This window comes from Idiotropiscis lumnitzeri, chromosome 7, assembly GCF_059441095.1.
Source record: "Idiotropiscis lumnitzeri isolate Australia: NSW breed Sydney's pygmy pipehorse chromosome 7, RoL_Ilum_1.0, whole genome shotgun sequence".
NCBI lineage: Eukaryota > Metazoa > Chordata > Actinopteri > Syngnathiformes > Syngnathidae > Idiotropiscis > Idiotropiscis lumnitzeri.
The window spans coordinates 21,057,032-21,550,833 of NC_142397.1; the positions used below are offsets into that span (position 1 = coordinate 21,057,032).

Here is a 493,802-nt window from a genome sequence, read left to right on the forward strand (position 1 = left end):
CGTCGCTGCCAGGACCTTCCCTGTGGGCTCCGGTTCCCTCCTCCGGGCGGGCACAGACGACTCTTCTTGGTGACTGTGTCCTTGGCTTGCCGCAGGCAGCTCAGAGTAGCCGCTGCCATTCGGAGCACAGCCACGGGGGTGGTCTGTCTGTGCCTCCTTACCAGCAAGTTTCTGGAGGTCCAAATGGCATCTTTGATGGCGGCAAGGGTGAGCCACTGCTTTGCAAAATGTTCTCTTGTGTTCGTCATTGGGCCCACCCCATAGAGCACGAATTGTGCATTGAGGACCTCCCTTGCTGGCAAGTCCGAGAATTGCAGGTGGCCGGCTGTCGCCCACAGGTCCGTGGCAGCACTGCACTCCCAGAGGAGGTGCCTCACCGACTCTTGGGCGCCACAACCAGGTCGGGGGCAGTTTGAGTGCGCTGCCATACCTCGGGAGTGCATAACGTACCTGACTGGGAGGATTTCGTGCGCCGCCATCCATGACAGGTCCCGAAGTTTGTTTGGGAGGGCGGGATGGTTTACATTGCGCCAAACAGTTGTGGGCTCGCCGAATGCAAGCCCGCGCACTGGACATACCGTTTCCCGCTCCTGCACAACAGAGATGAGAGATCTGTGGTTTTTTAAAACATGGCATTCTTGATTTTCTAGTTTAAAATTCCTTAAAAAAACTTTTATAAAAGAATAGGCAGGCGGCAGGATAAAAGACACAGGCAGTCTTTGATCGCTAGGGATGAGTCTTAATTTCCGGAGGTAAGATCCCATCCAGAATCTTAACATTGCTCGAGCTTTTTGAGCGCTTGAGGGCTCTAGTGCAGTTTGGAAGTGCAGGGCCACATATCTGCTTCCCAAGAAGAGCTGGAGGTCCGGCACTCCTTTTCCCCCTTTTTCTCTGCTCATCTTCATTGTTGCTCTCTTCAGTCTCTCCCACTTGGATCCCCAGATGAAGTAAAAGATAGCCCGGTCCAAACCTAAAAGGATACTTCTTGTTGGGATAAAAACAGAACTGATTAATAAAAGCAATGGTAGAATAACTGCTTTTATGATTAAAACTTTTCCCTCTATGGTCAGTTCCCTCATTCTCCAAAAAACAAGTCTTTTCCTCACTTTCCCTACCACGTCGCCCCAACTTGCTTCTCCTCCCCCTTCCCTGCCAAATCTGATCCCGAGTATTTTCTGGTCAGTTTTTGTCAATGTCAGGGGTAAACCTGTCTTTTCTGTCAATGTCCACGGTCCATAAAACTGTGCTTGTGTCTTGGCTCTATTAAGTTTTGACCCAGAGGCCCTCCCATACCAATCAGTCAAGTCCAAAGCCCTTGTCACCGATAAAAGGTCTGAGCACAGGATATTAAAATCGTCCATATATAAAATACATTTTGTCGTGAGTCCCCCGCCACCTGGAATGTTAACCCCCTTGATCATTTTATCCTTTCTCAACATCTGTGCCAGCGGTTCTATGCATAGGACATAGAGGAGTGCAGATAAAGGACAACCCTGACGGACACCGCAGTTAATTTGGACTGCTTTTGTCAGGTCCCCATTAACCACAAATCTACTGCTAATATCCCGGTACAGCAATCCCACCCACGCTATATACCTTTCGGGAAAACCCCATTTTTGCAGTACTCTAAAGAGGTACCGGTGCGAGATTCGGTCAAACGCTTTCTCAAAATCTAAATTTAGGACTACTAGCCGCATATTTCTGTCTCTCGCATAACAGATGGTGTCACGGATCAGCATGAGGCTGTCCGTGATCTTCCTCCCCACGATGGCACAGGTTTGATCCGGGTTGATCAATTCGCCCATAAAAACAGACATGCGTGTAGCTAAAAGTTTACTAAAAAGTTTGCAATCAACATTTAAAAGCGTGATAGGTCGCCAGTTGTCCAGGTCCGCCTTGTCTCCCTTCTTGTGCAGTAGTGTCACTATCCCTACTCTAAAACTGTCTGGTAGTCGGCTTGTTTTGTCAAATTCATTAAAAACAGTGATTAAATCCGGTGCTATAATGTCCCAAAAGGTCAAATAAAATTCCAGGCAGAGTCCGTCCTCACCCGGAGCTTTTGCTTTCTTAAATTGTTTTATGCATTTGTTTAATTCCTCTTGAGTAAAATCTCGCGTTAAAAGCACTTTATCAGTCACTGTTTTCTCAATAAAATTCAATACTTCCGACGTTGTCTCAGGTTGAATCTCTTTCCTGTCATACAGTTTCTGGTAGTAGCTTTCCACTGTCTCTTTTATTTCACTGCTTATTTCTGTTATAGCACCATTTACTTTTCGCAACTTAAAAATACCCCCACTCTTGTTCATAATTCTTTTAAAAAAGTACCTTGTACATTTTTCTCCTTCCTCTATCTCCTTTTCTTTACTCCTTAGTATTACACCTTTACTTTTGATGTCTGCTAAAAGCCTCAATTTATTTTTAATCTGTTTAATTTCCTCATTAAAATTGATACCCTTTTGTGAGAGGTTAAAATACCTTTGTAGTCTTTTTTGTAGTCCTAACATATGTTTCATTTCCTTCTTTTTCTTCTCTCTTCCTGCTTCTCTAAAAAAGGTCTGGGTTCTTAACTTTATCATTTCCCACCATTGTGCTCGTGATTCAAACAGGTCTTGGAGCGTTTGCCAATTTTTGTACTGCTCCCTGTATTTGTTCACCAGGACTTCGTCTTCAAGAAGGGAACAGTTGAGCCTCCAGAGGCCTCTGCCAACTGTCAAACCAGATGGGATTGACAGGTTGCAAGAAAGTGAGAGGTGGTCTGAGAAGAAGACAGGGGTTAATCTCGCATCAGTTGGTGTCCAACCCCGTGTAAATAAATAGTCAATGCGAGAGGCTTTGCTGCTATCTCCGCTAAACCATGTAAAACCCTCCTCTCTTGGATGTATGGTTTTAAAACAATCATCTAATTTAAAAACCCGGCACATGTCCTTCAGTAAAACAGATGTTTTATCAACTTTAAAATCCTCCCCAGCTCCTTTTTTATCATTTCTGCTTAAAACACAGTTAAAATCTCCTCCCATAATAAAGGGTGCACGACCTAGCATGTGACACTGCAAGTTCTCTAAAAGTTCATACCTGTCGTGTTTTTCATTTGGACCGTATATATTTAAAAGGTTAAAACCCTTTCCCATGAAGGTTAGGTGTGCTAAAAGTGCTCGTCCATCTATTAAAACCGTGCTACCTTTAATTGCAATTCGAGTGTTGTTTATTAAAATGGCCACTCCATCGTTGCGGTTTTCGTTCGACCCACTCCATAAAGATGGGTGTGGCCACATTTCCTCCCACTGCTTATCATTTTTTAAAAAGGGAATACCACATTCTTGCATTAAAAACACATCAGACTTAAGAGTTTTTAAAAAGGACAATACGCTCTGAGCACGAGTCTTTGATTTCACACTTCTAACGTTTATAGTCGAGAAGGTGAGAGTTAAAGATATGATTTAAAATGGAGGCCTACAAAACAGGGTATCAAAAGGAGGAAGCTCTTTAAAACTAATCAATTAGGTAATTTCTTGAGACCGGAGTTCTTCCTTCACCTGAGCAATAGGTGTAGGATTCGGGAGTCTTGGTGATGGTCTTTCTCGCAATCTTAAATTCATTGTGTTATGGTTTTTGGGCGTTGATTGTAGTACTATGTTCAAAAAAGACAGCTCGTTTGGTGAGTTGCAAGGAAAAACCCTGTGCTCTTCCACGTCGCTCTCTGAGCTCCCGGGCCTTCCCCTCTTCTCTAAGGTCAATGGAGACTCAGAAGACCGCTCAGATGCTAGTCGTTTAATTTTTTGTGTACAAGGAATTTCGCTGCGTTCACTACTAGTCTGGTCTTCCATGTTGGTTTTGGTCGATTCGGTTGTGGGCATTTGTGGCAACATGCTACTTTCTTCTGAACTCCCCATTGGTGTAGTCAACATATGCCCCTGCCCTTCCACCTCCTCACCTGTTCCCTCTCCACCAATGACAGGTTTTGGAGGGAGATTTGAATTTTCCGGTGTGTCTTTTGGTTGTTTGTCCATTTCAATTTCATTTAGCAGTACCATTTCTTTCCCAGCCTTCAATTTGTTGGCAAATGATTTTGGACAATTTCTGTAGAGGTGGTTTGATTCCCCACAGAGATTGCACTTTCTGCCATTGGTGCATTCTTCAAAAGTATGCCCAATTACTCTGCATTTTCCACAAATTATCTGCTGACATGCTTCTGCCAGGTGTCCATGCTCACCACACTTGCGGCAGAGCTTGGGTTGACCCTGGTAGTGTATGTAGCCTCGGTTTTCACCCAAAACTATCATTGATGGGAGATGTTTCAGGCCCTGGAAGCCCTGGGGGTCCTGCCATTGTTGAATGGGTACCCGCCAGGCACAGTTCCAGATGCCATCCTCATCTCTCACTTTCATAGCCTGGCCTTTCACCGTGCAATATCTACCCAGCCAAAAACAAATGTCATCTGCATTCACTGTCTCATTAAACATTCTGACAATAACTGTTTTAGCAGCATTATCAGTCAGTTTTTCCACATTGAACACAGAAAACTGGGCTTTTACCTCTTCATAACGAAGCCAAAATTCGCGAAGATTTTGAGCAGAGCTGAAACTAACATCAAAACCTTTGCTAAAAGGCAACGTTATGATACAGTTCAGGTCATTAGCATTAAATTCCAAGGTCTGTTGGATAAGTTTCCTGGAAAAATCCAGTCTGGACATTACCAGGAACTCTCCATTAACTTCCTTGAAAGTAAAACGTACACTGTGGTGCCTCCGCATGCCGGCATGGGTGGCCGACATAGCCGGAGAACCACAGGACGTAGATAATAAATAATAACAAATACTAGTTTACATTTACTTACCTTAGTCGGATAACTGAAAATACAAAGGTTATTATCAACAATAAGCAACAGCTGATATATCCCCCAATGAATAAGTCCTATACCACAGCAGGTATAGAACCAACACGCCCAAAGGAGGTGATCGCAGTCTTAGCCAAAAGGCCGAGAAGCGATATCAGCAAACTGACACAGGGGGCGACTTGATTCTCGACATTCCGAGCAACAGTGACGGTGACCAATGTAAAATGATCACAACAAACCATTTACATGCCAAACATCAAACTCACACATTTTTAGCTGAAAACGAGACCAACTGTGTTGCTTGCCAGCCTGCGAACGAAACAAAAGCTGAGCAATTGCTGGGTACTGTAGTCCATGTGACCCAAAGTGGACCAATTGGAAACAGCAATAGAAGTATTCCATTCACTGGCATCGCAATGCTCTTAAATGGTTAAATAGTCCGACGTGCGAATTTCAAGAATCTAATAAAACGTATTGCGGATCGTAAGAGGACAATTGTGTTGCTTTTCCTCCTCTAAGTGAAAAGAAAGTTAGGAAATCGCTCGCCTGTCACGTGATCCATATCGGACCAATATGAATTCTGCGCTAACTTCATGCCGTGTAACCATGTAAAACAGTCCTAAACAGACTAAAAAACCGAGATCTTTTCATTTACACGCACTTCCTGCTTCCCAATTGACATTGTCACTTGCTAGCGCCACCACTTGTGTGGAGGTGAATGACAGTAATTTGTCAACTGCGAAAGAAGCTAACTATTTATCGCATGTTGACAAATAAGCATGATACCGTGCTCACTAAGTGACATGAATGATTTTATGTCATTGTCATTACCATCAGAAATCAGGGGAGAGCGCGAACGCAGTCCCCCACTGTCAGAAATTGTGCAGTCGAGATTCCCACATTTGGGGAATTCGCAGGGGTCAGTACAGCCGGAGTGCAATGGCTGAGCCTCACCCTGGGTGAACCACCTTCGTGATCATGGTATCTCCCCTGCCAGGTAAGTATGAGATGTACACATTGCCAGGCCAAAAGGTTAAGCACCCACACCATCTTCAGTCACGGGCCCGATTGCAACGCACGTGTGATCGCATGCACACACATACACGCTGGATGATGCATGACACGTACATTAATTTAAGTAGTCTCTTTTAGACTTGCATTAAGTAAATATTTGTGAATGAGGTCAAAAGAATCAGCAAAAACATTCCCATCACGCCTTGCTTAAATTCTAACAAGAATTCAAAGCGAGAATTGAATTGACCCTGCCCCACGCCTTTCTAGCACTCATTTCCTGTTTCTTTGTGTGGTCAGGAACATGTAGCGGTGTAACAATTCAAACTCCTTTACAAAACTTTACTTATTTACGTTTTTGATTAGCCAAGCGCCAATATTATAACTTTATAGGAAATTTATATGATCTATATTTGAAACCATTATTTATATGACCACCCACCGCATGTTCCCTCAATAACGGAGCAAGACGACGCTTTCTTCAATGAAAGAATGTCCTTTAAGCCGCAGCATGACATGGTATTCGGTGAAAGTCTCAAAAACAAGAGACAGCCTTTGAGAAACACGACAGCTGCTTAAAGGGTTTCTTCGTTTTCCCACAGAACTACATAGAATGGAAACATCCAGCAACAAATTCATTGTGACCAGCAGAGGTGGGTGCACCGCTCCTGGCGGTACTGCAATACCAGGTCGATGCGTGGAATGGACGGAGCAAGCCCCTATTCAATCTCCCAGTTCCAAAAATCAATTTAATATATGGTCCCCAAATAGGGAACGTATCAGATATTAAACTGATAAGAACAGATTTTTTTTCTTTTGCAAAATTTTTATTGTTACTGTAGACATTGATGTTCACATCTCTCCAACATGGAGCACAATCTTAGTTCTGTGGTAACGTGTTAAAAAAGCAGCATGTTTGACATAGAGGTGTAAGGTAAAATGTATCTAAAATACATCTAGACAATATTTTTTAAAAAGCAATTGTTAAAAAAAGCACTTCAATCTCTGTTGTGCAGGAGCGTAGTATCGCCTTACTAAGTGGGACTTCATCCCACCCTCTCAAACAGAATCCAGACAGATAAGACCTGCCAGGATGCTTCAAGGAGTTCCTCAGAGGTGTTGCATCTCTCCACTCTCTCCCGAGGAGCCAGGCCGTCGCTGCCAGGACCTTCCCTGTGGGCTCCGGTTCCCTCCTCCGGGCGGGCACAGACGACTCTTCTTGGTGACTGTGTCCTTGGCTTGCCGCAGGCAGCTCAGAGTAGCCGCTGCCATTCGGAGCACAGCCACGGGGGTGGTCTGTCTGTGCCTCCTTACCAGCAAGTTTCTGGAGGTCCAAATGGCATCTTTGATGGCGGCAAGGGTGAGCCACTGCTTTGCAAAATGTTCTCTTGTGTTCGTCATTGGGCCCACCCCATAGAGCACGAATTGTGCATTGAGGACCTCCCTTGCTGGCAAGTCCGAGAATTGCAGGTGGCCGGCTGTCGCCCACAGGTCCGTGGCAGCACTGCACTCCCAGAGGAGGTGCCTCACCGACTCTTGGGCGCCACAACCAGGTCGGGGGCAGTTTGAGTGCGCTGCCATACCTCGGGAGTGCATAACGTACCTGACTGGGAGGATTTCGTGCGCCGCCATCCATGACAGGTCCCGAAGTTTGTTTGGGAGGGCGGGATGGTTTACATTGCGCCAAACAGTTGTGGGCTCGCCGAATGCAAGCCCGCGCACTGGACATACCGTTTCCCGCTCCTGCACAACAGAGATGAGAGATCTGTGGTTTTTTAAAACATGGCATTCTTGATTTTCTAGTTTAAAATTCCTTAAAAAAACTTTTATAAAAGAATAGGCAGGCGGCAGGATAAAAGACACAGGCAGTCTTTGATCGCTAGGGATGAGTCTTAATTTCCGGAGGTAAGATCCCATCCAGAATCTTAACATTGCTCGAGCTTTTTGAGCGCTTGAGGGCTCTAGTGCAGTTTGGAAGTGCAGGGCCACATATCTGCTTCCCAAGAAGAGCTGGAGGTCCGGCACTCCTTTTCCCCCTTTTTCTCTGCTCATCTTCATTGTTGCTCTCTTCAGTCTCTCCCACTTGGATCCCCAGATGAAGTAAAAGATAGCCCGGTCCAAACCTAAAAGGATACTTCTTGTTGGGATAAAAACAGAACTGATTAATAAAAGCAATGGTAGAATAACTGCTTTTATGATTAAAACTTTTCCCTCTATGGTCAGTTCCCTCATTCTCCAAAAAACAAGTCTTTTCCTCACTTTCCCTACCACGTCGCCCCAACTTGCTTCTCCTCCCCCTTCCCTGCCAAATCTGATCCCGAGTATTTTCTGGTCAGTTTTTGTCAATGTCAGGGGTAAACCTGTCTTTTCTGTCAATGTCCACGGTCCATAAAACTGTGCTTGTGTCTTGGCTCTATTAAGTTTTGACCCAGAGGCCCTCCCATACCAATCAGTCAAGTCCAAAGCCCTTGTCACCGATAAAAGGTCTGAGCACAGGATATTAAAATCGTCCATATATAAAATACATTTTGTCGTGAGTCCCCCGCCACCTGGAATGTTAACCCCCTTGATCATTTTATCCTTTCTCAACATCTGTGCCAGCGGTTCTATGCATAGGACATAGAGGAGTGCAGATAAAGGACAACCCTGACGGACACCGCAGTTAATTTGGACTGCTTTTGTCAGGTCCCCATTAACCACAAATCTACTGCTAATATCCCGGTACAGCAATCCCACCCACGCTATATACCTTTCGGGAAAACCCCATTTTTGCAGTACTCTAAAGAGGTACCGGTGCGAGATTCGGTCAAACGCTTTCTCAAAATCTAAATTTAGGACTACTAGCCGCATATTTCTGTCTCTCGCATAACAGATGGTGTCACGGATCAGCATGAGGCTGTCCGTGATCTTCCTCCCCACGATGGCACAGGTTTGATCCGGGTTGATCAATTCGCCCATAAAAACAGACATGCGTGTAGCTAAAAGTTTACTAAAAAGTTTGCAATCAACATTTAAAAGCGTGATAGGTCGCCAGTTGTCCAGGTCCGCCTTGTCTCCCTTCTTGTGCAGTAGTGTCACTATCCCTACTCTAAAACTGTCTGGTAGTCGGCTTGTTTTGTCAAATTCATTAAAAACAGTGATTAAATCCGGTGCTATAATGTCCCAAAAGGTCAAATAAAATTCCAGGCAGAGTCCGTCCTCACCCGGAGCTTTTGCTTTCTTAAATTGTTTTATGCATTTGTTTAATTCCTCTTGAGTAAAATCTCGCGTTAAAAGCACTTTATCAGTCACTGTTTTCTCAATAAAATTCAATACTTCCGACGTTGTCTCAGGTTGAATCTCTTTCCTGTCATACAGTTTCTGGTAGTAGCTTTCCACTGTCTCTTTTATTTCACTGCTTATTTCTGTTATAGCACCATTTACTTTTCGCAACTTAAAAATACCCCCACTCTTGTTCATAATTCTTTTAAAAAAGTACCTTGTACATTTTTCTCCTTCCTCTATCTCCTTTTCTTTACTCCTTAGTATTACACCTTTACTTTTGATGTCTGCTAAAAGCCTCAATTTATTTTTAATCTGTTTAATTTCCTCATTAAAATTGATACCCTTTTGTGAGAGGTTAAAATACCTTTGTAGTCTTTTTTGTAGTCCTAACATATGTTTCATTTCCTTCTTTTTCTTCTCTCTTCCTGCTTCTCTAAAAAAGGTCTGGGTTCTTAACTTTATCATTTCCCACCATTGTGCTCGTGATTCAAACAGGTCTTGGAGCGTTTGCCAATTTTTGTACTGCTCCCTGTATTTGTTCACCAGGACTTCGTCTTCAAGAAGGGAACAGTTGAGCCTCCAGAGGCCTCTGCCAACTGTCAAACCAGATGGGATTGACAGGTTGCAAGAAAGTGAGAGGTGGTCTGAGAAGAAGACAGGGGTTAATCTCGCATCAGTTGGTGTCCAACCCCGTGTAAATAAATAGTCAATGCGAGAGGCTTTGCTGCTATCTCCGCTAAACCATGTAAAACCCTCCTCTCTTGGATGTATGGTTTTAAAACAATCATCTAATTTAAAAACCCGGCACATGTCCTTCAGTAAAACAGATGTTTTATCAACTTTAAAATCCTCCCCAGCTCCTTTTTTATCATTTCTGCTTAAAACACAGTTAAAATCTCCTCCCATAATAAAGGGTGCACGACCTAGCATGTGACACTGCAAGTTCTCTAAAAGTTCATACCTGTCGTGTTTTTCATTTGGACCGTATATATTTAAAAGGTTAAAACCCTTTCCCATGAAGGTTAGGTGTGCTAAAAGTGCTCGTCCATCTATTAAAACCGTGCTACCTTTAATTGCAATTCGAGTGTTGTTTATTAAAATGGCCACTCCATCGTTGCGGTTTTCGTTCGACCCACTCCATAAAGATGGGTGTGGCCACATTTCCTCCCACTGCTTATCATTTTTTAAAAAGGGAATACCACATTCTTGCATTAAAAACACATCAGACTTAAGAGTTTTTAAAAAGGACAATACGCTCTGAGCACGAGTCTTTGATTTCACACTTCTAACGTTTATAGTCGAGAAGGTGAGAGTTAAAGATATGATTTAAAATGGAGGCCTACAAAACAGGGTATCAAAAGGAGGAAGCTCTTTAAAACTAATCAATTAGGTAATTTCTTGAGACCGGAGTTCTTCCTTCACCTGAGCAATAGGTGTAGGATTCGGGAGTCTTGGTGATGGTCTTTCTCGCAATCTTAAATTCATTGTGTTATGGTTTTTGGGCGTTGATTGTAGTACTATGTTCAAAAAAGACAGCTCGTTTGGTGAGTTGCAAGGAAAAACCCTGTGCTCTTCCACGTCGCTCTCTGAGCTCCCGGGCCTTCCCCTCTTCTCTAAGGTCAATGGAGACTCAGAAGACCGCTCAGATGCTAGTCGTTTAATTTTTTGTGTACAAGGAATTTCGCTGCGTTCACTACTAGTCTGGTCTTCCATGTTGGTTTTGGTCGATTCGGTTGTGGGCATTTGTGGCAACATGCTACTTTCTTCTGAACTCCCCATTGGTGTAGTCAACATATGCCCCTGCCCTTCCACCTCCTCACCTGTTCCCTCTCCACCAATGACAGGTTTTGGAGGGAGATTTGAATTTTCCGGTGTGTCTTTTGGTTGTTTGTCCATTTCAATTTCATTTAGCAGTACCATTTCTTTCCCAGCCTTCAATTTGTTGGCAAATGATTTTGGACAATTTCTGTAGAGGTGGTTTGATTCCCCACAGAGATTGCACTTTCTGCCATTGGTGCATTCTTCAAAAGTATGCCCAATTACTCTGCATTTTCCACAAATTATCTGCTGACATGCTTCTGCCAGGTGTCCATGCTCACCACACTTGCGGCAGAGCTTGGGTTGACCCTGGTAGTGTATGTAGCCTCGGTTTTCACCCAAAACTATCATTGATGGGAGATGTTTCAGGCCCTGGAAGCCCTGGGGGTCCTGCCATTGTTGAATGGGTACCCGCCAGGCACAGTTCCAGATGCCATCCTCATCTCTCACTTTCATAGCCTGGCCTTTCACCGTGCAATATCTACCCAGCCAAAAACAAATGTCATCTGCATTCACTGTCTCATTAAACATTCTGACAATAACTGTTTTAGCAGCATTATCAGTCAGTTTTTCCACATTGAACGCAGAAAACTGGGCTTTTACCTCTTCATAACGAAGCCAAAATTCGCGAAGATTTTGAGCAGAGCTGAAACTAACATCAAAACCTTTGCTAAAAGGCAACGTTATGATACAGTTCAGGTCATTAGCATTAAATTCCAAGGTCTGTTGGATAAGTTTCCTGGAAAAATCCAGTCTGGACATTACCAGGAACTCTCCATTAACTTCCTTGAAAGTAAAACGTACACTGTGGTGCCTCCGCATGCCGGCATGGGTGGCCGACATAGCCGGAGAACCACAGGACGTAGATAATAAATAATAACAAATACTAGTTTACATTTACTTACCTTAGTCGGATAACTGAAAATACAAAGGTTATTATCAACAATAAGCAACAGCTGATATATCCCCCAATGAATAAGTCCTATACCACAGCAGGTATAGAACCAACACGCCCAAAGGAGGTGATCGCAGTCTTAGCCAAAAGGCCGAGAAGCGATATCAGCAAACTGACACAGGGGGCGACTTGATTCTCGACATTCCGAGCAACAGTGACGGTGACCAATGTAAAATGATCACAACAAACCATTTACATGCCAAACATCAAACTCACACATTTTTAGCTGAAAACGAGACCAACTGTGTTGCTTGCCAGCCTGCGAACGAAACAAAAGCTGAGCAATTGCTGGGTACTGTAGTCCATGTGACCCAAAGTGGACCAATTGGAAACAGCAATAGAAGTATTCCATTCACTGGCATCGCAATGCTCTTAAATGGTTAAATAGTCCGACGTGCGAATTTCAAGAATCTAATAAAACGTATTGCGGATCGTAAGAGGACAATTGTGTTGCTTTTCCTCCTCTAAGTGAAAAGAAAGTTAGGAAATCGCTCGCCTGTCACGTGATCCATATCGGACCAATATGAATTCTGCGCTAACTTCATGCCGTGTAACCATGTAAAACAGTCCTAAACAGACTAAAAAACCGAGATCTTTTCGTTTACACGCACTTCCTGCTTCCCAATTGACATTGTCACTTGCTAGCGCCACCACTTGTGTGGAGGTGAATGACAGTAATTTGTCAACTGCGAAAGAAGCTAACTATTTATCGCATGTTGACAAATAAGCATGATACCGTGCTCACTAAGTGACATGAATGATTTTATGTCATTGTCATTACCATCAGAAATCAGGGGAGAGCGCGAACGCAGTCCCCCACTGTCAGAAATTGTGCAGTCGAGATTCCCACATTTGGGGAATTCGCAGGGGTCAGTACAGCCGGAGTGCAATGGCTGAGCCTCACCCTGGGTGAACCACCTTCGTGATCATGGTATCTCCCCTGCCAGGTAAGTATGAGATGTACACATTGCCAGGCCAAAAGGTTAAGCACCCACACCATCTTCAGTCACGGGCCCGATTGCAACGCACGTGTGATCGCATGCACACACATACACGCTGGATGATGCATGACACGTACATTAATTTAAGTAGTCTCTTTTAGACTTGCATTAAGTAAATATTTGTGAATGAGGTCAAAAGAATCAGCAAAAACATTCCCATCACGCCTTGCTTAAATTCTAACAAGAATTCAAAGCGAGAATTGAATTGACCCTGCCCCACGCCTTTCTAGCACTCATTTCCTGTTTCTTTGTGTGGTCAGGAACATGTAGCGGTGTAACAATTCAAACTCCTTTACAAAACTTTACTTATTTACGTTTTTGATTAGCCAAGCGCCAATATTATAACTTTATAGGAAATTTATATGATCTATATTTGAAACCATTATTTATATGACCACCCACCGCATGTTCCCTCAATAACGGAGCAAGACGACGCTTTCTTCAATGAAAGAATGTCCTTTAAGCCGCAGCATGACATGGTATTCGGTGAAAGTCTCAAAAACAAGAGACAGCCTTTGAGAAACACGACAGCTGCTTAAAGGGTTTCTTCGTTTTCCCACAGAACTACATAGAATGGAAACATCCAGCAACAAATTCATTGTGACCAGCAGAGGTGGGTGCACCGCTCCTGGCGGTACTGCAATACCAGGTCGATGCGTGGAATGGACGGAGCAAGCCCCTATTCCATCTCCCAGTTCCAAAAATCAATTTAATATATGGTCCCCAAATAGGGAACGTATCAGATATTAAACTGATAAGAACAGATTTTTTTTCTTTTGCAAAATTTTTATTGTTACTGTAGACATTGATGTTCACATCTCTCCAACATGGAGCACAATCTTAGTTCTGTGGTAACGTGTTAAAAAAGCAGCATGTTTGACATAGAGGTGTAAGGTAAAATGTATCTAAAATACATCTAGACAATATTTTTTAAAAAGCAATTGTTAAAAAAAGCACTTCAATCTCTGTTGTGCAGGAGCGTAGTATCGCCTTACTAAGTGGGACTTCATCCCACCCTCTCAAACAGAATCCAGACAGATAAGACCTGCCAGGATGCTTCAAGGAGTTCCTCAGAGGTGTTGCATCTCTCCACTCTCTCCCGAGGAGCCAGGCCGTCGCTGCCAGGACCTTCCCTGTGGGCTCCGGTTCCCTCCTCCGGGCGGGCACAGACGACTCTTCTTGGTGACTGTGTCCTTGGCTTGCCGCAGGCAGCTCAGAGTAGCCGCTGCCATTCGGAGCACAGCCACGGGGGTGGTCTGTCTGTGCCTCCTTACCAGCAAGTTTCTGGAGGTCCAAATGGCATCTTTGATGGCGGCAAGGGTGAGCCACTGCTTTGCAAAATGTTCTCTTGTGTTCGTCATTGGGCCCACCCCATAGAGCACGAATTGTGCATTGAGGACCTCCCTTGCTGGCAAGTCCGAGAATTGCAGGTGGCCGGCTGTCGCCCACAGGTCCGTGGCAGCACTGCACTCCCAGAGGAGGTGCCTCACCGACTCTTGGGCGCCACAACCAGGTCGGGGGCAGTTTGAGTGCGCTGCCATACCTCGGGAGTGCATAACGTACCTGACTGGGAGGATTTCGTGCGCCGCCATCCATGACAGGTCCCGAAGTTTGTTTGGGAGGGCGGGATGGTTTACATTGCGCCAAACAGTTGTGGGCTCGCCGAATGCAAGCCCGCGCACTGGACATACCGTTTCCCGCTCCTGCACAACAGAGATGAGAGATCTGTGGTTTTTTAAAACATGGCATTCTTGATTTTCTAGTTTAAAATTCCTTAAAAAAACTTTTATAAAAGAATAGGCAGGCGGCAGGATAAAAGACACAGGCAGTCTTTGATCGCTAGGGATGAGTCTTAATTTCCGGAGGTAAGATCCCATCCAGAATCTTAACATTGCTCGAGCTTTTTGAGCGCTTGAGGGCTCTAGTGCAGTTTGGAAGTGCAGGGCCACATATCTGCTTCCCAAGAAGAGCTGGAGGTCCGGCACTCCTTTTCCCCCTTTTTCTCTGCTCATCTTCATTGTTGCTCTCTTCAGTCTCTCCCACTTGGATCCCCAGATGAAGTAAAAGATAGCCCGGTCCAAACCTAAAAGGATACTTCTTGTTGGGATAAAAACAGAACTGATTAATAAAAGCAATGGTAGAATAACTGCTTTTATGATTAAAACTTTTCCCTCTATGGTCAGTTCCCTCATTCTCCAAAAAACAAGTCTTTTCCTCACTTTCCCTACCACGTCGCCCCAACTTGCTTCTCCTCCCCCTTCCCTGCCAAATCTGATCCCGAGTATTTTCTGGTCAGTTTTTGTCAATGTCAGGGGTAAACCTGTCTTTTCTGTCAATGTCCACGGTCCATAAAACTGTGCTTGTGTCTTGGCTCTATTAAGTTTTGACCCAGAGGCCCTCCCATACCAATCAGTCAAGTCCAAAGCCCTTGTCACCGATAAAAGGTCTGAGCACAGGATATTAAAATCGTCCATATATAAAATACATTTTGTCGTGAGTCCCCCGCCACCTGGAATGTTAACCCCCTTGATCATTTTATCCTTTCTCAACATCTGTGCCAGCGGTTCTATGCATAGGACATAGAGGAGTGCAGATAAAGGACAACCCTGACGGACACCGCAGTTAATTTGGACTGCTTTTGTCAGGTCCCCATTAACCACAAATCTACTGCTAATATCCCGGTACAGCAATCCCACCCACGCTATATACCTTTCGGGAAAACCCCATTTTTGCAGTACTCTAAAGAGGTACCGGTGCGAGATTCGGTCAAACGCTTTCTCAAAATCTAAATTTAGGACTACTAGCCGCATATTTCTGTCTCTCGCATAACAGATGGTGTCACGGATCAGCATGAGGCTGTCCGTGATCTTCCTCCCCACGATGGCACAGGTTTGATCCGGGTTGATCAATTCGCCCATAAAAACAGACATGCGTGTAGCTAAAAGTTTACTAAAAAGTTTGCAATCAACATTTAAAAGCGTGATAGGTCGCCAGTTGTCCAGGTCCGCCTTGTCTCCCTTCTTGTGCAGTAGTGTCACTATCCCTACTCTAAAACTGTCTGGTAGTCGGCTTGTTTTGTCAAATTCATTAAAAACAGTGATTAAATCCGGTGCTATAATGTCCCAAAAGGTCAAATAAAATTCCAGGCAGAGTCCGTCCTCACCCGGAGCTTTTGCTTTCTTAAATTGTTTTATGCATTTGTTTAATTCCTCTTGAGTAAAATCTCGCGTTAAAAGCACTTTATCAGTCACTGTTTTCTCAATAAAATTCAATACTTCCGACGTTGTCTCAGGTTGAATCTCTTTCCTGTCATACAGTTTCTGGTAGTAGCTTTCCACTGTCTCTTTTATTTCACTGCTTATTTCTGTTATAGCACCATTTACTTTTCGCAACTTAAAAATACCCCCACTCTTGTTCATAATTCTTTTAAAAAAGTACCTTGTACATTTTTCTCCTTCCTCTATCTCCTTTTCTTTACTCCTTAGTATTACACCTTTACTTTTGATGTCTGCTAAAAGCCTCAATTTATTTTTAATCTGTTTAATTTCCTCATTAAAATTGATACCCTTTTGTGAGAGGTTAAAATACCTTTGTAGTCTTTTTTGTCTTTTTTGTAGTCCTAACATATGTTTCATTTCCTTCTTTTTCTTCTCTCTTCCTGCTTCTCTAAAAAAGGTCTGGGTTCTTAACTTTATCATTTCCCACCATGTGCTCGTGATTCAAACAGGTCTTGGAGCGTTTGCCAATTTTTGTACTGCTCCCTGTATTTGTTCACCAGGACTTCGTCTTCAAGAAGGGAACAGTTGAGCCTCCAGAGGCCTCTGCCAACTGTCAAACCAGATGGGATTGACAGGTTGCAAGAAAGTGAGAGGTGGTCTGAGAAGAAGACAGGGGTTAATCTCGCATCAGTTGGTGTCCAACCCCGTGTAAATAAATAGTCAATGCGAGAGGCTTTGCTGCTATCTCCGCTAAACCATGTAAAACCCTCCTCTCTTGGATGTATGGTTTTAAAACAATCATCTAATTTAAAAACCCGGCACATGTCCTTCAGTAAAACAGATGTTTTATCAACTTTAAAATCCTCCCCAGCTCCTTTTTTATCATTTCTGCTTAAAACACAGTTAAAATCTCCTCCCATAATAAAGGGTGCACGACCTAGCATGTGACACTGCAAGTTCTCTAAAAGTTCATACCTGTCGTGTTTTTCATTTGGACCGTATATATTTAAAAGGTTAAAACCCTTTCCCATGAAGGTTAGGTGTGCTAAAAGTGCTCGTCCATCTATTAAAACCGTGCTACCTTTAATTGCAATTCGAGTGTTGTTTATTAAAATGGCCACTCCATCGTTGCGGTTTTCGTTCGACCCACTCCATAAAGATGGGTGTGGCCACATTTCCTCCCACTGCTTATCATTTTTTAAAAAGGGAATACCACATTCTTGCATTAAAAACACATCAGACTTAAGAGTTTTTAAAAAGGACAATACGCTCTGAGCACGAGTCTTTGATTTCACACTTCTAACGTTTATAGTCGAGAAGGTGAGAGTTAAAGATATGATTTAAAATGGAGGCCTACAAAACAGGGTATCAAAAGGAGGAAGCTCTTTAAAACTAATCAATTAGGTAATTTCTTGAGACCGGAGTTCTTCCTTCACCTGAGCAATAGGTGTAGGATTCGGGAGTCTTGGTGATGGTCTTTCTCGCAATCTTAAATTCATTGTGTTATGGTTTTTGGGCGTTGATTGTAGTACTATGTTCAAAAAAGACAGCTCGTTTGGTGAGTTGCAAGGAAAAACCCTGTGCTCTTCCACGTCGCTCTCTGAGCTCCCGGGCCTTCCCCTCTTCTCTAAGGTCAATGGAGACTCAGAAGACCGCTCAGATGCTAGTCGTTTAATTTTTTGTGTACAAGGAATTTCGCTGCGTTCACTACTAGTCTGGTCTTCCATGTTGGTTTTGGTCGATTCGGTTGTGGGCATTTGTGGCAACATGCTACTTTCTTCTGAACTCCCCATTGGTGTAGTCAACATATGCCCCTGCCCTTCCACCTCCTCACCTGTTCCCTCTCCACCAATGACAGGTTTTGGAGGGAGATTTGAATTTTCCGGTGTGTCTTTTGGTTGTTTGTCCATTTCAATTTCATTTAGCAGTACCATTTCTTTCCCAGCCTTCAATTTGTTGGCAAATGATTTTGGACAATTTCTGTAGAGGTGGTTTGATTCCCCACAGAGATTGCACTTTCTGCCATTGGTGCATTCTTCAAAAGTATGCCCAATTACTCTGCATTTTCCACAAATTATCTGCTGACATGCTTCTGCCAGGTGTCCATGCTCACCACACTTGCGGCAGAGCTTGGGTTGACCCTGGTAGTGTATGTAGCCTCGGTTTTCACCCAAAACTATCATTGATGGGAGATGTTTCAGGCCCTGGAAGCCCTGGGGGTCCTGCCATTGTTGAATGGGTACCCGCCAGGCACAGTTCCAGATGCCATCCTCATCTCTCACTTTCATAGCCTGGCCTTTCACCGTGCAATATCTACCCAGCCAAAAACAAATGTCATCTGCATTCACTGTCTCATTAAACATTCTGACAATAACTGTTTTAGCAGCATTATCAGTCAGTTTTTCCACATTGAACGCAGAAAACTGGGCTTTTACCTCTTCATAACGAAGCCAAAATTCGCGAAGATTTTGAGCAGAGCTGAAACTAACATCAAAACCTTTGCTAAAAGGCAACGTTATGATACAGTTCAGGTCATTAGCATTAAATTCCAAGGTCTGTTGGATAAGTTTCCTGGAAAAATCCAGTCTGGACATTACCAGGAACTCTCCATTAACTTCCTTGAAAGTAAAACGTACACTGTGGTGCCTCCGCATGCCGGCATGGGTGGCCGACATAGCCGGAGAACCACAGGACGTAGATAATAAATAATAACAAATACTAGTTTACATTTACTTACCTTAGTCGGATAACTGAAAATACAAAGGTTATTATCAACAATAAGCAACAGCTGATATATCCCCCAATGAATAAGTCCTATACCACAGCAGGTATAGAACCAACACGCCCAAAGGAGGTGATCGCAGTCTTAGCCAAAAGGCCGAGAAGCGATATCAGCAAACTGACACAGGGGGCGACTTGATTCTCGACATTCCGAGCAACAGTGACGGTGACCAATGTAAAATGATCACAACAAACCATTTACATGCCAAACATCAAACTCACACATTTTTAGCTGAAAACGAGACCAACTGTGTTGCTTGCCAGCCTGCGAACGAAACAAAAGCTGAGCAATTGCTGGGTACTGTAGTCCATGTGACCCAAAGTGGACCAATTGGAAACAGCAATAGAAGTATTCCATTCACTGGCATCGCAATGCTCTTAAATGGTTAAATAGTCCGACGTGCGAATTTCAAGAATCTAATAAAACGTATTGCGGATCGTAAGAGGACAATTGTGTTGCTTTTCCTCCTCTAAGTGAAAAGAAAGTTAGGAAATCGCTCGCCTGTCACGTGATCCATATCGGACCAATATGAATTCTGCGCTAACTTCATGCCGTGTAACCATGTAAAACAGTCCTAAACAGACTAAAAAACCGAGATCTTTTCGTTTACACGCACTTCCTGCTTCCCAATTGACATTGTCACTTGCTAGCGCCACCACTTGTGTGGAGGTGAATGACAGTAATTTGTCAACTGCGAAAGAAGCTAACTATTTATCGCATGTTGACAAATAAGCATGATACCGTGCTCACTAAGTGACATGAATGATTTTATTTCATTGTCATTACCATCAGAAATCAGGGGAGAGCGCGAACGCAGTCCCCCACTGTCAGAAATTGTGCAGTCGAGATTCCCACATTTGGGGAATTCGCAGGGGTCAGTACAGCCGGAGTGCAATGGCTGAGCCTCACCCTGGGTGAACCACCTTCGTGATCATGGTATCTCCCCTGCCAGGTAAGTATGAGATGTACACATTGCCAGGCCAAAAGGTTAAGCACCCACACCATCTTCAGTCACGGGCCCGATTGCAACGCACGTGTGATCGCATGCACACACATACACGCTGGATGATGCATGACACATACATTAATTTAAGTAGTCTCTTTTAGACTTGCATGAAGTAAATATTTGTGAATGAGGTCAAAAGAATCAGCAAAAACATTCCCATCACGCCTTGCTTAAATTCTAACAAGAATTCAAAGCGAGAATTGAATTGACCCTGCCCCACGCCTTTCTAGCACTCATTTCCTGTTTCTTTGTGTGGTCAGGAACATGTAGCGGTGTAACAATTCAAACTCCTTTACAAAACTTTACTTATTTACGTTTTTGATTAGCCAAGCGCCAATATTATAACTTTATAGGAAATTTATATGATCTATATTTGAAACCATTATTTATATGACCACCCACCGCATGTTCCCTCAATAACGGAGCAAGACGACGCTTTCTTCAATGAAAGAATGTCCTTTAAGCCGCAGCATGACATGGTATTCGGTGAAAGTCTCAAAAACAAGAGACAGCCTTTGAGAAACACGACAGCTGCTTAAAGGGTTTCTTCGTTTTCCCACAGAACTACATAGAATGGAAACATCCAGCAACAAATTCATTGTGACCAGCAGAGGTGGGTGCACCGCTCCTGGCGGTACTGCAATACCAGGTCGATGCGTGGAATGGACGGAGCAAGCCCCTATTCCATCTCCCAGTTCCAAAAATCAATTTAATATATGGTCCCCAAATAGGGAACGTATCAGATATTAAACTGATAAGAACAGATTTTTTTTCTTTTGCAAAATTTTTATTGTTACTGTAGACATTGATGTTCACATCTCTCCAACATGGAGCACAATCTTAGTTCTGTGGTAACGTGTTAAAAAAGCAGCATGTTTGACATAGAGGTGTAAGGTAAAATGTATCTAAAATACATCTAGACAATATTTTTTAAAAAGCAATTGTTAAAAAAAGCACTTCAATCTCTGTTGTGCAGGAGCGTAGTATCGCCTTACTAAGTGGGACTTCATCCCACCCTCTCAAACAGAATCCAGACAGATAAGACCTGCCAGGATGCTTCAAGGAGTTCCTCAGAGGTGTTGCATCTCTCCACTCTCTCCAGAGGAGCCAGGCCGTCGCTGCCAGGACCTTCCCTGTGGGCTCCGGTTCCCTCCTCCGGGCGGGCACAGACGACTCTTCTTGGTGACTGTGTCCTTGGCTTGCCGCAGGCAGCTCAGAGTAGCCGCTGCCATTCGGAGCACAGCCACGGGGGTGGTCTGTCTGTGCCTCCTTACCAGCAAGTTTCTGGAGGTCCAAATGGCATCTTTGATGGCGGCAAGGGTGAGCCACTGCTTTGCAAAATGTTCTCTTGTGTTCGTCATTGGGCCCACCCCATAGAGCACGAATTGTGCATTGAGGACCTCCCTTGCTGGCAAGTCCGAGAATTGCAGGTGGCCGGCTGTCGCCCACAGGTCCGTGGCAGCACTGCACTCCCAGAGGAGGTGCCTCACCGACTCTTGGGCGCCACAACCAGGTCGGGGGCAGTTTGAGTGCGCTGCCATACCTCGGGAGTGCATAACGTACCTGACTGGGAGGATTTCGTGCGCCGCCATCCATGACAGGTCCCGAAGTTTGTTTGGGAGGGCGGGATGGTTTACATTGCGCCAAACAGTTGTGGGCTCGCCGAATGCAAGCCCGCGCACTGGACATACCGTTTCCCGCTCCTGCACAACAGAGATGAGAGATCTGTGGTTTTTTAAAACATGGCATTCTTGATTTTCTAGTTTAAAATTCCTTAAAAAAACTTTTATAAAAGAATAGGCAGGCGGCAGGATAAAAGACACAGGCAGTCTTTGATCGCTAGGGATGAGTCTTAATTTCCGGAGGTAAGATCCCATCCAGAATCTTAACATTGCTCGAGCTTTTTGAGCGCTTGAGGGCTCTAGTGCAGTTTGGAAGTGCAGGGCCACATATCTGCTTCCCAAGAAGAGCTGGAGGTCCGGCACTCCTTTTCCCCCTTTTTCTCTGCTCATCTTCATTGTTGCTCTCTTCAGTCTCTCCCACTTGGATCCCCAGATGAAGTAAAAGATAGCCCGGTCCAAACCTAAAAGGATACTTCTTGTTGGGATAAAAACAGAACTGATTAATAAAAGCAATGGTAGAATAACTGCTTTTATGATTAAAACTTTTCCCTCTATGGTCAGTTCCCTCATTCTCCAAAAAACAAGTCTTTTCCTCACTTTCCCTACCACGTCGCCCCAACTTGCTTCTCCTCCCCCTTCCCTGCCAAATCTGATCCCGAGTATTTTCTGGTCAGTTTTTGTCAATGTCAGGGGTAAACCTGTCTTTTCTGTCAATGTCCACGGTCCATAAAACTGTGCTTGTGTCTTGGCTCTATTAAGTTTTGACCCAGAGGCCCTCCCATACCAATCAGTCAAGTCCAAAGCCCTTGTCACCGATAAAAGGTCTGAGCACAGGATATTAAAATCGTCCATATATAAAATACATTTTGTCGTGAGTCCCCCGCCACCTGGAATGTTAACCCCCTTGATCATTTTATCCTTTCTCAACATCTGTGCCAGCGGTTCTATGCATAGGACATAGAGGAGTGCAGATAAAGGACAACCCTGACGGACACCGCAGTTAATTTGGACTGCTTTTGTCAGGTCCCCATTAACCACAAATCTACTGCTAATATCCCGGTACAGCAATCCCACCCACGCTATATACCTTTCGGGAAAACCCCATTTTTGCAGTACTCTAAAGAGGTACCGGTGCGAGATTCGGTCAAACGCTTTCTCAAAATCTAAATTTAGGACTACTAGCCGCATATTTCTGTCTCTCGCATAACAGATGGTGTCACGGATCAGCATGAGGCTGTCCGTGATCTTCCTCCCCACGATGGCACAGGTTTGATCCGGGTTGATCAATTCGCCCATAAAAACAGACATGCGTGTAGCTAAAAGTTTACTAAAAAGTTTGCAATCAACATTTAAAAGCGTGATAGGTCGCCAGTTGTCCAGGTCCGCCTTGTCTCCCTTCTTGTGCAGTAGTGTCACTATCCCTACTCTAAAACTGTCTGGTAGTCGGCTTGTTTTGTCAAATTCATTAAAAACAGTGATTAAATCCGGTGCTATAATGTCCCAAAAGGTCAAATAAAATTCCAGGCAGAGTCCGTCCTCACCCGGAGCTTTTGCTTTCTTAAATTGTTTTATGCATTTGTTTAATTCCTCTTGAGTAAAATCTCGCGTTAAAAGCACTTTATCAGTCACTGTTTTCTCAATAAAATTCAATACTTCCGACGTTGTCTCAGGTTGAATCTCTTTCCTGTCATACAGTTTCTGGTAGTAGCTTTCCACTGTCTCTTTTATTTCACTGCTTATTTCTGTTATAGCACCATTTACTTTTCGCAACTTAAAAATACCCCCACTCTTGTTCATAATTCTTTTAAAAAAGTACCTTGTACATTTTTCTCCTTCCTCTATCTCCTTTTCTTTACTCCTTAGTATTACACCTTTACTTTTGATGTCTGCTAAAAGCCTCAATTTATTTTTAATCTGTTTAATTTCCTCATTAAAATTGATACCCTTTTGTGAGAGGTTAAAATACCTTTGTAGTCTTTTTTGTAGTCCTAACATATGTTTCATTTCCTTCTTTTTCTTCTCTCTTCCTGCTTCTCTAAAAAAGGTCTGGGTTCTTAACTTTATCATTTCCCACCATTGTGCTCGTGATTCAAACAGGTCTTGGAGCGTTTGCCAATTTTTGTACTGCTCCCTGTATTTGTTCACCAGGACTTCGTCTTCAAGAAGGGAACAGTTGAGCCTCCAGAGGCCTCTGCCAACTGTCAAACCAGATGGGATTGACAGGTTGCAAGAAAGTGAGAGGTGGTCTGAGAAGAAGACAGGGGTTAATCTCGCATCAGTTGGTGTCCAACCCCGTGTAAATAAATAGTCAATGCGAGAGGCTTTGCTGCTATCTCCGCTAAACCATGTAAAACCCTCCTCTCTTGGATGTATGGTTTTAAAACAATCATCTAATTTAAAAACCCGGCACATGTCCTTCAGTAAAACAGATGTTTTATCAACTTTAAAATCCTCCCCAGCTCCTTTTTTATCATTTCTGCTTAAAACACAGTTAAAATCTCCTCCCATAATAAAGGGTGCACGACCTAGCATGTGACACTGCAAGTTCTCTAAAAGTTCATACCTGTCGTGTTTTTCATTTGGACCGTATATATTTAAAAGGTTAAAACCCTTTCCCATGAAGGTTAGGTGTGCTAAAAGTGCTCGTCCATCTATTAAAACCGTGCTACCTTTAATTGCAATTCGAGTGTTGTTTATTAAAATGGCCACTCCATCGTTGCGGTTTTCGTTCGACCCACTCCATAAAGATGGGTGTGGCCACATTTCCTCCCACTGCTTATCATTTTTTAAAAAGGGAATACCACATTCTTGCATTAAAAACACATCAGACTTAAGAGTTTTTAAAAAGGACAATACGCTCTGAGCACGAGTCTTTGATTTCACACTTCTAACGTTTATAGTCGAGAAGGTGAGAGTTAAAGATATGATTTAAAATGGAGGCCTACAAAACAGGGTATCAAAAGGAGGAAGCTCTTTAAAACTAATCAATTAGGTAATTTCTTGAGACCGGAGTTCTTCCTTCACCTGAGCAATAGGTGTAGGATTCGGGAGTCTTGGTGATGGTCTTTCTCGCAATCTTAAATTCATTGTGTTATGGTTTTTGGGCGTTGATTGTAGTACTATGTTCAAAAAAGACAGCTCGTTTGGTGAGTTGCAAGGAAAAACCCTGTGCTCTTCCACGTCGCTCTCTGAGCTCCCGGGCCTTCCCCTCTTCTCTAAGGTCAATGGAGACTCAGAAGACCGCTCAGATGCTAGTCGTTTAATTTTTTGTGTACAAGGAATTTCGCTGCGTTCACTACTAGTCTGGTCTTCCATGTTGGTTTTGGTCGATTCGGTTGTGGGCATTTGTGGCAACATGCTACTTTCTTCTGAACTCCCCATTGGTGTAGTCAACATATGCCCCTGCCCTTCCACCTCCTCACCTGTTCCCTCTCCACCAATGACAGGTTTTGGAGGGAGATTTGAATTTTCCGGTGTGTCTTTTGGTTGTTTGTCCATTTCAATTTCATTTAGCAGTACCATTTCTTTCCCAGCCTTCAATTTGTTGGCAAATGATTTTGGACAATTTCTGTAGAGGTGGTTTGATTCCCCACAGAGATTGCACTTTCTGCCATTGGTGCATTCTTCAAAAGTATGCCCAATTACTCTGCATTTTCCACAAATTATCTGCTGACATGCTTCTGCCAGGTGTCCATGCTCACCACACTTGCGGCAGAGCTTGGGTTGACCCTGGTAGTGTATGTAGCCTCGGTTTTCACCCAAAACTATCATTGATGGGAGATGTTTCAGGCCCTGGAAGCCCTGGGGGTCCTGCCATTGTTGAATGGGTACCCGCCAGGCACAGTTCCAGATGCCATCCTCATCTCTCACTTTCATAGCCTGGCCTTTCACCGCGCAATATCTACCCAGCCAAAAACAAATGTCATCTGCATTCACTGTCTCATTAAACATTCTGACAATAACTGTTTTAGCAGCATTATCAGTCAGTTTTTCCACATTGAACGCAGAAAACTGGGCTTTTACCTCTTCATAACGAAGCCAAAATTCGCGAAGATTTTGAGCAGAGCTGAAACTAACATCAAAACCTTTGCTAAAAGGCAACGTTATGATACAGTTCAGGTCATTAGCATTAAATTCCAAGGTCTGTTGGATAAGTTTCCTGGAAAAATCCAGTCTGGACATTACCAGGAACTCTCCATTAACTTCCTTGAAAGTAAAACGTACACTGTGGTGCCTCCGCATGCCGGCATGGGTGGCCGACATAGCCGGAGAACCACAGGACGTAGATAATAAATAATAACAAATACTAGTTTACATTTACTTACCTTAGTCGGATAACTGAAAATACAAAGGTTATTATCAACAATAAGCAACAGCTGATATATCCCCCAATGAATAAGTCCTATACCACAGCAGGTATAGAACCAACACGCCCAAAGGAGGTGATCGCAGTCTTAGCCAAAAGGCCGAGAAGCGATATCAGCAAACTGACACAGGGGGCGACTTGATTCTCGACATTCCGAGCAACAGTGACGGTGACCAATGTAAAATGATCACAACAAACCATTTACATGCCAAACATCAAACTCACACATTTTTAGCTGAAAACGAGACCAACTGTGTTGCTTGCCAGCCTGCGAACGAAACAAAAGCTGAGCAATTGCTGGGTACTGTAGTCCATGTGACCCAAAGTGGACCAATTGGAAACAGCAATAGAAGTATTCCATTCACTGGCATCGCAATGCTCTTAAATGGTTAAATAGTCCGACGTGCGAATTTCAAGAATCTAATAAAACGTATTGCGGATCGTAAGAGGACAATTGTGTTGCTTTTCCTCCTCTAAGTGAAAAGAAAGTTAGGAAATCGCTCGCCTGTCACGTGATCCATATCGGACCAATATGAATTCTGCGCTAACTTCATGCCGTGTAACCATGTAAAACAGTCCTAAACAGACTAAAAAACCGAGATCTTTTCGTTTACACGCACTTCCTGCTTCCCAATTGACATTGTCACTTGCTAGCGCCACCACTTGTGTGGAGGTGAATGACAGTAATTTGTCAACTGCGAAAGAAGCTAACTATTTATCGCATGTTGACAAATAAGCATGATACCGTGCTCACTAAGTGACATGAATGATTTTATGTCATTGTCATTACCATCAGAAATCAGGGGAGAGCGCGAACGCAGTCCCCCACTGTCAGAAATTGTGCAGTCGAGATTCCCACATTTGGGGAATTCGCAGGGGTCAGTACAGCCGGAGTGCAATGGCTGAGCCTCACCCTGGGTGAACCACCTTCGTGATCATGGTATCTCCCCTGCCAGGTAAGTATGAGATGTACACATTGCCAGGCCAAAAGGTTAAGCACCCACACCATCTTCAGTCACGGGCCCGATTGCAACGCACGTGTGATCGCATGCACACACATACACGCTGGATGATGCATGACACGTACATTAATTTAAGTAGTCTCTTTTAGACTTGCATTAAGTAAATATTTGTGAATGAGGTCAAAAGAATCAGCAAAAACATTCCCATCACGCCTTGCTTAAATTCTAACAAGAATTCAAAGCGAGAATTGAATTGACCCTGCCCCACGCCTTTCTAGCACTCATTTCCTGTTTCTTTGTGTGGTCAGGAACATGTAGCGGTGTAACAATTCAAACTCCTTTACAAAACTTTACTTATTTACGTTTTTGATTAGCCAAGCGCCAATATTATAACTTTATAGGAAATTTATATGATCTATATTTGAAACCATTATTTATATGACCACCCACCGCATGTTCCCTCAATAACGGAGCAAGACGACGCTTTCTTCAATGAAAGAATGTCCTTTAAGCCGCAGCATGACATGGTATTCGGTGAAAGTCTCAAAAACAAGAGACAGCCTTTGAGAAACACGACAGCTGCTTAAAGGGTTTCTTCGTTTTCCCACAGAACTACATAGAATGGAAACATCCAGCAACAAATTCATTGTGACCAGCAGAGGTGGGTGCACCGCTCCTGGCGGTACTGCAATACCAGGTCGATGCGTGGAATGGACGGAGCAAGCCCCTATTCCATCTCCCAGTTCCAAAAATCAATTTAATATATGGTCCCCAAATAGGGAACGTATCAGATATTAAACTGATAAGAACAGATTTTTTTTCTTTTGCAAAATTTTTATTGTTACTGTAGACATTGATGTTCACATCTCTCCAACATGGAGCACAATCTTAGTTCTGTGGTAACGTGTTAAAAAAGCAGCATGTTTGACATAGAGGTGTAAGGTAAAATGTATCTAAAATACATCTAGACAATATTTTTTAAAAAGCAATTGTTAAAAAAAGCACTTCAATCTCTGTTGTGCAGGAGCGTAGTATCGCCTTACTAAGTGGGACTTCATCCCACCCTCTCAAACAGAATCCAGACAGATAAGACCTGCCAGGATGCTTCAAGGAGTTCCTCAGAGGTGTTGCATCTCTCCACTCTCTCCCGAGGAGCCAGGCCGTCGCTGCCAGGACCTTCCCTGTGGGCTCCGGTTCCCTCCTCCGGGCGGGCACAGACGACTCTTCTTGGTGACTGTGTCCTTGGCTTGCCGCAGGCAGCTCAGAGTAGCCGCTGCCATTCGGAGCACAGCCACGGGGGTGGTCTGTCTGTGCCTCCTTACCAGCAAGTTTCTGGAGGTCCAAATGGCATCTTTGATGGCGGCAAGGGTGAGCCACTGCTTTGCAAAATGTTCTCTTGTGTTCGTCATTGGGCCCACCCCATAGAGCACGAATTGTGCATTGAGGACCTCCCTTGCTGGCAAGTCCGAGAATTGCAGGTGGCCGGCTGTCGCCCACAGGTCCGTGGCAGCACTGCACTCCCAGAGGAGGTGCCTCACCGACTCTTGGGCGCCACAACCAGGTCGGGGGCAGTTTGAGTGCGCTGCCATACCTCGGGAGTGCATAACGTACCTGACTGGGAGGATTTCGTGCGCCGCCATCCATGACAGGTCCCGAAGTTTGTTTGGGAGGGCGGGATGGTTTACATTGCGCCAAACAGTTGTGGGCTCGCCGAATGCAAGCCCGCGCACTGGACATACCGTTTCCCGCTCCTGCACAACAGAGATGAGAGATCTGTGGTTTTTTAAAACATGGCATTCTTGATTTTCTAGTTTAAAATTCCTTAAAAAAACTTTTATAAAAGAATAGGCAGGCGGCAGGATAAAAGACACAGGCAGTCTTTGATCGCTAGGGATGAGTCTTAATTTCCGGAGGTAAGATCCCATCCAGAATCTTAACATTGCTCGAGCTTTTTGAGCGCTTGAGGGCTCTAGTGCAGTTTGGAAGTGCAGGGCCACATATCTGCTTCCCAAGAAGAGCTGGAGGTCCGGCACTCCTTTTCCCCCTTTTTCTCTGCTCATCTTCATTGTTGCTCTCTTCAGTCTCTCCCACTTGGATCCCCAGATGAAGTAAAAGATAGCCCGGTCCAAACCTAAAAGGATACTTCTTGTTGGGATAAAAACAGAACTGATTAATAAAAGCAATGGTAGAATAACTGCTTTTATGATTAAAACTTTTCCCTCTATGGTCAGTTCCCTCATTCTCCAAAAAACAAGTCTTTTCCTCACTTTCCCTACCACGTCGCCCCAACTTGCTTCTCCTCCCCCTTCCCTGCCAAATCTGATCCCGAGTATTTTCTGGTCAGTTTTTGTCAATGTCAGGGGTAAACCTGTCTTTTCTGTCAATGTCCACGGTCCATAAAACTGTGCTTGTGTCTTGGCTCTATTAAGTTTTGACCCAGAGGCCCTCCCATACCAATCAGTCAAGTCCAAAGCCCTTGTCACCGATAAAAGGTCTGAGCACAGGATATTAAAATCGTCCATATATAAAATACATTTTGTCGTGAGTCCCCCGCCACCTGGAATGTTAACCCCCTTGATCATTTTATCCTTTCTCAACATCTGTGCCAGCGGTTCTATGCATAGGACATAGAGGAGTGCAGATAAAGGACAACCCTGACGGACACCGCAGTTAATTTGGACTGCTTTTGTCAGGTCCCCATTAACCACAAATCTACTGCTAATATCCCGGTACAGCAATCCCACCCACGCTATATACCTTTCGGGAAAACCCCATTTTTGCAGTACTCTAAAGAGGTACCGGTGCGAGATTCGGTCAAACGCTTTCTCAAAATCTAAATTTAGGACTACTAGCCGCATATTTCTGTCTCTCGCATAACAGATGGTGTCACGGATCAGCATGAGGCTGTCCGTGATCTTCCTCCCCACGATGGCACAGGTTTGATCCGGGTTGATCAATTCGCCCATAAAAACAGACATGCGTGTAGCTAAAAGTTTACTAAAAAGTTTGCAATCAACATTTAAAAGCGTGATAGGTCGCCAGTTGTCCAGGTCCGCCTTGTCTCCCTTCTTGTGCAGTAGTGTCACTATCCCTACTCTAAAACTGTCTGGTAGTCGGCTTGTTTTGTCAAATTCATTAAAAACAGTGATTAAATCCGGTGCTATAATGTCCCAAAAGGTCAAATAAAATTCCAGGCAGAGTCCGTCCTCACCCGGAGCTTTTGCTTTCTTAAATTGTTTTATGCATTTGTTTAATTCCTCTTGAGTAAAATCTCGCGTTAAAAGCACTTTATCAGTCACTGTTTTCTCAATAAAATTCAATACTTCCGACGTTGTCTCAGGTTGAATCTCTTTCCTGTCATACAGTTTCTGGTAGTAGCTTTCCACTGTCTCTTTTATTTCACTGCTTATTTCTGTTATAGCACCATTTACTTTTCGCAACTTAAAAATACCCCCACTCTTGTTCATAATTCTTTTAAAAAAGTACCTTGTACATTTTTCTCCTTCCTCTATCTCCTTTTCTTTACTCCTTAGTATTACACCTTTACTTTTGATGTCTGCTAAAAGCCTCAATTTATTTTTAATCTGTTTAATTTCCTCATTAAAATTGATACCCTTTTGTGAGAGGTTAAAATACCTTTGTAGTCTTTTTTGTAGTCCTAACATATGTTTCATTTCCTTCTTTTTCTTCTCTCTTCCTGCTTCTCTAAAAAAGGTCTGGGTTCTTAACTTTATCATTTCCCACCATTGTGCTCGTGATTCAAACAGGTCTTGGAGCGTTTGCCAATTTTTGTACTGCTCCCTGTATTTGTTCACCAGGACTTCGTCTTCAAGAAGGGAACAGTTGAGCCTCCAGAGGCCTCTGCCAACTGTCAAACCAGATGGGATTGACAGGTTGCAAGAAAGTGAGAGGTGGTCTGAGAAGAAGACAGGGGTTAATCTCGCATCAGTTGGTGTCCAACCCCGTGTAAATAAATAGTCAATGCGAGAGGCTTTGCTGCTATCTCCGCTAAACCATGTAAAACCCTCCTCTCTTGGATGTATGGTTTTAAAACAATCATCTAATTTAAAAACCCGGCACATGTCCTTCAGTAAAACAGATGTTTTATCAACTTTAAAATCCTCCCCAGCTCCTTTTTTATCATTTCTGCTTAAAACACAGTTAAAATCTCCTCCCATAATAAAGGGTGCACGACCTAGCATGTGACACTGCAAGTTCTCTAAAAGTTCATACCTGTCGTGTTTTTCATTTGGACCGTATATATTTAAAAGGTTAAAACCCTTTCCCATGAAGGTTAGGTGTGCTAAAAGTGCTCGTCCATCTATTAAAACCGTGCTACCTTTAATTGCAATTCGAGTGTTGTTTATTAAAATGGCCACTCCATCGTTGCGGTTTTCGTTCGACCCACTCCATAAAGATGGGTGTGGCCACATTTCCTCCCACTGCTTATCATTTTTTAAAAAGGGAATACCACATTCTTGCATTAAAAACACATCAGACTTAAGAGTTTTTAAAAAGGACAATACGCTCTGAGCACGAGTCTTTGATTTCACACTTCTAACGTTTATAGTCGAGAAGGTGAGAGTTAAAGATATGATTTAAAATGGAGGCCTACAAAACAGGGTATCAAAAGGAGGAAGCTCTTTAAAACTAATCAATTAGGTAATTTCTTGAGACCGGAGTTCTTCCTTCACCTGAGCAATAGGTGTAGGATTCGGGAGTCTTGGTGATGGTCTTTCTCGCAATCTTAAATTCATTGTGTTATGGTTTTTGGGCGTTGATTGTAGTACTATGTTCAAAAAAGACAGCTCGTTTGGTGAGTTGCAAGGAAAAACCCTGTGCTCTTCCACGTCGCTCTCTGAGCTCCCGGGCCTTCCCCTCTTCTCTAAGGTCAATGGAGACTCAGAAGACCGCTCAGATGCTAGTCGTTTAATTTTTTGTGTACAAGGAATTTCGCTGCGTTCACTACTAGTCTGGTCTTCCATGTTGGTTTTGGTCGATTCGGTTGTGGGCATTTGTGGCAACATGCTACTTTCTTCTGAACTCCCCATTGGTGTAGTCAACATATGCCCCTGCCCTTCCACCTCCTCACCTGTTCCCTCTCCACCAATGACAGGTTTTGGAGGGAGATTTGAATTTTCCGGTGTGTCTTTTGGTTGTTTGTCCATTTCAATTTCATTTAGCAGTACCATTTCTTTCCCAGCCTTCAATTTGTTGGCAAATGATTTTGGACAATTTCTGTAGAGGTGGTTTGATTCCCCACAGAGATTGCACTTTCTGCCATTGGTGCATTCTTCAAAAGTATGCCCAATTACTCTGCATTTTCCACAAATTATCTGCTGACATGCTTCTGCCAGGTGTCCATGCTCACCACACTTGCGGCAGAGCTTGGGTTGACCCTGGTAGTGTATGTAGCCTCGGTTTTCACCCAAAACTATCATTGATGGGAGATGTTTCAGGCCCTGGAAGCCCTGGGGGTCCTGCCATTGTTGAATGGGTACCCGCCAGGCACAGTTCCAGATGCCATCCTCATCTCTCACTTTCATAGCCTGGCCTTTCACCGTGCAATATCTACCCAGCCAAAAACAAATGTCATCTGCATTCACTGTCTCATTAAACATTCTGACAATAACTGTTTTAGCAGCATTATCAGTCAGTTTTTCCACATTGAACACAGAAAACTGGGCTTTTACCTCTTCATAACGAAGCCAAAATTCGCGAAGATTTTGAGCAGAGCTGAAACTAACATCAAAACCTTTGCTAAAAGGCAACGTTATGATACAGTTCAGGTCATTAGCATTAAATTCCAAGGTCTGTTGGATAAGTTTCCTGGAAAAATCCAGTCTGGACATTACCAGGAACTCTCCATTAACTTCCTTGAAAGTAAAACGTACACTGTGGTGCCTCCGCATGCCGGCATGGGTGGCCGACATAGCCGGAGAACCACAGGACGTAGATAATAAATAATAACAAATACTAGTTTACATTTACTTACCTTAGTCGGATAACTGAAAATACAAAGGTTATTATCAACAATAAGCAACAGCTGATATATCCCCCAATGAATAAGTCCTATACCACAGCAGGTATAGAACCAACACGCCCAAAGGAGGTGATCGCAGTCTTAGCCAAAAGGCCGAGAAGCGATATCAGCAAACTGACACAGGGGGCGACTTGATTCTCGACATTCCGAGCAACAGTGACGGTGACCAATGTAAAATGATCACAACAAACCATTTACATGCCAAACATCAAACTCACACATTTTTAGCTGAAAACGAGACCAACTGTGTTGCTTGCCAGCCTGCGAACGAAACAAAAGCTGAGCAATTGCTGGGTACTGTAGTCCATGTGACCCAAAGTGGACCAATTGGAAACAGCAATAGAAGTATTCCATTCACTGGCATCGCAATGCTCTTAAATGGTTAAATAGTCCGACGTGCGAATTTCAAGAATCTAATAAAACGTATTGCGGATCGTAAGAGGACAATTGTGTTGCTTTTCCTCCTCTAAGTGAAAAGAAAGTTAGGAAATCGCTCGCCTGTCACGTGATCCATATCGGACCAATATGAATTCTGCGCTAACTTCATGCCGTGTAACCATGTAAAACAGTCCTAAACAGACTAAAAAACCGAGATCTTTTCATTTACACGCACTTCCTGCTTCCCAATTGACATTGTCACTTGCTAGCGCCACCACTTGTGTGGAGGTGAATGACAGTAATTTGTCAACTGCGAAAGAAGCTAACTATTTATCGCATGTTGACAAATAAGCATGATACCGTGCTCACTAAGTGACATGAATGATTTTATGTCATTGTCATTACCATCAGAAATCAGGGGAGAGCGCGAACGCAGTCCCCCACTGTCAGAAATTGTGCAGTCGAGATTCCCACATTTGGGGAATTCGCAGGGGTCAGTACAGCCGGAGTGCAATGGCTGAGCCTCACCCTGGGTGAACCACCTTCGTGATCATGGTATCTCCCCTGCCAGGTAAGTATGAGATGTACACATTGCCAGGCCAAAAGGTTAAGCACCCACACCATCTTCAGTCACGGGCCCGATTGCAACGCACGTGTGATCGCATGCACACACATACACGCTGGATGATGCATGACACGTACATTAATTTAAGTAGTCTCTTTTAGACTTGCATTAAGTAAATATTTGTGAATGAGGTCAAAAGAATCAGCAAAAACATTCCCATCACGCCTTGCTTAAATTCTAACAAGAATTCAAAGCGAGAATTGAATTGACCCTGCCCCACGCCTTTCTAGCACTCATTTCCTGTTTCTTTGTGTGGTCAGGAACATGTAGCGGTGTAACAATTCAAACTCCTTTACAAAACTTTACTTATTTACGTTTTTGATTAGCCAAGCGCCAATATTATAACTTTATAGGAAATTTATATGATCTATATTTGAAACCATTATTTATATGACCACCCACCGCATGTTCCCTCAATAACGGAGCAAGACGACGCTTTCTTCAATGAAAGAATGTCCTTTAAGCCGCAGCATGACATGGTATTCGGTGAAAGTCTCAAAAACAAGAGACAGCCTTTGAGAAACACGACAGCTGCTTAAAGGGTTTCTTCGTTTTCCCACAGAACTACATAGAATGGAAACATCCAGCAACAAATTCATTGTGACCAGCAGAGGTGGGTGCACCGCTCCTGGCGGTACTGCAATACCAGGTCGATGCGTGGAATGGACGGAGCAAGCCCCTATTCAATCTCCCAGTTCCAAAAATCAATTTAATATATGGTCCCCAAATAGGGAACGTATCAGATATTAAACTGATAAGAACAGATTTTTTTTCTTTTGCAAAATTTTTATTGTTACTGTAGACATTGATGTTCACATCTCTCCAACATGGAGCACAATCTTAGTTCTGTGGTAACGTGTTAAAAAAGCAGCATGTTTGACATAGAGGTGTAAGGTAAAATGTATCTAAAATACATCTAGACAATATTTTTTAAAAAGCAATTGTTAAAAAAAGCACTTCAATCTCTGTTGTGCAGGAGCGTAGTATCGCCTTACTAAGTGGGACTTCATCCCACCCTCTCAAACAGAATCCAGACAGATAAGACCTGCCAGGATGCTTCAAGGAGTTCCTCAGAGGTGTTGCATCTCTCCACTCTCTCCCGAGGAGCCAGGCCGTCGCTGCCAGGACCTTCCCTGTGGGCTCCGGTTCCCTCCTCCGGGCGGGCACAGACGACTCTTCTTGGTGACTGTGTCCTTGGCTTGCCGCAGGCAGCTCAGAGTAGCCGCTGCCATTCGGAGCACAGCCACGGGGGTGGTCTGTCTGTGCCTCCTTACCAGCAAGTTTCTGGAGGTCCAAATGGCATCTTTGATGGCGGCAAGGGTGAGCCACTGCTTTGCAAAATGTTCTCTTGTGTTCGTCATTGGGCCCACCCCATAGAGCACGAATTGTGCATTGAGGACCTCCCTTGCTGGCAAGTCCGAGAATTGCAGGTGGCCGGCTGTCGCCCACAGGTCCGTGGCAGCACTGCACTCCCAGAGGAGGTGCCTCACCGACTCTTGGGCGCCACAACCAGGTCGGGGGCAGTTTGAGTGCGCTGCCATACCTCGGGAGTGCATAACGTACCTGACTGGGAGGATTTCGTGCGCCGCCATCCATGACAGGTCCCGAAGTTTGTTTGGGAGGGCGGGATGGTTTACATTGCGCCAAACAGTTGTGGGCTCGCCGAATGCAAGCCCGCGCACTGGACATACCGTTTCCCGCTCCTGCACAACAGAGATGAGAGATCTGTGGTTTTTTAAAACATGGCATTCTTGATTTTCTAGTTTAAAATTCCTTAAAAAAACTTTTATAAAAGAATAGGCAGGCGGCAGGATAAAAGACACAGGCAGTCTTTGATCGCTAGGGATGAGTCTTAATTTCCGGAGGTAAGATCCCATCCAGAATCTTAACATTGCTCGAGCTTTTTGAGCGCTTGAGGGCTCTAGTGCAGTTTGGAAGTGCAGGGCCACATATCTGCTTCCCAAGAAGAGCTGGAGGTCCGGCACTCCTTTTCCCCCTTTTTCTCTGCTCATCTTCATTGTTGCTCTCTTCAGTCTCTCCCACTTGGATCCCCAGATGAAGTAAAAGATAGCCCGGTCCAAACCTAAAAGGATACTTCTTGTTGGGATAAAAACAGAACTGATTAATAAAAGCAATGGTAGAATAACTGCTTTTATGATTAAAACTTTTCCCTCTATGGTCAGTTCCCTCATTCTCCAAAAAACAAGTCTTTTCCTCACTTTCCCTACCACGTCGCCCCAACTTGCTTCTCCTCCCCCTTCCCTGCCAAATCTGATCCCGAGTATTTTCTGGTCAGTTTTTGTCAATGTCAGGGGTAAACCTGTCTTTTCTGTCAATGTCCACGGTCCATAAAACTGTGCTTGTGTCTTGGCTCTATTAAGTTTTGACCCAGAGGCCCTCCCATACCAATCAGTCAAGTCCAAAGCCCTTGTCACCGATAAAAGGTCTGAGCACAGGATATTAAAATCGTCCATATATAAAATACATTTTGTCGTGAGTCCCCCGCCACCTGGAATGTTAACCCCCTTGATCATTTTATCCTTTCTCAACATCTGTGCCAGCGGTTCTATGCATAGGACATAGAGGAGTGCAGATAAAGGACAACCCTGACGGACACCGCAGTTAATTTGGACTGCTTTTGTCAGGTCCCCATTAACCACAAATCTACTGCTAATATCCCGGTACAGCAATCCCACCCACGCTATATACCTTTCGGGAAAACCCCATTTTTGCAGTACTCTAAAGAGGTACCGGTGCGAGATTCGGTCAAACGCTTTCTCAAAATCTAAATTTAGGACTACTAGCCGCATATTTCTGTCTCTCGCATAACAGATGGTGTCACGGATCAGCATGAGGCTGTCCGTGATCTTCCTCCCCACGATGGCACAGGTTTGATCCGGGTTGATCAATTCGCCCATAAAAACAGACATGCGTGTAGCTAAAAGTTTACTAAAAAGTTTGCAATCAACATTTAAAAGCGTGATAGGTCGCCAGTTGTCCAGGTCCGCCTTGTCTCCCTTCTTGTGCAGTAGTGTCACTATCCCTACTCTAAAACTGTCTGGTAGTCGGCTTGTTTTGTCAAATTCATTAAAAACAGTGATTAAATCCGGTGCTATAATGTCCCAAAAGGTCAAATAAAATTCCAGGCAGAGTCCGTCCTCACCCGGAGCTTTTGCTTTCTTAAATTGTTTTATGCATTTGTTTAATTCCTCTTGAGTAAAATCTCGCGTTAAAAGCACTTTATCAGTCACTGTTTTCTCAATAAAATTCAATACTTCCGACGTTGTCTCAGGTTGAATCTCTTTCCTGTCATACAGTTTCTGGTAGTAGCTTTCCACTGTCTCTTTTATTTCACTGCTTATTTCTGTTATAGCACCATTTACTTTTCGCAACTTAAAAATACCCCCACTCTTGTTCATAATTCTTTTAAAAAAGTACCTTGTACATTTTTCTCCTTCCTCTATCTCCTTTTCTTTACTCCTTAGTATTACACCTTTACTTTTGATGTCTGCTAAAAGCCTCAATTTATTTTTAATCTGTTTAATTTCCTCATTAAAATTGATACCCTTTTGTGAGAGGTTAAAATACCTTTGTAGTCTTTTTTGTAGTCCTAACATATGTTTCATTTCCTTCTTTTTCTTCTCTCTTCCTGCTTCTCTAAAAAAGGTCTGGGTTCTTAACTTTATCATTTCCCACCATTGTGCTCGTGATTCAAACAGGTCTTGGAGCGTTTGCCAATTTTTGTACTGCTCCCTGTATTTGTTCACCAGGACTTCGTCTTCAAGAAGGGAACAGTTGAGCCTCCAGAGGCCTCTGCCAACTGTCAAACCAGATGGGATTGACAGGTTGCAAGAAAGTGAGAGGTGGTCTGAGAAGAAGACAGGGGTTAATCTCGCATCAGTTGGTGTCCAACCCCGTGTAAATAAATAGTCAATGCGAGAGGCTTTGCTGCTATCTCCGCTAAACCATGTAAAACCCTCCTCTCTTGGATGTATGGTTTTAAAACAATCATCTAATTTAAAAACCCGGCACATGTCCTTCAGTAAAACAGATGTTTTATCAACTTTAAAATCCTCCCCAGCTCCTTTTTTATCATTTCTGCTTAAAACACAGTTAAAATCTCCTCCCATAATAAAGGGTGCACGACCTAGCATGTGACACTGCAAGTTCTCTAAAAGTTCATACCTGTCGTGTTTTTCATTTGGACCGTATATATTTAAAAGGTTAAAACCCTTTCCCATGAAGGTTAGGTGTGCTAAAAGTGCTCGTCCATCTATTAAAACCGTGCTACCTTTAATTGCAATTCGAGTGTTGTTTATTAAAATGGCCACTCCATCGTTGCGGTTTTCGTTCGACCCACTCCATAAAGATGGGTGTGGCCACATTTCCTCCCACTGCTTATCATTTTTTAAAAAGGGAATACCACATTCTTGCATTAAAAACACATCAGACTTAAGAGTTTTTAAAAAGGACAATACGCTCTGAGCACGAGTCTTTGATTTCACACTTCTAACGTTTATAGTCGAGAAGGTGAGAGTTAAAGATATGATTTAAAATGGAGGCCTACAAAACAGGGTATCAAAAGGAGGAAGCTCTTTAAAACTAATCAATTAGGTAATTTCTTGAGACCGGAGTTCTTCCTTCACCTGAGCAATAGGTGTAGGATTCGGGAGTCTTGGTGATGGTCTTTCTCGCAATCTTAAATTCATTGTGTTATGGTTTTTGGGCGTTGATTGTAGTACTATGTTCAAAAAAGACAGCTCGTTTGGTGAGTTGCAAGGAAAAACCCTGTGCTCTTCCACGTCGCTCTCTGAGCTCCCGGGCCTTCCCCTCTTCTCTAAGGTCAATGGAGACTCAGAAGACCGCTCAGATGCTAGTCGTTTAATTTTTTGTGTACAAGGAATTTCGCTGCGTTCACTACTAGTCTGGTCTTCCATGTTGGTTTTGGTCGATTCGGTTGTGGGCATTTGTGGCAACATGCTACTTTCTTCTGAACTCCCCATTGGTGTAGTCAACATATGCCCCTGCCCTTCCACCTCCTCACCTGTTCCCTCTCCACCAATGACAGGTTTTGGAGGGAGATTTGAATTTTCCGGTGTGTCTTTTGGTTGTTTGTCCATTTCAATTTCATTTAGCAGTACCATTTCTTTCCCAGCCTTCAATTTGTTGGCAAATGATTTTGGACAATTTCTGTAGAGGTGGTTTGATTCCCCACAGAGATTGCACTTTCTGCCATTGGTGCATTCTTCAAAAGTATGCCCAATTACTCTGCATTTTCCACAAATTATCTGCTGACATGCTTCTGCCAGGTGTCCATGCTCACCACACTTGCGGCAGAGCTTGGGTTGACCCTGGTAGTGTATGTAGCCTCGGTTTTCACCCAAAACTATCATTGATGGGAGATGTTTCAGGCCCTGGAAGCCCTGGGGGTCCTGCCATTGTTGAATGGGTACCCGCCAGGCACAGTTCCAGATGCCATCCTCATCTCTCACTTTCATAGCCTGGCCTTTCACCGTGCAATATCTACCCAGCCAAAAACAAATGTCATCTGCATTCACTGTCTCATTAAACATTCTGACAATAACTGTTTTAGCAGCATTATCAGTCAGTTTTTCCACATTGAACGCAGAAAACTGGGCTTTTACCTCTTCATAACGAAGCCAAAATTCGCGAAGATTTTGAGCAGAGCTGAAACTAACATCAAAACCTTTGCTAAAAGGCAACGTTATGATACAGTTCAGGTCATTAGCATTAAATTCCAAGGTCTGTTGGATAAGTTTCCTGGAAAAATCCAGTCTGGACATTACCAGGAACTCTCCATTAACTTCCTTGAAAGTAAAACGTACACTGTGGTGCCTCCGCATGCCGGCATGGGTGGCCGACATAGCCGGAGAACCACAGGACGTAGATAATAAATAATAACAAATACTAGTTTACATTTACTTACCTTAGTCGGATAACTGAAAATACAAAGGTTATTATCAACAATAAGCAACAGCTGATATATCCCCCAATGAATAAGTCCTATACCACAGCAGGTATAGAACCAACACGCCCAAAGGAGGTGATCGCAGTCTTAGCCAAAAGGCCGAGAAGCGATATCAGCAAACTGACACAGGGGGCGACTTGATTCTCGACATTCCGAGCAACAGTGACGGTGACCAATGTAAAATGATCACAACAAACCATTTACATGCCAAACATCAAACTCACACATTTTTAGCTGAAAACGAGACCAACTGTGTTGCTTGCCAGCCTGCGAACGAAACAAAAGCTGAGCAATTGCTGGGTACTGTAGTCCATGTGACCCAAAGTGGACCAATTGGAAACAGCAATAGAAGTATTCCATTCACTGGCATCGCAATGCTCTTAAATGGTTAAATAGTCCGACGTGCGAATTTCAAGAATCTAATAAAACGTATTGCGGATCGTAAGAGGACAATTGTGTTGCTTTTCCTCCTCTAAGTGAAAAGAAAGTTAGGAAATCGCTCGCCTGTCACGTGATCCATATCGGACCAATATGAATTCTGCGCTAACTTCATGCCGTGTAACCATGTAAAACAGTCCTAAACAGACTAAAAAACCGAGATCTTTTCGTTTACACGCACTTCCTGCTTCCCAATTGACATTGTCACTTGCTAGCGCCACCACTTGTGTGGAGGTGAATGACAGTAATTTGTCAACTGCGAAAGAAGCTAACTATTTATCGCATGTTGACAAATAAGCATGATACCGTGCTCACTAAGTGACATGAATGATTTTATGTCATTGTCATTACCATCAGAAATCAGGGGAGAGCGCGAACGCAGTCCCCCACTGTCAGAAATTGTGCAGTCGAGATTCCCACATTTGGGGAATTCGCAGGGGTCAGTACAGCCGGAGTGCAATGGCTGAGCCTCACCCTGGGTGAACCACCTTCGTGATCATGGTATCTCCCCTGCCAGGTAAGTATGAGATGTACACATTGCCAGGCCAAAAGGTTAAGCACCCACACCATCTTCAGTCACGGGCCCGATTGCAACGCACGTGTGATCGCATGCACACACATACACGCTGGATGATGCATGACACGTACATTAATTTAAGTAGTCTCTTTTAGACTTGCATTAAGTAAATATTTGTGAATGAGGTCAAAAGAATCAGCAAAAACATTCCCATCACGCCTTGCTTAAATTCTAACAAGAATTCAAAGCGAGAATTGAATTGACCCTGCCCCACGCCTTTCTAGCACTCATTTCCTGTTTCTTTGTGTGGTCAGGAACATGTAGCGGTGTAACAATTCAAACTCCTTTACAAAACTTTACTTATTTACGTTTTTGATTAGCCAAGCGCCAATATTATAACTTTATAGGAAATTTATATGATCTATATTTGAAACCATTATTTATATGACCACCCACCGCATGTTCCCTCAATAACGGAGCAAGACGACGCTTTCTTCAATGAAAGAATGTCCTTTAAGCCGCAGCATGACATGGTATTCGGTGAAAGTCTCAAAAACAAGAGACAGCCTTTGAGAAACACGACAGCTGCTTAAAGGGTTTCTTCGTTTTCCCACAGAACTACATAGAATGGAAACATCCAGCAACAAATTCATTGTGACCAGCAGAGGTGGGTGCACCGCTCCTGGCGGTACTGCAATACCAGGTCGATGCGTGGAATGGACGGAGCAAGCCCCTATTCCATCTCCCAGTTCCAAAAATCAATTTAATATATGGTCCCCAAATAGGGAACGTATCAGATATTAAACTGATAAGAACAGATTTTTTTTCTTTTGCAAAATTTTTATTGTTACTGTAGACATTGATGTTCACATCTCTCCAACATGGAGCACAATCTTAGTTCTGTGGTAACGTGTTAAAAAAGCAGCATGTTTGACATAGAGGTGTAAGGTAAAATGTATCTAAAATACATCTAGACAATATTTTTTAAAAAGCAATTGTTAAAAAAAGCACTTCAATCTCTGTTGTGCAGGAGCGTAGTATCGCCTTACTAAGTGGGACTTCATCCCACCCTCTCAAACAGAATCCAGACAGATAAGACCTGCCAGGATGCTTCAAGGAGTTCCTCAGAGGTGTTGCATCTCTCCACTCTCTCCCGAGGAGCCAGGCCGTCGCTGCCAGGACCTTCCCTGTGGGCTCCGGTTCCCTCCTCCGGGCGGGCACAGACGACTCTTCTTGGTGACTGTGTCCTTGGCTTGCCGCAGGCAGCTCAGAGTAGCCGCTGCCATTCGGAGCACAGCCACGGGGGTGGTCTGTCTGTGCCTCCTTACCAGCAAGTTTCTGGAGGTCCAAATGGCATCTTTGATGGCGGCAAGGGTGAGCCACTGCTTTGCAAAATGTTCTCTTGTGTTCGTCATTGGGCCCACCCCATAGAGCACGAATTGTGCATTGAGGACCTCCCTTGCTGGCAAGTCCGAGAATTGCAGGTGGCCGGCTGTCGCCCACAGGTCCGTGGCAGCACTGCACTCCCAGAGGAGGTGCCTCACCGACTCTTGGGCGCCACAACCAGGTCGGGGGCAGTTTGAGTGCGCTGCCATACCTCGGGAGTGCATAACGTACCTGACTGGGAGGATTTCGTGCGCCGCCATCCATGACAGGTCCCGAAGTTTGTTTGGGAGGGCGGGATGGTTTACATTGCGCCAAACAGTTGTGGGCTCGCCGAATGCAAGCCCGCGCACTGGACATACCGTTTCCCGCTCCTGCACAACAGAGATGAGAGATCTGTGGTTTTTTAAAACATGGCATTCTTGATTTTCTAGTTTAAAATTCCTTAAAAAAACTTTTATAAAAGAATAGGCAGGCGGCAGGATAAAAGACACAGGCAGTCTTTGATCGCTAGGGATGAGTCTTAATTTCCGGAGGTAAGATCCCATCCAGAATCTTAACATTGCTCGAGCTTTTTGAGCGCTTGAGGGCTCTAGTGCAGTTTGGAAGTGCAGGGCCACATATCTGCTTCCCAAGAAGAGCTGGAGGTCCGGCACTCCTTTTCCCCCTTTTTCTCTGCTCATCTTCATTGTTGCTCTCTTCAGTCTCTCCCACTTGGATCCCCAGATGAAGTAAAAGATAGCCCGGTCCAAACCTAAAAGGATACTTCTTGTTGGGATAAAAACAGAACTGATTAATAAAAGCAATGGTAGAATAACTGCTTTTATGATTAAAACTTTTCCCTCTATGGTCAGTTCCCTCATTCTCCAAAAAACAAGTCTTTTCCTCACTTTCCCTACCACGTCGCCCCAACTTGCTTCTCCTCCCCCTTCCCTGCCAAATCTGATCCCGAGTATTTTCTGGTCAGTTTTTGTCAATGTCAGGGGTAAACCTGTCTTTTCTGTCAATGTCCACGGTCCATAAAACTGTGCTTGTGTCTTGGCTCTATTAAGTTTTGACCCAGAGGCCCTCCCATACCAATCAGTCAAGTCCAAAGCCCTTGTCACCGATAAAAGGTCTGAGCACAGGATATTAAAATCGTCCATATATAAAATACATTTTGTCGTGAGTCCCCCGCCACCTGGAATGTTAACCCCCTTGATCATTTTATCCTTTCTCAACATCTGTGCCAGCGGTTCTATGCATAGGACATAGAGGAGTGCAGATAAAGGACAACCCTGACGGACACCGCAGTTAATTTGGACTGCTTTTGTCAGGTCCCCATTAACCACAAATCTACTGCTAATATCCCGGTACAGCAATCCCACCCACGCTATATACCTTTCGGGAAAACCCCATTTTTGCAGTACTCTAAAGAGGTACCGGTGCGAGATTCGGTCAAACGCTTTCTCAAAATCTAAATTTAGGACTACTAGCCGCATATTTCTGTCTCTCGCATAACAGATGGTGTCACGGATCAGCATGAGGCTGTCCGTGATCTTCCTCCCCACGATGGCACAGGTTTGATCCGGGTTGATCAATTCGCCCATAAAAACAGACATGCGTGTAGCTAAAAGTTTACTAAAAAGTTTGCAATCAACATTTAAAAGCGTGATAGGTCGCCAGTTGTCCAGGTCCGCCTTGTCTCCCTTCTTGTGCAGTAGTGTCACTATCCCTACTCTAAAACTGTCTGGTAGTCGGCTTGTTTTGTCAAATTCATTAAAAACAGTGATTAAATCCGGTGCTATAATGTCCCAAAAGGTCAAATAAAATTCCAGGCAGAGTCCGTCCTCACCCGGAGCTTTTGCTTTCTTAAATTGTTTTATGCATTTGTTTAATTCCTCTTGAGTAAAATCTCGCGTTAAAAGCACTTTATCAGTCACTGTTTTCTCAATAAAATTCAATACTTCCGACGTTGTCTCAGGTTGAATCTCTTTCCTGTCATACAGTTTCTGGTAGTAGCTTTCCACTGTCTCTTTTATTTCACTGCTTATTTCTGTTATAGCACCATTTACTTTTCGCAACTTAAAAATACCCCCACTCTTGTTCATAATTCTTTTAAAAAAGTACCTTGTACATTTTTCTCCTTCCTCTATCTCCTTTTCTTTACTCCTTAGTATTACACCTTTACTTTTGATGTCTGCTAAAAGCCTCAATTTATTTTTAATCTGTTTAATTTCCTCATTAAAATTGATACCCTTTTGTGAGAGGTTAAAATACCTTTGTAGTCTTTTTTGTCTTTTTTGTAGTCCTAACATATGTTTCATTTCCTTCTTTTTCTTCTCTCTTCCTGCTTCTCTAAAAAAGGTCTGGGTTCTTAACTTTATCATTTCCCACCATGTGCTCGTGATTCAAACAGGTCTTGGAGCGTTTGCCAATTTTTGTACTGCTCCCTGTATTTGTTCACCAGGACTTCGTCTTCAAGAAGGGAACAGTTGAGCCTCCAGAGGCCTCTGCCAACTGTCAAACCAGATGGGATTGACAGGTTGCAAGAAAGTGAGAGGTGGTCTGAGAAGAAGACAGGGGTTAATCTCGCATCAGTTGGTGTCCAACCCCGTGTAAATAAATAGTCAATGCGAGAGGCTTTGCTGCTATCTCCGCTAAACCATGTAAAACCCTCCTCTCTTGGATGTATGGTTTTAAAACAATCATCTAATTTAAAAACCCGGCACATGTCCTTCAGTAAAACAGATGTTTTATCAACTTTAAAATCCTCCCCAGCTCCTTTTTTATCATTTCTGCTTAAAACACAGTTAAAATCTCCTCCCATAATAAAGGGTGCACGACCTAGCATGTGACACTGCAAGTTCTCTAAAAGTTCATACCTGTCGTGTTTTTCATTTGGACCGTATATATTTAAAAGGTTAAAACCCTTTCCCATGAAGGTTAGGTGTGCTAAAAGTGCTCGTCCATCTATTAAAACCGTGCTACCTTTAATTGCAATTCGAGTGTTGTTTATTAAAATGGCCACTCCATCGTTGCGGTTTTCGTTCGACCCACTCCATAAAGATGGGTGTGGCCACATTTCCTCCCACTGCTTATCATTTTTTAAAAAGGGAATACCACATTCTTGCATTAAAAACACATCAGACTTAAGAGTTTTTAAAAAGGACAATACGCTCTGAGCACGAGTCTTTGATTTCACACTTCTAACGTTTATAGTCGAGAAGGTGAGAGTTAAAGATATGATTTAAAATGGAGGCCTACAAAACAGGGTATCAAAAGGAGGAAGCTCTTTAAAACTAATCAATTAGGTAATTTCTTGAGACCGGAGTTCTTCCTTCACCTGAGCAATAGGTGTAGGATTCGGGAGTCTTGGTGATGGTCTTTCTCGCAATCTTAAATTCATTGTGTTATGGTTTTTGGGCGTTGATTGTAGTACTATGTTCAAAAAAGACAGCTCGTTTGGTGAGTTGCAAGGAAAAACCCTGTGCTCTTCCACGTCGCTCTCTGAGCTCCCGGGCCTTCCCCTCTTCTCTAAGGTCAATGGAGACTCAGAAGACCGCTCAGATGCTAGTCGTTTAATTTTTTGTGTACAAGGAATTTCGCTGCGTTCACTACTAGTCTGGTCTTCCATGTTGGTTTTGGTCGATTCGGTTGTGGGCATTTGTGGCAACATGCTACTTTCTTCTGAACTCCCCATTGGTGTAGTCAACATATGCCCCTGCCCTTCCACCTCCTCACCTGTTCCCTCTCCACCAATGACAGGTTTTGGAGGGAGATTTGAATTTTCCGGTGTGTCTTTTGGTTGTTTGTCCATTTCAATTTCATTTAGCAGTACCATTTCTTTCCCAGCCTTCAATTTGTTGGCAAATGATTTTGGACAATTTCTGTAGAGGTGGTTTGATTCCCCACAGAGATTGCACTTTCTGCCATTGGTGCATTCTTCAAAAGTATGCCCAATTACTCTGCATTTTCCACAAATTATCTGCTGACATGCTTCTGCCAGGTGTCCATGCTCACCACACTTGCGGCAGAGCTTGGGTTGACCCTGGTAGTGTATGTAGCCTCGGTTTTCACCCAAAACTATCATTGATGGGAGATGTTTCAGGCCCTGGAAGCCCTGGGGGTCCTGCCATTGTTGAATGGGTACCCGCCAGGCACAGTTCCAGATGCCATCCTCATCTCTCACTTTCATAGCCTGGCCTTTCACCGCGCAATATCTACCCAGCCAAAAACAAATGTCATCTGCATTCACTGTCTCATTAAACATTCTGACAATAACTGTTTTAGCAGCATTATCAGTCAGTTTTTCCACATTGAACGCAGAAAACTGGGCTTTTACCTCTTCATAACGAAGCCAAAATTCGCGAAGATTTTGAGCAGAGCTGAAACTAACATCAAAACCTTTGCTAAAAGGCAACGTTATGATACAGTTCAGGTCATTAGCATTAAATTCCAAGGTCTGTTGGATAAGTTTCCTGGAAAAATCCAGTCTGGACATTACCAGGACCTCTCCATTAACTTCCTTGAAAGTAAAACGTACACTGTGGTGCCTCCGCATGCCGGCATGGGTGGCCGACATAGCCGGAGAACCACAGGACGTAGATAATAAATAATAACAAATACTAGTTTATATTTACTTACCTTAGTCGGATAACTGAAAATACAAAGGTTATTATCAACAATAAGCAACAGCTGATATATCCCCCAATGAATAAGTCCTATACCACAGCAGGTATAGAACCAACACGCCCAAAGGAGGTGATCGCAGTCTTAGCCAAAAGGCCGAGAAGCGATATCAGCAAACTGACACAGGGGGCGACTTGATTCTCGACATTCCGAGCAACAGTGACGGTGACCAATGTAAAATGATCACAACAAACCATTTACATGCCAAACATCAAACTCACACATTTTTAGCTGAAAACGAGACCAACTGTGTTGCTTGCCAGCCTGCGAACGAAACAAAAGCTGAGCAATTGCTGGGTACTGTAGTCCATGTGACCCAAAGTGGACCAATTGGAAACAGCAATAGAAGTATTCCATTCACTGGCATCGCAATGCTCTTAAATGGTTAAATAGTCCGACGTGCGAATTTCAAGAATCTAATAAAACGTATTGCGGATCGTAAGAGGACAATTGTGTTGCTTTTCCTCCTCTAAGTGAAAAGAAAGTTAGGAAATCGCTCGCCTGTCACGTGATCCATATCGGACCAATATGAATTCTGCGCTAACTTCATGCCGTGTAACCATGTAAAACAGTCCTAAACAGACTAAAAAACCGAGATCTTTTCGTTTACACGCACTTCCTGCTTCCCAATTGACATTGTCACTTGCTAGCGCCACCACTTGTGTGGAGGTGAATGACAGTAATTTGTCAACTGCGAAAGAAGCTAACTATTTATCGCATGTTGACAAATAAGCATGATACCGTGCTCACTAAGTGACATGAATGATTTTATTTCATTGTCATTACCATCAGAAATCAGGGGAGAGCGCGAACGCAGTCCCCCACTGTCAGAAATTGTGCAGTCGAGATTCCCACATTTGGGGAATTCGCAGGGGTCAGTACAGCCGGAGTGCAATGGCTGAGCCTCACCCTGGGTGAACCACCTTCGTGATCATGGTATCTCCCCTGCCAGGTAAGTATGAGATGTACACATTGCCAGGCCAAAAGGTTAAGCACCCACACCATCTTCAGTCACGGGCCCGATTGCAACGCACGTGTGATCGCATGCACACACATACACGCTGGATGATGCATGACACGTACATTAATTTAAGTAGTCTCTTTTAGACTTGCATGAAGTAAATATTTGTGAATGAGGTCAAAAGAATCAGCAAAAACATTCCCATCACGCCTTGCTTAAATTCTAACAAGAATTCAAAGCGAGAATTGAATTGACCCTGCCCCACGCCTTTCTAGCACTCATTTCCTGTTTCTTTGTGTGGTCAGGAACATGTAGCGGTGTAACAATTCAAACTCCTTTACAAAACTTTACTTATTTACGTTTTTGATTAGCCAAGCGCCAATATTATAACTTTATAGGAAATTTATATGATCTATATTTGAAACCATTATTTATATGACCACCCACCGCATGTTCCCTCAATAACGGAGCAAGACGACGCTTTCTTCAATGAAAGAATGTCCTTTAAGCCGCAGCATGACATGGTATTCGGTGAAAGTCTCAAAAACAAGAGACAGCCTTTGAGAAACACGACAGCTGCTTAAAGGGTTTCTTCGTTTTCCCACAGAACTACATAGAATGGAAACATCCAGCAACAAATTCATTGTGACCAGCAGAGGTGGGTGCACCGCTCCTGGCGGTACTGCAATACCAGGTCGATGCGTGGAATGGACGGAGCAAGCCCCTATTCAATCTCCCAGTTCCAAAAATCAATTTAATATATGGTCCCCAAATAGGGAACGTATCAGATATTAAACTGATAAGAACAGATTTTTTTTCTTTTGCAAAATTTTTATTGTTACTGTAGACATTGATGTTCACATCTCTCCAACATGGAGCACAATCTTAGTTCTGTGGTAACGTGTTAAAAAAGCAGCATGTTTGACATAGAGGTGTAAGGTAAAATGTATCTAAAATACATCTAGACAATATTTTTTAAAAAGCAATTGTTAAAAAAAGCACTTCAATCTCTGTTGTGCAGGAGCGTAGTATCGCCTTACTAAGTGGGACTTCATCCCACCCTCTCAAACAGAATCCAGACAGATAAGACCTGCCAGGATGCTTCAAGGAGTTCCTCAGAGGTGTTGCATCTCTCCACTCTCTCCCGAGGAGCCAGGCCGTCGCTGCCAGGACCTTCCCTGTGGGCTCCGGTTCCCTCCTCCGGGCGGGCACAGACGACTCTTCTTGGTGACTGTGTCCTTGGCTTGCCGCAGGCAGCTCAGAGTAGCCGCTGCCATTCGGAGCACAGCCACGGGGGTGGTCTGTCTGTGCCTCCTTACCAGCAAGTTTCTGGAGGTCCAAATGGCATCTTTGATGGCGGCAAGGGTGAGCCACTGCTTTGCAAAATGTTCTCTTGTGTTCGTCATTGGGCCCACCCCATAGAGCACGAATTGTGCATTGAGGACCTCCCTTGCTGGCAAGTCCGAGAATTGCAGGTGGCCGGCTGTCGCCCACAGGTCCGTGGCAGCACTGCACTCCCAGAGGAGGTGCCTCACCGACTCTTGGGCGCCACAACCAGGTCGGGGGCAGTTTGAGTGCGCTGCCATACCTCGGGAGTGCATAACGTACCTGACTGGGAGGATTTCGTGCGCCGCCATCCATGACAGGTCCCGAAGTTTGTTTGGGAGGGCGGGATGGTTTACATTGCGCCAAACAGTTGTGGGCTCGCCGAATGCAAGCCCGCGCACTGGACATACCGTTTCCCGCTCCTGCACAACAGAGATGAGAGATCTGTGGTTTTTTAAAACATGGCATTCTTGATTTTCTAGTTTAAAATTCCTTAAAAAAACTTTTATAAAAGAATAGGCAGGCGGCAGGATAAAAGACACAGGCAGTCTTTGATCGCTAGGGATGAGTCTTAATTTCCGGAGGTAAGATCCCATCCAGAATCTTAACATTGCTCGAGCTTTTTGAGCGCTTGAGGGCTCTAGTGCAGTTTGGAAGTGCAGGGCCACATATCTGCTTCCCAAGAAGAGCTGGAGGTCCGGCACTCCTTTTCCCCCTTTTTCTCTGCTCATCTTCATTGTTGCTCTCTTCAGTCTCTCCCACTTGGATCCCCAGATGAAGTAAAAGATAGCCCGGTCCAAACCTAAAAGGATACTTCTTGTTGGGATAAAAACAGAACTGATTAATAAAAGCAATGGTAGAATAACTGCTTTTATGATTAAAACTTTTCCCTCTATGGTCAGTTCCCTCATTCTCCAAAAAACAAGTCTTTTCCTCACTTTCCCTACCACGTCGCCCCAACTTGCTTCTCCTCCCCCTTCCCTGCCAAATCTGATCCCGAGTATTTTCTGGTCAGTTTTTGTCAATGTCAGGGGTAAACCTGTCTTTTCTGTCAATGTCCACGGTCCATAAAACTGTGCTTGTGTCTTGGCTCTATTAAGTTTTGACCCAGAGGCCCTCCCATACCAATCAGTCAAGTCCAAAGCCCTTGTCACCGATAAAAGGTCTGAGCACAGGATATTAAAATCGTCCATATATAAAATACATTTTGTCGTGAGTCCCCCGCCACCTGGAATGTTAACCCCCTTGATCATTTTATCCTTTCTCAACATCTGTGCCAGCGGTTCTATGCATAGGACATAGAGGAGTGCAGATAAAGGACAACCCTGACGGACACCGCAGTTAATTTGGACTGCTTTTGTCAGGTCCCCATTAACCACAAATCTACTGCTAATATCCCGGTACAGCAATCCCACCCACGCTATATACCTTTCGGGAAAACCCCATTTTTGCAGTACTCTAAAGAGGTACCGGTGCGAGATTCGGTCAAACGCTTTCTCAAAATCTAAATTTAGGACTACTAGCCGCATATTTCTGTCTCTCGCATAACAGATGGTGTCACGGATCAGCATGAGGCTGTCCGTGATCTTCCTCCCCACGATGGCACAGGTTTGATCCGGGTTGATCAATTCGCCCATAAAAACAGACATGCGTGTAGCTAAAAGTTTACTAAAAAGTTTGCAATCAACATTTAAAAGCGTGATAGGTCGCCAGTTGTCCAGGTCCGCCTTGTCTCCCTTCTTGTGCAGTAGTGTCACTATCCCTACTCTAAAACTCTGGTAGTCGGCTTGTTTTGTCAAATTCATTAAAAACAGTGATTAAATCCGGTGCTATAATGTCCCAAAAGGTCAAATAAAATTCCAGGCAGAGTCCGTCCTCACCCGGAGCTTTTGCTTTCTTAAATTGTTTTATGCATTTGTTTAATTCCTCTTGAGTAAAATCTCGCGTTAAAAGCACTTTATCAGTCACTGTTTTCTCAATAAAATTCAATACTTCCGACGTTGTCTCAGGTTGAATCTCTTTCCTGTCATACAGTTTCTGGTAGTAGCTTTCCACTGTCTCTTTTATTTCACTGCTTATTTCTGTTATAGCACCATTTACTTTTCGCAACTTAAAAATACCCCCACTCTTGTTCATAATTCTTTTAAAAAAGTACCTTGTACATTTTTCTCCTTCCTCTATCTCCTTTTCTTTACTCCTTAGTATTACACCTTTACTTTTGATGTCTGCTAAAAGCCTCAATTTATTTTTAATCTGTTTAATTTCCTCATTAAAATTGATACCCTTTTGTGAGAGGTTAAAATACCTTTGTAGTCTTTTTTGTAGTCCTAACATATGTTTCATTTCCTTCTTTTTCTTCTCTCTTCCTGCTTCTCTAAAAAAGGTCTGGGTTCTTAACTTTATCATTTGAGCAATTGCTGGGTACTGTAGTCCATGTGACCCAAAGTGGACCAATTGGAAACAGCAATAGAAGTATTCCATTCACTGGCATCGCAATGCTCTTAAATGGTTAAATAGTCCGACGTGCGAATTTCAAGAATCTAATAAAACGTATTGCGGATCGTAAGAGGACAATTGTGTTGCTTTTCCTCCTCTAAGTGAAAAGAAAGTTAGGAAATCGCTCGCCTGTCACGTGATCCATATCGGACCAATATGAATTCTGCGCTAACTTCATGCCGTGTAACCATGTAAAACAGTCCTAAACAGACTAAAAAACCGAGATCTTTTCGTTTACACGCACTTCCTGCTTCCCAATTGACATTGTCACTTGCTAGCGCCACCACTTGTGTGGAGGTGAATGACAGTAATTTGTCAACTGCGAAAGAAGCTAACTATTTATCGCATGTTGACAAATAAGCATGATACCGTGCTCACTAAGTGACATGAATGATTTTATGTCATTGTCATTACCATCAGAAATCAGGGGAGAGCGCGAACGCAGTCCCCCACTGTCAGAAATTGTGCAGTCGAGATTCCCACATTTGGGGAATTCGCAGGGGTCAGTACAGCCGGAGTGCAATGGCTGAGCCTCACCCTGGGTGAACCACCTTCGTGATCATGGTATCTCCCCTGCCAGGTAAGTATGAGATGTACACATTGCCAGGCCAAAAGGTTAAGCACCCACACCATCTTCAGTCACGGGCCCGATTGCAACGCACGTGTGATCGCATTCACACACATACACGCTGGATGATGCATGACACGTACATTAATTTAAGTAGTCTCTTTTAGACTTGCATTAAGTAAATATTTGTGAATGAGGTAAAAAGAATCAGCAAAAACATTCCCATCACGCCTTGCTTAAATTCTAACAAGAATTCAAAGCGAGAATTGAATTGACCCTGCCCCACGCCTTTCTAGCACTCATTTCCTGTTTCTTTGTGTGGTCAGGAACATGTAGCGGTGTAACAATTCAAACTCCTTTACAAAACTTTACTTATTTACGTTTTTGATTAGCCAAGCGCCAATATTATAACTTTATAGGAAATTTATATGATCTATATTTGAAACCATTATTTATATGACCACCCACCGCATGTTCCCTCAATAACGGAGCAAGACGACGCTTTCTTCAATGAAAGAATGTCCTTTAAGCCGCAGCATGACATGGTATTCGGTGAAAGTCTCAAAAACAAGAGACAGCCTTTGAGAAACACGACAGCTGCTTAAAGGGTTTCTTCGTTTTCCCACAGAACTACATAGAATGGAAACATCCAGCAACAAATTCATTGTGACCAGCAGAGGTGGGTGCACCGCTCCTGGCGGTACTGCAATACCAGGTCGATGCGTGGAATGGACGGAGCAAGCCCCTATTCCATCTCCCAGTTCCAAAAATCAATTTAATATATGGTCCCCAAATAGGGAACGTATCAGATATTAAACTGATAAGAACAGATACTACACTTGATCTTAGCCAAAAGGCCGAGAAGCGATATCAGCAAACTGACACAGGGGGCGACTTGATTCTCGACATTCCGAGCAACAGTGACGGTGACCAATGTAAAATGATCACAACAAACCATTTACATGCCAAACATCAAACTCACACATTTTTAGCTGAAAACGAGACCAACTGTGTTGCTTGCCAGCCTGCGAACGAAACAAAAGCTGAGCAATTGCTGGGTACTGTAGTCCATGTGACCCAAAGTGGACCAATTGGAAACAGCAATAGAAGTATTCCATTTACTGGCATCGCAATGCTCTTAAATGGTTAAATAGTCCGACGTGCGAATTTCAAGAATCTAATAAAACGTATTGCGGATCGTAAGAGGACAATTGTGTTGCTTTTCCTCCTCTAAGTGAAAAGAAAGTTAGGAAATCGCTCGCCTGTCACGTGATCCATATCGGACCAATATGAATTCTGTGCTAACTTCATGCCGTGTAACCATGTAAAACAGTCCTAAACAGACTAAAAAACCGAGATCTTTTCGTTTACACGCACTTCCTGCTTCCCAATTGACATTGTCACTTGCTAGCGCCACCACTTGTGTGGAGGTGAATGACAGTAATTTGTCAACTGCGAAAGAAGCTAACTATTTATCGCATGTTGACAAATAAGCATGATACCGTGCTCACTAAGTGACATGAATGATTTTATTTCATTGTCATAACCATCAGAAATCAGGGGAGAGCGCGAACGCAGTCCCCCACTGTCAGAAATTGTGCAGTCGAGATTCCCACATTTGGGGAATTCGCAGGGGTCAGTACAGCCGGAGTGCAATGGCTGAGCCTCACCCTGGCTGAACCACCTTCGTGATCATGGTATCTCGCCTGCCAGGTAAGTATGAGATGTACACATTGCCAGGCCAAAAGGTGAAGCACCCACACCATCTTCAGTCACGGGCCCGATTGCAACGCACGTGTGATCGCATGCACACACATACACGCTGGATGATGCATGACACGTACATGAATTTAAGTAGTCTCTTTTAGACTTGCATTAAGTAAATATTTGTGAATGAGGTCAAAAGAATCAGCAAAAACATTCCCATCACGCCTTGCTTAAATTCTAACAAGAATTCAAAGCGAGAATTGAATTGACCCTGCCCCACGCCTTTCTAGCACTCATTTCCTGTTTCTTTGTGTGGTCAGGAACATGTAGCGGTGTAACAATTCAAACTCCTTTACAAAACTTTACTTATTTACGTTTTTGATTAGCCAAGCGCCAATATTATAACTTTATAGGAAATTTATATGATCTATATTTGAAACCATTATTTATATGACCACCCACCGCATGTTCCCTCAATAACGGAGCAAGACGACGCTTTCTTCAATGAAAGAATGTCCTTTAAGCCGCAGCATGACATGGTATTCGGTGAAAGTCTCAAAAACAAGAGACAGCCTTTGAGAAACACGACAGCTGCTTAAAGGGTTTCTTTGTTTTCCCACAGAACTACATAGAATGGAAACATCCAGCAACAAATTCATTGTGACCAGCAGAGGTGGGTGCACCGCTCCTGGCGGTACTGCAATACCAGGTCGATGCGTGGAATGGACGGAGCAAGCCCCTATTCCATCTCCAAGTTCCAAAAATCAATTTAATATATGGTCCCCAAATAGGGAACGTATCAGATATTAAACTGATAAGAACAGATTTTTTTTCTTTTGCAAAATTTTTATTGTTACTGTAGACATTGATGTTCACATCTCTCCAACATGGAGCACAACCTTAGTTCTGTGGTAACGTGTTAAAAAAGCAGCATGTTTGACATAGAGGTGTAAGGTAAAATGTATCTAAAATACATCTAGACAATATTTTTTAAAAAGCAATTGTTAAAAAAAGCACTTCAACCTCTGTTGTGCAGGAGCGTAGTATCGCCTTACGAAGTGGGACTTCATCCCACCCTCTCAAACAGAGTCCAGACAGATAAAACCTGCCAGGATGCTTCAAGGAGTTCCTCAGAGGTGTTGCATCTCTCCACTCTCTCCCGAGGAGCCAGGCCGTCGCTGCCAGGACCTTCCCTGTGGGCTCCGGTTCCCTCCTCCGGGCGGGCACAGACGACTCTTCTTGGTGACTGTGTCCTTGGCTTGCCGCAGGCAGCTCAGAGTAGCCGCTGCCATTCGGAGCACAGCCACGGGGGTGGTCTGTCTGTGCCTCCTTACCAGCAAGTTTCTGGAGGTCCAAATGGCGTCTTTGATGGCGGCAAGGGTGAGCCACTGCTTTGCAAAATTTTCTCTTGTGTTCGTCATTGGGCCCACCCCATAGAGCACGAATTGTGCATTGAGGACCTCCCTTGCTGGCAAGTCCGGGAATTGCAGGTGGCCGGCTGTCGCCCACAGGTCCGTGGCAGCACTGCACTCCCAGAGGAGGTGCCTCACCGACTCTTGGGCGCCACAACCAGGTCGGGGGCAGTTTGAGTGCGCTGCCATACCTCGGGAGTGCATAACGTACCTGACTGGGAGGATTTCGTGCGCCGCCATCCATGACAGGTCCCGAAGTTTGTTTGGGAGGGCGGGATGGTTTACATTGCGCCAAACAGTTGTGGGCTCGCCGAATGCAAGCCCGCGCACTGGACATACCGTTTCCCGCTCCTGCACAACAGAGATGAGAGATCTGTGGTTTTTTAAAACATGGCATTCTTGATTTTCTAGTTTAAAATTCCTTAAAAAAACTTTTATAAAAGAATAGGCAGGCGGCAGGATAAAAGACACAGGCAGTCTTTGATCGCTAGGGATGAGTCTTAATTTCCGGAGGTAAGATCCCATCCAGAATCTTAACATTGCTCGAGCTTTTTGAGCGCTTGAGGGCTCTAGTGCAGTTTGGAAGTGCAGGGCCACATATCTGCTTCCCAAGAAGAGCTGGAGGTCCGGCACTCCTTTTCCCCCTTTTTCTCTGCTCATCTTCATTGTTGCTCTCTTCAGTCTCTCCCACTTGGATCCCCAGATGAAGTAAAAGATAGCCCGGTCCAAACCTAAAAGGATACTTCTTGTTGGGATAAAAACAGAACTGATTAATAAAAGCAATGGTAGAATAACTGCTTTTATGATTAAAACTTTTCCCTCTATGGTCAGTTCCCTCATTCTCCAAAAAACAAGTCTTTTCCTCACTTTCCCTACCACGTCGCCCCAACTTGCTTCTCCTCCCCCTTCCCTGCCAAATCTGATCCCGAGTATTTTCTGGTCAGTTTTTGTCAATGTCAGGGGTAAACCTGTCTTTTCTGTCAATGTCCACGGTCCATAAAACTGTGCTTGTGTCTTGGCTCTATTAAGTTTTGACCCAGAGGCCCTCCCATACCAATCAGTCAAGTCCAAAGCCCTTGTCACCGATAAAAGGTCTGAGCACAGGATATTAAAATCGTCCATATATAAAATACATTTTGTCGTGAGTCCCCCGCCACCTGGAATGTTAACCCCCTTGATCATTTTATCCTTTCTCAACATCTGTGCCAGCGGTTCTATGCATAGGACATAGAGGAGTGCAGATAAAGGACAACCCTGACGGACACCGCAGTTAATTTGGACTGCTTTTGTCAGGTCCCCATTAACCACAAATCTACTGCTAATATCCCGGTACAGCAATCCCACCCACGCTATATACCTTTCGGGAAAACCCCATTTTTGCAGTACTCTAAAGAGGTACCGGTGCGAGATTCGGTCAAACGCTTTCTCAAAATCTAAATTTAGGACTACTAGCCGCATATTTCTGTCTCTCGCATAACAGATGGTGTCACGGATCAGCATGAGGCTGTCCGTGATCTTCCTCCCCACGATGGCACAGGTTTGATCCGGGTTGATCAATTCGCCCATAAAAACAGACATGCGTGTAGCTAAAAGTTTACTAAAAAGTTTGCAATCAACATTTAAAAGCGTGATAGGTCGCCAGTTGTCCAGGTCCGCCTTGTCTCCCTTCTTGTGCAGTAGTGTCACTATCCCTACTCTAAAACTCTGGTAGTCGGCTTGTTTTGTCAAATTCATTAAAAACAGTGATTAAATCCGGTGCTATAATGTCCCAAAAGGTCAAATAAAATTCCAGGCAGAGTCCGTCCTCACCCGGAGCTTTTGCTTTCTTAAATTGTTTTATGCATTTGTTTAATTCCTCTTGAGTAAAATCTCGCGTTAAAAGCACTTTATCAGTCACTGTTTTCTCAATAAAATTCAATACTTCCGACGTTGTCTCAGGTTGAATCTCTTTCCTGTCATACAGTTTCTGGTAGTAGCTTTCCACTGTCTCTTTTATTTCACTGCTTATTTCTGTTATAGCACCATTTACTTTTCGCAACTTAAAAATACCCCCACTCTTGTTCATAATTCTTTTAAAAAAGTACCTTGTACATTTTTCTCCTTCCTCTATCTCCTTTTCTTTACTCCTTAGTATTACACCTTTACTTTTGATGTCTGCTAAAAGCCTCAATTTATTTTTAATCTGTTTAATTTCCTCATTAAAATTGATACCCTTTTGTGAGAGGTTAAAATACCTTTGTAGTCTTTTTTGTAGTCCTAACATATGTTTCATTTCCTTCTTTTTCTTCTCTCTTCCTGCTTCTCTAAAAAAGGTCTGGGTTCTTAACTTTATCATTTCCCACCATTGTGCTCGTGATTCAAACAGGTCTTGGAGCGTTTGCCAATTTTTGTACTGCTCCCTGTATTTGTTCACCAGGACTTCGTCTTCAAGAAGGGAACAGTTGAGCCTCCAGAGGCCTCTGCCAACTGTCAAACCAGATGGGATTGACAGGTTGCAAGAAAGTGAGAGGTGGTCTGAGAAGAAGACAGGGGTTAATCTCGCATCAGTTGGTGTCCAACCCCGTGTAAATAAATAGTCAATGCGAGAGGCTTTGCTGCTATCTCCGCTAAACCATGTAAAACCCTCCTCTCTTGGATGTATGGTTTTAAAACAATCATCTAATTTAAAAACCCGGCACATGTCCTTCAGTAAAACAGATGTTTTATCAACTTTAAAATCCTCCCCAGCTCCTTTTTTATCATTTCTGCTTAAAACACAGTTAAAATCTCCTCCCATAATAAAGGGTGCACGACCTAGCATGTGACACTGCAAGTTCTCTAAAAGTTCATACCTGTCGTGTTTTTCATTTGGACCGTATATATTTAAAAGGTTAAAACCCTTTCCCATGAAGGTTAGGTGTGCTAAAAGTGCTCGTCCATCTATTAAAACCGTGCTACCTTTAATTGCAATTCGAGTGTTGTTTATTAAAATGGCCACTCCATCGTTGCGGTTTTCGTTCGACCCACTCCATAAAGATGGGTGTGGCCACATTTCCTCCCACTGCTTATCATTTTTTAAAAAGGGAATACCACATTCTTGCATTAAAAACACATCAGACTTAAGAGTTTTTAAAAAGGACAATACGCTCTGAGCACGAGTCTTTGATTTCACACTTCTAACGTTTATAGTCGAGAAGGTGAGAGTTAAAGATATGATTTAAAATGGAGGCCTACAAAACAGGGTATCAAAAGGAGGAAGCTCTTTAAAACTAATCAATTAGGTAATTTCTTGAGACCGGAGTTCTTCCTTCACCTGAGCAATAGGTGTAGGATTCGGGAGTCTTGGTGATGGTCTTTCTCGCAATCTTAAATTCATTGTGTTATGGTTTTTGGGCGTTGATTGTAGTACTATGTTCAAAAAAGACAGCTCGTTTGGTGAGTTGCAAGGAAAAACCCTGTGCTCTTCCACGTCGCTCTCTGAGCTCCCGGGCCTTCCCCTCTTCTCTAAGGTCAATGGAGACTCAGAAGACCGCTCAGATGCTAGTCGTTTAATTTTTTGTGTACAAGGAATTTCGCTGCGTTCACTACTAGTCTGGTCTTCCATGTTGGTTTTGGTCGATTCGGTTGTGGGCATTTGTGGCAACATGCTACTTTCTTCTGAACTCCCCATTGGTGTAGTCAACATATGCCCCTGCCCTTCCACCTCCTCACCTGTTCCCTCTCCACCAATGACAGGTTTTGGAGGGAGATTTGAATTTTCCGGTGTGTCTTTTGGTTGTTTGTCCATTTCAATTTCATTTAGCAGTACCATTTCTTTCCCAGCCTTCAATTTGTTGGCAAATGATTTTGGACAATTTCTGTAGAGGTGGTTTGATTCCCCACAGAGATTGCACTTTCTGCCATTGGTGCATTCTTCAAAAGTATGCCCAATTACTCTGCATTTTCCACAAATTATCTGCTGACATGCTTCTGCCAGGTGTCCATGCTCACCACACTTGCGGCAGAGCTTGGGTTGACCCTGGTAGTGTATGTAGCCTCGGTTTTCACCCAAAACTATCATTGATGGGAGATGTTTCAGGCCCTGGAAGCCCTGGGGGTCCTGCCATTGTTGAATGGGTACCCGCCAGGCACAGTTCCAGATGCCATCCTCATCTCTCACTTTCATAGCCTGGCCTTTCACCGCGCAATATCTACCCAGCCAAAAACAAATGTCATCTGCATTCACTGTCTCATTAAACATTCTGACAATAACTGTTTTAGCAGCATTATCAGTCAGTTTTTCCACATTGAACGCAGAAAACTGGGCTTTTACCTCTTCATAACGAAGCCAAAATTCGCGAAGATTTTGAGCAGAGCTGAAACTAACATCAAAACCTTTGCTAAAAGGCAACGTTATGATACAGTTCAGGTCATTAGCATTAAATTCCAAGGTCTGTTGGATAAGTTTCCTGGAAAAATCCAGTCTGGACATTACCAGGACCTCTCCATTAACTTCCTTGAAAGTAAAACGTACACTGTGGTGCCTCCGCATGCCGGCATGGGTGGCCGACATAGCCGGAGAACCACAGGACGTAGATAATAAATAATAACAAATACTAGTTTATATTTACTTACCTTAGTCGGATAACTGAAAATACAAAGGTTATTATCAACAATAAGCAACAGCTGATATATCCCCCAATGAATAAGTCCTATACCACAGCAGGTATAGAACCAACACGCCCAAAGGAGGTGATCGCAGTCTTAGCCAAAAGGCCGAGAAGCGATATCAGCAAACTGACACAGGGGGCGACTTGATTCTCGACATTCCGAGCAACAGTGACGGTGACCAATGTAAAATGATCACAACAAACCATTTACATGCCAAACATCAAACTCACACATTTTTAGCTGAAAACGAGACCAACTGTGTTGCTTGCCAGCCTGCGAACGAAACAAAAGCTGAGCAATTGCTGGGTACTGTAGTCCATGTGACCCAAAGTGGACCAATTGGAAACAGCAATAGAAGTATTCCATTCACTGGCATCGCAATGCTCTTAAATGGTTAAATAGTCCGACGTGCGAATTTCAAGAATCTAATAAAACGTATTGCGGATCGTAAGAGGACAATTGTGTTGCTTTTCCTCCTCTAAGTGAAAAGAAAGTTAGGAAATCGCTCGCCTGTCACGTGATCCATATCGGACCAATATGAATTCTGCGCTAACTTCATGCCGTGTAACCATGTAAAACAGTCCTAAACAGACTAAAAAACCGAGATCTTTTCGTTTACACGCACTTCCTGCTTCCCAATTGACATTGTCACTTGCTAGCGCCACCACTTGTGTGGAGGTGAATGACAGTAATTTGTCAACTGCGAAAGAAGCTAACTATTTATCGCATGTTGACAAATAAGCATGATACCGTGCTCACTAAGTGACATGAATGATTTTATGTCATTGTCATTACCATCAGAAATCAGGGGAGAGCGCGAACGCAGTCCCCCACTGTCAGAAATTGTGCAGTCGAGATTCCCACATTTGGGGAATTCGCAGGGGTCAGTACAGCCGGAGTGCAATGGCTGAGCCTCACCCTGGGTGAACCACCTTCGTGATCATGGTATCTCCCCTGCCAGGTAAGTATGAGATGTACACATTGCCAGGCCAAAAGGTTAAGCACCCACACCATCTTCAGTCACGGGCCCGATTGCAACGCACGTGTGATCGCATTCACACACATACACGCTGGATGATGCATGACACGTACATTAATTTAAGTAGTCTCTTTTAGACTTGCATTAAGTAAATATTTGTGAATGAGGTAAAAAGAATCAGCAAAAACATTCCCATCACGCCTTGCTTAAATTCTAACAAGAATTCAAAGCGAGAATTGAATTGACCCTGCCCCACGCCTTTCTAGCACTCATTTCCTGTTTCTTTGTGTGGTCAGGAACATGTAGCGGTGTAACAATTCAAACTCCTTTACAAAACTTTACTTATTTACGTTTTTGATTAGCCAAGCGCCAATATTATAACTTTATAGGAAATTTATATGATCTATATTTGAAACCATTATTTATATGACCACCCACCGCATGTTCCCTCAATAACGGAGCAAGACGACGCTTTCTTCAATGAAAGAATGTCCTTTAAGCCGCAGCATGACATGGTATTCGGTGAAAGTCTCAAAAACAAGAGACAGCCTTTGAGAAACACGACAGCTGCTTAAAGGGTTTCTTCGTTTTCCCACAGAACTACATAGAATGGAAACATCCAGCAACAAATTCATTGTGACCAGCAGAGGTGGGTGCACCGCTCCTGGCGGTACTGCAATACCAGGTCGATGCGTGGAATGGACGGAGCAAGCCCCTATTCCATCTCCCAGTTCCAAAAATCAATTTAATATATGGTCCCCAAATAGGGAACGTATCAGATATTAAACTGATAAGAACAGATACTACACTTGATCTTAGCCAAAAGGCCGAGAAGCGATATCAGCAAACTGACACAGGGGGCGACTTGATTCTCGACATTCCGAGCAACAGTGACGGTGACCAATGTAAAATGATCACAACAAACCATTTACATGCCAAACATCAAACTCACACATTTTTAGCTGAAAACGAGACCAACTGTGTTGCTTGCCAGCCTGCGAACGAAACAAAAGCTGAGCAATTGCTGGGTACTGTAGTCCATGTGACCCAAAGTGGACCAATTGGAAACAGCAATAGAAGTATTCCATTTACTGGCATCGCAATGCTCTTAAATGGTTAAATAGTCCGACGTGCGAATTTCAAGAATCTAATAAAACGTATTGCGGATCGTAAGAGGACAATTGTGTTGCTTTTCCTCCTCTAAGTGAAAAGAAAGTTAGGAAATCGCTCGCCTGTCACGTGATCCATATCGGACCAATATGAATTCTGTGCTAACTTCATGCCGTGTAACCATGTAAAACAGTCCTAAACAGACTAAAAAACCGAGATCTTTTCGTTTACACGCACTTCCTGCTTCCCAATTGACATTGTCACTTGCTAGCGCCACCACTTGTGTGGAGGTGAATGACAGTAATTTGTCAACTGCGAAAGAAGCTAACTATTTATCGCATGTTGACAAATAAGCATGATACCGTGCTCACTAAGTGACATGAATGATTTTATTTCATTGTCATAACCATCAGAAATCAGGGGAGAGCGCGAACGCAGTCCCCCACTGTCAGAAATTGTGCAGTCGAGATTCCCACATTTGGGGAATTCGCAGGGGTCAGTACAGCCGGAGTGCAATGGCTGAGCCTCACCCTGGCTGAACCACCTTCGTGATCATGGTATCTCGCCTGCCAGGTAAGTATGAGATGTACACATTGCCAGGCCAAAAGGTGAAGCACCCACACCATCTTCAGTCACGGGCCCGATTGCAACGCACGTGTGATCGCATGCACACACATACACGCTGGATGATGCATGACACGTACATGAATTTAAGTAGTCTCTTTTAGACTTGCATTAAGTAAATATTTGTGAATGAGGTCAAAAGAATCAGCAAAAACATTCCCATCACGCCTTGCTTAAATTCTAACAAGAATTCAAAGCGAGAATTGAATTGACCCTGCCCCACGCCTTTCTAGCACTCATTTCCTGTTTCTTTGTGTGGTCAGGAACATGTAGCGGTGTAACAATTCAAACTCCTTTACAAAACTTTACTTATTTACGTTTTTGATTAGCCAAGCGCCAATATTATAACTTTATAGGAAATTTATATGATCTATATTTGAAACCATTATTTATATGACCACCCACCGCATGTTCCCTCAATAACGGAGCAAGACGACGCTTTCTTCAATGAAAGAATGTCCTTTAAGCCGCAGCATGACATGGTATTCGGTGAAAGTCTCAAAAACAAGAGACAGCCTTTGAGAAACACGACAGCTGCTTAAAGGGTTTCTTTGTTTTCCCACAGAACTACATAGAATGGAAACATCCAGCAACAAATTCATTGTGACCAGCAGAGGTGGGTGCACCGCTCCTGGCGGTACTGCAATACCAGGTCGATGCGTGGAATGGACGGAGCAAGCCCCTATTCCATCTCCAAGTTCCAAAAATCAATTTAATATATGGTCCCCAAATAGGGAACGTATCAGATATTAAACTGATAAGAACAGATTTTTTTCTTTCTTTTGCAAAATTTTTATTGTTACTGTAGACATTGATGTTCACATCTCTCCAACATGGAGCACAACCTTAGTTCTGTGGTAACGTGTTAAAAAAGCAGCATGTTTGACATAGAGGTGTAAGGTAAAATGTATCTAAAATACATCTAGACAATATTTTTTAAAAAGCAATTGTTAAAAAAAGCACTTCAACCTCTGTTGTGCAGGAGCGTAGTATCGCCTTACGAAGTGGGACTTCATCCCACCCTCTCAAACAGAGTCCAGACAGATAAAACCTGCCAGGATGCTTCAAGGAGTTCCTCAGAGGTGTTGCATCTCTCCACTCTCTCCCGAGGAGCCAGGCCGTCGCTGCCAGGACCTTCCCTGTGGGCTCCGGTTCCCTCCTCCGGGCGGGCACAGACGACTCTTCTTGGTGACTGTGTCCTTGGCTTGCCGCAGGCAGCTCAGAGTAGCCGCTGCCATTCGGAGCACAGCCACAGGGGTGGTCTGTCTGTGCCTCCTTACCAGCAAGTTTCTGGAGGTCCAAATGGCGTCTTTGATGGCGGCAAGGGTGAGCCACTGCTTTGCAAAATTTTCTCTTGTGTTCGTCATTGGGCCCACCCCATAGAGCACGAATTGTGCATTGAGGACCTCCCTTGCTGGCAAGTCCGGGAATTGCAGGTGGCCGGCTGTCGCCCACAGGTCCGTGGCAGCACTGCACTCCCAGAGGAGGTGCCTCACCGACTCTTGGGCGCCACAACCAGGTCGGGGGCAGTTTGAGTGCGCTGCCATACCTCGGGAGTGCATAACGTACCTGACTGGGAGGATTTCGTGCGCCGCCATCCATGACAGGTCCCGAAGTTTGTTTGGGAGGGCGGGATGGTTTACATTGCGCCAAACAGTTGTGGGCTCGCCGAATGCAAGCCCGCGCACTGGACATACTGTTTCCCGCTCCTGCACAACAGAGATGAGAGATCTGTGGTTTTTTAAAACATGGCATTCTTGATTTTCTAGTTTAAAATTCCTTAAAAAAACTTTTATAAAAGAATAGGCAGGCGGCAGGATAAAAGACACAGGCAGTCTTTGATCGCTAGGGATGAGTCTTAATTTCCGGAGGTAAGATCCCATCCAGAATCTTGACATTGCTCGAGCTTTTTGAGCGCTTGAGGGCTCTAGTGCAGTTTGGAAGTGCAGGGCCACATATCTGCTTCCCAAGAAGAGCTGGAGGTCCGGCACTCCTTTTCCCCCTTTTTCTCTGCTCATCTTCATTGTTGCTCTCTTCAGTCTCTCCCACTTGGATCCCCAGATGAAGTAAAAGATAGCCCGGTCCAAACCTAAAAGGATACTTCTTGTTGGGATAAAAACAGAACTGATTAATAAAAGCAATGGTAGAATAACTGCTTTTATGATTAAAACTTTTCCCTCTATGGTCAGTTCCCTCATTCTCCAAAAAACAAGTCTTTTCCTCACTTTCCCTACCACGTCGCCCCAACTTGCTTCTCCTCCCCCTTCCCTGCCAAATCTGATCCCGAGTATTTTCTGGTCAGTTTTTGTCAATGTCAGGGGTAAAACTGTCTTTTCTGTCAATGTCCACGGTCCATAAAACTGTGCTTGTGTTTTGGCTCTATTAAGTTTTGACCCAGAGGCCCTCCCATACCAATCAGTCAAGTCCAAAGCCCTTGTCACCGGTAAAAGGTCTGAGCACAGGATATTAAAATCGTCCATATATAAAATACATTTTGTCGTGAGTCCCCCGCCACCTGGAATGTTAACCCCCTTGATCATTTTATCCTTTCTCAACATCTGTGCCAGCGGTTCTATGCATAGGACATAGAGGAGTGCAGATAAAGGACAACCCTGACGGACACCGCAGTTAATTTGGACTGCTTTTGTCAGGTCCCCATTAACCACAAATCTACTGCTAATATCCCGGTACAGCAATCCCACCCACGCTATATACCTTTTGGGAAAACCCCATTTTTGCAGTACTCTAAAGAGGTACCGGTGCGAGATTCGGTCAAACGCTTTCTCAAAATCTAAATTTAGGACTACTAGCCGCATATTTCTGTCTCTCGCATAACAGATGGTGTCACGGATCAGCATGAGGCTGTCCGTGATCTTCCTCCCCGCGATGGCACAGGTTTGATCCGGGTTGATCAATTCGCCCATAAAAACAGACATGCGTGTAGCTAAAAGTTTACTAAAAAGTTTGCAATCAACATTTAAAAGCGTGATAGGTCGCCAGTTGTCCAGGTCCGCCTTGTCTCCCTTCTTGTGCAGTAGTGTCACTATCCCTACTCTAAAACTGTCTGGTAGTCGGCTTGTTTTGTCAAATTCATTAAAAACAGTGATTAAATCCGGTGCTATAATGTCCCAAAAGGTCAAATAAAATTCCAGGCAGAGTCCGTCCTCACCCGGAGCTTTTGCTTTCTTAAATTGTTTTATGCATTTGTTTAATTCCTCTTGAGTAAAATCTCGCGTTAAAAGCACTTTATCAGTCACTGTTTTCTCAATAAAATTCAATACTTCCGACGTTGTCTCAGGTTGAATCTCTTTCCTGTCATACAGTTTCTGGTAGTAGCTTTCCACTGTCTCTTTTATTTCACTGCTTATTTCTGTTATAGCACCATTTACTTTTCGCAACTTAAAAATACCCCCACTCTTGTTCATAATTCTTTTAAAAAAGTACCTTGTACATTTTTCTCCTTCCTCTATCTCCTTTTCTTTACTCCTTAGTATTACACCTTTACTTTTGATGTCTGCTAAAAGCCTCAATTTATTTTTAATCTGTTTAATTTCCTCATTAAAATTGATACCCTTTTGTGAGAGGTTAAAATACCTTTGTAGTCGTTTTTGTAGTCCGAACATATGTTTCATTTCCTTCTTTTTCTTCTCTCTTCCTGCTTCTCTAAAAAAGGTCTGGGTTCTTAACTTTATCATTTCCCACCATTGTGCTCGTGATTCAAACAGGTCTTGGAGTGTTTGCCAATTTTTGTACTGCTCCCTGTATTTGTTCACCAGAACTTCATTTTCAAGAAGGGAACAGTTGAGCCTCCAGAGGCCTCTTCCGACTGTCAAACCAGATGGGATTGACAGGTTGCAAGAGAGTGAAAGGTGGTCCGAGAAGAATACAGGGGTTAATCTCGCATCAGTTGGTGTCCAACCCCGTGTAAATAAATAGTCAATGCGAGAGGCTTTGCTGCTATCTCCGCTAAACCATGTAAAACCCTCCTCTCTTGGATGTATGGTTTTAAAACAATCATCTAATTTAAAAACCCGGCACATGTCCTTCAGTAAAACAGATGTTTTATCAACTTTAAAATCCTCTCCAGCTCCTTTTTTATCATTTCTGCTTAAAACACAGTTAAAATCTCCTCCCATAATAAAGGGTGCACGACCTAGCATGTGACACTGCAAGTTCTCTAAAAGTTCATACCTGTCGTGTTTTTCATTTGGACCGTAAATATTTAAAAGGTTAAAACCCTTTCCCATGAAGGTTAGGTGTGCTAAAAGTGCTCGTCCATCTGTTAAAACCGTGCTACCTTTAATTGCAATTCGTGTGTTGTTTATTAAAATGGCCACTCCATCGTTGCGGTTTTCGTTCGACCCACTCCATAAAGATGGGTGTGGCCACATTTCCTCCCACTGCTTATAATTTTTTAAAAAGGGAATACCACATTCTTGCATTAAAAACACATCAGACTTAAGAGTTTTTAAAAAGGACAATACGCTCTGAGCACGAGTCTTTGATTTCACACTTCTAACGTTTATAGTCGAGAAGGTGAGAGTTAAGGATATGATTTAAAATGGAGGCCTACAAAACAGGATATCAAAAGGAGGAAGCTCTTTAAAACTAATCAATTAGGTAATTTCTTGAGACCGGAGTTCTTCCTTCACCTGAGCAATAGGTGTAGGATTCGGGAGTCTTGGTGATGGTCTTTCTCGCAATCTTAAATTCATTGTGTTATGGTTTTTGGGCGTTGATTGTAGTACTATGTTCAAAAAAGACAGCTCGTTTGGTGAGTTGCAAGGAAAAACCCTGTGCTCTTCCACGTCGCTCTCTGAGCTCCCGGGCTTTCCCCTCTTCTCTAAGGTCAATGGAGACTCAGAAGACCGCTCAGATGCTAGTCGTTTAATTTTTTGTGTACGAGGAATTTCGCTGCGTTCACTACTAGTCTGGTCTTCCATGTTGGTTTTGCTCGATTCGGTTGTGGGCATTTGTGACAACATGCTACTTTCTTCTGAACTCCGCATCGGTGAAGTCAAGATATGCCCCTCCCCTTCCACCTCCTCACCTGTTCCCTCTCCACCAATGACAGGTTTTGGAGGGAGATTTGAATTTTCCGGTGTGTCTTTTGGTTGTTTGTCCATTTCAATTTCATTTAGCAGTACCATTTCTTTTCCAGCCTTCAATTTGTTGGCAAATGATTTCGGACAATTTCTGTAGAGGTGGTTTGATTCCCCACAGAGATTGCACTTTCTGCCATTGGTGCATTCTTCAAAAGTATGCCCAATTACTCTGCATTTTCCACAAATTATCTGCTGACATGCTTCTGCCAGGTGTCCATGCTCACCACACTTGCGGCAGAGCTTGGGTTGACCCTGGTAGTGTATGTAGCCTCGGTTTTCACCCAAGACTATCATTGATGGGAGATGTTTCAGGCCCTGGAAGCCCTGGGGGTCCTGCCATTGTTGAATGGGTACCCGCCAGGCACAGTTCCAGATGCCATCCTCATCTCTCACTTTCATAGCCTGGCCTTTCACCGTGCAATATCTACCCAGCCAAAAACAAATGTCATCTGCATTCACTGTCTCATTAAACATTCTGACAATAACTGTTTTAGCAGCATTATCAGTCAGTTTTTCCACATTGAACGCAGAAAACTGGGCTTTTACCTCTTCATAACGAAGCCAAAATTCGCGAAGATTTAGAGCAGAGCTGAAACTAACATCAAAACCTTTGCTAAAAGGCAACGTTATGATACAGTTCAGGTCATTTGCATTAAATTCCAAGGTCTGTTGGATAAGTTTCCTGGAAAAATCCAGTCTGGACATTACCAGGACCTCTCCATTAACTTCCTTGAAAGTAAAACGTACACTGTGGTGCCTCCGCATGCCGGCATGGGTGGCCGACATAGCCGGAGGACCACAGGACGTAGATAATAAATAATAACAAATACTAGTTTATATTTACTTACCTTAGTCGGATAACTGAAAATACAAAGGTTATTATCAACAATAAGCAACAGCTGATATATCCCCCAATGAATAAGTCCTATACCACAGCAGGTATAGAACCAACACACCCAAAGGAGGTGATCGCAGTCTTAGCCAAAAGGCCGAGAAGCGATATCAGCAAACTGACACAGGGGGCGACTTGATTCTCGACATTCCGAGCAACAGTGACGGTGACCAATGTAAAATGATCACAACAAACCATTTACATGCCAAACATCAAACTCACACATTTTTAGCTGAAAACGAGACCAACTGTGTTGCTTGCCAGCCTGCGAACGAAACAAAAGCTGAGCAATTGCTGGGTACTGTAGTCCATGTGACCCAAAGTGGACCAATTGGAAACAGCAATAGAAGTATTCCATTTACTGGCATCGCAATGCTCTTAAATGGTTAAATAGTCCGACGTGCGAATTTCAAGAATCTAATAAAACGTATTGCGGATCGTAAGAGGACAATTGTGTTGCTTTTCCTCCTCTAAGTGAAAAGAAAGTTAGGAAATCGCTCGCCTGTCACGTGATCCATATCGGACCAATATGAATTCTGCGCGAACTTCATGCCGTGTAACCATGTAAAACAGTCCTAAACAGACTAAAAAACCGAGATCTTTTCGTTTACACGCACTTCCTGCTTCCCAATTGACATTGTCACTTGCTAGCGCCACCACTTGTGTGGAGGTGAATGACAGTAATTTGTCAACTGCGAAAGAAGCTAACTATTTATCGCATGTTGACAAATAAGTATGATACCGTGCTCACTAAGTGACATGAATGATTTTATTTCATTGTCATAACCATCAGAAATCAGGGGAGAGCGCGAACGCAGTCCCCCACTGTCAGAAATTGTGCAGTCGAGATTCCCACATTTGGGGAATTCGCAGGGGTCAGTACAGCCGGAGTGCAATGGCTGAGCCTCACCCTGGGTGAACCACCTTCGTGATCATGGTATCTCCCCTGCCAGGTAAGTATGAGATGTACACATTGCCAGGCCAAAAGGTTAAGCACCCACACCATCTTCAGTCACGGGCCCGATTGCAACGCACGTGTGATCGCATGCACACACATACACGCTGGATGATGCATGACACATACATTAATTTAAGTAGTCTCTTTTAGACTTGCATGAAGTAAATATTTGTGAATGAGGTCAAAAGAATCAGCAAAAACATTCCCATCACGCCTTGCTTAAATTCTAACAAGAATTCAAAGCGAGAATTGAATTGACCCTGCCCCACGCCTTTCTAGCACTCATTTCCTGTTTCTTTGTGTGGTCAGGAACATGTAGCGGTGTAACAATTCAAACTCCTTTACAAAACTTTACTTATTTACGTTTTTGATTAGCCAAGCGCCAATATTATAACTTTATAGGAAATTTATATGATCTATATTTGAAACCATTATTTATATGACCACCCACCGCATGTTCCCTCAATAACGGAGCAAGACGACGCTTTCTTCAATGAAAGAATGTCCTTTAAGCCGCAGCATGACATGGTATTCGGTGAAAGTCTCAAAAACAAGAGACAGCCTTTGAGAAACACGACAGCTGCTTAAAGGGTTTCTTCGTTTTCCCACAGAACTACATAGAATGGAAACATCCAGCAACAAATTCATTGTGACCAGCAGAGGTGGGTGCACCGCTCCTGGCGGTACTGCAATACCAGGTCGATGCGTGGAATGGACGGAGCAAGCCCCTATTCCATCTCCCAGTTCCAAAAATCAATTTAATATATGGTCCCCAAATAGGGAACGTATCAGATATTAAACTGATAAGAACAGATTTTTTTTCTTTTGCAAAATTTTTATTGTTACTGTAGACATTGATGTTCACATCTCTCCAACATGGAGCACAATCTTAGTTCTGTGGTAACGTGTTAAAAAAGCAGCATGTTTGACATAGAGGTGTAAGGTAAAATGTATCTAAAATACATCTAGACAATATTTTTTAAAAAGCAATTGTTAAAAAAAGCACTTCAATCTCTGTTGTGCAGGAGCGTAGTATCGCCTTACTAAGTGGGACTTCATCCCACCCTCTCAAACAGAATCCAGACAGATAAGACCTGCCAGGATGCTTCAAGGAGTTCCTCAGAGGTGTTGCATCTCTCCACTCTCTCCCGAGGAGCCAGGCCGTCGCTGCCAGGACCTTCCCTGTGGGCTCCGGTTCCCTCCTCCGGGCGGGCACAGACGACTCTTCTTGGTGACTGTGTCCTTGGCTTGCCGCAGGCAGCTCAGAGTAGCCGCTGCCATTCGGAGCACAGCCACGGGGGTGGTCTGTCTGTGCCTCCTTACCAGCAAGTTTCTGGAGGTCCAAATGGCATCTTTGATGGCGGCAAGGGTGAGCCACTGCTTTGCAAAATGTTCTCTTGTGTTCGTCATTGGGCCCACCCCATAGAGCACGAATTGTGCATTGAGGACCTCCCTTGCTGGCAAGTCCGGGAATTGCAGGTGGCCGGCTGTCGCCCACAGGTCCGTGGCAGCACTGCACTCCCAGAGGAGGTGCCTCACCGACTCTTGGGCGCCACAACCAGGTCGGGGGCAGTTTGAGTGCGCTGCCATACCTCGGGAGTGCATAACGTACCTGACTGGGAGGATTTCGTGCGCCGCCATCCATGACAGGTCCCGAAGTTTGTTTGGGAGGGCGGGATGGTTTACATTGCGCCAAACAGTTGTGGGCTCGCCGAATGCAAGCCCGCGCACTGGACATACCGTTTCCCGCTCCTGCACAACAGAGATGAGAGATCTGTGGTTTTTTAAAACATGGCATTCTTGATTTTCTAGTTTAAAATTCCTTAAAAAAACTTTTATAAAAGAATAGGCAGGCGGCAGGATAAAAGACACAGGCAGTCTTTGATCGCTAGGGATGAGTCTTAATTTCCGGAGGTAAGATCCCATCCAGAATCTTAACATTGCTCGAGCTTTTTGAGCGCTTGAGGGCTCTAGTGCAGTTTGGAAGTGCAGGGCCACATATCTGCTTCCCAAGAAGAGCTGGAGGTCCGGCACTCCTTTTCCCCCTTTTTCTCTGCTCATCTTCATTGTTGCTCTCTTCAGTCTCTCCCACTTGGATCCCCAGATGAAGTAAAAGATAGCCCGGTCCAAACCTAAAAGGATACTTCTTGTTGGGATAAAAACAGAACTGATTAATAAAAGCAATGGTAGAATAACTGCTTTTATGATTAAAACTTTTCCCTCTATGGTCAGTTCCCTCATTCTCCAAAAAACAAGTCTTTTCCTCACTTTCCCTACCACGTCGCCCCAACTTGCTTCTCCTCCCCCTTCCCTGCCAAATCTGATCCCGAGTATTTTCTGGTCAGTTTTTGTCAATGTCAGGGGTAAACCTGTCTTTTCTGTCAATGTCCACGGTCCATAAAACTGTGCTTGTGTCTTGGCTCTATTAAGTTTTGACCCAGAGGCCCTCCCATACCAATCAGTCAAGTCCAAAGCCCTTGTCACCGATAAAAGGTCTGAGCACAGGATATTAAAATCGTCCATATATAAAATACATTTTGTCGTGAGTCCCCCGCCACCTGGAATGTTAACCCCCTTGATCATTTTATCCTTTCTCAACATCTGTGCCAGCGGTTCTATGCATAGGACATAGAGGAGTGCAGATAAAGGACAACCCTGACGGACACCGCAGTTAATTTGGACTGCTTTTGTCAGGTCCCCATTAACCACAAATCTACTGCTAATATCCCGGTACAGCAATCCCACCCACGCTATATACCTTTCGGGAAAACCCCATTTTTGCAGTACTCTAAAGAGGTACCGGTGCGAGATTCGGTCAAACGCTTTCTCAAAATCTAAATTTAGGACTACTAGCCGCATATTTCTGTCTCTCGCATAACAGATGGTGTCACGGATCAGCATGAGGCTGTCCGTGATCTTCCTCCCCACGATGGCACAGGTTTGATCCGGGTTGATCAATTCGCCCATAAAAACAGACATGCGTGTAGCTAAAAGTTTACTAAAAAGTTTGCAATCAACATTTAAAAGCGTGATAGGTCGCCAGTTGTCCAGGTCCGCCTTGTCTCCCTTCTTGTGCAGTAGTGTCACTATCCCTACTCTAAAACTGTCTGGTAGTCGGCTTGTTTTGTCAAATTCATTAAAAACAGTGATTAAATCCGGTGCTATAATGTCCCAAAAGGTCAAATAAAATTCCAGGCAGAGTCCGTCCTCACCCGGAGCTTTTGCTTTCTTAAATTGTTTTATGCATTTGTTTAATTCCTCTTGAGTAAAATCTCGCGTTAAAAGCACTTTATCAGTCACTGTTTTCTCAATAAAATTCAATACTTCCGACGTTGTCTCAGGTTGAATCTCTTTCCTGTCATACAGTTTCTGGTAGTAGCTTTCCACTGTCTCTTTTATTTCACTGCTTATTTCTGTTATAGCACCATTTACTTTTCGCAACTTAAAAATACCCCCACTCTTGTTCATAATTCTTTTAAAAAAGTACCTTGTACATTTTTCTCCTTCCTCTATCTCCTTTTCTTTACTCCTTAGTATTACACCTTTACTTTTGATGTCTGCTAAAAGCCTCAATTTATTTTTAATCTGTTTAATTTCCTCATTAAAATTGATACCCTTTTGTGAGAGGTTAAAATACCTTTGTAGTCTTTTTTGTAGTCCTAACATATGTTTCATTTCCTTCTTTTTCTTCTCTCTTCCTGCTTCTCTAAAAAAGGTCTGGGTTCTTAACTTTATCATTTCCCACCATTGTGCTCGTGATTCAAACAGGTCTTGGAGCGTTTGCCAATTTTTGTACTGCTCCCTGTATTTGTTCACCAGGACTTCGTCTTCAAGAAGGGAACAGTTGAGCCTCCAGAGGCCTCTGCCAACTGTCAAACCAGATGGGATTGACAGGTTGCAAGAAAGTGAGAGGTGGTCTGAGAAGAAGACAGGGGTTAATCTCGCATCAGTTGGTGTCCAACCCCGTGTAAATAAATAGTCAATGCGAGAGGCTTTGCTGCTATCTCCGCTAAACCATGTAAAACCCTCCTCTCTTGGATGTATGGTTTTAAAACAATCATCTAATTTAAAAACCCGGCACATGTCCTTCAGTAAAACAGATGTTTTATCAACTTTAAAATCCTCCCCAGCTCCTTTTTTATCATTTCTGCTTAAAACACAGTTAAAATCTCCTCCCATAATAAAGGGTGCACGACCTAGCATGTGACACTGCAAGTTCTCTAAAAGTTCATACCTGTCGTGTTTTTCATTTGGACCGTATATATTTAAAAGGTTAAAACCCTTTCCCATGAAGGTTAGGTGTGCTAAAAGTGCTCGTCCATCTATTAAAACCGTGCTACCTTTAATTGCAATTCGAGTGTTGTTTATTAAAATGGCCACTCCATCGTTGCGGTTTTCGTTCGACCCACTCCATAAAGATGGGTGTGGCCACATTTCCTCCCACTGCTTATCATTTTTTAAAAAGGGAATACCACATTCTTGCATTAAAAACACATCAGACTTAAGAGTTTTTAAAAAGGACAATACGCTCTGAGCACGAGTCTTTGATTTCACACTTCTAACGTTTATAGTCGAGAAGGTGAGAGTTAAAGATATGATTTAAAATGGAGGCCTACAAAACAGGGTATCAAAAGGAGGAAGCTCTTTAAAACTAATCAATTAGGTAATTTCTTGAGACCGGAGTTCTTCCTTCACCTGAGCAATAGGTGTAGGATTCGGGAGTCTTGGTGATGGTCTTTCTCGCAATCTTAAATTCATTGTGTTATGGTTTTTGGGCGTTGATTGTAGTACTATGTTCAAAAAAGACAGCTCGTTTGGTGAGTTGCAAGGAAAAACCCTGTGCTCTTCCACGTCGCTCTCTGAGCTCCCGGGCCTTCCCCTCTTCTCTAAGGTCAATGGAGACTCAGAAGACCGCTCAGATGCTAGTCGTTTAATTTTTTGTGTACAAGGAATTTCGCTGCGTTCACTACTAGTCTGGTCTTCCATGTTGGTTTTGGTCGATTCGGTTGTGGGCATTTGTGGCAACATGCTACTTTCTTCTGAACTCCCCATTGGTGTAGTCAACATATGCCCCTGCCCTTCCACCTCCTCACCTGTTCCCTCTCCACCAATGACAGGTTTTGGAGGGAGATTTGAATTTTCCGGTGTGTCTTTTGGTTGTTTGTCCATTTCAATTTCATTTAGCAGTACCATTTCTTTCCCAGCCTTCAATTTGTTGGCAAATGATTTTGGACAATTTCTGTAGAGGTGGTTTGATTCCCCACAGAGATTGCACTTTCTGCCATTGGTGCATTCTTCAAAAGTATGCCCAATTACTCTGCATTTTCCACAAATTATCTGCTGACATGCTTCTGCCAGGTGTCCATGCTCACCACACTTGCGGCAGAGCTTGGGTTGACCCTGGTAGTGTATGTAGCCTCGGTTTTCACCCAAAACTATCATTGATGGGAGATGTTTCAGGCCCTGGAAGCCCTGGGGGTCCTGCCATTGTTGAATGGGTACCCGCCAGGCACAGTTCCAGATGCCATCCTCATCTCTCACTTTCATAGCCTGGCCTTTCACCGTGCAATATCTACCCAGCCAAAAACAAATGTCATCTGCATTCACTGTCTCATTAAACATTCTGACAATAACTGTTTTAGCAGCATTATCAGTCAGTTTTTCCACATTGAACGCAGAAAACTGGGCTTTTACCTCTTCATAACGAAGCCAAAATTCGCGAAGATTTTGAGCAGAGCTGAAACTAACATCAAAACCTTTGCTAAAAGGCAACGTTATGATACAGTTCAGGTCATTAGCATTAAATTCCAAGGTCTGTTGGATAAGTTTCCTGGAAAAATCCAGTCTGGACATTACCAGGAACTCTCCATTAACTTCCTTGAAAGTAAAACGTACACTGTGGTGCCTCCGCATGCCGGCATGGGTGGCCGACATAGCCGGAGAACCACAGGACGTAGATAATAAATAATAACAAATACTAGTTTACATTTACTTACCTTAGTCGGATAACTGAAAATACAAAGGTTATTATCAACAATAAGCAACAGCTGATATATCCCCCAATGAATAAGTCCTATACCACAGCAGGTATAGAACCAACACGCCCAAAGGAGGTGATCGCAGTCTTAGCCAAAAGGCAGAGAAGCGATATCAGCAAACTGACACAGGGGGCGACTTGATTCTCGACATTCCGAGCAACAGTGACGGTGACCAATGTAAAATGATCACAACAAACCATTTACATGCCAAACATCAAACTCACACATTTTTAGCTGAAAACGAGACCAACTGTGTTGCTTGCCAGCCTGCGAACGAAACAAAAGCTGAGCAATTGCTGGGTACTGTAGTCCATGTGACCCAAAGTGGACCAATTGGAAACAGCAATAGAAGTATTCCATTCACTGGCATCGCAATGCTCTTAAATGGTTAAATAGTCCGACGTGCGAATTTCAAGAATCTAATAAAACGTATTGCGGATCGTAAGAGGACAATTGTGTTGCTTTTCCTCCTCTAAGTGAAAAGAAAGTTAGGAAATCGCTCGCCTGTCACGTGATCCATATCGGACCAATATGAATTCTGCGCTAACTTCATGCCGTGTAACCATGTAAAACAGTCCTAAACAGACTAAAAAACCGAGATCTTTTCGTTTACACGCACTTCCTGCTTCCCAATTGACATTGTCACTTGCTAGCGCCACCACTTGTGTGGAGGTGAATGACAGTAATTTGTCAACTGCGAAAGAAGCTAACTATTTATCGCATGTTGACAAATAAGCATGATACCGTGCTCACTAAGTGACATGAATGATTTTATTTCATTGTCATTACCATCAGAAATGAGGGGAGAGCGCGAACGCAGTCCCCCACTGTCAGAAATTGTGCAGTCGAGATTCCCACATTTGGGGAATTCGCAGGGGTCAGTACAGCCGGAGTGCAATGGCTGAGCCTCACCCTGGGTGAACCACCTTCGTGATCATGGTATCTCCCCTGCCAGGTAAGTATGAGATGTACACATTGCCAGGCCAAAAGGTTAAGCACCCACACCATCTTCAGTCACGGGCCCGATTGCAACGCACGTGTGATCGCATGCACACACATACACGCTGGATGATGCATGACACATACATTAATTTAAGTAGTCTCTTTTAGACTTGCATGAAGTAAATATTTGTGAATGAGGTCAAAAGAATCAGCAAAAACATTCCCATCACGCCTTGCTTAAATTCTAACAAGAATTCAAAGCGAGAATTGAATTGACCCTGCCCCACGCCTTTCTAGCACTCATTTCCTGTTTCTTTGTGTGGTCAGGAACATGTAGCGGTGTAACAATTCAAACTCCTTTACAAAACTTTACTTATTTACGTTTTTGATTAGCCAAGCGCCAATATTATAACTTTATAGGAAATTTATATGATCTATATTTGAAACCATTATTTATATGACCACCCACCGCATGTTCCCTCAATAACGGAGCAAGACGACGCTTTCTTCAATGAAAGAATGTCCTTTAAGCCGCAGCATGACATGGTATTCGGTGAAAGTCTCAAAAACAAGAGACAGCCTTTGAGAAACACGACAGCTGCTTAAAGGGTTTCTTCGTTTTCCCACAGAACTACATAGAATGGAAACATCCAGCAACAAATTCATTGTGACCAGCAGAGGTGGGTGCACCGCTCCTGGCGGTACTGCAATACCAGGTCGATGCGTGGAATGGACGGAGCAAGCCCCTATTCCATCTCCCAGTTCCAAAAATCAATTTAATATATGGTCCCCAAATAGGGAACGTATCAGATATTAAACTGATAAGAACAGATTTTTTTTCTTTTGCAAAATTTTTATTGTTACTGTAGACATTGATGTTCACATCTCTCCAACATGGAGCACAATCTTAGTTCTGTGGTAACGTGTTAAAAAAGCAGCATGTTTGACATAGAGGTGTAAGGTAAAATGTATCTAAAATACATCTAGACAATATTTTTTAAAAAGCAATTGTTAAAAAAAGCACTTCAATCTCTGTTGTGCAGGAGCGTAGTATCGCCTTACTAAGTGGGACTTCATCCCACCCTCTCAAACAGAATCCAGACAGATAAGACCTGCCAGGATGCTTCAAGGAGTTCCTCAGAGGTGTTGCATCTCTCCACTCTCTCCCGAGGAGCCAGGCCGTCGCTGCCAGGACCTTCCCTGTGGGCTCCGGTTCCCTCCTCCGGGCGGGCACAGACGACTCTTCTTGGTGACTGTGTCCTTGGCTTGCCGCAGGCAGCTCAGAGTAGCCGCTGCCATTCGGAGCACAGCCACGGGGGTGGTCTGTCTGTGCCTCCTTACCAGCAAGTTTCTGGAGGTCCAAATGGCATCTTTGATGGCGGCAAGGGTGAGCCACTGCTTTGCAAAATGTTCTCTTGTGTTCGTCATTGGGCCCACCCCATAGAGCACGAATTGTGCATTGAGGACCTCCCTTGCTGGCAAGTCCGGGAATTGCAGGTGGCCGGCTGTCGCCCACAGGTCCGTGGCAGCACTGCACTCCCAGAGGAGGTGCCTCACCGACTCTTGGGCGCCACAACCAGGTCGGGGGCAGTTTGAGTGCGCTGCCATACCTCGGGAGTGCATAACGTACCTGACTGGGAGGATTTCGTGCGCCGCCATCCATGACAGGTCCCGAAGTTTGTTTGGGAGGGCGGGATGGTTTACATTGCGCCAAACAGTTGTGGGCTCGCCGAATGCAAGCCCGCGCACTGGACATACCGTTTCCCGCTCCTGCACAACAGAGATGAGAGATCTGTGGTTTTTTAAAACATGGCATTCTTGATTTTCTAGTTTAAAATTCCTTAAAAAAACTTTTATAAAAGAATAGGCAGGCGGCAGGATAAAAGACACAGGCAGTCTTTGATCGCTAGGGATGAGTCTTAATTTCCGGAGGTAAGATCCCATCCAGAATCTTAACATTGCTCGAGCTTTTTGAGCGCTTGAGGGCTCTAGTGCAGTTTGGAAGTGCAGGGCCACATATCTGCTTCCCAAGAAGAGCTGGAGGTCCGGCACTCCTTTTCCCCCTTTTTCTCTGCTCATCTTCATTGTTGCTCTCTTCAGTCTCTCCCACTTGGATCCCCAGATGAAGTAAAAGATAGCCCGGTCCAAACCTAAAAGGATACTTCTTGTTGGGATAAAAACAGAACTGATTAATAAAAGCAATGGTAGAATAACTGCTTTTATGATTAAAACTTTTCCCTCTATGGTCAGTTCCCTCATTCTCCAAAAAACAAGTCTTTTCCTCACTTTCCCTACCACGTCGCCCCAACTTGCTTCTCCTCCCCCTTCCCTGCCAAATCTGATCCCGAGTATTTTCTGGTCAGTTTTTGTCAATGTCAGGGGTAAACCTGTCTTTTCTGTCAATGTCCACGGTCCATAAAACTGTGCTTGTGTCTTGGCTCTATTAAGTTTTGACCCAGAGGCCCTCCCATACCAATCAGTCAAGTCCAAAGCCCTTGTCACCGATAAAAGGTCTGAGCACAGGATATTAAAATCGTCCATATATAAAATACATTTTGTCGTGAGTCCCCCGCCACCTGGAATGTTAACCCCCTTGATCATTTTATCCTTTCTCAACATCTGTGCCAGCGGTTCTATGCATAGGACATAGAGGAGTGCAGATAAAGGACAACCCTGACGGACACCGCAGTTAATTTGGACTGCTTTTGTCAGGTCCCCATTAACCACAAATCTACTGCTAATATCCCGGTACAGCAATCCCACCCACGCTATATACCTTTCGGGAAAACCCCATTTTTGCAGTACTCTAAAGAGGTACCGGTGCGAGATTCGGTCAAACGCTTTCTCAAAATCTAAATTTAGGACTACTAGCCGCATATTTCTGTCTCTCGCATAACAGATGGTGTCACGGATCAGCATGAGGCTGTCCGTGATCTTCCTCCCCACGATGGCACAGGTTTGATCCGGGTTGATCAATTCGCCCATAAAAACAGACATGCGTGTAGCTAAAAGTTTACTAAAAAGTTTGCAATCAACATTTAAAAGCGTGATAGGTCGCCAGTTGTCCAGGTCCGCCTTGTCTCCCTTCTTGTGCAGTAGTGTCACTATCCCTACTCTAAAACTGTCTGGTAGTCGGCTTGTTTTGTCAAATTCATTAAAAACAGTGATTAAATCCGGTGCTATAATGTCCCAAAAGGTCAAATAAAATTCCAGGCAGAGTCCGTCCTCACCCGGAGCTTTTGCTTTCTTAAATTGTTTTATGCATTTGTTTAATTCCTCTTGAGTAAAATCTCGCGTTAAAAGCACTTTATCAGTCACTGTTTTCTCAATAAAATTCAATACTTCCGACGTTGTCTCAGGTTGAATCTCTTTCCTGTCATACAGTTTCTGGTAGTAGCTTTCCACTGTCTCTTTTATTTCACTGCTTATTTCTGTTATAGCACCATTTACTTTTCGCAACTTAAAAATACCCCCACTCTTGTTCATAATTCTTTTAAAAAAGTACCTTGTACATTTTTCTCCTTCCTCTATCTCCTTTTCTTTACTCCTTAGTATTACACCTTTACTTTTGATGTCTGCTAAAAGCCTCAATTTATTTTTAATCTGTTTAATTTCCTCATTAAAATTGATACCCTTTTGTGAGAGGTTAAAATACCTTTGTAGTCTTTTTTGTAGTCCTAACATATGTTTCATTTCCTTCTTTTTCTTCTCTCTTCCTGCTTCTCTAAAAAAGGTCTGGGTTCTTAACTTTATCATTTCCCACCATTGTGCTCGTGATTCAAACAGGTCTTGGAGCGTTTGCCAATTTTTGTACTGCTCCCTGTATTTGTTCACCAGGACTTCGTCTTCAAGAAGGGAACAGTTGAGCCTCCAGAGGCCTCTGCCAACTGTCAAACCAGATGGGATTGACAGGTTGCAAGAAAGTGAGAGGTGGTCTGAGAAGAAGACAGGGGTTAATCTCGCATCAGTTGGTGTCCAACCCCGTGTAAATAAATAGTCAATGCGAGAGGCTTTGCTGCTATCTCCGCTAAACCATGTAAAACCCTCCTCTCTTGGATGTATGGTTTTAAAACAATCATCTAATTTAAAAACCCGGCACATGTCCTTCAGTAAAACAGATGTTTTATCAACTTTAAAATCCTCCCCAGCTCCTTTTTTATCATTTCTGCTTAAAACACAGTTAAAATCTCCTCCCATAATAAAGGGTGCACGACCTAGCATGTGACACTGCAAGTTCTCTAAAAGTTCATACCTGTCGTGTTTTTCATTTGGACCGTATATATTTAAAAGGTTAAAACCCTTTCCCATGAAGGTTAGGTGTGCTAAAAGTGCTCGTCCATCTATTAAAACCGTGCTACCTTTAATTGCAATTCGAGTGTTGTTTATTAAAATGGCCACTCCATCGTTGCGGTTTTCGTTCGACCCACTCCATAAAGATGGGTGTGGCCACATTTCCTCCCACTGCTTATCATTTTTTAAAAAGGGAATACCACATTCTTGCATTAAAAACACATCAGACTTAAGAGTTTTTAAAAAGGACAATACGCTCTGAGCACGAGTCTTTGATTTCACACTTCTAACGTTTATAGTCGAGAAGGTGAGAGTTAAAGATATGATTTAAAATGGAGGCCTACAAAACAGGGTATCAAAAGGAGGAAGCTCTTTAAAACTAATCAATTAGGTAATTTCTTGAGACCGGAGTTCTTCCTTCACCTGAGCAATAGGTGTAGGATTCGGGAGTCTTGGTGATGGTCTTTCTCGCAATCTTAAATTCATTGTGTTATGGTTTTTGGGCGTTGATTGTAGTACTATGTTCAAAAAAGACAGCTCGTTTGGTGAGTTGCAAGGAAAAACCCTGTGCTCTTCCACGTCGCTCTCTGAGCTCCCGGGCCTTCCCCTCTTCTCTAAGGTCAATGGAGACTCAGAAGACCGCTCAGATGCTAGTCGTTTAATTTTTTGTGTACAAGGAATTTCGCTGCGTTCACTACTAGTCTGGTCTTCCATGTTGGTTTTGGTCGATTCGGTTGTGGGCATTTGTGGCAACATGCTACTTTCTTCTGAACTCCCCATTGGTGTAGTCAACATATGCCCCTGCCCTTCCACCTCCTCACCTGTTCCCTCTCCACCAATGACAGGTTTTGGAGGGAGATTTGAATTTTCCGGTGTGTCTTTTGGTTGTTTGTCCATTTCAATTTCATTTAGCAGTACCATTTCTTTCCCAGCCTTCAATTTGTTGGCAAATGATTTTGGACAATTTCTGTAGAGGTGGTTTGATTCCCCACAGAGATTGCACTTTCTGCCATTGGTGCATTCTTCAAAAGTATGCCCAATTACTCTGCATTTTCCACAAATTATCTGCTGACATGCTTCTGCCAGGTGTCCATGCTCACCACACTTGCGGCAGAGCTTGGGTTGACCCTGGTAGTGTATGTAGCCTCGGTTTTCACCCAAAACTATCATTGATGGGAGATGTTTCAGGCCCTGGAAGCCCTGGGGGTCCTGCCATTGTTGAATGGGTACCCGCCAGGCACAGTTCCAGATGCCATCCTCATCTCTCACTTTCATAGCCTGGCCTTTCACCGTGCAATATCTACCCAGCCAAAAACAAATGTCATCTGCATTCACTGTCTCATTAAACATTCTGACAATAACTGTTTTAGCAGCATTATCAGTCAGTTTTTCCACATTGAACGCAGAAAACTGGGCTTTTACCTCTTCATAACGAAGCCAAAATTCGCGAAGATTTTGAGCAGAGCTGAAACTAACATCAAAACCTTTGCTAAAAGGCAACGTTATGATACAGTTCAGGTCATTAGCATTAAATTCCAAGGTCTGTTGGATAAGTTTCCTGGAAAAATCCAGTCTGGACATTACCAGGAACTCTCCATTAACTTCCTTGAAAGTAAAACGTACACTGTGGTGCCTCCGCATGCCGGCATGGGTGGCCGACATAGCCGGAGAACCACAGGACGTAGATAATAAATAATAACAAATACTAGTTTACATTTACTTACCTTAGTCGGATAACTGAAAATACAAAGGTTATTATCAACAATAAGCAACAGCTGATATATCCCCCAATGAATAAGTCCTATACCACAGCAGGTATAGAACCAACACGCCCAAAGGAGGTGATCGCAGTCTTAGCCAAAAGGCCGAGAAGCGATATCAGCAAACTGACACAGGGGGCGACTTGATTCTCGACATTCCGAGCAACAGTGACGGTGACCAATGTAAAATGATCACAACAAACCATTTACATGCCAAACATCAAACTCACACATTTTTAGCTGAAAACGAGACCAACTGTGTTGCTTGCCAGCCTGCGAACGAAACAAAAGCTGAGCAATTGCTGGGTACTGTAGTCCATGTGACCCAAAGTGGACCAATTGGAAACAGCAATAGAAGTATTCCATTCACTGGCATCGCAATGCTCTTAAATGGTTAAATAGTCCGACGTGCGAATTTCAAGAATCTAATAAAACGTATTGCGGATCGTAAGAGGACAATTGTGTTGCTTTTCCTCCTCTAAGTGAAAAGAAAGTTAGGAAATCGCTCGCCTGTCACGTGATCCATATCGGACCAATATGAATTCTGCGCTAACTTCATGCCGTGTAACCATGTAAAACAGTCCTAAACAGACTAAAAAACCGAGATCTTTTCGTTTACACGCACTTCCTGCTTCCCAATTGACATTGTCACTTGCTAGCGCCACCACTTGTGTGGAGGTGAATGACAGTAATTTGTCAACTGCGAAAGAAGCTAACTATTTATCGCATGTTGACAAATAAGCATGATACCGTGCTCACTAAGTGACATGAATGATTTTATTTCATTGTCATTACCATCAGAAATCAGGGGAGAGCGCGAACGCAGTCCCCCACTGTCAGAAATTGTGCAGTCGAGATTCCCACATTTGGGGAATTCGCAGGGGTCAGTACAGCCGGAGTGCAATGGCTGAGCCTCACCCTGGGTGAACCACCTTCGTGATCATGGTATCTCCCCTGCCAGGTAAGTATGAGATGTACACATTGCCAGGCCAAAAGGTTAAGCACCCACACCATCTTCAGTCACGGGCCCGATTGCAACGCACGTGTGATCGCATGCACACACATACACGCTGGATGATGCATGACACGTACATTAATTTAAGTAGTCTCTTTTAGACTTGCATTAAGTAAATATTTGTGAATGAGGTCAAAAGAATCAGCAAAAACATTCCCATCACGCCTTGCTTAAATTCTAACAAGAATTCAAAGCGAGAATTGAATTGACCCTGCCCCACGCCTTTCTAGCACTCATTTCCTGTTTCTTTGTGTGGTCAGGAACATGTAGCGGTGTAACAATTCAAACTCCTTTACAAAACTTTACTTATTTACGTTTTTGATTAGCCAAGCGCCAATATTATAACTTTATAGGAAATTTATATGATCTATATTTGAAACCATTATTTATATGACCACCCACCGCATGTTCCCTCAATAACGGAGCAAGACGACGCTTTCTTCAATGAAAGAATGTCCTTTAAGCCGCAGCATGACATGGTATTCGGTGAAAGTCTCAAAAACAAGAGACAGCCTTTGAGAAACACGACAGCTGCTTAAAGGGTTTCTTCGTTTTCCCACAGAACTACATAGAATGGAAACATCCAGCAACAAATTCATTGTGACCAGCAGAGGTGGGTGCACCGCTCCTGGCGGTACTGCAATACCAGGTCGATGCGTGGAATGGACGGAGCAAGCCCCTATTCCATCTCCCAGTTCCAAAAATCAATTTAATATATGGTCCCCAAATAGGGAACGTATCAGATATTAAACTGATAAGAACAGATTTTTTCTTTTGCAAAATTTTTATTGTTACTGTAGACATTGATGTTCACATCTCTCCAACATGGAGCACAACCTTAGTTCTGTGGTAACGTGTTAAAAAAGCAGCATGTTTGACATAGAGGTGTAAGGTAAAATGTATCTAAAATACATCTAGACAATATTTTTTAAAAAGCAATTGTTAAAAAAAGCACTTCAACCTCTGTTGTGCAGGAGCGTAGTATCGCCTTACGAAGTGGGACTTCATCCCACCCTCTCAAACAGAGTCCAGACAGATAAAACCTGCCAGGATGCTTCAAGGAGTTCCTCAGAGGTGTTGCATCTCTCCACTCTCTCCCGAGGAGCCAGGCCGTCGCTGCCAGGACCTTCCCTGTGGGCTCCGGTTCCCTCCTCCGGGCGGGCACAGACGACTCTTCTTGGTGACTGTGTCCTTGGCTTGCCGCAGGCAGCTCAGAGTAGCCGCTGCCATTCGGAGCACAGCCACAGGGGTGGTCTGTCTGTGCCTCCTTACCAGCAAGTTTCTGGAGGTCCAAATGGCGTCTTTGATGGCGGCAAGGGTGAGCCACTGCTTTGCAAAATGTTCTCTTGTGTTCGTCATTGGGCCCACCCCATAGAGCACGAATTGTGCATTGAGGACCTCCCTTGCTGGCAAGTCCGGGAATTGCAGGTGGCCGGCTGTCGCCCACAGGTCCGTGGCAGCACTGCACTCCCAGAGGAGGTGCCTCACCGACTCTTGGGCGCCACAACCAGGTCGGGGGCAGTTTGAGTGCGCTGCCATACCTCGGGAGTGCATAACGTACCTGACTGGGAGGATTTCGTGCGCCGCCATCCATGACATGTCCCGAAGTTTGTTTGGGAGGGCGGGATGGTTTACATTGCGCCAAACAGTTGTGGGCTCGCCGAATGCAAGCCCGCGCACTGGACATACCGTTTCCCGCTCCTGCACAACAGAGATGAGAGATCTGTGGTTTTTTAAAACATGGCATTCTTGATTTTCTAGTTTAAAATTCCTTAAAAAAACTTTTATAAAAGAATAGGCAAGCGGCAGGATAAAAGACACAGGCAGTCTTTGATCGCTAGGGATGAGTCTTAATTTCCGGAGGTAAGATCCCATTCAGAATCTTGACATTGCTCGAGCTTTTTGAGCGCTTGAGGCCTCTAGTGCAGTTTGGAAGTGCAGGGCCACATATCTGCTTCCCAAGAAGAGCTGGAGGTCCGGCACTCCTTTTCCCCCTTTTTCTCTGCTCATCTTCATTGTTGCTCTCTTCAGTCTCTCCCACTTGGATCCCCAGATGAAGTAAAAGATAGCCCGGTCCAAACCTAAAAGGATACTTCTTGTTGGGATAAAAACAGAGCTGATTAATAAAAGCAATGGTAGAATAACTGCTTTTATGATTAAAACTTTTCCCTCTATGGTCAGTTCCCTCATTCTCCAAAAAACAAGTCTTTTCCTCACTTTCCCTACCACGTCGCCCCAACTTGCTTCTCCTCCCCCTTCCCTGCCAAATCTGATCCCGAGTATTTTCTGGTCAGTTTTTGTCAATGTCAGGGGTAAACCTGTCTTTTCTGTCAATGTCCACGGTCCATAAAACTGTGCTTGTGTCTTGGCTCTATTAAGTTTTGACCCAGAGGCCCTCCCATACCAATCAGTCAAGTCCAAAGCCCTTGTCACAGATAAAAGGTCTGAGCACAGGATATTAAAATCGTCCATATATAAAATACATTTTGTCGTAAGTCCCCCGCCACCTGGAATGTTAACCCCCTTGATCATTTTATCCTTTCTCAACATCTGTGCCAGCGGTTCTATGCATAGGACATAGAGGAGTGCAGATAAAGGACAACCCTGACGGACACCGCAGTTAATTTGGACTGCTTTTGTCAGGTCCCCATTAACCACAAATCTACTGCTAATATCCCGGTACAGCAATCCCACCCACGCTATATACCTTTCGGGAAAACCCCATTTTTGCAGTACTCTAAAGAGGTACCGGTGCGAGATTCGGTCAAACGCTTTCTCAAAATCTAAATTTAGGACTACTAGCCGCATATTTCTGTCTCTCGCATAACAGATGGTGTCACGGATCAGCATGAGGCTGTCCGTGATCTTCCTCCCCGCGATGGCACAGGTTTGATCCGGGTTGATCAATTCGCCCATAAAAACAGACATGCGTGTAGCTAAAAGTTTACTAAAAAGTTTGCAATCAACATTTAAAAGCGTGATAGGTCGCCAGTTGTCCAGGTCCGCCTTGTCTCCCTTCTTGTGCAGTAGTGTCACTATCCCTACTCTAAAACTGTCTGGTAGTCGGCTTGTTTTGTCAAATTCATTAAAAACAGTGATTAAATCCGGTGCTATAATGTCCCAAAAAGTCAAATAAAATTCCAGGCAGAGTCCGTCCTCACCCGGAGCTTTTGCTTTCTTAAATTGTTTTATGCATTTGTTTAATTCCTCTTGAGTAAAATCTCGCGTTAAAAGCACTTTATCAGTCACTGTTTTCTCAATAAAATTCAATACTTCCGACGTTGTCTCAGGTTGAATCTCTTTCCTGTCATACAGTTTCTGGTAGTAGCTTTCCACTGTCTCTTTTATTTCACTGCTTATTTCTGTTATAGCACCATTTACTTTTCGCAACTTAAAAATACCCCCACTCTTGTTCATAATTCTTTTAAAAAAGTACCTTGTACATTTTTCTCCTTCCTCTATCTCCTTTTCTTTACTCCTTAGTATTACACCTTTACTTTTGATGTCTGCTAAAAGCCTCAATTTATTTTTAATCTGTTTAATTTCCTCATTAAAATTGATACCCTTTTGTGAGAGGTTAAAATACCTTTGTAGTCTTTTTTGTAGTCCTAACATATGTTTCATTTCCTTCTTTTTCTTCTCTCTTCCTGCTTCTCTAAAAAAGGTCTGGGTTCTTAACTTTATCATTTCCCACCATTGTGCTCGTGATTCAAACAGGTCTTGGAGCGTTTTCCAATTTTTGTACTGCTCCCTGTATTTGTTCACCAGGACTTCGTCTTCAAGAAGGGAACAGTTGAGCCTCCAGAGGCCTCTGCCGACTGTCAAACCAGATGGGATTGACAGGTTGCAAGAAAGTGAGAGGTGGTCTGAGAAGAAGACAGGGGTTAATCTCGCATCAGTTGGTGGCCAACCCCGTGTAAATAAATAGTCAATGCGAGAGGCTTTGCTGCTATCTCCGCTAAACCATGTAAAACCCTCCTCTCTTGGATGTATGGTTTTAAAACAATCATCTAATTTAAAAACCCGGCACATGTCCTTCAGTAAAACAGATGTTTTATCAACTTTAAAATCCTCCCCAGCTCCTTTTTTATCATTTCTGCTTAAAACACAGTTAAAATCTCCTCCCATAATAAAGGGTGCACGACCTAGCATGTGACACTGCAAGTTCTCTAAAAGTTCATACCTGTCGTGTTTTTCATTTGGACCGTAAATATTTAAAAGGTTAAAACCCTTTCCCATGAAGGTTAGGTGTGCTAAAAGTGCTCGTCCATCTATTAAAACCGTGCTACCTTTAATTGCAATTCGAGTGTTGTTTATTAAAATGGCCACTCCATCGTTGCGGTTTTCGTTCGACCCACTCCATAAAGATGGGTGTGGCCACATTTCCTCCCACTGCTTATAATTTTTTAAAAAGGGAATACCACATTCTTGCATTAAAAACACATCAGACTTAAGAGTTTTTAAAAAGGACAATACGCTCTGAGCACGAGTCTTTGATTTCACACTTCTAACGTTTATAGTCGAGAAGGTGAGAGTTAAGGATATGATTAAAAATGGAGGCCTACAAAACAGGGTATCAAAAGGAGGAAGCTCTTTAAAACTAATCAATTAGGTAATTTCTTGAGACCGGAGTTCTTCCTTCACCTGAGCAATAGGTGTAGGATTCGGGAGTCTTGGTGATGGTCTTTCTCGCAATCTTAAATTCATTGTGTTATGGTTTTTGGGCGTTGATTGTAGTACTATGTTCAAAAAAGACAGCTCGTTTGGTGAGTTGCAAGGAAAAACCCTGTGCTCTTCCACGTCGCTCTCTGAGCTCCCGGGCTTTCCCCTCTTCTCTAAGGTCAATGGAGACTCAGAAGACCGCTCAGATGCTAGTCGTTTAATTTTTTGTGTACAAGGAATTTCGCTGCGTTCACTACTAGTCTGGTCTTCCATGTTGGTTTTGCTCGATTCGGTTGTGGGCATTTGTGGCAACATGCAACTTTCTTCTGAACTCCCCATTGGTGTAGTCAACATATGCCCCTCCCCTTCCACCTCCTCACCTGTTCCCTCTCCACCAATGACAGGTTTTGGAGGGAGATTTGAATTTTCCGGTGTGTCTTTTGGTTGTTTGTCCATTTCAATTTCATTTAGCAGTACCATTTCTTTCCCAGCCTTCAATTTGTTGGCAAATGATTTCGGACAATTTCTGTAGAGGTGGTTTGATTCCCCACAGAGATTGCACTTTCTGCCATTGGTGCATTCTTCAAAAGTATGCCCAATTACTCTGCATTTTCCACAAATTATCTGCTGACATGCTTCTGCCAGGTGTCCATGCTCACCACACTTGCGGCAGAGCTTGGGTTGACCCTGGTAGTGTATGTAGCCTCGGTTTTCACCCAGGACTATCATTGATGGGAGATGTTTCAGGCCCTGGAAGCCCTGGGGGTCCTGCCATTGTTGAATGGGTACCCGCCAGGCACAGTTCCAGATGCCATCCTCATCTCTCACTTTCATAGCCTGGCCTTTCACCGTGCAATATCTACCCAGCCAAAAACAAATGTCATCTGCATTCACTGTCTCATTAAACATTCTGACAATAACTGTTTTAGCAGCATTATCAGTCAGTTTTTCCACATTGAACGCAGAAAACTGGGCTTTTACCTCTTCATAACGAAGCCAAAATTCGCGAAGATTTAGAGCAGAGCTGAAACTAACATCAAAACCTTTGCTAAAAGGCAACGTTATGATACAGTTCAGGTCATTAGCATTAAATTCCAAGGTCTGTTGGATAAGTTTCCTGGAAAAATCCAGTCTGGACATTACCAGGACCTCTCCATTAACTTCCTTGAAAGTAAAACGTACACTGTGGTGCCTCCGCATGCCGGCATGGGTGGCCGACATAGCCGGAGAACCACAGGACGTAGATAATAAATAATAACAAATACTAGTTTATATTTACTTACCTTAGTCGGATAACTGAAAATACAAAGGTTATTATCAACAATAAGCAACAGCTGATATATCCCCCAATGAATAAGTCCTATACCACAGCAGGTATAGAACCAACACACCCAAAGGAGGTGATCGCAGTCTTAGCCAAAAGGCCGAGAAGCGATATCAGCAAACTGACACAGGGGGCGACTTGATTCTCGACATTCCGAGCAACAGTGACGGTGACCAATGTAAAATGATCACAACAAACCATTTACATGCCAAACATCAAACTCACACATTTTTAGCTGAAAACGAGACCAACTGTGTTGCTTGCCAGCCTGCGAACGAAACAAAAGCTGAGCAATTGCTGGGTACTGTGGTCCATGTGACCCAAAGTGGACCAATTGGAAACAGCAATAGAAGTATTCCATTTACTGGCATCGCAATGCTCTTAAATGGTTAAATAGTCCGACGTGCGAATTTCAAGAATCTAATAAAACGTATTGCGGATCGTAAGAGGACAATTGTGTTGCTTTTCCTCCTCTAAGTGAAAAGAAAGTTAGGAAATCGCTCGCCTGTCACGTGATCCATATCGGACCAATATGAATTCTGCGCTAACTTCATGCCGTGTAACCATGTAAAACAGTCCTAAACAGACTAAAAAACCGAGATCTTTTCGTTTACACGCACTTCCTGCTTCCCAATTGACATTGTCACTTGCTAGCGCCACCACTTGTGTGGAGGTGAATGACAGTAATTTGTCAACTGCGAAAGAAGCTAACTATTTATCGCATGTTGACAAATAAGCATGATACCGTGCTCACTAAGTGACATGAATGATTTTATTTCATTGTCATTACCATCAGAAATGAGGGGAGAGCGCGAACGCAGTCCCCCACTGTCAGAAATTGTGCAGTCGAGATTCCCACATTTGGGGAATTCGCAGGGGTCAGTACAGCCGGAGTGCAATGGCTGAGCCTCACCCTGGGTGAACCACCTTCGTGATCATGGTATCTCCCCTGCCAGGTAAGTATGAGATGTACACATTGCCAGGCCAAAAGGTTAAGCACCCACACCATCTTCAGTCACGGGCCCGATTGCAACGCACGTGTGATCGCATGCACACACATACACGCTGGATGATGCATGACACGTACATTAATTTAAGTAGTCTCTTTTAGACTTGCATGAAGTAAATATTTGTGAATGAGGTCAAAAGAATCAGCAAAAACATTCCCATCACGCCTTGCTTAAATTCTAACAAGAATTCAAAGCGAGAATTGAATTGACCCTGCCCCACGCCTTTCTAGCACTCATTTCCTGTTTCTTTGTGTGGTCAGGAACATGTAGCGGTGTAACAATTCAAACTCCTTTACAAAACTTTACTTATTTACGTTTTTGATTAGCCAAGCGCCAATATTATAACTTTATAGGAAATTTATATGATCTATATTTGAAACCATTATTTATATGACCACCCACCGCATGTTCCCTCAATAACGGAGCAAGACGACGCTTTCTTCAATGAAAGAATGTCCTTTAAGCCGCAGCATGACATGGTATTCGGTGAAAGTCTCAAAAACAAGAGACAGCCTTTGAGAAACACGACAGCTGCTTAAAGGGTTTCTTCGTTTTCCCACAGAACTACATAGAATGGAAACATCCAGCAACAAATTCATTGTGACCAGCAGAGGTGGGTGCACCGCTCCTGGCGGTACTGCAATACCAGGTCGATGCGTGGAATGGACGGAGCAAGCCCCTATTCCATCTCCCAGTTCCAAAAATCAATTTAATATATGGTCCCCAAATAGGGAACGTATCAGATATTAAACTGATAAGAACAGATTTTTTTTCTTTTGCAAAATTTTTATTGTTACTGTAGACATTGATGTTCACATCTCTCCAACATGGAGCACAATCTTAGTTCTGTGGTAACGTGTTAAAAAAGCAGCATGTTTGACATAGAGGTGTAAGGTAAAATGTATCTAAAATACATCTAGACAATATTTTTTAAAAAGCAATTGTTAAAAAAAGCACTTCAATCTCTGTTGTGCAGGAGCGTAGTATCGCCTTACTAAGTGGGACTTCATCCCACCCTCTCAAACAGAATCCAGACAGATAAGACCTGCCAGGATGCTTCAAGGAGTTCCTCAGAGGTGTTGCATCTCTCCACTCTCTCCCGAGGAGCCAGGCCGTCGCTGCCAGGACCTTCCCTGTGGGCTCCGGTTCCCTCCTCCGGGCGGGCACAGACGACTCTTCTTGGTGACTGTGTCCTTGGCTTGCCGCAGGCAGCTCAGAGTAGCCGCTGACATTCGGAGCACAGCCACGGGGGTGGTCTGTCTGTGCCTCCTTACCAGCAAGTTTCTGGAGGTCCAAATGGCATCTTTGATGGCGGCAAGGGTGAGCCACTGCTTTGCAAAATGTTCTCTTGTGTTCGTCATTGGGCCCACCCCATAGAGCACGAATTGTGCATTGAGGACCTCCCTTGCTGGCAAGTCCGGGAATTGCAGGTGGCCGGCTGTCGCCCACAGGTCCGTGGCAGCACTGCACTCCCAGAGGAGGTGCCTCACCGACTCTTGGGCGCCACAACCAGGTCGGGGGCAGTTTGAGTGCGCTGCCATACCTCGGGAGTGCATAACGTACCTGACTGGGAGGATTTCGTGCGCCGCCATCCATGACAGGTCCCGAAGTTTGTTTGGGAGGGCGGGATGGTTTACATTGCGCCAAACAGTTGTGGGCTCGCCGAATGCAAGCCCGCGCACTGGACATACCGTTTCCCGCTCCTGCACAACAGAGATGAGAGATCTGTGGTTTTTTAAAACATGGCATTCTTGATTTTCTAGTTTAAAATTCCTTAAAAAAACTTTTATAAAAGAATAGGCAGGCGGCAGGATAAAAGACACAGGCAGTCTTTGATCGCTAGGGATGAGTCTTAATTTCCGGAGGTAAGATCCCATCCAGAATCTTAACATTGCTCGAGCTTTTTGAGCGCTTGAGGGCTCTAGTGCAGTTTGGAAGTGCAGGGCCACATATCTGCTTCCCAAGAAGAGCTGGAGGTCCGGCACTCCTTTTCCCCCTTTTTCTCTGCTCATCTTCATTGTTGCTCTCTTCAGTCTCTCCCACTTGGATCCCCAGATGAAGTAAAAGATAGCCCGGTCCAAACCTAAAAGGATACTTCTTGTTGGGATAAAAACAGAACTGATTAATAAAAGCAATGGTAGAATAACTGCTTTTATGATTAAAACTTTTCCCTCTATGGTCAGTTCCCTCATTCTCCAAAAAACAAGTCTTTTCCTCACTTTCCCTACCACGTCGCCCCAACTTGCTTCTCCTCCCCCTTCCCTGCCAAATCTGATCCCGAGTATTTTCTGGTCAGTTTTTGTCAATGTCAGGGGTAAACCTGTCTTTTCTGTCAATGTCCACGGTCCATAAAACTGTGCTTGTGTCTTGGCTCTATTAAGTTTTGACCCAGAGGCCCTCCCATACCAATCAGTCAAGTCCAAAGCCCTTGTCACCGATAAAAGGTCTGAGCACAGGATATTAAAATCGTCCATATATAAAATACATTTTGTCGTGAGTCCCCCGCCACCTGGAATGTTAACCCCCTTGATCATTTTATCCTTTCTCAACATCTGTGCCAGCGGTTCTATGCATAGGACATAGAGGAGTGCAGATAAAGGACAACCCTGACGGACACCGCAGTTAATTTGGACTGCTTTTGTCAGGTCCCCATTAACCACAAATCTACTGCTAATATCCCGGTACAGCAATCCCACCCACGCTATATACCTTTCGGGAAAACCCCATTTTTGCAGTACTCTAAAGAGGTACCGGTGCGAGATTCGGTCAAACGCTTTCTCAAAATCTAAATTTAGGACTACTAGCCGCATATTTCTGTCTCTCGCATAACAGATGGTGTCACGGATCAGCATGAGGCTGTCCGTGATCTTCCTCCCCACGATGGCACAGGTTTGATCCGGGTTGATCAATTCGCCCATAAAAACAGACATGCGTGTAGCTAAAAGTTTACTAAAAAGTTTGCAATCAACATTTAAAAGCGTGATAGGTCGCCAGTTGTCCAGGTCCGCCTTGTCTCCCTTCTTGTGCAGTAGTGTCACTATCCCTACTCTAAAACTGTCTGGTAGTCGGCTTGTTTTGTCAAATTCATTAAAAACAGTGATTAAATCCGGTGCTATAATGTCCCAAAAGGTCAAATAAAATTCCAGGCAGAGTCCGTCCTCACCCGGAGCTTTTGCTTTCTTAAATTGTTTTATGCATTTGTTTAATTCCTCTTGAGTAAAATCTCGCGTTAAAAGCACTTTATCAGTCACTGTTTTCTCAATAAAATTCAATACTTCCGACGTTGTCTCAGGTTGAATCTCTTTCCTGTCATACAGTTTCTGGTAGTAGCTTTCCACTGTCTCTTTTATTTCACTGCTTATTTCTCTTATAGCACCATTTACTTTTCGCAACTTAAAAATACCCCCACTCTTGTTCATAATTCTTTTAAAAAAGTACCTTGTACATTTTTCTCCTTCCTCTATCTCCTTTTCTTTACTCCTTAGTATTACACCTTTACTTTTGATGTCTGCTAAAAGCCTCAATTTATTTTTAATCTGTTTAATTTCCTCATTAAAATTGATACCCTTTTGTGAGAGGTTAAAATACCTTTGTAGTCTTTTTTGTAGTCCTAACATATGTTTCATTTCCTTCTTTTTCTTCTCTCTTCCTGCTTCTCTAAAAAAGGTCTGGGTTCTTAACTTTATCATTTCCCACCATTGTGCTCGTGATTCAAACAGGTCTTGGAGCGTTTGCCAATTTTTGTACTGCTCCCTGTATTTGTTCACCAGGACTTCGTCTTCAAGAAGGGAACAGTTGAGCCTCCAGAGGCCTCTGCCAACTGTCAAACCAGATGGGATTGACAGGTTGCAAGAAAGTGAGAGGTGGTCTGAGAAGAAGACAGGGGTTAATCTCGCATCAGTTGGTGTCCAACCCCGTGTAAATAAATAGTCAATGCGAGAGGCTTTGCTGCTATCTCCGCTAAACCATGTAAAACCCTCCTCTCTTGGATGTATGGTTTTAAAACAATCATCTAATTTAAAAACCCGGCACATGTCCTTCAGTAAAACAGATGTTTTATCAACTTTAAAATCCTCCCCAGCTCCTTTTTTATCATTTCTGCTTAAAACACAGTTAAAATCTCCTCCCATAATAAAGGGTGCACGACCTAGCATGTGACACTGCAAGTTCTCTAAAAGTTCATACCTGTCGTGTTTTTCATTTGGACCGTATATATTTAAAAGGTTAAAACCCTTTCCCATGAAGGTTAGGTGTGCTAAAAGTGCTCGTCCATCTATTAAAACCGTGCTACCTTTAATTGCAATTCGAGTGTTGTTTATTAAAATGGCCACTCCATCGTTGCGGTTTTCGTTCGACCCACTCCATAAAGATGGGTGTGGCCACATTTCCTCCCACTGCTTATCATTTTTTAAAAAGGGAATACCACATTCTTGCATTAAAAACACATCAGACTTAAGAGTTTTTAAAAAGGACAATACGCTCTGAGCACGAGTCTTTGATTTCACACTTCTAACGTTTATAGTCGAGAAGGTGAGAGTTAAAGATATGATTTAAAATGGAGGCCTACAAAACAGGGTATCAAAAGGAGGAAGCTCTTTAAAACTAATCAATTAGGTAATTTCTTGAGACCGGAGTTCTTCCTTCACCTGAGCAATAGGTGTAGGATTCGGGAGTCTTGGTGATGGTCTTTCTCGCAATCTTAAATTCATTGTGTTATGGTTTTTGGGCGTTGATTGTAGTACTATGTTCAAAAAAGACAGCTCGTTTGGTGAGTTGCAAGGAAAAACCCTGTGCTCTTCCACGTCGCTCTCTGAGCTCCCGGGCCTTCCCCTCTTCTCTAAGGTCAATGGAGACTCAGAAGACCGCTCAGATGCTAGTCGTTTAATTTTTTGTGTACAAGGAATTTCGCTGCGTTCACTACTAGTCTGGTCTTCCATGTTGGTTTTGGTCGATTCGGTTGTGGGCATTTGTGGCAACATGCTACTTTCTTCTGAACTCCCCATTGGTGTAGTCAACATATGCCCCTGCCCTTCCACCTCCTCACCTGTTCCCTCTCCACCAATGACAGGTTTTGGAGGGAGATTTGAATTTTCCGGTGTGTCTTTTGGTTGTTTGTCCATTTCAATTTCATTTAGCAGTACCATTTCTTTCCCAGCCTTCAATTTGTTGGCAAATGATTTTGGACAATTTCTGTAGAGGTGGTTTGATTCCCCACAGAGATTGCACTTTCTGCCATTGGTGCATTCTTCAAAAGTATGCCCAATTACTCTGCATTTTCCACAAATTATCTGCTGACATGCTTCTGCCAGGTGTCCATGCTCACCACACTTGCGGCAGAGCTTGGGTTGACCCTGGTAGTGTATGTAGCCTCGGTTTTCACCCAAAACTATCATTGATGGGAGATGTTTCAGGCCCTGGAAGCCCTGGGGGTCCTGCCATTGTTGAATGGGTACCCGCCAGGCACAGTTCCAGATGCCATCCTCATCTCTCACTTTCATAGCCTGGCCTTTCACCGTGCAATATCTACCCAGCCAAAAACAAATGTCATCTGCATTCACTGTCTCATTAAACATTCTGACAATAACTGTTTTAGCAGCATTATCAGTCAGTTTTTCCACATTGAACGCAGAAAACTGGGCTTTTACCTCTTCATAACGAAGCCAAAATTCACGAAGATTTTGAGCAGAGCTGAAACTAACATCAAAACCTTTGCTAAAAGGCAACGTTATGATACAGTTCAGGTCATTAGCATTAAATTCCAAGGTCTGTTGGATAAGTTTCCTGGAAAAATCCAGTCTGGACATTACCAGGAACTCTCCATTAACTCCCTTGAAAGTAAAACGTACACTGTGGTGCCTCCGCATGCCGGCATGGGTGGCCGACATAGCCGGAGAACCACAGGACGTAGATAATAAATAATAACAAATACTAGTTTACATTTACTTACCTTAGTCGGATAACTGAAAATACAAAGGTTATTATCAACAATAAGCAACAGCTGATATATCCCCCAATGAATAAGTCCTATACCACAGCAGGTATAGAACCAACACGCCCAAAGGAGGTGATCGCAGTCTTAGCCAACAGGCCGAGAAGCGATATCAGCAAACTGACACAGGGGGCGACTTGATTCTCGACATTCCGAGCAACAGTGACGGTGACCAATGTAAAATGATCACAACAAACCATTTACATGCCAAACATCAAACTCACACATTTTTAGCTGAAAACGAGACCAACTGTGTTGCTTGCCAGCCTGCGAACGAAACAAAAGCTGAGCAATTGCTGGGTACTGTAGTCCATGTGACCCAAAGTGGACCAATTGGAAACAGCAATAGAAGTATTCCATTCACTGGCATCGCAATGCTCTTAAATGGTTAAATAGTCCGACGTGCGAATTTCAAGAATCTAATAAAACGTATTGCGGATCGTAAGAGGACAATTGTGTTGCTTTTCCTCCTCTAAGTGAAAAGAAAGTTAGGAAATCGCTCGCCTGTCACGTGATCCATATCGGACCAATATGAATTCTGCGCTAACTTCATGCCGTGTAACCATGTAAAACAGTCCTAAACAGACTAAAAAACCGAGATCTTTTCGTTTACACGCACTTCCTGCTTCCCAATTGACATTGTCACTTGCTAGCGCCACCACTTGTATGGAGGTGAATGACAGTAATTTGTCAACTGCGAAAGAAGCTAACTATTTATCGCATGTTGACAAATAAGCATGATACCGTGCTCACTAAGTGACATGAATGATTTTATTTCATTGTCATAACCATCAGAAATCAGGGGAGAGCGCGAACGCAGTCCCCCACTGTCAGAAATTGTGCAGTCGAGATTCCCACATTTGGGGAATTCGCAGGGGTCAGTACAGCCGGAGTGCAATGGCTGAGCCTCACCCTGGCTGAACCACCTTCGTGATCATGGTATCTCGCCTGCCAGGTAAGTATGAGATGTACACATTGCCAGGCCAAAAGGTGAAGCACCCACACCATCTTCAGTCACGGGCCCGATTGCAACGCACGTGTGATCGCATGCACACACATACACGCTGGATGATGCATGACACGTACATTAATTTAAGTAGTCTCTTTTAGACTTGCATTAAGTAAATATTTGTGAATGAGGTCAAAAGAATCAGCAAAAACATTCCCATCACGCCTTGCTTAAATTCTAACAAGAATTCAAAGCGAGAATTGAATTGACCCGGCCCCACGCCTTTCTAGCACTCATTTCCTGTTTCTTTGTGTGGTCAGGAACATGTAGCGGTGTAACAATTCAAACTCCTTTACAAAACTTTACTTATTTACGTTTTTGATTAGCCAAGCGCCAATATTATAACTTTATAGGAAATTTATATGATCTATATTTGAAACCATTATTTATATGACCACCCACCGCATGTTCCCTCAATAACGGAGCAAGACGACGCTTTCTTCAATGAAAGAATGTCCTTTAAGCCGCAGCATGACATGGTATTCGGTGAAAGTCTCAAAAACAAGAGACAGCCTTTGAGAAACACGACAGCTGCTTAAAGGGTTTCTTCGTTTTCCCACAGAACTACATAGAATGGAAACATCCAGCAACAAATTCATTGTGACCAGCAGAGGTGGGTGCACCGCTCCTGGCGGTACTGCAATACCAGGTCGATGCGTGGAATGGACGGAGCAAGCCCCTATTCCATCTCCTAGTTCCAAAAATCAATTTAATATATGGTCCCCAAATAGGGAACGTATCAGATATTAAACTGATAAGAACAGATACTACACTTGATCTTAGCCAAAAGGCCGAGAAGCGATATCAGCAAACTGACACAGGGGGCGACTTGATTCTCGACATTCCGAGCAACAGTGACGGTGACCAATGTAAAATGATCACAACAAACCATTTACATGCCAAACATCAAACTCACACATTTTTAGCTGAAAACGAGACCAACTGTGTTGCTTGCCAGCCTGCGAACGAAACAAAAGCTGAGCAATTGCTGGGTACTGTAGTCCATGTGACCCAAAGTGGACCAATTGGAAACAGCAATAGAAGTATTCCATTTACTGGCATCGCAATGCTCTTAAATGGTTAAATAGTCCGACGTGCGAATTTCAAGAATCTAATAAAACGTATTGCGGATCGTAAGAGGACAATTGTGTTGCTTTTCCTCCTCTAAGTGAAAAGAAAGTTAGGAAATCGCTCGCCTGTCACGTGATCCATATCGGACCAATATGAATTCTGCGCTAACTTCATGCCGTGTAACCATGTAAAACAGTCCTAAACAGACTAAAAAACCGAGATCTTTTCGTTTACACGCACTTCCTGCTTCCCAATTGACATTGTCACTTGCTAGCGCCACCACTTGTGTGGAGGTGAATGACAGTAATTTGTCAACTGCGAAAGAAGCTAACTATTTATCGCATGTTGACAAATAAGCATGATACCGTGCTCACTAAGAGACATGAATGATTTTATTTCATTGTCATAACCATCAGAAATCAGGGGAGAGCGCGAACGCAGTCCCCCACTGTCAGAAATTGTGCAGTCGAGATTCCCACATTTGGGGAATTCGCAGGGGTCAGTACAGCCGGAGTGCAATGGCTGAGCCTCACCCTGGCTGAACCACCTTCGTGATCATGGTATCTCGCCTGCCAGGTAAGTATGAGATGTACACATTGCCAGGCCAAAAGGTGAAGCACCCACACCATCTTCAGTCACGGGCCCGATTGCAACGCACGTGTGATCGCATGCACACACATACACGCTGGATGATGCATGACACATACATTAATTTAAGTAGTCTCTTTTAGACTTGCATGAAGTAAATATTTGTGAATGAGGTCAAAAGAATCAGCAAAAACATTCCCATCACGCCTTGCTTAAATTCTAACAAGAATTCAAAGCGAGAATTGAATTGACCCTGCCCCACGCCTTTCTAGCACTCATTTCCTGTTTCTTTGTGTGGTCAGGAACATGTAGCGGTGTAACAATTCAAACTCCTTTACAAAACTTTACTTATTTACGTTTTTGATTAGCCAAGCGCCAATATTATAACTTTATAGGAAATTTATATGATCTATATTTGAAACCATTATTTATATGACCACCCACCGCATGTTCCCTCAATAACGGAGCAAGACGACGCTTTCTTCAATGAAAGAATGTCCTTTAAGCCGCAGCATGACATGGTATTCGGTGAAAGTCTCAAAAACAAGAGACAGCCTTTGAGAAACACGACAGCTGCTTAAAGGGTTTCTTCGTTTTCCCACAGAACTACATAGAATGGAAACATCCAGCAACAAATTCATTGTGACCAGCAGAGGTGGGTGCACCGCTCCTGGCGGTACTGCAATACCAGGTCGATGCGTGGAATGGACGGAGCAAGCCCCTATTCCATCTCCCAGTTCCAAAAATCAATTTAATATATGGTCCCCAAATAGGGAACGTATCAGATATTAAACTGATAAGAACAGATTTTTTTTCTTTTGCAAAATTTTTATTGTTACTGTAGACATTGATGTTCACATCTCTCCAACATGGAGCACAATCTTAGTTCTGTGGTAACGTGTTAAAAAAGCAGCATGTTTGACATAGAGGTGTAAGGTAAAATGTATCTAAAATACATCTAGACAATATTTTTTAAAAAGCAATTGTTAAAAAAAGCACTTCAATCTCTGTTGTGCAGGAGCGTAGTATCGCCTTACTAAGTGGGACTTCATCCCACCCTCTCAAACAGAATCCAGACAGATAAGACCTGCCAGGATGCTTCAAGGAGTTCCTCAGAGGTGTTGCATCTCTCCACTCTCTCCCGAGGAGCCAGGCCGTCGCTGCCAGGACCTTCCCTGTGGGCTCCGGTTCCCTCCTCCGGGCGGGCACAGACGACTCTTCTTGGTGACTGTGTCCTTGGCTTGCCGCAGGCAGCTCAGAGTAGCCGCTGACATTCGGAGCACAGCCACGGGGGTGGTCTGTCTGTGCCTCCTTACCAGCAAGTTTCTGGAGGTCCAAATGGCATCTTTGATGGCGGCAAGGGTGAGCCACTGCTTTGCAAAATGTTCTCTTGTGTTCGTCATTGGGCCCACCCCATAGAGCACGAATTGTGCATTGAGGACCTCCCTTGCTGGCAAGTCCGGGAATTGCAGGTGGCCGGCTGTCGCCCACAGGTCCGTGGCAGCACTGCACTCCCAGAGGAGGTGCCTCACCGACTCTTGGGCGCCACAACCAGGTCGGGGGCAGTTTGAGTGCGCTGCCATACCTCGGGAGTGCATAACGTACCTGACTGGGAGGATTTCGTGCGCCGCCATCCATGACAGGTCCCGAAGTTTGTTTGGGAGGGCGGGATGGTTTACATTGCGCCAAACAGTTGTGGGCTCGCCGAATGCAAGCCCGCGCACTGGACATACCGTTTCCCGCTCCTGCACAACAGAGATGAGAGATCTGTGGTTTTTTAAAACATGGCATTCTTGATTTTCTAGTTTAAAATTCCTTAAAAAAACTTTTATAAAAGAATAGGCAGGCGGCAGGATAAAAGACACAGGCAGTCTTTGATCGCTAGGGATGAGTCTTAATTTCCGGAGGTAAGATCCCATCCAGAATCTTAACATTGCTCGAGCTTTTTGAGCGCTTGAGGGCTCTAGTGCAGTTTGGAAGTGCAGGGCCACATATCTGCTTCCCAAGAAGAGCTGGAGGTCCGGCACTCCTTTTCCCCCTTTTTCTCTGCTCATCTTCATTGTTGCTCTCTTCAGTCTCTCCCACTTGGATCCCCAGATGAAGTAAAAGATAGCCCGGTCCAAACCTAAAAGGATACTTCTTGTTGGGATAAAAACAGAACTGATTAATAAAAGCAATGGTAGAATAACTGCTTTTATGATTAAAACTTTTCCCTCTATGGTCAGTTCCCTCATTCTCCAAAAAACAAGTCTTTTCCTCACTTTCCCTACCACGTCGCCCCAACTTGCTTCTCCTCCCCCTTCCCTGCCAAATCTGATCCCGAGTATTTTCTGGTCAGTTTTTGTCAATGTCAGGGGTAAACCTGTCTTTTCTGTCAATGTCCACGGTCCATAAAACTGTGCTTGTGTCTTGGCTCTATTAAGTTTTGACCCAGAGGCCCTCCCATACCAATCAGTCAAGTCCAAAGCCCTTGTCACCGATAAAAGGTCTGAGCACAGGATATTAAAATCGTCCATATATAAAATACATTTTGTCGTGAGTCCCCCGCCACCTGGAATGTTAACCCCCTTGATCATTTTATCCTTTCTCAACATCTGTGCCAGCGGTTCTATGCATAGGACATAGAGGAGTGCAGATAAAGGACAACCCTGACGGACACCGCAGTTAATTTGGACTGCTTTTGTCAGGTCCCCATTAACCACAAATCTACTGCTAATATCCCGGTACAGCAATCCCACCCACGCTATATACCTTTCGGGAAAACCCCATTTTTGCAGTACTCTAAAGAGGTACCGGTGCGAGATTCGGTCAAACGCTTTCTCAAAATCTAAATTTAGGACTACTAGCCGCATATTTCTGTCTCTCGCATAACAGATGGTGTCACGGATCAGCATGAGGCTGTCCGTGATCTTCCTCCCCACGATGGCACAGGTTTGATCCGGGTTGATCAATTCGCCCATAAAAACAGACATGCGTGTAGCTAAAAGTTTACTAAAAAGTTTGCAATCAACATTTAAAAGCGTGATAGGTCGCCAGTTGTCCAGGTCCGCCTTGTCTCCCTTCTTGTGCAGTAGTGTCACTATCCCTACTCTAAAACTGTCTGGTAGTCGGCTTGTTTTGTCAAATTCATTAAAAACAGTGATTAAATCCGGTGCTATAATGTCCCAAAAGGTCAAATAAAATTCCAGGCAGAGTCCGTCCTCACCCGGAGCTTTTGCTTTCTTAAATTGTTTTATGCATTTGTTTAATTCCTCTTGAGTAAAATCTCGCGTTAAAAGCACTTTATCAGTCACTGTTTTCTCAATAAAATTCAATACTTCCGACGTTGTCTCAGGTTGAATCTCTTTCCTGTCATACAGTTTCTGGTAGTAGCTTTCCACTGTCTCTTTTATTTCACTGCTTATTTCTCTTATAGCACCATTTACTTTTCGCAACTTAAAAATACCCCCACTCTTGTTCATAATTCTTTTAAAAAAGTACCTTGTACATTTTTCTCCTTCCTCTATCTCCTTTTCTTTACTCCTTAGTATTACACCTTTACTTTTGATGTCTGCTAAAAGCCTCAATTTATTTTTAATCTGTTTAATTTCCTCATTAAAATTGATACCCTTTTGTGAGAGGTTAAAATACCTTTGTAGTCTTTTTTGTAGTCCTAACATATGTTTCATTTCCTTCTTTTTCTTCTCTCTTCCTGCTTCTCTAAAAAAGGTCTGGGTTCTTAACTTTATCATTTCCCACCATTGTGCTCGTGATTCAAACAGGTCTTGGAGCGTTTGCCAATTTTTGTACTGCTCCCTGTATTTGTTCACCAGGACTTCGTCTTCAAGAAGGGAACAGTTGAGCCTCCAGAGGCCTCTGCCAACTGTCAAACCAGATGGGATTGACAGGTTGCAAGAAAGTGAGAGGTGGTCTGAGAAGAAGACAGGGGTTAATCTCGCATCAGTTGGTGTCCAACCCCGTGTAAATAAATAGTCAATGCGAGAGGCTTTGCTGCTATCTCCGCTAAACCATGTAAAACCCTCCTCTCTTGGATGTATGGTTTTAAAACAATCATCTAATTTAAAAACCCGGCACATGTCCTTCAGTAAAACAGATGTTTTATCAACTTTAAAATCCTCCCCAGCTCCTTTTTTATCATTTCTGCTTAAAACACAGTTAAAATCTCCTCCCATAATAAAGGGTGCACGACCTAGCATGTGACACTGCAAGTTCTCTAAAAGTTCATACCTGTCGTGTTTTTCATTTGGACCGTATATATTTAAAAGGTTAAAACCCTTTCCCATGAAGGTTAGGTGTGCTAAAAGTGCTCGTCCATCTATTAAAACCGTGCTACCTTTAATTGCAATTCGAGTGTTGTTTATTAAAATGGCCACTCCATCGTTGCGGTTTTCGTTCGACCCACTCCATAAAGATGGGTGTGGCCACATTTCCTCCCACTGCTTATCATTTTTTAAAAAGGGAATACCACATTCTTGCATTAAAAACACATCAGACTTAAGAGTTTTTAAAAAGGACAATACGCTCTGAGCACGAGTCTTTGATTTCACACTTCTAACGTTTATAGTCGAGAAGGTGAGAGTTAAAGATATGATTTAAAATGGAGGCCTACAAAACAGGGTATCAAAAGGAGGAAGCTCTTTAAAACTAATCAATTAGGTAATTTCTTGAGACCGGAGTTCTTCCTTCACCTGAGCAATAGGTGTAGGATTCGGGAGTCTTGGTGATGGTCTTTCTCGCAATCTTAAATTCATTGTGTTATGGTTTTTGGGCGTTGATTGTAGTACTATGTTCAAAAAAGACAGCTCGTTTGGTGAGTTGCAAGGAAAAACCCTGTGCTCTTCCACGTCGCTCTCTGAGCTCCCGGGCCTTCCCCTCTTCTCTAAGGTCAATGGAGACTCAGAAGACCGCTCAGATGCTAGTCGTTTAATTTTTTGTGTACAAGGAATTTCGCTGCGTTCACTACTAGTCTGGTCTTCCATGTTGGTTTTGGTCGATTCGGTTGTGGGCATTTGTGGCAACATGCTACTTTCTTCTGAACTCCCCATTGGTGTAGTCAACATATGCCCCTGCCCTTCCACCTCCTCACCTGTTCCCTCTCCACCAATGACAGGTTTTGGAGGGAGATTTGAATTTTCCGGTGTGTCTTTTGGTTGTTTGTCCATTTCAATTTCATTTAGCAGTACCATTTCTTTCCCAGCCTTCAATTTGTTGGCAAATGATTTTGGACAATTTCTGTAGAGGTGGTTTGATTCCCCACAGAGATTGCACTTTCTGCCATTGGTGCATTCTTCAAAAGTATGCCCAATTACTCTGCATTTTCCACAAATTATCTGCTGACATGCTTCTGCCAGGTGTCCATGCTCACCACACTTGCGGCAGAGCTTGGGTTGACCCTGGTAGTGTATGTAGCCTCGGTTTTCACCCAAAACTATCATTGATGGGAGATGTTTCAGGCCCTGGAAGCCCTGGGGGTCCTGCCATTGTTGAATGGGTACCCGCCAGGCACAGTTCCAGATGCCATCCTCATCTCTCACTTTCATAGCCTGGCCTTTCACCGTGCAATATCTACCCAGCCAAAAACAAATGTCATCTGCATTCACTGTCTCATTAAACATTCTGACAATAACTGTTTTAGCAGCATTATCAGTCAGTTTTTCCACATTGAACGCAGAAAACTGGGCTTTTACCTCTTCATAACGAAGCCAAAATTCACGAAGATTTTGAGCAGAGCTGAAACTAACATCAAAACCTTTGCTAAAAGGCAACGTTATGATACAGTTCAGGTCATTAGCATTAAATTCCAAGGTCTGTTGGATAAGTTTCCTGGAAAAATCCAGTCTGGACATTACCAGGAACTCTCCATTAACTTCCTTGAAAGTAAAACGTACACTGTGGTGCCTCCGCATGCCGGCATGGGTGGCCGACATAGCCGGAGAACCACAGGACGTAGATAATAAATAATAACAAATACTAGTTTACATTTACTTACCTTAGTCGGATAACTGAAAATACAAAGGTTATTATCAACAATAAGCAACAGCTGATATATCCCCCAATGAATAAGTCCTATACCACAGCAGGTATAGAACCAACACGCCCAAAGGAGGTGATCGCAGTCTTAGCCAACAGGCCGAGAAGCGATATCAGCAAACTGACACAGGGGGCGACTTGATTCTCGACATTCCGAGCAACAGTGACGGTGACCAATGTAAAATGATCACAACAAACCATTTACATGCCAAACATCAAACTCACACATTTTTAGCTGAAAACGAGACCAACTGTGTTGCTTGCCAGCCTGCGAACGAAACAAAAGCTGAGCAATTGCTGGGTACTGTAGTCCATGTGACCCAAAGTGGACCAATTGGAAACAGCAATAGAAGTATTCCATTCACTGGCATCGCAATGCTCTTAAATGGTTAAATAGTCCGACGTGCGAATTTCAAGAATCTAATAAAACGTATTGCGGATCGTAAGAGGACAATTGTGTTGCTTTTCCTCCTCTAAGTGAAAAGAAAGTTAGGAAATCGCTCGCCTGTCACGTGATCCATATCGGACCAATATGAATTCTGCGCTAACTTCATGCCGTGTAACCATGTAAAACAGTCCTAAACAGACTAAAAAACCGAGATCTTTTCGTTTACACGCACTTCCTGCTTCCCAATTGACATTGTCACTTGCTAGCGCCACCACTTGTATGGAGGTGAATGACAGTAATTTGTCAACTGCGAAAGAAGCTAACTATTTATCGCATGTTGACAAATAAGCATGATACCGTGCTCACTAAGTGACATGAATGATTTTATTTCATTGTCATAACCATCAGAAATCAGGGGAGAGCGCGAACGCAGTCCCCCACTGTCAGAAATTGTGCAGTCGAGATTCCCACATTTGGGGAATTCGCAGGGGTCAGTACAGCCGGAGTGCAATGGCTGAGCCTCACCCTGGCTGAACCACCTTCGTGATCATGGTATCTCGCCTGCCAGGTAAGTATGAGATGTACACATTGCCAGGCCAAAAGGTGAAGCACCCACACCATCTTCAGTCACGGGCCCGATTGCAACGCACGTGTGATCGCATGCACACACATACACGCTGGATGATGCATGACACGTACATTAATTTAAGTAGTCTCTTTTAGACTTGCATTAAGTAAATATTTGTGAATGAGGTCAAAAGAATCAGCAAAAACATTCCCATCACGCCTTGCTTAAATTCTAACAAGAATTCAAAGCGAGAATTGAATTGACCCGGCCCCACGCCTTTCTAGCACTCATTTCCTGTTTCTTTGTGTGGTCAGGAACATGTAGCGGTGTAACAATTCAAACTCCTTTACAAAACTTTACTTATTTACGTTTTTGATTAGCCAAGCGCCAATATTATAACTTTATAGGAAATTTATATGATCTATATTTGAAACCATTATTTATATGACCACCCACCGCATGTTCCCTCAATAACGGAGCAAGACGACGCTTTCTTCAATGAAAGAATGTCCTTTAAGCCGCAGCATGACATGGTATTCGGTGAAAGTCTCAAAAACAAGAGACAGCCTTTGAGAAACACGACAGCTGCTTAAAGGGTTTCTTCGTTTTCCCACAGAACTACATAGAATGGAAACATCCAGCAACAAATTCATTGTGACCAGCAGAGGTGGGTGCACCGCTCCTGGCGGTACTGCAATACCAGGTCGATGCGTGGAATGGACGGAGCAAGCCCCTATTCCATCTCCTAGTTCCAAAAATCAATTTAATATATGGTCCCCAAATAGGGAACGTATCAGATATTAAACTGATAAGAACAGATACTACACTTGATCTTAGCCAAAAGGCCGAGAAGCGATATCAGCAAACTGACACAGGGGGCGACTTGATTCTCGACATTCCGAGCAACAGTGACGGTGACCAATGTAAAATGATCACAACAAACCATTTACATGCCAAACATCAAACTCACACATTTTTAGCTGAAAACGAGACCAACTGTGTTGCTTGCCAGCCTGCGAACGAAACAAAAGCTGAGCAATTGCTGGGTACTGTAGTCCATGTGACCCAAAGTGGACCAATTGGAAACAGCAATAGAAGTATTCCATTTACTGGCATCGCAATGCTCTTAAATGGTTAAATAGTCCGACGTGCGAATTTCAAGAATCTAATAAAACGTATTGCGGATCGTAAGAGGACAATTGTGTTGCTTTTCCTCCTCTAAGTGAAAAGAAAGTTAGGAAATCGCTCGCCTGTCACGTGATCCATATCGGACCAATATGAATTCTGCGCTAACTTCATGCCGTGTAACCATGTAAAACAGTCCTAAACAGACTAAAAAACCGAGATCTTTTCGTTTACACGCACTTCCTGCTTCCCAATTGACATTGTCACTTGCTAGCGCCACCACTTGTGTGGAGGTGAATGACAGTAATTTGTCAACTGCGAAAGAAGCTAACTATTTATCGCATGTTGACAAATAAGCATGATACCGTGCTCACTAAGAGACATGAATGATTTTATTTCATTGTCATAACCATCAGAAATCAGGGGAGAGCGCGAACGCAGTCCCCCACTGTCAGAAATTGTGCAGTCGAGATTCCCACATTTGGGGAATTCGCAGGGGTCAGTACAGCCGGAGTGCAATGGCTGAGCCTCACCCTGGCTGAACCACCTTCGTGATCATGGTATCTCGCCTGCCAGGTAAGTATGAGATGTACACATTGCCAGGCCAAAAGGTGAAGCACCCACACCATCTTCAGTCACGGGCCCGATTGCAACGCACGTGTGATCGCATGCACACACATACACGCTGGATGATGCATGACACGTACATTAATTTAAGTAGTCTCTTTTAGACTTGCATTAAGTAAATATTTGTGAATGAGGTCAAAAGAATCAGCAAAAACATTCCCATCACGCCTTGCTTAAATTCTAACAAGAATTCAAAGCGAGAATTGAATTGACCCGGCCCCACGCCTTTCTAGCACTCATTTCCTGTTTCTTTGTGTGGTCAGGAACATGTAGCGGTGTAACAATTCAAACTCCTTTACAAAACTTTACTTATTTACGTTTTTGATTAGCCAAGCGCCAATATTATAACTTTATAGGAAATTTATATGATCTATATTTGAAACCATTATTTATATGACCACCCACCGCATGTTCCCTCAATAACGGAGCAAGACGACGCTTTCTTCAATGAAAGAATGTCCTTTAAGCCGCAGCATGACATGGTATTCGGTGAAAGTCTCAAAAACAAGAGACAGCCTTTGAGAAACACGACAGCTGCTTAAAGGGTTTCTTCGTTTTCCCACAGAACTACATAGAATGGAAACATCCAGCAACAAATTCATTGTGACCAGCAGAGGTGGGTGCACCGCTCCTGGCGGTACTGCAATACCAGGTCGATGCGTGGAATGGACGGAGCAAGCCCCTATTCCATCTCCCAGTTCCAAAAATCAATTTAATATATGGTCCCCAAATAGGGAACGTATCAGATATTAAACTGATAAGAACAGATTTTTTTTTTTCTTTTGCAAAATTTTTATTGTTACTGTAGACATTGATGTTCACATCTCTCCAACATGGAGCACAACCTTAGTTCTGTGGTAACGTGTTAAAAAAGCAGCATGTTTGACATAGAGGTGTAAGGTAAAATGTATCTAAAATACATCTAGACAATATTTTTTAAAAAGCAATTGTTAAAAAAAAGCACTTCAACCTCTGTTGTGCAGGAGCGTAGTATCGCCTTACGAAGTGGGACTTCATCCCACCCTCTCAAACAGAGTCCAGACAGATAAAACCTGCCAGGATGCTTCAAGGAGTTCCTCAGAGGTGTTGCATCTCTCCACTCTCTCCCGAGGAGCCAGGCCGTCGCTGCCAGGACCTTCCCTGTGGGCTCCGGTTCCCTCCTCCAGGCGGGCACAGACGACTCTTCTTGGTGACTGTGTCCTTGGCTTGCCGCAGGCAGCTCAGAGTAGCCGCTGCCATTCGGAGCACAGCCACAGGGGTGGTCTGTCTGTGCCTCCTTACCAGCAAGTTTCTGGAGGTCCAAATGGCGTCTTTGATGGCGGCAAGGGTGAGCCACTGCTTTGCAAAATGTTCTCTTGTGTTCGTCATTGGGCCCACCCCATAGAGCACGAATTGTGCATTGAGGACCTCCCTTGCTGGCAAGTCCGGGAATTGCAGGTGGCCGGCTGTCGCCCACAGGTCCGTGGCAGCACTGCACTCCCAGAGGAGGTGCCTCACCGACTCTTGGGCGCCACAACCAGGTCGGGGGCAGTTTGAGTGCGCTGCCATACCTCGGGAGTGCATAACGTACCTGACTGGGAGGATTTCGTGCGCCGCCATCCATGACAGGTCCCGAAGTTTGTTTGGGAGGGCGGGATGGTTTACATTGCGCCAAACAGTTGTGGGCTCGCCGAATACAAGCCCGCGCACTGGACATACCGTTTCCCGCTCCTGCACAACAGAGATGAGAGATCTGTGGTTTTTTAAAACATGGCATTCTTGATTTTCTAGTTTAAAATTCCTTAAAAAAACTTTTATAAAAGAATAGGCAGGCGGCAGGATAAAAGACACAGGCAGTCTTTGATCGCTAGGGATGAGTCTTAATTTCCGGAGGTAAGATCCCATCCAGAATCTTGACATTGCTCGAGCTTTTTGAGCGCTTGAGGCCTCTAGTGCAGTTTGGAAGTGCAGGGCCACATATCTGCTTCCCAAGAAGAGCTGGAGGTCCGGCACTCCTTTTCCCCCTTTTTCTCTGCTCATCTTCATTGTTGCTCTCTTCAGTCTCTCCCACTTGGATCCCCAGATGAAATAAAAGATAGCCCGGTCCAAACCTAAAAGGATACTTCTTGTTGGGATAAAAACAGAACTGATTAATAAAAGCAATGGTAGAATAACTGCTTTTATGATTAAAACTTTTCCCTCTATGGTCAGTTCCCTCATTCTCCAAAAAACAAGTCTTTTCCTCACTTTCCCTACCACGTCGCCCCAACTTGCTTCTCCTCCCCCTTCCCTGCCAAATCTGATCCCGAGTATTTTCTGGTCAGTTTTTGTCAATGTCAGGGGTAAACCTGTCTTTTCTGTCAATGTCCACGGTCCATAAAACTGTGCTTGTGTCTTGGCTCTATTAAGTTTTGACCCAGAGGCCCTCCCATACCAATCAGTCAAGTCCAAAGCCCTTGTCACAGATAAAAGGTCTGAGCACAGGATATTAAAATCGTCCATATATAAAATACATTTTGTCGTAAGTCCCCCGCCACCTGGAATGTTAACCCCCTTGATCATTTTATCCTTTCTCAACATCTGTGCCAGCGGTTCTATGCATAGGACATAGAGGAGTGCAGATAAAGGACAACCCTGACGGACACCGCAGTTAATTTGGACTGCTTTTGTCAGGTCCCCATTAACCACAAATCTACTGCTAATATCCCGGTACAGCAATCCCACCCACGCTATATACCTTTCGGGAAAACCCCATTTTTGCAGTACTCTAAAGAGGTACCGGTGCGAGATTCGGTCAAACGCTTTCTCAAAATCTAAATTTAGGACTACTAGCCGCATATTTCTGTCTCTCGCATAACAGATGGTGTCACGGATCAGCATGAGGCTGTCCGTGATCTTCCTCCCCGCGATGGCACAGGTTTGATCCGGGTTGATCAATTCGCCCATAAAAACAGACATGCGTGTAGCTAAAAGTTTACTAAAAAGTTTGCAATCAACATTTAAAAGCGTGATAGGTCGCCAGTTGTCCAGGTCCGCCTTGTCTCCCTTCTTGTGCAGTAGTGTCACTATCCCTACTCTAAAACTGTCTGGTAGTCGGCTTGTTTTGTCAAATTCATTAAAAACAGTGATTAAATCCGGTGCTATAATGTCCCAAAAAGTCAAATAAAATTCCAGGCAGAGTCCGTCCTCACCCGGAGCTTTTGCTTTCTTTAATTGTTTTATGCATTTGTTTAATTCCTCTTGAGTAAAATCTCGCGTTAAAAGCACTTTATCAGTCACTGTTTTCTCAATAAAATTCAATACTTCCGACGTTGTCTCAGGTTGAATCTCTTTCCTGTCATACAGTTTCTGGTAGTAGCTTTCCACTGTCTCTTTTATTTCACTGCTTATTTCTGTTATAGCACCATTTACTTTTCGCAACTTAAAAATACCCCCACTCTTGTTCATAATTCTTTTAAAAAAGTACCTTGTACATTTTTCTCCTTCCTCTATCTTCTTTTCTTTACTCCTTAGTATTACACCTTTACTTTTGATGTCTGCTAAAAGCCTCAATTTATTTTTAATCTGTTTAATTTCCTCATTAAAATTGATACCCTTTTGTGAGAGGTTAAAATACCTTTGTAGTCTTTTTTGTAGTCCTAACATATGTTTCATTTCCTTCTTTTTCTTCTCTCTTCCTGCTTCTCTAAAAAAGGTCTGGGTTCTTAACTTTATCATTTCCCACCATTGTGCTCGTGATTCAAACAGGTCTTGGAGCGTTTGCCAATTTTTGTACTGCTCCCTGTATTTGTTCACCAGGACTTCGTCTTCAAGAAGGGAACAGTTGAGCCTCCAGAGGCCTCTGCCGACTGTCAAACCAGATGGGATTGACAGGTTGCAAGAAAGTGAGAGGTGGTCTGAGAAGAAGACAGGGGTTAATCTCGCATCAGTTGGTGGCCAACCCCGTGTAAATAAATAGTCAATGCGAGAGGCTTTGCTGCTATCTCCGCTAAACCATGTAAAACCCTCCTCTCTTGGATGTATGGTTTTAAAACAATCATCTAATTTAAAAACCCGGCACATGTCCTTCAGTAAAACAGATGTTTTATCAACTTTAAAATCCTCCCCAGCTCCTTTTTTATCATTTCTGCTTAAAACACAGTTAAAATCTCCTCCCATAATAAAGGGTGCACGACCTAGCATGTGACACTGCAAGTTCTCTAAAAGTTCATACCTGTCGTGTTTTTCATTTGGACCGTAAATATTTAAAAGGTTAAAACCCTTTCCCATGAAGGTTAGGTGTGCTAAAAGTGCTCGTCCATCTATTAAAACCGTGCTACCTTTAATTGCAATTCGAGTGTTGTTTATTAAAATGGCCACTCCATCGTTGCGGTTTTCGTTCGACCCACTCCATAAAGATGGGTGTGGCCACATTTCCTCCCACTGCTTATAATTTTTTAAAAAGGGAATACCACATTCTTGCATTAAAAACACATCAGACTTAAGAGTTTTTAAAAAGGACAATACGCTCTGAGCACGAGTCTTTGATTTCACACTTCTAACGTTTATAGTCGAGAAGGTGAGAGTTAAAGATATGATTTAAAATGGAGGACTACAAAACAGGGTATCAAAAGGAGGAAGCTCTTTAAAACTAATCAATTAGGTAATTTCTTGAGACCGGAGTTCTTCCTTCACCTGAGCAATAGGTGTAGGATTCGGGAGTCTTGGTGATGGTCTTTCTCGCAATCTTAAATTCATTGTGTTATGGTTTTTGGGCGTTGATTGTAGTACTATGTTCAAAAAAGACAGCTCGTTTGGTGAGTTGCAAGGAAAAACCCTGTGCTCTTCCACGTCGCTCTCTGAGCTCCCGGGCTTTCCCCTCTTCTCTAAGGTCAATGGAGACTCAGAAGACCGCTCAGATGCTAGTCGTTTAATTTTTTGTGTACAAGGAATTTCGCTGCGTTCACTACTAGTCTGGTCTTCCATGTTGGTTTTGCTCGATTCGGTTGTGGGCATTTGTGGCAACATGCAACTTTCTTCTGAACTCCCCATTGGTGTAGTCAACATATGCCCCTCCCCTTCCACCTCCTCACCTGTTCCCTCTCCACCAATGACAGGTTTTGGAGGGAGATTTGAATTTTCCGGTGTGTCTTTTGGTTGTTTGTCCATTTCAATTTCATTTAGCAGTACCATTTCTTTCCCAGCCTTCAATTTGTTGGCAAATGATTTCGGACAATTTCTGTAGAGGTGGTTTGATTCCCCACAGAGATTGCACTTTCTGCCATTGGTGCATTCTTCAAAAGTATGCCCAATTACTCTGCATTTTCCACAAATTATCTGCTGACATGCTTCTGCCAGGTGTCCATGCTCACCACACTTGCGGCAGAGCTTGGGTTGACCCTGGTAGTGTATGTAGCCCCGGTTTTCACCCAGGACTATCATTGATGGGAGATGTTTCAGGCCCTGGAAGCCCTGGGGGTCCTGCCATTGTTGAATGGGTACCCGCCAGGCACAGTTCCAGATGCCATCCTCATCTCTCACTTTCATAGCCTGGCCTTTCACCGTGCAATATCTACCCAGCCAAAAACAAATGTCATCTGCATTCACTGTCTCATTAAACATTCTGACAATAACTGTTTTAGCAGCATTATCAGTCAGTTTTTCCACATTGAACGCAGAAAACTGGGCTTTTACCTCTTCATAACGAAGCCAAAATTCGCGAAGATTTAGAGCAGAGCTGAAACTAACATCAAAACCTTTGCTAAAAGGCAACGTTATGATACAGTTCAGGTCATTAGCATTAAATTCCAAGGTCTGTTGGATAAGTTTCCTGGAAAAATCCAGTCTGGACATTACCAGGACCTCTCCATTAACTTCCTTGAAAGTAAAACGTACACTGTGGTGCCTCCGCATGCCGGCATGGGTGGCCGACATAGCCGGAGAACCACAGGACGTAGATAATAAATAATAACAAATACTAGTTTATATTTACTTACCTTAGTCGGATAACTGAAAATACAAAGGTTATTATCAACAATAAGCAACAGCTGATATATCCCCCAATGAATAAGTCCTATACCACAGCAGGTATAGAACCAACACGCCCAAAGGAGGTGATCACAGTCTTAGCCAAAAGGCCGAGAAGCGATATCAGCAAACTGACACAGGGGGCGACTTGATTCTCGACATTCCGAGCAACAGTGACGGTGACCAATGTAAAATGATCACAACAAACCATTTACATGCCAAACATCAAACTCACACATTTTTAGCTGAAAACGAGACCAACTGTGTTGCTTGCCAGCCTGCGAACGAAACAAAAGCTGAGCAATTGCTGGGTACTGTAGTCCATGTGACCCAAAGTGGACCAATTGGAAACAGCAATAGAAGTATTCCATTTACTGGCATCGCAATGCTCTTAAATGGTTAAATAGTCCGACGTGCGAATTTCAAGAATCTAATAAAACGTATTGCGGATCGTAAGAGGACAATTGTGTTGCTTTTCCTCCTCTAAGTGAAAAGAAAGTTAGGAAATCGCTCGCCTGTCACGTGATCCATATCGGACCAATATGAATTCTGCGCTAACTTCATGCCGTGTAACCATGTAAAACAGTCCTAAACAGACTAAAAAACCGAGATCTTTTCGTTTACACGCACTTCCTGCTTCCCAATTGACATTGTCACTTGCTAGCGCCACCACTTGTGTGGAGGTGAATGACAGTAATTTGTCAACTGCGAAAGAAGCTAACTATTTATCGCATGTTGACAAATAAGCATGATACCGTGCTCACTAAGTGACATGAATGATTTTATTTCATTGTCATAACCATCAGAAATCAGGGGAGAGCGCGAACGCAGTCCCCCACTGTCAGAAATTGTGCAGTCGAGATTCCCACATTTGGGGAATTCGCAGGGGTCAGTACAGCCGGAGTGCAATGGCTGAGCCTCACCCTGGCTGAACCACCTTCGTGATCATGGTATCTCGCCTGCCAGGTAAGTATGAGATGTACACATTGCCAGGCCAAAAGGTGAAGCACCCACACCATCTTCAGTCACGGGCCCGATTGCAACGCACGTGTGATCGCATGCACACACATACACGCTGGATGATGCATGACACGTACATTAATTTAAGTAGTCTCTTTTAGACTTGCATTAAGTAAATATTTGTGAATGAGGTCAAAAGAATCAGCAAAAACATTCCCATCACGCCTTGCTTAAATTCTAACAAGAATTCAAAGCGAGAATTGAATTGACCCGGCCCCACGCCTTTCTAGCACTCATTTCCTGTTTCTTTGTGTGGTCAGGAACATGTAGCGGTGTAACAATTCAAACTCCTTTACAAAACTTTACTTATTTACGTTTTTGATTAGCCAAGCGCCAATATTATAACTTTATAGGAAATTTATATGATCTATATTTGAAACCATTATTTATATGACCACCCACCGCATGTTCCCTCAATAACGGAGCAAGACGACGCTTTCTTCAATGAAAGAATGTCCTTTAAGCCGCAGCATGACATGGTATTCGGTGAAAGTCTCAAAAACAAGAGACAGCCTTTGAGAAACACGACAGCTGCTTAAAGGGTTTCTTCGTTTTCCCACAGAACTACATAGAATGGAAACATCCAGCAACAAATTCATTGTGACCAGCAGAGGTGGGTGCACCGCTCCTGGCGGTACTGCAATACCAGGTCGATGCGTGGAATGGACGGAGCAAGCCCCTATTCCATCTCCCAGTTCCAAAAATCAATTTAATATATGGTCCCCAAATAGGGAACGTATCAGATATTAAACTGATAAGAACAGATACTACACTTGATCTTAGCCAAAAGGCCGAGAAGCGATATCAGCAAACTGACACAGGGGGCGACTTGATTCTCGACATTCCGAGCAACAGTGACGGTGACCAATGTAAAATGATCACAACAAACCATTTACATGCCAAACATCAAACTCACACATTTTTAGCTGAAAACGAGACCAACTGTGTTGCTTGCCAGCCTGCGAACGAAACAAAAGCTGAGCAATTGCTGGGTACTGTAGTCCATGTGACCCAAAGTGGACCAATTGGAAACAGCAATAGAAGTATTCCATTTACTGGCATCGCAATGCTCTTAAATGGTTAAATAGTCCGACGTGCGAATTTCAAGAATCTAATAAAACGTATTGCGGATTGTAAGAGGACAATTGTGTTGCTTTTCCTCCTCTAAGTGAAAAGAAAGTTAGGAAATCGCTCGCCTGTCACGTGATCCATATCGGACCAATATGAATTCTGCGCTAACTTCATGCCGTGTAACCATGTAAAACAGTCCTAAACAGACTAAAAAACCGAGATCTTTTCGTTTACACGCACTTCCTGCTTCCCAATTGACATTGTCACTTGCTAGCGCCACCACTTGTGTGGAGGTGAATGACAGTAATTTGTCAACTGCGAAAGAAGCTAACTATTTATCGCATGTTGACAAATAAGCATGATACCGTGCTACTAAGAGACATGAATGATTTTATTTCATTGTCATAACCATCAGAAATCAGGGGAGAGCGCGAACGCAGTCCCCCACTGTCAGAAATTGTGCAGTCGAGATTCCCACATTTGGGGAATTCGCAGGGGTCAGTACAGCCGGAGTGCAATGGCTGAGCCTCACCCTGGCTGAACCACCTTCGTGATCATGGTATCTCGCCTGCCAGGTAAGTATGAGATGTACACATTGCCAGGCCAAAAGGTGAAGCACCCACACCATCTTCAGTCACGGGCCCGATTGCAACGCACGTGTGATCGCATGCACACACATACACGCTGGATGATGCATGACACGTACATTAATTTAAGTAGTCTCTTTTAGACTTGCATTAAGTAAATATTTGTGAATGAGGTCAAAAGAATCAGCAAAAACATTCCCATCACGCCTTGCTTAAATTCTAACAAGAATTCAAAGCGAGAATTGAATTGACCCGGCCCCACGCCTTTCTAGCACTCATTTCCTGTTTCTTTGTGTGGTCAGGAACATGTAGCGGTGTAACAATTCAAACTCCTTTACAAAACTTTACTTATTTACGTTTTTGATTAGCCAAGCGCCAATATTATAACTTTATAGGAAATTTATATGATCTATATTTGAAACCATTATTTATATGACCACCCACCGCATGTTCCCTCAATAACGGAGCAAGACGACGCTTTCTTCAATGAAAGAATGTCCTTTAAGCCGCAGCATGACATGGTATTCGGTGAAAGTCTCAAAAACAAGAGACAGCCTTTGAGAAACACGACAGCTGCTTAAAGGGTTTCTTCGTTTTCCCACAGAACTACATAGAATGGAAACATCCAGCAACAAATTCATTGTGACCAGCAGAGGTGGGTGCACCGCTCCTGGCGGTACTGCAATACCAGGTCGATGCGTGGAATGGACGGAGCAAGCCCCTATTCCATCTCCCAGTTCCAAAAATCAATTTAATATATGGTCCCCAAATAGGGAACGTATCAGATATTAAACTGATAAGAACAGATTTTTTTTTCTTTTGCAAAATTTTTATTGTTACTGTAGACATTGATGTTCACATCTCTCCAACATGGAGCACAATCTTAGTTCTGTGGTAACGTGTTAAAAAAGCAGCATGTTTGACATAGAGGTGTAAGGTAAAATGTATCTAAAATACATCTAGACAATATATATATATATTTTTTTTAAAAGCAATTGTTAAAAAAAAGCACTTCAACCTCTGTTGTGCAGGAGCGTAGTATCGCCTTACTAAGTGGGACTTCATCCCACCCTCTCAAACAGAGTCCAGACAGATAAAACCTGCCAGGATGCTTCAAGGAGTTCCTCAGAGGTGTTGCATCTCTCCACTCTCTCCCGAGGAGCCAGGCCGTCGCTGCCAGGACCTTCCCTGTGGGCTCCGGTTCCCTCCTCCGGGCGGGCACAGACGACTCTTCTTGGTGACTGTGTCCTTGGCTTGCCGCAGGCAGCTCAGAGTAGCCGCTGCCATTCGGAGCACAGCCACGGGGGGGGTCTGTCTGTGCCTCCTTACCAGCAGGTTTCTGGAGGTCCAAATGGCGTCTTTGATGGCGGCAAGGGTGAGCCACTGCTTTGCAAAATGTTCTCTTGTGTTCGTCATTGGGCCCACCCCATAGAGCACGAATTGTGCATTGAGGACCTCCCTTGCTGGCAAGTCCGGGAATTGCAGGTGGCCGGCTGTCGCCCACAGGTCCGTGGCAGCACTGCACTCCCAGAGGAGGTGCCTCACCGACTCTTGGGCGCCACAACCAGGTCGGGGGCAGTTTGAGTGCGCTGCCATACCTCGGGAGTGCATAACGTACCTGACTGGGAGGATTTCGTGCGCCGCCATCCATGACAGGTCCCGAAGTTTGTTTGGGAGGGCGGGATGGTTTACATTGCGCCAAACAGTTGTGGGCTCGCCGAATGCAAGCCCGCGCACTGGACATACCGTTTCCCGCTCCTGCACAACAGAGATGAGAGATCTGTGGTTTTTTAAAACATGGCATTCTTGATTTTCTAGTTTAAAATTCCTTAAAAAAACTTTTATAAAAGAATAGGCAGGCGGCAGGATAAAAGACACAGGCAGTCTTTGATCGCTAGGGATGAGTCTTAATTTCCGGAGGTAAGATCCCATCCAGAATCTTAACATTGCTCGAGCTTTTTGAGCGCTTGAGGGCTCTAGTGCAGTTTGGAAGTGCAGGGCCACATATCTGCTTCCCAAGAAGAGCTGGAGGTCCGGCACTCCTTTTCCCCCTTTTTCTCTGCTCATCTTCATTGTTGCTCTCTTCAGTCTCTCCCACTTGGATCCCCAGATGAAGTAAAAGATAGCCCGGTCCAAACCTAAAAGGATACTTCTTGTTGGGATAAAAACAGAACTGATTAATAAAAGCAATGGTAGAATAACTGCTTTTATGATTAAAACTTTTCCCTCTATGGTCAGTTCCCTCATTCTCCAAAAAACAAGTCTTTTCCTCACTTTCCCTACCACGTCGCCCCAACTTGCTTCTCCTCCCCCTTCCCTGCCAAATCTGATCCCGAGTATTTTCTGGTCAGTTTTTGTCAATGTCAGGGGTAAACCTGTCTTTTCTGTCAATGTCCACGGTCCATAAAACTGTGCTTGTGTTTTGGCTCTATTAAGTTTTGACCCAGAGGCCCTCCCATACCAATCAGTCAAGTCCAAAGCCCTTGTCACCGATAAAAGGTCTGAGCACAGGATATTAAAATCGTCCATATATAAAATACATTTTGTCGTGAGTCCCCCGCCACCTGGAATGTTAACCCCCTTGATCATTTTATCCTTTCTCAACATCTGTGCCAGCGGTTCTATGCATAGGACATAGAGGAGTGCAGATAAAGGACAACCCTGACGGACACCGCAGTTAATTTGGACTGCTTTTGTCAGGTCCCCATTAACCACAAATCTACTGCTAATATCCCGGTACAGCAATCCCACCCACGCTATATACCTTTCGGGAAAACCCCATTTTTGCAGTACTTTAAAGAGGTACCGGTGCGAGATTCGGTCAAACGCTTTCTCAAAATCTAAATTTAGGACAACTAGCCGCATATTTCTGTCTCTCGCATAACAGATGGTGTCACGGATCAGCATGAGGCTGTCCGTGATCTTCCTCCCCGCGATGGCACAGGTTTGATCCGGGTTGATCAATTCGCCCATAAAAACAGACATGCGTGTAGCTAAAAGTTTACTAAAAAGTTTGCAATCAACATTTAAAAGCGTGATAGGTCGCCAGTTGTCCAGGTCCGCCTTGTCTCCCTTCTTGTGCAGTAGTGTCACTATCCCTACTCTAAAACTGTCTGGTAGTCGGCTTGTTTTGTCAAATTCATTAAAAACAGTGATTAAATCCGGTGCTATAATGTCCCAAAAAGTCAAATAAAATTCCAGGCAGAGTCCGTCCTCACCCGGAGCTTTTGCTTTCTTAAATTGTTTTATGCATTTGTTTAATTCCTCTTGAGTAAAATCTCGCGTTAAAAGCACTTTATCAGTCACTGTTTTCTCAATAAAATTCAATACTTCCGACGTTGTCTCAGGTTGATAAGAACAGATACTACACTTGATCTTAGCCAAAAGGCCGAGAAGCGATATCAGCAAACTGACACAGGGGGCGACTTGATTCTCGACATTCCGAGCAACAGTGACGGTGACCAATGTAAAATGATCACAACAAACCATTTACATGCCAAACATCAAACTCACACATTTTTAGCTGAAAACGAGACCAACTGTGTTGCTTGCCAGCCTGCGAACGAAACAAAAGCTGAGCAATTGCTGGGTACTGTAGTCCATGTGACCCAAAGTGGACCAATTGGAAACAGCAATAGAAGTATTCCATTCACTGGCATCGCAATGCTCTTAAATGGTTAAATAGTCCGACGTGCGAATTTCAAGAATCTAATAAAACGTATTGCGGATCGTAAGAGGACAATTGTGTTGCTTTTCCTCCTCTAAGTGAAAAGAAAGTTAGGAAATCGCTCGCCTGTCACGTGATCCATATCGGACCAATATGAATTCTGCGCTAACTTCATGCCGTGTAACCATGTAAAACAGTCCTAAACAGACTAAAAAACCGAGATCTTTTCGTTTACACGCACTTCCTGCTTCCCAATTGACATTGTCACTTGCTAGCGCCACCACTTGTGTGGAGGTGAATGACAGTAATTTGTCAACTGCGAAAGAAGCTAACTATTTATCGCATGTTGACAAATAAGCATGATACCGTGCTCACTAAGTGACATGAATGATTTTATTTCATTGTCATAACCATCAGAAATCAGGGGAGAGCGCGAACGCAGTCCCCCACTGTCAGAAATTGTGCAGTCGAGATTCCCACATTTGGGGAATTCGCAGGGGTCAGTACAGCCGGAGTGCAATGGCTGAGCCTCACCCTGGCTGAACCACCTTCGTGATCATGGTATCTCGCCTGCCAGGTAAGTATGAGATGTACACATTGCCAGGCCAAAAGGTGAAGCACCCACACCATCTTCAGTCACGGGCCCGATTGCAACGCACGTGTGATCGCATGCACACACATACACGCTGGATGATGCATGACACGTACATTAATTTAAGTAGTCTCTTTTAGACTTGCATTAAGTAAATATTTGTGAATGAGGTCAAAAGAATCAGCAAAAACATTCCCATCACGCCTTGCTTAAATTCTAACAAGAATTCAAAGCGAGAATTGAATTGACCCGGCCCCACGCCTTTCTAGCACTCATTTCCTGTTTCTTTGTGTGGTCAGGAACATGTAGCGGTGTAACAATTCAAACTCCTTTACAAAACTTTACTTATTTACGTTTTTGATTAGCCAAGCGCCAATATTATAACTTTATAGGAAATTTATATGATCTATATTTGAAACCATTATTTATATGACCACCCACCGCATGTTCCCTCAATAACGGAGCAAGACGACGCTTTCTTCAATGAAAGAATGTCCTTTAAGCCGCAGCATGACATGGTATTCGGTGAAAGTCTCAAAAACAAGAGACAGCCTTTGAGAAACACGACAGCTGCTTAAAGGGTTTCTTCGTTTTCCCACAGAACTACATAGAATGGAAACATCCAGCAACAAATTCATTGTGACCAGCAGAGGTGGGTGCACCGCTCCTGGCGGTACTGCAATACCAGGTCGATGCGTGGAATGGACGGAGCAAGCCCCTATTCCATCTCCCAGTTCCAAAAATCAATTTAATATATGGTCCCCAAATAGGGAACGTATCAGATATTAAACTGATAAGAACAGATACTACACTTGATCTTAGCCAAAAGGCCGAGAAGCGATATCAGCAAACTGACACAGGGGGCGACTTGATTCTCGACATTCCGAGCAACAGTGACGGTGACCAATGTAAAATGATCACAACAAACCATTTACATGCCAAACATCAAACTCACACATTTTTAGCTGAAAACGAGACCAACTGTGTTGCTTGCCAGCCTGCGAACGAAACAAAAGCTGAGCAATTGCTGGGTACTGTAGTCCATGTGACCCAAAGTGGACCAATTGGAAACAGCAATAGAAGTATTCCATTCACTGGCATCGCAATGCTCTTAAATGGTTAAATAGTCCGACGTGCGAATTTCAAGAATCTAATAAAACGTATTGCGGATCGTAAGAGGACAATTGTGTTGCTTTTCCTCCTCTAAGTGAAAAGAAAGTTAGGAAATCGCTCGCCTGTCACGTGATCCATATCGGACCAATATGAATTCTGCGCTAACTTCATGCCGTGTAACCATGTAAAACAGTCCTAAACAGACTAAAAAACCGAGATCTTTTCGTTTACACGCACTTCCTGCTTCCCAATTGACATTGTCACTTGCTAGCGCCACCACTTGTGTGGAGGTGAATGACAGTAATTTGTCAACTGCGAAAGAAGCTAACTATTTATCGCATGTTGACAAATAAGCATGATACCGTGCTCACTAAGTGACATGAATGATTTTATTTCATTGTCATTACCATCAGAAATCAGGGGAGAGCGCGAACGCAGTCCCCCACTGTCAGAAATTGTGCAGTCGAGATTCCCACATTTGGGGAATTCGCAGGGGTCAGTACAGCCGGAGTGCAATGGCTGAGCCTCACCCTGGGTGAACCACCTTCGTGATCATGGTATCTCCCCTGCCAGGTAAGTATGAGATGTACACATTGCCAGGCCAAAAGGTTAAGCACCCACACCTTCTTCAGTCACGGGCCCGATTGCAACGCACGTGTGATCGCATGCACACACATACACGCTGGATGATGCATGACACGTACATTAATTTAAGTAGTCTCTTTTAGACTTGCATTAAGTAAATATTTGTGAATGAGGTCAAAAGAATCAGCAAAAACATTCCCATGACACGTACATTAATTTAAGTAGTCTCTTTTAGACTTGCATTAAGTAAATATTTGTGAATGAGGTCAAAAGAATCAGCAAAAACATTCCCATCACGCCTTGCTTAAATTCTAACAAGAATTCAAAGCGAGAATTGAATTGACCCTGCCCCACGCCTTTCTAGCACTCATTTCCTGTTTCTTTGTGTGGTCAGGAACATGTAGCGGTGTAACAATTCAAACTCCTTTACAAAACTTTACTTATTTACGTTTTTGATTAGCCAAGCGCCAATATTATAACTTTATAGGAAATTTATATGATCTATATTTGAAACCATTATTTATATGACCACCCACCGCATGTTCCCTCAATAACGGAGCAAGACGACGCTTTCTTCAATGAAAGAATGTCCTTTAAGCCGCAGCATGACATGGTATTCGGTGAAAGTCTCAAAAACAAGAGACAGCCTTTGAGAAACACGACAGCTGCTTAAAGGGTTTCTTCGTTTTCCCACAGAACTACATAGAATGGAAACATCCAGCAACAAATTCATTGTGACCAGCAGAGGTGGGTGCACCACTCCTGGCGGTACTGCAATACCAGGTCGATGCGTGGAATGGACGGAGCAAGCCCCTATTCCATCTCCTAGTTCCAAAAATCAATTTAATATATGGTCCCCAAATAGGGAACGTATCAGATATTAAACTGATAAGAACAGATACTACACTTGATCTTAGCCAAAAGGCCGAGAAGCGATATCAGCAAACTGACACAGGGGGCGACTTGATTCTCGACATTCCGAGCAACAGTGACGGTGACCAATGTAAAATGATCACAACAAACCATTTACATGCCAAACATCAAACTCACACATTTTTAGCTGAAAACGAGACCAACTGTGTTGCTTGCCAGCCTGCGAACGAAACAAAAGCTGAGCAATTGCTGGGTACTGTAGTCCATGTGACCCAAAGTGGACCAATTGGAAACAGCAATAGAAGTATTCCATTTACTGGCATCGCAATGCTCTTAAATGGTTAAATAGTCCGACGTGCGAATTTCAAGAATCTAATAAAACGTATTGCGGATCGTAAGAGGACAATTGTGTTGCTTTTCCTCCTCTAAGTGAAAAGAAAGTTAGGAAATCGCTCGCCTGTCACGTGATCCATATCGGACCAATATGAATTCTGCGCTAACTTCATGCCGTGTAACCATGTAAAACAGTCCTAAACAGACTAAAAAACCGAGATCTTTTCGTTTACACGCACTTCCTGCTTCCCAATTGACATTGTCACTTGCTAGCGCCACCACTTGTGTGGAGGTGAATGACAGTAATTTGTCAACTGCGAAAGAAGCTAACTATTTATCGCATGTTGACAAATAAGCATGATACCGTGCTCACTAAGAGACATGAATGATTTTATTTCATTGTCATAACCATCAGAAATCAGGGGAGAGCGCGAACGCAGTCCCCCACTGTCAGAAATTGTGCAGTCGAGATTCCCACATTTGGGGAATTCGCAGGGGTCAGTACAGCCGGAGTGCAATGGCTGAGCCTCACCCTGGCTGAACCACCTTCGTGATCATGGTATCTCGCCTGCCAGGTAAGTATGAGATGTACACATTGCCAGGCCAAAAGGTGAAGCACCCACACCATCTTCAGTCACGGGCCCGATTGCAACGCACGTGTGATCGCATGCACACACATACACGCTGGATGATGCATGACACGTACATTAATTTAAGTAGTCTCTTTTAGACTTGCATTAAGTAAATATTTGTGAATGAGGTCAAAAGAATCAGCAAAAACATTCCCATCACGCCTTGCTTAAATTCTAACAAGAATTCAAAGCGAGAATTGAATTGACCCGGCCCCACGCCTTTCTAGCACTCATTTCCTGTTTCTTTGTGTGGTCAGGAACATGTAGCGGTGTAACAATTCAAACTCCTTTACAAAACTTTACTTATTTACGTTTTTGATTAGCCAAGCGCCAATATTATAACTTTATAGGAAATTTATATGATCTATATTTGAAACCATTATTTATATGACCACCCACCGCATGTTCCCTCAATAACGGAGCAAGACGACGCTTTCTTCAATGAAAGAATGTCCTTTAAGCCGCAGCATGACATGGTATTCGGTGAAAGTCTCAAAAACAAGAGACAGCCTTTGAGAAACACGACAGCTGCTTAAAGGGTTTCTTCGTTTTCCCACAGAACTACATAGAAGGGAAACATCCAGCAACAAATTCATTGTGACCAGCAGAGGTGGGTGCACCGCTCCTGGCGGTACTGCAATACCAGATCGATGCGTGGAATGGACGGAGCAAGCCCCTATTCCATCTCCCAGTTCCAAAAATCAATTTAATATATGGTCCCCAAATAGGGAACGTATCAGATATTAAACTGATAAGAACAGATACTACACTTGATCTTAGCCAAAAGGCCGAGAAGCGATATCAGCAAACTGACACAGGGGGCGACTTGATTCTCGACATTCCGAGCAACAGTGACGGTGACCAATGTAAAATGATCACAACAAACCATTTACATGCCAAACATCAAACTCACACATTTTTAGCTGAAAACGAGACCAACTGTGTTGCTTGCCAGCCTGCGAACGAAACAAAAGCTGAGCAATTGCTGGGTACTGTAGTCCATGTGACCCAAAGTGGACCAATTGGAAACAGCAATAGAAGTATTCCATTCACTGGCATCGCAATGCTCTTAAATGGTTAAATAGTCCGACGTGCGAATTTCAAGAATCTAATAAAACGTATTGCGGATCGTAAGAGGACAATTGTGTTGCTTTTCCTCCTCTAAGTGAAAAGAAAGTTAGGAAATCGCTCGCCTGTCACGTGATCCATATCGGACCAATATGAATTCTGCGCTAACTTCATGCCGTGTAACCATGTAAAACAGTCCTAAACAGACTAAAAAACCGAGATCTTTTCGTTTACACGCTCTTCCTGCTTCCCAATTGACATTGTCACTTGCTAGCGCCACCACTTGTGTGGAGGTGAATGACAGTAATTTGTCAACTGCGAAAGAAGCTAACTATTTATCGCATGTTGACAAATAAGCATGATACCGTGCTCACTAAGTGCCATGAATGATTTTATTTCATTGTCATAACCATCAGAAATCAGGGGAGAGCGCGAACGCAGTCCCCCACTGTCAGAAATTGTGCAGTCGAGATTCCCACATTTGGGGAATTCGCAGGGGTCAGTACAGCCGAAGTGCAATGGCTGAGCCTCACCCTGGGTGAACCACCTTCGTGATCATGGTATCTCCCCTGCCAGGTAAGTATGAGATGTACACATTGCCAGGCCAAAAGGTTAAGCACCCACACCATCTTCAGTCACGGGCCCGATTGCAACGCACGTGTGATCGCATGCACACACATACACGCTGGATGATGCATGACACGTACATTAATTTAAGTAGTCTCTTTTAGACTTGCATTAAGTAAATATTTGTGAATGAGGTCAAAAGAATCAGCAAAAACATTCCCATCACGCCTTGCTTAAATTCTAACAAGAATACAAAGCGAGAATTGAATTGACTCGGCCCCACGCCTTTCTAGCACTCATTTCCTGTTTCTTTGTGTGGTCAGGAACATGTAGCGGTGTAACAATTCAAACTCCTTTACAAAACTTTACTTATTTACGTTTTTGATTAGCCAAGCGCCAATATTATAACTTTATAGGAAATTTATATGATCTATATTTGAAACCATTATTTATATGACCACCCACCGCATGTTCCCTCAATAACGGAGCAAGACGACGCTTTCTTCAATGAAAGAATGTCCTTTAAGCCGCAGCATGACATGGTATTCGGTGAAAGTCTCAAAAACAAGAGACAGCCTTTGAGAAACACGACAGCTGCTTAAAGGGTTTCTTCGTTTTCCCACAGAACTACATAGAATGGAAACATCCAGCAACAAATTCATTGTGACCAGCAGAGGTGGGTGCACCGCTCCTGGCGGTACTGCAATACCAGGTCGATGCGTGGAATGGACGGAGCAAGCCCCTATTCCATCTCCCAGTTCCAAAAATCAATTTAATATATGGTCCCCAAATAGGGAACGTATCAGATATTAAACTGATAAGAACAGATACTACACTTGATCTTAGCCAAAAGGCCGAGAAGCGATATCAGCAAACTGACACAGGGGGCGACTTGATTCTCGACATTCCGAGCAACAGTGACGGTGACCAATGTAAAATGATCACAACAAACCATTTACATGCCAAACATCAAACTCACACATTTTTAGCTGAAAACGAGACCAACTGTGTTGCTTGCCAGCCTGCGAACGAAACAAAAGCTGAGCAATTGCTGGGTACTGTGGTCCATGTGACCCAAAGTGGACCAATTGGAAACAGCAATAGAAGTATTCCATTTACTGGCATCGCAATGCTCTTAAATGGTTAAATAGTCCGACGTGCGAATTTCAAGAATCTAATAAAACGTATTGCGGATCGTAAGAGGACAATTGTGTTGCTTTTCCTCCTCTAAGTGAAAAGAAAGTTAGGAAATCGCTCGCCTGTCACGTGATCCATATCGGACCAATATGAATTCTGCGCTAACTTCATGCCGTGTAACCATGTAAAACAGTCCTAAACAGACTAAAAAACCGAGATCTTTTCGTTTACACGCACTTCCTGCTTCCCAATTGACATTGTCACTTGCTAGCGCCACCACTTGTGTGGAGGTGAATGACAGTAATTTGTCAACTGCGAAAGAAGCTAACTATTTATCGCATGTTGACAAATAAGCATGATACCGTGCTCACTAAGTGACATGAATGATTTTATGTCATTGTCATTACCATCAGAAATCAGGGGAGAGCGCGAACGCAGTCCCCCACTGTCAGAAATTGTGCAGTCGAGATTCCCACATTTGGGGAATTCGCAGGGGTCAGTACAGCCGGAGTGCAATGGCTGAGTCTCACCCTGGGTGAACCACCTTCGTGATCATGGTATCTCCCCTGCCAGGTAAGTATGAGATGTACACATTGCCAGGCCAAAAGGTTAAGCACCCACACCATCTTCAGTCACGGGCCCGATTGCAACGCACGTGTGATCGCATGCACACACATACACGCTGGATGATGCATGACACGTACATTAATTTAAGTAGTCTCTTTTAGACTTGCATTAAGTAAATATTTGTGAATGAGGTCAAAAGAATCAGCAAAAACATTCCCATCACGCCTTGCTTAAATTCTAACAAGAATTCAAAGCGAGAATTGAATTGACCCTGCCCCACGCCTTTCTAGCACTCATTTCCTGTTTCTTTGTGTGGTCAGGAACATGTAGCGGTGTAACAATTCAAACTCCTTTACAAAACTTTACTTATTTACGTTTTTGATTAGCCAAGCGCCAATATTATAACTTTATAGGAAATTTATATGATCTATATTTGAAACCATTATTTATATGACCACCCACCGCATGTTCCCTCAATAACGGAGCAAGACGACGCTTTCTTCAATGAAAGAATGTCCTTTAAGCCGCAGCATGACATGGTATTCGGTGAAAGTCTCAAAAACAAGAGACAGCCTTTGAGAAACACGACAGCTGCTTAAAGGGTTTCTTCGTTTTCCCACAGAACTACATAGAATGTAAACATCCAGCAACAAATTCATTGTGACCAGCAGAGGTGGGTGCACCGCTCCTGGCGGTACTGCAATACCAGGTCAATGCGTGGAATGGACGGAGCAAGCCCCTATTCCATCTCCCAGTTCCAAAAATCAATTTAATATATGGTCCCCAAATAGGGAACGTATCAGATATTAAACTGATAAGAACAGATACTACACTTGATCTTAGCCAAAAGGCCGAGAAGCGATATCAGCAAACTGACACAGGGGGCGACTTGATTCTCGACATTCCGAGCAACAGTGACGGTGACCAATGTAAAATGATCACAACAAACCATTTACATGCCAAACATCAAACTCACACATTTTTAGCTGAAAACGAGACCAACTGTGTTGCTTGCCAGCCTGCGAACGAAACAAAAGCTGAGCAATTGCTGGGTACTGTAGTCCATGTGACCCAAAGTGGACCAATTGGAAACAGCAATAGAAGTATTCCATTTACTGGCATCGCAATGCTCTTAAATGGTTAAATAGTCCGACGTGCGAATTTCAAGAATCTAATAAAACGTATTGCGGATCGTAAGAGGACAATTGTGTTGCTTTTCCTCCTCTAAGTGAAAAGAAAGTTAGGAAATCGCTCGCCTGTCACGTGATCCATATCGGACCAATATGAATTCTGCGCTAACTTCATGCCGTGTAACCATGTAAAACAGTCCTAAACAGACTAAAAAACCGAGATCTTTTCGTTTACACGCACTTCCTGCTTCCCAATTGACATTGTCACTTGATAGCGCCACCACTTGTGTGGAGGTGAATGACAGTAATTTGTCAACTGCGAAAGAAGCTAACTATTTATCGCATGTTGACAAATAAGCATGATACCGTGCTCACTAAGTGACATGAATGATTTTATTTCATTGTCATAACCATCAGAAATCAGGGGAGAGCGCGAACGCAGTCCCCCACTGTCAGAAATTGTGCAGTCGAGATTCCCACATTTGGGGAATTCGCAGGGGTCAGTACAGCCGAAGTGCAATGGCTGAGCCTCATCCTGGGTGAACCACCTTCGTGATCATGGTATCTCCCCTGCCAGGTAAGTATGAGATGTACACATTGCCAGGCCAAAAGGTTAAGCACCCACACCATCTTCAGTCACGGGCCCGATTGCAACGCACGTGTGATCGCATGCACACACATACACGCTGGATGATGCATGACACATACATTAATTTAAGTAGTCTCTTTTAGACTTGCATGAAGTAAATATTTGTGAATGAGGTCAAAAGAATCAGCAAAAACATTCCCATCACGCCTTGCTTAAATTCTAACAAGAATTCAAAGCGAGAATTGAATTGACCCGGCCCCACGCCTTTCTAGCACTCATTTCCTGTTTCTTTGTGTGGTCAGGAACATGTAGCGGTGTAACAATTCAAACTCCTTTACAAAACTTTACTTATTTACGTTTTTGATTAGCCAAGCGCCAATATTATAACTTTATAGGAAATTTATATGATCTATATTTGAAACCATTATTTATATGACCACCCACCGCATGTTCCCTCAATAACGGAGCAAGACGACGCTTTCTTCAATGAAAGAATGTCCTTTAAGCCGCAGCATGACATGGTATTCGGTGAAAGTCTCAAAAACGAGAGACAGCCTTTGAGAAACACGACAGCTGCTTAAAGGGTTTCTTCGTTTTCCCACAGAACTACATAGAATGGAAACATCCAGCAACAAATTCATTGTGACCAGCAGAGGTGGGTGCACCGCTCCTGGCGGTACTGCAATACCAGGTCGATGCGTGGAATGGACGGAGCAAGCCCCTATTCCATCTCCCAGTTCCAAAAATCAATTTAATATATGGTCCCCAAATAGGGAACGTATCAGATATTAAACTGATAAGAACAGATACTACACTTGATCTTAGCCAAAAGGCCGAGAAGCGATATCAGCAAACTGACACAGGGGGCGACTTGATTCTCGACATTCCGAGCAACAGTGACGGTGACCAATGTAAAATGATCACAACAAACCATTTACATGCCAAACATCAAACTCACACATTTTTAGCTGAAAACGAGACCAACTGTGTTGCTTGCCAGCCTGCGAACGAAACAAAAGCTGAGCAATTGCTGGGTACTGTAGTCCATGTGACCCAAAGTGGACCAATTGGAAACAGCAATAGAAGTATTCCATTTACTGGCATCGCAATGCTCTTAAATGGTTAAATAGTCCGACGTGCGAATTTCAAGAATCTAATAAAACGTATTGCGGATCGTAAGAGGACAATTGTGTTGCTTTTCCTCCTCTAAGTGAAAAGAAAGTTAGGAAATCGCTCGCCTGTCACGTGATCCATATCGGACCAATATGAATTCTGCGCTAACTTCATGCCGTGTAACCATGTAAAACAGTCCTAAACAGACTAAAAAACCGAGATCTTTTCGTTTACACGCACTTCCTGCTTCCCAATTGACATTGTCACTTGCTAGCGCCACCACTTGTGTGGAGGTGAATGACAGTAATTTGTCAACTGCGAAAGAAGCTATTTATCGCATGTTGACAAATAAGCATGATACCGTGCTCACTAAGTGACATGAATGATTTTATTTCATTGTCATAACCATCAGAAATCAGGGGAGAGCGCGAACGCAGTCCCCCACTGTCAGAAATTGTGCAGTCGAGATTCCCACATTTGGGGAATTCGCAGGGGTCAGTACAGCCGGAGTGCAATGGCTGAGCCTCACCCTGGGTGAACCACCTTCGTGATCATGGTATCTCCCCTGCCAGGTAAGTATGAGATGTACACATTGCCAGGCCAAAAGGTTAAGCACCCACACCATCTTCAGTCACGGGCCCGATTGCAACGCACGTGTGATCGCATGCACACACATACACGCTGGATGATGCATGACACGTACATTAATTTAAGTAGTCTCTTTTAGACTTGCATTAAGTAAATATTTGTGAATGAGGTCAAAAGAGTCAGCAAAAACATTCCCATCACGCCTTGCTTAAATTCTAACAAGAATTCAAAGCGAGAATTGAATTGACCCTGCCCCACGCCTTTCTAGCACTCATTTCCTGTTTCTTTGTGTGGTCAGGAACATGTAGCGGTGTAACAATTCAAACTCCTTTACAAAACTTTACTTATTTACGTTTTTGATTAGCCAAGCGCCAATATTATAACTTTATAGGAAATTTATATTATCTATATTTGAAACCATTATTTATATGACCACCCACCGCATGTTCCCTCAATAACGGAGCAAGACAACGCTTTCTTCAATGAAAGAATGTCCTTTAAGCCGCAGCATGACATGGTATTCGGTGAAAGTCTCAAAAACAAGAGACAGCCTTTGAAACACGACAGCTGCTTAAAGGGTTTCTTTGTTTTCCCACAGAACTACATAGAATGGAAACATCCAGCAACAAATTCATTGTGACCAGCAGAGGTGGGTGCACCGCTCCTGGCGGTACTGCAATACCAGGTCGATGCGTGGAATGGACGGAGCAAGCCCCTATTCCATCTCCCAGTTCCAAAAATCAATTTAATATATGGTCCCCAAATAGGGAACGTATCAGATATTAAACTGATAAGAACAGATACTACACTTGATCTTAGCCAAAAGGCCGAGAAGCGATATCAGCAAACTGACACAGGGGGCGACTTGATTCTCGACATTCCGAGCAACAGTGACGGTGACCAATGTAAAATGATCACAACAAACCATTTACATGCCAAACATCAAACTCACACATTTTTAGCTGAAAACGAGACCAACTGTGTTGCTTGCCAGCCTGCGAACGAAACAAAAGCTGAGCAATTGCTGGGTACTGTAGTCCATGTGACCCAAAGTGGACCAATTGGAAACAGCAATAGAAGTATTCCATTTACTGGCATCGCAATGCTCTTAAATGGTTAAATAGTCCGACGTGCGAATTTCAAGAATCTAATAAAACGTATTGCGGATCGTAAGAGGACAATTGTGTTGCTTTTCCTCCTCTAAGTGAAAAGAAAGTTAGGAAATCGCTCGCCTGTCACGTGATCCATATCGGACCAATATGAATTCTGCGCTAACTTCATGCCGTGTAACCATGTAAAACAGTCCTAAACAGACTAAAAAACCGAGATCTTTTCGTTTACACGCACTTCCTGCTTCCCAATTGACATTGTCACTTGCTAGCGCCACCACTTGTGTGGAGGTGAATGACAGTAATTTGTCAACTGCGAAAGAAGCTAACTATTTATCGCATGTTGACAAATAAGCATGATACCGTGCTCACTAAGTGACATGAATGATTTTATTTCATTGTCATAACCATCAGAAATCAGGGGAGAGCGCGAACGCAGTCCCCCACTGTCAGAAATTGTGCAGTCGAGATTCCCACATTTGGGGAATTCGCAGGGGTCAGTACAGCCGGAGTGCAATGGCTGAGCCTCACCCTGGGTGAACCACCTTCGTGATCATGGTATCTCCCCTGCCAGGTAAGTATGAGATGTACACATTGCCAGGCCAAAAGGTTAAGCACCCACACCATCTTCAGTCACGGGCCCGATTGCAACGCACGTGTGATCGCATGCACACACATACACGCTGGATGATGCATGACACGTACATTAATTTAAGTAGTCTCTTTTAGACTTGCATTAAGTAAATATTTGTGAATGAGGTCAAAAGAGTCAGCAAAAACATTCCCATCACGCCTTGCTTAAATTCTAACAAGAATTCAAAGCGAGAATTGAATTGACCCTGCCCCACGCCTTTCTAGCACTCATTTCCTGTTTCTTTGTGTGGTCAGGAACATGTAGCGGTGTAACAATTCAAACTCCTTTACAAAACTTTACTTATTTACGTTTTTGATTAGCCAAGCGCCAATATTATAACTTTATAGGAAATTTATATGATCTATATTTGAAACCATTATTTATATGACCACCCACCGCATGTTCCCTCAATAACGGAGCAAGACGACGCTTTCTTCAATGAAAGAATGTCCTTTAAGCCGCAGCATGACATGGTATTCGGTGAAAGTCTCAAAAACAAGAGACAGCCTTTGAGAAACACGACAGCTGCTTAAAGAGTTTCTTCGTTTTCCCACAGAACTACATAGAATGGAAACATCCAGCAACAAATTCATTGTGACCAGCAGAGGTGGGTGCACCGCTCCTGGCGGTACTGCAATACCAGGTCGATGCGTGGAATGGACGGAGCAAGCCCCTATTCCATCTCCCAGTTCCAAAAATCAATTTAATATATGGTCCCCAAATAGGGAACGTATCAGATATTAAACTGATAAGAACAGATACTACACTTGATCTTAGCCAAAAGGCCGAGAAGCGATATCAGCAAACTGACACAGGGGGCGACTTGATTCTCGACATTCCGAGCAACAGTGACGGTGACCAATGTAAAATGATCACAACAAACCATTTACATGCCAAACATCAAACTCACACATTTTTAGCTGAAAACGAGACCAACTGTGTTGCTTGCCAGCCTGCGAACGAAACAAAAGCTGAGCAATTGCTGGGTACTGTAGTCCATGTGACCCAAAGTGGACCAATTGGAAACAGCAATAGAAGTATTCCATTTACTGGCATCGCAATGCTCTTAAATGGTTAAATAGTCCGACGTGCGAATTTCAAGAATCTAATAAAACGTATTGCGGATCGTAAGAGGACAATTGTGTTGCTTTTCCTCCTCTAAGTGAAAAGAAAGTTAGGAAATCGCTCGCCTGTCACGTGATCCATATCGGACCAATATGAATTCTGCGCTAACTTCATGCCGTGTAACCATGTAAAACAGTCCTAAACAGACTAAAAAACCGAGATCTTTTCGTTTACACGCACTTCCTGCTTCCCAATTGACATTGTCACTTGATAGCGCCACCACTTGTGTGGAGGTGAATGACAGTAATTTGTCAACTGCGAAAGAAGCTAACTATTTATCGCATGTTGACAAATAAGCATGATACCGTGCTCACTAAGTGACATGAATGATTTTATTTCATTGTCATAACCATCAGAAATCAGGGGAGAGCGCGAACGCAGTCCCCCACTGTCAGAAATTGTGCAGTCGAGATTCCCACATTTGGGGAATTCGCAGGGGTCAGTACAGCCGAAGTGCAATGGCTGAGCCTCATCCTGGGTGAACCACCTTCGTGATCATGGTATCTCCCCTGCCAGGTAAGTATGAGATGTACACATTGCCAGGCCAAAAGGTTAAGCACCCACACCATCTTCAGTCACGGGCCCGATTGCAACGCACGTGTGATCGCATGCACACACATACACGCTGGATGATGCATGACACATACATTAATTTAAGTAGTCTCTTTTAGACTTGCATGAAGTAAATATTTGTGAATGAGGTCAAAAGAATCAGCAAAAACATTCCCATCACGCCTTGCTTAAATTCTAACAAGAATTCAAAGCGAGAATTGAATTGACCCGGCCCCACGCCTTTCTAGCACTCATTTCCTGTTTCTTTGTGTGGTCAGGAACATGTAGCGGTGTAACAATTCAAACTCCTTTACAAAACTTTACTTATTTACGTTTTTGATTAGCCAAGCGCCAATATTATAACTTTATAGGAAATTTATATGATCTATATTTGAAACCATTATTTATATGACCACCCACCGCATGTTCCCTCAATAACGGAGCAAGACGACGCTTTCTTCAATGAAAGAATGTCCTTTAAGCCGCAGCATGACATGGTATTCGGTGAAAGTCTCAAAAACGAGAGACAGCCTTTGAGAAACACGACAGCTGCTTAAAGGGTTTCTTCGTTTTCCCACAGAACTACATAGAATGGAAACATCCAGCAACAAATTCATTGTGACCAGCAGAGGTGGGTGCACCGCTCCTGGCGGTACTGCAATACCAGGTCGATGCGTGGAATGGACGGAGCAAGCCCCTATTCCATCTCCCAGTTCCAAAAATCAATTTAATATATGGTCCCCAAATAGGGAACGTATCAGATATTAAACTGATAAGAACAGATACTACACTTGATCTTAGCCAAAAGGCCGAGAAGCGATATCAGCAAACTGACACAGGGGGCGACTTGATTCTCGACATTCCGAGCAACAGTGACGGTGACCAATGTAAAATGATCACAACAAACCATTTACATGCCAAACATCAAACTCACACATTTTTAGCTGAAAACGAGACCAACTGTGTTGCTTGCCAGCCTGCGAACGAAACAAAAGCTGAGCAATTGCTGGGTACTGTAGTCCATGTGACCCAAAGTGGACCAATTGGAAACAGCAATAGAAGTATTCCATTTACTGGCATCGCAATGCTCTTAAATGGTTAAATAGTCCGACGTGCGAATTTCAAGAATCTAATAAAACGTATTGCGGATCGTAAGAGGACAATTGTGTTGCTTTTCCTCCTCTAAGTGAAAAGAAAGTTAGGAAATCGCTCGCCTGTCACGTGATCCATATCGGACCAATATGAATTCTGCGCTAACTTCATGCCGTGTAACCATGTAAAACAGTCCTAAACAGACTAAAAAACCGAGATCTTTTCGTTTACACGCACTTCCTGCTTCCCAATTGACATTGTCACTTGCTAGCGCCACCACTTGTGTGGAGGTGAATGACAGTAATTTGTCAACTGCGAAAGAAGCTATTTATCGCATGTTGACAAATAAGCATGATACCGTGCTCACTAAGTGACATGAATGATTTTATTTCATTGTCATAACCATCAGAAATCAGGGGAGAGCGCGAACGCAGTCCCCCACTGTCAGAAATTGTGCAGTCGAGATTCCCACATTTGGGGAATTCGCAGGGGTCAGTACAGCCGGAGTGCAATGGCTGAGCCTCACCCTGGGTGAACCACCTTCGTGATCATGGTATCTCCCCTGCCAGGTAAGTATGAGATGTACACATTGCCAGGCCAAAAGGTTAAGCACCCACACCATCTTCAGTCACGGGCCCGATTGCAACGCACGTGTGATCGCATGCACACACATACACGCTGGATGATGCATGACACGTACATTAATTTAAGTAGTCTCTTTTAGACTTGCATTAAGTAAATATTTGTGAATGAGGTCAAAAGAGTCAGCAAAAACATTCCCATCACGCCTTGCTTAAATTCTAACAAGAATTCAAAGCGAGAATTGAATTGACCCTGCCCCACGCCTTTCTAGCACTCATTTCCTGTTTCTTTGTGTGGTCAGGAACATGTAGCGGTGTAACAATTCAAACTCCTTTACAAAACTTTACTTATTTACGTTTTTGATTAGCCAAGCGCCAATATTATAACTTTATAGGAAATTTATATTATCTATATTTGAAACCATTATTTATATGACCACCCACCGCATGTTCCCTCAATAACGGAGCAAGACAACGCTTTCTTCAATGAAAGAATGTCCTTTAAGCCGCAGCATGACATGGTATTCGGTGAAAGTCTCAAAAACAAGAGACAGCCTTTGAAACACGACAGCTGCTTAAAGGGTTTCTTTGTTTTCCCACAGAACTACATAGAATGGAAACATCCAGCAACAAATTCATTGTGACCAGCAGAGGTGGGTGCACCGCTCCTGGCGGTACTGCAATACCAGGTCGATGCGTGGAATGGACGGAGCAAGCCCCTATTCCATCTCCCAGTTCCAAAAATCAATTTAATATATGGTCCCCAAATAGGGAACGTATCAGATATTAAACTGATAAGAACAGATACTACACTTGATCTTAGCCAAAAGGCCGAGAAGCGATATCAGCAAACTGACACAGGGGGCGACTTGATTCTCGACATTCCGAGCAACAGTGACGGTGACCAATGTAAAATGATCACAACAAACCATTTACATGCCAAACATCAAACTCACACATTTTTAGCTGAAAACGAGACCAACTGTGTTGCTTGCCAGCCTGCGAACGAAACAAAAGCTGAGCAATTGCTGGGTACTGTAGTCCATGTGACCCAAAGTGGACCAATTGGAAACAGCAATAGAAGTATTCCATTTACTGGCATCGCAATGCTCTTAAATGGTTAAATAGTCCGACGTGCGAATTTCAAGAATCTAATAAAACGTATTGCGGATCGTAAGAGGACAATTGTGTTGCTTTTCCTCCTCTAAGTGAAAAGAAAGTTAGGAAATCGCTCGCCTGTCACGTGATCCATATCGGACCAATATGAATTCTGCGCTAACTTCATGCCGTGTAACCATGTAAAACAGTCCTAAACAGACTAAAAAACCGAGATCTTTTCGTTTACACGCACTTCCTGCTTCCCAATTGACATTGTCACTTGCTAGCGCCACCACTTGTGTGGAGGTGAATGACAGTAATTTGTCAACTGCGAAAGAAGCTAACTATTTATCGCATGTTGACAAATAAGCATGATACCGTGCTCACTAAGTGACATGAATGATTTTATTTCATTGTCATAACCATCAGAAATCAGGGGAGAGCGCGAACGCAGTCCCCCACTGTCAGAAATTGTGCAGTCGAGATTCCCACATTTGGGGAATTCGCAGGGGTCAGTACAGCCGGAGTGCAATGGCTGAGCCTCACCCTGGGTGAACCACCTTCGTGATCATGGTATCTCCCCTGCCAGGTAAGTATGAGATGTACACATTGCCAGGCCAAAAGGTTAAGCACCCACACCATCTTCAGTCACGGGCCCGATTGCAACGCACGTGTGATCGCATGCACACACATACACGCTGGATGATGCATGACACGTACATTAATTTAAGTAGTCTCTTTTAGACTTGCATTAAGTAAATATTTGTGAATGAGGTCAAAAGAGTCAGCAAAAACATTCCCATCACGCCTTGCTTAAATTCTAACAAGAATTCAAAGCGAGAATTGAATTGACCCTGCCCCACGCCTTTCTAGCACTCATTTCCTGTTTCTTTGTGTGGTCAGGAACATGTAGCGGTGTAACAATTCAAACTCCTTTACAAAACTTTACTTATTTACGTTTTTGATTAGCCAAGCGCCAATATTATAACTTTATAGGAAATTTATATGATCTATATTTGAAACCATTATTTATATGACCACCCACCGCATGTTCCCTCAATAACGGAGCAAGACGACGCTTTCTTCAATGAAAGAATGTCCTTTAAGCCGCAGCATGACATGGTATTCGGTGAAAGTCTCAAAAACAAGAGACAGCCTTTGAGAAACACGACAGCTGCTTAAAGAGTTTCTTCGTTTTCCCACAGAACTACATAGAATGGAAACATCCAGCAACAAATTCATTGTGACCAGCAGAGGTGGGTGCACCGCTCCTGGCGGTACTGCAATACCAGGTCGATGCGTGGAATGGACGGAGCAAGCCCCTATTCCATCTCCCAGTTCCAAAAATCAATTTAATATATGGTCCCCAAATAGGGAACGTATCAGATATTAAACTGATAAGAACAGATACTACACTTGATCTTAGCCAAAAGGCCGAGAAGCGATATCAGCAAACTGACACAGGGGGCGACTTGATTCTCGACATTCCGAGCAACAGTGACGGTGACCAATGTAAAATGATCACAACAAACCATTTACATGCCAAACATCAAACTCACACATTTTTAGCTGAAAACGAGACCAACTGTGTTGCTTGCCAGCCTGCGAACGAAACAAAAGCTGAGCAATTGCTGGGTACTGTAGTCCATGTGACCCAAAGTGGACCAATTGGAAACAGCAATAGAAGTATTCCATTTACTGGCATCGCAATGCTCTTAAATGGTTAAATAGTCCGACGTGCGAATTTCAAGAATCTAATAAAACGTATTGCGGATCGTAAGAGGACAATTGTGTTGCTTTTCCTCCTCTAAGTGAAAAGAAAGTTAGGAAATCGCTCGCCTGTCACGTGATCCATATCGGACCAATATGAATTCTGCGCTAACTTCATGCCGTGTAACCATGTAAAACAGTCCTAAACAGACTAAAAAACCGAGATCTTTTCGTTTACACGCACTTCCTGCTTCCCAATTGACATTGTCACTTGCTAGCGCCACCACTTGTGTGGAGGTGAATGACAGTAATTTGTCAACTGCGAAAGAAGCTAACTATTTATCGCATGTTGACAAATAAGCATAATACCGTGCTCACTAAGTGACATGAATGATTTTATTTCATTGTCATAACCATCAGAAATCAGGGGAGAGCGCGAACGCAGTCCCCCACTGTCAGAAATTGTGCAGTCGAGATTCCCACATTTGGGGAATTCGCAGGGGTCAGTACAGCCGGAGTGCAATGGCTGAGCCTCACCCTGGGTGAACCACCTTCGTGATCATGGTATCTCCCCTGCCAGGTAAGTATGAGATGTACACATTGCCAGGCCAAAAGGTTAAGCACCCACACCATCTTCAGTCACGGGCCCGATTGCAACGCACGTGTGATCGCATGCACACACATACACGCTGGATGATGCATGACACGTACATTAATTTAAGTAGTCTCTTTTAGACTTGCATTAAGTAAATATTTGTGAATGAGGTCAAAAGAGTCAGCAAAAACATTCCCATCACGCCTTGCTTAAATTCTAACAAGAATTCAAAGCGAGAATTGAATTGACCCTGCCCCACGCCTTTCTAGCACTCATTTCCTGTTTCTTTGTGTGGTCAGGAACATGTAGCGGTGTAACAATTCAAACTCCTTTACAAAACTTTACTTATTTACGTTTTTGATTAGCCAAGCGCCAATATTATAACTTTATAGGAAATTTATATGATCTATATTTGAAACCATTATTTATATGACCACCCACCGCATGTTCCCTCAATAACGGAGCAAGACGACGCTTTCTTCAATGAAAGAATGTCCTTTAAGCCGCAGCATGACATGGTATTCGGTGAAAGTCTCAAAAACAAGAGACAGCCTTTGAGAAACACGACAGCTGCTTAAAGAGTTTCTTCGTTTTCCCACAGAACTACATAGAATGGAAACATCCAGCAACAAATTCATTGTGACCAGCAGAGGTGGGTGCACCGCTCCTGGCGGTACTGCAATACCAGGTCGATGCGTGGAATGGACGGAGCAAGCCCCTATTCCATCTCCCAGTTCCAAAAATCAATTTAATATATGGTCCCCAAATAGGGAACGTATCAGATATTAAACTGATAAGAACAGATACTACACTTGATCTTAGCCAAAAGGCCGAGAAGCGATATCAGCAAACTGACACAGGGGGCGACTTGATTCTCGACATTCCGAGCAACAGTGACGGTGACCAATGTAAAATGATCACAACAAACCATTTACATGCCAAACATCAAACTCACACATTTTTAGCTGAAAACGAGACCAACTGTGTTGCTTGCCAGCCTGCGAACGAAACAAAAGCTGAGCAATTGCTGGGTACTGTAGTCCATGTGACCCAAAGTGGACCAATTGGAAACAGCAATAGAAGTATTCCATTTACTGGCATCGCAATGCTCTTAAATGGTTAAATAGTCCGACGTGCGAATTTCAAGAATCTAATAAAACGTATTGCGGATCGTAAGAGGACAATTGTGTTGCTTTTCCTCCTCTAAGTGAAAAGAAAGTTAGGAAATCGCTCGCCTGTCACGTGATCCATATCGGACCAATATGAATTCTGCGCTAACTTCATGCCGTGTAACCATGTAAAACAGTCCTAAACAGACTAAAAAACCGAGATCTTTTCGTTTACACGCACTTCCTGCTTCCCAATTGACATTGTCACTTGCTAGCGCCACCACTTGTGTGGAGGTGAATGACAGTAATTTGTCAACTGCGAAAGAAGCTAACTATTTATCGCATGTTGACAAATAAGCATGATACCGTGCTCACTAAGTGACATGAATGATTTTATTTCATTGTCATAACCATCAGAAATCAGGGGAGAGCGCGAACGCAGTCCCCCACTGTCAGAAATTGTGCAGTCGAGATTCCCACATTTGGGGAATTCGCAGGGGTCAGTACAGCCGAAGTGCAATGGCTGAGCCTCACCCTGGGTGAACCACCTTCGTGATCATGGTATCTCCCTTGCCAGGTAAGTATGAGATGTACACATTGCCAGGCCAAAAGGTTAAGCACCCACACCATCTTCAGTCACGGGCCCGATTGCAACGCACGTGTGATCGCATGCACACACATACACGCTGGATGATGCATGACACGTACATTAATTTAAGTAGTCTCTTTTAGACTTGCATTAAGTAAATATTTGTGAATGAGGTCAAAAGAATCAGCAAAAACATTCCCATCACGCCTTGCTTAAATTCTAACAAGAATTCAAAGCGAGAATTGAATTGACCCTGCCCCACGCCTTTCTAGCACTCATTTCCTGTTTCTTTGTGTGGTCAGGAACATGTAGCGGTGTAACAATTCAAACTCCTTTACAAAACTTTACTTATTTACGTTTTTGATTAGCCAAGCGCCAATATTATAACTTTATAGGAAATTTATATTATCTATATTTGAAACCATTATTTATATGACCACCCACCGCATGTTCCCTCAATAACGGAGCAAGACGACGCTTTCTTCAATGAAAGAATGTCCTTTAAGCCGCAGCATGACATGGTATTCGGTGAAAGTCTCAAAAACAAGAGACAGCCTTTGAGAAACACGACAGCTGCTTAAAGGGTTTCTTCGTTTTCCCACAGAACTACATAGAATGGAAACATCCAGCAACAAATTCATTGTGACCAGCAGAGGTGGGTGCACCGCTCCTGGCGGTACTGCAATACCAGGTCGATGCGTGGAATGGACGGAGCAAGCCCCTATTCCATCTCCCAGTTCCAAAAATCAATTTAATATATGGTCCCCAAATAGGGAACGTATCAGATATTAAACTGATAAGAACAGATACTACACTTGATCTTAGCCAAAAGGCCGAGAAGCGATATCAGCAAACTGACACAGGGGGCGACTTGATTCTCGACATTCCGAGCAACAGTGACGGTGACCAATGTAAAATGATCACAACAAACCATTTACATGCCAAACATCAAACTCACACATTTTTAGCTGAAAACGAGACCAACTGTGTTGCTTGCCAGCCTGCGAACGAAACAAAAGCTGAGCAATTGCTGGGTACTGTAGTCCATGTGACCCAAAGTGGACCAATTGGAAACAGCAATAGAAGTATTCCATTTACTGGCATCGCAATGCTCTTAAATGGTTAAATAGTCCGACGTGCGAATTTCAAGAATCTAATAAAACGTATTGCGGATCGTAAGAGGACAATTGTGTTGCTTTTCCTCCTCGAAGTGAAAAGAAAGTTAGGAAATCGCTCGCCTGTCACGTGATCCATATCGGACCAATATGAATTCTGCGCTAACTTCATGCCGTGTAACCATGTAAAACAGTCCTAAACAGACTAAAAAACCGAGATCTTTTCGTTTACACGCACTTCCTGCTTCCCAATTGACATTGTCACTTGCTAGCGCCACCACTTGTGTGGAGGTGAATGACAGTAATTTGTCAACTGCGAAAGAAGCTAACTATTTATCGCATGTTGACAAATAAGCATGATACCGTGCTCACTAAGTGACATGAATGATTTTATTTCATTGTCATAACCATCAGAAATCAGGGGAGAGCGCGAACGCAGTCCCCCACTGTCAGAAATTGTGCAGTCGAGATTCCCACATTTGGGGAATTCGCAGGGGTCAGTACAGCCGGAGTGCAATGGCTGAGCCTCACCCTGGGTGAACCACCTTCGTGATCATGGTATCTCCCCTGCCAGGTAAGTATGAGATGTACACATTGCCAGGCCAAAAGGTTAAGCACCCACACCATCTTCAGTCACGGGCCCGATTGCAACGCACGTGTGATCGCATGCACACACATACACGCTGGATGATGCATGACACGTACATTAATTTAAGTAGTCTCTTTTAGACTTGCATTAAGTAAATATTTGTGAATGAGGTCAAAAGAGTCAGCAAAAACATTCCCATCACGCCTTGCTTAAATTCTAACAAGAATTCAAAGCGAGAATTGAATTGACCCTGCCCCACGCCTTTCTAGCACTCATTTCCTGTTTCTTTGTGTGGTCAGGAACATGTAGCGGTGTAACAATTCAAACTCCTTTACAAAACTTTACTTATTTACGTTTTTGATTAGCCAAGCGCCAATATTATAACTTTATAGGAAATTTATATGATCTATATTTGAAACCATTATTTATATGACCACCCACCGCATGTTCCCTCAATAACGGAGCAAGACGACGCTTTCTTCAATGAAAGAATGTCCTTTAAGCCGCAGCATGACATGGTATACGGTGAAAGTCTCAAAAACAAGAGACAGCCTTTGAGAAACACGACAGCTGCTTAAAGGGTTTCTTCGTTTTCCCACGGAACTACATAGAATGGAAACATCCAGCAACAAATTCATTGTGACCAGCAGAGGTGGGTGCACCGCTCCTGGCGGTACTGCAATACCAGGTCAATGCGTGGAATGGACGGAGCAAGCCCCTATTCCATCTCCCAGTTCCAAAAATCAATTTAATATATGGTCCCCAAATAGGGAACGTATCAGATATTAAACTGATAAGAACAGATACTACACTTGATCTTAGCCAAAAGGCCGAGAAGCGATATCAGCAAACTGACACAGGGGGCGACTTGATTCTCGACATTCCGAGCAACAGTGACGGTGACCAATGTAAAATGATCACAACAAACCATTTACATGCCAAACATCAAACTCACACATTTTTAGCTGAAAACGAGACCAACTGTGTTGCTTGCCAGCCTGCGAACGAAACAAAAGCTGAGCAATTGCTGGGTACTGTAGTCCATGTGACCCAAAGTGGACCAATTGGAAACAGCAATAGAAGTATTCCATTTACTGGCATCGCAATGCTCTTAAATGGTTAAATAGTCCGACGTGCGAATTTCAAGAATCTAATAAAACGTATTGCGGATCGTAAGAGGACAATTGTGTTGCTTTTCCTCCTCGAAGTGAAAAGAAAGTTAGGAAATCGCTCGCCTGTCACGTGATCCATATCGGACCAATATGAATTCTGCGCTAACTTCATGCCGTGTAACCATGTAAAACAGTCCTAAACAGACTAAAAAACCGAGATCTTTTCGTTTACACGCACTTCCTGCTTCCCAATTGACATTGTCACTTGCTAGCGCCACCACTTGTGTGGAGGTGAATGACAGTAATTTGTCAACTGCGAAAGAAGCTAACTATTTATCGCATGTTGACAAATAAGCATGATACCGTGCTCACTAAGTGACATGAATGATTTTATTTCATTGTCATAACCATCAGAAATCAGGGGAGAGCGCGAACGCAGTCCCCCACTGTCAGAAATTGTGCAGTCGAGATTCCCACATTTGGGGAATTCGCAGGGGTCAGTACAGCCGGAGTGCAATGGCTGAGCCTCACCCTGGGTGAACCACCTTCGTGATCATGGTATCTCCCCTGCCAGGTAAGTATGAGATGTACACATTGCCAGGCCAAAAGGTTAAGCACCCACACCATCTTCAGTCACGGGCCCGATTGCAACGCACGTGTGATCGCATGCACACACATACACGCTGGATGATGCATGACACGTACATTAATTTAAGTAGTCTCTTTTAGACTTGCATTAAGTAAATATTTGTGAATGAGGTCAAAAGAATCAGCAAAAACATTCCCATCACGCCTTGCTTAAATTCTAACAAGAATTCAAAGCGAGAATTGAATTGACCCTGCCCCACGCCTTTCTAGCACTCATTTCCTGTTTCTTTGTGTGGTCAGGAACATGTAGCGGTGTAACAATTCAAACTCCTTTACAAAACTTTACTTATTTACGTTTTTGATTAGCCAAGCGCCAATATTATAACTTTATAGGAAATTTATATTATCTATATTTGAAACCATTATTTATATGACCACCCACCGCATGTTCCCTCAATAACGGAGCAAGACGACGCTTTCTTCAATGAAAAAATGTCCTTTAAGCCGCAGCATGACATGGTATTCGGTGAAAGTCTCAAAAACAAGAGACAGCCTTTGAGAAACACGACAGCTGCTTAAAGGGTTTCTTCGTTTTCCCACAGAACTACATAGAATGGAAACATCCAGCAACAAATTCATTGTGACCAGCAGAGGTGGGTGCACCGCTCCTGGCGGTACTGCAATACCAGGTCGATGCGTGGAATGGACGGAGCAAGCCCCTATTCCATCTCCCAGTTCCAAAAATCAATTTAATATATGGTCCCCAAATAGGGAACGTATCAGATATTAAACTGATAAGAACAGATACTACACTTGATCTTAGCCAAAAGGCCGAGAAGCGATATCAGCAAACTGACACAGGGGGCGACTTGATTCTCGACATTCCGAGCAACAGTGACGGTGACCAATGTAAAATGATCACAACAAACCATTTACATGCCAAACATCAAACTCACACATTTTTAGCTGAAAACGAGACCAACTGTGTTGCTTGCCAGCCTGCGAACGAAACAAAAGCTGAGCAATTGCTGGGTACTGTAGTCCATGTGACCCAAAGTGGACCAATTGGAAACAGCAATAGAAGTATTCCATTTACTGGCATCGCAATGCTCTTAAATGGTTAAATAGTCCGACGTGCGAATTTCAAGAATCTAATAAAACGTATTGCGGATCGTAAGAGGACAATTGTGTTGCTTTTCCTCCTCTAAGTGAAAAGAAAGTTAGGAAATCGCTCGCCTGTCACGTGATCCATATCGGACCAATATGAATTCTGCGCTAACTTCATGCCGTGTAACCATGTAAAACAGTCCTAAACAGACTAAAAAACCGAGATCTTTTCGTTTACACGCACTTCCTGCTTCCCAATTGACATTGTCACTTGCTAGCGCCACCACTTGTGTGGAGGTGAATGACAGTAATTTGTCAACTGCGAAAGAAGCTAACTATTTATCGCATGTTGACAAATAAGCATGATACCGTGCTCACTAAGTGACATGAATGATTTTATTTCATTGTCATAACCATCAGAAATCAGGGGAGAGCGCGAACGCAGTCCCCCACTGTCAGAAATTTTGCAGTCGAGATTCCCACATTTGGGGAATTCGCAGGGGTCAGTACAGCCGAAGTGCAATGGCTGAGCCTCACCCTGGGTGAACCACCTTCGTGATCATGGTATCTCCCCTGCCAGGTAAGTATGAGATGTACACATTGCCAGGCCAAAAGGTTAAGCACCCACACCATCTTCAGTCACGGGCCCGATTGCAACGCACGTGTGATCGCATGCACACACATACACGCTGGATGATGCATGACACGTACATTAATTTAAGTAGTCTCTTTTAGACTTGCATTAAGTAAATATTTGTGAATGAGGTCAAAAGAATCAGCAAAAACATTCCCATCACGCCTTGCTTAAATTCTAACAAGAATTCAAAGCGAGAATTGAATTGACCCTGCCCCACGCCTTTCTAGCACTCATTTCCTGTTTCTTTGTGTGGTCAGGAACATGTAGCGGTGTAACAATTCAAACTCCTTTACAAAACTTTACTTATTTACGTTTTTGATTAGCCAAGCGCCAATATTATAACTTTATAGGAAATTTATATGATCTATATTTGAAACCATTATTTATATGACCACCCATCGCATGTTCCCTCAATAACGGAGCAAGACGACGCTTTCTTCAATGAAAGAATGTCCTTTAAGCCGCAGCATGACATGGTATTCGGTGAAAGTCTCAAAAACAAGAGACAGCCTTTGAGAAACACGACAGCTGCTTAAAGGGTTTCTTCGTTTTCCCACAGAACTACATAGAATGGAAACATCCAGCAACAAATTCATTGTGACCAGCAGAGGTGGGTGCACCGCTCCTGGCGGTACTGCCATACCAGGTCGATGCGTGGAATGGACGGAGCAAGCCCCTATTCCATCTCCCAGTTCCAAAAATCAATTTAATATATGGTGCCCAAATAGGGAACGTATCAGATATTAAACTGATAAGAACAGATACTACACTTGATCTTAGCCAAAAGGCCGAGAAGCGATATCAGCAAACTGACACAGGGGGCGACTTGATTCTCGACATTCCGAGCAACAGTGACGGTGACCAATGTAAAATGATCACAACAAACCATTTACATGCCAAACATCAAACTCACACATTTTTAGCTGAAAACGAGACCAACTGTGTTGCTTGCCAGCCTGCGAACGAAACAAAAGCTGAGCAATTGCTGGGTACTGTAGTCCATGTGACCCAAAGTGGACCAATTGGAAACAGCAATAGAAGTATTCCATTTACTGGCATCGCAATGCTCTTAAATGGTTAAATAGTCCGACGTGCGAATTTCAAGAATCTAATAAAACGTATTGCGGATCGTAAGAGGACAATTGTGTTGCTTTTCCTCCTCTAAGTGAAAAGAAAGTTAGGAAATCGCTCGCCTGTCACGTGATCCATATCGGACCAATATGAATTCTGCGCTAACTTCATGCCGTGTAACCATGTAAAACAGTCCTAAACAGACTAAAAAACCGAGATCTTTTCGTTTACACGCACTTCCTGCTTCCCAATTGACATTGTCACTTGCTAGCGCCACCACTTGTGTGGAGGTGAATGACAGTAATTTGTCAACTGCGAAAGAAGCTAACTATTTATCGCATGTTGACAAATAAGCATGATACCGTGCTCACTAAGTGACATGAATGATTTTATTTCATTGTCATAACCATCAGAAATCAGGGGAGAGCGCGAACGCAGTCCCCCACTGTCAGAAATTGTGCAGTCGAGATTCCCACATTTGGGGAATTCGCAGGGGTCAGTACAGCCGAAGTGCAATGGCTGAGCCTCACCCTGGGTGAACCACCTTCGTGATCATGGTATCTCCCCTGCCAGGTAAGTATGAGATGTACACATTGCCAGGCCAAAAGGTTAAGCACCCACACCATCTTCAGTCACGGGCCCGATTGCAACGCACGTGTGATCGCATGCACACACATACACGCTGGATGATGCATGACACGTACATTAATTTAAGTAGTCTCTTTTAGACTTGCATTAAGTAAATATTTGTGAATGAGGTCAAAAGAATCAGCAAAAACATTCCCATCACGCCTTGCTTAAATTCTAACAAGAATTCAAAGCGAGAATTGAATTGACCCTGCCCCACGCCTTTCTAGCACTCATTTCCTGTTTCTTTGTGTGGTCAGGAACATGTAGCGGTGTAACAATTCAAACTCCTTTACAAAACTTTACTTATTTACGTTTTTGATTAGCCAAGCGCCAATATTATAACTTTATAGGAAATTTATATGATCTATATTTGAAACCATTATTTATATGACCACCCACCGCATGTTCCCTCAATAACGGAGCAAGACGACGCTTTCTTCAATGAAAGAATGTCCTTTAAGTCGCAGCATGACATGGTATTCGGTGAAAGTCTCTAAAACAAGAGACAGCCTTTGAGAAACACGACAGCTGCTTAAAGGGTTTCTTCGTTTTCCCACAGAACTACATAGAATGGAAACATCCAGCAAGAAATTCATTGTGACCAGCAGAGGTGGGTGCACCGCTCCTGGCGGTACTGCAATACCAGGTCGATGCGTGGAATGGACGGAGCAAGCCCCTATTCCATCTCCCAGTTCCAAAAATCAATTTAATATATGGTCCCCAAATAGGGAACGTATCAGATATTAAACTGATAAGAACAGATACTACACTTGATCTTAGCCAAAAGGCCGAGAAGCGATATCAGCAAACTGACACAGGGGGCGACTTGATTCTCGACATTCCGAGCAACAGTGACGGTGACCAATGTAAAATGATCACAACAAACCATTTACATGCCAAACATCAAACTCACACATTTTTAGCTGAAAACGAGACCAACTGTGTTGCTTGCCAGCCTGCGAACGAAACAAAAGCTTAGCAATTGCTGGGTACTGTAGTCCATGTGACCCAAAGTGGACCAATTGGAAACAGCAATAGAAGTATTCCATTCACTGGCATCGCAATGCTATTAAATGGTTAAATAGTCCGACGTGCGAATTTCAAGAATCTAATAAAACGTATTGCGGATCGTAAGAGGACAATTGTGTTGCTTTTCCTCCTCTAAGTGAAAAGAAAGTTAGGAAATCGCTCGCCTGTCACGTGATCCATATCGGACCAATATGAATTCTGCGCTAACTTCATGCCGTATAACCATGTAAAACAGTCCTAAACAGACTAAAAATCCGAGATCTTTTCGTTTACACGCACTTCCTGCTTCCCAATTGACATTGTCACTTGCTAGCGCCACCACTTGTGTGGAGGTGAATGACAGTAATTTGTCAACTGCGAAAGAAGCTAACTATTTATCGCATGTTGACAAATAAGCATGATACCGTGCTCACTAAGTGACATGAATGATTATATTTCATTGTCATTACCATCAGAAATCAGGGGAGAGCGCGAACGCAGTCCCCCACTGTCAGAAATTGTGCAGTCGAGATTCCCACATTTGGGGAATTCGCAGGGGTCAGTACAGCCGGAGTGCAATGGCTGAGCCTCACCCTGGGTGAACCACCTTCGTGATCATGGTATCTCCCCTGCCAGGTAAGTATGAGATGTACACATTGCCAGGCCAAAAGGTTAAGCACCCACACCATCTTCAGTCACGGGCCCGATTGCAACGCACGTGTGATCGCATGCACACACATACACGCTGGATGATGCATGACACGTACATTAATTTAAGTAGTCTCTTTTAGACTTGCATTAAGTAAATATTTGTGAATGAGGTCAAAAGAATCAGCAAAAACATTCCCATCACGCCTTGCTTAAATTCTAACAAGAATTCAAAGCGAGAATTGAATTGACCCTGCCCCACGCCTTTCTAGCACTCATTTCCTGTTTCTTTGTGTGGTCAGGAACATGTAGCGGTGTAACAATTCAAACTCCTTTACAAAACTTTACTTATTTACGTTTTTGATTAGCCAAGCGCCAATATTATAACTTTATAGGAAATTTATATGATCTATATTTGAAACCATTATTTATATGACCACCCACCGCATGTTCCCTCAATAACGGAGCAAGACGACGCTTTCTTCAATGAAAGAATGTCCTTTAAGCCGCAGCATGACATGGTATTTGGTGAAAGTCTCAAAAACAAGAGACAGCCTTTGAGAAACACGACAGCTGCTTAAAGGGTTTCTTCGTTCTCCCACAGAACTACATAGAATGGAAACATCCAGCAACAAATTAATTGTGACCAGCAGAGGTGGGTGCACCGCTCCTGGCGGTACTGCAATACCAGGTCGATGCGTGGAATGGACGGAGAAAGCCCCTATTCCATCTCCCAGTTCCAAAAATCAATTTAATATATGGTCCCCAAATAGGGAACGTATCAGATATTAAACTGATAAGAACAGATACTACACTTGATCTTAGCCAAAAGGCCGAGAAGCGATATCAGCAAACTGACACAGGGGGCGACTTGATTCTCGACATTCCGAGCAACAGTGACGGTGACCAATGTAAAATGATCACAACAAACCATTTACATGCCAAACATCAAACTCACACATTTTTAGCTGAAAACGAGACCAACTGTGTTGCTTGCCAGCCTGCGAACGAAACAAAAGCTTAGCAATTGCTGGGTACTGTAGTCCATGTGACCCAAAGTGGACCAATTGGAAACAGCAATAGAAGTATTCCATTCACTGGCATCGCAATGCTCTTAAATGGTTAAATAGTCCGACGTGCGAATTTCAAGAATCTAATAAAACGTATTGCGGATCGTAAGAGGACAATTGTGTTGCTTTTCCTCCTCTAAGTGAAAAGAAAGTTAGGAAATCGCTCGCCTGTCACGTGATCCATATCGGACCAATATGAATTCTGCGCTAACTTCATGCCGTGTAACCATGTAAAACAGTCCTAAACAGACTAAAAAACCGAGATCTTTTCGTTTACACGCACTTCCTGCTTCCCAATTGACATTGTCACTTGCTAGCGCCACCACTTGTGTGGAGGTGAATGACAGTAATTTGTCAACTGCGAAAGAAGCTAACTATTTATCGCATGTTGACAAATAAGCATGATACCGTGCTCCCTAAGTGACATGAATGATTTTATTTCATTGTCATTACCATCAGAAATCAGGGGAGAGCGCGAACGCAGTCCCCCACTGTCAGAAATTGTGCAGTCGAGATTCCCACATTTGGGGAATTCGCAGGGGTCAGTACAGCCGGAGTGCAATGGCTGAGCCTCACCCTGGGTGAACCACCTTCGTGATCATGGTATCTCCCCTGCCAGGTAAGTATGAGATGTACACATTGCCAGGCCAAAAGGTTAAGCACCCACACCATCTTCAGTCACGGGCCCGATTGCAAGGCACGTGTGATCGCATGCACACACATACACGCTGGATGATGCATGACACGTACATTAATTTAAGTAGTCGCTTTTAGACTTGCATTAAGTAAATATTTGTGAATGAGGTCAAATGAATCAGCAAAAACATTCCCATCACGCCTTGCTTAAATTCTAACAAGAATTCAAAGCGAGAATTGAATTGACCCTGCCCCACGCCTTTCTTGCACTCATTTCCTGTTTCTTTGTGTGGTCAGGAACATGTAGCGGTGTAACAATTCAAACTCCTTTACAAAACTTTACTTATTTACGTTTTTGATTAGCCAAGCGCCAATATTATAACTTTATAGGAAATTTATATGATCTATATTTGAAACCATTATTTATATGACCACCCACCGCATGTTCCCTCAATAACGGAGCAAGACGACGCTTTCTTCAATGAAAGAATGTCCTTTAAGTCGCAGCATGACATGGTATTCGGTGAAAGTCTCTAAAACAAGAGACAGCCTTTGAGAAACACGACAGCTGCTTAAAGGGTTTCTTCGTTTTCCCACAGAACTACATAGAATGGAAACATCCAGCAAGAAATTCATTGTGACCAGCAGAGGTGGGTGCACCGCTCCTGGCGGTACTGCAATACCAGGTCGATGCGTGGAATGGACGGAGCAAGCCCCTATTCCATCTCCCAGTTCCAAAAATCAATTTAATATATGGTCCCCAAATAGGGAACGTATCAGATATTAAACTGATAAGAACAGATACTACACTTGATCTTAGCCAAAAGGCCGAGAAGCGATATCAGCAAACTGACACAGGGGGCGACTTGATTCTCGACATTCCGAGCAACAGTGACGGTGACCAATGTAAAATGATCACAACAAACCATTTACATGCCAAACATCAAACTCACACATTTTTAGCTGAAAACGAGACCAACTGTGTTGCTTGCCAGCCTGCGAACGAAACAAAAGCTTAGCAATTGCTGGGTACTGTAGTCCATGTGACCCAAAGTGGACCAATTGGAAACAGCAATAGAAGTATTCCATTCACTGGCATCGCAATGCTCTTAAATGGTTAAATAGTCCGACGTGCGAATTTCAAGAATCTAATAAAACGTATTGCGGATCGTAAGAGGACAATTGTGTTGCTTTTCCTCCTCTAAGTGAAAAGAAAGTTAGGAAATCGCTCGCCTGTCACGTGATCCATATCGGACCAATATGAATTCTGCGCTAACTTCATGCCGTGTAACCATGTAAAACAGTCCTAAACAGACTAAAAAACCGAGATCTTTTCGTTTACACGCACTTCCTGCTTCCCAATTGACATTGTCACTTGCTAGCGCCACCACTTGTGTGGAGGTGAATGACAGTAATTTGTCAACTGCGAAAGAAGCTAACTATTTATCGCATGTTGACAAATAAGCATGATACCGTGCTCCCTAAGTGACATGAATGATTTTATTTCATTGTCATTACCATCAGAAATCAGGGGAGAGCGCGAACGCAGTCCCCCACTGTCAGAAATTGTGCAGTCGAGATTCCCACATTTGGGGAATTCGCAGGGGTCAGTACAGCCGGAGTGCAATGGCTGAGCCTCACCCTGGGTGAACCACCTTCGTGATCATGGTATCTCCCCTGCCAGGTAAGTATGAGATGTACACATTGCCAGGCCAAAAGGTTAAGCACCCACACCATCTTCAGTCACGGGCCCGATTGCAACGCACGTGTGATCGCATGCACACACATACACGCTGGATGATGCATGACACGTACATTAATTTAAGTAGTCTCTTTTAGACTTGCATTAAGTAAATATTTGTGAATGAGGTCAAAAGAATCAGCAAAAACATTCCCATCACGCCTTGGTTAAATTCTAACAAGAATTCAAAGCGAGAATTGAATTGACCCTGCCCCACGCCTTTCTAGCACTCATTTCCTGTTTCTTTGTGTGGTCAGGAACATGTAGCGGTGTAACAATTCAAACTCCTTTACAAAACTTTACTTATTTACGTTTTTGATTAGCCAAGCGCCAATATTATAACTTTATAGGAAATTTATATGATCTATATTTGAAACCATTATTTATATGACCACCCACCGCATGTTCCCTCAATAACAGAGCAAGACGACGCTTTCTTCAATGAAAGAATGTCCTTTAAGCCGCAGCATGACATGGTATTCGGTGTAAGTCTCAAAAACAAGAGACAGCCTTTGAGAAACACGCCAGCTGCTTAAAGGGTTTCTTCGTTCTCCCACAGAACTACATAGAATGGAAACATCCAGCAACAAATTCATTGTGACCAGCAGAGGTGGGTGCACCGCTCCTGGCGGTACTGCAATACCAGGTCGATGCGTGGAATGGACGGAGCAAGCCCCTATTCCATCTCCCAGTTCCAAAAATCAATTTAATATATGGTCCCCAAATAGGGAACGTATCAGATATTAAACTGATAAGAACAGATACTACACTTGATCTTAGCCAAAAGGCCGAGAAGCGATATCAGCAAACTGACACAGGGGGCGACTTGATTCTCGACATTCCGAGCAACAGTGACGGTGACCAATGTAAAATGATCACAACAAACCATTTACATGCCAAACATCAAACTCACACATTTTTAGCTGAAAACGAGACCAACTGTGTTGCTTGCCAGCCTGCGAACGAAACAAAAGCTTAGCAATTGCTGGGTACTGTAGTCCATGTGACCCAAAGTGGACCAATTGGAAACAGCAATAGAAGTATTCCATTCACTGGCATCGCAATGCTCTTAAATGGTTAAATAGTCCGACGTGCGAATTTCAAGAATCTAATAAAACGTATTGCGGATCGTAAGAGGACAATTGTGTTGCTTTTCCTCCTCTAAGTGAAAAGAAAGTTAGGAAATCGCTCGCCTGTCACGTGATCCATATCGGACCAATATGAATTCTGCGCTAACTTCATGCCGTGTAACCATGTAAAACAGTCCTAAACAGACTAAAAAACCGAGATCTTTTCGTTTACACGCACTTCCTGCTTCCCAATTGACATTGTCACTTGCTAGCGCCACCACTTGTGTGGAGGTGAATGACAGTAATTTGTCAACTGCGAAAGAAGCTAACTATTTATCGCATGTTGACAAATAAGCATGATACCGTGCTCACTAAGTGACATGAATGATTTTATGTCATTGTCATTACCATCAGAAATCAGGGGAGAGCGCGAACGCAGTCCCCCACTGTCAGAAATTGTGCAGTCGAGATTCCCACATTTGGGGAATTCGCAGGGGTCAGTACAGCCGGAGTGCAATGGCTGAGCCTCACCCTGGGTGAACCACCTTCGTGATCATGGTATCTCCCCTGCCAGGTAAGTATGAGATGTACACATTGCCAGGCCAAAAGGTTAAGCACCCACACCATCTTCAGTCACGGGCCCGATTGCAACGCACGTGTGATCGCATGCACACACATACACGCTGGATGATGCATGACACGTACATTAATTTAAGTAGTCTCTTTTAGACTTGCATTAAGTAAATATTTGTGAATGAGGTCAAAAGAATCAGCAAAAACATTCCCATCACGCCTTGCTTAAATTCTAACAAGAATTCAAAGCGAGAATTGAATTGACCCTGCCCCACGCCTTTCTAGCACTCATTTCCTGTTTCTTTGTGTGGTCAGGAACATGTAGCGGTGTAACAATTCAAACTCCTTTACAAAACTTTACTTATTTACGTTTTTGATTAGCCAAGCGCCAATATTATAACTTTATAGGAAATTTATATGATCTATATTTGAAACCATTATTTATATGACCACCCACCGCATGTTCCCTCAATAACGGAGCAAGACGACGCTTTCTTCAATGAAAGAATGTCCTTTAAGCCGCAGCATGACATGGTATTCGGTGAAAGTCTCTAAAACAAGAGACAGCCTTTGAGAAACACGACAGCTGCTTAAAGGGTTTCTTCGTTTTCCCACAGAACTACATAGAATGGAAACATCCAGCAACAAATTCATTGTGACCAGCAGAGGTGGGTGCACCGCTCCTGGCGGTACTGCAATACCAGGTCGATGCGTGGAATGGACGGAGCAAGCCCCTATTCCATCTCCCAGTTCCAAAAATCAATTTAATATATGGTCCCCAAATAGGGAACGTATCAGATATTAAACTGATAAGAACAGATTTTTTTCTTTTTTTCTTTTGCAAAATTTTTATTGTTACTGTAGACATTGATGTTCACATCTCTCCAACATGGAGCACAACCTTAGTTCTGTGGTAACGTGTTAAAAAAGCAGCATGTTTGACATAGAGGTGTAAGGTAAAATGTATCTAAAATACATCTAGACAATATTTTTTAAAAAGCAATTGTTAAAAAAAGCACTTCAACCTCTGTTGTGCAGGAGCGTAGTATCGCCTTACGAAGTGGGACTTCATCCCACCCTCTCAAACAGAGTCCAGACAGATAAAACCTGCCAGGATGCTTCAAGGAGTTCCTCAGAGGTGTTGCATCTCTCCACTCTGTCCCGAGGAGCCAGGCCGTCGCTGCCAGGACCTTCCCTGTGGGCTCCGGTTCCCTCCTCCGGGCGGGCACAGACGACTCTTCTTGGTGACTGTGTCCTTGGCTTGCCGCAGGCAGCTCAGAGTAGCCGCTGCCATTCGGAGCACAGCCACAGGGGTGGTCTGTCTGTGCCTCCTTACCAGCAAGTTTCTGGAGGTCCAAATGGCGTCTTTGATGGCGGCAAGGGTGAGCCACTGCTTTGCAAAATGTTCTCTTGTGTTCGTCATTGGGCCCACCCCATAGAGCACGAATTGTGCATTGAGGACCTCCCTTGCTGGCAAGTCCGGGAATTGCAGGTGGCCGGCTGTCGCCCACAGGTCCGTGGCAGCACTGCACTCCCAGAGGAGGTGCCTCACCGACTCTTGGGCGCCACAACCAGGTCGGGGGCAGTTTGAGTGCGCTGCCATACCTCGGGAGTGCATAACGTACCTGACTGGGAGGATTTCGTGCGCCGCCATCCATGACAGGTCCCGAAGTTTGTTTGGGAGGGCGGGATGGTTTACATTGCGCCAAACAGTTGTGGGCTCGCCGAATGCAAGCCCGCGCACTGGACATACCGTTTCCCGCTCCTGCACAACAGAGATGAGAGATCTGTGGTTTTTTAAAACATGGCATTCTTGATTTTCTAGTTTAAAATTCCTTAAAAAAACTTTTATAAAAGAATAGGCAGGCGGCAGGATAAAAGACACAGGCAGTCTTTGATCGCTAGGGATGAGTCTTAATTTCCGGAGGTAAGATCCCATCCAGAATCTTGACATTGCTCGAGCTTTTTGAGCGCTTGAGGCCTCTAGTGCAGTTTGGAAGTGCAGGGCCACATATCTGCTTCCCAAGAAGAGCTGGAGGTCCGGCACTCCTTTTCCCCCTTTTTCTCTGCTCATCTTCATTGTTGCTCTCTTCAGTCTCTCCCACTTGGATCCCCAGATGAAGTAAAAGATAGCCCGGTCCAAACCTAAAAGGATACTTCTTGTTGGGATAAAAACAGAACTGATTAATAAAAGCAATGGTAGAATAACTGCTTTTATGATTAAAACTTTTCCCTCTATGGTCAGTTCCCTCATTCTCCAAAAAACAAGTCTTTTCCTCACTTTCCCTACCACGTCGCCCCAACTTGCTTCTCCTCCCCCTTCCCTGCCAAATCTGATCCCGAGTATTTTCTGGTCAGTTTTTGTCAATGTCAGGGGTAAACCTGTCTTTTCTGTCAATGTCCACGGTCCATAAAACTGTGCTTGTGTCTTGGCTCTATTAAGTTTTGACCCAGAGGCCCTCCCATACCAATCAGTCAAGTCCAAAGCCCTTGTCACAGATAAAAGGTCTGAGCACAGGATATTAAAATCGTCCATATATAAAATACATTTTGTCGTAAGTCCCCCGCCACCTGGAATGTTAACCCCCTTGATCATTTTATCCTTTCTCAACATCTGTGCCAGCGGTTCTATGCATAGGACATAGAGGAGTGCAGATAAAGGACAACCCTGACGGACACCGCAGTTAATTTGGACTGCTTTTGTCAGGTCCCCATTAACCACAAATCTACTGCTAATATCCCGGTACAGCAATCCCACCCACGCTATATACCTTTCGGGAAAACCCCATTTTTGCAGTACTCTAAAGAGGTACCGGTGCGAGATTCGGTCAAACGCTTTCTCAAAATCTAAATTTAGGACTACTAGCCGCATATTTCTGTCTCTCGCATAACAGATGGTGTCACGGATCAGCATGAGGCTGTCCGTGATCTTCCTCCCCGCGATGGCACAGGTTTGATCCGGGTTGATCAATTCGCCCATAAAAACAGACATGCGTGTAGCTAAAAGTTTACTAAAAAGTTTGCAATCAACATTTAAAAGCGTGATAGGTCGCCAGTTGTCCAGGTCCGCCTTGTCTCCCTTCTTGTGATGTAGTGTCACTATCCCTACTCTAAAACTGTCTGGTAGTCGGCTTGTTTTGTCAAATTCATTAAAAACAGTGATTAAATCCGGTGCTATAATGTCCCAAAAAGTCAAATAAAATTCCAGGCAGAGTCCGTCCTCACCCGGAGCTTTTGCTTTCTTAAATTGTTTTATGCATTTGTTTAATTCCTCTTGAGTAAAATCGCGCGTTAAAAGCACTTTATCAGTCACTGTTTTCTCAATAAAATTCAATACTTCCGACGTTGTCTCAGGTTGAATCTCTTTCCTGTCATACAGTTTCTGGTAGTAGCTTTCCACTGTCTCTTTTATTTCACTGCTTATTTCTGTTATAGCACCATTTACTTTTCGCAACTTAAAAATACCCCCACTCTTGTTCATAATTCTTTTAAAAAAGTACCTTGTACATTTTTCTCCTTCCTCTATCTCCTTTTCTTTACTCCTTAGTATTACACCTTTACTTTTGATGTCTGCTAAAAGCCTCAATTTATTTTTAATCTGTTTAATTTCCTCATTAAAATTGATACCCTTTTGTGAGAGGTTAAAATACCTTTGTAGTCTTTTTTGTAGTCCTAACATATGTTTCATTTCCTTCTTTTTCTTCTCTCTTCCTGCTTCTCTAAAAAAGGTCTGGGTTCTTAACTTTATCATTTCCCACCATTGTGCTCGTGATTCAAACAGGTCTTGGAGCGTTTGCCAATTTTTGTACTGCTCCCTGTATTTGTTCACCAGGACTTCGTCTTCAAGAAGGGAACAGTTGAGCCTCCAGAGGCCTCTGCCGACTGTCAAACCAGATGGGATTGACAGGTTGCAAGAAAGTGAGAGGTGGTCTGAGAAGAAGACAGGGGTTAATCTCGCATCAGTTGGTGGCCAACCCCGTGTAAATAAATAGTCAATGCGAGAGGCTTTGCTGCTATCTCCGCTAAACCATGTAAAACCCTCCTCTCTTGGATGTATGGTTTTAAAACAATCATCTAATTTAAAAACCCGGCACATGTCCTTCAGTAAAACAGATGTTTTATCAACTTTAAAATCCTCCCCAGCTCCTCTTTTATCATTTCTGCTTAAAACACAGTTAAAATCTCCTCCCATAATAAAGGGTGCACGACCGAGCATGTGACACTGCAAGTTCTCTAAAAGTTCATACCTGTCGTGTTTTTCATTTGGACCGTAAATATTTAAAAGGTTAAAACCCTTTCCCATGAAGGTTAGGTGTGCTAAAAGTGCTCGTCCATCTATTAAAACCGTGCTACCTTTAATTGCAATTCGAGTGTTGTTTATTAAAATGGCCACTCCATCGTTGCGGTTTTCGTTCGACCCACTCCATAAAGATGGGTGTGGCCACATTTCCTCCCACTGCTTATAATTTTTTAAAAAGGGAATACCACATTCTTGCATTAAAAACACATCAGACTTAAGAGTTTTTAAGAAGGACAATACGCTCTGAGCACGAGTCTTTGATTTCACACTTCTAACGTTTATAGTCGAGAAGGTGAGAGTTAAAGATATGATTTAAAATGGAGGACTACAAAACAGGGTATCAAAAGGAGGAAGCTCTTTAAAACTAATCAATTAGGTAATTTCTTGAGACCGGAGTTCTTCCTTCACCTGAGCAATAGGTGTAGGATTCGGGAGTCTTGGTGATGGTCTTTCTCGCAATCTTAAATTCATTGTGTTATGGTTTTTGGGCGTTGATTGTAGTACTATGTTCAAAAAAGACAGCTCGTTTGGTGAGTTGCAAGGAAAAACCCTGTGCTCTTCCACGTCGCTCTCTGAGCTCCCGGGCTTTCCCCTCTTCTCTAAGGTCAATGGAGACTCAGAAGACCGCTCAGATGCTAGTCGTTTAATTTTTTGTGTACAAGGAATTTCGCTGAGTTCACTACTAGTCTGGTCTTCCATGTTGGTTTTGCTCGATTCGGTTGTGGGCATTTGTGGCAACATGCAACTTTCTTCTGAACTCCCCATTGGTGTAGTCAACATATGCCCCTCCCCTTCCACCTCCTCACCTGTTCCCTCTCCACCAATGACAGGTTTTGGAGGGAGATTTGAATTTTCCGGTGTGTCTTTTGGTTGTTTGTCCATTTCAATTTCATTTAGCAGTACCATTTCTTTCCCAGCCTTCAATTTGTTGGCAAATGATTTCGGACAATTTCTGTAGAGGTGGTTTGATTCCCCACAGAGATTGCACTTTCTGCCATTGGTGCATTCTTCAAAAGTATGCCCAATTACTCTGCATTTTCCACAAATTATCTGCTGACATGCTTCTGCCAGGTGTCCATGCTCACCACACTTGCGGCAGAGCTTGGGTTGACCCTGGTAGTGTATGTAGCCCCGGTTTTCACCCAGGACTATCATTGATGGGAGATGTTTCAGGCCCTGGAAGCCCTGGGGGTCCTGCCATTGTTGAATGGGTACCCGCCAGGCACAGTTCCAGATGCCATCCTCAACTCTCACTTTCATAGCCTGGCCTTTCACCGTGCAATATCTACCCAGCCAAAAACAAATGTCATCTGCATTCACTGTCTCATTAAACATTCTGACAATAACTGTTTTAGCAGCATTATCAGTCAGTTTTTCCACATTGAACGCAGAAAACTGGGCTTTTACCTCTTCATAACGAAGCCAAAATTCGCGATGATTTAGAGCAGAGCTGAAACTAACATCAAAACCTTTGCTAAAAGGCAACGTTATGATACAGTTCAGGTCATTAGCATTAAATTCCAAGGTCTGTTGGATAAGTTTCCTGGAAAAGTCCAGTCTGGACATTACCAGGACCTCTCCATTAACTTCCTTGAAAGTAAAACGTACACTGTGGTGCCTCCGCATGCCGGCATGGGTGGCCGACATAGCCGGAGAACCACAGGACGTAGATAATAAATAATAACAAATACTAGTTTATATTTACTTACCTTAGTCGGATAACTGAAAATACAAAGGTTATTATCAACAATAAGCAACAGCTGATATATCCCCCAATGAATAAGTCCTATACCACAGCAGGTATAGAACCAACACGCCCAAAGGAGGTGATCGCAGTCTTAGCCAAAAGGCCGAGAAGCGATTCCGAGCAACAGTGACGGTGACCAATGTAAAATGATCACAACAAACCATTTACATGCCAAACATCAAACTCACACATTTTTAGCTGAAAACGAGACCAACTGTGTTGCTTGCCAGCCTGCGAACGAAACAAAAGCTTAGCAATTGCTGGGTACTGTAGTCCATGTGACCCAAAGTGGACCAATTGGAAACAGCAATAGAAGTATTCCATTCACTGGCATCGCAATGCTCTTAAATGGTTAAATAGTCCGACGTGCGAATTTCAAGAATCTAATAAAACGTATTGCGGATCGTAAGAGGACAATTGTGTTGCTTTTCCTCCTCTAAGTGAAAAGAAAGTTAGGAAATCGCTCGCCTGTCACGTGATCCATATCGGACCAATATGAATTCTGCGCTAACTTCATGCCGTGTAACCATGTAAAACAGTCCTAAACAGACTAAAAAACCGAGATCTTTTCGTTTACACGCACTTCCTGCTTCCCAATTGACATTGTCACTTGCTAGCGCCACCACTTGTGTGGAGGTGAATGACAGTAATTTGTCAACTGCGAAAGAAGCTAACTATTTATCGCATGTTGACAAATAAGCATGATACCGTGCTCACTAAGTGACATGAATGATTTTATGTCATTGTCATTACCATCAGAAATCAGGGGAGAGCGCGAACGCAGTCCCCCACTGTCAGAAATTGTGCAGTCGAGATTCCCACATTTGGGGAATTCGCAGGGGTCAGTACAGCCGGAGTGCAATGGCTGAGCCTCACCCTGGGTGAACCACCTTCGTTATCATGGTATCTCCCCTGCCAGGTAAGTATGAGATGTACACATTGCCAGGCCAAAAGGTTAAGCACCCACACCATCTTCAGTCACGGGCCCGATTGCAACGCACGTGTGATCGCATGCACACACATACACGCTGGATGATGCATGACACGTACATTAATTTAAGTAGTCTCTTTTAGACTTGCATTAAGTAAATATTTGTGAATGAGGTCAAAAGAATCAGCAAAAACATTCCCATCACGCCTTGCTTAAATTCTAACAAGAATTCAAAGCGAGAATTGAATTGACCCTGCCCCACGCCTTTCTAGCACTCATTTCCTGTTTCTTTGTGTGGTCAGGAACATGTAGCGGTGTAACAATTCAAACTCCTTTACAAAACTTTACTTATTTACGTTTTTGATTAGCCAAGCGCCAATATTATAACTTTATAGGAAATTTATATGATCTATATTTGAAACCATTATTTATATGACCACCCACCGCATGTTCCCTCAATAACGGAGCAAGACGACGCTTTCTTCAATGAAAGAATGTCCTTTAAGCCGCAGCATGACATGGTATTCGGTGAAAGTCTCAAAAACAAGAGACAGCCTTTGAGAAACACGACAGCTGCTTAAAGGGTTTCTTCGTTCTCCCACAGAACTACATAGAATGGAAACATCCAGCAACAAATTCATTGTGACCAGCAGAGGTGGGTGCACCGCTCCTGGCGGTACTGCAATACCAGGTCGATGCGTGGAATGGATGGAGCAAGCCCCTATTCCATCTCCCAGTTCCAAAAATCAATTTAATATATGGTCCCCAAATAGGGAACGTATCAGATATTAAACTGATAAGAACAGATACTACACTTGATCTTAGCCAAAAGGCCGAGAAGCGATATCAGCAAACTGACACAGGGGGCGACTTGATTCTCGACATTCCGAGCAACAGTGACGGTGACCAATGTAAAATGATCACAACAAACCATTTACATGCCAAACATCAAACTCACACATTTTTAGCTGAAAACGAGACCAACTGTGTTGCTTGCCAGCCTGCGAACGAAACAAAAGCTTAGCAATTGCTGGGTACTGTAGTCCATGTGACCCAAAGTGGACCAATTGGAAACAGCAATAGAAGTATTCCATTCACTGGCATCGCAATGCTCTTAAATGGTTAAATAGTCCGACGTGCGAATTTCAAGAATCTAATAAAACGTATTGCGGATCGTAAGAGGACAATTGTGTTGCTTTTCCTCCTCTAAGTGAAAAGAAAGTTAGGAAATCGCTCGCCTGTCACGTGATCCATATCGGACCAATATGAATTCTGCGCTAACTTCATGCCGTGTAACCATGTAAAACAGTCCTAAACAGACTAAAAAACCGAGATCTTTTCGTTTACACGCACTTCCTGCTTCCCAATTGACATTGTCACTTGCTAGCGCCACCACTTGTGTGGAGGTGAATGACAGTAATTTGTCAACTGCGAAAGAAGCTAACTATTTATCGCATGTTGACAAATAAGCATGATACCGTGCTCCCTAAGTGACATGAATGATTTTATTTCATTGTCATTACCATGAGAAATCAGGGGAGAGCGCGAACGCAGTCCCCCACTGTCAGAAATTGTGCAGTCGAGATTCCCACATTTGGGGAATTCGCAGGGGTCAGTACAGCCGGAGTGCAATGGCTGAGCCTCACCCTGGGTGAACCACCTTCGTGATCATGGTATCTCCCCTGCCAGGTAAGTATGAGATGTACACATTGCCAGGCCAAAAGGTTAAGCACCCACACCATCTTCAGTCACGGGCCCGATTGCAACGCACGTGTGATCGCATGCACACACATACACGCTGGATGATGCATGACACGTACATTAATTTAAGTAGTCGCTTTTAGACTTGCATTAAGTAAATATTTGTGAATGAGGTCAAAAGAATCAGCAAAAACATTCCCATCACGCCTTGCTTAAATTCTAACAAGAATTCAAAGCGAGAATTGAATTGACCCTGCCCCACGCCTTTCGAGCACTCATTTCCTGTTTCTTTGTGTGGTCAGGAACATGTAGCGGTGTAACAATTCAAACTCCTTTACAAAACTTTACTTATTTACGTTTTTGATTAGCCAAGCGCCAATATTATAACTTTATAGGAAATTTATATGATCTATATTTGAAACCATTATTTATATGACCACCCACCGCATGTTCCCTCAATAACGGAGCAAGACGACGCTTTCTTCAATGAAAGAATGTCCTTTAAGCCGCAGCATGACATGGTATTCGGTGAAAGTCTCTAAAACAAGAGACAGCCTTTGAGAAACACGACAGCTGTTTAAAGGGTTTCTTCGTTTTCCCACAGAACTACATAGAATGGAAACATCCAGCAAGAAATTCATTGTGACCAGCAGAGGTGGGTGCACCGCTCCTGGCGGTACTGCAATACCAGGTCAATGCGTGGAATGGACGGAGCAAGCCCCTATTGCATCTCCCAGTTCCAAAAATCAATTTAATATATGGTCCCCAAATAGGGAACGTATCAGATATTAAACTGATAAGAACAGATACTACACTTGATCTTAGCCAAAAGGCCGAGAAGCGATATCAGCAAACTGACACAGGGGGCGACTTGATTCTCGACATTCCGAGCAACAGTGACGGTGACCAATGTAAAATGATCACAACAAACCATTTACATGCCAAACATCAAACTCACACATTTTTAGCTGAAAACGAGACCAACTGTGTTGCTTGCCAGCCTGCGAACGAAACAAAAGCTGAGCAATTGCTGGGTACTGTAGTCCATGTGACCCAAAGTGGACCAATTGGAAACAGCAATAGAAGTATTCCATTTACTGGCATCGCAATGCTCTTAAATGGTTAAATAGTCCGACGTGCGAATTTCAAGAATCTAATAAAACGTATTGCGGATCGTAAGAGGACAATTGTGTTGCTTTTCCTCCTCTAAGTGAAAAGAAAGTTAGGAAATCGCTCGCCTGTCACGTGATCCATATCGGACCAATATGAATTCTGCGCTAACTTCATGCCGTGTAACCATGTAAAACAGTCCTAAACAGACTAAAAAACAGAGATCTTTTCGTTTACACGCACTTCCTGCTTCCCAATTGACATTGTCACTTGCTAGCGCCACCACTTGTGTGGAGGTGAATGACAGTAATTTGTCAACTGCGAAAGAAGCTAACTATTTATCGCATGTTGACAAATCAGCATGATACCGTGCTCACTAAGTGACATGAATGATTTTATTTCATTGTCATTACCATCAGAAATCAGGGGAGAGCGCGAACGCAGTCCCCCACTGTCAGAAATTGTGCAGTCGAGATTCCCACATTTGGCGAATTCGCAGGGGTCAGTACAGCCGAAGTGCAATGGCTGAGCCTCACCCTGGGTGAACCACCTTCGTGATCATGGTATCTCCCCTGCCAGGTAAGTATGAGATGTACACATTGCCAGGCCAAAAGGTTAAGCACCCACACCATCTTCAGTCACGGGCCCGATTGCAACGCACGTGTGATCGCATGCACACACATACACGCTGGATGATGCATGACACGTACATTAATTTAAGTAGTCGCTTTTAGACTTGCATTAAGTAAATATTTGTGAATGAGGTCAAAAGAATCAGCAAAAACATTCCCATCACGCCTTGCTTAAATTCTAACAAGAATTCAAAGCGAGAATTGAATTGACCCTGCCCCACGCCTTTCGAGCACTCATTTCCTGTTTCTTTGTGTGGTCAGGAACATGTAGCGGTGTAACAATTCAAACTCCTTTACAAAACTTTACTTATTTACGTTTTTGATTAGCCAAGCGCCAATATTATAACTTTATAGGAAATTTATATGATCTATATTTGAAACCATTATTTATATGACCACCCACCGCATGTTCCCTCAATAACGGAGCAAGACGACGCTTTCTTCAATGAAAGAATGTCCTTTAAGCCGCAGTATGACATGGTATTCGGTGAAAGTCTCTAAAACAAGAGACAGCCTTTGAGAAACACGACAGCTGTTTAAAGGGTTTCTTCGTTTTCCCACAGAACTACATAGAATGGAAACATCCAGCAAGAAATTCATTGTGACCAGCAGAGGTGGGTGCACCGCTCCTGGCGGTACTGCAATACCAGGTCAATGCGTGGAATGGACGGAGCAAGCCCCTATTGCATCTCCCAGTTCCAAAAATCAATTTAATATATGGTCCCCAAATAGGGAACGTATCAGATATTAAACTGATAAGAACAGATACTACACTTGATCTTAGCCAAAAGGCCGAGAAGCGATATCAGCAAACTGACACAGGGGGCGACTTGATTCTCGACATTCCGAGCAACAGTGACGGTGACCAATGTAAAATGATCACAACAAACCATTTACATGCCAAACATCAAACTCACACATTTTTAGCTGAAAACGAGACCAACTGTGTTGCTTGCCAGCCTGCGAACGAAACAAAAGCTGAGCAATTGCTGGGTACTGTAGTCCATGTGACCCAAAGTGGACCAATTGGAAACAGCAATAGAAGTATTCCATTTACTGGCATCGCAATGCTCTTAAAGGGTTAAATAGTCCGACGTGCGAATTTCAAGAATCTAATAAAACGTATTGCGGATCGTAAGAGGACAATTGTGTTGCTTTTCCTCCTCTAAGTGAAAAGAAAGTTAGGAAATCGCTCGCCTGTCACGTGATCCATATCGGACCAATATGAATTCTGCGCTAACTTCATGCCGTGTAACCATGTAAAACAGTCCTAAACAGACTAAAAAACCGAGATCTTTTCGTTTACACGCACTTCCTGCTTCCCAATTGACATTGTCACTTGCTAGCGCCACCACTTGTGTGGAGGTGAATGACAGTAATTTGTCAACTGCGAAAGAAGCTAACTATTTATCGCATGTTGACAAATCAGCATGATACCGTGCTCACTAAGTGACATGAATGATTTTATTTCATTGTCATTACCATCAGAAATCAGGGGAGAGCGCGAACGCAGTCCCCCACTGTCAGAAATTGTGCAGTCGAGATTCCCACATTTGGGGAATTCGCAGGGGTCAGTACAGCCGGAGTGCAATGGCTGAGCCTCACCCTGGGTGAACCACCTTCGTGATCATGGTATCTCCCCTGCCAGGTAAGTATGAGATGTACACATTGCCAGGCCAAAAGGTTAAGCACCCACACCATCTTCAGTCACGGGCCCGATTGCAACGCACGTGTGATCGCATGCGCACACATACACGCTGGATGATGCATGACACGTACATTAATTTAAGTAGTCTCTTTTAGACTTGCATTAAGTAAATATTTGTGAATGAGGTCAAAAGAATCAGCAAAAACATTCCCATCACGCCTTGCTTAAATTCTAACAAGAATTCAAAGCGAGAATTGAATTGACCCTGCCCCACGCCTTTCTAGCACTCATTTCCTGTTTCTTTGTGTGGTCAGGAACATGTAGCGGTGTAACAATTCAAACTCCTTTACAAAACTTTACTTATTTACGTTTTTGATTAGCCAAGCGCCAATATTATAACTTTATAGGAAATTTATATGATCTATATTTGAAACCATTATTTATATGACCACCCACCGCATGTTCCCTCAATAACGGAGCAAGACGACGCTTTCTTCAATGAAAGAATGTCCTTTAAGCCGCAGCATGACATGGTATTCGGTGAAAGTCTCAAAAACAAGAGACAGCCTTTGAGAAACACGACAGCTGCTTAAAGGGTTTCTTCGTTCTCCCACAGAACTACATAGAATGGAAACATCCAGCAACAAATTCATTGTGACCAGCAGAGGTGGGTGCACCGCTCCTGGCGGTACTGCAATACCAGGTCGATGCGTGGAATGGACGGAGCAAGCCCCTATTCCATCTCCCAGTTCCAAAAATCAATTTAATATATGGTCCCCAAATAGGGAACGTATCAGATATTAAACTGATAAGAACAGATTTTTTTCTTTTGCAAAATTTTTATTGTTACTGTAGACATTGATGTTCACATCTCTCCAACATGGAGCACAACCTTAGTTCTGTGGTAACGTGTTAAAAAAGCAGCATGTTTGACATAGAGGTGTAAGGTAAAATGTTTTTAAAATACATCTAGACAATATTTTTTAAAAAGCAATTGTTAAAAAAAGCACTTCAACCTCTGTTGTGCAGGAGCGTAGTATCGCCTTACGAAGTGGGACTTCATCCCACCCTCTCAAACAGAGTCCAGACAGATAAAACCTGCCAGGATGCTTCAAGGAGTTCCTCAGAGGTGTTGCATCTCTCCACTCTCTCCCGAGGAGCCAGGCCGTCGCTGCCAGGACCTTCCCTGTGGGCTCCGGTTCCCTCCTCCGGGCGGGCACAGACGACTCTTCTTGGTGACTGTGTCCTTGGCTTGCCGCAGGCAGCTCAGAGTAGCCGCTGCCATTCGGAGCACAGCCACAGGGGTGGTCTGTCTGTGCCTCCTTACCAGCAAGTTTCTGGAGGTCCAAATGGCGTCTTTGATGGCGGCAAGGGTGAGCCACTGCTTTGCAAAATGTTCTCTTGTGTTCGTCATTGGGCCCACCCCATAGAGCACGAATTGTGCATTGAGGACCTCCCTTGCTGGCAAGTCCGGGAATTGCAGGTGGCCGGCTGTCGCCCACAGGTCCGTGGCAGCACTGCACTCCCAGAGGAGGTGCCTCACCGACTCTTGGGCGCCACAACCAGGTCGGGGGCAGTTTGAGTGCGCTGCCATGCCTCGGGAGTGCATAACGTACCTGACTGGGAGGATTTCGTGCGCCGCCATCCATGACAGGTCCCGAAGTTTGTTTGGGAGGGCGGGATGGTTTACATTGCGCCAAACAGTTGTGGGCTCGCCGAATGCAAGCCCGCGCACTGGACATACCGTTTCCCGCTCCTGCACAACAGAGATGAGAGATCTGTGGTTTTTTAAAACATGGCATTCTTGATTTTCTAGTTTAAAATTCCTTAAAAAAACTTTTATAAAAGAATAGGCAGGCGGCAGGATAAAAGACACAGGCAGTCTTTGATCGCTAGGGATGAGTCTTAATTTCCGGAGGTAAGATCCCATCCAGAATCTTGACATTGCTCGAGCTTTTTGAGCGCTTGAGGCCTCTAGTGCAGTTTGGAAGTGCAGGGCCACATATCTGCTTCCCAAGAAGAGCTGGAGGTCCGGCACTCCTTTTCCCCCTTTTTCTCTGCTCATCTTCATTGTTGCTCTCTTCAGTCTCTCCCACTTGGATCCCCAGATGAAGTAAAAGATAGCCCGGTCCAAACCTAAAAGGATACTTCTTGTTGGGATAAAAACAGAACTGATTAATAAAAGCAATGGTAGAATAACTGCTTTTATGATTAAAACTTTTCCCTCTATGGTCAGTTCCCTCATTCTCCAAAAAACAAGTCTTTTCCTCACTTTCCCTACCACGTCGCCCCAACTTGCTTCTGCTCCCCCTTCCCTGCCAAATCTGATCCCGAGTATTTTCTGGTCAGTTTTTGTCAATGTCAGGGGTAAACCTGTCTTTTCTGTCAATGTCCACGGTCCATAAAACTGTGCTTGTGTCTTGGCTCTATTAAGTTTTGACCCAGAGGCCCTCCCATACCAATCAGTCAAGTCCAAAGCCCTTGTCACAGATAAAAGGTCTGAGCACAGGATATTAAAATCGTCCATATATAAAATAAATTTTGTCGTAAGTCCCCCGCCACCTGGAATGTTAACCCCCTTGATCATTTTATCCTTTCTCAACATCTGTGCCAGCGGTTCTATGCACAGGACATAGAGGAGTGCAGATAAAGGACAACCCTGACGGACACCGCAGTTAATTTGGACTGCTTTTGTCAGGTCCCCATTAACCACAAATCTACTGCTAATATCCCGGTACAGCAATCCCACCCACGCTATATACCTTTCGGGAAAACCCCATTTTTGCAGTACTCTAAAGAGGTACCGGTGCGAGATTCGGTCAAACGCTTTCTCAAAATCTAAATTTAGGACTACTAGCCGCATATTTCTGTCTCTCGCATAACAGATGGTGTCACGGATCAGCATGAGGCTGTCCGTGATCTTCCTCCCCGCGATGGCACAGGTTTGATCCGGGTTGATCAATTCGCCCATAAAAACAGACATGCGTGTAGCTAAAAGTTTACTAAAAAGTTTGCAATCAACATTTAAAAGCGTGATAGGTCGCCAGTTGTCCAGGTCCGCCTTGTCTCCCTTCTTGTGCAGTAGTGTCACTATCCCTACTCTAAAACTGTCTGGTAGTCGGCTTGTTTTGTCAAATTCATTAAAAACAGTGATTAAATCCGGTGCTATAATGTCCCAAAAAGTCAAATAAAATTCCAGGCAGAGTCCGTCCTCACCCGGAGCTTTTGCTTTCTTAAATTGTTTTATGCATTTGTTTAATTCCTCTTGAGTAAAATCTCGCGTTAAAAGCACTTTATCAGTCACTGTTTTCTCAATAAAATTCAATACTTCCGACGTTGTCTCAGGTTGAATCTCTTTCCTGTCATACAGTTTCTGGTAGTAGCTTTCCACTGTCTCTTTTATTTCACTGCTTATTTCTGTTATAGCACCATTTACTTTTCGCAACTTAAAAATACCCCCACTCTTGTTCATAATTCTTTTAAAAAAGTACCTTGTACATTTTTCTCCTTCCTCTATCTCCTTTTCTTTACTCCTTAGTATTACACCTTTACTTTTGATGTCTGCTAAAAGCCTCAATTTATTTTTAATCTGTTTAATTTCCTCATTAAAATTGATACCCTTTTGTGAGAGGTTAAAATACCTTTGTAGTCTTTTTTGTAGTCCTAACATATGTTTCATTTCCTTCTTTTTCTTCTCTCTTCCTGCTTCTCTAAAAAAGGTCTTGGTTCTTAACTTTATCATTTCCCACCATTGTGCTCGTGATTCAAACAGGTCTTGGAGCGTTTGCCAATTTTTGTACTGCTCCCTGTATTTGTTCACCAGGACTTCGTCTTCAAGAAGGGAACAGTTGAGCCTCCAGAGGCCTCTGCCGACTGTCAAACCAGATGGGATTGACAGGTTGCAAGAAAGTGAGAGGTGGTCTGAGAAGAAGACAGGGGTTAATCTCGCATCAGTTGGTGGCCAACCCCGTGTAAATAAATAGTCAATGCGAGAGGCTTTGCTGCTATCTCCGCTAAACCATGTAAAACCCTCCTCTCTTGGATGTATGGTTTTAAAACAATCATCTAATTTAAAAACCCGGCACATGTCCTTCAGTAAAACAGATGTTTTATCAACTTTAAAATCCTCCCCAGCTCCTTTTTTATCATTTCTGCTTAAAACACAGTTAAAATCTCCTCCCATAATAAAGGGTGCACGACCTAGCATGTGACACTGCAAGTTCTCTAAAAGTTCATACCTGTCGTGTTTTTCATTTGGACCGTAAATATTTAAAAGGTTAAAACCCTTTCCCATGAAGGTTAGGTGTGCTAAAAGTGCTCGTCCATCTATTAAAACCGTGCTACCTTTAATTGCAATTCGAGTGTTGTTTATTAAAATGGCCACTCCATCGTTGCGGTTTTCGTTCGACCCACTCCATAAAGATGGGTGTGGCCACATTTCCTCCCACTGCTTATAATTTTTTAAAAAGGGAATACCACATTCTTGCATTAAAAACACATCAGACTTAAGAGTTTTTAAAAAGGACAATACGCTCTGAGCACGAGTCTTTGATTTCACACTTCTAACGTTTATAGTCGAGAAGGTGAGAGTTAAAGATATGATTAAAAATGGAGGCCTACAAAACAGGGTATCAAAAGGAGGAAGCTCTTTAAAACTAATCAATTAGGTAATTTCTTGAGACCGGAGTTCTTCCTTCACCTGAGCAATAGGTGTAGGATTCGGGAGTCTTGGTGATGGTCTTTCTCGCAATCTTAAATTCATTGTGTTATGGTTTTTAGGCGTTGATTGTAGTACTATGTTCAAAAAAGACAGCTCGTTTGGTGAGTTGCAAGGAAAAACCCTGTGCTCTTCCACGTCGCTCTCTGAGCTCCCGGGCTTTCCCCTCTTCTCTAAGGTCAATGGAGACTCAGAAGACCGCTCAGATGCTAGTCGTTTAATTTTTTGTGTACAAGGAATTTCGCTGCGTTCACTACTAGTCTGGTCTTCCATGTTGGTTTTGCTCGATTCGGTTGTGGGCATTTGTGGCAACATGCAACTTTCTTCTGAACTCCCCATTGGTGTAGTCAACATATGCCCCTCCCCTTCCACCTCCTCACCTGTTCCCTCTCCACCAATGACAGGTTTTGGAGGGAGATTTGAATTTTCCGGTGTGTCTTTTGGTTGTTTGTCCATTTCAATTTCATTTAGCAGTACCATTTCTTTCCCAGCCTTCAATTTGTTGGCAAATGATTTCGGACAATTTCTGTAGAGGTGGTTTGATTCCCCACAGAGATTGCACTTTCTGCCATTGGTGCATTCTTCAAAAGTATGCCCAATTACTCTGCATTTTCCACAAATTATCTGCTGACATGCTTCTGCCAGGTGTCCATGCTCACCACACTTGCGGCAGAGCTTGGGTTGACCCTGGTAGTGTATGTAGCCCCGGTTTTCACCCAGGACTATCATTGATGGGAGATGTTTCAGGCCCTGGAAGCCCTGGGGGTCCTGCCATTGTTGAATGGGTACCCGCCAGGCACAGTTCCAGATGCCATCCTCATCTCTCACTTTCATAGCCTGGCCTTTCACCGTGCAATATCTACCCAGCCAAAAACAAATGTCATCTGCATTCACTGTCTCATTAAACATTCTGACAATAACTGTTTTAGCAGCATTATCAGTCAGTTTTTCCACATTGAACGCAGAAAACTGGGCTTTTACCTCTTCATAACGAAGCCAAAATTCGCGAAGATTTAGAGCAGAGCTGAAACTAACATCAAAACCTTTGCTAAAAGGCAACGTTATGATACAGTTCAGGTCATTAGCATTAAATTCCAAGGTCTGTTGGATAAGTTTCCTGGAAAAATCCAGTCTGGACATTACCAGGACCTCTCCATTAACTTCCTTGAAAGTAAAACGTACACTGTGGTGCCTCCGCATGCCGGCATGGGTGGCCGACATAGCCGGAGAACCACAGGACGTAGACAATAAATAATAACAAATACTAGTTTATATTTACTTACCTTAGTCGGATAACTGAAAATACAAAGGTTATTATCAACAATAAGCAACAGCTGATATATCCCCCAATGAATAAGTCCTATACCACAGCAGGTATAGAACCAACACACCCAAAGGAGGTGATCGCAGTCTTAGCCAAAAGATAAGAACAGATACTACACTTGATCTTAGCCAAAAGGCCGAGAAGCGATATCAGCAAACTGACACAGGGGGCGACTTGATTCTCGACATTCCGAGCAACAGTGACGGTGACCAATGTAAAATGATCACAACAAACCATTTACATGCCAAACATCAAACTCACACATTTTTAGCTGAAAACGAGACCAACTGTGTTGCTTGCCAGCCTGCGAACGAAACAAAAGCTGAGCAATTGCTGGGTACTGTAGTCCATGTGACCCAAAGTGGACCAATTGGAAACAGCAATAGAAGTATTCCATTTACTGGCATCGCAATGCTCTTAAATGGTTAAATAGTCCGACGTGCGAATTTCAAGAATCTAATAAAACGTATTGCGGATCGTAAGAGGACAATTGTGTTGCTTTTCCTCCTCTAAGTGAAAAGAAAGTTAGGAAATCGCTCGCCTGTCACGTGATCCATATCGGACCAATATGAATTCTGCGCTAACTTTATGCCGTGTAACCATGTAAAACAGTCCTAAACAGACTAAAAAACCGAGATCTTTTCGTTTACACGCACTTCCTGCTTCCCAATTGACATTGTCACTTGCTAGCGCCACCACTTGTGTGGAGGTGAATGACAGTAATTTGTCAACTGCGAAAGAAGCTAACTATTTATCGCATGTTGACAAATAAGCATGATACCGTGCTCACTAAGTGACATGAATGATTTTATTTCATTGTCATTACCATCAGAAATCAGGGGAGAGCGCGAACGCAGTCCCCCACTGTCAGAAATTGTGCAGTCGAGATTCCCACATTTGGGGAATTCGCAGGGGTCAGTACAGCCGGAGTGCAATGGCTGAGCCTCACCCTGGGTGAACCACCTTCGTGATCATGGTATCTCCCCTGCCAGGTAAGTATGAGATGTACACATTGCCAGGCCAAAAGGTTAAGCACCCACACCATCTTCAGTCACGGGCCCGATTGCAACGCACGTGTGATCGCATGCACACACATACACGCTGGATGATGCATGACACGTACATTAATTTAAGTAGTCTCTTTTAGACTTGCATTAAGTAAATATTTGTGAATGAGGTCAAAAGAATCAGCAAAAACATTCCCATCACGCCTTGCTTAAATTCTAACAAGAATTCAAAGCGAGAATTGAATTGACCCTGCCCCACGCCTTTCTAGCACTCATTTCCTGTTTCTTTGTGTGGTCAGGAACATGTAGCGGTGTAACAATTCAAACTCCTTTACAAAACTTTACTTATTTACGTTTTTGATTAGCCAAGCGCCAATATTATAACTTTATAGGAAATTTATATGATCTATATTTGAAACCATTATTTATATGACCACCCACCGCATGTTCCCTCAATAACGGAGCAAGACGACGCTTTCTTCAATGAAAGAATGTCCTTTAAGCCGCAGCATGACATGGTATTCGGTGAAAGTCTCAAAAACAAGAGACAGCCTTTGAGAAACACGACAGCTGCTTAAAGGGTTTCTTCGTTCTCCCACAGAACTAGATAGAATGGAAACATCCAGCAACAAATTCATTGTGACCAGCAGAGGTGGGTGCACCGCTCCTGGCGGTACTGCAATACCAGGTCAATGCGTGGAATGGACGGAGCAAGCCCCTATTCCATCTCCCAGTTCCAAAAATCAATTTAATATATGGTCCCCAAATAGGGAACGTATCAGATATTAAACTGATAAGAACAGATACTACACTTGATCTTAGCCAAAAGGCCGAGAAGCGATATCAGCAAACTGACACAGGGGGCGACTTGATTCTCGACATTCCGAGCAACAGTGACGGTGACAAATGTAAAATGATCACAACAAACCATTTACATGCCAAACATCAAACTCACACATTTTTAGCTGAAAACGAGACCAACTGTGTTGCTTGCCAGCCTGCGAACGAAACAAAAGCTTAGCAATTGCTGGGTACTGTAGTCCATGTGACCCAAAGTGGACCAATTGGAAACAGCAATAGAAGTATTCCATTCACTGGCATCGCAATGCTCTTAAATGGTTAAATAGTCCGACGTGCGAATTTCAAGAATCTAATAAAACGTATTGCGGATCGTAAGAGGACAATTGTGTTGCTTTTCCTCCTCTAAGTGAAAAGAAAGTTAGGAAATCGCTCGCCTGTCACGTGATCCATATCGGACCAATATGAATTCTGCGCTAACTTCATGCCGTGTAACCATGTAAAACAGTCCTAAACAGACTAAAAAACCGAGATCTTTTCGTTTACACGCACTTCCTGCTTCCCAATTGACATTGTCACTTGCTAGCGCCACCACTTGTGTGGAGGTGAATGACAGTAATTTGTCAACTGCGAAAGAAGCTAACTATTTATCGCATGTTGACAAATAAGCATGATACCGTGCTCACTAAGTGTCATGAATGATTTTATTTCATTGTCATTACCATCAGAAATCAGGGGAGAGCGCGAACGCAGTCCCCCACTGTCAGAAATTGTGCAGTCGAGATTCCCACATTTGGGGAATTCGCAGGGGTCAGTACAGCCGGAGTGCAATGGCTGAGCCTCACCCTGGGTGAACCACCTTCGTGATCATGGTATCTCCCCTGCCAGGTAAGTATGAGATGTACACATTGCCAGGCCAAAAGGTTAAGCACCCACACCATCTTCAGTCACGGGCCCGATTGCAACGCACGTGTGATCGCATGCACACACATACACGCTGGATGATGCATGACACGTACATTAATTTAAGTAGTCGCTTTTAGACTTGCATTAAGTAAATATTTGTGAATGAGGTCAAAAGAATCAGCTAAATCATTCCCATCACGCCTTGCTTAAATTCTAACAAGAATTCAAAGCGAGAATTGAATTGACCCTGCCCCACGCCTTTCTAGCACTCATTTCCTGTTTCTTTGTGTGGTCAGGAACATGTAGCGGTGTAACAATTCAAACTCCTTTACAAAACTTTACTTATTTACGTTTTTGATTAGCCAAGCGCCAATATTATAACTTTATAGGAAATTTATATGATCTATATTTGAAACCATTATTTATATGACCACCCACCGCATGTTCCCTCAATAACGGAGCAAGACGACGCTTTCTTCAATGAAAGAATGTCCTTTAAGCCGCAGCATGACATGGTATTCGGTGAAAGTCTCTAAAACAAGAGACAGCCTTTGAGAAACACGACAGCTGCTTAAAGGGTTTCTTCGTTCTCCCACAGAACTACATAGAATGGAAACATCCAGCAACAAATTCATTGTGACCAGCAGAGGTGGGTGCACCGCTCCTGGCGGTACTGCAATACCAGGTCGATGCGTGGAATGGACGGAGCAAGCCCCTATTCCATCTCCCAGTTCCAAAAATCAATTTAATATATGGTCCCCAAATAGGGAACGTATCAGATATTAAACTGATAAGAACAGATACTACACTTGATCTTAGCCAAAAGGCCGAGAAGCGATATCAGCAAGCTGACACAGGGGGCGACTTGATTCTCGACATTCCGAGCAACAGTGACGGTGACCAATGTAAAATGATCACAACAAACCATTTACATGCCAAACATCAAACTCACACATTTTTAGCAGAAAACGAGACCAACTGTGTTGCTTGCCAGCCTGCGAACGAAACAAAAGCTTAGCAATTGCTGGGTACTGTAGTCCATGTGACCCAAAGTGGACCAATTGGAAACAGCAATAGAAGTATTCCATTTACTGGCATCGCAATGCTCTTAAATGGTTAAATAGTCCGACGTGCGAATTTCAAGAATCTAATAAAACGTATTGCGGATCGTAAGAGGACAATTGTGTTGCTTTTCCTCCTCTAAGTGAAAAGAAAGTTAGGAAATCGCTCGCCTGTCACGTGATCCATATCGGACCAATATGAATTCTGCGCTAACTTCATGCCGTGTAACCATGTAAAACAGTCCTAAACAGACTAAAAAACCGAGATCTTTTCGTTTACACGCACTTCCTGCTTCCCAATTGACATTGTCACTTGCTAGCGCCACCACTTGTGTGGAGGTGAATGACAGTAATTTGTCAACTGCGAAAGAAGCTAACTATTTATCGCATGTTGACAAATAAGCATGATACCGTGCTCACTAAGTGACATGAATGATTTTATTTCATTGTCATTACCATCAGAAATCAGGGGAGAGCGCGAACGCAGTCCCCCACTGTCAGAAATTGTGCAGTCGAGATTCCCACATTTGGGGAATTCGCAGGGGTCAGTACAGCCGGAGTGCAATGGCTGAGCCTCACCCTGGGTGAACCACCTTCGTGATCATGGTATCTCCCCTGCCAGGTAAGTATGAGATGTACACATTGCCAGGCCAAAAGGTTAAGCACCCACACCATCTTCAGTCACGGGCCCGATTGCAACGCACGTGTGATCGCATGCACACACATACACGCTGGATGATGCATGACACGTACATTAATTTAAGTAGTCTCTTTTAGACCTGCATTAAGTAAATATTTGTGAATGAGGTCAAAAGAATCAGCAAAAACATTCCCATCACGCCTTGCTTAAATTCTAACAAGAATTCAAAGCGAGAATTGAATTGACCCTGCCCCACGCCTTTCTAGCACTCATTTCCTGTTTCTTTGTGTGGTCAGGAACATGTAGCGTTGTAACAATTCAAACTCCTTTACAAAACTTTACTTATTTACGTTTTTGATTAGCCAAGCGCCAATATTATAACTTTATAGGAAATTTATATGATCTATATTTGAAACCATTATTTATATGACCACCCACCGCATGTTCCCTCAATAACGGAGCAAGACGACGCTTTCTTCAATGAAAGAATGTCCTTTAAGCCGCAGCATGACATGGTATTCGGTGAAAGTCTCAAAAACAAGAGACAGCCTTTGAGAAACACGACAGCTGCTTAAAGGGTTTCTTCGTTCTCCCACAGAACTACATAGAATGGAAACATCCAGCAACAAATTCATTGTGACCAGCAGAGGTGGGTGCACCGCTCCTGGCGGTACTGCAATACCAGGTCGATGCGTGGAATGGACGGAGCAAGCCCCTATTCCATCTCCCAGTTCCAAAAATCAATTTAATATATGGTCCCCAAATAGGGAACGTATCAGATATTAAACTGATAAGAACAGATACTACACTTGATCTTAGCCAAAAGGCCGAGAAGCGATATCAGCAAACTGACACAGGGGGCGACTTGATTCTCGACATTCCGAGCAACAGTGACGGTGACCAATGTAAAATGATCACAACAAACCATTTACATGCCAAACATCAAACTCATACATTTTTAGCTGAAAACGAGACCAACTGTGTTGCTTGCCAGCCTGCGAACGAAACAAAAGCTTAGCAATTGCTGGGTACTGTAGTCCATGTGACCCAAAGTGGACCAATTGGAAACAGCAATAGAAGTATTCCATTCACTGGCATCGCAATGCTCTTAAATGGTTAAATAGTCCGACGTGCGAATTTCAAGAATCTAATAAAACGTATTGCGGATCGTAAGAGGACAATTGTGTTGCTTTTCCTCCTCTAAGTGAAAAGAAAGTTAGGAAATCGCTCGCCTGTCACGTGATCCATATCGGACCAATATGAATTCTGCGCTAACTTCATGCCGTGTAACCATGTAAAACAGTCCTAAACAGACTAAAAAACCGAGATCTTTTCGTTTACACGCACTTCCTGCTTCCCAATTGACATTGTCACTTGCTAGCGCCACCACTTGTGTGGAGGTGGATGACAGTAATTTGTCAACTGCGAAAGAAGCTAACTATTTATCGCATGTTGACAAATAAGCATGATACCGTGCTCACTAAGTGACATGAATGATTTTATTTCATTGTCATTACCATCAGAAATCAGGGGAGAGCGCGAACGCAGTCCCCCACTGTCAGAAATTGTGCAGTCGAGATTCCCACATTTGGGGAATTCGCAGGGGTCAGTACAGCCGGAGTGCAATGGCTGAGCCTCACCCTGGGTGAACCACCTTCGTGATCATGGTATCTCCCCTGCCAGGTAAGTATGAGATGTACACATTGCCAGGCCAAAAGGTTAAGCACCCACACCATCTTCAGTCACGGGCCCGATTGCAACGCACGTGTGATCGCATGCACACACATACACGCTGGATGATGCATGACACGTACATTAATTTAAGTAGTCGCTTTTAGACTTGCATTAAGTAAATATTTGTGAATGAGGTCAAAAGAATCAGCTAAAACATTCCCATCACGCCTTGCTTAAATTCTAACAAGAATTCAAAGCGAGAATTGAATTGACCCTGCCCCACGCCTTTCTAGCACTCATTTCCTGTTTCTTTGTGTGGTCAGGAACATGTAGCGGTGTAACAATTCAAACTCCTTTACAAAACTTTACTTATTTACGTTTTTGATTAGCCAAGCGCCAATATTATAACTTTATAGGAAATTTATATGATCTATATTTGAAACCATTATTTATATGAACACCCACCGCATGTTCCCTCAATAACGGAGCAAGACGACGCTTTCTTCAATGAAAGAATGTCCTTTAAGCCGCAGCATGACATGGTATTCGGTGAAAGTCTCTAAAACAAGAGACAGCCTTTGAGAAACACGACAGCTGCTTAAAGGGTTTCTTCGTTTTCCCACAGAACTACATAGAATGGAAACATCCAGCAAGAAATTCATTGTGACCAGCAGAGGTGGGTGCACCGCTCCTGGCGGTACTGCAATACCAGGTCAATGCGTGGAATGGACGGAGCAAGCCCCTATTCCATCTCCCAGTTCCAAAAATCAATTTAATATATGGTCCCCAAATAGGGAACGTATCAGATATTAAACTGATAAGAACAGATACTACACTTGATCTTAGCCAAAAGGCCGAGAAGCGATATCAGCAAACTGACACAGGGGGCGACTTGATTCTCGACATTCCGAGCAACAGTGACGGTGACCAATGTAAAATGATCACAACAAACCATTTACATGCCAAACATCAAACTCACACATTTTTAGCTGAAAACGAGACCAACTGTGTTGCTTGCCAGCCTGCGAACGAAACAAAAGCTGAGCAATTGCTGGGTACTGTAGTCCATGTGACCCAAAGTGGACCAATTGGAAACAGCAATAGAAGTATTCCATTTACTGGCATCGCAATGCTCTGAAATGGTTAAATAGTCCGACGTGCGAATTTCAAGAATCTAATAAAACGTATTGCGGATCGTAAGAGGAGAATTGTGTTGCTTTTCCTCCTCTAAGTGAAAAGAAAGTTAGGAAATCGCTCGCCTGTCATGTGATCCATATCGGACCAATATGAATTCTGCGCTAACTTCATGCCGTGTAACCATGTAAAACAGTCCTAAACAGACTAAAAAACCGAGATCTTTTCGTTTACACGCACTTCCTGCTTCCCAATTGACATTGTCACTTGCTAGCGCCACCACTTGTGTGGAGGTGAATGACAGTAATTTGTCAACTGCGAAAGAAGCTAACTATTTATCGCATGTTGACAAATAAGCATGATACCGTGCTCACTAAGTGACATGAATGATTTTATGTCATTGTCATTACCATCAGAAATCAGGGGAGAGCGCGAACGCAGTCCCCCACTGTCAGAAATTGTGCAGTCGAGATTCCCACATTTGGGGAATTCGCAGGGGTCAGTACAGCCGGAGTGCAATGGCTGAGCCTCACCCTGGGTGAACCACCTTCGTGATCATGGTATCTCCCCTGCCAGGTAAGTATGAGATGTACACATTGCCAGGCCAAAAGGTTAAGCACCCACACCATCTTCAGTCACGGGCCCGATTGCAACGCACGTGTGATCGCATGCACACACATACACGCTGGATGATGCATGACACGTACATTAATTTAAGTAGTCTCTTTTAGACTTGCATTAAGTAAATATTTGTGAATGAGGTCAAAAGAATCAGCAAAAACATTCCCATCACGCCTTGCTTAAATTCTAACAAGAATTCAAAGCGAGAATTGAATTGACCCTGCCCCACGCCTTTCGAGCACTCATTTCCTGTTTCTTTGTGTGGTCAGGAACATGTAGCGGTGTAACAATTCAAACTCCTTTACAAAACTTTACTTATTTACGTTTTTGATTAGCCAAGCGCCAATATTATAACTTTATAGGAAATTTATATGATCTATATTTGAAACCATTATTTATATGACCACCCACCGCATGTTCCCTCAATAACGGAGCAAGACGACGCTTTCTTCAATGAAAGAATGTCCTTTAAGCCGCAGCATGACATGGTATTCGGTGAAAGTCTCTAAAACAAGAGACAGCCTTTGAGAAACACGACAGCTGCTTAAAGGGTTTCTTCGTTTTCCCACAGAACTACATAGAATGGAAACATCCAGCAAGAAATTCATTGTGACCAGCAGAGGTGGGTGCACCGCTCCTGGCGGTACTGCAATACCAGGTCGATGCGTGGAATGGACGGAGCAAGCCCCTATTCCATCTCCCAGTTCCAAAAATCAATTTAATATATGGTCCCCAAAATAGGGAACGTATCATATATTAAACTGATAAGAACAGATTTTTTCTTTTGCAAAATTTTTATTGTTACTGTAGACATTGATGTTCACATCTCTCCAACATGGAGCACAATCTTAGTTCTGTGGTAACGTGTTAAAAAAGCAGCATGTTTGACATAGAGGTGTAAGGTAAAATGTATCTAAAATACATCTAGACAATATTTTTTAAAAAGCAATTGTTAAAAAAAAGCACTTCAACCTCTGTTGTGCAGGAGCGTAGTATCGCCTTACTAAGTGGGACTTCATCCCACCCTCTCAAACAGAGTCCAGACAGATAAAACCTGCCAGGATGCTTCAAGGAGTTCCTCAGAGGTGTTGCATCTCTCCACTCTCTCCCGAGGAGCCAGGCCGTCGCTGCCAGGACCTTCCCTGTGGGCTCCGGTTCCCTCCTCCGGGCGGGCACAGACGACTCTTCTTGGTGACTGTGTCCTTGGCTTGCCGCAGGCAGCTCAGAGTAGCCGCTGCCATTCGGAGCACAGCCACGGGGGGGGTCTGTCTGTGCCTCCTTACCAGCAAGTTTCTGGAGGTCCAAATGGCGTCTTTGATGGCGGCAAGGGTGAGCCACTGCTTTGCAAAATGTTCTCCTGTGTTCGTCATTGGGCCCACCCCATAGAGCACGAATTGTGCATTGAGGACCTCCCTTGCTGGCAAGTCCGGGAATTGCAGGTGGCCGGCTGTCGCCCACAGGTCCGTGGCAGCACTGCACTCCCAGAGGAGGTGCCTCACCGACTCTTGGGCGCCACAACCAGGTCGGGGGCAGTTTGAGTGCGCTGCCATACCTCGGGAGTGCATAACGTACCTGACTGGGAGGATTTCGTGCGCCGCCATCCATGACAGGTCCCGAAGTTTGTTTGGGAGGGCGGGATGGTTTACATTGCGCCAAACAGTTGTGGGCTCGCCGAATGCAAGCCCGCGCACTGGACATACCGTTTCCCGCTCCTGCACAACAGAGATGAGAGATCTGTGGTTTTTTAAAACATGGCATTCTTGATTTTCTAGTTTAAAATTCCTTAAAAAAACTTTTATAAAAGAATAGGCAGGCGGCAGGATAAAAGACACAGGCAGTCTTTGATCGCTAGGGATGAGTCTTAATTTCCGGAGGTAAGATCCCATCCAGAATCTTGACATTGCTCGAGCTTTTTGAGCGCTTGAGGCCTCTAGTGCAGTTTGGAAGTGCAGGGCCACATATCTGCTTCCCAAGAAGAGCTGGAGGTCCGGCACTCCTTTTCCCCCTTTTTCTCTGCTCATCTTCATTGTTGCTCTCTTCAGTCTCTCCCACTTGGATCCCCAGATGAAGTAAAAGATAGCCCGGTCCAAACCTAAAAGGATACTTCTTGTTGGGATAAAAACAGAACTGATTAATAAAAGCAATGGTAGAATAACTGCTTTTATGATTAAAACTTTTCCCTCTATGGTCAGTTCCCTCATTCTCCAAAAAACAAGTCTTTTCCTCACTTTCCCTACCACGTCGCCCCAACTTGCTTCTCCTCCCCCTTCCCTGCCAAATCTGATCCCGAGTATTTTCTGGTCAGTTTTTGTCAATGTCAGGGGTAAACCTGTCTTTTCTGTCAATGTCCACGGTCCATAAAACTGTGCTTGTGTTTTGGCTCTATTAAGTTTTGACCCAGAGGCCCTCCCATACCAATCAGTCAAGTCCAAAGCCCTTGTCACCGATAAAAGGTCTGAGCACAGGATATTAAAATCGTCCATATATAAAATACATTTTGTCGTGAGTCCCCCGCCACCTGGAATGTTAACCCCCTTGATCATTTTATCCTTTCTCAACATCTGTGCCAGCGGTTCTATGCATAGGACATAGAGGAGTGCAGATAAAGGACAACCCTGACGGACACCGCAGTTAATTTGGACTGCTTTTGTCAGGTCCCCATTAACCACAAATCTACTGCTAATATCCCGGTACAGCAATCCCACCCACGCTATATACCTTTCGGGAAAACCCCATTTTTGCAGTACTCTAAAGAGGTACCGGTGCGAGATTCGGTCAAACGCTTTCTCAAAATCTAAATTTAGGACTACTAGCCGCATATTTCTGTCTCTCGCATAACAGATGGTGTCACGGATCAGCATGAGGCTGTCCGTGATCTTCCTCCCCGCGATGGCACAGGTTTGATCCGGGTTGATCAATTCGCCCATAAAAACAGACATGCGTGTAGCTAAAAGTTTACTAAAAAGTTTGCAATCAACATTTAAAAGCGTGATAGGTCGCCAGTTGTCCAGGTCCGCCTTGTCTCCCTTCTTGTGCAGTAGTGTCACTATCCCTACTCTAAAACTGTCTGGTAGTCGGCTTGTTTTGTCAAATTCATTAAAAACAGTGATTAAATCCGGTGCTATAATGTCCCAAAAGGTCAAATAAAATTCCAGGCAGAGTCCGTCCTCACCCGGAGCTTTTGCTTTCTTAAATTGTTTTATGCATTTGTTTAATTCCTCTTGAGTAAAATCTCGCGTTAAAAGCACTTTATCAGTCACTGTTTTCTCAATAAAATTCAATACTTCCGACGTTGTCTCAGGTTGAATCTCTTTCCTGTCATACAGTTTCTGGTAGTAGCTTTCCACTGTCTCTTTTATTTCACTGCTTATTTCTGTTATAGCACCATTTACTTTTCGCAACTTAAAAATACCCCCACTCTTGTTCATAATTCTTTTAAAAAAGTACCTTGTACATTTTTCTCCTTCCTCTATCTCCTTTTCTTTACTCCTTAGTATTACACCTTTACTTTTGATGTCTGCTAAAAGCCTCAATTTATTTTTAATCTGTTTAATCTCCTCATTAAAATTGATACCCTTTTGTGAGAGGTTAAAATACCTTTGTAGTCTTTTTTGTAGTCCGAACATATGTTTAATTTCCTTCTTTTTCTTCTCTCTTCCTGCTTCTCTAAAAAAGGTCTGGGTTCTTAACTTTATCATTTCCCACCATTGTGCTCGTGATTCAAACAGGTCTTGGAGTGTTTGCCAATTTTTGTACTGCTCCCTGTATTTGTTCACCAGAACTTCATTTTCAAGAAGGGAACAGTTGAGCCTCCAGAGGCCTCTTCCGACTGTCAAACCAGATGGGATTGACAGGTTGCAAGAGAGTGAAAGGTGGTCCGAGAAGAATACAGGGGTTAATCTCGCATCAGTTGGTGTCCAACCCCGTGTAAATAAATAGTCAATGCGAGAGGCTTTGCTGCTATCTCCGCTAAACCATGTAAAACCCTCCTCTCTTGGATGTATGGTTTTAAAACAATCATCTAATTTAAAAACCCGGCACATGTCCTTCAGTAAAACAGATGTTTTATCAACTTTAAAATCCTCTCCAGCTCCTTTTTTATCATTTCTGCTTAAAACACAGTTAAAATCTCCTCCCATAATAAAGGGTGCACGACCTAGCATGTGACACTGCAAGTTCTCTAAAAGTTCATACCTGTCGTGTTTTTCATTTGGACCGTAAATATTTAAAAGGTTAAAACCCTTTCCCATGAAGGTTAGGTGTGCTAAAAGTGCTCGTCCATCTGTTAAAACCGTGCTACCTTTAATTGCAATTTGAGTGTTGTTTATTAAAATGGCCACTCCATCGTTGCGGTTTTCGTTCGACCCACTCCATAAGGATGGGTGTGGCCACATTTCCTCCCACTGCTTATAATTTTTTAAAAAGGGAATACCACATTCTTGCATTAAAAACACATCAGACTTAAGAGTTTTTAAAAAGGACAATACGCTCTGAGCACGAGTCTTTGATTTCACACTTCTAACGTTTATAGTCGAGAAGGTGAGAGTTAAAGATATGATTTAAAATGGAGGACTACAAAACAGGGTATCAAAAGGAGGAAGCTCTTTAAAACTAATCAATTAGGTAATTTCTTGAGACCGGAGTTCTTCCTTCACCTGAGCAATAGGTGTAGGATTCGGGAGTCTTGGTGATGGTCTTTCTCGCAATCTTAAATTCATTGTGTTATGGTTTTTGGGCGTTGATTGTAGTACTATGTTCAAAAAAGACAGCTCGTTTGGTGAGTTGCAAGGAAAAACCCTGTGCTCTTCCACGTCGCTCTCTGAGCTCCCGGGCTTTCCCCTCTTCTCTAAGGTCAATGGAGACTCAGAAGACCGCTCAGATGCTAGTCGTTTAATTTTTTGTGTACAAGGAATTTCGCTGCGTTCACAACTAGTCTGGTCTTCCATGTTGGTTTTGCTCGATTCGGTTGTGGGCATTTGTGACAACATGCTACTTTCTTCTGAACTCCCCATTGGTGTAGTCAAGATATGCCCCTCCCCTTCCACCTCCTCACCTGTTCCCTCTCCACCAATGACAGGTTTTGGAGGGAGATTTGAATTTTCCGGTGTGTCTTTTGGTTGTTTGTCCATTTCAATTTCATTTAGCAGTACCATTTCTTTTCCAGCCTTCAATTTGTTGGCAAATGATTTCGGACAATTTCTGTAGAGGTGGTTTGATTCCCCACAGAGATTGCACTTTCTGCCATTGGTGCATTCTTCAAAAGTATGCCCAATTACTCTGCATTTTCCACAAATTATCTGCTGACATGCTTCTGCCAGGTGTCCATGCTCACCACACTTGCGGCAGAGCTTGGGTTGACCCTGGTAGTGTATGTAGCCTCGGTTTTCACCCAAGACTATCATTGATGGGAGATGTTTCAGGCCCTGGAAGCCCTGGGGGTCCTGCCATTGTTGAATGGGTACCCGCCAGGCACAGTTCCAGATAAGAACAGATACTACACTTGATCTTAGCCAAAAGGCCGAGAAGCGATATCAGCAAACTGACACAGGGGGCGACTTGATTCTCGACATTCCGAGCAACAGTGACGGTGACCAATGTAAAATGATCACAACAAACCATTTACATGCCAAACATCAAACTCACACATTTTTAGCTGAAAACGAGACCAACTGTGTTGCTTGCCAGCCTGCGAACGAAACAAAAGCTGAGCAATTGCTGGGTACTGTAGTCCATGTGACCCAAAGTGGACCAATTGGAAACAGCAATAGAAGTATTCCATTTACTGGCATCGCAATGCTCTTAAATGGTTAAATAGTCCGACGTGCGAATTTCAAGAATCTAATAAAACGTATTGCGGATCGTTAGAGGACAATTGTGTTGCTTTTCCTCCTCTAAGTGAAAAGAAAGTTAGGAAATCGCTCGCCTGTCACGTGATCCATATCGGACCAATATGAATTCTGCGCTAACTTCATGCCGTGTAACCATGTAAAACAGTCCTAAACAGACTAAAAAACCGAGATCTTTTCGTTTACACGCACTTCCTGCTTCCCAATTGACATTGTCACTTGCTAGCGCCACCACTTGTGTGGAGGTGAATGACAGTAATTTGTCAACTGCGAAAGAAGCTAACTATTTATCGCATGTTGACAAATAAGCATGATTCCGTGCTCACTAAGTGACATGAATGATTTTATTTCATTGTCATTACCATCAGAAATCAGGGGAGAGCGCGAACGCAGTCCCCCACTGTCAGAAATTGTGCAGTCGAGATTCCCACATTTGGGGAATTCGCAGGGGTCAGTACAGCCGGAGTGCAATGGCTGAGCCTCACCCTGGGTGAACCACCTTCGTGATCATGGTATCTCCCCTGCCAGGTAAGTATGAGATGTACACATTGCCAGGCCAAAAGGTTAAGCACCCACACCATCTTCAGTCACGGGCCCGATTGCAACGCACGTGTGATCGCATGCACACACATACAAGCTGGATGATGCATGACACGTACATTAATTTAAGTAGTCTCTTTTAGACTTGCATTAAGTAAATATTTGTGAATGAGGTCAAAAGAATCAGCAAAAACATTCCCATCACGCCTTGCTTAAATTCTAACAAGAATTCAAAGCGAGAATTGAATTGACCCTGCCCCACGCCTTTCTAGCACTCATTTCCTGTTTCTTTGTGTGGTCAGGAACATGTAGCGGTGTAACAATTCAAACTCCTTTACAAAACTTTACTTATTTACGTTTTTGATTAGCCAAGCGCCAATATTATAACTTTATAGGGAATTTATATGATCTATATTTGAAACCATTATTTATATGACCACCCACCGCATGTTCCCTCAATAACGGAGCAAGACGACGCTTTCTTCAATGAAAGAATGTCCTTTAAACCGCAGCATGACATGGTATTCGGTGAAAGTCTCAAAAACAAGAGACAGCCTTTGAGAAACACGACAGTTGCTTAAAGGGTTTCTTCGTTTTCCCACAGAACTACATAGAATGGAAACATCCAGCAACAAATTCATTGTGACCAGCAGAGGTGGGTGCACCGCTCCTGGCGGTACTGCAATACCAGGTCGATGCGTGGAATGGACGGAGCAAGCCCCTATTCCATCTCCCAGGTCCAAAAATCAATTTAATATATGGTCCCCAAATAGGGAACGTATCAGATATTAAACTGATAAGAACAGATACTACACTTGATCTTAGCCAAAAGGCCGAGAAGCGATATCAGCAAACTGACACAGGGGGCGACTTGATTCTCGACATTCCGAGCAACAGTGACGGTGACCAATGTAAAATGATCACAACAAACCATTTACATGCCAAACATCAAACTCACACATTTTTAGCTGAAAACGAGACCAACTGTGTTGCTTGCCAGCCTGCGAACGAAACAAAAGCTGAGCAATTGCTGGGTACTGTAGTCCATGTGACCCAAAGTGGACCAATTGGAAACAGCAATAGAAGTATTCCATTTACTGGCATCGCAATGCTCTTAAATGGTTAAATAGTCCGACGTGCGAATTTCAAGAATCTAATAAAACGTATTGCGGATCGTAAGAGGACAATTGTGTTGCTTTTCCTCCTCTAAGTGAAAAGAAAGTTAGGAAATCGCTCGCCTGTCACGTGATCCATATCGGACCAATATGAATTCTGCGCTAACTTCATGCCGTGTAACCATGTAAAACAGTCCTAAACAGACTAAAAAACCGAGATCTTTTCGTTTACACGCACTTCCTGCTTCCCAATTGACATTGTCACTTGCTAGCGCCACCACTTGTGTGGAGGTGAATGACAGTAATTTGTCAACTGCGAAAGAAGCTAACTATTTATCGCATGTTGACAAATAAGCATGATACCGTGCTCACTAAGTGACATGAATGATTTTATTTCATTGTCATTACCATCAGAAATCAGGGGAGAGCGCGAACGCAGTCCCCCACTGTCAGAAATTGTGCAGTCGAGATTCCCACATTTGGGGAATTCGCAGGGGTCAGTACAGCCGGAGTGCAATGGCTGAGCCTCACCCTGGGTGAACCACCTTCGTGATCATGGTATCTCCCCTGCCAGGTAAGTATGAGATGTACACATTGCCAGGCCAAAAGGTTAAGCACCCACACCATCTTCAGTCACGGGCCCGATTGCAACGCACGTGTGATCGCATGCACACACATACACGCTGGATGATGCATGACACGTACATTAATTTAAGTAGTCTCTTTTAGACTTGCATTAAGTAAATATTTGTGAATGAGGTCAAAAGAATCAGCAAAAACATTCCCATCACGCCTTGCTTAAATTCTAACAAGAATTAAAAGCGAGAATTGAATTGACCCTGCCCCACGCCTTTCTAGCACTCATTTCCTGTTTCTTTGTGTGGTCAGGAACATGTAGCGGTGTAACAATTCAAACTCCTTTACAAAACTTTACTTATTTACGTTTTTGATTAGCCAAGCGCCAATATTATAACTTTATAGGAAATTTATATGATCTATATTTGAAACCATTATTTATATGACCACCCACCGCATGTTCCCTCAATAACGGAGCAAGACGACGCTTTCTTCAATGAAAGAATGTCCTTTAAGCCGCAGCATGACATGGTATTCGGTGAAAGTCTCAAAAACAAGAGAGAGCCTTTGAGAAACACGGCAGCTGCTTAAAGGGTTTCTTCGTTTTCCCACAGAACTACATAGAATGGAAACATCCAGCAACAAATTCATTGTGACCAGCAGAGGTGGGTGCACCGCTCCTGGCGGTACAGCAATACCAGGTCGATGCGTGGAATGGACGGAGCAAGCCCCTATTCCATCTCCCAGTTCCAAAAATCAATTTAATATATGGTCCCCAAATAGGGAACGTATCAGATATTAAACTGATAAGAACAGATACTACACTTGATCTTAGCCAAAAGGCCGAGAAGCGATATCAGCAAACTGACACAGGGGGCGACTTGATTCTCGACATTCCAAGCAACAGTGACGGTGACCAATGTAAAATGATCACAACAAACCATTTACATGCCAAACATCAAACTCACACATTTTTAGCTGAAAACGAGACCAACTGTGTTGCTTGCCAGCCTGCGAACGAAACAAAAGCTGAGCAATTGCTGGGTACTGTAGTCCATGTGACCCAAAGTGGACCAATTGGAAACAGCAATAGAAGTATTCCATTTACTGGCATCGCAATGCTCTTAAATGGTTAAATAGTCCGACGTGCGAATTTCAAGAATCTAATAAAACGTATTGCGGATCGTAAGAGGACAATTGTGTTGCTTTTCCTCCTCTAAGTGAAAAGAAAGTTAGGAAATCGCTCGCCTGTCACGTGATCCATATCGGACCAATATGAATTCTGCGCTAACTTCATGCCGTGTAACCATGTAAAACAGTCCTAAACAGACTAAAAAACCGAGATCTTTTCGTTTACACGCACTTCCTGCTTCCCAATTGACATTGTCACTTGCTAGCGCCACCACTTGTGTGGAGGTGAATGACAGTAATTTGTCAACTGCGAAAGAAGCTAACTATTTATCGCATGTTGACAAATAAGCATGATACCGTGCTCACTAAGTGACATGAATGATTTTATTTCATTGTCATAACCATCAGAAATCAGGGGAGAGCGCGAACGCAGTCCCCCACTGTCAGAAATTGTGCAGTCGAGATTCCCACTTTTGGGGAATTCGCAGGGGTCAGTACAGCCGGAGTGCAATGGCTGAGCCTCACCCTGGGTGAACCACCTTCGTGATCATGGTATCTCCCCTGCCAGGTAAGTATGAGATGTACACATTGCCAGGCCAAAAGGTTAAGCACCCACACCATCTTCAGTCACGGGCCCGATTGCAACGCACGTGTGATCGCATGCACACACATACACGCTGGATGATGCATGACACGTACATTAATTTAAGTAGTCTCTTTTAGACTTGCATTAAGTAAATATTTGTGAATGAGGTCAAAAGAATCAGCAAAAACATTCCCATCACGCCTTGCTTAAATTCTAACAAGAATTAAAAGCGAGAATTGAATTGACCCTGCCCCACGCCTTTCTAGCACTCATTTCCTGTTTCTTTGTGTGGTCAGGAACATGTAGCGGTGTAACAATTCAAACTCCTTTACAAAACTTTACTTATTTACGTTTTTGATTAGCCAAGCGCCAATATTATAACTTTATAGGAAATTTATATGATCTATATTTGAAACCATTATTTATATGACCACCCACCGCATGTTCCCTCAATAACGGAGCAAGACGACGCTTTCTTCAATGAAAGAATGTCCTTTAAGCCGCAGCATGACATGGTATTCGGTGAAAGTCTCAAAAACAAGAGACAGCCTTTGAGAAACACGACAGCTGCTTAAAGGGTTTCTTCGTTTTCCCACAGAACTACATAGAACGGAAACATCCAGCAACAAATTCATTGTGACCAGCAGAGGTGGGTGCACCGCTCCTGGCGGTACTGCAATACCAGGTCGATGCGTGGAATGGACGGAGCAAGCCCCTATTCCATCTCCCAGTTCCAAAAATCAATTTAATATATGGTCCCCAAATAGGGAACGTATCAGATATTAAACTGATAAGAACAGATACTACACTTGATCTTAGCCAAAAGGCCGAGAAGCGATATCAGCAAACTGACACAGGGGGCGACTTGATTCTCGACATTCCGAGCAACAGTGACGGTGACCAATGTAAAATGATCACAACAAACCATTTACATGCCAAACATCAAACTCACACATTTTTAGCTGAAAACGAGACCAACTGTGTTGCTTGCCAGCCTGCGAACGAAACAAAAGCTGAGCAATTGCTGGGTACTGTAGTCCATGTGACCCAAAGTGGACCAATTGGAAACAGCAATAGAAGTATTCCATTTACTGGCATCGCAATGCTCTTAAATGGTTAAATAGTCCGACGTGCGAATTTCAAGAATCTAATAAAACGTATTGCGGATCGTTAGAGGACAATTGTGTTGCTTTTCCTCCTCTAAGTGAAAAGAAAGTTAGGAAATCGCTCGCCTGTCACGTGATCCATATCGGACCAATATGAATTCTGCGCTAACTTCATGCCGTGTAACCATGTAAAACAGTCCTAAACAGACTAAAAAACCGAGATCTTTTCGTTTACACGCACTTCCTGCTTCCCAATTGACATTGTCACTTGCTAGCGCCACCACTTGTGTGGAGGTGAATGACAGTAATTTGTCAACTGCGAAAGAAGCTAACTATTTATCGCATGTTGACAAATAAGCATGATACCGTGCTCACTAAGTGACATGAATGATTTTATTTCATTGTCATTACCATCAGAAATCAGGGGAGAGCGCGAACGCAGTCCCCCACTGTCAGAAATTGTGCAGTCGAGATTCCCACATTTGGGGAATTCGCAGGGGTCAGTACAGCCGGAGTGCAATGGCTGAGCCTCACCCTGGGTGAACCACCTTCGTGATCATGGTATCTCCCCTGCCAGGTAAGTATGAGATGTACACATTGCCAGGCCAAAAGGTTAAGCACCCACACCATCTTCAGTCACGGGCCCGATTGCAACGCACGTGTGATCGCATGCACACACATACAAGCTGGATGATGCATGACACGTACATTAATTTAAGTAGTCTCTTTTAGACTTGCATTAAGTAAATATTTGTGAATGAGGTCAAAAGAGTCAGCAAAAACATTCCCATCACGCCTTGCTTAAATTCTAACAAGAATTCAAAGCGAGAATTGAATTGACCCTGCCCCACGCCTTTCTAGCACTCATTTCCTGTTTCTTTGTGTGGTCAGGAACATGTAGCGGTGTAACAATTCAAACTCCTTTACAAAACTTTACTTATTTACGTTTTTGATTAGCCAAGCGCCAATATTATAACTTTATAGGAAATTTATATGATCTATATTTGAAACCATTATTTATATGACCACCCACCGCATGTTCCCTCAATAACGGAGCAAGACGACGCTTTCTTCAATGAAAGAATGTCCTTTAAGCCGCAGCATGACATGGTATTCGGTGAAAGTCTCAAAAACAAGAGACAGCCTTTGAGAAACACGACAGCTGCTTAAAGAGTTTCTTCGTTTTCCCACAGAACTACATAGAATGGAAACATCCAGCAACAAATTCATTGTGACCAGCAGAGGTGGGTGCACCGCTCCTGGCGGTACTGCAATACCAGGTCGATGCGTGGAATGGACGGAGCAAGCCCCTATTCCATCTCCCAGTTCCAAAAATCAATTTAATATATGGTCCCCAAATAGGGAACGTATCAGATATTAAACTGATAAGAACAGATACTACACTTGATCTTAGCCAAAAGGCCGAGAAGCGATATCAGCAAACTGACACAGGGGGCGACTTGATTCTCGACATTCCGAGCAACAGTGACGGTGACCAATGTAAAATGATCACAACAAACCATTTACATGCCAAACATCAAACTCACACATTTTTAGCTGAAAACGAGACCAACTGTGTTGCTTGCCAGCCTGCGAACGAAACAAAAGCTGAGCAATTGCTGGGTACTGTAGTCCATGTGACCCAAAGTGGACCAATTGGAAACAGCAATAGAAGTATTCCATTTACTGGCATCGCAATGCTCTTAAATGGTTAAATAGTCCGACGTGCGAATTTCAAGAATCTAATAAAACGTATTGCGGATCGTAAGAGGACAATTGTGTTGCTTTTCCTCCTCTAAGTGAAAAGAAAGTTAGGAAATCGCTCGCCTGTCACGTGATCCATATCGGACCAATATGAATTCTGCGCTAACTTCATGCCGTGTAACCATGTAAAACAGTCCTAAACAGACTAAAAAACCGAGATCTTTTCGTTTACACGCACTTCCTGCTTCCCAATTGACATTGTCACTTGCTAGCGCCACCACTTGTGTGGAGGTGAATGACAGTAATTTGTCAACTGCGAAAGAAGCTAACTATTTATCGCATGTTGACAAATAAGCATGATACCGTGCTCACTAAGTGACATGAATGATTTTATTTCATTGTCATTACCATCAGAAATCAGGGGAGAGCGCGAACGCAGTCCCCCACTGTCAGAAATTGTGCAGTCGAGATTCCCACATTTGGGGAATTCGCAGGGGTCAGTACAGCCGGAGTGCAATGGCTGAGCCTCACCCTGGGTGAACCACCTTCGTGATCATGGTATCTCCCCTGCCAGGTAAGTATGAGATGTACACATTGCCAGGCCAAAAGGTTAAGCACCCACACCATCTTCAGTCACGGGCCCGATTGCAACGCACGTGTGATCGCATGCACACACATACACGCTGGATGATGCATGACACGTACATTAATTTAAGTAGTCTCTTTTAGACTTGCATTAAGTAAATATTTGTGAATGAGGTCAAAAGAATCAGCAAAAACATTCCCATCACGCCTTGCTTAAATTCTAACAAGAATTAAAAGCGAGAATTGAATTGACCCTGCCCCACGCCTTTCTAGCACTCATTTCCTGTTTCTTTGTGTGGTCAGGAACATGTAGCGGTGTAACAATTCAAACTCCTTTACAAAACTTTACTTATTTACGTTTTTGATTAGCCAAGCGCCAATATTATAACTTTATAGGAAATTTATATGATCTATATTTGAAACCATTATTTATATGACCACCCACCGCATGTTCCCTCAATAACGGAGCAAGACGACGCTTTCTTCAATGAAAGAATGTCCTTTAAGCCGCAGCATGACATGGTATTCGGTGAAAGTCTCAAAAACAAGAGACAGCCTTTGAGAAACACGACAGCTGCTTAAAGGGTTTCTTCGTTTTCCCACAGAACTACATAGAATGGAAACATCCAGCAACAAATTCATTGTGACCAGCAGAGGTGGGTGCACCGCTCCTGGCGGTACAGCAATACCAGGTCGATGCGTGGAATGGACGGAGCAAGCCCCTATTCCATCTCCCAGTTCCAAAAATCAATTTAATATATGGTCCCCAAATAGGGAACGTATCAGATATTAAACTGATAAGAACAGATACTACACTTGATCTTAGCCAAAAGGCCGAGAAGCGATATCAGCAAACTGACACAGGGGGCGACTTGATTCTCGACATTCCAAGCAACAGTGACGGTGACCAATGTAAAATGATCACAACAAACCATTTACATGCCAAACATCAAACTCACACATTTTTAGCTGAAAACGAGACCAACTGTGTTGCTTGCCAGCCTGCGAACGAAACAAAAGCTGAGCAATTGCTGGGTACTGTAGTCCATGTGACCCAAAGTGGACCAATTGGAAACAGCAATAGAAGTATTCCATTTACTGGCATCGCAATGCTCTTAAATGGTTAAATAGTCCGACGTGCGAATTTCAAGAATCTAATAAAACGTATTGCGGATCGTAAGAGGACAATTGTGTTGCTTTTCCTCCTCTAAGTGAAAAGAAAGTTAGGAAATCGCTCGCCTGTCACGTGATCCATATCGGACCAATATGAATTCTGCGCTAACTTCATGCCGTGTAACCATGTAAAACAGTCCTAAACAGACTAAAAAACCGAGATCTTTTCGTTTACACGCACTTCCTGCTTCCCAATTGACATTGTCACTTGCTAGCGCCACCACTTGTGTGGAGGTGAATGACAGTAATTTGTCAACTGCGAAAGAAGCTAACTATTTATCGCATGTTGACAAATAAGCATGATACCGTGCTCACTAAGTGACATGAATGATTTTATTTCATTGTCATAACCATCAGAAATCAGGGGAGAGCGCGAACGCAGTCCCCCACTGTCAGAAATTGTGCAGTCGAGATTCCCACTTTTGGGGAATTCGCAGGGGTCAGTACAGCCGGAGTGCAATGGCTGAGCCTCACCCTGGGTGAACCACCTTCGTGATCATGGTATCTCCCCTGCCAGGTAAGTATGAGATGTACACATTGCCAGGCCAAAAGGTTAAGCACCCACACCATCTTCAGTCACGGGCCCGATTGCAACGCACGTGTGATCGCATGCACACACATACACGCTGGATGATGCATGACACGTACATTAATTTAAGTAGTCTCTTTTAGACTTGCATTAAGTAAATATTTGTGAATGAGGTCAAAAGAATCAGCAAAAACATTCCCATCACGCCTTGCTTAAATTCTAACAAGAATTCAAAGCGAGAATTGAATTGACCCTGCCCCACGCCTTTCTAGCACTCATTTCCTGTTTCTTTGTGTGGTCAGGAACATGTAGCGGTGTAACAATTCAAACTCCTTTACAAAACTTTACTTATTTACGTTTTTGATTAGCCAAGCGCCAATATTATAACTTTATAGGAAATTTATATGATCTATATTTGAAACCATTATTTATATGACCACCCACCGCATGTTCCCTCAATAACGGAGCAAGACGACGCTTTCTTCAATGAAAGAATGTCCTTTAAGCCGCAGCATGACATGGTATTCGGTGAAAGTCTCAAAAACAAGAGACAGCCTTTGAGAAACACGACAGCTGCTTAAAGGGTTTCTTCGTTTTCCCACAGAACTACATAGAATGGAAACATCCAGCAACAAATTCATTGTGACCAGCAGAGGTGGGTGCACCGCTCCTGGCGGTACTGCAATACCAGGTCGATGCGTGGAATGGACGGAGCAAGCCCCTATTCCATCTCCCAGTTCCAAAAATCAATTTAATATATGGTCCCCAAATAGGGAACGTATCAGATATTAAACTGATAAGAACAGATTTTTTTCTTTTGCAAAATTTTTATTGTTACTGTAGACATTGATGTTCACATCTCTCCAACATGGAGCACAACCTTAGTTCTGTGGCAACGTGTCAAAAAAGCAGCATGTTTGACATAGAGGTGCAAGGCAAAATGTCTTCAAAATACATCTAGACAATATTTTTTAAAAAGCAATTGTTAAAAAAAGCACTTCAACCTCTGTTGTGCAGGAGCGTAGTATCGCCTTACGAAGTGGGACTTCATCCCACCCTCTCAAACAGAGTCCAGACAGATAAAACCTGCCAGGATGCTTCAAGGAGTTCCTCAGAGGTGTTGCATCTCTCCACTCTCTCCCGAGGAGCCAGGCCGTCGCTGCCAGGACCTTCCCTGTGGGCTCCGGTTCCCTCCTCCGGGCGGGCACAGACGACTCTTCTTGGTGACTGTGTCCTTGGCTTGCCGCAGGCAGCTCAGAGTAGCCGCTGCCATTCGGAGCACAGCCACAGGGGTGGTCTGTCTGTGCCTCCTTACCAGCAAGTTTCTGGAGGTCCAAATGGCGTCTTTGATGGCGGCAAGGGTGAGCCACTGCTTTGCAAAATGTTCTCTTGTGTTCGTCATTGGGCCCACCCCATAGAGCACGAATTGTGCATTGAGGACCTCCCTTGCTGGCAAGTCCGGGAATTGCAGGTGGCCGGCTGTCGCCCACAGGTCCGTGGCAGCACTGCACTCCCAGAGGAGGTGCCTCACCGACTCTTGGGCGCCACAACCAGGTCGGGGGCAGTTTGAGTGCGCTGCCATACCTCGGGAGTGCATAACGTACCTGACTGGGAGGATTTCGTGCGCCGCCATCCATGACAGGTCCCGAAGTTTGTTTGGGAGGGCGGGATGGTTTACATTGCGCCAAACAGTTGTGGGCTCGCCGAATGCAAGCCCGCGCACTGGACATACCGTTTCCCGCTCCTGCACAACAGAGATGAGAGATCTGTGGTTTTTTAAAACATGGCATTCTTGATTTTCTAGTTTAAAATTCCTTAAAAAAACTTTTATAAAAGAATAGGCAGGCGGCAGGATAAAAGACACAGGCAGTCTTTGATCGCTAGGGATGAGTCTTAATTTCCGGAGGTAAGATCCCATCCAGAATCTTGACATTGCTCGAGCTTTTTGAGCGCTTGAGGCCTCTAGTGCAGTTTGGAAGTGCAGGGCCACATATCTGCTTCCCAAGAAGAGCTGGAGGTCCGGCACTCCTTTTCCCCCTTTTTCTCTGCTCATCTTCATTGTTGCTCTCTTCAGTCTCTCCCACTTGGATCCCCAGATGAAGTAAAAGATAGCCCGGTCCAAACCTAAAAGGATACTTCTTGTTGGGATAAAAACAGAACTGATTAATAAAAGCAATGGTAGAATAACTGCTTTTATGATTAAAACTTTTCCCTCTATGGTCAGTTCCCTCATTCTCCAAAAAACAAGTCTTTTCCTCACTTTCCCTACCACGTCGCCCCAACTTGCTTCTCCTCCCCCTTCCCTGCCAAATCTGATCCCGAGTATTTTCTGGTCAGTTTTTGTCAATGTCAGGGGTAAACCTGTCTTTTCTGTCAATGTCCACGGTCCATAAAACTGTGCTTGTGTCTTGGCTCTATTAAGTTTTGACCCAGAGGCCCTCCCATACCAATCAGTCAAGTCCAAAGCCCTTGTCACAGATAAAAGGTCTGAGCACAGGATATTAAAATCGTCCATATATAAAATACATTTTGTCGTAAGTCCCCCGCCACCTGGAATGTTAACCCCCTTGATCATTTTATCCTTTCTCAACATCTGTGCCAGCGGTTCTATGCATAGGACATAGAGGAGTGCAGATAAAGGACAACCCTGACGGACACCGCAGTTAATTTGGACTGCTTTTGTCAGGTCCCCATTAACCACAAATCTACTGCTAATATCCCGGTACAGCAATCCCACCCACGCTATATACCTTTCGGGAAAACCCCATTTTTGCAGTACTCTAAAGAGGTACCGGTGCGAGATTCGGTCAAACGCTTTCTCAAAATCTAAATTTAGGACTACTAGCCGCATATTTCTGTCTCTCGCATAACAGATGGTGTCACGGATCAGCATGAGGCTGTCCGTGATCTTCCTCCCCGCGATGGCACAGGTTTGATCCGGGTTGATCAATTCGCCCATAAAAACAGACATGCGTGTAGCTAAAAGTTTACTAAAAAGTTTGCAATCAACATTTAAAAGCGTGATAGGTCGCCAGTTGTCCAGGTCCGCCTTGTCTCCCTTCTTGTGCAGTAGTGTCACTATCCCTACTCTAAAACTGTCTGGTAGTCGGCTTGTTTTGTCAAATTCATTAAAAACAGTGATTAAATCCGGTGCTATAATGTCCCAAAAAGTCAAATAAAATTCCAGGCAGAGTCCGTCCTCACCCGGAGCTTTTGCTTTCTTAAATTGTTTTATGCATTTGTTTAATTCCTCTTGAGTAAAATCTCGCGTTAAAAGCACTTTATCAGTCACTGTTTTCTCAATAAAATTCAATACTTCCGACGTTGTCTCAGGTTGAATCTCTTTCCTGTCATACAGTTTCTGGTAGTAGCTTTCCACTGTCTCTTTTATTTCACTGCTTATTTCTGTTATAGCACCATTTACTTTTCGCAACTTAAAAATACCCCCACTCTTGTTCATAATTCTTTTAAAAAAGTACCTTGTACATTTTTCTCCTTCCTCTATCTCCTTTTCTTTACTCCTTAGTATTACACCTTTACTTTTGATGTCTGCTAAAAGCCTCAATTTATTTTTAATCTGTTTAATTTCCTCATTAAAATTGATACCCTTTTGTGAGAGGTTAAAATACCTTTGTAGTCTTTTTTGTAGTCCTAACATATGTTTCATTTCCTTCTTTTTCTTCTCTCTTCCTGCTTCTCTAAAAAAGGTCTGGGTTCTTAACTTTATCATTTCCCACCATTGTGCTCGTGATTCAAACAGGTCTTGGAGCGTTTGCCAATTTTTGTACTGCTCCCTGTATTTGTTCACCAGGACTTCGTCTTCAAGAAGGGAACAGTTGAGCCTCCAGAGGCCTCTGCCGACTGTCAAACCAGATGGGATTGACAGGTTGCAAGAAAGTGAGAGGTGGTCTGAGAAGAAGACAGGGGTTAATCTCGCATCAGTTGGTGGCCAACCCCGTGTAAATAAATAGTCAATGCGAGAGGCTTTGCTGCTATCTCCGCTAAACCATGTAAAACCCTCCTCTCTTGGATGTATGGTTTTAAAACAATCATCTAATTTAAAAACCCGGCACATGTCCTTCAGTAAAACAGATGTTTTATCAACTTTAAAATCCTCCCCAGCTCCTTTTTTATCATTTCTGCTTAAAACACAGTTAAAATCTCCTCCCATAATAAAGGGTGCACGACCTAGCATGTGACACTGCAAGTTCTCTAAAAGTTCATACCTGTCGTGTTTTTCATTTGGACCGTAAATATTTAAAAGGTTAAAACCCTTTCCCATGAAGGTTAGGTGTGCTAAAAGTGCTCGTCCATCTATTAAAACCGTGCTACCTTTAATTGCAATTCGAGTGTTGTTTATTAAAATGGCCACTCCATCGTTGCGGTTTTCGTTCGACCCACTCCATAAAGATGGGTGTGGCCACATTTCCTCCCACTGCTTATAATTTTTTAAAAAGGGAATACCACATTCTTGCATTAAAAACACATCAGACTTAAGAGTTTTTAAAAAGGACAATACGCTCTGAGCACGAGTCTTTGATTTCACACTTCTAACGTTTATAGTCGAGAAGGTGAGAGTTAAAGATATGATTAAAAATGGAGGCCTACAAAACAGGGTATCAAAAGGAGGAAGCTCTTTAAAACTAATCAATTAGGTAATTTCTTGAGACCGGAGTTCTTCCTTCACCTGAGCAATAGGTGTAGGATTCGGGAGTCTTGGTGATGGTCTTTCTCGCAATCTTAAATTCATTGTGTTATGGTTTTTAGGCGTTGATTGTAGTACTATGTTCAAAAAAGACAGCTCGTTTGGTGAGTTGCAAGGAAAAACCCTGTGCTCTTCCACGTCGCTCTCTGAGCTCCCGGGCTTTCCCCTCTTCTCTAAGGTCAATGGAGACTCAGAAGACCGCTCAGATGCTAGTCGTTTAATTTTTTGTGTACAAGGAATTTCGCTGCGTTCACTACTAGTCTGGTCTTCCATGTTGGTTTTGCTCGATTCGGTTGTGGGCATTTGTGGCAACATGCAACTTTCTTCTGAACTCCCCATTGGTGTAGTCAACATATGCCCCTCCCCTTCCACCTCCTCACCTGTTCCCTCTCCACCAATGACAGGTTTTGGAGGGAGATTTGAATTTTCCGGTGTGTCTTTTGGTTGTTTGTCCATTTCAATTTCATTTAGCAGTACCATTTCTTTCCCAGCCTTCAATTTGTTGGCAAATGATTTCGGACAATTTCTGTAGAGGTGGTTTGATTCCCCACAGAGATTGCACTTTCTGCCATTGGTGCATTCTTCAAAAGTATGCCCAATTACTCTGCATTTTCCACAAATTATCTGCTGACATGCTTCTGCCAGGTGTCCATGCTCACCACACTTGCGGCAGAGCTTGGGTTGACCCTGGTAGTGTATGTAGCCCCGGTTTTCACCCAGGACTATCATTGATGGGAGATGTTTCAGGCCCTGGAAGCCCTGGGGGTCCTGCCATTGTTGAATGGGTACCCGCCAGGCACAGTTCCAGATGCCATCCTCATCTCTCACTTTCATAGCCTGGCCTTTCACCGTGCAATATCTACCCAGCCAAAAACAAATGTCATCTGCATTCACTGTCTCATTAAACATTCTGACAATAACTGTTTTAGCAGCATTATCAGTCAGTTTTTCCACATTGAACGCAGAAAACTGGGCTTTTACCTCTTCATAACGAAGCCAAAATTCGCGAAGATTTAGAGCAGAGCTGAAACTAACATCAAAACCTTTGCTAAAAGGCAACGTTATGATACAGTTCAGGTCATTAGCATTAAATTCCAAGGTCTGTTGGATAAGTTTCCTGGAAAAATCCAGTCTGGACATTACCAGGACCTCTCCATTAACTTCCTTGAAAGTAAAACGTACACTGTGGTGCCTCCGCATGCCGGCATGGGTGGCCGACATAGCCGGAGAACCACAGGACGTAGATAATAAATAATAACAAATACTAGTTTATATTTACTTACCTTAGTCGGATAACTGAAAATACAAAGGTTATTATCAACAATAAGCAACAGCTGATATATCCCCCAATGAATAAGTCCTATACCACAGCAGGTATAGAACCAACACGCCCAAAGGAGGTGATCGCAGTCTTAGCCAAAAGGCCGAGAAGCGATATCAGCAAACTGACACAGGGGGCGACTTGATTCTCGACATTCCAAGCAACAGTGACGGTGACCAATGTAAAATGATCACAACAAACCATTTACATGCCAAACATCAAACTCACACATTTTTAGCTGAAAACGAGACCAACTGTGTTGCTTGCCAGCCTGCGAACGAAACAAAAGCTGAGCAATTGCTGGGTACTGTAGTCCATGTGACCCAAAGTGGACCAATTGGAAACAGCAATAGAAGTATTCCATTTACTGGCATCGCAATGCTCTTAAATGGTTAAATAGTCCGACGTGCGAATTTCAAGAATCTAATAAAACGTATTGCGGATCGTAAGAGGACAATTGTGTTGCTTTTCCTCCTCTAAGTGAAAAGAAAGTTAGGAAATCGCTCGCCTGTCACGTGATCCATATCGGACCAATATGAATTCTGCGCTAACTTCATGCCGTGTAACCATGTAAAACAGTCCTAAACAGACTAAAAAACCGAGATCTTTTCGTCTACACGCACTTCCTGCTTCCCAATTGACATTGTCACTTGCTAGCGCCACCACTTGTGTGGAGGTGAATGACAGTAATTTGTCAACTGCGAAAGAAGCTAACTATTTATCGCATGTTGACAAATAAGCATGATACCGTGCTCACTAAGTGACATGAATGATTTTATTTCATTGTCATTACCATCAGAAATCAGGGGAGAGCGCGAACGCAGTCCCCCACTGTCAGAAATTGTGCAGTCGAGATTCCCACATTTGGGGAATTCGCAGGGGTCAGTACAGCCGGAGTGCAATGGCTGAGCCTCACCCTGGGTGAACCACCTTCGTGATCATGGTATCTCCCCTGCCAGGTAAGTATGAGATGTACACATTGCCAGGCCAAAAGGTTAAGCACCCACACCATCTTCAGTCACGGGCCCGATTGCAACGCACGTGTGATCGCATGCACACACATACACGCTGGATGATGCATGACACGTACATTAATTTAAGTAGTCTCTTTTAGACTTGCATTAAGTAAATATTTGTGAATGAGGTCAAAAGAATCAGCAAAAACATTCCCATCACGCCTTGCTTAAATTCTAACAAGAATTAAAAGCGAGAATTGAATTGACCCTGCCCCACGCCTTTCTAGCACTCATTTCCTGTTTCTTTGTGTGGTCAGGAACATGTAGCGGTGTAACAATTCAAACTCCTTTACAAAACTTTACTTATTTACGTTTTTGATTAGCCAAGCGCCAATATAATAACTTTATAGGAAATTTATATGATCTATATTTGAAACCATTATTTATATGACCACCCACCGCATGTTCCCTCAATAACGGAGCAAGACGACGCTTTCTTCAATGAAAGAATGTCCTTTAAGCCGCAGCATGACATGGTATTCGGTGAAAGTCTCAAAAACAAGAGACAGCCTTTGAGAAACACGACAGCTGCTTAAAGGGTTTCTTCGTTTTCCCACAGAACTACATAGAATGGAAACATCCAGCAACAAATTCATTGTGACCAGCAGAGGTGGGTGCACCGCTCCTGGCGGTACAGCAATACCAGGTCGATGCGTGGAATGGACGGAGCAAGCCCCTATTCCATCTCCCAGTTCCAAAAATCAATTTAATATATGGTCCCCAAATAGGGAACGTATCAGATATTAAACTGATAAGAACAGATACTACACTTGATCTTAGCCAAAAGGCCGAGAAGCGATATCAGCAAACTGACACAGGGGGCGACTTGATTCTCGACATTCCAAGCAACAGTGACGGTGACCAATGTAAAATGATCACAACAAACCATTTACATGCCAAACATCAAACTCACACATTTTTAGCTGAAAACGAGACCAACTGTGTTGCTTGCCAGCCTGCGAACGAAACAAAAGCTGAGCAATTGCTGGGTACTGTAGTCCATGTGACCCAAAGTGGACCAATTGGAAACAGCAATAGAAGTATTCCATTTACTGGCATCGCAATGCTCTTAAATGGTTAAATAGTCCGACGTGCGAATTTCAAGAATCTAATAAAACGTATTGCGGATCGTAAGAGGACAATTGTGTTGCTTTTCCTCCTCTAAGTGAAAAGAAAGTTAGGAAATCGCTCGCCTGTCACGTGATCCATATCGGACCAATATGAATTCTGCGCTAACTTCATGCCGTGTAACCATGTAAAACAGTCCTAAACAGACTAAAAAACCGAGATCTTTTCGTTTACACGCACTTCCTGCTTCCCAATTGACATTGTCACTTGCTAGCGCCACCACTTGTGTGGAGGTGAATGACAGTAATTTGTCAACTGCGAAAGAAGCTAACTATTTATCGCATGTTGACAAATAAGCATGATACCGTGCTCACTAAGTGACATGAATGATTTTATTTCATTGTCATTACCATCAGAAATCAGGGGAGAGCGCGAACGCAGTCCCCCACTGTCAGAAATTGTGCAGTCAAGATTCCCACATTTGGGGAATTCGCAGGGGTCAGTACAGCCGGAGTGCAATGGCTGAGCCTCACCCTGGGTGAACCACCTTCGTGATCATGGTATCTCCCCTGCCAGGTAAGTATGAGATGTACACATTGCCAGGCCAAAAGGTTAAGCACCCACACCATCTTCAGTCACGGGCCCGATTGCAACGCACGTGTGATCGCATGCACACACATACAAGCTGGATGATGCATGACACGTACATTAATTTAAGTAGTCTCTTTTAGACTTGCATTAAGTAAATATTTGTGAATGAGGTCAAAAGAATCAGCAAAAACATTCCCATCACGCCTTGCTTAAATTCTAACAAGAATTCAAAGCGAGAATTGAATTGACCCTGCCCCACGCCTTTCTAGCACTCATTTCCTGTTTCTTTGTGTGGTCAGGAACATGTAGCGGTGTAACAATTCAAACTCCTTTACAAAACTTTACTTATTTACGTTTTTGATTAGCCAAGCGCCAATATTATAACTTTATAGGGAATTTATATGATCTATATTTGAAACCATTATTTATATGACCACCCACCGCATGTTCCCTCAATAACGGAGCAAGACGACGCTTTCTTCAATGAAAGAATGTCCTTTAAACCGCAGCATGACATGGTATTCGGTGAAAGTCTCAAAAACAAGAGACAGCCTTTGAGAAACACGACAGCTGCTTAAAGGGTTTCTTCGTTTTCCCACAGAACTACATAGAATGGAAACATCCAGCAACAAATTCATTGTGACCAGCAGAGGTGGGTGCACCGCTCCTGGCGGTACTGCAATACCAGGTCGATGCGTGGAATGGACGGAGCAAGCCCCTATTCCATCTCCCAGGTCCAAAAATCAATTTAATATATGGTCCCCAAATAGGGAACGTATCAGATATTAAACTGATAAGAACAGATACTACACTTGATCTTAGCCAAAAGGCCGAGAAGCGATATCAGCAAACTGACACAGGGGGCGACTTGATTCTCGACATTCCGAGCAACAGTGACGGTGACCAATGTAAAATGATCACAACAAACCATTTACATGCCAAACATCAAACTCACACATTTTTAGCTGAAAACGAGACCAACTGTGTTGCTTGCCAGCCTGCGAACGAAACAAAAGCTGAGCAATTGCTGGGTACTGTAGTCCATGTGACCCAAAGTGGACCAATTGGAAACAGCAATAGAAGTATTCCATTTACTGGCATCGCAATGCTCTTAAATGGTTAAATAGTCCGACGTGCGAATTTCAAGAATCTAATAAAACGTATTGCGGATCGTAAGAGGACAATTGTGTTGCTTTTCCTCCTCTAAGTGAAAAGAAAGTTAGGAAATCGCTCGCCTGTCACGTGATCCATATCGGACCAATATGAATTCTGCGCTAACTTCATGCCGTGTAACCATGTAAAACAGTCCTAAACAGACTAAAAAACCGAGATCTTTTCGTTTACACGCACTTCCTGCTTCCCAATTGACATTGTCACTTGCTAGCGCCACCACTTGCGTGGAGGTGAATGACAGTAATTTGTCAACTGCGAAAGAAGCTAACTATTTATCGCATGTTGACAAATAAGCATGATACCGTGCTCACTAAGTGACATGAATGATTTTATTTCATTGTCATTACCATCAGAAATCAGGGGAGAGCGCGAACGCAGTCCCCCACTGTCAGAAATTGTGCAGTCGAGATTCCCACATTTGGGGAATTCGCAGGGGTCAGTACAGCCGGAGTGCAATGGCTGAGCCTCACCCTGGGTGAACCACCTTCGTGATCATGGTATCTCCCCTGCCAGGTAAGTATGAGATGTACACATTGCCAGGCCAAAAGGTTAAGCACCCACACCATCTTCAGTCACGGGCCCGATTGCAACGCACGTGTGATCGCATGCACACACATACACGCTGGATGATGCATGACACGTACATTAATTTAAGTAGTCTCTTTTAGACTTGCATTAAGTAAATATTTGTGAATGAGGTCAAAAGAATCAGCAAAAACATTCCCATCACGCCTTGCTTAAATTCTAACAAGAATTAAAAGCGAGAATTGAATTGACCCTGCCCCACGCCTTTCTAGCACTCATTTCCTGTTTCTTTGTGTGGTCAGGAACATGTAGCGGTGTAACAATTCAAACTCCTTTACAAAACTTTACTTATTTACGTTTTTGATTAGCCAAGCGCCAATATTATAACTTTATAGGAAATTTATATGATCTATATTTGAAACCATTATTTATATGACCACCCACCGCATGTTCCCTCAATAACGGAGCAAGACGACGCTTTCTTCAATGAAAGAATGTCCTTTAAGCCGCAGCATGACATGGTATTCGGTGAAAGTCTCAAAAACAAGAGACAGCCTTTGAGAAACACGACAGCTGCTTAAAGGGTTTCTTCGTTTTCCCACAGAACTACATAGAATGGAAACATCCAGCAACAAATTCATTGTGACCAGCAGAGGTGGGTGCACCGCTCCTGGCGGTACAGCAATACCAGGTCGATGCGTGGAATGGACGGAGCAAGCCCCTATTCCATCTCCCAGTTCCAAAAATCAATTTAATATATGGTCCCCAAATAGGGAACGTATCAGATATTAAACTGATAAGAACAGATACTACACTTGATCTTAGCCAAAAGGCCGAGAAGCGATATCAGCAAACTGACACAGGGGGCGACTTGATTCTCGACATTCCAAGCAACAGTGACGGTGACCAATGTAAAATGATCACAACAAACCATTTACATGCCAAACATCAAACTCACACATTTTTAGCTGAAAACGAGACCAACTGTGTTGCTTGCCAGCCTGCGAACGAAACAAAAGCTGAGCAATTGCTGGGTACTGTAGTCCATGTGACCCAAAGTGGACCAATTGGAAACAGCAATAGAAGTATTCCATTTACTGGCATCGCAATGCTCTTAAATGGTTAAATAGTCCGACGTGCGAATTTCAAGAATCTAATAAAACGTATTGCGGATCGTAAGAGGACAATTGTGTTGCTTTTCCTCCTCTAAGTGAAAAGAAAGTTAGGAAATCGCTCGCCTGTCACGTGATCCATATCGGACCAATATGAATTCTGCGCTAACTTCATGCCGTGTAACCATGTAAAACAGTCCTAAACAGACTAAAAAACCGAGATCTTTTCGTTTACACGCACTTCCTGCTTCCCAATTGACATTGTCACTTGCTAGCGCCACCACTTGTGTGGAGGTGAATGACAGTAATTTGTCAACTGCGAAAGAAGCTAACTATTTATCGCATGTTGACAAATAAGCATGATACCGTGCTCACTAAGTGACATGAATGATTTTATTTCATTGTCATTACCATCAGAAATCAGGGGAGAGCGCGAACGCAGTCCCCCACTGTCAGAAATTGTGCAGTCGAGATTCCCACATTTGGGGAATTCGCAGGGGTCAGTACAGCCGGAGTGCAATGGCTGAGCCTCACCCTGGGTGAACCACCTTCGTGATCATGGTATCTCCCCTGCCAGGTAAGTATGAGATGTACACATTGCCAGGCCAAAAGGTTAAGCACCCACACCATCTTCAGTCACGGGCCCGATTGCAACGCACGTGTGATCGCATGCACACACATACACGCTGGATGATGCATGACACGTACATTAATTTAAGTAGTCTCTTTTAGACTTGCATTAAGTAAATATTTGTGAATGAGGTCAAAAGAATCAGCAAAAACATTCCCATCACGCCTTGCTTAAATTCTAACAAGAATTCAAAGCGAGAATTGAATTGACCCTGCCCCACGCCTTTCTAGCACTCATTTCCTGTTTCTTTGTGTGGTCAGGAACATGTAGCGGTGTAACAATTCAAACTCCTTTACAAAACTTTACTTATTTACGTTTTTGATTAGCCAAGCGCCAATATTATAACTTTATAGGAAATTTATATGATCTATATTTGAAACCATTATTTATATGACCACCCACCGCATGTTCCCTCAATAACGGAGCAAGACGACGCTTTCTTCAATGAAAGAATGTCCTTTAAGCCGCAGCATGACATGGTATTCGGTGAAAGTCTCAAAAACAAGAGACAGCCTTTGAGAAACACGACAGCTGCTTAAAGGGTTTCTTCGTTTTCCCACAGAACTACATAGAATGGAAACATCCAGCAACAAATTCATTGTGACCAGCAGAGGTGGGTGCACCGCTCCTGGCGGTACTGCAATACCAGGTCGATGCGTGGAATGGACGGAGCAAGCCCCTACTCCATCTCCCAGTTCCAAAAATCAATTTAATATATGGTCCCCAAATAGGGAACGTATCAGATATTAAACTGATAAGAACAGATACTACACTTGATCTTAGCCAAAAGGCCGAGAAGCGATATCAGCAAACTGACACAGGGGGCGACTTGATTCTCGACATTCCAAGCAACAGTGACGGTGACCAATGTAAAATGATCACAACAAACCATTTACATGCCAAACATCAAACTCACACATTTTTAGCTGAAAACGAGACCAACTGTGTTGCTTGCCAGCCTGCGAACGAAACAAAAGCTGAGCAATTGCTGGGTACTGTAGTCCATGTGACCCAAAGTGGACCAATTGGAAACAGCAATAGAAGTATTCCATTTACTGGCATCGCAATGCTCTTAAATGGTTAAATAGTCCGACGTGCGAATTTCAAGAATCTAATAAAACGTATTGCGGATCGTAAGAGGACAATTGTGTTGCTTTTCCTCCTCTAAGTGAAAAGAAAGTTAGGAAATCGCTCGCCTGTCACGTGATCCATATCGGACCAATATGAATTCTGCGCTAACTTCATGCCGTGTAACCATGTAAAACAGTCCTAAACAGACTAAAAAACCGAGATCTTTTCGTTTACACGCACTTCCTGCTTCCCAATTGACATTGTCACTTGCTAGCGCCACCACTTGTGTGGAGGTGAATGACAGTAATTTGTCAACTGAGAAAGAAGCTAACTATTTATCGCATGTTGACAAATAAGCATGATACCGTGCTCACTAAGTGACATGAATGATTTTATTTCATTGTCATTACCATCAGAAATCTGGGGAGAGCGCGAACGCAGTCCCCCACTGTCAGAAATTGTGCAGTCGAGATTCCCACATTTGGGGAATTCGCAGGGGTCAGTACAGCCGGAGTGCAATGGCTGAGCCTCACCCTGGGTGAACCACCTTCGTGATCATGGTATCTCCCCTGCCAGGTAAGTATGAGATGTACACATTGCCAGGCCAAAAGGTTAAGCACCCACACCATCTTCAGTCACGGGCCCGATTGCAACGCACGTGTGATCGCATGCACACACATACACGCTGGATGATGCATGACACGTACATTAATTTAAGTAGTCTCTTTTAGACTTGCATTAAGTAAATATTTGTGAATGAGGTCAAAAGAATCAGCAAAAACATTCCCATCACGCCTTGCTTAAATTCTAACAAGAATTCAAAGCGAGAATTGAATTGACCCGGCCCCACGCCTTTCTAGCACTCATTTCCTGTTTCTTTGTGTGGTCAGGAACATGTAGCGGTGTAACAATTCAAACTCCTTTACAAAACTTTACTTATTTACGTTTTTGATTAGCCAAGCACCAATATTATAACTTTATAGGAAATTTATATTACCTATATTTGAAACCATTATTTATATGACCACCCACCGCATGTTCCCTCAATAACGGAGCAAGACGACGCTTTCTTCAATGAAAGAATGTCCTTTAAACCGCAGCATGACATGGTATTCGGGGAAAGTCTCAAAAACAAGAGACAGCCTTTGAGAAACACGACAGCTGCTTAAAGGGTTTCTTCGTTTTCCCACAGAACTACATAGAATGGAAACATCCAGCAACAAATTCATTGTGACCAGCAGAGGTGGGTGCACCGCTCCTGGCGGTACTGCAATACCAGGTCGATGCGTGGAATGGACGGAGCAAGCCCCTATTCCATCTCCCAGTTCCAAAAATCAATTTAATATATGGTCCCCAAATAGGGAACGTATCAGATATTAAACTGATAAGAACAGATTTTTTCTTTTGTTTTTTTTTTTTTTGCAAAATTTTTATTGTTACTATAGACATTGATGTTCACATCTCTCCAACATGGAGCACAACCTTAGTTCTGTGGTAACGTGTTAAAAAAGCAGCATGTTTGACATAGAGGTGTAAGGTAAAATGTATCTAAAATACATCTAGACAATATTTTTTTAAAAAGCAATTGTTAAAAAAAGCACTTCAACCTCTGTTGTGCAGGAGCGTAGTATCGCCTTACGAAGTGGGACTTCATCCCACCCTCTCAAACAGAGTCCAGACAGATAAAACCTGCCAGGATGCTTCAAGGAGTTCCTCAGAGGTGTTGCATCTCTCCACTCTCTCCCGAGGAGCCAGGCCGTCGCTGCCAGGACCTTCCCTGTGGGCTCCGGTTCCCTCCTCCGGGCGGGCACAGACGACTCTTCTTGGTGACTGTGTCCTTGGCTTGCCGCAGGCAGCTCAGAGTAGCCGCTGCCATTCGGAGCACAGCCACAGGGGTGGTCTGTCTGTGCCTCCTTACCAGCAAGTTTCTGGAGGTCCAAATGGCGTCTTTGATGGCGGCAAGGGTGAGCCACTGCTTTGCAAAATGTTCTCTTGTGTTCGTCATTGGGCCCACCCCATAGAGCACGAATTGTGCATTGAGGACCTCCCTTGCTGGCAAGTCCGGGAATTGCAGGTGGCCGGCTGTCGCCCACAGGTCCGTGGCAGCACTGCACTCCCAGAGGAGGTGCCTCACCGACTCTTGGGCGCCACAACCAGGTCGGGGGCAGTTTGAGTGCGCTGCCATACCTCGGGAGTGCATAACGTACCTGACTGGGAGGATTTCGTGCGCCGCCATCCATGACAGGATCCCGAAGTTTGTTTGGGAGGGCGGGATGGTTTACATTGCGCCAAACAGTTGTGGGCTCGCCGAATGCAAGCCCGCGCACTGGACATACCGTTTCCCGCTCCTGCACAACAGAGATGAGAGATCTGTGGTTTTTTAAAACATGGCATTCTTGATTTTCTAGTTTAAAATTCCTTAAAAAAACTTTTATAAAAGAATAGGCAGGCGGCAGGATAAAAGACACAGGCAGTCTTTGATCGCTAGGGATGAGTCTTAATTTCCGGAGGTAAGATCCCATCCAGAATCTTGACATTGCTCGAGCTTTTTGAGCGCTTGAGGCCTCTAGTGCAGTTTGGAAGTGCAGGGCCACATATCTGCTTCCCAAGAAGAGCTGGAGGTCCGGCACTCCTTTTCCCCCTTTTTCTCTGCTCATCTTCATTGTTGCTCTCTTCAGTCTCTCCCACTTGGATCCCCAGATGAAGTAAAAGATAGCCCGGTCCAAACCTAAAAGGATACTTCTTGTTGGGATAAAAACAGAACTGATTAATAAAAGCAATGGTAGAATAACTGCTTTTATGATTAAAACTTTTCCCTCTATGGTCAGTTCCCTCATTCTCCAAAAAACAAGTCTTTTCCTCACTTTCCCTACCACGTCGCCCCAACTTGCTTCTCCTCCCCCTTCCCTGCCAAATCTGATCCCGAGTATTTTCTGGTCAGTTTTTGTCAATGTCAGGGGTAAACCTGTCTTTTCTGTCAATGTCCACGGTCCATAAAACTGTGCTTGTGTCTTGGCTCTATTAAGTTTTGACCCAGAGGCCCTCCCATACCAATCAGTCAAGTCCAAAGCCCTTGTCACAGATAAAAGGTCTGAGCACAGGATATTAAAATCGTCCATATATAAAATACATTTTGTCGTAAGTCCCCCGCCACCTGGAATGTTAACCCCCTTGATCATTTTATCCTTTCTCAACATCTGTGCCAGCGGTTCTATGCATAGGACATAGAGGAGTGCAGATAAAGGACAACCCTGACGGACACCGCAGTTAATTTGGACTGCTTTTGTCAGGTCCCCATTAACCACAAATCTACTGCTAATATCCCGGTACAACAATCCCACCCACGCTATATACCTTTCGGGAAAACCCCATTTTTGCAGTACTCTAAAGAGGTGCGAGATTCGGTCAAACGCTTTCTCAAAATCTAAATTTAGGACTACTAGCCGCATATTTCTGTCTCTCGCATAACAGATGGTGTCACGGATCAGCATGAGGCTGTCCGTGATCTTCCTCCCCACGATGGCACAGGTTTGATCCGGGTTGATCAATTCGCCCATAAAAACAGACATGCGTGTAGCTAAAAGTTTACTAAAAAGTTTGCAATCAACATTTAAAAGCGTGATAGGTCGCCAGTTGTCCAGGTCCGCCTTGTCTCCCTTCTTGTGCAGTAGTGTCACTATCCCTACTCTAAAACTGTCTGGTAGTCGGCTTGTTTTGTCAAATTCATTAAAAACAGTGATTAAATCCGGTGCTATAATGTCCCAAAAAGTCAAATAAAATTCCAGGCAGAGTCCGTCCTCACCCGGAGCTTTTGCTTTCTTAAATTGTTTTATGCATTTGTTTAATTCCTCTTGAGTAAAATCTCGCGTTAAAAGCACTTTATCAGTCACTGTTTTCTCAATAAAATTCAATACTTCCGACGTTGTCTCAGGTTGAATCTCTTTCCTGTCATACAGTTTCTGGTAGTAGCTTTCCACTGTCTCTTTTATTTCACTGCTTATTTCTGTTATAGCACCATTTACTTTTCGCAACTTAAAAATACCCCCACTCTTGTTCATAATTCTTTTAAAAAAGTACCTTGTACATTTTTCTCCTTCCTCTATCTCCTTTTCTTTACTCCTTAGTATTACACCTTTACTTTTGATGTCTGCTAAAAGCCTCAATTTATTTTTAATCTGTTTAATTTCCTCATTAAAATTGATACCCTTTTGTGAGAGGTTAAAATACCTTTGTAGTCTTTTTTGTAGTCCTAACATATGTTTCATTTCCTTCTTTTTCTTCTCTCTTCCTGCTTCTCTAAAAAAGGTCTGGGTTCTTAACTTTATCATTTCCCACCATTGTGCTCGTGATTCAAACAGGTCTTGGAGCGTTTGCCAATTTTTGTACTGCTCCCTGTATTTGTTCACCAGGACTTCGTCTTCAAGAAGGGAACAGTTGAGCCTCCAGAGGCCTCTGCCGACTGTCAAACCAGATGGGATTGACAGGTTGCAAGAAAGTGAGAGGTGGTCTGAGAAGAAGACAGGGGTTAATCTCGCATCAGTTGGTGGCCAACCCCGTGTAAATAAATAGTCAATGCGAGAGGCTTTGCTGCTATCTCCGCTAAACCATGTAAAACCCTCCTCTCTTGGATGTATGGTTTTAAAACAATCATCTAATTTAAAAACCCGGCACATGTCCTTCAGTAAAACAGATGTTTTATCAACTTTAAAATCCTCCCCAGCTCCTTTTTTATCATTTCTGCTTAAAACACAGTTAAAATCTCCTCCCATAATAAAGGGTGCACGACCTAGCATGTGACACTGCAAGTTCTCTAAAAGTTCATACCTGTCGTGTTTTTCATTTGGACCGTAAATATTTAAAAGGTTAAAACCCTTTCCCATGAAGGTTAGGTGTGCTAAAAGTGCTCGTCCATCTATTAAAACCGTGCTACCTTTAATTGCAATTCGAGTGTTGTTTATTAAAATGGCCACTCCATCGTTGCGGTTTTCGTTCGACCCACTCCATAAAGATGGGTGTGGCCACATTTCCTCCCACTGCTTATAATTTTTTAAAAAGGGAATACCACATTCTTGCATTAAAAACACATCAGACTTAAGAGTTTTTAAGAAGGACAATACGCTCTGAGCACGAGTCTTTGATTTCACACTTCTAACGTTTATAGTCGAGAAGGTGAGAGTTAAAGATATGATTTAAAATGGAGGACTACAAAACAGGGTATCAAAAGGAGGAAGCTCTTTAAAACTAATCAATTAGGTAATTTCTTGAGACCGGAGTTCTTCCTTCACCTGAGCAATAGGTGTAGGATTCGGGAGTCTTGGTGATGGTCTTTCTCGCAATCTTAAATTCATTGTGTTATGGTTTTTGGGCGTTGATTGTAGTACTATGTTCAAAAAAGACAGCTCGTTTGGTGAGTTGCAAGGAAAAACCCTGTGCTCTTCCACGTCGCTCTCTGAGCTCCCGGGCTTTCCCCTCTTCTCTAAGGTCAATGGAGACTCAGAAGACCGCTCAGATGCTAGTCGTTTAATTTTTTGTGTACAAGGAATTTCGCTGCGTTCACTACTAGTCTGGTCTTCCATGTTGGTTTTGCTCGATTCGGTTGTGGGCATTTGTGGCAACATGCAACTTTCTTCTGAACTCCCCATTGGTGTAGTCAACATATGCCCCTCCCCTTCCACCTCCTCACCTGTTCCCTCTCCACCAATGACAGGTTTTGGAGGGAGATTTGAATTTTCCGGTGTGTCTTTTGGTTGTTTGTCCATTTCAATTTCATTTAGCAGTACCATTTCTTTCCCAGCCTTCAATTTGTTGGCAAATGATTTCGGACAATTTCTGTAGAGGTGGTTTGATTCCCCACAGAGATTGCACTTTCTGCCATTGGTGCATTCTTCAAAAGTATGCCCAATTACTCTGCATTTTCCACAAATTATCTGCTGACATGCTTCTGCCAGGTGTCCATGCTCACCACACTTGCGGCAGAGCTTGGGTTGACCCTGGTAGTGTATGTAGCCCCGGTTTTCACCCAGGACTATCATTGATGGGAGATGTTTCAGGCCCTGGAAGCCCTGGGGGTCCTGCCATTGTTGAATGGGTACCCGCCAGGCACAGTTCCAGATGCCATCCTCATCTCTCACTTTCATAGCCTGGCCTTTCACCGTGCAATATCTACCCAGCCAAAAACAAATGTCATCTGCATTCACTGTCTCATTAAACATTCTGACAATAACTGTTTTAGCAGCATTATCAGTCAGTTTTTCCACATTGAACGCAGAAAACTGGGCTTTTACCTCTTCATAACGAAGCCAAAATTCGCGAAGATTTAGAGCAGAGCTGAAACTAACATCAAAACCTTTGCTAAAAGGCAACGTTATGATACAGTTCAGGTCATTAGCATTAAATTCCAAGGTCTGTTGGATAAGTTTCCTGGAAAAATCCAGTCTGGACATTACCAGGACCTCTCCATTAACTTCCTTGAAAGTAAAACGTACACTGTGGTGCCTCCGCATGCCGGCATGGGTGGCCGACATAGCCGGAGAACCACAGGACGTAGATAATAAATAATAACAAATACTAGTTTATATTTACTTACCTTAGTCGGATAACTGAAAATACAAAGGTTATTATCAACAATAAGCAACAGCTGATATATCCCCCAATGAATAAGTCCTATACCACAGCAGGTATAGAACCAACACGCCCAAAGGAGGTGATCGCAGTCTTAGCCAAAAGGCGATAAGAACAGATACTACACTTGATCTTAGCAAAAAGGCCGAGAAGCGATATCAGCAAACTGACACAGGGGGCGACTTGATTCTCGACATTCCGAGCAACAGTGACGGTGACCAATGTAAAATGATCACAACAAACCATTTACATGCCAAACATCAAACTCACACATTTTTAGCTGAAAACGAGACCAACTGTGTTGCTTGCCAGCCTGTGAACGAAACAAAAGCTGAGCAATTGCTGGGTACTGTAGTCCATGTGACCCAAAGTGGACCAATTGGAAACAGCAATAGAAGTATTCCATTTACTGGCATCGCAATGCTCTTAAATGGTTAAATAGTCCGACGTGCGAATTTCAAGAATCTAATAAAACGTATTGCGGATCGTAAGAGGACAATTGTGTTGCTTTTCCTCCTCTAAGTGAAAAGAAAGTTAGGAAATCGCTCGCCTGTCACGTGATCCATATCGGACCAATATGAATTCTGCGCTAACTTCATGCCGTGTAACCATGTAAAACAGTCCTAAACAGACTAAAAAACCGAGATCTTTTCGTTTACACGCACTTCCTGCTTCCCAATTGACATTGTCACTTGCTAGCGCCACCACTTGTGTGGAGGTGAATGACAGTAATTTGTCAACTGCGAAAGAAGCTAACTATTTATCGCATGTTGACAAATAAGCATGATACCGTGCTCACTAAGTGACATGAATGATTTTATTTCATTGTCATTACCATCAGAAATCAGGGGAGAGCGCGAACGCAGTCCCCCACTGTCAGAAATTGTGCAGTCGAGATTCCCACATTTGGGGAATTCGCAGGGGTCAGTACAGCCGGAGTGCAATGGCTGAGCCTCACCCTGGGTGAACCACCTTCGTGATCATGGTATCTCCCCTGCCAGGTAAGTATGAGATGTACACATTGCCAGGCCAAAAGGTTAAGCACCCACACCATCTTCAGTCACGGGCCCGATTGCAACGCACGTGTGATCGCATGCACACACATACACGCTGGATGATGCATGACACGTACATTAATTTAAGTAGTCTCTTTTAGACTTGCATTAAGTAAATATTTGTGAATGAGGTCAAAAGAATCAGCAAAAACATTCCCATCACGCCTTGCTTAAATTCTAACAAGAATTCAAAGCGAGAATTGAATTGACCCGGCCCCACGCCTTTCTAGCACTCATTTCCTGTTTCTTTGTGTGGTCAGGAACATGTAGCGGTGTAACAATTCAAACTCCTTTACAAAACTTTACTTATTTACGTTTTTGATTAGCCAAGCGCCAATATTATAACTTTATAGGAAATTTATATGATCTATATTTGAAACCATTATTTATATGACCACCCACCGCATGTTCCCTCAATAACGGAGCAAGACGACGCTTTCTTCAATGAAAGAATGTCCTTTAAGCCGCAGCATGACATGGTATTCGGTGAAAGTCTCAAAAACAAGAGACAGCCTTTGAGAAACACGACAGCTGCTTAAAGGGTTTCTTCGTTTTCCCACAGAACTACATAGAATGGAAACATCCAGCAACAAATTCATTGTGACCAGCAGAGGTGGGTGCACCGCTCCTGGCGGTACTGCAATACCAGGTCGATGCGTGGAATGGACGGAGCAAGCCCCTATTCCATCTCCCAGTTCCAAAAACCAATTTAATATATGGTCCCCAAATAGGGAACGTATCAGATATTAAACTGATAAGAACAGATACTACACTTGATCTTAGCCAAAAGGCCGAGAAGCGATATCAGCAAACTGACACAGGGGGCGACTTGATTCTCGACATTCCGAGCAACAGTGACGGTGACCAATGTAAAATGATCACAACAAACCATTTACATGCCAAACATCAAACTCACACATTTTTAGCTGAAAACGAGACCAACTGTGTTGCTTGCCAGCCTGCGAACGAAACAAAAGCTGAGCAATTGCTGGGTACTGTAGTCCATGTGACCCAAAGTGGACCAATTGGAAACAGCAATAGAAGTATTCCATTTACTGGCATCGCAATGCTCTTAAATGGTTAAATAGTCCGACGTGCGAATTTCAAGAATCTAATAAAACGTATTGCGGATCGTAAGAGGACAATTGTGTTGCTTTTCCTCCTCTAAGTGAAAAGAAAGTTAGGAAATCGCTCGCCTGTCACGTGATCCATATCGGACCAATATGAATTCTGCGCTAACTTCATGCCGTGTAACCATGTAAAACAGTCCTAAACAGACTAAAAAACCGAGATCTTTTCGTTTACACGCACTTCCTGCTTCCCAATTGACATTGTCACTTGCTAGCGCCACCACTTGTGTGGAGGTGAATGACAGTAATTTGTCAACTGCGAAAGAAGCTAACTATTTATCGCATGTTGACAAATAAGCATGATACCGTGCTCACTAAGTGACATGAATGATTTTATTTCATTGTCATAACCATCAGAAATCAGGGGAGAGCGCGAACGCAGTCCCCCACTGTCAGAAATTGTGCAGTCGAGATTCCCACATTTGGGGAATTCGCAGGGGTCAGTACAGCCGGAGTGCAATGGCTGAGCCTCACCCTGGGTGAACCACCTTCGTGATCATGGTATCTCCCCTGCCAGGTAAGTATGAGATGTACACATTGCCAGGCCAAAAGGTTAAGCACCCACACCATCTTCAGTCACGGGCCCGATTGCAACGCACGTGTGATCGCATGCACACACATACACGCTGGATGATGCATGACACGTACATTAATTTAAGTAGTCTCTTTTAGACTTGCATTAAGTAAATATTTGTGAATGAGGTCAAAAGAATCAGCAAAAACATTCCCATCACGCCTTGCTTAAATTCTAACAAGAATTCAAAGCGAGAATTGAATTGACCCGGCCCCACGCCTTTCTAGCACTCATTTCCTGTTTCTTTGTGTGGTCAGGAACATGTAGCGGTGTAACAATTCAAACTCCTTTACAAAACTTTACTTATTTACGTTTTTGATTAGCCAAGCGCCAATATTATAACTTTATAGGAAATTTATATGATCTATATTTGAAACCATTATTTATATGACCACCCACCGCATGTTCCCTCAATAACGGAGCAAGACGACGCTTTCTTCAATGAAAGAATGTCCTTTAAGCCGCAGCATGACATGGTATTCGGTGAAAGTCTCAAAAACAAGAGACAGCCTTTGAGAAACACGACAGCTGCTTAAAGGGTTTCTTCGTTTTCCCACAGAACTACATAGAATGGAAACATCCAGCAACAAATTCATTGTGACCAGCAGAGGTGGGTGCACCGCTCCTGGCGGTACTGCAATACCAGGTTGATGCGTGGAATGGACGGAGCAAGCCCCTATTCCATCACCCAGTTCCAAAAATCAATTTAATATATGGTCCCCAAATAGGGAACGTATCAGATATTAAACTGATAAGAACAGATACTACACTTGATCTTAGCCAAAAGGCCGAGAAGCGATATCAGCAAACTGACACAGGGGGCGACTTGATTCTCGACATTCCGAGCAACAGTGACGGTGACCAATGTAAAATGATCACAACAAACCATTTACATGCCAAACATCAAACTCACACATTTTTAGCTGAAAACGAGACCAACTTTGTTGCTTGCCAGCCTGCGAACGAAACAAAAGCTGAGCAATTGCTGGGTACTGTAGTCCATGTGACCCAAAGTGGACCAATTGGAAACAGCAATAGAAGTATTCCATTTACTGGCATCGCAATGCTCTTAAATGGTTAAATAGTCCGACGTGCGAATTTCAAGAATCTAATAAAACGTATTGCGGATCGTAAGAGGACAATTGTGTTGCTTTTCCTCCTCTAAGTGAAAAGAAAGTTAGGAAATCGCTCGCCTGTCACGTGATCCATATCGGACCAATATGAATTCTGCGCTAACTTCATGCCGTGTAACCATGTAAAACAGTCCTAAACAGACTAAAAAACCGAGATCTTTTCGTTTACACGCACTTCCTGCTTCCCAATTGACATTGTCACTTGCTAGCGCCACCACTTGTGTGGAGGTGAATGACAGTAATTTGTCAACTGCGAAAGAAGCTAACTATTTATCGCATGTTGACAAATAAGCATGATACCGTGCTCACTAAGTGACATGAATGATTTTATTTCATTGTCATTACCATCAGAAATCAGGGGAGAGCGCGAACGCAGTCCCCCACTGTCAGAAATTGTGCAGTCGAGATTCCCACATTTGGGGAATTCGCAGGGGTCAGTACAGCCGGAGTGCAATGGCTGAGCCTCACCCTGGGTGAACCACCTTCGTGATCATGGTATCTCCCCTGCCAGGTAAGTATGAGATGTACACATTGCCAGGCCAAAAGGTTAAGCACCCACACCATCTTCAGTCACGGGCCCGATTGCAACGCACGTGTGATCGCATGCACACACATACACGCTGGATGATGCATGACACGTACATTAATTTAAGTAGTCTCTTTTAGACTTGCATGAAGTAAATATTTGTGAATGAGGTCAAAAGAATCAGCAAAAACATTCCCATCACGCCTTGCTTAAATTCTAACAAGAATTCAAAGCGAGAATTGAATTGACCCTGCCCCACGCCTTTCTAGCACTCATTTCCTGTTTCTTTGTGTGGTCAGGAACATGTAGCGGTGTAACAATTCAAACTCCTTTACAAAACTTTACTTATTTACGTTTTTGATTAGCCAAGCGCCAATATTATAACTTTATAGGAAATTTATATGATCTATATTTGAAACCATTATTTATATGACCACCCACCGCATGTTCCCTCAATAACGGAGCAAGACGACGCTTTCTTCAATGAAAGAATGTCCTTTAAGCCGCAGCATGACATGGTATTCGGTGAAAGTCTCAAAAACAAGAGACAGCCTTTGAGAAACACGACAGCTGCTTAAAGGGTTTCTTCGTTTTCCCACAGAACTACATAGAATGGAAACATCCAGCAACAAATTCATTGTGACCAGCAGAGGTGGGTGCACCGCTCCTGGCGGTACTGCAATACCAGGTTGATGCGTGGAATGGACGGAGCAAGCCCCTATTCCATCACCCAGTTCCAAAAATCAATTTAATATATGGTGCCCAAATAGGGAACGTATCAGATATTAAACTGATAAGAACAGATACTACACTTGATCTTAGCCAAAAGGCCGAGAAGCGATATCAGCAAACTGACACAGGGGGCGACTTGATTCTCGACATTCCGAGCAACAGTGACGGTGACCAATGTAAAATGATCACAACAAACCATTTACATGCCAAACATCAAACTCACACATTTTTAGCTGAAAACGAGACCAACTGTGTTGCTTGCCAGCCTGCGAACGAAACAAAAGCTGAGCAATTGCTGGGTACTGTAGTCCATGTGACCCAAAGTGGACCAATTGGAAACAGCAATAGAAGTATTCCATTTACTGGCATCGCAATGCTCTTAAATGGTTAAATAGTCCGACGTGCGAATTTCAAGAATCTAATAAAACGTATTGCGGATCGTAAGAGGACAATTGTGTTGCTTTTCCTCCTCTAAGTGAAAAGAAAGTTAGGAAATCGCTCGCCTGTCACGTGATCCATATCGGACCAATATGAATTCTGCGCTAACTTCATGCCGTGTAACCATGTAAAACAGTCCTAAACAGACTAAAAAACCGAGATCTTTTCGTTTACACGCACTTCCTGCTTCCCAATTGACATTGTCACTTGCTAGCGCCACCACTTGTGTGGAGGTGAATGACAGTAATTTGTCAACTGCGAAAGAAGCTAACTATTTATCGCATGTTGACAAATAAGCATGATACCGTGCTCACTAAGTGACATGAATGATTTTATTTCATTGTCATTACCATCAGAAATCAGGGGAGAGCGCGAACGCAGTCCCCCACTGTCAGAAATTGTGCAGTCGAGATTCCCACATTTGGGGAATTCGCAGGGGTCAGTGCAGCCGGAGTGCAATGGCTGAGCCTCACCCTGGGTGAACCACCTTCGTGATCATGGTATCTCCCCTGCCAGGTAAGTATGAGATGTACACATTGCCAGGCCAAAAGGTTAAGCACCCACACCATCTTCAGTCACGGGCCCGATTGCAACGCACGTGTGATCGCATGCACACACATACACGCTGGATGATGCATGACACGTACATTAATTTAAGTAGTCTCTTTTAGACTTGCATTAAGTAAATATTTGTGAATGAGGTCAAAAGAATCAGCAAAAACATTCCCATCACGCCTTGCTTAAATTCTAACAAGAATTCAAAGCGAGAATTGAATTGACCCGGCCCCACGCCTTTCTAGCACTCATTTCCTGTTTCTTTGTGTGGTCAGGAACATGTAGCGGTGTAACAATTCAAACTCCTTTACAAAACTTTACTTATTTACGTTTTTGATTAGCCAAGCGCCAATATTATAACTTTATAGGAAATTTATATGATCTATATTTGAAACCATTATTTATATGACCACCCACCGCATGTTCCCTCAATAACGGAGCAAGACGACGCTTTCTTCAATGAAAGAATGTCCTTTAAGCCGCAGCATGACATGGTATTCGGTGAAAGTCTCAAAAACAAGAGACAGCCTTTGAGAAACACGACAGCTGCTTAAAGGGTTTCTTCGTTTTCCCACAGAACTACATAGAATGGAAACATCCAGCAACAAATTCATTGTGACCAGCAGAGGTGGGTGCACCGCTCCTGGCGGTACTGCCATACCAGGTCGATGCGTGGAATGGACGGAGCAAGCCCCTATTCCATCTCCCAGTTCCAAAAATCAATTTAATATATGGTCCCCAAATAGGGAACGTATCAGATATTAAACTGATAAGAACAGATACTACACTTGATCTTAGCCAAAAGGCCGAGAAGCGATATCAGCAAACTGACACAGGGGGCGACTTGATTCTCGACATTCCGAGCAACAGTGACGGTGACCAATGTAAAATGATCACAACAAACCATTTACATGCCAAACATCAAACTCACACATTTTTAGCTGAAAACGAGACCAACTGTGTTGCTTGCCAGCCTGCGAACGAAACAAAAGCTGAGCAATTGCTGGGTACTGTAGTCCATGTGACCCAAAGTGGACCAATTGGAAACAGCAATAGAAGTATTCCATTTACTGGCATCGCAATGCTCTTAAATGGTTAAATAGTCCGACGTGCGAATTTCAAGAATCTAATAAAACGTATTGCGGATCGTAAGAGGACAATTGTGTTGCTTTTCCTCCTCTAAGTGAAAAGAAAGTTAGGAAATCGCTCGCCTGTCACGTGATCCATATCGGACCAATATGAATTCTGCGCTAACTTCATGCCGTGTAACCATGTAAAACAGTCCTAAACAGACTAAAAAACCGAGATCTTTTCGTTTACACGCACTTCCTGCTTCCCAATTGACATTGTCACTTGCTAGCGCCACCACTTGTGTGGAGGTGAATGACAGTAATTTGTCAACTGCGAAAGAAGCTAACTATTTATCGCATGTTGACAAATAAGCATGATACCGTGCTCACTAAGTGACATGAATGATTTTATTTCATTGTCATTACCATCAGAAATCAGGGGAGAGCGCGAACGCAGTCCCCCACTGTCAGAAATTGTGCAGTCGAGATTCCCACATTTGGGGAATTCGCAGGGGTCAGTACAGCCGGAGTGCAATGGCTGAGCCTCACCCTGGGTGAACCACCTTCGTGATCATGGTATCTCCCCTGCCAGGTAAGTATGAGATGTACACATTGCCAGGCCAAAAGGTTAAGCACCCACACCATCTTCAGTCACGGGCCCGATTGCAACGCACGTGTGATCGCATGCACACACATACACGCTGGATGATGCATGACACGTACATTAATTTAAGTAGTCTCTTTTAGACTTGCATTAAGTAAATATTTGTGAATGAGGTCAAAAGAATCAGCAAAAACATTCCCATCACGCCTTGCTTAAATTCTAACAAGAATTCAAAGCGAGAATTGAATTGACCCGGCCCCACGCCTTTCTAGCACTCATTTCCTGTTTCTTTGTGTGGTCAGGAACATGTAGCGGTGTAACAATTCAAACTCCTTTACAAAACTTTACTTATTTACGTTTTTGATTAGCCAAGCGCCAATATTATAACTTTATAGGAAATTTATATGATCTATATTTGAAACCATTATTTATATGACCACCCACCGCATGTTCCCTCAATAACGGAGCAAGACGACGCTTTCTTCAATGAAAGAATGTCCTTTAAGCCGCAGCATGACATGGTATTCGGTGAAAGTCTCAAAAACAAGAGACAGCCTTTGAGAAACACGACAGCTGCTTAAAGGGTTTCTTCGTTTTCCCACAGAACTACATAGAATGGAAACATCCAGCAACAAATTCATTGTGACCAGCAGAGGTGGGTGCACCGCTCCTGGCGGTACTGCAATACCAGGTCGATGCGTGGAATGGACGGAGCAAGCCCCTATTCCATCTCCCAGTTCCAAAAATCAATTTAATATATGGTCCCCAAATAGGGAACGTATCAGATATTAAACTGATAAGAACAGATTTTTTCTTTTGTTTTTTTTTTTTTTGCAAAATTTTTATTGTTACTGTAGACATTGATGTTCACATCTCTCCAACATGGAGCACAACCTTAGTTCTGTGGTAACGTGTTAAAAAAGCAGCATGTTTGACATAGAGGTGTAAGGTAAAATGTATCTAAAATACATCTAGACAATATTTTTTTAAAAAGCAATTGTTAAAAAAAGCACTTCAACCTCTGTTGTGCAGGAGCGTAGTATCGCCTTACGAAGTGGGACTTCATCCCACCCTCTCAAACAGAGTCCAGACAGATAAAACCTGCCAGGATGCTTCAAGGAGTTCCTCAGAGGTGTTGCATCTCTCCACTCTCTCCCGAGGAGCCAGGCCGTCGCTGCCAGGACCTTCCCTGTGGGCTCCGGTTCCCTCCTCCGGGCGGGCACAGACGACTCTTCTTGGTGACTGTGTCCTTGGCTTGCCGCAGGCAGCTCAGAGTAGCCGCTGCCATTCGGAGCACAGCCACAGGGGTGGTCTGTCTGTGCCTCCTTACCAGCAAGTTTCTGGAGGTCCAAATGGCGTCTTTGATGGCGGCAAGGGTGAGCCACTGCTTTGCAAAATGTTCTCTTGTGTTCGTCATTGGGCCCACCCCATAGAGCACGAATTGTGCATTGAGGACCTCCCTTGCTGGCAAGTCCGGGAATTGCAGGTGGCCGGCTGTCGCCCACAGGTCCGTGGCAGCACTGCACTCCCAGAGGAGGTGCCTCACCGACTCTTGGGCGCCACAACCAGGTCGGGGGCAGTTTGAGTGCGCTGCCATACCTCGGGAGTGCATAACGTACCTGACTGGGAGGATTTCGTGCGCCGCCATCCATGACAGGTCCCGAAGTTTGTTTGGGAGGGCGGGATGGTTTACATTGCGCCAAACAGTTGTGGGCTCGCCGAATGCAAGCCCGCGCACTGGACATACCGTTTCCCGCTCCTGCACAACAGAGATGAGAGATCTGTGGTTTTTTAAAACATGGCATTCTTGATTTTCTAGTTTAAAATTCCTTAAAAAAACTTTTATAAAAGAATAGGCAGGCGGCAGGATAAAAGACACAGGCAGTCTTTGATCGCTAGGGATGAGTCTTAATTTCCGGAGGTAAGATCCCATCCAGAATCTTGACATTGCTCGAGCTTTTTGAGCGCTTGAGGCCTCTAGTGCAGTTTGGAAGTGCAGGGCCACATATCTGCTTCCCAAGAAGAGCTGGAGGTCCGGCACTCCTTTTCCCCCTTTTTCTCTGCTCATCTTCATTGTTGCTCTCTTCAGTCTCTCCCACTTGGATCCCCAGATGAAGTAAAAGATAGCCCGGTCCAAACCTAAAAGGATACTTCTTGTTGGGATAAAAACAGAACTGATTAATAAAAGCAATGGTAGAATAACTGCTTTTATGATTAAAACTTTTCCCTCTATGGTCAGTTCCCTCATTCTCCAAAAAACAAGTCTTTTCCTCACTTTCCCTACCACGTCGCCCCAACTTGCTTCTCCTCCCCCTTCCCTGCCAAATCTGATCCCGAGTATTTTCTGGTCAGTTTTTGTCAATGTCAGGGGTAAACCTGTCTTTTCTGTCAATGTCCACGGTCCATAAAACTGTGCTTGTGTCTTGGCTCTATTAAGTTTTGACCCAGAGGCCCTCCCATACCAATCAGTCAAGTCCAAAGCCCTTGTCACAGATAAAAGGTCTGAGCACAGGATATTAAAATCGTCCATATATAAAATACATTTTGTCGTAAGTCCCCCGCCACCTGGAATGTTAACCCCCTTGATCATTTTATCCTTTCTCAACATCTGTGCCAGCGGTTCTATGCATAGGACATAGAGGAGTGCAGATAAAGGACAACCCTGACGGACACCGCAGTTAATTTGGACTGCTTTTGTCAGGTCCCCATTAACCACAAATCTACTGCTAATATCCCGGTACAACAATCCCACCCACGCTATATACCTTTCGGGAAAACCCCATTTTTGCAGTACTCTAAAGAGGTACCGGTGCGAGATTCGGTCAAACGCTTTCTCAAAATCTAAATTTAGGACTACTAGCCGCATATTTCTGTCTCTCGCATAACAGATGGTGTCACGGATCAGCATGAGGCTGTCCGTGATCTTCCTCCCCGCGATGGCACAGGTTTGATCCGGGTTGATCAATTCGCCCATAAAAACAGACATGCGTGTAGCTAAAAGTTTACTAAAAAGTTTGCAATCAACATTTAAAAGCGTGATAGGTCGCCAGTTGTCCAGGTCCGCCTTGTCTCCCTTCTTGTGCAGTAGTGTCACTATCCCTACTCTAAAACTGTCTGGTAGTCGGCTTGTTTTGTCAAATTCATTAAAAACAGTGATTAAATCCGGTGCTATAATGTCCCAAAAAGTCAAATAAAATTCCAGGCAGAGTCCGTCCTCACCCGGAGCTTTTGCTTTCTTAAATTGTTTTATGCATTTGTTTAATTCCTCTTGAGTAAAATCTCGCGTTAAAAGCACTTTATCAGTCACTGTTTTCTCAATAAAATTCAATACTTCCGACGTTGTCTCAGGTTGAATCTCTTTCCTGTCATACAGTTTCTGGTAGTAGCTTTCCACTGTCTCTTTTATTTCACTGCTTATTTCTGTTATAGCACCATTTACTTTTCGCAACTTAAAAATACCCCCACTCTTGTTCATAATTCTTTTAAAAAAGTACCTTGTACATTTTTCTCCTTCCTCTATCTCCTTTTCTTTACTCCTTAGTATTACACCTTTACTTTTGATGTCTGCTAAAAGCCTCAATTTATTTTTAATCTGTTTAATTTCCTCATTAAAATTGATACCCTTTTGTGAGAGGTTAAAATACCTTTGTAGTCTTTTTTGTAGTCCTAACATATGTTTCATTTCCTTCTTTTTCTTCTCTCTTCCTGCTTCTCTAAAAAAGGTCTGGGTTCTTAACTTTATCATTTCCCACCATTGTGCTCGTGATTCAAACAGGTCTTGGAGCGTTTGCCAATTTTTGTACTGCTCCCTGTATTTGTTCACCAGGACTTCGTCTTCAAGAAGGGAACAGTTGAGCCTCCAGAGGCCTCTGCCGACTGTCAAACCAGATGGGATTGACAGGTTGCAAGAAAGTGAGAGGTGGTCTGAGAAGAAGACAGGGGTTAATCTCGCATCAGTTGGTGGCCAACCCCGTGTAAATAAATAGTCAATGCGAGAGGCTTTGCTGCTATCTCCGCTAAACCATGTAAAACCCTCCTCTCTTGGATGTATGGTTTTAAAACAATCATCTAATTTAAAAACCCGGCACATGTCCTTCAGTAAAACAGATGTTTTATCAACTTTAAAATCCTCCCCAGCTCCTTTTTTATCATTTCTGCTTAAAACACAGTTAAAATCTCCTCCCATAATAAAGGGTGCACGACCTAGCATGTGACACTGCAAGTTCTCTAAAAGTTCATACCTGTCGTGTTTTTCATTTGGACCGTAAATATTTAAAAGGTTAAAACCCTTTCCCATGAAGGTTAGGTGTGCTAAAAGTGCTCGTCCATCTATTAAAACCGTGCTACCTTTAATTGCAATTCGAGTGTTGTTTATTAAAATGGCCACTCCATCGTTGCGGTTTTCGTTCGACCCACTCCATAAAGATGGGTGTGGCCACATTTCCTCCCACTGCTTATAATTTTTTAAAAAGGGAATACCACATTCTTGCATTAAAAACACATCAGACTTAAGAGTTTTTAAGAAGGACAATACGCTCTGAGCACGAGTCTTTGATTTCACACTTCTAACGTTTATAGTCGAGAAGGTGAGAGTTAAAGATATGATTTAAAATGGAGGACTACAAAACAGGGTATCAAAAGGAGGAAGCTCTTTAAAACTAATCAATTAGGTAATTTCTTGAGACCGGAGTTCTTCCTTCACCTGAGCAATAGGTGTAGGATTCGGGAGTCTTGGTGATGGTCTTTCTCGCAATCTTAAATTCATTGTGTTATGGTTTTTGGGCGTTGATTGTAGTACTATGTTCAAAAAAGACAGCTCGTTTGGTGAGTTGCAAGGAAAAACCCTGTGCTCTTCCACGTCGCTCTCTGAGCTCCCGGGCTTTCCCCTCTTCTCTAAGGTCAATGGAGACTCAGAAGACCGCTCAGATGCTAGTCGTTTAATTTTTTGTGTACAAGGAATTTCGCTGCGTTCACTACTAGTCTGGTCTTCCATGTTGGTTTTGCTCGATTCGGTTGTGGGCATTTGTGGCAACATGCAACTTTCTTCTGAACTCCCCATTGGTGTAGTCAACATATGCCCCTCCCCTTCCACCTCCTCACCTGTTCCCTCTCCACCAATGACAGGTTTTGGAGGGAGATTTGAATTTTCCGGTGTGTCTTTTGGTTGTTTGTCCATTTCAATTTCATTTAGCAGTACCATTTCTTTCCCAGCCTTCAATTTGTTGGCAAATGATTTCGGACAATTTCTGTAGAGGTGGTTTGATTCCCCACAGAGATTGCACTTTCTGCCATTGGTGCATTCTTCAAAAGTATGCCCAATTACTCTGCATTTTCCACAAATTATCTGCTGACATGCTTCTGCCAGGTGTCCATGCTCACCACACTTGCGGCAGAGCTTGGGTTGACCCTGGTAGTGTATGTAGCCCCGGTTTTCACCCAGGACTATCATTGATGGGAGATGTTTCAGGCCCTGGAAGCCCTGGGGGTCCTGCCATTGTTGAATGGGTACCCGCCAGGCACAGTTCCAGATGCCATCCTCATCTCTCACTTTCATAGCCTGGCCTTTCACCGTGCAATATCTACCCAGCCAAAAACAAATGTCATCTGCATTCACTGTCTCATTAAACATTCTGACAATAACTGTTTTAGCAGCATTATCAGTCAGTTTTTCCACATTGAACGCAGAAAACTGGGCTTTTACCTCTTCATAACGAAGCCAAAATTCGCGAAGATTTAGAGCAGAGCTGAAACTAACATCAAAACCTTTGCTAAAAGGCAACGTTATGATACAGTTCAGGTCATTAGCATTAAATTCCAAGGTCTGTTGGATAAGTTTCCTGGAAAAATCCAGTCTGGACATTACCAGGACCTCTCCATTAACTTCCTTGAAAGTAAAACGTACACTGTGGTGCCTCCGCATGCCGGCATGGGTGGCCGACATAGCCGGAGAACCACAGGACGTAGATAATAAATAATAACAAATACTAGTTTATATTTACTTACCTTAGTCGGATAACTGAAAATACAAAGGTTATTATCAACAATAAGCAACAGCTGATATATCCCCCAATGAATAAGTCCTATACCACAGCAGGTATAGAACCAACACGCCCAAAGGAGGTGATCGCAGTCTTAGCCAGAAGGCGATAAGAACAGATACTACACTTGATCTTAGCCAAAAGGCCGAGAAGCGATATCAGCAAACTGACACAGGGGGCGACTTGATTCTCGACATTCCGAGCAACAGTGACGGTGACCAATGTAAAATGATCACAACAAACCATTTACATGCCAAACATCAAACTCACACATTTTTAGCTGAAAACGAGACCAACTGTGTTGCTTGCCAGCCTGTGAACGAAACAAAAGCTGAGCAATTGCTGGGTACTGTAGTCCATGTGACCCAAAGTGGACCAATTGGAAACAGCAATAGAAGTATTCCATTTACTGGCATCGCAATGCTCTTAAATGGTTAAATAGTCCGACGTGCGAATTTCAAGAATCTAATAAAACGTATTGCGGATCGTAAGAGGACAATTGTGTTGCTTTTCCTCCTCTAAGTGAAAAGAAAGTTAGGAAATCGCTCGCCTGTCACGTGATCCATATCGGACCAATATGAATTCTGCGCTAACTTCATGCCGTGTAACCATGTAAAACAGTCCTAAACAGACTAAAAAACCGAGATCTTTTCGTTTACACGCACTTCCTGCTTCCCAATTGACATTGTCACTTGCTAGCGCCACCACTTGTGTGGAGGTGAATGACAGTAATTTGTCAACTGCGAAAGAAGCTAACTATTTATCGCATGTTGACAAATAAGCATGATACCGTGCTCACTAAGTGACATGAATGATTTTATTTCATTGTCATTACCATCAGAAATCAGGGGAGAGCGCGAACGCAGTCCCCCACTGTCAGAAATTGTGCAGTCGAGATTCCCACATTTGGGGAATTCGCAGGGGTCAGTACAGCCGGAGTGCAATGGCTGAGCCTCACCCTGGGTGAACCACCTTCGTGATCATGGTATCTCCCCTGCCAGGTAAGTATGAGATGTACACATTGCCAGGCCAAAAGGTTAAGCACCCACACCATCTTCAGTCACGGGCCCGATTGCAACGCACGTGTGATCGCATGCACACACATACACGCTGGATGATGCATGACACGTACATTAATTTAAGTAGTCTCTTTTAGACTTGCATTAAGTAAATATTTGTGAATGAGGTCAAAAGAATCAGCAAAAACATTCCCATCACGCCTTGCTTAAATTCTAACAAGAATTCAAAGCGAGAATTGAATTGACCCGGCCCCACGCCTTTCTAGCACTCATTTCCTGTTTCTTTGTGTGGTCAGGAACATGTAGCGGTGTAACAATTCAAACTCCTTTACAAAACTTTACTTATTTACGTTTTTGATTAGCCAAGCGCCAATATTATAACTTTATAGGAAATTTATATGATCTATATTTGAAACCATTATTTATATGACCACCCACCGCATGTTCCCTCAATAACGGAGCAAGACGACGCTTTCTTCAATGAAAGAATGTCCTTTAAGCCGCAGCATGACATGGTATTCGGTGAAAGTCTCAAAAACAAGAGACAGCCTTTGAGAAACACGACAGCTGCTTAAAGGGTTTCTTCGTTTTCCCACAGAACTACATAGAATGGAAACATCCAGCAACAAATTCATTGTGACCAGCAGAGGTGGGTGCACCGCTCCTGGCGGTACTGCAATACCAGGTCGATGCGTGGAATGGACGGAGCAAGCCCCTATTCCATCTCCCAGTTCCAAAAATCAATTTAATATATGGTCCCCAAATAGGGAACGTATCAGATATTAAACTGATAAGAACAGATTTTTTCTTTTGTTTTTTTTTTTTTTGCAAAATTTTTATTGTTACTGTAGACATTGATGTTCACATCTCTCCAACATGGAGCACAACCTTAGTTCTGTGGTAACGTGTTAAAAAAGCAGCATGTTTGACATAGAGGTGTAAGGTAAAATGTATCTAAAATACATCTAGACAATATTTTTTTAAAAAGCAATTGTTAAAAAAAGCACTTCAACCTCTGTTGTGCAGGAGCGTAGTATCGCCTTACGAAGTGGGACTTCATCCCACCCTCTCAAACAGAGTCCAGACAGATAAAACCTGCCAGGATGCTTCAAGGAGTTCCTCAGAGGTGTTGCATCTCTCCACTCTCTCCCGAGGAGCCAGGCCGTCGCTGCCAGGACCTTCCCTGTGGGCTCCGGTTCCCTCCTCCGGGCGGGCACAGACGACTCTTCTTGGTGACTGTGTCCTTGGCTTGCCGCAGGCAGCTCAGAGTAGCCGCTGCCATTCGGAGCACAGCCACAGGGGTGGTCTGTCTGTGCCTCCTTACCAGCAAGTTTCTGGAGGTCCAAATGGCGTCTTTGATGGCGGCAAGGGTGAGCCACTGCTTTGCAAAATGTTCTCTTGTGTTCGTCATTGGGCCCACCCCATAGAGCACGAATTGTGCATTGAGGACCTCCCTTGCTGGCAAGTCCGGGAATTGCAGGTGGCCGGCTGTCGCCCACAGGTCCGTGGCAGCACTGCACTCCCAGAGGAGGTGCCTCACCGACTCTTGGGCGCCACAACCAGGTCGGGGGCAGTTTGAGTGCGCTGCCATACCTCGGGAGTGCATAACGTACCTGACTGGGAGGATTTCGTGCGCCGCCATCCATGACAGGTCCCGAAGTTTGTTTGGGAGGGCGGGATGGTTTACATTGCGCCAAACAGTTGTGGGCTCGCCGAATGCAAGCCCGCGCACTGGACATACCGTTTCCCGCTCCTGCACAACAGAGATGAGAGATCTGTGGTTTTTTAAAACATGGCATTCTTGATTTTCTAGTTTAAAATTCCTTAAAAAAACTTTTATAAAAGAATAGGCAGGCGGCAGGATAAAAGACACAGGCAGTCTTTGATCGCTAGGGATGAGTCTTAATTTCCGGAGGTAAGATCCCATCCAGAATCTTGACATTGCTCGAGCTTTTTGAGCGCTTGAGGCCTCTAGTGCAGTTTGGAAGTGCAGGGCCACATATCTGCTTCCCAAGAAGAGCTGGAGGTCCGGCACTCCTTTTCCCCCTTTTTCTCTGCTCATCTTCATTGTTGCTCTCTTCAGTCTCTCCCACTTGGATCCCCAGATGAAGTAAAAGATAGCCCGGTCCAAACCTAAAAGGATACTTCTTGTTGGGATAAAAACAGAACTGATTAATAAAAGCAATGGTAGAATAACTGCTTTTATGATTAAAACTTTTCCCTCTATGGTCAGTTCCCTCATTCTCCAAAAAACAAGTCTTTTCCTCACTTTCCCTACCACGTCGCCCCAACTTGCTTCTCCTCCCCCTTCCCTGCCAAATCTGATCCCGAGTATTTTCTGGTCAGTTTTTGTCAATGTCAGGGGTAAACCTGTCTTTTCTGTCAATGTCCACGGTCCATAAAACTGTGCTTGTGTCTTGGCTCTATTAAGTTTTGACCCAGAGGCCCTCCCATACCAATCAGTCAAGTCCAAAGCCCTTGTCACAGATAAAAGGTCTGAGCACAGGATATTAAAATCGTCCATATATAAAATACATTTTGTCGTAAGTCCCCCGCCACCTGGAATGTTAACCCCCTTGATCATTTTATCCTTTCTCAACATCTGTGCCAGCGGTTCTATGCATAGGACATAGAGGAGTGCAGATAAAGGACAACCCTGACGGACACCGCAGTTAATTTGGACTGCTTTTGTCAGGTCCCCATTAACCACAAATCTACTGCTAATATCCCGGTACAACAATCCCACCCACGCTATATACCTTTCGGGAAAACCCCATTTTTGCAGTACTCTAAAGAGGTACCGGTGCGAGATTCGGTCAAACGCTTTCTCAAAATCTAAATTTAGGACTACTAGCCGCATATTTCTGTCTCTCGCATAACAGATGGTGTCACGGATCAGCATGAGGCTGTCCGTGATCTTCCTCCCCGCGATGGCACAGGTTTGATCCGGGTTGATCAATTCGCCCATAAAAACAGACATGCGTGTAGCTAAAAGTTTACTAAAAAGTTTGCAATCAACATTTAAAAGCGTGATAGGTCGCCAGTTGTCCAGGTCCGCCTTGTCTCCCTTCTTGTGCAGTAGTGTCACTATCCCTACTCTAAAACTGTCTGGTAGTCGGCTTGTTTTGTCAAATTCATTAAAAACAGTGATTAAATCCGGTGCTATAATGTCCCAAAAAGTCAAATAAAATTCCAGGCAGAGTCCGTCCTCACCCGGAGCTTTTGCTTTCTTAAATTGTTTTATGCATTTGTTTAATTCCTCTTGAGTAAAATCTCGCGTTAAAAGCACTTTATCAGTCACTGTTTTCTCAATAAAATTCAATACTTCCGACGTTGTCTCAGGTTGAATCTCTTTCCTGTCATACAGTTTCTGGTAGTAGCTTTCCACTGTCTCTTTTATTTCACTGCTTATTTCTGTTATAGCACCATTTACTTTTCGCAACTTAAAAATACCCCCACTCTTGTTCATAATTCTTTTAAAAAAGTACCTTGTACATTTTTCTCCTTCCTCTATCTCCTTTTCTTTACTCCTTAGTATTACACCTTTACTTTTGATGTCTGCTAAAAGCCTCAATTTATTTTTAATCTGTTTAATTTCCTCATTAAAATTGATACCCTTTTGTGAGAGGTTAAAATACCTTTGTAGTCTTTTTTGTAGTCCTAACATATGTTTCATTTCCTTCTTTTTCTTCTCTCTTCCTGCTTCTCTAAAAAAGGTCTGGGTTCTTAACTTTATCATTTCCCACCATTGTGCTCGTGATTCAAACAGGTCTTGGAGCGTTTGCCAATTTTTGTACTGCTCCCTGTATTTGTTCACCAGGACTTCGTCTTCAAGAAGGGAACAGTTGAGCCTCCAGAGGCCTCTGCCGACTGTCAAACCAGATGGGATTGACAGGTTGCAAGAAAGTGAGAGGTGGTCTGAGAAGAAGACAGGGGTTAATCTCGCATCAGTTGGTGGCCAACCCCGTGTAAATAAATAGTCAATGCGAGAGGCTTTGCTGCTATCTCCGCTAAACCATGTAAAACCCTCCTCTCTTGGATGTATGGTTTTAAAACAATCATCTAATTTAAAAACCCGGCACATGTCCTTCAGTAAAACAGATGTTTTATCAACTTTAAAATCCTCCCCAGCTCCTTTTTTATCATTTCTGCTTAAAACACAGTTAAAATCTCCTCCCATAATAAAGGGTGCACGACCTAGCATGTGACACTGCAAGTTCTCTAAAAGTTCATACCTGTCGTGTTTTTCATTTGGACCGTAAATATTTAAAAGGTTAAAACCCTTTCCCATGAAGGTTAGGTGTGCTAAAAGTGCTCGTCCATCTATTAAAACCGTGCTACCTTTAATTGCAATTCGAGTGTTGTTTATTAAAATGGCCACTCCATCGTTGCGGTTTTCGTTCGACCCACTCCATAAAGATGGGTGTGGCCACATTTCCTCCCACTGCTTATAATTTTTTAAAAAGGGAATACCACATTCTTGCATTAAAAACACATCAGACTTAAGAGTTTTTAAGAAGGACAATACGCTCTGAGCACGAGTCTTTGATTTCACACTTCTAACGTTTATAGTCGAGAAGGTGAGAGTTAAAGATATGATTTAAAATGGAGGACTACAAAACAGGGTATCAAAAGGAGGAAGCTCTTTAAAACTAATCAATTAGGTAATTTCTTGAGACCGGAGTTCTTCCTTCACCTGAGCAATAGGTGTAGGATTCGGGAGTCTTGGTGATGGTCTTTCTCGCAATCTTAAATTCATTGTGTTATGGTTTTTGGGCGTTGATTGTAGTACTATGTTCAAAAAAGACAGCTCGTTTGGTGAGTTGCAAGGAAAAACCCTGTGCTCTTCCACGTCGCTCTCTGAGCTCCCGGGCTTTCCCCTCTTCTCTAAGGTCAATGGAGACTCAGAAGACCGCTCAGATGCTAGTCGTTTAATTTTTTGTGTACAAGGAATTTCGCTGCGTTCACTACTAGTCTGGTCTTCCATGTTGGTTTTGCTCGATTCGGTTGTGGGCATTTGTGGCAACATGCAACTTTCTTCTGAACTCCCCATTGGTGTAGTCAACATATGCCCCTCCCCTTCCACCTCCTCACCTGTTCCCTCTCCACCAATGACAGGTTTTGGAGGGAGATTTGAATTTTCCGGTGTGTCTTTTGGTTGTTTGTCCATTTCAATTTCATTTAGCAGTACCATTTCTTTCCCAGCCTTCAATTTGTTGGCAAATGATTTCGGACAATTTCTGTAGAGGTGGTTTGATTCCCCACAGAGATTGCACTTTCTGCCATTGGTGCATTCTTCAAAAGTATGCCCAATTACTCTGCATTTTCCACAAATTATCTGCTGACATGCTTCTGCCAGGTGTCCATGCTCACCACACTTGCGGCAGAGCTTGGGTTGACCCTGGTAGTGTATGTAGCCCCGGTTTTCACCCAGGACTATCATTGATGGGAGATGTTTCAGGCCCTGGAAGCCCTGGGGGTCCTGCCATTGTTGAATGGGTACCCGCCAGGCACAGTTCCAGATGCCATCCTCATCTCTCACTTTCATAGCCTGGCCTTTCACCGTGCAATATCTACCCAGCCAAAAACAAATGTCATCTGCATTCACTGTCTCATTAAACATTCTGACAATAACTGTTTTAGCAGCATTATCAGTCAGTTTTTCCACATTGAACGCAGAAAACTGGGCTTTTACCTCTTCATAACGAAGCCAAAATTCGCGAAGATTTAGAGCAGAGCTAAAACTAACATCAAAACCTTTGCTAAAAGGCAACGTTATGATACAGTTCAGGTCATTAGCATTAAATTCCAAGGTCTGTTGGATAAGTTTCCTGGAAAAATCCAGTCTGGACATTACCAGGACCTCTCCATTAACTTCCTTGAAAGTAAAACGTACACTGTGGTGCCTCCGCATGCCGGCATGGGTGGCCGACATAGCCGGAGAACCACAGGACGTAGATAATAAATAATAACAAATACTAGTTTATATTTACTTACCTTAGTCGGATAACTGAAAATACAAAGGTTATTATCAACAATAAGCAACAGCTGATATATCCCCCAATGAATAAGTCCTATACCACAGCAGGTATAGAACCAACACGCCCAAAGGAGGTGATCGCAGTCTTAGCCAAAAGGCGATAAGAACAGATACTACACTTGATCTTAGCCAAAAGGCCGAGAAGCGATATCAGCAAACTGACACAGGGGGCGACTTGATTCTCGACATTCCGAGCAACAGTGACGGTGACCAATGTAAAATGATCACAACAAACCATTTACATGCCAAACATCAAACTCACACATTTTTAGCTGAAAACGAGACCAACTGTGTTGCTTGCCAGCCTGTGAACGAAACAAAAGCTGAGCAATTGCTGGGTACTGTAGTCCATGTGACCCAAAGTGGACCAATTGGAAACAGCAATAGAAGTATTCCATTTACTGGCATCGCAATGCTCTTAAATGGTTAAATAGTCCGACGTGCGAATTTCAAGAATCTAATAAAACGTATTGCGGATCGTAAGAGGACAATTGTGTTGCTTTTCCTCCTCTAAGTGAAAAGAAAGTTAGGAAATCGCTCGCCTGTCACGTGATCCATATCGGACCAATATGAATTCTGCGCTAACTTCATGCCGTGTAACCATGTAAAACAGTCCTAAACAGACTAAAAAACCGAGATCTTTTCGTTTACACGCACTTCCTGCTTCCCAATTGACATTGTCACTTGCTAGCGCCACCACTTGTGTGGAGGTGAATGACAGTAATTTGTCAACTGCGAAAGAAGCTAACTATTTATCGCATGTTGACAAATAAGCATGATACCGTGCTCACTAAGTGACATGAACGATTTTATTTCATTGTCATTACCATCAGAAATCAGGGGAGAGCGCGAACGCAGTCCCCCACTGTCAGAAATTGTGCAGTCGAGATTCCCACATTTGGGGAATTCGCAGGGGTCAGTGCAGCCGGAGTGCAATGGCTGAGCCTCACCCTGGGTGAACCACCTTCGTGATCATGGTATCTCCCCTGCCAGGTAAGTATGAGATGTACACATTGCCAGGCCAAAAGGTTAAGCACCCACACCATCTTCAGTCACGGGCCCGATTGCAACGCACGTGTGATCGCATGCACACACATACACGCTGGATGATGCATGACACGTACATTAATTTAAGTAGTCTCTTTTAGACTTGCATTAAGTAAATATTTGTGAATGAGGTCAAAAGAATCAGCAAAAACATTCCCATCACGCCTTGCTTAAATTCTAACAAGAATTCAAAGCGAGAATTGAATTGACCCGGCCCCACGCCTTTCTAGCACTCATTTCCTGTTTCTTTGTGTGGTCAGGAACATGTAGCGGTGTAACAATTCAAACTCCTTTACAAAACTTTACTTATTTACGTTTTTGATTAGCCAAGCGCCAATATTATAACTTTATAGGAAATTTATATGATCTATATTTGAAACCATTATTTATATGACCACCCACCGCATGTTCCCTCAATAACGGAGCAAGACGACGCTTTCTTCAATGAAAGAATGTCCTTTAAGCCGCAGCATGACATGGTATTCGGTGAAAGTCTCAAAAACAAGAGACAGCCTTTGAGAAACACGACAGCTGCTTAAAGGGTTTCTTCGTTTTCCCACAGAACTACATAGAATGGAAACATCCAGCAACAAATTCATTGTGACCAGCAGAGGTGGGTGCACCGCTCCTGGCGGTACTGCAATACCAGGTCGATGCGTGGAATGGACGGAGCAAGCCCCTATTCCATCTCCCAGTTCCAAAAATCAATTTAATATATGGTCCCCAAATAGGGAACGTATCAGATATTAAACTGATAAGAACAGATACTACACTTGATCTTAGCCAAAAGGCCGAGAAGCGATATCAGCAAACTGACACAGGGGGCGACTTGATTCTCGACATTCCGAGCAACAGTGACGGTGACCAATGTAAAATGATCACAACAAACCATTTACATGCCAAACATCAAACTCACACATTTTTAGCTGAAAACGAGACCAACTGTGTTGCTTGCCAGCCTGCGAACGAAACAAAAGCTGAGCAATTGCTGGGTACTGTAGTCCATGTGACCCAAAGTGGACCAATTGGAAACAGCAATAGAAGTATTCCATTTACTGGCATCGCAATGCTCTTAAATGGTTAAATAGTCCGACGTGCGAATTTCAAGAATCTAATAAAACGTATTGCGGATCGTAAGAGGACAATTGTGTTGCTTTTCCTCCTCTAAGTGAAAAGAAAGTTAGGAAATCGCTCGCCTGTCACGTGATCCATATCGGACCAATATGAATTCTGCGCTAACTTCATGCCGTGTAACCATGTAAAACAGTCCTAAACAGACTAAAAAACCGAGATCTTTTCGTTTACACGCACTTCCTGCTTCCCAATTGACATTGTCACTTGCTAGCGCCACCACTTGTGTGGAGGTGAATGACAGTAATTTGTCAACTGCGAAAGAAGCTAACTATTTATCGCATGTTGACAAATAAGCATGATACCGTGCTCACTAAGTGACATGAATGATTTTATTTCATTGTCATAACCATCAGAAATCAGGGGAGAGCGCGAACGCAGTCCCCCACTGTCAGAAATTGTGCAGTCGAGATTCCCACATTTGGGGAATTCGCAGGGGTCAGTACAGCCGGAGTGCAATGGCTGAGCCTCACCCTGGGTGAACCACCTTCGTGATCATGGTATCTCCCCTGCCAGGTAAGTATGAGATGTACACATTGCCAGGCCAAAAGGTTAAGCACCCACACCATCTTCAGTCACGGGCCCGATTGCAACGCACGTGTGATCGCATGCACACACATACACGCTGGATGATGCATGACACGTACATTAATTTAAGTAGTCTCTTTTAGACTTGCATTAAGTAAATATTTGTGAATGAGGTCAAAAGAATCAGCAAAAACATTCCCATCACGCCTTGCTTAAATTCTAACAAGAATTCAAAGCGAGAATTGAATTGACCCGGCCCCACGCCTTTCTAGCACTCATTTCCTGTTTCTTTGTGTGGTCAGGAACATGTAGCGGTGTAACAATTCAAACTCCTTTACAAAACTTTACTTATTTACGTTTTTGATTAGCCAAGCGCCAATATTATAACTTTATAGGAAATTTATATGATCTATATTTGAAACCATTATTTATATGACCACCCACCGCATGTTCCCTCAATAACGGAGCAAGACGACGCTTTCTTCAATGAAAGAATGTCCTTTAAACCGCAGCATGACATGGTATTCGGTGAAAGTCTCAAAAACAAGAGACAGCCTTTGAGAAACACGACAGCTGCTTAAAGGGTTTCTTCGTTCTCCCACAGAACTACATAGAATGGAAACATCCAGCAACAAATTCATTGTGACCAGCAGAGGTGGGTGCACCGCTCCTGGCGGTACTGCAATACCAGGTCGATGCGTGGAATGGACGGAGCAAGCCCCTATTCCATCTCCCAGTTCCAAAAATCAATTTAATATATGGTCCCCAAATAGGGAACGTATCAGATATTAAACTGATAAGAACAGATACTACACTTGATCTTAGCCAAAAGGCCGAGAAGCGATATCAGCAAACTGACACAGGGGGCGACTTGATTCTCGACATTCCGAGCAACAGTGACGGTGACCAATGTAAAATGATCACAACAAACCATTTACATGCCAAACATCAAACTCACACATTTTTAGCTGAAAACGAGACCAACTGTGTTGCTTGCCAGCCTGCGAACGAAACAAAAGCTGAGCAATTGCTGGGTACTGTAGTCCATGTGACCCAAAGTGGACCAATTGGAAACAGCAATAGAAGTATTCCATTTACTGGCATCGCAATGCTCTTAAATGGTTAAATAGTCCGACGTGCGAATTTCAAGAATCTAATAAAACGTATTGCGGATCGTAAGAGGACAATTGTGTTGCTTTTCCTCCTCTAAGTGAAAAGAAAGTTAGGAAATCGCTCGCCTGTCACGTGATCCATATCGGACCAATATGAATTCTGCGCTAACTTCATGCCGTGTAACCATGTAAAACAGTCCTAAACAGACTAAAAAACCGAGATCTTTTCGTTTACACGCACTTCCTGCTTCCCAATTGACATTGTCACTTGCTAGCGCCACCACTTGTGTGGAGGTGAATGACAGTAATTTGTCAACTGCGAAAGAAGCTAACTATTTATCGCATGTTGACAAATAAGCATGATACCGTGCTCACTAAGTGACATGAATGATTTTATTTCATTGTCATTACCATCAGAAATCAGGGGAGAGCGCGAACGCAGTCCCCCACTGTCAGAAATTGTGCAGTCGAGATTCCCACATTTGGGGAATTCGCAGGGGTCAGTACAGCCGGAGTGCAATGGCTGAGCCTCACCCTGGGTGAACCACCTTCGTGATCATGGTATCTCCCCTGCCAGGTAAGTATGAGATGTACACATTGCCAGGCCAAAAGGTTAAGCACCCACACCATCTTCAGTCACGGGCCCGATTGCAACGCACGTGTGATCGCATGCACACACATACACGCTGGATGATGCATGACACGTACATTAATTTAAGTAGTCTCTTTTAGACTTGCATTAAGTAAATATTTGTGAATGAGGTCAAAAGAATCAGCAAAAACATTCCCATCACGCCTTGCTTAAATTCTAACAAGAATTCAAAGCGAGAATTGAATTGACCCGGCCCCACGCCTTTCTAGCACTCATTTCCTGTTTCTTTGTGTGGTCAGGAACATGTAGCGGTGTAACAATTCAAACTCCTTTACAAAACTTTACTTATTTACGTTTTTGATTAGCCAAGCGCCAATATTATAACTTTATAGGAAATTTATATGATCTATATTTGAAACCATTATTTATATGACCACCCACCGCATGTTCCCTCAATAACGGAGCAAGACGACGCTTTCTTCAATGAAAGAATGTCCTTTAAGCCGCAGCATGACATGGTATTCGGTGAAAGTCTCAAAAACAAGAGACAGCCTTTGAGAAACACGACAGCTGCTTAAAGGGTTTCTTCGTTTTCCCACAGAACTACATAGAATGGAAACATCCAGCAACAAATTCATTGTGACCAGCAGAGGTGGGTGCACCGCTCCTGGCGGTACTGCAATACCAGGTCGATGCGTGGAATGGACGGAGCAAGCCCCTATTCCATCTCCCAGTTCCAAAAATCAATTTAATATATGGTCCCCAAATAGGGAACGTATCAGATATTAAACTGATAAGAACAGATACTACACTTGATCTTAGCCAAAAGGCCGAGAAGCGATATCAGCAAACTGACACAGGGGGCGACTTGATTCTCGACATTCCGAGCAACAGTGACGGTGACCAATGTAAAATGATCACAACAAACCATTTACATGCCAAACATCAAACTCACACATTTTTAGCTGAAAACGAGACCAACTGTGTTGCTTGCCAGCCTGCGAACGAAACAAAAGCTGAGCAATTGCTGGGTACTGTAGTCCATGTGACCCAAAGTGGACCAATTGGAAACAGCAATAGAAGTATTCCATTTACTGGCATCGCAATGCTCTTAAATGGTTAAATAGTCCGACGTGCGAATTTCAAGAATCTAATAAAACGTATTGCGGATCGTAAGAGGACAATTGTGTTGCTTTTCCTCCTCTAAGTGAAAAGAAAGTTAGGAAATCGCTCGCCTGTCACGTGATCCATATCGGACCAATATGAATTCTGCGCTAACTTCATGCCGTGTAACCATGTAAAACAGTCCTAAACAGACTAAAAAACCGAGATCTTTTCGTTTACACGCACTTCCTGCTTCCCAATTGACATTGTCACTTGCTAGCGCCACCACTTGTGTGGAGGTGAATGACAGTAATTTGTCAACTGCGAAAGAAGCTAACTATTTATCGCATGTTGACAAATAAGCATGATACCGTGCTCACTAAGTGACATGAATGATTTTATTTCATTGTCATAACCATCAGAAATCAGGGGAGAGCGCGAACGCAGTCCCCCACTGTCAGAAATTGTGCAGTCGAGATTCCCACATTTGGGGAATTCGCAGGGGTCAGTACAGCCGGAGTGCAATGGCTGAGCCTCACCCTGGGTGAACCACCTTCGTGATCATGGTATCTCCCCTGCCAGGTAAGTATGAGATGTACACATTGCCAGGCCAAAAGGTTAAGCACCCACACCATCTTCAGTCACGGGCCCGATTGCAACGCACGTGTGATCGCATGCACACACATACACGCTGGATGATGCATGACACGTACATTAATTTAAGTAGTCTCTTTTAGACTTGCATTAAGTAAATATTTGTGAATGAGGTCAAAAGAATCAGCAAAAACATTCCCATCACGCCTTGCTTAAATTCTAACAAGAATTCAAAGCGAGAATTGAATTGACCCGGCCCCACGCCTTTCTAGCACTCATTTCCTGTTTCTTTGTGTGGTCAGGAACATGTAGCGGTGTAACAATTCAAACTCCTTTACAAAACTTTACTTATTTACGTTTTTGATTAGCCAAGCGCCAATATTATAACTTTATAGGAAATTTATATGATCTATATTTGAAACCATTATTTATATGACCACCCACCGCATGTTCCCTCAATAACGGAGCAAGACGACGCTTTCTTCAATGAAAGAATGTCCTTTAAACCGCAGCATGACATGGTATTCGGTGAAAGTCTCAAAAACAAGAGACAGCCTTTGAGAAACACGACAGCTGCTTAAAGGGTTTCTTCGTTCTCCCACAGAACTACATAGAATGGAAACATCCAGCAACAAATTCATTGTGACCAGCAGAGGTGGGTGCACCGCTCCTGGCGGTACTGCAATACCAGGTCGATGCGTGGAATGGACGGAGCAAGCCCCTATTCCATCTCCCAGTTCCAAAAATCAATTTAATATATGGTCCCCAAATAGGGAACGTATCAGATATTAAACTGATAAGAACAGATACTACACTTGATCTTAGCCAAAAGGCCGAGAAGCGATATCAGCAAACTGACACAGGGGGCGACTTGATTCTCGACATTCCGAGCAACAGTGACGGTGACCAATGTAAAATGATCACAACAAACCATTTACATGCCAAACATCAAACTCACACATTTTTAGCTGAAAACGAGACCAACTGTGTTGCTTGCCAGCCTGCGAACGAAACAAAAGCTGAGCAATTGCTGGGTACTGTAGTCCATGTGACCCAAAGTGGACCAATTGGAAACAGCAATAGAAGTATTCCATTTACTGGCATCGCAATGCTCTTAAATGGTTAAATAGTCCGACGTGCGAATTTCAAGAATCTAATAAAACGTATTGCGGATCGTAAGAGGACAATTGTGTTGCTTTTCCTCCTCTAAGTGAAAAGAAAGTTAGGAAATCGCTCGCCTGTCACGTGATCCATATCGGACCAATATGAATTCTGCGCTAACTTCATGCCGTGTAACCATGTAAAACAGTCCTAAACAGACTAAAAAACCGAGATCTTTTCGTTTACACGCACTTCCTGCTTCCCAATTGACATTGTCACTTGCTAGCGCCACCACTTGTGTGGAGGTGAATGACAGTAATTTGTCAACTGCGAAAGAAGCTAACTATTTATCGCATGTTGACAAATAAGCATGATACCGTGCTCACTAAGTGACATGAATGATTTTATTTCATTGTCATTACCATCAGAAATCAGGGGAGAGCGCGAACGCAGTCCCCCACTGTCAGAAATTGTGCAGTCGAGATTCCCACATTTGGGGAATTCGCAGGGGTCAGTACAGCCGGAGTGCAATGGCTGAGCCTCACCCTGGGTGAACCACCTTCGTGATCATGGTATCTCCCCTGCCAGGTAAGTATGAGATGTACACATTGCCAGGCCAAAAGGTTAAGCACCCACACCATCTTCAGTCACGGGCCCGATTGCAACGCACGTGTGATCGCATGCACACACATACACGCTGGATGATGCATGACACGTACATTAATTTAAGTAGTCTCTTTTAGACTTGCATTAAGTAAATATTTGTGAATGAGGTCAAAAGAATCAGCAAAAACATTCCCATCACGCCTTGCTTAAATTCTAACAAGAATTAAAAGCGAGAATTGAATTGACCCTGCCCCACGCCTTTCTAGCACTCATTTCCTGTTTCTTTGTGTGGTCAGGAACATGTAGCGGTGTAACAATTCAAACTCCTTTACAAAACTTTACTTATTTACGTTTTTGATTAGCCAAGCGCCAATATTATAACTTTATAGGAAATTTATATGATCTATATTTGAAACCATTATTTATATGACCACCCACCGCATGTTCCCTCAATAACGGAGCAAGACGACGCTTTCTTCAATGAAAGAATGTCCTTTAAGCCGCAGCATGACATGGTATTCGGTGAAAGTCTCAAAAACAAGAGACAGCCTTTGAGAAACACGACAGCTGCTTAAAGGGTTTCTTCGTTTTCCCACAGAACTACATAGAATGGAAACATCCAGCAACAAATTCATTGTGACCAGCAGAGGTGGGTGCACCGCTCCTGGCGGTACAGCAATACCAGGTCGATGCGTGGAATGGACGGAGCAAGCCCCTATTCCATCTCCCAGTTCCAAAAATCAATTTAATATATGGTCCCCAAATAGGGAACGTATCAGATATTAAACTGATAAGAACAGATACTACACTTGATCTTAGCCAAAAGGCCGAGAAGCGATATCAGCAAACTGACACAGGGGGCGACTTGATTCTCGACATTCCGAGCAACAGTGACGGTGACCAATGTAAAATGATCACAACAAACCATTTACATGCCAAACATCAAACTCACACATTTTTAGCTGAAAACGAGACCAACTGTGTTGCTTGCCAGCCTGCGAACGAAACAAAAGCTGAGCAATTGCTGGGTACTGTAGTCCATGTGACCCAAAGTGGACCAATTGGAAACAGCAATAGAAGTATTCCATTTACTGGCATCGCAATGCTCTTAAATGGTTAAATAGTCCGACGTGCGAATTTCAAGAATCTAATAAAACGTATTGCGGATCGTAAGAGGACAATTGTGTTGCTTTTCCTCCTCTAAGTGAAAAGAAAGTTAGGAAATCGCTCGCCTGTCACGTGATCCATATCGGACCAATATGAATTCTGCGCTAACTTCATGCCGTGTAACCATGTAAAACAGTCCTAAACAGACTAAAAAAACCGAGATCTTTTCGTTTACACGCACTTCCTGCTTCCCAATTGACATTGTCACTTGCTAGCGCCACCACTTGTGTGGAGGTGAATGACAGTAATTTGTCAACTGCGAAAGAAGCTAACTATTTATCGCATGTTGACAAATAAGCATGATACCGTGCTCACTAAGTGACATGAATGATTTTATTTCATTGTCATTAACATCAGAAATCAGGGGAGAGCGCGAACGCAGTCCCCCACTGTCAGAAATTGTGCAGTCGAGATTCCCACATTTGGGGAATTCGCAGGGGTCAGTACAGCCGGAGTGCAATGGCTGAGCCTCACCCTGGGTGAACCACCTTCGTGATCATGGTATCTCCCCTGCCAGGTAAGTATGAGATGTACACATTGCCAGGCCAAAAGGTTAAGCACCCACACCATCTTCAGTCACGGGCCCGATTGCAACGCACGTGTGATCGCATGCACACACATACACGCTGGATGATGCATGACACGTACATTAATTTAAGTAGTCTCTTTTAGACTTGCATTAAGTAAATATTTGTGAATGAGGTCAAAAGAATCAGCAAAAACATTCCCATCACGCCTTGCTTAAATTCTAACAAGAATTCAAAGCGAGAATTGAATTGACCCTGCCCCACGCCTTTCTAGCACTCATTTCCTGTTTCTTTGTGTGGTCAGGAACATGTAGCGGTGTAACAATTCAAACTCCTTTACAAAACTTTACTTATTTACGTTTTTGATTAGCCAAGCGCCAATATTATAACTTTATAGGAAATTTATATGATCTATATTTGAAACCATTATTTATATGACCACCCACCGCATGTTCCCTCAATAACGGAGCAAGACGACGCTTTCTTCAATGAAAGAATGTCCTTTAAGCCGCAGCATGACATGGTATTCGGTGAAAGTCTCAAAAACAAGAGACAGCCTTTGAGAAACACGACAGCTGCTTAAAGGGTTTCTTCGTTTTCCCACAGAACTACATAGAATGGAAACATCCAGCAACAAATTCATTGTGACCAGCAGAGGTGGGTGCACCGCTCCTGGCGGTACTGCAATACCAGGTCGATGCGAGGAATGGACGGAGCAAGCCCCTATTCCATCTCCCAGTTCCAAAAATCAATTTAATATATGGTCCCCAAATAGGGAACGTATCAGATATTAAACTGATAAGAACAGATACTACACTTGATCTTAGCCAAAAAGCCGAGAAGCGATATCAGCAAACTGACACAGGGGGCGACTTGATTCTCGACATTCCGAGCAACAGTGACGGTGACCAATGTAAAATGATCACAACAAACCATTTACATGCCAAACATCAAACTCACACATTTTTAGCTGAAAACGAGACCAACTGTGTTGCTTGCCAGCCTGCGAACGAAACAAAAGCTGAGCAATTGCTGGGTACTGTAGTCCATGTGACCCAAAGTGGACCAATTGGAAACAGCAATAGAAGTATTCCATTTACTGGCATCGCAATGCTCTTAAATGGTTAAATAGTCCGACGTGCGAATTTCAAGAATCTAATAAAACGTATTGCGGATCGTAAGAGGACAATTGTGTTGCTTTTCCTCCTCTAAGTGAAAAGAAAGTTAGGAAATCGCTCGCCTGTCACGTGATCCATATCGGACCAATATGAATTCTGCGCTAACTTCATGCCGTGTAACCTTCCGGTTCCGGCGCCGCGCGAGTGGCTGCCTGTTTACAGCAGCGTGGCTCACTATTGAGCCTTTTCGTGTGTTTTTTCCCTTTACCCTTTTTTATTTTATTTTTACCTCACCTCAGCAATGGACATCCAACTTGCGGTGGTTTTACTACTGTTGGGGGCTGTTTTTTGCGCGATCGTGTCCGGAGACGAAACTCGGAGCTACGGATCGATCGTGTACACAAGAGATCAGCTGTTAGCACTCCGTGCTAACCCCGCGTGGGCTCCCGGAGCGAGACCCGATATTCCCCGCGAGCTGAGGAGGAAGAGACGGGGATGTCGTGCGGGGGCTAAACGCCAGGCAAGGAGGAGACGATATCACCCCGTCCTCCCGTCCGTTATTATGGGGAATGTTCGATCCCTCTCCAACAAAATGGACGAGCTAACAGCGCTAACCCGGCACGAGAGGATTGTCCGGGAGGCTAGTTTGCTGGTGTTCACGGAGTCGTGGCTAACAGAGCTAACGCCGGACGCCGTCGTGGAATTGGACGGCTTCCAAATACTACGCGCGGACAGGACACTGGAGAGCGGTAAGAGAAAAGGGGGAGGGCTGGCTGTGTTTGTTAATGATAGATGGTGTAACCCTGGGCATATAACTGTTAAGGATCAACTTTGCAGTCGGGACATTGAGATGATAGCTGTTAGCATGCGTCCGGTCTATTTACCGCGAGAGTTCAGTCATGTGATCGCGGTAGCGGCGTACGTGCCTCCCTCTGCTAACGGTGAGACAGCCTGTGATGTACTGAATGCAGCTGTGAGCAGGCTACAAACACAGCACCCAAATGCCTTGTTCCTTATCTCTGGTGACTTCAATCATGCTTCTCCTTCCTCCTCTCTGCCTTCATTCACACAATATGTAACATGCCAAACCAGAGACAATAAAATATTGGACCTCTTCTATGCCAACACCAAGGAGGCGTACACGTCACTGCCCCTCCCCCCGCTGGGCAAAGCTGACCACAACTTGGTTGCTCTCCTGCCTGTGTACAAACCTCTCGTCTGCAGGCAGCCAGCTGTGACACGCACAGTTCAGCGATGGTCCGGAGAAGCCGAGGAGGCCTTGAAGGACTGTTTCAACACAACTGTGTGGGAGGTATTCAGCGAAGCTCACGGTGAGGACATTAATGGTCTAACAGACACAGTTACAGACTATATTAACTTCTGCATGGAGAACACCATTCCCACCAGGACTGTAAGATGTTTCTCCAACAACAAACCCTGGATCACACCGGACATTAAAGCTTTCCTGAAGGAGAAAAAGAGGGCTTTTGTTTCAGGCGACAAGGACGAGCTGAAGAGAGTGCAGCGTCAGCTGAGAAGGAGGATCCGAGAGGGGAAAAAGTCCTACAGGATGCGGATGGAAGAACAACTGCAGCGGAACAATGCCAGGGATGTCTGGAGGGGCCTGAAGACCATCTCAGGCCACGGACAAGCAGGTAAGACCCGGAAGGGGGGGGGGCTTCAGTGGGCAAATGAGTTGAACCTATTTTTGAATAGGTTTGATCAAATGTCTGACCCCGCTCAGGCTTCCCTGATGCAGCCCCCACCCACCCCTCCTGCCACTGCGAACAAGACCCTCTCTCCCCCTCTCTCGCCCCTCTCTCTCTCCACAGGCTCCAGTTCCCAGCCTCATCAGACAACCACCACTTCCTCCTGCTCAGCCTTGTTCCTCACAACATCTCAGGTGAAGAACCAGCTGAGGAAGATGAAGGCGAGGAAGGCGGCAGGCCCAGATGGGATCAGCTCCCAGCTCCTCAAATCCTGCGCAGACCAGCTGTGTGGAATCGTCCAGCACATGTTCAACCTGAGCTTGAAGCTGGGCAGAGTCCCCCAGCTGTGGAAAACATCCTGCCTGGTTCCGGTTCCAAAGACACCCCATCCGAAGGAGCTCAACAACTTCAGACCACTGGCGCTGACGTCTCATCTGATGAAGACCCTGGAGAGACTGGTCCTCGTCCATCTGCGCCCCCTGGTCAGCTCCTCAATGGACCCACTCCAGTTTGCATACCAGCCTGGCATCAGTGTGGATGATGCCATCATCTACCTGCTCCACACTTCACTCTTCCACCTGGAGAAGGCGGGGGGCACGGTGAGGATCATGTTCTTTGATTTCTCAAGTGCTTTCAACACCATCCAGCCCGCCTTATTGGGAGACAAGCTGGAGCAGGCGGGAGTGGCCCACCACCTCATCACATGGATTCACAACTACCTCACAAACCGGCCACAGTACGTGAGAACACAGGACTGTGTGTCTGACGTGCTCCTCTGCAGCACGGGAGCGCCGCAGGGAACTGTGCTGGCTCCCTTCCTGTTCACCCTCTACACCTCGGACTACAAATACAATTCCACAACCTGTCACCTGCAGAAGTTCTCTGATGACTCTGCGATTGTCGGCCTCATCACTGACGATGACGATCGGGAGTACAGAGGGGTTACGCAGGGGTTCGTGGACTGGTGTCAGCAGAACCGCCTCCAAATCAACGCTGGGAAATCCAAAGAGCTGGTGGTGGATTTCCGCAAGCGTCGGCACTCTCCACCTGCACCAGTGAATATCCAGGGAACAGACGTTGAGAGGGTCTCAACTTACAAGTACCTGGGTGTTCATCTGAACAATAAACTGGACTGGAGCGACAACACAGACGCTCTCTATATGAAGGGTCAGAGCAGACTCTTCCTACTCAGGCGGCTGAGGTCCTTTGGCGTTCGGGGAACACTCCTCAGGAACTTCTATGACTCGGTGGTTTCATCAGTCATCTTCTATGGAGTGGTCTCCTGGGCAGGAGGCATCTCGGGCCGAGACAAAAAGAGACTGGACAAACTGGTGAGGAGGGCCAGCTCTGTCCTGGGCTGCTCCCTGGACTCTGTGGACTCAGTGGGGGGCAGAAGGATGACGGCAAAACTGTCATCAATGCTGGACAAACCAGCCCACCCATTCAATGACACTCTGAGAACACTTTACAGCTCCTTCAGTGACAGACTTTTACACCCTCGCTGTACCAAAGAGAGATTTCGCCGCTCCTTCCTGCCAACTGCTGTCAGACTTTTTAACAAGAACATTGGGTCAGGCCTACAAACGGGAGGGCATTAGTGCAATTGTGCAGTCCTAGGATGCAATATTAACTACTACTGTACTTTCAGCCAAGGGTGTACTTAAATATTGACCAATGATGTATTTTGTTTACCATTACAGTATTCTTATTACAATACTTCTAGCACTGTAGTATTTCTACCACTGCAGGATGTTCACTATTACAGTACTTTTATCATTGCAGTACTTTCATCATTGCAGTATTTTTCTATCGTTGCAGTACTTTTACTATTACAGTACTTTTACCATTGCAGTATTTTCTATCATGCAGTACTTTTCTATCATTTCAGTACTCTTACCATTACAGTACTTTTATCATTGCAATATTTTTATGATTGCAGTATTTTCAATCATTCAGTAGTTTTTATCATTACAGCGTTTCCCCCTCCGTATAATGGACAAACATTAGGAGTGTTTCCTTACACTTAGATACGTTTATACTGTGTATATTTGCATGCTTTTTCTGAATGTCTGCTGCTAATGTTATACATTAACGGCTACATTACGCCGCCGACTCTGTGTGATCTATATCTTTGCTGCTGTAACACCTCAAATTTCCCCATTGTGGGACTAATAAAGGACATCTTATCTTATCTTATCTTATCTTATGTAAAACAGTCCTAAACAGACTAAAAAACCGAGATCTTTTCGTTTACACGCACTTCCTGCTTCCCAATTGACATTGTCATTTGCTAGCGCCACCACTTGTGTGGAGGTGAATGACAGTAATTTGTCAACTGCGAAAGAAGCTAACTATTTATCGCATGTTGACAAATAAGCATGATACCGTGCTCACTAAGTGACATGAATGATTTTATTTCATTGTCATAACCATCAGAAATCAGGGGAGAGCGCGAACGCAGTCCCCCACTGTCAGAAATTGTGCAGTCGAGATTCCCACATTTGGGGAATTCGCAGGGGTCAGTACAGCCGGAGTGCAATGGCTGAGCCTCACCCTGGCTGAACCACCTTCGTGATCATGGTATCTCGCCTGCCAGGTAAGTATGAGATGTACACATTGCCAGGCCAAAAGGTGAAGCACCCACACCATCTTCAGTCACGGGCCCGATTGCAACGCACGTGTGATCGCATGCACACACATACACGCTGGATGATGCATGACACGTACATTAATTTAAGTAGTCTCTTTTAGACTTGCATTAAGTAAATATTTGTGAATGAGGTCAAAAGAATCAGCAAAAACATTCCCATCACGCCTTGCTTAAATTCTAACAAGAATTCAAAGCGAGAATTGAATTGACCCGGCCCCACGCCTTTCTAGCACTCATTTCCTGTTTCTTTGTGTGGTCAGGAACATGTAGCGGTGTCACAATTCAAACTCCTTTACAAAACTTTACTTATTTACGTTTTTGATTAGCCAAGCGCCAATATTATAACTTTATAGGAAATTTATATGATCTATATTTGAAACCATTATTTATATGACCACCCACCGCATGTTCCCTCAATAACGGAGCAAGACGACGCTTTCTTCAATGAAAGAATGTCCTTTAAGCCGCAGCATGACATGGTATTCGGTGAAAGTCTCAAAAACAAGAGACAGCCTTTGAGAAACACGACAGCTGCTTAAAGGGTTTCTTCGTTTTCCCACAGAACTACATAGAATGGAAACATCCAGCAACAAATTCATTGTGACCAGCAGAGGTGGGTGCACCGCTCCTGGCGGTACTGCAATACCAGGTCGATGCGTGGAATGGACGGAGCAAGCCCCTATTCCATCTCCCAGTTCCAAAAATCAATTTAATATATGGTCCCCAAATAGGGAACGTATCAGATATTAAACTGATAAGAACAGATACTACACTTGATCTTAGCCAAAAGGCCGAGAAGCGATATCAGCAAACTGACACAGGGGGCGACTTGATTCTCGACATTCCGAGCAACAGTGACGGTGACCAATGTAAAATGATCACAACAAACCATTTACATGCCAAACATCAAACTCACACATTTTTAGCTGAAAACGAGACCAACTGTGTTGCTTGCCAGCCTGCGAACGAAACAAAAGCTGAGCAATTGCTGGGTACTGTAGTCCATGTGACCCAAAGTGGACCAATTGGAAACAGCAATAGAAGTATTCCATTTACTGGCATCGCAATGCTCTTAAATGGTTAAATAGTCCGACGTGCGAATTTCAAGAATCTAATAAAACGTATTGCGGATCGTAAGAGGACAATTGTGTTGCTTTTCCTCCTCTAAGTGAAAAGAAAGTTAGGAAATCGCTCGCCTGTCACGTGATCCATATCGGACCAATATGAATTCTGCGCTAACTTCATGCCGTGTAACCATGTAAAACAGTCCTAAACAGACTAAAAAACCGAGATCTTTTCGTTTACACGCACTTCCTGCTTCCCAATTGACATTGTCACTTGCTAGCGCCACCACTTGTGTGGAGGTGAATGACAGTAATTTGTCAACTGCGAAAGAAGCTAACTATTTATCGCATGTTGACAAATAAGCATGATACCGTGCTCACTAAGTGACATGAATGATTTTATTTCATTGTCATTACCATCAGAAATCAGGGGAGAGCGCGAACGCAGTCCCCCACTGTCAGAAATTGTGCAGTCGAGATTCCCACATTTGGGGAATTCGCAGGGGTCAGTACAGCCGGAGTGCAATGGCTGAGCCTCACCCTGGGTGAACCACCTTCGTGATCATGGTATCTCCCCTGCCAGGTAAGTATGAGATGTACACATTGCCAGGCCAAAAGGTTAAGCACCCACACCATCTTCAGTCACGGGCCCGATTGCAACGCACGTGTGATCGCATGCACACACATACACGCTGGATGATGCATGACACGTACATTAATTTAAGTAGTCTCTTTTAGACTTGCATTAAGTAAATATTTGTGAATGAGGTCAAAAGAATCAGCAAAAACATTCCCATCACGCCTTGCTTAAATTCTAACAAGAATTAAAAGCGAGAATTGAATTGACCCTGCCCCACGCCTTTCTAGCACTCATTTCCTGTTTCTTTGTGTGGTCAGGAACATGTAGCGGTGTAACAATTCAAACTCCTTTACAAAACTTTACTTATTTACGTTTTTGATTAGCCAAGCGCCAATATTATAACTTTATAGGAAATTTATATGATCTATATTTGAAACCATTATTTATATGACCACCCACCGCATGTTCCCTCAATAACGGAGCAAGACGACGCTTTCTTCAATGAAAGAATGTCCTTTAAGCCGCAGCATGACATGGTATTCGGTGAAAGTCTCAAAAACAAGAGACAGCCTTTGAGAAACACGACAGCTGCTTAAAGGGTTTCTTCGTTTTCCCACAGAACTACATAGAATGGAAACATCCAGCAACAAATTCATTGTGACCAGCAGAGGTGGGTGCACCGCTCCTGGCGGTACAGCAATACCAGGTCGATGCGTGGAATGGACGGAGCAAGCCCCTATTCCATCTCCCAGTTCCAAAAATCAATTTAATATATGGTCCCCAAATAGGGAACGTATCAGATATTAAACTGATAAGAACAGATACTACACTTGATCTTAGCCAAAAGGCCGAGAAGCGATATCAGCAAACTGACACAGGGGGCGACTTGATTCTCGACATTCCGAGCAACAGTGACGGTGACCAATGTAAAATGATCACAACAAACCATTTACATGCCAAACATCAAACTCACACATTTTTAGCTGAAAACGAGACCAACTGTGTTGCTTGCCAGCCTGCAAACGAAACAAAAGCTGAGCAATTGCTGGGTACTGTAGTCCATGTGACCCAAAGTGGACCAATTGGAAACAGCAATAGAAGTATTCCATTTACTGGCATCGCAATGCTCTTAAATGGTTAAATAGTCCGACGTGCGAATTTCAAGAATCTAATAAAACGTATTGCGGATCGTAAGAGGACAATTGTGTTGCTTTTCCTCCTCTAAGTGAAAAGAAAGTTAGGAAATCGCTCGCCTGTCACGTGATCCATATCGGACCAATATGAATTCTGCGCTAACTTCATGCCGTGTAACCATGTAAAACAGTCCTAAACAGACTAAAAAAACCGAGATCTTTTCGTTTACACGCACTTCCTGCTTCCCAATTGACATTGTCACTTGCTAGCGCCACCACTTGTGTGGAGGTGAATGACAGTAATTTGTCAACTGCGAAAGAAGCTAACTATTTATCGCATGTTGACAAATAAGCATGATACCGTGCTCACTAAGTGACATGAATGATTTTATTTCATTGTCATTAACATCAGAAATCAGGGGAGAGCGCGAACGCAGTCCCCCACTGTCAGAAATTGTGCAGTCGAGATTCCCACATTTGGGGAATTCGCAGGGGTCAGTACAGCCGGAGTGCAATGGCTGAGCCTCACCCTGGGTGAACCACCTTCGTGATCATGGTATCTCCCCTGCCAGGTAAGTATGAGATGTACACATTGCCAGGCCAAAAGGTTAAGCACCCACACCATCTTCAGTCACGGGCCCGATTGCAACGCACGTGTGATCGCATGCACACACATACACGCTGGATGATGCATGACACGTACATTAATTTAAGTAGTCTCTTTTAGACTTGCATTAAGTAAATATTTGTGAATGAGGTCAAAAGAATCAGCAAAAACATTCCCATCACGCCTTGCTTAAATTCTAACAAGAATTCAAAGCGAGAATTGAATTGACCCTGCCCCACGCCTTTCTAGCACTCATTTCCTGTTTCTTTGTGTGGTCAGGAACATGTAGCGGTGTAACAATTCAAACTCCTTTACAAAACTTTACTTATTTACGTTTTTGATTAGCCAAGCGCCAATATTATAACTTTATAGGAAATTTATATGATCTATATTTGAAACCATTATTTATATGACCACCCACCGCATGTTCCCTCAATAACGGAGCAAGACGACGCTTTCTTCAATGAAAGAATGTCCTTTAAGCCGCAGCATGACATGGTATTCGGTGAAAGTCTCAAAAACAAGAGACAGCCTTTGAGAAACACGACAGCTGCTTAAAGGGTTTCTTCGTTTTCCCACAGAACTACATAGAATGGAAACATCCAGCAACAAATTCATTGTGACCAGCAGAGGTGGGTGCACCGCTCCTGGCGGTACTGCAATACCAGGTCGATGCGAGGAATGGACGGAGCAAGCCCCTATTCCATCTCCCAGTTCCAAAAATCAATTTAATATATGGTCCCCAAATAGGGAACGTATCAGATATTAAACTGATAAGAACAGATACTACACTTGATCTTAGCCAAAAGTCCGAGAAGCGATATCAGCAAACTGACACAGGGGGCGACTTGATTCTCGACATTCCGAGCAACAGTGACGGTGACCAATGTAAAATGATCACAACAAACCATTTACATGCCAAACATCAAACTCACACATTTTTAGCTGAAAACGAGACCAACTGTGTTGCTTGCCAGCCTGCGAACGAAACAAAAGCTGAGCAATTGCTGGGTACTGTAGTCCATGTGACCCAAAGTGGACCAATTGGAAACAGCAATAGAAGTATTCCATTTACTGGCATCGCAATGCTCTTAAATGGTTAAATAGTCCGACGTGCGAATTTCAAGAATCTAATAAAACGTATTGCGGATCGTAAGAGGACAATTGTGTTGCTTTTCCTCCTCTAAGTGAAAAGAAAGTTAGGAAATCGCTCGCCTGTCACGTGATCCATATCGGACCAATATGAATTCTGCGCTAACTTCATGCCGTGTAACCTTCCGGTTCCGGCGCCGCGCGAGTGGCTGCCTGTTTACAGCAGCGTGGCTCACTATTGAGCCTTTTCGTGTGTTTTTTCCCTTTACCCTTTTTTATTTTATTTTTACCTCACCTCAGCAATGGACATCCAACTTGCGGTGGTTTTACTACTGTTGGGGGCTGTTTTTTGCGCGATCGTGTCCGGAGACGAAACTCGGAGCTACGGATCGATCGTGTACACAAGAGATCAGCTGTTAGCACTCCGTGCTAACCCCGCGTGGGCTCCCGGAGCGAGACCCGATATTCCCCGCGAGCTGAGGAGGAAGAGACGGGGATGTCGTGCGGGGGCTAAACGCCAGGCAAGGAGGAGACGATATCACCCCGTCCTCCCGTCCGTTATTATGGGGAATGTTCGATCCCTCTCCAACAAAATGGACGAGCTAACAGCGCTAACCCGGCACGAGAGGATTGTCCGGGAGGCTAGTTTGCTGGTGTTCACGGAGTCGTGGCTAACAGAGCTAACGCCGGACGCCGTCGTGGAATTGGACGGCTTCCAAATACTACGCGCGGACAGGACACTGGAGAGCGGTAAGAGAAAAGGGGGAGGGCTGGCTGTGTTTGTTAATGATAGATGGTGTAACCCTGGGCATATAACTGTTAAGGATCAACTTTGCAGTCGGGACATTGAGATGATAGCTGTTAGCATGCGTCCGGTCTATTTACCGCGAGAGTTCAGTCATGTGATCGCGGTAGCGGCGTACGTGCCTCCCTCTGCTAACGGTGAGACAGCCTGTGATGTACTGAATGCAGCTGTGAGCAGGCTACAAACACAGCACCCAAATGCCTTGTTCCTTATCTCTGGTGACTTCAATCATGCTTCTCCTTCCTCCTCTCTGCCTTCATTCACACAATATGTAACATGCCAAACCAGAGACAATAAAATATTGGACCTCTTCTATGCCAACACCAAGGAGGCGTACACGTCACTGCCCCTCCCCCCGCTGGGCAAAGCTGACCACAACTTGGTTGCTCTCCTGCCTGTGTACAAACCTCTCGTCTGCAGGCAGCCAGCTGTGACACGCACAGTTCAGCGATGGTCCGGAGAAGCCGAGGAGGCCTTGAAGGACTGTTTCAACACAACTGTGTGGGAGGTATTCAGCGAAGCTCACGGTGAGGACATTAATGGTCTAACAGACACAGTTACAGACTATATTAACTTCTGCATGGAGAACACCATTCCCACCAGGACTGTAAGATGTTTCTCCAACAACAAACCCTGGATCACACCGGACATTAAAGCTTTCCTGAAGGAGAAAAAGAGGGCTTTTGTTTCAGGCGACAAGGACGAGCTGAAGAGAGTGCAGCGTCAGCTGAGAAGGAGGATCCGAGAGGGGAAAAAGTCCTACAGGATGCGGATGGAAGAACAACTGCAGCGGAACAATGCCAGGGATGTCTGGAGGGGCCTGAAGACCATCTCAGGCCACGGACAAGCAGGTAAGACCCGGAAGGGGGGGGGGCTTCAGTGGGCAAATGAGTTGAACCTATTTTTGAATAGGTTTGATCAAATGTCTGACCCCGCTCAGGCTTCCCTGATGCAGCCCCCACCCACCCCTCCTGCCACTGCGAACAAGACCCTCTCTCCCCCTCTCTCGCCCCTCTCTCTCTCCACAGGCTCCAGTTCCCAGCCTCATCAGACAACCACCACTTCCTCCTGCTCAGCCTTGTTCCTCACAACATCTCAGGTGAAGAACCAGCTGAGGAAGATGAAGGCGAGGAAGGCGGCAGGCCCAGATGGGATCAGCTCCCAGCTCCTCAAATCCTGCGCAGACCAGCTGTGTGGAATCGTCCAGCACATGTTCAACCTGAGCTTGAAGCTGGGCAGAGTCCCCCAGCTGTGGAAAACATCCTGCCTGGTTCCGGTTCCAAAGACACCCCATCCGAAGGAGCTCAACAACTTCAGACCACTGGCGCTGACGTCTCATCTGATGAAGACCCTGGAGAGACTGGTCCTCGTCCATCTGCGCCCCCTGGTCAGCTCCTCAATGGACCCACTCCAGTTTGCATACCAGCCTGGCATCAGTGTGGATGATGCCATCATCTACCTGCTCCACACTTCACTCTTCCACCTGGAGAAGGCGGGGGGCACGGTGAGGATCATGTTCTTTGATTTCTCAAGTGCTTTCAACACCATCCAGCCCGCCTTATTGGGAGACAAGCTGGAGCAGGCGGGAGTGGCCCACCACCTCATCACATGGATTCACAACTACCTCACAAACCGGCCACAGTACGTGAGAACACAGGACTGTGTGTCTGACGTGCTCCTCTGCAGCACGGGAGCGCCGCAGGGAACTGTGCTGGCTCCCTTCCTGTTCACCCTCTACACCTCGGACTACAAATACAATTCCACAACCTGTCACCTGCAGAAGTTCTCTGATGACTCTGCGATTGTCGGCCTCATCACTGACGATGACGATCGGGAGTACAGAGGGGTTACGCAGGGGTTCGTGGACTGGTGTCAGCAGAACCGCCTCCAAATCAACGCTGGGAAATCCAAAGAGCTGGTGGTGGATTTCCGCAAGCGTCGGCACTCTCCACCTGCACCAGTGAATATCCAGGGAACAGACGTTGAGAGGGTCTCAACTTACAAGTACCTGGGTGTTCATCTGAACAATAAACTGGACTGGAGCGACAACACAGACGCTCTCTATATGAAGGGTCAGAGCAGACTCTTCCTACTCAGGCGGCTGAGGTCCTTTGGCGTTCGGGGAACACTCCTCAGGAACTTCTATGACTCGGTGGTTTCATCAGTCATCTTCTATGGAGTGGTCTCCTGGGCAGGAGGCATCTCGGGCCGAGACAAAAAGAGACTGGACAAACTGGTGAGGAGGGCCAGCTCTGTCCTGGGCTGCTCCCTGGACTCTGTGGACTCAGTGGGGGGCAGAAGGATGACGGCAAAACTGTCATCAATGCTGGACAAACCAGCCCACCCATTCAATGACACTCTGAGAACACTTTACAGCTCCTTCAGTGACAGACTTTTACACCCTCGCTGTACCAAAGAGAGATTTCGCCGCTCCTTCCTGCCAACTGCTGTCAGACTTTTTAACAAGAACATTGGGTCAGGCCTACAAACGGGAGGGCATTAGTGCAATTGTGCAGTCCTAGGATGCAATATTAACTACTACTGTACTTTCAGCCAAGGGTGTACTTAAATATTGACCAATGATGTATTTTGTTTACCATTACAGTATTCTTATTACAATACTTCTAGCACTGTAGTATTTCTACCACTGCAGGATGTTCACTATTACAGTACTTTTATCATTGCAGTACTTTCATCATTGCAGTATTTTTCTATCGTTGCAGTACTTTTACTATTACAGTACTTTTACCATTGCAGTATTTTCTATCATGCAGTACTTTTCTATCATTTCAGTACTCTTACCATTACAGTACTTTTATCATTGCAATATTTTTATGATTGCAGTATTTTCAATCATTCAGTAGTTTTTATCATTACAGCGTTTCCCCCTCCGTATAATGGACAAACATTAGGAGTGTTTCCTTACACTTAGATACGTTTATACTGTGTATATTTGCATGCTTTTTCTGAATGTCTGCTGCTAATGTTATACATTAACGGCTACATTACGCCGCCGACTCTGTGTGATCTATATCTTTGCTGCTGTAACACCTCAAATTTCCCCATTGTGGGACTAATAAAGGACATCTTATCTTATCTTATCTTATCTTATGTAAAACAGTCCTAAACAGACTAAAAAACCGAGATCTTTTCGTTTACACGCACTTCCTGCTTCCCAATTGACATTGTCACTTGCTAGCGCCACCACTTGTGTGGAGGTGAATGACAGTAATTTGTCAACTGCGAAAGAAGCTAACTATTTATCGCATGTTGACAAATAAGCATGATACCGTGCTCACTAAGTGACATGAATGATTTTATTTCATTGTCATAACCATCAGAAATCAGGGGAGAGCGCGAACGCAGTCCCCCACTGTCAGAAATTGTGCAGTCGAGATTCCCACATTTGGGGAATTCGCAGGGGTCAGTACAGCCGGAGTGCAATGGCTGAGCCTCACCCTGGGTGAACCACCTTCGTGATCATGGTATCTCCCCTGCCAGGTAAGTATGAGATGTACACATTGCCAGGCCAAAAGGTTAAGCACCCACACCATCTTCAGTCACGGGCCCGATTGCAACGCACGTGTGATCGCATGCACACACATACACGCTGGATGATGCATGACACGTACATTAATTTAAGTAGTCTCTTTTAGACTTGCATTAAGTAAATATTTGTGAATGAGGTCAAAAGAATCAGCAAAAACATTCCCATCACGCCTTGCTTAAATTCTAACAAGAATTCAAAGCGAGAATTGAATTGACCCGGCCCCACGCCTTTCTAGCACTCATTTCCTGTTTCTTTGTGTGGTCAGGAACATGTAGCGGTGTAACAATTCAAACTCCTTTACAAAACTTTACTTATTTACGTTTTTGATTAGCCAAGCGCCAATATTATAACTTTATAGGAAATTTATATGATCTATATTTGAAACCATTATTTATATGACCACCCACCGCATGTTCCCTCAATAACGGAGCAAGACGACGCTTTCTTCAATGAAAGAATGTCCTTTAAGCCGCAGCATGACATGGTATTCGGTGAAAGTCTCAAAAACAAGAGACAGCCTTTGAGAAACACGACAGCTGCTTAAAGGGTTTCTTCGTTTTCCCACAGAACTACATAGAATGGAAACATCCAGCAACAAATTCATTGTGACCAGCAGAGGTGGGTGCACCGCTCCTGGCGGTACTGCAATACCAGGTCGATGCGTGGAATGGACGGAGCAAGCCCCTATTCCATCTCCCAGTTCCAAAAATCAATTTAATATATGGTCCCCAAATAGGGAACGTATCAGATATTAAACTGATAAGAACAGATACTACACTTGATCTTAGCCAAAAGGCCGAGAAGCGATATCAGCAAACTGACACAGGGGGCGACTTGATTCTCGACATTCCGAGCAACAGTGACGGTGACCAATGTAAAATGATCACAACAAACCATTTACATGCCAAACATCAAACTCACACATTTTTAGCTGAAAACGAGACCAACTGTGTTGCTTGCCAGCCTGCGAACGAAACAAAAGCTGAGCAATTGCTGGGTACTGTAGTCCATGTGACCCAAAGTGGACCAATTGGAAACAGCAATAGAAGTATTCCATTTACTGGCATCGCAATGCTCTTAAATGGTTAAATAGTCCGACGTGCGAATTTCAAGAATCTAATAAAACGTATTGCGGATCGTAAGAGGACAATTGTGTTGCTTTTCCTCCTCTAAGTGAAAAGAAAGTTAGGAAATCGCTCGCCTGTCACGTGATCCATATCGGACCAATATGAATTCTGCGCTAACTTCATGCCGTGTAACCATGTAAAACAGTCCTAAACAGACTAAAAAACCGAGATCTTTTCGTTTACACGCACTTCCTGCTTCCCAATTGACATTGTCACTTGCTAGCGCCACCACTTGTGTGGAGGTGAATGACAGTAATTTGTCAACTGCGAAAGAAGCTAACTATTTATCGCATGTTGACAAATAAGCATGATACCGTGCTCACTAAGTGACATGAATGATTTTATTTCATTGTCATTACCATCAGAAATCAGGGGAGAGCGCGAACGCAGTCCCCCACTGTCAGAAATTGTGCAGTCGAGATTCCCACATTTGGGGAATTCGCAGGGGTCAGTACAGCCGGAGTGCAATGGCTGAGCCTCACCCTGGGTGAACCACCTTCGTGATCATGGTATCTCCCCTGCCAGGTAAGTATGAGATGTACACATTGCCAGGCCAAAAGGTTAAGCACCCACACCATCTTCAGTCACGGGCCCGATTGCAACGCACGTGTGATCGCATGCACACACATACACGCTGGATGATGCATGACACGTACATTAATTTAAGTAGTCTCTTTTAGACTTGCATTAAGTAAATATTTGTGAATGAGGTCAAAAGAATCAGCAAAAACATTCCCATCACGCCTTGCTTAAATTCTAACAAGAATTAAAAGCGAGAATTGAATTGACCCTGCCCCACGCCTTTCTAGCACTCATTTCCTGTTTCTTTGTGTGGTCAGGAACATGTAGCGGTGTAACAATTCAAACTCCTTTACAAAACTTTACTTATTTACGTTTTTGATTAGCCAAGCGCCAATATTATAACTTTATAGGAAATTTATATGATCTATATTTGAAACCATTATTTATATGACCACCCACCGCATGTTCCCTCAATAACGGAGCAAGACGACGCTTTCTTCAATGAAAGAATGTCCTTTAAGCCGCAGCATGACATGGTATTCGGTGAAAGTCTCAAAAACAAGAGACAGCCTTTGAGAAACACGACAGCTGCTTAAAGGGTTTCTTCGTTTTCCCACAGAACTACATAGAATGGAAACATCCAGCAACAAATTCATTGTGACCAGCAGAGGTGGGTGCACCGCTCCTGGCGGTACTGCAATACCAGGTCGATGCGTGGAATGGACGGAGCAAGCCCCTATTCCATCTCCAAGTTCCAAAAATCAATTTAATATATGGTCCCCAAATAGGGAACGTATCAGATATTAAACTGATAAGAACAGATACTACACTTGATCTTAGCCAAAAGGCAGAGAAGCGATATCAGCAAACTGACACAGGGGGCGACTTGATTCTCGACATTCCGAGCAACAGTGACGGTGACCAATGTAAAATGATCACAACAAACCATTTACATGCTTAACATCAAACTCACACATTTTTAGCTGAAAACGAGACCAACTGTGTTGCTTGCCAGACTGCGAACGAAACAAAAGCTGAGCAATTGCTGGGTACTGTAGTCCATGTGACCCAAAGTGGACCAATTGGAAACAGCAATAGAAGTATTCCATTTACTGGCATCGCAATGCTCTTAAATGGTTAAATAGTCCGACGTGCGAATTTCAAGAATCTAATAAAACGTATTGCGGATCGTAAGAGGACAATTGTGTTGCTTTTCCTCCTCTAAGTGAAAAGAAAGTTAGGAAATCGCTCGCCTGTCACGTGATCCATATCGGACCAATATGAATTCTGCGCTAACTTCATGCCGTGTAACCTTCCGGTTCCGGCGCCGCGCGAGTGGCTGCCTGTTTACAGCAGCGTGGCTCACTATTGAGCCTTTTCGTGTGTTTTTTCCCTTTACCCTTTTTTATTTTATTTTTACCTCACCTCAGCAATGGACATCCAACTTGCGGTGGTTTTACTACTGTTGGGGGCTGTTTTTTGCGCGATCGTGTCCGGAGACGAAACTCGGAGCTACGGATCGATCGTGTACACAAGAGATCAGCTGTTAGCACTCCGTGCTAACCCCGCGTGGGCTCCCGGAGCGAGACCCGATATTCCCCGCGAGCTGAGGAGGAAGAGACGGGGATGTCGTGCGGGGGCTAAACGCCAGGCAAGGAGGAGACGATATCACCCCGTCCTCCCGTCCGTTATTATGGGGAATGTTCGATCCCTCTCCAACAAAATGGACGAGCTAACAGCGCTAACCCGGCACGAGAGGATTGTCCGGGAGGCTAGTTTGCTGGTGTTCACGGAGTCGTGGCTAACAGAGCTAACGCCGGACGCCGTCGTGGAATTGGACGGCTTCCAAATACTACGCGCGGACAGGACACTGGAGAGCGGTAAGAGAAAAGGGGGAGGGCTGGCTGTGTTTGTTAATGATAGATGGTGTAACCCTGGGCATATAACTGTTAAGGATCAACTTTGCAGTCGGGACATTGAGATGATAGCTGTTAGCATGCGTCCGGTCTATTTACCGCGAGAGTTCAGTCATGTGATCGCGGTAGCGGCGTACGTGCCTCCCTCTGCTAACGGTGAGACAGCCTGTGATGTACTGAATGCAGCTGTGAGCAGGCTACAAACACAGCACCCAAATGCCTTGTTCCTTATCTCTGGTGACTTCAATCATGCTTCTCCTTCCTCCTCTCTGCCTTCATTCACACAATATGTAACATGCCAAACCAGAGACAATAAAATATTGGACCTCTTCTATGCCAACACCAAGGAGGCGTACACGTCACTGCCCCTCCCCCCGCTGGGCAAAGCTGACCACAACTTGGTTGCTCTCCTGCCTGTGTACAAACCTCTCGTCTGCAGGCAGCCAGCTGTGACACGCACAGTTCAGCGATGGTCCGGAGAAGCCGAGGAGGCCTTGAAGGACTGTTTCAACACAACTGTGTGGGAGGTATTCAGCGAAGCTCACGGTGAGGACATTAATGGTCTAACAGACACAGTTACAGACTATATTAACTTCTGCATGGAGAACACCATTCCCACCAGGACTGTAAGATGTTTCTCCAACAACAAACCCTGGATCACACCGGACATTAAAGCTTTCCTGAAGGAGAAAAAGAGGGCTTTTGTTTCAGGCGACAAGGACGAGCTGAAGAGAGTGCAGCGTCAGCTGAGAAGGAGGATCCGAGAGGGGAAAAAGTCCTACAGGATGCGGATGGAAGAACAACTGCAGCGGAACAATGCCAGGGATGTCTGGAGGGGCCTGAAGACCATCTCAGGCCACGGACAAGCAGGTAAGACCCGGAAGGGGGGGGGGCTTCAGTGGGCAAATGAGTTGAACCTATTTTTGAATAGGTTTGATCAAATGTCTGACCCCGCTCAGGCTTCCCTGATGCAGCCCCCACCCACCCCTCCTGCCACTGCGAACAAGACCCTCTCTCCCCCTCTCTCGCCCCTCTCTCTCTCCACAGGCTCCAGTTCCCAGCCTCATCAGACAACCACCACTTCCTCCTGCTCAGCCTTGTTCCTCACAACATCTCAGGTGAAGAACCAGCTGAGGAAGATGAAGGCGAGGAAGGCGGCAGGCCCAGATGGGATCAGCTCCCAGCTCCTCAAATCCTGCGCAGACCAGCTGTGTGGAATCGTCCAGCACATGTTCAACCTGAGCTTGAAGCTGGGCAGAGTCCCCCAGCTGTGGAAAACATCCTGCCTGGTTCCGGTTCCAAAGACACCCCATCCGAAGGAGCTCAACAACTTCAGACCACTGGCGCTGACGTCTCATCTGATGAAGACCCTGGAGAGACTGGTCCTCGTCCATCTGCGCCCCCTGGTCAGCTCCTCAATGGACCCACTCCAGTTTGCATACCAGCCTGGCATCAGTGTGGATGATGCCATCATCTACCTGCTCCACACTTCACTCTTCCACCTGGAGAAGGCGGGGGGCACGGTGAGGATCATGTTCTTTGATTTCTCAAGTGCTTTCAACACCATCCAGCCCGCCTTATTGGGAGACAAGCTGGAGCAGGCGGGAGTGGCCCACCACCTCATCACATGGATTCACAACTACCTCACAAACCGGCCACAGTACGTGAGAACACAGGACTGTGTGTCTGACGTGCTCCTCTGCAGCACGGGAGCGCCGCAGGGAACTGTGCTGGCTCCCTTCCTGTTCACCCTCTACACCTCGGACTACAAATACAATTCCACAACCTGTCACCTGCAGAAGTTCTCTGATGACTCTGCGATTGTCGGCCTCATCACTGACGATGACGATCGGGAGTACAGAGGGGTTACGCAGGGGTTCGTGGACTGGTGTCAGCAGAACCGCCTCCAAATCAACGCTGGGAAATCCAAAGAGCTGGTGGTGGATTTCCGCAAGCGTCGGCACTCTCCACCTGCACCAGTGAATATCCAGGGAACAGACGTTGAGAGGGTCTCAACTTACAAGTACCTGGGTGTTCATCTGAACAATAAACTGGACTGGAGCGACAACACAGACGCTCTCTATATGAAGGGTCAGAGCAGACTCTTCCTACTCAGGCGGCTGAGGTCCTTTGGCGTTCGGGGAACACTCCTCAGGAACTTCTATGACTCGGTGGTTTCATCAGTCATCTTCTATGGAGTGGTCTCCTGGGCAGGAGGCATCTCGGGCCGAGACAAAAAGAGACTGGACAAACTGGTGAGGAGGGCCAGCTCTGTCCTGGGCTGCTCCCTGGACTCTGTGGACTCAGTGGGGGGCAGAAGGATGACGGCAAAACTGTCATCAATGCTGGACAAACCAGCCCACCCATTCAATGACACTCTGAGAACACTTTACAGCTCCTTCAGTGACAGACTTTTACACCCTCGCTGTACCAAAGAGAGATTTCGCCGCTCCTTCCTGCCAACTGCTGTCAGACTTTTTAACAAGAACATTGGGTCAGGCCTACAAACGGGAGGGCATTAGTGCAATTGTGCAGTCCTAGGATGCAATATTAACTACTACTGTACTTTCAGCCAAGGGTGTACTTAAATATTGACCAATGATGTATTTTGTTTACCATTACAGTATTCTTATTACAATACTTCTAGCACTGTAGTATTTCTACCACTGCAGGATGTTCACTATTACAGTACTTTTATCATTGCAGTACTTTCATCATTGCAGTATTTTTCTATCGTTGCAGTACTTTTACTATTACAGTACTTTTACCATTGCAGTATTTTCTATCATGCAGTACTTTTCTATCATTTCAGTACTCTTACCATTACAGTACTTTTATCATTGCAATATTTTTATGATTGCAGTATTTTCAATCATTCAGTAGTTTTTATCATTACAGCGTTTCCCCCTCCGTATAATGGACAAACATTAGGAGTGTTTCCTTACACTTAGATACGTTTATACTGTGTATATTTGCATGCTTTTTCTGAATGTCTGCTGCTAATGTTATACATTAACGGCTACATTACGCCGCCGACTCTGTGTGATCTATATCTTTGCTGCTGTAACACCTCAAATTTCCCCATTGTGGGACTAATAAAGGACATCTTATCTTATCTTATCTTATCTTATGTAAAACAGTCCTAAACAGACTAAAAAACCGAGATCTTTTCGTTTACACGCACTTCCTGCTTCCCAATTGACATTGTCACTTGCTAGCGCCACCACTTGTGTGGAGGTGAATGACAGTAATTTGTCAACTGCGAAAGAAGCTAACTATTTATCGCATGTTGACAAATAAGCATGATACCGTGCTCACTAAGTGACATGAATGATTTTATTTCATTGTCATAACCATCAGAAATCAGGGGAGAGCGCGAACGCAGTCCCCCACTGTCAGAAATTGTGCAGTCGAGATTCCCACATTTGGGGAATTCGCAGGGGTCAGTACAGCCGGAGTGCAATGGCTGAGCCTCACCCTGGGTGAACCACCTTCGTGATCATGGTATCTCCCCTGCCAGGTAAGTATGAGATGTACACATTGCCAGGCCAAAAGGTTAAGCACCCACACCATCTTCAGTCACGGGCCCGATTGCAACGCACGTGTGATCGCATGCACACACATACACGCTGGATGATGCATGACACGTACATTAATTTAAGTAGTCTCTTTTAGACTTGCATTAAGTAAATATTTGTGAATGAGGTCAAAAGAATCAGCAAAAACATTCCCATCACGCCTTGCTTAAATTCTAACAAGAATTCAAAGCGAGAATTGAATTGACCCGGCCCCACGCCTTTCTAGCACTCATTTCCTGTTTCTTTGTGTGGTCAGGAACATGTAGCGGTGTCACAATTCAAACTCCTTTACAAAACTTTACTTATTTACGTTTTTGATTAGCCAAGCGCCAATATTATAACTTTATAGGAAATTTATATGATCTATATTTGAAACCATTATTTATATGACCACCCACCGCATGTTCCCTCAATAACGGAGCAAGACGACGCTTTCTTCAATGAAAGAATGTCCTTTAAGCCGCAGCATGACATGGTATTCGGTGAAAGTCTCAAAAACAAGAGACAGCCTTTGAGAAACACGACAGCTGCTTAAAGGGTTTCTTCGTTTTCCCACAGAACTACATAGAATGGAAACATCCAGCAACAAATTCATTGTGACCAGCAGAGGTGGGTGCACCGCTCCTGGCGGTACTGCAATACCAGGTCGATGCGTGGAATGGACGGAGCAAGCCCCTATTCCATCTCCAAGTTCCAAAAATCAATTTAATATATGGTCCCCAAATAGGGAACGTATCAGATATTAAACTGATAAGAACAGATACTACACTTGATCTTAGCCAAAAGGCAGAGAAGCGATATCAGCAAACTGACACAGGGGGCGACTTGATTCTCGACATTCCGAGCAACAGTGACGGTGACCAATGTAAAATGATCACAACAAACCATTTACATGCTTAACATCAAACTCACACATTTTTAGCTGAAAACGAGACCAACTGTGTTGCTTGCCAGACTGCGAACGAAACAAAAGCTGAGCAATTGCTGGGTACTGTAGTCCATGTGACCCAAAGTGGACCAATTGGAAACAGCAATAGAAGTATTCCATTTACTGGCATCGCAATGCTCTTAAATGGTTAAATAGTCCGACGTGCGAATTTCAAGAATCTAATAAAACGTATTGCGGATCGTAAGAGGACAATTGTGTTGCTTTTCCTCCTCTAAGTGAAAAGAAAGTTAGGAAATCGCTCGCCTGTCACGTGATCCATATCGGACCAATATGAATTCTGCGCTAACTTCATGCCGTGTAACCTTCCGGTTCCGGCGCCGCGCGAGTGGCTGCCTGTTTACAGCAGCGTGGCTCACTATTGAGCCTTTTCGTGTGTTTTTTCCCTTTACCCTTTTTTATTTTATTTTTACCTCACCTCAGCAATGGACATCCAACTTGCGGTGGTTTTACTACTGTTGGGGGCTGTTTTTTGCGCGATCGTGTCCGGAGACGAAACTCGGAGCTACGGATCGATCGTGTACACAAGAGATCAGCTGTTAGCACTCCGTGCTAACCCCGCGTGGGCTCCCGGAGCGAGACCCGATATTCCCCGCGAGCTGAGGAGGAAGAGACGGGGATGTCGTGCGGGGGCTAAACGCCAGGCAAGGAGGAGACGATATCACCCCGTCCTCCCGTCCGTTATTATGGGGAATGTTCGATCCCTCTCCAACAAAATGGACGAGCTAACAGCGCTAACCCGGCACGAGAGGATTGTCCGGGAGGCTAGTTTGCTGGTGTTCACGGAGTCGTGGCTAACAGAGCTAACGCCGGACGCCGTCGTGGAATTGGACGGCTTCCAAATACTACGCGCGGACAGGACACTGGAGAGCGGTAAGAGAAAAGGGGGAGGGCTGGCTGTGTTTGTTAATGATAGATGGTGTAACCCTGGGCATATAACTGTTAAGGATCAACTTTGCAGTCGGGACATTGAGATGATAGCTGTTAGCATGCGTCCGGTCTATTTACCGCGAGAGTTCAGTCATGTGATCGCGGTAGCGGCGTACGTGCCTCCCTCTGCTAACGGTGAGACAGCCTGTGATGTACTGAATGCAGCTGTGAGCAGGCTACAAACACAGCACCCAAATGCCTTGTTCCTTATCTCTGGTGACTTCAATCATGCTTCTCCTTCCTCCTCTCTGCCTTCATTCACACAATATGTAACATGCCAAACCAGAGACAATAAAATATTGGACCTCTTCTATGCCAACACCAAGGAGGCGTACACGTCACTGCCCCTCCCCCCGCTGGGCAAAGCTGACCACAACTTGGTTGCTCTCCTGCCTGTGTACAAACCTCTCGTCTGCAGGCAGCCAGCTGTGACACGCACAGTTCAGCGATGGTCCGGAGAAGCCGAGGAGGCCTTGAAGGACTGTTTCAACACAACTGTGTGGGAGGTATTCAGCGAAGCTCACGGTGAGGACATTAATGGTCTAACAGACACAGTTACAGACTATATTAACTTCTGCATGGAGAACACCATTCCCACCAGGACTGTAAGATGTTTCTCCAACAACAAACCCTGGATCACACCGGACATTAAAGCTCTCCTGAAGGAGAAAAAGAGGGCTTTTGTTTCAGGCGACAAGGACGAGCTGAAGAGAGTGCAGCGTCAGCTGAGAAGGAGGATCCGAGAGGGGAAAAAGTCCTACAGGATGCGGATGGAAGAACAACTGCAGCGGAACAATGCCAGGGATGTCTGGAGGGGCCTGAAGACCATCTCAGGCCACGGACAAGCAGGTAAGACCCGGAAGGGGGGGGGCTTCAGTGGGCAAATGAGTTGAACCTATTTTTGAATAGGTTTGATCAAATGTCTGACCCCGCTCAGGCTTCCCTGATGCAGCCCCCACCCACCCCTCCTGCCACTGCGAACAAGACCCTCTCTCCCCCTCTCTCGCCCCTCTCTCTCTCCACAGGCTCCAGTTCCCAGCCTCATCAGACAACCACCACTTCCTCCTGCTCAGCCTTGTTCCTCACAACATCTCAGGTGAAGAACCAGCTGAGGAAGATGAAGGCGAGGAAGGCGGCAGGCCCAGATGGGATCAGCTCCCAGCTCCTCAAATCCTGCGCAGACCAGCTGTGTGGAATCGTCCAGCACATGTTCAACCTGAGCTTGAAGCTGGGCAGAGTCCCCCAGCTGTGGAAAACATCCTGCCTGGTTCCGGTTCCAAAGACACCCCATCCGAAGGAGCTCAACAACTTCAGACCACTGGCGCTGACGTCTCATCTGATGAAGACCCTGGAGAGACTGGTCCTCGTCCATCTGCGCCCCCTGGTCAGCTCCTCAATGGACCCACTCCAGTTTGCATACCAGCCTGGCATCAGTGTGGATGATGCCATCATCTACCTGCTCCACACTTCACTCTTCCACCTGGAGAAGGCGGGGGGCACGGTGAGGATCATGTTCTTTGATTTCTCAAGTGCTTTCAACACCATCCAGCCCGCCTTATTGGGAGACAAGCTGGAGCAGGCGGGAGTGGCCCACCACCTCATCACATGGATTCACAACTACCTCACAAACCGGCCACAGTACGTGAGAACACAGGACTGTGTGTCTGACGTGCTCCTCTGCAGCACGGGAGCGCCGCAGGGAACTGTGCTGGCTCCCTTCCTGTTCACACTCTACACCTCGGACTACAAATACAATTCCACAACCTGTCACCTGCAGAAGTTCTCTGATGACTCTGCGATTGTCGGCCTCATCACTGACGATGACGATCGGGAGTACAGAGGGGTTACGCAGGGGTTCGTGGACTGGTGTCAGCAGAACCGCCTCCAAATCAACGCTGGGAAATCCAAAGAGCTGGTGGTGGATTTCCGCAAGCGTCGGCACTCTCCACCTGCACCAGTGAATATCCAGGGAACAGACGTTGAGAGGGTCTCAACTTACAAGTACCTGGGTGTTCATCTGAACAATAAACTGGACTGGAGCGACAACACAGACGCTCTCTATATGAAGGGTCAGAGCAGACTCTTCCTACTCAGGCGGCTGAGGTCCTTTGGCGTTCGGGGAACACTCCTCAGGAACTTCTATGACTCGGTGGTTTCATCAGTCATCTTCTATGGAGTGGTCTCCTGGGCAGGAGGCATCTCGGGCCGAGACAAAAAGAGACTGGACAAACTGGTGAGGAGGGCCAGCTCTGTCCTGGGCTGCTCCCTGGACTCTGTGGACTCAGTGGGGGGCAGAAGGATGACGGCAAAACTGTCATCAATGCTGGACAAACCAGCCCACCCATTCAATGACACTCTGAGAACACTTTACAGCTCCTTCAGTGACAGACTTTTACACCCTCGCTGTACCAAAGAGAGATTTCGCCGCTCCTTCCTGCCAACTGCTGTCAGACTTTTTAACAAGAACATTGGGTCAGGCCTACAAACGGGAGGGCATTAGTGCAATTGTGCAGTCCTAGGATGCAATATTAACTACTACTGTACTTTCAGCCAAGGGTGTACTTAAATATTGACCAATGATGTATTTTGTTTACCATTACAGTATTCTTATTACAATACTTCTAGCACTGTAGTATTTCTACCACTGCAGGATGTTCACTATTACAGTACTTTTATCATTGCAGTACTTTCATCATTGCAGTATTTTTCTATCGTTGCAGTACTTTTACTATTACAGTACTTTTACCATTGCAGTATTTTCTATCATGCAGTACTTTTCTATCATTTCAGTACTCTTACCATTACAGTACTTTTATCATTGCAATATTTTTATGATTGCAGTATTTTCAATCATTCAGTAGTTTTTATCATTACAGCGTTTCCCCCTCCGTATAATGGACAAACATTAGGAGTGTTTCCTTACACTTAGATACGTTTATACTGTGTATATTTGCATGCTTTTTCTGAATGTCTGCTGCTAATGTTATACATTAACGGCGACATTACGCCGCCGACTCTGTGTGATCTATATCTTTGCTGCTGTAACACCTCAAATTTCCCCATTGTGGGACTAATAAAGGACATCTTATCTTATCTTATCTTATGTAAAACAGTCCTAGTAATTTGTCAACTGCGAAAGAAGCTAACTATTTATCGCATGTTGACAAATAAGCATGATACCGTGCTCACTAAGTGACATGAATGATTTTATTTCATTGTCATTACCATCAGAAATCAGGGGAGAGCGCGAACGCAGTCCCCCACTGTCAGAAATTGTGCAGTCGAGATTCCCACATTTGGGGAATTCGCAGGGGTCAGTACAGCCGGAATGCAATGGCTGAGCCTCACCCTGGGTGAACCACCTTCGTGATCATGGTATCTCCCCTGCCAGGTAAGTATGAGATGTACACATTGCCAGGCCAAAAGGTTAAGCACCCACACCATCTTCAGTCACGGGCCCGATTGCAACGCACGTGTGCTCGCATGCACACACATACACGCTGGATGATGCATGACACGTACATTAATTTAAGTAGTCTCTTTTAGACTTGCATTAAGTAAATATTTGTGAATGAGGTCAAAATAATCAGCAAAAACATTCCCATCACGCCTTGCTTAAATTCTAACAAGAATTCAAAGCGAGAATTGAATTGACCCTGCCCCACGCCTTTCTAGCACTCATTTCCTGTTTCTTTGTGTGGTCAGGAACATGTAGCGGTGTAACAATTCAAACTCCTTTACAAAACTTTACTTATTTACGTTTTTGATTAGCCAAGCGCCAATATTATAACTTTATAGGAAATTTATATGATCTATATTTGAAACCATTATTTATATGACCACCCACCGCATGTTCCCTCAATAACGGAGCAAGACGACGCTTTCTTCAATGAAAGAATGTCCTTTAAGCCGCAGCATGACATGGTATTCGGTGAAAGTCTCAAAAACAAGAGACAGCCTTTGAGAAACACGACAGCTGCTTAAAGGGTTTCTTCGTTCTCCCACAGAACCACATAGAATGGAAACATCCAGCAACAAATTCATTGTGACCAGCAGAGGTGGGTGCACCGCTCCTGGCGGTACTGCAATACCAGGTCGATGCGTGGAATGGACGGAGCAAGCCCCTATTCCATCTCCCAGTTCCAAAAATCAATTTAATATATGGTCCCCAAATAGGGAAAGTATCAGATATTAAACTGATAAGAACAGATACTACACTTGATCTTAGCCAAAAGGCCGGAAAGCGATATCAGCAAACTGACACAGGGGGCGACTTGATTCTCGACATTCCGAGCAACAGTGACGGTGACCAATGTAAAATGATCACAACAAACCATTTACATGCCAAACATCAAACTCACACATTTTTAGCTGAAAACGAGACCAACTGTGTTGCTTGCCAGCCTGCGAACGAAACAAAAGCTGAGCAATTGCTGGGTACTGTAGTCCATGTGACCCAAAGTGGACCAATTGGAAACAGCAATAGAAGTATTCCATTTACTGGCATCGCAATGCTCTTAAATGGTTAAATAGTCCGACGTGCGAATTTCAAGAATCTAATAAAACGTATTGCGGATCGTAAGAGGACAATTGTGTTGCTTTTCCTCCTCTAAGTGAAAAGAAAGTTAGGAAATCGCTCGCCTGTCACGTGATCCATATCGGACCAATATGAATTCTGCGCTAACTTCATGCCGTGTAACCATGTAAAACAGTCCTAAACAGACTAAAAAAACCGAGATCTTTTCGTTTACACGCACTTCCTGCTTCCCAATTGACATTGTCACTTGCTAGCGCCACCACTTGTGTGGAGGTGAATGACAGTAATTTGTCAACTGCGAAAGAAGCTAACTATTTATCGCATGTTGACAAATAAGCATGATACCGTGCTCACTAAGTGACATGAATGATTTTATTTCATTGTCATTAACATCAGAAATCAGGGGAGAGCGCGAACGCAGTCCCCCACTGTCAGAAATTGTGCAGTCGAGATTCCCACATTTGGGGAATTCGCAGGGGTCAGTACAGCCGGAGTGCAATGGCTGAGCCTCACCCTGGGTGAACCACCTTCGTGATCATGGTATCTCCCCTGCCAGGTAAGTATGAGATGTACACATTGCCAGGCCAAAAGGTTAAGCACCCACACCATCTTCAGTCACGGGCCCGATTGCAACGCACGTGTGATCGCATGCACACACATACACGCTGGATGATGCATGACACGTACATTAATTTAAGTAGTCTCTTTTAGACTTGCATTAAGTAAATATTTGTGAATGAGGTCAAAAGAATCAGCAAAAACATTCCCATCACGCCTTGCTTAAATTCTAACAAGAATTCAAAGCGAGAATTGAATTGACCCTGCCCCACGCCTTTCTAGCACTCATTTCCTGTTTCTTTGTGTGGTCAGGAACATGTAGCGGTGTAACAATTCAAACTCCTTTACAAAACTTTACTTATTTACGTTTTTGATTAGCCAAGCGCCAATATTATAACTTTATAGGAAATTTATATGATCTATATTTGAAACCATTATTTATATGACCACCCACCGCATGTTCCCTCAATAACGGAGCAAGACGACGCTTTCTTCAATGAAAGAATGTCCTTTAAGCCGCAGCATGACATGGTATTCGGTGAAAGTCTCAAAAACAAGAGACAGCCTTTGAGAAACACGACAGCTGCTTAAAGGGTTTCTTCGTTTTCCCACAGAACTACATACAATGGAAACATCCAGCAACAAATTCATTGTGACCAGCAGAGGTGGGTGCACCGCTCCTGGCGGTACTGCAATACCAGGTCGATGCGAGGAATGGACGGAGCAAGCCCCTATTCCATCTCCCAGTTCCAAAAATCAATTTAATATATGGTCCCCAAATAGGGAACGTATCAGATATTAAACTGATAAGAACAGATACTACACTTGATCTTAGCCAAAAGGCCGAGAAGCGATATCAGCAAACTGACACAGGGGGCGACTTGATTCTCGACATTCCGAGCAACAGTGACGGTGACCAATGTAAAATGATCACAACAAACCATTTACATGCCAAACATCAAACTCACACATTTTTAGCTGAAAACGAGACCAACTGTGTTGCTTGCCAGCCTGCGAACGAAACAAAAGCTGAGCAATTGCTGGGTACTGTAGTCCATGTGACCCAAAGTGGACCAATTGGAAACAGCAATAGAAGTATTCCATTTACTGGCATCGCAATGCTCTTAAATGGTTAAATAGTCCGACGTGCGAATTTCAAGAATCTAATAAAACGTATTGCGGATCGTAAGAGGACAATTGTGTTGCTTTTCCTCCTCTAAGTGAAAAGAAAGTTAGGAAATCGCTCGCCTGTCACGTGATCCATATCGGACCAATATGAATTCTGCGCTAACTTCATGCCGTGTAACCTTCCGGTTCCGGCGCCGCGCGAGTGGCTGCCTGTTTACAGCAGCGTGGCTCACTATTGAGCCTTTTCGTGTGTTTTTTCCCTTTACCCTTTTTTATTTTATTTTTACCTCACCTCAGCAATGGACATCCAACTTGCGGTGGTTTTACTACTGTTGGGGGCTGTTTTTTGCGCGATCGTGTCCGGAGACGAAACTCGGAGCTACGGATCGATCGTGTACACAAGAGATCAGCTGTTAGCACTCCGTGCTAACCCCGCGTGGGCTCCCGGAGCGAGACCCGATATTCCCCGCGAGCTGAGGAGGAAGAGACGGGGATGTCGTGCGGGGGCTAAACGCCAGGCAAGGAGGAGACGATATCACCCCGTCCTCCCGTCCGTTATTATGGGGAATGTTCGATCCCTCTCCAACAAAATGGACGAGCTAACAGCGCTAACCCGGCACGAGAGGATTGTCCGGGAGGCTAGTTTGCTGGTGTTCACGGAGTCGTGGCTAACAGAGCTAACGCCGGACGCCGTCGTGGAATTGGACGGCTTCCAAATACTACGCGCGGACAGGACACTGGAGAGCGGTAAGAGAAAAGGGGGAGGGCTGGCTGTGTTTGTTAATGATAGATGGTGTAACCCTGGGCATATAACTGTTAAGGATCAACTTTGCAGTCGGGACATTGAGATGATAGCTGTTAGCATGCGTCCGGTCTATTTACCGCGAGAGTTCAGTCATGTGATCGCGGTAGCGGCGTACGTGCCTCCCTCTGCTAACGGTGAGACAGCCTGTGATGTACTGAATGCAGCTGTGAGCAGGCTACAAACACAGCACCCAAATGCCTTGTTCCTTATCTCTGGTGACTTCAATCATGCTTCTCCTTCCTCCTCTCTGCCTTCATTCACACAATATGTAACATGCCAAACCAGAGACAATAAAATATTGGACCTCTTCTATGCCAACACCAAGGAGGCGTACACGTCACTGCCCCTCCCCCCGCTGGGCAAAGCTGACCACAACTTGGTTGCTCTCCTGCCTGTGTACAAACCTCTCGTCTGCAGGCAGCCAGCTGTGACACGCACAGTTCAGCGATGGTCCGGAGAAGCCGAGGAGGCCTTGAAGGACTGTTTCAACACAACTGTGTGGGAGGTATTCAGCGAAGCTCACGGTGAGGACATTAATGGTCTAACAGACACAGTTACAGACTATATTAACTTCTGCATGGAGAACACCATTCCCACCAGGACTGTAAGATGTTTCTCCAACAACAAACCCTGGATCACACCGGACATTAAAGCTTTCCTGAAGGAGAAAAAGAGGGCTTTTGTTTCAGGCGACAAGGACGAGCTGAAGAGAGTGCAGCGTCAGCTGAGAAGGAGGATCCGAGAGGGGAAAAAGTCCTACAGGATGCGGATGGAAGAACAACTGCAGCGGAACAATGCCAGGGATGTCTGGAGGGGCCTGAAGACCATCTCAGGCCACGGACAAGCAGGTAAGACCCGGAAGGGGGGGGGGCTTCAGTGGGCAAATGAGTTGAACCTATTTTTGAATAGGTTTGATCAAATGTCTGACCCCGCTCAGGCTTCCCTGATGCACCCCCCACCCACCCCTCCTGCCACTGCGAACAAGACCCTCTCTCCCCCTCTCTCGCCCCTCTCTCTCTCCACAGGCTCCAGTTCCCAGCCTCATCAGACAACCACCACTTCCTCCTGCTCAGCCTTGTTCCTCACAACATCTCAGGTGAAGAACCAGCTGAGGAAGATGAAGGCGAGGAAGGCGGCAGGCCCAGATGGGATCAGCTCCCAGCTCCTCAAATCCTGCGCAGACCAGCTGTGTGGAATCGTCCAGCACATGTTCAACCTGAGCTTGAAGCTGGGCAGAGTCCCCCAGCTGTGGAAAACATCCTGCCTGGTTCCGGTTCCAAAGACACCCCATCCGAAGGAGCTCAACAACTTCAGACCACTGGCGCTGACGTCTCATCTGATGAAGACCCTGGAGAGACTGGTCCTCGTCCATCTGCGCCCCCTGGTCAGCTCCTCAATGGACCCACTCCAGTTTGCATACCAGCCTGGCATCAGTGTGGATGATGCCATCATCTACCTGCTCCACACTTCACTCTTCCACCTGGAGAAGGCGGGGGGCACGGTGAGGATCATGTTCTTTGATTTCTCAAGTGCTTTCAACACCATCCAGCCCGCCTTATTGGGAGACAAGCTGGAGCAGGCGGGAGTGGCCCACCACCTCATCACATGGATTCACAACTACCTCACAAACCGGCCACAGTACGTGAGAACACAGGACTGTGTGTCTGACGTGCTCCTCTGCAGCACGGGAGCGCCGCAGGGAACTGTGCTGGCTCCCTTCCTGTTCACCCTCTACACCTCGGACTACAAATACAATTCCACAACCTGTCACCTGCAGAAGTTCTCTGATGACTCTGCGATTGTCGGCCTCATCACTGACGATGACGATCGGGAGTACAGAGGGGTTACGCAGGGGTTCGTGGACTGGTGTCAGCAGAACCGCCTCCAAATCAACGCTGGGAAATCCAAAGAGCTGGTGGTGGATTTCCGCAAGCGTCGGCACTCTCCACCTGCACCAGTGAATATCCAGGGAACAGACGTTGAGAGGGTCTCAACTTACAAGTACCTGGGTGTTCATCTGAACAATAAACTGGACTGGAGCGACAACACAGACGCTCTCTATATGAAGGGTCAGAGCAGACTCTTCCTACTCAGGCGGCTGAGGTCCTTTGGCGTTCGGGGAACACTCCTCAGGAACTTCTATGACTCGGTGGTTTCATCAGTCATCTTCTATGGAGTGGTCTCCTGGGCAGGAGGCATCTCGGGCCGAGACAAAAAGAGACTGGACAAACTGGTGAGGAGGGCCAGCTCTGTCCTGGGCTGCTCCCTGGACTCTGTGGACTCAGTGGGGGGCAGAAGGATGACGGCAAAACTGTCATCAATGCTGGACAAACCAGCCCACCCATTCAATGACACTCTGAGAACACTTTACAGCTCCTTCAGTGACAGACTTTTACACCCTCGCTGTACCAAAGAGAGATTTCGCCGCTCCTTCCTGCCAACTGCTGTCAGACTTTTTAACAAGAACATTGGGTCAGGCCTACAAACGGGAGGGCATTAGTGCAATTGTGCAGTCCTAGGATGCAATATTAACTACTACTGTACTTTCAGCCAAGGGTGTACTTAAATATTGACCAATGATGTATTTTGTTTACCATTACAGTATTCTTATTACAATACTTCTAGCACTGTAGTATTTCTACCACTGCAGGATGTTCACTATTACAGTACTTTTATCATTGCAGTACTTTCATCATTGCAGTATTTTTCTATCGTTGCAGTACTTTTACTATTACAGTACTTTTACCATTGCAGTATTTTCTATCATGCAGTACTTTTCTATCATTTCAGTACTCTTACCATTACAGTACTTTTATCATTGCAATATTTTTATGATTGCAGTATTTTCAATCATTCAGTAGTTTTTATCATTACAGCGTTTCCCCCTCCGTATAATGGACAAACATTAGGAGTGTTTCCTTACACTTAGATACGTTTATACTGTGTATATTTGCATGCTTTTTCTGAATGTCTGCTGCTAATGTTATACATTAACGGCTACATTACGCCGCCGACTCTGTGTGATCTATATCTTTGCTGCTGTAACACCTCAAATTTCCCCATTGTGGGACTAATAAAGGACATCTTATCTTATCTTATCTTATCTTATGTAAAACAGTCCTAAACAGACTAAAAAACCGAGATCTTTTCGTTTACACGCACTTCCTGCTTCCCAATTGACATTGTCACTTGCTAGCGCCACCACTTGTGTGGAGGTGAATGACAGTAATTTGTCAACTGCGAAAGAAGCTAACTATTTATCGCATGTTGACAAATAAGCATGATACCGTGCTCACTAAGTGACATGAATGATTTTATTTCATTGTCATAACCATCAGAAATCAGGGGAGAGCGCGAACGCAGTCCCCCACTGTCAGAAATTGTGCAGTCGAGATTCCCACATTTGGGGAATTCGCAGGGGTCAGTACAGCCGGAGTGCAATGGCTGAGCCTCACCCTGGGTGAACCACCTTCGTGATCATGGTATCTCCCCTGGCAGGTAAGTATGAGATGTACACATTGCCAGGCCAAAAGGTTAAGCACCCACACCATCTTCAGTCACGGGCCCGATTGCAACGCACGTGTGATCGCATGCACACACATACACGCTGGATGATGCATGACACGTACATTAATTTAAGTAGTCTCTTTTAGACTTGCATTAAGTAAATATTTGTGAATGAGGTCAAAAGAATCAGCAAAAACATTCCCATCACGCCTTGCTTAAATTCTAACAAGAATTCAAAGCGAGAATTGAATTGACCCGGCCCCACGCCTTTCTAGCACTCATTTCCTGTTTCTTTGTGTGGTCAGGAACATGTAGCGGTGTCACAATTCAAACTCCTTTACAAAACTTTACTTATTTACGTTTTTGATTAGCCAAGCGCCAATATTATAACTTTATAGGAAATTTATATGATCTATATTTGAAACCATTATTTATATGACCACCCACCGCATGTTCCCTCAATAACGGAGCAAGACGACGCTTTCTTCAATGAAAGAATGTCCTTTAAGCCGCAGCATGACATGGTATTCGGTGAAAGTCTCAAAAACAAGAGACAGCCTTTGAGAAACACGACAGCTGCTTAAAGGGTTTCTTCGTTTTCCCACAGAACTACATAGAATGGAAACATCCAGCAACAAATTCATTGTGACCAGCAGAGGTGGGTGCACCGCTCCTGGCGGTACTGCAATACCAGGTCGATGCGTGGAATGGACGGAGCAAGCCCCTATTCCATCTCCCAGTTCCAAAAATCAATTTAATATATGGTCCCCAAATAGGGAACGTATCAGATATTAAACTGATAAGAACAGATACTACACTTGATCTTAGCCAAAAGGCCGAGAAGCGATATCAGCAAACTGACACAGGGGGCGACTTGATTCTCGACATTCCGAGCAACAGTGACGGTGACCAATGTAAAATGATCACAACAAACCATTTACATGCTTAACATCAAACTCACACATTTTTAGCTGAAAACGAGACCAACTGTGTTGCTTGCCAGACTGCGAACGAAACAAAAGCTGAGCAATTGCTGGGTACTGTAGTCCATGTGACCCAAAGTGGACCAATTGGAAACAGCAATAGAAGTATTCCATTTACTGGCATCGCAATGCTCTTAAATGGTTAAATAGTCCGACGTGCGAATTTCAAGAATCTAATAAAACGTATTGCGGATCGTAAGAGGACAATTGTGTTGCTTTTCCTCCTCTAAGTGAAAAGAAAGTTAGGAAATCGCTCGCCTGTCACGTGATCCATATCGGACCAATATGAATTCTGCGCTAACTTCATGCCGTGTAACCTTCCGGTTCCGGCGCCGCGCGAGTGGCTGCCTGTTTACAGCAGCGTGGCTCACTATTGAGCCTTTTCGTGTGTTTTTTCCCTTTACCCTTTTTTATTTTATTTTTACCTCACCTCAGCAATGGACATCCAACTTGCGGTGGTTTTACTACTGTTGGGGGCTGTTTTTTGCGCGATCGTGTCCGGAGACGAAACTCGGAGCTACGGATCGATCGTGTACACAAGAGATCAGCTGTTAGCACTCCGTGCTAACCCCGCGTGGGCTCCCGGAGCGAGACCCGATATTCCCCGCGAGCTGAGGAGGAAGAGACGGGGATGTCGTGCGGGGGCTAAACGCCAGGCAAGGAGGAGACGATATCACCCCGTCCTCCCGTCCGTTATTATGGGGAATGTTCGATCCCTCTCCAACAAAATGGACGAGCTAACAGCGCTAACCCGGCACGAGAGGATTGTCCGGGAGGCTAGTTTGCTGGTGTTCACGGAGTCGTGGCTAACAGAGCTAACGCCGGACGCCGTCGTGGAATTGGACGGCTTCCAAATACTACGCGCGGACAGGACACTGGAGAGCGGTAAGAGAAAAGGGGGAGGGCTGGCTGTGTTTGTTAATGATAGATGGTGTAACCCTGGGCATATAACTGTTAAGGATCAACTTTGCAGTCGGGACATTGAGATGATAGCTGTTAGCATGCGTCCGGTCTATTTACCGCGAGAGTTCAGTCATGTGATCGCGGTAGCGGCGTACGTGCCTCCCTCTGCTAACGGTGAGACAGCCTGTGATGTACTGAATGCAGCTGTGAGCAGGCTACAAACACAGCACCCAAATGCCTTGTTCCTTATCTCTGGTGACTTCAATCATGCTTCTCCTTCCTCCTCTCTGCCTTCATTCACACAATATGTAACATGCCAAACCAGAGACAATAAAATATTGGACCTCTTCTATGCCAACACCAAGGAGGCGTACACGTCACTGCCCCTCCCCCCGCTGGGCAAAGCTGACCACAACTTGGTTGCTCTCCTGCCTGTGTACAAACCTCTCGTCTGCAGGCAGCCAGCTGTGACACGCACAGTTCAGCGATGGTCCGGAGAAGCCGAGGAGGCCTTGAAGGACTGTTTCAACACAACTGTGTGGGAGGTATTCAGCGAAGCTCACGGTGAGGACATTAATGGTCTAACAGACACAGTTACAGACTATATTAACTTCTGCATGGAGAACACCATTCCCACCAGGACTGTAAGATGTTTCTCCAACAACAAACCCTGGATCACACCGGACATTAAAGCTCTCCTGAAGGAGAAAAAGAGGGCTTTTGTTTCAGGCGACAAGGACGAGCTGAAGAGAGTGCAGCGTCAGCTGAGAAGGAGGATCCGAGAGGGGAAAAAGTCCTACAGGATGCGGATGGAAGAACAACTGCAGCGGAACAATGCCAGGGATGTCTGGAGGGGCCTGAAGACCATCTCAGGCCACGGACAAGCAGGTAAGACCCGGAAGGGGGGGGGCTTCAGTGGGCAAATGAGTTGAACCTATTTTTGAATAGGTTTGATCAAATGTCTGACCCCGCTCAGGCTTCCCTGATGCAGCCCCCACCCACCCCTCCTGCCACTGCGAACAAGACCCTCTCTCCCCCTCTCTCGCCCCTCTCTCTCTCCACAGGCTCCAGTTCCCAGCCTCATCAGACAACCACCACTTCCTCCTGCTCAGCCTTGTTCCTCACAACATCTCAGGTGAAGAACCAGCTGAGGAAGATGAAGGCGAGGAAGGCGGCAGGCCCAGATGGGATCAGCTCCCAGCTCCTCAAATCCTGCGCAGACCAGCTGTGTGGAATCGTCCAGCACATGTTCAACCTGAGCTTGAAGCTGGGCAGAGTCCCCCAGCTGTGGAAAACATCCTGCCTGGTTCCGGTTCCAAAGACACCCCATCCGAAGGAGCTCAACAACTTCAGACCACTGGCGCTGACGTCTCATCTGATGAAGACCCTGGAGAGACTGGTCCTCGTCCATCTGCGCCCCCTGGTCAGCTCCTCAATGGACCCACTCCAGTTTGCATACCAGCCTGGCATCAGTGTGGATGATGCCATCATCTACCTGCTCCACACTTCACTCTTCCACCTGGAGAAGGCGGGGGGCACGGTGAGGATCATGTTCTTTGATTTCTCAAGTGCTTTCAACACCATCCAGCCCGCCTTATTGGGAGACAAGCTGGAGCAGGCGGGAGTGGCCCACCACCTCATCACATGGATTCACAACTACCTCACAAACCGGCCACAGTACGTGAGAACACAGGACTGTGTGTCTGACGTGCTCCTCTGCAGCACGGGAGCGCCGCAGGGAACTGTGCTGGCTCCCTTCCTGTTCACACTCTACACCTCGGACTACAAATACAATTCCACAACCTGTCACCTGCAGAAGTTCTCTGATGACTCTGCGATTGTCGGCCTCATCACTGACGATGACGATCGGGAGTACAGAGGGGTTACGCAGGGGTTCGTGGACTGGTGTCAGCAGAACCGCCTCCAAATCAACGCTGGGAAATCCAAAGAGCTGGTGGTGGATTTCCGCAAGCGTCGGCACTCTCCACCTGCACCAGTGAATATCCAGGGAACAGACGTTGAGAGGGTCTCAACTTACAAGTACCTGGGTGTTCATCTGAACAATAAACTGGACTGGAGCGACAACACAGACGCTCTCTATATGAAGGGTCAGAGCAGACTCTTCCTACTCAGGCGGCTGAGGTCCTTTGGCGTTCGGGGAACACTCCTCAGGAACTTCTATGACTCGGTGGTTTCATCAGTCATCTTCTATGGAGTGGTCTCCTGGGCAGGAGGCATCTCGGGCCGAGACAAAAAGAGACTGGACAAACTGGTGAGGAGGGCCAGCTCTGTCCTGGGCTGCTCCCTGGACTCTGTGGACTCAGTGGGGGGCAGAAGGATGACGGCAAAACTGTCATCAATGCTGGACAAACCAGCCCACCCATTCAATGACACTCTGAGAACACTTTACAGCTCCTTCAGTGACAGACTTTTACACCCTCGCTGTACCAAAGAGAGATTTCGCCGCTCCTTCCTGCCAACTGCTGTCAGACTTTTTAACAAGAACATTGGGTCAGGCCTACAAACGGGAGGGCATTAGTGCAATTGTGCAGTCCTAGGATGCAATATTAACTACTACTGTACTTTCAGCCAAGGGTGTACTTAAATATTGACCAATGATGTATTTTGTTTACCATTACAGTATTCTTATTACAATACTTCTAGCACTGTAGTATTTCTACCACTGCAGGATGTTCACTATTACAGTACTTTTATCATTGCAGTACTTTCATCATTGCAGTATTTTTCTATCGTTGCAGTACTTTTACTATTACAGTACTTTTACCATTGCAGTATTTTCTATCATGCAGTACTTTTCTATCATTTCAGTACTCTTACCATTACAGTACTTTTATCATTGCAATATTTTTATGATTGCAGTATTTTCAATCATTCAGTAGTTTTTATCATTACAGCGTTTCCCCCTCCGTATAATGGACAAACATTAGGAGTGTTTCCTTACACTTAGATACGTTTATACTGTGTATATTTGCATGCTTTTTCTGAATGTCTGCTGCTAATGTTATACATTAACGGCGACATTACGCCGCCGACTCTGTGTGATCTATATCTTTGCTGCTGTAACACCTCAAATTTCCCCATTGTGGGACTAATAAAGGACATCTTATCTTATCTTATCTTATCTTATGTAAAACAGTCCTAGTAATTTGTCAACTGCGAAAGAAGCTAACTATTTATCGCATGTTGACAAATAAGCATGATACCGTGCTCACTAAGTGACATGAATGATTTTATTTCATTGTCATTACCATCAGAAATCAGGGGAGAGCGCGAACGCAGTCCCCCACTGTCAGAAATTGTGCAGTCGAGATTCCCACATTTGGGGAATTCGCAGGGGTCAGTACAGCCGGAATGCAATGGCTGAGCCTCACCCTGGGTGAACCACCTTCGTGATCATGGTATCTCCCCTGCCAGGTAAGTATGAGATGTACACATTGCCAGGCCAAAAGGTTAAGCACCCACACCATCTTCAGTCACGGGCCCGATTGCAACGCACGTGTGCTCGCATGCACACACATACACGCTGGATGATGCATGACACGTACATTAATTTAAGTAGTCTCTTTTAGACTTGCATTAAGTAAATATTTGTGAATGAGGTCAAAATAATCAGCAAAAACATTCCCATCACGCCTTGCTTAAATTCTAACAAGAATTCAAAGCGAGAATTGAATTGACCCTGCCCCACGCCTTTCTAGCACTCATTTCCTGTTTCTTTGTGTGGTCAGGAACATGTAGCGGTGTAACAATTCAAACTCCTTTACAAAACTTTACTTATTTACGTTTTTGATTAGCCAAGCGCCAATATTATAACTTTATAGGAAATTTATATGATCTATATTTGAAACCATTATTTATATGACCACCCACCGCATGTTCCCTCAATAACGGAGCAAGACGACGCTTTCTTCAATGAAAGAATGTCCTTTAAGCCGCAGCATGACATGGTATTCGGTGAAAGTCTCAAAAACAAGAGACAGCCTTTGAGAAACACGACAGCTGCTTAAAGGGTTTCTTCGTTCTCCCACAGAACCACATAGAATGGAAACATCCAGCAACAAATTCATTGTGACCAGCAGAGGTGGGTGCACCGCTCCTGGCGGTACTGCAATACCAGGTCGATGCGTGCAATGGACGGAGCAAGCCCCTATTCCATCTCCCAGTTCCAAAAATCAATTTAATATATGGTCCCCAAATAGGGAAAGTATCAGATATTAAACTGATAAGAACAGATACTACACTTGATCTTAGCCAAAAGGCCGGAAAGCGATATCAGCAAACTGACACAGGGGGCGACTTGATTCTCGACATTCCGAGCAACAGTGACGGTGACCAATGTAAAATGATCACAACAAACCATTTACATGCCAAACATCAAACTCACACATTTTTAGCTGAAAACGAGACCAACTGTGTTGCTTGCCAGCCTGCGAACGAAACAAAAGCTGAGCAATTGCTGGGTACTGTAGTCCATGTGACCCAAAGTGGACCAATTGGAAACAGCAATAGAAGTATTCCATTTACTGGCATCGCAATGCTCTTAAATGGTTAAATAGTCCGACGTGCGAATTTCAAGAATCTAATAAAACGTATTGCGGATCGTAAGAGGACAATTGTGTTGCTTTTCCTCCTCTAAGTGAAAAGAAAGTTAGGAAATCGCTCGCCTGTCACGTGATCCATATCGGACCAATATGAATTCTGCGCTAACTTCATGCCGTGTAACCATGTAAAACAGTCCTAAACAGACTAAAAAACCGAGATCTTTTCGTTTACACGCACTTCCTGCTTCCCAATTGACATTGTCACTTGCTAGCGCCACCACTTGTGTGGAGGTGAATGACAGTAATTTGTCAACTGCGAAAGAAGCTAACTATTTATCGCATGTTGACAAATAAGCATGATACCGTGCTCACTAAGTGACATGAATGATTTTATTTCATTGTCATAACCATCAGAAATCAGGGGAGAGCGCGTACGCAGTCCCCCACTGTCAGAAATTGTGCAGTCGAGATTCCCACATTTGGGGAATTCGCAGGGGTCAGTACAGCCGAAGTGCAATGGCTGAGCCTCACCCTGGGTGAACCACCTTCGTGATCATGGTATCTCCCCTGCCAGGTAAGTATGAGATGTACACATTGCCAGGCCAAAAGGTTAAGCACCCACACCATCTTCAGTCACGGGCCCGATTGCAACGCACGTGTGATCGCATGCACACACATACACGCTGGATGATGCATGACACGTACATTAATTTAAATAGTCTCTTTTAGACTTGCATTAAGTAAATATTTGTGAATGAGGTCAAAAGAATCAGCAAAAACATTCCCATCACGCCTTGCTTAAATTCTAACAAGAATTCAAAGCGAGAATTGAATTGACCCGGCCCCACGCCTTTCTAGCACTCATTTCCTGTTTCTTTGTGTGGTCAGGAACATGTAGCGGTGTCACAATTCAAACTCCTTTACAAAACTTTACTTATTTACGTTTTTGATTAGCCAAGCGCCAATATTATAACTTTATAGGAAATTTATATGATCTATATTTGAAACCATTATTTATATGACCACCCACCGCATGTTCCCTCAATAACGGAGCAAGACGACGCTTTCTTCAATGAAAGAATGTCCTTTAAGCCGCAGCATGACATGGTATTCGGTGAAAGTCTCAAAAACAAGAGACAGCCTTTGAGAAACACGACAGCTGCTTAAAGGGTTTCTTCGTTCTCCCACAGAACTACATAGAATGGAAACATCCAGCAACAAATTCATTGTGACCAGCAGAGGTGGGTGCACCGCTCCTGGCGGTACTGCAATACCAGGTCGATGCGTGGAATGGACGGAGCAAGCCCCTATTCCATCTCCCAGTTCCAAAAATCAATTTAATATATGGTCCCCAAATAGGGAACGTATCAGATATTAAACTGATAAGAACAGATACTACACTTGATCTTAGCCAAAAGGCCGAGAAGCGATATCAGCAAACTGACACAGGGGGCGACTTGATTCTCGACATTCCGAGCAACAGTGACGGTGACCAATGTAAAATGATCACAACAAACCATTTACATGCCAAACATCAAACTCACACATTTTTAGCTGAAAACGAGACCAACTGTGTTGCTTGCCAGCCTGCGAACGAAACAAAAGCTGAGCAATTGCTGGGTACTGTAGTCCATGTGACCCAAAGTGGACCAATTGGAAACAGCAATAGAAGTATTCCATTTACTGGCATCGCAATGCTCTTAAATGGTTAAATAGTCCGACGTGCGAATTTCAAGAATCTAATAAAACATATTGCGGATCGTAAGAGGACAATTGTGTTGCTTTTCCTCCTCTAAGTGAAAAGAAAGTTAGGAAATCGCTCGCCTGTCACGTGATCCATATCGGACCAATATGAATTCTGCGCTAACTTCATGCCGTGTAACCATGTAAAACAGTCCTAAACAGACTAAAAAAACCGAGATCTTTTCGTTTACACGCACTTCCTGCTTCCCAATTGACATTGTCACTTGCTAGCGCCACCACTTGTGTGGAGGTGAATGACAGTAATTTGTCAACTGCGAAAGAAGCTAACTATTTATCGCATGTTGACAAATAAGCATGATACCGTGCTCACTAAGTGACATGAATGATTTTATTTCATTGTCATTACCATCAGAAATCAGGGGAGAGCGCGAACGCAGTCCCCCACTGTCAGAAATTGTGCAGTCGAGATTCCCACATTTGGGGAATTCGCAGGGGTCAGTACAGCCGGAGTGCAATGGCTGAGCCTCACCCTGGGTGAACCACCTTCGTGATCATGGTATCTCCCCTGCCAGGTAAGTATGAGATGTACACATTGCCAGGCCAAAAGGTTAAGCACCCACACCATCTTCAGTCACGGGCCCGATTGCAACGCACGTGTGATCGCATGCACACACATACACGCTGGATGATGCATGACACGTACATTAATTTAAGTAGTCTCTTTTAGACTTGCATTAAGTAAATATTTGTGAATGAGGTCAAAAGAATCAGCAAAAACATTCCCATCACGCCTTGCTTAAATTCTAACAAGAATTCAAAGCGAGAATTGAATTGACCCTGCCCCACGCCTTTCTAGCTCTCATTTCCTGTTTCTTTGTGTGGTCAGGAACATGTAGCGGTGTAACAATTCAAACTCCTTTACAAAACTTTACTTATTTACGTTTTTGATTAGCCAAGCGCCAATATTATAACTTTATAGGAAATTTATATGATCTATATTTGAAACCATTATTTATATGACCACCCACCGCATGTTCCCTCAATAACGGAGCAAGACGACGCTTTCTTCAATGAAAGAATGTCCTTTAAGCCGCAGCATGACATGGTATTCGGTGAAAGTCTCAAAAACAAGAGACAGCCTTTGAGAAACACGACAGCTGCTTAAAGGGTTTCTTCGTTTTCCCACAGAACTACATAGAATGGAAACATCCAGCAACAAATTCATTGTGACCAGCAGAGGTGGGTGCACCGCTCCTGGCGGTACTGCAATACCAGGTCGATGCGTGGAATGGACGGAGCAAGCCCCTATTCCATCTCCCAGTTCCAAAAATCAATTTAATATATGGTCCCCAAATAGGGAACGTATCAGATATTAAACTGATAAGAACAGATTTTTTTTTTTTTTTTCTTTTGCAAAATTTTTATTGTTACTGTAGACATTGATGTTCACATCTCTCCAACATGGAGCACAACCTTAGTTCTGTGGTAACGTGTTAAAAAAGCAGCATGTTTGACATAGAGGTGTAAGGTAAAATGTATCTAAAATACATCTAGACAATATTTTTTTAAAAAGCAATTGTTAAAAAAAGCACTTCAACCTCTGTTGTGCAGGAGCGTAGTATCGCCTTACGAAGTGGGACTTCATCCCACCCTCTCAAACAGAGTCCAGACAGATAAAACCTGCCAGGATGCTTCAAGAAGTTCCTCAGAGGTGTTGCATCTCTCCACTCTCTCCCGAGGAGCCAGGCCGTCGCTGCCAGGACCTTCCCTGTGGGCTCCGGTTCCCTCCTCCGGGCGGGCACAGACGACTCTTCTTGGTGACTGTGTCCTTGGCTTGCCGCAGGCAGCTCAGAGTAGCCGCTGCCATTCGGAGCACAGCCACAGGGGTGGTCTGTCTGTGCCTCCTTACCAGCAAGTTTCTGGAGGTCCAAATGGCGTCTTTGATGGCGGCAAGGGTGAGCCACTGCTTTGCAAAATGTTCTCTTGTGTTCGTCATTGGGCCCACCCCATAGAGCACGAATTGTGCATTGAGGACCTCCCTTGCTGGCAAGTCCGGGAATTGCAGGTGGCCGGCTGTCGCCCACAGGTCCGTGGCAGCACTGCACTCCCAGAGGAGGTGCCTCACCGACTCTTGGGCGCCACAACCAGGTCGGGGGCAGTTTGAGTGCGCTGCCATACCTCGGGAGTGCATAACGTACCTGACTGGGAGGATTTCGTGCGCCGCCATCCATGACAGGTCCCGAAGTTTGTTTGGGAGGGCGGGATGGTTTACATTGCGCCAAACAGTTGTGGGCTCGCCGAATGCAAGCCCGCGCACTGGACATACCGTTTCCCGCTCCTGCACAACAGAGATGAGAGATCTGTGGTTTTTTAAAACATGGCATTCTTGATTTTCTAGTTTAAAATTCCTTAAAAAAACTTTTATAAAAGAATAGGCAGGCGGCAGGATAAAAGACACAGGCAGTCTTTGATCGCTAGGGATGAGTCTTAATTTTCGGAGGTAAGATCCCATCCAGAATCTTGACATTGCTCGAGCTTTTTGAGCGCTTGAGGCCTCTAGTGCAGTTTGGAAGTGCAGGGCCACATATCTGCTTCCCAAGAAGAGCTGGAGGTCCGGCACTCCTTTTCCCCCTTTTTCTCTGCTCATCTTCATTGTTGCTCTCTTCAGTCTCTCCCACTTGGATCCCCAGATGAAGTAAAAGATAGCCCGGTCCAAACCTAAAAGGATACTTCTTGTTGGGATAAAAACAGAACTGATTAATAAAAGCAATGGTAGAATAACTGCTTTTATGATTAAAACTTTTCCCTCTATGGTCAGTTCCCTCATTCTCCAAAAAACAAGTCTTTTCCTCACTTTCCCTACCACGTCGCCCCAACTTGCTTCTCCTCCCCCTTCCCTGCCAAATCTGATCCCGAGTATTTTCTGGTCAGTTTTTGTCAATGTCAGGGGTAAACCTGTCTTTTCTGTCAATGTCCACGGTCCATAAAACTGTGCTTGTGTCTTGGCTCTATTAAGTTTTGACCCAGAGGCCCTCCCATACCAATCAGTCAAGTCCAAAGCCCTTGTCACAGATAAAAGGTCTGAGCACAGGATATTAAAATCGTCCATATATAAAATACATTTTGTCGTAAGTCCCCCGCCACCTGGAATGTTAACCCCCTTGATCATTTTATCCTTTCTCAACATCTGTGCCAGCGGTTCTATGCATAGGACATAGAGGAGTGCAGATAAAGGACAACCCTGACGGACACCGCAGTTAATTTGGACTGCTTTTGTCAGGTCCCCATTAACCACAAATCTACTGCTAATATCCCGGTACAGAAATCCCACCCACGCTATATACCTTTCGGGAAAACCCCATTTTTGCAGTACTCTAAAGAGGTACCGGTGCGAGATTCGGTCAAACGCTTTCTCAAAATCTAAATTTAGGACTACTAGCCGCATATTTCTGTCTCTCGCATAACAGATGGTGTCACGGATCAGCATGAGGCTGTCCGTGATCTTCCTCCCCGCGATGGCACAGGTTTGATCCGGGTTGATCAATTCGCCCATAAAAACAGACATGCGTGTAGCTAAAAGTTTACTAAAAAGTTTGCAATCAACGTTTAAAAGCGTGATAGGTCGCCAGTTGTCCAGGTCCGCCTTGTCTCCCTTCTTGTGCAGTAGTGTCACTATCCCTACTCTAAAACTGTCTGGTAGTCGGCTTGTTTTGTCAAATTCATTAAAAACAGTGATTAAATCCGGTGCTATAATGTCCCAAAAAGTCAAATAAAATTCCAGGCAGAGTCCGTCCTCACCCGGAGCTTTTGCTTTCTTAAATTGTTTTATGCATTTGTTTAATTCCTCTTGAGTAAAATCTCGCGTTAAAAGCACTTTATCAGTCACTGTTTTCTCAATAAAATTCAATACTTCCGACGTTGTCTCAGGTTGAATCTCTTTCCTGTCATACAGTTTCTGGTAGTAGCTTTCCACTGTCTCTTTTATTTCACTGCTTATTTCTGTTATAGCACCATTTACTTTTCGCAACTTAAAAATACCCCCACTCTTGTTCATAATTCTTTTAAAAAAGTACCTTGTACATTTTTCTCCTTCCTCTATCTCCTTTTCTTTACTCCTTAGTATTACACCTTTACTTTTGATGTCTGCTAAAAGCCTCAATTTATTTTTAATCTGTTTAATTTCCTCATTAAAATTGATACCCTTTTGTGAGAGGTTAAAATACCTTTGTAGTCTTTTTTGTAGTCCTAACATATGTTTCATTTCTTTCTTTTTCTTCTCTCTTCCTGCTTCTCTAAAAAAGGTCTGGGTTCTTAACTTTATCATTTCCCACCATTGTGCTCGTGATTCAAACAGGTCTTGGAGCGTTTGCCAATTTTTGTACTGCTCCCTGTATTTGTTCACCAGGACTTCGTCTTCAAGAAGGGAACAGTTGAGCCTCCAGAGGCCTCTGCCGACTGTCAAACCAGATGGGATTGACAGGTTGCAAGAAAGTGAGAGGTGGTCTGAGAAGAAGACAGGGGTTAATCTCGCATCAGTTGGTGGCCAACCCCGTGTAAATAAATAGTCAATGCGAGAGGCTTTGCTGCTATCTCCGCTAAACCATGTAAAACCCTCCTCTCTTGGATGTATGGTTTTAAAACAATCATCTAATTTAAAAACCCGGCACATGTCCTTCAGTAAAACAGATGTTTTATCAACTTTAAAATCCTCCCCAGCTCCTTTTTTATCATTTCTGCTTAAAACACAGTTAAAATCTCCTCCCATAATAAAGGGTGCACGACCTAGCATGTGACACTGCAAGTTCTCTAAAAGTTCATACCTGTCGTGTTTTTCATTTGGACCGTAAATATTTAAAAGGTTAAAACCCTTTCCCATGAAGGTTAGGTGTGCTAAAAGTGCTCGTCCATCTATTAAAACCGTGCTACCTTTAATTGCAATTCGAGTGTTGTTTATTAAAATGGCCACTCCATCGTTGCGGTTTTCGTTCGACCCACTCCATAAAGATGGGTGTGGCCACATTTCCTCCCACTGCTTATAATTTTTTAAAAAGGGAATACCACATTCTTGCATTAAAAACACATCAGACTTAAGAGTTTTTAAAAAGGACAATACGCTCTGAGCACGAGTCTTTGATTTCACACTTCTAACGTTTATAGTCGAGAAGGTGAGAGTTAAAGATATGATTTAAAATGGAGGCCTACAAAACAGGGTATCAAAAGGAGGAAGCTCTTTAAAACTAATCAATTAGGTAATTTCTTGAGTACTATGTTCAAAAAAGACAGCTCGTTTGGTGAGTTGCAAGGAAAAACCCTGTGCTCTTCCACGTCGCTCTCTGAGCTCCCGGGCTTTCCCCTCTTCTCTAAGGTCAATGGAGACTCAGAAGACCGCTCAGATGCTAGTCGTTTAATTTTTTGTGTACAAGGAATTTCGCTGCGTTCACTACTAGTCTGGTCTTCCATGTTGGTTTTGCTCGATTCGGTTGTGGGCATTTGTGGCAACATGCAACTTTCTTCTGAACTCCCCATTGGTGTAGTCAACATATGCCCCTCCCCTTCCACCTCCTCACCTGTTCCCTCTCCACCAATGACAGGTTTTGGAGGGAGATTTGAATTTTCCGGTGTGTCTTTTGGTTGTTTGTCCATTTCAATTTCATTTAGCAGTACCATTTCTTTCCCAGCCTTCAATTTGTTGGCAAATGATTTCGGACAATTTCTGTAGAGGTGGTTTGATTCCCCACAGAGATTGCACTTTCTGCCATTGGTGCATTCTTCAAAAGTATGCCCAATTACTCTGCATTTTCCACAAATTATCTGCTGACATGCTTCTGCCAGGTGTCCATGCTCACCACACTTGCGGCAGAGCTTGGGTTGACCCTGGTAGTGTATGTAGCCCCGGTTTTCACCCAGGACTATCATTGATGGGAGATGTTTCAGGCCCTGGAAGCCCTGGGGGTCCTGCCATTGTTGAATGGGTACCCGCCAGGCACAGTTCCAGATGCCATCCTCATCTCTCACTTTCATAGCCTGGCCTTTCACCGTGCAATATCTACCCAGCCAAAAACAAATGTCATCTGCATTCACTGTCTCATTAAACATTCTGACAATAACTGTTTTAGCAGCATTATCAGTCAGTTTTTCCACATTGAACGCAGAAAACTGGGCTTTTACCTCTTCATAACGAAGCCAAAATTCGCGAAGATTTAGAGCAGAGCTGAAACTAACATCAAAACCTTTGCTAAAAGGCAACGTTATGATACAGTTCAGGTCATTAGCATTAAATTCCAAGGTCTGTTGGATAAGTTTCCTGGAAAAATCCAGTCTGGACATTACCAGGACCTCTCCATTAACTTCCTTGAAAGTAAAACGTACACTGTGGTGCCTCCGCATGCCGGCATGGGTGGCCGACATAGCCGGAGAACCACAGGACGTAGATAATAAATAATAACAAATACTAGTTTATATTTACTTACCTTAGTCGGATAACTGAAAATACAAAGGTTATTATCAACAATAAGCAACAGCTGATATATCCCCCAATGAATAAGTCCTATACCACAGCAGGTATAGAACCAACACGCCCAAAGGAGGTGATCGCAGTCTTAGCCAAAAGGCCGAGAAGCGATATCAGCAAACTGACACAGGGGGCGACTTGATTCTCGACATTCCGAGCAACAGTGACGGTGACCAATGTAAAATGATCACAACAAACCATTTACATGCCAAACATCAAACTCACACATTTTTAGCTGAAAACGAGACCAACTGTGTTGCTTGCCAGCCTGCGAACGAAACAAAAGCTGAGCAATTGCTGGGTACTGTAGTCCATGTGACCCAAAGTGGACCAATTGGAAACAGCAATAGAAGTATTCCATTTACTGGCATCGCAATGCTCTTAAATGGTTAAATAGTCCGACGTGCGAATTTCAAGAATCTAATAAAACGTATTGCGGATCGTAAGAGGACAATTGTGTTGCTTTTCCTCCTCTAAGTGAAAAGAAAGTTAGGAAATCGCTCGCCTGTCACGTGATCCATATCGGACCAATATGAATTCTGCGCTAACTTCATGCCGTGTAACCTTCCGGTTCCGGCGCCGCGCGAGTGGCTGCCTGTTTACAGCAGCGTGGCTCACTATTGAGCCTTTTCGTGTGTTTTTTCCCTTTACCCTTTTTTATTTTATTTTTACCTCACCTCAGCAATGGACATCCAACTTGCGGTGGTTTTACTACTGTTGGGGGCTGTTTTTTGCGCGATCGTGTCCGGAGACGAAACTCGGAGCTACGGATCGATCGTGTACACAAGAGATCAGCTGTTAGCACTCCGTGCTAACCCCGCGTGGGCTCCCGGAGCGAGACCCGATATTCCCCGCGAGCTGAGGAGGAAGAGACGGGGATGTCGTGCGGGGGCTAAACGCCAGGCAAGGAGGAGACGATATCACCCCGTCCTCCCGTCCGTTATTATGGGGAATGTTCGATCCCTCTCCAACAAAATGGACGAGCTAACAGCGCTAACCCGGCACGAGAGGATTGTCCGGGAGGCTAGTTTGCTGGTGTTCACGGAGTCGTGGCTAACAGAGCTAACGCCGGACGCCGTCGTGGAATTGGACGGCTTCCAAATACTACGCGCGGACAGGACACTGGAGAGCGGTAAGAGAAAAGGGGGAGGGCTGGCTGTGTTTGTTAATGATAGATGGTGTAACCCTGGGCATATAACTGTTAAGGATCAACTTTGCAGTCGGGACATTGAGATGATAGCTGTTAGCATGCGTCCGGTCTATTTACCGCGAGAGTTCAGTCATGTGATCGCGGTAGCGGCGTACGTGCCTCCCTCTGCTAACGGTGAGACAGCCTGTGATGTACTGAATGCAGCTGTGAGCAGGCTACAAACACAGCACCCAAATGCCTTGTTCCTTATCTCTGGTGACTTCAATCATGCTTCTCCTTCCTCCTCTCTGCCTTCATTCACACAATATGTAACATGCCAAACCAGAGACAATAAAATATTGGACCTCTTCTATGCCAACACCAAGGAGGCGTACACGTCACTGCCCCTCCCCCCGCTGGGCAAAGCTGACCACAACTTGGTTGCTCTCCTGCCTGTGTACAAACCTCTCGTCTGCAGGCAGCCAGCTGTGACACGCACAGTTCAGCGATGGTCCGGAGAAGCCGAGGAGGCCTTGAAGGACTGTTTCAACACAACTGTGTGGGAGGTATTCAGCGAAGCTCACGGTGAGGACATTAATGGTCTAACAGACACAGTTACAGACTATATTAACTTCTGCATGGAGAACACCATTCCCACCAGGACTGTAAGATGTTTCTCCAACAACAAACCCTGGATCACACCGGACATTAAAGCTTTCCTGAAGGAGAAAAAGAGGGCTTTTGTTTCAGGCGACAAGGACGAGCTGAAGAGAGTGCAGCGTCAGCTGAGAAGGAGGATCCGAGAGGGGAAAAAGTCCTACAGGATGCGGATGGAAGAACAACTGCAGCGGAACAATGCCAGGGATGTCTGGAGGGGTCTGAAGACCATCTCAGGCCACGGACAAGCAGGTAAGACCCGGAAGGGGGGGGGGCTTCAGTGGGCAAATGAGTTGAACCTATTTTTGAATAGGTTTGATCAAATGTCTGACCCCGCTCAGGCTTCCCTGATGCAGCCCCCACCCACCCCTCCTGCCACTGCGAACAAGACCCTCTCTCCCCCTCTCTCGCCCCTCTCTCTCTCCACAGGCTCCAGTTCCCAGCCTCATCAGACAACCACCACTTCCTCCTGCTCAGCCTTGTTCCTCACAACATCTCAGGTGAAGAACCAGCTGAGGAAGATGAAGGCGAGGAAGGCGGCAGGCCCAGATGGGATCAGCTCCCAGCTCCTCAAATCCTGCGCAGACCAGCTGTGTGGAATCGTCCAGCACATGTTCAACCTGAGCTTGAAGCTGGGCAGAGTCCCCCAGCTGTGGAAAACATCCTGCCTGGTTCCGGTTCCAAAGACACCCCATCCGAAGGAGCTCAACAACTTCAGACCACTGGCGCTGACGTCTCATCTGATGAAGACCCTGGAGAGACTGGTCCTCGTCCATCTGCGCCCCCTGGTCAGCTCCTCAATGGACCCACTCCAGTTTGCATACCAGCCTGGCATCAGTGTGGATGATGCCATCATCTACCTGCTCCACACTTCACTCTTCCACCTGGAGAAGGCGGGGGGCACGGTGAGGATCATGTTCTTTGATTTCTCAAGTGCTTTCAACACCATCCAGCCCGCCTTATTGGGAGACAAGCTGGAGCAGGCGGGAGTGGCCCACCACCTCATCACATGGATTCACAACTACCTCACAAACCGGCCACAGTACGTGAGAACACAGGACTGTGTGTCTGACGTGCTCCTCTGCAGCACGGGAGCGCCGCAGGGAACTGTGCTGGCTCCCTTCCTGTTCACCCTCTACACCTCGGACTACAAATACAATTCCACAACCTGTCACCTGCAGAAGTTCTCTGATGACTCTGCGATTGTCGGCCTCATCACTGACGATGACGATCGGGAGTACAGAGGGGTTACGCAGGGGTTCGTGGACTGGTGTCAGCAGAACCGCCTCCAAATCAACGCTGGGAAATCCAAAGAGCTGGTGGTGGATTTCCGCAAGCGTCGGCACTCTCCACCTGCACCAGTGAATATCCAGGGAACAGACGTTGAGAGGGTCTCAACTTACAAGTACCTGGGTGTTCATCTGAACAATAAACTGGACTGGAGCGACAACACAGACGCTCTCTATATGAAGGGTCAGAGCAGACTCTTCCTACTCAGGCGGCTGAGGTCCTTTGGCGTTCGGGGAACACTCCTCAGGAACTTCTATGACTCGGTGGTTTCATCAGTCATCTTCTATGGAGTGGTCTCCTGGGCAGGAGGCATCTCGGGCCGAGACAAAAAGAGACTGGACAAACTGGTGAGGAGGGCCAGCTCTGTCCTGGGCTGCTCCCTGGACTCTGTGGACTCAGTGGGGGGCAGAAGGATGACGGCAAAACTGTCATCAATGCTGGACAAACCAGCCCACCCATTCAATGACACTCTGAGAACACTTTACAGCTCCTTCAGTGACAGACTTTTACACCCTCGCTGTACCAAAGAGAGATTTCGCCGCTCCTTCCTGCCAACTGCTGTCAGACTTTTTAACAAGAACATTGGGTCAGGCCTACAAACGGGAGGGCATTAGTGCAATTGTGCAGTCCTAGGATGCAATATTAACTACTACTGTACTTTCAGCCAAGGGTGTACTTAAATATTGACCAATGATGTATTTTGTTTACCATTACAGTATTCTTATTACAATACTTCTAGCACTGTAGTATTTCTACCACTGCAGGATGTTCACTATTACAGTACTTTTATCATTGCAGTACTTTCATCATTGCAGTATTTTTCTATCGTTGCAGTACTTTTACTATTACAGTACTTTTACCATTGCAGTATTTTCTATCATGCAGTACTTTTCTATCATTTCAGTACTCTTACCATTACAGTACTTTTATCATTGCAATATTTTTATGATTGCAGTATTTTCAATCATTCAGTAGTTTTTATCATTACAGCGTTTCCCCCTCCGTATAATGGACAAACATTAGGAGTGTTTCCTTACACTTAGATACGTTTATACTGTGTATATTTGCATGCTTTTTCTGAATGTCTGCTGCTACATTACGCCGCCGACTCTGTGTGATCTATATCTTTGCTGCTGTAACACCTCAAATTTCCCCATTGTGGGACTAATAAAGGACATCTTATCTTATCTTATCTTATCTTATGTAAAACAGTCCTAAACAGACTAAAAAACCGAGATCTTTTCGTTTACACGCACTTCCTGCTTCCCAATTGACATTGTCACTTGCTAGCGCCACCACTTGTGTGGAGGTGAATGACAGTAATTTGTCAACTGCGAAAGAAGCTAACTATTTATCGCATGTTGACAAATAAGCATGATACCGTGCTCACTAAGTGACATGAATGATTTTATTTCATTGTCATTACCATCAGAAATCAGGGGAGAGCGCGAACGCAGTCCCCCACTGTCAGAAATTGTGCAGTCGAGATTCCCACATTTGGGGAATTCGCAGGGGTCAGTACAGCCGGAGTGCAATGGCTGAGCCTCACCCTGGGTGAACCACCTTCGTGATCATGGTATCTCCCCTGCCAGGTAAGTATGAGATGTACACATTGCCAGGCCAAAAGGTTAAGCACCCACACCATCTTCAGTCACGGGCCCGATTGCAACGCACGTGTGCTCGCATGCACACACATACACGCTGGATGATGCATGACACGTACATTAATTTAAGTAGTCTCTTTTAGACTTGCATTAAGTAAATATTTGTGAATGAGGTCAAAATAATCAGAAAAAAACATTCCCATCACGCCTTGCTTAAATTCTAACAAGAATTCAAAGCGAGAATTGAATTGACCCTGCCCCACGCCTTTCTAGCACTCATTTCCTGTTTCTTTGTGTGGTCAGGAACATGTAGCGGTGTAACAATTCAAACTCCTTTACAAAACTTTACTTATTTACGTTTTTGATTAGCCAAGCGCCAATATTATAACTTTATAGGAAATTTATATGATCTATATTTGAAACCATTATTTATATGACCACCCACCGCATGTTCCCTCAATAACGGAGCAAGACGACGCTTTCTTCAATGAAAGAATGTCCTTTAAGCCGCAGCATGACATGGTATTCGGTGAAAGTCTCAAAAACAAGAGACAGCCTTTGAGAAACACGACAGCTGCTTAAAGGGTTTCTTCGTTCTCCCACAGAACTACATAGAATGGAAACATCCAGCAACAAATTCATTGTGACCAGCAGAGGTGGGTGCACCGCTCCTGGCGGTACTGCAATACCAGGTCGATGCGTGGAATGGACGGAGCAAGCCCCTATTCCATCTCCCAGTTCCAAAAATCAATTTAATATATGGTCCCCAAATAGGGAAAGTATCAGATATTAAACTGATAAGAACAGATTCTTTTTCTTTTGCAAAATTTTTATTGTTACTGTAGACATTGATGTTCACATCTCTCCAACATGGAGCACAATCTTAGTTCTGTGGTAACGTGTTAAAAAAGCAGCATGTTTGACATAGAGGAGTAAGGTAAAATGTATCTAAAATACATCTAGACAATATTTTTTAAAAAGCAATTGTTAAAAAAAAGCACTTCAACCTCTGTTGTGCAGGAGCGTAGTATCGCCTTACTAAGTGGGACTTCATCCCACCCTCTCAAACAGAGTCCAGACAGATAAAACCTGCCAGGATGCTTCAAGGAGTTCCTCAGAGGTGTTGCATCTCTCCACTCTCTCCCGAGGAGCCAGGCCGTCGCTGCCAGGACCTTCCCTGTGGGCTCCGGTTCCCTCCTCCGGGTGGGCACAGACGACTCTTCTTGGTGACTGTGTCCTTGGCTTGCCGCAGGCAGCTCAGAGTAGCCGCTGCCATTCGGAGCACAGCCACGGGGGGGGTCTGTCTGTGCCTCCTTACCAGCAAGTTTCTGGAGGTCCAAATGGCGTCTTTGATGGCGGCAAGGGTGAGCCACTGCTTTGCAAAATGTTCTCTTGTGTTCGTCATTGGGCCCACCCCATAGAGCACGAATTGTGCATTGAGGACCTCCCTTGCTGGCAAGTCCGGGAATTGCAGGTGGCCGGCTGTCGCCCACAGGTCCGTGGCAGCACTGCACTCCCAGAGGAGGTGCCTCACCGACTCTTGGGCGCCACAACCAGGTCGGGGGCAGTTTGAGTGCGCTGCCATACCTCGGGAGTGCATAACGTACCTGACTGGGAGGATTTCGTGCGCCGCCATCCATGACAGGTCCCGAAGTTTGTTTGGGAGGGCGGGATGGTTTACATTGCGCCAAACAGTTGTGGGCTCGCCGAATGCAAGCCCGCGCACTGGACATACCGTTTCCCGCTCCTGCACAACAGAGATGAGAGATCTGTGGTTTTTTTAAAACATGGCATTCTTGATTTTCTAGTTTAAAATTCCTTAAAAAAACTTTTATAAAAGAATAGGCAGGCGGCAGGATAAAAGACACAGGCAGTCTTTGATCGCTAGGGATGAGTCTTAATTTCCGGAGGTAAGATCCCATCCAGAATCTTGACATTGCTCGAGCTTTTTGAGCGCTTGAGGGCTCTAGTGCAGTTTGGAAGTGCAGGGCCACATATCTGCTTCCCAAGAAGAGCTGGAGGTAAGGCACTCCTTTTCCCCCTTTTTCTCTGCTCATCTTCATTGTTGCTCTCTTCAGTCTCTCCCACTTGGATCCCCAGATGAAGTAAAAGATAGCCCGGTCCAAACCTAAAAGGATACTTCTTGTTGGGATAAAAACAGAACTGATTAATAAAAGCAATGGTAGAATAACTGCTTTTATGATTAAAACTTTTCCCTCTATGGTCAGTTCCCTCATTCTCCAAAAAACAAGTCTTTTCCTCACTTTCCCTACCACGTCGCCCCAACTTGCTTCTCCTCCCCCTTCCCTGCCAAATCTGATCCCGAGTATTTTCTGGTCAGTTTTTGTCAATGTCAGGGATAAACCTGTCTTTTCTGTCAATGTCCACGGTCCATAAAACTGTGCTTGTGTCTTGGCTCTATTAAGTTTTGACCCAGAGGCCCTCCCATACCAATCAGTCAAGTCCAAAGCCCTTGTCACCGATAAAAGGTCTGAGCACAGGATATTAAAATCGTCCATATATAAAATACATTTTGTCGTAAGTCCCCCGCCACCTGGAATGTTAACCCCCTTGATCATTTTATCCTTTCTCAACATCTGTGCCAGCGGTTCTATGCATAGGACATAGAGGAGTGCAGATAAAGGACAACCCTGACGGACACCGCAGTTAATTTGGACTGCTTTTGTCAGGTCCCCATTAACCACAAATCTACTGCTAATATCCCGGTACAGCAATCCCACCCACGCTATATACCTTTCGGGAAAACCCCATTTTTGCAGTACTCTAAAGAGGTAAGGGTGCGAGATTCGGTCAAACGCTTTCTCAAAATCTAAATTTAGGACTACTAGCCGCATATTTCTGTCTCTCGCATAACAGATGGTGTCACGGATCAGCATGAGGCTGTCCGTGATCTTCCTCCCCGCGATGGCACAGGTTTGATCCGGGTTGATCAATTCGCCCATAAAAACAGACATGCGTGTAGCTAAAAGTTTACTAAAAAGTTTGCAATCAACATTTAAAAGCGTGATAGGTCGCCAGTTGTCCAGGTCCGCCTTGTCTCCCTTCTTGTGCAGTAGTGTCACTATCCCTACTCTAAAACTGTCTGGTAGTCGGCTTGTTTTGTCAAATTCATTAAAAACAGTGATTAAATCCGGTGCTATAATGTCCCAAAAAGTCAAATAAAATTCCAGGCAGAGTCCGTCCTCACCCGGAGCTTTTGCTTTCTTAAATTGTTTTATGCATTTGTTTAATTCCTCTTGAGTAAAATCTCACGTTAAAAGCACTTTATCAGTCACTGTTTTCTCAATAAAATTCAATACTTCCGACGTTGTCTCAGGTTGAATCTCTTTCCTGTCATACAGTTTCTGGTAGTAGCTTTCCACTGTCTCTTTTATTTCACTGCTTATTTCTGTTATAGCACCATTTACTTTTCGCAACTTAAAAATACCCCCACTCTTGTTCATAATTCTTTTAAAAAAGTACCTTGTACATTTTTCTCCTTCCTCTATCTCCTTTTCTTTACTCCTTAGTATTACACCTTTACTTTTGATGTCTGCTAAAAGCCTCAATTTATTTTTAATCTGTTTAATCTCCTCATTAAAATTGATACCCTTTTGTGAGAGGTTAAAATACCTTTGTAGTCTTTTTTGTAGTCCGAACATATGTTTAATTTCCTTCTTTTTCTTCTCTCTTCCTGCTTCTCTAAAAAAGGTCTGGGTTCTTAACTTTATCATTTCCCACCATTGTGCTCGTGATTCAAACAGGTCTTGGAGTGTTTGCCAATTTTTGTACTGCTCCCTGTATTTGTTCACCAGAACTTCATTTTCAAGAAGGGAACAGTTGAGCCTCCAGAGGCCTCTTCCGACTGTCAAACCAGATGGGATTGACAGGTTGCAAGAGAGTGAAAGGTGGTCCGAGAAGAATACAGGGGTTAATCTCGCATCAGTTGGTGTCCAACCCCGTGTAAATAAATAGTCAATGCGAGAGGCTTTGCTGCTATCTCCGCTAAACCATGTAAAACCCTCCTCTCTTGGATGTATGGTTTTAAAACAATCATCTAATTTAAAAAACCGGCACATGTCCTTCAGTAAAACAGATGTTTTATCAACTTTAAAATCCTCTCCAGCTCCTTTTTTATCATTTCTGCTTAAAACACAGTTAAAATCTCCTCCCATAATAAAGGGTGCACGACCTAGCATGTGACACTGCAAGTTCTCTAAAAGTTCATACCTGTCGTGTTTTTCATTTGGACCGTAAATATTTAAAAGGTTAAAACCCTTTCCCATGAAGGTTAGGTGTGCTAAAAGTGCTCGTCCATCTGTTAAAACCGTGCTACCTTTAATTGCAATTCGAGTGTTGTTTATTAAAATGGCCACTCCATCGTTGCGGTTTTCGTTCGACCCACTCCATAAGGATGGGTGTGGCCACATTTCCTCCCACTGCTTATAATTTTTTAAAAAGGGAATACCACATTCTTGCATTAAAAACACATCAGACTTAAGAGTTTTTAAAAAGGACAATACGCTCTGAGCACGAGTCTTTGATTTCACACTTCTAACGTTTATAGTCGAGAAGGTGAGAGTTAAAGATATGATTTAAAATGGAGGCCTACAAAACAGGGTATCAAAAGGAGGAAGCTCTTTAAAACTAATCAATTAGGTAATTTCTTGAGACCGGAGTTCTTCCTTCACCTGAGCAATAGGTGTAGGATTCGGGAGTCTTGGTGATGGTCTTTCTCGCAATCTTAAATTCATTGTGTTATGGTTTTTGGGCGTTGATTGTAGTACTATGTTCAAAAAAGACAGCTCGTTTGGTGAGTTGCAAGGAAAAGCCCTGTGCTCTTCCACGTCGCTCTCTGAGCTCCCGGGCTTTCCCCTCTTCTCTAAGGTCAATGGAGACTCAGAAGACCGCTCAGATGCTAGTCGTTTAATTTTTTGTGTACAAGGAATTTCGCTGCGTTCACAACTAGTCTGGTCTTCCATGTTGGTTTTGCTCGATTCGGTTGTGGGCATTTGTGACAACATGCTACTTTCTTCTGAACTCCCCATTGGTGTAGTCAAGATATGCCCCTCCCCTTCCACCTCCTCACCTGTTCCCTCTCCACCAATGACAGGTTTTGGAGGGAGATTTGAATTTTCCGGTGTGTCTTTTGGTTGTTTGTCCATTTCAATTTCATTTAGCAGTACCATTTCTTTTCCAGCCTTCAATTTGTTGGCAAATGATTTCGGACAATTTCTGTAGAGGTGGTTTGATTCCCCACAGAGATTGCACTTTCTGCCATTGGTGCATTCTTCAAAAGTATGCCCAATTACTCTGCATTTTCCACAAATTATCTGCTGACATGCTTCTGCCAGGTGTCCATGCTCACCACACTTGCGGCAGAGCTTGGGTTGACCCTGGTAGTGTATGTAGCCCCGGTTTTCACCCAGGACTATCATTGATGGGAGATGTTTCAGGCCCTGGAAGCCCTGGGGGTCCTGCCATTGTTGAATGGGTACCCGCCAGGCACAGTTCCAGATGCCATCCTCATCTCTCACTTTCATAGCCTGGCCTTTCACCGTGCAATATCTACCCAGCCAAAAACAAATGTCATCTGCATTCACTGTCTCATTAAACATTCTGACAATAACTGTTTTAGCAGCATTATCAGTCAGTTTTTCCACATTGAACGCAGAAAACTGGGCTTTTACCTCTTCATAACGAAGCCAAAATTCGCGAAGATTTAGAGCAGAGCTGAAACTAACATCAAAACCTTTGCTAAAAGGCAACGTTATGATACAGTTCAGGTCATTAGCATTAAATTCCAAGGTCTGTTGGATAAGTTTCCTGGGAAAATCCAGTCTGGACATCACCAGGACCTCTCCATTAACTTCCTTGAAAGTAAAACGTACACTGTGGTGCCTCCGCATGCCGGCATGGGTGGCCGACATAGCCGGAGAACCACAGAACGTAGATAATAAATAATAACAAATACTAGTTTATATTTACTTACCTTAGTCGGATAACTGAAAATACAAAGGTTATTATCAACAATAAGCAACAGCTGATATATCCCCCAATGAATAAGTCCTATACCACAGCAGGTATAGAACCAACACACCCAAAGGAGGTGATCGCAGTCTTAGCCAAAAGGCCGAGAAGCGATATCAGCAAACTGACACAGGGGGCGACTTGATTCTCGACATTCCGAGCAACAGTGACGGTGACCAATGTAAAATGATCACAACAAACCATTTACATGCCAAACATCAAACTCACACATTTTTAGCTGAAAACGAGACCAACTGTGTTGCTTGCCAGCCTGCGAACGAAACAAAAGCTGAGCAATTGCTGGGTACTGTAGTCCATGTGACCCAAAGTGGACCAATTGGAAACAGCAATAGAAGTATTCCATTTACTGGCATCGCAATGCTCTTAAATGGTTAAATAGTCCGACGTGCGAATTTCAAGAATCTAATAAAACGTATTGCGGATCGTAAGAGGACAATTGTGTTGCTTTTCCTCCTCTAAGTGAAAAGAAAGTTAGGAAATCGCTCGCCTGTCACGTGATCCATATCGGACCAATATGAATTCTGCGCTAACTTCATGCCGTGTAACCATGTTAAACAGTCCTAAACAGACTAAAAAACCGAGATCTTTTCGTTTACACGCACTTCCTGCTTCCCAATTGACATTGTCACTTGCTAGCGCCACCACTTGTGTGGAGGTGAATGACAGTAATTTGTCAACTGCGAAAGAAGCTAACTATTTATCGCATGTTGACAAATAAGCATGATACCGTGCTCACTAAGTGACATGAATGATTTTATTTCATTGTCATTACCATCAGAAATCAGGGGAGAGCGCGAACGCAGTCCCCCACTGTCAGAAATTGTGCAGTCGAGATTCCCACATTTGGGGAATTCGCAGGGGTCAGTACAGCCGGAGTGCAATGGCTGAGCCTCACCCTGGGTGAACCACCTTCGTGATCATGGTATCTCCCCTGCCAGGTAAGTATGAGATGTACACATTGCCAGGCCAAAAGGTTAAGCACCCACACCATCTTCAGTCACGGGCCCGATTGCAACGCACGTGTGATCGCATGCACACACATACACGCTGGATGATGCATGACACATACATTAATTTAAGTAGTCTCTTTTAGACTTGCATTAAGTAAATATTTGTGAATGAGGTCAAAAGAATCAGCAAAAACATTCCCATCACGCCTTGCTTAAATTCTAACAAGAATTCAAAGCGAGAATTGAATTGACCCTGCCCCACGCCTTTCTAGCACTCATTTCCTGTTTCTTTGTGTGGTCAGGAACATGTAGCGGTGTAACAATTCAAACTCCTTTACAAAACTTTACTTATTTACGTTTTTGATTAGCCAAGCGCCAATATTATAACTTTATAGGAAATTTATATGATCTATATTTGAAACCATTATTTATATGACCACCCACCGCATGTTCCCTCAATAACGGAGCAAGACGACGCTTTCTTCAATGAAAGAATGTCCTTTAAGCCGCAGCATGACATGGTATTCGGTGAAAGTCTCAAAAACAAGAGACAGCCTTTGAGAAACACGACAGCTGCTTAAAGGGTTTCTTTGTTTTCCCACAGAACTACATAGAATGGAAACATCCAGCAACAAATTCATTGTGACCAGCAGAGGTGGGTGCACCGCTCCTGGCGGTACTGCAATACCAGGTCGATGCGTGGAATGGACGGAGCAAGCCCCTATTCCATCTCCCAGTTCCAAAAATCAATTTAATATATGGTCCCCAAATAGGGAACGTATCAGATATTAAACTGATAAGAACAGATACTACACTTGATCTTAGCCAAAAGGCCGAGAAGCGATATCAGCAAACTGACACAGGGGGCGACTTGATTCTCGACATTCCGAGCAACAGTGACGGTGACCAATGTAAAATGATCACAACAAACCATTTACATGCCAAACATCAAACTCACACATTTTTAGCTGAAAACGAGACCAACTGTGTTGCTTGCCAGCCTGCGAACGAAACAAAAGCTGAGCAATTGCTGGGTACTGTAGTCCATGTGACCCAAAGTGGACCAATTGGAAACAGCAATAGAAGTATTCCATTTACTGGCATCGCAATGCTCTTAAATGGTTAAATAGTCCGACGTGCGAATTTCAAGAATCTAATAAAACATATTGCGGATCGTAAGAGGACAATTGTGTTGCTTTTCCTCCTCTAAGTGAAAAGAAAGTTAGGAAATCGCTCGCCTGTCACGTGATCCATATCGGACCAATATGAATTCTGCGCTAACTTCATGCCGTGTAACCATGTAAAACAGTCCTAAACAGACTAAAAAAACCGAGATCTTTTCGTTTACACGCACTTCCTGCTTCCCAATTGACATTGTCACTTGCTAGCGCCACCACTTGTGTGGAGGTGAATGACAGTAATTTGTCAACTGCGAAAGAAGCTAACTATTTATCGCATGTTGACAAATAAGCATGATACCGTGCTCACTAAGTGACATGAATGATTTTATTTCATTGTCATTACCATCAGAAATCAGGGGAGAGCGCGAACGCAGTCCCCCACTGTCAGAAATTGTGCAGTCGAGATTCCCACATTTGGGGAATTCGCAGGGGTCAGTACAGCCGGAGTGCAATGGCTGAGCCTCACCCTGGGTGAACCACCTTCGTGATCATGGTATCTCCCCTGCCAGGTAAGTATGAGATGTACACATTGCCAGGCCAAAAGGTTAAGCACCCACACCATCTTCAGTCACGGGCCCGATTGCAACGCACGTGTGATCGCATGCACACACATACACGCTGGATGATGCATGACACGTACATTAATTTAAGTAGTCTCTTTTAGACTTGCATTAAGTAAATATTTGTGAATGAGGTCAAAAGAATCAGCAAAAACATTCCCATCACGCCTTGCTTAAATTCTAACAAGAATTCAAAGCGAGAATTGAATTGACCCTGCCCCACGCCTTTCTAGCACTCATTTCCTGTTTCTTTGTGTGGTCAGGAACATGTAGCGGTGTAACAATTCAAACTCCTTTACAAAACTTTACTTATTTACGTTTTTGATTAGCCAAGCGCCAATATTATAACTTTATAGGAAATTTATATGATCTATATTTGAAACCATTATTTATATGACCACCCACCGCATGTTCCCTCAATAACGGAGCAAGACGACGCTTTCTTCAATGAAAGAATGTCCTTTAAGCCGCAGCATGACATGGTATTCGGTGAAAGTCTCAAAAACAAGAGACAGCCTTTGAGAAACACGACAGCTGCTTAAAGGGTTTCTTCGTTTTCCCACAGAACTACATAGAATGGAAACATCCAGCAACAAATTCATTGTGACCAGCAGAGGTGGGTGCACCGCTCCTGGCGGTACTGCAATACCAGGTCGATGCGTGGAATGGACGGAGCAAGCCCCTATTCCATCTCCCAGTTCCAAAAATCAATTTAATATATGGTCCCCAAATAGGGAACGTATCAGATATTAAACTGATAAGAACAGATACTACACTTGATCTTAGCCAAAAGGCCGAGAAGCGATATCAGCAAACTGACACAGGGGGCGACTTGATTCTCGACATTCCGAGCAACAGTGACGGTGACCAATGTAAAATGATCACAACAAACCATTTACATGCTTAACATCAAACTCACACATTTTTAGCTGAAAACGAGACCAACTGTGTTGCTTGCCAGACTGCGAACGAAACAAAAGCTGAGCAATTGCTGGGTACTGTAGTCCATGTGACCCAAAGTGGACCAATTGGAAACAGCAATAGAAGTATTCCATTTACTGGCATCGCAATGCTCTTAAATGGTTAAATAGTCCGACGTGCGAATTTCAAGAATCTAATAAAACGTATTGCGGATCGTAAGAGGACAATTGTGTTGCTTTTCCTCCTCTAAGTGAAAAGAAAGTTAGGAAATCGCTCGCCTGTCACGTGATCCATATCGGACCAATATGAATTCTGCGCTAACTTCATGCCGTGTAACCTTCCGGTTCCGGCGCCGCGCGAGTGGCTGCCTGTTTACAGCAGCGTGGCTCACTATTGAGCCTTTTCGTGTGTTTTTTCCCTTTACCCTTTTTTATTTTATTTTTACCTCACCTCAGCAATGGACATCCAACTTGCGGTGGTTTTACTACTGTTGGGGGCTGTTTTTTGCGCGATCGTGTCCGGAGACGAAACTCGGAGCTACGGATCGATCGTGTACACAAGAGATCAGCTGTTAGCACTCCGTGCTAACCCCGCGTGGGCTCCCGGAGCGAGACCCGATATTCCCCGCGAGCTGAGGAGGAAGAGACGGGGATGTCGTGCGGGGGCTAAACGCCAGGCAAGGAGGAGACGATATCACCCCGTCCTCCCGTCCGTTATTATGGGGAATGTTCGATCCCTCTCCAACAAAATGGACGAGCTAACAGCGCTAACCCGGCACGAGAGGATTGTCCGGGAGGCTAGTTTGCTGGTGTTCACGGAGTCGTGGCTAACAGAGCTAACGCCGGACGCCGTCGTGGAATTGGACGGCTTCCAAATACTACGCGCGGACAGGACACTGGAGAGCGGTAAGAGAAAAGGGGGAGGGCTGGCTGTGTTTGTTAATGATAGATGGTGTAACCCTGGGCATATAACTGTTAAGGATCAACTTTGCAGTCGGGACATTGAGATGATAGCTGTTAGCATGCGTCCGGTCTATTTACCGCGAGAGCTCAGTCATGTGATCGCGGTAGCGGCGTACGTGCCTCCCTCTGCTAACGGTGAGACAGCCTGTGATGTACTGAATGCAGCTGTGAGCAGGCTACAAACACAGCACCCAAATGCCTTGTTCCTTATCTCTGGTGACTTCAATCATGCTTCTCCTTCCTCCTCTCTGCCTTCATTCACACAATATGTAACATGCCAAACCAGAGACAATAAAATATTGGACCTCTTCTATGCCAACACCAAGGAGGCGTACACGTCACTGCCCCTCCCCCCGCTGGGCAAAGCTGACCACAACTTGGTTGCTCTCCTGCCTGTGTACAAACCTCTCGTCTGCAGGCAGCCAGCTGTGACACGCACAGTTCAGCGATGGTCCGGAGAAGCCGAGGAGGCCTTGAAGGACTGTTTCAACACAACTGTGTGGGAGGTATTCAGCGAAGCTCACGGTGAGGACATTAATGGTCTAACAGACACAGTTACAGACTATATTAACTTCTGCATGGAGAACACCATTCCCACCAGGACTGTAAGATGTTTCTCCAACAACAAACCCTGGATCACACCGGACATTAAAGCTCTCCTGAAGGAGAAAAAGAGGGCTTTTGTTTCAGGCGACAAGGACGAGCTGAAGAGAGTGCAGCGTCAGCTGAGAAGGAGGATCCGAGAGGGGAAAAAGTCCTACAGGATGCGGATGGAAGAACAACTGCAGCGGAACAATGCCAGGGATGTCTGGAGGGGCCTGAAGACCATCTCAGGCCACGGACAAGCAGGTAAGATCCGGAAGGGGGGGGGCTTCAGTGGGCAAATGAGTTGAACCTATTTTTGAATAGGTTTGATCAAATGTCTGACCCCGCTCAGGCTTCCCTGATGCAGCCCCCACCCACCCCTCCTGCCACTGCGAACAAGACCCTCTCTCCCCCTCTCTCGCCCCTCTCTCTCTCCACAGGCTCCAGTTCCCAGCCTCATCAGACAACCACCACTTCCTCCTGCTCAGCCTTGTTCCTCACAACATCTCAGGTGAAGAACCAGCTGAGGAAGATGAAGGCGAGGAAGGCGGCAGGCCCAGATGGGATCAGCTCCCAGCTCCTCAAATCCTGCGCAGACCAGCTGTGTGGAATCGTCCAGCACATGTTCAACCTGAGCTTGAAGCTGGGCAGAGTCCCCCAGCTGTGGAAAACATCCTGCCTGGTTCCGGTTCCAAAGACACCCCATCCGAAGGAGCTCAACAACTTCAGACCACTGGCGCTGACGTCTCATCTGATGAAGACCCTGGAGAGACTGGTCCTCGTCCATCTGCGCCCCCTGGTCAGCTCCTCAATGGACCCACTCCAGTTTGCATACCAGCCTGGCATCAGTGTGGATGATGCCATCATCTACCTGCTCCACACTTCACTCTTCCACCTGGAGAAGGCGGGGGGCACGGTGAGGATCATGTTCTTTGATTTCTCAAGTGCTTTCAACACCATCCAGCCCGCCTTATTGGGAGACAAGCTGGAGCAGGCGGGAGTGGCCCACCACCTCATCACATGGATTCACAACTACCTCACAAACCGGCCACAGTACGTGAGAACACAGGACTGTGTGTCTGACGTGCTCCTCTGCAGCACGGGAGCGCCGCAGGGAACTGTGCTGGCTCCCTTCCTGTTCACCCTCTACACCTCGGACTACAAATACAATTCCACAACCTGTCACCTGCAGAAGTTCTCTGATGACTCTGCGATTGTCGGCCTCATCACTGACGATGACGATCGGGAGTACAGAGGGGTTACGCAGGGGTTCGTGGACTGGTGTCAGCAGAACCGCCTCCAAATCAACGCTGGGAAATCCAAAGAGCTGGTGGTGGATTTCCGCAAGCGTCGGCACTCTCCACCTGCACCAGTGAATATCCAGGGAACAGACGTTGAGAGGGTCTCAACTTACAAGTACCTGGGTGTTCATCTGAACAATAAACTGGACTGGAGCGACAACACAGACGCTCTCTATATGAAGGGTCAGAGCAGACTCTTCCTACTCAGGCGGCTGAGGTCCTTTGGCGTTCGGGGAACACTCCTCAGGAACTTCTATGACTCGGTGGTTTCATCAGTCATCTTCTATGGAGTGGTCTCCTGGGCAGGAGGCATCTCGGGCCGAGACAAAAAGAGACTGGACAAACTGGTGAGGAGGGCCAGCTCTGTCCTGGGCTGCTCCCTGGACTCTGTGGACTCAGTGGGGGGCAGAAGGATGACGGCAAAACTGTCATCAATGCTGGACAAACCAGCCCACCCATTCAATGACACTCTGAGAACACTTTACAGCTCCTTCAGTGACAGACTTTTACACCCTCGCTGTACCAAAGAGAGATTTCGCCGCTCCTTCCTGCCAACTGCTGTCAGACTTTTTAACAAGAACATTGGGTCAGGCCTACAAACGGGAGGGCATTAGTGCAATTGTGCAGTCCTAGGATGCAATATTAACTACTACTGTACTTTCAGCCAAGGGTGTACTTAAATATTGACCAATGATGTATTTTGTTTACCATTACAGTATTCTTATTACAATACTTCTAGCACTGTAGTATTTCTACCACTGCAGGATGTTCACTATTACAGTACTTTTATCATTGCAGTACTTTCATCATTGCAGTATTTTTCTATCGTTGCAGTACTTTTACTATTACAGTACTTTTACCATTGCAGTATTTTCTATCATGCAGTACTTTTCTATCATTTCAGTACTCTTACCATTACAGTACTTTTATCATTGCAATATTTTTATGATTGCAGTATTTTCAATCATTCAGTAGTTTTTATCATTACAGCGTTTCCCCCTCCGTATAATGGACAAACATTAGGAGTGTTTCCTTACACTTAGATACGTTTATACTGTGTATATTTGCATGCTTTTTCTGAATGTCTGCTGCTAATGTTATACATTAACGGCTACATTACGCCGCCGACTCTGTGTGATCTATATCTTTGCTGCTGTAACACCTCAAATTTCCCCATTGTGGGACTAATAAAGGACATCTTATCTTATCTTATCTTATCTTATGTAAAACAGTCCTAAACAGACTAAAAAACCGAGATCTTTTCGTTTACACGCACTTCCTGCTTCCCAATTGACATTGTCACTTGCTAGCGCCACCACTTGTGTGGAGGTGAATGACAGTAATTTGTCAACTGCGAAAGAAGCTAACTATTTATCGCATGTTGACAAATAAGCATGATACCGTGCTCACTAAGTGACATGAATGATTTTATTTCATTGTCATTACCATCAGAAATCAGGGGAGAGCGCGAACGCAGTCCCCCACTGTCAGAAATTGTGCAGTCGAGATTCCCACATTTGGGGAATTCGCAGGGGTCAGTACAGCCGGAGTGCAATGGCTGAGCCTCACCCTGGGTGAACCACCTTCGTGATCATGGTATCTCCCCTGCCAGGTAAGTATGAGATGTACACATTGCCAGGCCAAAAGGTTAAGCACCCACACCATCTTCAGTCACGGGCCCGATTGCAACGCACGTGTGATCGCATGCACACACATACACGCTGGATGATGCATGACACGTACATTAATTTAAGTAGTCTCTTTTAGACTTGCATTAAGTAAATATTTGTGAATGAGGTCAAAAGAATCAGCAAAAACATTCCCATCACGCCTTGCTTAAATTCTAACAAGAATTCAAAGCGAGAATTGAATTGACCCGGCCCCACGCCTTTCTAGCACTCATTTCCTGTTTCTTTGTGTGGTCAGGAACATGTAGCGGTGTAACAATTCAAACTCCTTTACAAAACTTTACTTATTTACGTTTTTGATTAGCCAAGCGCCAATATTATAACTTTATAGGAAATTTATATGATCTATATTTGAAACCATTATTTATATGACCACCCACCGCATGTTCCCTCAATAACGGAGCAAGACGACGCTTTCTTCAATGAAAGAATGTCCTTTAAGCCGCAGCATGACATGGTATTCGGTGAAAGTCTCAAAAACAAGAGACAGCCTTTGAGAAACACGACAGCTGCTTAAAGGGTTTCTTTGTTTTCCCACAGAACTACATAGAATGGAAACATCCAGCAACAAATTCATTGTGACCAGCAGAGGTGGGTGCACCGCTCCTGGCGGTACTGCAATACCAGGTCGATGCGTGGAATGGACGGAGCAAGCCCCTATTCCATCTCCCAGTTCCAAAAATCAATTTAATATATGGTCCCCAAATAGGGAACGTATCAGATATTAAACTGATAAGAACAGATACTACACTTGATCTTAGCCAAAAGGCCGAGAAGCGATATCAGCAAACTGACACAGGGGGCGACTTGATTCTCGACATTCCGAGCAACAGTGACGGTGACCAATGTAAAATGATCACAACAAACCATTTACATGCCAAACATCAAACTCACACATTTTTAGCTGAAAACGAGACCAACTGTGTTGCTTGCCAGCCTGCGAACGAAACAAAAGCTGAGCAATTGCTGGGTACTGTAGTCCATGTGACCCAAAGTGGACCAATTGGAAACAGCAATAGAAGTATTCCATTTACTGGCATCGCAATGCTCTTAAATGGTTAAATAGTCCGACGTGCGAATTTCAAGAATCTAATAAAACATATTGCGGATCGTAAGAGGACAATTGTGTTGCTTTTCCTCCTCTAAGTGAAAAGAAAGTTAGGAAATCGCTCGCCTGTCACGTGATCCATATCGGACCAATATGAATTCTGCGCTAACTTCATGCCGTGTAACCATGTAAAACAGTCCTAAACAGACTAAAAAAACCGAGATCTTTTCGTTTACACGCACTTCCTGCTTCCCAATTGACATTGTCACTTGCTAGCGCCACCACTTGTGTGGAGGTGAATGACAGTAATTTGTCAACTGCGAAAGAAGCTAACTATTTATCGCATGTTGACAAATAAGCATGATACCGTGCTCACTAAGTGACATGAATGATTTTATTTCATTGTCATTACCATCAGAAATCAGGGGAGAGCGCGAACGCAGTCCCCCACTGTCAGAAATTGTGCAGTCGAGATTCCCACATTTGGGGAATTCGCAGGGGTCAGTACAGCCGGAGTGCAATGGCTGAGCCTCACCCTGGGTGAACCACCTTCGTGATCATGGTATCTCCCCTGCCAGGTAAGTATGAGATGTACACATTGCCAGGCCAAAAGGTTAAGCACCCACACCATCTTCAGTCACGGGCCCGATTGCAACGCACGTGTGATCGCATGCACACACATACACGCTGGATGATGCATGACACGTACATTAATTTAAGTAGTCTCTTTTAGACTTGCATTAAGTAAATATTTGTGAATGAGGTCAAAAGAATCAGCAAAAACATTCCCATCACGCCTTGCTTAAATTCTAACAAGAATTCAAAGCGAGAATTGAATTGACCCTGCCCCACGCCTTTCTAGCACTCATTTCCTGTTTCTTTGTGTGGTCAGGAACATGTAGCGGTGTAACAATTCAAACTCCTTTACAAAACTTTACTTATTTACGTTTTTGATTAGCCAAGCGCCAATATTATAACTTTATAGGAAATTTATATGATCTATATTTGAAACCATTATTTATATGACCACCCACCGCATGTTCCCTCAATAACGGAGCAAGACGACGCTTTCTTCAATGAAAGAATGTCCTTTAAGCCGCAGCATGACATGGTATTCGGTGAAAGTCTCAAAAACAAGAGACAGCCTTTGAGAAACACGACAGCTGCTTAAAGGGTTTCTTCGTTTTCCCACAGAACTACATAGAATGGAAACATCCAGCAACAAATTCATTGTGACCAGCAGAGGTGGGTGCACCGCTCCTGGCGGTACTGCAATACCAGGTCGATGCGTGGAATGGACGGAGCAAGCCCCTATTCCATCTCCCAGTTCCAAAAATCAATTTAATATATGGTCCCCAAATAGGGAACGTATCAGATATTAAACTGATAAGAACAGATACTACACTTGATCTTAGCCAAAAGGCCGAGAAGCGATATCAGCAAACTGACACAGGGGGCGACTTGATTCTCGACATTCCGAGCAACAGTGACGGTGACCAATGTAAAATGATCACAACAAACCATTTACATGCTTAACATCAAACTCACACATTTTTAGCTGAAAACGAGACCAACTGTGTTGCTTGCCAGACTGCGAACGAAACAAAAGCTGAGCAATTGCTGGGTACTGTAGTCCATGTGACCCAAAGTGGACCAATTGGAAACAGCAATAGAAGTATTCCATTTACTGGCATCGCAATGCTCTTAAATGGTTAAATAGTCCGACGTGCGAATTTCAAGAATCTAATAAAACGTATTGCGGATCGTAAGAGGACAATTGTGTTGCTTTTCCTCCTCTAAGTGAAAAGAAAGTTAGGAAATCGCTCGCCTGTCACGTGATCCATATCGGACCAATATGAATTCTGCGCTAACTTCATGCCGTGTAACCTTCCGGTTCCGGCGCCGCGCGAGTGGCTGCCTGTTTACAGCAGCGTGGCTCACTATTGAGCCTTTTCGTGTGTTTTTTCCCTTTACCCTTTTTTATTTTATTTTTACCTCACCTCAGCAATGGACATCCAACTTGCGGTGGTTTTACTACTGTTGGGGGCTGTTTTTTGCGCGATCGTGTCCGGAGACGAAACTCGGAGCTACGGATCGATCGTGTACACAAGAGATCAGCTGTTAGCACTCCGTGCTAACCCCGCGTGGGCTCCCGGAGCGAGACCCGATATTCCCCGCGAGCTGAGGAGGAAGAGACGGGGATGTCGTGCGGGGGCTAAACGCCAGGCAAGGAGGAGACGATATCACCCCGTCCTCCCGTCCGTTATTATGGGGAATGTTCGATCCCTCTCCAACAAAATGGACGAGCTAACAGCGCTAACCCGGCACGAGAGGATTGTCCGGGAGGCTAGTTTGCTGGTGTTCACGGAGTCGTGGCTAACAGAGCTAACGCCGGACGCCGTCGTGGAATTGGACGGCTTCCAAATACTACGCGCGGACAGGACACTGGAGAGCGGTAAGAGAAAAGGGGGAGGGCTGGCTGTGTTTGTTAATGATAGATGGTGTAACCCTGGGCATATAACTGTTAAGGATCAACTTTGCAGTCGGGACATTGAGATGATAGCTGTTAGCATGCGTCCGGTCTATTTACCGCGAGAGCTCAGTCATGTGATCGCGGTAGCGGCGTACGTGCCTCCCTCTGCTAACGGTGAGACAGCCTGTGATGTACTGAATGCAGCTGTGAGCAGGCTACAAACACAGCACCCAAATGCCTTGTTCCTTATCTCTGGTGACTTCAATCATGCTTCTCCTTCCTCCTCTCTGCCTTCATTCACACAATATGTAACATGCCAAACCAGAGACAATAAAATATTGGACCTCTTCTATGCCAACACCAAGGAGGCGTACACGTCACTGCCCCTCCCCCCGCTGGGCAAAGCTGACCACAACTTGGTTGCTCTCCTGCCTGTGTACAAACCTCTCGTCTGCAGGCAGCCAGCTGTGACACGCACAGTTCAGCGATGGTCCGGAGAAGCCGAGGAGGCCTTGAAGGACTGTTTCAACACAACTGTGTGGGAGGTATTCAGCGAAGCTCACGGTGAGGACATTAATGGTCTAACAGACACAGTTACAGACTATATTAACTTCTGCATGGAGAACACCATTCCCACCAGGACTGTAAGATGTTTCTCCAACAACAAACCCTGGATCACACCGGACATTAAAGCTCTCCTGAAGGAGAAAAAGAGGGCTTTTGTTTCAGGCGACAAGGACGAGCTGAAGAGAGTGCAGCGTCAGCTGAGAAGGAGGATCCGAGAGGGGAAAAAGTCCTACAGGATGCGGATGGAAGAACAACTGCAGCGGAACAATGCCAGGGATGTCTGGAGGGGCCTGAAGACCATCTCAGGCCACGGACAAGCAGGTAAGATCCGGAAGGGGGGGGGCTTCAGTGGGCAAATGAGTTGAACCTATTTTTGAATAGGTTTGATCAAATGTCTGACCCCGCTCAGGCTTCCCTGATGCAGCCCCCACCCACCCCTCCTGCCACTGCGAACAAGACCCTCTCTCCCCCTCTCTCGCCCCTCTCTCTCTCCACAGGCTCCAGTTCCCAGCCTCATCAGACAACCACCACTTCCTCCTGCTCAGCCTTGTTCCTCACAACATCTCAGGTGAAGAACCAGCTGAGGAAGATGAAGGCGAGGAAGGCGGCAGGCCCAGATGGGATCAGCTCCCAGCTCCTCAAATCCTGCGCAGACCAGCTGTGTGGAATCGTCCAGCACATGTTCAACCTGAGCTTGAAGCTGGGCAGAGTCCCCCAGCTGTGGAAAACATCCTGCCTGGTTCCGGTTCCAAAGACACCCCATCCGAAGGAGCTCAACAACTTCAGACCACTGGCGCTGACGTCTCATCTGATGAAGACCCTGGAGAGACTGGTCCTCGTCCATCTGCGCCCCCTGGTCAGCTCCTCAATGGACCCACTCCAGTTTGCATACCAGCCTGGCATCAGTGTGGATGATGCCATCATCTACCTGCTCCACACTTCACTCTTCCACCTGGAGAAGGCGGGGGGCACGGTGAGGATCATGTTCTTTGATTTCTCAAGTGCTTTCAACACCATCCAGCCCGCCTTATTGGGAGACAAGCTGGAGCAGGCGGGAGTGGCCCACCACCTCATCACATGGATTCACAACTACCTCACAAACCGGCCACAGTACGTGAGAACACAGGACTGTGTGTCTGACGTGCTCCTCTGCAGCACGGGAGCGCCGCAGGGAACTGTGCTGGCTCCCTTCCTGTTCACCCTCTACACCTCGGACTACAAATACAATTCCACAACCTGTCACCTGCAGAAGTTCTCTGATGACTCTGCGATTGTCGGCCTCATCACTGACGATGACGATCGGGAGTACAGAGGGGTTACGCAGGGGTTCGTGGACTGGTGTCAGCAGAACCGCCTCCAAATCAACGCTGGGAAATCCAAAGAGCTGGTGGTGGATTTCCGCAAGCGTCGGCACTCTCCACCTGCACCAGTGAATATCCAGGGAACAGACGTTGAGAGGGTCTCAACTTACAAGTACCTGGGTGTTCATCTGAACAATAAACTGGACTGGAGCGACAACACAGACGCTCTCTATATGAAGGGTCAGAGCAGACTCTTCCTACTCAGGCGGCTGAGGTCCTTTGGCGTTCGGGGAACACTCCTCAGGAACTTCTATGACTCGGTGGTTTCATCAGTCATCTTCTATGGAGTGGTCTCCTGGGCAGGAGGCATCTCGGGCCGAGACAAAAAGAGACTGGACAAACTGGTGAGGAGGGCCAGCTCTGTCCTGGGCTGCTCCCTGGACTCTGTGGACTCAGTGGGGGGCAGAAGGATGACGGCAAAACTGTCATCAATGCTGGACAAACCAGCCCACCCATTCAATGACACTCTGAGAACACTTTACAGCTCCTTCAGTGACAGACTTTTACACCCTCGCTGTACCAAAGAGAGATTTCGCCGCTCCTTCCTGCCAACTGCTGTCAGACTTTTTAACAAGAACATTGGGTCAGGCCTACAAACGGGAGGGCATTAGTGCAATTGTGCAGTCCTAGGATGCAATATTAACTACTACTGTACTTTCAGCCAAGGGTGTACTTAAATATTGACCAATGATGTATTTTGTTTACCATTACAGTATTCTTATTACAATACTTCTAGCACTGTAGTATTTCTACCACTGCAGGATGTTCACTATTACAGTACTTTTATCATTGCAGTACTTTCATCATTGCAGTATTTTTCTATCGTTGCAGTACTTTTACTATTACAGTACTTTTACCATTGCAGTATTTTCTATCATGCAGTACTTTTCTATCATTTCAGTACTCTTACCATTACAGTACTTTTATCATTGCAATATTTTTATGATTGCAGTATTTTCAATCATTCAGTAGTTTTTATCATTACAGCGTTTCCCCCTCCGTATAATGGACAAACATTAGGAGTGTTTCCTTACACTTAGATACGTTTATACTGTGTATATTTGCATGCTTTTTCTGAATGTCTGCTGCTAATGTTATACATTAACGGCTACATTACGCCGCCGACTCTGTGTGATCTATATCTTTGCTGCTGTAACACCTCAAATTTCCCCATTGTGGGACTAATAAAGGACATCTTATCTTATCTTATCTTATCTTATGTAAAACAGTCCTAAACAGACTAAAAAACCGAGATCTTTTCGTTTACACGCACTTCCTGCTTCCCAATTGACATTGTCACTTGCTAGCGCCACCACTTGTGTGGAGGTGAATGACAGTAATTTGTCAACTGCGAAAGAAGCTAACTATTTATCGCATGTTGACAAATAAGCATGATACCGTGCTCACTAAGTGACATGAATGATTTTATTTCATTGTCATAACCATCAGAAATCAGGGGAGAGCGCGAACGCAGTCCCCCACTGTCAGAAATTGTGCAGTCGAGATTCCCACATTTGGGGAATTCGCAGGGGTCAGTACAGCCGGAGTGCAATGGCTGAGCCTCACCCTGGGTGAACCACCTTCGTGATCATGGTATCTCCCCTGCCAGGTAAGTATGAGATGTACACATTGCCAGGCCAAAAGGTTAAGCACCCACACCATCTTCAGTCACGGGCCCGATTGCAACGCACGTGTGATCGCATGCACACACATACACGCTGGATGATGCATGACACGTACATTAATTTAAGTAGTCTCTTTTAGACTTGCATTAAGTAAATATTTGTGAATGAGGTCAAAAGAATCAGCAAAAACATTCCCATCACGCCTTGCTTAAATTCTAACAAGAATTCAAAGCGAGAATTGAATTGACCCGGCCCCACGCCTTTCTAGCACTCATTTCCTGTTTCTTTGTGTGGTCAGGAACATGTAGCGGTGTCACAATTCAAACTCCTTTACAAAACTTTACTTATTTACGTTTTTGATTAGCCAAGCGCCAATATTATAACTTTATAGGAAATTTATATGATCTATATTTGAAACCATTATTTATATGACCACCCACCGCATGTTCCCTCAATAACGGAGCAAGACGACGCTTTCTTCAATGAAAGAATGTCCTTTAAGCCGCAGCATGACATGGTATTCGGTGAAAGTCTCAAAAACAAGAGACAGCCTTTGAGAAACACAACAGCTGCTTAAAGGGTTTCTTCGTTTTCCCACAGAACTACATAGAATGGAAACATCCAGCAACAAATTCATTGTGACCAGCAGAGGTGGGTGCACCGCTCCTGGCGGTACTGCAATACCAGGTCGATGCGTGGAATGGACGGAGCAAGCCCCTATTCCATCTCCCAGTTCCAAAAATCAATTTAATATATGGTCCCCAAATAGGGAACGTATCAGATATTAAACTGATAAGAACAGATACTACACTTGATCTTAGCCAAAAGGCCGAGAAGCGATATCAGCAAACTGACACAGGGGGCGACTTGATTCTCGACATTCCGAGCAACAGTGACGGTGACCAATGTAAAATGATCACAACAAACCATTTACATGCTTAACATCAAACTCACACATTTTTAGCTGAAAACGAGACCAACTGTGTTGCTTGCCAGACTGCGAACGAAACAAAAGCTGAGCAATTGCTGGGTACTGTAGTCCATGTGACCCAAAGTGGACCAATTGGAAACAGCAATAGAAGTATTCCATTTACTGGCATCGCAATGCTCTTAAATGGTTAAATAGTCCGACGTGCGAATTTCAAGAATCTAATAAAACGTATTGCGGATCGTAAGAGGACAATTGTGTTGCTTTTCCTCCTCTAAGTGAAAAGAAAGTTAGGAAATCGCTCGCCTGTCACGTGATCCATATCGGACCAATATGAATTCTGCGCTAACTTCATGCCGTGTAACCTTCCGGTTCCGGCGCCGCGCGAGTGGCTGCCTGTTTACAGCAGCGTGGCTCACTATTGAGCCTTTTCGTGTGTTTTTTCCCTTTACCCTTTTTTATTTTATTTTTACCTCACCTCAGCAATGGACATCCAACTTGCGGTGGTTTTACTACTGTTGGGGGCTGTTTTTTGCGCGATCGTGTCCGGAGACGAAACTCGGAGCTACGGATCGATCGTGTACACAAGAGATCAGCTGTTAGCACTCCGTGCTAACCCCGCGTGGGCTCCCGGAGCGAGACCCGATATTCCCCGCGAGCTGAGGAGGAAGAGACGGGGATGTCGTGCGGGGGCTAAACGCCAGGCAAGGAGGAGACGATATCACCCCGTCCTCCCGTCCGTTATTATGGGGAATGTTCGATCCCTCTCCAACAAAATGGACGAGCTAACAGCGCTAACCCGGCACGAGAGGATTGTCCGGGAGGCTAGTTTGCTGGTGTTCACGGAGTCGTGGCTAACAGAGCTAACGCCGGACGCCGTCGTGGAATTGGACGGCTTCCAAATACTACGCGCGGACAGGACACTGGAGAGCGGTAAGAGAAAAGGGGGAGGGCTGGCTGTGTTTGTTAATGATAGATGGTGTAACCCTGGGCATATAACTGTTAAGGATCAACTTTGCAGTCGGGACATTGAGATGATAGCTGTTAGCATGCGTCCGGTCTATTTACCGCGAGAGTTCAGTCATGTGATCGCGGTAGCGGCGTACGTGCCTCCCTCTGCTAACGGTGAGACAGCCTGTGATGTACTGAATGCAGCTGTGAGCAGGCTACAAACACAGCACCCAAATGCCTTGTTCCTTATCTCTGGTGACTTCAATCATGCTTCTCCTTCCTCCTCTCTGCCTTCATTCACACAATATGTAACATGCCAAACCAGAGACAATAAAATATTGGACCTCTTCTATGCCAACACCAAGGAGGCGTACACGTCACTGCCCCTCCCCCCGCTGGGCAAAGCTGACCACAACTTGGTTGCTCTCCTGCCTGTGTACAAACCTCTCGTCTGCAGGCAGCCAGCTGTGACACGCACAGTTCAGCGATGGTCCGGAGAAGCCGAGGAGGCCTTGAAGGACTGTTTCAACACAACTGTGTGGGAGGTATTCAGCGAAGCTCACGGTGAGGACATTAATGGTCTAACAGACACAGTTACAGACTATATTAACTTCTGCATGGAGAACACCATTCCCACCAGGACTGTAAGATGTTTCTCCAACAACAAACCCTGGATCACACCGGACATTAAAGCTCTCCTGAAGGAGAAAAAGAGGGCTTTTGTTTCAGGCGACAAGGACGAGCTGAAGAGAGTGCAGCGTCAGCTGAGAAGGAGGATCCGAGAGGGGAAAAAGTCCTACAGGATGCGGATGGAAGAACAACTGCAGCGGAACAATGCCAGGGATGTCTGGAGGGGCCTGAAGACCATCTCAGGCCACGGACAAGCAGGTAAGACCCGGAAGGGGGGGGGCTTCAGTGGGCAAATGAGTTGAACCTATTTTTGAATAGGTTTGATCAAATGTCTGACCCCGCTCAGGCTTCCCTGATGCAGCCCCCACCCACCCCTCCTGCCACTGCGAACAAGACCCTCTCTCCCCCTCTCTCGCCCCTCTCTCTCTCCACAGGCTCCAGTTCCCAGCCTCATCAGACAACCACCACTTCCTCCTGCTCAGCCTTGTTCCTCACAACATCTCAGGTGAAGAACCAGCTGAGGAAGATGAAGGCGAGGAAGGCGGCAGGCCCAGATGGGATCAGCTCCCAGCTCCTCAAATCCTGCGCAGACCAGCTGTGTGGAATCGTCCAGCACATGTTCAACCTGAGCTTGAAGCTGGGCAGAGTCCCCCAGCTGTGGAAAACATCCTGCCTGGTTCCGGTTCCAAAGACACCCCATCCGAAGGAGCTCAACAACTTCAGACCACTGGCGCTGACGTCTCATCTGATGAAGACCCTGGAGAGACTGGTCCTCGTCCATCTGCGCCCCCTGGTCAGCTCCTCAATGGACCCACTCCAGTTTGCATACCAGCCTGGCATCAGTGTGGATGATGCCATCATCTACCTGCTCCACACTTCACTCTTCCACCTGGAGAAGGCGGGGGGCACGGTGAGGATCATGTTCTTTGATTTCTCAAGTGCTTTCAACACCATCCAGCCCGCCTTATTGGGAGACAAGCTGGAGCAGGCGGGAGTGGCCCACCACCTCATCACATGGATTCACAACTACCTCACAAACCGGCCACAGTACGTGAGAACACAGGACTGTGTGTCTGACGTGCTCCTCTGCAGCACGGGAGCGCCGCAGGGAACTGTGCTGGCTCCCTTCCTGTTCACACTCTACACCTCGGACTACAAATACAATTCCACAACCTGTCACCTGCAGAAGTTCTCTGATGACTCTGCGATTGTCGGCCTCATCACTGACGATGACGATCGGGAGTACAGAGGGGTTACGCAGGGGTTCGTGGACTGGTGTCAGCAGAACCGCCTCCAAATCAACGCTGGGAAATCCAAAGAGCTGGTGGTGGATTTCCGCAAGCGTCGGCACTCTCCACCTGCACCAGTGAATATCCAGGGAACAGACGTTGAGAGGGTCTCAACTTACAAGTACCTGGGTGTTCATCTGAACAATAAACTGGACTGGAGCGACAACACAGACGCTCTCTATATGAAGGGTCAGAGCAGACTCTTCCTACTCAGGCGGCTGAGGTCCTTTGGCGTTCGGGGAACACTCCTCAGGAACTTCTATGACTCGGTGGTTTCATCAGTCATCTTCTATGGAGTGGTCTCCTGGGCAGGAGGCATCTCGGGCCGAGACAAAAAGAGACTGGACAAACTGGTGAGGAGGGCCAGCTCTGTCCTGGGCTGCTCCCTGGACTCTGTGGACTCAGTGGGGGGCAGAAGGATGACGGCAAAACTGTCATCAATGCTGGACAAACCAGCCCACCCATTCAATGACACTCTGAGAACACTTTACAGCTCCTTCAGTGACAGACTTTTACACCCTCGCTGTACCAAAGAGAGATTTCGCCGCTCCTTCCTGCCAACTGCTGTCAGACTTTTTAACAAGAACATTGGGTCAGGCCTACAAACGGGAGGGCATTAGTGCAATTGTGCAGTCCTAGGATGCAATATTAACTACTACTGTACTTTCAGCCAAGGGTGTACTTAAATATTGACCAATGATGTATTTTGTTTACCATTACAGTATTCTTATTACAATACTTCTAGCACTGTAGTATTTCTACCACTGCAGGATGTTCACTATTACAGTACTTTTATCATTGCAGTACTTTCATCATTGCAGTATTTTTCTATCGTTGCAGTACTTTTACTATTACAGTACTTTTACCATTGCAGTATTTTCTATCATGCAGTACTTTTCTATCATTTCAGTACTCTTACCATTACAGTACTTTTATCATTGCAATATTTTTATGATTGCAGTATTTTCAATCATTCAGTAGTTTTTATCATTACAGCGTTTCCCCCTCCGTATAATGGACAAACATTAGGAGTGTTTCCTTACACTTAGATACGTTTATACTGTGTATATTTGCATGCTTTTTCTGAATGTCTGCTGCTAATGTTATACATTAACGGCGACATTACGCCGCCGACTCTGTGTGATCTATATCTTTGCTGCTGTAACACCTCAAATTTCCCCATTGTGGGACTAATAAAGGACATCTTATCTTATCTTATCTTATCTTATGTAAAACAGTCCTAGTAATTTGTCAACTGCGAAAGAAGCTAACTATTTATCGCATGTTGACAAATAAGCATGATACCGTGCTCACTAAGTGACATGAATGATTTTATTTCATTGTCATTACCATCAGAAATCAGGGGAGAGCGCGAACGCAGTCCCCCACTGTCAGAAATTGTGCAGTCGAGATTCCCACATTTGGGGAATTCGCAGGGGTCAGTACAGCCGGAATGCAATGGCTGAGCCTCACCCTGGGTGAACCACCTTCGTGATCATGGTATCTCCCCTGCCAGGTAAGTATGAGATGTACACATTGCCAGGCCAAAAGGTTAAGCACCCACACCATCTTCAGTCACGGGCCCGATTGCAACGCACGTGTGCTCGCATGCACACACATACACGCTGGATGATGCATGACACGTACATTAATTTAAGTAGTCTCTTTTAGACTTGCATTAAGTAAATATTTGTGAATGAGGTCAAAATAATCAGCAAAAACATTCCCATCACGCCTTGCATAAATTCTAACAAGAATTCAAAGCGAGAATTGAATTGACCCTGCCCCACGCCTTTCTAGCACTCATTTCCTGTTTCTTTGTGTGGTCAGGAACATGTAGCGGTGTAACAATTCAAACTCCTTTACAAAACTTTACTTATTTACGTTTTTGATTAGCCAAGCGCCAATATTATAACTTTATAGGAAATTTATATGATCTATATTTGAAACCATTATTTATATGACCACCCACCGCATGTTCCCTCAATAACGGAGCAAGACGACGCTTTCTTCAATGAAAGAATGTCCTTTAAGCCGCAGCATGACATGGTATTCGGTGAAAGTCTCAAAAACAAGAGACAGCCTTTGAGAAACACGACAGCTGCTTAAAGGGTTTCTTCGTTCTCCCACAGAACCACATAGAATGGAAACATCCAGCAACAAATTCATTGTGACCAGCAGAGGTGGGTGCACCGCTCCTGGCGGTACTGCAATACCAGGTCGATGCGTGGAATGGACGGAGCAAGCCCCTATTCCATCTCCCAGTTCCAAAAATCAATTTAATATATGGTCCCCAAATAGGGAACGTATCAGATATTAAACTGATAAGAACAGATACTACACTTGATCTTAGCCAAAAGGCCGAGAAGCGATATCAGCAAACTGACACAGGGGGCGACTTGATTCTCGACATTCCGAGCAACAGTGACGGTGACCAATGTAAAATGATCACAACAAACCATTTACATGCCAAACATCAAACTCACACATTTTTAGCTGAAAACGAGACCAACTGTGTTGCTTGCCAGCCTGCGAACGAAACAAAAGCTGAGCAATTGCTGGGTACTGTAGTCCATGTGACCCAAAGTGGACCAATTGGAAACAGCAATAGAAGTATTCCATTTACTGGCATCGCAATGCTCTTAAATGGTTAAATAGTCCGACGTGCGAATTTCAAGAATCTAATAAAACATATTGCGGATCGTAAGAGGACAATTGTGTTGCTTTTCCTCCTCTAAGTGAAAAGAAAGTTAGGAAATCGCTCGCCTGTCACGTGATCCATATCGGACCAATATGAATTCTGCGCTAACTTCATGCCGTGTAACCATGTAAAACAGTCCTAAACAGACTAAAAAAACCGAGATCTTTTCGTTTACACGCACTTCCTGCTTCCCAATTGACATTGTCACTTGCTAGCGCCACCACTTGTGTGGAGGTGAATGACAGTAATTTGTCAACTGCGAAAGAAGCTAACTATTTATCGCATGTTGACAAATAAGCATGATACCGTGCTCACTAAGTGACATGAATGATTTTATTTCATTGTCATTACCATCAGAAATCAGGGGAGAGCGCGAACGCAGTCCCCCACTGTCAGAAATTGTGCAGTCGAGATTCCCACATTTGGGGAATTCGCAGGGGTCAGTACAGCCGGAGTGCAATGGCTGAGCCTCACCCTGGGTGAACCACCTTCGTGATCATGGTATCTCCCCTGCCAGGTAAGTATGAGATGTACACATTGCCAGGCCAAAAGGTTAAGCACCCACACCATCTTCAGTCACGGGCCCGATTGCAACGCACGTGTGATCGCATGCACACACATACACGCTGGATGATGCATGACACGTACATTAATTTAAGTAGTCTCTTTTAGACTTGCATTAAGTAAATATTTGTGAATGAGGTCAAAAGAATCAGCAAAAACATTCCCATCACGCCTTGCTTAAATTCTAACAAGAATTCAAAGCGAGAATTGAATTGACCCTGCCCCACGCCTTTCTAGCTCTCATTTCCTGTTTCTTTGTGTGGTCAGGAACATGTAGCGGTGTAACAATTCAAACTCCTTTACAAAACTTTACTTATTTACGTTTTTGATTAGCCAAGCGCCAATATTATAACTTTATAGGAAATTTATATGATCTATATTTGAAACCATTATTTATATGACCACCCACCGCATGTTCCCTCAATAACGGAGCAAGACGACGCTTTCTTCAATGAAAGAATGTCCTTTAAGCCGCAGCATGACATGGTATTCGGTGAAAGTCTCAAAAACAAGAGACAGCCTTTGAGAAACACGACAGCTGCTTAAAGGGTTTCTTCGTTTTCCCACAGAACTACATAGAATGGAAACATCCAGCAACAAATTCATTGTGACCAGCAGAGGTGGGTGCACCGCTCCTGGCGGTACTGCAATACCAGGTCGATGCGTGGAATGGACGGAGCAAGCCCCTATTCCATCTCCCAGTTCCAAAAATCAATTTAATATATGGTCCCCAAATAGGGAACGTATCAGATATTAAACTGATAAGAACAGATTTTTTTTTTTTTTTTCTTTTGCAAAATTTTTATTGTTACTGTAGACATTGATGTTCACATCTCTCCAACATGGAGCACAACCTTAGTTCTGTGGTAACGTGTTAAAAAAGCAGCATGTTTGACATAGAGGTGTAAGGTAAAATGTATCTAAAATACATCTAGACAATATTTTTTTAAAAAGCAATTGTTAAAAAAAGCACTTCAACCTCTGTTGTGCAGGAGCGTAGTATCGCCTTACGAAGTGGGACTTCATCCCACCCTCTCAAACAGAGTCCAGACAGATAAAACCTGCCAGGATGCTTCAAGAAGTTCCTCAGAGGTGTTGCATCTCTCCACTCTCTCCCGAGGAGCCAGGCCGTCGCTGCCAGGACCTTCCCTGTGGGCTCCGGTTCCCTCCTCCGGGCGGGCACAGACGACTCTTCTTGGTGACTGTGTCCTTGGCTTGCCGCAGGCAGCTCAGAGTAGCCGCTGCCATTCGGAGCACAGCCACAGGGGTGGTCTGTCTGTGCCTCCTTACCAGCAAGTTTCTGGAGGTCCAAATGGCGTCTTTGATGGCGGCAAGGGTGAGCCACTGCTTTGCAAAATGTTCTCTTGTGTTCGTCATTGGGCCCACCCCATAGAGCACGAATTGTGCATTGAGGACCTCCCTTGCTGGCAAGTCCGGGAATTGCAGGTGGCCGGCTGTCGCCCACAGGTCCGTGGCAGCACTGCACTCCCAGAGGAGGTGCCTCACCGACTCTTGGGCGCCACAACCAGGTCGGGGGCAGTTTGAGTGCGCTGCCATACCTCGGGAGTGCATAACGTACCTGACTGGGAGGATTTCGTGCGCCGCCATCCATGACAGGTCCCGAAGTTTGTTTGGGAGGGCGGGATGGTTTACATTGCGCCAAACAGTTGTGGGCTCGCCGAATGCAAGCCCGCGCACTGGACATACCGTTTCCCGCTCCTGCACAACAGAGATGAGAGATCTGTGGTTTTTTAAAACATGGCATTCTTGATTTTCTAGTTTAAAATTCCTTAAAAAAACTTTTATAAAAGAATAGGCAGGCGGCAGGATAAAAGACACAGGCAGTCTTTGATCGCTAGGGATGAGTCTTAATTTCCGGAGGTAAGATCCCATCCAGAATCTTGACATTGCTCGAGCTTTTTGAGCGCTTGAGGCCTCTAGTGCAGTTTGGAAGTGCAGGGCCACATATCTGCTTCCCAAGAAGAGCTGGAGGTCCGGCACTCCTTTTCCCCCTTTTTCTCTGCTCATCTTCATTGTTGCTCTCTTCAGTCTCTCCCACTTGGATCCCCAGATGAAGTAAAAGATAGCCCGGTCCAAACCTAAAAGGATACTTCTTGTTGGGATAAAAACAGAACTGATTAATAAAAGCAATGGTAGAATAACTGCTTTTATGATTAAAACTTTTCCCTCTATGGTCAGTTCCCTCATTCTCCAAAAAACAAGTCTTTTCCTCACTTTCCCTACCACGTCGCCCCAACTTGCTTCTCCTCCCCCTTCCCTGCCAAATCTGATCCCGAGTATTTTCTGGTCAGTTTTTGTCAATGTCAGGGGTAAACCTGTCTTTTCTGTCAATGTCCACGGTCCATAAAACTGTGCTTGTGTCTTGGCTCTATTAAGTTTTGACCCAGAGGCCCTCCCATACCAATCAGTCAAGTCCAAAGCCCTTGTCACAGATAAAAGGTCTGAGCACAGGATATTAAAATCGTCCATATATAAAATACATTTTGTCGTAAGTCCCCCGCCACCTGGAATGTTAACCCCCTTGATCATTTTATCCTTTCTCAACATCTGTGCCAGCGGTTCTATGCATAGGACATAGAGGAGTGCAGATAAAGGACAACCCTGACGGACACCGCAGTTAATTTGGACTGCTTTTGTCAGGTCCCCATTAACCACAAATCTACTGCTAATATCCCGGTACAGCAATCCCACCCACGCTATATACCTTTCGGGAAAACCCCATTTTTGCAGTACTCTAAAGAGGTACCGGTGCGAGATTCGGTCAAACGCTTTCTCAAAATCTAAATTTAGGACTACTAGCCGCATATTTCTGTCTCTCGCATAACAGATGGTGTCACGGATCAGCATGAGGCTGTCCGTGATCTTCCTCCCCGCGATGGCACAGGTTTGATCCGGGTTGATCAATTCGCCCATAAAAACAGACATGCGTGTAGCTAAAAGTTTACTAAAAAGTTTGCAATCAACGTTTAAAAGCGTGATAGGTCGCCAGTTGTCCAGGTCCGCCTTGTCTCCCTTCTTGTGCAGTAGTGTCACTATCCCTACTCTAAAACTGTCTGGTAGTCGGCTTGTTTTGTCAAATTCATTAAAAACAGTGATTAAATCCGGTGCTATAATGTCCCAAAAAGTCAAATAAAATTCCAGGCAGAGTCCGTCCTCACCCGGAGCTTTTGCTTTCTTAAATTGTTTTATGCATTTGTTTAATTCCTCTTGAGTAAAATCTCGCGTTAAAAGCACTTTATCAGTCACTGTTTTCTCAATAAAATTCAATACTTCCGACGTTGTCTCAGGTTGAATCTCTTTCCTGTCATACAGTTTCTGGTAGTAGCTTTCCACTGTCTCTTTTATTTCACTGCTTATTTCTGTTATAGCACCATTTACTTTTCGCAACTTAAAAATACCCCCACTCTTGTTCATAATTCTTTTAAAAAAGTACCTTGTACATTTTTCTCCTTCCTCTATCTCCTTTTCTTTACTCCTTAGTATTACACCTTTACTTTTGATGTCTGCTAAAAGCCTCAATTTATTTTTAATCTGTTTAATTTCCTCATTAAAATTGATACCCTTTTGTGAGAGGTTAAAATACCTTTGTAGTCTTTTTTGTAGTCCTAACATATGTTTCATTTCTTTCTTTTTCTTCTCTCTTCCTGCTTCTCTAAAAAAGGTCTGGGTTCTTAACTTTATCATTTCCCACCATTGTGCTCGTGATTCAAACAGGTCTTGGAGCGTTTGCCAATTTTTGTACTGCTCCCTGTATTTGTTCACCAGGACTTCGTCTTCAAGAAGGGAACAGTTGAGCCTCCAGAGGCCTCTGCCGACTGTCAAACCAGATGGGATTGACAGGTTGCAAGAAAGTGAGAGGTGGTCTGAGAAGAAGACAGGGGTTAATCTCGCATCAGTTGGTGGCCAACCCCGTGTAAATAAATAGTCAATGCGAGAGGCTTTGCTGCTATCTCCGCTAAACCATGTAAAACCCTCCTCTCTTGGATGTATGGTTTTAAAACAATCATCTAATTTAAAAACCCGGCACATGTCCTTCAGTAAAACAGATGTTTTATCAACTTTAAAATCCTCCCCAGCTCCTTTTTTATCATTTCTGCTTAAAACACAGTTAAAATCTCCTCCCATAATAAAGGGTGCACGACCTAGCATGTGACACTGCAAGTTCTCTAAAAGTTCATACCTGTCGTGTTTTTCATTTGGACCGTAAATATTTAAAAGGTTAAAACCCTTTCCCATGAAGGTTAGGTGTGCTAAAAGTGCTCGTCCATCTATTAAAACCGTGCTACCTTTAATTGCAATTCGAGTGTTGTTTATTAAAATGGCCACTCCATCGTTGCGGTTTTCGTTCGACCCACTCCATAAAGATGGGTGTGGCCACATTTCCTCCCACTGCTTATAATTTTTTAAAAAGGGAATACCACATTCTTGCATTAAAAACACATCAGACTTAAGAGTTTTTAAAAAGGACAATACGCTCTGAGCACGAGTCTTTGATTTCACACTTCTAACGTTTATAGTCGAGAAGGTGAGAGTTAAAGATATGATTTAAAATGGAGGCCTACAAAACAGGGTATCAAAAGGAGGAAGCTCTTTAAAACTAATCAATTAGGTAATTTCTTGAGACCAGAGTTCTTCCTTCACCTGAGCAATAGGTGTAGGATTCGGGAGTCTTGGTGATGGTCTTTCTCGCAATCTTAAATTCATTGTGTTATGGTTTTTGGGCGTTGATTGTAGTACTATGTTCAAAAAAGACAGCTCGTTTGGTGAGTTGCAAGGAAAAACCCTGTGCTCTTCCACGTCGCTCTCTGAGCTCCCGGGCTTTCCCCTCTTCTCTAAGGTCAATGGAGACTCAGAAGACCGCTCAGATGCTAGTCGTTTAATTTTTTGTGTACAAGGAATTTCGCTGCGTTCACTACTAGTCTGGTCTTCCATGTTGGTTTTGCTCGATTCGGTTGTGGGCATTTGTGGCAACATGCAACTTTCTTCTGAACTCCCCATTGGTGTAGTCAACATATGCCCCTCCCCTTCCACCTCCTCACCTGTTCCCTCTCCACCAATGACAGGTTTTGGAGGGAGATTTGAATTTTCCGGTGTGTCTTTTGGTTGTTTGTCCATTTCAATTTCATTTAGCAGTACCATTTCTTTCCCAGCCTTCAATTTGTTGGCAAATGATTTCGGACAATTTCTGTAGAGGTGGTTTGATTCCCCACAGAGATTGCACTTTCTGCCATTGGTGCATTCTTCAAAAGTATGCCCAATTACTCTGCATTTTCCACAAATTATCTGCTGACATGCTTCTGCCAGGTGTCCATGCTCACCACACTTGCGGCAGAGCTTGGGTTGACCCTGGTAGTGTATGTAGCCCCGGTTTTCACCCAGGACTATCATTGATGGGAGATGTTTCAGGCCCTGGAAGCCCTGGGGGTCCTGCCATTGTTGAATGGGTACCCGCCAGGCACAGTTCCAGATGCCATCCTCATCTCTCACTTTCATAGCCTGGCCTTTCACCGTGCAATATCTACCCAGCCAAAAACAAATGTCATCTGCATTCACTGTCTCATTAAACATTCTGACAATAACTGTTTTAGCAGCATTATCAGTCAGTTTTTCCACATTGAACGCAGAAAACTGGGCTTTTACCTCTTCATAACGAAGCCAAAATTCGCGAAGATTTAGAGCAGAGCTGAAACTAACATCAAAACCTTTGCTAAAAGGCAACGTTATGATACAGTTCAGGTCATTAGCATTAAATTCCAAGGTCTGTTGGATAAGTTTCCTGGAAAAATCCAGTCTGGACATTACCAGGACCTCTCCATTAACTTCCTTGAAAGTAAAACGTACACTGTGGTGCCTCCGCATGCCGGCATGGGTGGCCGACATAGCCGGAGAACCACAGGACGTAGATAATAAATAATAACAAATACTAGTTTATATTTACTTACCTTAGTCGGATAACTGAAAATACAAAGGTTATTATCAACAATAAGCAACAGCTGATATATCCCCCAATGAATAAGTCCTATACCACAGCAGGTATAGAACCAACACGCCCAAAGGAGGTGATCGCAGTCTTAGCCAAAAGGCCGAGAAGCGATATCAGCAAACTGACACAGGGGGCGACTTGATTCTCGACATTCCGAGCAACAGTGACGGTGACCAATGTAAAATGATCACAACAAACCATTTACATGCCAAACATCAAACTCACACATTTTTAGCTGAAAACGAGACCAACTGTGTTGCTTGCCAGCCTGCGAACGAAACAAAAGCTGAGCAATTGCTGGGTACTGTAGTCCATGTGACCCAAAGTGGACCAATTGGAAACAGCAATAGAAGTATTCCATTTACTGGCATCGCAATGCTCTTAAATGGTTAAATAGTCCGACGTGCGAATTTCAAGAATCTAATAAAACGTATTGCGGATCGTAAGAGGACAATTGTGTTGCTTTTCCTCCTCTAAGTGAAAAGAAAGTTAGGAAATCGCTCGCCTGTCACGTGATCCATATCGGACCAATATGAATTCTGCGCTAACTTCATGCCGTGTAACCTTCCGGTTCCGGCGCCGCGCGAGTGGCTGCCTGTTTACAGCAGCGTGGCTCACTATTGAGCCTTTTCGTGTGTTTTTTCCCTTTACCCTTTTTTATTTTATTTTTACCTCACCTCAGCAATGGACATCCAACTTGCGGTGGTTTTACTACTGTTGGGGGCTGTTTTTTGCGCGATCGTGTCCGGAGACGAAACTCGGAGCTACGGATCGATCGTGTACACAAGAGATCAGCTGTTAGCACTCCGTGCTAACCCCGCGTGGGCTCCCGGAGCGAGACCCGATATTCCCCGCGAGCTGAGGAGGAAGAGACGGGGATGTCGTGCGGGGGCTAAACGCCAGGCAAGGAGGAGACGATATCACCCCGTCCTCCCGTCCGTTATTATGGGGAATGTTCGATCCCTCTCCAACAAAATGGACGAGCTAACAGCGCTAACCCGGCACGAGAGGATTGTCCGGGAGGCTAGTTTGCTGGTGTTCACGGAGTCGTGGCTAACAGAGCTAACGCCGGACGCCGTCGTGGAATTGGACGGCTTCCAAATACTACGCGCGGACAGGACACTGGAGAGCGGTAAGAGAAAAGGGGGAGGGCTGGCTGTGTTTGTTAATGATAGATGGTGTAACCCTGGGCATATAACTGTTAAGGATCAACTTTGCAGTCGGGACATTGAGATGATAGCTGTTAGCATGCGTCCGGTCTATTTACCGCGAGAGTTCAGTCATGTGATCGCGGTAGCGGCGTACGTGCCTCCCTCTGCTAACGGTGAGACAGCCTGTGATGTACTGAATGCAGCTGTGAGCAGGCTACAAACACAGCACCCAAATGCCTTGTTCCTTATCTCTGGTGACTTCAATCATGCTTCTCCTTCCTCCTCTCTGCCTTCATTCACACAATATGTAACATGCCAAACCAGAGACAATAAAATATTGGACCTCTTCTATGCCAACACCAAGGAGGCGTACACGTCACTGCCCCTCCCCCCGCTGGGCAAAGCTGACCACAACTTGGTTGCTCTCCTGCCTGTGTACAAACCTCTCGTCTGCAGGCAGCCAGCTGTGACACGCACAGTTCAGCGATGGTCCGGAGAAGCCGAGGAGGCCTTGAAGGACTGTTTCAACACAACTGTGTGGGAGGTATTCAGCGAAGCTCACGGTGAGGACATTAATGGTCTAACAGACACAGTTACAGACTATATTAACTTCTGCATGGAGAACACCATTCCCACCAGGACTGTAAGATGTTTCTCCAACAACAAACCCTGGATCACACCGGACATTAAAGCTTTCCTGAAGGAGAAAAAGAGGGCTTTTGTTTCAGGCGACAAGGACGAGCTGAAGAGAGTGCAGCGTCAGCTGAGAAGGAGGATCCGAGAGGGGAAAAAGTCCTACAGGATGCGGATGGAAGAACAACTGCAGAGGAACAATGCCAGGGATGTCTGGAGGGGCCTGAAGACCATCTCAGGCCACGGACAAGCAGGTAAGACCCGGAAGGGGGGGGGGCTTCAGTGGGCAAATGAGTTGAACCTATTTTTGAATAGGTTTGATCAAATGTCTGACCCCGCTCAGGCTTCCCTGATGCAGCCCCCACCCACCCCTCCTGCCACTGCGAACAAGACCCTCTCTCCCCCTCTCTCGCCCCTCTCTCTCTCCACAGGCTCCAGTTCCCAGCCTCATCAGACAACCACCACTTCCTCCTGCTCAGCCTTGTTCCTCACAACATCTCAGGTGAAGAACCAGCTGAGGAAGATGAAGGCGAGGAAGGCGGCAGGCCCAGATGGGATCAGCTCCCAGCTCCTCAAATCCTGCGCAGACCAGCTGTGTGGAATCGTCCAGCACATGTTCAACCTGAGCTTGAAGCTGGGCAGAGTCCCCCAGCTGTGGAAAACATCCTGCCTGGTTCCGGTTCCAAAGACACCCCATCCGAAGGAGCTCAACAACTTCAGACCACTGGCGCTGACGTCTCATCTGATGAAGACCCTGGAGAGACTGGTCCTCGTCCATCTGCGCCCCCTGGTCAGCTCCTCAATGGACCCACTCCAGTTTGCATACCAGCCTGGCATCAGTGTGGATGATGCCATCATCTACCTGCTCCACACTTCACTCTTCCACCTGGAGAAGGCGGGGGGCACGGTGAGGATCATGTTCTTTGATTTCTCAAGTGCTTTCAACACCATCCAGCCCGCCTTATTGGGAGACAAGCTGGAGCAGGCGGGAGTGGCCCACCACCTCATCACATGGATTCACAACTACCTCACAAACCGGCCACAGTACGTGAGAACACAGGACTGTGTGTCTGACGTGCTCCTCTGCAGCACGGGAGCGCCGCAGGGAACTGTGCTGGCTCCCTTCCTGTTCACCCTCTACACCTCGGACTACAAATACAATTCCACAACCTGTCACCTGCAGAAGTTCTCTGATGACTCTGCGATTGTCGGCCTCATCACTGACGATGACGATCGGGAGTACAGAGGGGTTACGCAGGGGTTCGTGGACTGGTGTCAGCAGAACCGCCTCCAAATCAACGCTGGGAAATCCAAAGAGCTGGTGGTGGATTTCCGCAAGCGTCGGCACTCTCCACCTGCACCAGTGAATATCCAGGGAACAGACGTTGAGAGGGTCTCAACTTACAAGTACCTGGGTGTTCATCTGAACAATAAACTGGACTGGAGCGACAACACAGACGCTCTCTATATGAAGGGTCAGAGCAGACTCTTCCTACTCAGGCGGCTGAGGTCCTTTGGCGTTCGGGGAACACTCCTCAGGAACTTCTATGACTCGGTGGTTTCATCAGTCATCTTCTATGGAGTGGTCTCCTGGGCAGGAGGCATCTCGGGCCGAGACAAAAAGAGACTGGACAAACTGGTGAGGAGGGCCAGCTCTGTCCTGGGCTGCTCCCTGGACTCTGTGGACTCAGTGGGGGGCAGAAGGATGACGGCAAAACTGTCATCAATGCTGGACAAACCAGCCCACCCATTCAATGACACTCTGAGAACACTTTACAGCTCCTTCAGTGACAGACTTTTACACCCTCGCTGTACCAAAGAGAGATTTCGCCGCTCCTTCCTGCCAACTGCTGTCAGACTTTTTAACAAGAACATTGGGTCAGGCCTACAAACGGGAGGGCATTAGTGCAATTGTGCAGTCCTAGGATGCAATATTAACTACTACTGTACTTTCAGCCAAGGGTGTACTTAAATATTGACCAATGATGTATTTTGTTTACCATTACAGTATTCTTATTACAATACTTCTAGCACTGTAGTATTTCTACCACTGCAGGATGTTCACTATTACAGTACTTTTATCATTGCAGTACTTTCATCATTGCAGTATTTTTCTATCGTTGCAGTACTTTTACTATTACAGTACTTTTACCATTGCAGTATTTTCTATCATGCAGTACTTTTCTATCATTTCAGTACTCTTACCATTACAGTACTTTTATCATTGCAATATTTTTATGATTGCAGTATTTTCAATCATTCAGTAGTTTTTATCATTACAGCGTTTCCCCCTCCGTATAATGGACAAACATTAGGAGTGTTTCCTTACACTTAGATACGTTTATACTGTGTATATTTGCATGCTTTTTCTGAATGTCTGCTGCTAATGTTATACATTAACGGCTACATTACGCCGCCGACTCTGTGTGATCTATATCTTTGCTGCTGTAACACCTCAAATTTCCCCATTGTGGGACTAATAAAGGACATCTTATCTTATCTTATCTTATCTTATGTAAAACAGTCCTAAACAGACTAAAAAACCGAGATCTTTTCGTTTACACGCACTTCCTGCTTCCCAATTGACATTGTCACTTGCTAGCGCCACCACTTGTGTGGAGGTGAATGACAGTAATTTGTCAACTGCGAAAGAAGCTAACTATTTATCGCATGTTGACAAATAAGCATGATACCGTGCTCACTAAGTGACATGAATGATTTTATTTCATTGTCATTACCATCAGAAATCAGGGGAGAGCGCGAACGCAGTCCCCCACTGTCAGAAATTGTGCAGTCGAGATTCCCACATTTGGGGAATTCGCAGGGGTCAGTACAGCCGGAGTGCAATGGCTGAGCCTCACCCTGGGTGAACCACCTTCGTGATCATGGTATCTCCCCTGCCAGGTAAGTATGAGATGTACACATTGCCAGGCCAAAAGGTTAAGCACCCACACCATCTTCAGTCACGGGCCCGATTGCAACGCACGTGTGCTCGCATGCACACACATACACGCTGGATGATGCATGACACGTACATTAATTTAAGTAGTCTCTTTTAGACTTGCATTAAGTAAATATTTGTGAATGAGGTCAAAATAATCAGAAAAAAACATTCCCATCACGCCTTGCTTAAATTCTAACAAGAATTCAAAGCGAGAATTGAATTGACCCTGCCCCACGCCTTTCTAGCACTCATTTCCTGTTTCTTTGTGTGGTCAGGAACATGTAGCGGTGTAACAATTCAAACTCCTTTACAAAACTTTACTTATTTACGTTTTTGATTAGCCAAGCGCCAATATTATAACTTTATAGGAAATTTATATGATCTATATTTGAAACCATTATTTATATGACCACCCACCGCATGTTCCCTCAATAACGGAGCAAGACGACGCTTTCTTCAATGAAAGAATGTCCTTTAAGCCGCAGCATGACATGGTATTCGGTGAAAGTCTCAAAAACAAGAGACAGCCTTTGAGAAACACGACAGCTGCTTAAAGGGTTTCTTCGTTCTCCCACAGAACTACATAGAATGGAAACATCCAGCAACAAATTCATTGTGACCAGCAGAGGTGGGTGCACCGCTCCTGGCGGTACTGCAATACCAGGTCGATGCGTGGAATGGACGGAGCAAGCCCCTATTCCATCTCCCAGTTCCAAAAATCAATTTAATATATGGTCCCCAAATAGGGAAAGTATCAGATATTAAACTGATAAGAACAGATTCTTTTTCTTTTGCAAAATTTTTATTGTTACTGTAGACATTGATGTTCACATCTCTCCAACATGGAGCACAATCTTAGTTCTGTGGTAACGTGTTAAAAAAGCAGCATGTTTGACATAGAGGAGTAAGGTAAAATGTATCTAAAATACATCTAGACAATATTTTTTAAAAAGCAATTGTTAAAAAAAAGCACTTCAACCTCTGTTGTGCAGGAGCGTAGTATCGCCTTACTAAGTGGGACTTCATCCCACCCTCTCAAACAGAGTCCAGACAGATAAAACCTGCCAGGATGCTTCAAGGAGTTCCTCAGAGGTGTTGCATCTCTCCACTCTCTCCCGAGGAGCCAGGCCGTCGCTGCCAGGACCTTCCCTGTGGGCTCCGGTTCCCTCCTCCGGGTGGGCACAGACGACTCTTCTTGGTGACTGTGTCCTTGGCTTGCCGCAGGCAGCTCAGAGTAGCCGCTGCCATTCGGAGCACAGCCACGGGGGGGGTCTGTCTGTGCCTCCTTACCAGCAAGTTTCTGGAGGTCCAAATGGCGTCTTTGATGGCGGCAAGGGTGAGCCACTGCTTTGCAAAATGTTCTCTTGTGTTCGTCATTGGGCCCACCCCATAGAGCACGAATTGTGCATTGAGGACCTCCCTTGCTGGCAAGTCCGGGAATTGCAGGTGGCCGGCTGTCGCCCACAGGTCCGTGGCAGCACTGCACTCCCAGAGGAGGTGCCTCACCGACTCTTGGGCGCCACAACCAGGTCGGGGGCAGTTTGAGTGCGCTGCCATACCTCGGGAGTGCATAACGTACCTGACTGGGAGGATTTCGTGCGCCGCCATCCATGACAGGTCCCGAAGTTTGTTTGGGAGGGCGGGATGGTTTACATTGCGCCAAACAGTTGTGGGCTCGCCGAATGCAAGCCCGCGCACTGGACATACCGTTTCCCGCTCCTGCACAACAGAGATGAGAGATCTGTGGTTTTTTTAAAACATGGCATTCTTGATTTTCTAGTTTAAAATTCCTTAAAAAAACTTTTATAAAAGAATAGGCAGGCGGCAGGATAAAAGACACAGGCAGTCTTTGATCGCCAGGGATGAGTCTTAATTTCCGGAGGTAAGATCCCATCCAGAATCTTGACATTGCTCGAGCTTTTTGAGCGCTTGAGGGCTCTAGTGCAGTTTGGAAGTGCAGGGCCACATATCTGCTTCCCAAGAAGAGCTGGAGGTAAGGCACTCCTTTTCCCCCTTTTTCTCTGCTCATCTTCATTGTTGCTCTCTTCAGTCTCTCCCACTTGGATCCCCAGATGAAGTAAAAGATAGCCCGGTCCAAACCTAAAAGGATACTTCTTGTTGGGATAAAAACAGAACTGATTAATAAAAGCAATGGTAGAATAACTGCTTTTATGATTAAAACTTTTCCCTCTATGGTCAGTTCCCTCATTCTCCAAAAAACAAGTCTTTTCCTCACTTTCCCTACCACGTCGCCCCAACTTGCTTCTCCTCCCCCTTCCCTGCCAAATCTGATCCCGAGTATTTTCTGGTCAGTTTTTGTCAATGTCAGGGATAAACCTGTCTTTTCTGTCAATGTCCACGGTCCATAAAACTGTGCTTGTGTCTTGGCTCTATTAAGTTTTGACCCAGAGGCCCTCCCATACCAATCAGTCAAGTCCAAAGCCCTTGTCACCGATAAAAGGTCTGAGCACAGGATATTAAAATCGTCCATATATAAAATACATTTTGTCGTAAGTCCCCCGCCACCTGGAATGTTAACCCCCTTGATCATTTTATCCTTTCTCAACATCTGTGCCAGCGGTTCTATGCATAGGACATAGAGGAGTGCAGATAAAGGACAACCCTGACGGACACCGCAGTTAATTTGGACTGCTTTTGTCAGGTCCCCATTAACCACAAATCTACTGCTAATATCCCGGTACAGCAATCCCACCCACGCTATATACCTTTCGGGAAAACCCCATTTTTGCAGTACTCTAAAGAGGTAAGGGTGCGAGATTCGGTCAAACGCTTTCTCAAAATCTAAATTTAGGACTACTAGCCGCATATTTCTGTCTCTCGCATAACAGATGGTGTCACGGATCAGCATGAGGCTGTCCGTGATCTTCCTCCCCGCGATGGCACAGGTTTGATCCGGGTTGATCAATTCGCCCATAAAAACAGACATGCGTGTAGCTAAAAGTTTACTAAAAAGTTTGCAATCAACATTTAAAAGCGTGATAGGTCGCCAGTTGTCCAGGTCCGCCTTGTCTCCCTTCTTGTGCAGTAGTGTCACTATCCCTACTCTAAAACTGTCTGGTAGTCGGCTTGTTTTGTCAAATTCATTAAAAACAGTGATTAAATCCGGTGCTATAATGTCCCAAAAAGTCAAATAAAATTCCAGGCAGAGTCCGTCCTCACCCGGAGCTTTTGCTTTCTTAAATTGTTTTATGCATTTGTTTAATTCCTCTTGAGTAAAATCTCACGTTAAAAGCACTTTATCAGTCACTGTTTTCTCAATAAAATTCAATACTTCCGACGTTGTCTCAGGTTGAATCTCTTTCCTGTCATACAGTTTCTGGTAGTAGCTTTCCACTGTCTCTTTTATTTCACTGCTTATTTCTGTTATAGCACCATTTACTTTTCGCAACTTAAAAATACCCCCACTCTTGTTCATAATTCTTTTAAAAAAGTACCTTGTACATTTTTCTCCTTCCTCTATCTCCTTTTCTTTACTCCTTAGTATTACACCTTTACTTTTGATGTCTGCTAAAAGCCTCAATTTATTTTTAATCTGTTTAATCTCCTCATTAAAATTGATACCCTTTTGTGAGAGGTTAAAATACCTTTGTAGTCTTTTTTGTAGTCCGAACATATGTTTAATTTCCTTCTTTTTCTTCTCTCTTCCTGCTTCTCTAAAAAAGGTCTGGGTTCTTAACTTTATCATTTCCCACCATTGTGCTCGTGATTCAAACAGGTCTTGGAGTGTTTGCCAATTTTTGTACTGCTCCCTGTATTTGTTCACCAGAACTTCATTTTCAAGAAGGGAACAGTTGAGCCTCCAGAGGCCTCTTCCGACTGTCAAACCAGATGGGATTGACAGGTTGCAAGAGAGTGAAAGGTGGTCCGAGAAGAATACAGGGGTTAATCTCGCATCAGTTGGTGTCCAACCCCGTGTAAATAAATAGTCAATGCGAGAGGCTTTGCTGCTATCTCCGCTAAACCATGTAAAACCCTCCTCTCTTGGATGTATGGTTTTAAAACAATCATCTAATTTAAAAAACCGGCACATGTCCTTCAGTAAAACAGATGTTTTATCAACTTTAAAATCCTCTCCAGCTCCTTTTTTATCATTTCTGCTTAAAACACAGTTAAAATCTCCTCCCATAATAAAGGGTGCACGACCTAGCATGTGACACTGCAAGTTCTCTAAAAGTTCATACCTGTCGTGTTTTTCATTTGGACCGTAAATATTTAAAAGGTTAAAACCCTTTCCCATGAAGGTTAGGTGTGCTAAAAGTGCTCGTCCATCTGTTAAAACCGTGCTACCTTTAATTGCAATTCGAGTGTTGTTTATTAAAATGGCCACTCCATCGTTGCGGTTTTCGTTCGACCCACTCCATAAGGATGGGTGTGGCCACATTTCCTCCCACTGCTTATAATTTTTTAAAAAGGGAATACCACATTCTTGCATTAAAAACACATCAGACTTAAGAGTTTTTAAAAAGGACAATACGCTCTGAGCACGAGTCTTTGATTTCACACTTCTAACGTTTATAGTCGAGAAGGTGAGAGTTAAAGATATGATTTAAAATGGAGGCCTACAAAACAGGGTATCAAAAGGAGGAAGCTCTTTAAAACTAATCAATTAGGTAATTTCTTGAGACCGGAGTTCTTCCTTCACCTGAGCAATAGGTGTAGGATTCGGGAGTCTTGGTGATGGTCTTTCTCGCAATCTTAAATTCATTGTGTTATGGTTTTTGGGCGTTGATTGTAGTACTATGTTCAAAAAAGACAGCTCGTTTGGTGAGTTGCAAGGAAAAGCCCTGTGCTCTTCCACGTCGCTCTCTGAGCTCCCGGGCTTTCCCCTCTTCTCTAAGGTCAATGGAGACTCAGAAGACCGCTCAGATGCTAGTCGTTTAATTTTTTGTGTACAAGGAATTTCGCTGCGTTCACAACTAGTCTGGTCTTCCATGTTGGTTTTGCTCGATTCGGTTGTGGGCATTTGTGACAACATGCTACTTTCTTCTGAACTCCCCATTGGTGTAGTCAAGATATGCCCCTCCCCTTCCACCTCCTCACCTGTTCCCTCTCCACCAATGACAGGTTTTGGAGGGAGATTTGAATTTTCCGGTGTGTCTTTTGGTTGTTTGTCCATTTCAATTTCATTTAGCAGTACCATTTCTTTTCCAGCCTTCAATTTGTTGGCAAATGATTTCGGACAATTTCTGTAGAGGTGGTTTGATTCCCCACAGAGATTGCACTTTCTGCCATTGGTGCATTCTTCAAAAGTATGCCCAATTACTCTGCATTTTCCACAAATTATCTGCTGACATGCTTCTGCCAGGTGTCCATGCTCACCACACTTGCGGCAGAGCTTGGGTTGACCCTGGTAGTGTATGTAGCCCCGGTTTTCACCCAGGACTATCATTGATGGGAGATGTTTCAGGCCCTGGAAGCCCTGGGGGTCCTGCCATTGTTGAATGGGTACCCGCCAGGCACAGTTCCAGATGCCATCCTCATCTCTCACTTTCATAGCCTGGCCTTTCACCGTGCAATATCTACCCAGCCAAAAACAAATGTCATCTGCATTCACTGTCTCATTAAACATTCTGACAATAACTGTTTTAGCAGCATTATCAGTCAGTTTTTCCACATTGAACGCAGAAAACTGGGCTTTTACCTCTTCATAACGAAGCCAAAATTCGCGAAGATTTAGAGCAGAGCTGAAACTAACATCAAAACCTTTGCTAAAAGGCAACGTTATGATACAGTTCAGGTCATTAGCATTAAATTCCAAGGTCTGTTGGATAAGTTTCCTGGGAAAATCCAGTCTGGACATCACCAGGACCTCTCCATTAACTTCCTTGAAAGTAAAACGTACACTGTGGTGCCTCCGCATGCCGGCATGGGTGGCCGACATAGCCGGAGAACCACAGAACGTAGATAATAAATAATAACAAATACTAGTTTATATTTACTTACCTTAGTCGGATAACTGAAAATACAAAGGTTATTATCAACAATAAGCAACAGCTGATATATCCCCCAATGAATAAGTCCTATACCACAGCAGGTATAGAACCAACACACCCAAAGGAGGTGATCGCAGTCTTAGCCAAAAGGCCGAGAAGCGATATCAGCAAACTGACACAGGGGGCGACTTGATTCTCGACATTCCGAGCAACAGTGACGGTGACCAATGTAAAATGATCACAACAAACCATTTACATGCCAAACATCAAACTCACACATTTTTAGCTGAAAACGAGACCAACTGTGTTGCTTGCCAGCCTGCGAACGAAACAAAAGCTGAGCAATTGCTGGGTACTGTAGTCCATGTGACCCAAAGTGGACCAATTGGAAACAGCAATAGAAGTATTCCATTTACTGGCATCGCAATGCTCTTAAATGGTTAAATAGTCCGACGTGCGAATTTCAAGAATCTAATAAAACGTATTGCGGATCGTAAGAGGACAATTGTGTTGCTTTTCCTCCTCTAAGTGAAAAGAAAGTTAGGAAATCGCTCGCCTGTCACGTGATCCATATCGGACCAATATGAATTCTGCGCTAACTTCATGCCGTGTAACCATGTAAAACAGTCCTAAACAGACTAAAAAACCGAGATCTTTTCGTTTACACGCACTTCCTGCTTCCCAATTGACATTGTCACTTGCTAGCGCCACCACTTGTGTGGAGGTGAATGACAGTAATTTGTCAACTGCGAAAGAAGCTAACTATTTATCGCATGTTGACAAATAAGCATGATACCGTGCTCACTAAGTGACATGAATGATTTTATTTCATTGTCATTACCATCAGAAATCAGGGGAGAGCGCGAACGCAGTCCCCCACTGTCAGAAATTGTGCAGTCGAGATTCCCACATTTGGGGAATTCGCAGGGGTCAGTACAGCCGGAGTGCAATGGCTGAGCCTCACCCTGGGTGAACCACCTTCGTGATCATGGTATCTCCCCTGCCAGGTAAGTATGAGATGTACACATTGCCAGGCCAAAAGGTTAAGCACCCACACCATCTTCAGTCACGGGCCCGATTGCAACGCACGTGTGATCGCATGCACACACATACACGCTGGATGATGCATGACACGTACATTAATTTAAGTAGTCTCTTTTAGACTTGCATTAAGTAAATATTTGTGAATGAGGTCAAAATAATCAGAAAAAAACATTCCCATCACGCCTTGCTTAAATTCTAACAAGAATTCAAAGCGAGAATTGAATTGACCCTGCCCCACGCCTTTCTAGCACTCATTTCCTGTTTCTTTGTGTGGTCAGGAACATGTAGCGGTGTAACAATTCAAACTCCTTTACAAAACTTTACTTATTTACGTTTTTGATTAGCCAAGCGCCAATATTATAACTTTATAGGAAATTTATATGATCTATATTTGAAACCATTATTTATATGACCACCCACCGCATGTTCCCTCAATAACGGAGCAAGACGACGCTTTCTTCAATGAAAGAATGTCCTTTAAGCCGCAGCATGACATGGTATTCGGTGAAAGTCTCAAAAACAAGAGACAGCCTTTGAGAAACACGACAGCTGCTTAAAGGGTTTCTTCGTTTTCCCACAGAACTACATAGAATGGAAACATCCAGCAACAAATTCATTGTGACCAGCAGAGGTGGGTGCACCGCTCCTGGCGGTACTGCAATACCAGGTCGATGCGTGGAATGGACGGAGCAAGCCCCTATTCCATCTCCCAGTTCCAAAAATCAATTTAATATATGGTCCCCAAATAGGGAACGTATCAGATATTAAACTGATAAGAACAGATACTACACTTGATCTTAGCCAAAAGGCCGAGAAGCGATATCAGCAAACTGACACAGGGGGCGACTTGATTCTCGACATTCCGAGCAACAGTGACGGTGACCAATGTAAAATGATCACAACAAACCATTTACATGCCAAACATCAAACTCACACATTTTTAGCTGAAAACGAGACCAACTGTGTTGCTTGCCAGCCTGCGAACGAAACAAAAGCTGAGCAATTGCTGGGTACTGTAGTCCATGTGACCCAAAGTGGACCAATTGGAAACAGCAATAGAAGTATTCCATTTACTGGCATCGCAATGCTCTTAAATGGTTAAATAGTCCGACGTGCGAATTTCAAGAATCTAATAAAACATATTGCGGATCGTAAGAGGACAATTGTGTTGCTTTTCCTCCTCTAAGTGAAAAGAAAGTTAGGAAATCGCTCGCCTGTCACGTGATCCATATCGGACCAATATGAATTCTGCGCTAACTTCATGCCGTGTAACCATGTAAAACAGTCCTAAACAGACTAAAAAAACCGAGATCTTTTCGTTTACACGCACTTCCTGCTTCCCAATTGACATTGTCACTTGCTAGCGCCACCACTTGTGTGGAGGTGAATGACAGTAATTTGTCAACTGCGAAAGAAGCTAACTATTTATCGCATGTTGACAAATAAGCATGATACCGTGCTCACTAAGTGACATGAATGATTTTATTTCATTGTCATTACCATCAGAAATCAGGGGAGAGCGCGAACGCAGTCCCCCACTGTCAGAAATTGTGCAGTCGAGATTCCCACATTTGGGGAATTCGCAGGGGTCAGTACAGCCGGAGTGCAATGGCTGAGCCTCACCCTGGGTGAACCACCTTCGTGATCATGGTATCTCCCCTGCCAGGTAAGTATGAGATGTACACATTGCCAGGCCAAAAGGTTAAGCACCCACACCATCTTCAGTCACGGGCCCGATTGCAACGCACGTGTGATCGCATGCACACACATACACGCTGGATGATGCATGACACGTACATTAATTTAAGTAGTCTCTTTTAGACTTGCATTAAGTAAATATTTGTGAATGAGGTCAAAAGAATCAGCAAAAACATTCCCATCACGCCTTGCTTAAATTCTAACAAGAATTCAAAGCGAGAATTGAATTGACCCTGCCCCACGCCTTTCTAGCTCTCATTTCCTGTTTCTTTGTGTGGTCAGGAACATGTAGCGGTGTAACAATTCAAACTCCTTTACAAAACTTTACTTATTTACGTTTTTGATTAGCCAAGCGCCAATATTATAACTTTATAGGAAATTTATATGATCTATATTTGAAACCATTATTTATATGACCACCCACCGCATGTTCCCTCAATAACGGAGCAAGACGACGCTTTCTTCAATGAAAGAATGTCCTTTAAGCCGCAGCATGACATGGTATTCGGTGAAAGTCTCAAAAACAAGAGACAGCCTTTGAGAAACACGACAGCTGCTTAAAGGGTTTCTTCGTTTTCCCACAGAACTACATAGAATGGAAACATCCAGCAACAAATTCATTGTGACCAGCAGAGGTGGGTGCACCGCTCCTGGCGGTACTGCAATACCAGGTCGATGCGTGGAATGGACGGAGCAAGCCCCTATTCCATCTCCCAGTTCCAAAAATCAATTTAATATATGGTCCCCAAATAGGGAACGTATCAGATATTAAACTGATAAGAACAGATACTACACTTGATCTTAGCCAAAAGGCCGAGAAGCGATATCAGCAAACTGACACAGGGGGCGACTTGATTCTCGACATTCCGAGCAACAGTGACGGTGACCAATGTAAAATGATCACAACAAACCATTTACATGCTTAACATCAAACTCACACATTTTTAGCTGAAAACGAGACCAACTGTGTTGCTTGCCAGACTGCGAACGAAACAAAAGCTGAGCAATTGCTGGGTACTGTAGTCCATGTGACCCAAAGTGGACCAATTGGAAACAGCAATAGAAGTATTCCATTTACTGGCATCGCAATGCTCTTAAATGGTTAAATAGTCCGACGTGCGAATTTCAAGAATCTAATAAAACGTATTGCGGATCGTAAGAGGACAATTGTGTTGCTTTTCCTCCTCTAAGTTAAAAGAAAGTTAGGAAATCGCTCGCCTGTCACGTGATCCATATCGGACCAATATGAATTCTGCGCTAACTTCATGCCGTGTAACCTTCCGGTTCCGGCGCCGCGCGAGTGGCTGCCTGTTTACAGCAGCGTGGCTCACTATTGAGCCTTTTCGTGTGTTTTTTCCCTTTACCCTTTTTTATTTTATTTTTACCTCACCTCAGCAATGGACATCCAACTTGCGGTGGTTTTACTACTGTTGGGGGCTGTTTTTTGCGCGATCGTGTCCGGAGACGAAACTCGGAGCTACGGATCGATCGTGTACACAAGAGATCAGCTGTTAGCACTCCGTGCTAACCCCGCGTGGGCTCCCGGAGCGAGACCCGATATTCCCCGCGAGCTGAGGAGGAAGAGACGGGGATGTCGTGCGGGGGCTAAACGCCAGGCAAGGAGGAGACGATATCACCCCGTCCTCCCGTCCGTTATTATGGGGAATGTTCGATCCCTCTCCAACAAAATGGACGAGCTAACAGCGCTAACCCGGCACGAGAGGATTGTCCGGGAGGCTAGTTTGCTGGTGTTCACGGAGTCGTGGCTAACAGAGCTAACGCCGGACGCCGTCGTGGAATTGGACGGCTTCCAAATACTACGCGCGGACAGGACACTGGAGAGCGGTAAGAGAAAAGGGGGAGGGCTGGCTGTGTTTGTTAATGATAGATGGTGTAACCCTGGGCATATAACTGTTAAGGATCAACTTTGCAGTCGGGACATTGAGATGATAGCTGTTAGCATGCGTCCGGTCTATTTACCGCGAGAGCTCAGTCATGTGATCGCGGTAGCGGCGTACGTGCCTCCCTCTGCTAACGGTGAGACAGCCTGTGATGTACTGAATGCAGCTGTGAGCAGGCTACAAACACAGCACCCAAATGCCTTGTTCCTTATCTCTGGTGACTTCAATCATGCTTCTCCTTCCTCCTCTCTGCCTTCATTCACACAATATGTAACATGCCAAACCAGAGACAATAAAATATTGGACCTCTTCTATGCCAACACCAAGGAGGCGTACACGTCACTGCCCCTCCCCCCGCTGGGCAAAGCTGACCACAACTTGGTTGCTCTCCTGCCTGTGTACAAACCTCTCGTCTGCAGGCAGCCAGCTGTGACACGCACAGTTCAGCGATGGTCCGGAGAAGCCGAGGAGGCCTTGAAGGACTGTTTCAACACAACTGTGTGGGAGGTATTCAGCGAAGCTCACGGTGAGGACATTAATGGTCTAACAGACACAGTTACAGACTATATTAACTTCTGCATGGAGAACACCATTCCCACCAGGACTGTAAGATGTTTCTCCAACAACAAACCCTGGATCACACCGGACATTAAAGCTCTCCTGAAGGAGAAAAAGAGGGCTTTTGTTTCAGGCGACAAGGACGAGCTGAAGAGAGTGCAGCGTCAGCTGAGAAGGAGGATCCGAGAGGGGAAAAAGTCCTACAGGATGCGGATGGAAGAACAACTGCAGCGGAACAATGCCAGGGATGTCTGGAGGGGCCTGAAGACCATCTCAGGCCACGGACAAGCAGGTAAGACCCGGAAGGGGGGGGGCTTCAGTGGGCAAATGAGTTGAACCTATTTTTGAATAGGTTTGATCAAATGTCTGACCCCGCTCAGGCTTCCCTGATGCAGCCCCCACCCACCCCTCCTGCCACTGCGAACAAGACCCTCTCTCCCCCTCTCTCGCCCCTCTCTCTCTCCACAGGCTCCAGTTCCCAGCCTCATCAGACAACCACCACTTCCTCCTGCTCAGCCTTGTTCCTCACAACATCTCAGGTGAAGAACCAGCTGAGGAAGATGAAGGCGAGGAAGGCGGCAGGCCCAGATGGGATCAGCTCCCAGCTCCTCAAATCCTGCGCAGACCAGCTGTGTGGAATCGTCCAGCACATGTTCAACCTGAGCTTGAAGCTGGGCAGAGTCCCCCAGCTGTGGAAAACATCCTGCCTGGTTCCGGTTCCAAAGACACCCCATCCGAAGGAGCTCAACAACTTCAGACCACTGGCGCTGACGTCTCATCTGATGAAGACCCTGGAGAGACTGGTCCTCGTCCATCTGCGCCCCCTGGTCAGCTCCTCAATGGACCCACTCCAGTTTGCATACCAGCCTGGCATCAGTGTGGATGATGCCATCATCTACCTGCTCCACACTTCACTCTTCCACCTGGAGAAGGCGGGGGGCACGGTGAGGATCATGTTCTTTGATTTCTCAAGTGCTTTCAACACCATCCAGCCCGCCTTATTGGGAGACAAGCTGGAGCAGGCGGGAGTGGCCCACCACCTCATCACATGGATTCACAACTACCTCACAAACCGGCCACAGTACGTGAGAACACAGGACTGTGTGTCTGACGTGCTCCTCTGCAGCACGGGAGCGCCGCAGGGAACTGTGCTGGCTCCCTTCCTGTTCACCCTCTACACCTCGGACTACAAATACAATTCCACAACCTGTCACCTGCAGAAGTTCTCTGATGACTCTGCGATTGTCGGCCTCATCACTGACGATGACGATCGGGAGTACAGAGGGGTTACGCAGGGGTTCGTGGACTGGTGTCAGCAGAACCGCCTCCAAATCAACGCTGGGAAATCCAAAGAGCTGGTGGTGGATTTCCGCAAGCGTCGGCACTCTCCACCTGCACCAGTGAATATCCAGGGAACAGACGTTGAGAGGGTCTCAACTTACAAGTACCTGGGTGTTCATCTGAACAATAAACTGGACTGGAGCGACAACACAGACGCTCTCTATATGAAGGGTCAGAGCAGACTCTTCCTACTCAGGCGGCTGAGGTCCTTTGGCGTTCGGGGAACACTCCTCAGGAACTTCTATGACTCGGTGGTTTCATCAGTCATCTTCTATGGAGTGGTCTCCTGGGCAGGAGGCATCTCGGGCCGAGACAAAAAGAGACTGGACAAACTGGTGAGGAGGGCCAGCTCTGTCCTGGGCTGCTCCCTGGACTCTGTGGACTCAGTGGGGGGCAGAAGGATGACGGCAAAACTGTCATCAATGCTGGACAAACCAGCCCACCCATTCAATGACACTCTGAGAACACTTTACAGCTCCTTCAGTGACAGACTTTTACACCCTCGCTGTACCAAAGAGAGATTTCGCCGCTCCTTCCTGCCAACTGCTGTCAGACTTTTTAACAAGAACATTGGGTCAGGCCTACAAACGGGAGGGCATTAGTGCAATTGTGCAGTCCTAGGATGCAATATTAACTACTACTGTACTTTCAGCCAAGGGTGTACTTAAATATTGACCAATGATGTATTTTGTTTACCATTACAGTATTCTTATTACAATACTTCTAGCACTGTAGTATTTCTACCACTGCAGGATGTTCACTATTACAGTACTTTTATCATTGCAGTACTTTCATCATTGCAGTATTTTTCTATCGTTGCAGTACTTTTACTATTACAGTACTTTTACCATTGCAGTATTTTCTATCATGCAGTACTTTTCTATCATTTCAGTACTCTTACCATTACAGTACTTTTATCATTGCAATATTTTTATGATTGCAGTATTTTCAATCATTCAGTAGTTTTTATCATTACAGCGTTTCCCCCTCCGTATAATGGACAAACATTAGGAGTGTTTCCTTACACTTAGATACGTTTATACTGTGTATATTTGCATGCTTTTTCTGAATGTCTGCTGCTAATGTTATACATTAACGGCTACATTACGCCGCCGACTCTGTGTGATCTATATCTTTGCTGCTGTAACATCTCAAATTTCCCCATTGTGGGACTAATAAAGGACATCTTATCTTATCTTATCTTATCTTATGTAAAACAGTCCTAAACAGACTAAAAAACCGAGATCTTTTCGTTTACACGCACTTCCTGCTTCCCAATTGACATTGTCACTTGCTAGCGCCACCACTTGTGTGGAGGTGAATGACAGTAATTTGTCAACTGCGAAAGAAGCTAACTATTTATCGCATGTTGACAAATAAGCATGATACCGTGCTCACTAAGTGACATGAATGATTTTATTTCATTGTCATTACCATCAGAAATCAGGGGAGAGCGCGAACGCAGTCGCCCACTGTCAGAAATTGTGCAGTCGAGATTCCCACATTTGGGGAATTCGCAGGGGTCAGTACAGCCGGAGTGCAATGGCTGAGCCTCACCCTGGGTGAACCACCTTCGTGATCATGGTATCTCCCCTGCCAGGTAAGTATGAGATGTACACATTGCCAGGCCAAAAGGTTAAGCACCCACACCATCTTCAGTCACGGGCCCGATTGCAACGCACGTGTGCTCGCATGCACACACATACACGCTGGATGATGCATGACACGTACATTAATTTAAGTAGTCTCTTTTAGACTTGCATTAAGTAAATATTTGTGAATGAGGTCAAAATAATCAGCAAAAACATTCCCATCACGCCTTGCTTAAATTCTAACAAGAATTCAAAGCGAGAATTGAATTGACCCTGCCCCACGCCTTTCTAGCACTCATTTCCTGTTTCTTTGTGTGGTCAGGAACATGTAGCGGTGTAACAATTCAAACTCCTTTACAAAACTTTACTTATTTACGTTTTTGATTAGCCAAGCGCCAATATTATAACTTTATAGGAAATTTATATGATCTATATTTGAAACCATTATTTATATGACCACCCACCGCATGTTCCCTCAATAACGGAGCAAGACGACGCTTTCTTCAATGAAAGAATGTCCTTTAAGCCGCAGCATGACATGGTATTCGGTGAAAGTCTCAAAAACAAGAGACAGCCTTTGAGAAACACGACAGCTGCTTAAAGGGTTTCTTCGTTCTCCCACAGAACTACATAGAATGGAAACATCCAGCAACAAATTCATTGTGACCAGCAGAGGTGGGTGCACCGCTCCTGGCGGTACTGCAATACCAGGTCGATGCGTGGAATGGACGGAGCAAGCCCCTATTCCATCTCCCAGTTCCAAAAATCAATTTAATATATGGTCCCCAAATAGGGAACGTATCAGATATTAAACTGATAAGAACAGATACTACACTTGATCTTAGCCAAAAGGCCGAGAAGCGATATCAGCAAACTGACACAGGGGGCGACTTGATTCTCGACATTCCGAGCAACAGTGACGGTGACCAATGTAAAATGATCACAACAAACCATTTACATGCTTAACATCAAACTCACACATTTTTAGCTGAAAACGAGACCAACTGTGTTGCTTGCCAGCCTGCGAACGAAACAAAAGCTGAGCAATTGCTGGGTACTGTAGTCCATGTGACCCAAAGTGGACCAATTGGAAACAGCAATAGAAGTATTCCATTTACTGGCATCGCAATGCTCTTAAATGGTTAAATAGTCCGACGTGCGAATTTCAAGAATCTAATAAAACGTATTGCGGATCGTAAGAGGACAATTGTGTTGCTTTTCCTCCTCTAAGTGAAAAGAAAGTTAGGAAATCGCTCGCCTGTCACGTGATCCATATCGGACCAATATGAATTCTGCGCTAACTTCATGCCGTGTAACCATGTAAAACAGTCCTAAGCAGACTAAAAAACCGAGATCTTTTCGTTTACACGCACTTCCTGCTTCCCAATTGACATTGTCACTTGCTAGCGCCACCACTTGTGTGGAGGTGAATGACAGTAATTTGTCAACTGCGAAAGAAGCTAACTATTTATCGCATGTTGACAAATAAGCATGATACCGTGCTCACTAAGTGACATGAATGATTTTATTTCATTGTCATAACCATCAGAAATCAGGGGAGAGCGCGTACGCAGTCCCCCACTGTCAGAAATTGTGCAGTCGAGATTCCCACATTTGGGGAATTCGCAGGGGTCAGTACAGCCGAAGTGCAATGGCTGAGCCTCACCCTGGGTGAACCACCTTCGTGATCATGGTATCTCCCCTGCCAGGTAAGTATGAGATGTACACATTGCCAGGCCAAAAGGTTAAGCACCCACACCATCTTCAGTCACGGGCCCGATTGCAACGCACGTGTGATCGCATGCACACACATACACGCTGGATGATGCATGACACGTACATTAATTTAAGTAGTCTCTTTTAGACTTGCATTAAGTAAATATTTGTGAATGAGGTCAAAAGAATCAGCAAAAACATTCCCATCACGCCTTGCTTAAATTCTAACAAGAATTCAAAGCGAGAATTGAATTGACCCGGCCCCACGCCTTTCTAGCACTCATTTCCTGTTTCTTTGTGTGGTCAGGAACATGTAGCGGTGTAACAATTCAAACTCCTTTACAAAACTTTACTTATTTACGTTTTTGATTAGCCAAGCGCCAATATTATAACTTTATAGGAAATTTATATGATCTATATTTGAAACCATTATTTATATGACCACCCACCGCATGTTCCCTCAATAACGGAGCAAGACGACGCTTTCTTCAATGAAAGAATGTCCTTTAAGCCGCAGCATGACATGGTATTCGGTGAAAGTCTCAAAAACAAGAGACAGCCTTTGAGAAACACGACAGCTGCTTAAAGGGTTTCTTCGTTTTCCCACAGAACTACATAGAATGGAAACATCCAGCAACAAATTCATTGTGACCAGCAGAGGTGGGTGCACCGCTCCTGGCGGTACTGCAATACCAGGTCGATGCGTGGAATGGACGGAGCAAGCCCCTATTCCATCTCCCAGTTCCAAAAATCAATTTAATATATGGTCCCCAAATAGGGAACGTATCAGATATTAAACTGATAAGAACAGATTTTTTTTCTTTTGCAAAATTTTTATTGTTACTGTAGACATTGATGTTCACATCTCTCCAACATGGAGCACAATCTTAGTTCTGTGGTAACGTGTTAAAAAAGCAGCATGTTTGACATAGAGGTGTAAGGTAAAATGTATCTAAAATACATCTAGACAATATTTTTTTTTTTTTTAAAAAGCAATTGTTAAAAAAAAGCACTTCAACCTCTGTTGTGCAGGAGCGTAGTATCGCCTTACTAAGTGGGACTTCATCCCACCCTCTCAAACAGAGTCCAGACAGATAAAACCTGCCAGGATGCTTCAAGGAGTTCCTCAGAGGTGTTGCATCTCTCCACTCTCTCCCGAGGAGCCAGGCCGTCGCTGCCAGGACCTTCCCTGTGGGCTCCGGTTCCCTCCTCCGGGCGGGCACAGACGACTCTTCTTGGTGACTGTGTCCTTGGCTTGCCGCAGGCAGCTCAGAGTAGCCGCTGCCATTCGGAGCACAGCCACGGGGGGGGTCTGTCTGTGCCTCCTTACCAGCAGGTTTCTGGAGGTCCAAATGGCGTCTTTGATGGCGGCAAGGGTGAGCCACTGCTTTGCAAAATGTTCTCTTGTGTTCGTCATTGGGCCCACCCCATAGAGCACGAATTGTGCATTGAGGACCTCCCTTGCTGGCAAGTCCGGGAATTGCAGGTGGCCGGCTGTCGCCCACAGGTCCGTGGCAGCACTGCACTCCCAGAGGAGGTGCCTCACCGACTCTTGGGCGCCACAACCAGGTCGGGGGCAGTTTGAGTGCGCTGCCATACCTCGGGAGTGCATAACGTACCTGACTGGGAGGATTTCGTGCGCCGCCATCCATGACAGGTCCCGAAGTTTGTTTGGGAGGGCGGGATGGTTTACATTGCGCCAAACAGTTGTGGGCTCGCCGAATGCAAGCCCGCGCACTGGACATACCGTTTCCCGCTCCTGCACAACAGAGATGAGAGATCTGTGGTTTTTTAAAACATGGCATTCTTGATTTTCTAGTTTAAAATTCCTTAAAAAAACTTTTATAAAAGAATAGGCAGGCGGCAGGATAAAAGACACAGGCAGTCTTTGATCGCTAGGGATGAGTCTTAATTTCCGGAGGTAAGATCCCATCCAGAATCTTGACATTGCTCGAGCTTTTTGAGCGCTTGAGGGCTCTAGTGCAGTTTGGAAGTGCAGGGCCACATATCTGCTTCCCAAGAAGAGCTGGAGGTCCGGCACTCCTTTTCCCCCTTTTTCTCTGCTCATCTTCATTGTTGCTCTCTTCAGTCTCTCCCACTTGGATCCCCAGATGAAGTAAAAGATAGCCCGGTCCAAACCTAAAAGGATACTTCTTGTTGGGATAAAAACAGAGCTGATTAATAAAAGCAATGGTAGAATAACTGCTTTTATGATTAAAACTTTTCCCTCTATGGTCAGTTCCCTCATTCTCCAAAAAACAAGTCTTTTCCTCACTTTCCCTACCACGTCGCCCCAACTTGCTTCTCCTCCCCCTTCCCTGCCAAATCTGATCCCGAGTATTTTCTGGTCAGTTTTTGTCAATGTCAGGGGTAAACCTGTCTTTTCTGTCAATGTCCACGGTCCATAAAACTGTGCTTGTGTTTTGGCTCTATTAAGTTTTGACCCAGAGGCCCTCCCATACCAATCAGTCAAGTCCAAAGCCCTTGTCACCGATAAAAGGTCTGAGCACAGGATATTAAAATCGTCCATATATAAAATACATTTTGTCGTGAGTCCCCCGCCACCTGGAATGTTAACCCCCTTGATCATTTTATCCTTTCTCAACATCTGTGCCAGCGGTTCTATGCATAGGACATAGAGGAGTGCAGATAAAGGACAACCCTGACGGACACCGCAGTTAATTTGGACTGCTTTTGTCAGGTCCCCATTAACCACAAATCTACTGCTAATATCCCGGTACAGCAATCCCACCCACGCTATATACCTTTCGGGAAAACCCCATTTTTGCAGTACTCTAAAGAGGTACCGGTGCGAGATTCGGTCAAACGCTTTCTCAAAATCTAAATTTAGGACTACTAGCCGCATATTTCTGTCTCTCGCATAACAGATGGTGTCACGGATCAGCATGAGGCTGTCCGTGATCTTCCTCCCCGCGATGGCACAGGTTTGATCCGGGTTGATCAATTCGCCCATAAAAACAGACATGCGTGTAGCTAAAAGTTTACTAAAAAGTTTGCAATCAACATTTAAAAGCGTGATAGGTCGCCAGTTGTCCAGGTCCGCCTTGTCTCCCTTCTTGTGCAGTAGTGTCACTATCCCTACTCTAAAACTGTCTGGTAGTCGGCTTGTTTTGTCAAATTCATTAAAAACAGTGATTAAATCCGGTGCTATAATGTCCCAAAAAGTCAAATAAAATTCCAGGCAGAGTCCGTCCTCACCCGGAGCTTTTGCTTTCTTAAATTGTTTTATGCATTTGTTTAATTCCTCTTGAGTAAAATCTCGCGTTAAAAGCACTTTATCAGTCACTGTTTTCTCAATAAAATTCAATACTTCCGACGTTGTCTCAGGTTGAATCTCTTTCCTGTCATACAGTTTCTGGTAGTAGCTTTCCACTGTCTCTTTTATTTCACTGCTTATTTCTGTTATAGCACCATTTACTTTTCGCAACTTAAAAATACCCCCACTCTTGTTCATAATTCTTTTAAAAAAGTACCTTGTACATTTTTCTCCTTCCTCTATCTCCTTTTCTTTACTCCTTAGTATTACACCTTTACTTTTGATGTCTGCTAAAAGCCTCAATTTATTTTTAATCTGTTTAATTTCCTCATTAAAATTGATACCCTTTTGTGAGAGGTTAAAATACCTTTGTAGTCTTTTTTGTAGTCCTAACATATGTTTCATTTCCTTCTTTTTCTTCTCTCTTCCTGCTTCTCTAAAAAAGGTCTGGGTTCTTAACTTTATCATTTCCCACCATTGTGCTCGTGATTCAAACAGGTCTTGGAGCGTTTGCCAATTTTTGTACTGCTCCCTGTATTTGTTCACCAGGACTTCGTCTTCAAGAAGGGAACAGTTGAGCCTCCAGAGGCCTCTGCCGACTGTCAAACCAGATGGGATTGACAGGTTGCAAGAAAGTGAGAGGTGGTCTGAGAAGAAGACAGGGGTTAATCTCGCATCAGTTGGTGGCCAACCCCGTGTAAATAAATAGTCAATGCGAGAGGCTTTGCTGCTATCTCCGCTAAACCATGTAAAACCCTCCTCTCTTGGATGTATGGTTTTAAAACAATCATATAATTTAAAAACCCGGCACATGTCCTTCAGTAAAACAGATGTTTTATCAATTTTAAAATCCTCCCCAGCTCCTTTTTTATCATTTCTGCTTAAAACACAGTTAAAATCTCCTCCCATAATAAAGGGTGCACGACCTAGCATGTGACACTGCAAGTTCTCTAAAAGTTCATACCTGTCGTGTTTTTCATTTGGACCGTAAATATTTAAAAGGTTAAAACCCTTTCCCATGAAGGTTAGGTGTGCTAAAAGTGCTCGTCCATCTATTAAAACCGTGCTACCTTTAATTGCAATTCGAGTGTTGTTTATTAAAATGGCCACTCCATCGTTGCGGTTTTCGTTCGACCCACTCCATAAAGATGGGTGTGGCCACATTTCCTCCCACTGCTTATAATTTTTTAAAAAGGGAATACCACATTCTTGCATTAAAAACACATCAGACTTAAGAGTTTTTAAAAAGGACAATACGCTCTGAGCACGAGTCTTTGATTTCACACTTCTAACGTTTATAGTCGAGAAGGTGAGAGTTAAAGATATGATTTAAAATGGAGGCCTACAAAACAGGGTATCAAAAGGAGGAAGCTCTTTAAAACTAATCAATTAGGTAATTTCTTGAGACCGGAGTTCTTCCTTCACCTGAGCAATAGGTGTAGGATTCGGGAGTCTTGGTGATGGTCTTTCTCGCAATCTTAAATTCATTGTGTTATGGTTTTTGGGCGTTGATTGTAGTACTATGTTCAAAAAAGACAGCTCGTTTGGTGAGTTGCAAGGAAAAACCCTGTGCTCTTCCACGTCGCTCTCTGAGCTCCCGGGCTTTCCCCTCTTCTCTAAGGTCAATGGAGACTCAGAAGACCGCTCAGATGCTAGTCGTTTAATTTTTTGTGTACAAGGAATTTCGCTGCGTTCACAACTAGTCTGGTCTTCCATGTTGGTTTTGCTCGATTCGGTTGTGGGCATTTGTGACAACATGCTACTTTCTTCTGAACTCCCCATTGGTGTAGTCAAGATATGCCCCTCCCCTTCCACCTCCTCACCTGTTCCCTCTCCACCAATGACAGGTTTTGGAGGGAGATTTGAATTTTCCGGTGTGTCTTTTGGTTGTTTGTCCATTTCAATTTCATTTAGCAGTACCATTTCTTTTCCAGCCTTCAATTTGTTGGCAAATGATTTCGGACAATTTCTGTAGAGGTGGTTTGATTCCCCACAGAGATTGCACTTTCTGCCATTGGTGCATTCTTCAAAAGTATGCCCAATTACTCTGCATTTTCCACAAATTATCTGCTGACATGCTTCTGCCAGGTGTCCATGCTCACCACACTTGCGGCAGAGCTTGGGTTGACCCTGGTAGTGTATGTAGCCTCGGTTTTCACCCAAGACTATCATTGATGGGAGATGTTTCAGGCCCTGGAAGCCCTGGGGGTCCTGCCATTGTTGAATGGGTACCCGCCAGGCACAGTTCCAGATGCCATCCTCATCTCTCACTTTCATAGCCTGGCCTTTCACCGTGCAATATCTACCCAGCCAAAAACAAATGTCATCTGCATTCACTGTCTCATTAAACATTCTGACAATAACTGTTTTAGCAGCATTATCAGTCAGTTTTTCCACATTGAACGCAGAAAACTGGGCTTTTACCTCTTCATAACGAAGCCAAAATTCGCGAAGATTTAGAGCAGAGCTGAAACTAACATCAAAACCTTTGCTAAAAGGCAACGTTATGATACAGTTCAGGTCATTAGCATTAAATTCCAAGGTCTGTTGGATAAGTTTCCTGGAAAAATCAAGTCTGGACATTACCAGGACCTCTCCATTAACTTCTTTGAAAGTAAAACGTACACTGTGGTGCCTCCGCATGCCGGCATGGGTGGCCGACATAGCCGGAGAACCACAGGACGTAGATAATAAATAATAACAAATACTAGTTTATATTTACTTACCTTAGTCGGATAACTGAAAATACAAAGGTTATTATCAACAATAAGCAACAGCTGATATATCCCCCAATGAATAAGTCCTATACCACAGCAGGTATAGAACCAACACACCCAAAGGAGGTGATCGCAGTCTTAGCCAAAAGGCCGAGAAGCGATATCAGCAAACTGACACAGGGGGCGACTTGATTCTCGACATTCCGAGCAACAGTGACGGTGACCAATGTAAAATGATCACAACAAACCATTTACATGCCAAACATCAAACTCACACATTTTTAGCTGAAAACGAGACCAACTGTGTTGCTTGCCAGCCTGCGAACGAAACAAAAGCTTAGCAATTGCTGGGTACTGTAGTCCATGTGACCCAAAGTGGACCAATTGGAAACAGCAATAGAAGTATTCCATTCACTGGCATCGCAATGCTCTTAAATGGTTAAATAGTCCGACGTGCGAATTTCAAGAATCTAATAAAACGTATTGCGGATCGTAAGAGGACAATTGTGTTGCTTTTCCTCCTCTAAGTGAAAAGAAAGTTAGGAAATCGCTCGCCTGTCACGTGATCCATATCGGACCAATATGAATTCTGCGCTAACTTCATGCCGTGTAACCATGTAAAACAGTCCTAAACAGACTAAAAAACCGAGATCTTTTCGTTTACACGCACTTCCTGCTTCCCAATTGACATTGTCACTTGCTAGCGCCACCACTTGTGTGGAGGTGAATGACAGTAATTTGTCAACTGCGAAAGAAGCTAACTATTTATCGCATGTTGACAAATAAGCATGATACCGTGCTCACTAAGTGACATGAATGATTTTATTTCATTGTCATTACCATCAGAAATCAAGGGAGAGCGCGAACGCAGTCCCCCACTGTCAGAAATTGTGCAGTCGAGATTCCCACATTTGGGGAATTCGCAGGGGTCAGTACAGCCGGAGTGCAATGGCTGAGCCTCACCCTAGGTGAACCACCTTCGTGATCATGGTATCTCCCCTGCCAGGTAAGTATGAGATGTACACATTGCCAGGCCAAAAGGTTAAGCACCCACACCATCTTCAGTCACGGGCCCGATTGCAACGCACGTGTGATCGCATGCACACACATACACGCCGGATGATGCATGACACGTACATTAATTTAAGTAGTCTCTTTTAGACTTGCATTAAGTAAATATTTGTGAATGAGGTCAAAAGAATCAGCAAAAACATTCCCATCACGCCTTGCTTAAATTCTAACAAGAATTCAAAGCGAGAATTGAATTGACCCTGCCCCACGCCTTTCTAGCACTCATTTCCTGTTTCTTTGTGTGGTCAGGAACATGTAGCGGTGTAACAATTCAAACTCCTTTACAAAACTTTACTTATTTACGTTTTTGATTAGCCAAGCGCCAATATTATAACTTTATAGGAAATTTATATGATCTATATTTGAAACCATTATTGAGAAACACGACAGCTGCTTAAAGGGTTTCTTCGTTTTCCCACAGAACTACATAGAATGGAAACATCCAGCAACAAATTCATTGTGACCAGCAGAGGTGGGTGCACCGCTCCTGGCGGTACTGCAATACCAGGTTGACGCGTGGAATGGACGGAGCAAGCCCCTATTCCATCTCCCAGTTCCAAAAATCAATTTAATATATGGTCCCCAAATAGGGAACGTATCAGATATTAAACTGATAAGAACAGATTTTTTCTTTTGCAAAATTTTTATTGTTACTGTAGACATTGATGTTCACATCTCTCCAACATGGAGCACAATCTTAGTTCTGTGGTAACGTGTTAAAAAAGCAGCATGTTTGACATAGAGGTGTAAGGTAAAATGTATCTAAAATACATCTAGACAATATTTTTTAAAAAGCAATTGTTAAAAAAAAGCACTTCAACCTCTGTAGTGCAGGAGCGTAGTATCGCCTTACTAAGTGGGACTTCATCCCACCCTCTCAAACAGAGTCCAGACAGATAAAACCTGCCAGGATGCTTCAAGGAGTTCCTCAGAGGTGTTGCATCTCTCCACTCTCTCCCGAGGAGCCAGGCCGTCGCTGCCAGGACCTTCCCTGTGGGCTCCGGTTCCCTCCTCCGGGCGGGCACAGACGACTCTTCTTGGTGACTGTGTCCTTGGCTTGCCGCAGGCAGCTCAGAGTAGCCGCTGCCATTCGGAGCACAGCCACGGGGGGGGTCTGTCTGTGCCTCCTTACCAGCAAGTTTCTGGAGGTCCAAATGGCGTCTTTGATGGCGGCAAGGGTGAGCCACTGCTTTGCAAAATGTTCTCTTGTGTTCGTCATTGGGCCCACCCCATAGAGCACGAATTGTGCATTGAGGACCTCCCTTGCTGGCAAGTCCGGGAATTGCAGGTGGCCGGCTGTCGCCCACAGGTCCGTGGCAGCACTGCACTCCCAGAGGAGGTGCCTCACCGACTCTTGGGCGCCACAACCAGGTCGGGGGCAGTTTGAGTGCGCTGCCATACCTCGGGAGTGCATAACGTACCTGACTGGGAGGATTTCGTGCGCCGCCATCCATGACAGGTCCCGAAGTTTGTTTGGGAGGGCGGGATGGTTTACATTGCGCCAAACAGTTGTGGGCTCGCCGAATGCAAGCCCGCGCACTGGACATACCGTTTCCCGCTCCTGCACAACAGAGATGAGAGATCTGTGGTTTTTTAAAACATGGCATTCTTGATTTTCTAGTTTAAAATTCCTTAAAAAAACTTTTATAAAAGAATAGGCAGGCGGCAGGATAAAAGACACAGGCAGTCTTTGATCGCTAGGGATGAGTCTTAATTTCCGGAGGTAAGATCCCATCCAGAATCTTGACATTGCTCGAGCTTTTTGAGCGCTTGAGGGCTCTAGTGCAGTTTGGAAGTGCAGGGCGACGTATCTGCTTCCCAAGAAGAGCTGGAGGTCCGGCACTCCTTTTCCCCCTTTTTCTCTGCTCATCTTCATTGTTGCTCTCTTCAGTCTCTCCCACTTGGATCCCCAGATGAAGTAAAAGATAGCCCGGTCCAAACCTAAAAGGATACTTCTTGTTGGGATAAAAACAGAACTGATTAATAAAAGCAATGGTAGAATAACTGCTTTTATGATTAAAACTTTTCCCTCTATGGTCAGTTCCCTCATTCTCCAAAAAACAAGTCTTTTCCTCACTTTCCCTACCACGTCGCCCCAACTTGCTTCTCCTCCCCCTTCCCTGCCAAATCTGATCCCGAGTATTTTCTGGTCAGTTTTTGTCAATGTCAGGGGTAAAACTGTCTTTTCTGTCAATGTCCACGGTCCATAAAACTGTGCTTGTGTTTTGGCTCTATTAAGTTTTGACCCAGAGGCCCTCCCATACCAATCAGTCAAGTCCAAAGCCCTTGTCACCGATAAAAGGTCTGAGCACAGGATATTAAAATCGTCCATATATAAAATACATTTTGTCGTGAGTCCGCCGCCACCTGGAATGTTAACCCCCTTGATCATTTTATCCTTTCTCAACATCTGTGCCAGCGGTTCTATGCATAGGACATAGAGGAGTGCAGATAAAGGACAACCCTGACGGACACCGCAGTTAATTTGGACTGCTTTTGTCAGGTCCCCATTAACCACAAATCTACTGCTAATATCCCGGTACAGCAATCCCACCCACGCTATATACCTTTTGGGAAAACCCCATTTTTGCAGTACTCTAAAGAGGTACCGGTGCGAGATTCGGTCAAACGCTTTCTCAAAATCTAAATTTAGGACTACTAGCCGCATATTTCTGTCTCTCGCATAACAGATGGTGTCACGGATCAGCATGAGGCTGTCCGTGATCTTCCTCCCCGCGATGGCACAGGTTTGATCCGGGTTGATCAATTCGCCCATAAAAACAGACATGCGTGTAGCTAAAAGTTTACTAAAAAGTTTGCAATCAACATTTAAAAGCGTGATAGGTCGCCAGTTGTCCAGGTCCGCCTTGTCTCCCTTCTTGTGCAGTAGTGTCACTATCCCTACTCTAAAACTGTCTGGTAGTCGGCTTGTTTTGTCAAATTCATTAAAAACAGTGATTAAATCCGGTGCTATAATGTCCCAAAAAGTCAAATAAAATTCCAGGCAGAGTCCGTCCTCACCCGGAGCTTTTGCTTTCTTAAATTGTTTTATGCATTTGTTTAATTCCTCTTGAGTAAAATCTCGCGTTAAAAGCACTTTATCAGTCACTGTTTTCTCAATAAAATTCAATACTTCTGACGTTGTCTCAGGTTGAATCTCTTTCCTGTCATACAGTTTCTGGTAGTAGCTTTCCACTGTCTCTTTTATTTCACTGCTTATTTCTGTTATAGCACCATTTACTTTTCGCAACTTAAAAATACCCCCACTCTTGTTCATAATTCTTTTAAAAAAGTACCTTGTACATTTTTCTCCTTCCTCTATCTCCTTTTCTTTACTCCTTAGTATTACACCTTTACTTTTGATGTCTGCTAAAAGCCTCAATTTATTTTTAATCTGTTTAATCTCCTCATTAAAATTGATACCCTTTTGTGAGAGGTTAAAATACCTTTGTAGTCTTTTTTGTAGTCCGAACATATGTTTAATTTCCTTCTTTTTCTTCTCTCTTCCTGCTTCTCTAAAAAAGGTCTGGGTTCTTAACTTTATCATTTCCCACCATTGTGCTCGTGATTCAAACAGGTCTTGGAGTGTTTGCCAATTTTTGTACTGCTCCCTGTATTTGTTCACCAGAACTTCGTTTTCAAGAAGGGAACAGTTGAGCCTCCAGAGGCCTCTTCCGACTGTCAAACCAGATGGGATTGACAGGTTGCAAGAGAGTGAAAGGTGGTCCGAGAAGAATACAGGGGTTAATCTCGCATCAGTTGGTGTCCAACCCCGTGTAAATAAATAGTCAATGCGAGAGGCTTTGCTGCTATCTCCGCTAAACCATGTAAAACCCTCCTCTCTTGGATGTATGGTTTTAAAACAATCATCTAATTTAAAAACCCGGCACATGTCCTTCAGTAAAACAGATGTTTTATCAACTTTAAAATCCTTTCCAGCTCCTTTTTTATCATTTCTGCTTAAAACACAGTTAAAATCTCCTCCCATAATAAAGGGTGCACGACCTAGCATGTGACACTGCAAGTTCTCTAAAAGTTCATACCTGTCGTGTTTTTCATTTGGACCGTAAATATTTAAAAGGTTAAAACCCTTTCCCATGAAGGTTAGGTGTGCTAAAAGTGCTCGTCCATCTGTTAAAACCGTGCTACCTTTAATTGCAATTCGAGTGTTGTTTATTAAAATGGCCACTCCATCGTTGCGGTTTTCGTTCGACCCACTCCATAAGGATGGGTGTGGCCACATTTCCTCCCACTGCTTATAATTTTTTAAAAAGGGAATACCACATTCTTGCATTAAAAACACATCAGACTTAAGAGTTTTTAAAAAGGACAATACGCTCTGAGCACGAGTCTTTGATTTCACACTTCTAACGTTTATAGTCGAGAAGGTGAGAGTTAAAGATATGATTTAAAATGGAGGCCTACAAAACAGGGTATCAAAAGGAGGAAGCTCTTTAAAACTAATCAATTAGGTAATTTCTTGAGACCAGAGTTCTTCCTTCACCTGAGCAATAGGTGTAGGATTCGGGAGTCTTGGTGATGGTCTTTCTCGCAATCTTAAATTCATTGTGTTATGGTTTTTGGGCGTTGATTGTAGTACTATGTTCAAAAAAGACAGCTCGTTTGGTGAGTTGCAAGGAAAAACCCTGTGCTCTTCCACGTCGCTCTCTGAGCTCCCGGGCTTTCCCCTCTTCTCTAAGGTCAATGGAGACTCAGAAGACCGCTCAGATGCTAGTCGTTTAATTTTTTGTGTACAAGGAATTTCGCTGCGTTCACAACTAGTCTGGTCTTCCATGTTGGTTTTGCTCGATTCGGTTGTGGGCATTTGTGACAACATGCTACTTTCTTCTGAACTCCCCATTGGTGTAGTCAAGATATGCCCCTCCCCTTCCACCTCCTCACCTGTTCCCTCTCCACCAATGACAGGTTTTGGAGGGAGATTTGAATTTTCCGGTGTGTCTTTTGGTTGTTTGTCCATTTCAATTTCATTTAGCAGTACCATTTCTTTTCCAGCCTTCAATTTGTTGGCAAATGATTTCGGACAATTTCTGTAGAGGTGGTTTGGTTCCCCACAGAGATTGCACTTTCTGCCATTGGTGCATTCTTCAAAAGTATGCCCAATTACTCTGCATTTTCCACAAATTATCTGCTGACATGCTTCTGCCAGGTGTCCATGCTCACCACACTTGCGGCAGAGCTTGGGTTGACCCTGGTAGTGTATGTAGCCTCGGTTTTCACCCAAGACTATCATTGATGGGAGATGTTTCAGGCCCTGGAAGCCCTGGGGGTCCTGCCATTGTTGAATGGGTACCCGCCAGGCACAGTTCCAGATGCCATCCTCATCTCTCACTTTCATAGCCTGGCCTTTCACCGTGCAATATCTACCCAGCCAAAAACAAATGTCATCTGCATTCACTGTCTCATTAAACATTCTGACAATAACTGTTTTAGCAGCATTATCAGTCAGTTTTTCCACATTGAACGCAGAAAACTGGGCTTTTACCTCTTCATAACGAAGCCAAAATTCGCGAAGATTTAGAGCAGAGCTGAAACTAACATCAAAACCTTTGCTAAAAGGCAACGTTATGATACAGTTCAGGTCATTAGCATTAAATTCCAAGGTCTGTTGGATAAGTTTCCTGGAAAAATCCAGTCTGGACATTACCAGGACCTCTCCATTAACTTCCTTGAAAGTAAAACGTACACTGTGGTGCCTCCGCATGCCGGCATGGGTTGCCGACATACCCGGAGAACCACAGGACGTAGATAATAAATAATAACAAATACTAGTTTATATTTACTTACCTTAGTCGGATAACTGAAAATACAAAGGTTATTATCAACAATAAGCAACAGCTGATATATCCCCCAATGAATAAGTCCTATACCACAGCAGGAAAAGAACCAACACGCCCAAAGGAGGTGATCGCAGTCTTAGCCAAAAGGCCGAGAAGCGATATCAGCAAACTGACACAGGGGGCGACTTGATTCTCGACTTTCCGAGCAACAGTGACGGTGACCAATGTAAAATGATCACAACAAACCATTTACATGCCAAACATCAAACTCACACATTTTTAGCTGAAAACGAGACCAACTGTGTTGCTTGCCAGCCTGCGAACGAAACAAAAGCTGAGCAATTGCTGGGTACTGTAGTCCATGTGACCCAAAGTGGACCAATTGGAAACAGCAATAGAAGTATTCCATTTACTGGCATCGCAATGCTCTTAAATGGTTAAATAGTCCGACGTGCGAATTTCAAGAATCTAATAAAACGTATTGCGGATCGTAAGAGGACAATTGTGTTGCTTTTCCTCCTCTAAGTGAAAAGAAAGTTAGGAAATCGCTCGCCTGTCACGTGATCCATATCGGACCAATATGAATTCTGCGCTAACTTCATGCCGTGTAACCATGTAAAACAGTCCTAAACAGACTAAAAAACCGAGATCTTTTCGTTTACACGCACTTCCTGCTTCCCAATTGACATTGTCACTTGCTAGCGCCACCACTTGTGTGGAGGTGAATGACAGTAATTTGTCAACTGCGAAAGAAGCTAACTATTTATCGCATGTTGACAAATAAGCATGATACCGTGCTCACTAAGTGACATGAATGATTTTATTTCATTGTCATTACCATCAGAAATCAGGGGAGAGCGCGAACGCAGTCCCCCACTGTCAGAAATTGTGCAGTCGAGATTCCCACATTTGGGGAATTCGCAGGGGTCAGTACAGCCGGAGTGCAATGGCTGAGCCTCACCCTGGGTGAACCACCTTCGTGATCATGGTATCTCCCCTGCCAGGTAAGTATGAGATGTACACATTGCCAGGCCAAAAGGTTAAGCACCCACACCATCTTCAGTCACGGGACCGATTGCAACGCACGTGTGATCGCATGCACACACATACACGCTGGATGATGCATGACACGTACATTAATTTAAGTAGTCTCTTTTAGACTTGCATTAAGTAAATATTTGTGAATGAGGTCAAAAGAATCAGCAAAAACATTCCCATCACGCCTTGCTTAAATTCTAACAAGAATTCAAAGCGAGAATTGAATTGACCCGGCCCCACGCCTTTCTAGCACTCATTTCCTGTTTCTTTGTGTGGTCAGGAACATGTAGCGGTGTAACAATTCAAACTCCTTTACAAAACTTTACTTATTTACGTTTTTGATTAGCCAAGCGCCAATATTATAACTTTATAGGAAATTTATATGATCTATATTTGAAACCATTATTTATATGACCACCCACCGCATGTTCCCTCAATAACGGAGCAAGACGACGCTTTCTTCAATGAAAGAATGTCCTTTAAGCCGCAGCATGACATGGTATTCGGTGAAAGTCTCAAAAACAAGAGACAGCCTTTGAGAAACACGACAGCTGCTTAAAGGGTTTCTTCGTTTTCCCACACAACTACATAGAATGGAAACATCCAGCAACAAATTCATTGTGACCAGCAGAGGTGGGTGCACCGCTCCTGGCGGTACTGCAATACCAGGTCGATGCGTGGAATGGACGGAGCAAGCCCCTATTCCATCTCCCAGTTCCAAAAATAAATTTAATATAGGGTCCCCAAATAGGGAACGTATCAGATATTAAACTGATAAGAACAGATACTACACTTGATCTTAGCCAAAAGGCCGAGAAGCGATATCAGCAAACTGACACAGGGGGCGACTTGATTCTCGACATTCCGAGCAACAGTGACGGTGACCAATGTAAAATGATCACAACAAACCATTTACATGCCAAACATCAAACTCACACATTTTTAGCTGAAAACGAGACAAACTGTGTTGCTTGCCAGCCTGCGAACGAAACAAAAGCTGAGCAATTGCTGGGTACTGTAGTCCATGTGACCCAAAGTGGACCAATTGGAAACAGCAATTGAAGTATTCCATTTACTGGCATCGCAATGCTCTTAAATGGTTAAATAGTCCGACGTGCGAATTTCAAGAATCTAATAAAACGTATTGCGGATCGTAAGAGGACAATTGTGTTGCTTTTCCTCCTCTAAGTGAAAAGAAAGTTAGGAAATCGCTCGCCTGTCACGTGATCCATATCGGACCAATATGAATTCTGCGCTAACTTCATGCCGTGTAACCATGTAAAACAGTCCTAAACAGACTAAAAAACCGAGATCTTTTCGTTTACACGCACTTCCTGCTTCCCAATTGACATTGTCACTTGCTAGCGCCACCACTTGTGTGGAGGTGAATGACAGTAATTTGTCAACTGCGAAAGAAGCTAACTATTTATCGCATGTTGACAAATAAGCATGATACCGTGCTCACTAAGTGACATGAATGATTTTATTTCATTGTCATTACCATCAGAAATCAGGGGAGAGCGCGAACGCAGTCCCCCACTGTCAGAAATTGTGCAGTCGAGATTCCCACATTTGGGGAATTCACAGGGATCAGTACAGCCGGAGTGCAATGGCTGAGCCTCACCCTGGGTGAACCACCTTCGTGATCATGGTATCTCCCCTGCCAGGTAAGTATGCGATGTACACATTGCCAGGCCAAAAGGTTAAGCACCCACACCATCTTCAGTCACGGGCCCGATTGCAACGCACGTGTGATCGCATGCACACACATACACGCTGGATGATACATGACACGTACATTAATTTAAGTAGTCTCTTTTAGACTTGCATTAAGTAAATATTTGTGAATGAGGTCAAAAGAATCAGCAAAAACATTTCCATCACGCCTTGCTTAAATTCTAACAAGAATTCAAAGCGAGAATTGAATTGACCCGGCCCCACGCCTTTCTAGCACTCATTTCCTGTTTCTTTGTGTGGTCAGGAACATGTAGCGGTGTAACAATTCAAACTCCTTTACAAAACTTTACTTATTTACGTTTTTGATTAGCCAAGCGCCAATATTATAACTTTATAGGAAATTTATATGATCTATATTTGAAACCATTATTTATATGACCACCCACCGCATGTTCCCTCAATAACGGAGCAAGACGACGCTTTCTTCAATGAAAGAATGTCCTTTAAGCCGCAGCATGACATGGTATTCGGTGAAAGTCTCTAAAACAAGAGACAGCCTTTGAGAAACACGACAGCTGCTTAAAGGGTTTCTTCATTTTCCCACAGAACTACATAGAATGGAAACATCCAGCAAGAAATTCATTGTGACCAGCAGAGGTGGGTGCACCACTCCTGGCGGTACTGCAATACCAGGTCGATGCGTGGAATGGACGGAGCAAGCCCTTATTCCATCTCCCAGTTCCAAAAATCAATTTAATATATGGTCCCCAAATAGGGAACGTATCAGATATTAAACTGATAAGAACAGATACTACACTTGATCTTAGCCAAAAGGCCGAGAAGCGATATAAGCAAACTGACACAGGGGGCGACTTGATTCTCGACTTTCCGAGCAACAGTGACGGTGACCAATGTAAAATGATCTCAACAAACCATTTACATGCCAAACATCAAACTCACACATTTTTAGCTGAAAACGAGACCAACTGTGTTGCTTGCCAGCCTGCGAACGAAACAAAAGCTGAGCAATTGCTGGGTACTGTAGTCCATGTGACCCAAAGTGGACCAATTGGAAACAGCAATAGAAGTATTCCATTTACTGGCATCGCAATGCTCTTAAATGGTTAAATAGTCCGACGTGCGAATTTCAAGAATCTAATAAAACATATTGCGGATCGTAAGAGGACAATTGTGTTGCTTTTCCTCCTCTAGTGAAAAGAAAGTTAGGAAATCGCTCGCCTGTCACGTGATCCATATCGGACCAATATGAATTCTGCGCTAACTTCATGCCGTGTAACCATGTAAAACAGTCCTAAACAGACTAAAAAACCGAGATCTTTTCGTTTACACGCACTTCCTGCTTCCCAATTGACATTGTCACTTGCTAGCGCCACCACTTGTGTGGAGGTGAATGACAGTAATTTGTCAACTGCGAAAGAAGCTAACTATTTATCGCATGTTGACAAATAAGCATGATACCGTGCTCACTAAGTGACATGAATGATTTTATTTCATTGTCATTACCATCAGAAATCAAGGGAGAGCGCGAACGCAGTCCCCCACTGTCAGAAATTGTGCAGTCGAGATTCCCACATTTGGGGAATTCGCAGGGGTCAGTACAGCCGGAGTGCAATGGCTGAGCCTCACCCTGGGTGAACCACCTTCGTGATCATGGTATCTCCCCTGCCAGGTAAGTATGAGATGTACACATTGCCAGGCCAAAAGGTTAAGCACCCACACCATCTTCAGTCACGGGCCCGATTGCAACGCACGTGTGATCGCATGCACACACATACACGCCGGATGATGCATGACACGTACATTAATTTAAGTAGTCTCTTTTAGACTTGCATTAAGTAAATATTTGTGAATGAGGTCAAAAGAATCAGCAAAAACATTCCCATCACGCCTTGCTTAAATTCTAACAAGAATTCAAAGCGAGAATTGAATTGACCCTGCCCCACGCCTTTCTAGCACTCATTTCCTGTTTCTTTGTGTGGTCAGGAACATGTAGCGGTGTAACAATTCAAACTCCTTTACAAAACTTTACTTATTTACGTTTTTGATTAGCCAAGCGCCAATATTATAACTTTATAGGAAATTTATATGATCTATATTTGAAACCATTATTGAGAAACACGACAGCTGCTTAAAGGGTTTCTTCGTTTTCCCACAGAACTACATAGAATGGAAACATCCAGCAACAAATTCATTGTGACCAGCAGAGGTGGGTGCACCGCTCCTGGCGGTACTGCAATACCAGGTTGACGCGTGGAATGGACGGAGCAAGCCCCTATTCCATCTCCCAGTTCCAAAAATCAATTTAATATATGGTCCCCAAATAGGGAACGTATCAGATATTAAACTGATAAGAACAGATTTTTTCTTTTGCAAAATTTTTATTGTTACTGTAGACATTGATGTTCACATCTCTCCAACATGGAGCACAATCTTAGTTCTGTGGTAACGTGTTAAAAAAGCAGCATGTTTGACATAGAGGTGTAAGGTAAAATGTATCTAAAATACATCTAGACAATATTTTTTAAAAAGCAATTGTTAAAAAAAAGCACTTCAACCTCTGTAGTGCAGGAGCGTAGTATCGCCTTACTAAGTGGGACTTCATCCCACCCTCTCAAACAGAGTCCAGACAGATAAAACCTGCCAGGATGCTTCAAGGAGTTCCTCAGAGGTGTTGCATCTCTCCACTCTCTCCCGAGGAGCCAGGCCGTCGCTGCCAGGACCTTCCCTGTGGGCTCCGGTTCCCTCCTCCGGGCGGGCACAGACGACTCTTCTTGGTGACTGTGTCCTTGGCTTGCCGCAGGCAGCTCAGAGTAGCCGCTGCCATTCGGAGCACAGCCACGGGGGGGGTCTGTCTGTGCCTCCTTACCAGCAAGTTTCTGGAGGTCCAAATGGCGTCTTTGATGGCGGCAAGGGTGAGCCACTGCTTTGCAAAATGTTCTCTTGTGTTCGTCATTGGGCCCACCCCATAGAGCACGAATTGTGCATTGAGGACCTCCCTTGCTGGCAAGTCCGGGAATTGCAGGTGGCCGGCTGTCGCCCACAGGTCCGTGGCAGCACTGCACTCCCAGAGGAGGTGCCTCACCGACTCTTGGGCGCCACAACCAGGTCGGGGGCAGTTTGAGTGCGCTGCCATACCTCGGGAGTGCATAACGTACCTGACTGGGAGGATTTCGTGCGCCGCCATCCATGACAGGTCCCGAAGTTTGTTTGGGAGGGCGGGATGGTTTACATTGCGCCAAACAGTTGTGGGCTCGCCGAATGCAAGCCCGCGCACTGGACATACCGTTTCCCGCTCCTGCACAACAGAGATGAGAGATCTGTGGTTTTTTAAAACATGGCATTCTTGATTTTCTAGTTTAAAATTCCTTAAAAAAACTTTTATAAAAGAATAGGCAGGCGGCAGGATAAAAGACACAGGCAGTCTTTGATCGCTAGGGATGAGTCTTAATTTCCGGAGGTAAGATCCCATCCAGAATCTTGACATTGCTCGAGCTTTTTGAGCGCTTGAGGGCTCTAGTGCAGTTTGGAAGTGCAGGGCCACATATCTGCTTCCCAAGAAGAGCTGGAGGTCCGGCACTCCTTTTCCCCCTTTTTCTCTGCTCATCTTCATTGTTGCTCTCTTCAGTCTCTCCCACTTGGATCCCCAGATGAAGTAAAAGATAGCCCGGTCCAAACCTAAAAGGATACTTCTTGTTGGGATAAAAACAGAACTGATTAATAAAAGCAATGGTAGAATAACTGCTTTTATGATTAAAACTTTTCCCTCTATGGTCAGTTCCCTCATTCTCCAAAAAACAAGTCTTTTCCTCACTTTCCCTACCACGTCGCCCCAACTTGCTTCTCCTCCCCCTTCCCTGCCAAATCTGATCCCGAGTATTTTCTGGTCAGTTTTTGTCAATGTCAGGGGTAAACCTGTCTTTTCTGTCAATGTCCACGGTCCATAAAACTGTGCTTGTGTTTTGGCTCTATTAAGTTTTGACCCAGAGGCCCTCCCATACCAATCAGTCAAGTCCAAAGCCCTTGTCACCGATAAAAGGTCTGAGCACAGGATATTAAAATCGTCCATATATAAAATACATTTTGTCGTGAGTCCCCCGCCACCTGGAATGTTAACCCCCTTGATCATTTTATCCTTTCTCAACATCTGTGCCAGCGGTTCTATGCATAGGACATAGAGGAGTGCAGATAAAGGACAACCCTGACGGACACCGCAGTTAATTTGGACGGCTTTTGTCAGGTCCCCATTAACCACAAATGTACTGCTAATATCCCGGTACAGCAATCCCACCCACGCTATATACCTTTCGGGAAAACCCCATTTTTGCAGTACTCTAAAGAGGTACCGGTGCGAGATTCGGTCAAACGCTTTCTCAAAATCTAAATTTAGGACTACTAGCCGCATATTTCTGTCTCTCGCATAACAGATGGTGTCACGGATCAGCATGAGGCTGTCCGTGATCTTCCTCCCCGCGATGGCACAGGTTTGATCCGGGTTGATCAATTCGCCCATCAAAACAGACATGCGTGTAGCTAAAAGTTTACTAAAAAGTTTGCAATCAACATTTAAAAGCGTGATAGGTCGCCAGTTGTCCAGGTCCGCCTTGTCTCCCTTCTTGTGCAGTAGTGTCACTATCCCTACTCTAAAACTGTCTGGTAGTCGGCTTGTTTTGTCAAATTCATTAAAAACAGTGATTAAATCCGGTGCTATAATGTCCCAAAAAGTCAAATAAAATTCCAGGCAGAGTCCGTCCTCACCCGGAGCTTTTGCTTTCTTAAATTGTTTTATGCATTTGTTTAATTCCTCTTGAGTAAAATCTCGCGTTAAAAGCACTTTATCAGTCACTGTTTTCTCAATAAAATTCAATACTTCCGACGTTGTCTCAGGTTGAATCTCTTTCCTGTCATACAGTTTCTGGTAGTAGCTTTCCACTGTCTCTTTTATTTCACTGCTTATTTCTGTTATAGCACCATTTACTTTTCGCAACTTAAAAATACCCCCACTCTTGTTCATAATTCTTTTAAAAAAGTACCTTGTACATTTTTCTCCTTCCTCTATCTCCTTTTCTTTACTCCTTAGTATTACACCTTTACTTTTGATGTCTGCTAAAAGCCTCAATTTATTTTTAATCTGTTTAATCTCCTCATTAAAATTGATACCCTTTTGTGAGAGGTTAAAATACCTTTGTAGTCTTTTTTGTAGTCCGAACATATGTTTAATTTCCTTCTTTTTCTTCTCTCTTCCTGCTTCTCTAAAAAAGGTCTGGGTTCTTAACTTTATCATTTCCCACCATTGTGCTCGTGATTCAAACAGGTCTTGGAGTGTTTGCCAATTTTTGTACTGCTCCCTGTATTTGTTCACCAGAACTTCATTTTCAAGAAGGGAACAGTTGAGCCTCCAGAGGCCTCTTCCGACTGTCAAACCAGATGGGATTGACAGGTTGCAAGAGAGTGAAAGGTGGTCCGAGAAGAATACAGGGGTTAATCTCGCATCAGTTGGTGTCCAACCCCGTGTAAATAAATAGTCAATGCGAGAGGCTTTGCTGCTATCTCCGCTAAACCATGTAAAACCCTCCTCTCTTGGATGTATGGTTTTAAAACAATCATCTAATTTAAAAACCCGGCACATGTCCTTCAGTAAAACAGATGTTTAATCAACTTTAAAATCCTCTCCAGCTCCTTTTTTATCATTTCTGCTTAAAACACAGTTAAAATCTCCTCCCATAATAAAGGGTGCACGACCTAGCATGTGACACTGCAAGTTCTCTAAAAGTTCATACCTGTCGTGTTTTTCATTTGGACCGTAAATATTTAAAAGGTTAAAACCCTTTCCCATGAAGGTTAGGTGTGCTAAAAGTGCTCGTCCATCTGTTAAAACCGTGCTACCTTTAATTGCAATTCGAGTGTTGTTTATTAAAATGGCCACTCCATCGTTGCGGTTTTCGTTCGACCCACTCCATAAGGATGGGTGTGGCTACATTTCCTCCCACTGCTTATAATTTTTTAAAAAGGGAATACCACATTCTTGCATTAAAAACACATCAGACTTAAGAGTTTTTAAAAAGGACAATACGCTCTGAGCACGAGTCTTTGATTTCACACTTCTAACGTTTATAGTTGAGAAGGTGAGAGTTAAAGATATGATTTAAAATGGAGGCCTACAAAACAGGGTATCAAAATGAGGAAGCTCTTTAAAACTAATCAATTAGGTAATTTCTTGAGACCGGAGTTCTTCCTTCACCTGAGCAATAGGTGTAGGATTCGGGAGTCTTGGTGATGGTCTTTCTCGCAATCTTAAATTCATTGTGTTATGGTTTTTGGGCGTTGATTGTAGTACTATGTTCAAAAAAGACAGCTCGTTTGGTGAGTTGCAAGGAAAAACCCTGTGCTCTTCCACGTCGCTCTCTGAGCTCCCGGGCTTTCCCCTCTTCTCTAAGGTCAATGGAGACTCAGAAGACCGCTCAGATGCTAGTCGTTTAATTTTTTGTGTACAAGGAATTTCGCTGCGTTCACAACGAGTCTGGTCTTCCATGTTGGTTTTGCTCGATTCGGTTGTGGGCATTTGTGACAACATGCTACTTTCTTCTGAACTCCCCATTGGTGTAGTCAAGATATGCCCCTCCCCTTCCACCTCCTCACCTGTTCCCTCTCCACCAATGACAGGTTTTGGAGGGAGATTTGAATTTTCCGGTGTGTCTTTTGGTTGTTTGTCCATTTCAATTTCATTTAGCAGTACCATTTCTTTTCCAGCCTTCAATTTGTTGGCAAATGATTTCGGACAATTTCTGTAGAGGTGGTTTGATTCCCCACAGAGATTGCACTTTCTGCCATTGGTGCATTCTTCAAAAGTATGCCCAATTACTCTGCATTTTCCACAAATTATCTGCTGACATGCTTCTGCCAGGTGTCCATGCTCACCACACTTGCGGCAGAGCTTGGGTTGACCCTGGTAGTGTATGTAGCCTCGGTTTTCACCCAAGACTATCATTGATGGGAGATGTTTCAGGCCCTGGAAGCCCTGGGGGTCCTGCCATTGTTGAATGGGTACCCGCCAGGCACAGTTCCAGATGCCATCCTCATCTCTCACTTTCATAGCCTGGCCTTTCACCGTGCAATATCTACCCAGCCAAAAACAAATGTCATCTGCATTCACTGTCTCATTAAACATTCTGACAATAACTGTTTTAGCAGCATTATCAGTCAGTTTTTCCACATTGAACGCAGAAAACTGGGCTTTTACCTCTTCATAACGAAGCCAAAATTCGCGAAGATTTAGAGCAGAGCTGAAACTAACATCAAAACCTTTGCTAAAAGGCAACGTTATGATACAGTTCAGGTCATTAGCATTAAATTCCAAGGTCTGTTGGATAAGTTTCCTGGAAAAATCCAGTCTGGACATTACCAGGACCTCTCCATTAACTTCCTTGAAAGTAAAACGTACACTGTGGTGCCTCCGCATGCCGGCATGGGTGGCCGACATAGCCGGAGAACCACAGGACGTAGATAATAAATAATAACAAATACTAGTTTATATTTACTTACCTTAGTCGGATAACTGAAAATACAAAGGTTATTATCAACAATAAGCAACAGCTGATATATCCCCCAATGAATAAGTCCTATACCACAGCAGGTATAGAACCAACACACCCAAAGGAGGTGATCGCAGTCTTAGCCAAAAGGCCGAGAAGCGATATCAGCAAACTGACACAGGGGGCGACTTGATTCTCGACATTCCGAGCAACAGTGACGGTGACCAATGTAAAATGATCACAACAAACCATTTACATGCCAAACATCAAACTCACACATTTTTAGCTGAAAACGAGACCAACTGTGTTGCTTGCCAGCCTGCGAACGAAACAAAAGCTGAGCAATTGCTGGGTACTGTAGTCCATGTGACCCAAAGTGGACCAATTGGAAACAGCAATAGAAGTATTCCATTTACTGGCATCGCAATGCTCTTAAATGGTTAAATAGTCCGACGTGCGAATTTCAAGAATCTAATAAAACGTATTGCGGATCGTAAGAGGACAATTGTGTTGCTTTTCCTCCTCTAAGTGAAAAGAAAGTTAGGAAATCGCTCGCCTGTCACGTGATCCATATCGGACCAATATGAATTCTGCGCTAACTTCATGCCGTGTAACCATGTAAAACAGTCCTAAACAGACTAAAAAACCGAGATCTTTTCGTTTACACGCACTTCCTGCTTCCCAATTGACATTGTCACTTGCTAGCGCCACCACTTGTGTGGAGGTGAATGACAGTAATTTGTCAACTGCGAAAGAAGCTAACTATTTATCGCATGTTGACAAATAAGCATGATACCGTGCTCACTAAGTGACATGAATGATTTTATTTCATTGTCATTACCATCAGAAATCAGGGGAGAGCGCGAACGCAGTCCCCCACTGTCAGAAATTGTGCAGTCGAGATTCCCACATTTGGGGAATTCGCAGGGGTCAGTACAGCCGGAGTGCAATGGCTGAGCCTCACCCTGGGTGAACCACCTTCGTGATCATGGTATCTCCCCTGCCAGGTAAGTATGAGATGTACACATTGCCAGGCCAAAAGGTTAAGCACCCACACCATCTTCAGTCACGGGCCCGATTGCAACGCACGTGTGATCGCATGCACACACATACACGCTGGATGATGCATGACACGTACATTAATTTAAGTAGTCTCTTTTAGACTTGCATTAAGTAAATATTTGTGAATGAGGTCAAAAGAATCAGCAAAAACATTCCCATCACGCCTTGCTTAAATTCTAACAAGAATTCAAAGCGAGAATTGAATTGACCCTGCCCCACGCCTTTCTAGCACTCATTTCCTGTTTCTTTGTGTGGTCAGGAACATGTAGCGGTGTAACAATTCAAACTCCTTTACAAAACTTTACTTATTTACGTTTTTGATTAGCCAAGCGCCAATATTATAACTTTATAGGAAATTTATATGATCTATATTTGAAACCATTATTTATATGACCACCCACCGCATGTTCCCTCAATAACGGAGCAAGACGACGCTTTCTTCAATGAAAGAATGTCCTTTAAGCCGCAGCATGACATGGTATTCGGTGAAAGTCTCTAAAACAAGAGACAGCCTTTGAGAAACTCGACAGCTGCTAAAAGGGTTTCTTCGTATTCCCACAGAACTACATAGAATGGAAACATCCAGCAACAAATTCATTGTGACCAGCAGAGGTGGGTGCACCGCTCCTGGCGGTACTGCAATACCAGGTCGATGCGTGGAATGGACGGAGCAAGCCCCTATTCCATCTCCCAGTTCCAAAAATCTATTTAATACATGGTCCCCAAATAGGGAACGTATCAGATATTAAACTGATAAGAACAGATTTTTTTTTTCTTTTGCAAAATTTTTATTGTTACTGTAGACATTGATGTTCACATCTCTCCAACATGGAGCACAATCTTAGTTCTGTGGTAACGTGTTAAAAAGCAGCATGTTTGACATAGAGGTGTAAGGTAAAATGTATCTAAAATACATCTAGACAATATTTTTTAAAAAGCAATTGTTAAAAAAAAGCACTTCAACCTCTGTTGTGCAGGAGCGTAGTATCGCCTTACTAAGTGGGACTTCATCCCACCCTCTCAAACAGAGTCCAGGCAGATAAAACCTGCCAGGATGCTTCAAGGAGTTCCTCAGAGGTGTTGCATCTCTCCACTCTCTCCCGAGGAGCCAGGCCGTCGCTGCCAGGACCTTCCCTGTGGGCTCCGGTTCCCTCCTCCGGGCGGGCACAGACGACTCTTCTTGGTGACTGTGTCCTTGGCTTGACGCAGGCAGCTCAGAGTAGCCGCTGCCATTCGGGGCACAGCCACGGGGGGGTCTGTCTGTGCCTCCTTACCAGCAAGTTTCTGGAGGTCCAAATGGCGTCTTTGATGGCGGCAAGGGTGAGCCACTGCTTTGCAAAATGTTCTCTTGTGTTCGTCATTGGGCCCACCCCATAGAGCACGAATTGTGCATTGAGGACTTCCCTTGCTGGCAAGTCCGGGAATTGCAGGTGACCGGCTGTCGCCCACAGGTCCGTGGCAGCACTGCACTCCCAGAGGAGGTGCCTCACCGACTCTTGGGCGCCACAACCAGGTCGGGGGCAGTTTGAGTGCGCTGCCATACCTCGGGAGTGCATAACGTACCTGACTGGGAGGATTTCATGCGCCGCCATCCATGACAGGTCCCGAAGTTTGTTTGGGAGGGCGGGATGGTTTACATTGCGCCAAACAGTTGTGGGCTCGCCGAATGCAAGCCCGCGCACTGGACATACCGTTTCCCGCTCCTGCACAACAGAGATGAGAGATCTGTGGTTTTTTAAAACATGGCATTCTTGATTTTCTAGTTTAAAATTCCTTAAAAAAACTTTTATAAAAGAATAGGCAGGCGGCAGGATAAAAGACACAGGCAGTCTTTGATCGCTAGGGATGAGTCTTAATTTCCGGAGGTAAGATCCCATCCAGAATCTTGACATTGCTCGAGCTTTTTGAGCGCTTGAGGGCTCTAGTGCAGTTTGGAAGTGCAGGGCCACATATCTGCTTCCCAAGAAGAACTGGAGGTCCGGCACTCCTTTTCCCCCTTTTTCTCTGCTCATCTTCATTGTTGCTCTCTTCAGTCTCTCCCACTTGGATCCCCAGATGAAGTAAAAGATAGCCCGGTCCAAACCTAAAAGGATACTTCTTGTTGGGAAAAAACAGAACTGATTAATAAAAGCAATGGTAGAATAACTGCTTTTATGATTAAAACTTTTCCCTCTATGGTCAGTTCCCTCATTCTCCAAAAAACAAGTCTTTTCCTCACTTTCCCTACCACGTCGCCCCAACTTGCTTCTCCTCCCCCTTCCCTGCCAAATCTGATCCCGAGTATTTTCTGGTCAGTTTTTGTCAATGTCAGGGGTAAACCTGTCTTTTCTGTCAATGTCCACGGTCCATAAAACTGTGCTTGTGTTTTGGCTCTATTAAGTTTTGACCCAGAGGCCCTCCCATACCAATCAGTCAAGTCCAAAGCCCTTGTCACCGATAAAAGGTCTGAGCACAGGATATTAAAATCGTCCATATATAAAATACATTTTGTCGTGAGTCCCCCGCCACCTGGAATGTTAACCCCCTTGATCATTTTATCCTTTCTCAACATCTGTGCCAGCGGTTCTATGCATAGGACATAGAGGAGTGCAGATAAAGGACAACCCTGACGGACACCGCAGTTAATTTGGACGGCTTTTGTCAGGTCCCCATTAACCACAAATGTACTGCTAATATCCCGGTACAGCAATCCCACCCACGCTATATACCTTTCGGGAAAACCCCATTTTTGCAGTACTCTAAAGAGGTACCGGTGCGAGATTCGGTCAAACGCTTTCTCAAAATCTAAATTTAGGACTACTAGCCGCATATTTCTGTCTCTCGCATAACAGATGGTGTCACGGATCAGCATGAGGCTGTCCGTGATCTTCCTCCCCGCGATGGCACAGGTTTGATCCGGGTTGATCAATTCGCCCATCAAAACAGACATGCGTGTAGCTAAAAGTTTACTAAAAAGTTTGCAATCAACATTTAAAAGCGTGATAGGTCGCCAGTTGTCCAGGTCCGCCTTGTCTCCCTTCTTGTGCAGTAGTGTCACTATCCCTACTCTAAAACTGTCTGGTAGTCGGCTTGTTTTGTCAAATTCATTAAAAACAGTGATTAAATCCGGTGCTATAATGTCCCAAAAAGTCAAATAAAATTCCAGGCAGAGTCCGTCCTCACCCGGAGCTTTTGCTTTCTTAAATTGTTTTATGCATTTGTTTAATTCCTCTTGAGTAAAATCTCGCGTTAAAAGCACTTTATCAGTCACTGTTTTCTCAATAAAATTCAATACTTCCGACGTTGTCTCAGGTTGAATCTCTTTCCTGTCATACAGTTTCTGGTAGTACCTTTCCACTGTCTCTTTTATTTCACTGCTTATTTCTGTTATAGCACCATTTACTTTTCGCAACTTAAAAAAACCCCCACTCTTGTTCATAATTCTTTTAAAAAAGTACCTTGTACATTTTTCTCCTTCCTCTATCTCCTTTTCTTTACTCCTTAGTATTACACCTTTACTTTTGATGTCTGCTAAAAGCCTCAATTTATTTTTAATCTGTTTAATTTCCTCATTAAAATTGATACCCTTTTGTGAGAGGTTAAAATACCTTTGTAGTCTTTTTTGTAGTCCTAACATATGTTTCATTTCCTTCTTTTTCTTCTCTCTTCCTGCTTCTCTAAAAAAGGTCTGGGTTCTTAACTTTATCATTTCCCACCATTGTGCTCGTGATTCAAACAGGTCTTGGAGCGTTTGCCAATTTTTGTACTGCTCCCTGTATTTGTTCACCAGGACTTCGTCTTCAAGAAGGGAACAGTTGAGCCTCCAGAGGCCTCTGCCGACTGTCAAACCAGATGGGATTGACAGGTTGCAAGAAAGTGAGAGGTGGTCTGAGAAGAAGACAGGGGTTAATCTCGCATCAGTTGGTGGCCAACCCCGTGTAAATAAATAGTCAATGCGAGAGGCTTTGCTGCTATCTCCGCTAAACCATGTAAAACCCTCCTCTCTTGGATGTATGGTTTTAAAACAATCATCTAATTTAAAAACCCGGCACATGTCCTTCAGTAAAACAGATGTTTTATCAACTTTAAAATCCTCCCCAGCTCCTTTTTTATCATTTCTGCTAAAAACACAGTTAAAATCTCCTCCCATAATAAAGGGTGCACGACCTAGCATGTGACACTGCAAGTTCTCTAAAAGTTCATACCTGTCGTGTTTTTCATTTGGACCGTAAATATTTAAAAGGTTAAAACCCTTTCCCATGAAGGTTAGGTGTGCTAAAAGTGCTCGTCCATCTATTAAAACCGTGCTACCTTTAATTGCAATTCGAGTGTTGTTTATTAAAATGGCCACTCCATCGTTGCGGTTTTCGTTCGACCCACTCCATAAAGATGGGTGTGGCCACATTTCCTCCCACTGCTTATAATTTTTTAAAAAGGGAATACCACATTCTTGCATTAAAAACACATCAGACTTAAGAGTTTTTAAAAAGGACAATACGCTCTGAGCACGAGTCTTTGATTTCACACTTCTAACGTTTATAGTTGAGAAGGTGAGAGTTAAAGATATGATTTAAAATGGAGGACTACAAAACAGGGTATCAAAAGAAGGAAGCTCTTTAAAACTAATCAATTAGGTAATTTCTTGAGACCGGAGTTCTTCCTTCACCTGAGCAATAGGTGTAGGATTCGGGAGTCTTGGTGATGGTCTTTCTCGCAATCTTAAATTCATTGTGTTATGGTTTTTGGACGTTGATTGTAGTACTATGTTCAAAAAAGACAGCTCGTTTGGTGAGTTGCAAGGAAAAACCCTGTGCTCTTCCACGTCGCTCTCTGAGCTCCCGGGCTTTCCCCTCTTCTCTAAGGTCAATGGAGACTCAGAAGACCGCTCAGATGCTAGTCGTTTAATTTTTTGTGTACAAGGAATTTCGCTGCGTTCACTACTAGTCTGGTCTTCCATGTTGGTTTTGCTCGATTCGGTTGTGGGCATTTGTGGCAACATGCAACTTTCTTCTGAACTCCCCATTGGTGTAGTCAACATATGCCCCTCCCCTTCCACCTCCTCACCTGTTCCCTATCCACCAATGACAGGTTTTGGAGGGAGATTTGAATTTTCCGGTGTGTCTTTTGGTTGTTTGTCCATTTCAATTTCATTTAGCAGTACCATTTCTTTCCCAGCCTTCAATTTGTTGGCAAATGATTTCGGACAATTTCTGTAGAGGTGGTTTGATTCCCCACAGAGATTGCACTTTCTGCCATTGGTGCATTCTTCAAAAGTATGCCCAATTACTCTGCATTTTCCACAAATTATCTGCTGACATGCTTCTGCCAGGTGTCCATGCTCACCACACTTGCGGCAGAGCTTGGGTTGACCCTGGTAGTGTATGTAGCCCCGGTTTTCACCCAGGACTATCATTGATGGGAGATGTTTCAGGCCCTGGAAGCCCTGGGGGTCCTGCCATTGTTGAATGGGTACCCGCCAGGCACAGTTCCAGATGCCATCCTCATCTCTCACTTTCATAGCCTGGCCTTTCACCGTGCAATATCTACCCAGCCAAAAACAAATGTCATCTGCATTCACTGTCTCATTAAACATTCTGACAATAACTGTTTTAGCAGCATTATCAGTCAGTTTTTCCACATTGAACGCAGAAAACTGGGCTTTTACCTCTTCATAACGAAGCCAAAATTCGCGAAGATTTAGAGCAGAGCTGAAACTAACATCAAAACCTTTGCTAAAAGGCAACGTTATGATACAGTTCAGGTCATTAGCATTAAATTCCAAGGTCTGTTGGATAAGTTTCCTGGAAAAATCCAGTCTGGACATTACCAGGACCTCTCCATTAACTTCCTTGAAAGTAAAACGTACACTGTGGTGCCTCCGCATGCCGGCATGGGTGGCCGACATAGCCGGAGAACCACAGGACGTAGATAATAAATAATAACAAATACTAGTTTATATTTACTTACCTTAGTCGGATAACTGAAAATACAAAGGTTATTTATCAACAATAAGCAACAGCTGATATATCCCCCAATGAATAAGTCCTATACCACAGCAGGTATAGAACCAACACGGCCAAAGGAGGTGATCGCAGTCTTAGCCAAAAGGCCGAGAAGCGATATCAGCAAACTGACACAGGGGGCGACTTGATTCTCGACATTCCGAGCAACAGTGACGGTGACCAATGTAAAATGATCACAACAAACCAATTACATGCCAAACATCAAACTCACACATTTTTAGCTGAAAACGAGACCAACTGTGTTGCTTGCCAGCCTGCGAACGAAACAAAAGCTTAGCAATTGCTGGGTACTGTAGTCCATGTGACCCAAAGTGGACCAATTGGAAACAGCAATAGAAGTATTCCATTTACTGGCATCGCAATGCTCTTAAATGGTTAAATAGTCCGACGTGCGAATTTCAAGAATCTAATAAAACGTATTGCGGATCGTAAGAGGACAATTGTGTTGCTTTTCCTCCTCTAGTGAAAAGAAAGTTAGGAAATCGCTCGCCTGTCACGTGATCCATATCGGACCAATATGAATTCTGCGCTAACTTCATGCCGTGTAACCATGTAAAACAGTCCTAAACAGACTAAAAAACCGAGATCTTTTCGTTTACACGCACTTCCTGCTTCCCAATTGACATTGTCACTTGCTAGCGCCACCACTTGTGTGGAGGTGAATGACAGTAATTTGTCAACTGCGAAAGAAGCTAACTATTTATCGCATGTTGACAAATAAGCATGATACCGTGCTCACTAAGTGACATGAATGATTTTATTTCATTGTCATTACCATCAGAAATCAGGGGAGAGCGCGAACGCAGTCCCCCACTGTCAGAAATTGTGCAGTCGAGATTCCCACATTTGGGGAATTCGCAGGGGTCAGTACAGCCGGAGTGCAATGGCTGAGCCTCACCCTGGGTGAACCACCTTCGTGATCATGGTATCTCCCCTGCCAGGTAAGTATGAGATGTACACATTGCCAGGCCAAAAGGTTAAGCACCCACACCATCTTCAGTCACGGGCCCGATTGCAACGCACGTGTGATCGCATGCACACACATACACGCTGGATGATGCATGACACGTACATTAATTTAAGTAGTCTCTTTTAGACTTGCATGAAGTAAATATTTGTGAATGAGGTCAAAAGAATCAGCAAAAACATTCCCATCACGCCTTGCTTAAATTCTAACAAGAATTCAAAGCGAGAATTGAATTGACCCTGCCCCACGCCTTTCTAGCACTCATTTCCTGTTTCTTTGTGTGGTCAGGAACATGTAGCGGTGTAACAATTCAAACTCCTTTACAAAACTTTACTTATTTACGTTTTTAATTAGCCAAGCGCCAATATTATAACTTTATAGGAAATTTATATGATCTATATTTGAAACCACCCACCGCATGTTCCCTCAATAACGGAGCAAGACGACGCTTTCTTCAATGAAAGAATGTCCTTTAAGCCGCAGCATGACATGGTATTCGGTGAAAGTCTCAAAAACAAGAGACAGCCTTTGAGAAACACGACAGCTGCTTAAAGGGTTTCTTCGTTCTCCCACAGAACTACATAGAATGGAAACATCCAGCAACAAATTCATTGTGACCAGCAGAGGTGGGTGCACCGCTCCTGGCGGTACTGCAATACCAGGTCGATGCGTGGAATGGACGGAGCAAGCCCCTATTCCATCTCCCAGTTCCAAAAATCAATTTAATATATGGTCCCCAAATAGGGAACGTATCAGATATTAAACTGATAAGAACAGATACTACACTTGATCTTAGCCAAAAGGCCGAGAAGCGATATCAGCAAACTGACACAGGGGGCGACTTGATTCTCGACATTCCGAGCAACAGTGACGGTGACCAATGTAAAATGATCACAACAAACCATTTACATGCCAAACATCAAACTCACACATTTTTAGCAGAAAACGAGACCAACTGTGTTGCTTGCCAGCCTGCGAACGAAACAAAAGCTGAGCAATTGCTGGGTACTGTAGTCCATGTGACCCAAAGTGGACCAATTGGAAACAGCAATAGAAGTATTCCATTTACTGGCATCGCAATGCTCTTAAATGGTTAAATAGTCCGACGTGCGAATTTCAAGAATCTAATAAAACGTATTGCGGATCGTAAGAGGACAATTGTGTTGCTTTTCCTCCTCTAAGTGAAAAGAAAGTTAGGAAATCGCTCGCCTGTCACGTGATCCATATCGGACCAATATGAATTCTGCGCTAACTTCATGCCGTGTAACCATGTAAAACAGTCCTAAACAGACTAAAAAACCGAGATCTTTTCGTTTACACGCACTTCCTGCTTCCCAATTGACATTGTCACTTGCTAGCGCCACCACTTGTGTGGAGGTGAATGACAGTAATTTGTCAACTGCGAAAGAAGCTAACTATTTATCGCATGTTGACAAATAAGCATGATACCGTGCTCACTAAGTGACATGAATGATTTTATTTCATTGTCATTAGCATCAGAAATCAGGGGAGAGCGCGAACGCAGTCCCCCACTGTCAGAAATTGTGCAGTCGAGATTCCCACATTTGGGGAATTCGCAGGGGTCAGTACAGCCGGAGTGCAATGGCTGAGCCTCACCCTGGGTGAACCACCTTCGTGATCATGGTATCTCCCCTGCCAGGTAAGTATGAGATGTACACATTGCCAGGCCAAAAGGTTAAGCACCCACACCATCTTCAGTCACGGGCCCGATTGCAACGCACGTGTGATCGCATGCACACACATACACGCTGGATGATGCATGACACGTACATTAATTTAAGTAGTCGCTTTTAGACTTGCATTAAGTAAATATTTGTGAATGAGGTCAAAAGAATCAGCTAAAACATTCCCATCACGCCTTGCTTAAATTCTAACAAGAATTCAAAGCGAGAATTGAATTGACCCTGCCCCACGCCTTTCTAGCACTCATTTCCTGTTTCTTTGTGTGGTCAGGAACATGTAGCGGTGTAACAATTCAAACTCCTTTACAAAACTTTACTTATTTACGTTTTTGATTAGCCAAGCGCCAATATTATAACTTTATAGGAAATTTATATGATCTATATTTGAAACCATTATTTATATGAACACCCACCGCATGTTCCCTCAATAACGGAGCAAGACGACGCTTTCTTCAATGAAAGAATGTCCTTTAAGCCGCAGCATGACATGGTATTCGGTGAAAGTCTCTAAAACAAGAGACAGCCATTGAGAAACACGACAGCTGCTTAAAGGGTTTCTTCGTTTTCCCACAGAACTACATAGAATGGAAACATCCAGCAAGAAATTCATTGTGACCAGCAGAGGTGGGGGCACCGCTCCTGGCGGTACTGCAATACCAGGTCAATGCGTGGAATGGACGGAGCAAGCCCCTATTCCATCTCCCAGTTCCAAAAATCAATTTAATATATGGTCCCCAAATAGGGAACGTATCAGCTATTAAACTGATAAGAACAGATACTACACTTGATCTTAGCCAAAAGGCCGAGAAGCGATATCAGCAAACTGACACAGGGGGCGACTTGATTCTCGACATTCCGAGCAACAGTGACGGTGACCAATGTAAAATGATCACAACAAACCATTTACATGCCAAACATCAAACTCACACATTTTTAGCTGAAAACGAGACCAACTGTGTTTTGCCAGCCTGCGAACGAAACAAAAGCTGAGCAATTGCTGGGTACTGTAGTCCATGTGACCCAAAGTGGACCAATTGGAAACAGCAATAGAAGTATTCCATTTACTGGCATCGCAATGCTCTTAAATGGTTAAATAGTCCGACGTGCGAATTTCAAGAATCTAATAAAACGTATTGCGGATCGTAAGAGGACAATTGTGTTGCTTTTCCTCCTCTAAGTGAAAAGAAAGTTAGGAAATCGCTCGCCTGTCACGTGATCCATATCGGACCAATATGAATTCTGCGCTAACTTCATGCCGTGTAACCATGTAAAACAGTCCTAAACAGACTAAAAAACCGAGATCTTTTCGTTTACACGCACTTCCTGCTTCCCAATTGACATTGTCACTTGCTAGCGCCACCACTTGTGTGGAGGTGAATGACAGTAATTTGTCAACTGCGAAAGAAGCTAACTATTTATCGCATGTTGACAAATAAGCATGATACCGTGCTCAATAAGTGACATGAATGATTTTATTTCATTGTCATTACCATCAGAAATCAGGGGAGAGCGCGAACGCAGTCCCCCACTGTCAGAAATTGTGCAGTCGAGATTCCCACATTTGGGGAATTCGCAGGGGTCAGTACAGCCGGAGTGCAATGGCTGAGCCTCACCCTGGGTGAACCACCTTCGTGATCATGGTATCTCCCCTGCCAGGTAAGTATGAGATGTACACATTGCCAGGCCAAAAGGTTAAGCACCCACACCATCTTCAGTCACGGGCCCGATTGTAACGCACGTGTGATCGCATGCACACACATACACGCTGGATGATGCATGACACGTACATTAATTTAAGTAGTCTCTTTTAGACTTGCATTAAGTAAATATTTGTGAATGAGGTCAAAAGAATCAGCAAAAACATTCCCATCACGCCTTGCTTAAATTCTAACAAGAATTCAAAGCGAGAATTGAATTGACCCTGCCCCACGCCTTTCTAGCACTCATTTCCTGTTTCTTTGTGTGGTCAGGAACATGTAGCGGTGTAACAATTCAAACTCCTTTACAAAACTTTACTTATTTACGTTTTTGATTAGCCAAGCGCCAATATTATAACTTTATAGGAAATTTATATGATCTATATTTGAAACCATTATTTATATGACCACCCACCGCATGTTCCCTCAATAACGGAGCAAGACGACGCTTTCTTCAATGAAAGAATGTCCTTTAAGTCGCAGCATGACATGGTATTCGGTGAAAGTCTCTAAAACAAGAGACAGCCTTTGAGAAACACGACAGCTGCTTAAAGGGTTTCTTCGTTTTCCCACAGAACTACATAGAATGGAAACATCCAGCAAGAAATTCATTGTGACCAGCAGAGGTGGGTGCACCGCTCCTGGCGGTACTGCAATACCAGGTCAATGCGTGGAATGGACAGAGCAAGGCCCTATTCCATCTCCCAGTTCCAAAAATCAATTTAATATATGGTCCCCAAATAGGGAACGTATCAGATATTAAACTGATAAGAACAGATACTACACTTGATCTTAGCCAAAAGGCCGAGAAGCGATATCCGCAAACTGACACAGGGGGCGACTTGATTCTCGACATTCCGAGCAACAGTGACGGTGACCAATGTAAAATGATCACAACAAACCATTTACATGCCAAACATCAAACTCACACATTTTTAGCAGAAAACGAGACCAACTGTGTTGCTTGCCAGCCTGCGAACGAAACAAAAGCTTAGCAATTGCTGGGTACTGTAGTCCATGTGACCCAAAGTGGACCAATTGGAAACAGCAATAGAAGTATTCCATTTACTGGCATCGCAATGCTCTTAAATGGTTAAATAGTCCGACGTGCGAATTTCAAGAATCTAATAAAACGTATTGCGGATCGTAAGAGGACAATTGTGTTGCTTTTCCTCCTCTAAGTGAAAAGAAAGTTAGGAAATCGCTCGCCTGTCACGTGATCCATATCGGACCAATATGAATTCTGCGCTAACTTCATGCCGTGTAACCATGTAAAACAGTCCTAAACAGACTAAAAAACCGAGATCTTTTCGTTTACACGCACTTCCTGCTTCCCAATTGCCATTGTCACTTGCTAGCGCCACCACTTGTGTGGAGGTGAATGACAGTAATTTGTCAACTGCGAAAGAAGCTAACTATTTATCGCATGTTGACAAATAAGCATGATACCGTGCTCACTAAGTGACATGAATGATTTTATTTCATTGTCATTACCATCAGAAATCAGGGGAGAGCGCGAACGCAGTCCCCCACTGTCAGAAATTGTGCAGTCGAGATTCCCACATTTGGGGAATTCGCAGGGGTCAGTACAGCCGGAGTGCAATGGCTGAGCCTCACCCTGGGTGAACCACCTTCGTGATCATGGTATCTCCCCTGCCAGGTAAGTATGAGATGTACACATTGCCAGGCCAAAAGGTTAAGCACCCACACCATCTTCAGTCACGGGCCCGATTGCAACGCACGTGTGATCGCATGCACACACATACACGCTGGATGATGCATGACACGTACATTAATTTAAGTAGTCGCTTTTAGACTTGCATTAAGTAAATATTTGTGAATGAGGTCAAAAGAATCAGCTAAAACATTCCCATCACGCCTTGCTTAAATTCTAACAAGAATTCAAAGCGAGAATTGAATTGACCCTGCCCCACGCCTTTCTAGCACTCATTTCCTGTTTCTTTGTGTGGTCAGGAACATGTAGCGGTGTAACAATTCAAACTCCTTTACAAAACTTTACTTATTTACGTTTTTGATTAGCCAAGCGCCAATATTATAACTTTATAGGAAATTTATATGATCTATATTTGAAACCATTATTTATATGACCACCCACCGCATGTTCCCTCAATAACGGAGCAAGACGACGCTTTCTTCAATGAAAGAATGTCCTTTAAGCCGCAGCATGACATGGTATTCGGTGAAAGTCTCAAAAACAAGAGACAGCCTTTGAGAAACACGACAGCTGCTTAAAGGGTTTCTTCGTTCTCCCACAGAACTACATAGAATGGAAACATCCAGCAACAAATTCCAGGATGGCCGAGTGGTCTAAGGCGCCGCGTTCCGGACCCAGTCTCCCCAGGAGGCCTGGGTTCGAATCTCGTGGCTGCCAGGATGGCCGAGTGGTCTAAGGCGCCGCGTTCAGGACCCAGTCTCCCCAGGAGGCCTGGGTTCGAATCTCGAATTTCCCCATTGTGGGACTAATAAAGGCATTATTATTATTATTATTAAATTCATTGTGACCAGCAGAGGTGGGTGCACCGCTCCTGGCGGTACTGCAATACCAGGTCGATGCGTGGAATGGACGGAGCAAGCCCCTATTCCATCTCCCAGTTCCAAAAATCAATTTAATATATGGTCCCCAAATAGGGAACGTATCAGATATTAAACTGATAAGAACAGATTTTTTTTCTTTTGCAAAATTTTTATTGTTACTGTAGGCATTGATGTTCACATCTCTCCAACATGGAGCACAATCTTAGTTCTGTGGTAACGTGTTAAAAAAGCAGCATGTTTGACATAGAGGTGTAAGGTAAAATGTATCTAAAATACATCAAGACAATATTTTTTTAAAAAGCAATTGTTAAAAAAAAGCACTTCAACCTCTGTTGTGCAGGAGCGTAGTATCGCCTTACTAAGTGGGACTTCATCCCACCCTCTCAAACAGAGTCCAGACAGATAAAACCTGCCAGGATGCTTCAAGGAGTTCCTCAGAGGTGTTGCATCTCTCCACTCTCTCCCGAGGAGCCAGGCCGTCGCTGCCAGGACCTTCCCCGTGGGCTCCGGTTCCCTCCTCCGGGCGGGCACAGACGACTCTTCTTGGTGACTGTGTCCTTGGCTTGCCGCAGGCAGCTCAGAGTAGCCGCTGCCATTCGGAGCACAGCCACGGGGGGGGGGTCTGTCTGTGCCTCCTTACCAGCAAGTTTCTGGAGGTCCAAATGGCGTCTTTGATGGCGGCAAGGGTGAGCCACTGCTTTGCAAAATGTTCTCTTGTGTTCGTCATTGGGGTGTATGGGGTGTTTCAGTAGAGTAGCACCTTAGTTAGTATACTGTCGTGCTCTGTAGTTTCAACCTACAGTGTAGTTTACTAACCCTGGTCTCTGCCGGGCACTCAACTCTCACCTGTGGCTCCAAGTAGCTGTAGCATGCGCAGCGGCCACACCCCGGCAAACCGCTTCGACAGGCGGGCTAAACCAGGTGAGGGGCCAAGAACCTCCGCTCTTGGTGGACTCGGGCTATGTCTGGCCCAGCATGTGAAGTCTGGATTACGGCGGAGTGGGCGGATAAACTACATTTAAGTGAAACGGACACGAAGGCGTCTTCACAGCAGCGCATTGTGGAATGCACAGAGAGCACAGTGAGACACTTAGAACACTGATGGTCATCCACTGCATCCAACTCCATCCCCGGCCGTCCTGACCATGTCTTGCTGCTGGATATGGATGGTGCTTGGACGAGAGAGTGAGGTCGACGAGCTGCACAACTCCTCCTCACTTAAATCAAAGTGTTTGTGCAATTCATCTTTCATCCTCAACATACTATATCATTCCCAAGCCCTGTGGCGACAGACGAGAGGCGAAGCGTCAGGTGTGGGCACATCGGCAGGCGTAGTTTCAAATCTGCACACAGGCGACTCAAGTCATATGGTCGTTCCCCACTGGAATGGAACAGCAGTGGAGTCCGGTAGCCGCTTGAGTGACTGAGCAGCCCTCTTTAGGATCACACTGCTCACCTCCTTAGCATGAGGAAGGGGCTAGAAAAGGTGCCCTAAAAATTGTCTGTTCCACCTTCCCCCTAGCCAGACTACCGCGACTGGCGGGGACCCTACACTTGCGGTCGATCTAACAAGAGAAGAAGAAAAAGCATTCCCCTGAATGCAGCAGCATGGAATGTGCGCACCCTACTCGACAGAGAAAACACCGACAGACCTGAGCGACGAACAGCACTTGTCGCAAGAGAACTCAGCAGGTACAACATTGACATTGCTGCTCTCAGCGAAACAAGACTAGCAGGAGAAGGAGAACTTTGTGAAAGAGGAGCAGGCTACACTTTCTTCTGGAGTGGCCGCGAACCGGAAGCCAAGCGGGAAGCCGGAGTCGGTTTTGCCATAAAATCCTCACTGGTCAGCAAACTAGAGGGTCCGCCCAAAGGCATAAACGACAGACTGATGTCTCTGAGAATCCCCCTCTCACATGGAAAGAAGTTCGCCACCATAGCTAGTATTTATGCACCTACAATGACCAACACTGATGAGACCAAAGACAAGTTCTATGAAGAACTGAGTGCCCTTATCTCAAGTGTGCCTACCAGTGACAAATTAATCATCCTTGGCGACTTCAATGCGAGAGTAGGCTGTGACAGCGACTCATGGGATGGAATACTCGGGAAACATGGGGTGGGCAAATGCAACAGCAACGGCCTGCTGCTCCTGCAAACCTGTGCGGAACATGATCTGCTCATCACCAACACAGTATTCCGTCTTCCCACTCGAAACAAGACATCATGGATGCATCCCAGGTCAAAACACTGGCACCTCATAGACTACGTCATTGTTAGAAGGAAGGACAGGCAGGATGTCCGTGTCACCAAAGCAATGTGTGGCGCGGAATGTTGGACAGACCACCGTCTCATTGTGTCCAAGCTAAATCTTCGCATCCAACCTAAGAGGAGACCACAGGGCACAAAAAGTCTGAAACGGCTAGCAGTAAACAAGCTTAAAGCCAACGACATCAAACAGCGCCTCAACAATTCCCTAGACGAGCAACTAAACACAATCTCTCTAGAGAACAAAAATGTTGAGGCTGCATGGTCAACACTGAAGGAGGCCGTCTACAATACAGCATACACGTGCCTTGGACCCTCTGGAAAAAAGCACAAAGACTGGTTTGATGAGAACTGCAACGAAATCAGCCAGCTGCTAGAAGACAAACACAAGGCTCACAAAGCCCTCCTGGATGATCCGACCTCTACAGTAAAGAAACAGACATTCAGACACAAACGGAAAGCCATCCAACAGCGGCTACGACAAATGCAAGACACATGGCTGAGCAAAAAAGCAGATGAAATTCAACGTTTTGCCGATACCCATGACATGAAGAACTTCTATAGCAGTTTGAAAGAGATTTATGGGCCAACATCATCCTCAGGACCATCTCCACTTCTCCACAGTGACGGAACAACACTGATCACTGACAAAGAGGACATCTTGAAGAGATGGGCCGAGCATTTCGACAGTGTGCTAAATCGCCCCTCAGCCATTAAAAATGAAGCCATCAATCGACTCCCACAGATACCAACAGCAAATTCCCTTGATGATGCACCCACAGAGAGTGAACTCCTCAAGGCCATAAACCAACTGTCTAGTGGCAAGGCACCTGGCGCAGACAGCATCCCTGCAGAAATCTACAAAAATGGCGGTAGTATGCTCGTCCACCGCATGAGTGAACTCTTCAGCCTGATCTGGAAGCATGAATCAGTTCCTCAGGATCTCAAGGATGCCTCAATAACCCACTTGTACAAGAGGAAAGGAAACCGGCAGGACTGCAACAACCATCGAGGAATCTCACTGTTGTCAACTGCAGGCAAAATTCTAGCCAGAATCCTCCTCAACCGTCTGCTAAAACATCTTGAACAAGGCCTGCTGCCTGAGAGCCAATGCGGTTTCCGAAAAGAACGAGGCACCATTGACATGATTTTTGCTGCCAGGCAACTGCAAGAGAAGTGCCAGGAGCAAAACGTAGATCTGTACTCTACTTATGTTGATTTGACAAAAGCTTTCGACACCGTAAGCAGGGAAGGTCTGTGGAAGATAATGGCCAAGTACGGTTGCCCTCCAAAATTCGTCACCATTGTCCGTCTCCTGCATGATGGTATGATGGCCGGAGTCACTGATAACGGGAACTATTCTGAACCATTTGAGGTCACAAACGGAGTGAAACAAGGCTGTGTACTGGCCCCGACACTGTTTAGCCTGGTGTTCTCTGCCATGCTGACTGATGCTTTTGCTGACAGTGACATCGGCATCGGCCTGAAATATCGGATGGATGGCTCAGTTTTTAACCTCAGAAGACTCCAAGCAAAAACCAAGGTCAAGTCTGCCACCATCAATGACTTTCTTTTCGCAGATGACTGTGCACTGAACTCCATCTCCGAAGACGACATGCAACTAAACGTGGATAAATTTGCAAAGGCCTGTACCAACTTTGGCCTCACAATTAGTATCAAGAAGACCGAGGTCATGCACCAACCAGCCCCTGGCAGAACATACGCTGAACCAAACATCACAATCAATGGACAACGATTGAAAGCTGTTGACAAGTTTACGTACCTTGGGAGCATACTTTCACGGAATGCTGTCATCGATGACGAAATAGACGCCAGACTAGCCAAAGCTAGTTCCGCCTTTGGTAGACTGACCAAAAACGTGTGGGATCGCCGAGGCATCACTCTAGAGACCAAACTCAAAGTATACCGTGCTGCTGTAATCACCACTCTCCTGTACGGCTCAGAAACTTGGACAGTCTACAGACGCCATGCGACTAAGCTGAATCACTTTCACGCCACTCGTCTCAGAAAGCTGCTTGGCATAAAATGGCAGGACAAAGTACCCAACTCAGAGGTGCTTGCTCGTGCAAAACTCCCAAGCATCCACACTCTCCTGAAGAAATCACAACTGCGCTGGGCAGGTCATGTAGCACGGATGCACGAAACCCGCTTGCCCAAGAAACTTCTTTTCGGAGAACTGCAGTGTGGAAAGCGCTTCTGCGGAGGACCCAAAAAGCGTTTCAAAGACACTCTGAAAGGGTCCCTCAAGGCCTTCGGTATCAATCCTGACACATGGGAGAAAGCAGCACAAGCCCGGAATGAATGGACGGCCTCCCTACATGACGGTGCCAAGACCTATGAAAACGAGAGAAAAGGTGCAGCGGAAAGAAAACGGCAAGCGAGAAAAACCAAACAAGACAAGTGCCCGTCGCCTACCTCCATCCCTTGCCCATACTGCAGAAGAACTTTTCGTGCAAAGATAGGCCTGATCAGCCATCTACGCACCCACCAAGAAGGATGAAAAGATGGTCCTCGTCGAATCGACGGACGAACGAACGAACCAGCAAGTTTCTGGAGGTCCAAATGGCGTCTTTGATGGCGGCAAGGGTGAGCCACTGCTTTGCAAAATGTTCTCTTGTGTTCGTCATTGGGCCCACCCCATAGAGCACGAATTGTGCATTGAGGACCTCCCTTGCTGGCAAGTCCGGGAATTGCAGGTGGCCGGCTGTCGCCCACAGGTCCGTGGCAGCACTGCACTCCCAGAGGAGGTGCCTCACCGACTCTTGGGCGCCACAACCAGGTCGGGGGCAGTTTGAGTGCGCTGCCATACCTCGGGAGTGCATAACGTACCTGACTGGGAGGATTTCGTGCGCCGCCATCCATGACAGGTCCCGAAGTTTGTTTGGGAGGGCGGGATGGTTTACATTGCGCCAAACAGTTGTGGGCTCTCCGAATGCAAGCCCGCGCACTGGACATACCGTTTCCCGCTCCTGCACAACAGAGATGAGAGATCTGTGGTTTTTTAAAACATGGCATTCTTGATTTTCTAGTTTAAAATTCCTTAAAAAAACTTTTATAAAAGAATAGGCAGGCGGCAGGATAAAAGACACAGGCAGTCTTTGATCGCTAGGGATGAGTCTTAATTTCCGGAGGTAAGATCCCATCCAGAATCTTGACATTGCTCGAGCTTTTTGAGCGCTTGAGGGCTCTAGTGCAGTTTGGAAGTGCAGGGCCACATATCTGCTTCCCAAGAAGAGCTGGAGGTCCGGCACTCCTTTTCCCCCTTTTTCTCTGCTCATCTTCATTGTTGCTCTCTTCAGTCTCTCCCACTTGGATCCCCAGATGAAGTAAAAGATAGTCCGGTCCAAACCTAAAAGGATACTTCTTGTTGGGGTAAAAACAGAACTGATTAATAAAAGCAATGGTAGAATAACTGCTTTTATGATTAAAACTTTTCCCTCTATGGTCAGTTCCCTCATTCTCCAAAAAACAAGTCTTTTCCTCACTTTCCCTACCACGTCGCCCCAACTTGCTTCTCCTCCCCCTTCCCTGCCAAATCTGATCCCGAGTATTTTCTGGTCAGTTTTTGTCAATGTCAGGGGTAAACCTGTCTTTTCTGTCAATGTCCACGGTCCATAAAACTGTGCTTGTGTCTTGGCTCTATTAAGTTTTGACCCAGAGGCCCTCCCATACCAATCAGTCAAGTCCAAAGCCCTTGTCACCGATAAAAGGTCTGAGCACAGGATATTAAAATCGTCCATAAATAAAATACATTTTGTCGTGAGTCCCCCGCCACCTGGAATGTTAACCCCCTTGATCATTTTATCCTTTCTCAACATCTGTGCCAGCGGTTCTATGCATAGGACATAGAGGAGTGCAGATAAAGGACAACCCTGACGGACACCGCAGTTAATTTGGACTGCTTTTGTCAGGTCCCCATTAACCACAAATCTACTGCTAATATCCCGGTACAGCAATCCCACCCACGCTATATACCTTTCGGGAAAACCCCATTTTTGCAGTACTCTAAAGAGGTACCGGTGCGAGATTCGGTCAAACGCTTTCTCAAAATCTAAATTTAGGACTACTAGCCGCATATTTCTGTCTCTCGCATAACAGATGGTGTCACGGATCAGCATGAGGCTGTCCGTGATCTTCCTCCCCGCGATGGCACAGGTTTGATCCGGGTTGATCAATTCGCCCATAAAAACAGACATGCGTGTAGCTAAAAGTTTACTAAAAAGTTCGCAATCAACATTTAAAAGCGTGATAGGTCGCCAGTTGTCCAGGTCCGCCTTGTCTCCCTTCTTGTGCAGTAGTGTCACTCTCCCTACTCTAAAACTGTCTGGTAGTCGGCTTGTTTTGTCAAATTCATTAAAAACAGTGATTAAATCCGGTGCTATAATGTCCCAAAAAGTCAAATAAAATTCCAGGCAGAGTCCGTCCTCACCCGGAGCTTTTGCTTTCTTAAATTGTTTTATGCATTTGTTTAATTCCTCTTGAGTAAAATCTCGCGTTAAAAGCACTTTATCAGTCACTGTTTTCTCAATAAAATTCAATACTTCCGACGTTGTCTCAGGTTGAATCTCTTTCCTGTCATACAGTTTCTGGTAGTAGCTTTCCACTGTCTCTTTTATTTCACTGCTTATTTCTGTTATAGCACCATTTACTTTTCGCAACTTGAAAATACCCCCACTCTTGTTCATAATTCTTTTAAAAAAGTACCTTGTACATTTTTCTCCTTCCTCTATCTCCTTTTCTTTACTCCTTAGTATTACACCTTTACTTTTGATGTCTGCTAAAAGCCTCAATTTATTTTTAATCTGTTTAATTTCCTCATTAAAATTGATACCCTTTTGTGAGAGGTTAAAATACCTTTGTAGTCTTTTTTGTAGTCCTAACATACGTTTCATTTCCTTCTTTTTCTTCTCTCTTCCTGCTTCTCTAAAAAAGGTCTGGGTTCTTAACTTTATCATTTCCCACCATTGTGCTCGTGATTCGAACAGGTCTTGGAGTGTTTGCCAATTTTTGTACTGCTCCCTGTATTTGTTCACCAGGACTTCATTTTCAAGAAGGGAACAGTTGAGCCTCCAGAGGCCTCTTCCGACTGTCAAACCAGATGGGATTGACAGGTGCAAGAGAGTGAAAGGTGGTCCGAGAAGAATACAGGGGTTAATCTTGCATCAGTTGGTGTCCAACCCCGTGTAAATAAATAGTCAATGCGAGAGGCTTTGCTGCTATCTCCGCTAAACCATGTAAAACCCTCCTCTCTTGGATGTATGGTTTTAAAACAATCATCTAATTTAAAAACCCGGCACATGTCCTTCAGTAAAACAGATGTTTTATCAACTTTAAAATCCTCCCCAGCTCCTTTTTTATCATTTCTGCTTAAAACACAGTTAAAATCTCCTCCCATAATAAAGGGTGCACGACCTAGCATGTGACACTGCAAGTTCTCTAAAAGTTCATACCTGTCGTGTTTTTCATTTGGACCGTAAATATTTAAAAGGTCAAAACCCTTTCCCATGAAGGTTAGGTGTGCTAAAAGTGCTCGTCCATCTGTTAAAACCGTGCTACCTTTAATTGCAATTCGAGTGTTGTTTATTAAAATGGCCACTCCATCGTTGCGGTTTTCGTTCGACCCACTCCATAAAGATGGGTGTGGCCACATTTCCTCCCACTGCTTATAATTTTTTAAAAAGGGAATACCACATTCTTGCATTAAAAACACATCAGACTTAAGAGTTTTTAAAAAGGACAATACGCTCTGAGCACGAGTCTTTGATTTCACACTTCTAACGTTTATAGTCGAGAAGGTGAGAGTTAAAGATATGATTTAAAATGGAGGCCTACAAAACAGGGTATCAAAAGGAGGAAGCTCTTTAAAACTAATCAATTAGGTAATTTCTTGAGGCCGGAGTTCTTCCTTCACCTGAGCAATAGGTGTAGGATTTGGGAGTCTTGGTGATGGTCTTTCTCGCAATCTTAAATTCATTGTGTTATGGTTTTTGGGCGTTGATTGTAGTACTATGTTCAAAAAAGACAGCTCGTTTGGTGAGTTGCAAGGAAAAACCCTGTGCTCTTCCACGTCGCTCTCTGAGCTCCCGGGCCTTCCCCTCTTCTCTAAGGTCAATGGAGACTCAGAAGACCGCTCAGATGCTAGTCGTTTAATTTTTTGTGTACAAGGAATTTCGCTGCGTTCACTACTAGTCTGGTCTACGCTGGTTTTGCTTGATTCGGTTGTGGGCATTTGTGGTAACATGCTACTTTCTTCCGAACTCCCCATTGGTGTAGCCAACACATGCCCCTCCCCTTCCACTTCCTCATCTGTTCCCTCTCCACCAATGACAGGTTTTGGAGGGAGATTTGAATTTTCCTGTGTATCTTTTGTTTGTTTGTCCATTTCAATTTTATCTAACGGTGCCATTTCTTTTCCAGCCTTCAATTTGTTGGCAAATGATTTCGGACAATTTCTGTAGAGGTGGTTTGATTCCCCACAGAGATTGCACTTTCTGCCATTGGTACATTCTTCAAAAGTATGCCCAATTACTCTGCATTTTCCACAAATTATCTGCTGACATGATTCTGCCAGGTGTCCATGCTCACCACACTTGCGGCAGAGCTTGGGTTGACCCTGGTAGTGTATGTAGCCTCGGTTTTCACCCAAGACTATCATTGATGGGAGATGTTTCAGGCCCTGGAAGCCCTGGTGGACCTGCCATTGTTGAATGGGTACCCGCCAGGCACAGTTCCAGATGCCGTCCTCATCTCTCACTTTCATAGCCTGGCCTTTCACCGTGCAATATCTAGCCAGCCAAAAACAAATGTCATCTGCATTCACTGTCTCATTAAACATTCTGACAATAACTGTTTTAGCAGCATTATCAGTCAGTTTTTCAACATTGAACGCAGAAAACTGGGCTTTTACATTTTCATAACGAAGCCAAAATTCACGAAGATTTAGAGCAGAACTGAAACTAACATCAAAACCTTTGCTAAAAGGCAACGTTATGATACAGTTTGGGTCACTAGCATTAAATTTCAAAGTCTGTTGGATAAGTTTCCTGGAAAAATCCAGTCTGGACATTACCAGGATGTCTCCACTAACTTCCTTGAAAGTAAAACGTACACTGTGGTGCCTCCGCATGCCGGCATGGGTGGCCGACATAGCCGGAGAACCACAGGACGTATATAATAAATAATAACAATTACTAGTTAATATTTACTTACCTTAGTTGGATAACTGAAAATACAAAGGTTATTATCAACAGTAAAGAACAGCTGATATATCCCCCAATGAGAGAGGTTTTATACCACAGTAGGTATAGAACGCGAACGCCAAAGGGGGGTGATCGCAGTCTTAGCCAAAAGGCCGAGAAGCGATATCAGCAAACTGGCACAGGGGGCGACTTGATTCTCGACATTCCGAGCAACAGTGACAGTGACCAATATAAAATGATCACAACAAACCATTTACATGCCAAACATCAAACACACACATTTTTAGGTGAAAACGAGACCAAAAAAGAGACCAACTGTGTTGCTTGCCAGCCTGCGAACGAAACAAAAGCTTAGCAATTGCTGGGTACTGTGGGCCATGTGACCCAAAGTGGACCAATTGGAAACAGCATCGCAATGTTCTTAAATGGTTAAATAGTCCGCCGTGTGAGTTTCAAGGATATAAAAAACGTATTGCGGATCGTAAGAGGACAATTGTGTTTCTTTTCCTCCTCTAAGTGAAAAGAAAGTTAGGAAATCGCTCGCCGGTCACGTGATCCGCGTCAGACCAATATAAATTCTGCTCTTAGTTCATGTCGTGGAATCAGGTAAACAGTCATTTACGATGCATAAGCATTCTTCTGATAAATATCTTGTTTGTGGAATACAAGTTAATCAGTAAAATCCACACGTTTTTGAACGGCCCACTTGCCCCTCCTCTGAGATGAAAATGACAATACAGTTGCTCAGGGCTCAGCTAATGACCAGCCATGGCTCAGCTTCAGAAAACAAGTTAGCCGTGATTGATCGTTACACAGTTGTAAATTTCAGTCTTTTTAAATTGGCTGCTGGGGCTGAAGTGCATGAAGTGAATGAATAGAGAAGCAACATTAAGATGATTTGCCTGAATAAGACTTGCCGAGTGTTCCCTTTTGGACTCTTTGATCCTGCTTTGGTAAAACCGGTAGTTGCATTTTAGGATTTGATACAAAACCTGCAGCCTGTCTTTTTTCCACCAGCTTTGCGACATTCTTGTGTAGCTGCACGAGTTCTCTCATTAAACCATGGCTCCGTAACTTACTTTTGGCCGCATCATTTTTAATAGAGCTACAAAATCCAAAATATTATGGTAACTGATAGGGTCGCTGTCCGGCCGAGGCCGGAAGCGAAGAGTGAACTCCACAAACGCTGACCACAAGAAGAGTTTCAGACCAGGTGTTTATTGGGGCCGATAGAGAACAATCAATCCATATCCTCACTAGGATATGGACTAGTGACAAACATAGATTTAGGAGTATATATACAATTACCAGCGTCGCGAGCGACGAGAACAGAAAACGCTGGTGGACCGGGTCGCACCAGGAACCAAAAACGAGATTTAACTTAAAGCGCTTGCATAGCAAGAATAAACTACAAAACGATAATGGTCTTACCACAGAAGGGAAAGATGAATCCAGATAACGAAAACGAGAACCAAGGGCGAGCCGAAAAGTAGCTGAATCAAGAAACACTATGAACGAGAAAATCAAGACACGGAACAACATGGATCAAACGTGAGCATAAACTATGAGCGTGAGCATTGCGGGATAATTATCCGACGCCGAGCGATCCTCGGCGACGGCTTATGTAGTCAAGGTAATCAGCAGGTGATGAGCGTCAGCTGCGCGGCTGGGCGCGTCTGCCCGGTGACGTGCGACGGGGAGCGCGCGGAGGGAACGCCCACTGCTGGACAGAGAAACAGACGGATCATGACAGTAACGTGAGTGGAACCAAAAGCTGAGTTCCTCTGTATTTGAAGACGGAATACCAAGCTGATCAAAGGCTTCAGAGAACCGACTAGCAGTGAGGGGGTTAGTAGTGACGGTAGTAGGTTTAACAGTATCAGAGGAAAACATTACATCAAGGAGCAGTCATATGATCAAAAATCAGATTGGCCAACACTTTCAAATTTGAGACAGATTGACCAAAAGCTGTCAGGGCTCGCCGGAAGGCGAGTTGGAGGAAGAACCCAAGATGCGAGGAAGCGGGGAAAAGGGTAACTTAAAGGGTATTTATTCAATTACTTCTTTTTGTATTTATTTAATTACTTTTACCTGCAGGTACGCCGTCCGGTGTGCCCTGTGAAATGAAAGGTGGCATTCTTCATTTATTTATTTATTCATTCATAACTGACAGCCTCACGCTCCGCTCGTGCCCGGGCGGAAGAGGTGCTCCTCTTCGGCTTAATTGTCACGCACGCCGGACCTGCTCCCCCGAAGCGTGTCTCCGTTCGGTTGAACTCGGTTTAATTTTGCCCCGCTCGTGCCCCAGGCGGAAGGTGCTCCTCTTCGGCTTAACTGCCACGCACGCCGGCCGGAGCTCTGGTACGGTCCGAACCGCGCGAAACGTCGCCCCCGCTCGTGCCCGGGGGAACGTGCTCTTCTTCGTCCACTCTCCTCTTCGCCCACGCTCTTCTTCGGCGCACGCCGGCCGTCTAACCGCTCCAGCGCCCCGTCGTGCCGCTCGGCGAAACTACAATACCCACGCGGAGCGGAGCGAATGGAGAGCCCCGATCGTGCCCGGGCAAAAAAGTTTTTAATTTTTGAATATTTTTTAGACCCGCAAAGCACTGAACCCGCGAAAGGTGAACCGCGAAGTAGCGAGGTATTACTGTATTGTGTATATAATTAAATATTTTAGTGAATTGTAAATCCTCTAATATATGAGAATTTATTTTTATGCAAATACTTATTTTTTAATTGAAAAAACAAATCATTGGATTGGACAAACAAAGTCACACAAAACAGTATCTCAACAGCCTTTCTAAGGGATCAAATAGGTGAAATATAAGAAATATAAAATGCCAACAAATGAAATGGGTCAAAATAATGGGCTATCACACCGAGGTCGTTGTGGTTACTGAGAGAAGTCCAGTAATCACCGGTGAGCGCGACTGCTTCCACCTTCCTACAAGTCTCGAATGCGGGTTGCAATGGTGTATCTCGAGGACAATTCATAAGTGCAGTTGTTGGACGCAATGCCAGATACTTCATCCTCTGCGATGCTAACACGCAGTGGTCACCCACTTAGCTATGGCTTCTCTTTTTAGTCGATCCATCCATCGGTTTCTGTCGCAAATTATCCATGGATGACAAGGGGCTCGAGAATCGGCATCAGCGGTGTGTTTAGCCATCAAAGGGTATTTTAAACTGGACGTGCTGCAATAGTAGTTCAGTTCACGATGGCAATACATGCAAATGACTGTTCTTATCAATGACACGATTAGGTAACGTTTTTTTAAAAAAAACCTTGCCATTCAGAATTGAATTTTTACCACTCACCATGATGCTTTTAGTTCTATAAACCGGCGAAAACGCCGCACAGCAAGCCCATGCAGGCGTGCCCTCTATTTCGCATGGTTGGTGTTTTTTCCGGTATTGCAAGCGTCAGCGCTACATCATAGGACTACATTGTTCATTGTTCAAGATAAGTGTTAATTGCTTGTTAAAAAAAGCGCGTTAAAAGGGGGTTGGATTAATCCCATTAATAACGCGTTTTTCTGACACACCTAATATTTATATATACAGTGAACCCTCGGTTATCGCGGTTAATGGGGACCGAGACCACCCGCGAAAACTGAAAATCCGCGAAGTAGCGGCGCACCTTCAAAAATGCTTAAAAATATATATATATATATATATATATTTTTTTTTTTTTTTTATATATATATTTATACGGGTAGAGAGAGAGAGAGAGAGTAAAATTCATGTTATAACAAAACAAAAACAAAAATTATTATTAAAACTTATTATTTTTTTATTCCCCAGCCATTATTTTTGTATTTATTCAATTACTTCTTTTTGTATTTATTTAATTACTTCGACTTTTACCTGCTGGTACGTCCGGTGTGCCCTGTGAAATGAAAGGTGGCATTCTTCATTTATTTATTTATTCATTCATAACTGACAGCCTCGCGCTCCCCTCGTGCCCGGGGAAGGTGCTCCTCTTCGGCGTAACTGTCACGCACGCCGGCCGGCCTCCTCCGGAGCTTCCATTCGGTTAAACTTAGGGGCCGCTTGGCACCGCCCGTGCCCGGGGAAGGTGCTCCTCTTCGGCTTAACTGCCACGCACGCCAGCCGGAGCTCTGGTACGGTCCGAACCGCGCGAAACGTCGCCCCAAATCGTGCCCGGGGGAACGTGCTCTTCTTCGTCCACTCTCCTCTTCGCCCACGCTCTTCTTCGGCGTACGCCGGCCGTCTAACCGCTCCAGCGCCCCGTCGTGCCGCTCGTCGAAACTACAATGCCCCCGAATATTTTTTAGACCCGCGAAGCACTGAACCCGCGAAAGGTGAACCGCGAAGTAGCGAGGGTTCACTGTACACATATATATATATATATACATATACATTTATATATATATATATATATATACATTTATATATATATATATATATATATATATATATATATATAGAGAGAGAGAGAGAGAGAGAGAGAGAGAGGGGATACGTTTGTAGTAAATGCCTTTCATTTTATACATAAGGCAACTCAATGTGCTTCACTCAAGCAAACCTCCACGACCGAGATTCCCACGTTGCCGCCGTGTGGAGGCTTGAGCGGCTCCCTAGAGTGCAGCTAGCACTCTGGGGGCCTGACTAAGAGGAATCTCACCCTGGTGGTCGAACCAAGCGTTAAAACTTGCTCTCGACTACACACCTCAAAAATGGAAATGGCAGGGATGAGACAGGAGGTGTGAAAACCACACGAAACTACTACTACTCAAGCAAAGAGACAACACTTAAAAGCATTTACACACATTCAGAAGCCATGCAGAGAAAACAAAAGTAGTTTACCAAAATCATTATAGAAGATTAACAATGACAGGATTTATACACATTAATATAAAACTTCAAAAACATTTAAACAATTTTAAAAGTAATTTTATTTTAAATAAAATTGCAGAGAGAAAATAAATTATTTAATTTATGGTTAGAAGACATTAATCAAAGGTACGGGGAAGCAGCAAAGTTTAGATTAAAAAGATTAAAAAATCTGGATTTGAAAGCATTTGCACTCAGGGCTGACTTCACTTTTGTTGCCATTTTATTCCAGTGGTGTGCAGCATAACAGCTAAATGCAGTTTCATCATGTTTCCTGTGAACTCTGGGTTCCACTAAATGACCCGAGTTGTCAAATCTCAAAGCCTTATATTCACTCAGAATTTCTTTGATGTATTCAGGACCCAAACCATTCAATGCTTTATAGACCAATAGCTGAACTTTAAATCTATTCTACAGCTGATTATGAACCATTGTAAAGCCTTTAAAACTATGTTCTTATCTCTTTGTTCTGGTCAGAACTTGAACTGTAGCATAATGAATGTTTGATGCTCTTTTGAAGTAGTCCAGTGTATAATGAATAATATACAGTAATTTAACCTATTATCAAGTCTGGTTATATTTGAATGATTGTATGAATAATTGCAGAATGCTAATTTGCTAAATATATAGAATACCAACTTCCTGAGGATGCCCTTGGTTTGCATTAGCACCCCTGTGGCGAACTGCAGCCTCACAGAGCTGCTTGCACAGCTGTCGACTCTGCTGTGTTGTTTAAAGTGGGCCTCAAGATGTCATTTATCCGGTGCTGGACTGAAAATGGTGCTCATGGTTTTAGATGCTGTGCTCCTTGTTAGACCACAAAGATCTTAAAGCGACCCAGGGCTTGGTCTGAGTGTAATGGCAAAACATGTAATAACACTACATACGGAATAATCATGTATTTATATACTATGTGTATCCAGGACAATGTAATGTACAAACAGATTTCCTGCTGCTCAAGGGTCAAAAAGCAACGCTGAGAATTGACCTCCTGTCATGTGCCTTTGCTATTCTTTTGTCACCAGCAAAGAAGCCCTGCGGTTAATATATTAACCATTTTGCGGTCAAGCAGTGATATAATAACTGTGTCATTATCAATTAAGGAGGTTGCTGTGAAAACCAGTGCAACATATTTTGAGACAAACTCAACTGCAGCTGTTGTGAAAGAGCTATATAAATACAAATATATTGTGTCTAGTTTTATTTGATATCCTACAAGACCAAAACTTAATGGCCTGCAGCTCGTTCTTCATGATGCCCTTTAAAGTTATGCACAAGTAGAATAATATTGTCATTTTAGCAGGCTTTTGAGAATTGCGTTGTTTTTATTTGACATAACATAGAAGTACTGATTGTCTGAACATTGTTTCTTATTTATGTATGTACTTGTTTATAACTCTTTTAAGGTGTATTTTTAGGCAAACCACACATAAAATATATGTTGCAAGATGCAAGACCAATTGAGCAAGATTTGCATGTGTACACTTAAATATACTGTATGCAGACACATTCCCAACACTTTTTATTTTGCAGTAGCTACGGGACACCAACTAGCAACAAGCTGCTTTTTGGATGAATTGTGACAAGGTGTTGTTCTTTTCCCCCTCCCTCAGTCGTCTGTCTTCCGGGAACACTAATAGGCTCCATGCAGAGTAATGTGACCAATTGAATCATCCTCGGCCCAGAGTTGGAAGTTATAGTTCGGCGGGGCAGAGTGCGTCGCGCTCACTAGAGCCGCAGCAGCATAAAAATTTTTTTAAAAAACTTTCAGTGGTGACACAAACAGTGTTTGGCTCAGGACTTCTCTGGGATTTGTAACCTGTCCTGCCAAAGGAGCTACTACAATATTTGCAGAATTTGGATCAGTTTCGTCTTCTTTTTCCACTTGGCAGACCTCAGACCAGCTTCTAGGTGAAAAGGTCAACGGGTCCCACTGCAACCTTGACTGCTGATTGAGGTGAGTATCAGAATAGAACCTCATATCAGGAAATTTAGCTGTGATGTGATCGGTTTACTCAATTAGAGGAAACCAAGTAACTTGGCTTGGTTCTTTGTGAATACAAATGTATTAAGTACAACTAGTGTTAGTACAACTTGCTCGTCCAATAATACATATTGCATAAAGAGCTGAATTGTTTTTTTTAAATGCAGTCATTACTGCATTTCTGAGAGTGGTGTTTGCACCCAATTTAATATACTTAGACAGAGAGGAGCCAATGTGAATTAAAACACATTCAGTCAGGACACTGAATGTGACATGAAGCCATGTGAGTTAGAAATTACATTCCTTTTACTCGGCAGTACAAACCTGGGTTGAAGATGGGCGAAATGGCTGACACGTCTCAGTCTTGTGTCGCCACCATTAAGAGGCAGTAAATAGAGTTGTCTTGAGTATTTCAACAGCCTCAGGGTATTTTTACTGCAAATACACAGAGCACATCATTTTTATGTTCATTTCATCAGACATTCGATAACACATAGGAAGTTTATATTAACAGATATATCTTATATTACATATTGATTTAGAGTGGTCTGTGTGTTAAAAAAAATCACACTTTGAATTGGAGGCATATTAGCTCCAGAGAGTATGAAAGAGGTCATTTTTGTTTCAGTTGTTCCTGATTAATTTAATTTTTAAACTATCCAATAGAATAGAATAATAATGATTTAACTTTTGTCATGTTCAAACTTTTAAGGAACATTAAGTTAGTTGGTTGAAAGTTAAAAATATCAACAAATATACAAAATCCAGATTTTAGTCTTCAATTTTAGTTCTCAGGGCCCAAAAACAAGCAGCGGCCAGCATGGACTTTGTTCTTGAATGGATTTTCTACTAGTACTCCAATTTCCCCCTAACCTTCCAAAAATACTGTATGCAGACTCCATATTGATGGCTGGTAACCTTGCTCAAAGTCAGCTGGGATAGCTGCAATTCTAATGAGGACTAGCAATATATAAAATAGATGGAAGGAAAACTGAAAAGAGAAGTCTTCTTAATTAAATCATTACTGTATATAAAACCTCTGTCCGTATGTTTTGAATATATTCATATGTCATGTCACAACACAAACAGTTTCATGTGATAAAAATATTTTGAGAAATTGCTTTGAGGAATTGCAAATTTACATTATGAAACGCTAAGTCATGAAGTGCAGTGGTGAGATTTTAGTCCATGTTCACCACATTGCAATAAATAGGGATTCATTGTCTTTGGATGTAAAAGAGCTCTACAGCGCTCAAATATTCTGACGCAATATGGCTCAAACATGAACCTTTTCTCTGTTTTCTCCATTTTGTTAGCGACAAAATATCCAATAGAATGTGTCGACCTTCTCAGAAGAAATTTTCCAAGTGAAAGCTCCAGTCGTCATTTGCAATGTTAATATGCAGAGAACTGATATTGCAAACTTTCAGATGTTATTTCTCTCACCAAGACTCCTCGTGATTACATTAAATTTAACAAAGTGATGATATGGCACTTTGTCTCAAAGTGTGTAAATAAATGCTTTTGTCGCCATTCTACTAATCAAGTCATTTTTGTTGACTACGATCTGTGTCCGGTTCAATGTATTCTCACTAAAGAAGATTTCTGAAACAGAAGTGGCACATATCTCTCTGCTCTTTGAAAACCTCCAAAGCTAAATACAGTATAACTGCGGAATTTACTAACTTTTTGAAACGGTGTCACAAATTTCTGCAATGCTTGCGTGTAAAGCACGCAGTTGTCCCTGCAGATTGAAAAGTGGCCCTGGATTTATCCAATATTGAAATCTGGTGATAAAACTGACATGAATAATTATTGACCGTTTAGCATTCTGTCAATTATATAAAAAAATGATAGAGAAGTGGATAGTGAAACAACTCATCAATCTTTAAATATGCCAGGACATCATGTGACATTCGATATATTTTTTTTATTAAAATAGCGGTGTCGCTGCTGTATTTCCAGAGTTGTAAGTCTTTTTACTCTAAAAAATCTAATTTTACTCAACAAACTGTCCCATTTGAACTTTTTCACTCAAGCCAATAAGTGGATGGAGTCATTTCTTTCTAACAGAAAGCCGTGTGTGCAGGTTAATGTCATAAAATCCTCGTTTGTTGAGTGTTCTTTGAGTGTTCCACAAGGTTCCATCCTAGAACCAATTTTATGCAAATAACACAAGGTTTTTACACCGGCAAAAAATGTTGAAGCAACTGGCAATATCCTCACACTTAGAAACTATTCAAATACAGGTCTGCTTGTCAAGAGCACTTTGACAACAGCATGTATGAGCAGGAGAAAAGCTTCTAATGCGTAATGAATTTAATTACCCTTTGATTGTTTGGGACTCGGCTCTGTTTAAAGAGTATAAAATAAAACCACAAACATGAACCATATCTTCAAAAGCACAAATACTTTTTGGACTGAGGTGCTGTACAATTGAGGTTGTATTTAACTGAGCAGCGAATGCTTGCAAATGCAGTGAATGTTGGATTTGCAAACTTTTCTGATGGATGTTGACAAAATTTAGGAGGGCGTCTGTCATTAATAACATTTAGAGACTTTTAGCAATGCTTACTGACAATTAGCAATATTTGGACAACTGTTTGGGAAAGTGTTAGCAACAGAAAGATAGGGAGTATTAGCGACTGATTGGGACAGAATTATGGAGATTAACAACTATTTGCCACTGTTTGAGAACCTTTTGCCAACTCCTGGAGTAGTCGGCAAATCTGTGGACCCAACCCAAATGTGCAAACATTCCCCAGCATTCAGTTTACTGCTGTTGAAGACGGATTTCAATTCAATGGTTATTAATTTTTATGGGTTCAAGCAGCAACAAGGTGTTTTCCTTGGCAGAGACCTCGGCCTCCCCAAAAGATGGTTGTCTTCCTCTTTCAATCTTGTGAACCTCTTATCCGGGATGATGAGCAATGTGGACAATGGCTATTGATATCTCACTGAGCAGTGAATGCTTGAGCACGAATGGGTCAATGTATTTTAGGACCCTGTTCATGGGGTCTCTGGCATTTGCCAATTAAAAACAACTTTGGCGACAATTCATGACCGTTTTCAAATGTTTACAACTATTGCAAACACTAGCCACTGTTAGCGAAACAATTAATTCTGTTTGGAACAATGTAAAGCAATTCAAACTTGCTTGCTCGATATATAAAGTTTTACATGGGTTAGGGTTTGTTCAACGTTGTTTTTATAATATGAAAAATGAGAGCCACCTTTTGAGATTTGTGATTGTGAATAGCCATTTCGGTGGACCCTCTTTGAACAAAATATGGAATAAGTCACTACTGTCAGCGGATCTTACATCCAATTACATTTAAGAAACATCTGAAAATGTGTGGAGTATGACCAACCAGATTGGTGACCATGTATAACAGGCGTGGGCAAACTACGGCCCGAGGGCCACATCCAGTCCGTTAAACGTTATAATCCGGCCCACCAAACTTGAAAAAAATTAACTGAATAAACCTTAATGTCAATGTTAATATTTTTATTTTCTAAATACTGTGTACTTTTCAAAGACATATATATTGTTGTAATACTTTTGTTCATGTTAATTTAAAATTAAATGTTATTATTATATTTTATTAAATGTAAATGTATTAAAACATCTGCTCCTGGTCCGGCCCCTCTGTTAAATTTTAGAACCCATTGTGGCCCGCCAATCAACAGGTTTTGCCCACCCCTTATGTAACAGAGAGATATGTATATAGGTCTTCCCACCCTGCTTCTCAGCAGAGTAGAGTCGCAGAGCCATTGCTTAAATAACGACTGTTTAATATCGCAGGTGTGAGGCTCATTGATGTAGATCCCGTGGCTGACACACCCCACGATGTAATGCAACCAGGCCACACTGTATGCCCAAGAAAACCTTCGCATAAGGGACAAAGTATAATAATAATAATAATAAACAATATTAACTATGGTATTACAACTGTATTACTTAAACCAGCACTTTACAGGAAGTCCACCAATTCTCAGGGTCGCCTACCACTGAATAATCCCTGTATTTGTGTTTTGAGTTTTCCTACCCTATTTTTACCATGTTTAAACTTAGAATGTTGCATCAACATGCTAATGCATGATCGATGGAAACTAGCCTACTGTTATTATCTGTCATAAATATATGTGAATAGTCCTTAATATGCACTGTCCCTTTTTAAGAAATACCTACATATAAAGATAAAATAGTAATGTATTCAATTCACAACAAGTTCATACACATGGAGTAGCTTAGAACCATGGAGCACATTAAAGAAAAATAGCTAAATCCAAAGGAGTAAACATATTAGCAACAGAGGCATGGAAAAGCTCATTTTATTCTAGAACAGAACAGAACAGAATGTAGTGACTGGTGGGCATCAGTCCTGATCAATATCAGGTTCAATTAAAGTTGAAGTAATGCTCCTCAGTCCACTTAATTGTTCTCCTTTTTGAAAAGCATTAAAACAGCCAAAAGTGTCTCTTGCTTGATTTTTATACACATGGGTGAGGCCGCATACTATACAGTATGAACAGTTCAAATTCCAGGAAGATGCTGTTGTCTTCTAAATCTGTGGTGTTTTTTTCTAAACTAACCACTAAGAAAAATGCTGCTGAACCAAGTTAGTCTTTTTACATCAGTGATGTTTCTCTATGAAAAAAACGGTAAGTGATTGGCCATATGGGTGGCGAAAGCAGGAAAACTATAATACTTTTGCTTGTTAAGTCCAGGACTGGGACAGGGTACACAGTCTCATGGAAGTGGGCCACTTGAGCATCCTGGAACACCTGGAAAATATACGAATGGTTAAGGGAATTGATTAGTAGACGCAACGGAACGGGGCTGACAACAACAGGCGGAGACAAAAACCTTATTCGCAAGACAAAATGGACACAGAGAAAAGCATGAAACAAAACTAAATCCAATCAAAAGCACCACTCATGACAAAACAAGGGAAATGTATCCCAAAAACATTTTATGTACAAATTACATGTTGGGATGTGACACTAGACTTTCACACTTCATGGTTGCGCAGACACTTGAGAGACACAAATATTTGATGCAAGCAATTAAAAAGGTCTCAGTTGCATTGTGTTCCCTTTTAAATAAATATTGATAAACAAAAGAAAATAAAACAATGCCAGCGATGCGTTAGAGATGCTCTGAGGGTTTCTAATGTCACTGTTTCAAACAGCTCTGACAGACTAGCCCAGTATCATGAAGCCTTGGGCAGCACATGATTAACATGTGACCACTTTACAGACGAGCAGTCAGATGCTTTTCATACCACATTATTAATGTCATATCACACATTATGTAGTAGCTATGTTAATGTTTTGAACAGGCAAATGAGTTTGCGTTGTGTTTAACGATTAGCGATGAATGTAATCGGAATATTACTTATGGTCGTCAAAAGCAGATCCATTGTTAAAAAAGTTCCTTTTCTCTGCGAATTAAGTTAAAAGTTCAGCTCACACATTTTCAAATGAGCTATTTCAGTTGAGAGTTCATAACTGAATTTATTTTTAACTAAGTTCATCATTGCCAAAATTAACTTTTGAATTTTTTTTTTTTTATGCCAGCTGGTATATTGGCATGTGCTCACTGTTGCCACCAATTTAGTCAACACTAGTGTCCAGGTGCAGCTCACCCTACAATTCCCACCCCCCCCCCAAATTAGTTTTTTTACATGACTCAAAACAAAAACAGCTGTAGCTTGACAGCAGATGACAACAGAGCCGCTACTCTACGCCATTAATCTTTTTTGGGTAGGAAATTATCAGTTTCGACTCGCCATTACCGTCCCTTTAGATACTTATAGTCACTTGCATATTACTCAAGACGAAAGGCTAGAAGGGCGCTTTAAATCAATGTGACTTTTCAGGATCACTGTTGACGTAATATAAGTCCGTAGTTGCGTTTTGAAATATAGGTGACAAAACATTTCCTTTCCCAAATACTCTCTGAACTTCCCATAATATCCTTGAATTTTATTATTGGATGCTACATTATTTGCCGAGACAGAAAGTGTGGCTGCTCATAACAATGCTGTACTTTGACGTCGAAGTGCGCCAAGTTCTTTTGGGTTTTTTTTCCCTCTCCAAGCACGGAACACACACCGGTTGGTGACCAGGGTTGACTTTTCTGCCTAATGACAGCTCTTTTACACCATGTTTAGATGGGTTTTTGTCTTGTAGTCGAACAAGAGAAAACCTGGCATTCTTGAACAAAAATGACATTCAAAACCGCTCATTGGCCCCAGAATGACCTTGTTTTTCAGAAACGTTCACAAAGAAAAAATACACTACGTTCAGCTCACATTCTCCCAAAATATGAACAAGTTCATGAACTTACATTTATTGAATTAATTCAGGTACAACATTATACAGAAACATTCATGAAGCAAACCTACTCGACGTGCAGTTCGCATTCACTCAAAATATGAACAAGATCATGAAATTTGGTTCATTGAACTTGTTCAGGTTCAACACTGCTGAGCTCAAACACCTGCTTTTGGACTGTGATCGAGTGTGTTTACTCAAGTTTAGTATATGGTCTGATTGTAGCCACTAGATCAGGGGCCTGCTAGTGAGTTCAGTCTAACATACAGGATGAATTTGAAAGCGAAAATATAATGCAGAGATCCTGATGTTACCTGATGTGTGAAGTTGTTTTATCATTTCTGACTGTCTGTGAGGCTGTAAATGTATATAGGCTCAGTTCCAACTCGTGATTGGAAGAGGATGCCGAGGGGGTGGGCATAAGGTATGAAAGAGGGATCCTTTGAGGTGGGGTGGGGAAGGTTGAGGCTCAAACCTAGATGTAATGGACTATCAATTAGCCCCTCCTGGCGGTATCTTGACGCAACCATCTAACGTTGCTCCTGTTAAGCACGTATCTCAGTGAGGAGCGAACATTTGCCCGTGTTTGCGTGTCAGGATTCATTCAAGGTCATAAACATTTGCCAGACTTTGCCAGTAGTTTGCATGGTTCTCCGTGTCACAAGGAAATTTTGAACATGTTCAAATAACTAAATTTCTTTGTGCCAAGAAAAGCTGACGGCGACCATTAAAACTGTTGGCAAATGTCAGGCAACCATTTTTACAGGATGGCCGAGTGGTCTAAGGCGCCGCGTTCAGGACCCAGTCTCCCCAGGAGGCCTGGGTTCGAATCTCGAATTTCCCCATTGTGGGACTAATAAAGGGAATATTATTATTATTATTATTATTATTATTATTTACAACATTGAACGAACACAAAATCAATATTCATTACCCTGGTCAAGATTGTTATCAGGCTTCAGCAGAGCTTGCTGATCATCTGAATCAGTTGTGTTGGAGGAGGGAAACATCTAAAACATCATTTATGGGGGCCCTCGTGAATTGGAGTTGGTACCCGCTGATTTTGAGAAGATAAAGGTTTGGTTTACCTTTCAGAGTAAACATTGTCCTCATTGAATTTGCTTTCATTTCATTGTTCCAACAACATGATTCAGATGAATCTTATAACAAACACTGGCATTTTCACCATAGCGACATTATGAAACATGAAAACGCTACAGAGAAATTAATGCATTCAAGTTAGGTGCGCTTAGCAACAGGCAACGCAAGCTGGCCACCAGTGGCTTCACTTCTTACTGCGGCAAATGAGCCGCATTGTTTGTCCAGTGAAATACAAGTCCGTGGCTCCAGCTAGATTTGTTATTTTGGTACAGCACTGGCAGACATAGAAACCAACTTTTCTGCATCAAGCTCATTTTTGAATGATCACCACCTTGACTTGATTAAAAAAAAACACAGACGGAGAACACAGAACAGCTGACATAGACAACGACTCGACAAGGACTGAGCGGAAACGTAATGAGACAACGAGGAACACCGGGGCAAGACACAAAGGTTTGGAGGGAGCTGATTGGGTAACACAAGGGACCGGGATGACAAGCACAGGTGTCCACAATTAGCTTGACGAGACAGACACACAAAGGAACATGTGGCTGAACATGAAACTGTAGTCAAAAATCTAAATCAACACATACAGACCATAACAATTAAATGAAAGGAGAAATTAGATTAGGCCAATAAAGGCAATGACTCAGTAGGTTTAATCGTGAAAAATGATCCATGCCGTCCATCTCTGAAAATATAAAACTATTGATTAGCTTAACATATTGAGATTAATCACTGAGATGCAAGTTACTAAACAGTAAACTGTGCTAAATGACTGATGAGGCAGTCAAACTGATGCTTTATTTCATTACCGTATTTATTTTCTTCCCCATGTTTGTCACACTTACAAAGTTCTCTGGGTTCACATCAATAACTTCACGAGGGGCTTTTGTCACGATCCGTGCCTCTTCGTTGCAGCAGAGTGGGCGTGGTTGACGGCGCGTTGCCCGGAGACGCTCACGAGACTCTCAGCTGCAACCCATCATCGCTTGATTACAGACTACTTAAGCCTTCGACACGCACACTTGCGTGTCGGATTATTGACCCAACTTGCTCTCGCCTATGTGCCTTTTGCTATAGTCTTTGCCCAACTTTGCTCCGTGTGTTAATCGTGATTGTTTGTTGCTCTGCTTTGTTGTCTACAGCTACGTTTCGGCTCGCTTTATGTTTTCGATGATTGGACTTAACCTTACCCTTTTGAGGAAGGACATTCTCGTTTTTGGTTTTCTTGCGTTGCAAGCTCCTTTTGTTACTCGTTTTGGTTTTCCTGGGGGAAGATTGTTCCCCCAGCGTTTTTCGTTCTCGTCTCCCGACGCCTGTAAGTATAGACCCACTATTATTATTGATAGCAACTTATCTTGCCTATCGCCTGTCCATTGTTTATTGCCGGTCACAATAAATATTGTTTCCACCTCATTTTCCCTTGTCCGCGATTAAAGAATCCACCCACACCTCACAGAATAATCCGACCATGGATTCTGCGGATAAGGAGAAAATTTTTCACGCCTTGACCAGCCAAGGACGCCTAGTCGGCCAGCAGGCAACCGAGCTCGCGACCCTTCGCGACGCGATCGGCCAACTGGTCCAGCAGTTCTCGAGCTTAGTTGTCTGACTGGGCTCACCCGCCACCCCTGTTCCACCAGTTCCTAGCCCGGTCGTTCCCCCTCCCGGGGCTCAGTTTGCGAGCCACCCGGTTAAGGAGCCAAACTTGGCTCACCCCGACCGCTACGGCGGAGAACCCGGCGGTTGCGGCCCCTTCATTCACCATTGTAGGCTGATCTTCGATCAGCAGCCCTTAACCTATGCGCACGACAGTTCGAAGGTAGCCTTTATGATGAGCCTCCTGACTGGTCAAGCGAGCGCGTGGGCCATGGCCGTGAGCAACGCGCACCCGGCAATCCGTTCCTCGTTCCCTAACTTTCTCGCCGAGTTTCGAAGGGTGTTTCACCACCCGGTCCGCGGGAAGGAGGCCGGAGCCGAATTATTGGACTGCACCCAGGGCTCACGATCAGTTGCGGATTATTCGATCGCCTTCCGCATCCGAGCAGCCGAGAGTGGGTTCGACGACTCCGCCCTGAGGTCCGTGTTCCGGAGGGGCCTGAACTCGGCCCTAAAAGACGAGCTGGCAGCCCGCGACGGCGCCGAGACGCTGGAGGACCTTATCACACTGGCTATTCGGCTGGACAACCGCCTGCGAGAGCGTCGCCGAGAGCGAGGGGGGGAGCAGCGCTGCGCCGAACCACCACGCTTCCGGGTACCGGAACCTGCACCACCTGACGAGCCAATGCAGATGGGGGCACCCCGGGAGCAGCGTCGAGAGCCGGAGTGGGAGCAGCGCCGCTCCGATCGTCCTCGCATCCGGCACTCCGAATGGTCACCCTCCGACGAGTCCAGGCAGCCGGGCCCGGTCCGCCCGGATCTTCGGGAGAGGGAGCGTCGGCGCAGCACGGGGGCGTGCTTCTACTGCGGCCTGCCGGGACACCGAGTAGCGGGCTGCCCGGAGATGGCCGCTCGCCAGGGATCGTCTCCTCGCTCCCCGACCAACTGTCAGACCGCGGGCCGCTCCTCCGCGGCCAAAGAACCCCGACAAGAGCCGGCCGCCAGCGTGTCGAGGGGTCCGGCCCGCCCCGGCACCCCCTTGAGACTGGAGATGGATGGGGAGATCATGGGACTCGGTGGTGGTATCAAGATTCGTGCACTCATTGACTCGGGCGCTGACGACTGCTTTATTGATGCGGGCTTAGTGTCCCGACTCGGCTGCGTAGTTACCGAGCTCGATAGAGCCGAAAAAATCTATGACCTCGACAGGCGCGTGCTGGCCGATATCCGGCGCTTAACCGAGCCCCTTACCCTAAAGCTGTCAGGTAACCATATCGAGAAGCGCTCCTTCTTCGTCATGCCGGCCAGGTCAGCACCCGTCGTGCTAGGGATTCAGTGGCTAACCTTGCACAACCCCGTCATCGACTGGGGGCGTCTCTCGATCCAAAATTGGAGCCCGTTTTGCTACGCGCATTGCCTACGGTCCGCCGAGGAGGGGGTGCAGGTCAGGGCACCCCCGGAGGCGGACATCGACCTTAACGGGGTTCCGAGCGTTTACCACGACCTGCGCGCCGTGTTTAGCAAGGAGAGGGCTAAATCCTTGCCACCACACCGTCCGTATGACTGCGCAATAGACTTAGTCCCCGATCCGGTCCTGCCGTCGGTACGGCTGTACAAGGTCTCGCAACCCGAACAAGCGGCTATGAAAGATTACATCACGGAATCATTGGCGGCGGGATTAATAAGGCCGTCTACCTCTCCGGTGGGAGCAGGCCTGTTCTTTGTCGAGAAGAAAGATAAATCGCTCCGCCCGTGCGTCGACTACAAGGAGCTGAACGCGATTACGGTAAAAAACCGCTACCCACTGCCCTTGTTGGACTCGGCGTTCGCCCCCCTGCAATCCGCGACGGTGTTCTCAAAATTAGACCTCCGAAGTACTTACCACCTGATCCGCATTAGGGAAGGAGACGAGTGGAAAACCGCGTTCAAAACTCCACTCGGTCACTTTGAATACCTAGTCATGCCCTTTGGCTTATCTAACGCCCCCGCAGTTTTCCAAGCCCTTATCAATGACGTGCTCAGAGACATGCTCAACGTCTGCTGCTTTGTGTACCTGGACGATATCCTCATTTTCTCTCGATCCTTAAAAGAACACCACCTGCACGTGCGAGCAATCCTCCAACGCCTTTTGGAGAACAAATTATATGTAAAAGCGGAGAAGTGCGAATTCCACCAAACCTCGGTCTCCTTCCTGGGCTTTATCGTCGAGAACGGGCAACTAGAGGCCGACCCGGCCAAGACGCGCGCCGTCGTCGAGTGGCCGGTGCCGGCAACACGCAAACAATTACAAAGGTTTTTAGGATTCGCCAATTTTTATCGGCGCTTCATTAAGGACTATAGCCGCCGGGCGCTGCCACTCACGCGACTCACTTCGACCAAGATCCGCTTCACCTGGGATAGTGGGGCCGAGGAGGCATTCGCGGACTTGAAAAACGCCTTTACAAACCCCCCTGTTCTGCATCACCCTAACACAGATCTCCCTTTCGTTGTAGAGGTGGACGCCTCTGATTCCGGAGTGGGGGCCGTCCTGTCGCAGCGGTCCCCGGTCGACCAGCGTCTTCACCCCTGCGCCTTCTTCTCTCGTCGCCTTTCACCAGCGGAAGCCAACTACGACGTGGGAAACCGTGAACTTCTGGCTGTGGTCCTGGCCTTGCAGGAATGGCGGCACTGGCTTGAGGGCACCCAGGAACCCTTCACCATCTTCACGGACCATAAAAACCTCTCTTACATTCGCGTCATAAAGAGACTGAACCCCCGGCTGGCACGGTGGGCCCTGATCCTGAGCCGGTTCAATTACACGATGACGTACCGGCCGGGGGCACGCAACACCAAACCCGACGCACTGTCCCGCATCCACGACGCGTGGGAAGATGAGGAGGGGCCGGCGAGCGTGGTCCCCAGCCATCGGTTGGTGGGAGGCCTCCAATGGGAGATAGAGCGGCAAATCCGGGAGCTCCAGGACAAGAGCGGAGCTCCAGCGGACTGTCCCCCGGGGCGCCTGTTCGTGCCCACCCGTTACCGGGCGGAGGTGATCCAGTGGGGCCACACCTCCAAATTGGCCTGCCACCCGGGCATTCGGCGCACCCTGGGCCTGATCGGGCAGCGATTCTGGTGGCCGTCCCTCAAGAAAGATGTGACGGCCTACATCCAAGCCTGCCCGCCGTGCGCTGCCAGCAAGGCATCGCACCAGCCCCCAGCGGGCCTACTGCGACCGCTCCCCGTTCCGGCACCCCCCTGGGCGAACATTGCCCTGGACTTTGTCACTGGTCTGCCCGTTTCCCGAGGGCACACCGTCATCCTGACTATAGTGGACCGGTTCTCCAAGGCCGCCCACTTTGTGGCCTTGCCCAAGCTCCCGACAGCCTTGGAGACGGCGAAGCTGTTGGTCCAACACGTGGTCCGACTTCACGGCATCCCCAACGACCTGGTGTCAGACCGAGGCCCGCAGTTCATCTCTCGGGTGTGGAAGAAGTTCTGCCAGTGTCTGGGAGCGACATCCAGCCTCTCCTCGGGGTACCACCCGCAGACCAATGGGCAGTCGGAGCGCGCCAACCAGGACCTCGAGTCCACACTCCGATGCGTCTGCCTGGACCACCCTTCGACCTGGTCCGATCACCTACCTTGGATAGAGTACGCTCACAACACCCTGATCTCTTCGGCGACCGGATGGTGCCACCTACCGCCCCGCCGCCACCTCCACGCATCATCGACGGCGACCCGGTCTACACGGTGAAGGAGATCTTGGACTCCAGGCGCAGGGGAAGGGGAATCCAGTACCTGGTCGACTGGGAGGGCTATGGCCCAGAAGAACGACAATGGATCCCTCGCTCCTGGATCATGTGTCCATCCCTACTACGCGATTACCACAACGCCCACCCGTCGAAACCAGGTCGTCCGCCAAGGGGCGTCCGTTAAGCGGGGGGTACTGTCACGATCCGTGCCTCTTCGTTGCAGCAGAGTGGGCGTGGTCGCCTGCGTGGGTTTCCTCCAGGTACCCCGGTTTCCTCCCACATTCCAAAGACATGCATGGCAGGCTGATTGGACACTCTAAATTGCCCCTAGGTATGAGTGTGAGCGCGAATGGTTGTTCGTCTCTGTGTCCCCTGCAATTGGCTGGCAACCAGTTCAGGGTGTCCGCCGCCTACTGCCCGAAGATAGCTGGGATAGGCTCCAGCACCCCTCGCGACCCTTGTGAGGAGAAACGGTACAGAAAATGGATGGATGGATGTCTTGTTGGGTGTTGGAGCCTATCCCATCTAACTTTGGGCGAAAGGCGGACTACACCCTGAACTGGTTGCCAGTCAGTCACAGGACACACCATTTTGATAGAACGAACACTCTAAATTGTCCCCAAGAATGATTGTGAGCACAGGTGGTTATTTGTCTTACGATTGGCTGGCAACCGGTTCAGGGTGTACCTCACCTAGTGCCCGATGGCAGCTGGGATAGGCTCCAGCTTGCCCACGACCCCTGTGAAGAGAAGCGGGACAGATAATGGATGGATGGATTTTCGCTTTAATTTGTATGCTTCGGGAGACATTTTAGGTTTTAATATTCAACACTGGTAGAAAATGGAGTGAACTTTCCTAGATCTACACAATTTGAATTGTTTTTAAACCACAGTACCATGTCCTTGTGCCACTATTTTCTTGCACACATGTAGAGGATTAACTGCCTGTTTTTGGCCACATAAAATATATTATAATTTTTTTGACTTGACTTCCTGTTTAAAAAGTTAGAGCATATTTCAATGTTTTGTAAAGGTCAGTTGGTTAAATATTTTCCTAGTTTATTTGTATGGCTTTACAAATGAAATACTTTAAACGATTGTTTAGTAGTAGAAGTAACCTGAACTAAGAGGCCTGAACTTCTTCATGTTGTTGTCATTCAAAAGATATCCAACACGGTGTGTGGAAGTAAATCTTCCAAGAGTGTTTTAGAAACATGTAAAATTGCATTAAATGAGAATAATGGCCGTGTCAAGCCGTGCAGTGTGGTAAGTTTGGAGCTCCCCTGCAGATGAAAGACACATTCCTACTCTGCATGTTGCTGTGTTCCTCAGACAGATTTCCAGCTGGGAACTGCTCTAATCACCTGGCAACAATATTGACATAGAAATAGAAACTCTGGAGAGGACAAGATTCCAGCTCTCTGCCCGTCACACATACATCTGGCTGTCAGAGTTCATAGACGCACTGTAGGAGGAAATGCATGTTACATGTACATGATGGAAAATTCTGGAAGAACAATATATTGTAACTTGGGCAGCATGTAATAGAAATTTTAACCTGTACAATAAACAAAATAAGACCCAATACTGGTTAACTTTACAAAAACTCCTCTCTACTTTAGAGGTAATTAAAAGATGATTTGTTTACAAATGTGCATGGAGCATTTGCTCTGATGATAAACATATTATATTCATATTATATTTTAGCTATGAGCACAAACTAAACACCAAACTTGTGTTTCTTTCATTTCTTCCAGGATCTGTAAAAAATGACAACCAAATCCAATAGTAGCGTTCTGGATGGCAAGGTGTCCTCTGCCCTTCTTCTGTCGTCACCGAAGCGGCAGCGTCTGGTCACCAAAGATGGACACTGCACCCTACGCCCCCCGCTGTGTCCCTCTGGCTCGTGGCTTGGAGTGTCCAGCCGGGCCTGGCTCTTAGCTCTGCATGACGTGTGGGGACAGTTAGTGGGTCTGCGCTGGAGATGGGTCCTCTTGGCCTTCTGTGCATCCTTTGTGGCCCACTGGCTGCTCTTTGCTTGTCTTTGGTATTTGTTGGCCCACATCAATGGCGACCTAGATGTGCTGGATCACGACGCACCGCCACAGGGGCATGTGGTTTGTGTGAAGCACATCACCAGCTTCACCGCCGCTTTTTCGTTTTCCCTTGAGACGCAACTCACCATTGGCTATGGCACCATGTTCCCCAGCGGGGACTGTCCGAGTGCCATAGCACTGCTGGCTGTGCAGATGCTGCTGGGGCTCATGCTTGAAGCTTTCATCACAGGTACACTCATTTCCTCAAGCCTATTTTTGACCAACATGACACTTATTTAGAATCAAATAGAAGTTTCTCATGTTAACAAAAGCAAAATAACTGAAAATATGGCTGTGGCATAGATCACACTGTTAAACAACTTTTTTACAAAATTTTCTAACCAGAGATGCAGGTCAACTTTTGAAGATGATTTTTTTTGCATTTTTTAATTTTACCAGTCTGTGTTTCGATACTTTTTCGGTTTGTGGGTTATATACAAGATATGCAGGGCTGTTTTTACTGTACCCCACAAAAATCCCCTTCTCACCTCTTGCATCTAATTTCTTGTGATCATGCTTGTATACATAACATTCAGATCCAAACACCCACATTTTGGAAAGATCTGGCTTTCTTCCTGTCATCATGAAATATGGAGTGTTTTTAATCCTGTCATTGTATCATCTGTTACGGATATGAGCAGCATTTTGGACAGCATAAGGCCACAGCACTTTTGGTAACCCCTTTTCTAATAGCAGGCACCGTCCCATTTCAAAGAGCGTTCTCCACTGTCTTTCGGCTGTACCATTTTGGTGTGGAGAGTATGGTGATGAAGTTTCAATGCTAATGCCTTTATCCCTCAAGAGTGACTGAAAGGCATTGTTGGTGTATTCTGTACCATTATCCGATCTAATGCATTTGACACTGCCGTATGGGGCAATGTCTGCAAGGAATTTTTCTGTTGCTAAAAGTGTGTCACTTTTGCTTTTGAGAAAATAAACAGACACTGCCCCTGAAAAATTGTCTATGAATGAGACTGCATACTTATAACCATCTTGACTAGTTGGCTCAATGGGGCCTGCCAAGTCAGTGTGCACCATCTCAAGAGGTGCATTAGCTTTTGCATTCAATGTCCTATTTCTACTGTTGATGAATTTTCCTTCTGTGCACACATTGCATTCTACTTTAGAGTTACCTGTAATCGTCATGCCCTTTTCCACATTTCGCAATTTTAACACATCATCCATATTACAGTGTCCCAAGATTTCATGCCATGTTTTGACATCACAAGTCAGATTCACGTTGTCCTTTGACTTCATGTCAGTAAATGACTCATCATAGATTTGTTTGTTGTGATTTACCGTTCTCACGAAGTACAGTCTTTCATGTTCCTCGATGTTGAAGACTGCTCCATCTTTAGGTTATGAGTTCATTTTGTCCTTCCTTGAATGTTACTGTGGCTCCATCAGTTGTCGCTGCTTTCACTGAAATGATGCTTTGAGGGTACGTTGGTATATATAAGGCTTTCTTCAACATGACACCGACACATCTTCCTTTCGCGTCCAGGAGTTAGACCTTGGCATCTCCTCTTTTCAATGCGACATTGTTTTCCCTGGTTCCATCTGCTAGTTCCATAATGTTTTGCTGGGTTGAAAGTCTCATCAAACGTTGTGAATTTGTGTTCCTCATTTACAATATGTGATGTGGCGCCACAGTCCACCATTAATGCATTTCTTTTAGCATTGTATGAGAGATATTTGTGGTTGGCCTTGAACACAAATGTCTTTTCCTCCTCATGATCCTGTTCTTTCTGCCGTTTGTTTTGCTTCATCTTTCATCTTGGTTTTTCTCCTGCATGTTTCATCACTGTGTGTAGCACTTCTGTGGTAGTTGCACCACTTTGTCACCCCTTTTTGGCTGCAATCTCTCACAAGATGTCCACGGTTTCCACATCCGTAGCAGATGACCGATGATATGTCCACTTTCATTACATTGTCTGTCTTTGTGTTAGAGTCAAACTTTTCTGTCTCCTCGTAGCTTCGTAGTCGACTTTTAAACTGTGCAAACGTTAAGTCATCGCTGCTTTGTGTTGTGTGGACGCAGAAAGGCTTGTATGTTTCTGGGAGGCCCTTCAGAATCATAGCTATTATCAGTCCATCACTTATTATCTCCTTTGCATTTCTCAAGGAGGTTACTGCCTTCTCAGCACGTATGACATAGTCAGTTATAGTTTCCTCAGTTTCTTTCTTGAAGGAAGTTAATTCCGTATACAGGGCAATAATTCAGGGCTTACCCTGACTCGCGTAATGGCCGCGTAGTATTTCCAACGCCTTTTTGCCGTCGTCTGCCGCTTCTCTCATCACCAATGACAGGCTTGTGTCGTCGAGGAACTGAATTAGCTCCACGTAGCATTCTGCATTCTTTTCCGGATCGGGTGCGGCGGTAGACAGTATAATGTCTTTCAATCCAAGTATCCTCAAATGGCCGAGGAACTTTACCTCCCAAAGTTCGTAGTTGTTTTCGTTCCCGTCGAAAACTAACCGCTGCCTTCTTCCTACTCCTGTGCTGCGCCTGGGCCCATAACCTGTTGCGTTGGCAGCTTCGTAATCCATATTTCTTTCTTTGCTCACCGCACCGACATAACACTTCGATAGTTTCAGGATGTTTTCATCTCAACGTTTATTTCTTTGTCACGCGACACAACAAGCCTTCTCACAGCCAACTTCCATAAAAGGGCATTACACCTAACGTAAAGTGTCCGCACGTAAAACATGAGAGATTTACGACAGTTGCAAAATATAATTGACATTGCAATAAATATGACATGACATTCAACAAAATACACATAAAGACATATTGACATTTTGGCATATTATTAAATATATCACTCCTTAAAATAAAGAATAGAATGAGAGCATATAACTCAACAATAACAATAAGAAATAAACGACTATTCTAAGGTAATTCCAACAAATTCCAAGGTACCGTATTTCCACAGCCAAAAGACGCTGCGTCTAGTGATGGGCACTCTGAAACCGAAGCTCGGGCGCACGCTTCAAACCCGGAAATAAAATTGCTTCGGAACATTGTTCCGACGCTCCGTTCAGTCAGGAGAAAACACGTGACCTGTGACGTCCGAAACAATAACTGTTTAGTTTCGTTCTCTGAATGAACTCCAGTAAACCCTGTGACTGTCTCCAAAGGGATGTGCGCATCGTGCGGCGACCTCGACGCTCAAATACGACGAGCGTTCGTACTTCTCGGCAGCTTTTAGTTTTCAAATTAAGTGTATTCATTGAACTATCGATATATTGATATACATGTTTTGAAGCTAGACAAGTAGACGTGCATACGATCGTATATTAAGGTTTAATAAAAAAATGAATTTGACCATTGAACATTTGTATATTTAAGTACAGTGACTGCTGGAAATCAGCCACAGTACCGCAGTGGACTTTGTATAATGGGTGGTGCAAAAACAAACATGAAAAAAAGAGTCATATAAAACACTTCTAATTTTATTTTCTAATTTTGAAGACATCATACCACATAGTCGAGACACTTCCGCTCATCGAGGTAGCAGTGAGCGTCGAGGTCGCCGCAAGCGGCGCACCCTTCTCGACGGTTTAAAATATTTATGCGCATCTGTGCCATGTGAGCGGATTTTTCTCAAAACGTGAAGTTGTCAGTAAAAAAAAAAAAAAACGTCTAAATCAAAGTCTGTGGAAAAAGTAACATTTTTAAATAAACATTTTTGAAATACATATACTTTTCCTGTGCCATAGTTTTTGTGAATTTATGTATGTAGAAATTGGTATCCTTTAGTGTGTGAACATATGAATCGTGGTTTCTTCGCGTAACATTTTTTTCACACTTTTGTTTTGTTAAGACGTCAGGAAAAAAATAATGAAATGACATTCACATTACTTAGCTGGACATTAAACAAGGTATGGGGATTTTTTATTGACTCAAAAACTGCCACAATACACAAAAACATATTTTTTAGTATAAAGAACTAGGTATCCAATTATTGTGTCCATGTGTGTATAGATACTAATGTTTTACTGCCTAAAAGCCTCTATAGCAGAGGTATTCAATTAAAAGTCACAGAGGTCCGCGACAAAAAATTTTTTTCCAAATAAAAGGTCCGAACCAAAGTCCAACTTCCCTTAATGTCCAGCCTATGGTCATATTTTTATATAGTTTCAATATTTAGTCATTTTCAACAGAGCGCACTTATATACTAAATATTTAGCAATGTTCCCATTAAACACCTTAATGAGAAAAATAAGTTTGTGACTGCCCTGCCAGTGACTTTAATCTGGGTTGGAACGGAGTCAGGGCCATTGGGATTTCGTAGATTATTTCACACATCTGGGCTTTGTGTTTTTCTTTAAATAATGTTTGTGCAACCGCATTTAAGCACTCCTTCACAACTTCCCCATCACTGAATGTTTCTTTATGTTTCCCCAAAATCCATGGTACTTTTAGTGAAAGTTCGTTTGCATGCCGCTGGGCTGTAAACGAAAATGTAAAAATCTGTTATACTGCACTCGAAGTTCGATGTTTTTTGCCTGCGCTCACCTCAAACTTCAGCGGATAACTTTGCACAAAAGGGCGGTGCTTTGTTTCGTAGTGGCGCTTCGCAATGTTGCGACGGTTTCGGAGCATATGATGCACACTGGTTTTGAATCTGCTGCAGCCAGAACACAACTAAATTTCTCCGTCCATTCATTTAAAACAACACACATCCACCTTGCTAACTTTTTAGCATGGCAAACTGTCTGCAGCACTCTTTTCCGGTCTGTTGCGCAATTGGCAATGGATCGTAAACAAAAGATTTGATTGGCTCAAATCAGTGACGCCTTCTCCGTATTAACTAGAATTTCAGCGTCAACGTTTGCGAATGCGCCCTGAAAAAAATTCATCATAGATTGGTCATGGGTCCGGTCTGAACCATCTGTCGGTCCGGATCCGGGCCGCGGTCCGCCATTTGGTGATGCCTGCTCTATAGTATATGACTGCAGTCTAGTTTTTTGCCACTAGATGTCATTATCACTGAAGCGTTGAAGCTTCAAACCATTAACCTGATGCATGACAGACTAGCATATGTACTGATATTGATGGATCTCAGTCTGTATATAAGGTGCTTTATGTTATTGGGCTCTCAAAGTGCCCTTTAAGGATCTGAAAGTATGGTAAATATCAGATTGACCTGGATTTGAATAAGTACATTTTTGGGCTATAATGTCACACCCCTTCTTCCTGAGAACAACCCATAAACTAGAAATCAGAATCAGAAATCCCTTTATTGTCATTGTACTCAAGTGTGCAATGAGATTAGAGAGCTGCCCTCTCCAGTGCAATACAACAATAATTCAGATAAATATATAAATTAGATAAATAAGAGAATAGTTAGTGCAATGGAAAATAATACTGAATAGGATATATAAAAACACATCACGTTGCTGTTCTGCAAGGTAAGGGTGGTCGTGTGTGTGTGTGAGAGTTTAGAATGGAGATGGCTCTTGGAAAGAAACTGTTTCTCAGTCTATTGGTCTTTGATTTGATGCACCTGTAGCGCCTGCCAGAGGGCATCAGGTCGAACAGGTGTGAGTTTGGGTGGGTATTGTCTTTGACGATATTGAGAGCCCTGCTGAGGCGGTGTAGATGTCCAACAGTGAGGGGAGAGGCAGCCAATAATCCTTTGCGCTCTTTTGACCATCCTCCGGAGCCTCACTCTGTCCGCCTCAGTGCAGCCGCTGTGCCAGGTGGAGACACAGTACGTCCGTCAGCAGGCTCTCGATGGACGAGTGGTAGAAGGCCAGCAGCAGCTTCCTGTCAGGTTGAATTTCCTGAGGACTCTCAGGAAGTGCAGCCTATCCCAGCTATCTTAGGGCAGTAGGCGGGGTACACCCTGGACTGGTTGCTTGCCGATCGCAGGGAACACATAGACGAACAACTATCCGCGCTCACACTCACGCCTAGGGGCAATCTAGAGTGTTCAATCAACCTGCCATGCATGTTTTTGGAATGTGAGAGGAAAACGGAGTACCCGGAGGTAACCCATGCAAGCATGAGGAGAACATGCACACTCCACACAGGAAGACTGGAGCCGGAATCGAACGCAGTTCCTCTGCACCGGAGGCCATCGTGCTAACCAATCGACCACCGTGCCATTATTATTATCATTATTATTATTATTACTACTATTATAAATATAATTATTATAACTGAAGTCAAAAGTGAATAAATACTAACTCTTATGAAAAATTAAAACTATTATAACCCTGGTGTGTGGCTGTGTTTATATACATGGAAAAAATGTATAATGGACATTATAATTCTTGTTTGTTCCCCCCTCATTTGCAATTGCTGTCATACCTATCCTCTGAGGTGTCATGCACCAGGCTGTTGGGGGTTGTTTTAACACCCATAAAGTTATCTTGTCTTGTCTTGATATCAATTTTAATTAATATTGAGAGATGTGATCAGGTCAACCACTGTTAAAGGGACACTTTTATGAGCTTAACATTGGCACTTATATAATAGGTTTGCATGTAAAAATTACATCAGTACTAAAATGCTTCCCCCTAAAAGACTGTAGTGATTTAAGTTTTTTTATTGTGATGAGATTTACGACAAATTGGCACGCCCATTGTTATTTTTTTTTTAGGGGGGGGGGGGGGGGGTTTGGGTATCATCTATGTCACAGCAGGGAGGCAAGCGAGGTTATATTGGCCACTTTGTCTGGATTTGGCCGGACAGATACTTTAATATTAAACCTAATTAAAACCTCAGTGTTACTTTAAATGAGAGACATAGTGCAATATTGAGTCAGGTGACTCAGGTTGCAGATGCAGAAATATTTTACCTTAACTTTGACAACAAGTGATGGTGCATACGGTGACTCGAGCCATGTTTTTATTATCATTGACTCACAAAACTTAAATATACACAACCCCTCACTGAGCAAGTCAGCCATCTACAAACCTTATGCTCAAAAAACCCTATGCTTCCTGCCTCATTCAAACCTCAAGTCATCCATATTTCCTTCTTTCATTTGATGCATTTTCACCCCATAGCACAGGTAAGATTCGTTAAAGACATGTCTGTCATACATTTAGACAGAAATCATTCTCCAAGAAAACAAGAAACGCATACTAAGTGTGATTTATTTTCCAGTTTACAGGCAAGCATCATCATTTCCATTGCTTCAGGGATCAATTATTTTTGAGTTGGTGCCTGACAGGGGTGTCTCAATGCAATATTTGTAGTGTATATCAGTCCGATACCAGCCAAAGAAACAATATTGGAATTTATCTGTCAACATCCAAAATCTCAGATGTTAGCACTCAGCAGTCTGTTTGGGAATCCGCTTCTTGCCTTGTATCCAGCAGCGTATGGATCTTACATCCAGATCCCAAATGATCAAAACAAATACCCTTTTAACGAGGATGTCATACTTTTTTTTTTCATAACTATTTAAGTTATTTTGTTTTTTGGCAGTACATCATGGAGAAGGACTTGGAATGCTTCTTGCAGTCAAGAGATGTTCCCTTTTGTTTAGCACTCGCTTCAGATGTCTTCAGCTTATTTGGAAACCGTACTTAGTATCAAGAACTGATTTGATGTCTTTGCATTTCAAGCAAATTTCAAAGGAATTCAATTAAACTCGCCCAAAAGTATATAAACGTGCATTTTAAAAAAGCATTACCTCGCAAAAAATTGTTGCCTTATCTTGCAAATTTAGCGAGGGAACACATTTTTTTTTTTTTGTGTGTGAGGGAAAAACTTTTTTTTTTCAACTTCCATTTCCCCTAAGGTGCTCCATAAAATCAAAGGGCTGCTTTCATATTTCCTTCCAGGAATTATCTTTGTCCAGCTCATATAGAGGTCACTTTGCTATTTCATCGCACAGGCCTTAAATGAATGAATGGCACTTTCATCTAAAAATGTATCTAGATCTTTTTACAATATTTTTTACCAGACAAATTGGAGCTGCAGATTAGGTTTTCTGGAGTTGAATGCTAGTAAGACTAGTGCTTCTTTTAGGGAACATGTAAAAACAAAAAAAACAAAAAGCACATGTTCGTGCAGTGAAAAGAGGAAAGTAATTTGCCAATTCTCTCCTCACTACCAGGTGCATTTGTGGCCAAGATCTCTTGTCCTCAGAAGCGAGCCGGAGCCATCCAGTTCAGCCACCAGGGCGTGGTGGGACAACACCAGGGCCAAACTTGCCTCATGTTACGGGCTACAAACCTACTGCGGCGTCCTCTGGTCGACGTGAAGGTGAGTGCTGTCCTCTATGAGGAGCATGAAGGCCAACCCCTTCACCAAACGTCCCTGGACTTCTATGTGGACAACATTGGCCAGCATCCCTGCCCCTTCTTTATCTTTCCACTCACCTTTTACCATCCGCTGGACCGCCGTAGCCCGCTCTACCCTGCCCTGCGTGAAGGCACGTCCAATCACTTTGAGTTGGTGGTGTTCCTGTCAGCCTCGCAGGAGGGAACGGGGGACACCTGCCAGAAGAGGACCTCCTACCTGCGCCAGGAAATCCAGTTTGACCGTTGCTTTGCGCCTGCCTTGGGACTGGATGCCTGTGGAAGATATGTGGTGAGCAACCATCACTTTGACACGATGCACTCAAAGGACCCTTTGGATAAGGACTGTGTTGTGCAGATCAACGGTGATGGCAGTGACAGAATGGAGTAAGGATACGGGAGAGGAGGTTACCTGGGACAAGGGGCAGTTCATGAGGTACAATTGTGGAGGGTAGATATGGAGCAGGCACAGTATTTTGTCAGCCGGGAAGTAGATGATTTGCGGAAATTACAGCTTGTGTTGAATCGTTTTTAATTGTTAAACATTTTATCTGTTCCCAGAGAAAAAAGGGCTCTTTATTTTCTGCGTTTAACCTAACAGCCTAATTCCGATTAAAATCCATCAATCCATTTTATTTAGTGCTTTTCCTTCTGGGGTAAACTTGAGATAGGGTCCACCATACTATACTGTACTGGCCAGTCAATTTCAAGATTCAAACTTGGTACCGCTTGACTGCGTTCCAATATTCCACACTGCTGCCATGAATTAACATAATATAGTACGGTAATGTGCTTTATTTTTATTTTAGCTATTTGGACCATTCTGGCGCAGTTCACATCCTCTCACAGTGCTTGGGTTGCTTTCTTATAGTTTCTCATCTCCTCACCGCATTCCCAAAACATCCAGGTTCAGCCGGATACATGCATACCAACACTTGTCATGTGAAAGATGTATTCTAACCACTCTGCGGATCAGTCCAAGTTTGATTCTGACCACACAAGGAAAGATTTGTGAGCATTTGTCATTGAATTTTAACTGTCTGCTTCGACCTTTTTCCAAGGAATGGAGGAAGGGCGGAGGGAAAGCTCATTATACGACCCACGCATACAACTTATCAGTCGGGACAATGTTTTACAATCCGGCCTTTACTGACTTTGATCGGAAGGGGGGCAGTCAGTGGCCATGTTTGCACAACTATTGGTATGTGTGTATCCAAGATGAATTAACACTACATTTGTTCACATCTGAACCTCACACTTGACATCACACGACAACTGTTAACCTTTATTTCTCCCACGAAAAGTGTATAGATTTGAGAAAAAAGCGCACCAGTTTGAAAACTCACAACCACTGAATATTAACCACTTCCACTTATACTGTAGACTTGTGTCTATACAACCCCACTCGAGTCACATGCAGAGACCCAGCTTACAGCATTTTACATTGTTGAATGTGTTGTTTGTGCCTTTCAAACAGTCTGCGCTTTCAGTTATTTAATTTGGCTACACTGTGAAAGCCTAATTGATGACATTTCAAGCAGTCAAACAGTGTGACCTTTGGTGAATGCTGAAGTTATGGAGTCTTTAAAACTGTGTGATTATGTGTCACAAGATGATGGGACTCTTAAAATAAGGCAAAAACTGCAGTCAATGATGAAGCACAAAGGCTTTAAAACCGTGACACACTTCAAAGTACCTTTAATGACGATGTGACATTGTCTTGATTGGATCATCGGCCCCATTGTCATTCCATCAAATCAGCAAAGATATTCAAATTACATTGGTAATTGGAAACAGTCAAATTAACGGTATATAATGTTTAACATGGTCAGCAAATGCAAGTGTGCCGCAAATAGCCTATTACAAAGGGTCAAGAAAAATGTTGATTGTTTGGAATTTGTTGTGTTTTGTTTAGTTTCCTTTTTTCACTATAATTGAACAAATATGATATTTCTAAGAAGGATGAGTGCATGAATGTGTAGTAAAGAATGAATGTATCTATGTATGCATCTATGGAAAGAAGGGACAGAATGCAATGACCGCACTGTTAACCTTAAAGTGCATTTATCGCTGATCTGTGACCACTAAACACTTATGATGGATAAGAGTTGACATCAACAGGCCGGCATGGTTCAATATTGTCCATTCAATGTCCGTTTTTTATCTGCATTATACAACAAACAAAATTAATGTTTTGGTTCCACACACCAAGGCCAGCTTGAACCCTGAAGCTCAGAACTGTGAGACTGATGTACAAAACACTCACTGTCTCAACTGTAATAAACATTTTAGCGATCAATATGAAAAACATTTTACACACAAAGACATCATCTCCTTTTACAAATAGTGCCGGAGATCCAATGTGTCGTCAATACAAAGATAGATACACACAGTTGATGCATTTGTGTGGCAGTTCAATTTAATTTAGCCATCTGCAATGTGGTAGGGCAGCATTAAGAGTGTCTTGATTAAAAAGAGCTTTATGAAGAAATTTGTAGTTTGAAGAATCGTACTTTGGCTAATGTCAACCCTTTCTGACATTTTCAAACAAAGAAACTAATGAAAGAGTGCTGACAATTGATTGATTTGTAGATGACTACTTTTAATTTTGAAAAACTAATTTGACAAATCATCTCATAAATCGTAGTTTTTATTTATCAAAGATGACATTTTTCTATGTGTTGTATTACATAATGGGTGCTTGTATTGTCATTGGTATGATAAAGAATCACTGCACAATCAATGTGTTTTTAGCTGCTTCAGCTAAGTGAGAAGGAACACTCCACAGCGTATGATTGTGATGGGTGAGACGTCACTTTTTCTCACATGTTGTACAGTGTACATTACAAGAAATAAATATTTTCTAAACTAGTCTGACTAAAGACTTTTTTTCTCAATATGAGTTCTCAAGTCACACGTGATGTATAAGGTGAAGGGCTAAATAGACACATGGGAGTAGCAATGCTGCTCCCACGTGGTGGTGAGCGGTAATACATGTTTCTGAGTGCAAGCAAAAATTCATACACAAGACCGGAGCGAGGACTTGAATCCTGAACCTCGTAACCATGAGTCATATATCGAGTGTTAACCTTTTTTTCCCCCACCGTAAAGGTCATTGGAATGTTTTGGAGAAACTATTTTTTTCAGATGGTCAAGTCAAAACGTGAATTTTTTTCCCACATCATGAATTTATTTACAATTTTCATGATTATCTTTTACAGCTAATGAAAAGCCAAAATTCATCACCTCAAGAAATTTGAATATTATTAAAGAAAAAATCAACATTACTTTGAATCTAAAAATTACAGCTGACCTGTGCTTTTACAGTTATTACTATTATTGTGACCGGGTCACAAAAGATAGGAATCCCAAACTACCGTTGACCCCTTCTGTGAGGGACGATCAACCAGCACATTTACAAAGAGATCCTACTGCATTTACATCATTCGGTGCACGAGAAGAGGTGAGAGTTTTGGCAGCCAAATTCATAGCAGCTTCACCATGACTTGACGTCATATTACAATGCTGAACATCTGAAAGTTCCTGGCCAAGAAGGAAATTGCTGTGTTGGCTCTGTGTGATTGCTCCCTCTTTCCCAGGTGGCCTTCCAGGAGTATATGGAGGTGTAGCAGGGCTGAAAAGGTACATTAGACTTCAAAAGGGTTAGTTCAAAAGGGGAAAACTCATCTACCTTTATCTGTTGGTTTTCTTCATTTAGTTAAAAGGGTCAAACAGAAAAATACAGCATAATCCTGTTTAATAGTGATGACTTGAATTTAGTATTCTTCAAAAAAGAAAAAAAAGCTGGTCCAACATGTTAATTGAATTTAAAAAAATGCTTTTGCTAAATGTCCCAACTGACACACTAATCGTTTGGTTTTCACTTATGTGACTATAGTACCCACTATCAATAATGAGGCTGATTCATTTCATCACATTTTAGTCTTGTTTATTTTAGGAAGCGTGATTACAGAATATATTTTCAGATGCGCAAAAATATATTTCACAGATCATTTGAATGTTTGGCAATTTATAAGCCTCTGCCGAATCAAATGATACTCTATATAGCATTTTTATCTATGAAAAAATACATGGTCATTTTTTAACAAGAAAATACAAGAGGCTAAGTGATACACACAGTAGTCACTCATTGCTATACAAGTACAACACGCAACCAATAAACAAACAGAGAATTAAGGGCAAGATCAGATCTCTTGAGCTGTTACTGACATGTCGTTTCACTTTGACATTACATTGCTGCTTTTAAGTCGTACTTAACGGCTCTTCTTTCATGTATTATTACATTGTGGCTAACAATTGAGTGAAGTTGCATCGTTGAGTAAGTTCATAGTGTTTCTTTTATCTTTACCGCTTAATATGTAACACTTCACATCTTTCTGCAAGGGATGGATTTTAAAGTACACATTGCTGCAGTAATGACAGGAGGAGAGAGGATGACAAGTGGTGGTGATTGCAAAGAGGCAGCAAAATACATTTAACACATTTCAAGGTGATTGTTTTTTTTTTTAATTCTACACACAAAGAAACAAACTCAAACTATAAACTCCAGACCTCAAGGGCCGCTTTCCTGCATGTTTTTCACAAGGATACCTATGGTCCAGACTGCGAGCTCAAGAACAGTAGCTTTAGCCCGAATTCTCATGAAGATAAAAATTGGCCCACCAAGCTGGTGTGCAGCGGTCAATTTGCATGAGAGGGACACCCCCCAAAATCAAGCAGAATTCAAGAGGCTAGAAAATGTGTACTATAGTTCTGATCAATCCATGCTGAGCTAACTGAATTTTTCACATATCAAGACTCCTGAGAATTATGACCAAAGCATCATTGCATATTTTTAATCAGAGTCAGGCAGAATTAACTGCCAGCACAGGTATCCAACTCAAGACCTGGGGGCCCAGATGTGGCCCGCCACATCATTTTATGTGGCCTGCACACACAAAAAAGTCCATTGACTTTTTTTTTGGGGGGGGGGGGGGGGGGGGCGAATAGCAAAATTGCAACTTGTCTTCACTTTTAAAAGTGTTGCAATATTGCAAACATTTTAGGTTACCAACCACCTATTTAAAAAAAATAAATAAATGTAATATTTGGAGTTTGTACTGGCCTCTGATTTCAAATCCAGTTCATCAAGTTGTGTTTGTGTCATATGAAACGAGCATGCATTTATTGGGGGTATAGCCATGATGCGGCAAAATACGACAAAATTAGTTTGACACGCCTAACTTAAAGGGAGAAAGTACAAAGCTACTGAAATTTCCTGCCTTTGCAGCAGTTATTGATCGTTACACATTGACTCAACTGTATTTCATGAGGATATCAAATTTGAGATTTTGGGAGACAGAACAAGATCTAAACAAATTACCACTAGTTACATCAAACACAAAATGAGAAAACTTCACACTTTCACTGCATGCTCCAAATCAATAGCAGGCCGTGCATGCAGTAGCAAGCCATTCAGCAGGGTTTCTCCTACTTGTTAATACCATCACCATCAAGTCGCATTCATAGGAACCACCAATGAACAAAAACAACATGGTCTGGACATACCTCTCCTTACATTGAACAGCTTCTCTGAAAAAGTCCACCTTATATTCAATTTTAAGTATGTTCCAAACATTCAATTTCTCCTCATTGGGGACCTCACAATTTAAAATGTGGGAAGATTGCTATTAACAAATCAAGAGGATAAAAAAAAGAAAAAAAAAGTTGATGCAAATCAAGAGGATAAAAAAAAAAAAAAAGTTGATGCGTGGCCGCTGGCATTTGACATCAGAATGGTTAGTAAAACAGCCCCATTGCCAATACAGTTGAAGTTATAATGGCCGGCTTGATTCTGAAGTGCTTGCCACTTCAAATCTGACATACACTACTGGAAACAGTGCAGCAAAGAGAAATGGTTAAACATTGAGAGAATACTGTAGGCTGATGGAAAAAAATTTAAACAATCTCATGGCAAAATGATTCAAATTTTCATTGTAAATGTGGGCTAACAAGCCCTGACGGCCAACCATAGTTCAAATGCACGGTAATTTGACAAGTAGGGTGCGAAAAATATCTGGAAATCAATGATCAATTCTTGAATCTTAATAAATAAGTTAAAAGTAAAAACAAAATCTACAGTAAGGGCTTGTACAAATTATTCTGGAATTAACATGCACCCTGAGAAATTATTTAATCACAAAGATTCACGAATATTTTCTTGAGTGAATGTAATGAAGTGATGAAAACCAATTTTTTTGGTCTGGGGATATCATCAGGTTTATCATAGGAACAGAACGCAGAGGCCAGCCAAACATTGGAATGTAACATGTTTAAAGTTCCAGGACTATGTTGAACTTAATCAGACATTGTGCCAATTGTTGTGGGAAAAAAAAAACATTTTAAAAGGGAAGTTAAGTCAAAAACATTTAAAATGTGTTCTATTTGCCAAACTCACCGGAACACGATAATCTGGTTAATATTGCGTTTGTGGAATAAGAATTAGAAAATCTATCTCCGGTTGCTGTCATAGGTGCATTTGTCATGACAAATGACATCACAATGCATAGCGAACGCCACATGACTGAAAACAGAAGATTTTTGACTTGACTTCCTTTGTTAGAACAAGATTCTAGGCACTTCCAGTTCTGTATGCTGAGTTTGGACAACTCCCTCATGATTCATCTTCTAAACAAACATTGAAATTGTGGTATCAGTTTGCACATCACTGCCAGAAAGAAGATATGCGGCTAATATTCATTTAAAAATGCAAATCTGAAGTTGAAAGTTGAGTGCACTCAAAATATGTCATGCATTAGTCCAAAGGTATGACTTCAAATAATTGCTCACAGCTGCATCAGGCTATTTTTCTTGATAGTCACCTTAAAATAACGACCAGAGTTCTTTTCGTCAGTTTCATCACAAAACACTGAACCAAATATGAAATATATTAATGAATAATATAATTTCAGAGGTGGAATGGCATGATGTAGGTGATTCTAGCACATCATGAAATGATTTGATGGCAAAAAAGTCATTGATGAAAAAATGAATGACCCAGGCCAGAATGATTTTATGTTAGACCCAAAACTCAAAGTCAGGCGCTAACATTGGAAGAGTCCTTTTCCCTCCTACCAGCCTCGTGAGGCAATATTGTCCTGCAATTATTTATTGAAATATATTAGTCCAACAAACACACAAACTGAAAGTTTCTCTCCAATATACACACATGCAAATGGAATTGGGAGGGGAAAAAGTGAGGGTGAAACAACATGAACATACTGGAACATCACACTGCAAAGACCCGATACAGACAAGAATACAACGTACATTGAAGCCAATGAGAGGACGCTCAACAACATATACTGTACAGTGTTTACGATATACTCCACCAAATGAATAGTTTGACTTTCGGGTGAAAATGCAATGCAATGGCACACTCACAGACATACACATATTTGACTGGTCCCTATTTGTTTTCTTATTTGATGTAGTGCATTTACCTTTTCATTGCTAAACACAATTAATCATAATAATTTTGCCCGTATATTTAAGTGAGTGTTTAACTAACTTTGTTATAAAGTGCCAAATTATGAGAATTATCATTGAAGAATATAAGTAACGTGAATGTACTTTTAAAATCCAACTAACATTGCCGTCTTCTTCCTGGACAGCGTCAAGAGCAGAAAGCTGACTGAAGCTGCTTGAAGGCGGCTTGCCGCTCTTTTTTTTCCACTTCCTGTTTCTTGCGTTCTTCCTTCTCCTCTCGGATCTCAGCCTCAAACTTGCTGCCCACAGACAGTGCCTGCATCTGGTGACACACACACCCCCACGCACACACACACACACACACACAACATTTCTTTGCATACTAATTGTCATTATAAAGCATCGACATCTTATGATGGCCTAAGATTTCGCACTGTACATCAATTACCCTGCTCAGCGCTCGGTTTAGAAGCTAAAAGAAATGGACTTCCTGTAAGAGTGTATGTATTTCTACATATGCGGTCGAAATGGTCCCGTGCGTTCTTTCTCAAAGAATCCCAGTGTAATCCACCTAGTCAGCAGAAGCATAAGCTCTCTGCCTATTTCCATAGAAGGGCATAAAAAGAGGTGTGAGAGAGCTTAAGAGGCTCAAAAGGAAAATATAGCAGGATCAGAAAATCCTCAGTAGCTTTAAAAAGAACAATAGAGGTGGGAGCGCATATTGAATACACATGATTTACCTGATTGAGCCCAAACAACGTACCTTCGCTTCAAAAAAGTCTTTGGCCCCACTCACACCCTCAGTGGAGACGTTGATTTCAGACAGTCTGGCCAGCGCCATAAGACCACTCTCTTCTTGCAGCTCCCCTGCTGCTGCTCTTCGGAAGATCAACAAAAACTGTGGGAAGGGGAAAAATAGTTGAGTTTTGAATAGGGCGGGGCAATATGACAATATACGTAAATTGCCAAACGAGGGGTGTCCCGACTCCCGATACAACTTTTTTCACAATATAATTGCCCATTACAATATCAGCAGGAATAATACATGCTTTCATTTATTTTTTAGTATGAATTGTTAGAAGAGACTTCATCAAATTATACTATTAAACCAAATAATAGTCAGCAATGGTAGGTATGAGAAAATATGACCCACTTATTCCAAACATTTGGGAAACAAATTTAACCTCAAACATGAGAATGTTCCGCACTTGAAGTAAATAAATGATAAATTAATCAAAGCAGGGATCTAGACAGGTTTAGGACAGACCTAACTTTTTACTTGTTATGATCCACCAGCAACGCCAGTCAAGAGACTCATCATGAACGCAATTTTTGAACTTTCATGTGCGTACGTATGCGGCTGTTGATCAAAAATCAACCGGCAGTGATGAATAAACGGGCCGCAGAGACCCGGCTCTCCCCCATAGCAGCTGGGGTGAGGCAGACTGGGCTCCCGTACTGCGAACCCCGGGGGTGGCATTCCGATCGCGGCTGCGGTCGGATCGGCAGCTGACGCGGCGTGCGGGTATAGGCTATTGACACGGGCGTCGAAGGTTTCGCAACGGTGGGCCAACATGCCGACCACGTCGCGAAGGTTCGCGAGTTCGGTCTCTTGTTGCCCCACCAAACGTCCTTGGCTGGCCAGCGCTTTGAAAATTTTCTCAGTGTCCGCACAGTCCATGGTCGGATCGTTCTGTTATGATCCACCAGCAACGCTGGTGGATGGAGCAGGACTCTCCAAGCGCAGACACGAGAAAATAGGTGATACAAAGATATTTATTAATAATTAGAATAGGCAATCTCCAATATACAATCGTGAACTAGCCGGGGCTATCGGCTATAGCAACTATGAAAAATAACTATCGACGAGGGAAAACAGAAAGCGCTGGTGGGGATTCACACCAGGACGCAAAAGGCAATACGGAGGAACGAAAAGCGCTTGCAAAAGGCAAGAGAAAGAAACAACGCAAATAGCTTACCGCACAAGGGTAAGAGGAATCCAATCAGGTAAGTGATAAACAGAAAGCGCACAGAGCAATAGCTGGCGGAGACGAAAACACAAAAACGCAGTAACAAGATACACATTAACAATAGAGCGAACTAGAACGTGGAACATGAACATGAGCGATGTGGGATAACGATCCGACGCTGGGGAGTCAGTGTAAGTGTCTTAAATAGTGCGTGCAATCAGTGTGTGAATAGAAGTCCGGTGTGGAGCTGGTGGGCGTGTCTCGCAGCTGCTGATGGCCCGGCCCGAGACGATCGCTGGAGGCACGCCCACACAGCTGTCAAAACAAAAGACATGGCATGACAGACACGGATCATGACAGTACCCCCCCCTCAACGGACGCCTCTTGGCGGACCACCTGGTTTTTCCGGATGAGCGGCGTGGTAATCGCGGACGAGAGATGGACACACGATCCAGGAGCGGGGGATCCACTGGCGCGCCTCCGGACCGTAGCCTTCCCAGTCGACCAGGCACTGTACTCCTCGCCCCCTGCGCCTGGAATCCAGGATTTCTCGAACCGTGTAGACTGGGTCACCGTCGACGATCCTCGGTGGTGGCGGCGGGGCGGTGGAGGGAACCAGAGGGCTGGAGAGGGCCGGCTTGATGAGGGAGACGTGGAACACGGGATGAATCCTCATTGTGGGGGGAAGCTTGAGCCTGACCGAGACGGGGTTTACGATGGTCTCGACCTCAAATGGACCCACGAAGCGTGGGCCCAGCTTCCGTGATGACCCCGCCAGGTTGAGGTCACGGGTGGACAGCCACACCTTGTCCCCCACTTTGTATGACGGAGCCGGGCGCCGACGGCGGTCCGCTATGACCCGGTTGCGCTCGGCCGTGCGGGCAAGGGCTGCCCTGGCCTCTTTCCAGACGCGGTGTGCCCTTCTGAGGTGGCGCTGGACGGAGGGACCGGTGGCAGACGAGATCAGGGTGTTGTGTGCGTACTCCACCCATGGGAGATGGTCGGCCCAAGAGGACGGTCGATCGAGGCAGACACAACGAAGGGCTGCTTCCAGGTCTTGGTTGGTGCATTCTGACTGTCCGTTAGACTGGGGGTGGTAGCCGGACGACAGGCTTGAGGTAGCACCCAGGGACTGGCAGAAGCGTTTCCACACCTTGGAGATAAACTGGGGGCCTCGGTCTGACACCAAGTCCTCGGGGATGCCATGAAGCTTGAACATGTGAGAGACGAGCAAGTCGGCTGTCTCCAAGGCGGAGGGGAGCTTCGGCAGAGCGATGAAGTGGGCGGACTTTGAGAAGCGGTCAACGACGGTCAGGACGACGGTGTTGCCCCTGGAAGCTGGGAGGCCCGTGACGAAGTCCAGCGCGATGTGCGACCACGGCCGGGAAGGAATGGGCAATGGCCGCAGCTGCCCCGCCGGAGGCTGATGTGACGCCTTGCTGGATGCACATGCGGGACAGGCCTGGACGTACTCCGTGACATCTTTCCCCAGGGCTGGCCACCAGAAACGTTGGCCGATGAGGCCAAGCGTCCGGCGCACCCCTGGGTGGCAAGCCACATTCGACGCGTGCCCCCATTTTAATACCTCCGCGCGGTGTGGGACCGGCACGTACAACCGTCCCTCTGGGCAGCCGGGGGGTTTGTCGGCCTCTTCCTGGGCCCCCCGAATCTGCTGTTCCGCTTCCCACTGCAGGGAAGCCACCAGGCGGTCTCTGGGCACCACGCTGTCCGGCCCCTCTTCCTCGGCCACCGGGTAGTGGATGCGCGACAGGGCATCAGGCTTGGTGTTTTTAGACCCCGGTCGATACGTCAGCGTGTAGTTGTAGCGGCTCAAGAGGAGGGACCAGCGCGCCAGGCGGGGGTTCAGTCTTTTTACAGTGCGTATGTAGGAAAGGTTCTTGTGATCGGTGTAGACCAGGAATGGTTCGGTGGTGCCCTCCAACCAGTGCCGCCACTCCTGCAGGGCCAGCACCACTGCCAACAGTTCACGGTTTCCCACGTCGTAGTTAGCCTCGGCGGTGCTGAGTCGGCGGGAGAAGAAGGCGCAGGGGTGGAGTCTCTGGTCGACCGGAGAACGCTGGGAAAGGACTGCCCCCACTCCTGAGTCGGACGCGTCCACCTCTACAACGAAAGGAAATTCGGTGTTAGGATTACGCAATACTGGGGGGTTTGTGAAGGCTTGTTTCAGTCTCTGGAACGCGGTCTCGGCCTGACTATCCCACGTGAACTTGGTTTTGGTGGATGTGAGGCGAGTGAGGGGTAGCGCCTGACGGCTATAATTCTTAATGAACCTACGATAAAAGTTCGCGAAACCCAAAAACCTTTGCAACTGTTTGCGGTTCGCCGGCGTCGGCCAGTCCACTACGGCGCGCGTTTTGGACGGGTCAGCCTCGATCTGCCCGTCCTCTATGATGAACCCCAAAAATTGTACTGACTTCTGGTGGATTTCGCACTTCTCGGCTTTCACGTACAACCGGTTCTCTAGGAGGCGCTGTAAGACGTGTAACTGGTGTTCTTCCGCGGTGCGCGAGAAGATCAGGATGTCATCTAGGTATACAAAACAGGTTACGTTAAGCATGTCCCGCAGGACATCGTTGATTAGGGCCTGGAATACGGCGGAAGCATTGGACAACCCGAACGGCATGACGAGATATTCATAATGGCCCAGCGGGGTTTTAAACGCCGTTTTCCACTCGTCCCCTGCGCGGATTCGCACGAGGTGGTACGCGCTGCGAAGGTCCAACTTGGAGAATATAGCGGCTTGCTGCAAAGGGGCGAAAGCGGAGTCTAGCAGTGGGAGCGGGTAGCGATTTTTAATCGTGATCTCGTTTAAGGCCTTGTAGTCCACACAGGGCCGTAGGGTTTTATCTTTTTTCTCGACGAAGAAAAATCCTGCCCCTCCCGGGGACGTGGAGGGTCTAATTAGCCCGGCGGCCAGGGACTCAGTGATGTACTCCTTCATGGCAGTTTGCTTGGGCTGGGAGACCTTATACAGGCGCGCGGACGGAAGGGAGGCGTTCGGAACTAGGTCAATGGCGCAACGATTTCGCTCGCTCCTTGCTGAATGCAGCTCGGAGGTCATGGTAGATCGCGGGAACGTTTGCTAGGTTAATGTTCTCGGCCGGAGCGGGCGGAACCTGGAGACCTTCCTCCGCCGAACGGAGGCACTGGGCATGGCAGAACGGGCTCCAATTCAGAATGGCCATCCGTCCCCAGTCGATCAGGGGGTTATGCGCTTGCACCCAGGGAAGACCGAGGACGATGGGTGCCGCCCTGGACGGAATAACAAAAAACGAGCGTGTGTCGATATGATTTCCCGATATTTTAAGGGTTAGCGGCTGCGTTACCCGTCTGATATCGGCCAGGAGGCGCCCATCGAGATCGCAAACCCGCTCAGACTTGCCGAGATCTGAGACCGTGCAGCCTAGTTTTTCCACTAGGCCGGAGTCGATAAAGCAGTCGTCGGCCCCAGAGTCGATCAATGCCCGGACGCGGATGCTGGCCTTCAGGTCCATTATCTTCCCCTTGACCACCAGTCTCGTAACGTCTTTAGAGTCTCGGCGAGGTAATCCATGCGTCTCGGAGCTGGAGGTCGTTTCCCCGGGGTGGGGAGGGTCGCTGGAGGTGGCTGCTGACTCACAATGTTCCCCGTGGCGCGGGGTGGACGTCCGGCGTGACCGTCGTCCCGGGCAAGCGGCCACTCGGTGACCTTGTAAGCCACAGTAGAAGCACGCTCCCGATCGGCGCCGTCGCTGGCGTTTGTCGGAGTCCAAGCGGTTGGCTCCTAGCTGCATGGGTTCGTCGGCCGGCGGAAGCTCCCAGCTCCGGGGGTGCACTGGCTTTGAAGACTCGCTGCTCGGCCGCTCTCTCTCGACGTCGCTCTCGCAGGCGGTTGTCGAGTCGTATGGCCAGGCTGATGAGCTCCTCCAATGACTCGGCGTCCTCGCGGACGGCCAGCTCGTCCTTCAGGGAAGAGTTCAGTCCCCTACGGAACACAGTCCGTAGAGCGCATTCGTCGAAGCCACTCTCCGCCGCGCGAATGCGGAAGGCGATGGAGTAATCGGCCACCGACCGATTCCCCTGGGTGCAGTCCAGTAACTCCATCCCTGCCTCCTTTCCCCGAATGGGATGGTGGAAAACACGTTGGAATTCGGCCAGGAACGCAGGGAAAAAGGACCGAATTTCCGGACGGGCATTGCTCACGGCCATGGCCCACGCACTCGCTTGGCCAGTCAAGAGACTCATCATGAACGCAATTTTTGAACTTTCATGTGCGTACGTATGCGGCTGTTGATTAAAAATCAACCGGCAGTGATGAATAAACGGGCCGCAGAGACCCGGCTCTCCCCCATACCGGCTGGGGTGAGGCAGACTGGGCTCCCGTACTGCGAACCCCGGGGGTGGCATTCCGATCGCGGCTGCGGTCGGATCGGCAGCTGACGCGGCCTGCGGGTATAGGCTATTGACACGGGCGTCGAAGGTTTCGCAACGGTGGGCCAACATGCCGACCACGTCGCGAAGGTTCGCGAGTTCGGTCTCTTGTTGCCCCACCAAACGTCCTTGGCTGGCCAGCGCTTTGAAAATTTTCTCAGTGTCCGCAGAGTCCATGGTCGGATTGTTCTGTTATGATCCACCAGCAACGCTGGTGGATGGAGGAGGACTCTCCAAGCGCAGACATGAGATAATAGGTGATACAAAGATATTTATTAATAATTAGAATAGGCAATCTCCAATATACAATCGTGAACTAGCCGGGGCTATCGGCTATAGCAACTATGAAAAATAACTATTGACGAGGAAAAACAGAAAGCGCTGGTGGGGATTCACACCAGGACGCAAAAGGCAATACGGAGGAACGAAAAGCGCTTGCAAAAGGCAAGAGAAAGAAACAACGCAAATAGCTTACCGCACAAGGGTAAGAGGAATCCAATCAGGTAAGTGATAAACAGAAAGCGCACAGAGCAATAGCTGGCGGAGACGAAAACACAAAAACGCAGTAACAAGATACACATTAACAATAGAGCGAACTCGAACGTGGAACATGAGCGATGTGGGATAACGATCCGACGCTGGGGAGTCAGTGTAAGTGTCTTAAATAGTGCGTGCAATCAGTGTGTGACTAGGAGTCCGGTGTGGAGCTGGTGGGCGTGTCTCGCAGCTGCTGATGGCCCGGCCCGAGACGATCGCTGGAGGCACGCCCACACAGCTGTCAAAACAAAAGACACATGGCATGACAGACACGTATCGTGACATTACTTAGTTGCACCAGCGCCAAAGTTGCTAAATATGCCAACTTGCAGAAATTCACTTCCTTAGCAATTTATTTACATTTTTCCCATTTTTAAAATTCTGTGAGGAACATTATGGCAGGACAGCAGATGGAAGTGTTTTACTCTATATTTAATATTGATGCTTCAAAGAACAAATCACTCACAGAATGTTTAACTTATGTGACAACCATATTAGTTCAACTGCAATTAATATCAAAGTAAAAACATTCAACACTCATGTCATATTCCGGTAATACAGAGCACATCGGGAGTTGGCTAAGAAAAATGTTCATTCAGCAGACCATACACACATGGGCGCGCGCGCGTGCACACGCACGCACGCACGCACACACACACACAATCACACTTAGGGGAAATTGAGTGTCCAATCAACTTGCTGCATGTCTTTGGAATGTGGGAGGAAACCGGAGTAGTTGGAGAAAACCCACGCAGGTATGGGAGAACATGCAAACTCCACACAGGAAGGCCACAAATTCTTAAAAAAGAGTCACTAGTTGCAGGCCGGGAGCAAATGAGCTCCTGCTGTCAGACGTATCGCCAACTACTGTCATATCACAAAGGACCTTTGAAATAGTGTCAGTTAGGGTTAGGGTTATGGTTTTGGCCAGTCAGGGATGGCTGCTCCTTTGCGCCACCAAAGCCAATTCTGCTGGCCAAATAAGTCAACGTCGATCCTATTAAGAACACACATCAAACACACAACACTGGACAGTAGCCGCACACACAAAGTAATCAACTACAGCACAGACATGCCATTGCAAAATACAGCCAGGGAGCTAAGAGATGCTCACGTAAAAGTGTGCTTATACTCGGTTTGAGTGTTCATGCGACATTGCAACATCGCTGCTCAATGTGTGCAATCAATCATTAAAATGTCAGAGTGACACACGAGCCAGGTTAAAAAACAGAGAAAGTGTGGACATGACCTGACAGAAGTGCTTTTTGTAGCCCAAGAGCACGTACCAGCCTTGTTGCTCTAAACAAGTTTTTTTGATTTTGTTCATAGAATGCTCAACAGTCTAACAGTGATTTTCAAATCAGCATATCCATGCATTAAAATGGGCAAGAGAGTGTACAAACACGCTCACCTCTCGAAAGCTCAGTTTTCCATCAAAGTCCTCATCCACCTCTTTAATCATGTTCTTCAGGCCCAGGTGAGTCTGTGGAGCCCCAAGCTTCTCCATCATCAGCTTTAATTCCATTAGATCGATGAATCCATCTCTACCAGTGTCATACCTAGAAAGCACATGTCAGTGTCACTTGTGGAAATCAACCTCTGGTAACTCTTTTTCTCATTTATGAATGACACACAACAATGCAAAGTAATGCTAATAATAACCGTGTAGCATTATGCTAGGTGTCCATCAGCTAATAGCCATCATAAATCATTTCATTGCTTATTTATGAACTATTGGTTCTACTAAGATTCATTACAGTCACCAGGACCTTCATGAGTGCAGCTCTGTTGCGAAATGCGCTATACTAATAAAGTTATACAGGGTGACCCAAAAAAAAAAAAACGGGCCCCAACTCTAATTAGGCCCCAGTTCTTAGTGTTTTGTCCGAATGAAATTAAACTTTGGTCATAACTAATTTATTATCTTCAAAACACCACATCAAAACACTAGGGTCTTTGGCCTTTTTTTTCTCCGTTCTACAGCATATGTTCTAGATGGCCTCCATTTAGCTCCGTGCATTTCTTGAGGCGCAGCACGAAGTTGTCCATGATGTTCATACAGATTGAATCGGTAATGGCTCTCATCTCCTCCCTGATGGCTTTCTTGAGTTCCGTGATGGTTCTGGGTTTCCCTGCGTAGACTCTGGCCGTGTCCAAATTAACAGGCTGCGACCTCCGAAGGCTGCTTTTTCGGCCGCATGACGTCACTTTCGGCGCGACACGACCGCGCGTGGTGTCCAAATTCACGGCTGTCACGTGCGACCTTCGAATCCAGCCTTGGAATTGGTCTTCGTTTCCATGGAGCCAAGGCCGCTTGGCGCAACATTTACGTTACGCCCCCATATACTTTGCTCCTCTGTTCGACACAGGTGATACGTATTTGTGGTGGATTTATGAACGGCTTGGATAATCAATGGATAATCTGCGACGAGCGCCAGACCGAAGGCATCGGCTTAGCAAAACATTTGTATTATTTAATTTTAAACGACGGAACCCGAACTTTTCTTCATTTTATTTCACTTTTTAGTTTATTTCCATTTTGTTCTTGAGGAGAGGAGGATCACGCTTTCCCATCGCAGAGTTGTCCTTTATCGAAGGAATGAAGTAAATTCCAAAAACGTCTATCAGCATTTTCACACTATTACCAACATTGACAGGTCAATAGGGTTATAACGTGATTGTTACAGATGAGCTAAAAACATTAGTACAACCTCAGTAGTACATGTGTTAGCTTCATAATGGAACGAATATTGAATGGCAATGATATAATTATATACATTCTGAAACAGTTTTTATGAATTCAGATACTTGTGACGGCTTTATTGTCCCCGTGATTAGTTTGTAACCAAACACATACTTTTACATATGGCAAAACACCAGAATACCACTAGAGAGTTTAGGGCCAGCGTTATTAAAATTAAGTTGGTGATACTGTAGGAATGATGCAAGCAAACGAAACAAGTACAATAATTAATGCGTTCATGTTTTTTTTTTTTTTTTTATTCAAAACATTCACAGCCAAGAAGTCCATACTGCAGGATAAACCTGGGTGTGCCAGTGTTGGATCGTTTTTTCAATGGAGAGGATCTCCAAACTGACTTTCGCCTGAGCAGGGACTCATTCAGAGTGTTGCTGAACCTCCTGGACCAAGACCGACGACATGGATGGAGTGTCGAGATAGAGGTCCTTGTCTTTCTCTTCTGGCTGGCGAGTGGGGCATCATATCGGGTGGTGGCACGAGCATTTGGGATGCCGCGGTCCACTGTCCACTACATCATCCACCGGGTCACTGGGGAAGTGGTGGCTCTTCGCCACAGAGTCATCCACTTCCCCAACACTGCAGGAGACCTTCAGGCAGTGACCCAGGGATTTGCAGGGCTGGCGAAGCACCATGCATTTGCAAGAGCTGCTGGAGCAATAGATGGTTGTCATGTCCGAATCAAGCCTCCAAGTGGCCCTGATGGTCATGACTACAAGAACCGCAAGCTTTTCAGCAGCATAATCATGCAAGCTGTGTGTGACCATCAGGGTCACTTTCTGGACATATTCTTGGGTTGGCCTGGATCAGTCCACGACTCCAGGGTCCTCCGGCACAGCCCTCTTTACCAAAGAGGGCTGTATACTCCTCCAGGGCACTTCATCTTGGCAGATGGAGGCTATCCGTGCCTCCAGCGACCACTCCCCCTCATCACTCCTTACAAGCGGCCGATGCAGGGCGTGGGGGCCCGGCGCTTCAACGTTCATCATTCCAAGGCACGCTCAATAATTGACAGCACAATTATTGAGCACAGCCACACAAACATGGCAAAATATCAGAAGATGGAAAAATAGATTCAAATACAATGTAATGAATGGTTAATAAATCTATCCCATCTTTTGTAGTGACATTCACTTTGGAATGATGAAGGTGAGATTCCGGGCCATCTTTTTCCACGCCCTGGAGGTGCACCACACCTTTGCACCACATGTAAGTAAATAAAAAAAAATGTATAATTGATACTTATACTTTCAATATGTTGCTCTTTATTCAGGATCAAATCATGTCCTGTTCAGTGCAATAACTATCAAATATAGCTAATATACAGCATTTCCTTTTTATTTCTTTTAGGTCATCGCTGCCTGTGCCGTCCTCCACAACATCTGCCTTGGGGTGGGAGACCTCATGGCCTCGGAGGACGAAGGGGAAGAGCTGTGGAAGAGGTGGCTGACACAGTCGCTGGAGTGCAGTGGAGGGACCACCTGTCTGCTCAGGTGTCTGCCCTGGAGGAGGTACCAGAGGACCACGAGTATATTTCGGTATTTAAATACTTTTAACTGCACAATGGTATTTGAGCAATCATCCCATCAAATATGCCACAAAATAATCTTTAACTGAATCATCAAACAGCACAGCCACACAAACATGGCAAAATATCAGTAGATGGAAAAATAGATTCATATACAATGTAATGAATGGTTAATAAATCTATCCCATCTTTTGTAGTGACATGGCAGCCATCTATTGCCCCGACCATCCCTGCAAACCCCCACGTAATGGATGATGTAGTGGACACTGCAAACGGTATGATGCCCCACTTCAAGTCACGAGAGGAAGATCAGGACTCTTGCTCGTGCCCCATCCATGTCATGGGTCCTGGAACAAGGGTTCCATCCATGCTCCAAATGAGTCCCTGCTCAGGCGAAAATTGGCAAAACAGCACTGACACACTCAGGTTTATCCTGCAACAGTTATGAACTGGGAAATGCTTTTTTATTTTCTGTGAATAGTTACTGTGAATTATAATGTACTTAATTTATGCCTTGTTTGTCCACCAGTTTTTCAATAAATTAAGTTTGTAAGCAAAACAGACATGGTGGAGTCTTCATATTATTGTAAAAGTTTTGGTCTTTCACAAACCTGGCCTTTTTCACTTTTGTCTGAAGAAGCTGATCTCAAGATGTGACTGGGATACGAACTAGTTCATCTGTTTTAAAAGTACCCCGGTTTTTGTTTACTCTTAAATGAATGTTATCTAAATTTCAGTCTTGAACACCAAGCATATTTCACTCATTTTTTATTTTGATCTATCAACTTTTCCATCAAACTGAAAAACCTTTCAAATGTCTCCCTCCTCTCAGTTGCCCTTCCCTCCTCTGCCAACCTCTGTCTCTCCAATTCCTGTCTCCGCATTGCCAAGTCGAGTCTGGATAGTTTGATCATTTCATCCTCTCTCCTTCGCTTTCTCCCTCTCGGTCGTTGCTCCGGCTGTTGGCCTCGCTCTTCTTCTTCTTCTTCTACTTCTTCTTCTTCTTCTTCCTCCTCCTCCTCCTCTTGCGTCACCCTGGCCCGACTTGGCCCTGGGAGTTCTTCAGGGATGGCCTGACTTGGCCCTGGTCTTTCCTCAGGGATGGAGGCAATTAGGACAGGGGGGGTGATGGACTCTGTCCGAGCACTCCATCCATAAGTTCGAACCAGGGCCAAGTATCGGCAGTAGCTCTCCCTGCCACCCCTTCGCCAGTGCCTGGGTTTTTGCAATCCTTTATATGAAAAGAAGCAAAAAGATAAAACAATTATATCTTCATTTTCACACACAAGAAAAAGAAATGCGGACTTCCATACTTTATACTTCATTTTTAAATTATCCCATTTTTTTTTTTGCCTGCAGGGGCGTCACTTTGCCCTGCAGCTCGAGCTTTTCCACGATGGTCCTGTATTAAATAAATAAAAATGCATGCAAAAATAAAGGAAGAAAAAACGGGTAAAAAAGATGCAAATATTAGTCAGAAATCCTGGTGTTATGGGTAACATGCAGATTTATGTACTTCAGTACATTAGTTCATGACCGTTTCAGTGCGTTTTATCATGTTAATGTGGAGGGTGATTCATATATTATTCATTAATATCAGTAATTGGGGAGCACATTGTCGGGGGTACATGGAATTTATACAGGGCACATTCTGTGCTAGGATAAACAGCTGCGTGTTAGCGCAAATCTAATTCAAACACAAATGGCTGATGAATGGAAACTAAAATTGCTATAGTGGGTCTCGCCATTCTTATGCGTTTTCCTTTTGATATTTTGAGTTTAAATGGATGGAAATAAGACAATAACCCGTCAAATATTTTTCCCGATAGTAATTGTATTTTTACCTCCATGCTGTAGCTGCGGAGAACTTGGCCCCTGTAAAGAGGCTGTCGTACTCCCCGCACAGCTTGATCAGCGCGGTCATCTCCTTGCTCCCTAAAACATAAGGGAAAGATTAAATAAAATAATGCTAACATGCAGAAATAAGACAATTCAAATGTTTCAGCCGTACTTCCTATGCAATAGTTCTTAGAGCTACCTTAGTTATATTTGGCCGATATCGCAACTAATAAAATTATCTTAATCTGGAGCTAAATATCCAAACATTGCTGCCCAATATGTCTCATGAGTGATGTTTTAATATTGCATATAAATAACTTATACTTACATCTGAAAGTGCACTCCGATGAGGCGGAACATGTGGCTTCGGTAGTTTGCATCTTGCGAGTGTAGAACGGCGTAGAAGAAGAGCGAGGCTTTTAAGGCTGCGAAGGTTGCATGATCGTAGCCTTCACTCAGGTTTCCATGGAAACGAGGACAGATTATAAGGCTAGTACTCGGAGGCCGCGTGAATTTGGACACCGGCGTAAGCGTTCTTGTCGCACCGGAAGTGACGTCTTCTGTCCGCCATATTGGACATCGAAGGACGCAGCCTAATTATTTGTACGTAGCTATCGAGCCTGTCCAAATTCACCACGGGTTATGCGGTCCATATAAGGCTACTTGAGGAGGAGCCTTCTTAGGCTTCGAGGACCCAGCCTGCGAACTGGCCTTCGGAGGTCGCAGCCTGTTAATTTGGACACGGCCTCTGTCCTTAAGATAGCCCCAAAGAAAAAAATCTCTCACCTCAAACCTGTCCCGAGATTGGCTGAAAGAGAACTTCAGAGGTCGAGTGATCCCTGATCCCCCCTGATTTTTTTAGTTTTTTTTAAAAGCCATCTATATTAACAAACACTAGGTATAGAGCATTGATTTGATTGTTTAGGGAAAGAATTGACAATTACAATTTGTGTTTATCTGTTCTGAAGTTTTCACGGTACAGAATGCTGATTGTTCAGAGTTTTGTGTTATTTTTATTTCTTTTGGTGAAAGGAATGGCATGAGAGATGCATGTTTTGTGTTAATTATATTTCTTTGTTTCATTATTTGCTTGTATGCTGCTGAGATATTGATGGTTTTGATTTGAAATCATGACTCTAAGGAGTGTGGTGACCAGTAACATCCCTCCCCTGACGTAGTCAATTAGATGTGTTGCCCTGACGTCTCAGACTGGTCTGAGCTGAAATGCTGCAACAATCAGCCATGAGCCTGCGCGAGCTAGCATGCATGTGTGAGCATGCTAACACGCGCCTCGCAGAGCGGCGCGCCCAGTCTAAGTATTAAATACTGAAATAGCACCCCTAACTGGTGCTGTGCCCTTTGATACGGCGTGTCTTTTGGCCGTGAAAATACGGTATATTCGCGTCCGCTTGCAGCCGTCAGCACCTCGTGCAAGAGGGCGAGGATTTCAGATGCCTCATCGACGAACTCTCGTAGTGGTCGTTTTTTAACGTTCTGCGTCGCAGAGCGGCATGTGCGTTTAGCAAAGGCCACTTCGAGAGCATCAATGTCAGATAGTGAGCTTCATGACAACCCAGGTTGTTGTGCTTTGGTGAAAAATTGGACTTTGGAAAAAAAATCCTGCATGCCCACACACGACCCTAATCAGGATATGCAGTGCAGAAAATGGATGGAAGGATTGGACAAGTTTTGAAAAATTCAGAGGGTCAAAGCTCGAGCGGAGAGGCCGACCCCACAACCGAATGTGGCCATGCGGGACGCATCATTTTTGGATGAGTAGTGTGGGCATAGCCCCAAGTGGCTTTGGTGAAAAAAGATAAGTTAAACTAACGCTAATGAAATGTTTGGAATAAACGGGTCATATTTTCTCATAAAGACCGTCGCTGACTATTGTTATTTGTTTTAATGGGAATACACTGAACAATGCCCATGCAACTATATTGATTTTAATTGAATTGCACAGCCAGAAATGCTCCCAACAGATTTGGTCTTAACCAAGCCTAAGACTTGAAAGACTATTTAGTTTAAAAAGGATGTAATTAAATTATTTTTGCTCAATCATCGATGATAACATCAGTTATTGGGATGGTTTCTGGAAAAATATAACATCCGGAAAAATCTGTGATCCTGGCAGGCCAATTATTAACAAGTTTTGAAGTGACTAAAGGAGTAAATCTGTATCAGACGATTCTGGAGGCTGCGGTATTGGCATCAATAAAAGATATGAAAAAGTGTGAATGAGCCATCCCGACTTAACACATGTTAACAACGCGGCCAGTGAATAGCCAAAATGTGCGCATAAAATGAGGGCAATAGAAATGCATTGGGAAAAACATCAATTTAAACCCTAATAATAATCCTCCCAAAAATATTGGGGGAAAAAAAAATGAGTCGTTGCTGTGAAACCTTCGATTATTATTATTATGGCAGCACAAAACATTCCCGGACTGTACAGGATAGTGTTTGCTGTAGTCTCTTATTTTGCAGATCCAATCAATGAAACCATCAATCGATCGGCAAATTATGACATAGCAACCAATCACCTATTTTGCAAAAAATTCTAAATATATATATGCCTATCCGATCCAGTCATAAACTTTAATCCCTCAAGGGGAAATTCACATTCCATCGAATGTCACAACACGAATGTGTTTCATTCAGTCAGAGCAAAATATACTTAATGTGGAATAGGATTGTGCTGCCCAACAAAGATTTATTGAGACTGGATATTACAAAGTAGATTCCAGGAGCCAGCTGTTTTCGCCAGTTGGGTGAACCAGGAGCCTACTGTCTGATAGCACAAGTATTTTTAGAAGCTTTCAGCAGCTGTTCACGCATGCGTACTAGTTTGGCTTGTTGACCTTGGAGACTTATCAGCTGCCACCAGGAAACATGTCATTGTTTAATTCAAGGCCTTTAAAGGTCCATGAGTTTTTTTTTGTTTTTTTTGCATAGACTAGCCAATGGGAACAATCAGTATGGCCATCATTCTTCTCGGGGTCATGGCTCAAGATTCAGCTATACACTACAATATTTATTTGACAGCAGCTGTATCTATGGGTTTGTCATAATTCAACATTTGTTCCAACAACTGTCAAACATAGCAGCCGTTCCTATTGGATAAGAAAACACCTCATTGCTGAGCACTCAAAAGGTTTGGTGGGATTGGGCAGGAGCAGTTACACAGCATTATTTGCAACTAGTGTTGCCTCAAGTACCGCTACCAATAGCCCAAAGTGATATTTAGCCATATTTATTAAGTGTATTTATTTAGGAAAATTCCACCTCCCCCTCTCCATTTACGTCAAATTGTTCAGTCCACCCAATCCAGCGTGCAGAGACCGACAGCTTTTCACGTCATCAGACAGTGAGTGGAGGCGGAGGCGGCAAGATTCCCTTTAAATTCAGTAGCCAAAAACGTAACGCGAAGAAGCTTAGACTTAGTTTAAATTATTTTAATTTATTGTTTGCTTGTGGATTTTTGTTCTATAGATGATAATGTTCAAATTACAATAAATCACAATTGCCTATTTTGTTTATGGTGTTTGCAGAGATTTTGTTTCTCCACAGATTTTAATTGCATTTCATTTCAATACAACACAACTTTATTTATATAGCGCATTTCACAACAGTTGGAGCTGTATCAATGCGCATTCCATATGGCGTAATATAAATTAGAGCGGAATTAGAACACAAATTAAAACACAAACACATATACAATAGATACCAGAAGAACAGCAGAACAGTGACAGTCTCATGGAAGATGTTATATAGTATTTAAGTTTTGAATTTTCTGGAAATTAATCTTGAAGATTTTATGTTCAATTATTTAAAGAAAGATGGTTTTGGGATACAGGGTCTCAGTCTTGCAGCAATTTATGTAATCTCCATGAATTATATTATTACCGTATTTTTACGGCCAAAAGACGCGCCGTATCATTGGGCGCAAACAGAACCGAGCAGTCACGCTTGCTGCTCAGTTGCGCTAGCGTGTTTTTAAAATGGCAGCGGGAGTTCGGTGGTACTTTATTTTAGCTTTTAACAACATGCTGAAATTTTCCTCATCCAAAAATGCACCAAGTCTACTGTATCCAAGATAAACAGCTGGACAGTTCTCCACCAAACACAAGAGTCATTATCAGTCTGCCTTGCCGTCTCGCTGCCATGCAGCCCCTCAGATGGGATGCCGACACAATGTGTGTGAGCAAGTCACTAATCAACAAACGATGTGCGGTCACGGTGTTACATCAAAACTAAAACTATCACCCCAAATCAACTGAATAGCATACTAGTATAGGCCCAGCAAAATTCCGCCTCCCAGCCTCCCATACAATACCTTAGTTTACATGCATGTACACTATAACAGAAGATAGCATGGCTAACGTGGCTAGCTGTTTTTAAAAAGGCAACAGGAGCAAAACTGAGTTTGGTTGTATTTTATTGAACTATTTAACAATATACTCACATTATTATTAATCAGTTATCATCCACAAATCCACCAAAATTGTCTTCTGTATCAGAAATAAACAGCTGGGTTCCCTCTCGTCATTGTCAGATTCCCCGTGTCGCTGCTGCATGCGGCCCCTCATGATGCCGGCTTTTGCGAAAGCTCTAACAACAGAGCTAGCAGACATGTTTGCCCATATAGGGGCACTGGGGCCTGCTTTGCACTGGGGGCGAGGTCTTTGCGTTGTCGTTCACGCCCATCGTTCCCCTCTCACGTCCGCCTGCTGTCGTTAGCCATGCCCGCCTTCTCTCTATATAAGCAGTGTGCAGGCAGTTAATGTTCGCAGTCAGCCCAGCGGTGCACTTGGTCCACATAATGGGCGCTCCGCATCAAAAGACGCCCAGGCGAGTTTCAGGACTTTAAAGTGCGCCTTATGGCTGCGAAAATACGGTATATTTTCAGTGCCTATGCGACCAAGTAACTATCATAATTTTAACGACTATGGGAAAAGTAAAAAATATTAATAAATTGAATAGTTTCATGTAAAACTGCATCAAAATTTGCCGGCGGCGTTTTGCGGGGGCCCGCTAAGATATCGTTTTATGGGGCCAAAAATCCCTGATAGCGGTGATGAAGCAATGGTTTTATTCCCCAAATATACCTTTTTATTTAACCCACTGCAGCAATTCTCTTTAGCCATATTGGCCAAGAGGGTGCATGACCCAGGAAATTTGGATAAAAATATTTTTTCCCCCATGTTTAAAGATGCAGAAGACAAAAAACCTAACTTATTTCCACTTAATAATGAACAGCCAACTGATTTGAATTTTTAATTAATCAACATGTTTCATTTAAACTGTGCATACGATTCGCCTCTCCAACATTAGTGAGAACTTAATGGGGTAGTGAACCCAAAAATGTTATGAGAATGTGTTCGAGGCAGGCCCTAGTTTAAACATGGGATTCCGTTTAATATTGCATTTGCAGAATATGAGTTAAGCAGTAAAATTTAAATTGCTGCAATGTGCGATAGCTAGAAATTGGTGGGTTTTCCTGCTGAACTAATATTCCACAACACAATAATGAATGCCATGATTAGACTAGTGAAAGCTCATAGAACATTTTATTGATGAATTTTTGGTGGGTTGACTTCCCCTTTAAGCCCGTACCCTAATGAGTGGCGACCAATTGCAAGTGATCTTGAAGGCAGCGAATGTTTCATTTACGTCAGAGAAGGCAAGGAGGAACCGCAAGGAAAATTAGAACGTTCAAAGCTACATGACCCTGTGTTATATAATTGATTTACTGTGGCTATTCATCACATATTTAAGTTCATTTTTACTGACCACAGCACCCAAGCATGATTACCGCCGCACCTTGAGAAAATATCTATAGAGAACCTGTCCAACAAAATGAAGCGAGAGCCATTATGCACAAAATGAGAAGGCACGGAACACTAGTGAACCTTCCCAAGTTTGGCCAGCCCACAGAAATGACGCCAAGAGCACGACGACAACTTATCCTGGAGGTCACAAAAGAACACAGGAGGTCTAAATCAGTTCAAATCATCAGTAACAATGATTGAAAACACATTAGCAAGTCAACTTTTGAATGGCTCAAAATAACTAAATAAATAAAGGTTTTGGAGGGGCCGAGTCGAAGTAAAGACTTGAATCTCGTGGAAATGCTGTGGGATCACCTCTTAAAGGTCGTTCATCTGCAAAAACACTCCAGTGTTGATGAATTACATCAATTTGACAAGGATTGATTCAAATGATTGTGGTTGTTGTAGCATAGTGGCAATCACTTACCCCAGGCATCACCAAATGGCGGACCGCGGTCCGGTCCGGACCGACAGATGGTTCGGACCGGACCCATGACCAATCTATGATGAATTTTTTTCAGGGCGCATTCGTAAACGTTGACGCTGCAATTCTAGTTAATACGGAAAAGGCGTCACTGATTTGAGCCAATCAAATCTTTTGTTTACGATCTACTGCCAATTGCGCAGCAGACCGGAAGAGAGTGCTGCTGACAGTATACCTTGCTAAAAAGTTAGCAAGGTCGATGCATGTTGTTTAAAATGAATGGACGGAAAAATTTAGTGGCGTTCTGGCTGCAGCCGATTCAAAACCACTGTGCATCATTTGCTCCGAAACCGTCGCAACATTACGAAGCGCCACTACGAAACAAAGCACAGCCCTTTTGTGCAAAGTTATCCGCTAAAGTTTGAGGTGTGCGCACGCAAAAACATCGAACTTCGAGTGCAGTATAACAGATTTTTACATTTTCGTATACAGCCCAGCGGCATGCAAACGAATGTTCACTAAAAGTATCATGGATTTTAGGGAAACATAAAAAAACTTTCAGTGATGGGGAAGTTGTGAAGGAGTGCTTAAATGCGGTTGCAAACATTATTTAAAGGAAAACACAAAGCCCAGATGTGTGAAATAATCCGTTGCAACCCAGAATTAAGTCACTGGCAGGGCAGTCACAAACTCATTTTTCTCATTAAGAGAAGTTAAAAATATTCAAAAGAAAAGGTGGTGTCAAAGCTCATTTTGAATTAGTTTTTCATGAGGACAGCCATTTTTATTGATTGTGTTCTCAACATGTTGACCTGTTTTCCTTGGATAAGCAGACTTTCGTTTTTTTTTTTTTAGGCTGATGACTCTTCGATTTAAGAAAAAAAGGTAAAAGATGTTAACTCAATGCTTAGCACTTGATATATTTCTGCAGGAGATATTTTACAGTTTTTTTTCTGGAAGTGGCACCCTTCAGGTCCTGGAGCCACATTTTCTTGAATGTGAAATAAACGACTTATTTGTTTGACTGGCAAAGGTGTTTAATGGGAACATTGCTAAATATTTAGTATATGAGTGCGCTCTGTTGCAAATGACTAAATATTGAAACTATATAAAAATGTGAACATAGGCTAGACATTCAGGGAAGTTGGACTTTGGTTCGGACCTTTTAATTGGAAGTAATTTTAGTCGTGGACCTCTGTGACTTTTAATTGAATACCTCTGACTTAGACCATCCAGGTTTGGATCCCCCCCCCATTATGAATAAAAAAAAAAGGAGTAATAATTGCATTTTGTGGTTACTTGTATTGTCTATCAATAATATTTACCGTATTTTCTAGACTACAAGTCAGTCCGGAGCACAAGTTGAACCAGCCCAAAAAATGCATAATGAGGTAGAAAAAAAACCCATAAGTCACACCAGAGTGTAAGCCGCATTTTTTGCGGGTAATTTATTTTACAAAATACAAGATCAAAAATAGACATTTCATCTTGGAAGGCAAACGACAGAAAAAGAGTAAAAGAATAAACAACAGGCTGAATAGGTGAGAGATACGCAAACACAATGAAGGTTATTCAGTGACACAAAAAATGAACATGAACAGAAAACGTATCCAGTGTTCATGTTAATGCTTTTGGGACACTACTGTCCGTGCTCTGATAGAGGCAGTGACGTTGCATGAAGCGCACGCACCAAGAAAGTCCTCCCGCAAAGTCCTTCAATTCATCGCCTTGGTAACAAACTGAAGGTGGAGACGTACCTTAAGTGACTTTCGCAGCACGTTGTTCAAGCAGCCACTGGCGAACTTGTTCCTCTAACTGTGGCCATCTAACAGGAAAAGTAGCCTGCGCTTTACACCAGTCGCTAACAAGTTTGTCATTCACTCCAAACTTTCTCTCTGCTACCTGATTACAGTTTTCAGCTGCAAATTTAACTGCTTGCAACTTTGTAGTCTGCAGAATAGATTAATTTGAGGGCCATTTGTGTTCAGTTGTTTTTATAAGGATTAGGAGGAATATCGGTGCATAATCTAGAGTGCCCTCTCGTGGCTGTCTGTGAGATTACTTTTATTTCATGTCTTTGTAAGAAGGACTGCCCTCTCATGGCTGTCTGAGATTCACCAACCACCCCCGCCCCCTACACACACACACAAACGCAGGTCCGATGTTTGAAAGCCGTTCTTTACCAGTTCACTATCATTTAAAACGCTTGATACAAAAAATAGCAGGTGTCTTGGGCGTGTGCTGATGCCATTTCCATTCATTTCAAGGGGGAAAGTTGAGTTGAGATACAAGTGTGGTCACGAAAGGAATTTAAAAAGCAAATTAAGGTACCACTGTACATGTAAACACCACACAGGAGTAGAATAATCAAAATGGTACCACAGCCTATTCGATCTGGCCAGGAAGAAGCCTGTATAGTGTAGTAGAAATGGGGAATTCATATCAATAGTGAGTATCTGGGTTTTAATGGAGCCAAAGTGGTCCCTTCCCCTGGAATGACGTGTCCATTAGACACAACAACCCCTTTCTTTAGTCTCCTTTTCTAGAATGCCAGGGGCCCAAAGAGTACACAAAGGGTCCACATTCCTTAGCAGTTTTCCACCAATGGCCACACATCACTACCCTGTGACATCAAGAAGAAATTAGTTGAGAACTATGCGCAATGGCCTACATAACAGTCTTGATTTTGTTGTTTTATTTACATCTAGGTATTACAATCGCATACGAGTGTATGTGTGCATGCGCACATTTTTAAACGCTTAACATGCCAATTGTTTGGATTACTGCATAATGTTGCAGTAACAAGGCTGTAGTGAGACTCATTGTTTTCATTTTTACGTGTTAGTTTTTGATGGCAGAGCCTTTGGCACAACGACACTCACTTTCTCAGCTAACGTACATCAACCATCCAGTTCAGTTCAAATTTGCTCAAACTATGGACAATACTTACTATAACATTCAAAAAGAAACATTTAGCAAGTTCAAGCATTTATTCTGAATTATGCCATAAGGAAAAGAGTCTGTTGAAGAAAAATGGGTCACTGGGTGGTGGCTGTCCCATGGGAATGTGTAGCGTGTGTGGGATTGGTGCAGTCACATACAGTGAGTGAAGCTAAAGACAAATATCTTCCAAGTTTAGAAACTAAACTGTATGCAGCTGAGTGGGAGAACTATGCCTACTTGTGACAACATGTCTAAAAAGGACTCTGGGGATGTCCCACATTTTGGATGTAAAAGCAATTCAGATGAAAACAAAACAATAAAAGCAGTCTTTTTAAGAGCAGTCGTCATCATTTGACTACCAGTGTAAAGCTCAGGGGGCAAAGCAAATTAGCATGTTGGCGTTTAACCACTGAATCTTTCACCCCACACAAACCCATTTCTAAAGTACAGTAGCTTCAAAATGTTGCATGAGAGAGCGAGAGCGAGAATATGTGCAAAGGTATTTATTACAAATGTATGCTGAGACAACTGTTACCCATTCTACAATCAAAATCTGAGGTTCTGTTCTAAATAGTGACATATGATACAACTTCAATTTATAGAACCAATACAAACAAAGCTCAACTGTTCAGCGACATGCATTTGTTTCTGTTTGCATCATGATGAAAAACATAAAATACAACTTTTGTCATGCCTATGATTCATGAAGTGTTATGAAAAATGTGAACTTTTGAAGCTCATTTGCAACAATGTTATCGGTACACACTAACTGAGAGGAAAATAAAGTCAGAATCCTTCCAACCTTTTTTTTTTCCATTCATGGCCCTAATCCTCTTCCGTAAAGAAGCAAAGGAATAGTCTCAGTACAAATAATATGCTATGACAGAATGTTTTTTTTTTTTTTTTTTTATGGTGCTGCCATGTGACTGATCAAAGGTTCCAGACAATATTTTAGCCTTGAACGGCACTTTCAAATGGAATCTTTTGAAAACTGTTGACCAAATTGTTAAAAAAAAAAATATGTCAGAAAAAAAGAGTAGAATCTAAAAAATGCTCAGAATTGTGTATTGATTAAACATAATAATAATAATAATAATAATAATAATGCCTTTATTAGTCCCACAATGGGGAAATTCGAGATTCGAACTCAGGCCTCCTGGGGAGACTGGGTCCTGAACGCGGCGCCTTAGACCACTCGGCCATCCTGGCAGCCACGAGATTCGAACCCAGGCCTCCTGGGGAGACTGCGTCCGGAACGCGGCGCCTTAGACCACTCGGCCATCCTGGCAGATCATTGTCTAGCACTTGCATTTCATGTTGGTTGGTATGTGGAGAGCCAAGCCTTCCAAAGCATGCAGGTGTACACCCAGTCATTACACTGCCAGCCATTAATAATTAAATCGCACTGGTGAAACATTACAGGTGGCTGTACATTTCAAAACACTGCCACTCTTTCTTTGTCCCATTCCTCCTGTTTTGGTTGGTTGGATTTTATAACAAACTATCAAAAGCACTTTTAATAAAAATGATTATTCGGCGTTTTCAAATAAAATAATTAATTCACTGCCAAATCTCAACAACTCAAAACTGCCATCATAGCCTCATAAGTCATGACCATTCATTCTTGGACGTTTAACACTTGATTCTTCTTTTTGTCAGGTACAAAATTACCTTTTAAATATGTGGAATCCAAGCCTCTTACAATTTCATTCTTCTGCAGCAAACTTGCATTTTTACACACATTCAAACTGAATAAGCAACTCATTATTATATCTTATTTTGTTGTTGTATTTAGTCTTTAGACTTGCTGGTCTAAACTAGGGACCTCAGGAATCATGTTCTGCTTTATCCTCTTGAAATGTATGTCGGTAAGACAATAAAAAGTCATTGAATCTTTGAAAACTCAACTTTAAATACAACTTCAAAGAACAACAAGAAAATAATTAAGAAACATTAGATAATAATAGATGAAAAGAATATCAATAAAAAAAAGCAATCTTGCTGTGCTCAGGTTGGCCGTTGAAGGGCCGCGCATGCATGGAATACACACAATGAGATAAGAAAAGTAAAAGAAAGGACAGCTTAAGCAAGGCCGGTGTAGGTACTAGATGTGGTCGGGGTCCTCCGGTGGCTTTGCGCCAGCTGGTGACGTCACGCTTTAATCACGCATTTCTCAAATATATTTCTTTGCCTGTGTTTTTTTACCCCTTTGCATATTTGTATAATTTGATTGGCTAAATAAAAAAAAATAATAATTAAAAAACTGCATTACTGTCACGTTGGCACAGCAGCTCCTACGTCACTTCCGCCAATTCCCAGAGTAGCGTCTGCTTCAACAGCAGTGGAACATTTACGTTTCTCCTGCCGAACTTGCAACAATGCAGTGGTTCACTCGGGCTGCAATATTATATGAATATGTTTGTATAGAGCAGTGGTTCTCAATTATTTCCTCTCACGCCCCCCCAACCAAGAAGAAAACAATTCGCGCCCCCCCACACCATTTTTTTTTCATTTCGTACTAATATACATGTTCTTTGTACATCAATGTTAGATTGTCAATAAGATATCCCTTAACAAAGCTAAATTGATAAAAAAATATATCATTTTGAGAACGACTATTGTGAGGATCTCGAAAAATGTAAAAATATTGATGAGATGATAAATATTTACTATACCTTTTTTTTTTAACTTTATTAACATGAACAAACCAAACAGTTATTAATACGTACATAATATAGAAAAGACAAAAAGAGCCAGGGGGATTTTAGACAAAAATTCTATATAAATAACATAACGCAACAGTTTTACTGTTCACTACAAGTTTTTTTTTATGTTTACAATACGTTTGACCTCTTCGTTGTGATGACGTCATCCAGTTATTAATACGTACTGCGGAGCATGCTTTTTTTCTCGCCGAAGTACGGCTTCACGATGCATCGTTTTGGGACCGAAAAAGGCGATCTCAAACAACGCGAGTTTGAGCTCGTCAAAGCTGTTTGTGCCCCGAGTTCACACAGTAGGTCACGCAGTACTGATTAAAAAAAAAAAAGCGTCGCCCTGTCGCTTGTTGTCCCAGAAGTGATTTCTTTTGCCGCTACTTAAATGCTCTGCACCAAGCTATTTTGCGCCGCAGCAGAACGGACTTTATTCGAACTATATGTAAGTCCGTGCACAGCAGCAGCAACAAGCTACGTGATGGTAAATAAACGACTCCACTAACAAGTAGCGATCTAAACGAGGAGGCGAGCAGGGAGGCGCTAAGCGTGCTAATCGCTTAAATGAATTGCTTCGATGTACGTTCAACTTTTAACAGAAGTCTGAGTTGAACCGCGTTTGGGCGGAGAGCCAGGAGCTATGAACAGAAATGTTGTATTGCAACCATTACGTATCAAAACATAAAATAAGAGGAACACGGAAATGGCTGACGTCATCGTGACGAAGAGGTTCGATGTACAACGTATAGTAACCATAAAAAAAAAATTAAAAACTTATCGGAAACATATTAAAATTGTTGCTTTATCTTAATTAAATAGATTTTTGTTTAAAATCCCCCTGGCTCTTCTTTTTGCCTTTTCTATATTATGTATGTATTAATAACTGTTTGGTTTGTTAATGTTAATAAAATTTTTAAAAAAAAGTATAGCAAATATTTATCATCTCATCAATATTTGCACAACAGAGTACTGAGTTCCAAGATCCTCACAATAATAGTTCTCAAAATTATTTTTCTTATCAGTTTAGCTTTGTTAAGGGATATTTTATTGACAATCTAACATCAATAAACAAAGAACATGTTCATTAGTACGAAATGTAAAACAATTGGTGATGGGGGGGGGCGCAAATAGTTTTCTTCTAGGTAGAGGGGGCGTGACAGCAAATAATTGAGAAGCACTGTTTTAATATAACTGATATAGTTTTTTCTATTTTTTCTTTTTTTCAGTTTTTACTTCCTAATTCAAATAATCATCTGAAGTTACAATACACCACAGAAGTGTGACAGCACTAGTGATTACTACAAACGGCCCCTGTGCAACCTCTGACAATGGCCTTTCTTCCATCCTTTTCCAATATGACCTTGTGTTGTAGCCTTGGTCAAACCATATGACACTGATATTAAAGAAACTACCCTAAATTGGTTTAAATCATACTTATCGTATAGTTTACTGTCTGGAAAAAAACTTTAACAAAGACTCAGTGCACACAAAACTTAATTATGGGGTCCCACAGGGAACTATACTTGGACCAGTATTGTCAGGTTTTGGGTCTTGTGGGGGCTCTCGTGGGGGCACTCTGTCTCTCATTCCGTTGTCCTATTTTGGTAACAATCTAGCCTATAGTTCCGCTTTAGAAGCGGACAGTTTAAAGGGGAAATTGACTAACAGACAGACATGTTGGGTGTCTAAATGTATGGTTTCAACTGATCCCTATCTCCAAACTGTAATTTTCCCAAATTACCCAAAGCACTGTTCAACCCCCTACTGTCTGGGTAGAGTGTGACGTAATTAGCCTCGCTTTTCAGTAATTTAGTAGGAGTTGTTCTTGTCTTTTTTCTTTCTGCAGTTGGCAATTTTACATTGACCATAAAAACAATTGCACCACTGTAGACCGATATCGGTGGAATAGTCTATTACGACTGCAGCACAACACCAAAGAACCAAAGAGTACAACCTAGAAGGGAAGGCTTCATGTTGACTACATGTGAGTAGGCCCGCACCTAGCAAATGAGGAATTAACTTAATCAATGAGCCAAGTGTTTACACCTGGGGGCTGCGCGTCAACATCTCCATCATAATCTCATCACGAGCTTCCAAGGCTCGTTTGTCTCAATCCGCACGACAGGTCGACATTTCGTCGTATTCAATTTTAAACGAATACTTGAATCAGTATCCTGCTTACCGTTTAAACATCACCTCCATGTCCTTAATCTGCTTTCGGGAGAACTCCTTGAATTCCGTGTAAGGGTTGAAGACGCGGCTCGCCCGAGGGGGAGCGTTGCCCTCGTTGATGTCCAGCCGTCGGTTTAATTTAGCAGACAGCTCGGACGAAGTGTCGCCACAAGCTGCCTCGGACTCCTGATGTTTGACCGTGACGATGGTCTCCTCGAGCTCCGGTCTCTGCTCGGCCTCCTCCGATGCGGCCAGTCGTGACTGGAGCTTCTTTGCGAGCTCTTCCGACGCCATAATGTTTCAGGGACGTTGCTCACAATGACTGCCTGTCAAAACTCGAAAGAATATGGAGCTGGGGATCCGCTTGTGGCGCTATTGTCAAATTGCATGTCTCCCGCCCGAATGACGCAGGCAGCTTCCGCCTAAGCGCTTCACAATAAAGCTCAAAGAGCAGGACTGCGTTCGAGAAAATGGGGACGAAGTAAATCGTCATTTGGTGTCGCCTCCTCCGCTCCAAATCAAATGGAATAGGCCTTTGCACACCCGCGACCTTAACAAGTAACTGTTTGGAAAATGGATGGATGAATGTATAATCTGTTAAACTACTGTCTAGCGATTCAAAGAAAATTGAAAATATTCTTATTTTGGGGCTTGAACCTATTCAAGTTAAAATTGTATTTCCAATGGATGTTTTGTTTTACTTTACAACCATGCTCAGGCCATGAATGAACAGACAACATTGGATAAAATTACTTATTTATTGTACTACAAAACAGGGTACAAAGGAAATTAGTTAAATTATTTACAATACTAATGAGATGAATTATCCAGGCCGGCGGCAACGGTGGACCGACTGGTTAGCACGATGGCCTCACAGTGCAGAGGTCGTGGGTTCGGCTATAGCCTTCCTGATGGGAGTTTGTATGTTCTCCCCGTGCTTACACTGTATAATACGGGAAGTAATCCATCCATTTTCTAAACCGCTTCTCCTCACAAGGGTCGCGGATGCTGGAGCCTATCCCAGCTGTCATCGGGGTACACCCTGAACTGGTTGCCAGCCAATCGCAGGGCTCACGTAGACGAACAACCATCCACGCTCACACTCATACCAATTTCGAGTGTCCAATCTACATACCATGCACGTTTTTTTGGAATGTGGGAGGAAACCGGAGTACCCGGAGGAAACCCACGCAGGCCGGAATCGAACCCTGCACCTCTGCGCTGTGAGGCCATCGTTCTAACCAGTTGCCCACGTGCCGCCCTAGGGGGAGTGATATTTACTTGAAAGAAATCTGGTAATTATATATATATATATATATATATATGTGTATGCATATGTGTATATATATATATAGAGATAGATAGATAGATAGATAGATAGATATAGATAGATAGATATATAGATATATATAAGATATATGGGATAGGCTCCAGCAGCCCCCGCAACAGAGTGGTACAGATAATGGATGGATGATCCAGTCCTTCATAGATCCAGTCGTGACGGCCCATTTTTCACTAACAAGCTCAGTTTATATATATTCTGGTCAGGAAACTGAAATTAGTCATCATTTCAGTTTTTTTTCCATTCATATTGGAGAAATTGGGAAATAAGTGTAGATCTGAAAAACGCCTACTTTTAAAAAACAATTGTGAGGTAAGCTTGACCCACCGTATTTTGAGAAATAAATGTACTTTAAGAATACTCACATCCTAGATTGATAGACACATAGCAACGCCCTAACAACATAAATGCTTTTGTTCGTCAATCTTTAGTATTCTTCGAGAATTACGTCACTCGCAGAACCATGAGCTGCAAGTCACAATTGTATTGAATTGCTAACGCCTTATGTATTAACAGCCTGAAGCTAATTGTTACTATTTGTCATGCTGTTATCATACTATTAGCCGGGGAACGGAGGGGTTGATATAAAGATCCATACCCGCCTGGTGGCTGCCTGCTGCCATTCACCGTCTGCCTTCTGGGTGTTGACACGACTCTAGCGTAGCTAAATGTCCAAAATATAACCAGTCGGGGTTCGTGTGCGCATTCATGCGCTTGTCCGCTTCAGCCTATGTACGTGAAGAAGAAATCGTCATGGTATTTTTGATTTAGTTGAGGTGATGACATGATCTCACGTTTGATGTCAATAAATACAAACTATTGTGCGAGACACTTTTATGCTTTGACAGGTTGAACTGGACAAGAGGAGTAATGTGCATTTGCATTTTGATGGCGACCAGTCGCCGTTTGGGAAAACAAAACTGACAAAGCTGTGATGGTTCGGTGAACCGTGTGGAGGGAAAACAGGACCCAAGAGCAACCGGGGAGAGGTGAAGAGGTTTTATTGGTATGGGAAGAGGGGAAGCAGCGAGATCTGGAACCGGGGAAGGGGAGCTGGAGGTGGAGTGGCGCGGCGGGTCAGACGAGACTGCGGAAGCGAGGATCGGCGGGCAGGTGGCGAGGCAGCGGGAGCTGGGTGCGGGAGGCAGGCAGGTGGCGAGGCAGCGGGAGCGGCGAGCGGGAGGCAGGCAGGCGCCGTAGCGGAAGGAGCGCAGGCGAGGTGATCGGCGTAGCGGGGGAGACGCAGACGAGGAGGCGGGAGCGGGAAGCGGCGGGCAGGCAGGACCGGGGCGGCCAAGGTGCAGGCGGAGATCAGGAACTCGAAGGTGGGCAGCAAGGACACGGACTCGGACGGGCGCTGGGCGGCTGGAGGGAGAACACGGAAACACAGGGGTCAAACACGAACGAGCGTCAAGGCAACCAGGCGAGAGCGAGGTGGGCAAAGACATGAGCCAAATACCACGGTTGGTCACGGGATAATCCGGCGTCTGGCTCCTGGCAGCACTGAGTTTTAAACCCGCGGTGATTGCCGCTGATGTGCTGCAGGTGCGCAGGAGCCAACGCCTGCGAAAGCCGGGGGCGTGCCTGGATGTAGCTGACAGAAGCCGCCGGAGTCCTGAAACACAAAATCCCTCAACTCCACCAGGCCCCCCAAACCCGAACCACCACAAAAGCAAGCAATATTACAACGCTTGACACCCTGCTGTGACGTAGACAGCCGAGACCGGACAAGATAACATGCCAAGCTCCAAAACGGGACGTGCCAATTTGTCGGAAATTTCATCACAAAAAAGCTCTTAAATCACTACACAGTCTTTTAGGGAAGTGGAATCCGGGAGGTGGATCGATACTCAAACTTAAAGTGTCCCTTTAACATAGTGCTGGAAAATATGTTTATTACCTTGTCAAATTGTGCCACATTGGTTAAAAAAAAGACAGGGAAAATATGCGTTTGTGGGATTAGCATCAGAGCACTCTATGTGTTTAATTTATTTGCCAAATCATTTGCCCATGCTAATACCCACAAATTTACATGTGCTTTATTATAAGCCAAACAGTTGAGAAAATAGAGATCTTCGAAGTGCATGTGACAAAGAACACTGACTTGAAATTCCCTCTCTTTGCAAAAACAAAACATTTTTCAAGTCGTCACTTATTTCCTAATTTCTGCAAAATAAATCCCACAATGGGGAAATTTTACTTTTACTGTAAATAACGAGCATCGTAATTTTAGTGGAATGGTGATCCCAGAGCAGGGCGGTACGGTGGCCCGACTGGTGAGCACGATGGCCTCACAGTGAGAGACAGCAGTGGTCGTGGGTTCCCTCCCGGCTCCGGCCTTCCTGTGTGGAGTTTGCATGTTCTCCCTGTGCCTGCGTGGGTTTCCTCCGGGTACTCCGGTTTTCTCCCACATTCCAAATACATGCATGGCAGGTCGATTGAACACTCTAATTTGCCCCTCGGTATGAGTGTGAGCGTGGATGGTTGTTTGTCTCTGTGTGCCCTGCAATTGGCTGGCAACCAGTTCAGGGTCTCCCCCGCCTACTGCCCGAAGATAGCTGGGATAGGCTCCAGCACCCCCAGCGACCCTAGTGAGGAGAAGCGGTACAGAAAATGGATGAATGGATGATCCCAGAGGTTCTTGCTTGGAAGCTACTTTCATTGCAGTAGGCGGCACAAAAATCAGGCATTTTCACATTGGGCGGTACTTTATTTTTATAACCACAAAGCCGGCATAAAACATCTAAATGTATTTTTTTTTTCTATTTACAAACTAAACACCCCTCCATGAGGTGTCACCTTATCGTGGTGGAGGGCATTGCGTGTCCCAATGATCCTAGGAGCTAAGTTGTTGGGGGCTTTTTTGCCCCTGGTAGGGTCACCCATGGCAAACAGGTCCTAGGTAAGGGTTCAGACAAAGCATGGCTCCCAAGAACCCCAATGATGACCACAATATATGGACCACGATTTCCCTTGCCCGGACACGGGTCACCGGGACCCCCTCTGGAGCTAGGCCTGGAGGTGGGGCTCGTCGGCAAGCACCTGGTGGCCGGGCCTGCACCCATGGGGCTCGGCCGGGCTCAAGCCAAAGAGGCAACGTGGGTCCCCCTTCGCATGGGCTCACCACCTATGGGAGGGGCCAAAGGGGTTCGGTGCATTGTGAGCCGGGCAGTGGCAAGAGGCAGAGACCTTGGCGCTCCGATCCCCGGCTACAGAAACTAGCTCTTGTGACATGGAATATCACCTCTCTGGCAGGGAAGGAGCCTGAGCTGGTGTGTGAGGCAGAGAAGTTCCGACTTGACATAGTCGGACTCACCTCCACACACAGTTAGAGCTCTGGTACCAGTCCTCTCGAGAGGGGTTGGATACTCTACCATTCTGGAGTTGCCCAAGGTGAGAGGCACCGAGCAGGTGTGGGCATACTTATTGCCCCCCAGCTTGGCGCCTGTACATTGGGGTTTACCCCAGTGGACAAGAGGGTAGCCTCCCTCCACCTTCAGGTGGGGGGACGGGTACTGACTTTGTTTGTGCTTATGCACCAAACAGCAGTTCAGAGTACCCACCCATTTTGGAGTTTTTAGAGGGTGTGCTGGAGAGCGCTCCCCCTGGAGAGTCCCTCGTTTTGCTGGGGGACTTCAGTGCTCACGTGGGTAATGACAGTGAGACCTGGAAGGGCGTGATTGGGAGGAATGGCCCCCCCAATCTGAACCCGAGCGGTGTTCTGTTATTGGACTTCTGTGCTCGTCATGGATTGTCCATAACGAACCCCATGTTCAAACATAAGGGTGTCCATATGTGCACTTGGCACCAGGATACCCTAGGCCGCAGTTCGATGATCAACTTTGTAGTCGTGTCATCGGATTTGCGGACGCATGTTTTGGACATTCGGGTGAAGAGAGGGGCGGAGCTGTCAACTGATCACCACCTGGTGGTGAGTTGGCTCCGATGGTGGGGGAAGATGCCGGTCCGACCCGGCAGACCCAAACGTATTGTGAGGGTCTGCTGGGAACGCTTGGCAGAATCCCCTGTCAGAAAGAGTTTCAACTCCCACCTCCGGCAGAACTTTGCCCACGTACAGAGGGAGGCGGGGAACATTGAGTCTGAGTGGACCATGTTTCGTGCCTCCATTGTTGAGGCAGCCGATCGGAGCTGTGGACGTAAGGTGGTCGGTGCCTGTCGTGGCGGCAACCCCCGAACCCGCTGGTGGACACCGGCGGTAAGGGATGCTGTCAGGCTGAAGAAAGAGTCCTATCGGGCCTTTCTGGCCTGTGGGACTCCGGAGGCAGCTGACAAGTACCGACTGGCCAAGCGGAATACGGCTTCGGTGGTTGCCGAAGCAAAAACCAGGGCGTGGGAGGAGTTCGGTGAGGACATGGAAAACGACTTCCAGACGGCTTCGAAGAAATTCTGGTCCACCATCCGTCGTCTCAGGAGAGGGAAGCAGTGCATCATCAACACTATTTATAGGGGAGATGGAGTGCTGCTGACCTCGACTCGGGACGTTGTGAGTCGGTGGGGAGAATACTTCGAAGACCTCCTCAATTCTACCGACACGCCTTCCATTGAGGAAGCAAAGCCTGAAGACTCCGTGGTGGACTCACTTATCTCGGGGGTTGAAGTAACCGAGGTGGTTAACAAGCTCCTCGGTGGCAAGGCCCGGGGGTGGATGAGATCCGCCCGGAGTTCCTTAGGGCTCTAGATGTTGTGGGGCTGTTATGGTTGACACGCCTCTACAACATTGCATGGACATCGGGGACAGTGCCTCTGGATTGGCAGACTGGGGTGGTGGTCCCCCTTTTTAAGAAGGGGGACCGGAGGGTGTGTTCCAATTGTAGAGGAATCACACTCCTCAGCCTCCCTGGTAAGGTCTACTCAGGGGTACTGGAGAGGAGGGTCCGTCGGGAGGTTGAATCTCAGATCCAAGAGGAGCAGTGCAGTTTTCATCCTGGCCGCGGAACAGTGGACCAGCTCTACACTCTCTACAGCAGACATGTCCAAAGTCCGGCCCGGGGGCCAAATGCGGCCCGGGGTCAAACTTAATCCGGCCCGCAGCCTCTGTAATAAAATTAATACATTCTGGCCCGCACATATACAGTACTGAGTGCGCGCTCTTCCTAACTGCTGTTCTTAATTTACCCACTAGAGGCAGTATCACTACAAGGCATCAGCCCGGGTGACCTTTACCCCCAATTTATAAAATGGCGACAATAAACAAAAAAAGGAAAGTGGACTGCGAGGGTCAACGCTTCAAAGATGTGTGGAAATTGGACTATTTCTTCACAGAAATACGTAACAACTGTGTCTGTCTCATTTGCAAAGAGACCGTGGCTGTTTTTAAAGAGTTCAATGTCAAACGATATTACCAAACGAAACACGCTGATATGTATGACAATTTGACCGGGGAGGAACGCAGCAAGGAATTGGCGCAACTTGAAGCGGGTTTATTCTCACAGCAGCAGTATTTTGCAAGAGCCCGAGAGTCAAATGAGAATGCCACGAAAGCTAGCTACGAGGTAGCAACACTGATCGCGAAGCATTGCAAACCTTTCACCGAGGGTGAATTTATCAAAGACTGCATGATGACTATGGCGAAGAAAATATGTCCCGAGAAGCAGCAAGAGTTTGCCAAAGTTTGCCTGGCACGTAACACCGTAGCACGCAGGATTGAGGAAGTGTCGTCAGACATCAAAAGACAATTGGGGGTCCAAGGAAAGGAGTTTGATTTTTTTTCGCTGGCTTGCGACGAAAGCACAGACGCCTCGGACACTGCCCAGTTGCTTATTTTTTTGAGAGGAGTGGACAATGAAATGAACGTTACTGAAGAACTACTTGACCTGCAGAGCCTGAAAGCCCAAACGAGAGGAACAGACCTATTCTCTTCTGTTTGCGCTGCCGTGGATGACTTAAAACTCCCGTGGAATAAAATTTCTGGGATTATTACGGACGGCGCACCATCCATGGCTGGCGAACGAAGTGGATTAGCGACACTAATATGTAACAAAGTAAGTAAAGAAGGGGGTAGCGCTGTAAAACTCCATTGCATCATTCATCAGCAAGTTCTGTGTGCCAAACATCTCCAATACGAACATGTTATGAAACCGGTGATAAAGGCTATTAACTATATTCGCTCCAGAGCGCTATGCCACCGCCAGTTTCAACAGTTTCTCAGCGATGTTCATGCAGAATATGGAGATGTTGTCTATTTCACTGATGTGCGATGGCTTAGTCGGGGTTCTGCACTGTCGCGCTTCTACTCTCTTAAGCAGCAAATCTGTGAGTTTTTGGCTGAAAAGGGACAACCTATGCAAGAACTAAGTGACCCCATGTGGCTAGCTGATTTGGGTTTTCTAGTTGACATTACAAAGCACCTTAATGTCCTGAACACCAGTCTCCAGGGACCAGACGGAGTCATAAACCAACTATTTTCACACATCAAAGCCTTTGGAATCAAGCTCAAACTGTTTGAAAGACACCTGTCGCAGACCCAGCCCAATACTGCACATTTCTCAGCGCTGCAAGAAATCATAATCAGATTCCCAGAGAGCAATATCAGTGCACAAACGAAGAGGTACGCATCAGATATGAAATCTTTGGCTGAAGAGTTCACACAACGCTTTCGGGATTTTGCAGCTATTGAGAAGGACATCGCTCTTTTTTCATCACCTTTCTCCGTGGACACAGACAATGTTCCAGCCCATTTACAGCTGGAGCTCATTGAGTTGCAGTGTGACGCCGAGAGCCGTAGTCGGCACCAGCAACTTTCTCTTGCCAACTTTTACAGAGAGCTGGATAAAGGCAGGTTTCGAGAGATTCGAGAGTTTGCTAAGAAAATGTTGAGCTTGTTTGGGTCGACGTATTTGTGTGAAAAGACATTCTCTGTAATGAACTTAAATAAGAGTCGTCTGAGGACACGGCTCACAGACTCTCATCTGCGAGACATCTTGCGCATTAATACTTCTGCCTTTGAGCCAGACCTGGCCTTTGTGCTGCAGTCCAGATCTCAGTATCACCCGCCACATTAATGCAGGCAAGTCATTTGTCATTAAAATAACTGACTTAATTTTGTTTTGTTCAGTCACAAATTCAGACAAGTTGTCGGTTTTCATTCCAGAATAAAATTTTCAATCAACATTTATATTTGATATGTCATATATATCAAATTAGTCCTGCACTTGTGGTAATCATTTCTGTTTTTCAAAAATTCTGTGGACATTGAACTCCCATGATGATAATATAATTCATGTTCATAATATAATTCATGTTCAAATATTATTTGCACTCAAGAGTATAATTACTTCTGTTTAAGAATAAAATGTTAAGCAAATATTCAATTGCATGTGATGTTCATATTTCAAATGAACCAAAATACATGTTTGATGGTTTAAATGCAAATAAAAAAGCAAAATGTGAAACACAGAATCGCTTGTTAAAATGTGTTTGAATATATTGCTGTTTATGCAGTGAATGTCAGCCGAGGTCGGCCCCCCCCACATTTTGCAACTTCAAATCCGGCCCGCTTTGCAAAAAGTTTGGACATCCCTGCTCTACAGGGTCCTTGAGGGTGCATGGGAGTTCGCCTAACCAGTCTACATGTGTTTTGTGGACTTGGAGAAGGCGTTCGACCGTGTCCCACGGGGAGTTCTGTGGAGCGTGCTTCGGGAGTACGGGGTGCCGAGCCCCTTGATACAGGCAGTTGGGTCCCTGTACCCCCGATGTCAGAGTTTGGTCCGTATTGCCGACAGTAAGTCGGATTCGTTTCCAGTGAGGGTTGGACTCCGCCAAGGCTGCCCTTTGTCACCGATTCTGTTCATAACTTTTATGGACAGAATTTCTAGGCGCAGTCGAGGCGATGAGGGGATCCGGTTTGGTGACCTCAGTATTTTATCTCTGCTTTTTGCAGATGATGTGGTACTGTTGGCTTCCTCAAGCCGTGATCTCCAACTCTCATTGGAGCGGTTCGCAGCCGAGTGTGAAGCGGTTGGGATGAAGAACAGCACCTCCAAATCTGAGACCATGGTTCTCAGTCGGAAAAGGGTGGAGTGCCCTCTCCAGGTCGGGGAGGAGACCCTGCCCCAAGTGGATGAGTTTAAGTATCTTGGGGTCTTGTTTACCAGTGAGGGGAGGATGGAGCGAGAGATCGACAGGCGGATCGGTGCAGCCTCCTCCGCTGTGATGCGGACGCTGTATCGGTCTGTCGTGGTGAAGAGGGAGCTGAGCCAAAAGGCGAAGCTCTTGATTTACCGGTCGATCTTCGTTCCTACCCTCACCGATGGTCACGAGCTGTGGGTCGCGACCGAAAGAACAAGATCTCGGATACAAGCGGCCGAAATGAGTTTCCTCCGCAGGGTGTCTGGGATCTCCCTTAGAGATAGGGTGAGAAGCTTGGTCATCCGGGAGGGACTCAGTGTCGGGCCGCTGTTCCTCCACGTTGAGAGGAGCCAGCTGAGGTGGCTCGGGCATCTGATTAGGATGCCTCCTGGACGCCTCTCTGGTGAAGTGTCCCATCGGCTGGAGGCACCGTGGACAACCCAGGACACGCTGGACGGACTATGTCTCCCGGCTGGCCTGGGAATGCCTTGGGGATCCCTCCGGAAGAGCTGGAAGACGTGGCTGGTGAGAGGGAAGTCTGGGTTCACCTGCTGAATCTGCTGCCTCCGCAACCCGACCCCGGATGAGCGGCAGAAAATGGATGGATGGATGGAATCTAAACACAAATTAAAAATATTGATAGTGAGCTCAGCATTAAGTAGCCAATAATCAACACACATTTTTCAAAAAGAAAATCTATGATTCAGCCTGAATTATAGCCACACTAATACAATTTGTAATAAACCAATCAATTTGAAAATCTCTTACATTATTATTATTATTATTGTTATTATTATTATTAATGTTATTATAAATCATCCACTTTATCTCTGACTACACCACTGCGCTCCAGAGCAGTCACCTGCCCCAAGATGGCCGACCAGTGACAATGTTGCTGACTTCGCTTTGAGCCATACAACCTTCTTATAGATATCTCTGGACATAGCATACCTGGAAGATTTCAGCACTTGCATGTCGACCAACAAGCAAGTAGTTTAACCCAAGACGCACTTAAGAGCGCCCCCTCATTTGAATAACATTTGCTTCTGCATTCTTGCTGATATTATCAACAGCAGGAAATAAATATGAGAGGAGAGCGTTTTTTTATTTAATTTTTCCATTTATTTATTTTTTTAATCTTATTCGTATTTTTTTTATTAAATTTTACATATATTTATTCATTCAGATTTTTTGGGTTTTGCTCTTATTTTCGTTTATATAATATTTTTGTATTTGACTTCGTTTTGATTTTTACATTTCTTTATCCATTTTTGAATTTTGGTGGTGATTGGTTTTCTAAAATTAGCAACAGTCCGCTTTTTCTTTATAGTGAACATCTCGGAAAAGGTAAGTATGATGCCCATAAAATCAAAAGTACTGTGGAGACTTCAAGTGTGAATTTGAATTTGATAACGATTGGTCATAGTTTTCTGACATTAAGCAATGTTAAGCTTTTTTACATTAACTGTTTTAAACTGTCACGATTTTAAAGTGAGCTCACCCTCCCAGCATGGAGTTAACAAACATTTGTTATTCATCATCTGTCTGAGAGGAACTGCGTCCTTCGCATAAATACTGTGACAGTCACGTGTCTTCCTTCAAAATAAATATCGATGTAATTTCCGCTGTTATTATGTTGTCCAAGTTCAATTTTATTTTGAAGCAGCTCTTGCGGACGCAAAGTAAAGGCGTTTCCTTCTGGAGAAGCCAATCTCACATTTTTAGGAGTTCATTCGACTCAAGCAGGTCAATTGAGATGGAAGAAAACTATTAAACGAATGACGTTTAGTCAATGACAGCTACTGGTTAGTGCTTTGCTGCAGACAATAAAGAGGACGGTAAGACATTGGTAAATATACATTTAAGATACACGAGCTGTCGTTTCCTTTTACTCTGCTTTATGTACAGCACAGTATACAGTACCAGTTGACATTGACAGCTGTCACTGTAAACATGGTCAAGAAGAGGGTCATGGTATGTTTGTGACCTTATTGCAACTGCACTTTCGGAGTTTATTAGGCGTGGGAGTTCTCTCTTATAACGGGGGTGATCGACCTCCAGCAAATAGTGGCGTAAATGTCGGAAGACGTACATGAGGGTTATTTACGGAACCAGTTGTACAATATAAATATCAGATAATCATTCGTTGTTTAACTTAACTGCTGTGGATTCTAATGTTCTCCATTTACTGTAGCTGAAAATCCGCAGTTTCTATTTGCATTGCAGCAGACCAGAAGGATGAGCTCCTCCGTACGGCGGTAAGTTTTAATGATGTCGAACTTTCACAATTTATTGTTGTTATTTTGTTTATCATAAATTGTAGAACTTCTTCTCTTCACGGACAAAACACTGACAAAACAAAGTAGTCGTCAGGTGCCAATTGTTATCTATAAAAATAACAGTAATTATAATTAAAACTCAAACTTACTCACCCGTTGATTTTGCTTGACAGAGGCGTACACAGAAGTGAGCTGAAGCAAAATCACTTCTTAAAATAAAAGTGTGTACGTACTCACCCGTAACTTTGACGTGAGTTGTGTGTGACATTAGCAACAGGTAGCGAGACCGAAGGTCCCTTTTAGCCATTTTGTACTGAACAGCCAGGACAGGGATGTGTGTACCACGTTTCTATAGCATGAGTTCCATTTCCAGTTCTGAGGTAATAACAATATTTTTCCTCTTTGCCATCTCTAATGCCATTCACAAAATAGTTGTAGATTCTCAACCGTCTGAATGTCATTTATGCACACACTCTAACCTGCATTTTCATGAGCACTCACCTACCGTGGATCATGCACAAGTCCTACCCATAATGTTTTAATAAGTGTATCTAAATATACAGACCTGTCTGAGTTTACCAGAACTACAAGCGTGTAAACAATGTGACAGCAGTCTTGCAGTTGATGTTTTAAGTGCGTGTGAATGAATGAATCTGGCTTTTGTGGGAGTTAGATGAAAGTGTTGGCATTTGATAGCATATAAAGGATGCTGGTATTCATTATATCAATGGTAGTTCTCAAGAAAATAGGGAAAAACATGTGCATGTTCTGAAAGAGCAGCCTATAAGATTTTTAAGTTCAACTCAAGGGTGATAATTTGGTGTGCTGACTTAAATCCAACAGCCAATGCCTCAGGTATGTTAATATACCTGTTTCAACCTGTAAGAAGGACATTGGTGTCAGTTTTCTGCAGTTAAAACTTTCTGTGAAGCAAGCACTAAATGGTCCTTCATTTGTAAAGCGCTTTTTCACATCTTAAGGCACTCAAAGTGCTTCACATTGATTTCGTATTCTTCTACCGTTGACCCAGCATCAGAGCAACAGGGTGTTGTTCAGAGCCGTTTTCCAGGACACTTTCACATGGTCGAACCCACAACCTCTGGGCTGGGGGACTGCCCCCATGGCAGGAGTTGTATTAATTTCTGTTAACACACTCAATACAGTCAATAAACCTACATACAAAGAATGCGAGAATGAGAGGGAAGCTGCATATAAAAGTCGACACACCCCTGTTCAAACGACAGGGGATTGTGTTTACTGCAGATCAGCAAGGGGCACAATTCTCACAAGAACTCAAATAAATGGCCATCAGATATCAAAACACTTTTGGGCTAAATTGATGACAGAGATGGTTTAAAAAAACAAAACACTTAAAGACCTTGGGTGAAGTAAGTTGAGAAAATGGTAAATTAATCTTTTAGGCTCACAAGTAAAGTAATATAATACAAATAATAAAGCATGAAAAAATGCATTTAGTATATTTGACAAAATAATAGTTTTTCCAAAGTTAGATTTTGCCGAGCGACAAACCCGGACGTGTGACGCCATATCAAGGGAATATGAAAGAGCTCACCATTGAAAGTGTATTAGACCAGTGAAAAATTGACTCGGAAAGCAAAATATCAGTAACAACGCATCGCCAACACAGCACCGAGGCATTTTATCAAAAAACGCTAAAACAATGTCAATTGAGCAGCTAACCGGACAATAAGCAATGCATTACAATGACAACTGGCAACTCATGGTTCTGCGAGCGACGTAAGCCCTGATGAATACCGGCGATCGCCGAACAAAAGCATTTTTGTTATTTGGGCGTTGTTATGGGTCAAACTATGAATCTAGGACATTTGCGTAAAAAAAAAGTGTATTTTCTTAAAATAGATTTTACTCAAAATAGGGTGGGTCCAAGCTTACCTTAAACTAAGTCTTTTAGTACTGATGAATATGAAGACAAAAAAAGATGGCCTCCAGGCGAAGGAACATTTTTACAATACAATGCAATAACAAAGCGCTTTCCATATGGTGTAATATAAATTAGCGGGAAATTAGAACTCAAATTAAAACACATAAACACATATACAATTGACACCAGAAGAACAGTGACAGTCTCATGTTGAGTCGAAAGCTAAAGAATAAAAATGTGTCTTCAAACGGGTTGTAAAAGTGGACAGAAAGGGGGCTTGCCTAACATTTCATGGTAGGTCACTCCATAGGGAAGGGCCGGAAAAGGTGCGGTCTCCCCGAGGCTGCGCTTAGTCCTCTGTACCTCGAGCAGCATTAGGTCTGCATACCTGAGGTATTGATCAGCTGCATAGAGATGGAGGAGTTCAGAGAGGTATGCTGGGGCGATGCCATTGAAAGCTTTGAAGACGAACAGAAGTATCTTAAAGCAAACTCTAAAGTGCACTGGGAGCCAGTAAAGAGAGGTCAAGATTGGGGTTATATGATCGGTCTTCCGAGCTCCAGTTAAAAGATGAGTAGCATTTTTGTCATGGAGGTCAAAAGTGCCTCATGTGAAGCATAATCATACTGAATCAGACTTACTGTCAAGAACATGATGTGTCAATGTCAAGCGATGAAAGTGACCTTCTGCTTGTGGGAGTGGAGCATATTATAAAGTTTATGAACAATGATTTCCTGCTGAACTGACCGGAATGATCAGGCTGTTTTTTTCTCAGGCAGTTGAGTCACCTTTTCGTATTTTGGAAGTGGAAGAGGAGAGCGGATGTTTGTCTCTACCCAGGTGCTGGATTTTACAGTAAGAAGATGTGCTCCACTACAGTAGAACCAGGTGAAAAGTTCATTCTAATAAAGATCTGCCTTTTCTTTAGCAACAGACAACAATACTTTTGGGTATTGTAACAGTGAATCCCTTATTTTTGCTTTAGAATGAAAACCTTTGTGTTTGCTATCATTAAAAGAAAAAAATCCATGCAACATGAGGGAAATATTTCATCTTTTATTTCAAGGTATTTGCATCTGAATTGCTTACACATCTTAAAAGATAGCTCTTTTATATTTTTTTAAGCCACAGTTTTGTCTTGTGATATTAAAGTATTGTTTGTGTGACTAACGGGAGTTTTTGACATCCCGGTCTGTCCTATTACATTCATTTAAAAAAAAAAAATATGTTGTAGGTTTACTCACAGTTTCAGATTACGGTTTTGCCTGTGATCGAGTTACAGGTGTGCCCAATATGAAAACCAGAGAGCTGCACGTGAGTTGAAAAAGACGTAGTTGTGAAGCTTAAAAAAGTATATGATGAAACAAGAGACATTACCAACTTAACGATTGCAACCAAGCTGATCATTTGAATCACATGTGTTGTGGGAGAGAAACATCTAAAACATGCATGGAAGAGGACTAGAGTTGTTGACCTCTGGTTTATGATTTTTTTGTGCCTCTCATATGCAGTATCTCAATGGGGTAACCAAAAGTATGAACGAATATTTACTAAAGCAAATTAGTATTAGTTCAGTCTACCTGGCCAAGAGGTTAAGCATGACCAATTTAAATCCAGGTCCAAATAAATCCACATTCATCCTCTCGTATCCCTCAGTTAAAATTATTTGTCGGACTAGGCTGTAAATTAGAAGACCTGCTTGAAAAAACAAAACAAAATTTGACAGACCCATTAACTTTTTGTAGATGTGACTGAAATCCACAAGAGGAAGCTGTTCCTATGGTTCAGCCATCTTCCACTGGAAGAGAAGCAGTTTGGAGGCTACTTTAGCCCCGAGACAATGCATGTGGACCCACTGATTCTGGAGAGGAAGCCGGAGGAAGGAGCAGGACTCCTCAGCTCCCCCTTGAAAATCCAGGGTTCCTCCAGCCCTTCTGTGACTGTAGAGCAACTTTTTGAAATGAATGAAGACCAGTGTGAGGACCGAGGATTAAACGTGCTGCTGTATGGGGCAGTGGGAACGGGTAAAAGCACAGTTGTCCGAAAGCTGGTGCTGGATTGGTGTGCTGGGACCACGTTGACTGACTTCAAACTGGTCATTCCCTTTTCTTGTGAGGATCTTGGCGAGCTAACCAAGTAAGTGTTTTTTTTTTGTAATGTGGAGTAAAATTCTTGCGTATATTCTCTCTGGATACAAGTCCAAAAGCATGTGCTGTAAGTTAAGTGACCAGTCTAGGCGGTGTCCCTCCTTTCACTCTCGACCAGGGGTCACCAATGTTTTTGAAACTGATAGACTTCCTGGGTATTGATCAGTTTGAAGAGAAAGCAGTTTGATACACACTTCTGAAGTAACAAATCTCCTCAAGTTACTTTGAATAAAATGATTGTGTGGGGTTATTAATAATTAGTGATTTTCATATATGTGCAAACAAAAATCATGATCCTACGGTAATTAGGAAACAGATCAATATCAATATGCAGGACTCTTTTCTTTATCATTATATAAATAAATAATAATACAAATAAATAAATCTCAGCCTGTGTTTAAAGTTTCCAATGATCACTCCCACAACATTCCTGGAAAGTCACAATGTCCCATCATTGGGGATATTTTTATAACAGGACCGCCAGCTACTCATGTGGTCTTTGGGGGCTACCTGTTCAGAATCAGAATGCCCTTTATTGTCATTATACTCAGAGTACAACGAGATTGGGCAACCGAGGGCACCACGATGGTGACCCCTTCTCAAGACAAGTAGGGATTTACTGTTGCTCTTCTGTGACCTTGTACCGAATGAGCGATACAATCGATCTATCACATTATAGGGACTGAAACTAAAGCAGTGCCAGGTTGATGGGCCTGAAGGAATATTTCCAGTCAAGTCTGCCTCTAAAACCACCAACGGCCGACTATTTTGTGATAAACAGTATTTACCATGGTCGAATGTTCACAGAAAAAATCAAAAGTCTTATTTGGGACAAGTCGTTTAAACATTTTTAAAACCTAAAACTAAAAGTGTTGCAGGAATATTTTAGCCACAATGGCATCCTTTATAGTTTTTGAGATACGAGTCAGCACAAATTCACCAAGTCACAAAAATGATTTGATTTCAGGAAGGACATTTCTGCATGAAATCATTTGTTCCTACAGTCTCAGTCTTTTAGAGAAGCACTCACGACCTGCTTTCCATTTTGAGACTTAAGTAAATAATGCGGGATTATGATTATTCCACGGGCAAAGCCAATATGAAATGAATGAATGATATAGGGTGACTCAAATAACATTGTTTGGTTGCTATTTTAATTGAAAACAGCTTCGTAGTACCGGTTGATTTGCTAGTTGGCATTTTACTACTAGAAGAGTAAGAAAATGAAAGAGATTTTTTTTGCTTTGGAAAAAAATAACATGACACATTAATTGTGTTAAGGGAAGGGAATACTCAGCAATAAACAACAATTCATTTATGGTTCATTAAGAATTGGGTATTTGTTGTTTGGTGTCTTGAAGCAGTTGAGGCAAAATTTAGTGTACCTGCCAAAAACTCATTGATTAAATCACAATTTTATTTTTTTGCAGTAATAAGAACAATTTCAGTTGTTGTAAATTTGAGCTACGGAACGTCAATGCAGACCTCTGCTATAGCGCCTAATCACGGCGGCATTACTGTATTTTTGTCAATACAACACAGCTTGGATTCTCACATCCCATTCACAAACAAAAAAAAAACAATTCTATACTGAATTCATTGGTAGTTTTCCCCATAATGGAACATTATTAATAGTATTAAAGTTTTTATACTGTCAGGTTTAAATGCCCTGACGCCTTTGGGAGAGCTTACTGAAATTATAAAGGTGACTGATCTCACCAGGAAAAGAGCAGGCATTGTTGTTCATTTTTACCGGCCGACCGGGAGAGAGAGACAGATCGAGCAGACAGGCTTCTTGCTCCCTTCAGCTCTGTGCACCCCCCCCTCTCTCCCCCCGCCTCCTCTTTTTATTAGGGCTTGAACAATGGGGGTCTAGACGCTAAAGCAAAAATGTAAGTGTGCGTGTGCTAAAGCAAAAATGTAAGTGTGCGTGTGCTAAAGCAAAAATGTAGGTGTGTGTGTGTGTGTGCAAACATTAATGATACAAGTAGTGTATAAAAACATGATTAGAAATACACAAACTGATTACATAAAGTTACTTGAGGTCCATGTGATCCTCAGCCCATCTTACACATACCCATTTTAGTTATGTCTAAGACTGAAAAAGCATTTGGGCTGGTTTGTTTTGAAAGTACATCTTCCCACCAGTTAAATGTAATCAACCAAACAAGGGTTGTGTCGGGCTGTATACCGGTTTACAGAGAAGCTTTCTGTGAATGTTAACAGCCAGACTTGATTGGTAATGGCATATAAGTAGATAACTCTTTTCTATCTTCCAAGTACCCATATCAGTTTTATAAAGTCACATCATTCAACCCCTCAGGCACTGAGTAATGATGATTACTGATGTTGACATGGATGGAAAGTTAACGGCTTGTTCACACACTAATGACACGGAGTCAGGAATAGCTGGTTCTGTATCTTAGACACGGGTACTTCAACTGAACAACAAGAGAATTATGGATTGAAATCACTGAGATGCTCAGTTTAAGAGACTGCCAAATTAATTTAGCGGTAACTGTTTTGATTTTGTTATTTGTGATTTATTTTGACCAGGGTTGCGTCTTTAAAAGACTTAGTCAGCAGGAAGTACCTCCACTTGAAAAAAAACCCTCTGCTGAGTGGGGAAGGTAACCTGGCCAAAGATGTTCTCTTCTTATTCAATGGGATGGAAAAAATGAAACTTGACTTCCGGGTTGGATCCACTGAGCTTTGCAGTGACCCAAATGAGTCGCTGCCCCCTGGTGCAGTGGTGGTCAACCTTCTCCGCAAGTACCTTCTCCCTGAGGTGAAACAGATTGGAAAATGTAACAACCAAGATGCAACTTGCTAAAAAATGGATGTTCAGTTTCTGTAGAATTATGTTTCCATTTATTATCTCAAACGCATAGACTAATTCACGTTGACTGCTAAAATGTGAGTGAATGGTTTGTTGCCAAATGTAATCTTGCAAGCAAACTTTCCCCTTGCGTTACTCACGCTAGTTTGATCGTGCAAGGGCTGTGCAAAATTCAGAACTTCAGTATTCAGTTCAATTCAATAGAAGAATTTGAAGCTCCACTCCAACACATGCTGACTTGAATTTAAATTACAGGTAGTGCAATTGAATAAAATGTAGTTTGGATTAAAATCATTCTCATTACATAGCAGTGAGATTGAGACTTTTCACATACACTTCTCTTCCAAATGGAAGTACAGAGACTAACATGAAGTATAAAATTTCCTTTGTTGGAACACTTAGCAATATATATTTTACTTGACTATATTTTATACTGTTGAAGATCTGTTTTGTCCAAGTAGTCTTTTAATGTTAATAAAAACAATTTTACACTTAACTCTTTACTTTAAGTATTGTGTACATAAAGTCCTTACAATAATATTTGTATGAGATTCATGTAAATAGCAGAGGTGGGCAAGGGATAACCATCCTGGCCGATAATCGGTCTATCACTTAAATCATGTCATGAAAATAGCAGAGGAGGGCATTCCGTCACTAGTGATGAAAGGTCTGCAAGTCCGTCGCTGACGGATAACCGTTTTTCTGACGAATGACCAAAAGCGACAAACTATGACTACTAACGACAAAAAAAAAAAAAAGATGGACTAAGCACTGGCGAAAGTGGATTTTCATCCCTTAGTGTAATTGTTACTAACTGGGTCAAGTACCAATGGACCTCACAGTCCGTCACTGACTGACACCCATTTTGTTGATGACTGACAGAAACACGCCCCGCCTGTCTCACAAGTGTTTGTTTTAGCGGCAGGCTTACTTGATTAGACTGCGTTGACTATGTTTGCATAGTGAAAGGTTGTGATGTTTGATCATCTGTTTGTTGCATGTTTCTCAGGCCAGTGTTTTAGTAACCACCAGACTGTCTGCCTTGGATCGCATCCCTGCGAAATATGTGAGTCGCTATGCACAGATTTGTGGCTTCAATGACCCAAACCGTCAGCGTGCCTACTTCACCAGCCGCCTCCTGCAGCAAAGTGGGGAACCTGTGCAGGCACATGACGCTCAGGCTCTTGTAGAGCTGCTATACCTCAATCTCCAGAGGGAGAGCCAGCTGGCTGCAGCCTGCTTTCTGCCTTCTTACTGCTGGCTCACATGTGCCACCTTGCACTTCCTTCATTTCACAGACGCCATGGCACCCATCCGCACGCTGACTGGTATATACACCAGTTTCCTCAGACTCAACTTTGGAGGGGAGGTACTGGGCAAAGCTACTGCGGCAAGTGCACCTAGACAGGATCTGCAAAGTTCTTTGATGTTGTACGTTGTCCGCACTGTTGGCAAACTGGCCTATGAAGGCGTGACGTACAAACGGACCTCATTCTCAGAGGAGGAGCTGGAGCAGTGGATTGGAGGAAAGACCAAGACAGATGAGGAGTTACGTCAGCTAGCTGTTTTCAGAACTGATGTGCTCGACTTTTTTCTGGCTCCCTGTGTTGAAAGTTGCAAGCATTTACCCACAGAGCTCTGTGAGCATGATGAGAGGCGATATGTATTTGCTGTTCCAGCTATGCAGGAGTACCTGGCGGCACTCTACGTGGTCCTAGGGGAGAATAAATCCGCTCTGGAGAAGCTGACAAAGCAAGTGTCTGTGGCCATTGGTCAGGCGACTGAAGATGTTAGTGCTGTTGTCAATATCCTCTCCAAGTTCATCCCACTTAGAATCTTTGCAGTCTTCAACTTACTTAAGCTTTTTCCAAAGCTTTATGAGAAAATCAGTACTCGAAACAAGGGCAACATTGCGAGGACGATGGCCTCTGAGCTCTTCCGCAAGGAAGACAGCTACAACGAGGACGTTCTGGATCAAGTAGAGCAGAGCCTCTTGGGAGTACATGGTCCACCATCAAAACAACAGAGTGAGGGACAGCCTTTTGAGCTGTACCCCATCTTCATGGGCGGACTCTTGCATTATGGCAACAGAGTCCTACTTCAGCAACTTGGATGTAGCATCCAGAGTGCCACTGTGGCTCAGATCACACGAGCTCTTCGGAAATACCTTGTTCGAGGTAACAGATTTCCTATATTCTGTACTACCACTACATACATACACATATATATATATATATATATATATATATATATATATATGTATATATATATATGTATATGTGTGTGTGGGGGTGTGTGTGCGTGTGTGGGGGTGGGGGTGTGTGTGTGTGTGTATGTATATATGTGTGTATGTATATGTATGTATGTGTATATGGATGTGCATGTATGTGTATATATATGTATGTATGTATGTATATGTATATATATATGTGTGTTTCTAAAGTATCTCACGAACGGGATTTTGAGAGTCGAAAACAAATACAAGCCAAAAGTCATAAACAATGAGCATTTGTGAGTCCATTATATCACGTGTCGTTTTTGTTTCTGTTTTCTTATTAATACTCAACCTTACTCTGTAAAACTACATGAACCATTTTAAATACTTTTTGTTTTCGTGTAAGCAAACTGAATTAAGAAGTGGTTATTTACATGCCATAGATTGCATGTGCAATCATCTGATTTTTAATCATCAAATGGTTAAATGAACAAATGTATCATTGTTGTATTTTTGTTACTTTTTTTTAATTGTAGAAATCAATAAGCCGCAGCCACCAGAGGAGTTAATGGATCTGTTGGTCCTTCTGTACGAGTTTCAAAATCCTCGACTTACTGCAGAGGTCCTGGCCTCAATCAGAACCATCCGCCTCCACAACATACGCATGACCTCACTTAAATGCTTTGTGTTAAGTTCTGTGCTCTCTTGTGCCCCTCCAAGGTAAGCCATGGATTCATAATGCCAACTACAAAGTACATCATGTTCCAAAATATTAGACATATGCAATTTTTGTTCATTTTATGAACTCCACTCAATTTATATGTATCTTAAATCTTCACCAATTTGTATATAAGGATTCTGTAATAGGAACACATAGGTTATTTTAAGCATAATTAATTAAGTCTCAATCCAATCTGTAGTATGGTCCCATATTGTCCACTCGCAAATAACGGATATCACGTCTAATAAAACATACACACACACACGCACAAATAAAAAATCTAGTCATCTGACCTCTGAAACGCACGAGAGAGCCTCATTTAAGAGGCTGTATGAGAAATGGGCATAGAGAATAATCTGTTTTAAAAGAAATGCCATTGGTGTCTTATTGTAGTTATCAACTGGAAGAGTTGGACCTCTCCTCTTGTCTCCTGACTCGGGACATGCTTCACATGCTGTCGCCTGCCTTTCGACACACTCGGAACCTCAAGTGAGAGAAACTAAGAAACGTTTTCTATTTTTCTGTTGTTTGATGTGAAAATATTGTACATTTAGTTGATTGGGAATGTTTTTATTTGGATTTGTTGTGACACGCACTAACTATTAATTAACTAATGTTTTTGTCCGTTATCTGTTTCATCACATGTTTATCTCAGTAACCCAGATGATTATCTATAAAAAAAAGTAATTCTAGCGCAAGATTTTAACTTCATGAACAGTACATTTTTAATAAATAATTGATCATGACAGTATCAGTAGTCCTATGTACGATGTAATTACTTTACCAAGTATTTATGAATACTAATAAAGACCGATGTTAATTTTTCAGTGAATTGACCAAACAATTAAGAGTGAAATATTTACAGGAAGTGGAATTGTAAGTAAGTGTGGCTCAAGTCGTCTGTACACAATAACATCAGCTTGAAATGATTTGCATCAGTGGCCAGGCTCTTCTGTGCTGAAAGCTTACATTTGCAGCGTCACATGGTTCTTAACCACCAGAAACTTGTAGTGACAATGGACATGGAGCTGCTGACGACTAAAGTAAGGACAAAGCCATTGTTGCTATGGATCTCTGGGCTTTGTCTTTTAGTTTTATTTTTTAACAATAACAAAACATGAACACTATCTGGGTTACTACTTGACTTAGTCAGCATGGATATGTTGTGTGTATTGTGATTTTTGCCCTTGCCTGTCTCTGTTGTCCTCAGTCTGCAGTTTAATAGCCTTGGCCCTGACTCCTGCATCTTCCTGAGAGATCTGCTACTGGACTCCAAAAGTTGTGTTGGAGTGCTACAGTAAGACACGTTTCTTTTTCTCTCGACTTATGTTAAGTCCCTTAATCCCCCAGTCACTCACAGGGAAAGATACAGTATGGTCATTCGTCAGTTTATTGTGTTTATATGTGCAATTTTTGCAACATGAATTGGTAGCAAATGCAAAATGATGGATGTTTTACTAGAATTAAATCTTTATTCAATGTAAAAAAGGACCTCAAGACTGATTGCAATTCAAATTTGGTGTGGTGGAAGGTTAAGGTGTATGGAGGACCGAAAGTGTCAAAATTAAATAATAAATACACCATGAAAGGTTGAATCAAAATTGTCATTTATTGTTTCTTTAATTCATTAAATATAGAATTAAATAAATCAGATGAATAAATACATTCACCATTAGATAATTAAATAAAAGTGTAATTAATTTATTAATTAAATATGTAATTTAATACTTCAATGGGCCATTAATTAATTACCAATGTTTATATGTAAAAAAAAATATTTCTGTTTTTAATTAATTATTTCATGGTTCTCGTTGCAATGTTCCTGAATTGATTTTATATATTATATTATATATTATAATTTAATTTAATTCCACACTTGATTAATAAATGAAACATTTAGTTAATGACCCTGTTATTTAATTATTTAATGGTGCATTTATTTTTTTATCTGATTTATTTAATTCTGTATTTAATAATGAATGTATGAAACAATTAGTTAATTAATGACAATTTTAATTAAACATTTTATGGTGAATTTATTTATTTAATTTTGGAACTTTCAGTCCTCCACATTAAGGTGAAGGTGGCAGACAACCAAGGTAGTGAGTAAGTGGTAATAACTAAGCTGGTTTGCGGGAAGATTTTGAAGCCTAATTCAGCAGTGTAAAGTCAGTAAATTTGTATTTTTCATCATGGTTGATTTTTCTCAATCAGGCCTTAATATTGTGGACTTAACCCTCCTCCCCCAACTACACACTACATGCATGGTCTTTTATACAGCATATGCATTGAATGCTTGTCATTGGTAAGTGTGATGATCACAAGCAGTAAAGAAAATGGATTGATGGATAAAGTACATGAAATTTATGATAATGAATTGAGCATCTGATCATGTTGGATTGGGGATCCACTGCTGATTATTTTTGTAGCACAGAATTTAGTACTAACTAACGTTGTTTCTATATTCAATATCATGCAGGGGCCATAATTAGTCACCGTGACATTAATGTCTTCATTTGCCCCCATGACCTTTAATTAATTAATTCTCTCCCTGTCTGCACTTACAGACTGTGTGACAACCCACTGCTCGACACTGGAGCCTGCCTTCTACTGGAGGCCCTCCCGGAGAACCAGTCTTTGAAGCATCTGTCCCTGATGCACACCGGACTAGGGGACAAAGGGGCCCTCGAGCTGGCTGAGAGACTTCAGCAGCATGCTGGAATCGAGGAGCTCAACGTTGCCTATAACAACATCGGAGACAATGCAGCTCTGGCCCTCGTGGATGTGTGCCGGGAACATCCCAGCATTCACACTGTGCAGTAAGAGACTCTCCAACAATGGTATAGAATTTTGCATACATACCATTACCATTGCTAATCGTCATGCTGCATGATGATTAGCAATAATTTTGAAAAATGTCTAAATTTTTAAAATTGTTTTAGATACTGAGTCATTATTTTAGGACAGTTGCGATACCAACATACACATTAAAAAGAATTGTGTCAAAAAGGGACTGACACAACTTCTTGGGTTAATTTTAACATTTAACCGCAAAAACAACCCAATGTTTGGGGGGTTTGTACATAACGGCCCAATGTGTGGTCTATTTTGTGGGTGATTAATTTTGCACCTGTTTGACCCACATTGAATTATTTTTGACCCAACTGTCTTTGGAATATAGCTATGCCAAATAGATGGAGCCACAGATAGACATTACATTAATCAGGGTGGGTGAAAACATGGTTAGTAAGTCTCACCGTTTTTTTTAGTTTTCTTAAAACTCTGTTTGTGTCTGTTTGTGTAGTTTGTACCTAAACCCTCTGAGCGATGTTGGCAAGCAGTCCCTGTATGTCCGAGGTATTCCCAAGAGCCATAACGGCAGTGGGCGGCGAGTCAGGGTCCTGGCCGCGGTCACTGAGGGTTCTGACCTCTCAGAAGACTGGCACCCCATTCTCAGTGTGATACGTGAGAATGCATCCTCCTGGGACAGGGAACGAGTTAAACAGCAGCTTAAGGTAAACCTTCATTTATATGCTGTCGAGTTTTACGCGAGGCATTATGGAGAATTGTGAGTGTGCAAATTTATTTCAACATCCCCAGTGCCCCATGGTGAGCCTAAAGTTTTCCATTCCCCATTCCACATCCAACTTCTGCTCTCATTCACAATTACAAAAATATCCATATGTCGATCAGTCATTTCCAGAAAAGATGTGGCAGAATGCAGCGTCAGTTTTACAGTAGTTCCAGTCAACACAACTCATCATGGTATGTGACATTAAGCGGGGGTGACCAGACTTGTTCAGCTCGCGAATCGGCCTACTGTAAAACGCAAAACACATGCACATTGTGTATTTACTTTGTATGAATAGATTTTAGTTTTATTTTATTCATTAAAAAAAGGCATGCGATGAGAATGTCTCATGAAAAGCTTGTAAGATGAGTTTAGCTTGCTCTACCAACTGGTAAAAGGCCTTGAGGATGACCAAGGACCAGATGGTGAGATTATATTAGGGATTTGACTTTGCCATTATCGGGAACCTACTTCACTTTTGGAGGTTGTTAAAGATTGTGAACATTTTCAGGAGCTCCTGGAGCTGCTGCCCCTGCAACCCTCTCTGAAGGACAAAATGAATGAATATTTAAAAAGAGACATGCATGTAAATATGTTAAATTTAAGATGTTGGGTCGTTTTCATCTGACCCCTTCGCAGGTTAACATTTTAAGTAAAAAGAACAAAAAATAGTATCCCGTATATGAAAATATAGATAAAGTTGGGGTGACTTGCTTAATAAATACTTGCAATAAAACAGTAATTTTTAAAAGATTTTCTTCATTACCTTATTCTGATGACTTGTACTGAATGATAGAATGGAGCACAATTCCAAATGATCATCAGTCATTTTATCATAGAATTAAGATGTCATAATCTTTATATGGGAAAACGCTGACTCATACAAATTCACAGAATGCAGTCAAAAAGGTAGCACATTTCCTCATGTTGAGATACTTTTTCTTTGTAAGTTCCATGCGCCCTAGACTTGACCTCATTGCCATTATTAGCTGAAAGTGTGAAATTCTCATGTTGCAATTGTTAATGCAAGCAAATGAACGTCAGTTGCTTCTCAAAAAAAGGGTAGCACATGAATGTAGAGACTGGCTCCAATAAAGCAACCAGGATTTGAGCTTTTTGTCCTCTCTGTTTCACAGCACACTTTTTGAATGGAAGTCAGTGTTGTACTGCAGCTTTTAAAATCAACCTGAAAAAGCCAGCCAAAATCTCCCAAAAAGTACTTGTGTATATAATATACTCTCCCGATTTATTATGATAGTGAATAAGACGAATGAATGAAGATTCAAATCATACCAATAAAGTGTAAATGCTTATTAATCCCGGTTAAAAACGGTACCCGTTTCCAATGCCTATGATTAAGGTAATTCTAAGCATTTGTAAAATCACAATTTACAAAATCTTATTTTTGCACTGTACATGCTCTGTTATTTTAGCCAGCTACTTTTCACTTCTTTCTTTTGCTTTTAAATGTCTTTAACACTTGATTGTTTGTAACTGCTTCTAAATGTATTTTTAATTATGTGAAGCACATTGAATTATATGTATGAAATGCACTATATAAATAAAGCTGACAGCCTTGCAGACAGATATGCTGCCTTAAAATACTAGCATTCTCGAAACATGCAGAATCTAGAGCAGAGGTCCTCAATCCTGTTCCTCGAGGGCCGGTATCCTGTAGGTTTTCCAATTCTCCCAACTGCAACACAGCTGATTCAAATGATCAGATAATCAGCAAGGTCTACAAAAGGTAGATAACGATCATTCAGGTGTGTTGCAGCAGGGAAAGCTGGAAAACGGGCAGGACACCGGCCCTCGAGGAATAGGATTGAAGACCACTGATCTAGAGCATAGACAGTGAAATGACACCATCTATAGTGGCCATAAAAAATAATCACACTTAGGAACACGTGTAAAACTGACATTCAATTTAACTGAAATTCCACACTCTCCCCACAGTAACTTTGTAAGGTGCAACAATTGTTACAACATTAGGTGACTCTAGTAAATGCAAATAGCCAACTGGATGCCCTAATATGCACAAAGTGCAGCAAATGGCTTGTGTCCAATGCTAATGTGACTAACTTGACGCGCAACTAACTGCCGAATATGAGCACAGAACATATACTTATTTTTTGTCATTAAACCAGTGCTGATAAGAACATCAATGACTTACTTTAGAAGGAGGTATAAGACAGCTAAGCACTTATTTATCTTTACTCTGCGACTGCATCGGAATCAGAATAACTTATATCAATATCAGACAATTTACCGTATTTTTACGGCCATAAGACGCGCTGCATCAAAGGGCACAACAGTTGAGGGTGCTAATTCTGTATTTAATGCATATACTAGGCACTCAATCCCCTACAAGGTGCTAGCTCAGCTGCTCGCGCTAGCTCATCGCTCTAGCTCAGCTGCTCGCGCTAGCTGATGCCTGCTCACCAGGACTCAATCCCCTAAGGGGTCACTGCCAGAAGTATCACCCCGTTTCAATGACAGATGTCATGGAACTATTAGAAATCACTGTCAATAACAATGACTCTAACCAATAAAAGGTGTCTTGGAAATAGTCTACTAGACAACGTCAGGGGAGGGACTTCACTGGTCACCACACTCCTTAGAGTCACGGTTTTCAAATCAAAACCAAAAAAAAAACTCAGCATACAAGCAAACAATGAAACAAAGAAATAAGATTAACACAAAACATGTATCTCTCATGCCATCTATATACCCAAAAGAAATAAAAATAACACAAAAAGATTATAGCAATGGCTTCTTGGGAGCCACTCAGCCTTAGCCAATTACAGCAATGGCTTCTTGGGAGCCACTCAGACTCAGCCAATCACATGGCTGTTTAGAGAGATGTGCATGGCTGTTTAGAGAGATGTGCATGTTGTGCTGTTGTGCTTTTTGCAGTCTGTTGTCTAAACCTGGGACGTTTCTTGCTTGCAATAACATAAATGATAAGACAAACTACAACATTGTGGACAGCTGCCCTTTTGTCCAGCTTTCTCCTACACCATCACCCACATAATGTATAAGTCACGGTCAATTCGAAGCATAGATGACTCAGACTTTGTCCAGCAGGGTGTGCTAACATGCACTCCGAACAGCCCAAAGAGTAAAAGGGTTGATGGTCGCGAGTGATGCTTTGTCCATATAATGGGCGCGTCGCTTTACAAGGCGCTTTAATTGTTTTGGGGAAGATTAGGGA

General features: G+C 44.1%; 3 protein-coding genes, 1 long non-coding RNA gene, 214 other non-coding genes and 8 pseudogenes across 224 annotated transcripts in view; 2 read left to right on the forward strand and 224 right to left on the reverse strand.

Annotated features, from left to right (window-relative positions):
- Positions 1-5,675: 5,675 nt before the first annotated feature.
- On the reverse strand, positions 5,676-5,839 carry LOC148334042 (U1 spliceosomal RNA). The gene has a single exon (XR_015844495.1). It is a non-coding gene; the product is annotated as a U1 spliceosomal RNA (small nuclear RNA).
- Positions 5,840-6,497: 658 nt separating this feature from the next.
- Positions 6,498-6,695, reverse strand: LOC148334043 (U2 spliceosomal RNA). The gene has a single exon (XR_015844538.1). It is a non-coding gene; the product is annotated as a U2 spliceosomal RNA (small nuclear RNA).
- Positions 6,696-12,673: 5,978 nt separating this feature from the next.
- On the reverse strand, positions 12,674-12,837 carry LOC148334044 (U1 spliceosomal RNA). The gene has a single exon (XR_015844505.1). It is a non-coding gene; the product is annotated as a U1 spliceosomal RNA (small nuclear RNA).
- Positions 12,838-13,495: 658 nt separating this feature from the next.
- Positions 13,496-13,693, reverse strand: LOC148334045 (U2 spliceosomal RNA). Its single transcript, XR_015844522.1, has one exon. It is a non-coding gene; the product is annotated as a U2 spliceosomal RNA (small nuclear RNA).
- Positions 13,694-19,679: 5,986 nt separating this feature from the next.
- LOC148334046 (U1 spliceosomal RNA) lies at positions 19,680-19,843 on the reverse strand. Its single transcript, XR_015844515.1, has one exon. It is a non-coding gene; the product is annotated as a U1 spliceosomal RNA (small nuclear RNA).
- Positions 19,844-20,501: 658 nt separating this feature from the next.
- On the reverse strand, positions 20,502-20,699 carry LOC148334047 (U2 spliceosomal RNA). The gene has a single exon (XR_015844523.1). It is a non-coding gene; the product is annotated as a U2 spliceosomal RNA (small nuclear RNA).
- A 5,978-nt stretch (positions 20,700-26,677) lies between these two features.
- On the reverse strand, positions 26,678-26,841 carry LOC148334048 (U1 spliceosomal RNA). The gene has a single exon (XR_015844525.1). It is a non-coding gene; the product is annotated as a U1 spliceosomal RNA (small nuclear RNA).
- A 658-nt stretch (positions 26,842-27,499) lies between these two features.
- On the reverse strand, positions 27,500-27,697 carry LOC148334049 (U2 spliceosomal RNA). The gene has a single exon (XR_015844524.1). It is a non-coding gene; the product is annotated as a U2 spliceosomal RNA (small nuclear RNA).
- A 5,978-nt stretch (positions 27,698-33,675) lies between these two features.
- On the reverse strand, positions 33,676-33,839 carry LOC148334050 (U1 spliceosomal RNA). The gene has a single exon (XR_015844536.1). It is a non-coding gene; the product is annotated as a U1 spliceosomal RNA (small nuclear RNA).
- A 658-nt stretch (positions 33,840-34,497) lies between these two features.
- LOC148334051 (U2 spliceosomal RNA) lies at positions 34,498-34,695 on the reverse strand. The gene has a single exon (XR_015844539.1). It is a non-coding gene; the product is annotated as a U2 spliceosomal RNA (small nuclear RNA).
- A 5,978-nt stretch (positions 34,696-40,673) lies between these two features.
- LOC148334052 (U1 spliceosomal RNA) lies at positions 40,674-40,837 on the reverse strand. Its single transcript, XR_015844544.1, has one exon. It is a non-coding gene; the product is annotated as a U1 spliceosomal RNA (small nuclear RNA).
- A 658-nt stretch (positions 40,838-41,495) lies between these two features.
- Positions 41,496-41,693, reverse strand: LOC148334053 (U2 spliceosomal RNA). The gene has a single exon (XR_015844526.1). It is a non-coding gene; the product is annotated as a U2 spliceosomal RNA (small nuclear RNA).
- Positions 41,694-47,679: 5,986 nt separating this feature from the next.
- On the reverse strand, positions 47,680-47,843 carry LOC148334054 (U1 spliceosomal RNA). Its single transcript, XR_015844547.1, has one exon. It is a non-coding gene; the product is annotated as a U1 spliceosomal RNA (small nuclear RNA).
- A 658-nt stretch (positions 47,844-48,501) lies between these two features.
- Positions 48,502-48,699, reverse strand: LOC148334055 (U2 spliceosomal RNA). Its single transcript, XR_015844540.1, has one exon. It is a non-coding gene; the product is annotated as a U2 spliceosomal RNA (small nuclear RNA).
- Positions 48,700-52,090: 3,391 nt separating this feature from the next.
- On the reverse strand, positions 52,091-52,254 carry LOC148334056 (U1 spliceosomal RNA). The gene has a single exon (XR_015844548.1). It is a non-coding gene; the product is annotated as a U1 spliceosomal RNA (small nuclear RNA).
- Positions 52,255-52,912: 658 nt separating this feature from the next.
- Positions 52,913-53,103, reverse strand: LOC148334057 (U2 spliceosomal RNA). Its single transcript, XR_015844419.1, has one exon. It is a non-coding gene; the product is annotated as a U2 spliceosomal RNA (small nuclear RNA).
- A 688-nt stretch (positions 53,104-53,791) lies between these two features.
- Positions 53,792-53,955, reverse strand: LOC148334058 (U1 spliceosomal RNA). The gene has a single exon (XR_015844388.1). It is a non-coding gene; the product is annotated as a U1 spliceosomal RNA (small nuclear RNA).
- Positions 53,956-54,613: 658 nt separating this feature from the next.
- Positions 54,614-54,811, reverse strand: LOC148334059 (U2 spliceosomal RNA). The gene has a single exon (XR_015844533.1). It is a non-coding gene; the product is annotated as a U2 spliceosomal RNA (small nuclear RNA).
- Positions 54,812-60,787: 5,976 nt separating this feature from the next.
- On the reverse strand, positions 60,788-60,951 carry LOC148334060 (U1 spliceosomal RNA). The gene has a single exon (XR_015844552.1). It is a non-coding gene; the product is annotated as a U1 spliceosomal RNA (small nuclear RNA).
- Positions 60,952-61,609: 658 nt separating this feature from the next.
- On the reverse strand, positions 61,610-61,800 carry LOC148334061 (U2 spliceosomal RNA). The gene has a single exon (XR_015844420.1). It is a non-coding gene; the product is annotated as a U2 spliceosomal RNA (small nuclear RNA).
- Positions 61,801-62,488: 688 nt separating this feature from the next.
- LOC148334062 (U1 spliceosomal RNA) lies at positions 62,489-62,652 on the reverse strand. Its single transcript, XR_015844389.1, has one exon. It is a non-coding gene; the product is annotated as a U1 spliceosomal RNA (small nuclear RNA).
- Positions 62,653-63,310: 658 nt separating this feature from the next.
- On the reverse strand, positions 63,311-63,490 carry LOC148334063 (U2 spliceosomal RNA; annotated as a pseudogene).
- Positions 63,491-69,489: 5,999 nt separating this feature from the next.
- Positions 69,490-69,653, reverse strand: LOC148334064 (U1 spliceosomal RNA). Its single transcript, XR_015844555.1, has one exon. It is a non-coding gene; the product is annotated as a U1 spliceosomal RNA (small nuclear RNA).
- Positions 69,654-70,311: 658 nt separating this feature from the next.
- LOC148334065 (U2 spliceosomal RNA) lies at positions 70,312-70,509 on the reverse strand. The gene has a single exon (XR_015844527.1). It is a non-coding gene; the product is annotated as a U2 spliceosomal RNA (small nuclear RNA).
- Positions 70,510-76,487: 5,978 nt separating this feature from the next.
- Positions 76,488-76,651, reverse strand: LOC148334066 (U1 spliceosomal RNA). The gene has a single exon (XR_015844339.1). It is a non-coding gene; the product is annotated as a U1 spliceosomal RNA (small nuclear RNA).
- Positions 76,652-77,309: 658 nt separating this feature from the next.
- Positions 77,310-77,507, reverse strand: LOC148334067 (U2 spliceosomal RNA). The gene has a single exon (XR_015844528.1). It is a non-coding gene; the product is annotated as a U2 spliceosomal RNA (small nuclear RNA).
- A 5,978-nt stretch (positions 77,508-83,485) lies between these two features.
- On the reverse strand, positions 83,486-83,649 carry LOC148334068 (U1 spliceosomal RNA). The gene has a single exon (XR_015844556.1). It is a non-coding gene; the product is annotated as a U1 spliceosomal RNA (small nuclear RNA).
- A 658-nt stretch (positions 83,650-84,307) lies between these two features.
- Positions 84,308-84,503, reverse strand: LOC148334069 (U2 spliceosomal RNA). Its single transcript, XR_015844514.1, has one exon. It is a non-coding gene; the product is annotated as a U2 spliceosomal RNA (small nuclear RNA).
- Positions 84,504-90,481: 5,978 nt separating this feature from the next.
- Positions 90,482-90,645, reverse strand: LOC148334070 (U1 spliceosomal RNA). Its single transcript, XR_015844350.1, has one exon. It is a non-coding gene; the product is annotated as a U1 spliceosomal RNA (small nuclear RNA).
- Positions 90,646-91,303: 658 nt separating this feature from the next.
- Positions 91,304-91,501, reverse strand: LOC148334071 (U2 spliceosomal RNA). Its single transcript, XR_015844529.1, has one exon. It is a non-coding gene; the product is annotated as a U2 spliceosomal RNA (small nuclear RNA).
- Positions 91,502-97,479: 5,978 nt separating this feature from the next.
- On the reverse strand, positions 97,480-97,643 carry LOC148334072 (U1 spliceosomal RNA). The gene has a single exon (XR_015844390.1). It is a non-coding gene; the product is annotated as a U1 spliceosomal RNA (small nuclear RNA).
- A 658-nt stretch (positions 97,644-98,301) lies between these two features.
- LOC148334073 (U2 spliceosomal RNA) lies at positions 98,302-98,492 on the reverse strand. Its single transcript, XR_015844415.1, has one exon. It is a non-coding gene; the product is annotated as a U2 spliceosomal RNA (small nuclear RNA).
- Positions 98,493-99,180: 688 nt separating this feature from the next.
- LOC148334074 (U1 spliceosomal RNA) lies at positions 99,181-99,344 on the reverse strand. Its single transcript, XR_015844391.1, has one exon. It is a non-coding gene; the product is annotated as a U1 spliceosomal RNA (small nuclear RNA).
- Positions 99,345-100,002: 658 nt separating this feature from the next.
- LOC148334075 (U2 spliceosomal RNA) lies at positions 100,003-100,200 on the reverse strand. The gene has a single exon (XR_015844530.1). It is a non-coding gene; the product is annotated as a U2 spliceosomal RNA (small nuclear RNA).
- Positions 100,201-106,178: 5,978 nt separating this feature from the next.
- On the reverse strand, positions 106,179-106,342 carry LOC148334076 (U1 spliceosomal RNA). The gene has a single exon (XR_015844392.1). It is a non-coding gene; the product is annotated as a U1 spliceosomal RNA (small nuclear RNA).
- A 658-nt stretch (positions 106,343-107,000) lies between these two features.
- LOC148334077 (U2 spliceosomal RNA) lies at positions 107,001-107,191 on the reverse strand. The gene has a single exon (XR_015844417.1). It is a non-coding gene; the product is annotated as a U2 spliceosomal RNA (small nuclear RNA).
- A 688-nt stretch (positions 107,192-107,879) lies between these two features.
- On the reverse strand, positions 107,880-108,043 carry LOC148334078 (U1 spliceosomal RNA). Its single transcript, XR_015844393.1, has one exon. It is a non-coding gene; the product is annotated as a U1 spliceosomal RNA (small nuclear RNA).
- A 658-nt stretch (positions 108,044-108,701) lies between these two features.
- Positions 108,702-108,881, reverse strand: LOC148334079 (U2 spliceosomal RNA; annotated as a pseudogene).
- A 6,000-nt stretch (positions 108,882-114,881) lies between these two features.
- LOC148334080 (U1 spliceosomal RNA) lies at positions 114,882-115,045 on the reverse strand. Its single transcript, XR_015844395.1, has one exon. It is a non-coding gene; the product is annotated as a U1 spliceosomal RNA (small nuclear RNA).
- Positions 115,046-115,703: 658 nt separating this feature from the next.
- On the reverse strand, positions 115,704-115,894 carry LOC148334081 (U2 spliceosomal RNA). Its single transcript, XR_015844421.1, has one exon. It is a non-coding gene; the product is annotated as a U2 spliceosomal RNA (small nuclear RNA).
- Positions 115,895-116,581: 687 nt separating this feature from the next.
- On the reverse strand, positions 116,582-116,745 carry LOC148334082 (U1 spliceosomal RNA). Its single transcript, XR_015844396.1, has one exon. It is a non-coding gene; the product is annotated as a U1 spliceosomal RNA (small nuclear RNA).
- A 658-nt stretch (positions 116,746-117,403) lies between these two features.
- On the reverse strand, positions 117,404-117,602 carry LOC148334083 (U2 spliceosomal RNA). The gene has a single exon (XR_015844513.1). It is a non-coding gene; the product is annotated as a U2 spliceosomal RNA (small nuclear RNA).
- A 2,398-nt stretch (positions 117,603-120,000) lies between these two features.
- Positions 120,001-120,149, reverse strand: LOC148334084 (U2 spliceosomal RNA; annotated as a pseudogene).
- Positions 120,150-120,837: 688 nt separating this feature from the next.
- LOC148334085 (U1 spliceosomal RNA) lies at positions 120,838-121,001 on the reverse strand. The gene has a single exon (XR_015844397.1). It is a non-coding gene; the product is annotated as a U1 spliceosomal RNA (small nuclear RNA).
- Positions 121,002-121,659: 658 nt separating this feature from the next.
- LOC148334086 (U2 spliceosomal RNA) lies at positions 121,660-121,850 on the reverse strand. Its single transcript, XR_015844423.1, has one exon. It is a non-coding gene; the product is annotated as a U2 spliceosomal RNA (small nuclear RNA).
- A 688-nt stretch (positions 121,851-122,538) lies between these two features.
- On the reverse strand, positions 122,539-122,702 carry LOC148334087 (U1 spliceosomal RNA). Its single transcript, XR_015844557.1, has one exon. It is a non-coding gene; the product is annotated as a U1 spliceosomal RNA (small nuclear RNA).
- A 750-nt stretch (positions 122,703-123,452) lies between these two features.
- LOC148334088 (U2 spliceosomal RNA) lies at positions 123,453-123,643 on the reverse strand. Its single transcript, XR_015844473.1, has one exon. It is a non-coding gene; the product is annotated as a U2 spliceosomal RNA (small nuclear RNA).
- Positions 123,644-124,331: 688 nt separating this feature from the next.
- Positions 124,332-124,495, reverse strand: LOC148334089 (U1 spliceosomal RNA). The gene has a single exon (XR_015844398.1). It is a non-coding gene; the product is annotated as a U1 spliceosomal RNA (small nuclear RNA).
- Positions 124,496-125,153: 658 nt separating this feature from the next.
- Positions 125,154-125,344, reverse strand: LOC148334090 (U2 spliceosomal RNA). Its single transcript, XR_015844476.1, has one exon. It is a non-coding gene; the product is annotated as a U2 spliceosomal RNA (small nuclear RNA).
- Positions 125,345-126,032: 688 nt separating this feature from the next.
- LOC148334091 (U1 spliceosomal RNA) lies at positions 126,033-126,196 on the reverse strand. The gene has a single exon (XR_015844571.1). It is a non-coding gene; the product is annotated as a U1 spliceosomal RNA (small nuclear RNA).
- Positions 126,197-126,854: 658 nt separating this feature from the next.
- Positions 126,855-127,045, reverse strand: LOC148334092 (U2 spliceosomal RNA). The gene has a single exon (XR_015844424.1). It is a non-coding gene; the product is annotated as a U2 spliceosomal RNA (small nuclear RNA).
- Positions 127,046-127,733: 688 nt separating this feature from the next.
- Positions 127,734-127,897, reverse strand: LOC148334093 (U1 spliceosomal RNA). The gene has a single exon (XR_015844376.1). It is a non-coding gene; the product is annotated as a U1 spliceosomal RNA (small nuclear RNA).
- Positions 127,898-128,555: 658 nt separating this feature from the next.
- LOC148334094 (U2 spliceosomal RNA) lies at positions 128,556-128,746 on the reverse strand. The gene has a single exon (XR_015844468.1). It is a non-coding gene; the product is annotated as a U2 spliceosomal RNA (small nuclear RNA).
- A 688-nt stretch (positions 128,747-129,434) lies between these two features.
- On the reverse strand, positions 129,435-129,598 carry LOC148334095 (U1 spliceosomal RNA). Its single transcript, XR_015844370.1, has one exon. It is a non-coding gene; the product is annotated as a U1 spliceosomal RNA (small nuclear RNA).
- Positions 129,599-130,256: 658 nt separating this feature from the next.
- On the reverse strand, positions 130,257-130,447 carry LOC148334096 (U2 spliceosomal RNA). The gene has a single exon (XR_015844425.1). It is a non-coding gene; the product is annotated as a U2 spliceosomal RNA (small nuclear RNA).
- Positions 130,448-131,131: 684 nt separating this feature from the next.
- Positions 131,132-131,295, reverse strand: LOC148334097 (U1 spliceosomal RNA). The gene has a single exon (XR_015844558.1). It is a non-coding gene; the product is annotated as a U1 spliceosomal RNA (small nuclear RNA).
- A 656-nt stretch (positions 131,296-131,951) lies between these two features.
- Positions 131,952-132,142, reverse strand: LOC148334098 (U2 spliceosomal RNA). Its single transcript, XR_015844426.1, has one exon. It is a non-coding gene; the product is annotated as a U2 spliceosomal RNA (small nuclear RNA).
- Positions 132,143-132,830: 688 nt separating this feature from the next.
- LOC148334099 (U1 spliceosomal RNA) lies at positions 132,831-132,994 on the reverse strand. Its single transcript, XR_015844559.1, has one exon. It is a non-coding gene; the product is annotated as a U1 spliceosomal RNA (small nuclear RNA).
- Positions 132,995-133,652: 658 nt separating this feature from the next.
- LOC148334100 (U2 spliceosomal RNA) lies at positions 133,653-133,843 on the reverse strand. The gene has a single exon (XR_015844427.1). It is a non-coding gene; the product is annotated as a U2 spliceosomal RNA (small nuclear RNA).
- A 688-nt stretch (positions 133,844-134,531) lies between these two features.
- On the reverse strand, positions 134,532-134,695 carry LOC148334101 (U1 spliceosomal RNA). Its single transcript, XR_015844371.1, has one exon. It is a non-coding gene; the product is annotated as a U1 spliceosomal RNA (small nuclear RNA).
- A 658-nt stretch (positions 134,696-135,353) lies between these two features.
- On the reverse strand, positions 135,354-135,544 carry LOC148334102 (U2 spliceosomal RNA). The gene has a single exon (XR_015844429.1). It is a non-coding gene; the product is annotated as a U2 spliceosomal RNA (small nuclear RNA).
- A 684-nt stretch (positions 135,545-136,228) lies between these two features.
- LOC148334103 (U1 spliceosomal RNA) lies at positions 136,229-136,392 on the reverse strand. Its single transcript, XR_015844561.1, has one exon. It is a non-coding gene; the product is annotated as a U1 spliceosomal RNA (small nuclear RNA).
- A 656-nt stretch (positions 136,393-137,048) lies between these two features.
- LOC148334104 (U2 spliceosomal RNA) lies at positions 137,049-137,239 on the reverse strand. The gene has a single exon (XR_015844430.1). It is a non-coding gene; the product is annotated as a U2 spliceosomal RNA (small nuclear RNA).
- A 688-nt stretch (positions 137,240-137,927) lies between these two features.
- On the reverse strand, positions 137,928-138,091 carry LOC148334105 (U1 spliceosomal RNA). Its single transcript, XR_015844562.1, has one exon. It is a non-coding gene; the product is annotated as a U1 spliceosomal RNA (small nuclear RNA).
- A 658-nt stretch (positions 138,092-138,749) lies between these two features.
- Positions 138,750-138,940, reverse strand: LOC148334106 (U2 spliceosomal RNA). Its single transcript, XR_015844431.1, has one exon. It is a non-coding gene; the product is annotated as a U2 spliceosomal RNA (small nuclear RNA).
- A 688-nt stretch (positions 138,941-139,628) lies between these two features.
- Positions 139,629-139,792, reverse strand: LOC148334107 (U1 spliceosomal RNA). The gene has a single exon (XR_015844563.1). It is a non-coding gene; the product is annotated as a U1 spliceosomal RNA (small nuclear RNA).
- A 658-nt stretch (positions 139,793-140,450) lies between these two features.
- Positions 140,451-140,641, reverse strand: LOC148334108 (U2 spliceosomal RNA). The gene has a single exon (XR_015844432.1). It is a non-coding gene; the product is annotated as a U2 spliceosomal RNA (small nuclear RNA).
- Positions 140,642-141,329: 688 nt separating this feature from the next.
- Positions 141,330-141,493, reverse strand: LOC148334109 (U1 spliceosomal RNA). The gene has a single exon (XR_015844374.1). It is a non-coding gene; the product is annotated as a U1 spliceosomal RNA (small nuclear RNA).
- A 658-nt stretch (positions 141,494-142,151) lies between these two features.
- Positions 142,152-142,342, reverse strand: LOC148334110 (U2 spliceosomal RNA). Its single transcript, XR_015844433.1, has one exon. It is a non-coding gene; the product is annotated as a U2 spliceosomal RNA (small nuclear RNA).
- Positions 142,343-143,030: 688 nt separating this feature from the next.
- On the reverse strand, positions 143,031-143,194 carry LOC148334111 (U1 spliceosomal RNA). The gene has a single exon (XR_015844564.1). It is a non-coding gene; the product is annotated as a U1 spliceosomal RNA (small nuclear RNA).
- Positions 143,195-143,852: 658 nt separating this feature from the next.
- Positions 143,853-144,043, reverse strand: LOC148334112 (U2 spliceosomal RNA). The gene has a single exon (XR_015844469.1). It is a non-coding gene; the product is annotated as a U2 spliceosomal RNA (small nuclear RNA).
- Positions 144,044-144,731: 688 nt separating this feature from the next.
- On the reverse strand, positions 144,732-144,895 carry LOC148334113 (U1 spliceosomal RNA). Its single transcript, XR_015844565.1, has one exon. It is a non-coding gene; the product is annotated as a U1 spliceosomal RNA (small nuclear RNA).
- A 658-nt stretch (positions 144,896-145,553) lies between these two features.
- On the reverse strand, positions 145,554-145,744 carry LOC148334114 (U2 spliceosomal RNA). Its single transcript, XR_015844434.1, has one exon. It is a non-coding gene; the product is annotated as a U2 spliceosomal RNA (small nuclear RNA).
- A 688-nt stretch (positions 145,745-146,432) lies between these two features.
- Positions 146,433-146,596, reverse strand: LOC148334115 (U1 spliceosomal RNA). The gene has a single exon (XR_015844328.1). It is a non-coding gene; the product is annotated as a U1 spliceosomal RNA (small nuclear RNA).
- A 658-nt stretch (positions 146,597-147,254) lies between these two features.
- Positions 147,255-147,445, reverse strand: LOC148334116 (U2 spliceosomal RNA). The gene has a single exon (XR_015844496.1). It is a non-coding gene; the product is annotated as a U2 spliceosomal RNA (small nuclear RNA).
- A 688-nt stretch (positions 147,446-148,133) lies between these two features.
- Positions 148,134-148,297, reverse strand: LOC148334117 (U1 spliceosomal RNA). The gene has a single exon (XR_015844317.1). It is a non-coding gene; the product is annotated as a U1 spliceosomal RNA (small nuclear RNA).
- A 658-nt stretch (positions 148,298-148,955) lies between these two features.
- Positions 148,956-149,146, reverse strand: LOC148334118 (U2 spliceosomal RNA). The gene has a single exon (XR_015844435.1). It is a non-coding gene; the product is annotated as a U2 spliceosomal RNA (small nuclear RNA).
- Positions 149,147-149,834: 688 nt separating this feature from the next.
- Positions 149,835-149,998, reverse strand: LOC148334119 (U1 spliceosomal RNA). Its single transcript, XR_015844566.1, has one exon. It is a non-coding gene; the product is annotated as a U1 spliceosomal RNA (small nuclear RNA).
- Positions 149,999-150,656: 658 nt separating this feature from the next.
- Positions 150,657-150,847, reverse strand: LOC148334120 (U2 spliceosomal RNA). Its single transcript, XR_015844494.1, has one exon. It is a non-coding gene; the product is annotated as a U2 spliceosomal RNA (small nuclear RNA).
- A 688-nt stretch (positions 150,848-151,535) lies between these two features.
- LOC148334121 (U1 spliceosomal RNA) lies at positions 151,536-151,699 on the reverse strand. The gene has a single exon (XR_015844567.1). It is a non-coding gene; the product is annotated as a U1 spliceosomal RNA (small nuclear RNA).
- Positions 151,700-152,357: 658 nt separating this feature from the next.
- On the reverse strand, positions 152,358-152,548 carry LOC148334122 (U2 spliceosomal RNA). Its single transcript, XR_015844436.1, has one exon. It is a non-coding gene; the product is annotated as a U2 spliceosomal RNA (small nuclear RNA).
- Positions 152,549-153,236: 688 nt separating this feature from the next.
- LOC148334123 (U1 spliceosomal RNA) lies at positions 153,237-153,400 on the reverse strand. The gene has a single exon (XR_015844568.1). It is a non-coding gene; the product is annotated as a U1 spliceosomal RNA (small nuclear RNA).
- A 658-nt stretch (positions 153,401-154,058) lies between these two features.
- LOC148334124 (U2 spliceosomal RNA) lies at positions 154,059-154,249 on the reverse strand. Its single transcript, XR_015844437.1, has one exon. It is a non-coding gene; the product is annotated as a U2 spliceosomal RNA (small nuclear RNA).
- A 688-nt stretch (positions 154,250-154,937) lies between these two features.
- LOC148334125 (U1 spliceosomal RNA) lies at positions 154,938-155,101 on the reverse strand. The gene has a single exon (XR_015844569.1). It is a non-coding gene; the product is annotated as a U1 spliceosomal RNA (small nuclear RNA).
- Positions 155,102-155,759: 658 nt separating this feature from the next.
- On the reverse strand, positions 155,760-155,943 carry LOC148334126 (U2 spliceosomal RNA). Its single transcript, XR_015844504.1, has one exon. It is a non-coding gene; the product is annotated as a U2 spliceosomal RNA (small nuclear RNA).
- Positions 155,944-161,902: 5,959 nt separating this feature from the next.
- On the reverse strand, positions 161,903-162,066 carry LOC148334127 (U1 spliceosomal RNA). Its single transcript, XR_015844373.1, has one exon. It is a non-coding gene; the product is annotated as a U1 spliceosomal RNA (small nuclear RNA).
- Positions 162,067-162,724: 658 nt separating this feature from the next.
- LOC148334128 (U2 spliceosomal RNA) lies at positions 162,725-162,915 on the reverse strand. Its single transcript, XR_015844414.1, has one exon. It is a non-coding gene; the product is annotated as a U2 spliceosomal RNA (small nuclear RNA).
- Positions 162,916-163,603: 688 nt separating this feature from the next.
- LOC148334129 (U1 spliceosomal RNA) lies at positions 163,604-163,767 on the reverse strand. Its single transcript, XR_015844570.1, has one exon. It is a non-coding gene; the product is annotated as a U1 spliceosomal RNA (small nuclear RNA).
- Positions 163,768-164,425: 658 nt separating this feature from the next.
- On the reverse strand, positions 164,426-164,616 carry LOC148334130 (U2 spliceosomal RNA). Its single transcript, XR_015844486.1, has one exon. It is a non-coding gene; the product is annotated as a U2 spliceosomal RNA (small nuclear RNA).
- Positions 164,617-165,304: 688 nt separating this feature from the next.
- On the reverse strand, positions 165,305-165,468 carry LOC148334131 (U1 spliceosomal RNA). Its single transcript, XR_015844377.1, has one exon. It is a non-coding gene; the product is annotated as a U1 spliceosomal RNA (small nuclear RNA).
- A 658-nt stretch (positions 165,469-166,126) lies between these two features.
- On the reverse strand, positions 166,127-166,317 carry LOC148334132 (U2 spliceosomal RNA). Its single transcript, XR_015844487.1, has one exon. It is a non-coding gene; the product is annotated as a U2 spliceosomal RNA (small nuclear RNA).
- Positions 166,318-167,005: 688 nt separating this feature from the next.
- LOC148334133 (U1 spliceosomal RNA) lies at positions 167,006-167,169 on the reverse strand. The gene has a single exon (XR_015844572.1). It is a non-coding gene; the product is annotated as a U1 spliceosomal RNA (small nuclear RNA).
- A 658-nt stretch (positions 167,170-167,827) lies between these two features.
- Positions 167,828-168,024, reverse strand: LOC148334134 (U2 spliceosomal RNA). Its single transcript, XR_015844509.1, has one exon. It is a non-coding gene; the product is annotated as a U2 spliceosomal RNA (small nuclear RNA).
- A 5,127-nt stretch (positions 168,025-173,151) lies between these two features.
- Positions 173,152-173,350, reverse strand: LOC148334135 (U2 spliceosomal RNA). The gene has a single exon (XR_015844549.1). It is a non-coding gene; the product is annotated as a U2 spliceosomal RNA (small nuclear RNA).
- Positions 173,351-174,038: 688 nt separating this feature from the next.
- On the reverse strand, positions 174,039-174,202 carry LOC148334136 (U1 spliceosomal RNA). Its single transcript, XR_015844573.1, has one exon. It is a non-coding gene; the product is annotated as a U1 spliceosomal RNA (small nuclear RNA).
- Positions 174,203-174,860: 658 nt separating this feature from the next.
- On the reverse strand, positions 174,861-175,051 carry LOC148334137 (U2 spliceosomal RNA). Its single transcript, XR_015844470.1, has one exon. It is a non-coding gene; the product is annotated as a U2 spliceosomal RNA (small nuclear RNA).
- A 688-nt stretch (positions 175,052-175,739) lies between these two features.
- Positions 175,740-175,903, reverse strand: LOC148334138 (U1 spliceosomal RNA). The gene has a single exon (XR_015844574.1). It is a non-coding gene; the product is annotated as a U1 spliceosomal RNA (small nuclear RNA).
- A 658-nt stretch (positions 175,904-176,561) lies between these two features.
- On the reverse strand, positions 176,562-176,752 carry LOC148334139 (U2 spliceosomal RNA). Its single transcript, XR_015844438.1, has one exon. It is a non-coding gene; the product is annotated as a U2 spliceosomal RNA (small nuclear RNA).
- Positions 176,753-177,440: 688 nt separating this feature from the next.
- On the reverse strand, positions 177,441-177,604 carry LOC148334140 (U1 spliceosomal RNA). The gene has a single exon (XR_015844575.1). It is a non-coding gene; the product is annotated as a U1 spliceosomal RNA (small nuclear RNA).
- Positions 177,605-178,262: 658 nt separating this feature from the next.
- Positions 178,263-178,453, reverse strand: LOC148334141 (U2 spliceosomal RNA). Its single transcript, XR_015844440.1, has one exon. It is a non-coding gene; the product is annotated as a U2 spliceosomal RNA (small nuclear RNA).
- Positions 178,454-179,141: 688 nt separating this feature from the next.
- Positions 179,142-179,305, reverse strand: LOC148334142 (U1 spliceosomal RNA). Its single transcript, XR_015844576.1, has one exon. It is a non-coding gene; the product is annotated as a U1 spliceosomal RNA (small nuclear RNA).
- A 658-nt stretch (positions 179,306-179,963) lies between these two features.
- On the reverse strand, positions 179,964-180,154 carry LOC148334143 (U2 spliceosomal RNA). The gene has a single exon (XR_015844471.1). It is a non-coding gene; the product is annotated as a U2 spliceosomal RNA (small nuclear RNA).
- A 688-nt stretch (positions 180,155-180,842) lies between these two features.
- On the reverse strand, positions 180,843-181,006 carry LOC148334144 (U1 spliceosomal RNA). The gene has a single exon (XR_015844312.1). It is a non-coding gene; the product is annotated as a U1 spliceosomal RNA (small nuclear RNA).
- A 658-nt stretch (positions 181,007-181,664) lies between these two features.
- LOC148334145 (U2 spliceosomal RNA) lies at positions 181,665-181,861 on the reverse strand. Its single transcript, XR_015844546.1, has one exon. It is a non-coding gene; the product is annotated as a U2 spliceosomal RNA (small nuclear RNA).
- A 4,615-nt stretch (positions 181,862-186,476) lies between these two features.
- Positions 186,477-186,573, reverse strand: LOC148334146 (U2 spliceosomal RNA; annotated as a pseudogene).
- Positions 186,574-187,261: 688 nt separating this feature from the next.
- Positions 187,262-187,425, reverse strand: LOC148334147 (U1 spliceosomal RNA). The gene has a single exon (XR_015844313.1). It is a non-coding gene; the product is annotated as a U1 spliceosomal RNA (small nuclear RNA).
- Positions 187,426-188,083: 658 nt separating this feature from the next.
- On the reverse strand, positions 188,084-188,274 carry LOC148334148 (U2 spliceosomal RNA). Its single transcript, XR_015844463.1, has one exon. It is a non-coding gene; the product is annotated as a U2 spliceosomal RNA (small nuclear RNA).
- Positions 188,275-188,962: 688 nt separating this feature from the next.
- Positions 188,963-189,126, reverse strand: LOC148334149 (U1 spliceosomal RNA). The gene has a single exon (XR_015844314.1). It is a non-coding gene; the product is annotated as a U1 spliceosomal RNA (small nuclear RNA).
- A 658-nt stretch (positions 189,127-189,784) lies between these two features.
- Positions 189,785-189,975, reverse strand: LOC148334150 (U2 spliceosomal RNA). Its single transcript, XR_015844478.1, has one exon. It is a non-coding gene; the product is annotated as a U2 spliceosomal RNA (small nuclear RNA).
- Positions 189,976-190,663: 688 nt separating this feature from the next.
- LOC148334151 (U1 spliceosomal RNA) lies at positions 190,664-190,827 on the reverse strand. Its single transcript, XR_015844361.1, has one exon. It is a non-coding gene; the product is annotated as a U1 spliceosomal RNA (small nuclear RNA).
- A 658-nt stretch (positions 190,828-191,485) lies between these two features.
- Positions 191,486-191,676, reverse strand: LOC148334152 (U2 spliceosomal RNA). Its single transcript, XR_015844441.1, has one exon. It is a non-coding gene; the product is annotated as a U2 spliceosomal RNA (small nuclear RNA).
- A 688-nt stretch (positions 191,677-192,364) lies between these two features.
- On the reverse strand, positions 192,365-192,528 carry LOC148334153 (U1 spliceosomal RNA). Its single transcript, XR_015844315.1, has one exon. It is a non-coding gene; the product is annotated as a U1 spliceosomal RNA (small nuclear RNA).
- Positions 192,529-193,186: 658 nt separating this feature from the next.
- Positions 193,187-193,377, reverse strand: LOC148334154 (U2 spliceosomal RNA). The gene has a single exon (XR_015844442.1). It is a non-coding gene; the product is annotated as a U2 spliceosomal RNA (small nuclear RNA).
- A 688-nt stretch (positions 193,378-194,065) lies between these two features.
- Positions 194,066-194,229, reverse strand: LOC148334155 (U1 spliceosomal RNA). The gene has a single exon (XR_015844316.1). It is a non-coding gene; the product is annotated as a U1 spliceosomal RNA (small nuclear RNA).
- Positions 194,230-194,887: 658 nt separating this feature from the next.
- Positions 194,888-195,078, reverse strand: LOC148334156 (U2 spliceosomal RNA). The gene has a single exon (XR_015844479.1). It is a non-coding gene; the product is annotated as a U2 spliceosomal RNA (small nuclear RNA).
- Positions 195,079-195,766: 688 nt separating this feature from the next.
- On the reverse strand, positions 195,767-195,930 carry LOC148334157 (U1 spliceosomal RNA). Its single transcript, XR_015844372.1, has one exon. It is a non-coding gene; the product is annotated as a U1 spliceosomal RNA (small nuclear RNA).
- A 658-nt stretch (positions 195,931-196,588) lies between these two features.
- LOC148334158 (U2 spliceosomal RNA) lies at positions 196,589-196,785 on the reverse strand. The gene has a single exon (XR_015844510.1). It is a non-coding gene; the product is annotated as a U2 spliceosomal RNA (small nuclear RNA).
- A 5,978-nt stretch (positions 196,786-202,763) lies between these two features.
- On the reverse strand, positions 202,764-202,927 carry LOC148334159 (U1 spliceosomal RNA). The gene has a single exon (XR_015844318.1). It is a non-coding gene; the product is annotated as a U1 spliceosomal RNA (small nuclear RNA).
- Positions 202,928-203,585: 658 nt separating this feature from the next.
- On the reverse strand, positions 203,586-203,776 carry LOC148334160 (U2 spliceosomal RNA). The gene has a single exon (XR_015844480.1). It is a non-coding gene; the product is annotated as a U2 spliceosomal RNA (small nuclear RNA).
- Positions 203,777-204,464: 688 nt separating this feature from the next.
- LOC148334161 (U1 spliceosomal RNA) lies at positions 204,465-204,628 on the reverse strand. Its single transcript, XR_015844369.1, has one exon. It is a non-coding gene; the product is annotated as a U1 spliceosomal RNA (small nuclear RNA).
- A 658-nt stretch (positions 204,629-205,286) lies between these two features.
- On the reverse strand, positions 205,287-205,477 carry LOC148334162 (U2 spliceosomal RNA). The gene has a single exon (XR_015844464.1). It is a non-coding gene; the product is annotated as a U2 spliceosomal RNA (small nuclear RNA).
- A 688-nt stretch (positions 205,478-206,165) lies between these two features.
- On the reverse strand, positions 206,166-206,329 carry LOC148334163 (U1 spliceosomal RNA). Its single transcript, XR_015844319.1, has one exon. It is a non-coding gene; the product is annotated as a U1 spliceosomal RNA (small nuclear RNA).
- A 658-nt stretch (positions 206,330-206,987) lies between these two features.
- LOC148334164 (U2 spliceosomal RNA) lies at positions 206,988-207,178 on the reverse strand. Its single transcript, XR_015844481.1, has one exon. It is a non-coding gene; the product is annotated as a U2 spliceosomal RNA (small nuclear RNA).
- A 688-nt stretch (positions 207,179-207,866) lies between these two features.
- Positions 207,867-208,030, reverse strand: LOC148334165 (U1 spliceosomal RNA). The gene has a single exon (XR_015844320.1). It is a non-coding gene; the product is annotated as a U1 spliceosomal RNA (small nuclear RNA).
- Positions 208,031-208,688: 658 nt separating this feature from the next.
- LOC148334166 (U2 spliceosomal RNA) lies at positions 208,689-208,879 on the reverse strand. Its single transcript, XR_015844466.1, has one exon. It is a non-coding gene; the product is annotated as a U2 spliceosomal RNA (small nuclear RNA).
- Positions 208,880-209,567: 688 nt separating this feature from the next.
- LOC148334167 (U1 spliceosomal RNA) lies at positions 209,568-209,731 on the reverse strand. Its single transcript, XR_015844357.1, has one exon. It is a non-coding gene; the product is annotated as a U1 spliceosomal RNA (small nuclear RNA).
- A 658-nt stretch (positions 209,732-210,389) lies between these two features.
- LOC148334168 (U2 spliceosomal RNA) lies at positions 210,390-210,579 on the reverse strand. The gene has a single exon (XR_015844506.1). It is a non-coding gene; the product is annotated as a U2 spliceosomal RNA (small nuclear RNA).
- A 5,173-nt stretch (positions 210,580-215,752) lies between these two features.
- Positions 215,753-215,925, reverse strand: LOC148334169 (U2 spliceosomal RNA; annotated as a pseudogene).
- A 688-nt stretch (positions 215,926-216,613) lies between these two features.
- LOC148334170 (U1 spliceosomal RNA) lies at positions 216,614-216,777 on the reverse strand. The gene has a single exon (XR_015844321.1). It is a non-coding gene; the product is annotated as a U1 spliceosomal RNA (small nuclear RNA).
- Positions 216,778-217,435: 658 nt separating this feature from the next.
- On the reverse strand, positions 217,436-217,626 carry LOC148334171 (U2 spliceosomal RNA). The gene has a single exon (XR_015844477.1). It is a non-coding gene; the product is annotated as a U2 spliceosomal RNA (small nuclear RNA).
- Positions 217,627-218,314: 688 nt separating this feature from the next.
- On the reverse strand, positions 218,315-218,478 carry LOC148334172 (U1 spliceosomal RNA). Its single transcript, XR_015844322.1, has one exon. It is a non-coding gene; the product is annotated as a U1 spliceosomal RNA (small nuclear RNA).
- Positions 218,479-219,136: 658 nt separating this feature from the next.
- LOC148334173 (U2 spliceosomal RNA) lies at positions 219,137-219,327 on the reverse strand. Its single transcript, XR_015844497.1, has one exon. It is a non-coding gene; the product is annotated as a U2 spliceosomal RNA (small nuclear RNA).
- Positions 219,328-220,015: 688 nt separating this feature from the next.
- On the reverse strand, positions 220,016-220,179 carry LOC148334174 (U1 spliceosomal RNA). The gene has a single exon (XR_015844323.1). It is a non-coding gene; the product is annotated as a U1 spliceosomal RNA (small nuclear RNA).
- Positions 220,180-220,837: 658 nt separating this feature from the next.
- Positions 220,838-221,028, reverse strand: LOC148334175 (U2 spliceosomal RNA). Its single transcript, XR_015844498.1, has one exon. It is a non-coding gene; the product is annotated as a U2 spliceosomal RNA (small nuclear RNA).
- Positions 221,029-221,716: 688 nt separating this feature from the next.
- On the reverse strand, positions 221,717-221,880 carry LOC148334176 (U1 spliceosomal RNA). The gene has a single exon (XR_015844358.1). It is a non-coding gene; the product is annotated as a U1 spliceosomal RNA (small nuclear RNA).
- Positions 221,881-222,538: 658 nt separating this feature from the next.
- LOC148334177 (U2 spliceosomal RNA) lies at positions 222,539-222,729 on the reverse strand. The gene has a single exon (XR_015844485.1). It is a non-coding gene; the product is annotated as a U2 spliceosomal RNA (small nuclear RNA).
- A 688-nt stretch (positions 222,730-223,417) lies between these two features.
- LOC148334178 (U1 spliceosomal RNA) lies at positions 223,418-223,581 on the reverse strand. Its single transcript, XR_015844324.1, has one exon. It is a non-coding gene; the product is annotated as a U1 spliceosomal RNA (small nuclear RNA).
- A 658-nt stretch (positions 223,582-224,239) lies between these two features.
- Positions 224,240-224,429, reverse strand: LOC148334179 (U2 spliceosomal RNA). The gene has a single exon (XR_015844507.1). It is a non-coding gene; the product is annotated as a U2 spliceosomal RNA (small nuclear RNA).
- A 5,178-nt stretch (positions 224,430-229,607) lies between these two features.
- Positions 229,608-229,780, reverse strand: LOC148334180 (U2 spliceosomal RNA; annotated as a pseudogene).
- Positions 229,781-230,468: 688 nt separating this feature from the next.
- LOC148334181 (U1 spliceosomal RNA) lies at positions 230,469-230,632 on the reverse strand. The gene has a single exon (XR_015844325.1). It is a non-coding gene; the product is annotated as a U1 spliceosomal RNA (small nuclear RNA).
- A 658-nt stretch (positions 230,633-231,290) lies between these two features.
- On the reverse strand, positions 231,291-231,480 carry LOC148334182 (U2 spliceosomal RNA). Its single transcript, XR_015844508.1, has one exon. It is a non-coding gene; the product is annotated as a U2 spliceosomal RNA (small nuclear RNA).
- A 5,178-nt stretch (positions 231,481-236,658) lies between these two features.
- LOC148334183 (U2 spliceosomal RNA) lies at positions 236,659-236,831 on the reverse strand (annotated as a pseudogene).
- A 688-nt stretch (positions 236,832-237,519) lies between these two features.
- LOC148334184 (U1 spliceosomal RNA) lies at positions 237,520-237,683 on the reverse strand. The gene has a single exon (XR_015844359.1). It is a non-coding gene; the product is annotated as a U1 spliceosomal RNA (small nuclear RNA).
- Positions 237,684-238,341: 658 nt separating this feature from the next.
- On the reverse strand, positions 238,342-238,532 carry LOC148334185 (U2 spliceosomal RNA). Its single transcript, XR_015844443.1, has one exon. It is a non-coding gene; the product is annotated as a U2 spliceosomal RNA (small nuclear RNA).
- Positions 238,533-239,220: 688 nt separating this feature from the next.
- LOC148334186 (U1 spliceosomal RNA) lies at positions 239,221-239,384 on the reverse strand. Its single transcript, XR_015844326.1, has one exon. It is a non-coding gene; the product is annotated as a U1 spliceosomal RNA (small nuclear RNA).
- Positions 239,385-240,042: 658 nt separating this feature from the next.
- Positions 240,043-240,233, reverse strand: LOC148334187 (U2 spliceosomal RNA). The gene has a single exon (XR_015844444.1). It is a non-coding gene; the product is annotated as a U2 spliceosomal RNA (small nuclear RNA).
- A 688-nt stretch (positions 240,234-240,921) lies between these two features.
- LOC148334188 (U1 spliceosomal RNA) lies at positions 240,922-241,085 on the reverse strand. The gene has a single exon (XR_015844327.1). It is a non-coding gene; the product is annotated as a U1 spliceosomal RNA (small nuclear RNA).
- A 658-nt stretch (positions 241,086-241,743) lies between these two features.
- LOC148334189 (U2 spliceosomal RNA) lies at positions 241,744-241,934 on the reverse strand. Its single transcript, XR_015844445.1, has one exon. It is a non-coding gene; the product is annotated as a U2 spliceosomal RNA (small nuclear RNA).
- A 688-nt stretch (positions 241,935-242,622) lies between these two features.
- On the reverse strand, positions 242,623-242,786 carry LOC148334190 (U1 spliceosomal RNA). The gene has a single exon (XR_015844329.1). It is a non-coding gene; the product is annotated as a U1 spliceosomal RNA (small nuclear RNA).
- Positions 242,787-243,444: 658 nt separating this feature from the next.
- Positions 243,445-243,635, reverse strand: LOC148334191 (U2 spliceosomal RNA). Its single transcript, XR_015844446.1, has one exon. It is a non-coding gene; the product is annotated as a U2 spliceosomal RNA (small nuclear RNA).
- A 688-nt stretch (positions 243,636-244,323) lies between these two features.
- Positions 244,324-244,487, reverse strand: LOC148334192 (U1 spliceosomal RNA). Its single transcript, XR_015844330.1, has one exon. It is a non-coding gene; the product is annotated as a U1 spliceosomal RNA (small nuclear RNA).
- Positions 244,488-245,145: 658 nt separating this feature from the next.
- On the reverse strand, positions 245,146-245,336 carry LOC148334193 (U2 spliceosomal RNA). The gene has a single exon (XR_015844482.1). It is a non-coding gene; the product is annotated as a U2 spliceosomal RNA (small nuclear RNA).
- A 689-nt stretch (positions 245,337-246,025) lies between these two features.
- LOC148334194 (U1 spliceosomal RNA) lies at positions 246,026-246,189 on the reverse strand. The gene has a single exon (XR_015844331.1). It is a non-coding gene; the product is annotated as a U1 spliceosomal RNA (small nuclear RNA).
- Positions 246,190-246,847: 658 nt separating this feature from the next.
- Positions 246,848-247,038, reverse strand: LOC148334195 (U2 spliceosomal RNA). Its single transcript, XR_015844488.1, has one exon. It is a non-coding gene; the product is annotated as a U2 spliceosomal RNA (small nuclear RNA).
- A 4,420-nt stretch (positions 247,039-251,458) lies between these two features.
- LOC148334196 (U1 spliceosomal RNA) lies at positions 251,459-251,622 on the reverse strand. Its single transcript, XR_015844399.1, has one exon. It is a non-coding gene; the product is annotated as a U1 spliceosomal RNA (small nuclear RNA).
- Positions 251,623-252,280: 658 nt separating this feature from the next.
- On the reverse strand, positions 252,281-252,471 carry LOC148334197 (U2 spliceosomal RNA). Its single transcript, XR_015844447.1, has one exon. It is a non-coding gene; the product is annotated as a U2 spliceosomal RNA (small nuclear RNA).
- Positions 252,472-253,159: 688 nt separating this feature from the next.
- On the reverse strand, positions 253,160-253,323 carry LOC148334198 (U1 spliceosomal RNA). Its single transcript, XR_015844332.1, has one exon. It is a non-coding gene; the product is annotated as a U1 spliceosomal RNA (small nuclear RNA).
- Positions 253,324-253,981: 658 nt separating this feature from the next.
- LOC148334199 (U2 spliceosomal RNA) lies at positions 253,982-254,172 on the reverse strand. The gene has a single exon (XR_015844484.1). It is a non-coding gene; the product is annotated as a U2 spliceosomal RNA (small nuclear RNA).
- Positions 254,173-254,861: 689 nt separating this feature from the next.
- On the reverse strand, positions 254,862-255,025 carry LOC148334200 (U1 spliceosomal RNA). Its single transcript, XR_015844333.1, has one exon. It is a non-coding gene; the product is annotated as a U1 spliceosomal RNA (small nuclear RNA).
- Positions 255,026-255,683: 658 nt separating this feature from the next.
- LOC148334201 (U2 spliceosomal RNA) lies at positions 255,684-255,874 on the reverse strand. Its single transcript, XR_015844499.1, has one exon. It is a non-coding gene; the product is annotated as a U2 spliceosomal RNA (small nuclear RNA).
- Positions 255,875-260,294: 4,420 nt separating this feature from the next.
- Positions 260,295-260,458, reverse strand: LOC148334202 (U1 spliceosomal RNA). Its single transcript, XR_015844334.1, has one exon. It is a non-coding gene; the product is annotated as a U1 spliceosomal RNA (small nuclear RNA).
- A 658-nt stretch (positions 260,459-261,116) lies between these two features.
- Positions 261,117-261,307, reverse strand: LOC148334203 (U2 spliceosomal RNA). Its single transcript, XR_015844448.1, has one exon. It is a non-coding gene; the product is annotated as a U2 spliceosomal RNA (small nuclear RNA).
- A 688-nt stretch (positions 261,308-261,995) lies between these two features.
- LOC148334204 (U1 spliceosomal RNA) lies at positions 261,996-262,159 on the reverse strand. The gene has a single exon (XR_015844335.1). It is a non-coding gene; the product is annotated as a U1 spliceosomal RNA (small nuclear RNA).
- A 658-nt stretch (positions 262,160-262,817) lies between these two features.
- Positions 262,818-263,008, reverse strand: LOC148334205 (U2 spliceosomal RNA). The gene has a single exon (XR_015844474.1). It is a non-coding gene; the product is annotated as a U2 spliceosomal RNA (small nuclear RNA).
- Positions 263,009-267,428: 4,420 nt separating this feature from the next.
- LOC148334206 (U1 spliceosomal RNA) lies at positions 267,429-267,592 on the reverse strand. Its single transcript, XR_015844336.1, has one exon. It is a non-coding gene; the product is annotated as a U1 spliceosomal RNA (small nuclear RNA).
- Positions 267,593-268,250: 658 nt separating this feature from the next.
- On the reverse strand, positions 268,251-268,441 carry LOC148334207 (U2 spliceosomal RNA). Its single transcript, XR_015844475.1, has one exon. It is a non-coding gene; the product is annotated as a U2 spliceosomal RNA (small nuclear RNA).
- A 4,312-nt stretch (positions 268,442-272,753) lies between these two features.
- On the reverse strand, positions 272,754-272,917 carry LOC148334208 (U1 spliceosomal RNA). The gene has a single exon (XR_015844366.1). It is a non-coding gene; the product is annotated as a U1 spliceosomal RNA (small nuclear RNA).
- Positions 272,918-273,575: 658 nt separating this feature from the next.
- Positions 273,576-273,766, reverse strand: LOC148334209 (U2 spliceosomal RNA). Its single transcript, XR_015844501.1, has one exon. It is a non-coding gene; the product is annotated as a U2 spliceosomal RNA (small nuclear RNA).
- Positions 273,767-274,455: 689 nt separating this feature from the next.
- On the reverse strand, positions 274,456-274,619 carry LOC148334210 (U1 spliceosomal RNA). Its single transcript, XR_015844337.1, has one exon. It is a non-coding gene; the product is annotated as a U1 spliceosomal RNA (small nuclear RNA).
- Positions 274,620-275,277: 658 nt separating this feature from the next.
- LOC148334211 (U2 spliceosomal RNA) lies at positions 275,278-275,468 on the reverse strand. Its single transcript, XR_015844467.1, has one exon. It is a non-coding gene; the product is annotated as a U2 spliceosomal RNA (small nuclear RNA).
- Positions 275,469-279,888: 4,420 nt separating this feature from the next.
- On the reverse strand, positions 279,889-280,052 carry LOC148334212 (U1 spliceosomal RNA). Its single transcript, XR_015844380.1, has one exon. It is a non-coding gene; the product is annotated as a U1 spliceosomal RNA (small nuclear RNA).
- Positions 280,053-280,710: 658 nt separating this feature from the next.
- On the reverse strand, positions 280,711-280,901 carry LOC148334213 (U2 spliceosomal RNA). The gene has a single exon (XR_015844449.1). It is a non-coding gene; the product is annotated as a U2 spliceosomal RNA (small nuclear RNA).
- Positions 280,902-285,218: 4,317 nt separating this feature from the next.
- LOC148334214 (U1 spliceosomal RNA) lies at positions 285,219-285,382 on the reverse strand. Its single transcript, XR_015844367.1, has one exon. It is a non-coding gene; the product is annotated as a U1 spliceosomal RNA (small nuclear RNA).
- Positions 285,383-286,040: 658 nt separating this feature from the next.
- On the reverse strand, positions 286,041-286,231 carry LOC148334215 (U2 spliceosomal RNA). Its single transcript, XR_015844502.1, has one exon. It is a non-coding gene; the product is annotated as a U2 spliceosomal RNA (small nuclear RNA).
- A 688-nt stretch (positions 286,232-286,919) lies between these two features.
- Positions 286,920-287,083, reverse strand: LOC148334216 (U1 spliceosomal RNA). The gene has a single exon (XR_015844360.1). It is a non-coding gene; the product is annotated as a U1 spliceosomal RNA (small nuclear RNA).
- A 658-nt stretch (positions 287,084-287,741) lies between these two features.
- On the reverse strand, positions 287,742-287,932 carry LOC148334217 (U2 spliceosomal RNA). The gene has a single exon (XR_015844451.1). It is a non-coding gene; the product is annotated as a U2 spliceosomal RNA (small nuclear RNA).
- A 689-nt stretch (positions 287,933-288,621) lies between these two features.
- LOC148334218 (U1 spliceosomal RNA) lies at positions 288,622-288,785 on the reverse strand. The gene has a single exon (XR_015844338.1). It is a non-coding gene; the product is annotated as a U1 spliceosomal RNA (small nuclear RNA).
- A 658-nt stretch (positions 288,786-289,443) lies between these two features.
- On the reverse strand, positions 289,444-289,628 carry LOC148334219 (U2 spliceosomal RNA). Its single transcript, XR_015844511.1, has one exon. It is a non-coding gene; the product is annotated as a U2 spliceosomal RNA (small nuclear RNA).
- Positions 289,629-299,228: 9,600 nt separating this feature from the next.
- Positions 299,229-299,392, reverse strand: LOC148334220 (U1 spliceosomal RNA). The gene has a single exon (XR_015844340.1). It is a non-coding gene; the product is annotated as a U1 spliceosomal RNA (small nuclear RNA).
- Positions 299,393-300,051: 659 nt separating this feature from the next.
- Positions 300,052-300,249, reverse strand: LOC148334221 (U2 spliceosomal RNA). Its single transcript, XR_015844534.1, has one exon. It is a non-coding gene; the product is annotated as a U2 spliceosomal RNA (small nuclear RNA).
- A 5,980-nt stretch (positions 300,250-306,229) lies between these two features.
- LOC148334222 (U1 spliceosomal RNA) lies at positions 306,230-306,393 on the reverse strand. The gene has a single exon (XR_015844341.1). It is a non-coding gene; the product is annotated as a U1 spliceosomal RNA (small nuclear RNA).
- Positions 306,394-307,051: 658 nt separating this feature from the next.
- Positions 307,052-307,242, reverse strand: LOC148334223 (U2 spliceosomal RNA). The gene has a single exon (XR_015844452.1). It is a non-coding gene; the product is annotated as a U2 spliceosomal RNA (small nuclear RNA).
- A 689-nt stretch (positions 307,243-307,931) lies between these two features.
- On the reverse strand, positions 307,932-308,095 carry LOC148334224 (U1 spliceosomal RNA). Its single transcript, XR_015844342.1, has one exon. It is a non-coding gene; the product is annotated as a U1 spliceosomal RNA (small nuclear RNA).
- A 658-nt stretch (positions 308,096-308,753) lies between these two features.
- Positions 308,754-308,944, reverse strand: LOC148334225 (U2 spliceosomal RNA). Its single transcript, XR_015844453.1, has one exon. It is a non-coding gene; the product is annotated as a U2 spliceosomal RNA (small nuclear RNA).
- A 4,419-nt stretch (positions 308,945-313,363) lies between these two features.
- On the reverse strand, positions 313,364-313,527 carry LOC148334226 (U1 spliceosomal RNA). The gene has a single exon (XR_015844343.1). It is a non-coding gene; the product is annotated as a U1 spliceosomal RNA (small nuclear RNA).
- Positions 313,528-314,185: 658 nt separating this feature from the next.
- On the reverse strand, positions 314,186-314,376 carry LOC148334227 (U2 spliceosomal RNA). Its single transcript, XR_015844454.1, has one exon. It is a non-coding gene; the product is annotated as a U2 spliceosomal RNA (small nuclear RNA).
- A 689-nt stretch (positions 314,377-315,065) lies between these two features.
- On the reverse strand, positions 315,066-315,229 carry LOC148334228 (U1 spliceosomal RNA). The gene has a single exon (XR_015844344.1). It is a non-coding gene; the product is annotated as a U1 spliceosomal RNA (small nuclear RNA).
- A 658-nt stretch (positions 315,230-315,887) lies between these two features.
- Positions 315,888-316,078, reverse strand: LOC148334229 (U2 spliceosomal RNA). Its single transcript, XR_015844455.1, has one exon. It is a non-coding gene; the product is annotated as a U2 spliceosomal RNA (small nuclear RNA).
- Positions 316,079-320,497: 4,419 nt separating this feature from the next.
- On the reverse strand, positions 320,498-320,661 carry LOC148334230 (U1 spliceosomal RNA). Its single transcript, XR_015844345.1, has one exon. It is a non-coding gene; the product is annotated as a U1 spliceosomal RNA (small nuclear RNA).
- Positions 320,662-321,319: 658 nt separating this feature from the next.
- On the reverse strand, positions 321,320-321,510 carry LOC148334231 (U2 spliceosomal RNA). Its single transcript, XR_015844456.1, has one exon. It is a non-coding gene; the product is annotated as a U2 spliceosomal RNA (small nuclear RNA).
- Positions 321,511-325,827: 4,317 nt separating this feature from the next.
- On the reverse strand, positions 325,828-325,991 carry LOC148334232 (U1 spliceosomal RNA). The gene has a single exon (XR_015844368.1). It is a non-coding gene; the product is annotated as a U1 spliceosomal RNA (small nuclear RNA).
- Positions 325,992-326,649: 658 nt separating this feature from the next.
- LOC148334233 (U2 spliceosomal RNA) lies at positions 326,650-326,840 on the reverse strand. The gene has a single exon (XR_015844457.1). It is a non-coding gene; the product is annotated as a U2 spliceosomal RNA (small nuclear RNA).
- Positions 326,841-327,529: 689 nt separating this feature from the next.
- Positions 327,530-327,693, reverse strand: LOC148334234 (U1 spliceosomal RNA). Its single transcript, XR_015844346.1, has one exon. It is a non-coding gene; the product is annotated as a U1 spliceosomal RNA (small nuclear RNA).
- A 658-nt stretch (positions 327,694-328,351) lies between these two features.
- LOC148334235 (U2 spliceosomal RNA) lies at positions 328,352-328,536 on the reverse strand. The gene has a single exon (XR_015844512.1). It is a non-coding gene; the product is annotated as a U2 spliceosomal RNA (small nuclear RNA).
- Positions 328,537-338,268: 9,732 nt separating this feature from the next.
- On the reverse strand, positions 338,269-338,432 carry LOC148334236 (U1 spliceosomal RNA). Its single transcript, XR_015844347.1, has one exon. It is a non-coding gene; the product is annotated as a U1 spliceosomal RNA (small nuclear RNA).
- Positions 338,433-339,091: 659 nt separating this feature from the next.
- Positions 339,092-339,289, reverse strand: LOC148334237 (U2 spliceosomal RNA). Its single transcript, XR_015844535.1, has one exon. It is a non-coding gene; the product is annotated as a U2 spliceosomal RNA (small nuclear RNA).
- A 5,980-nt stretch (positions 339,290-345,269) lies between these two features.
- On the reverse strand, positions 345,270-345,433 carry LOC148334238 (U1 spliceosomal RNA). The gene has a single exon (XR_015844348.1). It is a non-coding gene; the product is annotated as a U1 spliceosomal RNA (small nuclear RNA).
- A 659-nt stretch (positions 345,434-346,092) lies between these two features.
- Positions 346,093-346,283, reverse strand: LOC148334239 (U2 spliceosomal RNA). Its single transcript, XR_015844458.1, has one exon. It is a non-coding gene; the product is annotated as a U2 spliceosomal RNA (small nuclear RNA).
- A 689-nt stretch (positions 346,284-346,972) lies between these two features.
- Positions 346,973-347,136, reverse strand: LOC148334240 (U1 spliceosomal RNA). Its single transcript, XR_015844349.1, has one exon. It is a non-coding gene; the product is annotated as a U1 spliceosomal RNA (small nuclear RNA).
- Positions 347,137-347,794: 658 nt separating this feature from the next.
- On the reverse strand, positions 347,795-347,985 carry LOC148334241 (U2 spliceosomal RNA). Its single transcript, XR_015844459.1, has one exon. It is a non-coding gene; the product is annotated as a U2 spliceosomal RNA (small nuclear RNA).
- A 4,419-nt stretch (positions 347,986-352,404) lies between these two features.
- LOC148334242 (U1 spliceosomal RNA) lies at positions 352,405-352,568 on the reverse strand. The gene has a single exon (XR_015844379.1). It is a non-coding gene; the product is annotated as a U1 spliceosomal RNA (small nuclear RNA).
- A 658-nt stretch (positions 352,569-353,226) lies between these two features.
- On the reverse strand, positions 353,227-353,417 carry LOC148334243 (U2 spliceosomal RNA). The gene has a single exon (XR_015844460.1). It is a non-coding gene; the product is annotated as a U2 spliceosomal RNA (small nuclear RNA).
- Positions 353,418-354,105: 688 nt separating this feature from the next.
- On the reverse strand, positions 354,106-354,269 carry LOC148334244 (U1 spliceosomal RNA). The gene has a single exon (XR_015844362.1). It is a non-coding gene; the product is annotated as a U1 spliceosomal RNA (small nuclear RNA).
- Positions 354,270-354,927: 658 nt separating this feature from the next.
- Positions 354,928-355,125, reverse strand: LOC148334245 (U2 spliceosomal RNA). The gene has a single exon (XR_015844532.1). It is a non-coding gene; the product is annotated as a U2 spliceosomal RNA (small nuclear RNA).
- A 5,987-nt stretch (positions 355,126-361,112) lies between these two features.
- Positions 361,113-361,276, reverse strand: LOC148334246 (U1 spliceosomal RNA). The gene has a single exon (XR_015844364.1). It is a non-coding gene; the product is annotated as a U1 spliceosomal RNA (small nuclear RNA).
- Positions 361,277-361,804: 528 nt separating this feature from the next.
- Positions 361,805-362,000, reverse strand: LOC148334247 (U2 spliceosomal RNA). Its single transcript, XR_015844542.1, has one exon. It is a non-coding gene; the product is annotated as a U2 spliceosomal RNA (small nuclear RNA).
- A 5,979-nt stretch (positions 362,001-367,979) lies between these two features.
- LOC148334248 (U1 spliceosomal RNA) lies at positions 367,980-368,143 on the reverse strand. Its single transcript, XR_015844351.1, has one exon. It is a non-coding gene; the product is annotated as a U1 spliceosomal RNA (small nuclear RNA).
- Positions 368,144-368,801: 658 nt separating this feature from the next.
- LOC148334249 (U2 spliceosomal RNA) lies at positions 368,802-368,992 on the reverse strand. Its single transcript, XR_015844465.1, has one exon. It is a non-coding gene; the product is annotated as a U2 spliceosomal RNA (small nuclear RNA).
- Positions 368,993-369,680: 688 nt separating this feature from the next.
- LOC148334250 (U1 spliceosomal RNA) lies at positions 369,681-369,844 on the reverse strand. Its single transcript, XR_015844375.1, has one exon. It is a non-coding gene; the product is annotated as a U1 spliceosomal RNA (small nuclear RNA).
- Positions 369,845-370,502: 658 nt separating this feature from the next.
- On the reverse strand, positions 370,503-370,693 carry LOC148334251 (U2 spliceosomal RNA). Its single transcript, XR_015844493.1, has one exon. It is a non-coding gene; the product is annotated as a U2 spliceosomal RNA (small nuclear RNA).
- Positions 370,694-371,380: 687 nt separating this feature from the next.
- Positions 371,381-371,544, reverse strand: LOC148334252 (U1 spliceosomal RNA). Its single transcript, XR_015844363.1, has one exon. It is a non-coding gene; the product is annotated as a U1 spliceosomal RNA (small nuclear RNA).
- Positions 371,545-372,072: 528 nt separating this feature from the next.
- LOC148334253 (U2 spliceosomal RNA) lies at positions 372,073-372,268 on the reverse strand. Its single transcript, XR_015844543.1, has one exon. It is a non-coding gene; the product is annotated as a U2 spliceosomal RNA (small nuclear RNA).
- A 5,979-nt stretch (positions 372,269-378,247) lies between these two features.
- Positions 378,248-378,411, reverse strand: LOC148334254 (U1 spliceosomal RNA). The gene has a single exon (XR_015844352.1). It is a non-coding gene; the product is annotated as a U1 spliceosomal RNA (small nuclear RNA).
- A 658-nt stretch (positions 378,412-379,069) lies between these two features.
- LOC148334255 (U2 spliceosomal RNA) lies at positions 379,070-379,269 on the reverse strand. The gene has a single exon (XR_015844537.1). It is a non-coding gene; the product is annotated as a U2 spliceosomal RNA (small nuclear RNA).
- A 5,976-nt stretch (positions 379,270-385,245) lies between these two features.
- Positions 385,246-385,409, reverse strand: LOC148334256 (U1 spliceosomal RNA). The gene has a single exon (XR_015844353.1). It is a non-coding gene; the product is annotated as a U1 spliceosomal RNA (small nuclear RNA).
- A 643-nt stretch (positions 385,410-386,052) lies between these two features.
- Positions 386,053-386,243, reverse strand: LOC148334257 (U2 spliceosomal RNA). Its single transcript, XR_015844462.1, has one exon. It is a non-coding gene; the product is annotated as a U2 spliceosomal RNA (small nuclear RNA).
- Positions 386,244-386,931: 688 nt separating this feature from the next.
- On the reverse strand, positions 386,932-387,095 carry LOC148334258 (U1 spliceosomal RNA). The gene has a single exon (XR_015844354.1). It is a non-coding gene; the product is annotated as a U1 spliceosomal RNA (small nuclear RNA).
- A 658-nt stretch (positions 387,096-387,753) lies between these two features.
- On the reverse strand, positions 387,754-387,944 carry LOC148334259 (U2 spliceosomal RNA). The gene has a single exon (XR_015844491.1). It is a non-coding gene; the product is annotated as a U2 spliceosomal RNA (small nuclear RNA).
- A 686-nt stretch (positions 387,945-388,630) lies between these two features.
- On the reverse strand, positions 388,631-388,794 carry LOC148334260 (U1 spliceosomal RNA). The gene has a single exon (XR_015844355.1). It is a non-coding gene; the product is annotated as a U1 spliceosomal RNA (small nuclear RNA).
- A 658-nt stretch (positions 388,795-389,452) lies between these two features.
- On the reverse strand, positions 389,453-389,643 carry LOC148334261 (U2 spliceosomal RNA). Its single transcript, XR_015844500.1, has one exon. It is a non-coding gene; the product is annotated as a U2 spliceosomal RNA (small nuclear RNA).
- Positions 389,644-390,331: 688 nt separating this feature from the next.
- On the reverse strand, positions 390,332-390,495 carry LOC148334262 (U1 spliceosomal RNA). The gene has a single exon (XR_015844356.1). It is a non-coding gene; the product is annotated as a U1 spliceosomal RNA (small nuclear RNA).
- An 862-nt stretch (positions 390,496-391,357) lies between these two features.
- Positions 391,358-391,534, reverse strand: LOC148334263 (U2 spliceosomal RNA; annotated as a pseudogene).
- Positions 391,535-407,411: 15,877 nt separating this feature from the next.
- Positions 407,412-433,644, forward strand: kcnj13 (potassium inwardly rectifying channel subfamily J member 13). Of its 2 annotated transcripts, none has more exons than XM_088300322.1 (3): positions 407,412-407,685; positions 422,245-422,773; positions 430,665-433,644. In XM_088300322.1, exons 2-3 carry the CDS (start codon positions 422,257-422,259, stop codon positions 431,237-431,239), a joined length of 1,092 nt encoding a protein of 363 aa, XP_088156448.1. In that variant the 5' UTR covers positions 407,412-407,685; positions 422,245-422,256; the 3' UTR covers positions 431,240-433,644. The 2 variants fall into 2 exon arrangements, with proteins under 2 accessions (XP_088156448.1, XP_088156449.1); XM_088300323.1 differs by lacking the exon at positions 407,412-407,685 and adding an exon at positions 415,548-415,608.
- efhd1 (EF-hand domain family, member D1) lies at positions 429,681-465,906 on the reverse strand. The gene is made up of 4 exons (XM_088300325.1): positions 465,494-465,906; positions 446,686-446,833; positions 439,100-439,234; positions 429,681-438,658 (listed from the first exon to the last, which is right to left on the reverse strand). Exons 1-4 carry the CDS (start codon positions 465,775-465,777, stop codon positions 438,524-438,526), a joined length of 702 nt encoding a protein of 233 aa, XP_088156451.1. The 5' UTR covers positions 465,778-465,906; the 3' UTR covers positions 429,681-438,523.
- On the reverse strand, positions 450,551-451,772 carry LOC148334266 (uncharacterized). The gene is made up of 3 exons (XR_015844290.1): positions 451,728-451,772; positions 451,405-451,495; positions 450,551-450,791 (listed from the first exon to the last, which is right to left on the reverse strand). It is a non-coding gene; the product is annotated as an uncharacterized LOC148334266 (long non-coding RNA).
- A 10,704-nt stretch (positions 465,907-476,610) lies between the features above and the next one.
- Positions 476,611-493,802, forward strand: part of nlrx1 (NLR family member X1) — a 19,724-nt gene continuing 2,532 nt past the window's right edge. Inside the window, exons 1-11 of one of the 6 annotated variants that reach the window (XM_088300652.1) lie at positions 476,611-476,751; positions 477,140-477,171; positions 479,871-479,983; positions 480,841-481,231; positions 483,799-484,030; positions 485,091-486,258; positions 486,833-487,016; positions 487,411-487,506; positions 488,228-488,314; positions 489,585-489,836; positions 490,322-490,532. In XM_088300652.1, the coding sequence (XP_088156778.1) occupies positions 477,152-477,171; positions 479,871-479,983; positions 480,841-481,231; positions 483,799-484,030; positions 485,091-486,258; positions 486,833-487,016; positions 487,411-487,506; positions 488,228-488,314; positions 489,585-489,836; positions 490,322-490,532 (2,754 nt within the window). In that variant the 5' untranslated portion in view covers positions 476,611-476,751; positions 477,140-477,151. Of the gene's footprint in view, positions 476,763-477,107; positions 477,172-479,870; positions 479,984-480,840; positions 481,232-483,798; positions 484,031-485,090; positions 486,259-486,832; positions 487,017-487,410; positions 487,507-488,227; positions 488,315-489,584; positions 489,837-490,321; positions 490,533-493,802 lie in introns of all 6 variants that reach the window. The other 5 variants (XM_088300651.1, XM_088300650.1, XM_088300653.1 and 2 more) reach the window with 5 other exon arrangements.

Bases quoted from the DNA above. Each gene is read 5' to 3' on its own strand.
- kcnj13 (XM_088300322.1), top strand. From the start codon at position 422,257: ATGACAACCAAATCCAATAGTAGCGTTCTGGATGGCAAGGTGTCCTCT. The intron at 422,774-430,664 runs GTACACTCATTT...CCTCACTACCAG, and splicing joins GCTTGAAGCTTTCATCACAG to GTGCATTTGTGGCCAAGATC.
- efhd1 (XM_088300325.1), bottom strand. From the start codon at position 465,777: ATGGCGTCGGAAGAGCTCGCAAAGAAGCTCCAGTCACGACTGGCCGCA. The intron at 446,834-465,493 runs GTAAGCAGGATA...TGTGCTTTCTAG, and splicing joins ATGGAGGTGATGTTTAAACG to GTATGACACTGGTAGAGATG. The intron at 439,235-446,685 runs GTGAGCGTGTTT...CCCTTCCCACAG, and splicing joins GAAAACTGAGCTTTCGAGAG to TTTTTGTTGATCTTCCGAAG.